This window comes from Ranitomeya imitator, chromosome 10, assembly GCF_032444005.1.
Source record: "Ranitomeya imitator isolate aRanImi1 chromosome 10, aRanImi1.pri, whole genome shotgun sequence".
NCBI classification, from domain to species: Eukaryota; Metazoa; Chordata; class Amphibia; order Anura; family Dendrobatidae; genus Ranitomeya; species Ranitomeya imitator.
The window spans coordinates 15,001-515,105 of record NC_091291.1 but is presented as its reverse complement, the minus strand read 5'-3'; the positions used below and the strand labels follow the sequence as shown (position 1 = coordinate 515,105).

At 44.7% G+C, this 500,105-nt stretch overlaps 1 protein-coding gene across 9 annotated transcripts; it reads left to right on the top strand.

Annotated features, from left to right (window-relative positions):
* Window positions 1–73,375: 73,375 nt before the first annotated feature.
* On the top strand, window positions 73,376–422,975 carry LRRC4B (leucine rich repeat containing 4B). Of its 9 annotated transcripts, none has more exons than XM_069742775.1 (5): window positions 73,399–73,634; window positions 74,068–74,183; window positions 405,687–405,993; window positions 409,759–409,844; window positions 419,841–422,975. In XM_069742775.1, exon 5 carries the CDS (start codon window positions 419,899–419,901, stop codon window positions 421,822–421,824), a length of 1,926 nt encoding a protein of 641 aa, XP_069598876.1. In that variant the 5' UTR covers window positions 73,399–73,634; window positions 74,068–74,183; window positions 405,687–405,993; window positions 409,759–409,844; window positions 419,841–419,898; the 3' UTR covers window positions 421,825–422,975. The 9 variants fall into 9 exon arrangements, with proteins under 9 accessions (XP_069598879.1, XP_069598876.1, XP_069598877.1 ...); XM_069742776.1 differs by having other exon boundaries at window positions 405,684–405,993; XM_069742771.1 differs by lacking the exon at window positions 405,687–405,993.
* Window positions 422,976–500,105: the final 77,130 nt, after the last annotated feature.

The following is a 500,105-nucleotide window of genomic DNA, read 5'->3' as shown; positions in this document are numbered from 1 at the left end:
TGCCTCCTAGTGTTATATCATCACCAGCAGTAATATATACTCTACAGGACTATACACAGTGCTGCCTCCTAGTGTTATATCATCACCAGCAGTAATATATACACTACAGGACTATACACAGTGCTGCCCCCTAGTGTTATATCATCACCAGCAGTAATATATACTCTACAGGACTATACACAGTGCTGCCCTCTAGTGTTATATCACCACCAGCAGTAATATATACTCTACAGGACTATACACAGTGCTGCCTCCTAGTGTTATATCATCACCAGCAGTAATATATACACTACAGGACTATACACAGTGCTGCCCCCTAGTGTTATATCATCACCAGCAGTAATATATACTCTACAGGACTATACACAGTGCTGCCCTCTAGTGTTATATCATCACCAGCAGTAATATATACTCTACAGGACTATACACAGTGCTGCCTCCTAGTGTTATATCATCACCAGCAGTAATATATACACTACAGGACTATACACAGTGCTGCCCCCTAGTGTTATATCACCACCAGCAGTAATATATACTCTACAGGACTATACACAGTGCTGCCCCCTAGTTTTATATCATCACCAGCAGTAATATATACTCTACAGGACTATACACAGTGCTGCCTCCTAGTGTTATATCATCACCAGCAGTAATATATACTCTACAGGACTATACACAGTGCTGCCCCCTAGTGTTATATCATCACCAGCAGTAATATATACTCTACAGGACTATACACAGTGCTGCCCTCTAGTGTTATATCATCACCAGCAGTAATATATACACTACAGGACTATACACAGTGCTGCCCCCTAGTGTTATATCACCACCAGCAGTAATATATACTCTACAGGACTATACACAGTGCTGCCTCCTAGTGTTATATCATCACCAGCAGTAATATATACTCTACAGGACTATACACAGTGCTGCCTCCTAGTGTTATATCATCACCAGCAGTAATATATACTCTACAGGACTATACACAGTGCTGCCCCCTAGTTTTATATCATCACCAGCAGTAATATATACTCTACAGGACTATACACAGTGCTGCCCCCTAGTTTTATATCATCACCAGCAGTAATATATACTCTACAGGACTATACACAGTGCTGCCTCCTAGTGTTATATCATCACCAGCAGTAATATATACTCTACAGGACTATACACAGTGCTGCCCTCTAGTGTTATATCATCACCAGCAGTAATATATACTCTACAGGACTATACACAGTGCTGCCCTCTAGTGTTATATCATCACCAGCAGTAATATATACACTACAGGACTATACACAGTGCTGCCCCCTAGTGTTATATCACCACCAGCAGTAATATATACTCTACAGGACTATACACAGTGCTGCCTCCTAGTGTTATATCATCACCAGCAGTAATATATACTCTACAGGACTATACACAGTGCTGCCCCCTAGTTTTATATCATCACCAGCAGTAATATATACTCTACAGGACTATACACAGTGCTGCCCCCTAGTTTTATATCATCACCAGCAGTAATATATACTCTACAGGACTATACACAGTGCTGCCTCCTAGTGTTATATCATCACCAGCAGTAATATATACTCTACAGGACTATACACAGTGCTGCCTCCTAGTGTTATATCATCACCAGCAGTAATATATACAGTACAGGACTATACACAGTGCTGCCTCCTAGTTTTATATCATCACCAGCAGTAATATATACTCTACAGGACTATACACAGTGCTGCCTCCTAGTGTTATATCATCACCAGCAGTAATATATACAGTACAGGACTATACACAGTGCTGCCTCCTAGTTTTATATCATCACCAGCAGTAATATATACTCTACAGGACTATACACAGTGCTGCCCCCTAGTGTTATATCATCACCAGCAGTAATATATACTCTACAGGACTATACACAGTGCTGCCCTCTAGTGTTATATCATCACCAGCAGTAATATATACTCTACAGGACTATACACAGTGCTGCCTCCTAGTGTTATATCATCACCAGCAGTAATATATACAGTACAGGACTATACACAGTGCTGCCTCCTAGTTTTATATCATCACCAGCAGTAATATATACTCTACAGGACTATACACAGTGCTGCCTCCTAGTGTTATATCATCACCAGCAGTAATATATACTCTACAGGACTATACACAGTGCTGCCCCCTAGTTTTATATCATCACCAGCAGTAATATATACTCTACAGGACTATACACAGTGCTGCCCTCTAGTGTTATATCACCACCAGCAGTAATATATACTCTACAGGACTATACACAGTGCTGCCCTCTAGTGTTATATCATCACCAGCAGTAATATATACTCTACAGGATTATACACAGTGCTGCCTCCTAGTGTTATATCATCACCAGCAGTAATATATACTCTACAGGACTATACACAGTGCTGCCCCCTAGTGTTATATCATCACCAGCAGTAATATATACTCTACAGGACTATACACAGTGCTGCCCCCTAGTGTTATATCACCACCAGCAGTAATATATACTCTACGGGACTATACACAGTGCTGCCCTCTAGTGTTATATCATCACCAGCAGTAATATATACACTGTACAGGACTATACACAGTGCTGCCCTCTAGTGTTATATCACCACCAGCAGTAATATATACACTACAGGACTATACACAGCGCTGCCCCCTAGTGTTATATCATCACCAGCAGTAATATATACACTACAGGACTATACACAGTGCTGCCCCCTAGTGTTATATCATCACCAGCAGTAATATATACTCTACAGGACTATACACAGTGCTGCCCTCTAGTGTTATATCATCACCAGCAGTAATATATACTCTACAGGACAATACACAGTGCTGCCCTCTAGTGTTATATCATCACCAGCAGTAATATATACACTACAGGACTATACACAGTGCTGCCCCCTAGTGTTATATCATCACCAGCAGTAATATATACACTACAGGACTATACACAGTGCTGCCCCCTAGTGTTATATCATCACCAGCAGTAATATATACTCTACGGGACTATACACAGTGCTGCCCTCTAGTGTTATATCATCACCAGCAGTAATATATACACTACAGGACTATACACAGTGCTGCCCCCTAGTGTTATATCATCACCAGCAGTAATATATACTCTACGGGACTATACACAGTGCTGCCCTCTAGTGTTATATCATCACCAGCAGTAATATATACTCTACAGGACTATACACAGTGCTGCCCTCTAGTGTTATATCATCACCAGCAGTAATATATACTCTACAGGACTATACACAGTGCTGCCCTCTAGTGTTATATCATCACCAGCAGTAATATATACTCTACAGGACTATACACAGTGCTGCCCCCTAGTGTTATATCACCACCAGCAGTAATATATACACTACAGGACTATACACAGTGCTGCCCCCTAGTGTTATATCATCACCAGCAGTAATATATACACTACAGGACTATACACAGTGCTGCCCTCTAGTGTTATATCACCACCAGCAGTAATATATACTCTACAGGACAATACACAGTGCTGCCCTCTAGTGTTATATCATCACCAGCAGTAATATATACACTACAGGACTATACACAGTGCTGCCCCCTAGTGTTATATCATCACCAGCAGTAATATATACACTACAGGACTATACACAGTGCTGCCCCCTAGTGTTATATCATCACCAGCAGTAATATATACACTACAGGACTATACACAGTGCTGCCCTCTAGTGTTATATCATCACCAGCAGTAATATATACACTACAGGACTATACACAGTGCTGCCCCCTAGTGTTATATCATCACCAGCAGTAATATATACACTACAGGACTATACACAGTGCTGCCCCCTAGTGTTATATCACCACCAGCAGTAATATATACTCTACAGGACTATACACAGTGCTGCCTCCTAGTGTTATATCACCACCAGCAGTAATATATACACTACAGGACTATACACAGTGCTGCCTCCTAGTGTTATATCATCACCAGCAGTAATATATACTCTACAGGACTATACACAGTGCTGCCCTCTAGTGTTATATCATCACCAGCAGTAATATATACACTACAGGACTATACACAGTGCTGCCCCCTAGTGTTATATCATCACCAGCAGTAATATATACACTACAGGACTATACACAGTGCTGCCTCCTAGTGTTATATCATCACCAGCAGTAATATATACTCTACAGGACTATACACAGTGCTGCCCTCTAGTGTTATATCATCACCAGCAGTAATATATACTCTACGGGACTATACACAGTGCTGCCCTCTAGTGTTATATCACCACCAGCAGTAATATATACACTACAGGACTATACACAGCGCTGCCCCCTAGTGTTATATCATCACCAGCAGTAATATATACACTACAGGACTATACACAGCGCTGCCCTCTAGTGTTATATCATCACCAGCAGTAATATATACTCTACGGGACTATACACAGCGCTGCCCTCTAGTGTTATATCACCACCAGCAGTAATATATACACTACAGGACTATACACAGTGCTGCCCCCTAGTGTTATATCATCACCAGCAGTAATATATACACTACAGGACTATACACAGTGCTGCCTCCTAGTGTTATATCATCACCAGCAGTAATATATACACTACAGGACTATACACAGTGCTGCCTCCTAGTGTTATATCATCACCAGCAGTAATATATACTCTACAGGACTATACACAGTGCTGCCCTCTAGTGTTATATCACCACCAGCAGTAATATATACACTACAGGACTATACACAGTGCTGCCCTCTAGTGTTATATCACCACCAGCAGTAATATATACACTACAGGACAATACACAGTGCTGCCCCCTAGTGTTATATCATCACCAGCAGTAATATATACACTACAGGACTATACACAGCGCTGCCCTCTAGTGTTGTATCATCACCAGCAGTAATATATACTCTACAGGACTATACACAGTGCTGCCATCTAGTGTTATATCATCACCAGCAGTAATATATACTCTACAGGACTATACACAGTGCTGCCCCCTAGTGTTATATCATCACCAGCAGTAATATATACTCTACAGGACTATACACAGTGCTGCCCTCTAGTGTTATATCACCACCAGCAGTAATATATACACTACAGGACTATACACAGTGCTGCCCTCTAGTGTTATATCACCACCAGCAGTAATATATACTCTACAGGACTATACACAGTGCTGCCCCCTAGTGTTATATCATCACCAGCAGTAATATATACACTACAGGACTATACACAGTGCTGCCCTCTAGTGTTATATCACCACCAGCAGTAATATATACTCTACAGGACTATACACAGTGCTGCCCTCTAGTGTTATATCATCACCAGCAGTAATATATACACTACAGGACTATACACAGTGCTGCCCTCTAGTGTTATATCATCACCAGCAGTAATATATACACTACAGGACTATACACAGTGCTGCCCCCTAGTGTTATATCACCACCAGCAGTAATATATACACTACAGGACTATACACAGTGCTGCCCTCTAGTGTTGTATCATCACCAGCAGTAATATATACTCTACAGGACTATACACAGTGCTGCCCCCTAGTGTTATATCACCACCAGCAGTAATATATACTCTACAGGACTATACACAGTGCTGCCCCCTAGTGTTATATCACCACCAGCAGTAATATATACTCTACAGGACTATACACAGTGCTGCCCTCTAGTGTTATATCATCACCAGCAGTAATATATACTCTACAGGACTATACACAGTGCTGCCCCCTAGTGTTATATCATCACCAGCAGTAATATATACTCTACAGGACTATACACAGTGCTGCCCCCTAGTGTTATATCATCACCAGCAACAAGTGACAGCAAAAAGTACAGCCAAGAAGCAACGAAGAGTGGTGGTGGTGGGAGACTCACTACTGAGAGGCACAGAAGCAGCCATCTGCAGACCGGACATAACTGCAAGAGAAGTATGCTGCCTTCCAGGTGCGATGATCAAGGATGTGACCGATAGGATACCAAAGCTCTTCAGCTCCAAGGACGTCCACCCATTTCTTCTGATACATGTTGGCACCAATGACACGGCAAGGAAGGACCTACCGACAATCTGCAAAGACTTTGAAGAGTTGGGGAAGAAAGTAAAGGAACTGGATGCACAGGTAGTTTTTTCTTCTATCCTTCCAGTAGACGGGCATGGCACCAGGAGATGGAACAGGATCCTTGATGCAAACAACTGGCTAAGACGATGGTGCAGACAGCAAGGATTCGGATTCCTGGACCACGGTGTGAATTACTTGTACGATGGACTCCTCACCAGAGACGGACTACACCTCAACAAACCTGGGAAACACACATTCGCCAGAAGACTCGCTACACTCATCAGGAGGGCGTTAAACTAGAAGAAGAGGGGACGGGAAGAAAAACATTAGACTTGAACAAAGAAGACCCAGGAAAACATACTCAGAAGGGAGGTAAGAACATTTCTAAAGCAATCCACAGCGAGGAGATTGGAACAAAACAAAATCCTCTAAACTGCATGCTCGCAAACGCCAGAAGCCTGACAAACAAGATGGAAGAACTAGAAGCAGAAATATCTACAGGTAACTTTGACATAGTGGGAATAACCGAGACATGGTTAGATGAAAGCTATGACTGGGCAGTTAACTTACAGGGTTACAGTCTGTTTAGAAAGGATCGTAAAAATCGGAGAGGAGGAGGGGTTTGTCTCTATGTAAAGTCTTGTCTAAAGTCCACTTTAAGGAAGGATATTAGCGAAGGAAATGAGGATGTCGAGTCCATATGGGTCGAAATTCATGGAGGGAAAAATGGTAACAAAATTCTCATTGGGGTCTGTTACAAACCCCCAAATATAACAGAAACCATGGAAAGTCTACTTCTAAAGCAGATAGATGAAGCTGCAACCCATAATGAGGTCCTGGTTATGGGGGACTTTAACTACCCGGATATTAACTGGGAAAGTGAAACCTGTGAAACCCATAAAGGCAACAGGTTTCTGCTAATAACCAAGAAAAATTATCTTTCACAATTGGTGCAGAATCCAACCAGAGGAGCAGCACTTTTAGACCTAATACTATCTAATAGACCTGACAGAATAACAAATCTGCAGGTGGTTGGGCATCTAGGAAATAGCGACCACAATATTGTGCAGTTTCACCTGTCTTTCACTAGGGGGACTTGTCAGGGAGTCACAAAAACATTGAACTTTAGGAAGGCAAAGTTTGAACAGCTTAGAGATGCCCTTAATCTGGTAGACTGGGACAATATCCTCAGAAATGAGAATACAGATAATAAATGGGAAATGTTTAAGAACATCCTAAATAGGCAGTGTAAGCGGTTTATACCTTGTGGGAATAAAAGGACTAGAAATAGGAAAAACCCAATGTGGCTAAACAAAGAAGTAAGACAGGCAATTAACAGTAAAAAGAAAGCATTTGCACTACTAAAGCAGGATGGCACCATTGAAGCTCTAAAAAACTATAGGGAGAAAAATACTTTATCTAAAAAACTAATTAAAGCTGCCAAAAAGGAAACAGAGAAGCACATTGCTAAGGAGAGTAAAACTAATCCCAAACTGTTCTTCAACTATATCAATAGTAAAAGAATAAAAACTGAAAATGTAGGCCCCTTAAAAAATAGTGAGGAAAGAATGGTTGTAGATGACGAGGAAAAAGCTAACATATTAAACACCTTCTTCTCCACGGTATTCACGGTGGAAAATGAAATGCTAGGTGAAATCCCAAGAAACAATGAAAACCCTATATTAAGGGTCACCAATCTAACCCAAGAAGAGGTGCGAAACCGGCTAAATAAGATTAAAATAGATAAATCTCCGGGTCCGGATGGCATACACCCACGAGTACTAAGAGAACTAAGTAATGTAATAGATAAACCATTATTTCTTATTTTTAGGGACTCTATAGCGACAGGGTCTGTTCCGCAGGACTGGCGCATAGCAAATGTGGTGCCAATATTCAAAAAGGGCTCTAAAAGTGAACCTGGAAATTATAGGCCAGTAAGTCTAACCTCTATTGTTGGTAAAATATTTGAAGGGTTTCTGAGGGATGTTATTCTGGATTATCTCAATGAGAATAACTGTTTAACTCCATATCAGCATGGGTTTATGAGAAATCGCTCCTGTCAAACCAATCTAATCAGTTTTTATGAAGAGGTAAGCTATAGGCTGGACCACGGTGAGTCATTGGACGTGGTATATCTCGATTTTTCCAAAGCGTTTGATACCGTGCCGCACAAGAGGTTGGTACACAAAATGAGAATGCTTGGTCTGGGGGAAAATGTGTGTAAATGGGTTAGTAACTGGCTTAGTGATAGAAAGCAGAGGGTGGTTATAAATGGTATAGTCTCTAACTGGGTCGCTGTGACCAGTGGGGTACCGCAGGGGTCAGTATTGGGACCTGTTCTCTTCAACATATTCATTAATGATCTGGTAGAAGGTTTACACAGTAAAATATCGATATTTGCAGATGATACAAAACTATGTAAAGCAGTTAATACAAGAGAAGATAGTATTCTGCTACAGATGGATCTGGATAAGTTGGAAACTTGGGCTGAAAGGTGGCAGATGAGGTTTAACAATGATAAATGTAAGGTTATACACATGGGAAGAAGGAATCAATATCACCATTACACACTGAACGGGAAACCACTGGGTAAATCTGACAGGGAGAAGGACTTGGGGATCCTAGTTAATGATAAACTTACCTGGAGCAGCCAGTGCCAGGCAGCAGCTGCCAAGGCAAACAGGATCATGGGGTGCATTAAAAGAGGTCTGGATACACATGATGAGAGCATTATACTGCCTCTGTACAAATCCCTAGTTAGACCGCACATGGAGTACTGTGTCCAGTTTTGGGCACCGGTGCTCAGGAAGGATATAATGGAACTAGAGAGAGTACAAAGGAGGGCAACAAAATTAATAAAGGGGATGGGAGAACTACAATACCCAGATAGATTAGCGAAATTAGGATTATTTAGTCTAGAAAAAAGACGACTGAGGGGCGATCTAATAACCATGTATAAGTATATAAGGGGACAATACAAATATCTCGCTGAGGATCTGTTTATACCAAGGAAGGTGACGGGCACAAGGGGGCATTCTTTGCGTCTGGATGAGAGAAGGTTTTTCCACCAACATAGAAGAGGATTCTTTACTGTTAGGGCAGTGAGAATCTGGAATTGCTTGCCTGAGGAGGTGGTGATGGCGAACTCAGTCGAGGGGTTCAAGAGAGACCTGGATGTCTTCCTGGAGCAGAACAATATTGTATCATACAATTATTAGGTTCTGTAGAAGGACGTAGATCTGGGGATTTATTATGATGGAATATAGGCTGAACTGGATGGACAAATGTCTTTTTTCGGCCTTACTAACTATGTTACTATGTATGTTACTATGTTACCAGCAGTAATATATACTCTACAGGACTATACACAGTGCTGCCCCCTAGTGTTATATCATCACCAGCAGTAATATATACTCTACAGGACTATACACAGTGCTGCCCCCTAGTGTTATATCATCACCAGCAGTAATATATACTCTACAGGACTATACACAGTGCTGCCTCCTAGTGTTATATCACCACCAGCAGTAATATATACACTACAGGACTATACACAGTGCTGCCTCCTAGTGTTATATCACCACCAGCAGTAATATATACACTACAGGACTATACACAGTGCTGCCCCCTAGTGTTATATCATCACCAGCAGTAATATATACACTACAGGACTATACACAGTGCTGCCCTCTAGTGTTATATCATCACCAGCAGTAATATATACACTACAGGACTATACACAATGCTGCCCTCTAGTGTTATATCATCACCAGCAGTAATATATACTCTACAGCAGGGGTCCCCAACTCCAGTCCTCAAGGCCCACCAACAGGTCATGTTTTCAGGATTTCCTTTGCATTGCACAGGTGATGCAATTATTACCTGGGCAAGACTAAGGAAATCCTGAAAACATGACATGTTGGTGGGCCTTGAGGACTGGAGTTGGGGACCCCTGCTCTACAGGACTATACACAGTGCTGCCCCCTAGTGTTATATCATCACCAGCAGTAATATATACTCTACAGGACTATACACAGTGCTGCCTCCTAGTGTTATATCACCACCAGCAGTAATATATACTCTACAGGACTATACACAGTGCTGCCCCCTAGTGTAATATCACCACCAGGTGAACTTTTTTTTAGGATGGGTTGTGGGGAATATTTTACTTGGTTCATGGGTTGAAATATCAGGTGCGCTTTAAATAAAGCATCCAGCAATCAAATGGACATGTGTTTTAAGCTTGTGCTGGTGCCAGATCAACTGAGATGCTCATTTCTGGATCCAGAGAGGGTAAGTATATTACATTCATTTGATCCAGCTGGTAGGAAAAAGCCCACCTCCTGACCAGCACCACAACTCCTGCCTACTTCTCTAGTGCCTGCTCTGCCCTGTGTTCCTATCCTGTGCACCGAGCAGTCAGTGAGTGTATTATTCCGGACTCGGTGCCGCCTGCACTGCTCAGCAACTGGTGACCTGCAGTGAGCGCTTTCTCATCATCTGCTGCTGCGGCTTCTATTGATCTGATCGAGCACTGCGCAGCTGACAGCGGTGAGCGCAATGAGATCAATAGAAGCCGCAGCAGCAGGTGATGAGAAAGCGCTCACCTCACATCACTTGTTGCTGAGCAGTGCAGGCGGCACCGGGTAATGAATAAAGCACTCACAGTGACGCCAACACAGACTGGTAGACTGCACACAGCGGCTAGAATGGAGGTGATTTTTGGTTGGAATGATGTCACTGGGAAGAGCGGGGCCTCCTGTCTAGTGAAGATCCAACAGGAAGAAGCAGCGATGTGCTGAGGCACCTGGAGAGGAGGAAAACATGGAGCTGTGTGAGGAGAGGACTGAGGGGCCGCACCATGGAGCCGTGTGAGGAGAGGACCGAGGGGCCGCACCATGGAGCTGTGTGAGGAGAGGACCGAGGGGCCACACCATGGAGCCGTGTGTGTTCTGTCCCCACATGAGGCGAATGAAGGTGTCGCAGACTAATAAGAGTTGTGAGTGAGATAATCGTACCTTCGTATTTCCTCGATATGAGGCAGACAGGACCAATGCTGCTCAGCGTCCAGAGAGATGATGCACTCCAGGGATTGTGTAATCCAGACTTGTTTATTTTGTAGATCTGGACATACAGCGTATAACTGGTAATACAGAACTTCTCCAGAAATGCAGGGTAGACAGGGTACAGTAAGATGTAGCACCAAATGTGTCTGCAAGTGTGAGCAGCATGAGAGAGTGGTCGAAAGACTGATGCCTTCCTAAGCCCAGTTCAAAAGCACGTCCTCTCACAACAGAAAGTAAACTGGAAATGGCTGCCAGAGGAAGAGAAGATTTGACCCCTGAACCGGATGTAAGACATGCCCACAAGAAATACATGAAAAACAAGCTGCCATACAGAAAAAGGCCATTGGGTGGCAGCAGAGTAAAATATAACAACATACATGGAAACTGAGGAATATACATGGAACAGCACACTTCCCGTCTGAAATTCCGTAAGGGATTTCACTATATCAATGTCCTTAAAAAGTCCAACAACCTAGAAAGTGAAACCAAACATGCATGTAATGCAATAATAACTTTAAACAAGATAAACATTAAGCCAGTTTCTGAGATAATCCAATGGAAAACCCATCTTCGGATCAGAGAAGCCGCACTAGGCCAAACTATCTCTGACCCACTGTAATCCAATGGACAAATAGTAGTGCAGTGTTCTGTTGGTAGTTTATCCTACCGGAATGTCCTCGATAGTGAGTATTTTTTGGCAGACGTGCCAACCATGACAGTCTTTGTCTCCATGTGGCTTGTGATAAGATCTCGCAATGTGGACTAACCTTGCAATAGTCTTGACGAGTTTCATCCAATTGGAGAAGCGTTCAAAGCGCTGACAACCGAGGGTGGAGGTTCGTTTAGCGTTCGTGGCCAGAGCACTGACCTCGGAGCGGACTTCTGGATCATTGTCCGGATCCTGGATGCTGAAGACTTCCTGAACACATTCACTTCCCTTTAGTTCCAGCAGAAACTTTGGACCTGAAAGCCAAGAAGAGTTAGCAAAGGAATTTATAGACATAGGTCTAGTGGCATGGTCGGCTGGATTAAGTTCAGATGGGATATAGTGCCACTGTTCAGGTTTGGAAGACCTTCTTATTCTCTCAGTGCGGTTACTGACGTACACGTAGAAGCGCCTTGTTTGGTTGTAGATGTAACCTAAGACAACTTTACTGTCACTGTAGTATTGTACGTCATCTATGTGAGTGTCCAGCTCATGCTGAATAAAGTCTGCGAGTTCTACTGCAAGCACAGCCCCACAGAGTTCCAGCCTGGGAATAGTGTGGTCAGGCTTGGGAGCAACTTAGCTTTGCCGAAAACGAACCCAACATGATCTTGATTGTCAGATCCCGTTACCTTCAGGTAGACAACAGCTGCAATGGCCTCCGTGGATGCATCCGAGAACACATGAAGTTCCGTCCTAGTGCTAGCAGCAAGTGAGATTCCAGCGTAGCATCTCGTTATATGGATTTTATCCAAGGCACACAAAGACTGCTTCCAGGTTTCCCATTTTGGTTCCTTATCAGGAGGTAGAGGGGTATCCCAGTCCTTGACAGTTTCGGACAACTGTCTCAGAAGGGATTTACCTTGTATGGTAATTGGTGCTACGAATCCCAGTGGGTCATACAGGCTATTTACCACTGACAGGACACCACGTTTAGTGAATGGTTTGTCTGCACAGTTGATTTGGAATCCGAAGGTGTCGGCTGACAGGTTCCACCTCAGGCCTAAGCTTCTCTGCACAGGCGGACGGTCTGGTCATAGGTCTATGTCCTTGAATCCAGGTGCGTGGTCGCTTGACTCAAAGGCTCTCATGACAGCTGGGCTGTTTGAAGCAATTTTGTGCAGTCTAAGCTTAGCTCGGTACAGCATATGTTGGGTCCTTTTGAGTAGGTCGATTGCAGCTTCTTCTGTAGGTAGAGATTTTAGTGCATCATCTACGTAGAAGTCTTTCTCTACAAAGTCTCTGGCGTCTGTTCCATACTCGGACTCTCCTTCTTGTGCGGTTCTCCGCAGGCCATATGTTGCCACAGCGGGTGAAGGGCTGTTCCCGAATACGTGCACCCGCATGCGATACTCCACCATCTCTTTGCTGGGGTCATTGTCCTTGTACCACAGGAACCTGAGGAAATTCCTGTGGTCCTCTCGGACTATGAAACAGTGGAACATCTGTTCAATGTCGGCGGTGATGGCAATGGGCTCTTTCCTGAACCTCATCAACACTCCTACTAAGTTGTTTGTCAGATTAGGACCTGTGAGGAGGACATCATTGAGAGATACGCCTTGATGTTTGGCGCTTGAATCAAAGACAACTCTAATTTGTTTAGGTTTCTTCGGGTGATATACTCCAAATAAGGGTAGGTACCAGCACTCCTCGTTTTCCTTTAAGGGAGACGCTGGCTCCGCATGGTTGTTATGGAATATTTTGCCCATAAAGGTGACAATGTGTTCTTTCATCTCCGGTTTATTGCTTAGCGTGCGCTGGAGAGAGTTAAATCTGGACAAGGCTTGTTCACGATTGTTCGGGAGCCTTACCCTGGTAGCTCGGAAGGGTAAGGGGAAAACCCAGTGATTGGTTTCGTCCTTAAGGAACTCATTGTCCATTATCCTGACAAATTCCTTGTCTTCCATAGATGGGGCTACTTTGTTGTCATCCTTAGTGGTATGAAACACCAATTTTCCCAAGTCGTCTGCATAGGGAGAAGGGATAACATCAGGCAGCTCTACGGAATCTGGAAGCTTTTCCTTCACCTCATAGTGATGAGGACATGGTTTGCAGAAGGTAGTGCGCCCGTCTCGGCGTACGTACGTCTTAAAGGAATGGACTCCTGTTTGGTCCAAGCATACATTTCCTATGACTACCCACCCCAAGTCAAGTCTCTGGGCGTAGGGGGCGTAGTCAGGACCATTACACTGTTGGCGGACCTTATGCATCCTCAAATTGTCTCTGCCGAGCAGAAGTAGGATTTCAGCATCTGTGTCCAAAGGTGGGATAACGCTGGCTAGGTGCCTTAAGTGTGGTTGGTGGAAAGCAGCTTCCGGGGTAGGGATCTCATCCCTTTGGTCTGGTATTTGATCGCATTCAATTAGCGTAGGTAGGGGTATTTCTACGTCTTCATTGACAGGAGAAGCGATGAAACCTTGTGCTCTTCTGCCGCTAGTCTCTATGCGCCCCGAGCAAGTATTCAGAGTGTAGGGCGTTGCTGGTCCCTTGATTCTAAAGGCTTCAAAGAACTTAGGTCCAGCTAGGGATCGATTGCTCTGATCGTCAATGATGGCATACATTTTTACAGCCTTCTCTGGTTGCCCTTCTGGATAGACTCTGATTAGGCATATCCTGGCACAGCATTTAGCACTTTGATTCTCCCCACATACCTCTGAGCATGAGCAGGACACAGCTGTGGTGGACTTGGCGTGATTCTGTGGCTCCCCGCCAGGGATTCAAGCTTCAGGAGGCTAATTTGCATATTCCAGGTGCCTTCTGGGAGAAGCGAAGTCTCCCTAAGCTAGAAGATCGTTGGGTACAGCCGGGACCAGCTGCTTCGAAAGCATCACCAAACCAGGGATTCAAGCTTCAGGAGGCTAATTTGCATATTCCAGGTGCCTTCTGGGAGAAGCGAAGTCTCCCTAAGCTAGAAGATCGTTGGGTACAGCCGGGACCAGCTGCTTCGAAAGCATCACCAAACCAGGGATTCAAGCTTCAGGAGGCTAATTTGCATATTCCAGGTGCCTTCTGGGAGAAGCGAAGTCTCCCTAAGCTAGAAGATCGTTGGGTACAGCCGGGACCAGCTGCTTCGAAAGCATCACCAAACCAGGGATTCAAGCTTCAGGAGGCTAATTTGCATATTCCAGGTGCCTTCTGGGAGAAGCGAAGTCTCCCTAAGCTAGAAGATCGTTGGGTACAGCCGGGACCAGCTGCTTCGAAAGCATCACCAAACCAGGGATTCAAGCTTCAGGAGGCTAATTTGCATATTCCAGGTGCCTTCTGGGAGAAGCGAAGTCTCCCTAAGCTAGAAGATCGTTGGGTACAGCCGGGACCAGCTGCTTCGAAAGCATCACCAAACCAGGGATTCAAGCTTCAGGAGGCTAATTTGCATATTCCAGGTGCCTTCTGGGAGAAGCGAAGTCTCCCTAAGCTAGAAGATCGTTGGGTACAGCCGGGACCAGCTGCTTCGAAAGCATCACCAAACCAGGGATTCAAGCTTCAGGAGGCTAATTTGCATATTCCAGGTGCCTTCTGGGAGAAGCGAAGTCTCCCTAAGCTAGAAGATCGTTGGGTACAGCCGGGACCAGCTGCTTCGAAAGCAACACCAAACCAGGGATTCAAGCTTCAGGAGGCTAATTTGCATATTCCAGGTGCCTTCTGGGAGAAGCGAAGTCTCCCTAAGCTAGAAGATCGTTGGGTACAGCCGGGACCAGCTGCTTCGAAAGCATCACCAAACCAGGGATTCAAGCTTCAGGAGGCTAATTTGCATATTCCAGGTGCCTTCTGGGAGAAGCGAAGTCTCCCTAAGCTAGAAGATCGTTGGGTACAGCCGGGACCAGCTGCTTCGAAAGCATCACCAAACCAGGGATTCAAGCTTCAGGAGGCTAATTTGCATATTCCAGGTGCCTTCTGGGAGAAGCGAAGTCTCCCTAAGCTAGAAGATCGTTGGGTACAGCCGGGACCAGCTGCTTCGAAAGCATCACCAAACCAGGGATTCAAGCTTCAGGAGGCTAATTTGCATATTCCAGGTGCCTTCTGGGAGAAGCGAAGTCTCCCTAAGCTAGAAGATCGTTGGGTACAGCCGGGACCAGCTGCTTCGAAAGCATCACCAAACCAGGGATTCAAGCTTCAGGAGGCTAATTTGCATATTCCAGGTGCCTTCTGGGAGAAGCGAAGTCTCCCTAAGCTAGAAGATCGTTGGGTACAGCCGGGACCAGCTGCTTCGAAAGCAACACCAAACCAGGGATTCAAGCTTCAGGAGGCTAATTTGCATATTCCAGGTGCCTTCTGGGAGAAGCGAAGTCTCCCTAAGCTAGAAGATCGTTGGGTACAGCCGGGACCAGCTGCTTCGAAAGCATCACCAAACCAGGGATTCAAGCTTCAGGAGGCTAATTTGCATATTCCAGGTGCCTTCTGGGAGAAGCGAAGTCTCCCTAAGCTAGAAGATCGTTGGGTACAGCCGGGACCAGCTGCTTCGAAAGCAACACCAAACCAGGGATTCAAGCTTCAGGAGGCTAATTTGCATATTCCAGGTGCCTTCTGGGAGAAGCGAAGTCTCCCTAAGCTAGAAGATCGTTGGGTACAGCCGGGACCAGCTGCTTCGAAAGCATCACCAAACCAGGGATTCAAGCTTCAGGAGGCTAATTTGCATATTCCAGGTGCCTTCTGGGAGAAGCGAAGTCTCCCTAAGCTAGAAGATCGTTGGGTACAGCCGGGACCAGCTGCTTCGAAAGCATCACCAAACCAGGGATTCAAGCTTCAGGAGGCTAATTTGCATATTCCAGGTGCCTTCTGGGAGAAGCGAAGTCTCCCTAAGCTAGAAGATCGTTGGGTACAGCCGGGACCAGCTGCTTCGAAAGCATCACCAAACCAGGGATTCAAGCTTCAGGAGGCTAATTTGCATATTCCAGGTGCCTTCTGGGAGAAGCGAAGTCTCCCTAAGCTAGAAGATCGTTGGGTACAGCCGGGACCAGCTGCTTCGAAAGCAACACCAAACCAGGGATTCAAGCTTCAGGAGGCTAATTTGCATATTCCAGGTGCCTTCTGGGAGAAGCGAAGTCTCCCTAAGCTAGAAGATCGTTGGGTACAGCCGGGACCAGCTGCTTCGAAAGCATCACCAAACCAGGGATTCAAGCTTCAGGAGGCTAATTTGCATATTCCAGGTGCCTTCTGGGAGAAGCGAAGTCTCCCTAAGCTAGAAGATCGTTGGGTACAGCCGGGACCAGCTGCTTCGAAAGCATCACCAAACCAGGGATTCAAGCTTCAGGAGGCTAATTTGCATATTCCAGGTGCCTTCTGGGAGAAGCGAAGTCTCCCTAAGCTAGAAGATCGTTGGGTACAGCCGGGACCAGCTGCTTCGAAAGCATCACCAAACCAGGGATTCAAGCTTCAGGAGGCTAATTTGCATATTCCAGGTGCCTTCTGGGAGAAGCGAAGTCTCCCTAAGCTAGAAGATCGTTGGGTACAGCCGGGACCAGCTGCTTCGAAAGCATCACCAAACCAGGGATTCAAGCTTCAGGAGGCTAATTTGCATATTCCAGGTGCCTTCTGGGAGAAGCGAAGTCTCCCTAAGCTAGAAGATCGTTGGGTACAGCCGGGACCAGCTGCTTCGAAAGCATCACCAAACCAGGGATTCAAGCTTCAGGAGGCTAATTTGCATATTCCAGGTGCCTTCTGGGAGAAGCGAAGTCTCCCTAAGCTAGAAGATCGTTGGGTACAGCCGGGACCAGCTGCTTCGAAAGCATCACCAAACCGCGCGCCGAATTTTTGCCTGTAGGACATTATTGCAAGAGAGCTTGGCTGAGTAGATTACACAAGAAGGAAAACACACAGCAAGTCAGCAGGATCTAGGAGCAACATGGCAGATGTGACAACCTACATGGTGAGCTGCAGCATGTGCTACATGTTCACAGATCGACCAGAAGAAGAATCCAATTTCACCTGTCAGAAGTGTAGACTAGTGGCCCTTTTAGAAGAAAAGGTGCGGGGTCTGGAAGAAAGAATAGCAACTTTGAAACTCATCAAAGAGAATGAAGACTTTCTAGACAGAACAGAAGCATCTCTACTGGTCACAGAAGGTGCAAAAAGTGTCAGAGAACCTCCAAAAGCAGATGAGTGGAAGCATGTGACCAAAAGAAGCAAGAAGACCATGGAGAAATCACCAACCACACAACTGAAGAACCGATATCAAATCTTTGTAGAGGATGAAGATGGCACACCTAAGAATGAAGCAATACCAGCAAGCAAAAAAGAAAAGGGCACACAGCAACAAGTGACAGCAAAAAGTACAGCCAAGAAGCAACGAAGAGTGGTGGTGGTGGGAGACTCACTACTGAGAGGCACCGAAGCAGCCATCTGCAGACCGGACATAACTGCAAGAGAAGTATGCTGCCTTCCAGGTGCGATGATCAAGGATGTGACCGATAGGATACCAAAGCTCTTCAGCTCCAAGGACGTCCACCCATTTCTTCTGATACATGTTGGCACCAATGACACGGCAAGGAAGGACCTACCGACAATCTGCAAGGACTTTGAAGAGTTGGGGAAGAAAGTAAAGGAACTGGATGCACAGGTAGTTTTTTCTTCTATCCTTCCAGTAGACGGGCATGGCACCAGGAGATGGAACAGGATCCTTGATGCAAACAACTGGCTAAGACGATGGTGCAGACAACAAGGATTTGGATTCCTGGACCACGGTGTGAATTACTGGTATGATGGACTCCTCGCCAGAGACGGACTACACCTCAACAAACCTGGGAAACACACATTCGCCAGAAGACTCGCTACACTCATCAGGAGGGCGTTAAACTAGAAGAAGAGGGGACGGGAAGAAAAACATTAGACTCGAACAAAGACGACCCAGGAAAACATACTCAGAAGGGAGGTAAGAACATTTCTAAAACAATCCACAGTGAGGAGATTGGAACAAAACAAAATCCTCTAAACTGCATGCTCGCAAACGCCAGAAGCCTGACAAACAAGATGGAAGAACTAGAAGCAGAAATATCTACAGGTAACTTTGACATAGTGGGAATAACCGAGACATGGTTAGATGAAAGCTATGACTGGGCAGTTAACTTACAGGGTTACAGTCTGTTTAGAAAGGATCGTAAAAATCGGAGAGGAGGAGGGGTTTGTCTCTATGTAAAGTCTTGTCTAAAGTCCACTTTAAGGGAGGATATTAGCGAAGGGAATGAGGATGTCGAGTCCATATGGGTTGAAATTCATGGAGGGAAAAATGGTAACAAAATTCTCATTGGGGTCTGTTACAAACCCCCAAATATAACAGAAAGCATGGAAAGTCTACTTCTAAAGCAGATAGATGAAGCTGCAACCCATAATGAGGTCCTGGTTATGGGGGACTTTAACTACCCGGATATTAACTGGGAAACAGAAACCTGTGAAACCCATAAAGGCAACAGGTTTCTGCTAATAACCAAGAAAAATTATCTTTCACAATTGGTGCAGAATCCAACCAGAGGAGCAGCACTTTTAGACCTAATACTATCTAATAGACCTGACAGAATAACAAATCTGCAGGTGGTTGGGCATTTAGGAAATAGCGACCACAATATTGTGCAGTTTCACCTGTCTTTCACTAGGGGGACTTGTCAGGGAGTCACAAAAACATTGAACTTTAGGAAGGCAAAGTTTGAACAGCTTAGAGATGCCCTTAATCTGGTAGACTGGGACAATATCCTCAGAAATGAGAATACAGATAATAAATGGGAAATGTTTAAGAACATCCTAAATAGGCAGTGTAAGCGGTTTATACCTTGTGGGAATAAAAGGACTAGAAATAGGAAAAACCCAATGTGGCTAAACAAAGAAGTAAGACAGGCAATTAACAGTAAAAAGAAAGCATTTGCACTACTAAAGCAGGATGGCACCATTGAAGCTCTAAAAAACTATAGGGAGAAAAATACTTTATCTAAAAAACTAATTAAAGCTGCCAAAATGGAAACAGAGAAGCACATTGCTAAGGAGAGTAAAACTAATCCCAAACTGTTCTTCAACTATATCAATAGTAAAAGAATAAAAACTGAAAATGTAGGCCCCTTAAAAAATAGTGAGGAAAGAATGGTTGTAGATGACGAGGAAAAAGCTAACATATTAAACACCTTCTTCTCCACGGTATTCACGGTGGAAAATGAAATGCTAGGTGAAATCCCAAGAAACAATGAAAACCCTATATTAAGGGTCACCAATCTAACCCAAGAAGAGGTGCGAAACCGGCTAAATAAGATTAAAATAGATAAATCTCCGGGTCCGGATGGCATACACCCACGAGTACTAAGAGAACTAAGTAATGTAATAGATAAACCATTATTTCTTATTTTTAGTGACTCTATAGCGACAGGGTCTGTTCCGCAGGACTGGCGCATAGCAAATGTGGTGCCAATATTCAAAAAGGGCTCTAAAAGTGAACCTGGAAATTATAGGCCAGTAAGTCTAACCTCTATTGTTGGTAAAATATTTGAAGGGTTTCTGAGGGATGTTATTCTGGATTATCTCAATGAGAATAACTGTTTAACTCCATATCAGCATGGGTTTATGAGAAATCGCTCCTGTCAAACCAATCTAATCAGTTTTTATGAAGAGGTAAGCTATAGACTGGACCACGGTGAGTCATTGGACGTGGTATATCTCGATTTTTCCAAAGCGTTTGATACCGTGCCGCACAAGAGGTTGGTACACAAAATGAGAATGCTTGGTCTGGGGGAAAATGTGTGTAAATGGGTTAGTAACTGGCTTAGTGATAGAAAGCAGAGGGTGGTTATAAATGGTATAGTCTCTAACTGGGTCGCTGTGACCAGTGGGGTACCGCAGGGGTCAGTATTGGGACCTGTTCTCTTCAACATATTCATTAATGATCTGGTAGAAGGTTTACACAGTAAAATATCGATATTTGCAGATGATACAAAACTATGTAAAGCAGTTAATACAAGAGAAGATAGTATTCTGCTACAGATGGATCTGGATAAGTTGGAAACTTGGGCTGAAAGGTGGCAGATGAGGTTTAACAATGATAAATGTAAGGTTATACACATGGGAAGAGGGAATCAATATCACCATTACACACTGAACGGGAAACCACTGGGTAAATCTGACAGGGAGAAGGACTTGGGGATCCTAGTTAATGATAAACTTACCTGGAGCAGCCAGTGCCAGGCAGCAGCTGCCAAGGCAAACAGGATCATGGGGTGCATTAAAAGAGGTCTGGATACACATGATGAGAGCATTATACTGCCTCTGTACAAATCCCTAGTTAGACCGCACATGGAGTACTGTGTCCAGTTTTGGGCACCGGTGCTCAGGAAGGATATAATGGAACTAGAGAGAGTACAAAGGAGGGCAACAAAATTAATAAAGGGGATGGGAGAACTACAATACCCAGATAGATTAGCGAAATTAGGATTATTTAGTCTAGAAAAAAGACGACTGAGGGGCGATCTAATAACCATGTATAAGTATATAAGGGGACAATACAAATATCTCGCTGAGGATCTGTTTATACCAAGGAAGGTGACGGGCACAAGGGGGCATTCTTTGCGTCTGGAGGAGAGAAGGTTTTTCCACCAACATAGAAGAGGATTCTTTACTGTTAGGGCAGTGAGAATCTGGAATTGCTTGCCTGAGGAGGTGGTGATGGCGAACTCAGTCGAGGGGTTCAAGAGAGGCCTGGATGTCTTCCTGGAGCAGAACAATATTGTATCATACAATTATTAGGTTCTGTAGAAGGACGTAGATCTGGGTATTTATTATGATGGAATATAGGCTGAACTGGATGGACAAATGTCTTTTTTCGGCCTTACTAACTATGTTACTATGGTTTGTAGCGGGACTAGAGGTAACTGAAACTGCTGTTTCGCTGGTGACTGAGCCTGGGTGCAAGGCTGATGGGTGTCTGTTGCTATGACACTCTTCACACTTAGTGGCAGATTTACAGTCCTTGGCCATGTGTTCTGATGAAGCGCAGCACTTGAAACATACCCCAAGTTCGTTGAGGATTTTCTTGCGCTCCTGCATGGTTTTGGACCTGAAGCCTCTACATTTGTTCAGTGAGTGTGGTTTTTTGTGAATGGGACACTCACGATTGAAAGACTTATCCCTCGACGGAATAGTGTACTGCTTGTCGGCAGGTACTGCAGGTGATGGCAGGTTAGTCTTTCTGACGCTTACACTGTTCCTTGAGTCCTTGCGTCTATGTGCGACGCTTTCATACCTTGATGAAGGTGTTGCTGGAGCTGCAGTGTTAGACTCCAGGAAGTCGAGGCTAGGGTCGTTCCTCATTTGGGCTTGTTCGTCAATGAACTTGCAGAACTGAATGAACGGAGGAAAGGTGACGTCATGTGACCTTTTATACCTGGAGACGCACACTGCCCACTTCTCTTGCAGACTGTGTGGCAGCTTTGAGATGATCGGGTTCACCCCATGGGCAGTGTCCAGGTAGCACAGTCCAGACAGACGAGGGTCTCTTTTAGCAAGTTCCAGCTCCATAAGCAGATCACTTAAGTCCAGAAGCTTGTGGGCTTCCTTAAGGTTGATCCTTGGAACGTTCTGCAGTCTCTTGAATAGGGACTTTTCTATGGCTTCAGCGCTGCCGTAGGTTCTTTCAAGTCTCTGCCAGGCTGCAGCGAGACCTGCTTCAGCTTGCCCCACATAGACGGTCCTAAGACTCTTGATACGGTTTGTGGATTCAGGACTAGTGTTGAGCGATACCTTCCGATATCGGAAAGTATCGGTATCGGTTTGGATCGGCCGATATTCAAAAAATATCGGATATCGCCGATACCGATACCCGATCCCAATGCAAGTCAATGGGACCAAAATATCGGAATTAAAACAAACCCTTTCTTTCCTTGTAGGTTCATTCTACATGAAGGAAAACAACTAAGAATAATGTAGGATGTATGGGGGAGGTGGCGGAGACATTAAAGGCAATGAGGATTAGTCCAATCAAATAGAATAGCATGTTTTTTTTTTTTTTAAAGACGTTCGGATTGAAAAAGATATTGACTATGTAAATTTTTTTTATTTTGTCAGATATTGATGTTTCACTATTCCACGCCCTTCCCCTTCTTTTTTTTCTTTTTTTTTTTTTTCTTTTCCCACACTTTCATCTTCATCATCATCAGCATCTTTGACATCAACTTCTTCACCTTATTCATCTTCTTCTTCATCTTCTACCTATTTTTTTTTTTTATTACATTCTTCATATTCATTTTCTTCAACTATTATTATTCTTCCTATTCTACATATTCTTTTTATTCCACTGTTATTATTCTTCCTATTCTACTTCTTCATCATATTCTCATTTGTGACAGGCATTCCCGTAGTTGTTATCTATAAAAGTTGGAAGATTACACCTTCCGTTCTGCCAGTCACAAAAGTTACATTTGTCCGCGTTCAGTTTGGCCTGCAGCATCAGGCTTTATCCAGGGGCACCACGAGGAGGAACGGACTCACCCCCATACACTGCTTAGTCTTCTTCTGCATATAATTTAGATAATATCTTTTGCTCTGATATTAAGTCTTATGCTTAATGTTCTTCTGCTCTTTGTTCTGCAGCCTCTTGTTCTTCTGCTTCTCGGTCTTCCATGTTGTCGTCTCCAGGGTCGTCGTCTCCAGTGTCGTCATCTCCGCCGTCGTCGTCTCAGCCGTCGTCGTCTCCGCCGTCGTCGTCTCCGCCGTCGTCGTCGTCGTCATCGGGGTGGTCTTCCGGGTCGTCGTCATCGGGGTGGTCTTCCGGGTTGTCGACGTTAGGGTCTTCAACTTGGAAATGTTGCAGAAGGTACAAGAAGGCTGAGAAAATGCCAAGAACCAGCTGATGGAACTGGAACTCGGATGGCTACCCGAAGGTTCAAGAGCCTATGGAACTACCGAGGACCAGCTGACGTTACTGGAACCCGGTTACTAAGCAGGAGGTACCCGTGCTAAAAAGCACTACCAAGGACTGCCTGACGTTGGCGGAACTCGGATACCCAGAAGGAGGCACCTAAGCCAAAGGCTCTGCCCGGAACCAGCTGACGTTACTGGAACCAGGATGGGGAGCAGAAGGTACAAGAGCAAAAGACACTGCCGAGAACCAGCTGACGGTACTGGAACCCGGATGGGTAGCCGAATGTCCAAGAGCCAATGGAACTACCAAGGACCAGCTGACGTTACTGGAACCCGGTTACTAAGCAGGAGGTACCCGTGCCTGAAAGCACTACCAAGGACCACCTGACATTGGTGGAACTTGGATACCCAGAAGGAGGCACCTAAGCCAAAGGCTCTGCCCGGAACCAGCTGACGGTACTGGAACCAGGATGGGGAGCAGAAGGTACAAGAGCAAAAGACACTGCCGAGAACCAGCTGACGGTGCTGGAACCAGGTGGTGGACCCGAAGGCCCACAGGAGAGGAGAGAACAGCTAGGCCGCGAGGCAGCCGCAGTTACCGAACCCCAACAGTCCTACAGGGGGAGCTGGGCCTACTGGCACTACAGAACCAGCCTTGACTACCAGTTCACGCAGCCCACATAGGAAGCTCCTAAACTGGAGGCACCCTGGAGTTGGCTAACTCGACCGCACCACGACGGGGCAAGCATAGGCGTCTCAGTGAAGTTGACACAACCCGGAAACAGCTGACGGTGCTGAAACCAGGCTTGGCACGAGGGAGTACCTGTGACAAGAACACTGCCGAGAACCAGCTGGCGGTGCTGGAACCCGGATGCGTTGCCCCAGTGTGCAAGAGCCAATGGCACGACCGAGGACCAGCTGACGGTGCTGGAACCCGGTTACTAAGCTGTAGGTGCCCGCGCTTAAAAGCACTACCAAGGACCGCCTGGCGTTGGCGGAACTCGGATACCCAGGAGGAGGCACCTAAGCCAAAGGCTCGGCCCGGAACCAGCTGACGGTGCTGGAACCAGGTGGTGGACCCGAAGGCCCACAGGAGAGGAGAGAACAGCTAGGCCGCGAGGCAGCCGCAGTTACCGAACCCCAACAGTCCTACAGGGGGAGCTGGGCCTACTGGCACTACAGAACCAGCCTTGACTACCAGTTCACGCAGCCCACATAGGAAGCTCCTAAACTGGAGGCACCCTGGAGTTGGCTAACTCGACCGCACCACGACGGGGCAAGCATAGGCGTCTCAGTGAAGTTGACACAACCCGGAAACAGCTGACGGTGCTGAAACCAGGCTTGGCACGAGGGAGTACCTGTGACAAGAACACTGCCGAGAACCAGCTGGCGGTGCTGGAACCCGGATGCGTTGCCCCAGTGTGCAAGAGCCAATGGCACGACCGAGGACCAGCTGACGGTGCTGGAACCCGGTTACTAAGCTGTAGGTGCCCGCGCTTAAAAGCACTACCAAGGACCGCCTGGCGTTGGCGGAACTCGGATACCCAGGAGGAGGCACGTAAGCCAAAGGCTCGGCCCGGAACCAGCTGACGGTGCTGGAACCAGGTGGTGGACCCCAAGGCCCACAGGAGAGGAGAGAACAGCTAGGCCGCGAGGCAGCCGCAGTTACCGAACCCCAACAGTCCTACAGGGGGAGCTGGGCCTACTGGCACTACAGAACCAGCCTTGACTACCAGTTCACGCAGCCCACATAGGAAGCTCCTAAACTGGAGGCACCCTGGAGTTGGCTAACTCGACCGCACCACGACGGGGCAAGCATAGGCGTCTCAGTGAAGTTGACACAACCCGGAAACAGCTGACGGTGCTGAAACCAGGCTTGGCACGAGGGAGTACCTGTGACAAGAACACTGCCGAGAACCAGCTGGCGGTGCTGGAACCCGGATGCGTTGCCCCAGTGTGCAAGAGCCAATGGCACGACCGAGGACCAGCTGACAGTGCTGGAACCCGGTTACTAAGCTGTAGGTGCCCGCCCTTAAAAGCACTACCAAGGACCGCCTGGCGTTGGCGGAACTCGGATACCCAGGAGGAGGCACGTAAGCCAAAGGCTCGGCCCGGAACCAGCTGACGGTGCTGGAACCAGGTGGTGGACCCCAAGGCCCACAGGAGAGGAGAGAACAGCTAGGCCGCGAGGCAGCCGCAGTTACCGAACCCCAACAGTCCTACAGGGGGAGCTGGGCCTACTGGCACTACAGAACCAGCCTTGACTACCAGTTCACGCAGCCCACATAGGAAGCTCCTAAACTGGAGGCACCCTGGAGTTGGCTAACCCGACCGCACCACAACGGGGCAAGCATAGGCGTCTCAGTGAGCTTGACACAACCCGGAAACAGCTGACGGTGCTGAAACCAGGCTTGGCACGAGGGAGTACCTGTGACAAGAACACTGCCGAGAACCAGCTGGCGGTGCTGGAACCCGGATGCGTTGCCCCAGTGTGCAAGAGCCAATGGCACGACCGAGGACCAGCTGACGGTGCTGGAACCCGGTTACTAAGCTGTAGGTGCCCGCGCTTAAAAGCACTACCAAGGACCGCCTGGCGTTGGCGGAACTCGGATACCCAGGAGGAGGCACCTAAGCCAAAGGCTCGGCCCGGAACCAGCTGACGGTGCTGGAACCAGGTGGTGGACCCCAAGGCCCACAGGAGAGGAGAGAACAGCTAGGCCGCGAGGCAGCCGCAGTTACTGAACCCCAACAGTCCTACAGGGGGAGCTGGGCCTACTGGCACTACAGAACCAGCCTTGACTACCAGTTCACGCAGCCCACATAGGAAGCTCCTAAACTGGAGGCACCCTGGAGTTGGCTAACCCGACCGCACCACGACGGGGCAAGCATAGGCGTCTCAGTGAGCTTGACACAACCCGGAAACAGCTGACGGTGCTGAAACCAGGCTTGGCACGAGGGAGTACCTGTGACAAGAACACTGCCGAGAACCAGCTGGCGGTGCTGGAACCCGGATGCGTTGCCCCAGTGTGCAAGAGCCAATGGCACGACCGAGGACCAGCTGACGGTGCTGGAACCCGGTTACTAAGCTGTAGGTGCCCGCGCTTAAAAGCACTACCAAGGACCGCCTGGCGTTGGCGGAACTCGGATACCCAGGAGGAGGCACGTAAGCCAAAGGCTCGGCCCGGAACCAGCTGACGGTGCTGGAACCAGGTGGTGGACCCCAAGGCCCACAGGAGAGGAGAGAACAGCTAGGCCGCGAGGCAGCCGCAGTTACCGAACCCCAACAGTCCTACAGGGGGAGCTGGGCCTACTGGCACTACAGAACCAGCCTTGACTACCAGTTCACGCAGCCCACATAGGAAGCTCCTAAACTGGAGGCACCCTGGAGTTGGCTAACTCGACCGCACCACGACGGGGCAAGCATAGGCGTCTCAGTGAAGTTGACACAACCCGGAAACAGCTGACGGTGCTGAAACCAGGCTTGGCACGAGGGAGTACCTGTGACAAGAACACTGCCGAGAACCAGCTGGCGGTGCTGGAACCCGGATGCGTTGCCCCAGTGTGCAAGAGCCAATGGCACGACCGAGGACCAGCTGACGGTGCTGGAACCCGGTTACTAAGCTGTAGGTGCCCGCGCTTAAAAGCACTACCAAGGACCGCCTGGCGTTGGCGGAACTCGGATACCCAGGAGGAGGCACCTAAGCCAAAGGCTCGGCCCGGAACCAGCTGACGGTGCTGGAACCAGGTGGTGGACCCGAAGGCCCACAGGAGAGGAGAGAACAGCTAGGCCGCGAGGCAGCCGCAGTTACCGAACCCCAACAGTCCTACAGGGGGAGCTGGGCCTACTGGCACTACAGAACCAGCCTTGACTACCAGTTCACGCAGCCCACATAGGAAGCTCCTAAACTGGAGGCACCCTGGAGTTGGCTAACTCGACCGCACCACGACGGGGCAAGCATAGGCGTCTCAGTGAAGTTGACACAACCCGGAAACAGCTGACGGTGCTGAAACCAGGCTTGGCACGAGGGAGTACCTGTGACAAGAACACTGCCGAGAACCAGCTGGCGGTGCTGGAACCCGGATGCGTTGCCCCAGTGTGCAAGAGCCAATGGCACGACCGAGGACCAGCTGACGGTGCTGGAACCCGGTTACTAAGCTGTAGGTGCCCGCGCTTAAAAGCACTACCAAGGACCGCCTGGCGTTGGCGGAACTCGGATACCCAGGAGGAGGCACGTAAGCCAAAGGCTCGGCCCGGAACCAGCTGACGGTGCTGGAACCAGGTGGTGGACCCCAAGGCCCACAGGAGAGGAGAGAACAGCTAGGCCGCGAGGCAGCCGCAGTTACCGAACCCCAACAGTCCTACAGGGGGAGCTGGGCCTACTGGCACTACAGAACCAGCCTTGACTACCAGTTCACGCAGCCCACATAGGAAGCTCCTAAACTGGAGGCACCCTGGAGTTGGCTAACTCGACCGCACCACGACGGGGCAAGCATAGGCGTCTCAGTGAAGTTGACACAACCCGGAAACAGCTGACGGTGCTGAAACCAGGCTTGGCACGAGGGAGTACCTGTGACAAGAACACTGCCGAGAACCAGCTGGCGGTGCTGGAACCCGGATGCGTTGCCCCAGTGTGCAAGAGCCAATGGCACGACCGAGGACCAGCTGACAGTGCTGGAACCCGGTTACTAAGCTGTAGGTGCCCGCCCTTAAAAGCACTACCAAGGACCGCCTGGCGTTGGCGGAACTCGGATACCCAGGAGGAGGCACGTAAGCCAAAGGCTCGGCCCGGAACCAGCTGACGGTGCTGGAACCAGGTGGTGGACCCCAAGGCCCACAGGAGAGGAGAGAACAGCTAGGCCGCGAGGCAGCCGCAGTTACCGAACCCCAACAGTCCTACAGGGGGAGCTGGGCCTACTGGCACTACAGAACCAGCCTTGACTACCAGTTCACGCAGCCCACATAGGAAGCTCCTAAACTGGAGGCACCCTGGAGTTGGCTAACCCGACCGCACCACAACGGGGCAAGCATAGGCGTCTCAGTGAGCTTGACACAACCCGGAAACAGCTGACGGTGCTGAAACCAGGCTTGGCACGAGGGAGTACCTGTGACAAGAACACTGCCGAGAACCAGCTGGCGGTGCTGGAACCCGGATGCGTTGCCCCAGTGTGCAAGAGCCAATGGCACGACCGAGGACCAGCTGACGGTGCTGGAACCCGGTTACTAAGCTGTAGGTGCCCGCGCTTAAAAGCACTACCAAGGACCGCCTGGCGTTGGCGGAACTCGGATACCCAGGAGGAGGCACCTAAGCCAAAGGCTCGGCCCGGAACCAGCTGACGGTGCTGGAACCAGGTGGTGGACCCCAAGGCCCACAGGAGAGGAGAGAACAGCTAGGCCGCGAGGCAGCCGCAGTTACTGAACCCCAACAGTCCTACAGGGGGAGCTGGGCCTACTGGCACTACAGAACCAGCCTTGACTACCAGTTCACGCAGCCCACATAGGAAGCTCCTAAACTGGAGGCACCCTGGAGTTGGCTAACCCGACCGCACCACGACGGGGCAAGCATAGGCGTCTCAGTGAGCTTGACACAACCCGGAAACAGCTGACGGTGCTGAAACCAGGCTTGGCACGAGGGAGTACCTGTGACAAGAACACTGCCGAGAACCAGCTGGCGGTGCTGGAACCCGGATGCGTTGCCCCAGTGTGCAAGAGCCAATGGCACGACCGAGGACCAGCTGACGGTGCTGGAACCCGGTTACTAAGCTGTAGGTGCCCGCGCTTAAAAGCACTACCAAGGACCGCCTGGCGTTGGCGGAACTCGGATACCCAGGAGGAGGCACGTAAGCCAAAGGCTCGGCCCGGAACCAGCTGACGGTGCTGGAACCAGGTGGTGGACCCCAAGGCCCACAGGAGAGGAGAGAACAGCTAGGCCGCGAGGCAGCCGCAGTTACCGAACCCCAACAGTCCTACAGGGGGAGCTGGGCCTACTGGCACTACAGAACCAGCCTTGACTACCAGTTCACGCAGCCCACATAGGAAGCTCCTAAACTGGAGGCACCCTGGAGTTGGCTAACTCGACCGCACCACGACGGGGCAAGCATAGGCGTCTCAGTGAAGTTGACACAACCCGGAAACAGCTGACGGTGCTGAAACCAGGCTTGGCACGAGGGAGTACCTGTGACAAGAACACTGCCGAGAACCAGCTGGCGGTGCTGGAACCCGGATGCGTTGCCCCAGTGTGCAAGAGCCAATGGCACGACCGAGGACCAGCTGACGGTGCTGGAACCCGGTTACTAAGCTGTAGGTGCCCGCGCTTAAAAGCACTACCAAGGACCGCCTGGCGTTGGCGGAACTCGGATACCCAGGAGGAGGCACCTAAGCCAAAGGCTCGGCCCGGAACCAGCTGACGGTGCTGGAACCAGGTGGTGGACCCCAAGGCCCACAGGAGAGGAGAGAACAGCTAGGCCGCGAGGCAGCCGCAGTTACCGAACCCCAACAGTCCTACAGGGGGAGCTGGGCCTACTGGCACTACAGAACCAGCCTTGACTACCAGTTCACGCAGCCCACATAGGAAGCTCCTAAACTGGAGGCACCCTGGAGTTGGCTAACTCGACCGCACCACGACGGGGCAAGCATAGGCGTCTCAGTGAAGTTGACACAACCCGGAAACAGCTGACGGTGCTGAAACCAGGCTTGGCACGAGGGAGTACCTGTGACAAGAACACTGCCGAGAACCAGCTGGCGGTGCTGGAACCCGGATGCGTTGCCCCAGTGTGCAAGAGCCAATGGCACGACCGAGGACCAGCTGACGGTGCTGGAACCCGGTTACTAAGCTGTAGGTGCCCGCGCTTAAAAGCACTACCAAGCGGCAGCGCTTTTTTATAGTGCAGAGTGACATCATTTCAGCAGCCAATCCAAGCCTTGCCAGTACTTACATGCCCACCATGCTAAACAGGATGTGCCCACACTTTCATTCATTCCTCATTGGCTGCTGCGTTCAATTTGAATTCTGGGAACTTCCGATTCCGGTATCCGATACGCGGGAAGTATCGGAATTCAGTATCGGAATTCCGATACCGCAAATATCGGCCGATACCCGATACTTGCGGTATCGGAATGCTCAACACTATTCAGGACCCAACCATTTTACCATGAGGTCGAGCTCCTGCTCCACGGATAGGTTGAGATCAGCAATGGCGGCCTTGAAGGTTGCTTTCCAGGCTCTGTAGTTCTCTGCACGGTCGTCGAATTTTGAGAGGCTAGTGCTGATTAGCTCCCTGCTCACCATGAACCTGGCAAACTCGGACATGTCTGATCCTTCAATCCTTGTTACCATATTAGCTTGTGGTGCCCCTCCGGCGTATAAGCTGTGTGGCGTGGAAAGGTGAATTGTTCCCGGGTAGAATGATGTCGCTGCAGGGTTGAGCTGTGGTTTAACCTCTAGAGATTCCGATGACTGCTGCTTGAACTGTGGAGGCGGGCTGGAGTGTGCCTTGTGGTCGTCTTGCGATGATGATTGCTCCTGAGGGGGTACATCACGGCGTCGGTCTTGGGTCTCTGTAGGGGCTGTGGGCGATACTGGCACCATAGGTTGGGCTGACTTGGACGTTTCCGCAATGTTGGGTTGAACGTCACTGGAGAAGGTGTGCGCTGCAGGTATCTGTTTCTGCACGTAGTCTCTGGTACGAACAGCTGGGTCGTCTTCTTCCTGTGGTGGCAGGCAAATCGGGTCGAGGTTTTGCTTCAATGCTTGCTCGAGTATTTTTACTTCGGCTAATGCAATTTCTTCCTCCATTTCTGTTTGAAGAATCCTTGCTTGAGCCTCTGCTTCTGTTTGAAGAATCTTTGCTCGAGCCTCTGCTTCTGCTCTCTTCGCTTCTGCTTCTGTTTGAAGAATCTTTGCTCGAGCCTCTGCTTCTGCTCTCTTCGCTTCTGCTTCTGTTTGAAGAATCTTTGCTCGAGCCTCTGCTTCTGCTTTCTTTTCGGTGTATGAACGTCTTAGTTTGGACCGCTCTGCATTTAAACGGGCCTCTAGGATTCTGTCGCTGAGGGCTGAAGTTCTTGAGCAGGATGATTTGTATGACCGAGCAGAGTGTTTAGACGAGGCTGACCTGTGCGATCTAGTTTCTTGCAGATGGGTGATACGAAGCTCCGCTTTATCTTTGGCGTCTTGCACGGCGGCGTCCCTTTCTCTGTCTGTGGAATCTGCCTTGCTTAACTCTGATAGGGCTTCGTCGATTTTAGATTCTTTTAGGAAGGCAGCATACTTTGTGGACAGTCTCTTGTATCTGCCGTGGGCCACGTCTAGCTGTCTTATAGTGTCCTGTAAACCCGCTGCATCATTTTTATGGCGCTGGACGCTTGACATAAGGGAGGCGACTCGTTCCCATAGGTCGTCCAAGTTGTCATTGAACTCATCCCTTGTGGAACAGTAATTCTCGAGGACCTTTAATGTTGGCTTGATGGAACGTACTGGTCGTGCATCTGGGTCTGCTGTGGAAGCGGGCTCTGCTTCCTGGTCTTCATAATGGACAGTATCAGGTTGTATTTGCTCTGTTTCAGCATTGGGGAACTGTGGAAGGTCCTTTTCGGCCATTTTGATTTAAGGTGCGCTGTCCCTTTAAGAAACTGAACCTTTAAATTAGGGGCTTGAAATTGCGGTGCAGCTTAGTTGCGACCCCCTGATAAGATTCCCAAGGTGTTGTTGGAGAATTGTGGGGTTCTGCGGTCCGACGATCTGCAGCAGTGTGGTATAATACACAGAGAGTCTTTATGTACAATGCAGTCTGAGGTGATGCTGCAGGAGATTTCTTAGCAGAGCAGGGCTGCAGTATGTGAGCGGGCAGAGAGCGGGCACGTGAATAGTGATATAAGGGTGATTCTGGCCGGGCTTCAAGGCAGTCTTTCGACTGTTCTGTCCCCACATGAGGCGAATGAAGGTGTCGCAGACTAATAAGAGTTGTGAGAGAGATAATCGTACCTTCGTATTTCCTCGATATGAGGCAGACAGGACCAATGCTGCTCAGCGTCCAGAGAGATGATGCACTCCAGGGATTGTGTAATCCAGACTTGTTTATTTTGTAGATCTGGACATACAGCGTATAACTGGTAATACAGAACTTCTCCAGAAATGCAGGGTAGACAGGGTACAGTAAGATGTAGCACCAAATGTGTCTGCAAGTGTGAGCAGCATGAGAGAGTGGTCGAAAGACTGATGCCTTCCTAAGCCCAGTTCAAAAGCACGTCCTCTCACAACAGAAAGTAAACTGGAAATGGCTGCCAGAGGAAGAGAAGATTTGACCCCTGAACCGGATGTAAGACATGCCCACAAGAAATACATGAAAAACAAGCTGCCATACAGAAAAAGGCCATTGGGTGGCAGCAGAGTAAAATATAACAACATACATGGAAACTGAGGAATATACATGGAACAGCACAGTGTGAGGAGAGGACCGAGGGGCCACACCATGGAGCCGTGTGAGGAGAGGACCGAGGGGCCGCACCATGGAGCTGTGTGAGGAGAAGACCGAGGGGCCGCACCATGGAGCTGTGTTAGGAGAGGACCGAGGGGCCGCACCATGGAGCCGTGTGAAGAGAGGACCGAGGGGCCGCACCATGGAGCCGTGTGACGAGAGGACCTAGGGGCCGCACCATGGAGCCGTGTAAGGAGAGGATCGAGGGGCCGCACCATGGAGCAGTGTGAGGAGAGGACCGAGGGGCCGCACCATGGAGCCGTGTAAGGAGAGGATCGAGGGGCCGCACCATGGAGCCGTGTGAGGAGAGGACCGAGGGGCCGCACCATGGAGCCGTGTGAGGAGAGGACCGAGGGGCCGCACCATGGAGCCGTGTGAGGAGAGGACCGAGGGGCCGCACCATGGAGCCGTGTGAGGAGAGGACCGAGGGGCCGCACCATGGAGCCGTGTGAGGAGAGGACCGAGGGGCCGCACCATGGAGCCGTGTGAGGAGAGGACCGAGGGGCCGCACCATGGAGCCGTGTGAGGAGAGGACCGAGGGGCCGCACCATGGAGCCGTGTGAGGAGAGGACCGAGGGGCCGCACCATGGAGCCGTGTGAGGAGAGGACCGAGGGGCCGCACCATGGAGCCGTGTGAGGAGAGGACCGAGGGGCCGCACCATGGAGCCGTGTGAGGAGAGGACCGAGGGGCCGCACCATGGAGCCGTGTGAGGAGAGGACCGAGGGGCCGCACCATGGAGCCGTGTGACGAGAGGACCGAGGGGCCGCACCATGAAGCCGTGTGAGGAGAGGACCGAGGGGCCGCACCATGGAGCCGTGTGAGGAGAGGACCGAGGGGCCGCACCATGGAGCCGTGTGAGGAGAGGACCGAGGGGCCGCACCATGGAGCCGTGTGAGGAGAGGACCGAGGGGCCGCACCATGGAGCCGTGTGAGGAGAGGACCGAGGGGCTGCACCATGGAGCCGTGTGAGAGGATTGAGGGGCCGCACCATGGAGCTGTGTGAGGAGAGGACCGAGGGGCCGCACCATGGAGCCGTGTACAGATGGGAATTAGGGTTTTGGACTCCCTGTGAGTACTATGAACATGTATTTTTATGGATATCTGTGATAAATCCTCATTATTCTGTGGATATCTGTGATAAATCCTCATTATTCTGTGGATATCTGTGATAAATCCTCATTATTCTGTGGATATCTGTGATAAATCCTCATTATTCTGTGGATATCTGTGATAAATCCTCATTATTCTGTGGATATCTGAGGTAAATCCTCATTATTCTGTGGATATCTGAGGTAAATCCTCATTATTCTGTGGATATCTGAGGTAAATCCTCATTATTCTGTGGAGATCTGAGGTAAATCCTCATTATTCTGTGGAGATCTGAGGTAAATCATCATTATTCTGTGGAGATCTGAGGTAAATCATCATTATTCTGTGGAGATCTGAGGTAAATCATCATTATTCTGTGGAGGTCTGAGGTAAATCCTCATTATTCTGTGGATATCTGTGATAAATGATCATTATTCTGTGGATATTGTGCTGTTCCATGTATCTTATATATAATTGTCTAAGGGTCACTTCCGTCTGTCTGTCCTTCTGTCATAGTTATTCATTCACTGATTGGTCTCACCAGCTGCCTGTCATGGATGCCGCGACCAATCAGCGACGGGCACAGTCCGGAAGAAAATGTGTGCTCCTGACTCCCCTCAGTCAGTGCCTGTCGCCCGTATACTCCCCTCCGGTCACCGCTAACACAGGGTTAATGCCGGCGGTAATGGACCGCATTATGCCGCGGGTAACACACTCCGTTACCGCCGCTATTAACCCTGTGTGTCCCCAACTTTTTACAATTGACACTGCCGATACGGCATCAATAGTAAAAAATTGTAATGTTAAAAATAATAATTAAAAAAAAACCTGCTATACTCACCCTCCGTAGTCGCTCGCGCCGGCCGCCATCTTCCGTTGCAGGTTCCGGTGGCAAAGATGGTATGGGAGAAGGACCTGCCATGACTTCACGGTCATGTGACCGCGACGTCTTCACAGGTCCTGCGTGCCTGCGCTAGAAAGACATGACCGTGACGTCATGGCAGGTCTTTCTAGTGCACATGACCGTCATCACTGGTCCTGCACTCATACCAACCCTGGTACCGGAAGCTGCCGTGGACTACAAGGGGCCCTCGGAAAGGTGAGTATATGTTTATTTTTTAACCTTTGACAAACCTGACTGGGCAATATACTACGTGGCTCTGTGCTGTATACTACGTCACTGGGCAATATACTACGTCACTAGGCAATATACCGTACTACGTAACTAGGCAATATACTACGTTGCTGCGCAATATACTATGTCACTAGGCAATATACTACGTGACTGGGTAATATACTACGTGGCTGGGTAATATACTACGTGGCTGGACAATATACTACGTGACTGGGCACTATACTACGTGACTGGGCACTATACTACGTGACTGGGCACTATACTACATCACTAGGCAATATACTACGTGGCTGGGCAATATACTACTTCACTAGGCAATATACTACGTGACTGGGTAATATACTCCGTGGCTGGACAATATACTCCGTGGCTGGGCAATATACTACGCGGCTGGGCAATATACTACGCGGCTGGGCAATATACTACGCGGCTGGGCAATATACTACGCGGCTGGGCAATATACTACGCGGCTGGGCAATATACTACGCGGTTGGGCAATATACTACGTCACTCGGCAATATACTACGTGTCTGGGCAATATGCTACGCGGCTGGGCAATATACTACGCGGCTGGGCAATATACTACATGGCTGGGCAATATACTATGTACCTGGGCAATATACTACATGGCTCTGTACTGTATATTACGTCGCTGTGCAATATACTACGTGGACATGCATATTCTAGAATACCCGATGCGTTAGAATCGGGCCACCATCTAGTGTTGTTATATTTTCCTCTTTATTTTGCTCTGCTGCCACCCAATGGCCTTTTTCCGTATGGCAGCTTGTTATTCATTTACTAGATGGTGGCCCGATTCTAACACATCGGGTATTCTAGAATATGCATGTCCACGTAGTATATTGCCCGTCCACGTAGTATATTGCCCAACCACGTAGTATATTGTCCAGCCACGTAGTATATTGTCCAGCCACGTAGTATATTGCCCAGCCACATAGTATATTGCCCAGCCACGTAGTATATTGCCCAGCCACGTAGTATATTGCCCAGCCACGTAGTATATTGCCCAGCCACGTAGTATATTGCCCAGCGACGTAGTATATTGCCCAGCCACGTAGTATATTGCCCAGCCACGTAGTATATTGTCCAGCCACGTAGTGTATTGTCCAGCCACGTAGTGTATACCAAGGAAGGTGACGGGCACAAGGGGGCATTCTTTGCGTCTGGAGGAGAGAAGGTTTTTCCACCAACATAGAAGAGGATTCTTTACTGTTAGGGCAGTGAGAATCTGGAATTGCTTGCCTGAGGAGGTGGTGATGGCGAACTCAGTCGAGGGGTTCAAGAGAGGCCTGGATGTCTTCCTGGAGCAGAACAATATTGTATCATACAATTATTAGGTTCTGTAGAAGGACGTAGATCTGGGGATTTATTATGATGGAATATAGGCTGAACTGGATGGACAAATGTCTTTTTTCGGCCTTACTAACTATGTAAGTATGACTGCAAGTGTGAGCAACAGAAGAGAGGTCAAAAGACTGATGCCTTCCTAAGCTCGGTTAAAGCGTGTCCTCTCACAACAGAAAGTAAACTGAAAATGAAATGGCTGCCAGAGGAAGAAAAGACTTGACCCCTGAACCGGAAGTAAAGACATGACCTGCAGCGTCACCTCAGACCGCATCGTGCATAAAGACTCTCTGTGTATTATACCACATCGCTGCAGATTGTCAAACTGCAAAACCCCACAATTCTTCAAAAACACCTTGGGAATCTTATCAGGGGTCGCAACTAAGCTGCACCGCGATTTCCAGCCCCCAATTCAAAAGTTCAGTTTCTTAAAGGGACAGTGCACCTTAAATCAAAATGGTTGAAAAGGGCCTTACGTAGTTCCCCAATGCTGAAATAGAGCAAATACAACCCGATACTGTCCATTATGAAGACCGGGAAGCAGAGCTTCCTCAGCAGACCCAGATGCACGACCGGTACGCTCCCTCAAGCCAACACTAAAGGTCGTGGAGAATTACCGTTCCACAAGGGATGAGTTCAGGGACGACCTATGGGAACGAGTTGCCTCCCTCATGTCAAGCGTCCAACGCCACAAAGATGATGCAGTGAGTTTACAGGACACTAAGACAGCTAGACGTGGCCCACGGCAGATACAAGAGACTTTCCGCAAAGTATGCTGCCTTCCTAAAAGACTCTAAAATCGACGAAGCCCTATCAGAGTTAAGCAAGGCAGGCTCCACAGACAGAAAGGGACGCTGCTGTGCAAGACGCCAAACATAACGCGGAGCTTCGTATCGCCCATCTGCAAGAAACTAGATCGCACAGGTCAGCCTCGTCTAAACACTGTGTTTGGTCATATAAATCATCCTGCTCAAGAACTTCAGCCCTCAGCGACAGAATCCTAGAGGCCCGTTTAAACGCAGAGCGGTCCAAACTAAGACGTTCATACACAGAAAAGAAAGCAGAGGCTAAAGCAGAAGCAGAGACTCGAGCAAAGATTCTTCAAGCAGAAGCAGAGGCTAAAGCAGAAGCAAAGAAAGCAGAAGCAGAGGCTCGAGCAAAGATTCTTCAAACAGAAGCAGAGGCTAGAGCAAAGATTCTTCAAACCGAAATGGAGGAAGAAATCGCATTAGCCGATGTAAAAATACTCGAGCATGCATTGAAGCAAAACTAAGACCCAATTTGCCTGCCACCACAGAAGAAGACGACCCAGCTGTTCGTACCAGTGACTACGTGCAGAAACAAATACCTGCAGCGCACACCATCTCCAGCGAAGTTCAACAAAACATTGCGGAAATGCCTAACCTATGGTGCCAGTATCGCCCGCACTTAAGTGACCTGCTTATGGAGCTGGATCTTGCTAAAAGAGACCCTCGTCTGTCTGGACTGTGCTACCTGGACACTGCCCATAGGGTGAACCCAATCGTCTCAAAGCTGCAACGTAGTCTGCAAGAGAAGTGGGCAGTGTGCGTCTCCAGGTATAAAAGGTCACATGACGTCATCTTTCCTCCGTTCATTCAGTTCTGCAAGTTCATTGACGCTCAAGCCCAAATGAGGAACAACCCTAGCCTCGACTTCCTGGAGTCTAACACTGCAGCTCCAGCAACACCTTCATCAATATATAAAAGCATCGCACATAGACGCTAGGACTCGAGGAACCGTGTAAGCGTCAGAAAGACTAACCTGCCATCACCTGCAGTACCTGCCGATAAGCAGTACACTATTCTGCTGAGGGATAAGTCTTTTAATCGTGAGTGTCCCATTCACAAAAGACCACACTCACTGATCAAATGTAGAGGCTTCAGGTCCAAAACCATGCAGGAGCGCAAGAAAATCCTCAGTGAACTTGGGGTATGTTTCAAGTGCTGCGCTTCATCAGAACACATGGCCAAGGACTGTAAATCTTCCATTAAGTGTGAAGTGTCACAGCGACAGACACCCATCAGCCTTGCACCCAGCCTCAGCACCATGGCAGGGAGCCACAGAATCACGCCAAGTCCACCACAGCTGTTTCCTGCTCATGCTCAGAGGTATGTGGGGAGAATCAAAGTGCTAAATGCTCGCCAGGATATGCCTAATCAGTCTATCCAGAAGGGCAACCAGAGAAGGCTGTAAAAATGTATGCCATCATTGATGATCAGAGCAATCAATCCCTAGCTGGACCCAAGTTCTTTGAAGCCTTTAGAATCAAGGGACCAGCAACGCCCTACACTCTGAATACTTGCTTGGGGCGCATAGAGACTAGCGGCAGAAGAGCACAAGGTTTCATTGCTTCTCCTGTCAATGGAGACGTAGAAGTACCCCTACCTACGCTAATCGAATGCGATCAAATACCAAACCAAAGGGATGAGATCCCTACCCCGGAAGCTGCCTTCCACCAACCACACTTAAGGCATCTAGCCAGCATTGTCCCACCTTTGGACACAGATGCTGAAATCCTACTCCTGCTCGGCAGAGATAATTTAAAGGGAACCTGTCACCCCCCAGGCGTTTTTAACTAAAAGAGCCACCTTGTGCAGCAGTAATGCTGCATTCTGACAAGGTGGCTCTTTTAGTTCTGGGTGCTGTAACTACCGAAATAATCAGTTTTGTAATTTGTCCTAAATACCTTTTTCTTCAGTCAAGGAGGCAGGCCTTTCCCCCCTGCTGCAGATGCCACACAGCCGTCACTCAAATACTCTTGGTGCCGGGTACCGCCTCCTCACCGCTGTTTTGAAATGAGCCGACGCTTGCGCTCTTTTCTCCTGCCTTGGGCAGGCACAGTGAGCGCTGCCCGTCTGTCCTCATATGCTGTCCAGCTGACTGCGCCTGTGCGGACGCCCTGCCTGTGAATCCCAGCCCCGCAGTGTCTTATTTATTCATACTACGGGGCTGGGATTCACAGGCAGGGCGTCCGCACAGGCGCAGTCAGCTGGACAGCATATGAGGACAGACGGGCAGCGCTCACTGCGCCTACCCAAGGCAGGAGAAAAGAGCGCAGGCGCTGGCATATTTCAAAACAGTGGTTAGGAGGCAGCGCCCGGCGCCAAGAAGATTTGAGTGACGGCTGTGTGGCGTCTGCAGCAGGGGGGAAAAGCCGACCTCCTTGACTGAAGAAAAGGACGGGAAGAAAAACATTAGACTCGAACAAAGACGACCCAGGAAAACATACTCAGAAGGGAGGTAAGAACATTTCTAAAACAATCCACAGTGAGGAGATTGGAACAAAACAAAATCCTCTAAACTGCATGCTCGCAAACGCCAGAAGCCTGACAAACAAGATGGAAGAACTAGAAGCAGAAATATCTACAGGTAACTTTGACATAGTGGGAATAACCGAGACATGGTTAGATGAAAGCTATGACTGGGCAGTTAACTTACAGGGTTACAGTCTGTTTAGAAAGGATCGTAAAAATCGGAGAGGAGGAGGGGTTTGTCTCTATGTAAAGTCTTGTCTAAAGTCCACTTTAAGGGAGGATATTAGCGAAGGGAATGAGGATGTCGAGTCCATATGGGTTGAAATTCATGGAGGGAAAAATGGTAACAAAATTCTCATTGGGGTCTGTTACAAACCCCCAAATATAACAGAAAGCATGGAAAGTCTACTTCTAAAGCAGATAGATGAAGCTGCAACCCATAATGAGGTCCTGGTTATGGGGGACTTTAACTACCCGGATATTAACTGGGAAACAGAAACCTGTGAAACCCATAAAGGCAACAGGTTTCTGCTAATAACCAAGAAAAATTATCTTTCACAATTGGTGCAGAATCCAACCAGAGGAGCAGCACTTTTAGACCTAATACTATCTAATAGACCTGACAGAATAACAAATCTGCAGGTGGTTGGGCATTTAGGAAATAGCGACCACAATATTGTGCAGTTTCACCTGTCTTTCACTAGGGGGACTTGTCAGGGAGTCACAAAAACATTGAACTTTAGGAAGGCAAAGTTTGAACAGCTTAGAGATGCCCTTAATCTGGTAGACTGGGACAATATCCTCAGAAATGAGAATACAGATAATAAATGGGAAATGTTTAAGAACATCCTAAATAGGCAGTGTAAGCGGTTTATACCTTGTGGGAATAAAAGGACTAGAAATAGGAAAAACCCAATGTGGCTAAACAAAGAAGTAAGACAGGCAATTAACAGTAAAAAGAAAGCATTTGCACTATTAAAGCAGGATGGCACCATTGAAGCTCTAAAAAACTATAGGGAGAAAAATACTTTATCTAAAAAACTAATTAAAGCTGCCAAAAAGGAAACAGAGAAGCACATTGCTAAGGAGAGTAAAACTAATCCCAAACTGTTCTTCAACTATATCAATAGTAAAAGAATAAAAACTGAAAATGTAGGCCCCTTAAAAAATAGTGAGGAAAGAATGGTTGTAGATGACGAGGAAAAAGCTAACATATTAAACACCTTCTTCTCCACGGTATTCACGGTGGAAAATGAAATGCTAGGTGAAATCCCAAGAAACAATGAAAACCCTATATTAAGGGTCACCAATCTAACCCAAGAAGAGGTGCGAAACCGGCTAAATAAGATTAAAATAGATAAATCTCCGGGTCCGGATGGCATACACCCACGAGTACTAAGAGAACTAAGTAATGTAATAGATAAACCATTATTTCTTATTTTTAGGGACTCTATAGAGACAGGGTCTGTTCCGCAGGATTGGCGCATAGCAAATGTGGTGCCAATATTCAAAAAGGGCTCTAAAAGTGAACCTGGAAATTATAGGCCAGTAAGTCTAACCTCTATTGTTGGTAAAATATTTGAAGGGTTTCTGAGGGATGTTATTCTGGATTATCTCAATGAGAATAACTGTTTAACTCCATATCAGCATGGGTTTATGAGAAATCGCTCCTGTCAAACCAATCTAATCAGTTTTTATGAAGAGGTAAGCTATAGACTGGACCACGGTGAGTCATTGGACGTGGTATATCTCGATTTTTCCAAAGCGTTTGATACCGTGCCGCACAAGAGGTTGGTACACAAAATGAGAATGCTTGGTCTGGGGGAAAATGTGTGTAAATGGGTTAGTAACTGGCTTAGTGATAGAAAGCAGAGGGTGGTTATAAATGGTATAGTCTCTAACTGGGTCGCTGTGACCAGTGGGGTACCGCAGGGGTCAGTATTGGGACCTGTTCTCTTCAACATATTCATTAATGATCTGGTAGAAGGTTTACACAGTAAAATATCGATATTTGCAGATGATACAAAACTATGTAAAGCAGTTAATACAAGAGAAGATAGTATTCTGCTACAGATGGATCTGGATAAGTTGGAAACTTGGGCTGAAAGGTGGCAGATGAGGTTTAACAATGATAAATGTAAGGTTATACACATGGGAAGAGGGAATCAATATCACCATTACACACTGAACGGGAAACCACTGGGTAAATCTGACAGGGAGAAGGACTTGGGGATCCTAGTTAATGATAAACTTACCTGGAGCAGCCAATGCCAGGCAGCAGCTGCCAAGGCAAACAGGATCATGGGGTGCATTAAAAGAGGTCTGGATACACATGATGAGAGCATTATACTGCCTCTGTACAAATCCCTAGTTAGACCGCACATGGAGGACTGTGTCCAGTTTTGGGCACCGGTGCTCAGGAAGGATATAATGGAACTAGAGAGAGTACAAAGGAGGGCAACAAAATTAATAAAGGGGATGGGAGAACTACAATACCCAGATAGATTAGCGAAATTAGGATTATTTAGTCTAGAAAAAAGACGACTGAGGGGCGATCTAATAACCATGTATAAGTATATAAGGGGACAATACAAATATCTCGCTGAGGATCTGTTTATACCAAGGAAGGTGACGGGCACAAGGGGGCATTCTTTGCGTCTGGAGGAGAGAAGGTTTTTCCACCAACATAGAAGAGGATTCTTTACTGTTAGGGCAGTGAGAATCTGGAATTGCTTGCCTGAGGAGGTGGTGATGGCGAACTCAGTCGAGGGGTTCAAGAGAGGCCTGGATGTCTTCCTGGAGCAGAACAATATTGTATCATACAATTATTAGGTTCTGTAGAAGGACGTAGATCTGGGTATTTATTATGATGGAATATAGGCTGAACTGGATGGACAAATGTCTTTTTTCGGCCTTACTAACTATGTTACTATGTTACTCTGTTACTATGTATTGAGGACAAATTACAAAACTGATTATTTCGGCAGTTACAGCACCCAGAACTAAAAGAGCCACCTTGTCAGAATGCAGCATTACTGCTGCACAAGGTGGCTCTTTTAATTAAAAACGCCTGGGGAGGGGGTGACCGGTTCCCCTTAAGAATACATAAGGTCCGCCAACAGTGTAACGGTAGTCATAGAAAATGTATGCTTGGACCGAATAGGAGTCCATGCCTTTAAGACCTACGTATGCCGGGATGGGCGCACTACTTTCTGCAAACCATGTCCTCATCACTATGAGGTGAAGGAAAAGCTTCCAGATCCTGTATAGCTGCCTGATGTTATCCCTTCTACCTATGCAGACAACTTGGGAAGATCGGTGTTTCATACCACTAAGGATGACAACAAAGTAGCCCCGTCTATGAAAGACAAGGAATTCATCAGGATAATGGACAATGAGTTCCTTAAGGACGAGACCAATCACTGGGTTTTTCCCCTACCCTTCCGAGCTACCAGGATAAGGCTCCCGAACAATCGTGAACAAGCCTTGTCCAGATTCAACTCTCTCCAGCGCACACTAAGCAATAAACTGGAGATGAAAGAACACATCGTCACCTTTATGGGCAAAATATTCCATAACAACCATGCGGAGCCAGCGCCTCCCTTAAAGGAAAATGAGGAGTGCTGGTACCTACCCTCATTTGGAGTATATCACCCAAAGAAACCTAAACAAATTAGAGTTGTCTTTGATTCAAGCGCCAAACATCAAGGCGTATCTCTCAATGATGTCCTCCTCACAGGTCCTAATCTGACAAACAACCTAGTAGGAGTGTTGATGAGGTTCAGGAAAGAGCCCATTGCCATCACCGCTGACATTGAACAGATGTTCCACTGTTTCATAGAGAGGACCACAGGAATTTCCTCAGGTTCCTGTGGTACAAGGACAATGACCAAAGCAAAGAGATGGTAGAGTATCGCATGCGGGTGCACGTATTTGGTAACAGCCCTTCACCCGCAGTGGCAACCTATGGCCTGCGGAGAACCGCACTAGAAGGAGAGTTCGAGTATGGAACAGACGTCAGAGACTTTGTAGAGAAAGACTTCTACGTAGATGATGGACTAAAATTTTCTACCCACAGAAGAAGCGTCAATCGACCTACTTAAAAGGACCCAACGTATGCTGTACCGAGCTAAGCTTAGACTGCACAAAATTGCTTCAAACAGCCTGGCTGTCTTGAGAGCCTTTGAGTCAAGTGACCACGCACCTGGATTCAAGAACATAGACCTGGGACCAGACCGTCCACCTGTGCAGAGAAGCTTAGGCTTGAGGTGGAACCTGTCAGCCGACACCTTTGGTTTCCAAATCAAGTGTGCAGACAAACCATTCACAAAACGTGGTGTCCTGTCAGTGGTAAATAGCCTATATCAGGGGTGTCAAACTGCATTCCTCGAGGGCTGCAAACCATGCGTGTTTTCAAGATTTCCTTAGCTTTGCACAAGGTGCTGTAATCATTATGTGTGTAGGTGATTAAATTATCACCTGTGCAGTACAAGGAAATCCTGAAAACATGACCTGTTTTCAGCCCTTGAGGATTGCAGTTTGACACCTCTGGCCTATTTGATCCCCTGGCATTCGTAGCACCAATTACCATACAAGGTAAATCCCTTCTGAGACAGCTTTCTGAAACCGTCAAGGACTGGGATGCCCCACTACCTCCTGATAAGGAACCAAAATGGGAAACCTGGAAGCAGTCTTTGGCTATGTGCACACGTAGGAAATGTGGTGCAGAATTTTCTGCACTAAATCTGCATCTCCTGGCAGAATCCGCAGGTGTTTTTTATGTGTTTTTTTTGTGTGCAGATTTTACCACTGTGGATTTCTATAATGGAGTGGTGCAGAAACGCTCTAGAACTGCACAAAAGAAGTGACATGCACTTCTTTGAAATCTGCAGCGTTTCTGCGCAGATTTTTCTGCACCATGTGCACAGCTTTTTTTTTTTTTTTTAGATTTACATTGTACTGTAAATCACAGTGCAGTTCTGCTGCAGAAAAATCTGCTGCAGTTCTGCACTAAATCTGCATCGTGTGCACATACCCTTAGTGTGCCTTGGATGAAATCCATATACCGAGATGCTACGCTGGAATCCACTTGCTGCTAGCACTATGAGGGAACTCCGTGTTCTCGGATGCATCCACTAAGGCCATTGCAGCTGTTGCCTACCTGAAGGTAACGGGATCCGACAATCAAGATCATGTTGGGTTCGTTTTCGGCAAAGCTAAGTTGGCTCCCAAGCCTGACCACACTATTCCCAGGCTTGAACTCTGTGGAGCCGTGCTTGCAGTAGAACCTGCAGACTTTATTCAGCATGAGCTGGACACTCACATAGATGATGTACAATACTACAGTGACAGTAAAGTTGTCTTAGGTTACATCTACAACCAAACAAGGCGCTTCTACGTGTACGTCAGTAACCGCATTGAGAGAATAAGGTCTTCCAAACCTGAACAGCGGCACTATATCCCATCTGAACTTAATCCAGCCGACCATGCCACTGGACCTATGTCTATAAATTCCTTTGCTAACTCTTCTTGGCTTTCAGGTCCAAAGTTTCTGCTGGAACAGAGGGGAAGTGAATGTTTCCAGGAAGTCTTCAGCATCCAGGATCCGGATGATGATCCAGAAGTCCACTCCGAGGTCAGTGCTCTGGCCACGAACGCTAAATCAACCTCCACCCTTGGTTGTCAGCGCTTCGAACGCTTCTCCAATTGGATGAAACTCGTCAAGACTATCGCAAGGTTAGTCCACATTGCGAGGTCTTATCACAATTCACATGGGGACAAAGACTCATGGTTGGCATGTGTGCCAAAAACTACTCTCTTAGTGGACATTCCGGTAGGATAAACTATAAACAGAACTCTGCAATAGTAGCTTTGCCCATTGGATTACAGTTGGGTCGGAAATAGTTTGGCCGAGCGCGGCTTCTCTGATCCGAAGATGTGTTTTCCTTTAGATTATCTCAGGAACTGAAGTAAATTAATTAAGTAAAGCAGCACACTGCAGCGCTAGAACATGCAAACTTGAAACACGAAATTTGAACTGCATTACTGCACTAGAAATATGAAAAATGAGAGCGTTTAGCGCATAAAAATGGCCAATTTTATGTGTACCTGGTAGCCCCTTTACGGCATCTCTCTTATACCAGGTCCTACACTTGCCCTACCTCGCTGAGAATAAACGTCTCCATCTGAATGGGTACATGTGAAACCTCTTCCTAGACTAAAATTCTCTCTCTCTGTGGAGGGGTATTGGACCTGCTGTAATTAAAACACCTGTGGCTAGGAGGCGGAGTGCACGATCAGAAGGCTAAAGAATACATTTCAAAAACCTGACCGGCACATCCAAACATAGACTAAGTGTGAACTAGCCACAGGTGTTTGCATGTTCTAGTGCTGCAGTGTGGTGCCTTATTTACTTAACTATATACGAGTTGGCGACTCTAGGTTCAGCACCTGTTCACACTTAGTCTATGTTTGGATGTGCCGGTCAGGTTTTTTAACTGAAGTAAATTAATGTCTTAGGCTGGTTTCACATTGGGGTTTTTGGGGTGCGTTTTTGCGGTAAAAAACGCAAAAAAAGCATGGTGAAAAAACACGTGTAAACGCTGCGTTTTTTTGACGCATGCGTTTTTGCATGTGGTGAAAAAAACGCGGCGTTTTGACGCGTTTACATGCGTTTTTACATGCGTTTGCGTTTTTTAAACGCATGCTGAGAAATGTGTGACAGCTGCCAATCATCAAAATAAAGTAAAAAACCCACTATAAACAGAAATAGTTAGGGTTAGGGGTAGGGATCATAACCCTAACCCTAAAGGGATCCTACCTCTAACCCTAAGGGATCCTAACCCTACCCCTAACCCTAAGGGATCCTAACCCTACCCCTAACCTTAAGGGATCCTAACCCTAAAGGAGTTAGGGTTAGGATCCGTTAGGGGTAGGGTTAGGGTTAGGATCCCTTAGGGGTAGGGGTAGGGTTAGGTTCCCTTTATCACCTTTATGTTGGGGGGTGGCATATCAGTGTGTTTTCTGGTTTTTTAATAAAAAAAGCATGCGTTTTTTACCGCAAAAAACGCATGCACCAAAAAACGCATGCGTCCCCATTGACTACAATGTGTTTTTTGACCCCAAAAAAACGCATGAAAACGCATGCGTTTTTTTTTTGGTCCAAAAAACGCTTCTAAAAATACTACAAGTAGCATTTCAGAAAATGAACGCATGCAGTAAGAAAACGCATGCGTCACAAAATGCGACCAAACGCGTACACAAAAAAACGCATGCGTTTTCAATGTTAAATATAGGGAAAAAAACGCATGCGTTTTTTTGAGAAAAAACGCAGACAAAAACGCAAGTGTGAAACCACCCTTATCTTTTTTAAAGTTGTTATTGCATTGCATGCATGTTTGGTTTCATTTTCTAGGTTGTTGGACATTATTTTAATGACATTAACATAGTGAAATCCCTTACGGAATTTCAGACGGGGAGTCTGCTGTTCCATGTATGTTATATTTTACTCTGTATTTTGCTCTGCTTCCACCCAATGGCCTTTTTCCATATGGCAGCTTGTTATTGATTTATTCTTTTGGGCATATCTTTACTTCCGGTTCAGGTGTCAAGTCTTTTCTTCCTCTGGCAGCCATTTCATTTTCAGTTTACTTTCTGTTGTGAGAGGACACGCTTTAACCGGGCTTAGGAAAGCATCCGTGTCACGATTCACACCGTGACCGTCACTCCCCATGTCACGGATCGGGGTGACTTTAGGCCAACAGACGGCTATAACATGTGCAGGGGACTTATCTTAGTTATCCCTCCACTGCTACAATGTGATGAAAACACACACAAGGCTATTGACCTCTTAGTTTACAGCAGGGGCTTATTTTAGTTATCCCACTGCTCTTCAATATACCACGAACTGCAGGGATTTATGTATATCCCGCTTTACAGTTCTGCTTGAACTTGCAGCTCTCTGGTGCCCCCCATTACCCTCAGGTCAGATTAGGTAACTGCACCTAGGGTAATTAGTCGCCAGAAAGGCTGCCTGCTATGTACTGGCTATTGGGCACGCTGCAGCGAGGTGATTTAACTACCCCCACTCAGGCAGGAACAATGATTATCAATGCCGCAGTCGCTACGACTCCCAAAGGCAAAGCACACGGTATGCTGCCACCAGCTTTGATTAAACGGGTCCGAAGCTAACCCAAAACAGTAGCGTAATTCCCTTCAGAAGACTTGGGGTACGTTTTAGAGCAGAAATAACGAAAACTAGTACCGGTAATTTATATATTTTACTCCGAGAGAAGGCAATGGTTATAAAAAGGCATATAAAGATGTTACAATATGAGACAATTGAGAATATGTGCAAGGTAATTATAAAAATAACATGGATTAACCCCTTCATGACCCAGCCTATTTTGACCTTAATGACCTGGCCATTTTTTGCAATTCGGACCAGTGTCCCTTTATGAGGTAATAACTCAGGATTGCTTCAACGAATCCTAGCGGTTCTGAGATTGTTTTTTTCGTGACATATTGGGCTTCATGTTATTGGTAAATTTAGGTTGATAATTTTTGCGTTTGTTTGTGAAAAAAATTGAAATTTGGCTAAAATTGTGAAAATTTCGCAATTTTCAAATTTTGAATTTTTACTGGTACGATGGACTCCTCGCCAGAGATGGACTACACCTCAACAAACCTGGGAAACACACATTTGCCAGAAGACTCGCTACACTCATCAGGAGGGCGTTAAACTAGAAGAAGAGGGGACGGGAAGAAAAACATTAGACTTGAACAAAGAAGACCCAGGAAAACATACTCAGATGGGAGGTAAGAACATTTCTAAAGCAATCCACAGCGAGGAGATTGGAACAAAACAAAATCCTCTAAACTGCATGCTCGCAAACGCCAGAAGCCTGACAAACAAGATGGAAGAACTAGAAGCAGAAATATCTACAGGTAACTTTGACATAGTGGGAATAACCGAGACATGGTTAGATGAAAGCTATGACTGGGCAGTTAACTTACAGGGTTACAGTCTGTTTAGAAAGGATCGTAAAAATCGGAGAGGAGGAGGGGTTTGTCTCTATGTAAAGTCTTGTCTAAAGTCCACTTTAAGGGAGGATATTAGCGAAGGAAATGAGGATGTCGAGTCCATATGGGTCGAAATTCATGGAGGGAAAAATGGTAACAAAATTCTCATTGGGGTCTGTTACAAACCCCCAAATATAACAGAAACCATGGAAAGTCTACTTCTAAAGCAGATAGATGAAGCTGCAACCCATAATGAGGTCCTGGTTATGGGGGACTTTAACTACCCGGATATTAACTGGGAAAGTGAAACCTGTGAAACCCATAAAGGCAACAGGTTTCTGCTAATAACCAAGAAAAATTATCTTTCACAATTGGTGCAGAATCCAACCAGAGGAGCAGCACTTTTAGACCTAATACTATCTAATAGACCTGACAGAATAACAAATCTGCAGGTGGTTGGGCATCTAGGAAATAGCGACCACAATATTGTACAGTTTCACCTGTCTTTCACTAGGGGGACTTGTCAGGGAGTCACAAAAACACTGAACTTTAGGAAGGCAAAGTTTGACCAGCTTAGAGATGCCCTTAATCTGGTAGACTGGGACAATATCCTCAGAAATAAGAATACAGATAATAAATGGGAAATGTTTAAGAACATCCTAAATAGGCAGTGTAAGCGGTTTATACCTTGTGGGAATAAAAGGACTAGAAATAGGAAAAACCCAATGTGGCTAAACAAAGAAGTAAGACAGGCAATTAACAGTAAAAAGAAAGCATTTGCACTACTAAAGCAGGATGGCACCATTGAAGCTTTAAAAAACTATAGGGAGAAAAATACTTTATCTAAAAAACTAATTAAAGCTGCCAAAAAGGAAACAGAGAAGCACATTGCTAAGGAGAGTAAAACTAATCCCAAACTGTTCTTCAACTATATCAATAGTAAAAGAATAAAAACTGAAAATGTAGGCCCCTTAAAAAATAGTGAGGAAAGAATGGTTGTAGATGACGAGGAAAAAACTAACATATTAAACACCTTCTTCTCCACGGTATTCACGGTGGAAAATGAAATGCTAGGTGAAATTCCAAGAAACAATGAAAACCCTATATTAAGGGTCACCAATCTAACTCAAGAAGAGGTGCGAAATCGGCTAAATAAGATTAAAATAGATAAATCTCCGGGTCCGGATGGCATACACCCACGAGTACTAAGAGAACTAAGTAGTGTAATAGATAAACCATTATTTCTTATTTTTAGGGACTCTATAGTGACAGGATCTGTTCCACAGGACTGGCGCATAGCAAATGTGGTGCCAATATTCAAAAAGGGCTCTAAAAGTGAACCTGGAAATTATAGGCCAGTAAGTCTAACCTCTATTGTTGGTAAAATATTTGAAGGGTTTCTGAGGGATGTTATTCTGGATTATCTCAATGAGAATAACTGTTTAACTCCATATCAGCATGGGTTTATGAGAAATCGCTCCTGTCAAACCAATCTAATCAGTTTTTATGAAGAGGTAAGCTATAGGCTGGACCACGGTGAGTCATTGGACGTGGTATATCTCGATTTTTCCAAAGCGTTTGATACCGTGCCGCACAAGAGGTTGGTACACAAAATGAGAATGCTTGGTCTGGGGGAAAATGTGTGTAATTGGGTTAGTAACTGGCTTAGTGATAGAAAGCAGAGGGTGGTTATAAATGGTATAGTCTCTAACTGGGTCGCTTGTTGTGAATTCTGTGGCTGAGTTCACTTCTGCGGTCACAAGTGGTATTGCAGTCTCTGGGCTTCCTCCCTCAGGTGTTTTGGTGAGCTCGTTGGCTGCCTTGCTATTTAGCTCCACCTGAGTCTGTCTTCCTTGCTCCTTGTCAATGTTCCAGTGTTGGATCTGAGCTACTGCATCTTTCCTTGGGCCTGCTGCTCTGCTAGATAAGTGCTTCTAGTTTGTTTTCTGTTTTTTCTGTCCAGCTTGCTATTAACTTTTGCTGGAAGCTCTGAGAAGCAAAGGGGTGCACCGCCGTGCTGTTAGTTCGGCACAGTGGGTCTTTTTGCCCCTTTGCGTGGTTTTCGTTTTAGGGTTTTTTGTAGACTGCATAGTTCTCTTTGCTATCCTCGCTCTGTCTAGAATATCGGGCCTCACTTTGCTGAATCTATTTCATTCCTACGTTTGTCTTTTCATCTTGCTAACAGTCATTATATGTGGGGGGCTGCCTATTCCTTTGGGGTATTTCTCTGAGGTAAGTCAGGCTTGTATTTCTATCTTCAGGCTAGTCAGCTCCTCAGGCAGTGCCGAGTTGCATAGGTAGTTATAGGCGCAATCCACTGCTGCTTATAGTTGTGTGAGGATAGATCAGGTACTGCAGTCTACAGAGATTCCACGTCTCAGAGCTCGTCCTATTGTTTTTTGGTTATTGCCAGATCTCTGTATGTGCGCTGATTACTGCACGCTGTGTTGCCTGATTGCCAGCCATAACAGTACAAGGAGCCACACCAATGATTCCCAATAGAGGGAAAAAAGAAATCCTGACATCATTTTTTTTTCTTAGCTCTGTCTTCAGTCTTTTTTTTCCCCTAGACATTAGAGTGCTTCAGGACACAGCTGTGGACATGGATATTCAGGCTCTGTGCTCCTCAATGGATAATCTCGTTGTAAATGTACAAAAGATTCAAGATACTATTGATCAGAAATCGATGCTAGAACCAAGAATTCCGATTCCTGATTTGTTTTTTGGTGACAGAACTAAGTTCCTGAGCTTCAGAAATAATTGTAAGCTATTTTTGGCCTTGAAACCTCATTCTTCTGGTAATCCTATTCAACAGGTTTTGATTATTATTTCTTTTTTGCGCGGCGACCCACAGGACTGGGCGTTTTCTCTTGCGCCAGGAGACCCTGCATTGAGTAGTGTCGATGCGTTTTTCCTGGCGCTCGGATTGCTTTACGATGAGCCTAATTCAGTGGATCAGGCTGAGAAAAATCTGCTGGCTTTATGCCAGGGTCAGGATGATATAGAAGTATATTGTCAGAAATTTAGAAAGTGGTCAGTACTCACTCTGTGGAATGAATCTGCACTAGCGGCTTTGTTCAGAAAGGGTCTCTCTGAAGCTCTTAAGGATGTAATGGTGGGATTTCCTATGCCTGCTGGTTTGAATGAGTCCATGTCCTTGGCCATTCAGATCGGTCGTCGCTTGCGCGAGCGTAAATCTGTGCACCATCTGGCGGTATTGTCTGAGAGTAAACCTGAGCCTATGCAGTGCGACAGGACTATGACTAAAGTAGAACGGCAAGAACACAGACGTCTGAACAGACTGTGTTTCTATTGTGGTGATTCTACTCATGCTATTTCTAATTGTCCTAAACGCACTAGGCGGTTCGATAGCTCTGCCGTTATTGGTACTGTACAGTCCAAATTCCTTTTGTCCATTACCTTACTGTGCTCTTTGTCATCGTATTCTGTCATGGCGTTTGTGGATTCAGGCGCTGCCCTGAATCTGATGGATTTGGATTATGCTAAACGTTGTGGATTTTTCTTGGAGCCTTTGCGGTGTCCTATTCCGTTGAGAGGAATTGATGCTACACCTTTGGCCAAGAATAAGCCTCAGTACTGGGCCCAGCTGACCATGTGCATGGCTCCTGCACATCAGGAAGTTATTCGCTTTCTGGTACTGCATAATTTGCATGATGTGGTCGTGTTGGGGTTGCCATGGCTACAAACCCATAATCCAGTATTGGATTGGAACTCTATGTCGGTAACCAGCTGGGGTTGTCAGGGAGTACATGGTGATGTTCCATTTTTGTCTATTTCGTCATCCATTCCTTCTGACATCCCAGAGTTCTTGTCGGACTTTCAGGATGTATTTGAAGAGTCCAAGTCTGATGCCCTACCTCCGCATAGGAATTGTGATTGTGCTATCGATTTGATTCCTGGTAGTAAATTCCCTAAGGGTCGTTTATTTAATTTGTCCGTACCTGAACACACCGCTATGCGCAGTTATGTGAAGGAGTCCCTGGAGAAGGGACATATTCGCCCATCGTCGTCACCATTGGGAGCAGGGTTCTTTTTTGTAGCCAAGAAGGATGGTTCGCTAAGACCGTGTATTGATTACCGCCTTCTTAATAAGATCACTGTTAAGTTTCAGTATCCCTTGCCATTGATTTCTGACTTGTTTGCTCGGATTAAGGGGGCTAGTTGGTTCACCAAGATAGATCTTCGTGGTGCGTATAATCTGGTGAGAATCAGGCAAGGAGATGAATGGAAAACGGCATTTAATACGCCCGAGGGTCATTTTGAGTATCTGGTGATGCCGTTCGGACTTGCCAATGCTCCATCTGTTTTTCAGTCTTTTATGCATGACATTTTCCGTGAGTATCTGGATAAATTCTTGATTGTTTACTTGGATGACATTTTGATCTTCTCAGATGATTGGGAGTCTCATGTGAAGCAAGTCAGAATGGTTTTCCAGGTACTGCGTGCTAATTCCTTGTTCGTGAAGGGATCAAAGTGTCTCTTCGGTGTGCAGAAAGTTTCATTTTTGGGGTTCATCTTTTCCCCTTCTACTATCGAGATGGATCCGGTTAAGGTTCAGGCCATCCAGGATTGGACTCAGCCGACATCTCTAAAAAGTCTGCAGAAATTCCTGGGCTTTGCTAATTTTTATCGTCGCTTCATCTGTAATTTTTCTAGCATTGCCAGACCATTGACCGATTTGACCAAGAAGGGTGCTGATTTGGTTAATTGGTCTTCTGCTGCCGTGGAAGCTTTTCAGGAGTTGAAGCGTCGTTTTTGCTGTGCCCCTGTGTTGTGTCAACCTGATGTTTCTCTTCCGTTCCAGGTCGAGGTTGATGCTTCTGAGATTGGTGCAGGGGCGGTTTTGTCACAGAGAGGTTCTGGTTGCTCAGTGTTCAAACCATGTGCTTTCTTTTCCAGGAAATTTTCTGCTTCTGAGCGTAATTATGATGTGGGCAACCGAGAGTTGCTGGCCATGAAGTGGGCATTCGAGGAGTGGCGTCATTGGCTTGAGGGTGCTAAGCATCGCGTGGTGGTTTTGACTGATCATAAGAACCTTACTTATCTTGAGTCTGCCAAGCGCTTGAATCCTAGACAGGCCCGTTGGTCGTTATTTTTTGCTCGTTTTGATTTTGTGGTTTCATACCTTCCGGGCTCTAAAAATGTGAAGGCGGATGCTCTGTCTAGGAGTTTTGTGCCCGACTCTCCGGGGTTATCTGAGCCGGCGAGTATCCTCAAGGAAGGAGTCATTGTGTCTGCCATCTCCCCTGATTTGCGGAGAGTGTTGCAGAAATTTCAGGCTAATAAACCTGATCGTTGTCCGGCCGAGAAACTGTTCGTCCCTGATAGGTGGACTAGTAAAGTTATCTCTGAACTTCATTGTTCGGTGCTGGCCGGTCATCCAGGAATCTTTGGTACCAGGGAGTTGGTTGCTAGATCCTTCTGGTGGCCATCTCTGTCACGGGATGTGCGTGCTTTTGTGCAGTCCTGTGGAATTTGTGCTAGGGCTAAGCCCTGCTGTTCACGTGCCAGTGGGTTGCTTTTGCCCTTGCCGGTCCCGAAGAGGCCTTGGACACATATTTCGATGGATTTCATTTCTGACCTTCCCGTTTCTCAAAAAATGTCGGTCATTTGGGTGGTCTGTGATCGCTTTTCTAAAATGGTCCATCTGGTGCCCTTGGTTAAATTGCCTTCCTCCTCTGATTTGGTGCCTTTGTTCTTCCAGCATGTGGTTCGTTTACATGGCATTCCTGAGAATATTGTTTCTGACAGAGGTTCCCAGTTTGTCTCGAGGTTCTGGCGAGCCTTTTGTGGTAGGATGGGCATTGACCTATCTTTCTCCTCGGCCTTCCATCCTCAGACTAATGGCCAGACCGAACGAACCAATCAGACCTTGGAAACATATCTGAGATGTTTTGTTTCCGCTGACCAGGATGATTGGGTGTCATTTTTGCCGTTGGCTGAGTTCGCCCTTAATAATCGGGCCAGCTCGGCTACCTTGGTCTCTCCATTTTTCTGCAATTCTGGGTTCCATCCTCGTTTCTCTTCAGGACAGGTTGAGTCTTCGGACTGTCCTGGTGTGGATTCTGTGGTGGACAGGTTGCAGCAGATCTGGACTCAGGTGGTGGACAATTTGACCTTGTCCCAGGAGAAGGCTCAGCTTTTCGCTAATCGCAGACGCCGTGTGGGACCCCGACTTCGTGTTGGGGATCTGGTTTGGTTATCTTCTCGTCATATTCCTATGAAGGTTTCCTCTCCTAAATTTAAACCTCGTTTTATTGGTCCGTATAGGATTTCTGAGATTCTCAATCCGGTGTCTTTTCGTCTGACCCTCCCAGACTCCTTTTCCATACATAATGTATTCCATAGGTCGTTGTTGAGGAGATACGTGGCACCTATGGTTCCATCTGTGGAGCCTCCTGCCCCTGTTTTGGTGGAGGGGGAATTGGAGTATATTGTGGAGAAGATTTTGGATTCTCGTGTCTCTAGACGGAAACTCCAGTATCTGGTCAAATGGAAGGGTTATGCTCAGGAAGATAATTCCTGGGTTTTTGCCTCTGATGTCCATGCCCCAGATCTTGTTCGTGCCTTTCATGTGGCTCATCCTGGTCGGCCTGGGGGTTCTGGTGAGGGTTCGGTGACCCCTCCTCAAGGGGGGGGTACTGTTGTGAATTCTGTGGCTGAGTTCACTTCTGTGGTCACAAGTGGTATTGCAGTCTCTGGGCTTCCTCCCTCAGGTGTTTTGGTGAGCTCGTTGGCTGCCTTGCTATTTAGCTCCACCTGAGTCTGTCTTCCTTGCTCCTTGTCAATGTTCCAGTGTTGGATCTGAGCTACTGCATCTTTCCTTGGGCCTGCTGCTCTGCTAGATAAGTGCTTCTAGTTTGTTTTCTGTTTTTTCTGTCCAGCTTGCTATTAACTTTTGCTGGAAGCTCTGAGAAGCAAAGGGGTGCACCGCCGTGCTGTTAGTTCGGCACGGTGGGTCTTTTTGCCCCTTTGCGTGGTTTTCGTTTTAGGGTTTTTTGTAGACTGCATAGTTCTCTTTGCTATCCTCGCTCTGTCTAGAATATCGGGCCTCACTTTGCTGAATCTATTTCATTCCTACGTTTGTCTTTTCATCTTGCTAACAGTCATTATATGTGGGGGGCTGCCTATTCCTTTGGGGTATTTCTCTGAGGTAAGTCAGGCTTGTATTTCTATCTTCAGGCTAGTCAGCTCCTCAGGCAGTGCCGAGTTGCATAGGTAGTTATAGGCGCAATCCACTGCTGCTTATAGTTGTGTGAGGATAGATCAGGTACTGCAGTCTACAGAGATTCCACGTCTCAGAGCTCGTCCTATTGTTTTTTGGTTATTGCCAGATCTCTGTATGTGCGCTGATTACTGCACGCTGTGTTGCCTGATTGCCAGCCATAACAGTCGCTGTGACCAGTGGGGTACCGCAGGGGTCAGTATTGGGACCTGTTCTCTTCAGCATATTCATTAATGATCTGGTAGAAGGTTTACACAGTAAAATATCGATATTTGCAGATGATACAAAACTATGTAAAGCAGTTAATACAAGAGAAGATAGTATTCTGCTACAGATGGATCTGGATAAGTTGGAAACTTGGGCTGAAAGGTGGCAGATGAGGTTTAACAATGATAAATGTAAGGTTATACACATGGGAAGAAGTAATCAATATCACCATTACACACTGAACGGGAAACCACTGGGTAAATCTGACAGGGAGAAGGACTTGGGGATCCTAGTTAATGATAAACTTACCTGGAGCAGCCAGTGCCAGGCAGCAGCTGCCAAGGCAAACAGGATCATGGGGTGCATTAAAAGAGGTCTGGATACACATGATGAGAGCATTATACTGCCTCTGTACAAATCCCTAGTTAGACCGCACATGGAGTACTGTGTCCAGTTTTGGGCACCGGTGCTCATGAAGGATATAATGGAACTAGAGAGAGTACAAAGGAGGGCAACAAAATTAATAAAGGGGATGGGAGAACTACAATACCCAGATAGATTAGCGAAATTAGGATTATTTAGTCTAGAAAAAAGACGACTGAGGGGCGATCTAATAACCATGTATAAGTATATAAGGGGACAATACAAATATCTAGCTGAGGATCTGTTTATACCAAGGAAGGTGACGGGCACAAGGGGGCATTCTTTGCGTCTGGAGGAGACACAAAATAGTTAACAAATAACATTACCCACATGTTTACTTTACATCAGCACAATTTTGGAAACAAAAATTTTTTTGGCTAGGAAGTTATAAGGGTTAAAATTTGACCAGCGATTTCTCATTTTTACAACGAAATTTACAAAACCATTTTTTTTAGGGACCACCTCACATTTGAAGTCAGTTTGAGGGCTCTATATGGCTGAAAATACCCAAAAGTGACACCATTCTAAAAACCACCCCTCAAGGTACTCAAAACCACATTCAAGAAGTTTATTAACCCTTCAGGTGCTTCACAGCAGCAGAAGCAACATGGAAGGAAAAAATTAACATTTTACTTTTTAGTCACAAAAATTATGTTTTAGCAACATTTTTTTTTTTTTCCCAAAGGTAAAAAGGGAAACTGGACCCCAAAAGTTATTGTACAATTTGTCATGAGTACGCCGATACCCCATATGTGGGGGGGGAACCACTGTTTGGGAGAACCACTGTTTAAGCACACGACAGGGCTCGGAAGGGAAGGAGCGCCATTTGACTTTTTCAATGAAAAATTGGCTCCAATCTTTAGCGGACACCATGTTGTGTTCGGAGAGCCCTTGTGTGCCTAAATATTGGAGCTCCCCCACAAATGACCCGGTTTTGGAAACTAGACCCCCCAGGAGCTTATCTAGATGCATAGTGAGCACTTTGAACCCCCAGTTGCTTCACAAATTGATCCGTAAAAAAAGTACTTTATTTTTCACACACAATTTCTTTTAGCCTCAATTTTTTCATTTTCACATGGGCAACAGGATACAATGGATCCTAAAATTTATTGGGAAATTTCTCTCGAGTACACTGAGTAAACCACTGTTTGGGCACACGGCAGGGCTTGGAAGGGAAGGAGCGCCATTTGACTTTTTGAATGAAAAATTAGCTCCAATCGTTAGCGGACACCATGTCACGTTTGGAGAGCCCCTGTGTGCTAAACATTGGAACTCCCCCACATGTGACCCCATTTTGGAAACTAGACCTCCCATTGAACTAATCTAGATGTGTGGTGACCACTTCAAATCCTCAAGTGCTTCACAGAAGTTTATAACGCAGAGCCGTGAAAATAAAAAATCATTTTTCTTTCCTCAAAAATTATTTTTTAGCCCGCAATTTTTTTATTTTCACAAGAGTAACAGGAGAAATTGGACCCCAAAAGTTGTTGCCCAGTTTGTTCCGAGTACACTGATACCCCATATGTGGGGGTAAACCACTGTTTGGGCACACGTCGGGGCTCGGAAGGGAAGTAGTGACTTTTGAAGTGCAGACTTTGATGGAATGGTCTGCGGGCGTCACATTGCGTTTGCAGAGCCCCTGATGTACCTAAACATTGGAACTCCCCCACATGTGACCCCATTTTGGAAACTAGACCTCCCATTGAACTAATCTAGATGTGTGGTGAACACTTTGAACCCCCAAGTGCTTCACAGAAGTTTACAACGCAGAGCCGTGAAAATAAAAAATCATTTTTCTTTCCTCAAAAATTATGTTTATCAAGCAATTTTTTATTTTCACAAGGGTAACGGGAGAAATTGGACCCCAATAATTGTTGCCCAGTTTGTCCTGAGTATGCTGGTACCCCATATGTGGGGGTAAACCACTGTTTGGGCGCACGTCAGGGCTCGGAATGGAGGGAGCACCATTTGACTTTTTGAATGCAAGATTGGCTGGAATCAATGGTGGCGCCATGTTGCGTTTGGAGACCCCTGATGTGCCTAAACAGTGGAAACCCCTCAATTCTAACTCCATCACTAACCCCAACACACCCTTATCCCAACTGTAGCCATAACCCTAATCACAACCCTAACCCCAACACACCCCTAACCCTAATCGTAACCCTAATCACAACCCTAACCACAACCCTAACCCCAACACACCCCTAACCATAACCCTAACCACAGTCTAATCTTAACCCAATTTCCAACCCTAGCCCTAATTCCAACCCTAACTCTAATTCCAGCCCTAACCCTAAGGCTATGTGCCCACGTTGCGGATTCGTGTGAGATTTTTCCGCACCATTTTTTAAAAATCCGCAGGTAAAAGGCACTGCGTTTTACCTGCGGATTTACCGCGGATTTCCAGTGTTTTTTTGCGGATTTCACTTGCGGATTCCTATTGAGGAACAGGTGTAAAACGCTGCAGAATCCGCAAAAAGAATTGACATGCTGCGGAAAATACAGCACAGTGTTTCCGCGTGGTATTTTCCGCACCATGCGCACAGCGGATTTGGTTTTCCATAGGTTTACGTGGTACTGTAAACGTGATGGAAAACTGCGGCGAATCCGCTGCGGATCCGCAGCCAAATCCGCACCATGTGCACATAGCCTAAGGCTAGGTTCACATTGCATTAGTGCAATTCGTTTAGCGCATATGCTAACGGAATGCGCTAACGCAATGTACAAAAAGGGATTGCGTTTAGCGATCCCGCTAGCGCAGATGCCCGATCTGCGCTAGCGAGAACGGACCCAAAAACGCTGCAAGCAGTGTTCGAGGTCCGTCAGAAAATAACGGGACATCGCTAACGCACGCCAAAAATGGCATACGTTAGCGATGCGTTAGATACATTGCGGTCAATGGCTGCGCTAACGGATCCGTTACCTTGCGTTAGTGGCGCTATGTAACGGATTCCGTTAGCGGACTGCCACTAACGCAATGTGAACCCAGCCTAATTCTAACCCTAGTTCTAGCCCTAACCCTAGCGGGGGAAAAAAATATTTTCTTTATTTTATTTTTTACCCTACCTATGGGGGTGATAAAGGGGGGGGGGGGTTATTATTTCTTTTATTTTGATCGCTGTGATAGGTTCTATCACAGTGATCAAAATGTACTTGTAACGAATCTGCCAGCCGGCAGATTCAGCGGGCGCACTGCGCATGCGCCCGCCATTTTGCAAGATGGCGGCGCCCATGCAGCAGCCGGACGGACACCGGGAGGGACACGGGAGGTCGGTAAGTATGATGGGGCGGATCGGACAGCAGGGGGGGGGGGGAGCGGACGGACGGGAGCAGAGGACACTAGATGACCGGACGGAGGGGAGGAGATCGGTGACGATGTGGGGGGGCAGATCGCGATCTCCAGCCATGGCTGATGCTATTGCAGCATCGGCCATGGCTGGATTGTAATATTTCACCAATTTTCATTGGTGAAATATTACTATCGCTCTGATTGAAAGTGAAACGTCACTTTCAACAGCCAATCAGAGCGATCGTAACCACGGGGGGGGGGGGGGGGAAGGCTAAAGTACCACTCCCCCCGTCCCTGCAGATCGGGTGAAATTGGAGTTAACCCTTTCACCCGATCTGCAGGGACGCGATCATTCTGTGACAAAGCATATGCATCACAGGTCGGATTGGCACCGACTTTCATGACGCATACGCTGTCACTGGTCGGGAAGGGGTTAAAGAAGAAAGGTAAAACTCACATGCTTTCAGATCATGCCAGGCAAGACCATGCTGGCAGGCAAAAACCCCAAATGTCCCAATGCATCAGAAGATCTGGGTAGGAACAGCTCCTCAGGTAAGATTCAGACTTAAGACTAAGACTGAAGACTGAGTAGTGTAGAGATTTTTAAACCCCAGCCTTGTGACCTCAAAAAAGGGCTGGTTAATGATATTCACTGAGGTCAGAGATGTTTACATTCTCAGACCCTGGAGACAAAGAAATTCCTGACTGAGAAGGGAGGGACCACAGGTGGCTTTGCAGGATTGCTCACCTGCAGTTTAAAGCCCCACCCTGCTCACACACAAGCTTCAGGTTATCCAGTGTCTGCCATAGGGCTGGTTTGTTGTATTCAGGGAGGGGGAGAGGAGGTTTTTACACCTGCCATGTGCTAACCGAACCATGGTCAGCAGTGCAAAAATCCCACAGCTAAACAGAGTGAAGGGGGGTCAACGCCCACCCTATATGTGCTGGCAAGGGAACTAAAACTTATATACATTTTCCTCACACCTCCCCCTTCTGGTGTGCGCTAGGGAGGCATGACCACTCAGTGCTCCTCCATGCGCACCTCAACAGGTTCACGATCGCTCCCACTTTCTCAGGCTCTGCTTTTAGGGTGCCCCCGCCTACCCGGTGCCCCAGGTAGTGGACCCCACTCATGCCCATCTGGCACTTTCCCGGCTTGATAGTCAGTCCAGCTCGGTGAATTTGCCTGAGCACCTCCTCGAGATGCTGCAGGTATTCCTTCCAGGAGGAACTGAAGATGGCAATGTCATCCAAGTACGCCACTGCGTACTTCTCCAGTCCCTGAAGCAGGAGGTTGACCATCCGCTGGAAAGTGGCAGGGGCATTCTTCATGTCGAAGGTCATGACCGCGGACTTCTCCTGCACCTCAGGGGAATATGCCAGTATCCTCGACTCAGATCCATTATTTTCAGGTATTTTTGCGCCAGCTAACCTCTCAAGCAGCTCCTCGATGGGCGGCATTGGGTGCGCGTCAGAGGCTGTGATGGCATTGAGCCCCCTGTAGTCCACGCAGAACCGGGTGGTCCGATCCTTCTTTGGCACAAGAACTACAGGTGAGGCCCACATACTCTTTGACCGTCGAATCACCCCCAGCTGTAACATCTCATCGATCTCCTGGCGCATAACCTGCTGCACCTGGTCGGAGATTCGATAGGGTGTTTGCCGTAGTGGGGCATGATTCCCGGTGTCCACCTCGTGGACTGCTAACTCAGTCCTTCCAGGTCGGTTGGAGAACACTGCCCGGAAGGGTTCCAGCTTGGTCCGCAACTGTGACCACTGGGGTTCGGTTAGTGAGGTGCTTACCTCCACATACTCGATAGACCCACCGGCCTTGGCTTGGGCCAGCATGTCCAGGAGGGTGTCTTCCTCCCCGTCTTTGGGCAAGCTGCAGACCGGTAGGACGAAAGGTTCACGTTTGTGATGAGCCTTCATCATGTTGACGTGAAAGGCCTTTCGCCTACCCCGAGCGTGATCAAACGTGACCACGTAGATGACCGGGTTGAGCTGTTGGTGGACGACGTACGGGCCCTCCCAGGCTGCCTGAAGCTTGTCCTTTGGCACAGGGACCAGCACCCACACCTTCTGACCCATGAGGTAGGTCCGCTCCCGGGCGTTCTGGTTGTACTAGTGCTTCTGATCGGCCTGAGCCTGCGTCATGTTGTCATGCACCAACTGTGTCAAGGTCTGCATCTTGTCACGGAAGCGCATGGCGTACTCCACTATGGACACTTCAGAAGGGTTCAGCTCTTCTTCCCAGGATTCTCTTACCAACCCAAGGGGTCCCCGAACTCGCGTGCTGTACAGGAGCTCGAAGGGGGAGAACCCCATCGAGGCCTGCGGAACCTCTCGATAAGCAAATAGCAGGTGGGGGAGGTACCACTCCCAGTCGCGCCCTTGGGTCTCAACCAGCATGCGTAGCATCTGTTTGAGGGTACCATTGAAGCGTTCACACAAGCCATTGGTCTGTGGGTGATATGCACTCGATACCAGGTGCTTCACCTGCATTCTTTTACAGAGAGCCTCCATTAGGCGAGACATAAATTGGGTCCCTTGATCAGTAAGCATCTCCCTGGGTAATCCTACACGTGAAAAGATAGCCAGCAGGGCCTCCGCCACCTTATCTGCCCTAGTTGACGACATAGCTACTGCCTCTGGGTACCGGGCAGCGTAGTCTACCACAGTAAGGATGTATTGCTTTCCAGAGCTGCTGGGGACGGCCAGCGGGCCCACAATGTCCACCGTGATCCTCTGGAAAGGCTCCTCTATCACTGGCAAAGGGATCAGGGGAGCCTTAAGAGCCGGCCCCACCTTCCCCACTCTTTGACAGGTGACACAGGAGCGGCAGTAGTTTGACACATCTGTCACCATCTTAGGCCAATAGAAGTGTTGAGACAGGCGGGCCTTAGTTTTGCTGATCCCCAAGTGTCCAGCTAGTGGGATCTCATGGGCAATCCGTAACAACTCGCCACGGAATTGCTACAGGACGACCAGCTGTCTTTCCCTCAACCACTCCTTTTGTAATTCTCTGGGTACTGTCTCCCGGTACAACCTTCCTCATTCCCATAACACCCTCTCCTTACCAGTCACGGAGGTGGGTGTCTCGGCGAGCTGTCTCAAACCCTCTAGGCTCGCATCTGTGCGCAGAGCGGCCTGAAACTCCTGGCTAGGGGAAGCCAGAAGTGACGTCAGGGTCCCTTCCCCACGGGAACCCTCTGGGACCTGCTCTGGGTCCACCTCTGGTTCAGTCACTATGATGACTGTGGAGGGTCCGGAAGGCAGACAGTTATCTGCGTTCCGGGCACTCTGACTGCGGGTGACAGCAGCTATGTAGGCTGTCTCCCCGGGGATTTCTACAGACCCATCAGCCGGCACTGCTATGGGCTCTACCTCCCCATCCACCCCCAACACTCCAGGGGCAGTGCTACTTATGGGCCAGTTACCTTCCTCTGTGGCACTGGTCAATTTCATGGCATCACCTTTCTCACGGTTCCCATGCTTCTCCCCATTTCCTGTAGCACCGACACTTGCCCCTGCTAGGGGTTCCTCAGCCGTCTCACTCCGCAGAGCGACGTGGCTGAGCACGCCTGTACCTATGGACACATTAACCTTTGCAGAAAAATGGTTTATCAGGTTCAGTTGGCACAGGTACAACATTTTCATCATCAATCCTAGGGAAAAAATGATTATCAGATGCATCATTACAAGATAAAGCATGGTCAGGTAACACATGGAATTTCCCATCATCATCATCAGGTTTAACATTACCCTCATTAGCAGATTGGGGAGGGGTGTCAGGAACGTAGTATGCAACCATCCTCCCCAAATCAGTCCCCAACAAAACATCAGTGGGCAAATTTTCAGACAGCCCCACTTCCTTCACCCCGCTCCCAGCACCCCAATCAATATACACCCGGGCCATTGGCAAGGGACAGCTGATGCCCCCAATCCCAGTGACAGTTAGGGTTTTCCCCAGAATGATCTCTTCAGGGGCCACCAGTTCGGGTCGGATGAGGGTCCGTTCAGCCCCGGTGTCCTTGAGGCCTGTAGCGACATGGCCTCCCACAGTGACGTGCTGTACGTTGTCACACACCCTCCCAGCCACCCCACCCACCAAAATAACTGCTGCGTTAGGCCCTGGGGCCTTGGCTGGGGGGTTCTTTTGCTTGTCTGGACAGTGGGGACTGATATGACCAGTCTGCTTGCAGAAGTAACACTGGCGAGGTTCGGTGGTAGGTCTGGTGCTGTTGGCCACGGGGACAGGACCTCTGGTGTGTTGGCTGGCAGGGGTACTGGCGTTGGTTGCAGGCTTACCCCCTCTCCAGCTGGTGGTGACTGGCTTACGCACTTCCGATGTACGGTTGGCCTCATAGGCATTGGTAATCTGCGCTGCTTTCGTCACGTCTTTGGGTTCTTTGTACATCACGAACTATCGCACCTCAGCTGGGCAAAGATGTAAGGACTGGTCTTTGATCATCAGGTCTCGCAGCTGTGCAAAGGTGGTCACTGACAGTCCTTGGGTCCACTGGTCAAAGTGGATCCCCAGTCCATGTGCCACATCGCTGTAACTGTCGTGTGGGCCACGTTGGAGGTTCCGGAACTTTCTACGGTAAACCTCAGGTGTAAGATGGTACTTTGCTACCAGGGCTTGCTTGATGGCCTCGTAGTCACCATCTTGTTCTTGAGGGAGGGCAGCAAACTCCTCCAGAGCTTTGCCTCTCATCCCAGGGGTCCGGTATCGTGCCCATTCTTCTGTAGGTAGCTGGTACTGCCTGCAGGCTTTCTCAAAGGCCCGCAGAAAAGTGTCCAAGTCCCCGTCCTTTTCCATCACAGGAAAGTGCTCGGGCTGGGGCTTTGGTATATGAGCGCTTCTGGGCTCACGGCTGGACTGGGACGACCCCTGCATTTGCAATCGGGCTAACTGCAGCTGGTAGTCCCGCTCCGCTTGCTGCTTGGCTCGGGCCTCCTGCCGGTATTGCTGAATCAGCTATAGACGTCCATCATGGTCGTCAGTGGGGGAGTTCTTCCAAGGCCGCCTGCAGGGCGGGGTCCAATTCGCCCAGGTTGCTAGTAGGCCCAGTATTTAGTGGTTGGACCTCTGCTGCAGCACCATGTTCGCTTGTGCTGGCTTCTGCGGCCACTGGGCTCTGAGAGCGGTCTAGAGCGGCTTCCCATTGCACCAGATCTGAGACCAGTCGGGCTTTGTTTTTGCCTGCAAAGTCAATTTGCTGTGCTGCTTATAAAAGGTTTCTCCCAGCACAACCATGGTTGCCAAATAAAAGATAGGGCAGAAAAACAAAGAGAAGGGAAGGGGATAATTACCAGTACACACAATTGTCTCAGGACTAATAAACACTGAGTTCGTTCTCCAAACTTATTTGCGCAGAGTCCTCGCAAGAACTTTGCAAGTCTTTAGTGAGAGGAATGATTGCTCAAACTAAATCACTAATGCTCTAAGATCCCACTGCCTTGCCACCAATATGTCACGATTCACACCTTGACCGTCACTCCCCACGTCATGGATCGGGGTGACTTTAGGCCAACAGATGGCGATCACATGTGCAGGGGGTGCTTATCTTAGTTATCCCTCCACTGCTACAATGTGATGAAAACACACAAGGCTATTGACTGTTGTGAATTCTGCTTTTGGGCTCCCTCCGGTGGTTGTAGGTGGTAATGTAGTTGTCCCTGGGTTGCAGTCCTGGTCAGGTGTATCTGCTGATTGCAGTTCTGACCGGGGTATTTAGGTGTGCAGGATTCATTAGTCCTTGCCAGTTGTCCATGGTTGTTGGGAGGTGTTGGACCTCTGTCTGGTTCCTCCTGCCTTGCTGCCAAATCAGCAAAGATAAGTGTCTGGTTTTGTTTCTGTGGCACACATGCTGTGTGCTTGATAATTCAGTGCTATTCATTTGTTTTTTCTTGTCCAGCTTAGATTGTGTCAGTATTTTCTCAGTCTTGTTGGATTCTCAGGAGTTGCAGATATACTTTCCACGTCTTTAGTTAGATGGTGGAATTTTTTGTATTATCTGCTGTGGATATTTTTGGAAGGGTTTTAATACCGACCGCTTAGTATTCTGTCCTATCCTTTCCTATTTAGCTAGAGTGGCCTCTTTTGCTAAATCCTTTTTTCTGCCTGCGTATCTTTCCTCTCCTACTCACAGTCAATATTCGTGGGGGGCTGCCTATCCTTTGGGGTTCTGCTCTGAGGCAAGGTAGAATTCCTATTTCCATCTATAGGGGTATTTAGTCCTCCGGCTGTGTCGAGGTGTCTAGGGTTTGTTAGGCACTTCTAGTTGCGGTGTTAGTTCAGGATTTGCGGTCAGTACAGTTACCACCTACTCCAGAGAAAGTTTCATGCGGCTCCAAGGTCACCGGATCATAACAATTGACCTCTTATTTTACAGCAGGGGCTTATTTTAGTTATCCCACTGCTCTTCAATATACCACGAACTGCAGGAATTTATGTATATCCCGCTTTACAGTTCTGCTTGAACCTGCAGCTCTCTGGCGCGCCCCTTACCCTCAGGTCAGATTAGGTACTGCGCCTAGGGTAATTAGTCGCCAGAAAGGCTGCCTGCTATGTACTGGCTATTGGGCACGCTGCAGCGAGGCGATTTAACTACTCCCACTCAGGCAGGAACAATAATTATCAACGCCGTAGTCGCTACAACGACTCCCAAAGGCACAGCACACTGCTGCCACCAGCTTTGATTAAACGGGTCCGAAGCTAACCCAAAACAGTAGCGTAATTCCCTTCAGAAGACTTGGGGTACGTTTTAGAGCAGGAAGAACGAAAACTAGTAATTTATATATTTTACTCCGAAAGAAGGCAGTGTTTATAAAAAGGCATATAAAGATGTTACAATATGAGACAATTGAGAATATGTACAAGGTAAATAACATGGATTAAAGAAGAAAGGTAAAACTCGCATGCTTTCAGATCATGTTAGGCAAGACCATGCTGGCAGGCAAAAACACCAAATGTCCCAATGCATCAGAAGGTCTGGGTAGGAACAGCTCCTCCGGTAAGATTCAGACTTAAAACTAAGACTGAAGACTGAGTAGTGTAGAGATTTTAAAAAACCCAGCCTTGTGACCTCACAAAAGGGCTGGTTAATGATATTCACTGAGGTCAGAGATATTTAAGTTCTCAGACCCTGGAGACAAAGAAATTCCTGACTGAGAAGGGACGGACCACAGGTGGCTTTGCAGGATTGGTCACCTGCAGTTTAAAGCCCCACCCTGCTCACACACAAGCTTCAGGTTATCCAGTGTCTGCCATAGGGCTGGTTTGTTGTATTGGGGGGGGGGGGAAGAGAGGGGGTTTTTACAGCTGCCATGTGCTAACAGGACCATGGTCAGAAGTGCAAAAATCCCTCAGCTAAACACAGAGTGAGGGGGGTCAACACCCACCCTATATGTGCTGGCAAGGGAACTAAAACTTATATACATTTTCTTCACAATCAGTCTTTCGACCTCTTTTGTTGCTCACACTTGCAGTCATACTTGGTGCTACATCTTACTGTACCTTGTCTACACCTGCATTTCTGGAGAAAGTACTGTATTACCAGTTATCGGCTGTATGTACAGATCTCCAAATAAACAAGTCTTGATTGCACAATCCCTGGTGTGCACCATCTCTTCGGACGCTGAGCAGCATTGGTCCTGTCTGCCCTACATTGAGGAAAATACTGAAGGTACGATTCTCTCTCTCAAAGCTTATTAATCAATCACACCTCCATTCGCCTCACGTGGGGATAGAACAGATATCTGAGGTAAATCCTCATTATTCTGTGGATATCTGTGTTAAATCATTATTCTGTGGATATCTGAGGTAAATCCTCATTCTGTGGATATCTGAGGTAAATCCTCATTATTCTGTGGATGTCTGTGATAAATCCTCATTCTGTGGATATCTGAGGCAAATCATCATCATTCTGTGGATATCTGAGGCAAATCATCATTATTCTGTAGATAGCTGTAAAAAAATCATCATTATTCTGTGGATATCTGTGATAAATCCTTATTCTGTGGGTATCTGAGGCAAATCATCATTATTCTGTGGATAGCTGTAAAAAATCATCATTATTCTGTGGATATCTGTGATAAATCCTCATTCTGTGGGTATCTGAGGCAAATCATTATTCTGTGGATATCTGTGATAAATCCTCATTATTCTGTGGATATCTGAAGCAAATCCTCATTATTCTGTGGATATCTGTGATAAATCCTCATTATTCTGTGGATATCTGTGATAAATCCTCATTATTCTGTGGATATCTGTGATAAATCCTCATTATTCTGTGGATATCTGAGGCAAATCCTCATTATTCTGTGGATATCTGTGATAAATCCTCATTATTCTGTGGATATCTGTGATAAATCCTCATTATTCTGTGGATATCTGATAAATCCTCATTATTCTGTGGATATCTGTGATAAATCCTCATTATTCTGTGGATATCTGATAAATCCTCATTATTCTGTGGATATCTGTGATAAATCCTCATTATTCTGTGGATATCTGAGGTAAATCCACATTATTCTGTGAATATCTGTGATAAATCCTCATTATTCTGTGGATATCTGATAAATCCTCATTATTCTGTGGATATCTGTGATAAATCCTCATTCTGTGGATATCTGATAAATCATCATTATTCTGTGGATAGCTGTGATAAATCCTCATTATTCTGTGGATATCTGAGGTAAATCATTATTCTGTGGATATCTGTGATAAATCCTCATTATTCTGTGGATATGTGATAAATCCTCATTATTCTGTGGATATCTGTGATAAATCATCATTATTCTGTGGATATCTGAGGTAAATCCTCATTAATCTGTGGATATCTGTGATAAATCCTCATTCTGTGGATATCTGTGATAAATCCTTATTATTCTGTGGATATCTGATGTAAATCATCATTATTCTGTGGATATCTGTGATAAATCCTCATTATTCTGTGGATATCTGTGATAAATCCTCATTATTCTGTGGATATCTGAGGTAAATCATCATTATTCTGTGGATATCTGAGGTAAATCATCATTATTCTGTGGATATCTGTGGTAAATCATCATTATTCTGTGGATATCTGTGGTAAATCATCATTATTCTGTGGATATCTGTGGTAAATCATCATTACTCTACATAGTAACATAGTTAGTAAGGCCGAAAAAAGACATTTGTCCATCCAGTTCAGCCTATATTCCATCATAATAAATCCCCAGATCTACGTCCTTCTACAGAACCTAATAATTGTATGATACAATATTGTTCTGCTCCAGGAAGACATCCAGGCCTCTCTTGAACCCCTCGACTGAGTTCGCCATCACCACCTCCTCAGGCAAGCAATTCCAGATTCTCACCGCCCTAACAGTAAAGAATCCTCTTCTATGTTGGTGGAAAAACCTTCTCTCCTCCAGACGCAAAGAATGCCCCCTTGTGCCCGTCACCTTCCTTGGTATAAACAGATCCTCAGCGAGATATTTGTATTGTCCCCTTATATACTTATACATGGTTATTAGATCGCCCCTCAGTCGTCTTTTTTCTAGACTAAATAATCCTAATTTCGCTAATCTATCTGGGTATTGTAGTTCTCCCATCCCCTTTATTAATTTTGTTGCCCTCCTTTGTACTCTCTCTAGTTCCATTATATCCTTCCTGAGCACCGGTGCCCAAAACTGGACACAGTACTCCATGTGCGGTCTAACTAGGGATTTGTACAGAGGCAGTATAATGCTCTCATCATGTGTATCCAGACCTCTCTTAATGCACCCCATGATCCTGTTTGCCTTGGCAGCTGCTGCCTGGCACTGGCTGCTCCAGGTAAGTTTATCATTAACTAGGATCCCCAAGTCCTTCTCCCTGTCAGATTTACCCAGTGGTTTCCCATTCAGTGTGTAATGGTGATATTGATTCCTTCTTCCCATGTGTATAACCTTACATTTATCATTGTTAAACCTCATCTGCCACCTTTCAGCCCAAGTTTCCAAATTCTGTGGATATCTGTGATAAATCCTCATTATTCTGTGGATATCTGTGGTAAATCCTCATTATTCTGTGGATATCTGTGATAAATCCTCATTATTCTGTGGATATCTGAGGTAAATCATCATTATTCTGTGGATATCTGAGGTAAATCCTCATTATTCTGTGGATATCTGTGATAAATCCTCATTATTCTGTGGATATCTGAGGTAAATCATCATTATTCTGTGGATATCTGTGGTAAATCATCATTATTCTGTGGATATCTGATAAATCATCATTATTCTGTGGATATCTGAGGTAAATCCTCATTATTCTGTGGATATCTGTGATAAATCCTCATTATTCTGTGGATATCTGTGGTAAATCATCATTATTCTGTGGATATCTGTGGTAAATCATCATTATTCTGTGGATATCTGATAAATCATCATTATTCTGTGGATATCTGAGGTAAATCCTCATTATTCTGTGGATATCTGAGGTAAATCATCATTATTCTGTGGATATCTGATAAATCATCATTATTCTGTGGATATCTGTGATAAATCCTCATTATTCTGTGGATATATGTGATAAATCCTCATTATTCTGTGGATATCTGATAAATCATCATTATTCTGTGGATATCTGATAAATCATCATTATTCTGTGGATATCTGAGGTAAATCCTCATTATTCTGTGGATATCTGTGATAAATCCTCATTATTCTGTGGATATCTGAGGTAAATCATCATTATTCTGTGGATATCTGTGATAAATCCTCATTATTCTGTGGATATCTGTGGTAAATCCTCATTATTCTGTAGATATCTGTGATAAATCCTCATTATTCTGTGGATATCTGTGATAAATCCTCATTATTCTGTGGATATCTGCGATAAATCATCATTATTCTGTGGATATCTGAGGTAAATCCTCATTATTCTGTGGATATCTGTGATAAATCATCATTATTCTGTGGATATCTGTGGTAAATCCTCATTATTCTGTGGATATCTGTGATAAATCATTATTCTGTGATATCTGTGGTAAATCATCATTATTCTGTGCAGGAAAGATGTATATCTTGGTACCGTGTTAGCCTTAATGGCTTTGTGCACACGTTGCGGTTTAGGCTTATGAATTTCTGTTGCGGATTCTGCCTCTCCTGGCAGAAAATGCACCTGCGGTTCCGCAGCATTTTTTGTGCGTTTTTGCTGTGGTTTTTTTGCGGATTTGCTGCAGTTTTTACCCCGGCGGTTTTCTATAATGGAATGGGTACAAAAACACTGCAGATTCACAAAAAAGAAGTGACATGCTACTGTTAAACCGCAGCGGATTTTCCGCAAAGTGTGCACAACATTTTTTTTTTCTCATTGATTTACATTGTACTGTAAATCAATTGCCTATTCTGCAGCGTTTCTGCACTTCAAAAAACGCTGCGGATCCGCAGAGAATCCGCAAAGTGTGCACATACCCTTAATATTTCATTATTCTGTGGATATCTACGAGGCTGAAGTTGGTTTCTTATTCGTCGGTTTCTTATTCATCACTTTTTTTGTTTTCTGTTTTTATAGGTTTAACAACAAAAAATAATTGTCACAATAATAATATACAATACAGTGAGGTGCCCTGATGTGAATACACGTAAAAGGAGCTACAAAAATTATAAAGGTATATGCACACGTTTCGAATTTGACTGCAGATCCGCAGCGGATTTGACCATGTAGATCCGCAGCAGTTTTCCATGCGGTGTACAGTACCATGTAAACCTATGGAAAATTCCATACATAAACGCAGAGGTTTATTTTCCGCAGCAAGTCAATTCTTTATGCGGAATCCGCAGCGTTTTTACACCTATTCCATTATAGGAATCCGCAGGTGTAAAAATGCAGGCGAAATTCACACAAAATCTGCATAAAACCCACAGGGAATCCGCAGGTAAAATGCAGGTCATTTCACCTGCGGATTCTGCAGAATCGGCTCAGAAAAATCCACAGTGGAATCTGCAACGTGTGCACATACCCTAAAACTGACAAAAAATGGGCATCAAAGTGGGCACCGAAGGGCTTTAATTAAAGGGTTAAATGACTTTGGGCCACTGAAATCACAATACACACATATAGAACAGGGAGCCCCACATGAAAACCAGGTCTCTTCAGCCGAGCCCAAATGCGTTCTGGGCATCAGAACTGGCATCAAAGAGCGCAAACAGTCGATTCTTGGCCATTTGAATAAGTAACGTGTATTTAAGGGGTACACTACAGGACTATAGACAGTGCTGCCTCAACTCTATTTTTCTGTCTATCAATCCTCTATCTACCTATTATCTATCTATTATCCATTACTTATCTATCTATTATCTATCTATGTTTCTATCTATCTAGAAGAAAAAAAAATGGAACAGCACCATATAGATGAATTCAGGGTGCAGGGTCCTCCAAACAAATATCCATTTGTATAAATAATAAAAAAGAAAAAAGGAGGCAACACTCCAATAATTGATGAAAAAAGTGGACTTTATTATCCCACCATGTGGTGTGGCAATGTTTTGGCTGTGACCAGCCTTTCTCAAGCCTCACACCATATGGCTAGTAAAGTCCACTTTTTTCTTTTTTATCTATCTATCTATCTATCTATCTATCTGTCATCTGCCTATCTATTTATTATCCAATATCTATCTATCTATTTATCTATCTATTATCTATCATCTATCTGCCATCTATCTGTTTATTATCCATTATCTATCTGTTATCTATTTTTTTATATATTATATATCATCTGTTATCTATATATCTAGTATCTTTTATCTATTATCTAGCTACTATCTATTTATCTATCTACTATATCTGTATCTATTATCTAGCTATTATCTATTATCTGTCTGTCTATTATTTAGCTACTATCTATTATCTATCTATCTATCTATTATCTAGCTACTATCTATTATCTGTCTGTCTGTCTATTATCTTATCTATCTACTATATCTATCTATCTATCTATTATCTAGCTACTATCTATTATCTGTCTGTCTATTTATCTATCTATCTACTATCTATTATCTAGCTACTATCTATTTATCTATCTATTATCTATCTATCTATTATCTAGCTACTATCTATTATCTGTCTGTCTGTCTATTATCTTATCCATCTACCCACCCATCCATGCGTTTTATCTCGCAGTGCACCCTTGGTCAGTCTTAGTGCCAGTAGTGAGTGGTCCTGTGATGTGTCCCTGCCGGTGGCGACCCTTGATGGATGCTGGGCAGTGCTGGCTTCCTCCTCCGGCTGACACATGTGCACATGCTCATAAGAACACACACTTCTCCACTAGCCACTTAATTACAATGCAGATGTAATCCGGGGCTGGAGGATCCAATGTCCACATCTGCATTCTGGGGGCTTCCACGTTCTGGATGTGCTGCAGTTACGGGAAGGGTAAGCTCGCCTCCATCCAGCCATGGCTTCCAAGCTATTCCCTGCTGGCCGTATCCTCTATGGCTGCATCCCTCTGCCTGCCTGCAGCCTCCATCCCTCCCTCTTTCTCGCTCCTTTTTCTTTCCCTGTCTCTGTCCTCTCCGCTCCCCAGGATCTCGCATGAATGTCTCACTGGCTGATGATGTATTAGTATTCAGTCCATGTCCATCCCAGCTTTACAAATGCTCTGCAGCATCACAAGGGATGGCAGCGCAGGAGAGGACGGATGCAGTGCCTGCACCCATAGCCTGCCATGAAGACCATGTGCCAATTAGCATTGCTTTCTCCTCTGAGTCAGAGCTTCGCTCCTTGTGTCTGAGCTATAATTAAAAACAGAAAGCTGCTGTATCCGAGGTGCCGGAGCCACTGATTATTCCTGTCTGTTGGTCTTCAGATTCCTGCCATCCTGTGACCTGCATCCGGCCAAGCTCCTGGAGATCCATACACCGCTGCAGAGGTGCTCGCCGGATTCTGCCATGGACCGAATGCCTTAATATCTTCGATGTCACCGTAAGTGGATCCTTCTTGTATGTTGGTGACATTTCCACTATGACCAGATGTATAATGATGGAGGAGTGGAAAGGTCATGTTATGTCAGATATAATATTCCTAAGCGCTAATTGTGCATTGTGCCCTTGATACCCTACGAATGTGCAGAAAGTGTGAGACAGGAGTGTAGATTGCCGCCTGCTCGTTGTTCTAGGCCTCTGTATGTGGCCGTTCCACACAGCGAGAGAATCGCATGGGAGACGAGCGCTGTCAGCAATCAGAGGAACTGTTTGTGGATTGTATTGGTGTAGATGGAGGCCTTGTCCTGCTGTCAGGGATCCTCCATAGAAGACATCATTTGTCTATTGCTGTACCGTGATCTTCAGATGTTGGGCCACACACGGATACGAGGCCCATAGCCCTACTTTATGATAATACACTGATCACCGTGAAGCTGTAGGCCCCACGGTCCCACTGACAACCAGTGATCTACTGGATTTCAGCCCTGGACCTTATTGTGGTATTGTAATGTGTCTTCTGGTGCAATGTTGTGTCAAAGGAGCAGTCACCTGTGGACACTCTCACTACCTGTGCCTCCATCATCGTAAAAGCTACCAACCCAAATGCAGTCACCAAGTCACAATCCACCAACTGATCCTGAGCGGGATCATAGACAACATAATGAATGAGAATCAAATCCTTGATATCAGATTGTTGCAGTCCTGAAATCCTGATCTGAAGATCACAGGGAAATGTTCCACATCATTTCTCACTTTCATTACAGAAGTCATCTTAAGTCAGTGCAAGAAATCACATTGAGAAAATGAAGGGCCCGCTTCGCAGTGAAGAATCACACTAAACCCCATACTGCTGACTGAACCAGGGTCATACATAGAAATCAAAGGCCACATAGCAGAAGTCCTACCTGGACCCTATAAAAAAAAGTAATTGTCAGGATCACAGAAGAGCTCCTTTCACAACTTTCCAGCCTTTACATAGAATAATATTTAGAATTGAGAGTCCTCAGTGGTTGATACCTTTTTAATGGCTAACTGAAAAGATGGTAACAAATTGCAGCTTTCAAAACTACTCAGGCCTCTTCACCAGGCATAGACTAATACAACATCTGAAGAATCACATATTTATACACAACACCGCACATAACTGTCATTATGGGAGAGTGATAAACAGTTGTGTCCATAAATATTGGAACAGTTCACAGATAAAGAGTGAATGTTTTATTGTCCGCTCATTGGGGTCTGTTTCTTTGTTATGATGCCCCATAAGGTCTGAAGTGGCAAATTCCTTAATTGATGTACAAAGACACAAATCCATGCGACACATTCATTCCTGCACTAAGTGTGTCAGCCTTTACATAGTAATTTTCCTTGTACTGAAGTCTTAGATTCTTCTTTCATTGCCCCCTTAAAGTATGATGCCAACAAAAGTGCCCCCCTAACACAGTATGATATTCTCATGGTGAATTCCTCCACATTAGCCTCTAGACGCCCAGTATGATGACCCTACTGTACCCCAACTGAACACCCCCTGAAAAGTATGGTGACCTCAACAGTATGATCACCCAACTGTAACAGTATAATGGCACCACACTGTGTAATGGCCCACACTAGCCCGCCAAATAATATAATGACCCCCACACAGCCCTCCACACAGTATAATGGACCCCACACAACAAACCTTCACACTATGTAATTGCTTCCAAACAGTATAATGGTCCATCACATAGCTGTCCAAATATAATGGCCCCACATAACCTTCCACTTAGTATAATGAGCCCCCATAGCCCTCCATATAGTATCATGCGCTCCATAATACTCCATATAGTATAATGAGATGCCTATAATCCTCCATATAACATAGTGCACTTCCCATAGTCCTCCATATAATATCATAATATAATGCACCCCCACTGGTCCTCCATACAGTATTATGCACCCCCCATAGTACACCATACAATATAATACACGCACCCATGGTCCTCCATACAATATAATACATGCCCCCATGGTCTGCCATACAATATAATACATGCCCCCATGGTCCTCCATACAATATAATGAACCCCTATGGTTTGTTATACAATATAATACACGCCCCCATTGTCTGCCATACAGTATAATTGCGAGCAGTGCAGGCGCTGAGGGGCGAAGAGTGGGCCTGGTGCGAGTGCGGACTCTGATGGCCGGAGGGAGGGGCCTGATGCGAGTGCGGGCTCTGATGGTTGGAGGGAGGGGCCTGGTGCAAGTGCGGGTGCTTATGGTTGGAGGGGCCTGGTGCGAGTGCGGGCTCTGATGGTTGGAGGGAGGGGCCTGGTGCGAGTGTGGGTGCTTATGGTTGGAGGGGCCTGGTGCGAGTGCAGACTGATGGCTGGAGGGAGGGGCCTGATGCGAGTGCGGGCTCTGATGGTCGGAGGGAGGGGCCTGGTGCAAGTGCGGGTGCTTATGTTTGGAGGGGCCTGGTGCGAGTGCAGACTGATGGCTGGAGGGTGGGGCCTGATGCGAGTACGGGCTCTGATGGTCAGAGGGAGGGGCCTGATGCGAGTGCAGACTGATGGCCGGAGGGAGGGGCCTGATGCGAGTACGGGCTCTGATGGTCGGAGGGAGGGGCCTGATGCGAGTGCAGACTGATGGCCGGAGGGAGGGGCCTGATGCGAGTGCAGACTGATGGCCGGAGGGAGGGGCCTGATGCGAGTACGGGCTCTGATGGTCGGAGGGAGGGGCCTGATGCGAGTGCGGGTGCTTATGGTTGGAGGGGCCTGGTGCGAGTGCGGGCTCTGATGGTTGGAGGGACGGGCCTGGTGCAAGTGCGGGCTCTGATGGTCGGAGGGGCCTGGTGCGAGTGCAGACTGATGGCTGGAGGGAGGGGCCTGATGCGAGTACGGGCTCTGATGGTCGGAGGGAGGAGCCTGATGCGAGTGCGGGTGCTTATGGTTGGAGGGGCCTGGTGCGAGTGCGGGCTCTGATGGTTGGAGGGACGGGCCTGGTGCAAGTGCGGGTGCTTATGGTTGGAGGGGCCTGGTGCGAGTGCAGACTGATGGCTGGAGGGAGGGGCCTGATGCGAGTGCGGGCTCTGATGGTCGGCGGGAGGGGCCTGGTGCAAGTGCGGGTGCTTATGTTTGGAGGGGCCTGGTGCGAGTGCAGACTGATGGCTGGAGGGAGGGGCCTGATGCGAGTACGGGCTCTGATGGTCGGAGGGAGGGGCCTGATGCGAGTGCGGGCTCTGATGGTCGGAGGGAGGGGCCTGATGCGAGTGCGGGCTCTGATGGTCGGAGGGAGGGGCCTGATGCGAGTGCGGGCTCTGATGGTCGGAGGGAGGGGCCTGATGCGAGTGCGGGTGCTTATGGTTGGAGGGGCCTGGTGCGAGTGCGGGTGCTTATGGTTGGAGGGGCCTGGTGCGAGTGCAGACTGATGGCTGGAGGGAGGGGCCTGATGCGAGTACGGGCTCTGATGGTCGGAGGGAGGGGCCTGATGCGAGTGCGGGCTCTGATGGTCGGAGGGAGGGGCCTGATGCGAGTGCGGGTGCTTATGGTTGGAGGGGCCTGGTGCAAGTGCGGGTGCTTATGGTTGGAGGGGCCTGGTGCGAGTGCAGACTGATGGCTGGAGGGAGGGGCCTGATGCGAGTACGGGCTCTGATGGTCGGAGGGAGGGGCCTGATGCGAGTGCGGGCTCTGATGGTCGGAGGGAGGGGCCTGATGCGAGTGCGGGCTCTGATGGTCGGAGGGAGGGGCCTGATGCGAGTGCGGGCTCTGATGGTCGGAGGGAGGGGCCTGATGCGAGTGCGGGTGCTTATGGTTGGAGGGGCCTGGTGCGAGTGCGGGCTCTGACGGTTGGAGGGATGGGCCTGGTGCAAGTGCGGGTGCTTATGGTTGGAGGGGCAGTTCGCTGCGGGTGTTAACACCTTTCCCCCAGGCTCTCCGGCCTCATAGTAGATGTGTGGCCTGCCGCCATTGGTGGTACGCCACTTGGCTGAATGATGGTAGCTAATCCACATGACTACCCCATAGACAGGAACGCTCATTCTGTTGAGTTCACCACAAGCCACTGCAAGACATCTCTTAAGATGGCTTATCTCGCCGAGAACAAAAGGATCGGCAGACAAAAATTTTACATGTTGGAAACTCATCTCCTCCAACATCATCTCTCAGAGACCACCCTATACATTACAAGGCCAGCTGAACCAGTCAGTGGGTAGGACATTATGGTCACATCCAGATCACAATTAGGCTATGTGCACACGTTGTGGATTTAGATGCGGATCCGCAGCGTTTTTGGATGGGCAGAATTGCATCAAATCCGCAGTGTAGTGCACAAGCAATGTTAGTCTATGTGAAATTGATATTTGTTGTGCATATGCTGCGGAAAAAAATGTGCGGAATCGACGCTTTTTTTCCCGCAGCATGTCCATTCTTTTTGTGGATCTGCAGCGTTTCTGCACTCATTAACTTTCATTGTGTCAGGCCAATCCGCAGCAAAACCACAGGTTTAAAAAAGATCTGCGTATTTGCTACGGATGTGCCTGCGAGAAACGCTGGCGATCGGGAGGGGGGACAGTGTGTGGGCGGATACTTTGTGTGTGTGGGGCTGTGTGCTGGTGTTTGTGTGGCTGCGTGTGGAGCGCCTGCCAGGGCCATGGGGTACTCGGGCCCTGGGCGTCCAATAAAAGTGTCAATGTAATAAAAGGAGAATTGTAAATGTTCGTGACACCACCTGTGGTACTCGGCAATAAAGGTGTTTGCTGCCTCAGAGTCTGCTGGGGCTGATGCTGATGCAGCAGAGTTGGTACAGCTCTCCACAGGCAGAGCTAAACCCCAGGGCAACTGTATGAATAGGTGATGTGATGATGGTGGTTGTGGTAGGCCAGGCAGGTGTTGTAGAAATGACGTAAAGGACACAGTAAGGTGCAGTTTCCACTGTTTGCTCACAGTTCTCCAGTCCACAAACGCTAGCCAAATGCTGCGTTCTCCAGGTCAGTGGTCCAGCAAACTCCCAGGTAAATTGGAATGCACCTTTCCAGGACTCCTTTCTATGTTCCTTTCTCTGGCCGTCTCACTACGCCGGCTTCCACCCTCCTGCCCCGTGCCTTCACACTAAGTGTCCCAATCCAGCAGCCTCCGATCTTGTCGAGCGACCCTCTCTGTTGGTCCCCTGGATCCTATGTGGCTGCCTTTTTAGCGAATGTGTTGGAAGTTGTGTCCCTCCTTACCTAAGAGTGGGATACCACACCTCTGGGTGAGGTGCAGTACCTCTGTGGCGACTGGACCCCAGGGGCACCACATGTGTGTCTGCGTGGATGTGCGGGGCTGTGTGTGCGGAGAAGATGTGCGGGGCTGTGTGTGTGTTAATGGGTGTGTGGGGCTGTATGTGTGTCTGTGTGTTTGGCTGTGTGTATGCGTGCGGGTCTCTGTGTTAGAAGGCATTGTCCGATGGGACTACTACTCCCATCCGGCTATGCCTACTACAGTGAAAGGTAGCCGGATGATGGGACAGCAGTAGTCCCATCATCCGGTTACTATGTTCAAGTGTAAAAAAAAACCACACATATAGACATACAACATGCAGTATATACTCACCAATCACCTAGTCCCCAAAGCCATCTATCACCTGTAAAAAAAAAAAAAAAAAAATTAAATAATAAACCAACAGTATACTCCCTGATCCGATGTAATCCATGTAATAACAAGTGTCCCACGACGATCTCCCGTGGAGAGCTGTCATATCGGCAGATGCGACCACTCTCCAGGGGCTCCGGTGATTCAATGATGGAAGGTATCTTTCCGCACTGTATCCCTCCGCCGCTGTGAGTATAGTATAGTTCATACTGTCACTTGCGGCACTGCTGCATGGGAAAATTCTCACGCAGCAGTGCTGTAAAGTGAGAGGGCATTGAACCCTCAGTAATAACACAGCAGGAGCCATTGTCTCCTGTCAGTGTGTCACTGGAGGCTTATAGAGCTGTCACATCATCTGATGTCACTGTTCTATAGGGGAGATCGTTGTGGGACACTCGTTATTAATTGGACAGTGTCGGACCAGGGAGTATACTGTTGGTTTATTATTTTGTATTTTTTGCAGGTGATCGATGGCTTTGGGGAATTAGGCGTGGTTGTAAGTATGGTAGAATTAAGAATATTAAAATATTTTTTTCTGGCTGTGTCTTTATTTAACTCTTTCACTACTATAGGATTAGTAATGGATAGGTGTCTTATTGATGCCTCTCCATTACTAACTGGGCTTAATGTCCCCTTACAATCAAAGGTGACATTAACCCCCTATTACCCCATATGCCACCACTACAGGGCAGTGGGAAGAGAGAGGCTAAGTGCCAGAATTGGCGCATCTTAGAGATGTGCCATTTCTGGGGCGACTGGGGGCTGGTATTTGTAGCCGGGGGGTCAATATCTATGGCTCCTCTCTAGGCTATGAATATCAGCCCGCAGCTGCCTGCATAGCCTTTTCTGGCTATTAATTTTAGGGGGACCCTACTTGATTTTTTTTTTGGGGGGGGGTCCCCTATTTTTATAGCCAGTTAAAGCTAAATATACAGCTGCGGGCTGATATTCATAGCCTGGGAAGATTGATGGGTATTAACCCCTTCCCAGGCTAGAAACATCGGCCCCCAGCAGTTGGCTTTCCCTCTCTGGGGCAGAAAATTATGCGGGAGCCCATGCCTTTTTTTTTTCCCTTTTTATAAAATTAAAGATATTGCGTGCAGATTTTGTGTGTCTTTATTAAACTATTTATGTACCATTTTATTAGGTTCATTACTTAACATGAGCCTTGGTATTGTCTACCGTATATACTCGAGTATAAGCCGACCCGAGTATAAACCGCCCCCCCCCCTTATTTTGCCACAAAAAACTGGGAAAACTTAATGACTCGAGTATAAGCCGAGGGTGGGAAATGCAGCAGCTACCGGTAAATGTCAAAAATAAAAATAGATACCAATAAAAGTAAAATTAATTGAGACATCAGTAGGTTAAGTGTTTTTGAATATCCATATTGAATCAGGAGCCCCATATAATGCTCCATACAGTTCATGATGTGCCCCATAAGATGCTCCACAGAAACATTTGCCCAATATAATGCTGCACAAATGTTGATTATGGCCCCATAAGATGCTCCATAAAGATATTTGCCCCATATAGTGCTGCACAAATGTTGATTATGGCCCCATAGATGCTCCATACAGACACTTGCCCCATTTGCTGTTGCTGCGATAAAAAAAAAAAAAAAAAAATCACATACTCCCCTCTCCGTCGCTCAGGCCCCCGGCACTTTCAATATTCACCTGACTTCTGGCGCCGCTCCATCTTCAGCGTCTTCTGCACTGACGTTCAGGCAGAGGGCGCGGCGCACTAACCACGTCACTGCGCCCTCTGACCTGAGCGTCACTGCAGAAGACGCTGAAGACGGAGCGGCGCCGGAACGAGGAGCAGGTGAATATCGTGCAGCGCTGCGCTCCCTGTTATACGCACCTGCTCCTGGCACGGTCCCTGCTTCCCGGCGCCGCACCTTCTTCCTGTACTGAGCGGTCACCGTTACCGCTCATTACAGTAATGAATATGCGGCTCCATCCCTATGGGAGGTGGAGCCGCATATTCATTACTGTAATGAGCGGTACCATGTGACCGCATACAAGAGAAGCTGAGGAGCCAGGGATGTGCAGGGACCGCGCCAGGAGCAGGTAAGTATAATTACACAGCCCCCGCTCCCCCTCCCCTGCCGACCCCCGGGAATGACTCGAGTATAAGCCGAGAAAGGGACTTTCAGCCCAAAAAATGGGCTGAAAATCTCGGCTTATAGTCGAGTATATACGGTATCTATCTGTCTGTGATATATCTGTGTGTGTGTGTGTAAACATTATTCTTCAATGGAGTATATAAAATAAGAGGTTGGACAAAAATTATATAACAATTCTTTTTTTTTTGGGGAGGGGGGAAATAATAGAACTTTATTTAGGTTACAAAAATGCAGACAAATACGCATGAAAAAACGCATGAAAATCAGCACAAAAAAACGCATCAAAAACACGTAAAAAATACATAAAAAGCAAACTGATTTTTACCTGCGTTTTCTGCCAAAAGATGCAGATTCTGTGCAGAAATTTCTGCAGACAAATCTGCAACGTGTGCACATACTCTTACTCTTGACACCTCTGACTTTAGATGGACGTCATAATGACATTGCTGTGTCTGTGAAAGCTGTCTGTGTATAACCGTGTACAGACCTCTGTATATAGAGATCACAGATACATCACTATCAGTGTACAGACCTCTGATGTGTATAGAGAATACAGATACATCACGATCACTGTGTACAGGCCTCTGATGTATATAGAGAATACAGATACATCACTATCACTGTGTACAGACCTCTGATGTATATAGAGAATACAGATACATCATTATCACTGTATACAGACCTCTGATGTGTATAGATAATACAGATACATCACTATCACTGTGTACAGACCTCTGATGTGTATAGAGAATACAGATACATCACTATCACTGTGTACAGACCTCTGATGTATATAGAGAATACAGATACATCATTATCACTGTATACAGACCTCTGATGTGTATAGAGAATACAGATACATCACTATCACTGTGTACAGACCTCTGATGTGTATAGAGATCACAGATACATCACTATCACTGTGTACAGACCTCTGATGTGTACAGAAATCACAGATACATCACTATCACTGTGTACAGACCTCTGATGTGTATAGAGATCACAGATACATCACTATCACTGTGTACAGACCTCTGATGTGTATAGAGAATACAGATACATCACTATCACTGTGTACAGACCTCTGATGTGTACAGAGAATATAGATACATCACTATCACTGTGTACAGACCTCTGATGTATATAGAGAATACAGATACATCACTATCACTGTGTACAGACCTCTGATGTATATAGAGAATACAGATATATCACTATCACTGTGTACAGACCTCTGATGTGTACAGAGAATACAGATACATCACTATCACTGTGTACAGACCTCTGATGTATATAGAGATCACATATACATCACTATCACTGTGTACAGCCCTCTGATGTGTACAGAGAATACAGATACATGACGATCACTGTGTACAGACCTCTGATGTGTATAGAGAATACAGATACATCACGATCACTGTGTACAGACCTCTGATGTGTACAGAGAATACAGATACATCACTATCACTGTGTACAGACCTCTGATGTATATAGAGAATACAGATACATCACTATCACTGTGTACAGACCTCTGATGTGTATAGAGATCACAGATACATCACTATCACTGTGTACAGACCTCTGATGTATATAGAGAATACAGATACATCACTATCACTGTGTACAGACCTCTGATGTATATAGAGAATACAGATACATCACTATCACTGTGTACAGACCTCTGATGTATATAGAGAATACAGATACATCACTATCACTGTGTACAGACCTCTGATGTATATAGAGAATACAGATACATCACTATCACTGTGTACAGACCTCTGATGTGTACAGAGATCACAGATACATCATTATCACTGTATACAGACCTCTGATGTGTATAGAGATTACAGATACATCACTATCACTGTGTACAGACCTCTGATGTATATAGATAATACAGATACATCACTATCACTGTGTACAGACCTCTGATGTATATAGAGAATACAGATACATCACTATCACTGTGTACAGACCTCTGATGTGTATAGAGATCACAGATACATCACTATCACTGTGTACAGACCTCTGATGTGTATAGAGATCACAGATACATCACTATCACTGTGTACAGACCTCTGATGTGTACAGAGAATACAGATACATCACTATCACTGTGTACAGACCTCTGATGTGTACAGAGAATACAGATACATCACTATCACTGTGTACAGACCTCTGATGTATATAGAGAATACAGATACATCACTATCACTGTGTACAGACCTCTGATGTATATAGAGAATACAGATATATCACTATCACTGTGTACAGCCCTCTGATGTGTATAGAGATCACAGATACATCACTATCACTGTGTACAGCCCTCTGATGTGTACAGAGAATACAGATACATCACTATCACTGTGTACAGACCTCTGATGTGTACAGAGAATACAGATACATCACTATCACTGTGTACAGACCTCTGATGTATATAGAGAATACAGATACATCACTATCACTGTGTACAGACCTCTGATGTATATAGAGAATACAGATACATCACTATCACTGTGTACAGCCCTCTGATGTGTATAGAGATCACAGATACATCACTATCACTGTGTACAGCCCTCTGATGTGTACAGAGAATACAGATACATCACGATCACTGTGTACAGACCTCTGATGTATATAGAGAATACAGATACATCACGATCACTGTGTACAGACCTCTGATGTGTACAGAGAATACAGATACATCACTATCACTGTGTACAGACCTTTGATGTGTATAGAGATCACAGATACATCACTATCACTGTGTACAGACCTCTGATGTGTACAGAGAATACAGATACATCACTATCACTGTGTACAGACCTCTGATGTTTATAGAGAATACAGATACATCACTATCACTGTGTACAGACCTCTGATGTATACAGAGAATACAGATACATCACTATCACTGTGTACAGACCTCTGATGTGTACAGAGAATACAGATACATCACGATCACTGTGTACAGGCCTCTGATGTATATAGAGAATACAGATACATCACTATCACTGTGTACAGACCTCTGATGTATATAGAGAATACAGATACATCATTATCACTGTATACAGACCTCTGATGTGTATAGATAATACAGATACATCACTATCACTGTGTACAGACCTCTGATGTGTATAGAGAATACAGATACATCACTATCACTGTGTACAGACCTCTGATGTATATAGAGAATACAGATACATCATTATCACTGTATACAGACCTCTGATGTGTATAGAGAATACAGATACATCACTATCACTGTGTACAGACCTCTGATGTGTATAGAGATCACAGATACATCACTATCACTGTGTACAGACCTCTGATGTGTACAGAAATCACAGATACATCACTATCACTGTGTACAGACCTCTGATGTGTATAGAGATCACAGATACATCACTATCACTGTGTACAGACCTCTGATGTGTATAGAGAATACAGATACATCACTATCACTGTGTACAGACCTCTGATGTGTACAGAGAATATAGATACATCACTATCACTGTGTACAGACCTCTGATGTATATAGAGAATACAGATACATCACTATCACTGTGTACAGACCTCTGATGTATATAGAGAATACAGATATATCACTATCACTGTGTACAGACCTCTGATGTGTACAGAGAATACAGATACATCACTATCACTGTGTACAGACCTCTGATGTATATAGAGATCACATATACATCACTATCACTGTGTACAGCCCTCTGATGTGTACAGAGAATACAGATACATCACGATCACTGTGTACAGACCTCTGATGTGTATAGAGAATACAGATACATCACGATCACTGTGTACAGACCTCTGATGTATATAGAGATCACATATACATCACTATCACTGTGTACAGCCCTCTGATGTGTACAGAGAATACAGATACATCACGATCACTGTGTACAGACCTCTGATGTGTACAGAGAATACAGATACATCACTATCACTGTGTACAGACCTCTGATGTATATAGAGAATACAGATACATCACTATCACTGTGTACAGACCTCTGATGTATATAGAGAATACAGATACATCACTATCACTGTGTACAGACCTCTGATGTATATAGAGAATACAGATACATCACTATCACTGTGTACAGACCTCTGATGTATATAGAGAATACAGATACATCACTATCACTGTGTACAGACCTCTGATGTGTACAGAGATCACAGATACATCATTATCACTGTATACAGACCTCTGATGTGTATAGAGATTACAGATACATCACTATCACTGTGTACAGACCTCTGATGTATATAGATAATACAGATACATCACTATCACTGTGTACAGACCTCTGATGTATATAGAGAATACAGATACATCACTATCACTGTGTACAGACCTCTGATGTGTATAGAGATCACAGATACATCACTATCACTGTGTACAGACCTCTGATGTGTATAGAGATCACAGATACATCACTATCACTGTGTACAGACCTCTGATGTGTACAGAGAATACAGATACATCACTATCACTGTGTACAGACCTCTGATGTGTACAGAGAATACAGATACATCACTATCACTGTGTACAGACCTCTGATGTATATAGAGAATACAGATACATCACTATCACTGTGTACAGACCTCTGATGTATATAGAGAATACAGATATATCACTATCACTGTGTACAGCCCTCTGATGTGTATAGAGATCACAGATACATCACTATCACTGTGTACAGCCCTCTGATGTGTACAGAGAATACAGATACATCACTATCACTGTGTACAGACCTCTGATGTGTACAGAGAATACAGATACATCACTATCACTGTGTACAGACCTCTGATGTATATAGAGAATACAGATACATCACTATCACTGTGTACAGACCTCTGATGTATATAGAGAATACAGATACATCACTATCACTGTGTACAGCCCTCTGATGTGTATAGAGATCACAGATACATCACTATCACTGTGTACAGACCTCTGATGTATATAGAGAATACAGATACATCACTATCACTGTGTACAGCCCTCTGATGTGTACAGAGAATACAGATACATCACGATCACTGTGTACAGACCTCTGATGTATATAGAGAATACAGATACATCACGATCACTGTGTACAGACCTCTGATGTGTACAGAGAATACAGATACATCACTATCACTGTGTACAGACCTTTGATGTGTATAGAGATCACAGATACATCACTATCACTGTGTACAGACCTCTGATGTGTACAGAGAATACAGATACATCACTATCACTGTGTACAGACCTCTGATGTTTATAGAGAATACAGATACATCACTATCACTGTGTACAGACCTCTGATGTATACAGAGAATACAGATACATCACTATCACTGTGTACAGACCTCTGATGTGTACAGAGAATACAGATACATCACTATCACTGTGTACAGACCTCTGATGTTTATAGAGAATACAGATACATCACTATCACTGTGTACAGACCTCTGATGTATACAGAGAATACAGATACATCACTATCACTGTGTGCAGACCTCTGATGTGTACAGAGAATACAGATACATCACTATCACTGTGTACAGACCTCTGATGTGTACAGAGAATACAGATATATCACTATCACTGTGTACAGACCTCTGATGTATATAGATAATACAGATACATCACTATCACTGTGTACAGACCTCTGATGTATATAGATAATATAGATACATCACTATCACTGTGTACAGACCTCTGATGTGTATACAGATCACAGATACATCATTATCACCGTGTACAGACCTCTGATGTGTATAGAGAATACAGATACATCACTATCACTGTGTACAGACCTCTGATGTGTATAGATAATACAGATACATCACTATCACCGTGTACAGACCTCTGATGTGTATAGAGAATACAGATACATCACTATCATTGTGTACAGACCTCTGATGTGTATAGATAATACAGATACATCACTATCACTGTGTACAGACCTCTGATGTGTATAGAGATCACAGATACATCACTATCACTGTGTACAGACCTCTGATGTGTATAGAGATCACAGATACATCACTATCACTGTGTACAGACCTCTGATGTGTATAGAGAATACAGATACATCATTATCACTGTGTACAGACCTCTGATGTGTATAGAGATCACAGATACATCACTATCACTGTGTACAGACCTCTGATGTGTATAGAGAATACAGATACATCACTATCACTGTGTACAGACCTCTGATGTGTACAGAGATCACAGATACATCACTATCACTGTGTACAGACCTCTGATGTGTATAGAGATCACAGATACATCACTATCACTGTGTACAGACCTCTGATGTGTATAGAGATCACAGATACATCACTATCACTGTGTACAGACCTCTGATGTGTACAGAGAATACAGATACATCACTATCACCGTGTACAGACCTCTGATGTGTATAGAGATCACAGATACATCACTATCACTGTGTACAGACCTCTGATGTGTACAGAGAATACAGATACATCACTATCACTGTGTACAGACCTCTGATGTGTATAGATAATACAGATACATCACTATCATTGTGTACAGACCTCTGATGTGTATAGATAATACAGATACATCACTATCACTGTGTACAGACCTCTGATGTGTATAGAGATCACAGATACATCACTATCACTGTGTACAGACCTCTGATGTATATAGAGAATACAGATACATCACTATCACTGTGTACAGACCTCTGATGTGTATAGAGATCACAGATACATCACTATCACTGTGTACAGACCTCTGATGTATATAGATAATACAGATACATCACTATCACTGTGTACAGGCCTCTGATGTATATAGATAATACAGATACATCACTATCACTGTGTACAGACCTCTGATGTGTATAGAGAATACAGATACATCACTATCACTGTGTACAGACCTCTGATGTATATAGATAATACAGATACATCACTATCACTGTGTACAGACCTCTGATGTATATAGAGATCACAGATACATCACTATCACTGTGTACAGACCTCTGATGTGTACAGAGAATACAGATATATCACTATCACTGTGTACAGACCTCTGATGTGTACAGAGAATACAGATACATCACTATCACTGTGTACAGACCTCTGATGTATATAGATAATACAGATACATCACTATCACTGTGTACAGACCTCTGATGTGTATAGATAATACAGATACATCACTATCACTGTGTACAGACCTCTGATGTGTACAGAGAATACAGATATATCACTATCACTGTGTACAGACCTCTGATGTATACAGAGAATACAGATACATCACTATCACTGTGTACAGACCTCTGATGTGTACAGAGAATACAGATACATCACTATCACTGTGTACAGACCTCTGATGTGTACAGAGAATACAGATATATCACTATCACTGTGTACAGACCTCTGATGTATATAGATAATACAGATACATCACTATCACTGTGTACAGACCTCTGATGTATATAGATAATATAGATACATCACTATCACTGTGTACAGACCTCTGATGTGTATACAGATCACAGATACATCATTATCACCGTGTACAGACCTCTGATGTGTATAAAGAATACAGATACATCACTATCACTGTGTACAGACCTCTGATGTGTATAGATAATACAGATACATTACTATCACCGTGTACAGACCTCTGATGTGTATAGAGAATACAGATACATCACTATCACTGTGTACAGACCTCTGATGTGTATAGATAATACAGATACATCACTATCATTGTGTACAGACCTCTGATGTGTATAGATAATACAGATACATCACTATCACTGTGTACAGACCTCTGATGTGTATAGAGATCACAGATACATCACTATCACTGTGTACAGACCTCTGATGTGTACAGAGAATACAGATACATCACTATCACCGTGTACAGACCTCTGATGTATATAGAGAATACAGATACATCACTATCACTGTGTACAGACCTCTGATGTGTATAGAGATCACAGATACATCACTATCACTGTGTACAGACCTCTGATGTGTACAGAGAATACAGATACATCACTATCACCGTGTACAGACCTCTGATGTATATAGAGAATACAGATACATCACTATCACTGTGTACAGACCTCTGATGTGTATAGAGATCACAGATACATCACTATCACTGTGTACAGACCTCTGATGTATATAGATAATACAGATACATCACTATCACTGTGTACAGGCCTCTGATGTATATAGATAATACAGATACATCACTATCACTGTGTACAGACCTCTGATGTGTATAGAGAATACAGATACATCACTATCACTGTGTACAGACCTCTGATGTATATAGATAATACAGATACATCACTATCACTGTGTACAGACCTCTGATGTATATAGAGATCACAGATACATCACTATCACTGTGTACAGACCTCTGATGTGTACAGAGAATACAGATATATCACTATCACTGTGTACAGACCTCTGATGTGTACAGAGAATACAGATACATCACTATCACTGTGTACAGAACTCTGATGTGTATAGAGATCACAGATACATCACTATCACTGTGTACAGACCTCTGATGTGTATAGATAATACAGATACATCACTATCACTGTGTACAGAACTCTGATGTGTATAGAGATCACAGATACATCACTATCACTGTGTACAGACCTCTGATGTGTATAGATAATACAGATACATCACTATCACTGTGTACAGACCTCTGATGTGTACAGAGAATACAGATACATCACTATCACTGTGTACAGACCTCTGATGTGTATAGAGAATACAGATACATCACTATCGCTGTGTACAGACCTCTGATGTGTATAGATAATACAGATACATCACTATCACTGTGTACAGACCTCTGATGTGTACAGAGAATACAGATACATCACTATCACTGTGTACAGACCTCTGATGTGTATAGAGAATACAGATACATCACTATCGCTGTGTACAGACCTCTGATGTGTACAGAGAATACAGATACATCACTATCACTGTGTACAGACCTCTGATGTGTACAGAGAATACAGATACATCACTATCACCGTGTACAGACCTCTGATGTGTATAGAGAATACAGATACATCACTATCACTGTGTACAGACCTCTGATGTGTATAGATAATACAGATACATCACTATCACTGTGTACAGACCTCTGATGTGTACAGAGAATACAGATATATCACTATCACTGTGTACAGACCTCTGATGTGTATAGAGAATACAGATACATCACTATCACTGTGTACAGACCTCTGATGTGTATAGAGAATACAGATACATCACTATCACTGTGTACAGACCTCTGATGTGTATAGAGATCAGATACATCACTATCACTGTGTACAGACCTCTGATGTGTACAGAGAATACAGATACATCACTATCACTGTGTACAGACCTCTGATGTGTATAGAGAATACAGATACATCACTATCGCTGTGTACAGACCTCTGATGTGTACAGAGAATACAGATACATCACTATCACTGTGTACAGACCTCTGATGTGTACAGAGAATACAGATACATCACTATCACCGTGTACAGACCTCTGATGTGTATAGAGAATACAGATACATCACTATCACTGTGTACAGACCTCTGATGTGTATAGATAATACAGATACATCACTATCACTGTGTACAGACCTCTGATGTGTACAGAGAATACAGATACATCACTATCACTGTGTACAGACCTCTGATGTGTATAGAGAATACAGATACATCACTATCACTGTGTACAGACCTCTGATGTGTATAGAGAATACAGATACATCACTATCACTGTGTACAGACCTCTGATGTGTATAGAGATCAGATACATCACTATCACTGTGTACAGACCTCTGATGTGTACAGAGAATACAGATATATCACTATCACTGTGTACAGACCTCTGATGTGTATAGATAATACAGATACATCACTATCACTGTGTACAGACCTCTGATGTATATAGAGAATACAGATATATCACTATCACTGTGTACAGACCTCTGATGTGTACAGAGAATACAGATACATCACTATCACTGTGTACAGACCTCTGATGTGTACAGAGAATACAGATACATCACTATCACTGTGTACAGACCTCTGATGTGTATAGATAATACAGATACATCACTATCACTGTGTACAGACCTCTGATGTGTATAGAGAATACAGATACATCACTATCACTGTGTACAGACCTCTGATGTGTATAGAGAATACAGATACATCACTATCACTGTGTACAGACCTCTGATGTGTATAGAGAATACAGATACATCACTATCACTGTGTACAGACCTCTGATGTGTATAGAGATCAGATACATCACTATCACTGTGTACAGACCTCTGATGTGTATAGAGATCACAGATACATCACTATCACTGTGTACAGACCTCTGATGTGTACAGAGAATACAGATATATCACTATCACTGTGTACAGACCTCTGATGTGTATAGATAATACAGATACATCACTATCACTGTGTACAGACCTCTGATGTATATAGAGAATACAGATACATCACTATCACTGTGTACAGACCTCTGATGTGTACAGAGAATACAGATATATCACTATCACTGTGTACAGACCTCTGATGTGTACAGAGAATACAGATACATCACTATCACTGTGTACAGACCTCTGATGTGTATAGAGATCACAGATACATCACTATCACTGTGTACAGACCTCTGATGTGTATAGAGAATACAGATACATCACTATCACTGTGTACAGACCTCTGATGTGTATAGAGAATACAGATACATCACTATCACTGTGTACAGACCTCTGATGTGTACAGAGAATACAGATACATCACTATCACTGTGTACAGACCTCTGATGTGTACAGAGATCACAGATACATCACTATCACTGTGTACAGACCTCTGATGTGTACAGAGATCACAGATACATCACTATCACTGTGTACAGACCTCTGATGTGTACAGAGATCACAGATACATCACTATCACTGTGTACAGACCTCTGATGTGTACAGAGAATACAGATACATCACTATCACCGTGTACAGACCTCAGATGTGTACAGAGATCACAGATACATCACTATCACTGTGTACAGACCTCTGATGTGTACAGAGAATACAGATACATCACTATCACCGTGTACAGACCTCAGATGTGTACAGAGAATACAGATACATCACTATCACTGTGTACAGACCTCTGATGTGTACAGAGATCACAGATACATCACTATCACTGTGTACAGACCTCTGATGTGTACAGAGAATACAGATACATCACTATCACCGTGTACAGACCTCAGATGTGTACAGAGAATACAGATACATCACTATCACTGTGTACAGACCTCTGATGTGTACAGAGATCACAGATACATCACTATCACTGTGTACAGACCTCTGATGTGTACAGAGAATACAGATACATCACTATCACTGTGTACAGACCTCTGATGTGTATAGAGATCACAGATACATCACTATCACTGTGTACAGACCTCAGATGTGTACAGAGAATACAGATACATCACTATCACTGTGTACAGACCTCTGATGTGTACAGAGAATACAGATACATCACTATCACCGTGTACAGACCTCAGATGTGTACAGAGAATACAGATACATCACTATCACCGTGTACAGACCTCAGATGTGTACAGAGAATACAGATACATCACTATCACCGTGTACAGACCTCTGATGTGTACAGAGAATACAGATACATCACTATCACCGTGTACAGACCTCAGATGTGTACAGAGAATACAGATACATCACTATCACCGTGTACAGACCTCTGATGTGTACAGAGATGACAGATACATCACTATCACTGTGTACAGACCTCTGATGTGTACAGAGATCACAGATACATCACTATCACTGTGTACAGACCTCTGATGTGTAGAGAATACAGATACATCACTATCACTGTGTACAGACCTCTGATGTGTACAGAGAATACAGATACATCACTATCACTGTGTACAGACCTCTGATGTATATAGATAATACAGATACATCACTATCACTGTGTACAGACCTCTGATGTGTATAGATAATACAGATACATCACTATCACTGTGTACAGACCTCTGATGTGTATAGATAATACAGATACATCAGTATCACTGTGTACAGACCTCTGATGTGTACAGAGAATACAGATACATCACTATCACTGTGTACAGACCTCTGATGTGTATAGAGAATACAGATACATCACTATCACTGTGTACAGACCTCTGATGTGTATAGAGAATACAGATACATCACTATCACTGTGTACAGACCTCTGTATAAAAAAAAAAACTAATATCATGGTGTTCCAGAAAAGAAAGCAGAAACCCACTGGCAATCCTACCTTTATGATAGACAACCGTCCACTTACTGAAACCAACAGGTACACCTACCTGGGCCTAGAACTCAGCCAGTCAGGGAGCTTCAAGCAAGCCATAGAGTCACTAAAAGACAAGGCATCCAAAGCCTTCTATGCCATCAGAAGGCGTCTGTACCACCTCAAGGCACCAGTAACCGTATGGCTAAAAAATTTTGACTCCATCATTGCCCCAATTCTTCTATACGGTAGTGAGGTCTGGGGCCCAGTCTCATACCCAAACTGGTCAAAGTGGGACGCTGGGCCGACAGAAATATTCCACCTAGAGTTCTGCAAGCATCTTCTCCAAGTCCATCGGAGCACATCAAATAGCGCCTGCCGAGCAGAGCTGGGCAGATTCCCACTACACATCGCAATAAAGAAGAAGGCGCTGTCATTTAAGGCTCATCTACAAAGTAGCAGTCCCAGCTCCTACCATCACAAAGCCTTCCTACACCAGGAAGCCTCCCAAGGAAAAGTACCCAAAGCCAGTCTGACCAAGCCATCAACCTCCATGGCCTGACAAAAGGTGAAATCCAGAAAATGGTACACAAAGTCAAAGAGGAATATCTCAGCATCTGGAGGAACGACATAAACAAATCCCAGAAACTGACAATATACCGGAATCTACAGAGGGAGTACAAACTGGCCCCATATCTAGAGAAACTAGAAAACCCCAAAGATCGACAGATCCTGAGCCGGTACAGACTGAGCGCCCACAGCCTACTCATCGAATCCGGGCGGCACCGACAGAACTACAAGCCTCGAGAGAGCAGACTCTGCCAGCAGTGCCCCCAGGAGGCCGTGGAGGATGAGGCCCACTTCCTGCTGAGGTGCCCCAAATACTCCGCAGTGAGGAACACTCACTTCAAGAGGCTGTCTGATCTCCTCCCAGATTTCACCTCCAAGGAGGAGGAAGAGAAACTGCCGATAATACTGGGGGAAGAGGAACGTGCAGTGGCCGTAGCAGCGGAATATGTCAGTGCCTGCCACAGACTAAGAGGAGCCTGATATGTCATGGACTCCCGTACCCCAACACTGGACATATCCCTATCCCCCGACTAAAGAGCCCGATATGTCATGGACTCCTATACCCCACCCTGGAAACATCCCCTATCCTCTAAAAGGAATTTGATATTCCCTGGACCTCTATATGCCCCCCCTCCCCCACCCCCGTATTTTTACCATATGCTTTGGCAATGCTAACATGTACTAAAGGCCCCTTCACACTTAGCGACGCTGCAGCGATACCGACAACGATCCGGATCGCTGCAGCGTCGCTGTTTGGTCGCTGGAGAGCTGTCACACAGACCGCTCTCCAGCGACCAACGATGCCGGTAACCAGGGTAAACATCGGGTAACTAAGCGCAGGGCCGCGCTTAGTAACCCGATGTTTACCCTGGTTACCATGCTAATAGTAAAAAAAAACAAACACTACATACTTACCTACAGCCGTCTGTCCTCCAGCGCTGCGCTCTGCTTCTCTGCTCTCCTCCTGTACTGTCTGGGAGCCGGAAAGCAGAGCGGTGACGTCACCGCTCTGCTTTCCGGCTCACAGCCAGTACAGGAGGAGTGCAGAGCGCAGCGCTGGAGGACAGACAGCGGTAGGTAAGTATCTAGTGTTTGTTTTTTTTTACTTTTAGCATGGTAACCAGGGTAAACATCGGGTTACTAAGCGCGGCCCTGCGCTTAGTTACCCGATGTTTACCCTGGTTACCAGTGAAGACATCGCTGGATCGGTGTCACACATGCCGATCCAGCGATGTCTCCAGGGAGTCCAGCGACGAAATAAAGTTCTGGACTTTCCTCAGCGACCAACGATCTCCCAGCAGGGGCCTGATCGTTGGTCGCTGTCACACATAACGATTTCATTAACGATATCGTTGCTACGTCACAAATAGCAACGATATCGGTAACAATATCGTTATGTGTGAAGGTACCTTTAGTCCTGCCAATAAAGCTCATTTGAATTTGAATATAGATAATACAGATACATCACTATCACTGTGTACAGACCTCTGATGTGTATAGAGAATACAGATACATCACTATCACTGTGTACAGACCTCTGATGTGTATAGAGAATACAGATACATCACTATCACTGTGTACAGACCTCTGATGTGTATAGATAATACAGATACATCACTATCACTGTGTACAGACCTCTGTGTATAGAGAATACAGATACATCACTATCACTGTGTACAGACCTCTGATGTGTACAGAGATCACAGATACATCACTATCACTGTGTACAGACCTCTGATGTGTATAGAGAATACAGATACATCACTATCACTGTGTACAGACCTCTGATGTGTATAGAGAATACAGATACATCACTATCACTGTGTACAGACCTCTGATGTGTATAGATAATACAGATACATCACTATCACTGTGTACAGACCTCTGTGTATAGAGAATACAGATACATCACTATCACTGTGTACAGACCTCTGATGTGTATAGAGAATACAGATACATCACTATCACTGTGTACAGACCTCTGATGTGTATAGAGAATACAGATACATCACTATCACTGTGTACAGACCTCTGATGTGTATAGAGAATACAGATACATCACTATCACTGTGTACAGACCTCTGTGTATAGAGAATACAGATACATCACTATCACTGTGTACAGACCTCTGTATATAGATAATACAGATACATCACTATCACTGTGTACAGACCTCTGATGTATATAGATAATACAGATACATCACTATCACTGTGTACAGACCTCTGATGTGTACAGAGAATACAGATACATCACTATCACTGTGTACAGACCTCTGATGTGTATAGAGAATACAGATACATCACTATCACTGTGTACAGACCTCTGATGTGTATAGAGAATACAGATACATCACTATCACTGTGTACAGACCTCTGATGTATATAGATAATACAGATACATCACTATCACTGTGTACAGACCTCTGATGTATATAGATAATACAGATACATCACTATCACTGTGTACAGACCTCTGATGTGTACAGAGAATACAGATACATCACTATCACTGTGTACAGACCTCTGATGTATATAGATAATACAGATACATCACTATCACTGTGTACAGACCTCTGATGTGTATAGATAATACAGATACATCACTATCACTGTGTACAGACCTCTGATGTGTACAGAGAATACAGATACATCACTATCGCTGTGTACAGACCTCTGATGTGTACAGATAATACAGATACATCACTATCGCTGTGTACAGACCTCTGATGTGTACAGATAATACAGATACATCACTATCACTGTGTACAGACCTCTGATGTGTACAGAGAATACAGATACATCACTATCGCTGTGTACAGACCTCTGATGTGTACAGAGAATACAGATACATCACTATCACTGTGTACAGACCTCTGATGTGTACAGAGAATACAGATACATCACTATCACTGTGTACAGACCTCTGTGTACAGAGAATACAGATACATCACTATCACTGTGTACAGACCTCTGATGTGTATAGAGAATACAGATACATCACTATCACTGTGTACAGACCTCTGATGTATATAGATAATACAGATACATCACTATCACTGTGTACAGACCTCTGATGTGTATAGAGATCACAGATACATCACTATCACTGTGTACAGACCTCTGATGTGTACAGAGATCACAGATACATCACTATCACTGTGTACAGACCTCTGATGTATATGGATAATACAGATACATCACTATCACTGTGTACAGACCTCTGATGTATATAGAGATCACAGATACATCACTATCACTGTGTACAGACCTCTGATGTATATAGATAATACAGATACATCACTATCACTGTGTACAGACCTCTGATGTGTATAGAGAATACAGATACATCACTATCACTGTGTACAGACCTCTGATGTGTATAGAGAATACAGATATATCAGTATCACTGTGTACAGACCTCTGATGTGTACAGAGAATACAGATACATCACTATCACTGTGTACAGACCTCTGATGTGTATAGAGAATACAGATAGATCACTATCACTGTGTACAGACCTCTGATGTGTACAGAGAATACAGATACATCACTATCACTGTGTACAGACCTCTGATGTGTATAGAGAATACAGATACATCAGTATCACTGTGTACAGACCTCTGATGTATATAGAGAATACACATACATCACTATCACTGTGTACAGACCTCTGATGTGTATAGAGAATACAGATACATCACTATCACTGTGTACAGACCTCTGATGTGTATAGAGAATACAGATACATCACTATCACTGTGTACAGACCTCTGATGTATATAGAGAATACAGATACATCACTATCACTGTGTACAGACCTCTGATGTGTATAGAGAATACAGATACATCACTATCACTGTGTACAGACCTCTGATGTGTATAGAGAATACAGATACATCACTATCACTGTGTACAGACCTCTGATGTGTATAGAGAATACAGATACATCACTATCACTGTGTACAGACCTTTGATGTATATAGAGAATACAGATACATCACTATCACTGTGTACAGACCTCTGATGTGTATAGAGATCACAGATACATCACTATCACTGTGTACAGACCTCTGATGTGTACAGAGAATACAGATATATCAGTATCACTGTGTACAGACCTCTGATGTGTACAGAGAATACAGATACATCACTATCACTGTGTACAGACCTCTGATGTGTATAGAGAATACAGATACATCACTATCACTGTGTACAGACCTCTGATGTGTATAGAGAATACAGATACATCACTATCACTGTGTACAGACCTCTGATGTGTACAGAGAATACAGATACATCACTATCACTGTGTACAGACCTCTGATGTGTACAGAGAATACAGATAGATCACTATCACTGTGTACAGACCTCTGATGTGTACAGAGAATACAGATACATCACTATCACTGTGTACAGACCTCTGATGTGTATAGAGAATACAGATACATCACTATCACTGTGTACAGACCTCTGATGTGTACAGAGAATACAGATACATCACTATCACTGTGTACAGACCTCTGATGTGTACAGAGAATACAGATAGATCACTATCACTGTGTACAGACCTCTGATGTGTACAGAGAATACAGATCCATCACTATCACTGTGTACAGACCTCTGATGTGTACAGAGAATACAGATCCATCACTATCACTTTGTACAGACCTCTGATGTGTATAGAGATCAGATACATCACTATCACTGTGTACAGACCTCTGATGTGTATAGAGATCACAGATACATCACTATCACTGTGTACAGACCTCTGATGTGTATAGAGAATACAGATACATCACTATCACTGTGTACAGACCTCTGATGTGTACAGAGAATACAGATACATCACTATCACTGTGTACAGACCTCTGATGTATATAGAGATCACAGATACATCACTATCACTGTGTACAGACCTCTGATGTGTACAGAGAATACAGATGCATCACTATCACTGTGTACAGACCTCTGATGTGTACAGAGAATACAGATACATCACTATCACTGTGTACAGACCTCTGATGTGTATAGAGAATACAGATACATCACTATCACTGTGTACAGACCTCTGATGTATATAGAGAATACAGATACATCACTATCACTGTGTACAGACCTCTGATGTGTATAGAGATCACAGATACATCAGTATCACTGTGTACAGACCTCTGATGTGTACAGAGAATACAGATACATCACTATCACTGTGTACAGACCTCTGATGTGTATAGAGATCACAGATACATCACTATCACTGTGTACAGACCTCTGATGTGTACAGAGAATACAGATACATCACTATCACTGTGTACAGACCTCTGATGTATACAGAGAATACAGATACATCACTATCACTGTGTACAGACCTCTGATGTGTACAGAGAATACAGATAGATCACTATCACTGTGTACAGACCTCTGATGTGTACAGAGAATACAGATACATCACTATCACTGTGTACAGACCTCTGATGTGTATAGAGAATACAGATACATCACTATCACTGTGTACAGACCTCTGATGTGTACAGAGAATACAGATACATCACTATCACTGTGCACAGACCTCTGATGTATATAGAGAAGACAGATACATCACTATCACTGTATACAGACCTCTGATGTATATAGAGATCACAGATACATCACTATCACTGTGCACAGACCTCTGATGTATATAGAGAAGACAGATACATCACTATCACTGTGCACAGACCTCTGATGTATATAGAGATCACAGATACATCACTATCACTGTGTACAGGCCTCTGATGTATATAGATAATACAGATACATCACTATCACTGTGTACAGACCTCTGATGTGTACAGAGAATACAGATACATCACTATCACTGTGTACAGACCTCTGATGTGTACAGATAATACAGATATATCACTATCACTGTGTACAGACCTCTGATGTGTATAGAGATCACAGATACATCACTATCACTGTGTACAGACCTCTGATGTGTATAGAGAATACAGATACATCACTATCACTGTGTACAGACCTCTGATGTATATAGAGAAGACAGATACATCACTATCACTGTATACAGACCTCTGATGTATATAGAGATCACAGATACATCACTATCACTGTGCACAGACCTCTGATGTATATAGAGAAGACAGATACATCACTATCACTGTGTACAGACCTCTGATGTATATAGAGATCACAGATACATCACTATCACTGTGTACAGGCCTCTGATGTATATAGATAATACAGATACATCACTATCACTGTGTACAGACCTCTGATGTGTACAGAGAATACAGATACATCACTATCACTGTGTACAGACCTCTGATGTGTACAGATAATACAGATATATCACTATCACTGTGTACAGACCTCTGATGTGTACAGAGATCACAGATACATCACTATCACTGTGTACAGACCTCTGATGTGTATAGAGAATACAGATACATCACTATCACTGTGTACAGACCTCTGATGTGTATAGAGAATACAGATACATCACTATCACTGTGTACAGACCTCTGATGTGTATAGAGAATACAGATACATCACTATCACTGTGTACAGACCTCTGATGTGTATAGAGATCACAGATACATCACTATCACTGTGTACAGACCTCTGATGTATATAGATAATACAGATACATCACTATCACTGTGTACAGACCTCTGATGTATATAGATAATACAGATACATCACTATCACTGTGTACAGACCTCTGATGTATATAGATAATACAGATACATCACTATCACTGTGTACAGACCTCTGATGTGTACAGATAATACAGATATATCACTATCACTGTGTACAGACCTCTGATGTGTATAGAGAATACAGATACATCACTATCACTGTGTACAGACCTCTGATGTGTATAGAGAATACAGATACATCACTATCGCTGTGTACAGACCTCTGATGTGTACAGAGAATACAGATACATCACTATCACTGTGTACAGACCTCTGATGTGTATAGAGAATACAGATACATCACTATCACTGTGTACAGACCTCTGATGTGTATAGAGAATACAGATACATCACTATCACTGTGTACAGACCTCTGATGTGTACAGAGAATACAGATACATCACTATCGCTGTGTACAGACCTCTGATGTGTACAGAGAATACAGATACATCACTATCACTGTGTACAGACCTCTGATGTGTACAGAGAATACAGATACATCACTATCACTGTGTACAGACCTCTGTGTACAGAGAATACAGATACATCACTATCACTGTGTACAGACCTCTGATGTGTATAGAGAATACAGATACATCACTATCACTGTGTACAGACCTCTGATGTATATAGATAATACAGATACATCACTATCACTGTGTACAGACCTCTGATGTGTATAGAGATCACAGATACATCACTATCACTGTGTACAGACCTCTGATGTGTACAGAGATCACAGATACATCACTATCACTGTGTACAGACCTCTGATGTGTATAGAGAATACAGATACATCACTATCACTGTGTACAGACCTCTGATGTATATGGATAATACAGATACATCACTATCACTGTGTACAGACCTCTGATGTGTATAGAGAATACAGATACATCACTATCACTGTGTACAGACCTCTGATGTGTATAGAGAATACAGATATATCAGTATCACTGTGTACAGACCTCTGATGTGTACAGAGAATACAGATACATCATTATCACTGTGTACAGACCTCTGATGTGTATAGAGATCACAGATACATCACTATCACTGTGTACAGACCTCTGATGTGTATAGAGAATACAGATACATCAGTATCACTGTGTACAGACCTCTGATGTATATAGAGAATACACATACATCACTATCACTGTGTACAGACCTCTGATGTGTATAGAGAATACAGATACATCACTATCACTGTGTACAGACCTCTGATGTGTATAGAGAATACAGATACATCACTATCACTGTGTACAGACCTCTGATGTGTATAGAGAATACAGATACATTACTATCACTGTGTACAGACCTCTGATGTGTATAGAGAATACAGATACATCACTATCACTGTGTACAGACCTCTGATGTATATAGAGAATACAGATACATCACTATCACTGTGTACAGACCTCTGATGTGTATAGAGAATACAGATACATCACTATCACTGTGTACAGCCCTCTGATGTGTATAGAGAATACAGATACATCACTATCACTGTGTACAGACCTCTGATGTGTATAGAGAATACAGATACATCACTATCACTGTGTACAGACCTTTGATGTATATAGAGAATACAGATACATCACTATCACTGTGTACAGACCTCTGATGTGTATAGAGATCACAGATACATCACTATCACTGTGTACAGACCTCTGATGTGTACAGAGAATACAGATATATCAGTATCACTGTGTACAGACCTCTGATGTGTACAGAGAATACAGATACATCACTATCACTGTGTACAGACCTCTGATGTGTATAGAGAATACAGATACATCACTATCACTGTGTACAGACCTCTGATGTGTATAGAGAATACAGATACATCACTATCACTGTGTACAGACCTCTGATGTGTACAGAGAATACAGATACATCACTATCACTGTGTACAGACCTCTGATGTGTACAGAGAATACAGATAGATCACTATCACTGTGTACAGACCTCTGATGTGTACAGAGAATACAGATACATCACTATCACTGTGTACAGACCTCTGATGTGTATAGAGAATACAGATACATCACTATCACTGTGTACAGACCTCTGATGTGTACAGAGAATACAGATACATCACTATCACTGTGTACAGACCTCTGATGTGTACAGAGAATACAGATAGATCACTATCACTGTGTACAGACCTCTGATGTGTACAGAGAATACAGATCCATCACTATCACTGTGTACAGACCTCTGATGTGTACAGAGAATACAGATCCATCACTATCACTTTGTACAGACCTCTGATGTGTATAGAGATCAGATACATCACTATCACTGTGTACAGACCTCTGATGTGTATAGAGATCACAGATACATCACTATCACTGTGTACAGACCTCTGATGTGTATAGAGAATACAGATACATCACTATCACTGTGTACAGACCTCTGATGTGTACAGAGAATACAGATACATCACTATCACTGTGTACAGACCTCTGATGTATATAGAGATCACAGATACATCACTATCACTGTGTACAGACCTCTGATGTGTACAGAGAATACAGATGCATCACTATCACTGTGTACAGACCTCTGATGTGTACAGAGAATACAGATACATCACTATCACTGTGTACAGACCTCTGATGTGTATAGAGAATACAGATACATCACTATCACTGTGTACAGACCTCTGATGTATATAGAGAATACAGATACATCACTATCACTGTGTACAGACCTCTGATGTGTATAGAGATCACAGATACATCAGTATCACTGTGTACAGACCTCTGATGTGTACAGAGAATACAGATACATCACTATCACTGTGTACAGACCTCTGATGTGTATAGAGATCACAGATACATCACTATCACTGTGTACAGACCTCTGATGTGTACAGAGAATACAGATACATCACTATCACTGTGTACAGACCTCTGATGTGTATAGAGAATACAGATAGATCACTATCACTGTGTACAGACCTCTGATGTGTACAGAGAATACAGATACATCACTATCACTGTGTACAGACCTCTGATGTGTATAGAGAATACAGATACATCACTATCACTGTGTACAGACCTCTGATGTGTACAGAGAATACAGATACATCACTATCACTGTGCACAGACCTCTGATGTATATAGAGAAGACAGATACATCACTATCACTGTATACAGACCTCTGATGTATATAGAGATCACAGATACATCACTATCACTGTGCACAGACCTCTGATGTATATAGAGAAGACAGATACATCACTATCACTGTGCACAGACCTCTGATGTATATAGAGATCACAGATACATCACTATCACTGTGTACAGGCCTCTGATGTATATAGATAATACAGATACATCACTATCACTGTGTACAGACCTCTGATGTGTACAGAGAATACAGATACATCACTATCACTGTGTACAGACCTCTGATGTGTACAGATAATACAGATATATCACTATCACTGTGTACAGACCTCTGATGTATATAGATAATACAGATACATCACTATCACTGTGTACAGACCTCTGATGTGTACAGAGATCACAGATACATCACTATCACTGTGTACAGACCTCTGATGTGTATAGAGAATACAGATACATCACTATCACTGTGTACAGACCTCTGATGTGTATAGAGAATACAGATACATCACTATCACTGTGTACAGACCTCTGATGTATATAGAGATCACAGATACATCACTATCACTGTGCACAGACCTCTGATGTATATAGAGAATACAGATACATCACTATCACTGTGTACAGACCTCTGATGTGTACAGAGAATACAGATACATCACTATCACTGTGCACAGACCTCTGATGTATATAGAGAAGACAGATACATCACTATCACTGTATACAGACCTCTGATGTATATAGAGATCACAGATACATCACTATCACTGTGCACAGACCTCTGATGTATATAGAGATCACAGATACATCACTATCACTGTGTACAGGCCTCTGATGTATATAGATAATACAGATACATCACTATCACTGTGTACAGACCTCTGATGTGTACAGAGAATACAGATACATCACTATCACTGTGTACAGACCTCTGATGTGTACAGATAATACAGATATATCACTATCACTGTGTACAGACCTCTGATGTGTATAGAGATCACAGATACATCACTATCACTGTGTACAGACCTCTGATGTGTATAGAGAATACAGATACATCACTATCACTGTATACAGACCTCTGATGTATATAGAGATCACAGATACATCACTATCACTGTGCACAGACCTCTGATGTATATAGAGAAGACAGATACATCACTATCACTGTATACAGACCTCTGATGTATATAGAGATCACAGATACATCACTATCACTGTGCACAGACCTCTGATGTATATAGAGAAGACAGATACATCACTATCACTGTGTACAGACCTCTGATGTATATAGATAATACAGATACATCACTATCACTGTGTACAGACCTCTGATGTGTACAGAGAATACAGATACATCACTATCACTGTGTACAGACCTCTGATGTGTACAGATAATACAGATATATCACTATCACTGTGTACAGACCTCTGATGTGTACAGAGATCACAGATACATCACTATCACTGTGTACAGACCTCTGATGTGTATAGAGAATACAGATACATCACTATCACTGTGTACAGACCTCTGATGTGTACAGAGAATACAGATACATCACTATCACTGTGTACAGACCTCTGATGTGTACAGAGAATACAGATACATCACTATCACTGTGTACAGACCTCTGATGTGTATAGAGATCAGATACATCACTATCACTGTGTACAGACCTCTGATGTGTATAGAGAATACAGATACATCACTATCACTGTGTACAGACCTCTGATGTGTATAGAGAATACAGATACATCACTATCACTGTGTACAGACCTCTGATGTGTACAGATAATACAGATATATCACTATCACTGTGTACAGACCTCTGATGTGTATAGAGAATACAGATACATCACTATCACTGTGTACAGACCTCTGATGTACAGAGATCACAGATACATCACTATCACTGTGTACAGACCTCTGATGTGTATAGAGAATACAGATACATTACTATCACTGTGTACAGACCTCTGATGTGTATAGAGAATACAGATACATCACTATCACTGTGTACAGACCTCTGATGTGTATAGATAATACAGATACATCACTATCACTGTGTACAGACCTCTGTGTATAGAGAATACAGATACATCACTATCACTGTGTACAGACCTCTGATGTGTACAGAGATCACAGATACATCACTATCACTGTGTACAGACCTCTGATGTGTATAGAGAATACAGATACATCACTATCACTGTGTACAGACCTCTGATGTGTATAGAGAATACAGATACATCACTATCACTGTGTACAGACCTCTGATGTGTATAGAGAATACAGATACATCACTATCACTGTGTACAGACCTCTGTGTATAGAGAATACAGATACATCACTATCACTGTGTACAGACCTCTGTATATAGATAATACAGATACATCACTATCACTGTGTACAGACCTCTGATGTATATAGATAATACAGATACATCACTATCACTGTGTACAGACCTCTGATGTGTACAGAGAATACAGATACATCACTATCACTGTGTACAGACCTCTGATGTGTATAGAGAATACAGATACATCACTATCACTGTGTACAGACCTCTGATGTGTATAGAGAATACAGATACATCACTATCACTGTGTACAGACCTCTGATGTATATAGATAATACAGATACATCACTATCACTGTGTACAGACCTCTGATGTATATAGATAATACAGATACATCACTATCACTGTGTACAGACCTCTGATGTGTATAGAGAATACAGATACATTACTATCACTGTGTACAGACCTCTGATGTGTATAGAGAATACAGATACATCACTATCACTGTGTACAGACCTCTGATGTATATAGATAATACAGATACATCACTATCACTGTGTACAGACCTCTGATGTATATAGATAATACAGATACATCACTATCACTGTGTACAGACCTCTGATGTGTACAGAGAATACAGATACATCACTATCACTGTGTACAGACCTCTGATGTATATATATAATACAGATACATCACTATCACTGTGTACAGACCTCTGATGTGTATAGATAATACAGATACATCACTATCACTGTGTACAGACCTCTGATGTGTACAGAGAATACAGACACATCACTATCGCTGTGTACAGACCTCTGATGTGTACAGATAATACAGATACATCACTATCGCTGTGTACAGACCTCTGATGTGTACAGATAATACAGATACATCACTATCGCTGTGTACAGACCTCTGATGTGTACAGAGAATACAGATACATCACTATCACTGTGTACAGACCTCTGATGTGTACAGAGAATACAGATACATCACTATCACTGTGTACAGACCTCTGATGTGTATAGAGAATACAGATACATCACTATCACTGTGTACAGACCTCTGATGTATATAGATAATACAGATACATCACTATCACTGTGTACAGACCTCTGATGTGTATAGAGATCACAGATACATCACTATCACTGTGTACAGACCTCTGATGTGTACAGAGATCACAGATACATCACTATCACTGTGTACAGACCTCTGATGTATATGGATAATACAGATACATCACTATCACTGTGTACAGACCTCTGATGTATATAGAGATCACAGATACATCACTATCACTGTGTACAGACCTCTGATGTATATAGATAATACAGATACATCACTATCACTGTGTACAGACCTCTGATGTGTATAGAGAATACAGATACATCACTATCACTGTGTACAGACCTCTGATGTATATAGAGAATACAGATACATCACTATCACTGTGTACAGACCTCTGATGTGTATAGAGATCACAGATACATCACTATCACTGTGTACAGACCTCTGATGTGTACAGAGAATACAGATATATCAGTATCACTGTGTACAGACCTCTGATGTGTACAGAGAATACAGATACATCACTATCACTGTGTACAGACCTCTGATGTGTATAGAGAATACAGATACATCACTATCACTGTGTACAGACCTCTGATGTGTATAGAGAATACAGATACATCACTATCACTGTGTACAGACCTCTGATGTGTACAGAGAATACAGATACATCACTATCACTGTGTACAGACCTCTGATGTGTACAGAGAATACAGATAGATCACTATCACTGTGTACAGACCTCTGATGTGTACAGAGAATACAGATACATCACTATCACTGTGTACAGACCTCTGATGTGTATAGAGAATACAGATACATCACTATCACTGTGTACAGACCTCTGATGTGTACAGAGAATACAGATACATCACTATCACTGTGTACAGACCTCTGATGTGTACAGAGAATACAGATAGATCACTATCACTGTGTACAGACCTCTGATGTGTACAGAGAATACAGATCCATCACTATCACTGTGTACAGACCTCTGATGTGTACAGAGAATACAGATACATCACTATCACTGTGTACAGACCTCTGATGTGTACAGAGAATACAGATACATCACTATCACTGTGTACAGACCTCTGATGTATATAGAGAATACAGATACATCACTATCACTGTGTACAGACCTCTGATGTGTACAGAGAATACAGATACATCACTATCACTGTGTACAGACCTCTGATGTGTACAGAGAATACAGATAGATCACTATCACTGTGTACAGACCTCTGATGTGTACAGAGAATACAGATAGATCACTATCACTGTGTACAGACCTCTGATGTGTACAGAGAATACAGATACATCACTATCACTGTGTACAGACCTCTGATGTGTATAGAGAATACAGATACATCACTATCACTGTGTACAGACCTCTGATGTGTATAGAGATCACAGATACATCACTATCACTGTGTACAGACCTCTGATGTGTACAGAGAATACAGATGCATCACTATCACTGTGTACAGACCTCTGATGTGTACAGAGAATACAGATACATCACTATCACTGTGTACAGACCTCTGATGTGTATAGAGAATACAGATACATCACTATCACTGTGTACAGACCTCTGATGTATATAGAGAATACAGATACATCACTATCACTGTGTACAGACCTCTGATGTGTATAGAGATCACAGATACATCAGTATCACTGTGTACAGACCTCTGATGTGTACAGAGAATACAGATACATCACTATCACTGTGTACAGACCTCTGATGTGTACAGAGAATACAGATACATCACTATCACTGTGTACAGACCTCTGATGTGTATAGAGAATACAGATACATCACTATCACTGTGTACAGACCTCTGATGTATATAGAGAATACAGATACATCACTATCACTGTGTACAGACCTCTGATGTGTATAGAGATCACAGATACATCAGTATCACTGTGTACAGACCTCTGATGTGTACAGAGAATACAGATACATCACTATCACTGTGTACAGACCTCTGATGTGTATAGAGATCACAGATACATCACTATCACTGTGTACAGACCTCTGATGTGTACAGAGAATACAGATACATCACTATCACTGTGTACAGACCTCTGATGTGTACAGAGAATACAGATAGATCACTATCACTGTGTACAGACCTCTGATGTATATAGATAATACAGATACATCACTATCACTGTGTACAGACCTCTGATGTATATAGAGAATACAGATACATCACTATCACTGTGTACAGACCTCTGATGTGTATAGAGAATACAGATACATCATTATCACTGTGTACAGACCTCTGATGTGTACAGAGAATACAGATACATCACTATCACTGTGTACAGACCTCTGATGTGTATAGAGAATACAGATACATCACTATCACTGTGTACAGACCTCTGATGTGTACAGAGAATACAGATACATCACTATCACTGTGTACAGACCTCTGATGTGTATAGAGAATACAGATACATCACTATCACTGTGTACAGACCTCTGATGTGTACAGAGAATACAGATACATCACTATCACTGTGCACAGACCTCTGATGTATATAGAGAAGACAGATACATCACTATCACTGTATACAGACCTCTGATGTATATAGAGATCACAGATACATCACTATCACTGTGCACAGACCTCTGATGTATATAGAGAAGACAGATACATCACTATCACTGTGCACAGACCTCTGATGTATATAGAGATCACAGATACATCACTATCACTGTGTACAGGCCTCTGATGTATATAGATAATACAGATACATCACTATCACTGTGTACAGACCTCTGATGTGTACAGAGAATACAGATACATCACTATCACTGTGTACAGACCTCTGATGTGTACAGATAATACAGATATATCACTATCACTGTGTACAGACCTCTGATGTGTACAGAGATCACAGATACATCACTATCACTGTGTACAGACCTCTGATGTGTATAGAGAATACAGATACATCACTATCACTGTGTACAGACCTCTGATGTGTATAGAGAATACAGATACATCACTATCACTGTGTACAGACCTCTGATGTGTATAGAGAATACAGATACATCACTATCACTGTGTACAGACCTCTGATGTGTACAGAGAATACAGATACATCACTATCACTGTGTACAGACCTCTGATGTGTACAGATAATACAGATATATCACTATCACTGTGTACAGACCTCTGATGTGTACAGAGATCACAGATACATCACTATCACTGTGTACAGACCTCTGATGTGTATAGAGAATACAGATACATCACTATCACTGTGTACAGGCCTCTGATGTATATAGATAATACAGATACATCACTATCACTGTGTACAGACCTCTGATGTGTACAGAGAATACAGATACATCACTATCACTGTGTACAGACCTCTGATGTATATAGATAATACAGATACATCACTATCACTGTGTACAGACCTCTGATGTGTACAGAGAATACAGATACATCACTATCACTGTGTACAGACCTCTGATGTGTACAGATAATACAGATATATCACTATCACTGTGTACAGACCTCTGATGTGTACAGAGATCACAGATACATCACTATCACTGTGTACAGACCTCTGATGTGTATAGAGAATACAGATACATCACTATCACTGTGTACAGACCTCTGATGTGTATAGAGAATACAGATACATCACTATCACTGTGCACAGACCTCTGATGTATATAGAGATCACAGATACATCACTATCACTGTGTACAGACCTCTGATGTGTATAGAGATCACAGATACATCACTATCACTGTGTACAGACCTCTGATGTGTACAGAGAATACAGATACATCACTATCACTGTGTACAGACCTCTGATGTGTATAGAGAATACAGATACATCACTATCACTGTGTACAGACCTCTGATGTATATAGAGAATACAGATACATCACTATCACTGTGTACAGACCTCTGATGTGAACAGAGAATACAGATACATCACTATCACTGTGTACAGACCTCTGATGTGTATAGAGATCACAGATACATCACTATCACTGTACAGGCCTCTGATGTGTATAGATAATACAGATACATCACTATCACTGTGTACAGACCTCTGATGTATATAGATAATACAGATACATCACTATCACTGTGTACAGACCTCTGATGTGTATAGAGATCACAGATACATCACGATCACTGTGTACAGACCTCTGATGTGTATAGAGATCACAGATACATCACTATCACTGTGTACAGACCTCTGATGTGTATAGAGAATACAGATACATCACTATCACTGTACAGGCCTCTGATGTGTACAGAGAATACAGATACATCACTATCACTGTGTACAGACCTCTGATGTGTATAGAGAATACAGATAGATCACTATCACTGTGTACAGACCTCTGATGTGTACAGAGAATACAGATACATCACTATCACTGTGTACAGACCTCTGATGTGTACAGAGAATACAGATACATCACTATCACTGTGTACAGACCTCTGATCTGTACAGAGAATACAGATACATCACTATCACTGTGTACAGACCTCTGATGTGTACAGAGAATACAGATACATCACTATCACTGTGTACAGACCTCTGATGTGTACAGAGATCACAGATACATCACTATCACTGAGTACAGACCTCTGATGTGTATAGAGAATACAGATACATCAATATCACTGTGTACAGACCTCTGATGTGTATAGAGAATACAGATACATCACTATCACTGTGTACAGACCTCTGATGTGTACAGAGAATACAGATACATCACTATCACTGTGTACAGACCTCTGATGTGTATAGAGAATACAGATACATCACTATCACTGTGTACAGACCTCTGATGTGTACAGAGATCACAGATACATCACTATCACTGTGTACAGACCTCTGATGTGTATAGAGAATACAGATACATCACTATCACTGTGTACAGACCTCTGATGTGTATAGAGAATACAGATACATCACTATCACTGTGTACAGACCTCTGTGTACAGAGAATACAGATACATCACTATCACTGTGTACAGACCTCTGATGTGTATAGAGAATACAGATACATCATTATCACTGTATACAGACCTCTGATGTGTACAGAGGTCACAGATACATCACTATCACTGTGTACAGACCTCTGATGTGTATAGAGAATACAGATACATCACTATCACTGTGTACAGACCTCTGATGTGTACAGAGAATACAGATACATCACTATCACTGTGTACAGACCTCTGATGTGTATAGAGAATACAGATACATCACTATCACTGTGTACAGACCTCTGATGTGTATAGAGATCACAGATACATCACTATCACTGTGTACAGACCTCTGATGTGTACAGAGATCACAGATACATCACTATCACTGTGTACAGACCTCTGATGTGTACAGAGAATACAGATACATCACTATCACTGTGTATAGATAATACAGATACATCACTATCACTGTGTACAGACCTCTGATGTGTATAGAGAATACAGATACATCACTATCACTGTGTACAGACCTCTGATGTGTATAGAGAATACAGATACATCACTATCACTGTGTACAGACCTCTGATGTGTACAGAGGTCACAGATACATCACTATCACTGTGTACAGACCTCTGATGTGTACAGAGAATACAGATACATCACTATCACTGTGTACAGACCTCTGATGTATATAGAGAATACAGATACATCACTATCACTGTGTACCGACCTCTGATGTGTACAGAGATCACAGATACATCACTATCACTGTGTACAGACCTCTGATGTGTACAGAGATCACAGATACATCACTATCACTGTGTACAGACCTCTGATGTGTACAGAGATCACAGATACATCACTATCACTGTGTACAGACCTCTGATGTGTACAGAGATCACAGATACATCACTATCACTGTGTACAGACCTCTGATGTGTACAGAGAATACAGATACATCACTATCACTGTGTACAGAGAATACAGATACATCACTATCACTGTGTACAGACCTCTGATGTATATAGAGAATACAGATACATCACTATCACTGTGTACAGACCTCTGATGTATATAGAGAATACAGATACATCATTATCACTGTGCACAGACCTCTGATGTGTATAGAGAATACAGATACATCACTATCACTGTGCACAGACCTCTGATGTGTATAGATAATACAGATACATCACTATCACTGTGTACAGACCTCTGATGTGTACAGAGATCACAGATACATCACTATCACTGTGTACAGACCTCTGATGTGTATAGATAATACAGATACATCACTATCACTGTGTACAGACCTCTGATGTGTACAGAGATCACAGATACATCACTATCACTGTGTACAGACCTCTGATGTGTACAGAGAATACAGATACATCACTATCACTGTGTACAGACCTCTGATGTGTACAGAGATCACAGATACATCACTATCACTGTGTACAGACCTCTGATGTGTACAGAGAATACAGATACATCACTATCACTGTGTACAGACCTCTGATGTGTATAGAGAATACAGATACATCACTATCACTGTGTACAGACCTCTGATGTGTACAGAGATCACAAATACATCACTATCACTGTGTACAGACCTCTGATGTGTACAGAGAATACAGATACATCACTATCACTGTGTACAGACCTCTGATGTGTATAGATAATACAGATACATCACTATCACTGTGTACAGACCTCTGATGTGTATAGATAATACAGATACATCACTATCACTGTGTACAGACCTCTGATGTGTACAGAGATCACAGATACATCACTATCACTGTGTACAGACCTCTGATGTGTATAGATAATACAGATACATCACTATCACTGTGTACAGACCTCTGATGTGTACAGAGATCACAGATACATCACTATCACTGTGTACAGACCTCTGATGTGTACAGAGAATACAGATACATCACTATCACTGTGTACAGACCTCTGATGTGTACAGAGATCACAGATACATCACTATCACTGTGTACAGACCTCTGATGTGTACAGAGAATACAGATACATCACTATCACTGTGTACAGACCTCTGATGTGTACAGAGAATACAGATACATCACTATCACTGTGTACAGACCTCTGATGTGTACAGAGAATACAGATACATCACTATCACTGTGTACAGACCTCTGATGTGTATAGATAATACAGATACATCACTATCACTGTGTACAGACCTCTGATGTGTACAGAGATCACAGATACATCACTATCACTGTGTACAGACCTCTGATGTGTACAGAGAATACAGATACATCACTATCACTGTGTACAGACCTCTGATGTGTACAGAGAATACAGATACATCACTATCACTGTGTACAGACCTCTGATGTGTATAGATAATACAGATACATCACTATCACTGTGTACAGACCTCTGATGTGTACAGAGATCACAAATACATCACTATCACTGTGTACAGACCTCTGATGTGTACAGAGAATACAGATACATCACTATCACTGTGCACAGACCTCTGATGTGTATAGATAATACAGATACATCACTATCACTGTGTACAGACCTCTGATGTGTACAGAGATCACAGATACATCACTATCACTGTGTACAGACCTCTGATGTGTATAGAGAATACAGATTCATCACTATCACTGTGTACAGACCTCTGATGTGTATAGATAATACAGATACATCACTATCACTGTGTACAGACCTCTGATGTGTATAGAGAATAAAGATACATCACTATCACTGTGTACAGACCTCTGATGTGTACAGAGAATACAGATACATCACTATCACTGTGTACAGACCTCTGATGTATATAGAGAATACAGATACATCACGATCACTGTGTACAGACCTCTGATGTGTATAGAGAATACAGATACATCACTATCACTGTGTACAGACCTCTGATGTGTACAGAGAATACAGATACATCACTATCACTGTGTACAGACCTCTGATGTGTATAGAGAATACAGATACATCACTATCACTATGTACAGACCTCTGATGTGTATAGAGAATACAGATACATCACTATCACTGTGTACAGACCTCTGATGTGTATAGAGAATACAGATACATCACTATCACTGTGTACAGACCTCTGATGTGTACAGAGAATACAGATACATCACTATCACTGTGTACAGACCTCTGATGTGTACAGAGAATACAGATACATCACTATCACTGTGTACAGAGCTCTGATGTATACAGAGAATACAGATACATCATTATCACTGTGTACAGACCTCTGATGTGTATAGAGAATACAGATATATCACTATCACTGTGTACAGACCTCTGATGTGTATAGAGATCACAGATACATCACGATCACTGTGTACAGACCTCTGATGTATATAGATAATACAGATACATCACTATCACTGTGTACAGACCTCTGATGTGTATAGAGATCACAGATACATCACTATCACTGTGTACAGACCTCTGATGTGTATAGAGATCACAGATACATCACTATCACTGTGTACAGACCTCTGATGTGTATAGAGAATACAGATACATCACTATCACTGTGTACAGACCTCTGATGTGTATAGAGATCACAGATACATCACTATCACTGTGTACAGACCTCTGATGTGTATAGAGATCACAGATACATCACTATCACTGTGTACAGACCTCTGATGTGTATAGATAATATAGATACATCACTATCACTGTGTACAGACCTCTGATGTATATAGATAATACAGATACATCACTATCACTGTGTACAGACCTCTGATGTGTATAGAGATCACAGATACATCACTATCACTGTGTACAGACCTCTGATGTGTACAGAGATCACAGATACATCACTTTCACTGTGTACAGACCTCTGATGTGTATAGAGAATACAGATACATCACTATCACTGTGTACAGACCTCTGATGTGTACAGAGATCACAGATACATCACTATCACTGTGTACAGACCTCTGATGTGTACAGAGATCACAGATACATCACTATCACTGTGTACAGACCTCTGATGTGTACAGAGAATACAGATACATCACTATCACTGTGTACAGACCTCTGATGTGTATAGAGAATACAGATACATCACTATCACTGTGTACAGACCTCTGATGTGTATAGAGAATACAGATACATCACTATCACTGTGTACAGACCTCTGATGTATATAGATAATACAGATACATCACTATCACTGTGTACAGACCTCTGATGTGTATAGAGAAGACAGATACATCACTATCACTGTGTACAGACCTCTGATGTGTATAGGTAATACAGATACATCACTATCACTGTGCACAGACCTCTGATGTATATAGAGAATACAGATACATCACTATCACTGTGTACAGACCTCTGATGTATATAGATAATACAGATACATCACTATCACTGTGTACAGACCTCTGATGTATATAGAGATCACAGATACATCACTATCACTGTGTACAGACCTCTGATGTGTATAGAGAATACAGATACATCACTATCACTGTGTACAGACCTCTGATGTGTACAGAGAATACAGATATATCACTATCACTGTGTACAGACCTCTGATATGTATATAGATCACAGATACATCACTATCACTGTGTACAGACCTCTGATGTATATAGATAATACAGATACATCACTATCACTGTGTACAGACCTCTGATGTATATAGAGATCACAGATACATCACTATCACTGTGTACAGACCTCTGATGTGTATACAGAATACAGATACATCACTATCACTGTGTACAGACCTCTGATGTATATAGAGAATACAGATACATCACTATCACTGTGTACAGACCTCTGATGTGTACAGAGATCACAGATACATCACTATCACTGTGTACAGACCTCTGATGTGTACAGAGATCACAGATACATCACTATCACTGTGTACAGACCTCTGATGTATATAGAGATCACAGATACATCACTATCACTGTGTACAGACCTCTGATGTATATAGAGAATACAGATACATCACTATCACTGTGTACAGACCTCTGATGTATATAGAGAATACAGATACATCACTATCACTGTGTACAGACCTCTGATGTGTACAGAGAATACAGATACATCACTATCACTGTGTACAGACCTCTGATGTGTATAGAGAATACAGATACATCACTATCACTGTGTACAGACCTCTGATGTGTATAGAGAATACAGATACATCACTATCACTGTGTACAGACCTCTGATGTATATAGATAATACAGATACATCACTATCACTGTGTACAGACCTCTGATGTGTATAGAGAAGACAGATACATCACTATCACTGTGCACAGACCTCTGATGTATATAGAGAATACAGATACATCACTATCACTGTGTACAGACCTCTGATGTATATAGATAATACAGATACATCACTATCACTGTGTACAGACCTCTGATGTATATAGAGATCACAGATACATCACTATCACTGTGTACAGACCTCTGATATGTATATAGATCACAGATACATCACTATCACTGTGTACAGACCTCTGATGTATATAGAGAATACAGATACATCACTATCACTGTGTACAGACCTCTGATGTGTACAGAGAATACAGATACATCACTATCACTGTGTACAGACCTCTGATGTGTATAGAGAATACAGATACATCACTATCACTGTGTACAGACCTCTGATGTGTATAGAGAATACAGATACATCACTATCACTGTGTACAGACCTCTGATGTATATAGATAATACAGATACATCACTATCACTGTGTACAGACCTCTGATGTGTATAGAGAATACAGATACATCACTATCACTGTGTACAGACCTCTGATATGTATATAGATCACAGATACATCACTATCACTGTGTACAGACCTCTGATGTATATAGATAATACAGATACATCACTATCACTGTGTACAGACCTCTGATGTATATAGAGATCACAGATACATCACTATCACTGTGTACAGACCTCTGATGTATATAGATAATACAGATACATCACTATCACTGTGTACAGACCTCTGATGTGTACAGAGAATACAGATACATCACTATCACTGTGTACAGACCTCTGATGTGTATACAGAATACAGATACATCACTATCACTGTGTACAGACCTCTGATGTATATAGAGAATACAGATACATCACTATCACTGTGTACAGACCTCTGATGTGTATAGAGATCACAGATACATCACAATCACTGTGTACAGACCTCTGATGTGTATAGAGATCACAGATACATCACTATCACTGTGTACAGACCTCTGATGTGTATAGATAATACAGAAACATCACTATCACTGTGTACAGGCCTCTGATGTGTATAGAGAATACAGATACATCACTATCACTGTGTACAGACCTCTGATGTGTATAGAGATCAGATACATCATTATCACTGTGTACAGACCTCTGATGTGTATAGAGATCACAGATACATCACTATCACTGTGTACATACCTCTGATGTGTATAGAGATCAGATACATCATTATCACTGTGTACAGACCTCTGATGTGTATAGAGAATACAGATACATCACTATCACTGTGTACAGACCTCTGATGTGTATAGAGATCAGATACATCACTATCACTGTGTACAGACCTCTGATGTAAATAGATAATACAGATACATCACTATCACTGTGTACAGACCTCTGATGTGTATAGAGAATACAGATACATCACTATCACTGTGTACAGACCTCTGATGTATATAGAGATCACAGATACATCACTATCACTGTGTTCAGACCTCTGATGTGTATAGAGAATACAGATACATCACTATCACTGTGTACAGACCTCTGATGTATATAGAGATCACAGATACATCACTATCACTGTGTACAGACCTCTGATGTGTACAGAGAATACAGATACATCACTATCACTGTGTACAGACCTCTGATGTATATAGATAATACAGATACATCACTATCACTGTGTACAGACCTCTGATGTATATAGAGATCACAGATACATCACTATCACTGTGTACAGACCTCTGATGTGTGCAGAGAATACAGATACATCACTATCACTGTGTACAGACCTCTGATGTATATAGATAATACAGATACATCACTATCACTGTGTACAGACCTCTGATGTGTACAGAGAATACAGATACATCACTATCACTGTGTACAGACCTCTGATGTGTATAGAGATCAGATACATCACTATCACTGTGTACAGACCTCTGATGTGTATAGAGAATACAGATACATCATTATCACTGTATACAGACCTCTGATATGTATAGAGATCACAGATACATCACTATCACTGTGTACAGACCTCTGATGTGTATAGAGAATACAGATACATCACTATCACTGTGTACAGACCTCTGATGTGTATAGATAATACAGATACATCATTATCACTGTATATAGACCTCTGATATGTATAGAGATCACAGATACATCACTATCACTGTGTACAGACCTCTGATGTGTATAGAGAATACAGATACATCACTATCACTGTGTACAGACCTCTGATGTGTACAGAGATCACAGATACATCACTATCACTGTGTACAGACCTCTGATGTGTATAGAGAATACAGATACATCACTATCACTGTGTACAGACCTCTGATGTGTATAGAGAATACAGATACATCACTATCACTGTGTACAGACCTCTGATGTGTATAGAGAATACAGATACATCACTATCACTGTGTACAGACCTCTGATGTGTATAGAGATCACAGATACATCACTATCACTGTGTACAGACCTCTGATGTGTATAGAGAATACAGATACATCACTATCACTGTGTACAGACCTCTGATGTGTATAGAGAATACAGATACATCACTATCACTGTGTACAGACCTCTGATGTGTATAGAGAATACAGATACATCACTATCACTGTGTACAGACCTCTGATGTTTATAGAGAATACAGATACATCACTATCACTGTGTACAGACCTCTGATGTGTACAGAGAATACAGATACATCACTATCACTGTGTACAGACCTCTGATGTGTATAGAGATCACAGATACATCACTATCACTGTGTACAGACCTCTGATGTGTACAGAGAATACAGATACATCACTATCACTGTGTACAGACCTCTGATGTATATAGAGATCACAGATACATCACGATCACTGTGTACAGACCTCTGATGTGTATAGAGATCACAGATACATCACTATCACTGTGTACAGACCTCTGATGTGTACAGAGAATACAGATACATCACTATCACTGTGTACAGACCTCTTATGTGTACAGAGATCACAGATACATCACTATCACTGTGTACAGACCTCTGATGTGTACAGAGATCACAGATACATCACTATCACTGTGTACAGACCTCTGATGTGTACAGAGATCACAGATACATCACTATCACTGTGTACAGACCTCTGATGTGTATAGAGAATACAGATACATCACTATCACTGTGTACAGACCTCTGATGTATATAGATAATACAGATACATCACGATCACTGTGTACAGACCTCTGATGTGTATAGAGATCAGATACATCACTATCACTGTGTACAGACCTCTGATGTGTATAGAGATCACAGATACATCACTATCACTGTGTACAGACCTCTGATGTATATAGATAATACAGATAGATCACTATCACTGTGTACAGACCTCTGATGTGTATAGAGATCAGATACATCAGTATCACTGTGTACAGACCTCTGATGTGTATAGAGATCAGATACATCGCTATCACTGTGTACAGACCTCTGATGTATATAGAGAATACAGATACATCACTATCACTGTGTACAGACCTCTGATGTGTATAGAGATCAGATACATCACTATCACTGTGTACAGACCTCTGATGTATATAGATAATACAGATACATCACTATCACTGTGTACAGACCTCTGATGTATATAGAGAATACAGATACATCACTATCACTGTGTACAGACCTCTGATGTGTATAGAGATCAGATACATCACTATCACTGTGTACAGACCTCTGATGTGTATAGATAATACAGATACATCACTATCACTGTGTACAGACCTCTGATGTATATAGAGAATACAGATACATCACTATCACTGTGTACAGACCTCTGATGTATATAGAGAATACAGATACATCACTATCACTGTGTACAGACCTCTGATGTGTATAGAGATCAGATACATCACTATCACTGTGTACAGACCTCTGATGTATATAGATAATACAGATACATCACTATCACTGTGTACAGACCTCTGATGTATATAGAGAATACAGATACATCACTATCACTGTGTACAGACCTCTGATGTGTATAGAGATCAGATACATCACTATCACTGTGTACAGACCTCTGATGTGTATAGATAATACAGATACATCACTATCACTGTGTACAGACCTCTGATGTATATAGAGAATACAGATACATCACTATCACTGTGTACAGACCTCTGATGTGTATAGAGATCAGATACATCACTATCACTGTGTACAGACCTCTGATGTGTATAGATAATACAGATACATCACTATCACTGTGTACAGACCTCTGATGTATATAGAGAATACAGATACATCACTATCACTGTGTACAGACCTCTGATGTATATAGAGAATACAGATACATCACTATCACTGTGTACAGACCTCTGATGTGTATAGAGATCACAGATACATCACTATCACTGTGTACAGACCTCTGATGTGTATAGAGATCACAGATACATCACTATCACTGTGTACAGACCTCTGATGTGTATAGAGATCACAGATACATCACTATCACTGTGTACAGACCTCTGATGTGTACAGAGAATACAGATACATCACTATCACTGTGTACAGACCTCTGATGTATATAGAGATCACAGATACATCATGATCACTGTGTACAGACCTCTGATGTGTATAGAGATCACAGATACATCACTATCACTGTGTACAGACCTCTGATGTGTACAGAGAATACAGATACATCACTATCACTGTGTACAGACCTCTGATGTGTACAGAGATCACAGATACATCACTATCACTGTGTACAGACCTCTGATGTGTACAGAGAATACAGATACATCACTATCACTGTGTACAGACCTCTGATGTGTATAGAGAATACAGATACATCACTATCACTGTGTACAGACCTCTGATGTGTACAGAGATCACAGATACATCACTATCACTGTGTACAGACCTCTGATGTGTACAGAGATCACAGATACATCACTATCACTGTGTACAGACCTCTGATGTGTACAGAGATCACAGATACATCACTATCACTGTGTACAGACCTCTGATGTGTATAGAGAATACAGATACATCACTATCACTGTGTACAGACCTCTGATGTGTATAGAGATCAGATACATCACTATCACTGTGTACAGACCTCTGATGTGTATAGAGATCACAGATACATCACTATCACTGTGTACAGACCTCTGATGTGTACAGAGATCACAGATACATCACTATCACTGTGTACAGACCTCTGATGTGTACAGAGATCACAGATACATCACTATCACTGTGTACAGACCTCTGATGTGTATAGAGAATACAGATACATCACTATCACTGTGTACAGACCTCTGATGTATATAGATAATACAGATACATCACGATCACTGTGTACAGACCTCTGATGTGTATAGAGATCAGATACATCACTATCACTGTGTACAGACCTCTGATGTATATAGAGAATACAGATACATCACTATCACTGTGTACAGACCTCTGATGTGTATAGAGATCAGATACATCACTATCACTGTGTACAGACCTCTGATGTATATAGAGAATACAGATACATCACTATCACTGTGTACAGACCTCTGATGTGTATAGAGATCAGATACATCACTATCACTGTGTACAGACCTCTGATGTGTATAGATAATACAGATACATCACTATCACTGTGTACAGACCTCTGATGTATATAGATAATACAGATACATCACTATCACTGTGTACAGACCTCTGATGTGTATAGATAATACAGATACATCACTATCACTGTGTACAGACCTCTGATGTGTATAGATAATACAGATACATCACTATCACTGTGTACAGACCTCTGATGTATACAGAGATCACAGATACATCACTATCACTGTGTACAGACCTCTGATGTGTATAGATAATACAGATACATCACTATCACTGTGTACAGACCTCTGATGTGTACAGAGATCACAGATACATCACTATCACTGTGTACAGACCTCTGATGTGTATAGAGAATACAGATACATCACTATCACTGTGTACAGACCTCTGATGTGTACAGAGATCACAGATACATCACTATCACTGTGTACAGACCTCTGATGTATATAGATAATACAGATACATCACTATCACTGTGTTCAGACCTCTGATGTGTATAGAGATCACAGATACATCACTATCACTGTGTACAGACCTCTGATGTGTATAGAGATCAGATACATCACTATCACTGTGTACAGACCTCTGATGTGTATAGAGATCACAGATACATCACTATCACTGTGTACAGACCTCTGATGTGTATAGAGATCACAGATACATCACTATCACTGTGTACAGACCTCTGATGTGTATAGAGATCACAGATACATCACTATCACTGTGTACAGACCTCTGATGTGTACAGAGAATACAGATACATCACTATCACTGTGTTCAGACCTCTGATGTGTATAGAGAATACAGATACATCACTATCACTGTGTACAGACCTCTGATGTGTACAGAGATCACAGATACATCACTATCACTGTACAGACCTCTGATGTGTATAGAGAATACAGATACATCACTATCACTGTACAGACCTCTGATGTGTACAGAGAATATAGATACATGACTATCACTGTGTACAGACCTCTGATGTGTATAGAGATCACAGATACATCACTATCACTGTGTACAGACCTCTGATGTGTACAGAGATCACAGATACATCACTATCACTGTACAGACCTCTGATGTGTATAGAGAATACAGATACATCACTATCACTGTACAGACCTCTGATGTGTACAGAGAATATAGATACATCACTATCACTGTGTACAGACCTCTGATGTGTATAGAGATCAGATACATCATTATCACTGTGTACAGACCTCTGATGTGTATAGAGAATACAGATACATCATTATCACTGTACAGACCTCTGATGTGTATAGAGAATACAGATACATCACTATCACTGTGTACAGACCTCTGATGTGTACAGAGATCACAGATACATCACTATCACTGTGTACAGACCTCTGATGTGTACAGAGATCACAGATACATCACTATCACTGTGTACAGACCTCTGATGTGTATAGAGATCAGATACATCATTATCACTGTGTACAGACCTCTGATGTGTATAGAGAATACAGATACATCACTATCACTGTGTACAGACCTCTGATGTGTATAGAGAATACAGATACATCACTAGCACTGTGTACAGACCTCTGATGTGTATAGAGAATACAGATACATCACTATCACTGTGTACAGACCTCTGATGTGTACAGAGAATACAGATACATCACTATCACTGTGTACAGACCTCTGATGTGTATAGAGATCAGATACATCACTATCACTGTGTACAGACCTCTGATGTGTATAGAGAATACAGATACATCACTATCACTGTGTACAGACCTCTGATGTGTATAGAGATCACAGACACATCACTATCACTGTGTACAGACCTCTGATGTGTACAGAGAATACAGATACATCACTATCACCGTGTACAGACCTCTGATGTGTATAGAGAATACAGATACATCACTATTACTGTGTACAGACCTCTGATGTGTATAGAGATCACAGATACATCACTATCACTGTGTACAGACCTCTGATGTAAATAGATAATACAGATACATCACTATCACTGTGTACAGACCTCTGATGTGTATAGATAATACAGATACATCACTATCACTGTGTACAGACCTCTGATGTGTATAGAGAATACAGATACATCACTATCACTGTGTACAGACCTCTGATGTGTACAGAGAATACAGATACATCACTATCACTGTGTACAGACCTCTGATGTGTATAGATAATACAGATACATCACTATCACTGTGTACAGACCTCTGATGTGTATAGAGAATACAGATACATCACTATCACTGTGTACAGACCTCTGATGTGTATAGAGATCACAGATACATCACTATCACTGTGTACAGACCTCTGATGTATATAGAGAATACAGATACATCACTATCACTGTGTACAGACCTCTGATGTGTATAGAGAATACAGATACATCACTATCACTGTGTACAGACCTCTGATGTGTACAGAGAATACAGATACATCACTATCACTGTGTACAGACCTCTGATGTGTATAGATAATACAGATACATCACTATCACTGTGTACAGACCTCTGATGTGTATAGAGAATACAGATACATCACTATCACTGTGTACAGACCTCTGATGTGTATAGAGATCACAGATACATCACTATCACTGTGTACAGACCTCTGATGTATATAGAGAATACAGATACATCACTATCACTGTGTACAGACCTCTGATGTGTATAGAGAATACAGATACATCACTATCACTGTGTACAGACCTCTGATGTGTACAGAGAATACAGATACATCACTATCACTGTGTACAGACCTCTGATGTGTATAGAGAATACAGATACATCACTATCACTGTGTACAGACCTCTGATGTGTATAGAGATCAGATACATCACTATCACTGTGTACAGACCTCTGATGTGTATAGAGAATACAGATACATCACTATCACTGTGTACAGACCTCTGATGTATATAGATAATACAGATACATCACGATCACTGTGTACAGACCTCTGATGTGTATAGAGATCAGATACATCACGATCACTGTGTACAGACCTCTGATGTGTATAGAGAATACAGATACATCACTATCACTGTGTACAGACCTCTGATGTGTACAGAGAATACAGATACATCACTATCACTGTGTACAGACCTCTGATGTGTATAGAGAATACAGATACATCACTATCACTGTGTACAGGCCTCTGATGTGTATAGAGATCACAGATACATCACTATCACTGTGTACAGACCTCTGATGTGTATAGAGATCACAGATACATCACTATCACTGTGTACAGACCTCTGATGTGTATAGAGATCAGATACATCAGTATCACTGTGTACAGACCTCTGATGTGTATAGATAATACAGATACATCACTATCACTGTGTACAGACCTCTGATGTATATAGAGAATACAGATACATCACTATTACTGTGTACAGACCTCTGATGTGTATAGAGATCAGATACATCACTATCACTGTGTACAGACCTCTGATGTATATAGATAATACAGATACATCACTATTACTGTGTACAGACCTCTGATGTGTACAGAGAATACAGATACATCACTATCACTGTGTACAGACCTCTGATGTATATAGATAATACAGATACATCACTATCACTGTGTACAGACCTCTGATGTGTACAGAGAATACAGATACATCACTATCACTGTGTACAGACCTCTGATGTATACAGAGATCACAGATACATCACTATCACTGTGTACAGACCTCTGATGTATATAGATAATACAGATACATCACTATCACTGTGTACAGACCTCTGATGTATATAGATAATACAGATACATCACTATCACTGTGTACAGACCTCTGATGTGTATAGAGATCACAGATACATCACTATCACTGTGTACAGACCTCTGATGTATATAGATAATACAGATACATCACGATTACTGTGTACAGACCTCTGATGTGTATAGAGTATACAGATACATCACTATCACTGTGCACAGACCTCTGATGTATATAGATAATACAGATACATCACTATCACTGTGTACAGACCTCTGATGTGTATAGATAATACAGATACATCACTATCACTGTGTACAGACCTCTGATGTGTATAGATAATACAGATACATCACTATCACTGTGTACAGACCTCTGATGTATACAGAGATCACAGATACATCACTATCACTGTGTACAGACCTCTGATGTGTACAGAGAATACAGATACATCACTATCACTGTGTACAGACCTCTGATGTGTATAGAGATCACAGACACATCACTATCACTGTGTACAGACCTCTGATGTGTACAGAGAATACAGATACATCACTATCACTGTGTACAGACCTCTGATGTGTATAGAGATCACAGATACATCACTATCACTGTGTACAGACCTCTGATGTGTATAGAGAATACAGATACATCACTATCACTGTGTACAGACCTCTGATGTGTATAGAGATCACAGATACATCACTATCACTGTGTACAGACCTCTGATGTATATAGAGAATACAGATACATCACTATCACTGTGTACAGACCTCTGATGTGTATAGAGAATACAGATACATCACTATCACTGTGTACAGACCTCTGATGTGTATAGAGAATACAGATACATCACTATCACTGTGTACAGACCTCTGATGTATATAGAGAATACAGAAACATCACTATCACTGTGTACAGACCTCTGATGTATATAGAGAATACAGATACATCACTATCACTGTGTACAGACCTGATGTATATAGAGAATACAGATACATCACTATCACTGTGTACAGACCTCTGATGTGTATAGAGATCACAGATACATCACTATCACTGTGTACAGACCTCTGATGTGTATAGAGATCACAGATACATCACTATCACTGTGTACAGACCTCTGATGTGTATAGATAATACAGATACATCACTATCACTGTGTACAGACCTCTGATGTGTACAGAGAATACAGATACATCACTATCACTGTGTACAGACCTCTGATGTGTACAGAGAATACAGATACATCACTATCACTGTGTACAGACCTCTGATGTGAACAGAGATCACAGATACATCACTATCACTGTGTACAGACCTCTGATGTATATAGAGATCACAGATACATCACGATCACTGTGTACAGACCTCTGATGTGTATAGAGATCACAGATACATCACTATCACTGTGTACAGACCTCTGATGTATATAGAGATCACAGATACATCACGATCACTGTGTACAGACCTCTGATGTGTATAGAGATCACAGATACATCACTATCACTGTGTACAGACCTCTGATGTGTATAGAGAATACAGATACATCACTATCACTGTGTACAGACCTCTGATGTGTATAGAGATCACAGATACATCACTATCACTGTGTACAGACCTCTGATGTGTATAGAGAATACAGATACATCACTATCACTGTGTACAGACCTCTGATGTGTATAGAGATCACAGATACATCACTATCACTGTGTACAGACCTCTGATGTGTATAGAGATCACAGATACATCACTATCACTGTGTACAGACCTCTGATGTGTATAGAGATCACAGATACATCATTATCACTGTGTACAGACCTCTGATGTGTATAGAGATCACAGATACATCACTATCACTGTGTACAGACCTCTGATGTATATAGATAATACAGATACATCATGATCACTGTGTACAGACCTCTGATGTATATAGATAATACAGATACATCACGATCACTGTGTACAGACCTCTGATGTGTACAGAGATCACAGATACATCACTATCACTGTGTACAGACCTCTGATGTATATAGATAATACAGATACATCACTATCACTGTGTACAGACCTCTGATGTATATAGATAATACAGATACATCACTATCACTGTGTACAGACCTCTGCTGTATATAGATAATACAGATACATCACTATCACTGTGTACAGACCTCTGATGTATATAGATAATACAGATACATCACTATCACTGTGTACAGACCTCTGATGTGTACAGAGATCACAGATACATCACTATCACTGTGTACAGACCTCTGATGTGTACAGAGATCACAGATACATCACTATCACTGTGTACAGACCTCTGATGTGTATAGAGAATACAGATACATCACTATCACTGTGTACAGACCTCTGATGTATATAGATAATACAGATACATCACTATCACTGTGTACAGACCTCTGATGTGTACAGAGATCACAGATACATCACTATCACTGTGTACAGACCTCTGATGTGTACAGAGATCACAGATACATCACTATCACTGTGTACAGACCTCTGATGTGTACAGAGATCACAGATACATCACTATCACTGTGTACAGACCTCTGATGTATATAGATAATACAGATACATCACTATCACTGTGTACAGACCTCTGATGTCTATAGAGATCACAGATACATCACTATCACTGTGTACAGACCTCTGATGTATATAGATAATACAGATACATCACGATCACTGTGTACAGACCTCTGATGTATATAGAGATCACAGATACATCACGATCACTGTGTACAGACCTCTGATGTGTATAGAGATCACAGATACATCACTATCACTGTGTACAGACCTCTGATGTGTACAGAGATCACAGATACATCACTATCACTGTGTACAGACCTCTGATGTGTACAGAGAATACAGATACATCACTATCACTGTGTACAGACCTCTGATGTGTACAGAGAATACAGATACATCACTATCACTGTGTACAGACCTCTGATGTGTACAGAGATCACAGATACATCACTATCACTGTGTACAGACCTCTGATGTGTACAGAGAATACAGATACATCACTATCACTGTGTACAGACCTCTGATGTGTACAGAGATCACAGATACATCACTATCACTGTGTACAGACCTCTGATGTGTATAGAGAATACAGATACATCACTATCACTGTGTACAGACCTCTGATGTGTATAGAGATCAGATACATCACTATCACTGTGTACAGACCTCTGATGTGTACAGAGAATACAGATACATCACTATCACTGTGTACAGACCTCTGATGTGTATAGAGATCAGATACATCACTATCACTGTGTACAGACCTCTGATGTGTATAGAGATCACAGATACATCACTATCACTGTGTACAGACCTCTGATGTGTACAGAGAATACAGATACATCACTATCACTGTGTACTGACCTCTGATGTGTATAGAGATCACAGATACATCACTATCACTGTGTACAGACCTCTGATGTGTATAGAGATCACAGATACATCACTATCACTGTGTACAGACCTCTGATGTGTATAGAGATCAGATACATCACTATCACTGTGTACAGACCTCTGATGTATATAGATAATACAGATAGATCACTATCACTGTGTACAGACCTCTGATGTGTATAGAGATCAGATACATCAGTATCACTGTGTACAGACCTCTGATGTGTATAGATAATACAGATACATCACTATCACTGTGTACAGACCTCTGATGTATATAGAGAATACAGATACATCACTATCACTGTGTACAGACCTCTGATGTGTATAGAGATCAGATACATCACTATCACTGTGTACAGACCTCTGATGTATATAGATAATACAGATACATCACTATTACTGTGTACAGACCTCTGATGTATACAGAGATCACAGATACATCACTATCACTGTGTACAGACCTCTGATGTGTATAGATAATACAGATACATCACTATCACTGTGTACAGACCTCTGATGTGTATAGAGAATACAGATACATCACTATCACTGTGTACAGACCTCTGATGTATATAGATAATACAGATACATCACTATCACTGTGTACAGACCTCTGATGTGTATAGATAATACAGATATATCACTATCACTGTGTACAGACCTCTGATGTATATAGATAATACAGATACATCACTATCACTGTGTACAGACCTCTGATGTGTACAGAGATCACAGATACATCACTATCACTGTGTACAGACCTCTGATGTGTATAGAGATCACAGATACATCACTATCACTGTGTACAGACCTCTGATGTGTACAGAGAATACAGATACATCACTATCACTGTGTACAGACCTCTGATGTAAATAGATAACACAGATACATCACTATCACTGTGAACAGACCTCTGATGTGTATAGATAATACAGATACATCACTATCACTGTGTACAGACCTCTGATGTATATAGAGAATACAGATACATCACTATCACTGTGTACAGACCTCTGATGTGTATAGAGATCAGATACATCACTATCACTGTGTACAGACCTCTGATGTATATAGATAATACAGATACATCACTATTACTGTGTACAGACCTCTGATGTATACAGAGATTACAGATACATCACTATCACTGTGTACAGACCTCTGATGTGTATAGATAATACAGATACATCACTATCACTGTGTACAGACCTCTGATGTGTATAGAGAATACAGATACATCACTATCACTGTGTACAGACCTCTGATGTATATAGAGATCACAGATACATCACTATCACTGTGTACAGACCTCTGATGTATACAGAGATCACAGATACATCACTATCACTGTGTACAGACCTCTGATGTATACAGAGATCACAGATACATCACTATCACTGTGTACAGACCTCTGATGTGTATAGAGAATACAGATACATCACTATCACTGTGTACAGACCTCTGATGTATACAGAGATCACAGATACATCACTATCACTGTGTACAGACCTCTGATGTATACAGAGATCACAGATACATCACTATCACTGTGTACAGACCTCTGATGTGTATAGAGAATACAGATACATCACTATCACTGTGTACAGACCTCTGATGTATACAGAGATCACAGATACATCACTATCACTGTGTACAGACCTCTGATGTGTATAGATAATACAGATACATCACTATCACTGTGTACAGACCTCTGATGTGTATAGAGAATACAGATACATCACTATCACTGTGTACAGACCTCTGATGTATATAGAGAATACAGAAACATCACTATCACTGTGTACAGACCTCTGATGTATATAGAGAATACAGATACATCACTATCACTGTGTACAGACCTGATGTATATAGAGAATACAGATACATCACTATCACTGTGTACAGACCTCTGATGTGTATAGAGATCACAGATACATCACTATCACTGTGTACAGACCTCTGATGTGTATAGAGATCACAGATACATCACTATCACTGTGTACAGACCTCTGATGTGTATAGATAATACAGATACATCACTATCACTGTGTACAGACCTCTGATGTGTACAGAGAATACAGATACATCACTATCACTGTGTACAGACCTCTGATGTGTACAGAGAATACAGATACATCACTATCACTGTGTACAGACCTCTGATGTGAACAGAGATCACAGATACATCACTATCACTGTGTACAGACCTCTGATGTATATAGAGATCACAGATACATCACGATCACTGTGTACAGACCTCTGATGTGTATAGAGATCACAGATACATCACTATCACTGTGTACAGACCTCTGATGTGTATAGAGAATACAGATACATCACTATCACTGTGTACAGACCTCTGATGTGTATAGAGATCACAGATACATCACTATCACTGTGTACAGACCTCTGATGTGTATAGAGATCACAGATACATCACTATCACTGTGTACAGACCTCTGATGTGTATAGAGATCACAGATACATCATTATCACTGTGTACAGACCTCTGATGTGTATAGAGATCACAGATACATCACTATCACTGTGTACAGACCTCTGATGTATATAGATAATACAGATACATCATGATCACTGTGTACAGACCTCTGATGTATATAGATAATACAGATACATCACGATCACTGTGTACAGACCTCTGATGTGTACAGAGATCACAGATACATCACTATCACTGTGTACAGACCTCTGATGTATATAGATAATACAGATACATCACTATCACTGTGTACAGACCTCTGATGTATATAGATAATACAGATACATCACTATCACTGTGTACAGACCTCTGCTGTATATAGATAATACAGATACATCACTATCACTGTGTACAGACCTCTGATGTATATAGATAATACAGATACATCACTATCACTGTGTACAGACCTCTGATGTGTACAGAGATCACAGATACATCACTATCACTGTGTACAGACCTCTGATGTGTACAGAGATCACAGATACATCACTATCACTGTGTACAGACCTCTGATGTGTATAGAGAATACAGATACATCACTATCACTGTGTACAGACCTCTGATGTATATAGATAATACAGATACATCACTATCACTGTGTACAGACCTCTGATGTGTACAGAGATCACAGATACATCACTATCACTGTGTACAGACCTCTGATGTGTACAGAGATCACAGATACATCACTATCACTGTGTACAGACCTCTGATGTGTACAGAGATCACAGATACATCACTATCACTGTGTACAGACCTCTGATGTATATAGATAATACAGATACATCACTATCACTGTGTACAGACCTCTGATGTGTATAGAGATCACAGATACATCACTATCACTGTGTACAGACCTCTGATGTATATAGATAATACAGATACATCACGATCACTGTGTACAGACCTCTGATGTATATAGAGATCACAGATACATCACGATCACTGTGTACAGACCTCTGATGTGTATAGAGATCACAGATACATCACTATCACTGTGTACAGACCTCTGATGTGTACAGAGATCACAGATACATCACTATCACTGTGTACAGACCTCTGATGTGTACAGAGAATACAGATACATCACTATCACTGTGTACAGACCTCTGATGTGTACAGAGAATACAGATACATCACTATCACTGTGTACAGACCTCTGATGTGTACAGAGATCACAGATACATCACTATCACTGTGTACAGACCTCTGATGTGTACAGAGAATACAGATACATCACTATCACTGTGTACAGACCTCTGATGTGTACAGAGATCACAGATACATCACTATCACTGTGTACAGACCTCTGATGTGTATAGAGAATACAGATACATCACTATCACTGTGTACAGACCTCTGATGTGTATAGAGATCAGATACATCACTATCACTGTGTACAGACCTCTGATGTGTACAGAGAATACAGATACATCACTATCACTGTGTACTGACCTCTGATGTGTATAGAGATCACAGATACATCACTATCACTGTGTACAGACCTCTGATGTGTATAGAGATCACAGATACATCACTATCACTGTGTACAGACCTCTGATGTGTATAGAGATCAGATACATCACTATCACTGTGTACAGACCTCTGATGTATATAGATAATACAGATAGATCACTATCACTGTGTACAGACCTCTGATGTGTATAGAGATCAGATACATCAGTATCACTGTGTACAGACCTCTGATGTGTATAGATAATACAGATACATCACTATCACTGTGTACAGACCTCTGATGTATATAGAGAATACAGATACATCACTATCACTGTGTACAGACCTCTGATGTGTATAGAGATCAGATACATCACTATCACTGTGTACAGACCTCTGATGTATATAGATAATACAGATACATCACTATTACTGTGTACAGACCTCTGATGTATACAGAGATCACAGATACATCACTATCACTGTGTACAGACCTCTGATGTGTATAGATAATACAGATACATCACTATCACTGTGTACAGACCTCTGATGTGTATAGAGAATACAGATACATCACTATCACTGTGTACAGACCTCTGATGTATATAGATAATACAGATACATCACTATCACTGTGTACAGACCTCTGATGTGTATAGATAATACAGATATATCACTATCACTGTGTACAGACCTCTGATGTATATAGATAATACAGATACATCACTATCACTGTGTACAGACCTCTGATGTGTACAGAGATCACAGATACATCACTATCACTGTGTACAGACCTCTGATGTGTATAGAGATCACAGATACATCACTATCACTGTGTACAGACCTCTGATGTGCATAGAGATCACAGATACATCACTATCACTGTGTACAGACCTCTGATGTGTACAGAGAATACAGATACATCACTATCACTGTGTACAGACCTCTGATGTAAATAGATAACACAGATACATCACTATCACTGTGAACAGACCTCTGATGTGTATAGATAATACAGATACATCACTATCACTGTGTACAGACCTCTGATGTATATAGAGAATACAGATACATCACTATCACTGTGTACAGACCTCTGATGTGTATAGAGATCAGATACATCACTATCACTGTGTACAGACCTCTGATGTATATAGATAATACAGATACATCACTATTACTGTGTACAGACCTCTGATGTATACAGAGATTACAGATACATCACTATCACTGTGTACAGACCTCTGATGTGTATAGATAATACAGATACATCACTATCACTGTGTACAGACCTCTGATGTATACAGAGATCACAGATACATCACTATCACTGTGTACAGACCTCTGATGTATATAGATAATACAGATACATCACTATCACTGTGTACAAACCTCTGATGTATATAGATAATACAGATACATCACTATCACTGTGTACAGACCTCTGATGTGTACAGAGAATACAGATACATCACTATCACTGTGTACAGACCTCTGATGTATACAGAGAATACAGATACATCACTATCACTGTACACAGACCTCTGATGTATATAGATAATACAGATACATCACTATCACTGTGTACAAACCTCTGATGTGTATAGAGATCAGATACATCACTATCACTGTGTACAGACCTCTGATGTATATAGATAATACAGATACATCACTATCACTGTGTACAGACCTCTGATGTGTATAGAGATCAGATACATCACTATCACTGTGTACAGACCTCTGATGTGTATAGAGATCACAGATACATCACTATCACTGTGTACAGACCTCTGATGTGTATAGAGATCAGATACATCACTATCACTGTGTACAGACCTCTGATGTATATAGATAATACAGATACATCACTATCACTGTGTACAGACCTCTGATGTGTATAGAAATCAGATACATCAGTATCACTGTGTACAGACCTCTGATGTGTATAGAGATCAGATACATCAGTATCACTGTGTACAGACCTCTGATGTGTATAGATAATACAGATACATCACTATCACTGTGTACAGACCTCTGATGTGTATAGAAATCAGATACATCAGTATCACTGTGTACAGACCTCTGATGTATATAGATAATACAGATACATCACTATCACTGTGTACAGACCTCTGATGTATATAGAGAATACAGATACATCACTATCACTGTGTACAGACCTCTGATGTGTATAGAAATCAGATACATCACTATCACTGTGTACAGACCTCTGATGTATATAGATAATACAGATACATCACTATTACTGTGTACAGACCTCTTATGTATACAGAGATCACAGATACATCACTATCACTGTGTACAGACCTCTGATGTATATAGATAATACAGATACATCACTATCACTGTGTACAGACCTCTGATGTGTATAGATAATACAGATACATCACTATCACTGTGTACAGACCTCTGATGTGTACAGAGAATACAGATACATCACTATCACTGTACACAGACCTCTGATGTGTATAGATAATACAGATACATCACTATCACTGTGTACAGACCTCTGATGTATATAGATAATACAGATACATCACTATCACTGTGTACAGACCTCTGATGTGTATAGAGAATACAGATACATCACTATCACTGTGTACAGACCTCTGATGTGTATAGAGATCACAGATACATCACTATCACTGTGTACAGACCTCTGATGTGTACAGAGATCACAGATACATCACTATCACTGTGTACAGACCTCTGATATGTATAGATAATACAGATACATCACTATCACTGTACAGACCTCTGATGTGTATAGAGAATACAGATACATCACTATCACTGTACAGACCTCTGATGTGTACAGAGAATATAGATACATCACTATCACTGTGTACAGACCTCTGATGTGTACAGAGATCACAGATACATCACTATCACTGTGTACAGACCTCTGATATGTATAGAGAATACAGATACATCACTATCACTGTACAGACCTCTGATGTGTATAGAGAATACAGATACATCACTATCACTGTACAGACCTCTGATGTGTACAGAGAATATAGATACATCACTATCACTGTGTACAGACCTCTGATGTGTACAGAGATCACAGATACATCACTATCACTGTGTACAGACCTCTGATGTGTATAGAGAATACAGATACATCACTATCACTGTGTACAGACCTCTGATGTGTATAGATAATACAGATACATCACTATCACTGTGTACAGACCTCTAATGTGTATAGATAATACAGATACATCACTATCACTGTGTACAGACCTCTGATGTGTATAGAGATCAGATACATCACTATCACTGTACAGACCTCTGATGTGTATAGAGAATACAGATACATCACTATCACTGTACAGACCTCTGATGTGTACAGAGAATATAGATACATCACTATCACTGTGTACAGACCTCTGATGTGTACAGAGATCACAGATACATCACTATCACTGTGTACAGACCTCTGATATGTATAGAGAATACAGATACATCACTATCACTGTACAGACCTCTGATGTGTATAGAGAATACAGATACATCACTATCACTGTACAGACCTCTGATGTGTACAGAGAATATAGATACATCACTATCACTGTGTACAGACCTCTGATGTGTACAGAGATCACAGATACATCACTATCACTGTGTACAGACCTCTGATGTGTATAGAGATCAGATACATCATTATCACTGTGTACAGACCTCTGATGTGTATAGAGAATACAGATACATCACTATCACTGTGTACAGACCTCTAATGTGTATAGATAATACAGATACATCACTATCACTGTGTACAGACCTCTGATGTGTATAGAGATCAGATACATCATTATCACTGTATACAGACCTCTGATATGTATAGAGAATACAGATACATCACTATCACTGTGTACAGACCTCTGATGTATATAGATAATACAGATACATCACTATCACTGTGTACAGACCTCTGATGTGTATAGAGATCACAGATACATCACTATCACTGTGTACAGACCTCTGATGTGTATAGAGATCACAGATACATCACTATCACTGTGTACAGACCTCTGATGTATACAGAGATCACAGATACATCACTATCACTGTGTACAGACCTCTGATGTATATAGATAATACAGATACATCACTATCACTGTGTACAGACCTCTGATGTGTATAGAGATCACAGATACATCACTATCACTGTGTACAGACCTCTGATGTATATAGATAATACAGATACATCACTATCACTGTGTACAGACCTCTGATGTGTACAGAGAATACAGATACATCACTATCACTGTGTACAGACCTCTGATGTATATAGATAATACAGATACATCACTATCACTGTGTACAGACCTCTTATGTAAATAGATAATACAGATACATCACTATCACTGTGCACAGACCTCTGATGTGTATAGAGAATACAGATACATCACTATCACTGTGTACAGACCTCTGATGTGTATAGAGAATACAGATACATCACTATCACTGTGTACAGACCTCTGATGTGTATAGATAATACAGATATATCACTATCACTGTGTACAGACCTCTGATGTGTATAGATAATACAGATACATCACTATCACTGTGCACAGACCTCTGATGTGTATAGAGAATACAGATACATCACTATCACTGTGTACAGACCTCTGATGTATATAGATAATACAGATACATCACTATCACTGTGTACAGACCTCTGATGTATATAGATAATACAGATACATCACTATCACTGTGTACAGACCTCTGATGTATATAGATAATACAGATACATCACTATCACTGTGTACAGACCTCTGATGTGTATAGATAATACAGATATATCACCATCACTGTGTACAGACCTCTGATGTGTATAGATAATACAGATACATCACTATCACTGTGTACAGACCTCTGATGTGTACAGAGAATACAGATACATCACTATCACTGTGTACAGACCTCTGATGTGTACAGAGAATACAGATACATCACTATCACTGTGTACAGACCTCTGATGTATATAGATAATACAGATACATCACTATCACTGTGTACAGACCTCTGATGTATATAGATAATACAGATACATCACTATCACTGTGTACAGACCTCTGATGTATATAGATAATACAGATACATCACTATCACTGTGTACAGACCTCTGATGTGTATAGATAATACAGATACATCACTATCACTGTGTACAGACCTCTGATGTGTACAGAGAATACAGATACATCACTATCACTGTGTACAGACCTCTGATGTATATAGATAATACAGATACATCACTATCACTGTGTACAGACCTCTGATGTGTATAGAGATCACAGATACATCACTATCACTGTGTACAGACCTCTGATGTATACAGAGATCACAGATACATCACTATCACTGTGTACAGACCTCTGATGTGTATAGAGATCAGATACATCACTATCACTGTGTACAGACCTCTGATGTATATAGATAATACAGATACATCACTATTACTGTGTACAGACCTCTGATGTATACAGAGATTACAGATACATCACTATCACTGTGTACAGACCTCTGATGTGTATAGATAATACAGATACATCACTATCACTGTGTACAGACCTCTTATGTAAATAGATAATACAGATACATCACTATCACTGTGCACAGACCTCTGATGTGTATAGATAATACAGATACATCACTATCACTGTGTACAGACCTCTGATGTGTATAGATAATACAGATATATCACTATCACTGTGTACAGACCTCTTATGTAAATAGATAATACAGATACATCACTATCACTGTGTACAGACCTCTGATGTATATAGATAATACAGATACATCACTATCACTGTGTACAGACCTCTTATGTAAATAGATAATACAGATACATCACTATCACTGTGTACAGACCTCTGATGTGTATAGATAATACAGATATATCACTATCACTGTGTACAGACCTCTGATGTGTATAGATAATACAGATATATCACTATCACTGTGTACAGACCTCTGATGTGTATAGATAATACAGATACATCACTATCACTGTGTACAGACCTCTGATGTGTATAGATAATACAGATATATCACTATCACTGTGTACAGACCTCTGATGTGTATAGATAATACAGATACATCACTATCACTGTGCACAGACCTCTGATGTGTATAGAGAATACAGATACATCACTATCACTGTGTACAGACCTCTGATGTATATAGATAATACAGATACATCACTATCACTGTGTACAGACCTCTGATGTATATAGATAATACAGATACATCACTATCACTGTGTACAGACCTCTGATGTATATAGATAATACAGATACATCACTATCACTGTGTACAGACCTCTGATGTGTATAGATAATACAGATATATCACCATCACTGTGTACAGACCTCTGATGTGTATAGATAATACAGATACATCACTATCACTGTGTACAGACCTCTGATGTGTACAGAGAATACAGATACATCACTATCACTGTGTACAGACCTCTGATGTGTACAGAGAATACAGATACATCACTATCACTGTGTACAGACCTCTGATGTATATAGATAATACAGATACATCACTATCACTGTGTACAGACCTCTGATGTATATAGATAATACAGATACATCACTATCACTGTGTACAGACCTCTGATGTATATAGATAATACAGATACATCACTATCACTGTGTACAGACCTCTGATGTGTATAGATAATACAGATACATCACTATCACTGTGTACAGACCTCTGATGTGTACAGAGAATACAGATACATCACTATCACTGTGTACAGACCTCTGATGTATATAGATAATACAGATACATCACTATCACTGTGTACAGACCTCTGATGTGTATAGAGATCACAGATACATCACTATCACTGTGTACAGACCTCTGATGTATACAGAGATCACAGATACATCACTATCACTGTGTACAGACCTCTGATGTGTATAGAGATCAGATACATCACTATCACTGTGTACAGACCTCTGATGTATATAGATAATACAGATACATCACTATTACTGTGTACAGACCTCTGATGTATACAGAGATCACAGATACATCACTATCACTGTGTACAGACCTCTGATGTGTATAGAGATCAGATACATCACTATCACTGTGTACAGACCTCTGATGTATATAGATAATACAGATACATCACTATTACTGTGTACAGACCTCTGATGTATACAGAGATCACAGATACATCACTATCACTGTGTACAGACCTCTGATGTGTATAGAGAATACAGATACATCACTATCACTGTGTACAGACCTCTGATGTATATAGATAATACAGATACATCACTATCACTGTGTACAGACCTCTGATGTATATAGATAATACAGATACATCACTATCACTGTGTACAGACCTCTGATGTGTACAGAGATAACAGATACATCACTATCACTGTGTACAGACCTCTGATGTGTACAGAGAATACAGATACATCACTATCACTGTACACAGACCTCTGATGTATATAGATAATACAGATACATCACTATCACTGTGTACAAACCTCTGATGTGTATAGAGATCAGATACATCACTATCACTGTGTACAGACCTCTGATGTGTATAGAGATCAGATACATCACTATCACTGTGTACAGACCTCTGATGTATATAGATAATACAGATACATCACTATCACTGTGTACAGACCTCTGATGTGTATAGAGATCACAGATACATCACTATCACTGTGTACAGACCTCTGATGTATATAGATAATACAGATACATCACTATCACTGTGTACAGACCTCTGATGTGTATAGAAATCAGATACATCAGTATCACTGTGTACAGACCTCTGATGTGTATAGAGATCAGATACATCAGTATCACTGTGTACAGACCTCTGATGTGTATAGAGAATACAGATACATCACTATCACTGTGTACAGACCTCTGATGTATATAGAGAATACAGATACATCACTATCACTGTGTACAGACCTCTGATGTGTATAGAAATCAGATACATCACTATCACTGTGTACAGACCTCTGATGTGTATAGATAATACAGATACATCACTATCACTGTGTACAGACCTCTGATGTGTATAGATAATACAGATACATCACTATCACTGTGTACAGACCTCTGATGTGTACAGAGAATACAGATACATCACTATCACTGTGTACAGACCTCTGATGTGTATAGATAATACAGATACATCACTATCACTGTGTACAGACCTCTGATGTGTATAGATAATACAGATACATCACTATCACTGTGTACAGACCTCTGATGTATATAGATAATACAGATACATCACTATTACTGTGTACAGACCTCTGATGTGTACAGAGATCACAGATACATCACTATCACTGTGTACAGACCTCTGATGTATATAGATAATACAGATACATCACTATCACTGTGTACAGACCTCTGATGTGTATAGATAATACAGATACATCACTATCACTGTGTACAGACCTCTGATGTGTATAGATAATACAGATACATCACTATCACTGTGTACAGACCTCTGATGTGTACAGAGAATACAGATACATCACTATCACTGTGTACAGACCTCTGATGTATATAGATAATACAGATACATCACTATTACTGTGTACAGACCTCTTATGTATACAGAGATCACAGATACATCACTATCACTGTGTACAGACCTCTGATGTATATAGATAATACAGATACATCACTATCACTGTGTACAGACCTCTGATGTGTATAGATAATACAGATACATCACTATCACTGTGTACAGACCTCTGATGTGTATAGATAATACAGATACATCACTATCACTGTGTACAGACCTCTGATGTGTACAGAGAATACAGATACATCACTATCACTGTGTACAGACCTCTGATGTGTATAGATAATACAGATACATCACTATCACTGTACACAGACCTCTGATGTGTATAGATAATACAGATACATCACTATCACTGTGTACAGACCTCTGATGTATATAGATAATACAGATACATCACTATCACTGTGTACAGACCTCTGATGTGTATAGAGAATACAGATACATCACAATCACTGTGTACAGACCTCTGATGTGTATAGAGATCACAGATACATCACTATCACTGTGTACAGACCTCTGATATGTATAGAGAATACAGATACATCACTATCACTGTACAGACCTCTGATGTGTATAGAGAATACAGATACATCACTATCACTGTACAGACCTCTGATGTGTACAGAGAATATAGATACATCACTATCACTGTGTACAGACCTCTGATGTGTACAGAGATCACAGATACATCACTATCACTGTGTACAGACCTCTGATATGTATAGAGAATACAGATACATCACTATCACTGTACAGACCTCTGATGTGTATAGAGAATACAGATACATCACTATCACTGTACAGACCTCTGATGTGTACAGAGAATATAGATACATCACTATCACTGTGTACAGACCTCTGATGTGTACAGAGATCACAGATACATCACTATCACTGTATACAGACCTCTGATATGTATAGAGAATACAGATACATCACTATCACTGTACAGACCTCTGATGTGTATAGAGAATACAGATACATCACTATCACTGTACAGACCTCTGATGTGTACAGAGAATATAGATACATCACTATCACTGTGTACAGACCTCTGATGTGTACAGAGATCACAGATACATCACTATCACTGTGTACAGACCTCTGATGTGTATAGAGAATACAGATACATCACTATCACTGTGTACAGACCTCTGATGTGTATAGATAATACAGATACATCACTATCACTGTGTACAGACCTCTGATGTGTATAGAGATCAGATACATCATTATCACTGTGTACAGACCTCTGATGTGTATAGAGAATACAGATACATCACTATCACTGTGTACAGACCTCTGATGTGTACAGATAATACAGATACATCACTATCACTGTGTACAGACCTCTGATGTGTATAGATAATACAGATACATCACTATCACTGTGTACAGACCTCTGATGTGTATAGAGATCACAGATACATCACTATCACTGTGTACAGACCTCTGATGTGTATAGAGATCACAGATACATCACTATCACTGTGTACAGACCTCTGATGTATATAGATAATACAGATACATCACTATCACTGTGTACAGACCTCTGATGTGTATAGAGATCACAGATACATCACTATCACTGTGTACAGACCTCTGATGTATACAGAGATCACAGATACATCACTATCACTGTGTACAGACCTCTGATGTATATAGATAATACAGATACATCACTATCACTGTGTACAGACCTCTGATGTGTATAGAGATCACAGATACATCACTATCACTGTGTACAGACCTCTGATGTGTATAGAGATCACAGATACATCACTATCACTGTGTACAGACCTCTGATGTATATAGATAATACAGATACATCACTATCACTGTGTACAGACCTCTGATGTGTACAGAGAATACAGATACATCACTATCACTGTGTACAGACCTCTGATGTGTACAGAGAATACAGATACATCACTATCACTGTGTACAGACCTCTGATGTATATAGATAATACAGATACATCACTATCACTGTGTACAGACCTCTTATGTAAATAGATAATACAGATACATCACTATCACTGTGCACAGACCTCTGATGTGTATAGAGAATACAGATACATCACTATCACTGTGTACAGACCTCTGATGTATATAGATAATACAGATACATCACTATCACTGTGCACAGACCTCTTATGTAAATAGATAATACAGATACATCACTATCACTGTGTACAGACCTCTGATGTGTATAGATAATACAGATATATCACTATCACTGTGTACAGACCTCTGATGTGTATAGATAATACAGATATATCACTATCACTGTGTACAGACCTCTGATGTGTATAGATAATACAGATACATCACTATCACTGTGTACAGACCTCTGATGTGTATAGATAATACAGATATATCACTATCACTGTGTACAGACCTCTGATGTGTATAGATAATACAGATACATCACTATCACTGTGCACAGACCTCTGATGTGTATAGAGAATACAGATACATCACTATCACTGTGTACAGACCTCTGATGTGTACAGAGAATACAGATACATCACTATCACTGTGTACAGACCTCTGATGTATATAGATAATACAGATACATCACTATCACTGTGTACAGACCTCTGATGTATATAGATAATACAGATACATCACTATCACTGTGTACAGACCTCTGATGTGTATAGATAATACAGATACATCACTATCACTGTGTACAGACCTCTGATGTGTACAGAGAATACAGATACATCACTATCACTGTGTACAGACCTCTGATGTATATAGATAATACAGATACATCACTATCACTGTGTACAGACCTCTGATGTGTATAGAGATCACAGATACATCACTATCACTGTGTACAGACCTCTGATGTATACAGAGATCACAGATACATCACTATCACTGTGTACAGACCTCTGATGTATACAGAGATCACAGATACATCACTATCACTGTGTACAGACCTCTGATGTGTACAGAGAATACAGATACATCACTATCACTGTGTACAGACCTCTGATGTGTATAGAGATCACAGATACATCACTATCACTGTGTACAGACCTCTGATGTATACAGAGATCACAGATACATCACTATCACTGTGTACAGACCTCTGATGTATACAGAGATCACAGATACATCACTATCACTGTGTACAGACCTCTGATGTGTACAGAGAATACAGATACATCACTATCACTGTGTACAGACCTCTGATGTGTATAGAGAATACAGATACATCACTATCACTGTGTACAGACCTCTGATGTATACAGAGATCACAGATACATCACTATCAGTGTACAGACCTCTGATGTATACAGAGATCACAGATACATCACTATCACTGTGTACAGACCTCTGATGTATATAGATAATACAGATACATCACTATCACTGTGTACAGACCTCTGATGTGTATAGAGATCACAGATACATCACTATCACTGTGTACAGACCTCTGATGTATATAGATAATACAGATACATCACTATCACTGTGTTCAGACCTCTGATGTGTACAGAGATCACAGATACATCACTATCACTGTGTACAGACCTCTGATGTGTACAGAGAATACAGATACATCACTATCACTGTGTACAGACCTCTGATGTATACAGAGATCACAGATACATCACTATCACTGTGTACAGACCTCTGATGTGTATAGAGAATACAGATACATCACTATCACTGTGTACAGACCTCTGATGTGTACAGAGATCACAGATACATCACTATCACTGTGTACAGACCTCTGATGTGTACAGAGATCACAGACAAAATTCTCATTGGGGTCTGTTACAAACCCCCAAATATAACAGAAACCATGGAAAGTCTACTTCTAAAGCAGATAGATGAAGCTGCAACCCATAATGAGGTCCTGGTTATGGGGGACTTTAACTACCCAGATATTAACTGGGAAACAGAAACCTGTGAAACCCATAAAGGCAACAGGTTTCTGCTAATAACCAAGAAAAATTATCTTTCACAATTGGTGCAGAATCCAACCAGAGGAGCAGCACTTTTAGACCTAATACTATCTAATAGACCTGACAGAATAACAAATCTGCAGGTGGTCGGGCATCTAGGAAATAGCGACCACAATATTGTGCAGTTTCACCTGTCTTTCACTAGGGGGACTTGTCAGGGAGTCACAAAAACACTGAACTTTAGGAAGGCAAAGTTTGACCAGCTTAGGCTACGTTCACATTGGCGTTCCGCCAATGTGCGTCGCTGTTGCGCCGGCGACGCAGCGGCGACGCGCCCCTATGTTTAACATAGGGGACGCGTGCGTCGTTTTGGTGGCGTTTTTCGCCACGTGCGTCGTTTCCGACGCTAGCGTCGGACGCAAGGAAACGCTACATGTAGCATTTTCTGTGCCTCCGATTTTCGTCGGAAAACGACGCACGCGTCGCAAAACGCGCGCGTTTTTGCGCGCGTTTGCGTGCGTTTTAGCGTGCGTTGCGTCGCCGACGCACGGCGGCGCAACGCTAATGTGAACGTAGCCTTAGAGATGCCCTTAATCTGGTAGACTGGGACAATATCCTCAGAAATAAGAATACAGATAATAAATGGGAAATGTTTAAGAACATCCTAAATAGGCAGTGTAAGCGGTTTATACCTTGTGGGAATAAAAGGACTAGAAATAGGAAAAACCCAATGTGGCTAAACAAAGAAGTAAGACAGGCAATTAACAGTAAAAAGAAAGCATTTGCACTACTAAAGCAGGATGGCACCATTGAAGCTCTAAAAAACTATAGGGAGAAAAATACTTTATCTAAAAAACTAATTAAAGCTGCCAAAAAGGAAACAGAGAAGCACATTGCTAAGGAGAGTAAAACTAATCCCAAACTGTTCTTCAACTATATCAATAGTAAAAGAATAAAAACTGAAAATGTAGGCCCCTTAAAAAAATAGTGAGGAAAGAATGGTTGTAGATGACGAGGAAAAAGCTAACATATTAAACACCTTCTTCTCCACGGTATTCACGGTGGAAAATGAAATGCTAGGTGAAATCCCAAGAAACAATGAAAACCCTATATTAAGGGTCACCAATCTAACCCAAGAAGAGGTGCGAAACCGGCTAAATAAGATTAAAATAGATAAATCTCCGGGTCCGGATGGCATACACCCACGAGTACTAAGAGAACTAAGTAATGTAATAGATAAACCATTATTTCTTATTTTTAGGGACTCTATAGCGACGGGGTCTGTTCCGCAGGATTGGCGCATAGCAAATGTGGAGCCAATATTCAAAAAGGGTTCTAAAAGTGAACCTGGAAATTATAGGCCAGTAAGTCTAACCTCTATTGTTGGTAAAATATTTGAAGGGTTTCTGAGGGATGTTATTCTGGATTATCTCAATGAGAATAACTGTTTAACTCCATATCAGCATGGGTTTATGAGAAATCGCTCCTGTCAAACCAATCTAATCAGTTTTTATGAAGAGGTAAGCTATAGGCTGGACCACGGTGAGTCATTGGACGTGGTATATCTCGATTTTTCCAAAGCGTTTGATACCGTGCCGCACAAGAGGTTGGTACACAAAATGAGAATGCTTGGTCTGGGGGAAAATGTGTGTAAATGGGTTAGTAACTGGCTTAGTGATAGAAAGCAGAGGGTGGTTATAAATGGTATAGTCTCTAACTGGGTCGCTGTGACCAGTGGGGTACCGCAGGGGTCAGTATTGGGACCTGTTCTCTTCAACATATTCATTAATGATCTGGTAGAAGGTTTACACAGTAAAATATCGATATTTGCAGATGATACAAAACTATGTAAAGCAGTTAATACAAGAGAAGATAGTATTCTGCTACAGATGGATCTGGATAAGTTGGAAACCTGGGCTGAAAGGTGGCAGATGAGGTTTAACAATGATAAATGTAAGGTTATACACATGGGAAGAAGGAATCAATGTCACCATTACACACTGAACGGGAAACCACTGGGTAAATCTGACAGGGAGAAGGACTTGGGGATCCTAGTTAATGATAAACTTACCTGGAGCAGCCAGTGCCAGGCAGCAGCTGCCAAGGCAAACAGGATCATGGGGTGCATTAAAAGAGGTCTGGATACACATGATGAGAGCATTATACTGCCTCTGTACAAATCCCTAGTTAGACCGCACATGGAGTACTGTGTCCAGTTTTGGGCACCGGTGCTCAGGAAGGATATAATGGAACTAGAGAGAGTACAAAGGAGGGCAACAAAATTAATAAAGGGGATGGGAGAACTACAATACCCAGATAGATTAGCGAAATTAGGATTATTTAGTCTAGAAAAAAGACGACTGAGGGGCGATCTAATAACCATGTATAAGTATATAAGGGGACAATACAAATATCTCGCTGAGGATCTGTTTATACCAAGGAAGGTGACGGGCACAAGAGGGCATTCTTTGCGTCTGGAGGAGAGAAGGTTTTTCCACCAACATAGAAGAGGATTCTTTACTGTTAGGGCAGTGAGAATCTGGAATTGCTTGTCTGAGGAGGTGGTGATGGCGAACTCAGTCGAGGGGTTCAAGAGAGGCCTGGATGTCTTCCTGGAGCAGAACAATATTGTATCATACAATTATTAGGTTCTGTAGAAGGACGTAGATCTGGGGATTTATTATGATGGAATATAGGCTGAACTGGATGGACAAATGTCTTTTTTCGGCCTTACTAACTATGTTACTATGTTACTATGATACATCACTATCACTGTGTACAGACCTCTGATGTGTATAGAGAATACAGATACATCACTATCACTGTGTACAGACCTCTGATGTATATAGATAATACAGATACATCACTATCACTGTGTACAGACCTCTGATGTATATAGATAATACAGATACATCACTATCACTGTGTACAGACCTCTGATGTGTACAGAGAATACAGATACATCACTATCACTGTGTACAGACCTCTGATGTGTATAGATAATACAGATACATCACTATCACTGTGTACAGACCTCTGATGTGTATAGAGAATACAGATACATCACTATCACTGTGTACAGACCTCTGATGTATATAGATAATACAGATACATCACTATCACTGTGTACAGACCTCTGATGTATATAGATAATACAGATACATCACTATCACTGTGTACAGACCTCTGATGTGTACAGAGAATACAGATACATCACTATCACTGTGTACAGACCTCTGATGTGTATAGATAATACAGATACATCACTATCACTGTGTACAGACCTCTGATGTGTATAGAGAATACAGATACATCACTATCACTGTGTACAGACCTCTGATGTATATAGAGAATACAGATACATCAGTATCACTGTGTACAGACCTCTGATGTGTACAGAGATCACAGATACATCGCTATCACTGTGTACAGACCTCTGATGTATATAGATAATACAGATACATCACTATCACTGTGTACAGACCTCTGATGTATATAGATAATACAGATACATCGCTATCACTGTGTACAGACCTCTGATGTGTATAGAGAATACAGATACATCACTATCACTGTGTACAGACCTCTGATGTGTATAGATAATACAGATACATCACTATCACTGTGTACAGACCTCTGATGTATATAGATAATACAGATACATCACTATCACTGTGTACAGACCTCTGATGTGTATAGAGAATACAGATACATCACTATCACTGTGTACAGACCTCTGATGTGTATAGATAATACAGATACATCACTATCACTGTGTACAGACCTCTGATGTGTACAGAGAATACAGATACATCACTATCACTGTGTACAGACCTCTGATGTGTATAGATAATACAGATACATCACTATCACTGTGTACAGACCTCTGATGTGTACAGAGAATACAGATACATCACTATCACTGTGTACAGACCTCTGATGTATATAGATAATACAGATACATCACTATCACTGTGTACAGACCTCTGATGTGTACAGAGAATACAGATACATCACTATCACTGTGTACAGACCTCTGATGTGTATAGAGAATACAGATACATCACTATCACTGTGTACAGACCTCTGATGTGTATAGATAATACAGATACATCACTATCACTGTGTACAGACCTCTGATGTGTACAGAGAATACAGATACATCACTATCACTGTGTACAGACCTCTGATGTGTATAGAGAATACAGATACATCACTATCACTGTGTACAGACCTCTGATGTGTACAGAGAATACAGATACATCACTATCACTGTGTACAGACCTCTGATGTGTATAGAGAATACAGATACATCACTATCACTGTGTACAGACCTCTGATGTGTACAGAGAATACAGATACATCACTATCACTGTGTACAGACCTCTGATGTGTATAGAGAATACAGATACATCACTATCACTGTGTACAGACCTCTGATGTGTACAGAGAATACAGATACATCACTATCACTGTGTACAGACCTCTGATGTATATAGAGAATACAGATACATCACTATCACTGTGTACAGACCTCTGATGTGTATAGAGAATACAGATACATCACTATCACTGTGTACAGACCTCTGATGTGTACAGAGAATACAGATACATCACTATCACTGTGTACAGACCTCTGATGTGTACAGAGAATACAGATACATCACTATCACTGTGTACAGACCTCTGATGTGTATAGAGATCACAGATACATCACTATCACTGTGTACAGACCTCTGATGTATATAGATAATACAGATACATCACTATCACTGTGTACAGACCTCTGATGTGTATAGATAATACAGATACATCACTATCACTGTGTACAGACCTCTGATGTATATAGATAATACAGATACATCACTATCACTGTGTACAGACCTCTGATGTGTATAGAGAATACAGATACATCACTATCACTGTGTACAGACCTCTGATGTGTATAGAGATCACAGATACATCACTATCACTGTGTACAGACCTCTGATGTATATAGATAATACAGATACATCACTATCACTGTGTACAGACCTCTGATGTGTACAGAGAATACAGATACATTATTATCACTGTGTACAGACCTCTGATGTGTATAGAGATCACAGATACATCACTATCACTGTGTACAGACCTCTGATGTATATAGATAATACAGATACATCACTATCACTGTGTACAGACCTCTGATGTGTACAGAGAATACAGATACATCACTATCACTGTGTACAGACCTCTGATGTGTATAGAGATCACAGATACATCACTATCACTGTGTACAGACCTCTGATGTGTATAGAGAATACAGATACATCACTATCACTGTGTACAGACCTCTGATGTATATAGATAATACAGATACATCACTATCACTGTGTACAGACCTCTGATGTGTACATAGAATACAGATACATTACTATCACTGTGTACAGACCTCTGATGTGTATAGAGATCACAGATACATCACTATCACTGTGTACAGACCTCTGATGTATATAGAGATCACAGATACATCACTATCACTGTGTACAGACCTCTGATGTGTACAGAGAATACAGATACATCACTATCACTGTGTACAGACCTCTGATGTATATAGATAATACAGATACATCACTATCACTGTGTACAGACCTCTGATGTGTATAGAGAATACAGATACATCACTATCACTGTGTACAGACCTCTGATGTATATAGATAATACAGATACATCACTATCACTGTGTACAGACCTCTGATGTGTATAGAGATCACAGATACATCACTATCACTGTGTACAGACCTCTGATGTATATAGATAATACAGATACATCACTATCACTGTGTACAGACCTCTGATGTGTACAGAGAATACAGATACATCACTATCACTGTGTACAGACCTCTGATGTGTATAGAGAATACAGATACATCACTATCACTGTGTACAGACCTCTGATGTGTATAGAGAATACAGATACATCACTATCACTGTGTACAGACCTCTGATGTGTATAGAGATCACAGATACATCACTATCACTGTGTACAGACCTCTGATGTATATAGATAATACAGATACATCACTATCACTGTGTACAGACCTCTGATGTGTATAGAGAATACAGATACATCACTATCACTGTGTACAGACCTCTGATGTGTATAGAGATCACAGATACATCACTATCACTGTGTACAGACCTCTGATGTATATAGATAATACAGATACATCACTATCACTGTGTACAGACCTCTGATGTGTATAGAGAATACAGATACATCACTATCACTGTGTACAGACCTCTGATGCGTATAGAGATCACAGATACATCACTATCACTGTGTACAGACCTCTGATGTATATAGATAATACAGATACATCACTATCACTGTGTACAGACCTCTGATGTGTACAGAGAATACAGATACATTACTATCACTGTGTACAGACCTCTGATGTGTACAGAGAATACAGATACATTACTATCACTGTGTACAGACCTCTGATGTGTATAGAGATCACAGATACATCACTATCACTGTGTACAGACCTCTGATGTGTATAGAGAATACAGATACATCACTATCACTGTGTACAGACCTCTGATGTATATAGATAATACAGATACATCACTATCACTGTGTACAGACCTCTGATGTGTACATAGAATACAGATACATCACTATCACTGTGTACAGACCTCTGATGTGTACAGAGAATACAGATACATCACTATCACTGTACAGACCTCTGATGTGTACAGAGAATATAGATACATCACTATCACTGTGTACAGACCTCTGATGTATATAGATAATACAGATACATCACTATCACTGTGTACAGACCTCTGATGTGTATAGAGAATACAGATACATCACTATCACTGTGTACAGACCTCTGATGCGTATAGAGATCACAGATACATCACTATCACTGTGTACAGACCTCTGATGTATATAGATAATACAGATACATCACTATCACTGTGTACAGACCTCTGATGTGTACAGAGAATACAGATACATTACTATCACTGTGTACAGACCTCTGATGTGTACAGAGAATACAGATACATTACTATCACTGTGTACAGACCTCTGATGTGTATAGAGATCACAGATACATCACTATCACTGTGTACAGACCTCTGATGTGTATAGAGAATACAGATACATCACTATCACTGTGTACAGACCTCTGATGTATATAGATAATACAGATACATCACTATCACTGTGTACAGACCTCTGATGTGTACATAGAATACAGATACATTACTATCACTGTGTACAGACCTCTGATGTGTATAGAGATCACAGATACATCACTATCACTGTGTACAGACCTCTGATGTATATAGAGATCACAGATACATCACTATCACTGTGTACAGACCTCTGATGTGTACAGAGAATACAGATACATCACTATCACTGTACAGGCCACTGATGTGTACAGAGATCACAGATACATCACTATCACTGTGTACAGACCTCTGATGTATATAGATAATACAGATACATCACTATCACTGTGTACAGACCTCTGATGTGTACAGAGAATACAGATACATCACTATCACTGTGTACAGACCTCTGATGTGTATAGAGAATACAGATACATCACTATCACTGTGTACAGACCTCTGATGTGTATAGAGAATACAGATACATCACTATCACTGTGTACAGACCTCTGATGTATATAGATAATACAGATACATCACTATCACTGTGTACAGACCTCTGATGTGTATAGAGAATACAGATACATCACTATCACTGTGTACAGACCTCTGATGTGTATAGAGATCACAGATACATCACTATCACTGTGTACAGACCTCTGATGTATATAGATAATACAGATACATCACTATCACTGTGTACAGACCTCTGATGTGTATAGAGAATACAGATACATCACTATCACTGTGTACAGACCTCTGATGCGTATAGAGATCACAGATACATCACTATCACTGTGTACAGACCTCTGATGTATATAGATAATACAGATACATCACTATCACTGTGTACAGACCTCTGATGTGTACAGAGAATACAGATACATCAGTATCACTGTGTACAGACCTCTGATGTGTATAGAGATCACAGATACATCACTATCACTGTGTACAGACCTCTGATGTGTATAGAGAATACAGATACATCAGTATCACTGTGTACAGACCTCTGATGTGTATAGAGATCACAGATACATCACTATCACTGTGTACAGACCTCTGATGTATATAGATAATACAGATACATCACTATCACTGTGTACAGACCTCTGATGTGTACAGAGAATACAGATACATCAGTATCACTGTGTACAGACCTCTGATGTGTATAGAGATCACAGATACATCACTATCACTGTGTACAGACCTCTGATGTGTATAGAGATCACAGATACATCACTATCACTGTGTACAGACCTCTGATGTATATAGAGATCACAGATACATCACTATCACTGTGTACAGACCTCTGATGTGTACAGAGAATACAGATACATCACGATCACTGTGTACAGACCTCTGATGTGTATAGAGATCACAGATACATCACTATCACTGTGTACAGACCTCTGATGTGTATAGAGATCACAGATACATCACTATCACTGTGTACAGACCTCTGATGTGTATAGATAATACAGATACATCACTATCACTGTGTACAGACCTCTGATGTGTTTAGAGATCACAGATACATCACTATCACTGTGTACAGACCTCTGATGTGTATAGATAATACAGATACATCACTATCACTGTGTACAGACCTCTGATGTATATAGATAATACAGATACATCACGATCACTGTGTACAGACCTCTGATGTGTATAGATAATACAGATACATCACTATCACTGTGTACAGACCTCTGATGTGTACAGAGAATACAGATACATCACTATCACTGTGTACAGACCTCTGATGTGTACAGAGATCACAGATACATCACTATCACTGTGTACAGACCTCTGATGTGTATAGAGAATACAGATACATCACTATCACTGTGTACAGACCTCTGATGTGTATAGAGATCAGATACATCACTATCACTGTGTACAGACCTCTGATGTGTATAGATAATACAGATACATCACTATCACTGTGTACAGACCTCTGATGTGTACAGAGATCAGATACATCACTATCACTGTGTACAGACCTCTGATGTGTATAGATAATACAGATACATCACTATCACTGTGTACAGACCTCTGATGTGTACAGAGATCACAGATACATCACTATCACTGTGTACAGACCTCTGATGTGTATAGAGAATACAGATACATCACTATCACTGTGTACAGACCTCTGATGTATATAGAGAATACAGATACATCACTATCACTGTGTACAGACCTCTGATGTATATAGATAATACAGATACATCACTATCACTGTGTACAGACCTCTGATGTATATAGATAATACAGATATATCACTGTGTACAGACCTCTGCTGTATATAGATAATACAGATACATCACTATCACTGTGTACAGACCTCTGATGTATATAGATAATACAGATACATCACTATCACTGTGTACAGACCTCTGATGTGTACAGAGAATACAGATACATCACTATCACTGTGTACAGACCTCTGATGTATATAGATAATACAGATACATCACTATCACTGTGTACAGACCTCTGATGTATATAGATAATACAGATACATCACTATCACTGTGTACAGACCTCTGATGTGTACAGAGATCACAGATACATCACTATCACTGTGTACAGACCTCTGATGTATATAGATAATACAGATACATCACTATCACTGTGTACAGACCTCTGATGTGTATAGAGATCACAGAAACATCACTATCACTGTGTACAGACCTCTGATGTATATAGATAATACAGATACATCACTATCACTGTGTACAGACCTCTGATGTGTATAGAGAATACAGATACATCACTATCACTGTGTACAGACCTCTGATGTGTATAGAGATCAGATACATCACTATCACTGTGTACAGACCTCTGATGTATATAGATAATACAGATACATCACTATCACTGTGTACAGACCTCTGATGTGTACATAGAATACAGATACATCACTATCACTGTGTACAGACCTCTGATGTGTATAGAGAATACAGATACATCACTATCACTGTGTACAGACCTCTGATGTGTATAGAGAATACAGATACATCACTATCACTGTGTACAGACCTCTGATGTGTATAGAGATCACAGATACATCACTATCACTGTGTACAGACCTCTGATGTGTACAGAGAATACAGATACATCACTATCACTGTACAGGCCTCTGATGTGTACAGAGATCACAGATACATCACTATCACTGTGTACAGACCTCTGATGTATATAGATAATACAGATACATCACTATCACTGTGTACAGACCTCTGATGTGTATAGAGAATACAGATACATCACTATCACTGTGTACAGACCTCTGATGTGTATAGAGAATACAGATACATCACTATCACTGTGTACAGACCTCTGATGTATATAGATAATACAGATACATCACTATCACTGTGTACAGACCTCTGATGTGTATAGAGAATACAGATACATCACTATCACTGTGTACAGACCTCTGATGTGTATAGAGATCACAGATACATCACTATCACTGTGTACAGACCTCTGATGTATATAGATAATACAGATACATCACTATCACTGTGTACAGACCTCTGATGTGTATAGAGAATACAGATACATCACTATCACTGTGTACAGACCTCTGATGTATATAGATAATACAGATACATCACTATCACTGTGTACAGACCTCTGATGTATATAGATAATACAGATACATCACTATCACTGTGTACAGACCTCTGATGTGTATAGAGATCAGATACATCACTATCACTGTGTACAGACCTCTGATGTATATAGATAATACAGATACATCACTATCACTGTGTACAGACCTCTGATGTGTATAGAGATCACAGATACATCACTATCACTGTGTACAGACCTCTGATGTATATAGAGATCACAGATACATCACTATCACTGTGTACAGACCTCTGATGTGTACAGAGAATACAGATACATCACTATCACTGTACAGGCCTCTGATGTGTACAGAGATCACAGATACATCACTATCACTGTGTACAGACCTCTGATGTATATAGATAATACAGATACATCACTATCACTGTGTACAGACCTCTGATGTGTATAGAGAATACAGATACATCACTATCACTGTGTACAGACCTCTGATGTGTATAGAGAATACAGATACATCACTATCACTGTGTACAGACCTCTGATGTATATAGATAATACAGATACATCACTATCACTGTGTACAGACCTCTGATGTGTATAGAGAATACAGATACATCACTATCACTGTGTACAGACCTCTGATGTGTATAGAGATCACAGATACATCACTATCACTGTGTACAGACCTCTGATGTATATAGATAATACAGATACATCACTATCACTGTGTACAGACCTCTGATGTGTATAGAGAATACAGATACATCACTATCACTGTGTACAGACCTCTGATGCGTATAGAGATCACAGATACATCACTATCACTGTGTACAGACCTCTGATGTATATAGATAATACAGATACATCACTATCACTGTGTACAGACCTCTGATGTGGACAGAGAATACAGATACATCACTATCACTGTGTACAGACCTCTGATGCGTATAGAGATCACAGATACATCACTATCACTGTGTACAGACCTCTGATGTATATAGATAATACAGATACATCACTATCACTGTGTACAGACCTCTGATGTGGACAGAGAATACAGATACATCACTATCACTGTGTACAGACCTCTGATGTGTACATAGAATACAGATACATTACTATCACTGTGTACAGACCTCTGATGTGTACAGTGAATACAGATACATCACTATCACTGTGTACAGACCTCTGATGTGTATAGAGATCACAGATACATCACTATCACTGTGTACAGACCTCTGATGTGTATAGAGATCACAGATACATCACTATCACTGTGTACAGACCTCTGATGTGTATAGAGAATACAGATACATCACTATCACTGTGTACAGACCTCTGATGTGTATAGAGAATACAGATACATCACTATCACTGTGTACAGACCTCTGATGTGTATAGAGAATACAGATACATCACTATCACTGTGTACAGACCTCTGATGTGTACAGAGAATACAGATACATCACTATCACTGTGTACAGACCTCTGATGTATATAGAGATCACAGATACATCACGATCACTGTGTACAGACCTCTGATGTGTATAGAGATCACAGATACATCACTATCACTGTGTACAGACCTCTGATGTGTACAGAGAATACAGATACATCACTATCACTGTGTACAGACCTCTGATGTGTACAGAGATCACAGATACATCACTATCACTGTGTACAGACCTCTGATGTATATAGAGATCACAGATACATCACTATCACTGTGTACAGACCTCTGATGTGTACAGAGAATACAGATACATCACTATCACTGTGTACAGACCTCTGATGTGTATAGAGATCAGATACATCACTATCACTGTGTACAGACCTCTGATGTGTATAGAGAATACAGATACATCACTATCACTGTGTACAGACCTCTGATGTGTATAGATAATACAGATACATCACTATCACTGTGTACAGACCTCTGATGTGTATAGAGAATACAGATACATCACTATCACTGTGTACAGACCTCTGATGTGTATAGATAATACAGATACATCACTATCACTGTGTACAGACCTCTGATGTGTATAGAGAATACAGATACATCACTATCACTGTGTACAGACCTCTGATGTGTATAGAGATCAGATACATCACTATCACTGTGTACAGACCTCTGATGTGTATAGAGATCACAGATACATCACTATCACTGTGTACAGACCTCTGATGTATATAGATAATACAGATACATCACTATCACTGTGTACAGACCTCTGATGTATATAGATAATACAGATACATCACGATCACTGTGTACAGACCTCTGATGTGTATAGAGATCAGATACATCACTATCACTGTGTACAGACCTCTGATGTATATAGATAATACAGATACATCACTATCACTGTGTACAGACCTCTGATGTGTACAGAGATCACAGATACATCACTATCACTGTGTACAGACCTCTGATGTATATAGATAATACAGATACATCACTATCACTGTGTACAGACCTTTGATGTATATAGATAATACAGATACATCACTATCACTGTGTACAGACCTCTGATGTATATAGATAATACAGATACATCACTATCACTGTGTACAGACCTCTGATGTGTATAGAGATCAGATACATCACTATCACTGTGTACAGACCTCTGATGTGTATAGAGATCACAGATACATCACTATCACTGTGTACAGACCTCTGATGTATATAGAGATCACAGATACATCACTATCACTGTGTACAGACCTCTGATGTATATAGATAATACAGATACATCACTATCACTGTGTACAGACCTCTGATGTATATAGATAATACAGATACATCACTATCACTGTGTACAGACCTCTGATGTGTATAGAGATCAGATACATCACTATCACTGTGTACAGACCTCTGATGTATATAGAGAATACAGATACATCACTATCACTGTGTACAGACCTCTGATGTATATAGATAATACAGATACATCACTATCACTGTGTACAGACCTCTGATGTGTATAGAGATCAGATACATCACTATCACTGTGTACAGACCTCTGATGTGTATAGAGATCAGATACATCAGTATCACTGTGTACAGACCTCTGATGTGTATAGATAATACAGATACATCACTATCACTGTGTACAGACCTCTGATGTATATAGAGAATACAGATACATCACTATCACTGTGTACAGGCCTCTGATGTATATAGATAATACAGATACATCACTATCACTGTACAGACCTCTGATGTATACAGAGATCACAGATACATCACTATCACTGTGTACAGACCTCTGATGTATATAGATAATACAGATACATCACTATCACTGTGTATAGACCTCTGATGTGTATAGATAATACAGATACATCACTATCACTGTGTACAGACCTCTGATGTGTATAGATAATACAGATACATCACTATCACTGTGTACAGACCTCTGATGTATATAGATAATACAGATACATCACTATCACTGTGTACAGACCTCTGATGTGTATAGAGAATACAGATACATCACTATCACTGTGTACAGACCTCTGATGTGTATAGAGAATACAGATACATCACTATCACTGTGTACAGACCTCTGATGTATATAGATAATACAGATACATCACTATCACTGTGTACAGACCTCTGATGTATATAGATAATACAGATACATCACTATCACTGTGTACAGACCTCTGATGTATATAGATAATACAGATACATCACTATCACTGTGTACAGACCTCTGCTGTATATAGATAATACAGATACATCACTATCACTGTGTACAGACCTCTGATGTGTACAGAGATCACAGATACATCACTATCACTGTGTACAGACCTCTGATGTATATAGAGATCACAGATACATCACTATCACTGTGTACAGACCTCTGATGTATATAGATAATACAGATACATCACTATCACTGTGTACAGACCTCTGATGTATATAGAGAATACAGATACATCACTATCACTGTGTACAGACCTCTGATGTGTATAGAGATCACAGATACATCACTATCACTGTGTACAGACCTCTGATGTGTATAGAGAATACAGATACATCACTATCACTGTGTACAGACCTCTGATGTGTACAGAGAATACAGATACATCACTATCACTGTGTACAGACCTCTGATGTATATAGAGAATACAGATACATCACTATCACTGTGTACAGACCTCTGATGTGTACAGAGAATACAGATACATCACTATCACTGTGTACAGACCTCTGATGTGTATAGAGATCACAGATACATCACTATCACTGTGTACAGACCTCTGATGTGTACAGAGATCACAGATTCAAATTCAAATGAGCTTTATTGGCAGGACTAAGTACATGTTAGCATTGCCAAAGCATATGGTAAAAATACGGGGGTGGGGGAGGGGGGGCATATAGAGGTCCAGGGTATATCAAATTCCTTTTAGAGGATAGGGGATGTTTCCAGGGTGGGGTATAGGAGTCCATGACATATCGGGCTCTTTAGTCGGGGGATAGGGATATGTCCAGTGTTGGGGTACGGGAGTCCATGACATATCAGGCTCCTCTTAGTCTGTGGCAGGCACTGACATATTCCGCTGCTACGGCCACTGCACTTTCCTCTTCTCCCAGTATTATCGGCAGTTTCTCTTCCTCCTCCTTGGAGGTGAAATCTGGGAGGAGATCAGACAGTCTCTTGAAGTGAGTGTCCCTCACTGCGGAGTATTTGGGGCACCTCAGCAGGAAGTGGGCCTCATCCTCCACGGCCTCCTGGGGGCACTGCTGGCAGAGTCTGTTCTCTCGAGGCTTGTAGTTCTGTCGGTGCCGCCCGGATTCGATGAGTAGGCTGTGGGCGCTCAGTCTGTACCGGCTCAGGATCTGTCGATCTTTGGGGTTTTCTAGTTTCTCTAGATATGGGGCCAGTTTGTACTCCCTCTGTAGATTCCGGTATATTGTCAGTTTCTGGGATTTGTTTATGTCGTTCCTCCAGATGCTGAGATATTCCTCTTTGACTTTGTGTACCATTTTCTGGATTTCACCTTTTGTCAGGCCATGGAGGTTGATGGCTTGGTCAGACTGGCTTTGGGTACTTTTCCTTGGGAGGCTTCCTGAGGCTTCCTGGTGTAGTAAGGCTTTGTGATGGTAGGAGCTGGGACTGCTACTTTGTAGATGAGCCTTGAATAACAGCGCCTTCTTCTTTATTGCGATGTGTAGTGGGAATCTGCCCAGCTCTGCTCGGCAGGCGCTATTTGATGTGCTCCGATGGACTTGGAGAAGATGCTTGCAGAACTCTAGGTGGAATATTTCTGTCGGCCCAGCGTCCCACTTTGACCAGTTTGGGTATGAGACTGGGCCCCAGACCTCACTACCGTATAGAAGAATTGGGGCAATGATGGAGTCAAAAATTTTTAGCCATACGGTTACTGGTGCCTTGAGGTGGTACAGACGCCTTCTGATGGCATAGAAGGCTTTGGATGCCTTGTCTTTTAGTGACTCTATGGCTAGCTTGAAGCTCCCTGACTGGCTGAGTTCTAGGCCCAGGTAGGTGTACCTGTTGGTTTCAGTAAGTGGACGGTTGTCTATCATAAAGGTAGGATTGCCAGTGGGTTTCTGCTTTCTTTTCTGGAACACCATGATATTAGTTTTTTTCTCGTTGATTGGCAGTGCCCATGTGCTGCTGAAGGTCTCTAGGATTTTCAGATGATCTTGGAGGCCTTTCTCAGTTGGTGATAACAGCACGAGGTCATCTGCATACAGCAGAAATTTCACCTGGGTGTCATGGAGGGTGAGTCCTGGTGCTGAGGAGGACTCTAGGGCCACTGCCAGCTCGTTGATGTAGATGTTAAAGAGCGTTGGACTGAGGCTGCAGCCCTGTCTCACTCCTCGACTTTGTTGGAAATAGGCTGTCCTCCTTCCGTTGACCTTCACACTGCAACTGTTCTCTGTGTAGGAGCTTCGGATGACATCATATGTTTTGCCTCCTATTCCGCTCCCCAGCAATTTTAGGAATAGTCCTGGGTGCCACACTGAGTCGAAGGCCTTCTTGAAGTCCACAAAACAAGCGTATATCTTCCCGTTCTTTGTATTGTGGACGTGGCTCTTGATGAGGCTGTGCAGAGTGTAGATGTGGTCAGTGGTGCGGTGGTTTGGCATGAACCCTGCTTGGCTCTTGCTGAGGACGTTGTGCTCGGTGAGGAAGGTGAAGATCCTCTTGTTCAGGATGCAGTTGAAGAGTTTACCCAGGTTGCTGCTGACACATATCCCTCGGTAGTTTGCTGGGTCGTACTTGTCCCCATTTTTGTGTATAGGGGTTATGAGGCCTTGGTTCCAGTTTTTGGGGAAGCAGCCGGCCTGCAGTACAATATTAAATAGTTTTGTTATCGCAGCCTGGATGTCTGGAGGGCTGTATTTCAGCATTTCTGGGAGGATCCCATCTGGACCACTGGCTTTTTTACCTTTTATCTGTGTGATCCTTTCTGTTATTTCTGTCAGTGTGATTGGTGTATCCAGAGGATTTTGGAAATCTTTGAACTTTTCCTCCATATCTTTCAGTTTTTTCACAAGCTCTTTTTGTGCCAGGTTCAGGTCTTCACTTGGGATGTCATTGTAGAGGTCCTTGAAGTACTGGAGCCAGATGTTGCCGCTCTGGATGTGGAGGCTGTTGCTTTTCTGGTTGGATCCAAGGTGATTCCACAGTTCCCAAAATTTGTTGTCTTCAAGGGCATCTTGGAGTTGGAGGAGTTTGGTAGAGATGTCGTTTTGCTTTTTCTTTCTGAGGATGGCTTTGTAATTTCGTTGTACGGTGTGGTAGGCTTCTCTCAGAGTGGGGTTATTGGGGTCTCTGTGTTTTTTATTTGAGGCCATTCTTAGGGCCTTCCGTATGGTCTTGCATTCTTTGTCAAACCAGTTGTTGGGATTTTGTTTACTCGGTCTCTTGTTGATGATTCTTTTCAGGTCAGACATTTCTGCCATGGCATATAGAATGTCGTTAAGGTCTCTTACCGCTAGGTGTACTCCTTCTGGGTTGAGTTCATACACGTTATTATGGAAACATTGGAGCTTCTCCTTGATCTTTGGTCTGTTGATGGCATCTTTGTATTTTGGGGCCGACATCTTGGACCATTTGAAGGATGGTGGCAGGCTAAAGAGGCCGGTCTTTTGCGGGGTTTGTGAGGGTGATTTCTTTGTGGATTTGATGTATAGGAGCAGTTGGTTATGGTCTGACAGATGTGTTTGTGGGGTGACTATAAGGGCGCCAATATTTGTAGGGTCCATATCTGTGATGGCATAGTCTATCACACTGCTGCCCACATGGGAGTTTAGGGTATGTCTTCCCAGTGAGTCTCCCTTGGTGCGGCCATTGAGGATACGAAGTCCAAGGCTTCGGCATAGGTTCAACAGCGTTCTGCCACTTTTATTAACTGTGCAATCATAGCTGTTCCTGTCGGTGTGCACTGGGTTGTCACAGTCGGTATCTGCTCCAAGTATATAGATGTTTCCATCAGTGGTCAGGTAGTCTCTTTCTCTTCCTGTTCTTGCGTTGAGGTCTCCGTAGATGAGAACGTTCCCAAGAGTCTGGAAATGGGCAGCTTCAGTCTTTAGGGTCTCAAAGCTGTCTGGGTTGAAGTATGGAGACTCTGGAGGAGCTACGTACACTGCACAGAGGTAGATGTCGGCCACGGATGTGAGGATGGAGCGGCTTATTCTTATCCAGATATGGCTGTCTCCTCTCTTCACTGCTCTGATATGTTCATGGAGCTCTTCTTTGTACCATACTAATATTCCTCCTGAGCTCCGGCCCTGTTTGATGTTTTTGTTTTTCAGGGCGGAGACAGAGAATTCCCTGTATCCGATGGGGACATAGGATTCATTATTGGCCTTAGTCCATGTTTCAAGGAGGATCTGTATATCAATGTCTTTCAGTCTTTGGTTAAAGTCTGGGTCATTTGTCTTGTATCCAAAGGCTGAGGTGTTCAGGCCCTGGATGTTCCAGCTACTAATGATTAGAGTTGACATTGTGTAGCTGTATACCTTGTAATGGGCTGTCCGACATAGGACATCTTGGGTTGCTGACTGGTGAACTTGTTGTAGGCAATTGGTCCAGTCGCGTGAGTTTCTTGCATATGGAGCTGATCATGGTCTTTATTTCTGCCAGCTCACTGCTCTGTTTCACTCTGTGTGGGGAGGGTGGTGTCTTCCATGGTTTGTGTCTCTCATAGACTGGTTTTCCATACAGGTTGCAGTTTTCAGTTCGTTGAGCATATTCCATATTAGGTCTGTTAGTTGGTGCTCTTCCTATAGGTTTTCGGTTTGTATGGGTTCTTGGTCCAGGGACTCTGTTGAGTACAATGTCTTTAAGTTCTTTGGCAAGAAGGCTGACTCCTTGGTTGTTAAGATGTTTGTCATCATACAGGTGGTGGAGGTTTATGATGGGATGTTGTGCCAGGGTGATGTCTAGCATCGTATTGATCTTGGCTATTAGTTCTCTGTTGACGTCTTGGGTGATGTATTGGAAGGAATCTTTTCTTGGCAGCAGAGATGACAGGATGATCTTGCTGCTGGGGAACTTCTGTTGTGTGGTCTCTGCCAGCTGACACAATTGTCCTGCTACCTGCTGGTGTTGGTCCTGGAGATTGTTGGTGCCTGTATGTATAGATACATCACTATCACTGTGTACAGACCTCTGATGTATATAGATAATACAGATACATCACTATCACTGTGTACAGACCTCTGATGTATATAGATAATACAGATACATCACTATCACTGTGTACAGACCTCTGCTGTATATAGATAATACAGATACATCACTATCACTGTGTACAGACCTCTGATGTGTACAGAGATCACAGATACATCACTATCACTGTGTACAGACCTCTGATGTGTACAGAGAATACAGATACATCATTATCACTGTGTACAGACCTCTGATGTGTATAGAGATCACAGATACATCACTATCACTGTGTACAGACCTCTGATGTATATAGATAATACAGATACATCACTATCACTGTGTACAGACCTCTGATGTATATAGATAATACAGATACATCACTATCACTGTGTACAGACCTCTGATGTGTACAGAGATCACAGATACATCACTATCACTGTGTACAGACCTCTGATGTGTATAGAGAATACAGATACATCATTATCACTGTGTACAGACCTCTGATGTGTATAGAGATCACAGATACATCACTATCACTGTGTACAGACCTCTGATGTATATAGATAATACAGATACATCACTATCACTGTGTACAGACCTCTGATGTGTATAGAGATCAGATACATCACTATCACTGTGTACAGACCTCTGATGTGTATAGAGATCACAGATACATCACTATCACTGTGTACAGACCTCTGATGTGTATAGAGATCAGATACATCACTATCACTGTGTACAGACCTCTGATGTATATAGATAATACAGATACATCACTATCACTGTGTACAGACCTCTGATGTGTATAGAGATCAGATACATCACTATCACTGTGTACAGACCTCTGATGTGTATAGAGATCAGATACATCAGTATCACTGTGTACAGACCTCTGATGTGTATAGATAATACAGATACATCACTATCACTGTGTACAGACCTCTGATGTACATAGAGAATACAGATACATCACTATCACTGTGTACAGACCTCTGATGTGTATAGAGATCACAGATACATCACTATCACTGTGTACAGACCTCTGATGTATATAGATAATACAGATACATCACTATCACTGTGTACAGACCTCTGATGTATATAGATAATACAGATACATCACTATCACTGTGTACAGACCTCTGATGTATATAGATAATACAGATACATCACTATCACTGTGTACAGACCTCTGATGTGTACAGAGAATACAGATACATCACTATCACTGTGTACAGACCTCTGATGTGTACAGAGAATACAGATACATCACTATCACTGTGTACAGACCTCTGATGTGTATAGAGATCACTGATACATCACTATCACTGTGTACAGACCTCTGATGTATATAGATAATACAGATACATCACTATCACTGTGTACAGACCTCTGATGTGTACAGAGAATACAGATACATTACTATCACTGTGTACAGACCTCTGATGTGTATAGATAATACAGATACATCACTATCACTGTGTACAGACCTCTGATGTGTATAGAGAATACAGATACATCATTATCACTGTGTACAGACCTCTGATGTGTACAGAGAATACAGATACATCACTATCACTGTGTACAGACCTCTGATGTGTATAGAGAATACAGATACATCACTATCACTGTGTACAGACCTCTGATGTGTATAGAGATCACAGATACATCACTATCACTGTGTACAGACCTCTGATGTGTACAGAGAATACAGATACATCACTATCACTGTGTACAGACCTCTGATGTATATAGAGATCACAGATACATCACTATCACTGTGTACAGACCTCTGATGTATATAGAGATCACAGATACATCACTATCACTGTGTACAGACCTCTGATGTATATAGAGATCACAGATACATCACTATCACTGTGTACAGACCTCTGATGTGTATAGAGATCACAGATACATCACTATCACTGTGTACAGACCTCTGATGTGTACAGAGAATACAGATACATCACTATCACTGTGTACATACCTCTGATGTATATAGAGAATACAGATACATCATTATCACTGTGTACAGACCTCTGATGTGTATAGAGATCACAGATACATCACTATCACTGTGTACAGACCTCTGATGTATATAGATAATACAGATACATCACTATCACTGTGTACAGACCTCTGATGTGTATAGAGATCAGATACATCACTATCACTGTGTACAGACCTCTGATGTGTATAGAGATCACAGATACATCACTATCACTGTGTACAGACCTCTGATGTGTATAGAGATCAGATACATCACTATCACTGTGTACAGACCTCTGATGTATATAGATAATACAGATACATCACTATCACTGTGTACAGACCTCTGATGTGTATAGAGATCAGATACATCACTATCACTGTGTACAGACCTCTGATGTGTATAGAGATCAGATACATCAGTATCACTGTGTACAGACCTCTGATGTGTATAGATAATACAGATACATCACTATCACTGTGTACAGACCTCTGATGTACATAGAGAATACAGATACATCACTATCACTGTGTACAGACCTCTGATGTGTATAGAGATCACAGATACATCACTATCACTGTGTACAGACCTCTGATGTATATAGATAATACAGATACATCACTATCACTGTGTACAGACCTCTGATGTATATAGATAATACAGATACATCACTATCACTGTGTACAGACCTCTGATGTATATAGATAATACAGATACATCACTATCACTGTGTACAGACCTCTGATGTGTACAGAGAATACAGATACATCACTATCACTGTGTACAGACCTCTGATGTGTACAGAGAATACAGATACATCACTATCACTGTGTACAGACCTCTGATGTGTATAGAGATCACTGATACATCACTATCACTGTGTACAGACCTCTGATGTATATAGATAATACAGATACATCACTATCACTGTGTACAGACCTCTGATGTGTACAGAGAATACAGATACATTACTATCACTGTGTACAGACCTCTGATGTGTATAGATAATACAGATACATCACTATCACTGTGTACAGACCTCTGATGTGTATAGAGAATACAGATACATCATTATCACTGTGTACAGACCTCTGATGTGTACAGAGAATACAGATACATCACTATCACTGTGTACAGACCTCTGATGTGTATAGAGAATACAGATACATCACTATCACTGTGTACAGACCTCTGATGTGTATAGAGATCACAGATACATCACTATCACTGTGTACAGACCTCTGATGTGTACAGAGAATACAGATACATCACTATCACTGTGTACAGACCTCTGATGTATATAGAGATCACAGATACATCACTATCACTGTGTACAGACCTCTGATGTATATAGAGATCACAGATACATCACTATCACTGTGTACAGACCTCTGATGTATATAGAGATCACAGATACATCACTATCACTGTGTACAGACCTCTGATGTGTATAGAGATCACAGATACATCACTATCACTGTGTACAGACCTCTGATGTGTACAGAGAATACAGATACATCACTATCACTGTGTACATACCTCTGATGTATATAGAGAATACAGATACATCACTATCACTATGTACAGACCTCTGATGTGTACAGAGATCACAGATACATCACTATCACTGTACAGACCTCTGATGTGTACAGAGAATATAGATACATCACTATCACTGTGTACAGACCTCTGATGTGTATAGAGATCACAGATACATCACTATCACTGTGTACAGACCTCTGATGTGTATAGAGATCACAGATACATCATTATCACTGTGTACAGACCTCTGATGTGTATAGAGAATGCAGATACATCACTATCACTGTATACAGACCTCTGATGTGTATAGAGATCAGATACATCACTATCACTGTGTACAGACCTCTGATGTGTATAGAGAATACAGATACATCACTATCACTGTGTACAGACCTCTGATGTGTATAGAGATCAGATACATCACTATCACTGTGTACAGACCTCTGATGTGTATAGAGAATACAGATACATCACTATCACTGTGTACAGACCTCTGATGTATATAGATAATACAGATACATCACTATCACTGTGTACAGACCTCTGATGTATATAGATAATACAGATACATCACTATCACTGTGTACAGACCTCTGCTGTATATAGATAATACAGATACATCACTATCACTGTGTAAAGACCTCTGATGTGTACAGAGAATACAGATACATCACTATCACTGTGTACAGACCTCTGATGTGTATAGAGATCACAGATACATCATTATCACTGTGTACAGACCTCTGATGTGTATAGAGATCACAGATACATCACTATCACTGTGTACAGACCTCTGATGTATATAGATAATACAGATACATCACTATCACTGTGTACAGACCTCTGATGTGTATAGAGATCAGATACATCACTATCACTGTGTACAGACCTCTGATGTGTGTCTGACCTGAAAAGAATCATCAACAAGAGACCGAGTAAACAAAATCCCAACAACTGGTTTGACAAAGAATGCAAGACCATACGGAAGGCCCTAAGAATGGCCTCAAATAAAAAACACAGAGACCCCAATAACCCCACTCTGAGAGAAGCCTACCACACCGTACAACGAAATTACAAAGCCATCCTCAGAAAGAAAAAGCAAAACGACATCTCTACCAAACTCCTCCAACTCCAAGATGCCCTTGAAGACAACAAATTTTGGGAACTGTGGAATCACCTTGGATCCAACCAGAAAAGCAACAGCCTCCACATCCAGAGCGGCAACATCTGGCTCCAGTACTTCAAGGACCTCTACAATGACATCCCAAGTGAAGACCTGAACCTGGCACAAAAAGAGCTTGTGAAAAAACTGAAAGATATGGAGGAAAAGTTCAAAGATTTCCAAAATCCTCTGGATACACCAATCACACTGACAGAAATAACAGAAAGGATCACACAGATAAAAGGTAAAAAAGCCAGTGGTCCAGATGGGATCCTCCCAGAAATGCTGAAATACAGCCCTCCAGACATCCAGGCTGCGATAACAAAACTATTTAATATTGTACTGCAGGCCGGCTGCTTCCCCAAAAACTGGAACCAAGGCCTCATAACCCCTATACACAAAAATGGGGACAAGTACGACCCAGCAAACTACCGAGGGATATGTGTCAGCAGCAACCTGGGTAAACTCTTCAACTGCATCCTGAACAAGAGGATCTTCACCTTCCTCACCGAGCACAACGTCCTCAGCAAGAGCCAAGCAGGGTTCATGCCAAACCACCGCACCACTGACCACATCTACACTCTGCACAGCCTCATCAAGAGCCACGTCCACAATACAAAGAACGGGAAGATATACGCTTGTTTTGTGGACTTCAAGAAGGCCTTCGACTCAGTGTGGCACCCAGGACTATTCCTAAAATTGCTGGGGAGCGGAATAGGAGGCAAAACATATGATGTCATCCGAAGCTCCTACACAGAGAACAGTTGCAGTGTGAAGGTCAACGGAAGGAGGACAGCCTATTTCCAACAAAGTCGAGGAGTGAGACAGGGCTGCAGCCTCAGTCCAACGCTCTTTAACATCTACATCAACGAGCTGGCAGTGGCCCTAGAGTCCTCCTCAGCACCAGGACTCACCCTCCATGACACCCAGGTGAAATTTCTGCTGTATGCAGATGACCTCGTGCTGTTATCACCAACTGAGAAAGGCCTCCAAGATCATCTGAAAATCCTAGAGACCTTCAGCAGCACATGGGCACTGCCAATCAACGAGAAAAAAACTAATATCATGGTGTTCCAGAAAAGAAAGCAGAAACCCACTGGCAATCCTACCTTTATGATAGACAACCGTCCACTTACTGAAACCAACAGGTACACCTACCTGGGCCTAGAACTCAGCCAGTCAGGGAGCTTCAAGCAAGCCATAGAGTCACTAAAAGACAAGGCATCCAAAGCCTTCTATGCCATCAGAAGGCGTCTGTACCACCTCAAGGCACCAGTAACCGTATGGCTAAAAATTTTTGACTCCATCATTGCCCCAATTCTTCTATACGGTAGTGAGGTCTGGGGCCCAGTCTCATACCCAAACTGGTCAAAGTGGGACGCTGGGCCGACAGAAATATTCCACCTAGAGTTCTGCAAGCATCTTCTCCAAGTCCATCGGAGCACATCAAATAGCGCCTGCCGAGCAGAGCTGGGCAGATTCCCACTACACATCGCAATAAAGAAGAAGGCGCTGTCATTCAAGGCTCATCTACAAAGTAGCAGTCCCAGCTCCTACCATCACAAAGCCTTCCTACACCAGGAAGCCTCAGGAAGCCTCCCAAGGAAAAGTACCCAAAGCCAGTCTGACCAAGCCATCAACCTCCATGGCCTGACAAAAGGTGAAATCCAGAAAATGGTACACAAAGTCAAAGAGGAATATCTCAGCATCTGGAGGAACGACATAAACAAATCCCAGAAACTGACAATATACCGGAATCTACAGAGGGAGTACAAACTGGCCCCATATCTAGAGAAACTAGAAAACCCCAAAGATCGACAGATCCTGAGCCGGTACAGACTGAGCGCCCACAGCCTACTCATCGAATCCGGGCGGCACCGACAGAACTACAAGCCTCGAGAGAACAGACTCTGCCAGCAGTGCCCCCAGGAGGCCGTGGAGGATGAGGCCCACTTCCTGCTGAGGTGCCCCAAATACTCCGCAGTGAGGGACACTCACTTCAAGAGGCTGTCTGATCTCCTCCCAGATTTCACCTCCAAGGAGGAGGAAGAGAAACTGCCGATAATACTGGGAGAAGAGGAAAGTGCAGTGGCCGTAGCAGCGGAATATGTCAGTGCCTGCCACAGACTAAGAGGAGCCTGATATGTCATGGACTCCCGTACCCCAACACTGGACATATCCCTATCCCCCGACTAAAGAGCCCGATATGTCATGGACTCCTATACCCCACCCTGGAAACATCCCCTATCCTCTAAAAGGAATTTGATATTCCCTGGACCTCTATATGCCCCCCCTCCCCCACCCCCGTATTTTTACCATATGCTTTGGCAATGCTAACATGTACTTAGTCCTGCCAAAAAAGCTCATTTGAATTTGATCACAGATACATCACTATCACTGTGTACAGACCTCTGATGTGTACAGAGAATACAGATACATCACTATCACTGTGTACAGACCTCTGATGTGTATAGAGATCAGATACATCACTATCACTGTGTACAGACCTCTGATGTATATAGATAATACAGATACATCACTATCACTGTGTACAGACCTCTGATGTGTATAGAGATCAGATACATCAGTATCACTGTGTACAGACCTCTGATGTGTATAGAGATCACAGATACATCACTATCACTGTGTACAGACCTCTGATGTATATAGATAATACAGATACATCACTATCACTGTGTACAGGCCTCTGATGTATATAGATAATACAGATACATCACTATCACTGTGTACAGACCTCTGATGTATACAGAGATCACAGATACATCACTATCACTGTGTACAGACCTCTGATGTATATTGATAATACAGATACATCACTATCACTGTGTACAGACCTCTGATGTATATAGATAATACAGATACATCACTATCACTGTGTACAGACCTCTGATGTGTATAGATAATACAGATACATCACTATCACTGTGTACAGACCTCTGATGTATACAGAGATCACAGATACATCACTATCACTGTGTACAGACCTCTGATGTATATAGATAATACAGATACATCACTATCACTGTGTACAGACCTCTGATGTGTACAGAGAATACAGATACATCACTATCACTGTGTACAGACCTCTGATGTATATAGATAATACAGATACATCACTATCACTGTGTACAGACCTCTGATGTGTATAGATAATACAGATACATCACTATCACTGTGTACAGACCTCTGATGTGTATAGAGATCACAGATACATCACTATCACTGTGTACAGACCTCTGATGTGTACAGAGAATACAGATACATCACTATCACTGTGTACATACCTCTGATGTATATAGAGAATACAGATACATCAATATCACTGTGTACAGACCTCTGATGTGTACAGAGATCACAGATACATCACTATCACTGTGTACAGACCTCTGATGTATATAGAGATCACAGATACATCACTATCACTGTGTACAGACCTCTGATGTATATAGAGATCACAGATACATCACTATCACTGTGTACAGACCTCTGATGTGTATAGAGATCACAGATACATCACTATCACTGTGTACAGACCTCTGATGTGTACAGAGAATACAGATACATCACTATCACTGTGTACAGACCTCTGATGTGTACAGAGATCACAGATACATCACTATCACTGTACAGACCTCTGATGTGTACAGAGAATATAGATACATCACTATCACTGTGTACAGACCTCTGATGTATATAGAGATCACAGATACATCACTATCACTGTGTACAGACCTCTGATGTGTATAGAGATCACAGATACATCACTATCACTGTGTACAGACCTCTGATGTATATAGAGAATACAGATACATCACTATCACTGTGTACAGACCTCTGATGTGTACAGAGATCACAGATACATCACTATCACTGTACAGACCTATGATGTGTACAGAGAATATAGATACATCACTATCACTGTGTACAGACCTCTGATGTGTATAGAGATCACAGATACATCATTATCACTGTGTACAGACCTCTGATGTGTATAGAGAATGCAGATACATCACTATCACTGTGTACAGACCTCTGATGTGTATAGAGATCAGATACATCACTATCACTGTGTACAGACCTCTGATGTGTATAGAGAATACAGATACATCACTATCACTGTGTACAGACCTCTGATGTATATAGATAATACAGATACATCACTATCACTGTGTACAGACCTCTGATGTATATAGATAATACAGATACATCACTATCACTGTGTACAGACCTCTGCTGTATATAGATAATACAGATACATCACTATCACTGTGTACAGACCTCTGATGTGTACAGAGAATACAGATACATCACTATCACTGTGTACAGACCTCTGATGTGTATAGAGATCACAGATACATCACTATCACTGTGTACAGACCTCTGATGTGTATAGATAATACAGATACATCATTATCACTGTGTACAGACCTCTGATGTGTATAGAGATCACAGATACATCACTATCACTGTGTACAGACCTCTGATGTGTATAGAGATCAGATACATCACTATCACTGTGTACAGACCTCTGATGTGTGTCTGACCTGAAAAGAATCATCAACAAGAGACCGAGTAAACAAAATCCCAACAACTGGTTTGACAAAGAATGCAAGACCATACGGAAGGCCCTAAGAATGGCCTCAAATAAAAAACACAGAGACCCCAATAACCTCACTCTGAGAGAAGCCTACCACACCGTACAACGAAATTACAAAGCCATCCTCAGAAAGAAAAAGCAAAACGACATCTCTACCAAACTCCTCCAACTCCAAGATGCCCTTGAAGACAACAAATTTTGGGAACTGTGGAATCACCTTGGATCCAACCAGAAAAGCAACAGCCTCCACATCCAGAGCGGCAACATCTGGCTCCAGTACTTCAAGGACCTCTACAATGACATCCCAAGTGAAGACCTGAACCTGGCACAAAAAGAGCTTGTGAAAAAACTGAAAGATATGGAGGAAAAGTTCAAAGATTTCCAAAATCCTCTGGATACACCAATCACACTGACAGAAATAACAGAAAGGATCACACAGATAAAAGGTAAAAAAGCCAGTGGTCCAGATGGGATCCTCCCAGAAATGCTGAAATACAGCCCTCCAGACATCCAGGCTGCGATAACAAAACTATTTAATATTGTACTGCAGGCCGGCTGCTTCCCCAAAAACTGGAACCAAGGCCTCATAACCCCTATACACAAAAATGGGGACAAGTACGACCCAGCAAACTACCGAGGGATATGTGTCAGCAGCAACCTGGGTAAACTCTTCAACTGCATCCTGAACAAGAGGATCTTCACCTTCCTCACCGAGCACAACGTCCTCAGCAAGAGCCAAGCAGGGTTCATGCCAAACCACCGCACCACTGACCACATCTACACTCTGCACAGCCTCATCAAGAGCCATGTCCACAATACAAAGAACGGGAAGATATACGCTTGTTTTGTGGACTTCAAGAAGGCCTTCGACTCAGTGTGGCACCCAGGACTATTCCTAAAATTGCTGGGGAGCGGAATAGGAGGCAAAACATATGATGTCATCCGAAGCTCCTACACAGAGAACAGTTGCAGTGTGAAGGTCAACGGAAGGAGGACAGCCTATTTCCAACAAAGTCGAGGAGTGAGACAGGGCTGCAGCCTCAGTCCAACGCTCTTTAACATCTACATCAACGAGCTGGCAGTGGCCCTAGAGTCCTCCTCAGCACCAGGACTCACCCTCCATGACACCCAGGTGAAATTTCTGCTGTATGCAGATGACCTCGTGCTGTTATCACCAACTGAGAAAGGCCTCCAAGATCATCTGAAAATCCTAGAGACCTTCAGCAGCACATGGGCACTGCCAATCAACGAGAAAAAAACTAATATCATGGTGTTCCAGAAAAGAAAGCAGAAACCCACTGGCAATCCTACCTTTATGATAGACAACCGTCCACTTACTGAAACCAACAGGTACACCTACCTGGGCCTAGAACTCAGCCAGTCAGGGAGCTTCAAGCAAGCCATAGAGTCACTAAAAGACAAGGCATCCAAAGCCTTCTATGCCATCAGAAGGCGTCTGTACCACCTCAAGGCACCAGTAACCGTATGGCTAAAAATTTTTGACTCCATCATTGCCCCAATTCTTCTATACGGTAGTGAGGTCTGGGGCCCAGTCTCATACCCAAACTGGTCAAAGTGGGACGCTGGGCCGACAGAAATATTTCACCTAGAGTTCTGCAAGCATCTTCTCCAAGTCCATCGGAGCACATCAAATAGCGCCTGCCGAGCAGAGCTGGGCAGATTCCCACTACACATCGCAATAAAGAAGAAGGCGCTGTCATTCAAGGCTCATCTACAAAGTAGCAGTCCCAGCTCCTACCATCACAAAGCCTTCCTACACCAGGAAGCCTCAGGAAGCCTCCCAAGGAAAAGTACCCAAAGCCAGTCTGACCAAGCCATCAACCTCCATGGCCTGACAAAAGGTGAAATCCAGAAAATGGTACACAAAGTCAAAGAGGAATATCTCAGCATCTGGAGGAACGACATAAACAAATCCCAGAAACTGACAATATACCGGAATCTACAGAGGGAGTACAAACTGGCCCCATATCTAGAGAAACTAGAAAACCCCAAAGATCGACAGATCCTGAGCCGGTACAGACTGAGCGCCCACAGCCTACTCATCGAATCCGGGCGGCACCGACAGAACTACAAGCCTCGAGAGAACAGACTCTGCCAGCAGTGCCCCCAGGAGGCCGTGGAGGATGAGGCCCACTTCCTGCTGAGGTGCCCCAAATACTCCGCAGTGAGGGACACTCACTTCAAGAGGCTGTCTGATCTCCTCCCAGATTTCACCTCCAAGGAGGAGGAAGAGAAACTGCCGATAATACTGGGGGAAGAGGAAAGTGCAGTGGCCGTAGCAGCGGAATATGTCAGTGCCTGCCACAGACTAAGAGGAGCCTGATATGTCATGGACTCCCGTACCCCAACACTGGACATATCCCTATCCCCCGACTAAAGAGCCCGATATGTCATGGACTCCTATACCCCACCCTGGAAACATCCCCTATCCTCTAAAAGGAATTTGATATTCCCTGGACCTCTATATGCCCCCCCTCCCCCACCCCCGTATTTTTACCATATGCTTTGGCAATGCTAACATGTACTTAGTCCTGCCAAAAAAGCTCATTTGAATTTGATCACAGATACATCACTATCACTGTGTACAGACCTCTGATGTATATAGAGAATACAGATACATCACTATCACTGTGTACAGACCTCTGATGTGTACAGAGAATACAGATACATCACTATCACTGTGTACAGACCTCTGATGTGTATAGAGATCAGATACATCACTATCACTGTGTACAGACCTCTGATGTATATAGATAATACAGATACATCACTATCACTGTGTACAGACCTCTGATGTGTATAATATAATAATAATAATAATAATAATAATAATTTTTATTTATATAGCGCCAACATATTCCGCAGCGCTTTACAAATTATAGAGGGGACTTGTACATACAATAGACATTACAGCATAACAGAAATACAGTTCAAAACAGATACCAAGAGGAGTGAGGGCCCTGCTCGTAAGCTTACAAACTATGAGGAAAAGGGGAGACACGAGAGGTGGATGGTAACAATTGCTATAGTTATTCGGACCAGCCATAGTGTAAGGCTTGGGTGTTCATGTAAAGCTGCATGAACCAGTTAATTAATTTTTTTTTTTTTTTTTTAATATAGGCCACACAGGGATCGTTAGGTTAATGCATTGAGGCGGTAGGCCAGTCTGAACAAATGAGTTTTTAGGGCACGCTTAAAACTGTGGGGATTGGGGATTAATCGTATTATCCTAGGTAGTGCATTCCAAAGAATCGGCGCAGCACGTGTAAAGTCTTGGAGACGGGAGTGGGAGGTTCTGATTATTGAGGATGCTAACCTGAGGTCATCAGCGGAGCGGAGGGCACGGGTAGGGTGGTAGACTGAGACCAGAGAGGAGATGTAGGGTGGTGCTGAGCCATGGAGTGCTTTGTGGATGAGGGTAGTAGTTTTGTACTGGATTCTTGAGTGGATGGGTAACCAGTGTAATGACTGGCACAAGGTAGAGGCATCGGTTTAACGGTTGGTGAGGAATATGATCCTGGCAGCAGCATTCAGGACAGATTGGAGCGGGGAGAGTTTGGTAAGAGGGAGGCCGATTAGTAGAGAGTTACAATAGTCCAGACGAGAATGAATAAGTGAAACAGTAAGAGTTTTTGCAGAGTCGAAAGTAAGAAAAGGGCGAATTCTAGAAATGTTTTTGAGATGCAGGTAAGAAGAGCGAGCCAGTGATCGGATGTGGGGGGTGAATGAAAGGTCAGAATCAAGGATGACCCCAAGGCAGCGGGCATGTTGCTTTGGAGTAATGGTGGAACCGCACACGGAGATGGCAATGTCAGGCAAAGGTAGGTTAGTTGAGGGAGAAAACACGAGGAGTTCAGTTTTTGACAGGTTTAGTTTCAGATAGAGTATAGAGATCAGATACATCACTATCACTGTGTACAGACCTCTGATGTGTATAGAGATCAGATACATCAGTATCACTGTGTACAGACCTCTGATGTGTATAGAGATCACAGATACATCACTATCACTGTGTACAGACCTCTGATGTATATAGATAATACAGATACATCACTATCACTGTGTACAGGCCTCTGATGTATATAGATAATACAGATACATCACTATCACTGTGTACAGACCTCTGATGTATACAGAGATCACAGATACATCACTATCACTGTGTACAGACCTCTGATGTATATTGATAATACAGATACATCACTATCACTGTGTACAGACCTCTGATGTATATAGATAATACAGATACATCACTATCACTGTGTACAGACCTCTGATGTGTATAGATAATACAGATACATCACTATCACTGTGTACAGACCTCTGATGTGTATAGAGATCACAGATACATCACTATCACTGTGTACAGACCTCTGATGTATATAGATAATACAGATACATCACTGTCACTGTGTACAGACCTCTGATGTGTATAGAGAATACAGATACATCACTATCACTGTGTACAGACCTCTGATGTGTACAGAGAATACAGATACATCACTATCACTGTGTACAGACCTCTGATGTAAATAGATAATACAGATACATCACTATCACTGTGTACAGACCTCTGATGTATATAGATAATACAGATACATCACTATCACTGTGTACAGACCTCTGATGTGTACAGAGAATACAGATACATCACTATCACTGTGTACAGACCTCTGATGTGTATAGAGATCAGATACATCACTATCACTGTGTACAGACCTCTGATGTATATAGATAATACAGATACATCAGTATCACTGTGTACAGACCTCTGATGTGTATAGAGATCAGATACATCACTATCACTGTGTACAGACCTCTGATGTGTATAGAGATCAGATACATCAGTATCACTGTGTACAGACCTCTGATGTGTATAGAGATCACAGATACATCACTATCACTGTGTACAGACCTCTGATGTATATAGATAATACAGATACATCACTATCACTGTGTACAGACCTCTGATGTATATAGAGAATACAGATACATCACTATCACTGTGTACAGACCTCTGATGTATATAGATAATACAGATACATCACTATCACTGTGTACAGACCTCTGATGTATATAGAGAATACAGATACATCACTATCACTGTGTACAGACCTCTGATGTGTATAGATAATACAGATACATCACTATCACTGTGTACAGACCTCTGATGTATACAGAGATCACAGATACATCACTATCAGTGTACAGACCTCTGATGTGTACAGAGATCACAGATACATCACTATCACTGTGTACAGACCTCTGATGTATACAGAGATCACAGATACATCACTATCACTGTGTACAGACCTCTGATGTATATAGATAATACAGATACATCACTATCACTGTGTACAGACCTCTGATGTGTATAGAGATCACAGATACATCACTATCACTGTGTACAGACCTCTGATGTATATAGATAATACAGATACATCACTATCACTGTGTTCAGACCTCTGATGTGTACAGAGATCACAGATACATCACTATCACTGTGTACAGACCTCTGATGTATACAGAGATCACAGATACATCACTATCACTGTGTACAGACCTCTGATGTATATAGATAATACAGATACATCACTATCACTGTGTACAGACCTCTGATGTGTACAGAGAATACAGATACATCACTATCACTGTGTACAGACCTCTGATGTGTATAGAGATCACAGATACATCACTATCACTGTGTACAGACCTCTGATGTGTACAGAGATCACAGATACATCACTATCAGTGTACAGACCTCTGATGTGTACAGAGATCACAGATACATCACTATCACTGTGTACAGACCTCTGATGTATATAGATAATACAGATACATCACTATCACTGTGTACAGACCTCTGATGTATACAGAGATCACAGATACATCACTATCACTGTGTACAGACCTCTGATGTATATAGATAATACAGATACATCACTATCACTGTGTACAGACCTCTGATGTGTACAGAGATCACAGATACATCACTATCACTGTGCACAGACCTCTGATGTATATAGATAATACAGATACATCACTATCACTGTGTACAGACCTCTGATGTGTACAGAGAATACAGATACATCACTATCACTGTGTACAGACCTCTGATGTGTATAGAGATCACAGATACATCACTATCACTGTGTACAGACCTCTGATGTGTACAGAGAATACAGATACATCACTATCACTGTGTACAGACCTCTGATGTGTACAGAGATCACAGATACATCACTATCAGTGTACAGACCTCTGATGTGTACAGAGATCACAGATACATCACTATCACTGTGTTCAGACCTCTGATGTGTACAGAGATCACAGACAAAATTCTCATTGGGGTCTGTTACAAACCCCCAAATATAACAGAAACCATGGAAAGTCTACTTCTAAAGCAGATAAATGAAGCTGCAACCCATAATGAGGTCCTGGTTATGGGGGACTTTAACTACCCAGATATTAACTGGGAAACAGAAACCTGTGAAACCCATAAAGGCAACAGGTTTCTGCTAATAACCAAGAAAAATTATCTTTCACAATTGGTGCAGAATCCAACCAGAGGAGCAGCACTTTTAGACCTAATACTATCTAATAGACCTGACAGAATAACAAATCTGCAGGTGGTCGGGCATCTAGGAAATAGCGACCACAATATTGTACAGTTTCACCTCTCTTTCACTAGGGGGACTTGTCAGGGAGTCACAAAAACACTGAACTTTAGGAAGGCAAAGTTTGACCAGCTTAGAGATGCCCTTAATCTGGTAGACTGGGACAATATCCTCAGAAATAAGAATACAGATAATAAATGGGAAATGTTTAAGAACATCCTAAATAGGCACTGTAAGCGGTTTATACCTTGTGGGAATAAAAGGACTAGAAATAGGAAAAACCCAATGTGGCTAAACAAAGAAGTAAGACAGGCAATTAACAGTAAAAAGAAAGCATTTGCACTACTAAAGCAGGATGGCACCATTGAAGCTCTAAAAAACTATAGGGAGAAAAATACTTTATCTAAAAAACTAATTAAAGCTGCCAAAAAGGAAACAGAGAAGCACATTGCTAAGGAGAGTAAAACTAATCCCAAACTGTTCTTCAACTATATCAATAGTAAAAGAATAAAAACTGAAAATGTAGGCCCCTTAAAAAATAGTGAGGAAAGAATGGTTGTAGATGACGAGGAAAAAGCTAACATATTAAACACCTTCTTCTCCACGGTATTCACGGTGGAAAATGAAATGCTAGGTGAAATCCCAAGAAATAATGAAAACCCTATATTAAGGGTCACCAATCTAACCCAAGAAGAGGTGCGAAACCGGCTAAATAAGATTAAAATAGATAAATCTCCGGGTCCGGATGGCATACACCCACGAGTACTAAGAGAACTAAGTAATGTAATAGATAAACCATTATTTCTTATTTTTAGGGACTCTATAGCGACAGGGTCTGTTCCGCAGGATTGGCGCATAGCAAATGTGGTGCCAATATTCAAAAAGGGTTCTAAAAGTGAACCTGGAAATTATAGGCCAGTAAGTCTAACCTCTATTGTTGGTAAAATATTTGAAGGGTTTCTGAGGGATGTTATTCTGGATTATCTCAATGAGAATAACTGTTTAACTCCATATCAGCATGGGTTTATGAGAAATCGCTCCTGTCAAACCAATCTAATCAGTTTTTATGAAGAGGTAAGCTATAGGCTGGACCATGGTGAGTCATTGGACGTGGTATATCTGGATTTTTCCAAAGCGTTTGATACCGTGCCGCACAAGAGGTTGGTACACAAAATGAGAATGCTTGGTCTGGGGGAAAATGTGTGTAAATGGGTTAGTAACTGGCTTAGTGATAGAAAGCAGAGGGTGGTTATAAATGGTATAGTCTCTAACTGGGTCGCTGTGACCAGTGGGGTACCGCAGGGGTCAGTATTGGGACCTGTTCTCTTCAACATACTCATTAATGATCTGGTAGAAGGTTTACACAGTAAAATATCGATATTTGCAGATGATACAAAACTATGTAAAGCAGTTAATACAAGAGAAGATAGTATTCTGCTACAGATGGATCTGGATAAGTTGGAAACTTGGGCTGAAAGGTGGCAGATGAGGTTTAACAATGATAAATGTAAGGTTCTACACATGGGAAGAAGGAATCAATATCACCATTACACACTGAACGGGAAACCACTGGGTAAATCTGACAGGGAGAAGGACTTGGGGATCCTAGTTAATGATAAACTTACCTGGAGCAGCCAGTGCCAGGCAGCAGCTGCCAAGGCAAACAGGATCATGGGGTGCATTAAAAGAGGTCTGGATACACATGATGAGAGCATTATACTGCCTCTGTACAAATCCCTAGTTAGACCGCACATGGAGTACTGTGTCCAGTTTTGGGCACCGGTGCTCAGGAAGGATATAATGGAACTAGAGAGAGTACAAAGGAGGGCAACAAAATTAATAAAGGGGATGGGAGAACTACAATACCCAGATAGATTAGCGAAATTAGGATTATTTAGTCTAGAAAAAAGACGACTGAGGGGCGATCTAATAACCATGTATAAGTATATAAGGGGACAATACAAATATCTCGCTGAGGATCTGTTTATACCAAGGAAGGTGACGGGCACAAGGGGGCATTCTTTGCGTCTGGAGGAGAGAAGGTTTTTCCACCAACATAGAAGAGGATTCTTTACTGTTAGGGCAGTGAGAATCTGGAATTGCTTGCCTGAGGAGGTGGTGATGGCGAACTCAGTCGAGGGGTTCAAGAGAGGCCTGGATGTCTTCCTGGAGCAGAACAATATTGTATCATACAATTATTAGGTTCTGTAGAAGGACGTAGATCTGGGTATTTATTATGATGGAATATAGGCTGAACTGGATGGACAAATGTCTTTTTTCGGCCTTACTATGTTACTATGTTACTATGATACATCACTATCACTGTGTACAGACCTCTGATGTGTATAGAGAATACAGATACATCACTATCACTGTGTACAGACCTCTGATGTATATAGATAATACAGATACATCACTATCACTGTGTACAGACCTCTGATGTGAACAGAGAATACAGATACATCACTATCACTGTGTACAGACCTCTGATGTGTATAGAGATCACAGATACATCACTATCACTGTGTACAGACCTCTGATGTGTATAGATAATACAGATACATCACTATCACTGTGTACAGACCTCTGATGTGAACAGAGAATACAGATACATCACTATCATTGTGTACAGACCTCTGATGTGTACAGAGAATACAGATACATCACTATCACTGTGTACAGACCTCTGATGTGTACAGAGAATACAGATACATCACTATCACTGTGTACAGACCTCTGATGTGTACAGAGAATACAGATACATCACTATCACTGTGTACAGACCTCTGATGTGTATAGAGATCACAGATACATCACTATCACTGTGTACAGACCTCTGATGTGTATAGAGAATACAGATACATCACTATCACTGTGTACAGACCTCTGATGTGTATAGATAATACAGATACATCATTATCACTGTATACAGACCTCTGATATGTATAGAGATCACAGATACATCACTATCACTGTGTACAGACCTCTGATGTGTATAGAGAATACAGATACATCACTATCACTGTGTACAGACCTCTGATGTGTACAGAGATCACAGATACATCACTATCACTGTGTACAGACCTCTGATGTTTATAGAGAATACAGATACATCACTATCACTGTGTACAGACCTCTGATGTGTACAGAGAATACAGATACATCACTATCACTGTGTACAGACCTCTGATGTGTATAGAGAATACAGATACATCACTATCACTGTGTACAGACCTCTGATGTGTATAGAGATCACAGATACATCACTATCACTGTGTACAGACCTCTGATGTGTACAGAGAATACAGATACATCACTATCACTGTGTACAGACCTCTGATGTATATAGAGATCACAGATACATCACGATCACTGTGTACAGACCTCTGATGTGTATAGAGATCACAGATACATCACTATCACTGTGTACAGACCTCTGATGTGTACAGAGAATACAGATACATCACTATCACTGTGTACAGACCTCTGATGTGTACAGAGATCACAGATACATCACTATCACTGTGTACAGACCTCTGATGTGTACAGAGATCACAGATACATCACTATCACTGTGTACAGACCTCTGATGTGTACAGAGATCACAGATACATCACTATCACTGTGTACAAACCTCTGATGTGTACAGAGATCACAGATACATCACTATCACTGTGTACAGACCTCTGATGTGTATAGAGAATACAGATACATCACTATCACTGTGTACAGACCTCTGATGTGTACAGAGATCACAGATACATCACTATCACTGTGTACAGACCTCTGATGTGTATAGAGAATACAGATACATCACAATCACTGTGTACAGACCTCTGATGTATATAGATAATACAGATACATCACGATCACTGTGTACAGACCTCTGATGTGTATAGAGATCAGATACATCACTATCACTGTGTACAGACCTCTGATGTGTATAGAGATCAGATACATCAGTATCACTGTGTACAGACCTCTGATGTATATAGATAATACAGATAGATCACTATCACTGTGTACAGACCTCTGATGTGTATAGATAATACAGATGCATCACTATCACTGTGTACAGACCTCTGATGTATATAGAGAATACAGATACATCACTATCACTGTGTACAGACCTCTGATGTGTATAGAGATCAGATACATCACTATCACTGTGTACAGACCTCTGATGTATATAGATAATACAGATACATCACTATCACTGTGTACAGACCTCTGATGTATATAGAGAATACAGATACATCACTATCACTGTGTACAGACCTCTGATGTATATAGAGAATACAGATACATCACTATCACTGTGTACAGACCTCTGATGTATACAGAGATCACAGATACATCACGATCACTGTGTACAGACCTCTGATGTGTATAGAGATCACAGATACATCACTATCACTGTGTACAGACCTCTGATGTGTATAGAGATCACAGATACATCACTATCACTGTGTACAGACCTCTGATGTATATAGATAATACAGATACATCACTATCACTGTGTACAGACCTCTGATGTGTATAGATAATACAGATACATCACTATCACTGTGTACAGACCTCTGATGTGTATAGATAATACAGATACATCACTATCACTGTGTACAGACCTCTGATGTATACAGAGATCACAGATACATCACTATCACTGTGTACAGACCTCTGATGTGTATAGAGAATACAGATACATCACTATCTCTGTGTACAGACCTCTGATGTGTACAGAGAATACAGATACATCACTATCACTGTGTACAGACCTCTGATGTGTATAGAGAATACAGATACATCACTATCACTGTGTACAGACCTCTGATGTGTACAGAGATCACAGATACATCACTATCACTGTGTACAGACCTCTGATGTGTACAGAGATCACAGATACATCACTATCACTGTGTACAGACCTCTGATGTATATAGATAATACAGATACATCACTATCACTGTGTTCAGACCTCTGATGTGTATAGAGAATACAGATACATCACTATCACTGTGTACAGACCTCTGATGTGTACAGAGATCACAGATACATCACTATCACTGTGTACAGACCTCTGATGTATATAGATAATACAGATACATCACTATCACTGTGTTCAGACCTCTGATGTGTATAGAGAATACAGATACATCACTATCACTGTGTTCAGACCTCTGATGTGTATAGAGATCACAGATACATCACTATCACTGTGTACAGACCTCTGATGTGTATAGAGATCAGATACATCACTATCACTGTGTACAGACCTCTGATGTGTATAGAGATCACAGATACATCACTATCACTGTGTACAGACCTCTGATGTGTATAGAGATCACAGATACATCACTATCACTGTGTACAGACCTCTGATGTGTATAGATAATACAGATACATCACTATCACTGTGTACAGACCTCTGATGTGTATAGATAATACAGATACATCACTATCACTGTGTACAGACCTCTGATGTGTACAGAGAATACAGATACATCACTATCACTGTGTACAGACCTCTGATGTGTATAGAGAATACAGATACATCACTATCACTGTGTACAGACCTCTGATGTGTACAGAGATCACAGATACATCACTATCACTGTGTACAGACCTCTGATGTGTATAGAGATCACAGATACATCACTATCACTGTGTACAGACCTCTGATGTGTATAGAGAATACAGATACATCACTATCACTGTGTACAGACCTCTGATGTATATAGATAATACAGATACATCACTATCACTGTGTACAGACCTCTGATGTGTATAGAGATCAGATACATCATTATCACTGTGTACAGACCTCTGATGTGTACAGAGATCACAGATACATCACTATCACTGTGTACAGACCTCTGATGTGTACAGAGATCACAGATACATCACTATCACTGTGTACAGACCTCTGATGTGTATAGAGATCACAGATACATCACTATCACTGTGTACAGACCTCTGATGTGTATAGAGAATACAGATACATCACTATCACTGTGTACAGACCTCTGATGTATATAGATAATACAGATACATCACTATCACTGTGTACAGACCTCTGATGTGTATAGAGATCAGATACATCATTATCACTGTGTACAGACCTCTGATGTGTATAGAGAATACAGATACATCACTATCACTGTGTACAGACCTCTGATGTGTACAGAGATCACAGATACATCACTATCACTGTGTACAGACCTCTGATGTGTATAGAGAATACAGATACATCACTATCACTGTACAGACCTCTGATGTGTATAGAGAATACAGATACATCACTATCACTGTGTACAGACCTCTGATGTGTATAGAGATCAGATACATCATTATCACTGTGTACAGACCTCTGATGTGTATAGAGAATACAGATACATCACTATCACTGTGTACAGACCTCTGATGTGTACAGAGATCACAGATACATCACTATCACTGTGTACAGACCTCTGATGTGTATAGAGAATACAGATACATCACTATCACTGTACAGACCTCTGATGTGTACAGAGAATATAGATACATCACTATCACTGTGTACAGACCTCTGATGTGTACAGAGAATACAGATACATCACTATCACTGTGTACAGACCTCTGATGTGTATAGAGAATACAGATACATCACTATCACTGTACAGACCTCTGATGTGTATAGAGAATACAGATACATCACTATCACTGTGTACAGACCTCTGATGTGTACAGAGAATACAGATACATCACTATCACTGTGTACAGACCTCTGATGTGTATAGAGAATACAGATACATCACTATCACTGTGTACAGACCTCTGATGTGTATAGAGATCAGATACATCACTATCACTGTGTACAGACCTCTGATGTATATAGATAATACAGATAGATCACTATCACTGTGTACAGACCTCTGATGTGTATAGAGATCAGATACATCAGTATCACTGTGTACAGACCTCTGATGTGTATAGAGATCACAGATACATCACTATCACTGTGTACAGACCTCTGATGTATATAGAGAATACAGATACATCACTATTACTGTGTACAGACCTCTGATGTGTATAGAGATCAGATACATCACTATCACTGTGTACAGACCTCTGATGTATACAGAGATCACAGATACATCACTATCACTGTGTACAGACCTCTGATGTATATAGATAATACAGATACATCACTATCACTGTGTACAGACCTCTGATGTATATAGATAATACAGATACATCACTATTACTGTGTACAGACCTCTGATGTGTATAGAGTATACAGATACATCACTATCACTGTGCACAGACCTCTGATGTATATAGATAATACAGATACATCACTATCACTGTGTACAGACCTCTGATGTATATAGATAATACAGATACATCACTATCACTGTGTACAGACCTCTGATGTGTATAGATAATACAGATACATCACTATCACTGTGTACAGACCTCTGATGTATACAGAGATCACAGATACATCACTATCACTGTGTACAGACCTCTGATGTGTACAGAGAATACAGATACATCACTATCACTGTGTACAGACCTCTGATGTGTATAGAGATCAGATACATCACTATCACTGTGTACAGACCTCTGATGTGTATAGAGATCAGATACATCACTATCACTGTGTACAGACCTCTGATGTGTATAGAGATCACAGATACATCACTATCACTGTGTACAGACCTCTGATGTGTATAGAGATCAGATACATCACTATCACTGTGTACAGACCTCTGATGTGTACAGAGAATACAGATACATCACTATCACTGTGTACAGACCTCTGATGTGTACAGAGAATACAGATACATCACTATCACTGTGTACAGACCTCTGATGTATATAGATAATACAGATACATCACTATCACTGTGTACAGACCTCTGATGTGTATAGAGATCAGATACATCACTATCACTGTGTACAGACCTCTGATGTGTATAGATAATACAGATACATCACTATCACTGTGTACAGACCTCTGATGTATATAGAGAATACAGATACATCACTATCACTGTGTACAGACCTCTGATGTGTATAGAAATCAGATACATCACTATCACTGTGTACAGACCTCTGATGTGTATAGAGAATACAGATACATCACTATCACTGTGTACAGACCTCTGATGTGTATAGAGAATACAGATACATCACTATCACTGTGTACAGACCTCTGATGTGTATAGAGATCACAGATACATCACTATCACTGTGTACAGACCTCTGATGTATATAGATAATACAGATACATCACTATCACTGTGTACAGACCTCTGATGTATATAGAGAATACAGATACATCACTATCACTGTGTACAGACCTCTGATGTGTACAGAGATCACAGATACATCACTATCACTGTGTACAGACCTCTGATGTGTATAGATAATACAGATACATCACTATCACTGTGTACAGACCTCTGATGTATATAGATAATACAGATACATCACTATCACTGTGTACAGACCTCTGATGTATACAGAGATCACAGATACATCACTATCACTGTGTACAGACCTCTGATGTGTATAGATAATACAGATACATCACTATCACTGTGTACAGACCTCTGATGTATATAGATAATACAGATACATCACTATCACTGTGTACAGACCTCTGATGTGTACAGAGATCACAGATACATCACTATCACTGTGTACAGACCTCTGATGTGTATAGATAATACAGATACATCACTATCACTGTGTACAGACCTCTGATGTGTATAGATAATACAGATACATCACTATCACTGTGTACAGACCTCTGATGTGTATAGAGAATACAGATACATCACTATCACTGTGTTCAGACCTCTGATGTGTATAGAGAATACAGATACATCACTATCACTGTGTACAGACCTCTGAGGTGTACAGAGATCACAGATACATCACTATCACTGTGTACAGACCTCTGATGTGTATAGCGAATACAGATACATCACTATCACTGTGTACAGACCTCTGATGTGTATAGAGAATACAGATACATCACTATCACTGTGTACAGACCTCTGATGTGTACAGAGATCACAGATACATCACTATCACTGTACAGACCTCTGATGTGTATAGAGAATACAGATACATCACTATCACTGTACAGACCTCTGATGTGTACAGAGAATACAGATACATCACTATCACTGTGTACAGACCTCTGATGTGTATAGAGAATACAGATACATCACTATCACTGTGTACAGACCTCTGATGTGTACAGAGAATACAGATACATCACTATCACTGTGTACAGACCTCTGATGTGTATAGAGATCAGATACATCATTATCACTGTGTACAGACCTCTGATGTGTATAGAGAATACAGATACATCACTAGCACTGTGTACAGACCTCTGATGTGTATAGAGAATACAGATACTTCACTATCACTGTGTACAGACCTCTGATGTGTATAGAGAATACAGATACATCACTATCACTGTGTACAGACCTCTGATGTGTATAGAGATCAGATACATCACTATCACTGTGTACAGACCTCTGATGTGTATAGAGAATACAGATACATCACTATCACTGTGTACAGACCTCTGATGTGTACAGAGAATACAGATACATCACTATCACTGTGTACAGACCTCTGATGTGTATAGAGATCACAGATACATCACTATCACTGTGTACAGACCTCTGATGTGTATAGAGAATACAGAAACATCACTATCACTGTGTACAGACCTCTGATGTGTATAGAGATCACAGATACATCACTATCACTGTGTACAGACCTCTGATGTATATAGAGAATACAGATACATCACTATCACTGTGTACAGACCTCTGATGTGTATAGAGAATACAGATACATCACTATCAGTGTGTACAGACCTCTGATGTGTATAGAGAATACAGATACATCACTATCACTGTGTACAGACCTCTGATGTATATAGAGAATACAGAAACATCACTATCACTGTGTACAGACCTCTGATGTATATAGAGAATACAGATACATCACTATCACTGTGTACAGACCTCTGATGTGTACAGAGAATACAGATACATCACTATCACTGTGTACAGACCTCTGATGTGTATAGAGATCACAGATACATCACTATCACTGTGTACAGACCTCTGATGTGTACAGAGAATACAGATACATCACTATCACTGTGTACAGACCTCTGATGTGTATAGAGATCACAGATACATCACTATCACTGTGTACAGACCTCTGATGTGTACAGAGAATACAGATACATCACTATCACTGTGTACAGACCTTTGATGTGTATAGAGAATACAGATACATCACTATCACTGTGTACAGACCTCTGATGTGTATAGAGATCACAGATACATCACTATCACTGTGTACAGACCTCTGATGTGTACAGAGAATACAGATACATCACTATCACTGTGTACAGACCTCTGATGTGTATAGAGATCACAGATACATCACTATCACTGTGTACAGACCTCTGATGTGTATAGAGATCACAGATACATCATTATCACTGTGTACAGACCTCTGATGTGTATAGAGATCACAGATACATCATTATCACTGTGTACAGACCTCTGATGTGTATAGAGAATACAGATACATCACTATCACTGTGTACAGACCTCTGATGTGTACAGAGAATACAGATACATCACTATCACTGTGTACAGACCTCTGATGTGTATAGAGATCACAGATACATCACTATCACTGTGTGCAGACCTCTGATGTGTATAGAGATCAGATACATCACTATCACTGTGTACAGACCTCTGATGTGTACAGAGAATACAGATACATCACTATCACTGTGTACAGACCTCTGATGTGTACAGAGATCACAGATACATCACTATCACTGTGTACAGACCTCTGATGTGTATAGAGAATACAGATACATCACTATCACTGTGTACAGACCTCTGATGTGTATAGAGATCACAGATACATCACTATCACTGTGTACAGACCTCTGATGTGTACAGAGAATACAGATACATCACTATCACTGTGTACAGACCTCTGATGTGTACAGAGAATACAGATACATCACTATCACTGTGTACAGACCTCTGATGTGTACAGAGATCACAGATACATCACTATCACTGTGTACAGACCTCTGATGTGTATAGAGAATACAGATACATCACTATCACTGTGTACAGACCTCTGATGTATATAGATAATACAGATACATCACGATCACTGTGTACAGACCTCTGATGTATATAGATAATACAGATACATCACGATCACTGTGTACAGACCTCTGATGTGTACAGAGATCACAGATACATCACTATCACTGTGTACAGACCTCTGATGTATATAGATAATACAGATACATCACTATCACTGTGTACAGACCTCTGATGTGTATAGAGAATACAGATACATCACTATCACTGTGTACAGACCTCTGATGTGTACAGAGAATACAGATACATCACTATCACTGTGTACAGACCTCTGATGTATATAGATAATACAGATACATCACTATCACTGTGTACAGACCTCTGCTGTATATAGATAATACAGATACATCACTATCACTGTGTACAGACCTCTGATGTATATAGATAATACAGATACATCACTATCACTGTGTACAGACCTCTGATGTGTACAGAGATCACAGATACATCACTATCACTGTGTACAGACCTCTGATGTATATAGATAATACAGATACATCACTATCACTGTGTACAGACCTCTGATGTGTATAGAGAATACAGATACATCACTATCACTGTGTACAGACCTCTGATGTGTATAGAGATCACAGATACATCACTATCACTGTGTACAGACCTCTGATGTATATAGATAATACAGATACATCACTATCACTGTGTACAGACCTCTGATGTATATAGATAATACAGATACATCACGATCACTGTGTACAGACCTCTGATGTATATAGATAATACAGATACATCACGATCACTGTGTACAGACCTCTGATGTGTATAGAGATCACAGATACATCACTATCACTGTGTACAGACCTCTGATGTGTATAGAGATCACAGATACATCACTATCACTGTGTACAGACCTCTGATGTATATAGATAATACAGATACATCACGATCACTGTGTACAGACCTCTGATGTATATAGATAATACAGATACATCACTATCACTGTGTACAGACCTCTGATGTGTATAGAGATCACAGATACATCACTATCACTGTGTACAGACCTCTGATGTATATAGATAATACAGATAGATCACTATCACTGTGTACAGACCTCTGATGTGTATAGAGATCACAGATACATCACTATCACTGTGTACAGACCTCTGATGTGTATAGAGATCAGATACATCACTATCACTGTGTACAGACCTCTGATGTATATAGATAATACAGATACATCACTATTACTGTGTACAGACCTCTGATGTATACAGAGATCACAGATACATCACTATCACTGTGTACAGACCTCTGATGTGTATAGATAATACAGATACATCACTATCACTGTGTACAGACCTCTGATGTGTATAGATAATACAGATACATCACTATCACTGTGTACAGACCTCTGATGTATACAGAGATCAGATACATCAGTATCACTGTGTACAGACCTCTGATGTGTATAGATAATACAGATACATCACTATCACTGTGTACTGACCTCTGATGTGTATAGAGATCAGATACATCAGTATCACTGTGTACAGACCTCTGATGTGTATAGATAATACAGATACATCACTATCACTGTGTACAGACCTCTGATGTATATAGAGATCAGATACATCACTATCACTGTGTACAGACCTCTGATGTATATAGATAATACAGATACATCACTATCACTGTGTACAGACCTCTGATGTATATAGAGATCAGATACATCACTATCACTGTGTACAGACCTCTGATGTATATAGAGATCAGATACATCACTATCACTGTGTACAGACCTCTGATGTATATAGATAATACAGATACATCACTATCACTGTGTACAGACCTCTGATGTGTACAGAGATCACAGATACATCACTATCACTGTGTACAGACCTCTGATGTATATAGATAATACAGATAGATCACTATCACTGTGTACAGACCTCTGATGTGTACAGAGAATACAGATACATCACTATCACTGTGTACAGACCTCTGATGTGTACAGAGATCACAGATACATCACTATCACTGTGTACAGACCTCTGATGTATATAGATAATACAGATAGATCACTATCACTGTGTACAGACCTCTGATGTATATAGATAATACAGATACATCACTATCACTGTGTACAGACCTCTGATGTGTACAGAGAATACAGATACATCACTATCACTGTGTACAGACCTCTGATGTGTATAGAGATCAGATACATCACTATCACTGTGTACAGACCTCTGATGTATATAGATAATACAGATACATCACTATTACTGTGTACAGACCTCTGATGTATACAGAGATCACAGATACATCACTATCACTGTGTACAGACCTCTGATGTGTATAGATAATACAGATACATCACTATCACTGTGTACAGACCTCTGATGTGTATAGATAATACAGATACATCACTATCACTGTGTACAGACCTCTGATGTGTACAGAGAATACAGATACATCACTATCACTGTGAACAGACCTCTGATGTGTATAGAGAATACAGATACATCACTATCACTGTGTACAGACCTCTGATGTATATAGATAATACAGATACATCACTATCACTGTGTACAGACCTCTGATGTGTATAGATAATACAGATACATCACTATCACTGTGTACAGCCCTCTGATGTGTATAGAGATCACAGATACATCACTATCACTGTGTACAGACCTCTGATGTATATAGATAATACAGATACATCACTATCACTGTGTACAGACCTCTGATGTGTATAGATAATACAGATATATCACTATCACTGTGTACAGACCTCTGATGTGTATAGAGAATACAGATACATCACTATCACTGTGTACAGACCTCTGATGTGTATAGAAATCAGATACATCAGTATCACTGTGTACAGACCTCTGATGTATATAGATAATACAGATACATCACTATCACTGTGTACAGACCTCTGATGTATATAGAGAATACAGATACATCACTATCACTGTGTACAGACCTCTGATGTGTATAGAAATCAGATACATCACTATCACTGTGTACAGACCTCTGATGTATATAGATAATACAGATACATCACTATTACTGTGTACAGACCTCTTATGTATATAGATAATACAGATACACCACTATCACTGTGTACAGACCTCTGATGTGTATAGATAATACAGATACATCACTATCACTGTGTACAGACCTCTTATGTATATAGATAATACAGATACATCACTATCACTGTGTACAGACCTCTGATGTGTATAGAGAATACAGATACATCACTATCACTGTGTACAGACCTCTGATGTATATAGATAATACAGATACATCACTATCACTGTGTACAGACCTCTGATGTGTATAGAAATCAGATACATCACTATCACTGTGTACAGACCTCTGATGTATATAGAGATCACAGATACATCACTATCACTGTGTACAGACCTCTGATGTATATAGATAATACAGATACATCACTATTACTGTGTACAGACCTCTTATGTATACAGAGATCACAGATACATCACTATCACTGTGTACAGACCTCTGATGTGTATAGATAATACAGATACATCACTATCACTGTGTACAGACCTCTGATGTGTACAGAGAATACAGATACATCACTATCACTGTACACAGACCTCTGATGTGTATAGATAATACAGATACATCACTATCACTGTGTACAGACCTCTGATGTGTATAGATAATACAGATACATCACTATCACTGTGTACAGACCTCTGATGTGTACAGAGAATACAGATACATCACTATCACTGTGTACAGACCTCTGATGTATATAGATAATACAGATACATCACTATCACTGTGTACAGACCTCTGATGTGTACAGAGAATACAGATACATCACTATCACTGTGTTCAGACCTCTGATGTGTATAGAGAATACAGATATATCACTATCACTGTACAGACCTCTGATGTGTATAGAGATCACAGATACATCACTATCACTGTGTACAGACCTCTGATGTGTATAGATAATACAGATACATCACAATCACTGTGTACAGACCTCTGATGTGTATAGAGAATACAGATACATCACTATCACTGTGTACAGACCTCTGATGTGTATAGAGATCACAGATACATCACTATCACTGTGTACAGACCTCTGATATGTATAGAGAATACAGATACATCACTATCACTGTACAGACCTCTGATGTGTACAGAGAATATAGATACATCACTATCACTGTGTACAGACCTCTGATGTGTACAGAGATCACAGATACATCACTATCACTGTGTACAGACCTCTGATGTGTATAGAGAATACAGATACATCACTATCACTGTGTACAGACCTCTGATGTGTATAGAGATCAGATACATCACTATCACTGTGTACAGACCTCTGATGTGTATAGAGAATACAGATACATCACTATCACTGTGTACAGACCTCTGATGTGTATAGAGATCACAGACACATCACTATCACTGTGTACAGACCTCTGATGTGTACAGAGAATACAGATACATCACTATCACTGTGTACAGACCTCTGATGTGTATAGAGATCACAGATACATCACTATCACTGTGTACAGACCTCTGATGTGTACAGAGAATACAGATACATCACTATCACTGTGTACAGACCTCTGATGTGTATAGAGATCACAGATACATCACTATCACTGTGTACAGACCTCTGATGTGAACAGAGAATACAGATACATCACTATCACTGTGTACAGACCTCTGATGTGTATAGAGATCACAGATACATCACTATCATTGTGTACAGACCTCTGATGTGTACAGAGAATACAGATACATCACTATCACTGTGTACAGACCTCTGATGTGTACAGAGAATACAGATACATCACTATCACTGTGTACAGACCTCTGATGTGTACAGAGAATACAGATACATCACTATCACTGTGTACAGACCTCTGATGTGTATAGAGATCACAGATACATCACTATCACTGTGTACAGACCTCTGATGTGTACAGAGAATACAGATACATTACTATCACTGTGTACAGACCTCTGATGTGTATAGATAATACAGATACATCACTATCACTGTGTACAGACCTCTGATGTGTATAGAGATCACAGATACATCACTATCACTGTGTACAGACCTCTGATGTATATAGATAATACAGATACATCACTATCACTGTGTACAGACCTCTGATGTGTATAGAGAATACAGATACATCACTATCACTGTGTACAGACCTCTGATGTGTATAGAGATCACAGATACATCACTATCACTGTGTACAGACCTCTGATGTGTATAGAGAATACAGATACATCACTATCACTGTGTACAGACCCCTGATGTATATAGATAATACAGATACATCACTATCACTGTGTACAGACCTCTGATGTGTATAGAGATCACAGATACATCACTATCACTGTGTACAGACCTCTGATGTGTACAGAGAATACAGATACATTACTATCACTGTGTACAGACCTCTGATGTGTATAGAGATCACAGATACATCACTATCACTGTGTACAGACCTCTGATGTGTATAGAGAATACAGATACATCACTATCACTGTGTACAGACCTCTGATGTATATAGATAATACAGATACATCACTATCACTGTGTACAGACCTCTGATGTGTACATAGAATACAGATACATTACTATCACTGTGTACAGACCTCTGATGTGTATAGAGATCACAGATACATCACTATCACTGTGTACAGACCTCTGATGTGTATAGAGATCACAGATACATCACTATCACTGTGTACAGACCTCTGATGTGTATAGAGAATACAGATACATCACTATCACTGTGTACAGACCTCTGATGTATATAGATAATACAGATACATCACTATCACTGTGTACAGACCTCTGATGTGTACATAGAATACAGATACATCACTATCACTGTGTACAGACCTCTGATGTGTACATAGAATACAGATACATTACTATCACTGTGTACAGACCTCTGATGTGTATAGAGATCACAGATACATCACTATCACTGTGTACAGACCTCTGATGTGTATAGAGAATACAGATACATCACTATCACTGTGTACAGACCTCTGATGTGTATAGAGATCAGATACATCACTATCACTGTGTACAGACCTCTGATGTGTATAGAGAATACAGATACATCACTATCACTGTGTACAGACCTCTGATGTGTATAGAGATCACAGACACATCACTATCACTGTGTACAGACCTCTGATGTGTACAGAGAATACAGATACATCACTATCACTGTGTACAGACCTCTGATGTGTATAGAGATCACAGATACATCACTATCACCGTGTACAGACCTCTGATGTGTACAGAGAATACAGATACATCACTATCACTGTGTACAGACCTCTGATGTGAACAGAGAATACAGATACATCACTATCACTGTGTACAGACCTCTGATGTGTATAGAGATCACAGATACATCACTATCATTGTGTACAGACCTCTGATGTGTACAGAGAATACAGATACATCACTATCACTGTGTACAGACCTCTGATGTGAACAGAGAATACAGATACATCACTATCACTGTGTACAGACCTCTGATGTGTATAGAGATCACAGATACATCACTATCATTGTGTACAGACCTCTGATGTGTACAGAGAATACAGATACATCACTATCACTGTGTACAGACCTCTGATGTGTACAGAGAATACAGATACATCACTATCACTGTGTACAGACCTCTGATGTGTACAGAGAATACAGATACATCACTATCACTGTGTACAGACCTCTGATGTGTATAGAGATCACAGATACATCACTATCACTGTGTACAGACCTCTGATGTGTACAGAGAATACAGATACATTACTATCACTGTGTACAGACCTCTGATGTGTATAGATAATACAGATACATCACTATCACTGTGTACAGACCTCTGATGTATATAGATAATACAGATACATCACTATCACTGTGTACAGACCTCTGATGTGTATAGAGAATACAGATACATCACTATCACTGTGTACAGACCTCTGATGTGTATAGAGATCACAGATACATCACTATCACTGTGTACAGACCTCTGATGTGTATAGAGAATACAGATACATCACTATCACTGTGTACAGACCCCTGATGTATATAGATAATACAGATACATCACTATCACTGTGTACAGACCTCTGATGTGTATAGAGATCACAGATACATCACTATCACTGTGTACAGACCTCTGATGTGTACAGAGAATACAGATACATTACTATCACTGTGTACAGACCTCTGATGTGTATAGAGATCACAGATACATCACTATCACTGTGTACAGACCTCTGATGTGTATAGAGAATACAGATACATCACTATCACTGTGTACAGACCTCTGATGTATATAGATAATACAGATACATCACTATCACTGTGTACAGACCTCTGATGTGTACATAGAATACAGATACATTACTATCACTGTGTACAGACCTCTGATGTGTATAGAGATCACAGATACATCACTATCACTGTGTACAGACCTCTGATGTGTATAGAGAATACAGATACATCACTATCACTGTGTACAGACCTCTGATGTATATAGATAATACAGATACATCACTATCACTGTGTACAGACCTCTGATGTGTACATAGAATACAGATACATCACTATCACTGTGTACAGACCTCTGATGTGTACATAGAATACAGATACATTACTATCACTGTGTACAGACCTCTGATGTGTATAGAGATCACAGATACATCACTATCACTGTGTACAGACCTCTGATGTGTATAGAGAATACAGATACATCACTATCACTGTGTACAGACCTCTGATGTATATAGATAATACAGATACATCACTATCACTGTGTACAGACCTCTGATGTGTATAGAGATCACAGATACATCACTATCACTGTGTACAGACCTCTGATGTATATAGAGATCACAGATACATCACTATCACTGTGTACAGACCTCTGATGTGTACAGAGAATACAGATACATCACTATCACTGTGTACAGACCTCTGATGTATATAGAGAATACAGATACATCACTATCACTGTACAGGCCTCTGATGTGTACAGAGATCACAGATATATCACTATCACTGTGTACAGACCTCTGATGTGTATATAGATCACAGATACATCACTATCACTGTGTACAGACCTCTGATGTGTATAGAGATCACAGATACATCATTATCACCGTGTACAGACCTCTGATGTGTATAGAGATCACAGATACATCATTATCACTGTGTACAGACCTCTGATGTGTACAGAGAATACAGATACATCACTATCACTGTGTACAGACCTCTGATGTATATAGAGAATACAGATACATCACTATCACTGTACAGGCCTCTGATGTGTACAGAGATCACAGATATATCACTATCACTGTGTACAGACCTCTGATGTGTATATAGATCACAGATACATCACTATCACTGTGTACAGACCTCTGATGTGTATAGAGATCACAGATACATCATTATCACCGTGTACAGACCTCTGATGTGTATAGAGATCACAGATACATCATTATCACTGTGTACAGACCTCTGATGTGTATAGAGATCAATAGTTTTCATATTGTAAGTAAAGAGGAGGTTTCAGCTTCTAAGGGATGTCACCACATGGGGAGTGCCTGGGATTTGGGCTAGAATAGCTTGGTAAGATCCGCATTCTGGGAGTGTCTTCTGCCCGGGGTCTTGCTGCTGTGCAGATGTATAATGCATATGGATATATGGAAGCCCTTTCTTCTCCTGAGCACACCGCCGCCATGCTGATATGAAACGATCTAATCGATCTGTAAGTGTTCTCTTTTCATTGTTTATCCTATTTTTTTTGTAATGTACACATGATTTCATCTTCTTTATAATATCTTTTATACTTTGTAAACACTGCTTGTGTTTTTATGGAGCAAAATATATAATTTATTAGCTGTCTCTCTCTGCTCTATAATGATGTCTGCTTCCTCTGAAGTGAATTATGATTCTGATTTGGGTTTGCTCCGGACCCATTAACCTTTGAAATTGGAGTTGGTGGCAGCATACTTTATTCTGTGCGATTGGGTATCTTTGTAGCGACGGCGGCGTTGATGATTATTGTTCCCGCCTTTGTGGGAGTAGTTATATTGCCCTCGCTGCAGTGTGCCCAATAGCCAGTACATAGCAGGCAGCCTTTCTGGCGACTAATTACCCTAGGTGCAGTACCAATCTGACTTGAGGGTAAGGGGGGCACCAGAGAGCTGCAAGTTCCAAACCTGAACTGGAAAGTGGGATATAGATCCCCTTCAGAAGGAACCAGGGGCAACCAAACAACCCCGGTTCATGACAAATTGGTGTGTGTGAGTAAGGGAGACGATAAAGGTATGCTCCCCAGGATATTGTTGGGATCTGTGACCTATTGTTGGCAGCACGGTGTGATCCGTGACAGACCGTTTTATAGGTCGGGTCGTTACGGACGCGGCGATACTAAATATGTGTAGTTTTATTGTTTTTTTTTAATTTACATAAAGAAATGTATTTATTGGAACAATATTTTTTTTTTTTTTTTAGGAATTTAAAAAAATATATTTTTACAGTGTAATTTTTTTAAAAAACTTTTTTACATTGTCCCAGGGTGGGACATCACTATATAGTGTCATATCGCTGATCTGACACTTTGCACAGCACTGTGTGAGATCAGCGATCTGACAGGCAGTGCAGAAGGCTTGCTGTCATCAGGCACCGACCAGCCGCCTCTCTGCATGACCCGGAAGGATCCCATGGCCATCTTAGAGGGAGGAGATGCCCGGAACAACACGATCACATCACATTGTTCTGAGGGTCTCAGGGAAGCAAGCAGGGAGCCCCCTCCCCGCGCGATGCTTCCCTATGCCACCGGAACGCTGCGATCATGTTTGATTGCAGTGTCTCGGGGATTAATGTGCCGGGAGCGGTCCGTGACTGCTCCTGGCACAGTGCTGGATGTCAGCTGTGATAATCAGCTGACACCCGGCTGCGATCGGCCTCGCTCTCCCCATGAGTGCGGCTGATCACATATGACATACTATTCCGTCTATGGTCATACGGGCCCAGGTCACCTCGACAAGATAGTACGTCAGATGTCAGACAGGGGTTAAACATCATAAACCGCACCATGATCAGTTCATTAGTTACATCAATGGAACATCATAAGCACTGACAGTCTGTTGCAATTGCAGATACTTCTCTGCCTGTAACCCCCTTTATCTGGAGTTACCTTACAGGAGCTTCTGCTCCACATGCTGACTCCTGTCAGTCTGGGTTCCCAGGGAAGCTGCCTAACTGGGATCACCGTCCTTGTGACCAGGGCAGTTTAGATAGTCCAGAACTGCAGAAGGTTTGGTAGCTTCCCCAACACAGTAGCCATCACAGGCTCTCCAGATACGGCCTCTCCGTGCGCTATTCAGGAAGTCCTGTCCCAGGCACTTCCAAAACACCGGCCTTCAGTCCATGGCCTCAATATGTGCTTCCAGGAATCCATTCCACTCCAGGACATTCCAAAACACCGGCCTTCAGTCTATGGCCTCAATATGTGCTTCCAGGAATCCCGTCCAATCCAGGACATTCCAAAACACCGGCCTTCAGTCCATGGCCTCAATATGTGCTTCCAGGAATCCCGTCCACTCCAGGACATTCCAACACACAGGCCTTCAGTCCAAGGCCTCACCATGTGCTTCCAGGAATCCCGTCCACTCCAGGACATTCCAACACACAGGCCTTCAGTCCAAGGCCTCACCATGTGCTTCCAGGAATCCCGTCCACTCCAGGACATTCCAACACACAGGCCATTCACAGGACCTCACATTCAGGTTCATACACTCTGAACCATGTGCCCCAAACCCTGGTCACATTATGTAGCTGTAACCACCCCCATAGGTGTGAGGTATGTGTGTGGTTAGTCAGACCCACCCAGCTCTCTGACTAACCCTGCAAGTCTCCCATTTAACTATACAAATACTTGTGGGACTACAGGTCCCAGAACAACAATGCTGCAGGCTTACAGCACAGACTTCCTCTGCGACACACACCGGCCATTTACAATCATGCCGGACACTGTTTCATTATCACCATTACAGATACGCCTCCATTGGTATTCTGAGGAGCACATACAGTGCCCCCTGGCTGTAACATGGGTCACTGCATCACAATAAATAATTACAGTGCACCACTGTTGCTAACCAACAACACACAATGCGAAGACCATTGCTACCACCATACGCCTTCTACTACATAATGACAAACAATTAAGCTGTTAGTCTACGTTCACACTAGCGTTCGGCTAGTGTGCGTCGCGCTAGCGTCGGGCGACGCACGCGTCATGCGCCCCTATGTTTAACATGGGGGATGCATGCGTTTTTGCTTGTTGCGTTTTCCGACACGTGCGTCTTTTTTGACGCTAACGTCGGACCAAGAAAACGCAACAAGTTGCATTTTTCTTGCGTCCGATTTTCGTCAAAAAACGACGCACGCGTCAAAAAACGCAGCGTTTTTGCGTGCGTTTGCACGCGTTTTTCGGTGCGTTGTGCGTCGCGTCGCCGACGCAGCGGCGCACAACGCTAGTGTGAACGTAGCCTTACTAAATAAAAAAAGAAAAAAAACTACTAAAAAGAGCAATATTACCACCTTACAGTAACCGTATATTGGTAGACATCAGTCCCGCAGAACATACACGTGATTACAGTACAGTTATATGTAGTAACTTACACATGACGTTCTTTCTGATTCGGGTCATTCACTTTTCCCGTCTTTTCCATCTGGCCCAGACCTCCATTACCACTTCCCCAGCCACAGCTTCATTGCACAGATTACAACAAAAACACATTTCCAGCGACGTCGCCATGTATTTCCAACCTACAAAAAGTCTCTGTTTTGTGTGCATTTGCGCTGTGGAACACTGACCCCAATATTTAAAACATTGTCCCATTATGAGAATTACTCCCTCCACAAAAATGAAAGTGTCCCATAGAAAGTATTAATGCCCCTACTGTGCAAATGCCTGTATTCTATATAATATATCAAGTGCCCCCTTCCAGCAACAAATACCCTTGAGTGTCCACTTTATGCCCCCCCAACAAAAATAAAATAATGGAACATGAGTGCCCTGATCAAAACGAATATTGTCCCCGTTTATAACAAATAATGTCCTCTGAGTGTCCACACAGCTCTGTATATACGGAATGATGGTCATACAGCTCCGAATACACAATGTCATGGTCCCCAAAGCCCTTTATCATACATTGAGGACCCCAGAGCTCTATATATATATATATATATATATATATATATATATACTACCTAGGTTAATACGATTAATCCCCAATCCCCACAGTTTTAAGCGTACCCTAAAAACTCATTTGTTCAGACTGGCCTACCGCCTCAATGCATTAACCTAACGATCCCTGTGTGGCCTATTTATAATAAAAAAAAAAAAATCAGGTTCCTCCATCATGTTCTCATACACTTTATGCAGTATTAGCCCTCTGTGTCTGTACTGCTACATACTTAGGCTGATAACTGGTTCATGCAGCTTTACATGAACACGTCCGAATAACTAAAGCAATTGTTACCATCCGCCTCTCGTGTCTCCCCTTTTCCTCATAGTTTGTAGCTTGCGAGCAGCAGGGCCCTCACTCCTCCTGGTATCTGTATTGAACTGTATTCCTGTTATGCTGTAATGTCTATTGTCTGTACAAGTCCCCTCTATAATTTGTAAAGCGCTGCGGAATATGTTGGCGCTATATAAATAAAATTATTATTATTATTAATATATATATATATAATGTAAAGGTCCCCACTGCTCCCACATGATGGTCCTCACTGCACCATATATATAGTAGGATGGCCCCAGTTCTCCCATATACCGTATATACTCGACTATAAGCCGAGATTTTCAGCCCATTTTTTGGGCTGAAAGTCCCTCTCTCGGCTTATACTCGAGTCATATACCCGAGGGTCGGCAGGGGAGGGGGAGCGGGGGCTGTGTAATTATACTTACCTACTCCCGGCGCAGTCCCTGCTTCTTCCAGCGCTGCAGATTCTTCCTGTATTGAGCGGTCACATGGTACCGCTCATTACATAAATGAATATGCGGCTCCACCTCCCATAGAGGTGGAGCCGCATATTCATGACTGTAATGATCGGTAACTGTGACCGCTCAATACAGGAAGAAGATGCAGCGGTGAAAGCAGGGACCGTGCCAGGAGCCGGTGAGTATACGGGGAGGGGAGCGCTGCGCGATATTTACCTGCTCCTCGCTCCGGTGTGGCTCCGTCTCCAGCGTCCTCTAGCAGTGACGCTCAGGTTAGAGGGCGCGGTGACGTAGTCAGTGCTGGAGACGGAGCCGCACGAGGAGCAGGTAAATATTGAAAGCGCCGGCGTCCTGAGCGAAGAGAGGTGAGTATGTGATTTATTATTTTTTTTATAGCAGCAGCAGCAGCATTATATATGGCACAGCTTAATATGGGGCCATAATGAACGGTGCAGAGCATTATATATGGGGCACAGCTTTATAAGGAGCATCTATGGGGCCATAATGAACGGTGCAGAGCATTATATATGGCACAGCTTTATATGGAGCATCTATGGGGCCATAATGAACGGTGCAGAGCATTATATATGGGGCACAGCTTTATATGGAGCATCTATGGGGCCATAATGAACGGTGCAGAGCATTATATATGGGGCACAGCTTTATATGGAGCATCTATGGGGCCATAATGAACAGTGCAGAGCATTATATATGGGGCACAGCTTTATATGGAGCATCTATGGGGCCATAATGAATGGTGCAGAGCATTATATATGGGGCACAGTTTTATAAGGAGCATCTATGGGGCCATAATGAACGGTGCAGAGCATTATATATGGCACAGCTTTATATGGAGCATCTATGGGGCCATAATGAACGGTGCAGAGCATTATATATGGGGCACAGCTTTATATGGAGCATCTATGGGGCCATAATGAACGGTGCAGAGCATTATATATGGGGCACAGCTTTATAAGGAGCATCTATGGGGCCATAATGAACGGTGCAGAGCATTATATATGGGGCACAGCTTTATATGGAGCATCTATGGGGCCATAATGAACGGTGCAGAGCATTATATATGTGGCACAGTTTTATAAGGAGCATCTATGGGGCCATAATGAACGGTGCAGAGCATTATATATGGGGCACAGTTTTATATGGAGCATCTATGGGGCCATAATGAACGGTGCAGAGCATTATATATGGCACAGCTTTATATGGAGCATCTATGGGGCCATAATGAACGGTGCAGAGCATTATATACGGCACAGCTTTATATGGAGCATCTATGGGGCCATAATGAATGGTGCAGAGCATTATATATGGGGCATAGTTTTATAAGGAGCATCTATGGGGCCATAATGAACGGTGCAGAGCATTATACATGGGGCACAGCTTTATAAGGAGCATCTATGGGGCCATAATGAACGGTGCAGAGCATTATATATGGGGCACAGCTTTATATGGAATATCTATGGGGCCATAATGAACGGTGCAGAGCATTATATATGGGGCACAGTTTTATATGGAGCATCTATGGGGCCATAATGAATGGTGCAGAGCATTATATATGGCACAGCTTTATATGGAGCATCTATGGGGCCATAATGAATGGTGCAGAGCATTATATGTGGCACAGCTTTATATGGAGCATCTATGGGGCCATAATGAACGGTGCAGAGCATTATATATGGGGCATAGTTTTATATGGAGCATCTATGGGGCCATAATGAATGGTGCAGAGCATTATATATGGCACAGCTTTATATGGAGCATCTATGGGGCCATAATGAACGGTGCAGAGCATTATATATGGGGCACAGCTTTATATGGAATATCTATGGGGCCATAATGAACGGTGCAGAGCATTATATATGGGGCACAGTTTTATATGGAGCATCTATGGGGCCATAATGAATGGTGCAGAGCATTATATATATGGCACAGCTTTATATGGAGCATCTATGGGGCCATAATGAACGGTGCAGAGCATTATATATGGGGCACAGCTTTATATGGAATATCTATGGGGCCATAATGAACGGTGCAGAGCATTATATATGGGGCACAGTTTTATATGGAGCATCTATGGGGCCATAATGAATGGTGCAGAGCATTATATGTGGCACAGCTTTATATGGAGCATCTATGGGGCCATAATGAACGGTGCAGAGCATTATATATGGGGCATAGTTTTATATGGAGCATCTATGGGGCCATAATGAATGGTGCAGAGCATTATATATGGCACAGCTTTATATGGAGCATCTATGGGGCCATAATGAACGGTGCAGAGCATTATATATGGGGCACAGCTTTATATGGAGCATCTATGGGGCCATAATGAACGGTGCAGAGCATTATATATGGGGCACAGCTTTATATGGAATATCTATGGGGCCATAATGAACGGTGCAGAGCATTATATATGGCACAGCTTTATATGGAGCATCTATGGGGCCATAATGAATGGTGCAGAGCATTATATGTGGCACAGCTTTATATGGAGCATCTATGGGGCCATAATGAACGGTGCAGAGCATTATATATGGGGCATAGTTTTATATGGAGCATCTATGGGGCCATAATGAATGGTGCAGAGCATTATATATGGCACAGCTTTATATGGAGCATCTATGGGGCCATAATGAACGGTGCAGAGCATTATATATGGGGCACAGCTTTATATGGAGCATCTATGGGGCCATAATGAACGGTGCAGAGCATTATATATGGGGCACAGCTTTATAAGGAGCATCTATGGGGCCATAATGAACGGTGCAGAGCATTATATATGGGGCACAGCTTTATATGGAGCATCTATGGGGCCATAATGAACAGTGCAGAGCATTATATATGGCACAGCTTTATATGGAGCATCTATGGGGCCATAATGAACGGTGCAGAGCATTATATATGGGGCACAGTTTTATATGGAGCATCTATGGGGCCATAATGAATGGTGCAGAGCATTATATATGGCACAGCTTTATATGGAACATCTATGGGGCCATAATGAATGGTGCAGAGCATTATATATGGGGCACAGCTTTATATGGATCATCTATGGGGCCATAATCAACTGTGCAGAGCATTATATATGGGGCACAGCTTTATATGGAGCATCTATGGGGCCATAATCAACGGTGCAGAGCATTATATATGGCACAGTTTTATATGGAACATCTATGGGGCCATAATGAACGGTGCAGAGCATTATATATGGGGCACAGTTTTATATGGAACATCTATGGGGCCATAATGAATGGTGCAGAGTATTATATATGGCACAGCTTTATATGGAGCATCTATGGGGCCATAATGAATGGTGGAGAGCATTATATATGGGGCACAGTTTTATATGGAACATCTATGGGGCCATAATGAACGGTGCAGAGCATTATATATGGCACAGCTTTATATGGAGCATCTATGGGGCCATAATGAACGGTGCAGAGCATTATATATGGCACAGCTTTATATGGAGCATTTATGGGCCATAATGAACGGTGCAGAGCATTATATATGGCACAGCTTTATATGGAGCATCTATGGGGCCATAATGAACGGTGCAGAACATTATATATGGCACAGCTTTATATGGAGCATCTATGGGGCCATAATGAACGGTGCAGAGCATTATATATGGGGCACAGCTTTATAAGGAGCATCTATGGGGCCATAATGAACGGTGCAGAGCATTATATATGGGGCACAGTTTTATATGGAGCATCTATGGGGCCATAATGAATGGTGCAGAGCATTATATATGGGGCACAGTTTTATATGGAGCATCTATGGGGCCATAATGAATGGTGCAGAGCATTATATATGGGGCACAGTTTTATATGGAGCATCTATGGGGCCATAATGAATGGTGCAGAGCATTATATATGGCACAGCTTTATATGGAGCATCTATGGGGCCATAATGAATGGTGCAGAGCATTATATATGGGGCACAGCTTTATATGGAGCATCTATGGGGCCATAATCAACTGTGCAGAGCATTATATATGGGGCACAGCTTTATATGGAGCATCTATGGGGCCATAATGAACGGTGCAGAGCATTATATATGGCACAGCTTTATATGGAACATCTATGGGGCCATAATCAACGGTGCAGAGCATTATATATGGCACAGTTTTATATGGAACATCTATGGGGCCATAATGAACGGTGCAGAGCATTATATATGGGGCACAGTTTTATATGGAACATCTATGGGGCCATAATGAACGGTGCAGAGCATTATATATGGGGCACAGTTTTATATGGAACATCTATGGGGCCATAATGAATGGTGCAGAGTATTATATATGGCACAGCTCTATATGGAGCATCTATGGGGCCATAATGAATGGTGCAGAGCATTATATATGGGGCACAGTTTTATATGGAGCATCTATGGGGCCATAATGAACGGTGCAGAGCATTATATATGGCACAGCTTTATATGGAGCATCTATGGGGCCATAATGAACGGTGCAGAGCATTATATATGGGGCACAGCTTTATGTGTAGCATCTATGGGGCCATAATGAACGGTGCAGAGCATTATATATGGGGCACAGCTTTATAAGGAGCATCTATGGGGCCATAATGAACGGTGCAGAGCATTATATATGGGGCACAGTTTTATAAGGAGCATCTATGGGGCCATAATGAACGGTGCAGAGCATTATATATGGGGCACAGCTTTATAAGGAGCATCTATGGGGCCATAATGAACGGTGCAGAGCATTATATATGGGGCACAGTTTTATATGGAGCATCTATGGGGCCATAATGAACGGTGCAGAGCATTATATATGGGGCACAGCTTTATAAGGAGCATCTATGGGGCCATAATGAACGGTGCAGAGCATTATATATGGGGCACAGCTTTATATGGAATATCTATGGGGCCATAATGAACGGTGCAGAGCATTATATATGGGGCACAGTTTTATATGGAGCATCTATGGGGCCATAATGAATGGTGCAGAGCATTATATATGGGGCACAGCTTTATATGGAGCATCTATGGGGCCATAATGAACGGTGCAGAGCATTATATATGGGGCACAGCTTTATATGGAGCATCTATGGGGCCATAATGAACGGTGCAGAGCATTATATATGGGGCACAGCTTTATAAGGAGCATCTATGGGGCCATAATGAACGGTGCAGAGCATTATATATGGGGCACAGTTTTATATGGAGCATCTATGGGGCCATAATGAATGGTGCAGAGCATTATATATGGCACAGCTTTATATGGAGCATCTATGGGGCCATAATGAACGGTGCAGAGCATTATATATGGCACAGCTTTATATGGAGCATCTATGGGGCCATAATGAACGGTGCAGAGCATTATATATGGGGCACAGTTTTATATGGAGCATCTATGGGGCCATAATGAATGGTGCAGAGCATTATATATGGCACAGCTTTATATGGAGCATCTATGGGGCCATAATGAATGGTGCAGAGCATTATATATGGGGCACAGCTTTATATGGAGCATCTATGGGGCCATAAACAACTGTGCAGAGCATTATATATGGGGCACAGCTTTATATGGAGCATCTATGGGGCCATAATCAACGGTGCAGAGCATTATATATGGCACAGATTTATATGGAACATCTATGGGGCCATAATGAACGGTGCAGAGCATTATATATGGCACAGCTTTATATGGAGCATCTATGGGGCCATAATGAATGGTGCAGAGCATTATATATGGGGCACAGTTTTATATGGAACATCTATGGGGCCATAATGAATGGTGCAGAGCATTATATATGGGGCACAGCTTTATATGGAGCATCTATGGGGCCATAATGAACGGTGCAGAGCATTATATATGGCACAGCTTTATATGGAGCATCTATGGGGCCATAATGAACGGTGCAGAGCATTATATATGTGGCACAGCTTTATATGGAGCATCTATGGGGCCATAATGAATGGTGCAGAGCATTATATATGGGACACAGCTTTATATGGAGCATCTATGGGGCCATAATGAACGGTGCAGAGCATTATATGTGGCACAGCTTTATATGGAGCATCTATGGGGCCATAATGAACGGTGCAGAGCATTATATGTGGCACAGCTTTATATGGAGCATCTATGGGGCCATAATGAATGCTGCAGAGCATTATATATGGCACAGCTTTATATGGAGCATCTATGGGGCCATAATGAATGGTGCAGAGCATTATATATGGCACAGCTTTATATGGAGCATCTATGGGGCCATAATGAATGGTGCAGAGCATTATATGTGGCACAGCTTTATATGGAGCATCTATGGGGCCATAATGAACGGTGCAGAGCATTATATGTGGCACAGCTTTATATGGAGCATCTATGGGGCCATAATGAATGGTGCAGAGCATTATATATGGGGCACAGCTTTATATGGAGCATCTATGGGGCCATAATGAACGGTGCAGAGCATTATATATGGGGCACAGCTTTATATGGAGCATCTATGGGGCCATAATGAATGGTGCAGAGCATTATATATGGGGCACAGCTTTATATGGAGCATCTATGGGGCCATAATGAACGGTGCAGAGCATTATATATGGCACAGCTTTATATGGAGCATCTATGGGGCCATAATGAACGGTGCAGAGCATTATATATGGCACAGCTTTATATGGAGCATCTATGGGGCCATAATGAACGGTGCAGAGCATTATATATGGGGCACAGCTTTATATGGAGCATCTATGGGGCCATAATGAACTGTGCAGAGCATTATATGTGGCACAGCTTTATATGGAGCATCTATGGGGCCATAATGAATGGTGCAGAGCATTATATATGGGGCAAAGCTTTATATGGAGCATCTATGGGGCCATAATGAATGGTGCAGAGAATTATATGAGGCACAGCTTTATATGGAGCATCTATGGGGCCATAATGAACGGTGCAGAGCATTATATGTGGCACAGCTATATATGGAGCATCTATGGGGCCATAATGAACGGTGCAGAGCATTATATATGGGGCACAGCTTTATATGGAGCATCTATGGGGCCATAATGAATGGTGCAGAGCATTATATATGGGGCACAGTTTTATATGGAGCATCTATGGGGCCATAATGAATGGTGCAGAGCTTTATATATGGCACAGCTTTATATGGAGCATCTATGGGGCCATAATGAACGGTGCAGAGCATTATATATGGCACAGCTTTATATGGAGCATCTATGGGGCCATAATGAACGGTGCAGAGCATTATATATGGCACAGCTTTATATGGAGCATTTATGGGCCATAATGAACGGTGCAGAGCATTATATATGGCACAGCTTTATATGGAGCATATATGGGGCCATAATGAACGGTGCAGAGCATTATATATGGCACAGCTTTATATGGAGCATCTATGGGGCCATAATGAACGGTGCAGAGCATTATCTATGGCACAGCTTTATATGGAGCATCTATGGGGCCATAATGAACGGTGCAGAGCATTATATATGGCACAGCTTTATATGGAGCATCTATGGGGCCATAATGAACGGTGTAGAGCATTATATATGGCACAGCTTTATATGGAGCATCTATGGGGCCATAATGAATGGTGCAGAGCATTATATATGGGGCACAGCTTTATATGGAGCATCTATGGGGCCATAATGAATGGTGCAGAGCATTATATATGGGGCACAGCTTTATATGGAGCATCTATGGGGCCATAATGAACGGTGCAGAGCATTATATATGGCACAGCTTTATATGGAGCATCTATGGGGCCATAATGAACGGTGCAGAGCATTATATATGGGGCACAGCTTTATATGGAGCATCTATGGGGCCATAATGAACGGTGCAGAGCATTATATGTGGCACAGCTTTATATGGAGCATCTATGGGGCCATAATGAATGGTGCAGAGCATTATATATGGGGCACAGCTTTATATGGAGCATCTATGGGGCCATAATGAATGGTGCAGAGAATTATATGTGGCACAGCTTTATATGGAGCATCTATGGGGCCGTAATGAACGGTGCAGAGCATTATATGTGGCACAGCTTTATATTGAGCATCTATGGGGCCATAATGAACAGTGCAGAGCATTATATATGTGGCACAGCTTTATATGGAGCATCTATGGGGCCATAATGAACGGTGCAGAGCATTATATATGGGGCACAGCTTTATATGGAGCATCTATGGGGCCATAATGAATGGTGCAGAGCATTATATATGGGGCACAGTTTTATATGGAGCATCTATGGGGCCATAATGAACGATGCAGAGCATTATATATGGCACAGCTTTATATGGAGCATCTATGGGGCCATAATGAACGGTGCAGAGCATTATATATGGCACAGCTTTATATGAAGCATCTATGGGGCCATAATGAACGGTGCAGAGCATTATATATGGCAAAGCTTTATATGGAGCATCTATGGGGCCATAATGAATGGTGCAGAGCATTATATATGGCACAGCTTTATATGGAGCATCTATGGGGCCATAATGAACGGTGCAGAGCATTATATATGGGGCACAGCTTTATATGGAGCATCTATGGGGCCATAATGAACGGTGCAGAGCATTATATATGGCACAGCTTTATATGGAACATCTATGGGGCCATAATGAACGGTGTAGAACATTATATATGGCGCAGCTTTATATGGAGCATCTATGGGGCCATAATGAACGGTGCAGAGCATTATATATGGCACAGCTTTATATGGAGCATCTATGGGGCCATAATGAACGGTGCAGAGCATTATATATGGCACAGCTTTATATGGAGCATCTATGGGGCCATAAAGAACGGTGCAGAGCATTATATATGGCACAGCTTTATATGGAGCATCTATGGGGCCATAATGAACGGTGCAGAGCATTTTATATGGGGCACAGCTTTATATGGAGCATCTATGGGGCCATAATGAACGGTGCAGAGCATTATATGTGGCACAGCTTTATATGGAGCATCTATGGGGCCATAATGAATGGTGCAGAGCATTATATATGGGGCACAGCTTTATATGGAGCATCTATGGGGCCATAATGAATGGTGCAGAGAATTATATGTGGCACAGCTTTATATGGAGCATCTATGGGGCCATAATGAACGGTGCAGAGCATTATATGTGGCACAGCTTTATATTGAGCATCTATGGGGCCATAATGAACAGTGCAGAGCATTATATATGTGGCACAGCTTTATATGGAGCATCTATGGGGCCATAATGAACGGTGCAGAGCATTATATATGGGGCACAGCTTTATATGGAGCATCTATGGGGCCATAATGAATGGTGCAGAGCATTATATATGGGGCACAGTTTTATATGGAGCATCTATGGGGCCATAATGAACGATGCAGAGCATTATATATGGCACAGCTTTATATGGAGCATCTATGGGGCCATAATGAACGGTGCAGAGCATTATATATGGCACAGCTTTATATGGAGCATTTATGGGCCATAATGAACGGTGCAGAGCATTATATATGGCACAGCTTTATATGGAGCATTTATGGGGCCATAATGAACGGTGCAGAGCATTATATATGGCAAAGCTTTATATGGAGCATCTATGGGGCCATAATGAATGGTGCAGAGCATTATATATGGCACAGCTTTATATGGAGCATCTATGGGGCCATAATGAACGGTGTAGAACATTATATATGGCGCAGCTTTATATGGAGCATCTATGGGGCCATAATGAACGGTGCAGAGCATTATATATGGCACAGCTTTATATGGAGCATCTATGGGGCCATAATGAACGGTGCAGAGCATTATATATGGCACAGCTTTATATGGAGCATCTATGGGGCCATAATGAACGGTGCAGAGCATTATATATGGCACAGCTTTATATGGAGCATCTATGGGGCCATAATGAACGGTGCAGAGCATTATATATGGCACAGCTTTATATGGAGCATCTATGGGGCCATAATGAACGGAGGAGATCATTATATATGGCACAGCTTTATATGGAGCATCTATGGGGCCATAATGAACGGTGCAGAGCATTATATATGGGGCACAGCTTTATATGGAGCATCTATGGGGCCATAATGAATGGTGCAGAGCATTATATATGGGGCACAGCTTTATATGGAGCATCTATGGGGCCATAATGAATGGTGCAGAACATTATATATGGCACAGCTTTATATGGAGCATCTATGGGGCAATAATGAACGGTGCAGAGCATTATATATGGGGCACAGCTTTATATGGAGCATCTATGGGGCCATAATGAACAGTGCAGAGCATTATATATGGGGCACAGCTTTATATGGAGCATCTATGGGGCCATAATGAACGGTGCAGAGCATTATATATGGGGCACAGCTTTATGTGGAGCATCTATGGGGCCATAATGAATGGTGCAGAGCATTATATATGGGGCACAGCTTTATATGGAGCATCTATGGGGCCATAATGAACGGTGCAGAGCATTATATATGGGGCACAGCTTTATATGGAGCATCTATGGGGCCATAATGAACGGTGCAGAGCATTATATATGGCACAGCTTTATATGGAGCATCTATGGGGCCATAATGAATGGTGCAGAGCATTATATATGGCACAGCTTTATATGAAGCATCTATGGGGCCATAATGAACGGTGCAGAGCATTATATATGGCACAGCTTTATATGGAGCATCTATGGGGCCATAATGAACAGTGCAGAGCATTATATATGGGGCACAGCTTTATATGGAGCATCTATGGGGCCATAATGAACGGTGCAGAGCATTATATATGGGGCACAGCTTTATATGGAGCATCTATGGGGCCATAATGAACAGTGCAGAGCATTATATATGGCACAGCTTTATATGGAGCATCTATGGGGCCATAATGAACGGTGCAGAGCATTATATATGGCACAGCTTTATATGGAGCATCTATGGGGCCATAATGAATGGTGCAGAGCATTATATATGGGGCACAGCTTTATATGGAGCATCTATGGGGCCATAATGAACGGTGCAGAGCATTATATATGGCACAGCTTTATATGGAGCATCTATGGGGCCATAATGAACGGTGCAGAGCATTATATATGGCACAGCTTTATATGGAGCATCTATGGGGCCATAATGAACGGTGCAGAGCATTATATTTGGGGCACAGCTTTATATGGAGCATCTATGGGGCCATAATGAACGGTGCAGAGCATTATATATGGCACAGCTTTATATGGAGCATCTATGAGGCCATAATGAACGGTGCAGAGCATTATGTATGTGGCACAGCATTATATGGAGCATCTATGGGGCCATAATGAACGGTGCAGAGCATTATATATGGGGCACAGCTTTATATGGAGCATCTATGGGGCCATAATGAACGGTGCAGAGCATTATATGTGGCACAGCTTTATATGGAGCATCTATGGGGCCATAATGAATGGTGCAGAGCATTATATATGGGGCACAGCTTTATATGGAGCATCTATGGGGCCATAATGAATGGTGCAGAACATTATATATGGCACAGCTTTATATGGAGCATCTATGGGGCCATAATGAACGGTGCAGAGCATTATATATGGGGCACAGCTTTATATGGAGCATCTATGGGGCCATAATGAACGGTGTAGAGCATTATATATGGGCACAGCTTTATATGCAGCATCTATGGGGCCATAATAAACGGTGCAGAGCATTATATATGGGGCACAGCTTTATGTGGAGCATCTATGGGGCCATAATGAACGGTGCAGAGCATTATATATGGGGCACAGCTTTATATGGAGCATCTATGGGGCCATAATGAACGGTGCAGAGCATTATATATGGGGCACAGCTTTATATGGAGCATCTATGGGGCCATAATGAACGGTGCAGAGCATTATATATGGCACAGCTTTATATGGAGCATCTATGGGGCCATAATGAATGGTGCAGAGCATTATATATGGCACAGCTTTATATGAAGCATCTATGGGGCCATAATGAACGGTGCAGAGCATTATATATGGCACAGCTTTATATGGAGCATCTATGGGGCCATAATGAACGGTGCAGAGCATTATATATGGGGCACAGCTTTACATGGAGCATCTATGGGGCCATAATGAACGGTGCAGAGCATTATATATGGCACAGCTTTATATGGAGCATCTATGGGGCCATAATGAACGGTGCAGAGCATTATATATGGGGCACAGCTTTATAATGAGCATCTATGGGGCCATAATGAACGGTGCAGAGCATTATATATGGCACAGCTTTATATGGAGCATCTATGGGGCCATAATGAACGGTGCAGAGCATTATATATGGCACAGCTTTATATGAAGCATCTATGGGGCCATAATGAACGGTGCAGAGCATTATATATGGCACAGCTTTATATGGAGCATCTATGGGGCCATAATGAACGGTGCAGAGCATTATATATGGGGCACAGCTTTATATGGAGCATCTATGGGGCCATAATGAACGGTGTAGAGCATTATATATGGCACAGCTTTATATGGAGCATCTATGGGGCCATAATGAACGGTGCAGAGCATTATATATGGCACAGCTTTATATGGAGCATTTATGGGCCATAATGAACGGTGCAGAGCATTATATATGGCACAGCTTTATGTGGAGCATTTATGGGGCCATAATGAACGGTGCAGAGCATTATATATGACAAAGCTTTATATGGAGCATCTATGGGGCCATAATGAATGGTGCAGAGCATTATATATGGCACAGCTTTATATGGAGCATCTATGGGGCCATAATGAACGGTGCAGAGCATTATATATGGCACAGCTTTATATGGAACATCTATGGGGCCATAATGAACGGTGTAGAACATTATATATGGCGCAGCTTTATATGGAGCATCTATGGGGCCATAATGAACGGTGCAGAGCATTATATATGGCACAGCTTTATATGGAGCATCTATGGGGCCATAATGAACGGTGCAGAGCATTATATATGGCACAGCTTTATATGGAGCATCTATGGGGCCATAATGAACGGTGCAGAGCATTATATATTGCACAGCTTTATATGGAGCATCTATGGGGCCATAATGAACGGTGCAGAGCATTATATATGGCACAGCTTTATATGGAGCATCTATGGGGCCATAATGAACGGTGGAGATCATTATATATGGCACAGCTTTATATGGAGCATCTATGGGGCCATAATGAACGGTGCAGAGCATTATATATGGGGCACAGCTTTATATGGAGCATCTATGGGGCCATAATGAACGGTGCAGAGCATTATATATGGCACAGCTTTATATGGAGCATCTATGGGGCCATAATGAATGGTGCAGAGCATTATATATGGGGCACAGCTTTATATGGAGCATCTATGGGGCCATAATGAATGGTGCAGAACATTATATATGGCACAGCTTTATATGGAGCATCTATGGGGCAATAATGAACGGTGCAGAGCATTATATATGGGGCACAGCTTTATATGGAGCATCTATGGGGCCATAATGAACAGTGCAGAGCATTATGTATGGGGCACAGCTTTATATGGAGCATCTATGGGGCCATAATGAACGGTGCAGAGCATTATATATGGGGCACAGCTTTATGTGGAGCATCTATGGGGCCATAATGAACGGTGCAGAGCATTATATATGGGGCACAGCTTTATATGGAGCATCTATGGGGCCATAATGAACGGTGCAGAGCATTATATATGGCACAGCTTTATATGGAGCATCTATGGGGCCATAATGAACGGTGCAGAGCATTATATATGGCACAGCTTTATATGAAGCATCTATGGGGCCATAATGAACGGTGCAGAGCATTATACATGGCTCAGCTTTATATGGAGCATCTATGGGGCCATAATGAACAGTGCAGAGCATTATATATGGGGCACAGCTTTATATGGAGCATCTATGGGGCCATAATGAACGGTGCAGAGCATTATATATGGGGCACAGCTTTATATGGAGCATCTATGGGGCCATAATGAACGGTGCAGAGCATTATATATGGCACAGCTTTATATGGAGCATCTATGGGGCCATAATGAACGGTGCAGAGCATTATATATGTGGCACAGCTTTATATGGAGCATCTATGGGGCCATAATGAATGGTGCAGAGCATTATATATGGGGCACAGCTTTATATGGAGCATCTATGGGGCCATAATGAACGGTGCAGAGCATTATATATAGCACAGCTTTATATGGAGCATCTATGGGGCCATAATGAACGGTGCAGAGCATTATATATGGCACAGCTTTATATGGAGCATCTATGGGGCCATAATGAACGGTGCAGAGCATTATATTTGGGGCACAGCTTTATATGGAGCATCTATGGGGCCATAATGAACGGTGCAGAGCATTATATATGGCACAGCTTTATATGGAGCATCTATGAGGCCATAATGAACGGTGCAGAGCATTATGTATGTGGCACAGCTTTATATGGAGCATCTATGGGGCCATAATGAACGGTGCAGAGCATTATATGTGGCACAGCTTTATATGGAGCATCTATGGGGCCATAATGAACGGTGCAGAGCATTATATATGGGGCACAGCTTTATATGGAGCATCTATGGGGCCATAATGAACGGTGCAGAGCATTATATATGGGGCACAGCTTTATATGGAGCATCTATGGGGCCATAATGAACGGTGCAGAGCATTATATATGGCACAGCTTTATATGGAGCATCTATGGGGCCATAATGAATGGTGCAGAGCATTATATGTGGCACAGCTTTATATGGAGCATCTATGGGGCCATAATGAACGGTGCAGAGCATTATATATGGGGCACAGCTTTATATGGAGCATCTATGGGGCCATAATGAACGGTGCAGAGCATTATATATGGGGCATAGCTTTATGTGGAGCATCTATGGGGCCATAATGAACGGTGCAGAGCATTATATATGTGGCACAGCTTTATATGGAGCATCTATGGGGCCATAATGAACAGTGCAGAGCATTATATATGGCACAGCTTTATATGGAGCATCTATGGGGCCATAATGAACGGTGCAGAGCATTATATATGGGGCACAGCATTATAATGAGCATCTATGGGGCCATAATGAACGGTGCAGAGCATTATATATGGCACAGCTTTATATGGAGCATCTATGGGGCCATAATGAACGGTGCAGAGCATTATATATGGCACAGCTTTATATGGAGCATCTATGGGGCCATAATGAACGGTGCAGAGCATTATATATGGGGCACAGCTTTATATGGAGCATCTATGGGGCCATAATGAACGGTGTAGAGCATTATATATGGCACAGCTTTATATGGAGCATCTATGGGGCCATAATGAACGGTGCAGAGCATTATATATGGGGCACAGCTTTATATGGAGCATCTATGGGGCCATAATGAATGGTGCAGAGCATTATATATGGGGCACAGCTTTATATGGAGCATCTACGGGGCCATAATGAACGGTGCAGAGCATTATATATGGCACAGCTTTATATGAAGCATGTATGGGGCCATAATGAACGGTGCAGAGCATTATATATGGCACAGCTTTATATGGAGCATCTATGGGGCCATAATGAACGGTGCAGAGCATTATATATGGGGCACAGCTTTATATGGAGCATCTATGGGGCCATAATGAACGGTGTAGAGCATTATATATGGCACAGCTTTATATGGAGCATCTATGGGGCCATAATGAACGGTGCAGAGCATTATATATGGGGCACAGCTTTATATGGAGCATCTATGGGGCCATAATGAATGGTGCAGAGCATTATATATGGGGCACAGCTTTATATGGAGCATCTACGGGGCCATAATGAACGGTGCAGAGCATTATATATGGCACAGCTTTATATGAAGCATCTATGGGGCCATAATGAACGGTGCAGAGCATTATATATGGCACAGCTTTATATGGAGCATCTATGGGGCCATAATGAACGGTGCAGAGCATTATATATGGCACAGCTTTATATGGAGCATCTATGGGGCCATAATGAACGGTGCAGAGCATTATATGTGGCACAGCTTTATATGGAGCATCTATGGGGCCATAATGAACGGTGCAGAGCATTATATATGGGGCACAGCTTTATATGGAGCATCTATGGGGCCATAATGAACGGTGCAGAGCATTATATATGGGGCATAGCTTTATGTGGAGCATCTATGGGGCCATAATGAACGGTGCAGAGCATTATATATGGGGCACAGCTTTATATGGAGCATCTATGGGGCCATAATGAACGGTGCAGAGCATTATATATGTGGCACAGCTTTATATGGAGCATCTATGGGGCCATAATGAACAGTGCAGAGCATTATATATGGCACAGCTTTATATGGAGCATCTATGGGGCCATAATGAACGGTGCAGAGCATTATATATGGGGCACAGCATTATAATGAGCATCTATGGGGCCATAATGAACGGTGCAGAGCATTATATATGGCACAGCTTTATATGGAGCATCTATGGGGCCATAATGAACGGTGCAGAGCATTATATATGGCACAGCTTTATATGAAGCATCTATGGGGCCATAATGAACGGTGCAGAGCATTATATATGGCACAGCTTTATATGGAGCATCTATGGGGCCATAATGAACGGTGCAGAGCATTATATATGGGGCACAGCTTTATATGGAGCATCTATGGGGCCATAATGAACGGTGTAGAGCATTATATATGGCACAGCTTTATATGGAGCATCTATGGGGCCATAATGAACGGTGCAGAGCATTATATATGGGGCACAGCTTTATATGGAGCATCTATGGGGCCATAATGAATGGTGCAGAGCATTATATATGGGGCACAGCTTTATATGGAGCATCTACGGGGCCATAATGAACGGTGCAGAGCATTATATATGGCACAGCTTTATATGGAGCATCTATGGGGCCATAATGAACGGTGCAGAGCATTATATATGGCACAGCTTTATATGAAGCATCTATGGGGCCATAATGAACGGTGCAGAGCATTATATATGGCACAGCTTTATATGGAGCATCTATGGGGCCATAATGAACGGTGCAGAGCATTATATATGGCACAGCTTTATATGTAGCATCTATGGGGCCATAATGAACGGTGCAGAGCATTATATGTGGCACAGCTTTATATGGAGCATCTATGGGGCCATAATGAACGGTGCAGAGCATTATATATGGGGCACAGCTTTATATGGAGCATCTATGGGGCCATAATGAACGGTGCAGAGCATTATATATGGGGCATAGCTTTATGTGGAGCATCTATGGGGCCATAATGAACGGTGCAGAGCATTATATATGGGGCACAGCTTTATATGGAGCATCTATGGGGCCATAATGAACGGTGCAGAGCATTATATATGTGGCACAGCTTTATATGGAGCATCTATGGGGCCATAATGAACGGTGCAGAGCATTATATATGGGGCACAGCTTTATATGGAGCATCTATGGGGCCATAATGAGCGGTGCAGAGCATTATATATGGGGCACAGCTTTATGTAGAGCATCTATGGGGCCATAATGAACGGTGCAGAGCATTATATATGGCACAGCTTTATATGGAGCATCTATGAGGCCATAATGAACAGTGCAGAGCATTATATATGGGGCACAGCTTTATGTGGAGCATCTATGGGGCCATAATGAACGGTGCAGAGCATTATATATGGGGCACAGCTTTATATGGAGCATCTATGGGGCCATAATGAACAGTGCAGAGCATTATATATGGCACAGCTTTATATGGAGCATCTATGGGGCCATAATGAACGGTGCAGAGCATTATATATATATGGCACAGCTTTATATGGAGCATCTATGGGGCCATAATGAACGGTGCAGAGCATTATATATGTGGCACAGCTTTATATGGAGCATCTATGGGGCCATAATGAACGGTGCAGAGCATTATATATGGGGCACAGCTTTATATGGAGCATCTATGGGGCCATAATGAACGGTGCAGAGCATTATATATGGCACAGCTTTATATGGAGCATCTATGGGGCCATAATGAACAGTGCAGAGCATTATATATGGCACAGCTTTATATGGAGCATCTATGGGGCCATAATGAACGGTGAAGAGCATTATATATGGCACAGCTTTATATAGAGCATCTATGGGGCCATAATGAACGGTGCAGAGCATTATATGTGGCACAGCTTTATATAGAGCATCTATGGGGCCATAATGAACGGTGCAGAGCATTATATATGTGGCACAGCTTTATATGGAGCATCTATGGGGCCATAATGAACAGTGCAGAGCATTATATATGGCACAGCTTTATATGGAGCATCTATGGGGCCATAATCAACGGTGCAGAGCATTATATATGGGGCACAGCTTTATATGGAGCATCTATGGGGCCATAATGAACGGTGCAGAGCATTATATATGGCACAGCTTTATATGGAGCATCTATGAGGCCATAATGAACGGTGCAGAGCATTATGTATGTGGCACAGCTTTATATGGAGCATCTATGGGGCCATAATGAACGGTGCAGAGCATTATGTATGTGGCACAGCTTTATATGGAGCATCTATGGGGCCATAATGAACGGTGTAGAACATTATATATGGCGCAGCTTTATATGGAGCATCTATGGGGCCATAATCAACGGTGCAGAGCATTATATATGGGGCACAGCTTTATATGGAGCATCTATGGGGCCATAATGAATGGTGCAGAGCATTATATATGGCACAGCTTTATATGGAGCATCTATGGGGCCATAATCAACGGTGCAGAGCATTATATATGGGGCACAGCTTTATATGGAGCATCTATGGGGCCATAATGAACGGTGCAGAGCATTATATATGGCACAGCTTTATATGGAGCATCTATGGGGCCATAATGAACGGTGCAGAGCATTATATATGTGGCACAGCTTTATATGGAGCATCTATGGGGCCATAATGAACGGTGCAGAGCATTATATATGGGGCACAGCTTTATATGGAGCATCTATGGGGCCATAATGAACGGTGCAGAGCATTATATATGGCACAGCTTTATATGGAGCATCTATGGGGCCATAATGAACGGTGCAGAGCATTATATATGGCACAGCTTTATATGGAGCATCTATGGGGCCATAATGAACGGTGCAGAGCATTATATATGGCACAGCTTTATATGGAGCATCTATGGGGCCATAATGAACGGTGCAGAGCATTATATATGGCACAGCTTTATATGGAGCATCTATGGGGCCATAATGAACGGTGCAGAGCATTATATATGGCACAGCTTTATATGGAGCATCTATGGGGCCATAATGAACGGTGCAGAGCATTATATATGGCACAGCTTTATATGGAACATCTATGGGGCCATAATGAACGGTGCAGAGCATTATATATGGCGCAGCTTTATATGGAGCATCTATGGGGCCATAATGAACGGTGCAGAGCATTATATATGGCACAGCTTTATATGGAGCATCTATGAGGCCATAATCAACGGTGCAGAGCATTATATATGGCACAGCTTTATATGGAGCATCTATGGGGCCATAATGAACGGTGCAGAGCATTATATATGGCACAGCTTTATATGGAGCATCTATGGGGCCATAATGAACGGTGCAGAGCATTATATATGGCACAGCTTTATATGGAGCATCTATGGGGCCATAATGAACGGTGGAGATCATTATATATGGCACAGCTTTATATGGAGCATCTATGGGGCCATAATGAACGGTGCAGAGCATTATATATGGGGCACAGCTTTATATGGAGCATCTATGGGGCCATAATGAACGGTGCAGAGCATTATATGTGGCACAGCTTTATATGGAGCATCTATGGGGCCATAATGAATGGTGCAGAGCATTATATATGGGGCACAGCTTTATATGGAGCATCTATGGGGCCATAATGAATGGTGCAGAACATTATATATGGCACAGCTTTATATGGAGCATCTATGGGGCAATAATGAACGGTGCAGAGCATTATATATGGGGCACAGCTTTATATGGAGCATCTATGGGGCCATAATGAACGGTGCAGAGCATTATATATGGCACAGCTTTATATGGAGCATCTATGGGGCCATAATGAACGGTGCAGAGCATTATATATGGCACAGCTTTATATGGAGCATCTATGGGGCCATAATGAACGGTGCAGAGCATTATATATGGCACAGCTTTATATGGAGCATCTATGGGGCCATAATGAACGGTGCAGAGCATTATATATGGCACAGCTTTATATGGAGCATCTATGGGGCCATAATGAACGGTGCAGAGCATTATATATGGCACAGCTTTATATGGAGCATCTATGGGGCCATAATGAACGGTGCAGAGCATTATATATGGCACAGCTTTATATGGAACATCTATGGGGCCATAATGAACGGTGCAGAGCATTATATATGGCACAGCTTTATATGGAGCATCTATGGGGCCATAATGAACGGTGCAGAGCATTATATATGGCACAGCTTTATATGGAACATCTATGGGGCCATAATGAACGGTGCAGAGCATTATATATGGCGCAGCTTTATATGGAGCATCTATGGGGCCATAATGAACGGTGCAGAGCATTATATATGGCACAGCTTTATATGGAGCATCTATGAGGCCATAATCAACGGTGCAGAGCATTATATATGGCACAGCTTTATATGGAGCATCTATGGGGCCATAATGAACGGTGCAGAGCATTATATATGGCACAGCTTTATATGGAGCATCTATGGGGCCATAATGAACGGTGCAGAGCATTATATATGGCACAGCTTTATATGGAGCATCTATGGGGCCATAATGAACGGTGGAGATCATTATATATGGCACAGCTTTATATGGAGCATCTATGGGGCCATAATGAACGGTGCAGAGCATTATATATGGGGCACAGCTTTATATGGAGCATCTATGGGGCCATAATGAACGGTGCAGAGCATTATATGTGGCACAGCTTTATATGGAGCATCTATGGGGCCATAATGAATGGTGCAGAGCATTATATATGGGGCACAGCTTTATATGGAGCATCTATGGGGCCATAATGAATGGTGCAGAACATTATATATGGCACAGCTTTATATGGAGCATCTATGGGGCAATAATGAACGGTGCAGAGCATTATATATGGGGCACAGCTTTATATGGAGCATCTATGGGGCCATAATGAACGGTGCAGAGCATTATGTATGGGGCACAGCTTTATATGGAGCATCTATGGGGCCATAATGAACGGTGCAGAGCATTATATATGGGGCACAGCTTTATGTGGAGCATCTATGGGGCCATAATGAACGGTGCAGAGCATTATATATGGGGCACAGCTTTATATGGAGCATCTATGGGGCCATAATGAACGGTGCAGAGCATTATATATGGGGCACAGCTTTATATGGAGCATCTATGGGGCCATAACGAACGGTGCAGAGCATTATATATGGCACAGCTTTATATGGAGCATCTATGGGGCCATAATGAACGGTGCAGAGCATTATATATGGCACAGCTTTATATGAAGCATCTATGGGGCATAATGAACGGTGCAGAGCATTATATATGGCACAGCTTTATATGGAGCATCTATGGGGCCATAATGAACGGTGCAGAGCATTATATATGGGGCACAGCTTTATATGGAGCATCTATGGGGCCATAATGAACGGTGCAGAGCATTATATATGGGGCACAGCTTTATATGGAGCATCTATGGGGCCATAATGAATGGTGCAGAGCATTATATATGGGGCACAGCTTTATATGGAGCATCTATGGGGCCATAATGAATGGTGCAGAGCATTATATATGGCACAGCTTTATATGGAGCATCTATGGGGCCATAATGAACGGTGCAGAGCATTATATATGGCACAGCTTTATATGGAGCATCTATGGGGCCATAATGAACGGTGCAGAGCATTATATTTGGGGCACAGCTTTATATGGAACATCTATGGGGCCATAATGAACGGTGCAGAGCATTATATATGGCACAGCTTTATATGGAGCATCTATGAGGCCATAATGAACGGTGCAGAGCATTATGTATGTGGCACAGCTTTATATGGAGCATCTATGGGGCCATAATGAACGGTGCAGAGCATTATATGTGGCACAGCTTTATATGGAGCATCTATGGGGCCATAATGAATGGTGCAGAGCATTATATATGGGGCACAGCTTTATATGGAGCATCTATGGGGCCATAATGAATGGTGCAAAACATTATATATGGCACAGCTTTATATGGAGCATCTATGGGGCCATAATGAACGGTGCAGAGCATTATATATGGGGCACAGCTTTATATGGAGCATCTATGGGGCCATAATGAACGGTGCAGAGCATTATATATGGGGCACAGCTTTATATGCAGCATCTATGGGGCCATAATGAACGGTGCAGAGCATTATATATGGGGCACAGCTTTATATGCAGCATCTATGGGGCCATAATGAACGGTGCAGAGCATTATATATGGGGCACAGCTTTATATGCAGCATCTATGGGGCCATAATAAACGGTGCAGAGCATTATATATGGGGCACAGCTTTATGTGGAGCATCTATGGGGCCATAATGAACGGTGCAGAGCATTATATATGGGGCACAGCTTTATATGGAGCATCTATGGGGCCATAATGAACGGTGCAGAGCATTATATATGGCACAGCTTTATATGGAGCATCTATGGGGCCATAATGAATGGTGCAGAGCATTATATATGGCACAGCTTTATATGAAGCATCTATGGGGCCATAATAAACGGTGCAGAGCATTATATATGGCACAGCTTTATATGGAGCATCTATGGGGCCATAATGAACGGTGCAGAGCATTATATATGGGGCACAGCTTTACATGGAGCATCTATGGGGCCATAATGAACGGTGCAGAGCATTATATATGGCACAGCTTTATATGGAGCATCTATGGGGCCATAATGAACGGTGCAGAACATTATATATGGGGCACAGCTTTATAATGAGCATCTATGGGGCCATAATGAACGGTGCAGAGCATTATATATGGCACAGCTTTATATGGAGCATCTATGGGGCCATAATGAACGGTGCAGAGCATTATATATGGCACAGCTTTATATGAAGCATCTATGGGGCCATAATGAACGGTGCAGAGCATTATATATGGGGCACAGCTTTATATGGAGCATCTATGGGGCCATAATGAATGGTGCAGAGCATTATATATGGGGCACAGCTTTATATGGAGCATCTATGGGGCCATAATGAATGGTGCAGAGCATTATATATGGCACAGCTTTATATGGAGCATCTATGGGGCCATAATGAACGTTGCAGAGCATTATATATGGCACAGCTTTATATGGAGCATCTATGGGGCCATAATGAACGGTGCAGAGCATTATATTTGGGGCACAGCTTTATATGGAACATCTATGGGGCCATAATGAACGGTGCAGAGCATTATATATGGCACAGCTTTATATGGAGCATCTATGAGGCCATAATGAACGGTGCAGAGCATTATGTATGTGGCACAGCTTTATATGGAGCATCTATGGGGCCATAATGAACGGTGCAGAGCATTATATGTGGCACAGCTTTATATGGAGCATCTATGGGGCCATAATGAATGGTGCAGAGCATTATATATGGGGCACAGCTTTATATGGAGCATCTATGGGGCCATAATGAATGGTGCAAAACATTATATATGGCACAGCTTTATATGGAGCATCTATGGGGCCATAATGAACGGTGCAGAGCATTATATATGGGGCACAGCTTTATATGGAGCATCTATGGGGCCATAATGAACGGTGCAGAGCATTATATATGGGGCACAGCTTTATATGCAGCATCTATGGGGCCATAATGAACGGTGCAGAGCATTATATATGGGGCACAGCTTTATATGCAGCATCTATGGGGCCATAATGAACGGTGCAGAGCATTATATATGGGGCACAGCTTTATATGCAGCATCTATGGGGCCATAATAAACGGTGCAGAGCATTATATATGGGGCACAGCTTTATGTGGAGCATCTATGGGGCCATAATGAACGGTGCAGAGCATTATATATGGGGCACAGCTTTATATGGAGCATCTATGGGGCCATAATGAACGGTGCAGAGCATTATATATGGCACAGCTTTATATGGAGCATCTATGGGGCCATAATGAATGGTGCAGAGCATTATATATGGCACAGCTTTATATGAAGCATCTATGGGGCCATAATAAACGGTGCAGAGCATTATATATGGCACAGCTTTATATGGAGCATCTATGGGGCCATAATGAACGGTGCAGAGCATTATATATGGGGCACAGCTTTACATGGAGCATCTATGGGGCCATAATGAACGGTGCAGAGCATTATATATGGCACAGCTTTATATGGAGCATCTATGGGGCCATAATGAACGGTGCAGAACATTATATATGGGGCACAGCTTTATAATGAGCATCTATGGGGCCATAATGAACGGTGCAGAGCATTATATATGGCACAGCTTTATATGGAGCATCTATGGGGCCATAATGAACGGTGCAGAGCATTATATATGGCACAGCTTTATATGAAGCATCTATGGGGCCATAATGAACGGTGCAGAGCATTATATATGGCACAGCTTTATATGGAGCATCTATGGGGCCATAATGAACGGTGCAGAGCATTATATATGGGGCACAGCTTTATATAGAGCATCTATGGGGCCATAATGAACGGTGCAGAGCATTATATATGTGGCACAGCTTTATATAGAGCATCTATGGGGCCATAATGAACAGTGCAGAGCATTATATATGGCACAGCTTTATATGGAGCATCTATGGGGCCATAATGAACGGTGCAGAGCATTATATATGTGGCATAGCTTTATGTGGAGCATCTATGGGGCCATAATGAACGATGCAGAGCATTATATATGGGGCACAGCTTTATATGGAGCATCTATGGGGCCATAATGAACGGTGCAGAGCATTATATATGGGGCACAGCTTTATATGGAGCATCTATGGGGCCATAATGAACGGTGCAGAGCATTATATATGGGGCACAGCTTTATGTGGAGCATCTATGGGGCCATAATGAACGGTGCAGAGCATTATATATGGGGCACAGCTTTATATGGAGCATCTATGGGGCCATAATGAACGGTGCAGAGCATTATATAAGGGGCACAGCTTTATATGGAGCATCTATGGGGCCATAATGAACGGTGCAGAGCATTATATATGGGGCACAGTTTTATGTGGAGCATCTATGGGGCCATAATGAACGGTGCAGAGCATTATATATGGCACAGCTTTATATGGAGCATCTATGAGGCCATAATGAACAGTGCAGAGCATTATATATGGGGCACAGCTTTATGTGGAGCATCTATGGGGCCATAATGAACGGTGCAGAGCATTATATATGGGGCACAGCTTTATATGGAGCATCTATGGGGCCATAATGAACGGTGCAGAGCATTATATATGGGGCACAGCTTTATATGGAGCATCTATGGGGCCATAATGAACGGTGCAGAGCATTATATATGGGGCACAGCTTTATGTGGAGCATCTATGGGGCCATAATGAACGGTGCAGAGCATTATATATGGCACAGCTTTATATGGAGCATCTATGAGGCCATAATGAACAGTGCAGAGCATTATATATGGGGCACAGCTTTATGTGGAGCATCTATGGGGCCATAATGAACGGTGCAGAGCATTATATATGGGGCACAGCTTTATATGGAGCATCTATGGGGCCATAATGAACAGTGCAGAGCATTATATATGGCACAGCTTTATATGGAGCATCTATGGGGCCATAATGAACGGTGCAGAGCATTATATATATATGGCACAGCTTTATATGGAGCATCTATGGGGCCATAATGAACGGTGCAGAGCATTATATATGTGGCACAGCTTTATATGGAGCATCTATGGGGCCATAATGAACGGTGCAGAGCATTATATATGGGGCACAGCTTTATATGGAGCATCTATGGGGCCATAATGAACGGTGCAGAGTATTATATATGGCACAGCTTTATATGGAGCATCTATGGGGCCATAATGAACAGTGCAGAGCATTATATATGGCACAGCTTTATATGGAGCATCTATGGGGCCATAATGAACGGTGAAGAGCATTATATATGGCACAGCTTTATATAGAGCATCTATGGGGCCATAATGAACGGTGCAGAGCATTATATGTGGCACAGCTTTATATAGAGCATCTATGGGGCCATAATGAACGGTGCAGAGCATTATATATGTGGCACAGCTTTATATGGAGCATCTATGGGGCCATAATGAACAGTGCAGAGCATTATATATGGCACAGCTTTATATGGAGCATCTATGGGGCCATAATCAACGGTGCAGAGCATTATATATGGGGCACAGCTTTATATGGAGCATCTATGGGGCCATAATGAACGGTGCAGAGCATTATATATGGCACAGCTTTATATGGAGCATCTATGAGGCCATAATGAACGGTGCAGAGCATTATGTATGTGGCACAGCTTTATATGGAGCATCTATGGGGCCATAATGAACGGTGCAGAGCATTATGTATGTGGCACAGCTTTATATGGAGCATCTATGGGGCCATAATGAACGGTGTAGAACATTATATATGGCGCAGCTTTATATGGAGCATCTATGGGGCCATAATCAACGGTGCAGAGCATTATATATGGGGCACAGCTTTATATGGAGCATCTATGGGGCCATAATGAATGGTGCAGAGCATTATATATGGCACAGCTTTATATGGAGCATCTATGGGGCCATAATCAACGGTGCAGAGCATTATATATGGGGCACAGCTTTATATGGAGCATCTATGGGGCCATAATGAACGGTGCAGAGCATTATATATGGCACAGCTTTATATGGAGCATCTATGGGGCCATAATGAACGGTGCAGAGCATTATATATGTGGCACAGCTTTATATGGAGCATCTATGGGGCCATAATGAACGGTGCAGAGCATTATATATGGGGCACAGCTTTATATGGAGCATCTATGGGGCCATAATGAACGGTGCAGAGCATTATATATGGCACAGCTTTATATGGAGCATATATGGGGCCATAATGAACGGTGCAGAGCATTATATATGGCACAGCTTTATATGGAGCATCTATGGGGCCATAATGAACGGTGCAGAGCATTATATATGGCACAGCTTTATATGGAGCATCTATGGGGCCATAATGAACGGTGCAGAGCATTATATATGGCACAGCTTTATATGGAGCATCTATGGGGCCATAATGAACGGTGCAGAGCATTATATATGGCACAGCTTTATATGGAGCATCTATGGGGCCATAATGAACGGTGCAGAGCATTATATATGGCACAGCTTTATATGGAACATCTATGGGGCCATAATGAACGGTGCAGAGCATTATATATGGCGCAGCTTTATATGGAGCATCTATGGGGCCATAATGAACGGTGCAGAGCATTATATATGGCACAGCTTTATATGGAGCATCTATGAGGCCATAATCAACGGTGCAGAGCATTATATATGGCACAGCTTTATATGGAGCATCTATGGGGCCATAATGAACGGTGCAGAGCATTATATATGGCACAGCTTTATATGGAGCATCTATGGGGCCATAATGAACGGTGCAGAGCATTATATATGGCACAGCTTTATATGGAGCATCTATGGGGCCATAATGAACGGTGGAGATCATTATATATGGCACAGCTTTATATGGAGCATCTATGGGGCCATAATGAACGGTGCAGAGCATTATATATGGGGCACAGCTTTATATGGAGCATCTATGGGGCCATAATGAACGGTGCAGAGCATTATATGTGGCACAGCTTTATATGGAGCATCTATGGGGCCATAATGAATGGTGCAGAGCATTATATATGGGGCACAGCTTTATATGGAGCATCTATGGGGCCATAATGAATGGTGCAGAACATTATATATGGCACAGCTTTATATGGAGCATCTATGGGGCAATAATGAACGGTGCAGAGCATTATATATGGGGCACAGCTTTATATGGAGCATCTATGGGGCCATAATGAACGGTGCAGAGCATTATGTATGGGGCACAGCTTTATATGGAGCATCTATGGGGCCATAATGAACGGTGCAGAGCATTATATATGGGGCACATCTTTATGTGGAGCATCTATGGGGCCATAATGAACGGTGCAGAGCATTATATATGGGGCACAGCTTTATATGGAGCATCTATGGGGCCATAATGAACGGTGCAGAGCATTATATATGGGGCACAGCTTTATATGGAGCATCTATGGGGCCATAACGAACGGTGCAGAGCATTATATATGGCACAGCTTTATATGGAGCATCTATGGGGCCATAATGAACGGTGCAGAGCATTATATATGGCACAGCTTTATATGAAGCATCTATGGGGCATAATGAACGGTGCAAAGCATTATATATGGCACAGCTTTATATGGAGCATCTATGGGGCCATAATGAACGGTGCAGAGCATTATATATGGGGCACAGCTTTATATGGAGCATCTATGGGGCCATAATGAACGGTGCAGAGCATTATATATGGGGCACAGCTTTATATGGAGCATCTATGGGGCCATAATGAATGGTGCAGAGCATTATATATGGGGCACAGCTTTATATGGAGCATCTATGGGGCCATAATGAATGGTGCAGAGCATTATATATGGCACAGCTTTATATGGAGCATCTATGGGGCCATAATGAACGGTGCAGAGCATTATATATGGCACAGCTTTATATGGAGCATCTATGGGGCCATAATGAACGGTGCAGAGCATTATATTTGGGGCACAGCTTTATATGGAACATCTATGGGGCCATAATGAACGGTGCAGAGCATTATATATGGCACAGCTTTATATGGAGCATCTATGAGGCCATAATGAACGGTGCAGAGCATTATGTATGTGGCACAGCTTTATATGGAGCATCTATGGGGCCATAATGAACGGTGCAGAGCATTATATGTGGCACAGCTTTATATGGAGCATCTATGGGGCCATAATGAATGGTGCAGAGCATTATATATGGGGCACAGCTTTATATGGAGCATCTATGGGGCCATAATGAATGGTGCAGAACATTATATATGGCACAGCTTTATATGGAGCATCTATGGGGCCATAATGAACGGTGCAGAGCATTATATATGGGGCTCATCTTTATATGGAGCATCTATGGGGCCATAATGAACGGTGCAGAGCATTATATATGGGGCACAGCTTTATGTGCAGCATCTCTGGGGCCATAATGAACGGTGCAGAGCATTATATATGGGGCACAGCTTTATGTGGAGCATCTATGGGGCCATAATGAACGGTGCAGAGCATTATATATGGCACAGCTTTATATGGAGCATCTATGGGGCCATAATGAATGGTGCTGAGCATTATATATGGCACAGCTTTATATGAAGCATCTATGGGGCCATAATAAACGGTGCAGAGCATTATATATGGCACAGCTTTATATGGAGCATCTATGGGGCCATAATGAACGGTGCAGAGCATTATATATGGGGCACAGCTTTACATGGAGCATCTATGGGGCCATAATGAACGGTGCAGAGCATTATATATGGCACAGCTTTATATGGAGCATCTATGGGGCCATAATGAATGGTGCAGAACATTATATATGGGGCACAGCTTTATAATGAGCATCTATGGGGCCATAATGAACGGTGCAGAGCATTATATATGGCACAGCTTTATATGGAGCATCTATGGGGCCATAATGAACGGTGCAGAGCATTATATATGGCACAGCTTTATATGGAGCATCTATGGGGCCATAATGAACGGTGCAGAGCATTATATATGGGGCACAGCTTTATATGGAGCATCTATGGGGCCATAATGAACGGTGCAGAGCATTATATATGGGGCACAGCTTTATATGGAGCATCTATGGGGCCATAATGAATGGTGCAGAGCATTATATATGGGGCACAGCTTTATATGGAGCATCTATGGGGCCATAATGAATGGTGCAGAGCATTATATATGGCACAGCTTTATATGGAGCATCTATGGGGCCATAATGAACGGTGCAGAGCATTATATATGGCACAGCTTTATATGGAGCATCTATGGGGCCATAATGAACAGTGCAGAGCATTATATTTGGGGCACAGCTTTATATGGAACATCTATGGGGCCATAATGAACGGTGCAGAGCATTATATATGGCACAGCTTTATATGGAGCATCTATGAGGCCATAATGAACGGTGCAGAGCATTATGTATGTGGCACAGCTTTATATGGAGCATCTATGGGGCCATAATGAATGGTGCAGAGCATTATATGTGGCACAGCTTTATGTGGAGCATCTATGGGGCCATAATGAATGGTGCAGAGCATGATATATGGGGCACAGCTTTATATGGAGCATCTATGGGGCCATAATGAATGGTGCAAAACATTATATATGGCACAGCTTTATATGGAGCATCTATGGGGCCATAATGAACGGTGCAGAGCATTATATATGGGGCACAGCTTTATATGGAGCATCTATGGGGCCATAATGAACGGTGCAGAGCATTATATATGGGGCACAGCTTTATATGCAGCATCTATGGGGCCATAATGAACGGTGCAGAGCATTATATATGGGGCACAGCTTTATATGCAGCATCTATGGGGCCATAATGAACGGTGCAGAGCATTATATATGGGGCACAGCTTTATATGCAGCATCTATGGGGCCATAATAAACGGTGCAGAGCATTATATATGGGGCACAGCTTTATGTGGAGCATCTATGGGGCCATAATGAACGGTGCAGAGCATTATATATGGGGCACAGCTTTATATGGAGCATCTATGGGGCCATAATGAACGGTGCAGAGCATTATATATGGCACAGCTTTATATGGAGCATCTATGGGGCCATAATGAATGGTGCAGAGCATTATATATGGCACAGCTTTATATGAAGCATCTATGGGGCCATAATAAACGGTGCAGAGCATTATATATGGCACAGCTTTATATGGAGCATCTATGGGGCCATAATGAACGGTGCAGAGCATTATATATGGGGCACAGCTTTACATGGAGCATCTATGGGGCCATAATGAACGGTGCAGAGCATTATATATGGCACAGCTTTATATGGAGCATCTATGGGGCCATAATGAACGGTGCAGAACATTATATATGGGGCACAGCTTTATAATGAGCATCTATGGGGCCATAATGAACGGTGCAGAGCATTATATATGGCACAGCTTTATATGGAGCATCTATGGGGCCATAATGAACGGTGCAGAGCATTATATATGGCACAGCTTTATATGAAGCATCTATGGGGCCATAATGAACGGTGCAGAGCATTATATATGGCACAGCTTTATATGGAGCATCTATGGGGCCATAATGAACGGTGCAGAGCATTATATATGGGGCACAGCTTTATATAGAGCATCTATGGGGCCATAATGAACGGTGCAGAGCATTATATATGTGGCACAGCTTTATATAGAGCATCTATGGGGCCATAATGAACAGTGCAGAGCATTATATATGGCACAGCTTTATATGGAGCATCTATGGGGCCATAATGAACGGTGCAGAGCATTATATATGTGGCATAGCTTTATGTGGAGCATCTATGGGGCCATAATGAACGGTGCAGAGCATTATATATGGGGCACAGCTTTATATGGAGCATCTATGGGGCCATAATGAACGGTGCAGAGCATTATATATGGGGCACAGCTTTATATGGAGCATCTATGGGGCCATAATGAACGGTGCAGAGCATTATATATGGGGCACAGCTTTATGTGGAGCATCTATGGGGCCATAATGAACGGTGCAGAGCATTATATATGGGGCACAGCTTTATATGGAGCATCTATGGGGCCATAATGAACGGTGCAGAGCATTATATATGGGGCACAGCTTTATATGGAGCATCTATGGGGCCATAATGAACGGTGCAGAGCATTATATATGGGGCACAGTTTTATGTGGAGCATCTATGGGGCCATAATGAACGGTGCAGAGCATTATATATGGCACAGCTTTATATGGAGCATCTATGAGGCCATAATGAACAGTGCAGAGCATTATATATGGGGCACAGCTTTATGTGGAGCATCTATGGGGCCATAATGAACGGTGCAGAGCATTATATATGGGGCACAGCTTTATATGGAGCATCTATGGGGCCATAATGAACGGTGCAGAGCATTATATATGGGGCACAGCTTTATATGGAGCATCTATGGGGCCATAATGAACGGTGCAGAGCATTATATATGGGGCACAGCTTTATGTGGAGCATCTATGGGGCCATAATGAACGGTGCAGAGCATTATATATGGCACAGCTTTATATGGAGCATCTATGAGGCCATAATGAACAGTGCAGAGCATTATATATGGGGCACAGCTTTATGTGGAGCATCTATGGGGCCATAATGAACGGTGCAGAGCATTATATATGGGGCACAGCTTTATATGGAGCATCTATGGGGCCATAATGAACAGTGCAGAGCATTATATATGGCACAGCTTTATATGGAGCATCTATGGGGCCATAATGAACGGTGCAGAGCATTATATATATATGGCACAGCTTTATATGGAGCATCTATGGGGCCATAATGAACGGTGCAGAGCATTATATATGTGGCACAGCTTTATATGGAGCATCTATGGGGCCATAATGAACGGTGCAGAGCATTATATATGGGGCACAGCTTTATATGGAGCATCTATGGGGCCATAATGAACGGTGCAGAGTATTATATATGGCACAGCTTTATATGGAGCATCTATGGGGCCATAATGAACAGTGCAGAGCATTATATATGGCACAGTTTTATATGGAGCATCTATGGGGCCATAATGAACGGTGAAGAGCATTATATATGGCACAGCTTTATATAGAGCATCTATGGGGCCATAATGAACGGTGCAGAGCATTATATGTGGCACAGCTTTATATAGAGCATCTATGGGGCCATAATGAACGGTGCAGAGCATTATATATATGGCACAGCTTTATATGGAGCATCTATGGGGCCATAATGAACAGTGCAGAGCATTATATATGGCACAGCTTTATATGGAGCATCTATGGGGCCATAATCAACGGTGCAGAGCATTATATATGGGGCACAGCTTTATATGGAGCATCTATGGGGCCATAATGAACGGTGCAGAGCATTATATATGGCACAGCTTTATATGGAGCATCTATGAGGCCATAATGAACGGTGCAGAGCATTATGTATGTGGCACAGCTTTATATGGAGCATCTATGGGGCCATAATGAACGGTGCAGAGCATTATGTATGTGGCACAGCTTTATATGGAGCATCTATGGGGCCATAATGAACGGTGTAGAACATTATATATGGCGCAGCTTTATATGGAGCATCTATGGGGCCATAATCAACGGTGCAGAGCATTATATATGGGGCACAGCTTTATATGGAGCATCTATGGGGCCATAATGAATGGTGCAGAGCATTATATATGGCACAGCTTTATATGGAGCATCTATGGGGCCATAATCAACGGTGCAGAGCATTATATATGGGGCACAGCTTTATATGGAGCATCTATGGGGCCATAATGAACGGTGCAGAGCATTATATATGGCACAGCTTTATATGGAGCATCTATGGGGCCATAATGAACGGTGCAGAGCATTATATATGTGGCACAGCTTTATATGGAGCATCTATGGGGCCATAATGAACGGTGCAGAGCATTATATATGGGGCACAGCTTTATATGGAGCATCTATGGGGCCATAATGAACGGTGCAGAGCATTATATATGGGGCACAGTTTTATGTGGAGCATCTATGGGGCCATAATGAACGGTGCAGAGCATTATATATGGCACAGCTTTATATGGAGCATCTATGAGGCCATAATGAACAGTGCAGAGCATTATATATGGGGCACAGCTTTATGTGGAGCATCTATGGGGCCATAATGAACGGTGCAGAGCATTATATATGGGGCACAGCTTTATATGGAGCATCTATGGGGCCATAATGAACGGTGCAGAGCATTATATATGGGGCACAGCTTTATATGGAGCATCTATGGGGCCATAATGAACGGTGCAGAGCATTATATATGGGGCACAGCTTTATGTGGAGCATCTATGGGGCCATAATGAACGGTGCAGAGCATTATATATGGCACAGCTTTATATGGAGCATCTATGAGGCCATAATGAACAGTGCAGAGCATTATATATGGGGCACAGCTTTATGTGGAGCATCTATGGGGCCATAATGAACGGTGCAGAGCATTATATATGGGGCACAGCTTTATATGGAGCATCTATGGGGCCATAATGAACAGTGCAGAGCATTATATATGGCACAGCTTTATATGGAGCATCTATGGGGCCATAATGAACGGTGCAGAGCATTATATATATATGGCACAGCTTTATATGGAGCATCTATGGGGCCATAATGAACGGTGCAGAGCATTATATATGTGGCACAGCTTTATATGGAGCATCTATGGGGCCATAATGAACGGTGCAGAGCATTATATATGGGGCACAGCTTTATATGGAGCATCTATGGGGCCATAATGAACGGTGCAGAGTATTATATATGGCACAGCTTTATATGGAGCATCTATGGGGCCATAATGAACAGTGCAGAGCATTATATATGGCACAGCTTTATATGGAGCATCTATGGGGCCATAATGAACGGTGAAGAGCATTATATATGGCACAGCTTTATATAGAGCATCTATGGGGCCATAATGAACGGTGCAGAGCATTATATGTGGCACAGCTTTATATAGAGCATCTATGGGGCCATAATGAACGGTGCAGAGCATTATATATGTGGCACAGCTTTATATGGAGCATCTATGGGGCCATAATGAACAGTGCAGAGCATTATATATGGCACAGCTTTATATGGAGCATCTATGGGGCCATAATCAACGGTGCAGAGCATTATATATGGGGCACAGCTTTATATGGAGCATCTATGGGGCCATAATGAACGGTGCAGAGCATTATATATGGCACAGCTTTATATGGAGCATCTATGAGGCCATAATGAACGGTGCAGAGCATTATGTATGTGGCACAGCTTTATATGGAGCATCTATGGGGCCATAATGAACGGTGCAGAGCATTATGTATGTGGCACAGCTTTATATGGAGCATCTATGGGGCCATAATGAACGGTGTAGAACATTATATATGGCGCAGCTTTATATGGAGCATCTATGGGGCCATAATCAACGGTGCAGAGCATTATATATGGGGCACAGCTTTATATGGAGCATCTATGGGGCCATAATGAATGGTGCAGAGCATTATATATGGCACAGCTTTATATGGAGCATCTATGGGGCCATAATCAACGGTGCAGAGCATTATATATGGGGCACAGCTTTATATGGAGCATCTATGGGGCCATAATGAACGGTGCAGAGCATTATATATGGCACAGCTTTATATGGAGCATCTATGGGGCCATAATGAACGGTGCAGAGCATTATATATGTGGCACAGCTTTATATGGAGCATCTATGGGGCCATAATGAACGGTGCAGAGCATTATATATGGGGCACAGCTTTATATGGAGCATCTATGGGGCCATAATGAACGGTGCAGAGCATTATATATGGCACAGCTTTATATGGAGCATATATGGGGCCATAATGAACGGTGCAGAGCATTATATATGGCACAGCTTTATATGGAACATCTATGGGGCCATAATGAACGGTGCAGAGCATTATATATGGCGCAGCTTTATATGGAGCATCTATGGGGCCATAATGAACGGTGCAGAGCATTATATATGGCACAGCTTTATATGGAGCATCTATGAGGCCATAATCAACGGTGCAGAGCATTATATATGGCACAGCTTTATATGGAGCATCTATGGGGCCATAATGAACGGTGCAGAGCATTATATATGGCACAGCTTTATATGGAGCATCTATGGGGCCATAATGAACGGTGCAGAGCATTATATATGGCACAGCTTTATATGGAGCATCTATGGGGCCATAATGAACGGTGGAGATCATTATATATGGCACAGCTTTATATGGAGCATCTATGGGGCCATAATGAACGGTGCAGAGCATTATATATGGGGCACAGCTTTATATGGAGCATCTATGGGGCCATAATGAACGGTGCAGAGCATTATATGTGGCACAGCTTTATATGGAGCATCTATGGGGCCATAATGAATGGTGCAGAGCATTATATATGGGGCACAGCTTTATATGGAGCATCTATGGGGCCATAATGAATGGTGCAGAACATTATATATGGCACAGCTTTATATGGAGCATCTATGGGGCAATAATGAACGGTGCAGAGCATTATATATGGGGCACAGCTTTATATGGAGCATCTATGGGGCCATAATGAACGGTGCAGAGCATTATGTATGGGGCACAGCTTTATATGGAGCATCTATGGGGCCATAATGAACGGTGCAGAGCATTATATATGGGGCACAGCTTTATGTGGAGCATCTATGGGGCCATAATGAACGGTGCAGAGCATTATATATGGGGCACAGCTTTATATGGAGCATCTATGGGGCCATAATGAACGGTGCAGAGCATTATATATGGGGCACAGCTTTATATGGAGCATCTATGGGGCCATAACGAACGGTGCAGAGCATTATATATGGCACAGCTTTATATGGAGCATCTATGGGGCCATAATGAACGGTGCAGAGCATTATATATGGCACAGCTTTATATGAAGCATCTATGGGGCATAATGAACGGTGCAAAGCATTATATATGGCACAGCCTTATATGGAGCATCTATGGGGCCATAATGAACGGTGCAGAGCATTATATATGGGGCACAGCTTTATATGGAGCATCTATGGGGCCATAATGAACGGTGCAGAGCATTATATATGGGGCACAGCTTTATATGGAGCATCTATGGGGCCATAATGAATGGTGCAGAGCATTATATATGGGGCACAGCTTTATATGGAGCATCTATGGGGCCATAATGAATGGTGCAGAGCATTATATATGGCACAGCTTTATATGGAGCATCTATGGGGCCATAATGAACGGTGCAGAGCATTATATATGGCACAGCTTTATATGGAGCATCTATGGGGCCATAATGAACGGTGCAGAGCATTATATTTGGGGCACAGCTTTATATGGAACATCTATGGGGCCATAATGAACGGTGCAGAGCATTATATATGGCACAGCTTTATATGGAGCATCTATGAGGCCATAATGAACGGTGCAGAGCATTATGTATGTGGCACAGCTTTATATGGAGCATCTATGGGGCCATAATGAACGGTGCAGAGCATTATATGTGGCACAGCTTTATATGGAGCATCTATGGGGCCATAATGAATGGTGCAGAGCATTATATATGGGGCACAGCTTTATATGGAGCATCTATGGGGCCATAATGAATGGTGCAGAACATTATATATGGCACAGCTTTATATGGAGCATCTATGGGGCCATAATGAACGGTGCAGAGCATTATATATGGGGCTCATCTTTATATGGAGCATCTATGGGGCCATAATGAACGGTGCAGAGCATTATATATGGGGCACAGCTTTATGTGCAGCATCTCTGGGGCCATAATGAACGGTGCAGAGCATTATATATGGGGCACAGCTTTATGTGGAGCATCTATGGGGCCATAATGAACGGTGCAGAGCATTATATATGGCACAGCTTTATATGGAGCATCTATGGGGCCATAATGAATGGTGCAGAGCATTATATATGGCACAGCTTTATATGAAGCATCTATGGGGCCATAATAAACGGTGCAGAACATTATATATGGCACAGCTTTATATGGAGCATCTATGGGGCCATAATGAACGGTGCAGAGCATTATATATGGGGCACAGCTTTACATGGAGCATCTATGGGGCCATAATGAACGGTGCAGAGCATTATATATGGCACAGCTTTATATGGAGCATCTATGGGGCCATAATGAACGGTGCAGAACATTATATATGGGGCACAGCTTTATAATGAGCATCTATGGGGCCATAATGAACGGTGCAGAGCATTATATATGGCACAGCTTTATATGGAGCATCTATGGGGCCATAATGAACGGTGCAGAGCATTATATATGGCACAGCTTTATATGAAGCATCTATGGGGCCATAATGAACGGTGCAGAGCATTATATATGGCACAGCTTTATATGGAGCATCTATGGGGCCATAATGAACGGTGCAGAGCATTATATATGGGGCACAGCTTTATATGGAGCATCTATGGGGCCATAATGAACGGTGCAGAGCATTATATGTGGCACAGCTTTATATGGAGCATCTATGGGGCCATAATGAATGGTGCAGAGCATTATATATGGGGCACAGCTTTATATGGAGCATCTATGGGGCCATAATGAATGGTGCAGAACATTATATATGGCACAGCTTTATATGGAGCATCTATGGGGCAATAATGAACGGTGCAGAGCATTATATATGGGGCACAGCTTTATATGGAGCATCTATGGGGCCATAATGAACGGTGCAGAGCATTATGTATGGGGCACAGCTTTATATGGAGCATCTATGGGGCCATAATGAACGGTGCAGAGCATTATATATGGGGCACAGCTTTATGTGGAGCATCTATGGGGCCATAATGAACGGTGCAGAGCATTATATATGGGGCACAGCTTTATATGGAGCATCTATGGGGCCATAATGAACGGTGCAGAGCATTATATATGGGGCACAGCTTTATATGGAGCATCTATGGGGCCATAACGAACGGTGCAGAGCATTATATATGGCACAGCTTTATATGGAGCATCTATGGGGCCATAATGAACGGTGCAGAGCATTATATATGGCACAGCTTTATATGAAGCATCTATGGGGCATAATGAACGGTGCAAAGCATTATATATGGCACAGCCTTATATGGAGCATCTATGGGGCCATAATGAACGGTGCAGAGCATTATATATGGGGCACAGCTTTATATGGAGCATCTATGGGGCCATAATGAACGGTGCAGAGCATTATATATGGGGCACAGCTTTATATGGAGCATCTATGGGGCCATAATGAATGGTGCAGAGCATTATATATGGGGCACAGCTTTATATGGAGCATCTATGGGGCCATAATGAATGGTGCAGAGCATTATATATGGCACAGCTTTATATGGAGCATCTATGGGGCCATAATGAACGGTGCAGAGCATTATATATGGCACAGCTTTATATGGAGCATCTATGGGGCCATAATGAACGGTGCAGAGCATTATATTTGGGGCACAGCTTTATATGGAACATCTATGGGGCCATAATGAACGGTGCAGAGCATTATATATGGCACAGCTTTATATGGAGCATCTATGAGGCCATAATGAACGGTGCAGAGCATTATGTATGTGGCACAGCTTTATATGGAGCATCTATGGGGCCATAATGAACGGTGCAGAGCATTATATGTGGCACAGCTTTATATGGAGCATCTATGGGGCCATAATGAATGGTGCAGAGCATTATATATGGGGCACAGCTTTATATGGAGCATCTATGGGGCCATAATGAATGGTGCAGAACATTATATATGGCACAGCTTTATATGGAGCATCTATGGGGCCATAATGAACGGTGCAGAGCATTATATATGGGGCTCATCTTTATATGGAGCATCTATGGGGCCATAATGAACGGTGCAGAGCATTATATATGGGGCACAGCTTTATGTGCAGCATCTCTGGGGCCATAATGAACGGTGCAGAGCATTATATATGGGGCACAGCTTTATGTGGAGCATCTATGGGGCCATAATGAACGGTGCAGAGCATTATATATGGCACAGCTTTATATGGAGCATCTATGGGGCCATAATGAATGGTGCAGAGCATTATATATGGCACAGCTTTATATGAAGCATCTATGGGGCCATAATAAACGGTGCAGAACATTATATATGGCACAGCTTTATATGGAGCATCTATGGGGCCATAATGAACGGTGCAGAGCATTATATATGGGGCACAGCTTTACATGGAGCATCTATGGGGCCATAATGAACGGTGCAGAGCATTATATATGGCACAGCTTTATATGGAGCATCTATGGGGCCATAATGAACGGTGCAGAACATTATATATGGGGCACAGCTTTATAATGAGCATCTATGGGGCCATAATGAACGGTGCAGAGCATTATATATGGCACAGCTTTATATGGAGCATCTATGGGGCCATAATGAACGGTGCAGAGCATTATATATGGCACAGCTTTATATGAAGCATCTATGGGGCCATAATGAACGGTGCAGAGCATTATATATGGCACAGCTTTATATGGAGCATCTATGGGGCCATAATGAACGGTGCAGAGCATTATATATGGGGCACAGCTTTATATAGAGCATCTATGGGGCCATAATGAACGGTGCAGAGCATTATATATGTGGCACAGCTTTATATAGAGCATCTATGGGGCCATAATGAACAGTGCAGAGCATTATATATGGCACAGCTTTATATGGAGCATCTATGGGGCCATAATGAACGGTGCAGAGCATTATATATGTGGCATAGCTTTATGTGGAGCATCTATGGGGCCATAATGAACGGTGCAGAGCATTATATATGGGGCACAGCTTTATATGGAGCATCTATGGGGCCATAATGAACGGTGCAGAGCATTATATATGTGGCACAGCTTTATATGGAGCATCTATGGGGCCATAATGAACAGTGCAGAGCATTATATATGGCACAGCTTTATATGGAGCATCTATGGGGCCATAATGAACGGTGCAGAGCATTATATATGGGGCACAGCATTATAATGAGCATCTATGGGGCCATAATGAACGGTGCAGAGCATTATATATGGCACAGCTTTATATGGAGCATCTATGGGGCCATAATGAACGGTGCAGAGCATTATATATGGCACAGCTTTATATGAAGCATCTATGGGGCCATAATGAACGGTGCAGAGCATTATATATGGCACAGCTTTATATGGAGCATCTATGGGGCCATAATGAACGGTGCAGAGCATTATATATGGGGAACAGCTTTATATGGAGCATCTATGGGGCCATAATGAACGGTGCAGAGCATTATATATGGGGCACAGCTTTATATGGAGCATCTATGGGGCCATAATGAACGGTGCAGAGCATTATATATGGCACAGCTTTATATGGAGCATCTATGGGGCCATAATGAATGGTGCAGAGCATTATATATGGGGCACAGCTTTATGTGGAGCATCTATGGGGCCATAATGAACGGTGCAGAGCATTATATATGGGGCACAGCTTTATATGGAGCATCTATGGGGCCATAATGAACGGTGCAGAGCATTATATATGGGGCACAGCTTTATATGGAGCATCTATGGGGCCATAATGAACGGTGGAGATCATTATATATGGCACAGCTTTATATGGAGCATCTATGGGGCCATAATGAACGGTGCAGAGCATTATATATGGGGCACAGCTTTATATGGAGCATCTATGGGGCCATAATGAACGGTGCAGAGCATTATATGTGGCACAGCTTTATATGGAGCATCTATGGGGCCATAATGAATGGTGCAGAGCATTAAATATGGGGCACAGCTTTATATGGAGCATCTATGGGGCCATAATGAATGGTGCAGAACATTATATATGGCACAGCTTTATATGGAGCATCTATGGGGCCATAATGAACGGTGCAGAGCATTATATATGGGGCACAGCTTTATATGGAGCATCTATGGGGCCATAATGAACGGTGCAGAGCATTATGTATGGGGCACAGCTTTATATGGAGCATCTATGGGGCCATAATGAATGGTGCAGAGCATTATATATGGGGCACAGCTTTATGTGGAGCATCTATGGGGCCATAATGAACGGTGCAGAGCATTATATATGGGGCACAGCTTTATATGGAGCATCTATGGGGCCATAATGAACGGTGCAGAGCATTATATATGGGGCACAGCTTTATATGGAGCATCTATGGGGCCATAATGAACGGTGCAGAGCATTATATATGGCACAGCTTTATATGGAGCATCTATGGGGCCATAATGAACGGTGCAGAGCATTATATATGGCACAGCTTTATATGAAGCATCTATGGGGCATAATGAACGGTGCAGAGCATTATATATGGCACAGCTTTATATGGAGCATCTATGGGGCCATAATGAACGGTGCAGAGCATTATATATGGGGCACAGCTTTATATGGAGCATCTATGGGGCCATAATGAACGGTGCAGAGCATTATATATGGGGCACAGCTTTATATGGAGCATCTATGGGGCCATAATGAATGGTGCAGAGCATTATATATGGGGCACAGCTTTATATGGAGCATCTATGGGGCCATAATGAATGGTGCAGAGCATTATATATGGCACAGCTTTATATGGAGCATCTATGGGGCCATAATGAACGGTGCAGAGCATTATATATGGCACAGCTTTATATGGAGCATCTATGGGGCCATAATGAACGGTGCAGAGCATTATATTTGGGGCACAGCTTTATATGGAACATCTATGGGGCCATAATGAACGGTGCAGAGCATTATATATGGCACAGCTTTATATGGAGCATCTATGAGGCCATAATGAACGGTGCAGAGCATTATGTATGTGGCACAGCTTTATATGGAGCATCTATGGGGCCATAATGAACGGTGCAGAGCATTATATGTGGCACAGCTTTATATGGAGCATCTATGGGGCCATAATGAATGGTGCAGAGCATTATATATGGGGCACAGCTTTATATGGAGCATCTATGGGGCCATAATGAATGGTGCAGAACATTATATATGGCACAGCTTTATATGGAGCATCTATGGGGCCATAATGAACGGTGCAGAGCATTATATATGGGGCACAGCTTTATATGGAGCATCTATGGGGCCATAATGAACGGTGCAGAGCATTATATATGGGGCACAGCTTTATATGCAGCATCTATGGGGCCATAATGAACGGTGCAGAGCGTTATATATGGGGCACAGCTTTATGTGGAGCATCTATGGGGCCATAATGAACGGTGCAGAGCATTATATATGGGGCACAGCTTTATATGGAGCATCTATGGGGCCATAATGAACGGTGCAGAGCATTATATATGGGGCACAGCTTTATATGGAGCATCTATGGGGCCATAATGAACGGTGCAGAGCATTATATATGGCACAGCTTTATATGGAGCATCTATGGGGCCATAATGAATGGTGCAGAGCATTATATATGGCACAGCTTTATATGAAGCATCTATGGGGCCATAATAAACGGTGCAGAGCATTATATATGGCACAGCTTTATATGGAGCATCTATGGGGCCATAATGAACGGTGCAGAGCATTATATATGGCACAGCTTTATATGAAGCATCTATGGGGCCATAATGAACGGTGCAGAGCATTATATATGGCACAGCTTTATATGGAGCATCTATGGGGCCATAATGAACGGTGCAGAGCATTATATGTGGGGCACAGCTTTATATAGAGCATCTATGGGGCCATAATGAACGGTGCAGAGCATTATATATGTGGCACAGCTTTATATAGAGCATCTATGGGGCCATAATGAACAGTGCAGAGCATTATATATGGCACAGCTTTATATGGAGCATCTATGGGGCCATAATGAACGGTGCAGAGCATTATATATGTGGCATAGCTTTATGTGGAGCATCTATGGGGCCATAATGAACAGTGCAGAGCATTATATATGGCACAGCTTTATATGGAGCATCTATGGGGCCATAATGAACGGTGCAGAGCATTATATATGGCACAGCTTTATATGGAGCATCTATGGGGCCATAATGAACGGTGCAGAGCATTATATATGTGGCACAGCTTTATATGGAGCATCTATGGGGCCATAATGAACAGTGCAGAGCATTATATATGGCACAGCTTTATATGGAGCATCTATGGGGCCATAATGAACGGTGCAGAGCATTATATATGGCACAGCTTTATATGGAGCATCTATGGGGCCATAATGAACGGTGCAGAGCATTATATATGGCACAACTTTATATGGAGCATCTATGGGGCCATAATGAACGGTGCAGAGCATTATATATGGCACAGCTTTATATGGAGCATCTATGGGGCCATAATGAACGGTGCAGAGCATTATATATGGCACAGCTTTATATGGAGCATCTATGGGGCCATAATGAACGGTGCAGAGCATTATATGTGGCACAGCTTTATATGGAGCATCTATGGGGCCATAATGAACGGTGCAGAGCATTATATGTGGCACAGCTTTATATTGAGCATCTATGGGGCCATAATGAACGGTGCAGAGCATTATATATGGGGCATAGCTTTATGTGGAGCATCTATGGGGCCATAATGAACGGTGCAGAGCATTATATATGGGGCATAGCTTTATGTGGAGCATCTATGGGGCCATAATGAACGGTGCAGAGCATTATATATGGAGCACAGCTTTATATGGAGCATCTATGGGGCCATAATGAACGGTGCAGAGCATTATATATGTGGCACAGCTTTATATGGAGCATCTATGGGGCCATAATGAACGGTGCAGAGCATTATATATGGGGCACAGCTTTATATGGAGCATCTATGAGGCCATAATGAACGGTGCAGAGCATTATATATGGGGCACAGCTTTATGTGGAGCATCTATGGGGCCATAATGAACGGTGCAGAGCATTATATATGGCACAGCTTTATATGGAGCATCTATGAGGCCATAATGAACAGTGCAGAGCATTATATATGGGGCACAGCTTTATGTGGAGCATCTATGGGGCCATAATGAACGGTGCAGAGCATTATATATGGGGCACAGCTTTATATGGAGCATCTATGGGGCCATAATGAACAGTGCAGAGCATTATATATGGCACAGCTTTATATGGAGCATCTATGGGGCCATAATGAACGGTGCAGAGCATTATATATATATGGCACAGCTTTATATGGAGCATCTATGGGGCCATAATGAACGGTGCAGAGCATTATATATGTGGCACAGCTTTATATGGAGCATCTATGGGGCCATAATGAACGGTGCAGAGCATTATATATGGCACAGCTTTATATGGAGCATCTATGGGGCCATAATGAACAGTGCAGAGCATTATATATGGCACAGCTTTATATGGAGCATCTATGGGGCCATAATGAACGGTAAAGAGCATTATATATGGCACAGCTTTATATAGAGCATCTATGGGGCCATAATGAACGGTGCAGAGCATTATATGTGGCACAGCTTTATATAGAGCATCTATGGGGCCATAATGAACGGTGCAGAGCATTATATATGTGGCACAGCTTTATATGGAGCATCTATGGGGCCATAATGAACAGTGCAGAGCATTATATATGGCACAGCTTTATATGGAGCATCTATGGGGCCATAATCAACGGTGCAGAGCATTATATATGGGGCACAGCTTTATATGGAGCATCTATGGGGCCATAATGAACGGTGCAGAGCATTATATATGGCACAGCTTTATATGGAGCATCTATGAGGCCATAATGAACGGTGCAGAGCATTATGTATGTGGCACAGCTTTATATGGAGCATCTATGGGGCCATAATGAACAGTGCAGAGCATTATATATGGCACAGCTTTATATGGAACATCTATGGGGCCATAATCAACGGTGCAGAGCATTATATATGGGGCACAGCTTTATATGGAGCATCTATGGGGCCATAATGAATGTTGCAGAGCATTATATATGGCACAGCTTTATATGGAGCATCTATGAGGCCATAATGAACGGTGCAGAGCATTATGTATGTGGCACAGCTTTATATGGAGCATCTATGGGGCCATAATGAACGGTGCAGAGCATTATATGTGGCACAGCTTTATATGGAGCATCTATGGGGCCATAATGAATGGTGCAGAGCATTATATATGGCACAGCTTTATAATGAGCATCTATGGGGCCATAATGAACAGTGCAGAGCATTATATGTGGCACAGCTTTATAATGAGCATCTATGGGACCATAATGAACGGTGCAGAGCATTATATATGGGGCACAGCTTTATATGGAGCATCTATGGGGCCATAATGAACGGTGCAGAGCATTATATATGTGGCACAGCTTTATATGGAGCATCTATGGGGCCGTAATGAACGGAGCAGAGCATTATATATGTGGCACAGCTTTATATGGAGCATCTATGGGGCCATAATGAACGGTGCAGAGCATTATATATGGGGCACAGCTTTATATGGATCATCTATGGGGCTATAATGAACGGTGCAGAGCATTATATATGGCACAGCTTTATATGGAACATCTATGGGGCCATAATGAACGGTGCAGAGCATTATATATGGGGCACAGCTTTATATGGAGCATCTATGGGGCCATAATGAACGGTGCAGAGCATTATATATGGCACAGCTTTATATGGAACATCTATGGGGCAATAATGATCGGTGCAGAGCATTATATATGGCACAGCTTTATATGGAGCATCTATGGGGCAATAATGAACGGTGCAGAGCATTATATATGGCATAGCTTTATATGGAGCATCTATGGGGCCATAATGAACGGTGCAGAGCATTATATATGGGGCACAGCTTTATATGGAGCATCTATGGGGCCATAATGAACGGTGCAGAGCATTATATATGGCACAGCTTTATATGAAGCATCTATGGGGCCATAATGAACGGTGCAGAGCATTATATATGGCACAGCTTTATATGGAGCATCTATGGGGCCATAATGAACGGTGCAGAGCATTATATATGGGGCACAGCTTTATATAGAGCATCTATGGGGCCATAATGAACGGTGCAGAGCATTATATATGTGGCACAGCTTTATATAGAGCATCTATGGGGCCATAATGAACAGTGCAGAGCATTATATATGGCACAGCTTTATATGGAGCATCTATGGGGCCATAATGAACGGTGCAGAGCATTATATATGGCACAGCTTTATATGGAGCATCTATGGGGCCATAATGAACGGTGCAGAGCATTATATTTGGGGCACAGCTTTATATGGAGCATCTATGGGGCCATAATGAACGGTGCAGAGCATTATATATGGCACAGCTTTATATGGAGCATCTATGGGGCCATAATGAACGGTGCAGAGCATTATATATGGCACAGCTTTATATGAAGCATCTATGGGGCCATAATGAACGGTGCAGAGCATTATATATGGCACAGCTTTATATGGAGCATCTATGGGGCCATAATGAACGGTGCAGAGCATTATATATGGGGCACAGCTTTATATAGAGCATCTATGGGGCCATAATGAACGGTGCAGAGCATTATATATGGGGCACAGCTTTATATAGAGCATCTATGGGGCCATAATGAACGGTGCAGAGCATTATATATGTGGCACAGCTTTATATAGAGCATCTATGGGGCCATAATGAACAGTGCAGAGCATTATATATGGCACAGCTTTATATGGAGCATCTATGGGGCCATAATGAACGGTGCAGAGCATTATATATGTGGCATAGCTTTATGTGGAGCATCTATGGGGCCATAATGAACGGTGCAGAGCATTATATATGGGGCACAGCTTTATATGGAGCATCTATGGGGCCATAATGAACGGTGCAGAGCATTATATATGTGGCACAGCTTTATATGGAGCATCTATGGGGCCATAATGAACAGTGCAGAGCATTATATATGGCACAGCTTTATATGGAGCATCTATGGGGCCATAATGAACGGTGCAGAGCATTATATATGGCACAGCTTTATATGGAGCATCTATGGGGCCATAATGAACGGTGCAGAGCATTATATATGGCACAACTTTATATGGAGCATCTATGGGGCCATAATGAACGGTGCAGAGCATTATATATGGCACAGCTTTATATGGAGCATCTATGGGGCCATAATGAACGGTGCAGAGCATTATATATGGCACAGCTTTATATGGAGCATCTATGGGGCCATAATGAACGGTGCAGAGCATTATATGTGGCACAGCTTTATATGGAGCATCTATGGGGCCATAATGAACGGTGCAGAGCATTATATGTGGCACAGCTTTATATGGAGCATCTATGGGGCCATAATGAACGGTGCAGAGCATTATATATGGGGCATAGCTTTATGTGGAGCATCTATGGGGCCATAATGAACGGTGCAGAGCATTATATATGGGGCATAGCTTTATGTGGAGCATCTATGGGGCCATAATGAACGGTGCAGAGCATTATATATGGGGCACAGCTTTATATGGAGCATCTATGGGGCCATAATGAACGGTGCAGAGCATTATATATGTGGCACAGCTTTATATGGAGCATCTATGGGGCCATAATGAACGGTGCAGAGCATTATATATGGGGCACAGCTTTATATGGAGCATCTATGGGGCCATAATGAACGGTGCAGAGCATTATATATGGGGCACAGCTTTATGTGGAGCATCTATGGGGCCATAATGAACGGTGCAGAGCATTATATATGGCACAGCTTTATATGGAGCATCTATGAGGCCATAATGAACAGTGCAGAGCATTATATATGGGGCACAGCTTTATGTGGAGCATCTATGGGGCCATAATGAACGGTGCAGAGCATTATATATGGGGCACAGCTTTATATGGAGCATCTATGGGGCCATAATGAACAGTGCAGAGCATTATATATGGCACAGCTTTATATGGAGCATCTATGGGGCCATAATGAACGGTGCAGAGCATTATATATATATGGCACAGCTTTATATGGAGCATCTATGGGGCCATAATGAACGGTGCAGAGCATTATATATGTGGCACAGCTTTATATGGAGCATCTATGGGGCCATAATGAACGGTGCAGAGCATTATATATGGCACAGCTTTATATGGAGCATCTATGGGGCCATAATGAACAGTGCAGAGCATTATATATGGCACAGCTTTATATGGAGCATCTATGGGGCCATAATGAACGGTAAAGAGCATTATATATGGCACAGCTTTATATAGAGCATCTATGGGGCCATAATGAACGGTGCAGAGCATTATATGTGGCACAGCTTTATATAGAGCATCTATGGGGCCATAATGAACGGTGCAGAGCATTATATATGTGGCACAGCTTTATATGGAGCATCTATGGGGCCATAATGAACAGTGCAGAGCATTATATATGGCACAGCTTTATATGGAGCATCTATGGGGCCATAATCAACGGTGCAGAGCATTATATATGGGGCACAGCTTTATATGGAGCATCTATGGGGCCATAATGAACGGTGCAGAGCATTATATATGGCACAGCTTTATATGGAGCATCTATGAGGCCATAATGAACGGTGCAGAGCATTATGTATGTGGCACAGCTTTATATGGAGCATCTATGGGGCCATAATGAACAGTGCAGAGCATTATATATGGCACAGCTTTATATGAAACATCTATGGGGCCATAATCAACGGTGCAGAGCATTATATATGGGGCACAGCTTTATATGGAGCATCTATGGGGCCATAATGAATGTTGCAGAGCATTATATATGGCACAGCTTTATATGGAGCATCTATGAGGCCATAAAGAACGGTGCAGAGCATTATGTATGTGGCACAGCTTTATATGGAGCATCTATGGGGCCATAATGAACGGTGCAGAGCATTATATGTGGCACAGCTTTATATGGAGCATCTATGGGGCCATAATGAATGGTGCAGAGCATTATATATGGCACAGCTTTATAATGAGCATCTATGGGGCCATAATGAACAGTGCAGAGCATTATATGTGGCACAGCTTTATAATGAGCATCTATGGGACCATAATGAACGGTGCAGAGCATTATATATGGGGCACAGCTTTATGTGGAGCATCTATGGGGCCATAATGAACAGTGCAGAGCATTATATGTGGCACAGCTTTATAATGAGCATCTATGGGGCCATAATGAACGGTGCAGAGCATTATATATGGGGCACAGCTTTATATGGAGCATCTATGGGGCCATAATGAACGGTGCAGAGCATTATATATGTGGCACAGCTTTATATGGAGCATCTATGGGGCCATAATGAACGGAGCAGAGCATTATATATGTGGCACAGCTTTATATGGAGCATCTATGGGGCCATAATGAACGGTGCAGAGCATTATATATGGGGCACAGCTTTATATGGATCATCTATGGGGCTATAATGAACGGTGCAGAGCATTATATATGGCACAGCTTTATATGGAACATCTATGGGGCCATAATGAACGGTGCAGAGCATTATATATGGGGCACAGCTTTATATGGAGCATCTATGGGGCCATAATGAACGGTGCAGAGCATTATATATGGCACAGCTTTATATGGAACATCTATGGGGCAATAATGAACGGTGCAGAGCATTATATATGGCACAGCTTTATATGGAGCATCTATGGGGCAATAATGAACGGTGCAGAGCATTATATATGGCACAGCTTTATATGGAGCATCTATGGGGCCAAAATGAACAGTGCAGAGCATTATATATGGCACAGCTTTATATGGAGCATCTATGGGGCCATAATGAACGGTGCAGAGCATTATATATGGGGCACAGCTTTATATGGAGCATCTATGGGGCCATAATGAACGGTGCAGAGCATTATATATGGCACAGCTTTATATGGAACATCTATGGGGCAATAATGAACGGTGCAGAGCATTATATATGGCACAGCTTTATATGGAGCATCTATGGGGCCATAATGAACGGTGCAGAGCATTATATATGGGGCACAGCTTTATATGGAGCATCTATGGGGCCATAATGAACAGTGCAGAGCATTATATATGGCACAGCTTTATATGGAGCATCTATGGGGCCATAATGAACGGTGCAGAGCATTATATATGGGGCACAGCTTTATAATGAGCATCTATGGGGCCATAATGAACGGTGCAGAGCATTATATATGGCACAGCTTTATATGGAGCATCTATGGGGCCATAATGAACGGTGCAGAGCATTCTATATGGGGCACAGCTTTATATGGAGCATCTATGAGGCCATAATGAACGGTGCAGAGCATTATATATGGCACAGCTTTATATGGAGCATCTATGGGGCCATAATGAACGGTGCAGAGCATTATATATGGCACAGCTTTATATGGAGCATCTATGGGGCCATAATGAACGATGCAGAGCATTATATATGGCACAGCTTTATATGGAGCATCTATGGGGCCATAATGAACGGTGCAGAGCATTATATGGGGCACAGCTTTATATGGAGCATCTATGGGGCCATAATGAACGGTGTGCAGCATTATATATGGGGCACAGCTTTATGTGGAGCATCTATGGGGCCATAATGAACGGTGCAGAGCATTATATATGGCACAGCTTTATATGGAGCATCTATGGGGCCATAATGAACGGTGCAGAGCATTATATATATATATATATATGGCACAGCTTTATAATGAGCATCTATGGGGCCATAATGAACGGTGCAGAGCATTATATATGTGGCACAGCTTTATATGGAGCATCTATGGGGCCATAATGAACGGTGCAGAGCATTATATGTGGCACAGCTTTATATGGAGCATCTATGGGGCCATAATGAACGGTGCAGAGCATTATATATATATGGCACAGCTTTATAATGAGCATCTATGGGGCCATAATGAACGGTGCAGAGCATTATATATGTGGCACAGCTTTATATGGAGCATCTATGGGGCCATAATGAACGGTGCAGAGCATTATATTTGGCACAGCTTTATATGGAACATCTATGGGGCCATAATGAACGGTGCAGAGCATTATATATGGGGCACAGCTTTATATGGAGCATCTATGGGGCCATAATGAACGGTGCAGAGCATTATGTATGGGGCACAGCTTTATATGGAGCATCTATGGGGCCATAATGAACGGTGCAGAGCATTATATGTGGCACAGCTTTATATGGAGCATCTATGGGGCCATAATGAATGGTGCAGAGCATTATATATGGCACAGCTTTATATGGAGCATCTATGGGGCCATAATGAACGGTGCAGTGCATTATATGTGGCACAGCTTTATATGGAGCATCTATGGGGCCATAATGAATGGTGCAGAGCATTATATATGGGGCACAGCTTTATATGGAGCATCTATGGGGCCATAATGAACGGTGCAGAGCATTATATATGGGGCACAGCTTTATATGGAGCATCTATGGGGCTATAATGAACGGTGCAGAGCATTATATATGGGGCACAGCTTTATATGGAGCATCTATGGGGCCATAATGAACGGTGCATAGCATTATATATGGGGCACAGCTTTATATGGAGCATCTATGGGGCTATAATGAACGGTGCAGAGCATTATATATGGGGCACAGCTTTATATGGAGCATCTATGGGGCCATAATGAACGGTGCAGAGCATTATATATATATGGCACAGCTTTATATGGAGCATCTATGGGGCCATAATGAACGGTGCAGAGCATTATATATGTGGCACAGCTTTATAATGAGCATCTATGGGGCCATAATGAACGGTGCAGAGCATTATATATGGCACAGCTTTATATGGAGCATCTATGAGGCCATAATGAACAGTGCAGAGCATTATATATGGCACAGCTTTATATGGAGCATCTATGGAGCAATAATGAATGGTGCAGAGCATTATATATGGCACAGCTTTATATGGAGCATCTATGGGGCAATAATGAACGGTGCAGAGCATTATATATGGCATAGCTTTATATGGAGCATCTATGGGGCCATAATGAACGGTGCAGAGCATTATATATGGGGCACAGCTTTATATGGAGCATCTATGGGGCAATAATGAACGGTGTAGAGCATTATATATGGCACAGCTTTATATGGAGCATCTATGGGGCCATAATGAACGGTGCAGAGCATTCTATATGGGGCACAGCTTTATATGGAGCATCTATGGGGCAATAATGAACGGTGTAGAGCATTATATATGGCACAGCTTTATATGGAGCATCTATGGGGCCATAATGAACGGTGCAGAGCATTCTATATGGGGCACAGTTTTATATGGAGCATCTATGAGGCCATAATGAATGGTGCAGAGCATTATATATGGCACAGCTTTATATGGAGCATCTATGGGGCCATAATGAACAGTGCAGAGCATTATATATGACACAGCTTTATATGGAGCATCTATGGGGCCATAATGAACGGTGCAGAGCATTATATATGGCACAGCTTTATATGGAGCATCTATGGGGCCATAATGAACGGTGCAGAGCATTATATATGGCACAGCTTTATATGGAGCATCTATGGGGCCATAATGAACGGTGTGCAGCATTATATATGGGGCACATCTTTATGTGGAGCATCTATGGGGCCATAATGAACGGTGCAGAGCATTATATATGGCACAGCTTTATATGGAGCATCTATGGGGCCATAATGAACGGTGCAGAGCATTATATATGGGGCACAGCTTTATAATGAGCATCTATGGGGCCATAATGAACGGTGCAGAGCATTATATATGTGGCACAGCTTTATATGGAGCATCTATGGGGCCATAATGAATGGTGCAGAGCATTATATATGGCACAGCTTTATGTGGAGCATCTATGGGGCCATAATGAACGGTGCAGAGCATTCTATATGGGGCACAGCTTTATATGGAGCATCTATGAGGCCATAATGAACGGTGCAGAGCATTATATATGGCACAGCTTTATATGGAGCATCTATGGGGCCATAATGAACGGTGCAGAGCATTATATATGGCACAGCTTTATATGGAGCATCTATGGGGCCATAATGAACGATGCAGAGCATTATATATGGCACAGCTTTATATGGAGCATCTATGGGGCCATAATGAACGGTGCAGAGCATTATATGGGGCACAGCTTTATATGGAGCATCTATGGGGCCATAATGAACGGTGTGCAGCATTATATATGGGGCACAGCTTTATGTGGAGCATCTATGGGGCCATAATGAACGGTGCAGAGCATTATATATGGCACAGCTTTATATGGAGCATCTATGGGGCCATAATGAACGGTGCAGAGCATTATATATATATATATATATGGCACAGCTTTATAATGAGCATCTATGGGGCCATAATGAACGGTGCAGAGCATTATATATGTGGCACAGCTTTATATGGAGCATCTATGGGGCCATAATGAACGGTGCAGAGCATTATATGTGGCACAGCTTTATATGGAGCATCTATGGGGCCATAATGAACGGTGCAGAGCATTATATTTGGCACAGCTTTATATGGAACATCTATGGGGCCATAATGAACGGTGCAGAGCATTATATATGGGGCACAGCTTTATATGGAGCATCTATGGGGCCATAATGAACGGTGCAGAGCATTATGTATGGGGCACAGCTTTATATGGAGCATCTATGGGGCCATAATGAACGGTGCAGAGCATTATATGTGGCACAGCTTTATATGGAGCATCTATGGGGCCATAATGAATGGTGCAGAGCATTATATATGGCACAGCTTTATATGGAGCATCTATGGGGCCATAATGAACGGTGCAGTGCATTATATGTGGCACAGCTTTATATGGAGCATCTATGGGGCCATAATGAATGGTGCAGAGCATTATATATGGGGCACAGCTTTATATGGAGCATCTATGGGGCCATAATGAACGGTGCAGAGCATTATATATGGGGCACAGCTTTATATGGAGCATCTATGGGGCTATAATGAACGGTGCAGAGCATTATATATGGGGCACAGCTTTATATGGAGCATCTATGGGGCCATAATGAACGGTGCATAGCATTATATATGGGGCACAGCTTTATATGGAGCATCTATGGGGCTATAATGAACGGTGCAGAGCATTATATATGGGGCACAGCTTTATATGGAGCATCTATGGGGCCATAATGAACGGTGCAGAGCATTATATATATATGGCACAGCTTTATATGGAGCATCTATGGGGCCATAATGAACGGTGCAGAGCATTATATATGTGGCACAGCTTTATAATGAGCATCTATGGGGCCATAATGAACGGTGCAGAGCATTATATATGGCACAGCTTTATATGGAGCATCTATGAGGCCATAATGAACAGTGCAGAGCATTATATATGGCACAGCTTTATATGGAGCATCTATGGAGCAATAATGAATGGTGCAGAGCATTATATATGGCACAGCTTTATATGGAGCATCTATGGGGCAATAATGAACGGTGCAGAGCATTATATATGGCATAGCTTTATATGGAGCATCTATGGGGCCATAATGAACGGTGCAGAGCATTATATATGGGGCACAGCTTTATATGGAGCATCTATGGGGCAATAATGAACGGTGTAGAGCATTATATATGGCACAGCTTTATATGGAGCATCTATGGGGCCATAATGAACGGTGCAGAGCATTCTATATGGGGCACAGCTTTATATGGAGCATCTATGGGGCAATAATGAACGGTGTAGAGCATTATATATGGCACAGCTTTATATGGAGCATCTATGGGGCCATAATGAACGGTGCAGAGCATTCTATATGGGGCACAGCTTTATATGGAGCATCTATGAGGCCATAATGAATGGTGCAGAGCATTATATATGGCACAGCTTTATATGGAGCATCTATGGGGCCATAATGAACAGTGCAGAGCATTATATATGGCACAGCTTTATATGGAGCATCTATGGGGCCATAATGAACGGTGCAGAGCATTATATATGGCACAGCTTTATATGGAGCATCTATGGGGCCATAATGAACGGTGCAGAGCATTATATATGGCACAGCTTTATATGGAGCATCTATGGGGCCATAATGAACGGTGTGCAGCATTATATATGGGGCACATCTTTATGTGGAGCATCTATGGGGCCATAATGAACGGTGCAGAGCATTATATATGGCACAGCTTTATATGGAGCATCTATGGGGCCATAATGAACGGTGCAGAGCATTATATATGGGGCACAGCTTTATAATGAGCATCTATGGGGCCATAATGAACGGTGCAGAGCATTATATATGTGGCACAGCTTTATATGGAGCATCTATGGGGCCATAATGAATGGTGCAGAGCATTATATATGGCACAGCTTTATGTGGAGCATCTATGGGGCCATAATCAACGGTGCAGAGCATTATATATGGGGCACAGCTTTATATGGAGCATCTATGGGGCCATAATGAACGGTGCAGAGCATTATATGTGGCACAGCTTTATATGGAGCATCTATGGGGCCATAATGAACGGTGCAGAGCATTATATGTGGCACAGCTTTATATGGAGCATCTATGGGGCCATAATGAATGGTGCAGAGCATTATATGTGGCACAGCTTTATATGGAGCATCTATGGGGCCATAATGAACGGTGCAGAGCATTATATATGGCACAGCTTTATATGGAGCATCTATGGGGCCATAATGAACGGTGCAGAGCATTATATACAGTTAGGGCCAGAAATATTTGGACAGTGACACAAGTTTTGTTATTTTAGCTGTTTACAAAAACATGTTCAGAAATACAATTATATATGTAATATGGGCTGAAAGTGCACACTCCCAGCTGCAATATGATAGTTTCCACATCCAAATCGGAGAAAGGGTTTAGGAATCATAGCTATGTAATGCATAGCGTCCTCTTTTTCAAGGGACCAAAAGTAATTGGACAATGGACTCTAAGGGCTGCAATTAACTCTGAAGGCGTCTCCCTCGTTAACCTGTAATCAATGAAGTAGTTAAAAGGTCAGGGGTGGATTCCAGGTGTGTGGTTTTGCATTTGGAAGCTGTTGCTGTGAGCAGACAACATGCGGTCAAAGGAACTCTCAATTGAGGTGAAGCAGAACATCCTGAGGCTGAAAAAAAAGAAAAAATCCATCAGAGAGATAGCAGACATGCTTGGAGTAGCAAAATCAACAGTTGGGTACATTCTGAGAAAAAAGGAATTGACTGGTGAGCTTGGGAACTCAAAAAGGCCTGGGCGTCCACGGATGACAACAGTGGTGGATGATCGCCGCATACTTAATTTGGTGAAGAAGAACCCGTTCACAACATCAACTGAAGTCCAGAACACTCTCAGTGAAGTAGGTGTATCTGTCTCTAAGTCAACAGTAAAGAGAAGACTCCATGACAGTAAATACAAAGGGTTCACATCTAGATGCAAACCATTCATCAATACCAAAAATAGACAGGCCAGAGTTAAATTTGCAGAAAAACACCTCAAGAAGCCAGCTCAGTTCTGGAAAAGTATTCTATGGACAGATGAGACAAAGATCAACCTGTACCAGAATGATGGGAAGAAAAAAGTTTGGAGAAGAAAGGGAATGGCACATGATCCAAGGCACACCACATCCTCTGTAAAACATGGTGGAGGCAACGTGATGGCATGGGCATGCATGGCTTTCAATGGCACTGGGTCACTTGTGTTTATTGATGACATAAGAGCAGACAAGAGTAGCCGGATGAATTCTGAAGTGTACCGGGATATACTTTCAGCCCAGATTCAGCCAAATGCTGCAAAGTTGATTGGACGGCGCTTCATAGTACAGATGGACAATGACCCCAAGCATACAGCCAAAGCTACCCAGGAGTTCATGAGTGCCAAAAAGTGGAACATTCTGCAATGGCCAAGTCAATCTCCAGATCTAAACCCAATTGAGCATGCATTTCACTTGCTGAAATCCAGACTTAAGACGGAAAGACCCACAAACAAGCAAGACCTGAAGGCTGCGGCTGTAAAGGCCTGGCAAAGCATTAAGAAGGAGGAAACCCAGCGTTTGGTGATGTCCATGGGTTCCAGACTTAAGGCAGTGATTGCCTCCAAAGGATTTGCAACAAAATATTGAAAATAAAAATATTTTGTTTGGGTTATGTTTATTTGTCCAATTACTTTTGACCTCCTAAAATGTGGAGTGTTTGTAAAGAAATGTGTACAATTCCTACATTTTCTATCAGATATTTTTGTTCAACCCTTCAAATTAAACGTTACAATCTGCACTTGAATTCTGTTGTAGAGGTTTCATTTCAAATCCAATGTGGTGGCATGCAGAGCCCAACTCGCGAAAATTGTGTCACTGTCCAAATATTTCTGGCCCTAACTGTATGTGGCACAGCTTTATATGGAGCATCTATGGGGCCATAATGAACGGTGCAGAGCATTATATATGGGGCACAGCTTTATATGGAGCATCTATGGGGCCATAATGAACGGTGCAGAGCATTATATATGGGGCACAGCTTTATATGGAGCATCTATGGGGCCATAATGAACGGTGCAGAGCATTATATATATGGCACAGCTTTATATGGAGCATCTATGGGGCCATAATGAATGGTGCAGAGCATTATATATGGCACAGCTTTATGTGGAGCATCTATGGGGCCATAATCAACGGTGCAGAGCATTATATATGGCACAGCTTTATGTGGAGCATCTATGGGGCCATAATGAACGGTGCAGAGCATTATATATGGCACAGCTTTATATGGAGCATCTATGGGGCCATAATGAACGGTGCAGAGCATTATATGTGGCACAGCTTTATATGGAGCATCTATGGGGCCATAATGAACGGTGCAGAGCATTATATATATATGGCACAGCTTTATAATGAGCATCTATGGGCCATAATGAACGGTGCAGAGCATTATATATGGCACAGCTTTATATGGAGCATCTATGGGGCCATAATGAACGGTGCAGAGCATTATATATGTGGCACAGCTTTATATGGAGCATCTATGGGGCCATAATGAACGGTGCAGAGCATTATATATGGGGCACAGCTTTATATGGAGCATCTATGGGGCCATAATGAACGGTGCAGAGCATTATATATATATGGCACAGCTTTATAATGAGCATCTATGGGCCATAATGAACGTGCAGAGCATTATATGTGGCACAGCTTTATATGGAGCATCTATGGGGCCATAATGAACGGTGCAGAGCATTATATGTGGCACAGCTTTATATGGAGCATCTATGGGGCCATAATGAACGGTGCAGAGCATTATATATATACTAGATTGTGGCCCGATTCTAACGCATCGGGTATTCTAGAATATGCATGTCCCCGTAGTATATGGACAATGATGATTCCAGAATTCGCGGCAGACTGTGCCCGTCGCTGATTGTTCGAGGCAACCTATGACATCATCGTCGCCATGGCAACCATTATGACATCTATGTCGATACTGTGCCCGTCGCTGAATCAGAAACGTGAGATGTCTACGTCCTTTATGACATCATCGTCGCTGTGCCCGTTGCTGATTGGTCGAGGCCTGGCGGCCTCGACCAATCAGACGCGGGATTTCTACGTCCTTTATGACATCATCATCGCTGTGCCCGTTGCTGATTGGTCGAGGCCTGGCGGCCTCGACCAATCAGAGACGCGGGATTTCTACGTCGATGCTGTGCCGGTCTCTGATTGGTCGAGGCCTGGCGGCCTCGACCAATCAGAGAGCCGGGATTTCCAGGACAGACAGACAGACAGACAGACAGACAGACAGACGGAAAAACCCTTAGGCAATTATATATATAGATGGCACAGCTTTATAATGAGCATCTATGGGCCATAATGAATGGTGCAGAGCATTATATATGGCACAGCTTTATATGGAGCATCTATGGGGCCATAATGAACGGTGCAGAGCATTATATATGGGGCACAGCTTTATATGGAGCATCTATGGGGCCATAATGAACGGTGCAGAGCATTATATATGGCACAGCTTTATATGGAGCATCTATGGGCCATAATGAATGGTGCAGAGCATTATATATGGCACAGCTTTATATGGAGCATCTATGGGGCCATAATGAACGGTGCAGAGCATTATATATGGGGCACAGCTTTATATGGAGCATCTATGGGGCCATAATGAACGGTGCAGAGCATTATATATGGCACAGCTTTATATGGAGCATCTATGGGGCCATAATGAACGGTGCAGAGCATTATATATGGCACAGCTTTATATGGAACATCTATGAGGCCATAATGAACAGTGCAGAGCATTATATATGGCACAGCTTTATATGGAGCATCTATGGGGCCATAATGAACGGTGCAGAGCATTATATATGGCACAGCTTTATATGGAGCATCTATGGGGCCATAATGAACGGTGCAGAGCATTATATATGGGGCACAGCTTTATATGGAGCATCTATGGGGCCATAATGAACGGTGCAGAGCATTATATATGGCACAGCTTTATATGGAGCATCTATGGGGCCATAATGAACGGTGCAGAGCATTATATATGGCACAGCTTTATATGGAGCATCTATGGGACCATAATGAACGGTGCAGAGCATTATATATGGCACAGCTTTATATGGAGCATCTACGGGGCCATAATGAACGGTGCAGAGCATTATATATGGCACAGCTTTATATGGAACATCTATGAGGCCATAATGAACAGTGCAGAGCATTATATATGGCACAGCTTTATATGGAGCATCTATGGGACCATAATGAACGGTGCAGAGCATTATATATGGCACAGCTTTATATGGAGCATCTATGGGGCCATAATGAACGGTGCAGAGCATTATATATGGGGCACAGCTTTATATGGAGCATCTATGGGGCCATAATGAACGGTGCAGAGCATTATATATGGCACAGCTTTATATGGAGCATCTATGGGGCCATAATGAACGGTGCAGAGCATTATATATGGCACAGCTTTATATGGAGCATCTATGGGGCCATAATGAACGGTGCAGAGCATTATATATGGGGCACAGCTTTATATGGAGCATCTATGGGGCCATAATGAACGGTGCAGAGCATTATATATGGGGCACAGCTTTATATGGAGCATCTATGGGGCCATAATGAACAGTGCATTTCGCGACAGCTTCTTCCAGGGGGACATTCCCCCTGGAAGAAGCTGTCGCGAAACGCGCATCGGGGTCTTACTGCAGACACAGGTTATGTACCATTTTGCACCTTAAGCCTTTATTTGCACCTTATGTACTAACTGTGCCTGTCTTTGCTTACTAAAAGCACAACACTATGTATATTTGAGGCCACTTATGCAGGAAGCACTTTTTGCACTTTATGTAAACATGATGCAGTAGGCACTTTATAAAGGCTGATTTATGGCTTATATTACAGTGTACGCATTGGCAGGCTATAGATAGTGGGTGCTATTTGTGTATGTTATGAGTATCTGGCTTATGTGTAGCACACCATGGAACTGAATCCCCACCCAGATTTATATACATATGTGCCAGTGAATTTGTAGTGGCACCTTACATATGTCGGGGTCGTCATGACAATACCCTTCATCCACCAGTCATTCCAAATCAGATTAAGAGCATGTTGGTACCGGATAAGAATGAGTCAGACACAATGCTGGTTCAAACTCATTGCATGCTCGTGTGTAACGTCACAGCAACAACAACTTTATTTTCTAATACACAACATTATATGATCTATTGGGGGAAGGTGTGCAGAGGGCGGGGTTAGGCGGGGTTTAAGCAATGTATCTAGTATTCAGTCCTTCTGGTTGGCTCTGACATCATCTGATGAATCTTCCTTTGTCCACATCTTGTCCACATCGCTTTAAGTATCATTTCCAGAGAAATGATACTTGTCCTTCTGGAATGTGTAACTTGCTTCTTCAGCAGGGCGAATCTGGGGCAAAGGTGAATACTGGCAGCCATCTTAAATACAGTTATATATGCATTAACAAGCACAACGGGAAAAACTTATTGTTTCACAGCATAAGTATATATAAAAGTACAAAAGAGTATAAAGATATATATTTTTACCTTGACACATATATACGTACACTTTGTAATTTATTAATGAATACTATTTACTCTATAAGTCTGTGAATGGTGTGGATTCAGATACCATAGAGTGGGTGAATACAAATATTGCACATTGGTATAAATTGATTCTTTTAAAATATATATCTTTTTTTGGTACATAATTTTGTGTTGCAGTTTACTTTGTGGTGTGTCCCCTTTATATGTATTTTAAATGTTTTATTTAGTTATCTTGAAATAAAATTTGTCTATTTTTTCATATACTTGGCATTTGACTTCCTTGGTTATATATGGGATGCGATTATAGTGGAAGTGCCACTTACCTAGGCCTAGAGTCTTTTTTTGATATTTCCTACCCTAGGCTTATACTCAAGTCAATAAGTTTTCCAAGTTTTTTGTGGCAAAATTAGGGGGTCGGCTTATACTCGGATCGGCTTATACTCGAGTATATACGGTATATAGTATGATGACCCCAGTTCTCCCAAACAGAAGATATGATGGACCCAGTTCTCCTCATATATATAGTAGGATGGTCCCAGTTCCCCTCATATATATATACACTGCTCAAAAAAATAAAGGGAACCCTAAAATCCCACATCCTCGATATCACTGGATGAAATATTCCAGTTGTAAATCTTTATTCATTACATAGTGGAATGTGTTGAGAACAATAAAACCTAAAAATTATCAACGTAAATCACAACTAATATCTCACGGAGGTCTGGAGTTGGAATTTTGCTCAAAATCAAAGTGGAAAATGAAGTTACAGGCTGATCCAACTTCAATGGAAATGCCTCAAGACAAGGAAATGATGCTCAGTAGTGTGTGTGACCTCCATGTGGCTGTATGATCTCCCTATAATGCCTGGGTATGCTCCTGATGAGGCGGCGGATGGTCTCCTGAGGGATCTCCTCCCAGACCTGGACTAAAGCATCCGCCAACTCCTGGACAGTCTGTGGTGCAACGTGACGTTGGTGGATGGTGCTAGACATGATGTCCCAGATGTGTTCAATCGGATTCAGGTCTGGGGAAAGGGCGGGCCAGTCCATAGCTTCAATGCCTTCATCTTGCAAGAACTGCTGACACACTCCAGTCACATGAGGTCTGGCATTGTTCTGCATTTGGAGGAACCCATGGCCAACTGCACCAGCATATGGTCTCACATGGGGTCAGAGGATTTCATCTCGGTACCTGATGGCAGTCAGGCTACCTTTGGCGAGCACATGGAGGGCTGTGCGGCCCTCCAAAGAAATGCCACCCCACACCATTACTGACCCACTGCCAATCCGGTCATGCTGAAGGATGTTGCAGGCAGCAGATCGCTCTCCACGGCGTCTCCAGACTCTGTCACATCTGTCACATGTGCTCAGTGTGAACCTGCTTTCATCTGTGAATAGCACATGGCGCCACTGGTGAATTTGCTAATCCTGGTGTTCGGTGGCAAATGCCAAGCGTCCTGCACAGTGTCCCCATCTGTGGACGTCGGGCACTCTGACCACCCTTATGGAGTTGGTTTCTAACAGTTTGCTGGAGGTCGTTTTACAGGGCTCGGGCAGTTCCTTCTTGCACAAAGGCTGAGGTAGCGGTCCTGCTGCTGGGTTGTTGCCCTCCTACGGCCTCCTCCACATCTCCTAGTGTACTGCCCTGTCTCCTGGTAGCGCCTACAGCCTCTGGACACTACGCTGACAGACACAGCAAACCTTGACACAGCTCGCATTGATGTGCCATCCTGGATGAGCTGCACTACCTGAGCCACTTGTGTGGGTTGTAGAGTCCGTCTCATGCTACCACAAGTGTGAAAGCACAACCAATATTCAAAAGTGACCAAAGCATCAGCGAGAAAGCATTGGTACTGAGATGTGCTCTGTGGTCCCCACCTGCAGAACCGCTCCTTTATTGAGGGTGTCTGGATAATTGCCAATAATTTCCATCTGTTGTCTATTCCATTTGCTCAACAGCATGTGAAATTGATTTCCAAAGTGGACAGTTTGATTTCACAGAAGTTGATTTACTTGGAGTTATATTGTTGTTTAATTAGTGTTCCCTTTATTTTTTGAGCAGTGTATATATAAAGTTGTGTATGTATCAAGCCACGCCCACTCCACATAGCAGGCACAGGCCACATCTAGCTCCGTTGTGTCTAGAATGGAGTTGCTCCTGTGAGGCATGACGTCAAGGGAAAGGGAGGAGCCTCATGGATAGAGATGTGATGGGGAAAATGAGAGAAGTGAGGAGCTGCTGCAGTATGAGGCTGTGTATAGAGAAGAGGGAGATGCTGCAGGTGGAGGCTGTGTATAGAGAAGAGGGAGGCGCTGCAGGTGGAGGCTGTGTATAGAGAAGAGGGAGGCGCTGCAGGTGGAGGCTGTGTATAGAGAAGAGGGAGGCGCTGCAGTATGAGGCTGTGTATAGAGAAGAGGGAGATGCTGCAGGTGGAGGCTGTGTATAGAGAAGAGGGAGGCGCTGCAGGTGGAGGCTGTGTATAGAGAAGAGGGAGGCGCTGCAGGTGCAGGCTGTGTATAGAGAAGAGGGAGGCGCTGCAGGTGGAGGCTGTGTATAGAGAAGAGGGAGGCGCTGCAGGTGGAGGCTGTGTATAGAGAAGAGGGAGGCGCTGCAGGTGGAGGCCGTGTATAGAGAAGAGGGAGGCGCTGCAGGTGGAGGCCGTGTATAGAGAAGAGGGAGGCGCTGCAGGTGCAGGCTGTGTATAGAGAAGAGGGAGGCGCTGCAGGTGGAGGCCGTGTATAGAGAAGAGGGAGGCGCTGCAGGTGGAGGCCGTGTATAGAGAAGAGGGAGGCGCTGCAGGTGGAGGCTGTGTATAGAGAAGAGGGAGACGCTGCAGGTGGAGGCTGTGTATAGAGAAGAGGGAGGCGCTGCAGGTGCAGGCTGTGTATAGAGAAGAGGGAGGCGCTGCAGGTGGAGGCTGTGTATAGAGAAGAGGGAGGCGCTGCAGGTGCAGGCTGTGTATAGAGAAGAGGGAGGCGCTGCAGGTGGAGGCTGTGTATAGAGAAGAGGGAGGCGCTGCAGGTGGAGGCCGTGTATAGAGAAGAGGGAGGCGCTGCAGGTGGAGGCCGTGTATAGAGAAGAGGGAGGCGCTGCAGGTGGAGGCCGTGTATAGAGAAGAGGGAGGCGCTGCAGGTGGAGGCTGTGTATATAGAAGAGGGAGGCGCTGCACGTGGAGGCTGTGTATAGAGAAGAGGGAGGCGCTGCAGGTGGAGGCTGTGTATAGAGAAGAGGGAGGCGCTGCACGTGGAGGCTGTGTATAGAGAAGAGGGAGGCGCTGCAGGTGGAGGCTGTGTATAGAGAAGAGGGAGGCGCTGCAGGTGGAGGCCGTGTATAGAGAAGAGGGAGGCGCTGCAGGTGGAGGCCGTGTATAGAGAAGAGGGAGGCGCTGCAGGTGGAGGCTGTGTATAGAGAAGAGGGAGGCGCTGCAGGTGGAGGCCGTGTATAGAGAAGAGGGAGGCGCTGCAGGTGCAGGCTGTGTATAGAGAAGAGGGAGGCGCTGCAGGTGGAGGCCGTGTATAGAGAAGAGGGAGGCGCTGCAGGTGGAGGCCGTGTATAGAGAAGAGGGAGGCGCTGCAGGTGCAGGCTGTGTATAGAGAAGAGGGAGGCGCTGCAGGTGGAGGCCGTGTATAGAGAAGAGGGAGGCGCTGCAGGTGGAGGCCGTGTATAGAGAAGAGGGAGGCGCTGCAGGTGCAGGCTGTGTATAGAGAAGAGGGAGGCGCTGCAGGTGGACGCTGTGTATAGAGAAGAGGGAGGCGCTGCAGGTGCAGGCTGTGTATAGAGAAGAGGGAGGCGCTGCACGTGGAGGCTGTGTATAGAGAAGAGGGAGGCGCTGCAGGTGGAGGCCGTGTATAGAGAAGAGGGAGGCGCTGCAGGTGGAGGCCGTGTATAGAGAAGAGGGAGGCGCTGCAGGTGCAGGCTGTGTATAGAGAAGAGGGAGGCGCTGCAGGTGGACGCTGTGTATAGAGAAGAGGGAGGCGCTGCAGGTGCAGGCTGTGTATAGAGAAGAGGGAGGCGCTGCAGGTGGAGGCCGTGTATAGAGAAGAGGGAGGCGCTGCAGGTGGAGGCTGTGTATAGAGAAGAGGGAGGCGCTGCAGGTGCAGGCTGTGTATAGAGAAGAGGGAGGCGCTGCAGGTGGACGCTGTGTATAAGGCCACATTCGCACATTCAGTATTTGGTCAGTATTTTGGTCAGTGGTGACATATTTCTAATAAACTTTTCCTCTGATTGTTTTACTCCCAAGTTTTAGCTTACAAATACTGAGGTAAAAATACTGACCAAATAACGTGTGTACGAGGTCTGAAGGAGAAAAGTGTTGTGTTGCAGAAGAAGTAGGCTGTGTATACGATACGCTTTATTACAATTTCTCTAGGGATCAAGTGTTTCCAATTGTATATGGAAGAGGAGTGTGAGGTGCTGCCGGAGGAGGCGACTATGAGGCTATGTGCACACGTTCAGCATTTCTTGCGCAAATATTCTTTGACGAAAACCGGACATTTCTGCCAGAAATCCGCATGCGTTTTTTTCACGGTTTTTATGCGTTTTTGACGCGTTTTTTGTGCGTTTTTTCGCTTTTTTCCCAATGCATTAAATAGCAGGAAAAAACGTGAAAAATCCGCAAAATTAATGAGCATGCTGCTTTTTTACCGCTATGCGTTTTTTATGCGTTTTTATCGCAAAAAAAGAGAAAAAACCTGAACGTGTGCACATAGCCTAAAGGAGAAAAGCTGTGCTGCAAAAAAAAATGCTGTGTATTAAAGGGGGAGCGTGAGGTGCAGGAGGAGGCTATGTAAAAGGAATGTGAGGTGCAGGAGGAAAAGACCCCTTGACTGCCGATATGACTTAACGACGGCAGTTATTAAGGGGTTAATAGTGTTAAACCCTTTTTCTTCAACAAAATGGTGCTGGTAAACCTGCATTAGAATCGGGCCACCATCTAGTATACTATATACAGGAAGAGATGACATACAGGTTTATACTTTATACAGAGGAGATGACATACCTGTATGTAGTATATACAGGGGAGATGAAGTGAAAATAAAGAGGTGTGAGTGCAAAATTAGGGGAGTGAGCGGAAAATAGTGGAGTGACTGGAAAATGACAGGTGTAAGGTCAAAATTGTAGGTCTTGGGGAGAAAATGAGAGATGTGAGGGGGAAAATGAGGTGTGAAGGGAAAATGAGAGGTGTGAGGGTGGATAATGAGAGGTGTGAGGGGGAAAATGAGAGGTGTGAGTGCAAAATGAGGAGTGAGGGGAAAATAGTGGAGTGACAGGTGTAAGGTCAAAATTACAAGTGTTGGGGGGAAAATGAGGTGTAAGGAGGAAAATGAAAGATGTGAGGGGGAAAATGAGAGAAGTTGGGTGCTATGTTATGACCTGGTGGTCAGGACAATAATGGACCTGGTGGTTAAGAGCACACGGAATGACCTGATAGTTACTAATAATACAGGACAAGCTCTGAGACGTGGGAACTCTGCTGACCGCAATCCCTAATCCTATCACACACACTAGAAATAGCCGTGGATTGCTCCTAACGCTCCCTATGCAACTCGTCACAGCCTAAGGAACTAGCTAGCCCTAAAGATAGAAAAATAAAGCCTACCTTGCCTCAGAGAAATTCCCCAAAGGGACAGGCAGCCCCCCACATATAATGACTGTGAGTTAAGATGAAAATTACAAACACAGAGATGAAATAGATTTAGCAAAGTGAGGCCCGACTTACTGAACAGACAGATGATAGGAATGGTAACTTTGCGGTCAGCACAAAAAACTACAAAAAGACCACGCAGAGGGCGCAAAAAGACCCTCCGCACCGACTCACGGTGCGGAGGCGCTCCCTCTGCGTCCCAGAGCTTCCAGACAAAAATCAAAATAGCAAGCTGGACAGAAAAAATAGCAAACAGAGAAAAACAAGCAGGAACTTAGCTTCTGCTGGGAAGACAGGTCACAAGAACGATCCAGGAGCGAACTAGACCAATACTGGAACATTGACAGGTGGCATGGAGCAATGATCTAGGTGGAGTTAAATAGAGCAGCCAGCTAACGAATTAACCTCGTCACCTGTGGAAGGAACCTCAGAAGCCGCAGCCCCACTCACAACCACCAGAGGAAGCCCATGGACAGTACCAGCCGAAGTACCATTCATGACCACAGGAGGGAGCTTAACAACAGAATTCACAACAGTGCTATAACTAACCAGTTAGTTACTATTATTACTATGATTTATTATTATAGCGCCATTTATTCCATGGCGCTTTACATGTGAGGAGGGGTATATATAATAAATACAAGTACAATAATCTTGAACAATACAAGTCACAACTGGTACAGTAGGAGAGAGGACCCTACCTGCGAGGGCTCACAATCTACAAGGGATGGGTGAGGATACAGGAGTAGAGAGGACCCTGCCCACGAGGGCTCACAATCTACAAGGGATGGGTGAGGATACAGGAGGAGAGAGGACCCTGCCCACGAGGGCTCACAATCTACAAGGGATGGGTGAGGATACAGTAGGTGAGGATAGAGCTGGTCGTGCAGTGGTTTGGTCGATTGGTGGTTACTGCAGGTTGTAGGCTTGTCGGAAGAGGTGGGTCTTCAGGTTCTTTTTGAAGGTTTCGATGGTAGGCCAGAGTCTGATATGTTGTGGTAGAGCGTTCCAGAGTAGGGGTGATGCGCGAGAGAAATCTTGTATGCGATTGTGGGAAGAGGAGATAAGAGGGGAGTAGAGAAGGAGATCTTGTGAGGGGACAGGTGGATTAGTCAGGCAGCAGAGTTTAGAATAGATTGGAGGGGTGCGAGAGTGTTAGAAGGGAGGCCACAGAGCAGGAGGTTATAGTAGTCGAGGCGAGAGATGATGAGGGCATGGACTAGGGTTTTTGCAGATTCTTGGTTTAGGAATGTACGAATCCGTGAAATATTTTTGAGTTGAAGGCGGCAGGAAGTGGAAAGGGCTTGGATATGCAGTTTGAAGGAGAGATCAGTGTCAAGGATTACCCCGAGACAGCAAGCTTGTGGGACTGGGGAGAGTGGGCAGCCGTTTACTGTAATGGATAGGTTCGTTGGGGGGGTCGCGTGAGATGGGGGAAAGACAATGAATTCTGTTTTGTCCATGTTAAGTTTTAGAAATCTAGCAGAGAAGAAGGATGAAATAGCGGACAGACATTGAGGGATTCTGGTTAGTAGGGAGGTGATATCTGGTCCAGAGATGTAGATCTGTGTGTCATCAGCATAGAGATGATACTTAAAACCGTGAGATTCTATGAGCTGTCCCAGGCTAAAAGTGTAAATGGAGAAGAGCAGGGGCCCAAGAACTGAACCTTGTGGGACTCCGATAGATAGGGGGCGAGGTGAGGAGGTGGTGAGTGAATGGGAGACGCTGAATGTTCGGTCAGTTAGGTATGACGAGATCCAGGATAGGGCCAAGTCTGTGATGCCAAGGGATGAGAGGGTCTGTAGTAATAGGGAATGGTCCACTGTGTCAAAGGCAGAGGACCGGTTCAGCAGGAGGAGGATAGAGTAGTGTCGCCTGCACTTGGCGGTTAATAGGTCATTGGTGACCTTAGTTAGGGCAGTTTCAGTGGAGTGGTGTGACCGGAAGCCTGATTGCAAGCGGTCGAAAAGGGAGCAGGAAGATAGATGGGAGGACAGTTCAAGATGGACGTGTTGTTCCAGTAGTTTTGAGGCATAGGGGACAAGTGATAAAGGGCGATAGCTAGATACAGAGAATGGGTCAAGAGAGGGCTTTTTGAGGATAGGTGTGATTGAGGCATGTTTAAAGCTTGAGGGGAAAACACCAGTTGTTATTGCTAGGCTGCAGAGATGGGTTAGAGTTGGGATGAAGACTGGTGAGGTTTGGGATGAAGTGGGATGGGATCGGGTCAAGTGCACAGGTGTTGAGATGCGATCTTGAGAGTAGAGTGGAGAGTCGGTCTTCTGTAATGGTGGAGAAGTTGGTTTTGGAGGTGGAGGGCTGGGCAGTTGGGAGGAAGGGCTCTGGGGGTTGTCGACTAAAACTGTCTCTGATGTTCTCAATCTTCTGCTTGAAAAATGAGGCAAAGTCTTCAGCTGAGATGAGTGGGGAGGGAGGAGGTGCTGGGGGACGGAGGAGAGAATTGAAGGTGTTGAATAACTGTTTAGGGTTGTGAGACAGGGAGGATGTGAGAGACGAGAAGTAGGTTTGTTTAGCTGTGGCGAGTGTGGTCTTGAAAGTAGTGAGGGACTGTTTGAATGGGATAAAGTGCTCGTACTATGCCCGGGCAACGCCGGCCCTTCAGCTAATACACAGTAAAAATGTATTATTTAATATTTTTGATAAAAAAATGTAAAAGCCATCCTGCCATGACAGTGTGACCATAGTCCCACCTTCACATGTGCCCAGGAAGCCTCAAATGAAATGAAGGCAAGATAGGACCCAGGCTCAGCTTGTGATGAATCCTTTTTGGGAAAGATGGGTGTATAAGGGTGCATGACTTAGGAGGGGGGCACCTCCAATACAAATGACAAAAAAGGATCTGCACAACTTTAATAAGTAATATTCATGTGTGGTTACTTAATAAATGATCTACACTACAAAGCGTCAGCTGCTTAGTTAACAAGAGTACAAGAAACAAGTAAAAGCCAACGACCCATGATGTATATCTCCGAATGGAAGGCCCCTAAGTAGTGATTCACCTCTCCATGTGCCCATTTGTTTGTTCTATAATTGTAACCATTGTACCATACTATCTCTCAGGACCATCCTAGTGGTTTCCTAAGGCTGAAAATCCTGGGGTTCAAACCACAGAAGGACATTTGTTCCCCATTAACAGACATATCTGTGGATGTAGAAACGGCCATGAAATATTGCACTTTCATTGTTTAACCCCAATGTCCTTGGTGTGGGCAGAAGACAGCCAGTCTATACAGGAGGAATTGACTTCATCTGCTCCTCAGTATTTCTCAGTTAGTGAGGAAACACAGAGAGGACATTTGCTCTTGCTGTAGACCGTTGATTCCTTAGTAATGTGGTTACCTCCATACTGATGATGAGCCTTGCAAATGGGCAGTGATATGAAATTTTTATTCGCCTAACCAATAATACTCCCAGTGACATCAGAAAAATGTCTTCTCCTCTACCAACACTACATGAGTCCACAAAACTGAAAGCATTATGTCAGACCTGTGCACCTTGTCCACCTTCTGTGATGATCTCCTACCATCTATTGCACTAATGTCACCAGTTCAGCACAGACACAGTGAGTCTTCCATGCAATGACGCAGGCCTCGACTTCCATCTCCATTTGTGGCTATGTATTAAAATGACTGGGCAGCTTCTCACCCTTCGTCCTTTTTCATCATGTAACCAACCCTGCAAGCTCACAACGAGCAGGAAGCGGTTGTGATAATCTGTTTCCATGGCAACAACAGAGTAGAAAATTCTTCTGAAAATGAATAGCAACAGGCACAGGACTATAAAGCTAGGGACAAAGGGTGGGAAATGAGAACAGACATGGGGCAGGAATATAGGAGAAGTGGTGGGAAGCCAATGAAAATAGCTCTAATGAAGTATGAGGAATAACAAGGGTGAGGAATTAAGAAAAATAAGTGATCAGGAATTACGGTGATAAGAAAGGTATTGGTGATGACAGAACGAGAGCGAGAATGAGAAATCCATGGAAGTGATGAAGAGAGAACGAGGTAGAGGACTGAGAAGAGGCGGCCAACAGGATAAGGAGAGATCCAAGGAATTGATGAAGTACGAATGAGGGAGAGGAATGAGAAGAGGTGGGAAGTAGGACAAGGAGATATCCAAGAAAGTGATGAAGGGAGAATAAGGGAGAGGAATAAGAGATGGAGAGCAGGACAATGAGACATCCATGTAAGTGATAAAGGTAGAATGAGGGAGAGGAATGAGAAGAGGTGGGAAGTAGGACATGGAGATATCCAAGAAAGTGATGAAGGGAGAATAAGGGAGAGGAATGAGAAGGGGGTGGGGAGCAGAGGACATGGAGAGATCCAAGGAAGTGATGAAGGGAGAATGAGGGATAGGAATAAGAAGAGGTGTTGAGCAGGACATGGAGACAACCTTTCCCTCATTCTCCCTTCATCACTTCCAAGGGTAAGAGGTGGGGAGCAGGACAAGGAGAGATCCAAGGAAGTGATAAAGGAAGAGTGATGGAGAAGAATGAGAAGGGGCGGGGAGAAGGACACGGAGAGATCCAAGGAAATGGTGAAGGGGCAATGAGGGAGAGGAATAAGAGGTGGTGAGCAGGACATGGAGAGATCCAAGGAAGTAATGGAGAATGAGGGAAAGGAATGGGAAGAGGTGAGGAACAGGGCAAGGAGACATCCGTGGAAGGGAGAATGAGGGAGAGGAATGGGAAGAGGTGAGGAGCAAGACAAGGAGACATCCATGGAAGTGGTGAAGGGAGAGGAATGAGGAGACGTGGCAGGCAGGACATGGATAGATCCAAGGAAGTGATGAAGGGAGAATGGATAGAATTAAGAAGAGGTGTTGAGCAGGACATGGAGACACCCTTGGAAGTGATGAAGGGAGAATGAGGGAAAGGTTAAGAGGTGGGGAGCAGGACAAGGAGAGATACAAGGAAGTCAAGAAGGGAGAAGGAGTGAGAGGTGGGGAGCAGGACAAGGAGAGATACAAGGAAGTGATAAAGGTAGAATGAGGAAGGGGAATGAGAAGGTATGGGGAGCAGAGGATATGGAGAGATCCAAGGAAGTGATGAAGGGAGAATGAGGGAGAGGAATGAGGAGACGTGGCGGGCAGGACAAGGAGGGATCCACAGTGGGAGAAAAAAGTATTTAGTCAGCCAACCAATTGTGCAAGTTCTCCCACTTAAAAAGCTGAGAGGCCTGTAATTGACATCATAGGTAGACCACAACTATGAGAGTCACCTTGTCTGATTTGCCAAGATTTTTTTTGCAAATTATGGTGGAAAATAAGTATTTGGTCATTAACAAAAGTTCATCTCAATATTTTGTTATATTTCCTTTGTTGGCAATGACAGAGGTCAAACGTTTTCTGTAAGTCTTCACAAGGTTGGCACACACTGTTGGTTGTATGTTAGCCCATTCCTCCATGCAGGTCTCCTCTAGAGCAGTGATGTTTTGAGCCTGTCACTGGGCAACACAGACTTTCAGCTCCCTACAAAGGTTTTCTATGGGGTTGAGATCTGGAGAACGGCTAGGCCACTTCAGGACCTTCATATTCTTCTTTTGAATCCACTCGTCCGTTGCCCTGGCGATGTGCTTGGGATTATTATCATGCTGAAAGACCCATCCCCATTTCATCTTCAATGCCCTTGCTGATGGAAGGAGGTTTGCACTCAAAATCTCACGATACATGGCCCCATGCATTCTTTCATGTACACGGATCAGTCGTCCTGGTCCCTTTGCAGAGAAACAGCCCCAAAGCATGATGTTGCCACCTCCATGCTTCACAGTAGGTATGGTGTTCTTTGGATGCCACTCAGCATTCTGTCTCCTCCAAACACGACGAGTTTTGTTTCTACCAAACAGTTTGGTTTCATCAGACCAAATGGCATTCTCCCAATACTCTTCTGGATAATCCAAATGCTCTCTAGCAAACTTCAGGCGGGCCTGGACATTGTGAGATTGCACTCACTACGGGTAGGGGATTACTCGCTTGGTACGGGATTAACACATAAGACCGTATTTTCTTCTAAAAAGTTCCACTGTGTTTATTACTCCATAAACCCCAGGGGCAGAAAACACAAAACAACAATCTTCATAGCATGGCAGAATACAGTAACAATGTTCACAGCATGACTCTGGTCCATCAGGACTGTGACCATGCCCTCTTGGTCGAGTCCAATGTTCAGGCTCAATCTGGAGCCAAAACACACAGTCTGGTATTACCTGCTTGTCAGTGCTGCAGGCTTTCCGCTGGCAGTACCACACGGAACCTGTTTCTGGCTCTGCAGATCTCTGTCCTCACCTCATGCTGTTCAGGGATCCAGTCCTCCTCCCAGGACCTCCCAACACTCAGGTTAAACGGGATCACACAGGTGGCCTGTCTGGGTACAATCCAGGATGTCCAACCCCAGCTGGGACTGTCCAATACCCAGGTCACCAGTAGCAAAGTCCCACCATGTGCTCTTCAGGGCTTAGAACACCCAACACCGAGGTATCTTCCAGGACCTTGCACGTGGACTATTCAGGTCCCCTCACTCCGAGAATGTGACCCACACCCTGGTCACATTGCATACCTTAAACCACTCCCCTGGGTGGGAGTGTGGGTGTGTGGCTAGTTTGTCCTGCTCATCTCACATAACTAGCCCTGCCAACCTCCCATGACTATTATACAACACTTATACTTATAGGACTACAGGTCCCAGAACACCACATCGCTTCAGGCTGGCAGCGCAGAGTCCCCTCCTCTGCGACACATATATTGGCCATTCACCACAATGCCGGACTTTGTCACATGATCACACCCATGCATGCAACTGCTGTGCACTCTCACAGCCTCAATACGCCTCTGTGCGCATACTGGGGAGACCATGCAGCGCCCCCTACCTGTTACAGGGGTCACTGCATCACATACCCCCCCCTCTGTTCAAACTTGTGGGGTTGAACATTTGTCTTAACCCAGGGGCCTTCGAGACCGGGTACCCAAGTCACCTTGCCCTACTAGTCGAGAGGACCCTCTCAGTCGGGTTTGGGCATAATGGTCAATCTGGCGTTGCAATCCGCTGGAACCCAAACGACCTGTCTGAACTTACTCTTTGTCAACATGTTCGCTATCGGGTCTCCCACCTTAGTCACTCAACCCTGAGCTAACTGAGACAACACTACTTTTATCTCTTTCACCAGGCCTCTTTCTGTAACCTCTATGCTGGCCATTTCTTCCATGGTCTTTATGTCCTCTGTTAGCTTTACCTTGAGAACCTTCAGCCCTTAGCGAACCTCTTCGCCTTTCTATCCTGCGAGATTATGCTGGTGGCCATCTGTTTCCTATTTTCTGCAGTTCTTTATTGATCTGCTCCCTCTCCCGTCTTAGCTGCTTGATTTCTTTTAGGTACGCCACGCGATACCCCAGGAGCATCCGGATATTCTCAAGACTCTCCATGGACCCGACAACAAGGAATGGAACCATCCTGTCACAGATCCCTTCTCCGTGGCGTCACTAATTCGTCACGTGCCTGCTCTCACACGTGACTTGGGGTTGTGCCTGCAAGGGTTAATCTATCTCCCCACTCTCCATCCCAGCATTCAACCTCTGTCCTATGCTGTAATGGGAGCATAAATCACACACTGACCCAGGCCACACACCCGCTCATACGCGCTGCCACCACTCATCGAATACATGGGCGATGAGTCCCGGACTAATAATACTAATAAAAATGTCTATCACTCATAAGGATCACACACCTTTAGGCCTTTAGGCTATGGATTCTTTTAGAACATTCAAGGTTCAACTTGTAATAACAAAAGGTTCAGTGCTTACAATAAGGAAAAGGTATACAAATATGATAATAAAAAGACATACAACTTATGCAAAACAGTATAAAATAAAGAGGAGAAACTTACAGAAATTATCTAACTGGTAGTTGCTTTCTGCTCCCTCAAGGGGGGGGGGGGGTGAATGGAGTTGGTGGAACACATCAGCTTCTCAGGCTGCCCTCACATGTGAACACAATTCTCTGTCAGCAGCCTAAATATATAACTTTGGTCTGAGATCAGGTTTCTAGACCGGCCTCCCCAGGTTAATATCATAATTGCGGTCTGTTTGATTGGAGATATGGAGACACAATTTCTACTAGTCCCAAGGAAGTACCTATTAACACCTAGGTGCGACTTGCCTTCAGGACAGATGTTAAATTATCATTAGTCACACATATAACCCTAGACATATGTCCCTACACACATATAGATATATATACAGTGTGTATATATATATATATATATATATATATATATACAGTTAGGGCCAGAAATATTTGGACAGTGACACAAGTTTTGTTATTTTAGCTGTTTACAAAAACATGTTCAGAAATACAATTATATATATAATATGGGCTGAAAGTGCACACTCCCAGCTGCAATATGATAGTTTCCACATCCAAATCGGAGAAAGGGTTTAGGAATCATAGCTCTGTAATGCATAGCGTCCTCTTTTTCAAGGGACCAAAAGTAATTGGACAATGGACTCTAAGGGCTGCAATTAACTCTGAAGGCGTCTCCCTCGTTAACCTGTAATCAATGAAGTAGTTAAAAGGTCAGGGGTGGATTCCAGGTGTGTGGTTTTGCATTTGGAAGCTGTTGCTGTGAGCAGACAACATGCGGTCAAAGGAACTCTCAATTGAGGTGAAGCAGAACATCCTGAGGCTGAAAAAAAAGAAAAAATCCATCAGAGAGATAGCAGACATGCTTGGAGTAGCAAAATCAACAGTTGGGTACATTCTGAGAAAAAAGGAATTGACTGGTGAGCTTGGGAACTCAAAAAGGCCTGGGCGTCCACGGATGACAACAGTGGTGGATGATCGCCGCATACTTAATTTGGTGAAGAAGAACCCGTTCATAACATCAACTGAAGTCCAGAACACTCTCAGTGAAGTAGGTGTATCTGTCTCTAAGTCAACAGTAAAGAGAAGACTCCATGACAGTAAATACAAAGGGTTCACATCTAGATGCAAACCATTCATCAATACCAAAAATAGACAGGCCAGAGTTAAATTTGCAGAAAAACACCTCAAGAAGCCAGCTCAGTTCTGGAAAAGTATTCTATGGACAGATGAGACAAAGATCAACCTGTACCAGAATGATGGGAAGAAAAAAGTTTGGAGAAGAAAGGGAATGGCACATGATCCAAGGCACACCACATCCTCTGTAAAACATGGTGGAGGCAACGTGATGGCATGGGCATGCATGGCTTTCAATGGCACTGGGTCACTTGTGTTTATTGATGACATAAGAGCAGACAAGAGTAGCCGGATGAATTCTGAAGTGTACCGGGATATACTTTCAGCCCAGATTCAGCCAAATGCTGCAAAGTTGATTGGACGGCGCTTCATAGTACAGATGGACAATGACCCCAAGCATACAGCCAAAGCTACCCAGGAGTTCATGAGTGCCAAAAAGTGGAACATTCTGCAATGGCCAAGTCAATCTCCAGATCTAAACCCAATTGAGCATGCATTTCACTTGCTCAAATCCAGACTTAAGACGGAAAGACCCACAAACAAGCAAGACCTGAAGGCTGCGGCTGTAAAGGCCTGGCAAAGCATTAAGAAGGAGGAAACCCAGCGTTTGGTGATGTCCATGGGTTCCAGACTTAAGGCAGTGATTGCCTCCAAAGGATTTGCAACAAAATATTGAAAATAAAAATATTTTGTTAGGGTTATGTTTATTTGTCCAATTACTTTTGACCTCCTAAAATGTGGAGTGTTTGTAAAGAAATGTGTACAATTCCTACATTTTCTATCAGATATTTTTGTTCAACCCTTCAAATTAAACGTTACAATCTGCACTTGAATTCTGTTGTAGAGGTTTCATTTCAAATCCAATGTGGTGGCATGCAGAGCCCAACTCACGAAAATTGTCACTGTCCAAATATTTCTGTCCCTAACTGTATGTATGTATGTATATATATGTATGTATGTATATATATATATATATTTCACCACACATCCCATCTTCACCCACGTCCTGGGCCTCGTCATCAGCCAGAATCCTCAATCTCTTCACACCGGATTTATTCACTATCTCCTGCATCACTCTCCCAAGTCTCCCAATGACTTTCGCCACCAGAACTTTGGGTACTAGGACGATTTCTTCCACAAAGCCTAGCCGATTTTGAGCTTCTTTCACAAGCTCCAGACGTCAAGCGGCTTCCTCATTTCTCAACAGGATCATCCGTTTTGTGTGGAGACATTGTAGGTGCATATCCCTCAGGATAGCCACCCGCTTCACTGTGACTTCTTTAGTTGATGGTATCACCAACTGTTCTGTCTCTGGTGCCCAGTGCACACTACATGCTTCCACTGCCTTTTTAAAAGCTTCATGCGCACCCTCACTGGCACATGCACCCCGCACATCCTTGGGTATCTCCACCACACACTTGAAGAACGAGGTCTCATTTTCTTCACGAACAGATGGCTCCTGGTTTACATCCGAAACTTCCATCAAGACATCTGTCACGACCGAGCGAGTGTCTTGTTCTGCCTTTAGCGCGAGCTCTTCCTCAGTTTTACCCTTCTCAACATCCTTTGCCAAGATGGGTATCGGCAGCTCCGCCTTGTTATCACTCAGCGATGACAGCTGTAAGTCTCGGACCCATAACTTCTCCTCTGGCAGAAGACCTCTTACTGCTTCTCGGAGCACTACCACATTTTCGCCTAAGGCCTTATTCTCACTGTGCCACGCTGTCAGGTGACCTCTGAGCTCAGAGACGTCCTTCTTCAGCTCATCCAACCTGTGCTCCGCCATTTGTCTCAGGGCCTTTTCTTGTTTGACATGCCCTTTTAGTGTTTTTAGTTCGGCCTGTAGATCTGCCACCTTTTCCTTCTTACGAGACAATCCATTAGCGAGTTCCTTGAACCCCTGTGCTTCCTTCGCTACAAGCCAGGCCTTGACTGCTGAGAGCTTGGACTCCAGGTAACGCACCTGATCAAGCTGCGCGGAGTTAGCGACTTCCATAATCGCCACCTTCAAACTTTCCTTTGCCAGCTGTTGACAGACCTTTTCACGTTCTTTTTCCAAGCTTTGTACGTGTGCTTCTACCTGGTGAAAGCTGTCGGCTTGCTCTTTCCACGTGCACATTTCCTTTGTCAGCTTGTCAACTTTATCCTCTAGTTGTCGGGTGATAGCAGCCGAATTGGACAGCTTCTCCTGCAGGCTCTCTATTTTATTTTGGAGTTGTTCTCCAACTGCGATACCAGCTGTTGGAGCCCTACCACCACCCTGGGACAGTTTTACATTTCCCACATCCTCGGCTACTTCAGTGCTGAGTTTTGTCAAGGACAAAGTGACTTCTATCTCATGGATATTATCTTTGTTGGCACCTGTCCCTGTCTCCTCTTTAAGGGTATGTGCACACGTCAGGATTCCTTGCAGAAATTTTCCTGACAAAAAACGGACATTTCTACCAGAAATCCGCATGCGTTTTTTCATGCGTTTTTGGTGCGTTTTTTCCCAAATGAATAGAATAGCGGGAAAAACGCAGAAAATCCGCAAAATTAATGAACATGCTGCTTTTTTTACCGCGATGCGTTTTTTTCACGGAAAAAACGCATCATGTGCACAAAAATTGCAGAATGTATTCTAAATGATAGGATGCATATGTCTGCAGCTTCTAGTGCGGTTTTATCACGTTTTTATCGCGAAAAAAAACGCGAAAAAACCTGAACGTGTGCACATACCCTAACACTCTTCTCCGATGGTGCAATCTGTTCAGCCCCTTTTCCTCTTTTATGTCTCCGGCGACGGGAGGAAGTTTTGCTATTTATACCAGAGTCAGTCTTACTGCCCTCTTTTCCGTTTTCGTCACCGTCTGCATGGGAGTCACCACCACCCAATCGGTCATCCGGGAACCAGCCGTCCCCATCTAAACAGGTCACATTTTCTGGAATGGCTGCCACCGCTATCGTGACTTTAGCCTGTGGAGCCCTGTCGTTTCTCTGTCAGTACCTCTGATAGCACAGCGTCATACTCAGCTCTAGCGCTTGTTACTGGCGATGACATGTCACAGTCACCCCTAGAATCAGTCTCACACCCCACAACATGGTGAACCTTCCAGCTGCTCCCTAACCAGGTCAGTTCTAGAGGCTTTATTACCCACGTCGATTACAGTCTTCTTGGGGTACACATCAGGAGACACGTCCGTAAGTTGGGCAGACGCTCCCTCCCCACTGGACAACCCGACATCTGGCCCTTCAACTTTGGGAGGAAAAAATGTTTTAAGGTACGCATCCCCACCAGCTGAGAGCCCTCCATTCTCCTGCTATAAAGAAGCTCCCTTCTCCCACAAGTCTGTGAACAGCCCAGAGTCCCGGCCAATTATCACTGGGCAGGGTAAGGTTGAGACTATGGCCACATCGTGGATTGCACTGTCCTTGGCCGTCTCGAGGACCACCCTGGCCACTGGATAGCACTTAGTGTGCCCATGGATGCAGGTGACCCTGACCTTCCTACCGGGTATTTAGAATCCGTCAGGTGCAACCCTCACTAGAGTCACCGGGCCCCCAGAATTGACCAGTCCGTACATCTCCATCTCATGCATCCTCACGGCACCCCCCTGTAAACTTTCACCAGGTGGATAGTTCACACCGCATACCGGACACACATAACTTACACGCCCTTGGTACCCATTTGTCTGTTGTACCTCTTTGGGACGCTCCTCCCCCTTTTGGGAAACCACCATTTCCTGAGATTCCACCTCTTTTTGGGCTACTACCCCTCTTTGGGTTACTACCCCTCTTCGGGTTACCGCCCCTTTTTGGGACTCCGCCCTTTTTGGACAACCATCCCCGTTTGGGTCCCCGCCCACTTCTAGGGACACCCCCTTCCCTGGGGTACACCCCGTGGACTTCCCCACGGCACTCAGGCCCCAGTTTGCACAGTACACACTATATCCCTGGGCTTGCACTGGCCCTTTAAGAGTCTGCACGGAAATTTTTTTTTATTTTTTTATTTGTCACTTCACCAGCTCCTGCTGGTTCTGCCACAGCTCCCGCTGCAGTCACACACAACTGGTATCTCAGGCTGCCGTCTACAAGCCACTGCCATTGCCACTGCAGCTTTGCTCCACAAGGCTCTGCACGGCTCCTCCGCAAACTTCGTGGACCCGCCGATCCACAGCAAGCTGCTTGTCACCTTCGTGGACCCGCCGATCCACAGCAAGCCGCTTGTCAGCTTCGTAACCCCACCGAGTTACAGCCAGACGCAATCTTCGTGGCCCCGCCGAGCCACAGCAAACAACTCTGAACGTGCCTCCTGGACCATTGCCCGCAGTCTAGCACCATATGTGAGATTGCACTCACTAACGCAGAGGTCCCCAACGTTTCTGACCTTGAGAGCCACATCCAGCTTTGAGAGAGGGTCGCGAGCCACATTCAGCTCCTGCCCCCCTCACAATAGTGGCAATCAAAGCCCCCATTACAGGTGGATCACCCCCAGACACAGGGCCATGCGTTCTCGGTACCGGGCCTCTCTGGTTCGGTTCTGAGGCTGTCACGGTGGCTGTCACGGTCCAATAAAGGTGGTGCAGTCTGTCAGGGGTTCGTGATGCCAAGTTGTGGTGTTCGGTCAGGTAACTGACGCTGCTGTGGGGTCCGCTGGGGTGATGAAATAGCAGCTGGATGGTATACCTTCCCACAGGTGAAGTGTGTCCCCAGGGCTTCCCAGTAAGGTGGATGGTGATGGTGTGAGGTGCAGGTAATAACGAGGACACAGGGTTGCAGTCTTTACTGAAGACTTCAGGATCCTCAATCCAGAGCATGTTTAACAGGGCTATCAGAGACCGGCCGGTCCAATGGGCACTTCCAGAGTTTCCCTCGCAGATGGAAATCGTTGCCCACCACTAGCGCCTGTGTGTTGTAGTCCTACCCTGCTGAGCATTCGGAATAGTTCTCACAACTGCTGTTCTCATTCGTCGTTCTCTACAGCTCTCTCTCTCTTTAGTTCCAGATGTTGCTAGTTTCTCGTCCCCCAGTATGTTTTGGCTAGGACGCACCCGTATGACGGGAAGGCCTTGAGGTCTTCCGGGACCCTAGAGACGCCCCTCACCCACTGTTGCCCCCTATGTCTTCTTAGGAAATTTAAGGTAGACAGCCAACCTATAATTACAATAACTGTCCTGCGGAGTTTGAAGTAAGGCCTAAAGTCAGTTACTCCCGCGGTGTTCCGGCCACCGGCTACGCGAGTCAGTAGGATGTTGCCTCGGTCTCACGGCACGACTCCTACTGGTTCTCCTTTTTGCTTAATCTCGTTTACACTGTTCCACAATATCCTTCCCTTCTTTTCTCTTTCTTAGGATACCGCCGCAAGGAGGTGCAGGCACGGCTCCGTTACGTTCTGCTCTGTTCGCTAGGCACCTGCCAGGTTCCCACGCCTGACAGGGACCCCCCTGTGTCTTCTCCCTGCAACACCCCCTGCCACGGGATGTTGCCTGAATCCAACCCAGTCAGCTTCTGACTAACTTTCTATCCAACCCCTAGTTTTAACAGTGTGAGGAGGGGCCCAATAAATAAAGCCTTTTGCTCCCCCTAGTGGCCGGAGTGCGAAGTGTAATGTGTTCTGGTGATACCTGGTCAGGAGAATTCCTTCAGTGCCATCAGACGTACCATCACTCCCCTTAGTGGCAGAGTGTCATACTGCAACGACCAGGTCTCTGGGGCGCTGCACAGACATAATGGTTAACCAAAGCTTATCCACAAAAAATCAATCACCCCAAAGCAGTATACAAAGATCCAGGGGTTCCTACAATACCCCCCATTCAGTATTCTCTATAAAGCACTCCCAAGACACTATCACATCCAGCTTCTAACACCTCCTCTGACAGGTGGTGTCATCTTGTCTCTAGCGTACCATACTTAAATCATCTCAAAACCCCTAATACCAGTATATGTGCATCCAAATCTGCTTTTCTGTGCAGGGCTGCTCGTAAAATTCACCATTTTCTGATGTGCTCTTCATACCTGTTTGCTAGAACTGGAGCTAATTCACCAAGCTGACAGACAGCAGCGAGCCACAACTCATGGGACCACGAGCCACATGTGGCTCCCGAGCTACAGGTTGGGGACCCCTGCACTAACGGGTAGGGGATTATTCGCTTGGCACGGGATTAACACACAAGACTGTATTTTCTTCTAAAAAGTTCAACTGGGTTTATTACTCCATACACCCCAGGGGCAGAAAACACAAAACAACAATCTCCATAGTATGGCAAAATACAGTAACAATGTTCACAGCGTGACTCTAGTCCATCAGGAGTGTGACCATACCCTCTTGGTCGAGTCCAATGTTCAGGCTCACTCTGGAGCCAAACGCACAGTCTGGTATTACCTGCTTGTCAGTGCTGAGGCCTTTCCACTGGCAGTACCACACGGAACCTGTTTCTGGCTCTACACATAACTTCTATTGGCCCAAGATGGGGACAGATATTGCCAATTACTGCCTATCGTGTGTAGTTTGTCAGAGAGTTGGAAAGTCCGGGAATATACAGAAAGCTCCATTGATACCACTGCCTGTGATCGATGAACCTTTCCAGCGAGTGGCTGTGGATATCATAGGGCCACTTGCAATCCCTAGCAGCTCTGGCAAAAAGTACATCCTCACAGTGGTGGACTATGCTACACGATACCCGGAAGCTGCGGCACTGTCCTCCATCCGAGCAGACAAAGTGGCGGATGCTTTACTGACTGTGTTCTCTCGTGTGGGTTTCCCCAGGGAAATGTTGACCGATCAGGGAACCCAGTTCATGTCTGATCTGATGGAAAGCCTCTGTGAAAGAATACAAGTACAGCATGTTGTGGCCAGCGCCTATCATCCCCAAACCAACGGACTCTGCGAGCGTTTTAATGGAACATTAAAGCAAATGCTTAAAATGCTGGTGGAGACTGAAGGGAGAGACTGGGAGTGGTACCTCCCCCATCTGCTGTTTGCCTACAGAGAGGTACCCCAGGCGTCTACTGGATTCTCCCCCTTTGAACTGGTTTATGGGAGGAGGGTCAGGGGGCCACTTGATTTGATTAAGGACTGTTGAGAGGACGACCCCAGAACTACTGGAGTCTCAGTGGTCGAATATGTACTGCGGCTCAGAGAGAGAATGCAAAAACTGAGCAACCTGGCCCATGAGAACGTGGCCCAGGCCCAAACCAACCAGAAGGTCTGGTACGACCGTAATGCCAGACTGAGGGCCTACGAGGAAGGGCAGGAGGTTTGGGTGTTGGTCCTTATGTTACAGAATAAATTACAGGCCACATGGGAGGGACCATATACTGTACATAAGCGGCTGAATGATGTTAATTATGTGGTGACACTAGATGAGCATGCAAAGCGTCAGAAAGTGTTTCATGTAAATATGTTGAAGGCTCATCATGCCAGGGAGGCCTGTGTCTTACCTATCTGTAGCCGGCCTGAAGAGGGGGAGGCTGATCTGTTACTGGATGTGGGGGCCGGGACTCAGTGCATGGAGTCCCTGGAGACTGTGGAGACCTGGGTGTCGTAACCAGTGCCTTCCCCCCTCCCATCAATCCCGTAATGAAACACACACCGTCCTAGGTGGGTTGAACAGGTCGGTCACAGTTTATTAATTAATAAGCAGAGAAACGGCAATTACATATCGTAACGAGAGGCTCGCGCCGAGCTCCTGTCCGTGATCGACAGGGGAATTGGCCCAATGAGCGGTTACGACCTTTGCCCTCCTCCGCTTTTTCCGCTGTGACTTAATAAAGGTTACCAGGGTTAGTTATATCAACATGCATGAAATTTTTTTTTTTTTTTTTTTAAATCTTACAACATAATTCACACATTTACATTCTCCTGCGGGTTAGTTTAATCATTAGCCTTTAAAAGGGGGGGTGGGTTGGACAAAAGCTTCCAGGTGTCCTGCCGAGAGTGAAAGAGAAAGTTCCCGGCTGGACACCTGGATTTAACCCCTGTAGGAGTGGCCGTAGGACCCCTCCCCTCTAGTGCCCACTGGCCGGCTGGGGGTCTTCCAATTAGTGCATCACTAAGGGGGGAGTGATGCTAGGGGGGAACTGGCACTGACAACCTTTGCATGCAGCTCTCTATAAGTGCTCCCCAGTCAGAGACGCGTACCTTAATCAGTACCGCGTCTGCCAGTCAGCAGAGTCTAACCCTGAGCTATCCCACAGTCAGAGGTCTGAGCTGATGGGGGCGCTCAGCGAGTTCACTGAAGTCTTCACAGGGGAGCCTGGGAGGACACACTTAGCAGCTCACCATGTCACCATGTGGACACTGGTACTAATCCCCCAGTATGGCAGTCTGCATACCGTGTGTCAGCGGAGGTGAAGGCACACATGAGGGAACAGGTAAAGGAGATGCTGAAACTCAAGGTGATACAAAAATCCCAGAGTGCCTGGGCCTCGCCTGTGGTTCTTGTCCCAAAAAAGGACCTGTCAGGAATCCCTGACCGCTGCCACCAATTTGTCACGATTCACACCGTGACCGTCACCCCTACGTCACGGATCGGGGTGACTTTAGGCCAACAGACGGCTATCACATGTGCAGGGAGGCTTATCTTAGTTATCCCTCCACTTCACAATGTGATGAAAAAACACACACAAGGCTATTGACCTCTTAGGTTACAGCAGGGGCTTATTCTAGGTATCCCACTGCTCTTCAATATACCACGAACTGCAGGGATTTATGTATATCCCGCTTAAAGTTCCACTTAACATTTGCAGCTCTCTGGCGCCCCCTTACTCTCAGGTCAGATTAGGTACTGCACCCTGGGTAATTAGTCGCCAGAAAGGCTGTCTGCTATGTACTGGCTAATGGGCACGCTGCAGCGATGCGATAAACTACTCCCGCTCAGGCAGGAACAATAATTATCAACGCCGCAGTCGCTACAACACCACCCAACTACCCAGTACAAAACGTATGCTGCCACCAGCTTGGATTAAACGGGTCCGAAGCTAACCCAACACAGTAGCGTAATTCCCTTCAGGAGACTTAGGGTACGTTTTTAGAGCATGGAGAGAACTAGTATTAAATAATATACCCCACAAAATTTAGGCAGTGCTTTATCAAAATATTTTACAAAGATGTTACAAATGAGACAATTGCAAATATGTACAAGGTAATTATAACATAAAGGGATTACAGGAGAAAAGATAACACTCACATGTTTTCAAAGCATTGCAGGCAACCAGGCTAGTGAAGTTTCCATGCATCCCAGTTCATTGGACGTGCTCAGGGCTCTCCAGGAAAAAAGGCAAGAAGTGACTGCTGGGATCTGGGCAGACAGTTATAGCTTCAGCCTGTGACATCCCAGAAAGGGGTTGGATCACCTCGTCCCTCCTACCTCTTCAGTTAACTAATTTTACCCTAACTTTTATCTAATTTCTATAACTCCGCTACAAAACATGTCATAGTCATAACAAACCCAGCATTCATCTCGGATTAACGTGGGCATTCTAATGATATCAAATATGTCCTATCTGTGATACATATCTACAGAGAAATCCCTACTTCTTTACCAGATGGAGTTAGAAGCCCGTGTTTAGAGTGATGGGTAGATCCACCGAGGGAGATTAAGAATATATATTTTCGTGTTCTTATCTTAAATGGTTTGCCTAATATCTTACAAAAACAGAACAAAGAACTTTCATGGATTCTGGAAATTTCTAATCCAGTCATAGCTGGAGAAGAGTTGGAGCCTTCCAAAGCGATCGTAAATTCCTTTCTTCAATAAAACTCCCCCCAGTACATTGGCAAAGCAGCTCTTGGCTGAGTGAAAGGGAAGGGGGGCTTTTTAGCCCACAGCCTGCTAGCAAGAGAGAACTACTTATATGATATTTCATACCATATCGTGACAGGACCGTACTACCCGGTTCTGTGTAGACTACAGGAAATTAAATGTACTGACTACATGTGAAGTCTTCCCTGCCGAGGATAGATGACCTGTTAGAGCAGCTAGCTAAAGCATCGTACCTTACCATCATGGACCTGAGTAGAGGTCTGTACCTAAGCAGGAAGCTCCTGCCCAGAGAAGTTATGCCACCATTGAAAAAGAATGTTTGGCAATTATGTGGGCTCTGCAGAAGCTGCAACCATACCTCTATGGGCGCAACCTCACCGTGATCACAGATCATAACCCATTGAGTTGGCTCAACAGAGTAGTTGGGGACAATGGGAAATTGCTTAGATGGAGTTTGATACTTCAGCAATATGATTTCACAATTCAGCACAAGAAGGGAGTTGATCATGGCAATGCCGATGGCCTGTCTCGCCAAGATGGGGCAGAATCAGATACGTGCTCGGGAACTGACCTGTAAGTCAACCCCCATGCACGTTCCTAAGGGGGGAGGTGTGGTGAAATATGTATATATATATATATATATATATACATATATATATATATATATATATACATATATATATATATATATATATGTGTGTGTAGTGACATATGTCTAGGGTTATATGTGTGACTAGTGATAATGTAACACCTGTCCTGAAGGCAAGTCACACCTAGGTGTTAATAGGTACTTCCTTGGGACTAGTCTCCATATCATACCAGGAGGTCTAGCTAGAGTCAAGAAGAAGGTAACATTTGGCACCTCTGAGGTATTTTGGGGAGATGCTAAATTGCGGCCTGAGGTGGTGTATTCCTGGGAACCTGGTCACAAGTGTCTCAAGAGGAAAATAATATATATTCATTAGTAGAGCGGCCGTGGCCAATTAACAAGCCAGCAATTATGATATTAACCTGAGGGGCCGGTCTATAGAAACCTGACCTCAGACCAAAGTTATAAATTTAGGCTGCAGACAGAGAATTGGGTTCACATGTGAGGGCAGCCTGAGAAGCTGATTTGTTCCACCAACTCCATTCACCCCCCCTCAGGGAGCAGAAAGCAAACTACCAGTTAGATGATATCTGTAAGTTTTTCTCCTGTTTATTTTGACACTGTTTTGCATAAGTTGTATGTCTTTTTATTATCATATTTTTATACATTTTTCTTATTGTAAGCATTGAAACTTTTGTTATTAAAATATAAAACTTTAACAAGTTGAATCTTGAATGTGCTAAAGGATTCCATAGCCTAAAGGTACCGTCACACTCAGCGACGCTCCAGCGATATAGACAACGATCCGACCTAAACTAGATCGCTGGAGCGTCGCTGTTTAGGTCGCTGTAGAGACGTCAAACACAGCAACTCCAGAACGATGCAGGAGCGATCCAGTGACGTAACGGTGACTCACTTATCGTTCGTGCTCCATGTAAAAACGTTGCTGGCGTCATTGCTTTTGATGTCAAACATGACGATACACGCCGATCTAGCGACCAAATAAAGTTCTGGCCTTCTAGCTCCGACCAGCGATATAACAGCGGGATTCAGATCGCTGCTGCGTGTCAAACACAACGAGATCGCTATCCAGGACGCTGCAACGTCACAGATTGTTGTCGTTCTCGTTGCAAAGTTGCTGAGTGTGACGGTACCTTTAGGTGTGTGAGCCTTATGAGTGATAGACATATTTTTATTAGTATTATTATTAGTTCGAGACTCACCGCCCGTGTATTCGGTGAGTGGTGGCAGCTTGTATGAGCGGGTGTGTGGCCTGGGTCGGCATGTGATTTATGCTCCCATTACAGCATAGGACAGAGGTTGAATGCTGGACTGAGAGTGGGGAGATAGATTAAAGGGGTTGTCCGCTACTTTCAATTAACCCCCCAATGTATCCCCCCGGGGCCCCTAATGATTTGTGCAATTACCTTCCGTTGCCGTTTTCGCCTGTGAGCGGCGCTATTCTGGCTGCTGAGTACGGGTCACGTGACCCCCAGGCTGCAGCCGCCGCTCATTTCCGCCGACGTCACGTCAATTTCCAGGCTCTGAAAATTGACATGACGTCAGCAGCAGGCGTGACCCAGCCTCACAGTCAGCAGTCACTCATCAAGAGTGACTGGGCTGTGGGCGGTGCTGGGGGCTGCCTGCAGGGCTGTGCTGGGGGCGGGCGGGGCTGACTGTGTGTGCTCACTGCTGCTGGGATCTGCGGGCGGGGCTGTGCTGCGGTGAGCGGTCGCCGGGCTCTGCGGGCCGGCGCCAGTGTTTGCGGACCAGCGCCGGTGGCATGTGCCTGCTGGCGCTGGGGTCCGCTGCAGGGTGTGTGTGTGTGTGTGTGTGCAGGCATCATCCGATGGGACTACAAGTCCCATCGGGCTCTGCCTGATACACTGACAGTGAGTGACACATTAGCCAATGATGGGACAGTAGTAGTCCCATCATCCGGCTAATGTGTTGAATGTAAAAAAAAAACAACACACAGTACATACATACAACACACACCATGTGACATCATGCAACACATGCATCATGCGACGACATGCACCATGCGACGACATGCACCATGTGGCACCATGCGCGTGACATGCACCATGCGCGCGACATGCACCATGCGCGCGACATGCACCATGCGGCGACATGTACCATGCGACGACATGCACCATGCGACGACATGCACCATGCGACGACATGCACCATGCGACGACATGCACCATGCGACGACATGCACCATGCGGCGACATGCACCATGCGACAACATGCGATGACATGCGGCGACATGCACCATGCGGCGACATGCACCATGCGACGACATGCACCATGCGACGACATGCACCATGCGACAACATGCGACATACAGTACATACATACATACTACAGACACACAGTACATATAACATAGAGTACATACTCACCATCACTTGTCACTTTGTTCCCCGAAGCCATTGTCACCTGTAAAAAAAATATTAAAATAATAAACAAACACTATACTCCCTGTCCGCAGAAATCCAATTAAAACGAGTGTCCCACGACGATCTCCCGTGGAGAGCAGGAGCATCAGCTCATGCGACCGCTCTCCAGGGGCTCCAGGAACACAATGATGGAAGGTATCCTTCCATCATGTATTCCTCACAATGTATTCCTACGCCCCTGTGAGAAAATAGTCCCTAGTCTCACTATTGGCATTGCTGGGTGAGACATTTTCCCACGCAGCAATTGCCATAAAGTGAGACCAGTGAACTAGAGTAACCTCAGTGATGCACTGCAGGAGCCATTGTCTCATGTCAGTGTGTCACTGAGGGTCCTATAGAGCAGTGACATCACCCGATGTCACTGTTCTATAGAGGAGATCGTCGTGGGACACTCGTTATTAATTGGACTACGGCGGACAAGTAGTATACGGTTTATTATTTTACTTTTTTTTGCAGGCGCTGAAGTATGGTAAGTATGGTTAAATGAAGAATATTAAAATACTTTTTTCCAAATGTGTGTGTGTTTTATTAACCCTTTCTTACTATTGGATTAATAATGGATAGGCGTCTTATTGACGCCTCTCCGTTATTATCCCGGCTTAATGTCACCTTACAATAGCAAGGTGACATTAACCCCTTATTACCCCATATCCCACCGCTACTCGGGAGTGGGAAGAGAGGGGCTAAGTGCCGGAATTACAGATGCGCCATTTCTGGGGCGGCTGCGGACTGGTATTTGTAGCTGAAGGGGGGGGGGGGGGGCAATATCCATGGCCCCTCTCTAGGCTATGAATATCAGCCTGCAGCTGTCTGCGTAGCCTTTCTGGCTATAAAATATAGGGGAACCCCACGTCTTTTTTTGGGGGGTCCCCCTATTTTAATAGCCAGTAAAGGCTACGCAGACAGCTGCGGGCTGGTATTCGTAGCAGGCTACAGATATTAGCCCCGGCCGTCGGCTTTCTCCCACTGGCGCAGAGAATTGCGCGGGAGCCCACGCCGTTTTTTTCGCTTTTTTTTAAATTCAACGCTCATTAACTCTTTCACTCTTGCGTCGGTACGGGTCCATCGCTATGCGTCGGGCCGACGTACCGACGCACGTTGTGAAATTTGTGCACAACGTGCTTCAGAATGGGCAGTTTTTCAATGCATCCGCTGCCCATTCTGAAGTGCGGGGAGGAGGGGGCAGAGTTTCTGCCGCGCATGCGCGGTAGAAAATGGCGGGCGCGACGGCCAAAAAAACTTTAACTTGAATGTTTTTTCGTGCCGACGGTCCGCCAAAACACGACGGATCCGTAGCACGACGGAGGCGATGTCTGGCCATCCGTCACGATCCGTCGCTAATACAAGTCTATGGGTAAAACGCATCCTGCGAGCACATTTGCAGGATCCGATTTTTGCACCGGATCGTTTTTTTCCGCCAGATCCGTTTTTTTCAACCGGATCCGTTTTTTTCCGCCGGATCCATTTTTTCCACTGGATGTTTTTTTTTCCGCCAGATCTGTTTTTTCTCATAGAGTTGTATTAGCGCCGGATTGCGCCTGATGGCCACACGTTTAATCCGTTTTTGCAGGATCCGTCAAAAAAGCTGTTTCCGCCGGATGGAAAACACATACAGAGGAACGGTTTTTTGGTACGTCGAAAAAATGCACAGCGACGGATCTAGCAAAAAACGGATGAAACATGTGGCTATCAGACGCAGTCCGGCGCTAATACAACTCTATGAGAAAAAAACGGATCTGGTGGAAAAAACGATCAGGTGGAAAAAACGGATACGGCGAAAAAAAAAAAGATCCGGCGAAAAAAAACGGATCCTGCAAATGTGCTCGCAGGATGCGTTTTGTACCCGTAGACTTGTATTAGCAACAGATCCGTCGTGTTTTGGCGGACGCGACGCACAAAAAAAGTTCAATGTAACTTTTTTTGTGCGACGTGTCTGCCATTTCCGACCGCGCATGCGTGGCTGGAACTCCGCCCCTCCTCCACACTCATCACAATGGGCAGCGGATGCGTTGTAAAACTGTATCCGCTGCCCATTTTGTGCTAAATTCAGCATAACGTTCGTCGGTACGTCTGGCCGAAGGTTTGCGACGGCCCCGTACCGACGCAAGTATGAAAGTAGCCTTACATCTGAATTTGCTGAGTATAATGCAGCCACCCCAGAGTATAATGTAACCCCCCAAAGAATATAATGCAGCCCCCCATAGAGTATGATGCAATCACCCCTCATAGAATATAAATATAATACAGCCCCCCATAGAAAATAATGTAGCCCCGAATAGAATGCAGCCCACCTCCCCATAGAATATAATGCAGCCCCATCAAAGAGTATGATGCAATCATCCCTCATAAAATCTAATACAGCCCCCCATAGAATATAATGCAGCCCACCTCCCCATAATATATAATGTAGCCCCCATTGAATATAATGTAGCCCCCATAGAATATAATGCAGCCCCCCATAGTATATAAGACAGCCTCCCCCATAGAATGTAATATACCCCCATAGTATATAAGACAACCTCCCACATAGAATAGAATATACCCCCGCAATAGTATATAGCACAGCCACATAGTATATAACACGGCCTCCCCCATAGAATATAATATACCTCCCATAGTATATATCAAAGCCCGCATATAATATAGCACAACTTGCATAGTATATAGCACAGCCCGCGTAGTAATATACAGCACAGCCCGTGTAGTAGTATACATCACAGCCCGGGTCGTAGTATATACAGCACAGCCCGTGTAGTAGTATACACAGCACAGCCCACACAGTGGTATATACACAGCACAGCCCACACAGTGGTATATACACAGCACAGCCCACACAGTGATATATACACAGCACAGCCCACACAGTGGTATATACACAGCACAGCCCACACAGTAGTATGTACACAGCACAGCCCACACAGTGGTATATACACAGCACAGCCCGCGTAGTAGTATACACAGCACAGCCCACACAGTGGTATATACACAGCACAGCCCACACAGTGATATATACACAGCACAGCCCACACAGTGGTATATACACAGCACAGCCCACACAGTAGTATATACACAGCACAGCCCACACAGTGGTATATGCACAGCACAGCCCACACAGTGGTATATACACAGCACAGCCCACACAGTGGTATATACACAGCACAGCCCGCACAGTGGTACATACACAGCACAGCCCACACAGTGGTACATACACAGCACAGCCCACACAGTGGTACATACACAGCACAGCCCACACAGTGGTATATACACAGCACAGCCCACACAGTGGTAAATACACAGCACAGCCCACACAGTGGTATATACACAGCACAGCCCACACAGTGGTATATACACAGCACAGCCCACACAGTGGTATATATACACAGCACAGCCCACACAGTGATATATGCACAGCACAGCCCACACAGTGATATATGCACAGCACAGCCCACACAGTGGTATATATACACAGCACAGCCCACACAGTGGTATATACACAGCACAGCCCACACAGTGATATATGCACAGCCCACACAGTGGTATATACACAGCACAGCCCACACAGTGGTATATACAGGTCCTTCTCAAAAAATTAGCATATAGTGTTAAATTTCATTATTTACCATAATGTAATGATTACAATAAAACTTTCATATATTATAGATTCATTATCCACCAACTGAAATTTGTCAGGTCTTTTATTGTTTTAATACTGATGATTTTGGCATACAACTCCTGATAACCCAAAAAACCTGTCTCAATAAATTAGCATATTTCACCCATCCAATCAAATAAAAGTGTTTTTTAATAACAAACAAAAAACCCATCAAATAATAATGTTCAGTTATGCACTCAATACTTGGTGGGGATTCCTTTGGCAGAAATGACTGCTTCAATGCGGCGTGGCATGGAGGCAATCAGCCTGTGACACTGCTGAGATGTTATGGAGGCCCAGGATGCTTCAATAGCGGCCTTAAGCTCATCCAGAGTGTTGGGTCTTGCGTCTCTCAACTTTCTCTTCACAATATCCCACAGATTCTCTATGGGGTTCAGGTCAGGAGAGTTGGCAGGCCAATTGAGCACAGTAATACCATGGTCAGTAAACCATTTACCAGTGGTTTTGGCACTGTGAGCAGGTGCCAGGTCGTGCTGAAAAATGAAATCTTCATCTCCATAAAGCATTTCAGCCGATGGAAGCATGAAGTGCTCCAAAATCTCCTGATAGCTAGCTGCATTGACCCTGCCCTTGATGAAACACAGTGGACCAACACCAGCAGCTGACATGGCACCCCACACCATCACTGACTGTGGGTACTTGACACTGGACTTCAGGCATTTTGGCATTTCCTTCTCCCCAGTCTTCCTCCAGACTCTGGCACCTTGATTTCCGAATGACATGCAAAATTTGCTTTCATCAGAAAAAAGTACTTGGGACCACTTAGCAACAGTCCAGTGCTGCTTCTCTGTAGCCCAGGTCAGGCGCCTCTGCCGCTGTTTATGGTTCAAAAGTGGCTTTACCTGGGGAATGCGGCACCTGTAGCCCATTTCCTGCACACGCCTGTGCACGGTGGCTCTGGATGTTTCCACACCAGACTCGGTCCACTGCTTCCTCAGGTTCCTCAAGGTCTGGAATCGGTCCTTCTCCACAATCTTCCTCAGGGTCCGGTCTCCTCTTCTCGTTGTACAGCGTTTTCTGCCACATTGTTTCCTTCCAACAGACTTACCATTGAGGTGCCTTGATACAGCACTCTGGGAACAGCCTATTTGTTGAGAAATTTCTTTCTGGGTCTTACCCTCTTGCTTGAGGGTGTCAATGATGGCCTTCTTGACATCTGTCAGGTCGCTAGTCTTACCCATGATGGGGGTTTTGAGTAATGAACCAGGCAGGGAGTTTATAAAAGCCTCAGGTATCTTTTGCATGTGTTTAGAGTTAATTAGTTGATTCAGAAGATTAGGGTAATAGGTCGTTTAGAGAACCTTTTCTTCATATGCTAATTTATTGAGACAGGTTTTTTGGGTTATCAGGAGTTGTATGCCAAAATCATCAGTATTAAAACAATAAAAGACCTGACAAATTTCAGTTGGTGGATAATGAATCTATAAGATATGAAAGTTTAATTGTAATCATTACATTATGGTAAATAATGAAATTTAACACTATATGCTAATTTTTTGAGAAGGACCTGTATATACACAGCACAGCCCACACAGTGGTATATACACAGCACAGCCCACACAGTGGTATATACACAGCACAGCCCACACAGTAGTATATACAGCACAGCCCACACAGTGGTATATATACACAGCACAGCCCACACAGTGGTATATACACAGCACAGCCCACACAGTGGTATATATACAGCACAGCCCACACAGTGGTATATACACAGCACAGCCCACACAGTGGTATATGCACAGCACAGCCCACACAGTGGTATATATACAGCACAGCCCACACAGTGGTATATATACAGCACAGCCCACACAGTGGTATATATACACAGCACAGCCCACACAGTGGTATATGCACAGCACAGCCCACACAGTGATATATGCACAGCCCACACAGTGGTATATACACAGCACAGCCCACACAGTGGTACATACACAGCACAGCCCACACAGTAGTATATACAGCACAGCCCACACAGTGGTATATACACAGCACAGCCCACACAGTGGTATATACACAGCACAGCCCACACAGTGGTATATATACAGCACAGCCCACACAGTGGTATATATACACAGCACAGTCCACACAGTGGTATATACACAGCACAGCCCACACAGTGGTATATGCACAGCACAGCCCACACAGTGGTATATATACACAGCACAGCCCACACAGTGGTACATACACAGCACAGCCCACACAGTGGTATATACACAGCACAGCCCACACAGTGGTACATACACAGCACAGCCCACACAGTAGTATATACACAGCACAGCCCACACAGTGGTATATACAGCACAGCCCACACAGTGGTATATACACAGCACAGCCCACACAGTGGTATATACACAGCACAGCCCACACAGTGGTATATACAGCACAGCCCAAAACAGTGGTATATACACAGCACAGCCCACACAGTGGTATATACACAGCACAGCCCACACAGTGGTATATACACAGCACAGCCCACACAGTGGTATATATACAGCACAGCCCACACAGTGGTATATATACACAGCACAGCCCACACAGTGGTATATACACAGCACAGCCCACACAGTGGTATATGCACAGCACAGCCCACACAGTGATATATGCACAGCCCACACAGTGGTATATACACAGCACAGCCCACACAGTGGTATATACACAGCACAGCCCACACAGTGGTATATACAGCACAGCCCACACAGTAGTATATACAGCACAGCCCACACAGTGGTATATACACAGCACAGCCCACACAGTGGTATATACACAGCACAGCCCACACAGTGGTATATACACAGCACAGCCCACACAGTGGTATATGCACAGCCCACACAGTGGTATATACACAGCACAGCCCACACAGTGGTATATACACAGCACAGCCCACACAGTAGTATATACAGCACAGCCCACACAGTGGTATATACACAGCACAGCCCACACAGTGGTATATACACAGCACAGCCCACACAGTGGTATATATACAGCACAGCCCACACAGTGGTATATGCACAGCACAGCCCACACAGTGATATATGCACAGCCCACACAGTGGTATATACACAGCACAGCCCACACAGTGGTATATACACAGCACAGCCCACACAGTAGTATATACAGCACAGCCCACACAGTGGTATATACACAGCACAGCCCACACAGTGGTATATACACAGCACAGCCCACACAGTGGTATATACAGCACAGCCCACACAGTGGTATATACACAGCACAGCTCACACAGTGGTATATACACAGCACAGCCCACACAGTGGTATATACACAGCACAGCCCACACAGTGGTACATACACAGCACAGCCCACACAGTGATATATACACAGCACAGCCCACACAGTGGTATATACACAGCACAGCCCACACAGTGGTATATACACAGCACAGCCCAAAACAGTGGTATATGCACAGCACAGCCCACACAGTGATATATACACAGCACAGCCCACACAGTGGTATATACACAGCACAGCCCACACAGTGGTATATACACAGCACAGCCCACACAGTGGTATATACACAGCACAGCCCACACAGTGGTATATACACAGCACAGCCCACACAGTGATATATACACAGCACAGCCCACACAGTAGTATATACACAGCACAGCCCACACAGTGGTATATACACAGCACAGCCCACACAGTGGTATATACAGCACAGCCCACACAGTGGTATATACACAGCACAGCCCACACAGTGGTATATACACAGCACAGCCCACACAGTGGTATATACACAGCACAGCCCACACAGTGGTATATACACAGCACAGCCCACACAGTGGTACATACACAGCACAGCCCACACAGTGGTATATACACAGCACAGCCCACACAGTGGTATATACACAGCACAGCCCACACAGTGGTATATACAGCACAGCCCACACAGTGGTATATACACAGCACAGCCCACACAGTGGTATATACACAGCACAGCCCACACAGTGGTATATACACAGCACAGCCCACACAGTGGTATATACACAGCACAGCCCACACAGTGGTATATACACAGCACAGCCCACACAGTGGTATATACACAGCACAGCCCACACAGTGGTACATACACAGCACAGCCCAAAACAGTGGTATATACACAGCACAGCCCACACAGTGGTATATACACAGCACAGCCCACACAGTGGTATATACACAGCACAGCCCACACAGTGATATATACACAGCACAGCCCACACAGTGGTATATACACAGCACAGCCCACACAGTGGTATATACACAGCACAGCCCACACAGTGGTACATACACAGCACAGCCCACACAGTGATATATACACAGCACAGCCCACACAGTGGTATATACACAGCACAGCCCACACAGTGGTACATACACAGCACAGCCCACACAGTGGTATATACACAGCACAGCCCACACAGTGGTATATACACAGCACAGCCCACACAGTGGTATATATACAGCACAGCCCACACAGTGGTATATATACACAGCACAGCCCACACAGTGGTATATACACAGCACAGCCCACACAGTGGTATATGCACAGCACAGCCCACACAGTGATATATGCACAGCCCACACAGTGGTATATACACAGCACAGCCCACACAGTGGTACATACACAGCACAGCCCACACAGTGGTACATACACAGCACAGCCCACACAGTGGTATATACACAGCACAGCCCACACAGTGGTATATACAGCACAGCCCACACAGTGGTATATACACAGCACAGCCCACACAGTGGTATATACACAGCACAGCCCACACAGTGGTATATACACAGCACAGCCCACACAGTGGTATATACACAGCACAGCCCACACAGTGGTATATACACAGCACAGCCCACACAGTGGTATATACAGCACAGCCCACACAGTGATATATACAGCACAGCCCACACAGTGGTACATACACAGCACAGCCCACACAGTGGTATATACACAGCACAGCCCACACAGTGGTATATACAGCACAGCCCACACAGTGATATATACAGCACAGCCCACACAGTGGTACATACACAGCACAGCCCACACAGTGGTACATACACAGCACAGCCCACACAGTGATATATACAGCACAGCCCACACAGTGATATATACACAGCACAGCCCACACAGTGGTATATATACACAGCACAGCCCACACAGTGGTATATACACAGCACAGCCCACAGAGTGGTATATGCACAGCACAGCCCACACAGTGATATATGCACAGCCCACACAGTGGTATATACACAGCACAGCCCACACAGTGGTACATACACAGCACAGCCCACACAGTGGTACATACACAGCACAGCCCACACAGTGGTATATACACAGCACAGCCCACACAGTGGTATATACAGCACAGCCCACACAGTGGTATATACACAGCACAGCCCACACAGTGGTATATACACAGCACAGCCCACACAGTGGTATATACACAGCACAGCCCACACAGTGGTATATACACAGCACAGCCCACACAGTGGTATATACACAGCACAGCCCACACAGTGGTATATACACAGCACAGCCCACACAGTGGTATATACACAGCACAGCCCACACAGTGGTATATACACAGCACAGCCCACACAGTGGTACATACACAGCACAGCCCACACAGTGATATATACACAGCACAGCCCACACAGTGGTATATACACAGCACAGCCCACACAGTGGTACATACACAGCACAGCCCACACAGTGGTATATACACAGCACAGCCCACACAGTGGTATATACACAGCACAGCCCACACAGTGGTACATACACAGCACAGCCCACACAGTGATATATACACAGCACAGCCCACACAGTGGTACATACACAGCACAGCCCACACAGTGGTATATACACAGCACAGCCCAAAACAGTGATATATGCACAGCACAGCCCACACAGTGGTATATACACAGCACAGCCCACACAGTGGTATATACACAGCACAGCCCACACAGTGGTATATACACAGCACAGCCCACACAGTGGTATACACAGCACAGCCCACACAGTGGTATATACACAGCACAGCCCACACAGTGGTATATACACAGCACAGCCCACACAGTGGTACATACACAGCACAGCCCACACAGTGGTATATACAGCACAGCCCACACAGTGGTATATACACAGCACAGCCCACATCTCATCCCCCCGATAATGGCTCCACACTCTCCTCACCTTTCCTCTTGCCCGCGCTGCTCCTGTGTTGGCGGCTGCAGTCTGCCCGGGACACAGCAGGTACATGATGATATGACGTCATCGCACACCCGCAGTGTCAGAGGCAGAGCGGGGAATGATGGGAGAGGGAGCGTCAGCGGACGCTCTCTCCTCCATCATTGCATTGAACTATACTGGCGTCATAGACGCCGGTATAGTTGAATGCGGCGGCGGCACTGGCGGGAGGAGGGGGAAAGAGTGCAGCGGCCCACTATTGGCACCGTCCCTTCTAGCATTTGCCAGAAGTGCCCGATGGCCAATCCGGCCCTGGTCACCGCCCGCACACTTCCCTCCTCCTGAACTGCAGCGTTTCTTGGACCCACATCCGCAGCAAAACTGCAGATATTTGTTACATCTCAATGAAAGTGTAAGGCCGGAGTCACAGTACAGCGAGATACGGCCGAGTCTCGCAGGTTAAATACAAGCTCTGGCACCGGCACTCCGGAGCGGAGCGTGCGGCTCTATGTATTGCTGTGCGGCCGCACGCTCCGCTCTGGAGTGCCGGTGCCAGAGCTTGTATTTAACCTGCGAGACTCGGCCGTATCTCGCTGTGTGAGATCCCGGCGTAAGCGTGCAGAAACGCTGCAGTTCAGCACAAAAGAAGTGACGTGCTGCGGAGAAAAATAAAAGCTGCGTTTCGGTGCGGCCTTTTCCGCAGCATGTGCACAACAAGTCTGCGGCTCCCATAGACTTACATTGGTTGTGCACTACACTGCGGATTTAATGCAATTCCGTACGGCAAAAAACGCTGCGGATCTGCAATCAAATCCACAACGTGTGCACACAGTATTAGCATTTAGTGAACCTAGCAAAAAGGCAAGCTAAAAACAAGTGTGGGATTGCACTTTTTAGCAATTTCATCGCACTTTGAATTTTTTTCACATTTTCTGTTACACGACGACGTGGTAAAACCAATGGTGTCGTTCAAAAGTAGAACTTGTCCCGCAAAAGATAATCCCTCACATGGAAAGAAGGGGAGCGATAAACGAAAAAAGCTCCAGGGGTGAAGGGGTTTAGAAACATGGATATGGACATATCTATGGAAATAGATATATAAATATATCTGTATGTATCTATCTATCCCATATCTATCTAATTCTATCTGTCTGTGTCTATCCATCTATCCCATATCTATCCCATATCTATGCATCTATCTATCTAATATATGTTATGAAAGGCAATTCAGTATCACAATGGACATGGAGGTCAGAGCACATACAGTGATCTGACAATAACCCAAAATAATAGAACGAGCTCTGAGACGTGGGAACTCTGCAGACCGCAATCCCTGATCCTCTCCAAACACAACTAGAGGCAGCTGTGGATAGCGCCTAACTCTGCCTATGCAACTCGGCACAGCCTGAGAAACTAACTAGCCTGAAGATAGAAAAAATAAGCCTACCTTGCCTCAGAGAAATCCCCCAAAGGAAAAGGCAGCCCCCCACATATAATGACTGTGAGTAAGATGAAAAGACAAACGTAGGGATGAAATAGATTCAGCAAAGTGAGGCCCGATATTCTAGACAGAACGAGGATAGGAAAGATAACTTTGCGGTCTACACAAAATCCTAAAGAAAACCACGCAAAGGGGCAAAAAGACCCTCCGTACCGAACTAACGGCACGGAAGTACACCCTTTGCGTCCCAGAGCTTCCAGCAAAACAAATAGACAAGCTGGACAGAAAAAATAGCAACAAATAGCAAAGAAACACTTAGCTATGCAGAGCAGCAGGCCACAGGAATGATCCAGAGAAACACAAGTCCAACACTGGAACATTGACAGGAAGCATGGATCAAAGCATTAGGTGGAGTTAAGTAGAGAAGCACCTAACGACCTCACCAGATCACCTGAGGGAGGAAACTCAGAAGCCGCAGTACCAGTTTCCTCCACAAACGGAAGCTCCCAGAGAGAATCAGCCGAAGTACCACTTGTGACCACAGGAGGGAGCTCTGCCACAGAATTCACAACAAATATATATCTAATATCTATCTATCTAATATCTATCTATCTAATATCTATCTCTATCTAATATCTCTCTCTATCTAATATCTATCTATCTAATATCTATCTATCTAATATCTATCTATCTAATATCTATCTATCCTATATCTATCTATTTATCTAATATCTATCTATCTAATATCTATCTATTTATCTAATATCTATCTATTTATCTAATATAACAGACAGGGTCTGTTCCGCAGGACTGGCGCATAGCAAATGTGGTGCCAATATTCAAAAAGGGCTCTAAAAGTGAACCTGGAAATTATAGGCCAGTAAGTCTAACCTCTATTGTTGGTAAAATATTTGAAGGGTTTCTGAGGGATGTTATTCTGGATTATCTCAATGAGAATAACTGTGTAACTCCATATCAGCATGGGTTTATGAGAAATCGCTCCTGTCAAACCAATCTAATCAGTTTTTATGAAGAGGTAAGCTATAGGCTGGACCACGGTGAGTCATTGGACGTGGTATATCTCGATTTTTCCAAAGCGTTTGATACCGTGCCGCACAAGAGGTTGGTACACAAAATGAGAATGCTTGGTCTGGGGGAAAATGTGTGTAAATGGGTTAGTAACTGGCTTAGTGATAGAAAGCAGAGGGTGGTTATAAATGGCATAGTCTCTAACTGGGTCGCTGTGACCAGTGGGGTACCGCAGGGGTCAGTATTGGGACCTGTTCTCTTCAACATTTTCATTAATGATCTGGTAGAAGGTTTACACAGTAAAATATCGATATTTGCAGATGATACAAAACTATGTAAAGCAGTTAATACAAGAGAAGATAGTATTCTGCTACAGATGGATCTGGATAAGTTGGAAACTTGGGCTGAAAGGTGGCAGATGAGGTTTAACAATGATAAATGTAAGGTTATACACATGGGAAGAGGGAATCAATATCACCATTACACACTGAACGGGAAACCACTGGGTAAATCTGACAGGGAGAAGGACTTGAGGATCCTAGTTAATGATAAACTTACCTGGAGCAGCCAGTGCCAGGCAGCAGCTGCCAAGGCAAACAGGATCATGGGGTGCATTAAAAGAGGTCTGGATACACATGATGAGAGCATTATACTGCCTCTGTACAAATCCCTAGTTAGACCGCACATGGAGTACTGTGTCCAGTTTTGGGCACCGGTGCTCAGGAAGGATATAATGGAACTAGAGAGAGTACAAAGGAGGGCAACAAAATTAATAAAGGGGATGGCAGAACTACAATACCCAGATAGATTAGCGAAATTAGGATTATTTAGTCTAGAAAAAAGACGACTGAGGGGCGATCTAATAACCATGTATAAGTATATAAGGGGACAATACAAATATCTCGCTGAGGATCTGTTTATACCAAGGAAGGTGACGGGCACAAGGGGGCATTCTTTGCGTCTGGAGGAGAGAAGGTTTTTCCACCAACATAGAAGAGGATTCTTTACTGTTAGGGCAGTGAGAATCTGGAATTGCTTGCCTGAGGAGGTGGTGATGGCGAACTCAGTCGAGGGGTTCAAGAGAGGCCTGGATGTCTTCCTGGAGCAGAACAATATTGTATCATACAATTATTAGGTTCTGTAGAAGGACGTAGATCTGGGTATTTATTATGATGGAATATAGGCTGAACTGGATGGACAAATGTCTTTTTTCGGCCTTACTAACTATGTTACTATGTAACTATGTTACTATCTATCTAATATCTATCTATCTAATATCTATCTATCTAATATCTATCTATCTATCTAATATCTATCTAATATCTATTTATCTAATATCTATCTATCAGATATTAGATAGATAGATATTAGATAGATAGATATTAGATAGATAGATAGATATAGGATAGATAGATAGATACAGTTAGGGACAGAAATATTTGGACAGTGACACAAGTTTTGTTATTTTAGCTGTTTACAAAAACATGTTCAGAAATACAATTATATATATAATATGGGCTGAAAGTGCACACTCCCAGCTGCAATATGATAGTTTCCACATCCAAATCGGAGAAAGGGTTTAGGAATCATAGCTCTGTAATGCATAGCGTCCTCTTTTTCAAGGGACCAAAAGTAATTGGACAATGGACTCTAAGGGCTGCAATTAACTCTGAAGGCGTCTCCCTCGTTAACCTGTAATCAATGAAGTAGTTAAAAGGTCAGGGGTGGATTCCAGGTGTGTGGTTTTGCATTTGGAAGCTGTTGCTGTGAGCAGACAACATGCGGTCAAAGGAACTCTCAATTGAGGTGAAGCAGAACATCCTGAGGCTGAAAAAAAAGAAAAAATCCATCAGAGAGATAGCAGACATGCTTGGAGTAGCAAAATCAACAGTTGGGTACATTCTGAGAAAAAAGGAATTGACTGGTGAGCTTGGGAACTCAAAAAGGCCTGGGCGTCCACGGATGACAACAGTGGTGGATGATCGCCGCATACTTAATTTGGTGAAGAAGAACCCGTTCACAACATCAACTGAAGTCCAGAACACTCTCAGTGAAGTAGGTGTATCTGTCTCTAAGTCAACAGTAAAGAGAAGACTCCATGACAGTAAATACAAAGGGTTCACATCTAGATGCAAACCATTCATCAATACCAAAAATAGACAGAAAAACACCTCAAGAAGCCAGCTCAGTTCTGGAAAAGTATTCTATGGACAGATGAGACAAAGATCAACCTGTACCAGAATGATGGGAAGAAAAAAGTTTGGAGAAGAAAGGGAACGGCACATGATCCAAGGCACACCACATCCTCTGTAAAACATGGTGGAGGCAACGTGATGGCATGGGCATGCATGGCTTTCAATGGCACTGGGTCACTTGTGTTTATTGATGACATAAGAGCAGACAAGAGTAGCCGGATGAATTCTGAAGTGTACCGGGATATACTTTCAGCCCAGATTCAGCCAAATGCTGCAAAGTTGATTGGACGGCGCTTCATAGTACAGATGGACAATGACCCTAAGCATACAGCCAAAGCTACCCAGGAGTTCATGAGTGCCAAAAAGTGGCACATTCTGCAATGGCCAAGTCAATCTCCAGATCTAAACCCAATTGAGCATGCATTTCACTTGCTCAAATCCAGACTTAAGACGGAAAGACCCACAAACAAGCAAGACCTGAAGGCTGCGGCTGTAAAGGCCTGGCAAAGCATTAAGAAGGAGGAAACCCAGCGTTTGGTGATGTCCATGGGTTCCAGACTTAAGGCAGTGATTGCCTCCAAAGGATTTGCAACAAAATATTGAAAATAAAAATATTTTGTTTGGGTTATGTTTATTTGTCCAATTACTTTTGACCTCCTAAAATGTGGAGTGTTTGTAAAGAAATGTGTACAATTCCTACATTTTCTATCAGATATTTTTGTTCAACCCTTCAAATTAAACGTTACAATCTGCACTTGAATTCTGTTGTAGAGGTTTCATTTCAAATCCAATGTGGTGGCATGCAGAGCCCAACTCACGAAAATTGTGTCACTGTCCAAATATTTCTGGCCCTAACTGTATTAGATAGATAGATATTAGATAGATAGATAGATATTAGATAGATAGATATTAGATAGATAGATATTAGATAGATAGATATTAGATAGATATTAGATAGATAGATATTAGATAGACAGATATTAGATAGATATTAGATAGATAGATATTAGATAGATAGATATTAGATAGATAGATATTTATCTATCTAATATCTATCTATCCTATATCTATTTATCTAATATCTATCTATCTAATATCTATCTAATATCTATCTATCTAATATCTATCCTATATCTATCTAATATCTATCCTATATCTATCTATTTATCTAATATCGATCTATCTATCTATCTATCTATCTATCTAATATCTATCTATCTATCTATCCCATATCTATCTATCTATCTAATATCTATCTATCTATCTATCTATCTATCTATCTATCTATCTATCTATCTATCTATCTATCCCATATCTATCTATCTAATATCTATCTATCTATCTATCTAATATCTATCTATCTAATATCTATCTATCTAATATCTATCTATCTATCTAATATCTATCTATCTAATATCTATCTATCTAATATCTATCTATCTAATATCTATCTACCTATCTATCTCTGTGTAATGGAGTGTGGGTTGGACAAATGTAAAAGAGGAGTTGGACAGAAATGACACCACAAATCTTTTTGAAGAGAGAGGAGGGAGGGGTTTGGGTGTTTTTGGAGGGGGTGTGCCAGGTTCGGGCTTAGTGGCAGTGCAAAGCATCATGGAACTTGTAGTATTAGAGCACAATAACTCAGGAGAAAGGAAGTTGTCGATTAACCCCATGAGAGCTGAATCCAGCACTGAAGATGTGCTGCTACAGCATGATAACAGCTAATATTGCTAAAATAAACACAGTAGATGTTTTCAGTAGCACATAATAGCAAGATTTATGAACAAAAAAAAACTTTATAGTAGTGGACAACTTCCTTAACCCTTGCAGGCACAACCCCAGGTCACGTGTGAGAGCAGGCACGTGACGAATAAGCGACACCACGGAGTAGGGATCTGTGACCATCTGTTTTTTATGTGTTGTGTGTACTCTGATGTCTGTGATGATCTATTTCTGCATGTCAGAAACTTACTAAACACGAGCCCGCTCCGGGTATTTCTCCAGTCCTTCTCCTTCTGGAAGCACCTCGGTTGCTGCAGCTTCCTTTAAACAAGAATTAATGCATATTGTTAGATGAACATCACCAAAAAGAAAATTATATATATTTACCTTCATGACATGCGCAGTACTAGTGCTCCAGCAGTGAGCCCACCTCAAAGCCGGGACATGTCAGCTGTTTTGAACAGCTGACATGTGCCCGCAATAGCGGCGGGTGTAATTGTGATTCACCCGCCACTATTAATTAGTTAAATGCCGCTGTCAAATTCTGACAGCGGCATTTAACTAGCGCTTCTGGCCGTCGGGCCAGAAATGCGCGCATCGCTGACCCCCTTCATGTGATTGGGAGTCAGCGATGCGTCAGCATGACAACCAGAGGTCTCTTGAAGACCTCTATGGTTGTTGATGCCGGATTGCTGTGAGCGCCACCCTGTGGTCGGTGTTCATAGCAATGCAACAATTCTACTACATAGGAGCGATCTGAGCATCGCTCCTATGTAGCAGAGCCGATCAGACCAACCCTTTAAATCACCCCCCTTTCGCCCCATTCAAAATAAAACAATAAAAATAAAATCAAACCTACACATATTTGGTATTGCCGCGTTTAAAATTGCCTGGTCTATCAATAATAAAAAAGGATTAACCTGAACGCTAAACAGCGTAGCAAAAAAAAAACAAAAAACGGGCGATCAAAAGAATGTATCCACACCGAAATGGTATCATTAAAAAGTCTGCTCAGCATGCAAAAAATAAGCAGTCACCCAGCCTCAGATCAAAAAAAATGGAGACGCTACGGGTCTTGGAAAATTGAGCATTTTTTAAATAAAATGTTGTTTTTTTTTGGCAACGTTATGAATTTTTTTTCACCACTTAGATAAAAAAGAACCTACCAGGGTGGATTTGATTTAAATCTAACTGATTTAAATCACTAGTCAGTAAGGCTTGATTTAAATCAGTGATTTAAATCAAAGTTTCTACCTAAACTAGTTCTTGCTACTTTAACATGCAAGTAGATGAAGATTTTTAGAATCACTTTTTATATTACTTTTTTCTCCCCAGTTTAATGGGTTAATCATTCATATTTGGACACCACTGTTCTGTTGTACTTAGGAAGGAGAAAAATAATCCTGACCTTAATAACAATTTAAATAGATTTATTGAACTGAAACAATAACAACATTACAGCATAAGTTATTTGCTTAAACAATCATCCATGTTTGTTAACTAATTTGGCTAAACAAAATATATATATATTATAAGAAACTTAGACTGTCAGCCCAGCCAACATATGAAAAACTTAAATACTACTGTCCCTGCTGTCCTCTGTAGCTCACTTGTCGTCATCTTCATCATCATCTTCTTCTTTGTTCCTATTCATAATCTGGAAAAGAAATACAAGCTTTCCTGCTTTATTGGGTCCCAACCGATTTCTCAATTTAGAATGAATGAGTCCAAAGGAAGAGAATATTCTTTCAACACCTGCAGTACTGCTGTTAAAAGTGAAATCATTACTTGAACAGTCTCTAAATCCAAGCGCTTAAGTGACTTCCACCAGTTTACTGGTGTGACCTTCCTTAAAATATCTTCAGCAAACATATATTTCTTGACTGGTTCCCCCTTAGCTCTGGTTTATTATAGTTGGCATTAAAGATGGATGATTGCTGGATACCCATGTCATAGCTAACTCCTCTTCCTCAGCACTTAGGTTTTGACCCTGATATTGGATATTGACAATATTTGCCAAAAAATGAGCTGGAGTCAGTGCTTGTCCCATTCGTTTGTTTACTGCTTGTAATTTAATTCTGTCCATGTGTAGTTCTGTTTTTAAGTGTTCACTCAGTTCCTTCCAAATTTCAACAGCATCCGCAATAAAACAGCTATTTTTCTGTATTTTGTTTAAAGCTTGAGAGATGGGTTTCAGGAAGCTCAGCATATGTTCAACATTTCTCTTAAGCCCAATGTTGAGGATTTTGGCCGTGACAGTGCCATCTATTTTATCTCTATTTTCTTCACAAAGTGTCATCAGAATAGGCCAGTTTTTGATATACTGCTCACAACAGTCCACCACAGAGTTCCATCTAACATCTTGTGGGAGCGTTAGCTTGGTTCCACCCATCCTTTTCAGAGCTGCTGCAGCAAAATGATTATTACGGAAGTATTTAGCAATTTCAACAACACTAGCCTTTATTTCTGGAACACTTAAGTCTTTGGATAAGAGGTGCAGCAAATGAGCACTGCAACCATATGTTATTAGCAGCTTTGTATTCCCTCCCTGCTCTTCTAAATCTCTTCTCATCTTGGATACATTTGCAGCATTGTCAGTGACCAAACTGCGTACTAGACATTTGAATTTTTGTTCACATGTCGTTATAGCTTTTACTGCCACTTCTTGTAAGTATTCTGCTGTGTGTGCATTTCCTGACGTATCAGTTGTTTGTGCAAGGAAGACTTTACCTTCTTCTGCTGTTATACAAGCACATACAATAGGATCATTGTGGACATTACTCCACCCATCAATACTTAGGTTAACAATTTTACCCTCCAGAGCTGTTGCACATTGCTCCATTTCTCTGTCATACACTTGATCCAGCAGTTTCCCTGCAACATCAGCTCTGCTGGGTGGACTGTATCCTGGTCTCAGTGACTGAACCATATTAATGAAATGTGGGTTCTCAGTCAGACGGAAAGAAGAGTTTGTTGCATAAATAAACTGGGCAATTTTTTCATCAATCAACTCTTTTTCTAATCTGCTAGTTCTTATCACAAACCTATCTATGGTGGTTCCAGGAGGTAAAGGTTTTTTCTTCCTTTTGGGTGATGGTGATATGTGGCTGTGGGTGTCTGATGATGATGCTGCTGCTAATGAAGCACTATCCTGGATGGATAACTCTGAAACTGTAGAACAGGATGATGGTGATCTTGGAGGTGGATAGTTTCCAGAATCCATGAATTCCCCTAAACAAAAAAAGTCAATGCTGTTATTTTATTGTTTATACAATTTCTGCTTATTGTACACAACACATCACTGCCCCTGCCCCAAAAGGAATATTTGCTTTTCTTCATAACTGTACCAAATGACAGTAACATGCAGTAATAATAAGAAATATAATTTTTCTCACACATGATAGTTCAGTCTTTAGAAATAGGATTCAATAAAAATGTTTACCAACCTGAAGATCCTGCCTGTTTAGAAGTGTTTCTTTGGTCATCTTCATCACCGCACTTCTCATGATGTTGCCTCATTCGCGCCACCAGGCCTTGCATCTCTTTGTTGCATCGTTTGCATTTTGCACACGTGCCTGCCTTACCGATAGGCGAAGGAGCTTCATTAAAATATTCCCAAACTGGGTCTCTTTTACGGCCTGCTGCCATTATAAGGAAAGAATGTAATAAACCTCAGATCGTACACACAAACAGATCCAGACTTGTCTGTCTGTGGCTATGCTGCAGTATTGTGCTGAAAGTTTCACTTTCATTTTCTTGTCTGCTTGCCCTTCCTCCTCCTCACACTTAGATTCACATTCTTCTTGTGTTGTGCAGATCTATTCCACTCCAAACAATCAGAAACATATTGTCTAACTTCTTGGACTTGGCACTGAAGGGGTTGATTCTGTATTCATAGGTTTGTAGAACAATAGGATTAAGGTCTTTTTCTCAACTCTGTTCATGTTGTAACATTTTTGCCGTGAAGAAGAGGCTGGGACCTCTGCGGAGTCAAATTCAGTTTTGAGAACTGCGTAAGTAAAGCGAGCGTCTGTGATAATATAGGAGAGAAACTGCCCACTAATCCTACAGAAACCTCTGGAAGAGCATGGCATTGTGAATGTTACACATATACAGCCTTTATTCTACTGAGTTAAACAGCTCAGCTTTATCTCATGATGGAAGAACCAGGTAAAATATTTTCCTCAAAAAGCAGTTTATTGAAAAAAATCCGATTTAAATAAAAAAAATCCGATTTAAATAAAAAAAATCCGATTTTTTTGATTTAAAAAATAAAAAAAAAACATTGATTTTTATCCACCCTGGAACCTACACATGTATGGTGTCTATGAACTCGTAATGACCTTTGGATTCATAATGTCAGTTTTAGCATTTATTGAACCTAGCAAAAAAAGCCAAACAAAAAACAAGTGTAGGATTGCAGTTTTTTGTAGGATTGCAGTTTTTTTCACCACACTTTAAATTTTTTTCCCTGTTTTCTAGTACACGACATGGGAAAACCAATGGTGGCATTCAAAAGTACAAATTGTCCCACAAAAAATAAGCTCTCACATGACCATATTGACAGAAAAATAAAAAAGTTATGGCTTTGGGAAGGAGGGGAGCAAAAAATGAAAATGCAAAACTGAAAAAGGACTGTGACTTGAAGGGGTTAAACAAAAATTAATGCATATTGTTAGGTGAACATCACCAAAAAGAAAAAAATATTTATATTTACCTCATAGCACTGACGATGCGAGGGAGGGCTCCCAGAAGAAGACAGTGAGACCGGCTGGCCTGGCTCTGTGCCTGGTAGGCTGTGGCTGGCTTGTCTTGTAGGCTGCGTTGGGTCTGGGTTGTAGAGACGGTGTCTCCCGCTGCAAGGTGTTCTCCAGGTTGCCTCTCCATAGCTTCAATCTTCATGCTCTTGTTAAATAGTTGTTGAAACAACACTGCATTAAGCCTACAAGTTGGGTCTGGGTTGTAGACACGGTGTCTCCCGCTCCAAGGTGTTCTCCAGGTTGCCTCTCCATAGCTTCAATCTTCATGCTCTTGTTAAATAGTTGTTGAAACAACACTGCATTAGGCCTACAAGTTGGGTCTGGGTTGTAGAGACGGTGTCTGCCGCTCCAAGGTGTTCTCCAGGTTGCCTCTCCATGGTGTTCTCCAGGTTGCCTCTCCATAGCTTCTATCTTCTAGCTCTCGTTAAGTAGTTGTTGAAACAACACTGCATTAGGCCTACAAGTTGGGTCTGGCTTGTAGAGACGGTGTCTCCCGCTCCAAGGTGTTTTCCAGGTTGCCACATAATCGAAGCTGCATAGAGCCTATTTTGTTATTTTAGGCCTACTAAGTCTTTCTGCGGTCCCTCCTTCCAATTGTCCTCCACTGAGCACACCAATGAAGACCTTGTACCCATGTAACCTTTTTTAAACCTGCGTCGAGCCAACTTTGTGGTGTAAGGCCTACTTGCAGTGTCTGGCTGCGCCACTCAATACAGCTGTCCTCTTTAACAAAATGACCTGCAATTATCAGGTTTTCAGCCTATCGGAATTTTAAAACTGCAGTGGGGCTACTAGTTTGGTTGGGGCCTACTAACAGTGTCTGCCGCTCCAAGGTGTTCTCCTGGTTGCCTTTCCTGAGCTTCTATCTTCAGGCTCTTGTTAAATAGTTGTTAAATGGAACAACTGCATTTGGCCTACTAGTTGGGTTGGGGCCTACTAACAGTGTCTGCCGCTTCTTGCTGTTCTCCTGGTTTCCTGTCCTGAAATTCCATTTTCAGGCTCTCGTTAAGTAGTTGTTAATGTTAGACTGCATTTGGCCTACTAGTTGGGTTGGGGCCTACTATCGGTGTCTGCCGCTCCTTGATGTTCTCCTCCACTGAACAAACCAGTGCCGCCTGTTTACTTCTGTTACCAATTTTGAACTGCATTTAGCCTACTTACTGATTTGGGCCTACTCTCTGTGTCAGCCTCTCATTACAGTTGTCCTCCACTGAACAAAGCAATGCCGCCCGGTTAGTCCTGTTAGCAATTTTGAAATGCATTTAGCCCACTTTATTCTTTGGGCCTATATCTGTGTTTCCTCCTCATCCTGCCCATTGCCCAGCCAGTGATAGATGAGTCTGCTGGTACATTGACCCATAACACAACATTCCTTGTGCACGCTACACAGCAAGATTGTGACCCTGCTGAAAGTCAGGTTCCTCTTCCCGCATACCATACCACCTTACACAGGGACAAAAAGGAAGGTACAGATGAAAGTGCAGGTTCCTTCATCAGGTGGAGGGAGGAATACTCTTTGGCGACGTCACTGGCACAGGGCCCCTCATAGTACGCAAAAGTGTCGCTGCCGGTGGGAGGCGCCCCTGCCGTGCAAACACACCGCCGTACTTTGAGGGGCCTGTTATGGACCTGGTGGTTAGGAGCACCCGAAACGACCTGATGGTTAAACTAACAAAGGACAAGCTCTGGGAAGTGGGAGCTCTGCTGACCGCAACCCCTAATCCTATCACACACACTAGAAATAGCCGTGGAGCGTACCTAACTCTGCCTAGACGCCTCTTCACAGCCTAAGAGCTAACTAGCCCTAGAGATAGAAAATAAAGCCTACCTTGCCTCAGAGAAATTCCCCAAAGAAAAAGGCAGCCCCCCACATATATTGACTGTGAGTTAAGATGAAAGTCACAAACACAGAAATGAAACAGGTTTCAGCAAAGGGAGGCCAGACTTACTAAACAGACTGAGGATAGGAAAGGTAACTTTGCGGTCAGCACAAAAAACTACAAAAAGACCACGCAGAGTGTGCAAAAAGACCTCCGCTCCGACTCACGGTGCGGAGGTGCCACTCTGCCTCCCAGAGCTTCCAGCTAGCAAAGCAAAATCATGATAGCAAGCTGGACAAGACCACAATGAACAAATAATTAACTAGCAGGGACTTAGCTTCTGCTGAAGTAGACAGAAAGATCCAAGAGCGAACTGAACCAGTACAAGAACATTGACAGCTGACATGGAGTAACGATCTGAGTGGAGTTAAATAGAGCAGCCAGCCAAAGAATAAACTAAGTCACCTGTGGAAGGAACCTCAGAAGCAGCAGCTCCACTCACAGCCACCAGAGGGAGTCCATGGACAGAACTCGCCGAAGTACCATTCATGACCACAGGAGGGAGTTCGATAACAGAATTCACAACAGGGACCCTGTGCCAGTGCCAATGCCAACGAGTGGGCCCCCCCTGCTTGCTCAGGATCACAGCACTTGCAAAGTTGAAATACTTACCTCTCCCTGCTCCACTGCCGTGACGTGGTCCAGATTTCCTGGGCCCACTAAATACTTGAACCAGCCCTACCCCCCACAACTTTAGCCAAATGACCCCCAATTTCCAATGCCTTACTATTATTATAAGTTAAATTAAGATTGACAAGCTTCAGTAACAAGAATGTATGTTTTTGCCATTAAAATGGGCACTGTACATGTTTTCCTGGCCTCCACTCAGTGCCGACTATGCTCCCCCATTGACTTGCATTGGGTTTCGTGTTTCGGTCGATCCCCGACTTTTCGCGATAATCGGCCGATTCCACTCGACTCGACGTTTGAGATAGTAGGGTTTAGAGAAACCCGACTCGACCCTAAAAAACTAAAAGTTGCTCAACCCTACTTGAAGCATTGGCGCTATACTAGGGAGATACCAGAGAGACACAGGAGACATACTGAGGAGATACTAGAGGCATTAGCGCTATACTAGGGAGATACCAGAGAGACACAGGAGACATACTGAGGAGATACTAGAGGCATTAGCGCTATACTAGGGAGATACCAGAGAGACACAGGAGACATACTGAGGAGATACTAGAGGCATTGGTGCTATACTAGGGAGATACCAGAGAGACACAGGAGACATACTATGGAGATACTAGAGGCATTGGCGCTATACTAGGGAGATACCAGAGAGATACAGGAGACATACTATGGAGATACTAGAGGCATTGGCGCTATACTAGGGAGATACCAGAGAGACACAGGAGACATACTGAGGAGATACTAGAGGCATTGGTGCTATACTAGGGAGATACCAGAGAGACACAGGAGACATACTATGGAGATACTAGAGGCATTGGCGCTATACTAGGGAGATACCAGAGAGACACAGGAGACATACTGAGGAGATACTAGAGACATTGGCGCTATACTAGGGAGATACCAGAGAGACACAGGAGACATACTGAGGAGATACTAGAGGCATTGGCGCTATACTAGGGAGATACCAGAGAGACACAGGAGACATACTATGGAGATACTAGAGACATTGGAGCTATACTAGGGGGATACCAGAGAGACACAGGAGACATACTGAGGAGATACTAGAGACATTGGTGCTATACTAGGGAGATACCAGAGAGACACTGGAGACATACTATGGAGATACTAGAGACATTGGAGCTATACTAGGGGGATACCAGAGAGACACAGGAGACATACTGAGGAGATACTAGAGACATTGGTGCTATACTAGGGAGACACCAGAGAGACACAGGAGACATACTGAGGAGATACTAGAGACATTGGTGCTATACTAGGGAGATACCAGAGAGACACAGGAGACATACTATGGAGATACTAGAGACATTGGCGCTATACTAGGGGGATACCAGAGAGACACAGGAGACATACTATGGAGATACTAGAGACATTGGCACTATACTAGGGAGATACCACAGAGACACAGGAGACATACTAAGGAGATACTAGAGACATTGGCGCTATACTAGGGAGATATCAGAGAGACACAGGAGACATACTGAGGAGATACTAGAGGCATTGGCGCTATACTAGGGGGATACCACAGAGACACAGGAGACATACTATGGAGATACTAGAGGCATTGGCGCTATACTACGGGGATACCAGAGAGACACAGGAGACATACTGAGGAGATACTAGAGGCATTGGTGCTATACTAGGGAGATACCACAGAGACACAGGAGACATACTGAGGAGATACTAGAGACATTGGCGCTATACTAGTGAGATACCAGAGAGACACAGGAGACATACTATGGAGATACTAGAGGCATTTGCGCTATACTAGGGAGATACCAGAGAGACACAGGAGACATACTATGGCGATACTAGAGGCATTGGCGCTATACTAGGGAGATACCAGAGAGACACAGGAGACATACTATGGAGATACTAGAGGCATTGGCGCTATACTAGGGAGATACCAGAGAGACACAGGAGACATACTGAGGAGATACTAGAGACATTGGCGCTATACTAGGGAGATACCAGAGAGACACAGGAGACATACTGTGGGATTCAAGCTTCAGGAGGCTAATTTGCATATTCCAGGTGCCTTCTGGGAGAAGCGAAGTCTCCCTAAGCTAGAAGATCGTTGGGTACAGCCGGGACCAGCTGCTTCGAAAGCATCACCAAACCAGGGATTCAAGCTTCAGGAGGCTAATTTGCATATTCCAGGTGCCTTCTGGGAGAAGCGAAGTCTCCCTAAGCTAGAAGATCGTTGGGTACAGCCGGGACCAGCTGCTTCGAAAGCATCACCAAACCAGGGATTCAAGCTTCAGGAGGCTAATTTGCATATTCCAGGTGCCTTCTGGGAGAAGCGAAGTCTCCCTAAGCTAGAAGATCGTTGGGTACAGCCGGGACCAGCTGCTTCGAAAGCATCACCAAACCAGGGATTCAAGCTTCAGGAGGCTAATTTGCATATTCCAGGTGCCTTCTGGGAGAAGCGAAGTCTCCCTAAGCTAGAAGATCGTTGGGTACAGCCGGGACCAGCTGCTTCGAAAGCATCACCAAACCAGGGATTCAAGCTTCAGGAGGCTAATTTGCATATTCCAGGTGCCTTCTGGGAGAAGCGAAGTCTCCCTAAGCTAGAAGATCGTTGGGTACAGCCGGGACCAGCTGCTTCGAAAGCATCACCAAACCAGGGATTCAAGCTTCAGGAGGCTAATTTGCATATTCCAGGTGCCTTCTGGGAGAAGCGAAGTCTCCCTAAGCTAGAAGATCGTTGGGTACAGCCGGGACCAGCTGCTTCGAAAGCATCACCAAACCAGGGATTCAAGCTTCAGGAGGCTAATTTGCATATTCCAGGTGCCTTCTGGGAGAAGCGAAGTCTCCCTAAGCTAGAAGATCGTTGGGTACAGCCGGGACCAGCTGCTTCGAAAGCATCACCAAACCAGGGATTCAAGCTTCAGGAGGCTAATTTTTGCCTGTAGGACATTATTGCAAGAGAGCTTGGCTGAGTAGATTACACAAGAAGGAAAACACACAGCAAGTCAGCAGGATCTAGGAGCAACATGGCAGATGTGACAACCTACATGGTGAGCTGCAGCATGTGCTACATGTTCACAGATCGACCAGAAGAAGAATCCAATTTCACCTGTCAGAAGTGTAGACTAGTGGCCCTTTTAGAAGAAAAGGTGCGGGGTCTGGAAGAAAGAATAGCAACTTTAAAACTCATCAAAGAGAATGAAGACTTTCTAGACAGAACAGAAGCATCTCTACTGGTCACAGAAGGTGAAAAAAGTGTCAGAGAACCTCCAAAAGCAGATGAGTGGAAGCATGTGACCAAAAGAAGCAAGAAGACCATGGAGAAATCACCAACCACACAACTGAAGAACCGATATCAAATCTTTGTAGAGGATGAAGATGGCACACCTAAGAATGAAGCAATACCAGCAAGCAAAAAAGAAAAGGGCACACAGCAACAAGTGACAGCAAAAAGTACAGCCAAGAAGCAACGAAGAGTGGTGGTGGTGGGAGACTCACTACTGAGAGGCACAGAAGCAGCCATCTGCAGACCGGACATAACTGCAAGAGAAGTATGCTGCCTTCCAGGTGCGATGATCAAGGATGTGACCGATAGGATACCAAAGCTCTTCAGCTCCAAGGACGTCCACCCATTTCTTCTGATACATGTTGGCACCAATGACACGGCAAGGAAGGACCTACCGACAATCTGCAAGGACTTTGAAGAGTTGGGGAAGAAAGTAAAGGAACTGGATGCACAGGTAGTTTTTTCTTCTATCCTTCCAGTAGACGGGCATGGCACCAGGAGATGGAACAGGATCCTTGATGCAAACAACTGGCTAAGACGATGGTGCAGACAACAAGGATTTGGATTCCTGGACCACGGTGTGAATTACTGGTATGATGGACTCCTCGCCAGAGACGGACTACACCTCAACAAACCTGGGAAACACATATTCGCCAGAAGACTCGCTACACTCATCAGGAGGGCGTTAAACTAGAAGAAGAGGGGACGGGAAGAAAAACATTAGACTCGAACAAAGACGACCCAGGAAAACATACTCTGAAGGGAGGTAAGAACATTTCTAAAACAATCCACAGTGAGGAGATTGGAACAAAACAAAATCCTCTAAACTGCATGCTCGCAAACGCCAGAAGCCTGACAAACAAGATGGAAGAACTAGAAGCAGAAATATCTACAGGTAACTTTGACATAGTGGGAATAACCGAGACATGGTTAGATGAAAGCTATGACTGGGCAGTTAACTTACAGGGTTACAGTCTGTTTAGAAAGGATCGTAAAATTCGGAGAGGAGGAGGGGTTTGTCTCTATGTAAAGTCTTGTCTAAAGTCCACTTTAAGGGAGGATATTAGCAAAGGGAATGAGGATGTCGAGTCCATATGGGTTGAAATTGATGGAGGGAAAAATGGTAACAAAATTCTCATTGGGGTCTGTTACAAACCCCCAAATATAACAGAAAGCATGGAAAGTCTACTTCTAAAGCAGATAGATGAAGCTGCAACCCATAATGAGGTCCTGGTTATGGGGGACTTTAACTACCCGGATATTAACTGGGAAACAGAAACCTGTGAAACCCATAAAGGCAACAGGTTTCTGCTAATAACCAAGAAAAATTATCTTTCACAATTGGTGCAGAATCCAACCAGAGGAGCAGCACTTTTAGACCTAATACTATCTAATAGACCTGACAGAATAACAAATCTGCAGGTGGTCGGGCATTTAGGAAATAGCGACCACAATATTGTGCAGTTTCACCTGTCTTTCACTAGGGGGACTTGTCAGGGAGTCACAAAAACATTGAACTTTAGGAAGGCAAAGTTTGAACAGCTTAGAGATGCCCTTAATCTGGTAGACTGGGACAATATCCTCAGAAATAAGAATACATATAATAAATGGGAAATGTTTAAGAACATCCTAAATAGGCAGTGTAAGCGGTTTATACCTTGTGGGAATAAAAGGACTAGAAATAGGAAAAACCCAATGTGGCTAAACAAAGAAGTAAGACAGGCAATTAACAGTAAAAAGAAAGCATTTGCACTACTAAAGCAGGATGGCACCATTGAAGCTCTAAAAAACTATAGGGAGAAAAATACTTTATCTAAAAAACTAATTAAAGCTGCCAAAAAGGAAACAGAGAAGCACATTGCTAAGGAGAGTAAAACTAATCCCAAACTGTTCTTCAACTATATCAATAGTAAAAGAATAAAAACTGAAAATGTAGGCCCCTTAAAAAATAGTGAGGAAAGAATGGTTGTAGATGACGAGGAAAAAGCTAACATATTAAACACCTTCTTCTCCACGGTATTCACGGTGGAAAATGAAATGCTAGGTGAAATCCCAAGAAACAATGAAAACCCTATATTAAGGGTCACCAATCTAACCCAAGAAGAGGTGCGAAACCGGCTAAATAAGATTAAAATAGATAAATCTCCGGGTCCGGATGGCATACACCCACGAGTACTAAGAGAACTAAGTAATGTAATAGATAAACCATTATTTCTTATTTTTAGTGACTCTATAGCGACAGGGTCTGTTCCGCAAGACTGGCGCATAGCAAATGTGGTGCCAATATTCAAAAAGGGCTCTAAAAGTGAACCTGGAAATTATAGGCCAGTAAGTCTAACCTCTATTGTTGGTAAAATATTTGAAGGGTTTCTGAGGGATGTTATTCTGGATTATCTCAATGAGAATAACTGTTTAACTCCATATCAGCATGGGTTTATGAGAAATCGCTCCTGTCAAACCAATCTAATCAGTTTTTATGAAGAGGTAAGCTATAGGCTGGACCACGGTGAGTCATTGGACGTGGTATATCTCGATTTTTCCAAAGTGTTTGATACCGTGCCGCACAAGAGGTTGGTACACAAAATGAGAATGCTTGGTCTGGGGGAAAATGTGTGTAAATGGGTTAGTAACTGGCTTAGTGATAGAAAGCAGAGGGTGGTTATAAATGGTATAGTCTCTAACTGGGTCGCTGTGACCAGTGGGGTACCGCAGGGGTCAGTATTGGGACCTGTTCTCTTCAACATATTCATTAATGATCTGGTAGAAGGTTTACACAGTAAAATATCGATATTTGCAGATGATACAAAACTATGTAAAGCAGTTAATACAAGAGAAGATAGTATTCTGCTACAGATGGATCTGGATAAGTTGGAAACTTGGGCTGAAAGGTGGCAGATGAGGTTTAACAATGATAAATGTAAGGTTATACACATGGGAAGAGGGAATCAATATCACCATTACACACTGAACGGGAAACCACTGGGTAAATCTGACAGGGAGAAGGACTTGGGGATCCTAGTTAATGATAAACTTACCTGGAGCAGCCAGTGCCAGGCAGCAGCTGCCAAGGCAAACAGGATCATGGGGTGCATTAAAAGACGTCTGGATACACATGATGAGAGCATTATACTGCCTCTGTACAAATCCCTAGTTAGACCGCACATGGAGTACTGTGTCCAGTTTTGGGCACCGGTGCTCAGGAAGGATATAATGGAACTAGAGAGAGTACAAAGGAGGGCAACAAAATTAATAAAGGGGATGGGAGAACTACAATACCCAGATAGATTAGCGAAATTAGGATTATTTAGTCTAGAAAAAAGACGACTGAGGGGCGATCTAATAACCATGTATAAGTATATAAGGGGACAATACAAATATCCCGCTGAGGATCTGTTTATACCAAGGAAGGTGACGGGCACAAGGGGGCATTCTTTGCGTCTGGAGGAGAGAAGGTTTTTCCACCAACATAGAAGAGGATTCTTTACTGTTAGGGCAGTGAGAATCTGGAATTGCTTGCCTGAGGAGGTGGTGATGGCGAACTCAGTCGAGGGGTTCAAGAGAGGCCTGGATGTCTTCCTGGAGCAGAACAATATTGTATCATACAATTATTAGGTTCTGTAGAAGGACGTAGATCTGGGTATTTATTATGATGGAATATAGGCTGAACTGGATGGACAAATGTCTTTTTTCGGCCTTACTAACTATGTTACTATGTTACTATGTTACATACTGAGGAGATACTAGAGACATTGGTGCTATACTAGGGAGATACCAGAGAGACACAGGAGACATACTATGGAGATACTAGAGGCATTGGCGCTATACTAGAGAGATACCAGAGAGACACAGGAGACATACTGAGGAGATACTAGAGACATTGGCGCTATACTAGGGAGATACCAGAGAGATACAGGAGACATACTGAGGAGATACTAGAGGCATTAGCGCTATACTAGTGAGATACCAGAGAGACACAGGAGACATACTGAGGAGATACTAGAGACATTGGCGCTATACTAGGGGGATACCAGAGAGACACAGGAGACATACTATGGAGATACTAGAGACATTGGCGCTATACTAGTGAGATACCAGAGAGACACAGGAGACATACTATGGAGATACTAGAGGCATTGGCGCTATACTAGTGAGATACCAGAGAGACACAGGAGACATACTGAGGAGATACTAGAGACATTGGTGCTATACTAGGGAGATACCAGAGAGACACAGGAGACATACTATGGAGATACTAGAGACATTGGCACTATACTAGTGAGATACCAGAGAGACACAGGAGACATACTGAGGAGATACTAGAGGCATTGGTGCTATACTAGGGAGATACCAGAGAGACACAGGAGACATACTGAGGAGATACTAGAGACATTGGTGCTATACTAGGGAGATACCAGAGAGACACAGGAGACATACTATGGAGATACTAGAGGCATTGGCGCTATACTAGTGAGATACCAGAGAGACACAGGAGACATACTGAGGAGATACTAGAGACATTGGTGCTATACTAGGGGGATACCAGAGAGACACAGGAGACATACTATGGAGATACTAGAGACATTGGCGCTATACTAGGGAGATACCAGAGAGACACAGGAGACATACTGAGGAGATACTAGAGGCATTAGCGCTATACTAGTGAGATATCAGAGAGACACAGGAGACATACTGAGGAGATACTAGAGACATTGGTGCTATACTAGGGAGATACCAGAGAGACACAGGAGACATACTATGGAGATACTAGAGGCATTGGCGCTATACTAGGGAGATACCAGAGAGACACAGGAGACATACTATGGAGATACTAGAGGCATTGGCGCTATACTAGTGAGATACCAGAGAGACACAGGAGACATACTGAGGAGATACTAGAGACATTGGCGCTATACTAGGGAGATACCAGAGAGATACAGGAGACATATTATGGAGATACTAGAGGCATTGGCGCTATACTAGGGAGATACCAGAGAGATACAGGAGACATACTGAGGAGATACTAGAGACATTGGCGCTATACTAGGGAGATACCAGAGAGACACAGGAGACATACTATGGAGATACTAGAGACATTGGCGCTATACTAGTGAGATACCAGAGAGACACAGGAGACATACTATGGAGATACTAGAGGCATTGGCGCTATACTAGGGAGATATCAGAGAGACACAGGAGACATACTATGGAGATACTAGAGACATTGGTGCTATACTAGGGAGATACCAGAGAGACACAGGAGACATACAATGGAGATACTAGAGGCATTGGCGCTATACTAGGGAGATACCAGAGAGACACAGGAGACATACTATGGAGATACTAGAGACATTGGCGCTATACTAGTGAGATACCAGAGAGACACAGGAGACATACTATGGAGATACTAGAGGCATTGGCGCTATACTAGAGAGATACCAGAGAGACACAGGAGACATACTATGGAGATACTAGAGGCATTGGCGCTATACTAGTGAGATACCAGAGAGACACAGGAGACATACTATGGAGATAATGAAACAAAAATAGCGATCAGAAAAATAACTCCCAATATTCGGACCACAACCGGGCTGGAATAATGATATTTAGAGAGATTGTGCAATGTGCAAATACCAAAAGACCACTACTTAGTGTATGAATGGCAGACCATTCGGTGTAAGAACAGAACAAAGAACCTCAAGTATGAAGATCAAGACATATCATAAACACCAGTGTGAATATGTATAAGCATCCCAATTAAAATAGTAAAAACAGGGAAAGGTACGGTAAAATAAAATGCCTTTATTACATATAATATATATAAATATACAGGGCAACAATAGGCAATCACAAAAGTGTGCCTGTAACTGGAGGACCAAAAAATATATATATAAAAATATACAGCAGCAAAAAATAGCAACAATTACTGAAAATGGACACAGAGAGGACTGGGTAAAAAAATACTAAAGAATATTATTGGAGAAATAAAGAACAATGTATATATCCTGAGTGTATAGATGGCGATATAGGTATGAAAATGATATATACAGTGGGGCAAAAAAGTATTTAGTCAGTCAGCAATAGTGCAAGTTCCACCACTTAAAAAGATGAGAGGCGTCTGTAATTTACATCATAGGTAGACCTCAACTATGGGAGACAAACTGAGAAAAAAAAATCCAGAAAATCACATTGTCTGTTTTTTTAACAATTTATTTGCATATTATGGTGGAAAATAAGTATTTGGTCAGAAACGAACAATCAAGATTTCTGGCTCTCACAGACCTGTAACTTCTTCTTTAAGAGTCTCCTCTTTCCTCCACTCATTACCTGTAGTAATGGCACCTGTTTAAACTTGTTATCAGTATAAAAAGACACCTGTGCACACCCTCAAACAGTCTGACTCCAAACTCCACTTTGGTGAAGACCAAAGAGCTGTCAAAGGACACCAGAAACAAAATTGTAGCCCTGCACCAGGCTGGGAAGACTGAATCTGCAATAGCCAACCAGCTTGGAGTGAAGAAATCAACAGTGGGAGCAATAATTAGAAAATGGAAGACATACAAGACCACTGATAATCTCCCTCGATATGGGGCTCCATGCAAAATCCCACCCCGTGGGGTCAGAATGATCACAAGAACGGTGAGCAAAAATCCCAGAACCACGCGGGGGGACCTAGTGAATGAACTGCAGAGAGCTGGGATCAATGTAACAAGGCCTACCATAAGTAACACACTACGCCACCATGGACTCAGATCCTGCAGTGCCAGACGTGTCCCACTGCTTAAGCCAGTACATGTCCGAGCCCGTCTGAAGTTTGCTAGAGAGCATTTGGATGATCCAGAGGAGTTTTGGGAGAATGTCCTATGGTCTGATGAAACCAAACTGGAACTGTTTGGTAGAAACACAACTTGTCGTGTTTGGAGGAAAAAGAATACTGAGTTGCATCCATCAAACACCATGCCTACTGTAAAGCATGGTGGTGGAAACATCATGCTTTGGGGCTGTTTCTCTGCAAAGGGGCCAGGACGACTGATACGGGTACATGAAAGAATGAATGGGGCCATGTATCGTGAGATTTTGAGTGCAAACCTCCTTCCATCAGCAAGGGCATTGAAGATGAAACGTGACTGGGTCTTTCAACATGACAATGATCCAAAGCACACAGCCAGGGCAATGAAGGAGTAGCTTCGTAAGAAGCATTTCAAAGTCCTGGTGTGGCCTAGCCAGTCTCCAGATCTCAACCCTATAGAAAACCTTTGGAGGGAGTTGAAAGTCCGTGTTGCCAAGCGAAAAGCCAAAAACATCATTGCTCTAGAGGAGATCTGCATGGAGGAATGGGCCAACATACCAACAACAGTGTGTGGCAACCTTGTGAAGACTTACAGAAAACTTTGACCTCTGTCATTGCCAACAAAGGATATATTACAAAGTATTGAGATGAAATTTTGTTTCTGACCAAATACTTATTTTCCACCATAATATGCAAATAAATTGTTAAAGAAACAGACAATGTGATTTTCTGGATTTTTTTTTCTCAGTTTGTCTCCCATAGTTGAGGTCTACCTATGATGTAAATTACAGACGCCTCTCATCTTTTTAAGTGGTAGAACTTGCACTATTGCTGACTGGCTAAATACTTTTTTGCCCCACTGTATATATGTATAAGACAAATGGCCATAAATGATAGAAAAAAATAAAATAAAAAGGCACTCAGCAAGCCAAGTGAGGGCTACTAAAAAACATATAAAAAGTGTAATAAAAATCATGTACGAATATAATAACCGCTAATAATATGAAAATGTGCACATTGGCAATAAAGTGCAAAATAGAGGTGTAAGACACAATAGTCCAAACCAGTGTGAACAAGGGTAGAGGCAGACCTCTAAATAATAAACTAGAGGATACACATAGCGTGCAAAAAATAGTGAGAGATGAGCCCAGAGTCACAAAAGCTGCCAGGTGCAGAGAAAAAAATGCGGCCGAAAATATATATATATAATTACCTCTGCCAACTACGTGTCCGGTCCTCCAGGTACAGCGCACCCCATTTTATTTTACCGTACCTTTCCCTGTTTTTACTATTTTAATTGGGATGCTTATACATATTCACACTGGTGTTTATGATATGTCTTGATCTTCATACTTGAGGTTCTTTTTTCGATACTATGGAGATACTAGATGCATTGGCGCTATACTAGGGAGATACCAGAGAGACACAGGAGACATACTGAGGAGATACTAGAGGCATTGGCGCTATACTAGGGAGATACCAGAGAGACACAGGAGACATACTGAGGAGATACTAGAGGCATTAGCGCTATACTAGAGAGATACCAGAGAGACACAGGAGACATACTGAGGAGATACTAGAGACATTGGCGCTATACTAGGGAGATACCAGAGAGACACAGGAGACATACTGAGGAGATACTAGAGACATTGGCGCTATACTAGGGAGATACCAGAGAGACGCAGGAGACATACTATGGAGATACTAGAGACATTGGCGCTACGCTATACTAGGGAGATACCAAAGAGACACAGGAGACATACTGAGGAGATACTAGAGACATTGGCGCTATGCTAGGGAGATACCAGAGAGACACAGGAGACATACTGAGGAGATACTAGAGGCATTGGCGCTATACTAGGGAGATACCAGAGAGACACAGGAGACATACTGAGGAGATACTAGAGGCATTGGCGCTATACTAGGGAGATACCAGAGAGACACAGGAGACATACTGAGGAGATACTAGAGACATTGGCGCTATACTAGGGAGATACCAGAGAGACACAGGAGACATACTGAGGAGATACTAGAGGCATTGGCGCTATACTAGGGAGATACCAGAGAGACACAGGAGACATACTGAGGAGATACTAGAGGCATTGGCGCTATACTAGGGAGATATCAGAGAGACACAGGAGACATACTGAGGAGATACTAGAGGCATTAGCGCTATACTAGAGAGATACCAGAGAGACACAGGAGACATACTGAGGAGATACTAGAGACATTGGCGCTATACTAGGGAGATACCAGAGAGACACAGGAGACATACTGAGGAGATACTAGAGACATTGGCGCTATACTAGGGAGATATCAGAGAGACACAGGAGACATACTGAGGAGATACTAGAGGCATTAGCGCTATACTAGAGAGATACCAGAGAGACACAGGAGACATACTGAGGAGATACTAGAGACATTGGCGCTATACTAGGGAGATACCAGAGAGACACAGGAGACATACTGAGGAGATACTAGAGACATTGGCGCTATACTAGGGAGATACCAGAGAGACGCAGGAGACATACTATGGAGATACTAGAGACATTGGCGCTATACTAGGGAGATACCAGAGAGACACAGGAGACATACTGAGGAGATACTAGAGACATTGGCGCTATGCTAGGGAGATACCAGAGAGACACAGGAGACATACTGAGGAGATACTAGAGACATTGGCGCTATACTAGGGAGATACCAGAGAGACACAGGAGACATACTATGGAGATACTAGAGACATTGGCGCTATGCTAGGGAGATACCAGAGAGACGCAGGAGACATACTATGGAGATACTAGAGACATTGGCGCTATACTAGGGAGATACCAGAGAGACACAGGAGACATACTGAGGAGATACTAGAGGCATTGGAGCTATACTAGGGGGATACCAGAGAGACACAGGAGACATACTGAGGAGATACTAGAGACATTGGCGCTATGCTAGGGAGACACCAGAGAGACACAGGAGACATACTGAGGAGATACTAGAGACATTGGTGCTATACTAGGGAGATACCAGAGAGACACAGGAGACATACTATGGAGATACTAGAGACATTGGCGCTATACTAGGGGGATACCAGAGAGACACAGGAGACATACTATGGAGATACTAGAGACATTGGCGCTATACTAGGGAGATACCAGAGAGACACAGGAGACATAGTATTTGCACATTAGAGGAGCCATGTCCCAATAAACGTTATGTTACAATGCGTTGATGAAAGGTAATAAATGATTGCTATAAGGCTACTTTCACACATCAAGTTTTCATTGTCAGGCTAAATCCGGCGAATGTTGGAAAAACTGGATCCGGCGCAGATTGTGAAAAACTGATGCGACGGATCCGTTCTTTTGACGGATCCGGCCAGCCTATCTAGATTATTGGATAAAAACGAAATTTGGAGCATGCTCGGTTTAAAAAATCGGATCAGGCCGCCGGATCCGCTTTTTTCCGGATCCGGCACCTTCTGGCTCCCATAGGCTTCCATTCTAGCAAACAGCCGTAAGCACCGGATCCGGCACTTTAGGCTTTTTCACCGGAGACCAAAAACGTTGCAGTGGACGTTTTTTCAAGAAACCGGAAGCGGCAGATTTGCCGGATCCGGCGAAACGCAATGTCATCTGGTGCAATCCGGCACTAATACAAGTCTATGGGAAAAAAGCCTGATCCGGCGGCAACATTCACCTGATCCGGTTTTTTGAAAATTTGCCGGATTTAGCCTGACACTGAAAACCTGATGTGTGAACTGTATGTGAAGGTCTCTGATGTGGTCAGTAGGGTGGAGGCCACTGAAGCCTCTGAGATCCTCTCGTACAGATAATGTGGCGTCGTACACACTTGGATTCCATCATGGCGCTTCTATAGTGGACTCTTTACTCTGTAGCGCCCATGATGGTAATGCTTCGTATAATATAAATTGGCGTTGCCGTTTTGTCTCTGCGTCGTTTTGTCTCTGCGTCGTTTTGTCTCTGCGCCGTTTTGTCTCTGCGTCGTCGTTTTGTCTCTGCGTCGTCGTTTTGTCTATGCGCCGTTTTGTCTCTGCGTCGTTTTGTCTCTGCATCGTCGTTTTGTCTCTGCGTCGTCGTTTTGTCTCTGTGTCGTCGTTTTGTCTCTGCGCCGTTTTGTCTCTGCGCCGTCGTTTTGTGTCTGCGTCGTCGTTTTGTCTCTGCGTCGTCGTTTTGTCTCTGCGTCGTCGTTTTGTCTCTGCGTCGTCGTTTTGTCTCTGCGTCGTTTTGTCTCTGCGTCGTTGTTTTGTCTCTGCACCGTTTTGTCTCTGCGCCGTTTTGTCTCTGCGTCGTTGTTTTGTCTCTGCGTCGTCGTTTTGTCTCTGCGTCGTCGTTTTGTCTCTGCGTCGTCGTTTTGTCTTTGCGCTTTTTGCAGCGTACTCCATGCCCATGGCCTTTCTTCGTCTTGTCCCTCTTCCCATGTACACAGGTCATCTCTTGCTTCAGCCTCCGCCTTCCTGGTAGGAGGAACATGGTCTGTACCACACAGATGGATTTGATCCCTCTTCCTCTTGCAGCCGCTTCTGCGCCTCATTTTCGCGAATAGTAACATGACAACCAATCAGAATTATTCCTGCTGGAAATGGCTAATTAGATAATGGGATTTAATTTGTTCCCTGAAGTGCACAGAAGGGGTTAAACCAAGGAGGCTTCTCCGCACGTCTGTTTCTGGTCCCCGGGGCCTTGGCTGCGATATTGGGGTGTCCTGCAGATTTTCAGGCCGCCATCAGACCTCCCCACCACTACTAGGAGGAGATTGAGCGATTCCATGGACTGTGATGGGGGCAGGCTGCTGCAAGCATCCATTCATTTGGCGGTGGGTGTCGGGCTGGGAATGATGGGCTTTTCTTGCAAGATGGAATCGTAGTGCAGCTGCACAGAGAAAACAAGAGGACATTGGCCGAGAGAAGGATGGAGGGGAAGGCGAGCGGCGAGAGGTTCCCTGCACTGCTGTGTGACTAGAAACCATAATTACATCACAAAGGAGAAATTATTTCACTCGGAAAACAGAGCTGCCAGGGGGAGGGCAGGAAGATCTGGAGACCAGAGGCATCCACCACCAGTGAGACGAGGACCCCAGGATGCAGCACCTGGATCTGGTCACCTCTGGGGGGCAGCAGGGTTTGGGGGGCCTGCACCCCTCTGTTATGGGCCCTGCACCCACTGAGCACACATTGGTGCCTCCTGCTTTGCAGCATTATTTCTTCTGACTTCTCTGGACTGAGGAACTAAGGACAGGAACCATACTTGCTCATTCACATTGGACCTTAGCCCCAGTATTTGTTACCGAATTCTCTTTTATTTTCTCTGGAAGCAAAGGGGGAGAGTTGGTCGTGATTGAATCCCCTCCGAGATGCAGGAGGAGGAGGAGGAGGCGAGAGGAGCATTTCTAAGGATGTGAGCCAGACCTGGAGATGGGTGAGTGGTGGTAACCATAGAAATGGTTCCAGTGGAGGGAACAGGCGAGGGCGATGGGGACACTTTTTCCTGGATGCATGCATTCTGCCCTCAGCCTGTGTTCTACATGATGAGATGATGTACTGTTAGTGCAGCCATGTTGGTTCATCACCATAAAGCTAGACGTGTGCTCTTCATTGATGCCACAGGCCATCGCTTCATCCTTCCACCTCATAAATGTGTTTTCTTTACGATCCCATTGCTTGCTTGAAAATCTGAGCTTCTTTAGGGCAGCAAGAGTAGGCCATCTCCGAGCTACATTAACCTGCACATTGACAATTCGGTCATCATCTGGACCTGAGCGGCATTCATCTTGTCTCTACCCACATGTGACCAAGAATCTGCACACAGCTGTAATAACCTTTCCTCTCTTAGAGAAGAAGCAGCTGCGGAGAGCTTCTGGCTGCTTCCCTCCCACGCTGCATCTTCATTCTCCATTACCACATCCCAGCAGATTCTCTCCTCCCACAGCCTCGTACCAGAGATCCCCACAGATCCTCTTCTCCCTGTCTTCTCCCGCAGATCCCGGCAGATCCTCTTCTTCCTGTCTTTTACCACAGATCCTGGCAGATCCTCTTCTCCCGCAGATCCTGGCAGATCCTCTTCTCCCGCAGATCCCGGCAGATCCTCTTCTCCCACAGATCCCGGCAGATCCTCTTCTCCCTGTCTTTTACCACAGATCCCGGCAGACCCTCTTCTCCCAGTATTTTACCACAGATCCTGGCAGACCCTCTTCTCCCGCAGATCCCGGCAGATCCTCTTCTCCCTGTCTTTTACCACAGATCCTGGCAGACCCTCTTCTCCCAGTCTTCTACCACAGATCCCGGCAGACCCTCTTCTCCCAGTCTTCTCCCGCAGATCCTCTTCTCTCTGTCTTCTACCACAGATCCTGGCAGACCCTCTTCTCCCAGTCTTCTCCCGCAGATCCCGGCAGATCCTCTTCTCCCTGTCTTTTACCACAGATCCCGGCAGAACCTCTTCTCCCGCAATCTTTTACCACAGATCCCGGCAGACCCTCTTCTCCCAGTCTTCTCCCGCAGATCCCGGCAGATCCTTTTCTCCCTGTCTTTTACCACAGATCCCGGCAGAACCTCTTCTCCCGCAATCTTTTACCACAGATCCCGGCAGACCCTCTTCTCCCAGTCTTCTCCCGCAGATCCCGGCAGATCCTCTTCTCCCTGTCTTTTACCACAGATCCCGGCAGACCCTCTTCTCCCAGTCTTCTCCCACAGATCCCGGCAGATCCTCTTCTCCCTGTCTTTTACCACAGATCCCGGCAGAACCTCTTCTCCCGCAATCTTTTACCACAGATCCCGGCAGACCCTCTTCTCCCAGTCTTTTACCACAGATCCTGGCAGACCCTCATCTCCCAGTCTTTTACCACAGATCCTGGCAGACCCTCTTCTCCCAGTCTTTTACCACAGATCCTGGCAGACCCTCTTCTCCCTGTCTTTTACCACAGATCCTATTAGACCCTCTTCTCCCAGTCTTTTACCACAGATCCTATTAGACCCTCATCTCCCAGTCTTTTACCACAGATCCTGGCAGACCCTCTTCTCCCTGTCTTCTCCCGCAGATCCCGGCAGATCCTCTTCTTCCTGTCTTTTACCACAGATCCTGGCAGATCCTCTTCTCCCGCAGATCCCGGCAGATCCTCTTCTCCCGCAGATCCCGGCAGATCCTCTTCTCCCACAGATCCCGGCAGATCCTCTTCTCCCTGTCTTTTACCACAGATCCTGGCAGACCCTCTTCTCCCAGTCTTCTACCACAGATCCTATTAGACCCTCTTCTCCCAGTCTTTTACCACAGATCCTGGCAGACCCTCTTCTCCCGCAGATCCCGGCAGATCCTCTTCTCCCTGTCTTTTACCACAGATCCTGGCAGACCCTCTTCTCCCAGTCTTCTACCACAGATCCCGGCAGACCCTCTTCTCCCAGTCTTCTCCCGCAGATCCTCTTCTCTCTGTCTTCTACCACAGATCCTGGCAGACCCTCTTCTCCCAGTCTTCTCCCGCAGATCCCGGCAGATCCTTTTCTCCCTGTCTTTTACCACAGATCCTGGCAGACCCTCTTCTCCCAGTCTTTTACCACAGATCCTGTTAGACCCTCTTCTCCCAGTCTTCTACCACAGACCCTGGCAGACCCTCTTCTCCCTGTCTTTTACCACAGATCCTATTAGACCCTCTTCTCCCAGTCTTTTACCACAGATCCTATTAGACCCTCATCTCCCAGTCTTTTACCACAGATCCTGTTAGACCCTCTTCTCCCAGTCTTCTACCACAGATCCTGGCAGACCCTCTTCTCCCTGTCTTTTACCACAGATCCTATTAGACCCTCTTCTCCCAGTCTTCTACCACAGATCCTAGCAGACCCTCTTCTCCCAGTCTTCTACCACAGATCCTGGCAGACCCTCTTCTCCCTGTCTTTTACCACAGATCCTATTAGACCCTCATCTCCCAGTCTTTTACCACAGATCCTGTTAGACCCTCTTCTCCCAGTCTTCTACCACAGATCCTGGCAGACCCTAACCTATCATTACGTTCACAATTCAATACAATGTATTAATCTCATCTCCATCATTCCTAAAAAAAAATAATCATTTCTCCCTATTATGTCTTTTTTTTTTACTGTTCCTTAATATATCATCATCACTATATACCGATATTACGTGCTATTCAGTACTAACTTTTCATTCTCATCACTATTCAACAGTTATTTATTTTTTGGTACCTAAAAATGCATTGACTATAATCAATAAGTTTCTGTGTTAAAATTCAACTTTCATCAAAAATACAATATTTTACACAGATTTCAAAATGAACATAATAATATAGCAAAAGTGAAGGTACCAATATACTTTACTACATAGGACCAAAACCAAACATATTGTAATCTCAGAGTTACAGTTGTGCTCAAAAGTTTGCATACCCCAGCAGAGTTTTTGCTTTCTTGGCCTTTTTTCAGAGAATATGAATGATAAGGCCAAAACCTTTTCTCTGCTCATGGTTAGTGGTTTGGTTGAAGCCATTTATTGTCAAACTACTGTTTTCTCGTTTTAAATCATAATGACCAAAAACATTCAAATGACCCTGATCAAAAGTTCACATACCTCATTTCTTAATACCGTGTGTTTCCCCCCAGGGCCGTATTTAGAGTTTTTGCTGCCCTAGGCACTTTTTGTGCTGCCTCCCCCATTGGTGACTATGACTAAAGGTACCGTCACACCAACGATCAGGCCCCTGTTGGGAGATCGTTGGTCGCTGGGGAAAGTCCAGCACTTTATTTTGTCGCTGGATCTCCCTGCAGACATCGCTGAATCGGCGTATGTGACGCCGATCCAGCGATGTCTTCACTGGTAACCAGGGTAAATATCGGGTTACTAAGCGCAGGGCCGTGCTTAGTAACCCGATGTTTACCCTGGTTACCAGCGTAAACGTAAAAAAAACCAAACACTACATACTTACCTTCCGTGTCTGTCCACCGGCGCTCTGCTTCTCTGCACGGGCAGTTTTTCTGCATCTGCCATGTAACGCATCACTTACAGCAACACTGCGTTCGGCCTCATTCATTCCCTGTGGGACTTGCAGACATGTGCCGCACTTGCGGTTTTGCCGCGATCCGGTAAATGCGGTACTTGCAGCAACGGAAAAAAAGCGCTGCTAGCAGTAAAACCGCAAGTGCTGCACATGTTCGCAAGTAACATAGAGAATCAGTAAGGGGTCCAAATCTATGTATATGCCCATGTAGCTCTTTCAAAGACAATTCCAGCAATATTTTTACATGTTCAGTCAATTCATCTGAAATCGGTTTGCATACAAATGAGGGAGTAGATCTGTTACTCCAGCTCTATACCCCCTCAGTACCATATTATATAGTATATAACACAGCCACATAGTACATAGCACAGCCACGTAGTATACAGCAGCCACGTAGTATATAGCAGCCACGTAGTATATAGCACAGCCCACGCAGTATATAACTCAGCCCACGTAATATATAGCACAGCCAACGCAGTATATAACAAAGCCCACGCAGTATATAACACAGCCCACGCAGTATATAACACAGCCCACGCAGTATATAACACAGCCCACGCAGTAGATAGCACGGCCCACGTAGTATATAGCACTGCCCACGTAGTATATAGCAGCCAGGCAGTGTATAACACAGCCCACGTTGAATACAACATAGCCCACGTAGTATATAGCAGTGTGGGCACCATATCCCTGTTAAAAAAAGAATTAAAATAAAAAATAGTTATATACTCACCCCACGGCGTCCACCGAAGCTGTACCGATGCGCGCGATGCTGCCGCCAGATTCCGTTCCCAGTGATGCATTGCGAAATTACCCAGATGACTTAGCGGTCTGCCGCCAGCTTCCGTTCCCAGTGATGTATTGCGAAATTACCCATATGACTTAGCGGTCTAGACCGCTAAGTCATCTGGGTACTTTCGCAATGCATCACTGGGAATGGGAGCTGGTGGCAGCATCGCACATCGGTGGACGGAGGAAGGTGAGAATAGCACTATTTTTTGTAATTATTTTTAACATTTTATCTTTTTACTATTGATGCTGCATAGGCAGCATCAATAGTAAAAAGATGGTCCAGGATGGGGCGACACACTGGCACTGACAGCTCCGCACACACATAGAGCTCCACACACACACACACACACACACATACATACAGCTCCGCATACACACACAGCTCCACAAGCATACATACAGTTCCGCTGCCCACGCACACACACTTACAGCTTCGCTGCCCACGCACACACACTTACAGCTTCGCTGCCCGTGCACGCAGACATACAGCACCGCACAGACACACACATTCATACAGCTCCGCGCGCGCACACACACACACATACAGCTCTGCTGCCCGTGCACACACACACATACAGCTCTGCTGCCCGCACACACACACAGCACCGCACAGACACACACATACATACAGCTCCGCGCTCACACACACAGCTCCGCTGCCCGTGCACGCACACACATACAGCTATGCTGCCCACATACAGCACCGCACAGACACACGCATACATACAGCTCCGCGCGCGCACACACACATACAGCTCCGCGGTCCGTGCACGCAGACACATACAGCTCTGCTGCCCGCACACACACACATACAGCTTTGCTGCACACACACACATACGGCTCCACTGCCCGCGCACGCACACACATACAGCTCTGCTGCCCGCACACACACACATTCATACAGCTCCGCGCGCACACTCACACATACAGCTCTGCTGCCCGCACACACAGCTCTGCTGCCCGCACACACACACAGCTCTGCTGCCCGCACACACACACAGCTCTGCTGCCCGCACACACACACAGCTCTGCTGCCCACACACACACACACAGCTCTGCTGCCCGCACACACACACAGCTCTGCTGCCCGCACACACACACAGCTCTGCTGCCCGCACACACACACACACACACACACACACACACGCAGGCACACGCACACCAGCACTGGCAATGTTTGCTCCTAGGACCCAGATAGAGTGAGTGGGGGTGTATTATACCCCACCCCCACCACTCACTCTCTGGCTCCGTCTGCCGGGAGCAAAGATCAAACATTCAAGGGCTGCTGTGTGTTTGCACGGCTCCTCCAGCCTCAGGCACTACTGTCAGAGAGGAGGCTGAGGAATGTGAGGAAAGGGGTGAGGACCGTGAGGTGAGTCACAGACAGAGCCGTGCATTGCAGCAGGCAGCGCGCGGGCAGGAGCCAGGAGGGACATCATTAGAGACAGTACACTACTTACTGTGTATGTACTGCTCTACTGCGAGTCCTCTAGGCAGGCAATGTGAGTCCAGGACAGGACCCAGGGTCGGGACACAGGGCGCCGCTGCTCCACCTCAGCAGTCACATTCCCCCCGGGCACCAGTGAGGCTGTGAGCAGGGGGTCACTGTGTCTCAGCAGGGGAAGTAGGGAGAGTCGGCACCAGCACCACGTGTTCTGGCTGCCGCTCTGCCGCCCCTGTCTTCAGGAAGGGACGCACAGGACTAGTATATAAAAAAAAAAAAAAAAAAAGGAAAAAAAAAGAAAAAACCTTGCTGAGGTGCCGCCCCCTCGCCTGTCCCCGCCCTAGGCACGTGCCCTCAAGTGCCTAGTGGCAAATACGGCCCTGTTTCCCCCTCTAACATCAATGACAGCTTGAAGTCTTTTGTGGTGGTTGTGGATGAGGTTATTTTCTCAGATGGTAAAGCTGCCATCTCTTCTTGGAAAAAAGCCTCCAGTTCCTGTAAATTTCTGGGCTGTCTAGCATGAACTGTGCACTTGAGATCTCCCCAGAGTGGCTCAATGATATTGAGGTCAGGAGACTGAGATGGACACTTCAGAACCTTCACTTTGTTTTGCTTTAGCCAATGACAGGTCGACTTGGCCTTGTGTTCTGGATCGTTGTCATGTTGGAACGTCCAAATATGACCCATGCGCAGCTTCTGGGCTGATGAGTGCAAATTTGCCTCCAGTATTTGCTGATAACGTGCTGCATTCATCTTTCCTTCAACTTTCCTTCAGCTTTGACCAAGTTTCCTGTGCCTTTGTAGGTCACATATCCCCAAAACATCAACGATCCACCTCCGTGCTTTACAGTAGGAATGGTGTTCCATTCATCATAGGCATTTGTTGACCTCTCTCCAAATGTAACATTTATGGTTGTGGCCAAAAAGTTCAATTTTGATCTAATCACTCCAAATTACCTTGTTCCAGAAGTTTTGAGGCTTGTGTCTGTGCTGTTTTGCGTATTGTAAGTGAGATACTTTGTGGCATTTGCGTAGTAATGGCTTTCTTCTGGTGACTCGACCATGCAGCCCATTTTTCTTCAAGTGCCTCCTTATTGTGCATCTTGAAACATCCACACTGCTAGTTTTCAGAGAGTCCTGTATCTCAGCTGATGTTATTTGTGGGTTTTTCTTTGCATCCTGAAAAATTTTCCTGGCAGTTGTGGATGACATTTTTGTTGGTGTACCTGACCGTGTTTTTGTTTTACAGAGCCCCTGATTTTCCATTTGTTAATCACAGTTTGAACGCTGATGACTAGCATGATCAATTCCTTGGTTATCTTTTTATATTCCAAAGACATACTGATAGGGATTCTAGATTGTGAGCCCCATCGGGGACAGTGATGATAATGTGTGCAAACTGTAAAGCGCTGCGGAATATGTTAGCGCTATATAAAAAATAAAGATTATTATTATTATTATTATATCCCTTTCCTGCTTTATACAGTTCAACTACCCTATTTCCTGTAGATCCATTGACAATTATTTTACTTTCTCCATGACTCACAATTAAGAAACGTCAGTGGCTGGATGAAAAATGCAAAAGTCTGTCTTGATCCCAGAAACTCACTCAGCTTTTATGCACACACACTGATTACAAGTAAATAGGTCACAGGGGAGGATGTTATTGTTACGATACCCGAGTATTAATGCTGCAGGGGAAACTACACCCAGCAGAAACGGAACTGGACCAGAAACCGGGTTACTAACATGAACACCAACAGGACCTTTCACATGAGACAGAGTGATCAGGTAAAGCAAAAGGACCTAAGATCATGTGGGAGGCGGTCAGGGGGGCGGAGCCAGATGCCGGGGAAACAGAGACGGGACAAGCATAAAAGAATAGTGAAACAAGCAGAGGTCATAGCCAGTAGATTAAAAAATACTAACGGGGAGAGTCAGAGAATAGTCATAAGCCAAGCCAGGGGTCAGTAATCCAGGAAAACGAATAAAGCTGGTGACAGCAAGACAATATGCAAGCCAGCACACACTTCAGAGGTCAAGCATACAGACTGCAGAAAAACCTATAGCTGACAAGGATACCAGGTTAGGAGTGAATATAAATAGCCCTCCCATCTTGAAAGAGAGGCTAAGAACGTTAACCCTGAGAGCACAGGACATAAACTTTGTCCTAACCATGACAGTTACCTTTAGTAGCCATTCACACCTATTCGTGCCAACTCATGTTCCAGGGTATGTGAACTTTTGATCAGGGTAATTTGGATGTTTTGGGTTGTCGTCATAATTTAAAAAGAGAAAACACAGTAGTTTGACAACAAATGGTTTCACCCAACCACTAACCATGAGTGGAGAAAAAGTTTTGGTGTTCTCATTCGTATTCTCTGAAAAAAGGCAAGAAAGCTAAAATTCTGCCCGGGTATGTAAGATTTTGAGCACAACTGTAAGTGCAATCTAATAACATTTCCTATTAATAAAGCTCAAAGAACGGGAGAAAGTACTGCGACTGGGCAGCTAAAAACTATGAATCTAATGCTCCTATGTAGAGTATCTGACTCTCTTTATTATCGATCTCTATGTATCTACCATCCCTATGTATCTACCACTTCTATGTATCTATCACACCTATGTATCTAACACTACTATGTATCTTACACGCCTGTGCAGTGGAGTAACGAGTCCGGTGCAACCCATGCAAGATTTGTACCGGGCCCCTTCCCATCCTGATTATATGTAGATAGATAGATAGACATCTATATATACATATAGATATATAGTACAGACCAAAAGTTTGGACACACCTTCTCATTTAAAGATTGTTCTATATATTCATGACTATGAAAATTGTACATTCACACTGAAGGCATCAAAACTATGAATGAACACATGTGGAATTATATACTTAACAAAAAAGCGTGAAACAACTGAGATTATGTCTTATATTGTAGGTTCTTCAAAGTAGCCACCTTTTGCTTTGATGACTGCTTTGCACACTCTTGACATTCTCTTGATGAGCTTCAAGCTGTAGTCACGGAAATGGTTTTCACTTCACAGGTGTGTCCTGTCAGGTTTAATATGTGGGATTTCTTGCCTTATAAATCGGGTTGGGACCATCAGTTGTGTTGTGCAGAAGTCTGGTGGATACACAGCTGACAGTCCTACTGAATAGACTGTTAGCTGCTTTTTTCTTGCCATAATACAAATTCTAAGTAAAGAAAAACGAGTGGCCATCATTACTTTAAGAATTGAAGGTCAGTCAGTCCGAAAAATTGGGAAAACTTTGAAAGTGTCTCCAAGAGTAGTGGCAAAAACCATCAAGCTCTACAAAGAAACTGGCTCACATGAGGACCGCCCCAGGAAAGGAAGACCAAGAGTCACCTCTGCTTCTGAGGATAAGTTTATCCGAGTCACGAGCCTCAGAAATCGCAGGTTAACAGCAGCTCAGATTAGACACCAGGTCAATGCTACACAGAGTTCTAGCAGCAGACATCTCTACAACAACTGTTAAGAGGAGACTTTGTGCAGCAGGCCTTCATGGTAAAATAGCTGCTAGGAAACCACTGCTAAGGACAGGCAACAAGCAGAAGAGACTTGTTTGGGCTAAAGAACACAAGGAATGGACATTAGACCAGTGGAAATCTGTGCTTTGGTCTGATGAGTCCAAATTTTTTTTTTTTTTTGAACAATAAATTTTTATTGAAGTTTGCAAAAGTAAATGGTACAGGAAAGGAAGGAACTTTAACGTTATCCAATAGTACATTGCATCATAAAAAGTATAACAGTCCTTCGCTTATGTTCCAGTTACCAGCAATAAACATAACACAAGTCATAGCGAAGGACGAGTGTAACAACAAAGACAAAAACAAACATAAAATGTGGGACAAGCGTTCAGGGGGGGGGGGGGGGAGAGGAAGGGAGAGGGGGACCCGAGAAGGGATTATAGTAAATCTGTATCCGTTTGGGTAGTTTAGTCAGGCGCCTGAGGACTTACGTTAGACAGTCGGGATACCGGAGCCGCAAAAGGGGTGTGGCTTGCATATTCTGCCCAGGGGAACCAAATAAGTTCAAATCTGTCGACTCTGTCAGTTAGTATAGCAGTTAATTTTTCATTTACCATATACCAGGATAGGTGAGATTTAACTCCTGATAAGTCCAAGCCTGGTTTTTTCCAAGCCGAAGCTATAGTTTGTTTAGCTGCTAAAAATATAAATGTCAAACCAATCTAATCAGTTTTTATGAAGAGGTAAGCTATAGGCTGGACCACGGTGAGTCATTGGACGTGGTATATCTCGATTTTTCCAAAGCGTTTGATACCGTGCCGCACAAGAGGTTGGTACACAAAATGAGAATGCTTGGTCTGGGGGAAAATGTGTGTAAATGGGTTAGTAACTGGCTTAGTGATAGAAAGCAGAGGGTGGTTATAAATGGTATAGTCTCTAACTGGGTCGCTGTGACCAGTGGGGTACCGCAGGGGTCATTATTGGGACCTGTTCTCTTCAACATATTCATTAATGATCTGGTAGAAGGTTTACACAGTAAAATATCGATATTTGCAGATGATACAAAACTATGTAAAGCAGTTAATACAAGAGAAGATAGTATTCTGCTACAGATGGATCTGGATAAGTTGGAAACTTGGGCTGAAAGGTGGCAGATGAGGTTTAACAATGATAAATGTAAGGTTATACACATGGGAAGAGGGAATCAATATCACCATTACACACTGAACGGGAAACCACTGGGTAAATCTGACAGGGAGAAGGACTTGGGGATCCTAGTTAATGATAAACTTACCTGGAGCAGCCAGTGCCAGGCAGCAGCTGCCAAGGCAAACAGGATCATGGGGTGCATTAAAAGAGGTCTGGATACACATGATGAGAGCATTATACTGCCTCTGTACAAATCCCTAGTTAGACCGCACATGGAGTACTGTGTCCAGTTTTGGGCACCGGTGCTCAGGAAGGATATAATGGAACTAGAGAGAGTACAAAGGAGGGCAACAAAATTAATAAAGGGGATGGGAGAACTACAATACCCAGATAGATTAGCGAAATTAGGATTATTTAGTCTAGAAAAAAGACGACTGAGGAGCGATCTAATAACCATGTATAAGTATATAAGGGGACAATACAAATATCTCGCTGAGGATCTGTTTATACCAAGGAAGGTGACGGGCACAAGGGGGAATTCTTTGCGTCTGGAGGAGAGAAGGTTTTTCCACCAACATAGAAGAGGATTCTTTACTGTTAGGGCAGTGAGAATCTGGAATTGCTTGCCTGAGGAGGTGGTGATGGCGAACTCAGTCGAGGGGTTCAAGAGAGGCCTGGATGTCTTCCTGGAGCAGAACAATATTGTATCATACAATTATTAGGTTCTGTAGAAGGACGTAGATCTGGGTATTTATTATGATGGAATATAGGCTGAACTGGATGGACAAATGTCTTTTTTCGGCCTTACTAACTATGTTACTATGTTACTATGTTACTATGATAAGGGCCCGGGAATATCTAGGAATATTAGGAATACGCTTATTTAATAGAGCTTCCCAGGGGTTTTTCTTAAGGTTAATATTCGTAATTGAAAGAATCAAGAAATAAACTCTGGTCCAGAACCTTCGAACTATTGGACATAGCCACCAGATATGAAGCATATCTCCTATGGAGTTACATCTCCGAAAGCAGTTTGGGGAATAGTTAGCCAACAGCCTTTGCTACTCTGGCAGGGGTCAGGTACCATCTGGTTAACACTTTGTAGTTAGTCTCCAACATGAGGGTATTGAGCAAACCCCCGGTGGAGGAAGACCAAATTTGGGTCCACTCCGAGTCTGTCAGCGTTGAACCTATGTCAGACTCCCAGCGAACGGTATAACCCAGGGACCTCCTCTGGGTTGGGGAATGAATGTGTGAATAAAGAAGGGATATGATACCTGGGGCATATGGGATTTGGCGGCATCTCTGTTCAAAGGGGGTGAAGGAATAAGGGGGGGGGGCAGAGTTTCTTAGTAAGGATTGAACAAAATTTTTAAGTTGCAGGTATCGAAATATTTCTCTCGATGGGAGATGGTATTTTTCACTCAATGCAGAAAATGGGATAATTCCATCCACGTTGAAGAGGTGATGAACTCTCGTTATTCCCGCAGCTACCCATAATCGGAAGTCCCTAAGGGAATCCATTCCCGGAGGGAACTGGGCATTACCCCACAGGGGGGCCAAGGGCAAAAATGGTGAAATTAAGTGAGAGGAGTATTTTAATGAATCCCAGATTCTGAGAGAATGAACCATGATGGGGTTAGTAATTTCTCTCCGGTGTACTGGGAGTGATGAGTCCAAATTTGAGATCTTTGGTTCCAACCACCGTGTCTTTGTGCGACGCAGAAAAGGTGAACGGATGGACTCTACATGCCTGGTTCCCTCCGTGAAGCATGGAGGAGGAGGTGTGATGGTGTGGGGGGCTTTGCTGGTGACACTGTTGGGGATTTATTAAAAACTAGATGGTGGCCCGATTCTAACGCATCGGGTATTCTAGAATATGCATGTCCACGTAGTATATTGCACAGCGACGTAGTATATTGCCCAGCCACATAGTATATTGCCCAGCCACGTAGTATATTGCCCAGCTGCGTAGTATATTGCCCAGCCACGTAGTATATTGCCCAGTCACGTAGTATATTGCCCAGCTATGTAGTATATTGCCCAGTCACATAGTATATTGCCCAGCTGCGTAGTATATTGCCCAGCCACGTAGTATATTGCCCAGTCATGTAGTATATTGCCCAGTGACGTAGTATATTGCCCAGCTACGTAGTATATTGCCCAGCTACGTAGTATATTGCCCAGCCACGTAGTATATTGCCCAGCTACGTAGTATATTGCACAGTGACGTAGTATACAGCACAGAGCCACGTAGTATATTGCCCAGCCACGTAGTATATTGCCCAGCCACGTAGTATATTGCCCAGTGATGTAGTATACAGCACAGAGCCACGTAGTATATTGCCCAGCCACGTAGTATATTGCCCAGTGACGTAGTATACAGCACAGAGCCACGTAGTATATTGCCCAGCCACGTAGTATATTGCCCAGCCACGTAGTATATTGCCCAGTGACGTAGTATACAGCGCAGAGCCACGTAGTATATTGCCCAGTGACGTAGTATACAGCACAGAGCCATGTAGTATATTGCCCAGCCACGTAGTATATTGCCCAGCTACGTAGTATATTGCCCAGCCACATAGTATATTGCCCAGCTACGTAGTATATTGCCCAGCTACGTAGTATATTGCCCAGCCACGTAGTATATTGCCCAGTCACGTAGTATATTGCCCAGCTACGTAGTATATTGCCCAGCCACGTAGTATATTGCCCAGCTACGTAGTATATTGCACAGTGACGTAGTATACAGCACAGAGCCACGTAGTATATTGCCCAGCCACGTAGTATATTGCCCAGTGACGTAGTATATTGCCCAGCCACGTAGTATATTGCCCAGCCACGTAGTATATTGCCCAGTGACGTAGTATACAGCACAGAGCCACGTAGTATATTGCCCAGCCACGTAGTATATTGCACAGCGACGTAGTATATTGCCCAGTGACGTAGTATATTGCCCAGCTACGTAGTATATTGCCCAGCTACATAGTATATTGCCCAGTGACGTAGTATATTGCACAGCGTCATAGTATACAGCACAGAGCCACGTAGTATATTGCCCAGTGATGTAGTATATTGCCCAGTGACGTAGTATATTGCCGAGTGACGTAGTATATTGCCCAGCCACGTAGTATATTGCACAGCGACGTAGTATATTGCCCAGCCACGTAGTATATTGCAGAGTGACGTAGTATATTGCCCAGCCACGTAGTATATTGCCGAGTGACGTAGTATATTGCCCAGCTACATAGTATATTGCCCAGTCACATAGTATATTGCCCAGTCACATAGTATATTGCCCAGTCACGTAGTATATTGCCCAGCTACGTAGTATATTGCTCAGCTACATAGTATATTGCTCAGCTACATAGTATATTGCCCAGCCATGTAGTATATTGCCCAGCCACGTAGTATATTGCTCAGCTACATAGTATATTGCTCAGCTACATAGTATATTGCCCAGTCACATAGTATATTGCCCAGCTACGTAGTATATTGCTCAGCTACATAGTATATTGCTCAGCTACATAGTATATTGCCCAGTCACATAGTATATTGCCGAGCTACGTAGTATATTGCTCAGCTACATAGCATATTGCTCAGCTACATAGTATATTGCCCAGTCACATAGTATATTGCCCAGTCACGTAGTATATTGCCCAGTCACGTAGTATATTGCCCAGCTACGTAGTATATTGCTCAGCTACATAGTATATTGCCCAGCCACGTAGTATATTGCCCAGCCACGTAGTATATTGCCGAGTGACGTAGTATATTGCCCAGCTACATAGTATATTGCCCAGTCACATAGTATATTGCCCAGCTACGTAGTATATTGCTCAGCTACATAGCATATTGCTCAGCTACATAGTATATTGCCCAGTCACGTAGTATATTGCCCAGCTACGTAGTATATTGCTCAGCTACATAATATATTGCTCAGCTACATAGTATATTGCCCAGCCACGTAGTATATTGCCGAGTGACGTAGTATATTGCCCAGCTACATAGTATATTGCCCAGTCACATAGTATATTGCTCAGCTACGTAGTATATTGCTCAGCTACATAGTATATTGCTCAGCTACATAGTATATTGCCCAGTCACATAGTATATTGCCCAGCTACGTAGTATATTGCTCAGCTACATAGTATATTGCTCAGCTACATAGTATATTGCCCATCTATTTAGTATATTGCCCAGTCACGTAGTATATTGCTCAGCCGCGTAGTATATTGCCGAGCTACGTAGTATATTGCTCAGCTACATAGCATATTGCTCAGCTACATAGTATATTGCCCAGTCACATAGTATATTGCCCAGCTACGTAGTATATTGCTCAGCTACATAGTATATTGCTCAGCTACATAGTATATTGCCCAGTCACATAGTATATTGCCCAGCTACGTAGTATATTGCTCAGCTACATAGTATATTGCTCAGCTACATAGTATATTGCCCAGTCACATAGTATATTGCCCAGCTATGTAGTATATTGCCCAGTCACGTAGTATATTGCTCAGCCGCGTAGTATATTGCCCAGTGACGTAGTATATTGCCCAGCTACGTAGTATATTGCCCAGCCACGTAGTATATTGCCCAGCCACGTAGTATATTGCCGAGTGACGTAGTATATTGCCCAGCCACGTAGTATATTGCACAGCGACGTAGTATATTGCCCAGCCACGTAGTATATTGCACAGCGACGTAGTATATTGCACAGCGACGTAGTATATTGCACAGCTACGTAGTATATTGCCCAGCTACATAGTATATTGCCCAGTGACGTAGTATATTGCACAGCGTCATAGTATACAGCACAGAGCCACGTTGTATATTGCCCAGTGATGTAGTATATTGCCCAGTGACTTAGTATATTGCCCAGCGACGTAGTATATTGCCCAGCCACGTAGTATATTGCCCAGCCACGTAGTATATTGCCGAGTGACGTAGTATATTGCCCAGCCACGTAGTATATTGCACAGCGACGTAGTATATTGCCCAGCCACGTAGTATATTGCACAGCGACGTAGTATATTGCCCAGCCACGTAGTATATTGCCGAGTGACGTAGTATATTGCCCAGCCACGTAGTATATTGCCGAGTGACATAGTATATTGCCCAGCCACGTAGTATATTGCCGAGTGACGTAGTATATTGCCCAGCTACATAGTATATTGCCCAGTCACATAGTATATTGCCCAGTCACGTAGTATATTGCCCAGTCACGTAGTATATTGACCAGCTACGTAGTATATTGCTCAGCTACATAGTATGTTGCTCAGCTACATAGTATATTGCCCAGTCACATAGTATATTGCCCAGCCACATAGTATATTGCCCAGTCACATAGTATATTGCCCAGCTACGTAGTATATTGCTCAGCTACATAGTATATTGCCCAGCCACATAGTATATTGCCCAGTCACATAGTATATTGCCCAGTCACATAGTATATTGCCCAGCTACGTAGTATATTGCACAGCTACATAGTATATTGCTCAGCTACATAGTATATTGCCCAGTCACATAGTATATTGCCCAGCTACGTAGTATATTGCTCAGCTACATAGTATATTGCTCAGCTACATAGTATATTGCCCAGTCACATAGTATATTGCCCAGCTACGTAGTATATTGCCCAGCTACGTAGTATATTGCTCAGCTACATAGTATATTGCTCAGCTACATAGTATATTGCCCAGTCACATAGTATATTGCCCAGCTACGTAGTATATTGCCCAGCTACGTAGTATATTGCTCAGCTACATAGTATATTGCTCAGCTACATAGTATATTGCCCTGTCACATAGTATATTGCCCAGCTACGTAGTATATTGCTCAGCTACATAGTATATTGCTCAGCTACATAGTATATTGCCCAGTCACGTAGTATATTGCCCAGTCACATAGTATATTGCCCAGCTACGTAGTATATTGCTCAGCTACGTAGTATATTGCTCAGCTACATAGTATATTGCCCTGTCACATAGTATATTGCCCAGCTACGTAGTATATTGCTCAGCTACATAGTATATTGCTCAGCTACATAGTATATTGCCCAGTCACGTAGTATATTGCCCAGTCACGTAGTATATTGCCCAGCTACGTAGTATATTGCTCAGCTACGTAGTATATTGCTCAGCTACATAGTATATTGCCCTGTCACATAGTATATTGCCCAGCTACGTAGTATATTGCTCAGCTACATAGTATATTGCTCAGCTACATAGTATATTGCCCAGTCACACAGTATATTGCCCAGCTATGTAGTATATTGCCCAGTCACGTATGTCACAGATTAAAAAATGAACATACTCCCCTTTGAATCCGAAGGCCCATTGTAGTTCTAACATACTCACCTTCGGATCCCAGGGGCCCTTGTAGCGCGCGGCTGCCGCCATCTGCTGTTCCCAGGATGCATTGCGAAATTACCCAGATGACTTAGCGGTCTTGTGAGGCCGCTAAGTCTTCTGGGTAATTTTGCAATGTATCGCCAGGAACGGAAGATGGCGGCCGGCTCTGCGGACAACGGAGGGTGAGTATAGCAGGTTTTTTGTTTTTTTTAAATTATTTTTAACATTATATTTTTTACTATTGATGCCGCATAGGCAGCATCAATAGTAAAAAGTTGGGGACACACAGGGTTAATAGCAGCGGTAATGGAGTGCGTTACCCGCGGCATAACGCGGTACGTTACCATTGGCATTAACCCAGTGTTAGCGGTGACCGGAGGGGAGTATGCGGGCTACAGGCACTGACTGAGGGGCGTAAGGAGCGGCCATTTTCTTCCGGACTGTGCCCGTCGCTGATTGGTCGTGGCTCTTTTGCCGCGACCAATCAGCGACTTGGATTTCCTTTTTTTTTTTTTATTAAATAGATTTTTATTGAAAGCGAATATGAACAATACAATTTATGCATTTTCCAGTATATTACAAAATTTTTACATTTTCCAAACCCCCAACAATCCCAACAAAACCCAAACCTCTCCCTCCCCTGACAGCTCATACCCAGTTATACTTTGTTACCAGTATTGATGGCTCTTTGAGCCATTTGAATCACTTATGTCCGCTTGTTCTTTAGCACTCTCTTCCTTTCAGAGGCCCTCATCCTCCCATTTCCCATACCTACTATCCCAGCTCGAGCCACGGAGACCACATTTTATCAAACGTTTCTATTTTCCCACGTCTTTTGTATACCCCCCTTTCCAAATTGAGACCATGTTTAACATATTTCAGGAATTCACCCCTTGTAGGCGGATCATCCTTGATCCAGTTCCTTGCTATTACCTTCCTTGCCATATATAATAGCCTAGCTATTGCTATCTTCCAGGTGTTATCCACTCTAATTTCCTCTACATGTCCCAGTATACACACTATCGGATCTCTCGGCACTCTGCATTTATACGCCCCTTCCACACGGCTCATTACCACCAACCAGAAAGCAACCAGTCTTGGACATGTCCACATCATGTGGTATATTCCTGCATTCTCAGTCTTACATCTCGGGCATTCAGAGTCCGCACGCAACCCCGCTCTGTGCAACACTTCCGGTGATTTATAGACTCTGTGCAAGATGTACAGCTGCGATAGTCTATACGGCTCGCTCAGTGACACTCGTGGAACCCACTCCAACACCGACTCCCAGGTTTCATCCTCCATTGGGCCTAAATCTCTTTCCCATTTCGCTCTCGCTTTTAGAGGGAAGTCTAGTAAATATGCATGTAGAAGGTCCTTATAAAGGGTGGTAATGACTCCCCTTGTGGACCCTTCCCCACATACGTATTCCAGAACTATGTCCTCCTGGATCTCAATACCACCGCCCTTGTTTTGCGCTTTAAAGGCATGTTTCATCTGAGCATATTGATACTCCCCAGTCGGTCTCAATCCAAACTCTCCCTGCAGCTGCGAAAAGGACTTTAATCCTTGTTGTTGAATTATCTGAGCCACCAAGTGGATTCCTTTGGCCTGCCACTCCACCAGCACTCCAAGAGCCGCAAACTCAACCAAATTATTATTAAGCCATATCGGTGTAAATTTAGTCAGCCCCGTAACCCCCCGAATATGTCGCAGTCTGGTCCATAATTTATGTATCAAAAACATAGTTGGGTATAATTTCCCCAATACTCCCAAGGAGCCATCCTCCAGACACTGCGCCACCGGTCTTCGGTTTGTCACCCTCTCCATCAAGTGTTGTACCGCACTGGTAGACGCTCCCCGCGCCCAGCCCTTCAAATGCTGGCTCTGGGCTGCAAGAAAATATAACTCAGGATTGGGTAAAGCCAATCCTCCATCTTCCTTGGGTCGCTGAAGCGTCTCCAGGCGGATACGTGGGTACCGCCTCCCCCATATCAGGCTTCTAAAAAGAGCATTAATCTGCCGGAATTTCCCACGTGGAATCCAAACTGGCGCATTATGTAGGACGTAAAGTAATTTGGGCATCAGAACCATTTTAATGAGATTAACCCTACCCACCACCGATAGGTGTAATTTATTCCACGCATCCACTTTTGCTTTAAGGGCGCCCATGAGAGGAGTCAAATTCCTATACAAAAACTCTGTAACTGGCATCGAGATCCATATTCCCAGGTATTTGAAAAGGGATGCCACCTTAAGCCGCCCCTCTCCCAATGGCTCACTTCTGCTCTCCTCCACCCCATCCACCTCGAAGAGGACCGATTTATCCCAATTTATCCTCAATCCCGACAAGGCTCCAAATTTCCCAATGATCTCGATAGCCCCATTCAAGGCTTCATCCGGGTCCGCCAGGAACAGTAAAATGTCATCTGCATATAACGCGATCTTCTCCTCAACACTCCCATATCTGAACCCAGGAACCTCATCCGATTGTCGGATCTTAGCGGCCAGTGGCTCCACAGCTAAGGCAAACAGAAGGGGCGACAGTGGGCAACCCTGCCTCGTACCTCTGGCCAACTTTATAGGCTGAGAAAGTTCCCCATTCACTCTAATTCTAGCTGTTGGTAGTGAATATAACAGTTGAGTCCATGCCACAAATTGCGGACCAATACCCATACACTTCAACACCCGCCAGAGATATCCCCACTCCACACTGTCAAACGCCTTATGGGCATCCAAGGATGCAATAACCCTTCGGCCACAGTTGTCAGACTTCAGCTGTAGGTTCATATGCAGCCTCCGCAGATTAACCGCTGTAGACCTGTCAGGCATAAAACCAGACTGATCCGGATGTACAAGGCTAGCAATGACGCTGGACAAACGGGTAGCTAACACCTTGGCCAAGAGTTTGACATCGATGGTTAACAGAGAGATTGGTCGATACGACTCAGGCTTCCCCAGATCCTTATCCTCCTTCGGAATAACCACTATAATAGCCTCCCTCATAGATGCTGGGAGATACCCTTGGCATCCAGCCTCCTCCAGTACTAACTTTAATCTGGGAATCAGCACTTCCTCCAAACTTTTATAGATTTCGGCTGGTAACCCATCAACCCCAGGTGCCTTCCCATTAGCCATAGACTTCAGCGCCCGACTCAGTTCCTCCTCGGTGATAGGGGCATCGAGGCTCACCCCATCCTCCTCACTCAATTTCGGAAGACCCAGACTCTCAAGGAAAGTCTCCGTATCTCCGGCTGACTCATTGACCCTGGAGGAATATAAGTCCGCGTAAAAGTCCGCAAAGACCTTTATAATTTCAGGTGTTTCAGATACCCTGCTCCCCCCATCTGAAACCAACGAATGTACATACGAGGTACCACGCTGAGCCGCGGCTACCACCGATAGCATGTGTCCCACTGTTTCTCCCTCCTGAAAATAAGCCACCCTCTGAAACTCCCGCTTCCTTTCAGCTTTTCCCAGCAGAATCTTTTCCATACAATTTTGCGCTGTTCTCAACCTTTTCTCTGCCTCAGAAGTCCCCAGCACTACCATCTCGTCCTCTGCGGCTTTCAGCTCCTCCAACGCCACTCTCTCCGCTTCCCTCGTCTTCCTCTTACACCTACTAATGTCTCTAAATAGTAACCCTCTCAGGTACGCTTTCATTGCATCCCAAACAGTTAGAGCATCTGTACTCCCATCATTTAAAGCAAAGAATTCCGTCACCTCCTTCCCTATACCGTCCAAATCAATACTCTGTAACCAGTTAGGATGGATCTTCCATTCTCTCCCACTTGCGGTCCGTGTCCCCAACAACCTAACCTCCACCTCAATTGGACTGTGATCCGAAAGGGCCCTCGGCAGATAACGCACCTCTCCCACCATTGTGTCCAACAGGCGGTTACCCAGCGCCATATCAATTCTGGATAGCGTAGCATGAGCCGGCGAGTAGCACGAGTACCCTCTCTCCCCAACATGTCTAACTCTCCATAGATCAATCATGCCTATTTCACGCACATAGGTACCAAATGTTGTAGTGTGCCCCTCTGACCTGTTCTGGGTGTTCTTATTTTTATCCCAAAAGTCATCACAGATATTGTTCAAATCCCCAATAATTAAGAGTGGTAGTGGTTCCCATCGTTGCACCCTCTCCAACACCTCCCTGATCTTCTTACTTGAATATGGAGGTGGAATATACATTGCCGCCACACACAATCTCACTCCATACAATATACATTGTATCACCACATACTGACCCTCAGCATCCACACATACTTTCACCTCTTCATACTGCACTCCCACCGGCACCAACACTGACACACCTCTTGAGTACGTCGAAAAGGTAGAATGATACCCTTTCTGTATCCAACGTCTATTCAGTACATCCACTTTCTCCTGTATCAAGTGCGTCTCTAGCAAGCATATCATAGAAGCCCGCTGATCCTTCGCATACTGCAAGCTCGCAGCTCTCCTAGATTTATCCGCCAGACCTCTCACATTCCAACTCAAAATCTTAAAGCGGTCCCCTATTATGTGACTCATCATCTTTAGTTATGTCTTTACTTCCCGTTCTGAGCTGTCTAACTTCCCTCCCCACCCTTACCCCTACCCCCCCTCCCTCACACCCCCCAATACTATACATTCTGCCTCTTATCAAGAGTGGGGCACCATCACCCATTGCGAACACTCTTGTTAACGTAACCTTCTCCTTCCGCCTCCCGCTACCGTTTATAACAGAATTCGGCGCAATTCTTAGAAGAACAATATAATTCAACCTGTATTAAATTACAACTGCAAGAAACTAAATAAACTTTTAGTACGCTGCACACCCTTCCTCCCTCGTACTTCTCCGCCGCATCAGCACACCCAGTACATTCCCTGAATAATACCCAGCTCCACCCTCCAACCTTCACATTTCAATTACCAGTGTACTGTCAGTCCATCTCTTTTTTCCCCTTTTTGAAAGAATTAAAATACCTCCCGACTAACCCACCCCACATTTTGACTTGGATTTCCTTGACAGACAGAGGCCGCGACCAATGGCTATCTGTGACAGACAGACAGAAGGACAGAAAGACGGAAGTGACCCTTAGACAATTATATAGTAGATTGAAGGCATACTGAACCAGCATGGCTACCACAGCATCTTGCAGCGGCATGCTATTCCATCCGGTTTGCGTTTAGTTGGATCATCATTTATTTTTCAACAGGACAATGACCCCAAACACCTCCAGGCTGTGTAAGGGCTATTTGACCAAGAAGGAGAGTGATGGGGGCTACGCCAGATGACCTGGGGTCCACAGTCACCAGACCTGAACCCAATAGAGATGGTTTGGGGTGAGCTGGACGCAGAGTGAAGGCAAAAGGGCCAACAAGTGCTAAGCATCTCTGGGAACTCCTTCAAGATTGTTGGAAGACTATTCCCGGTGACTACCTCTAGAAGCTCATCAAGAGAATGCCAAGAGTGTGCAAAGCAGTCATCAAAGCAAAAGGTGGCTACTTTGAAGAACCTAGAATATAAGACATATTTTCAGTTGTTTCACACTTTTCTATATACAGTATATATAGTATATATATAACTTCTTCTCACCCCCAATGGAGGTGGTCTTTGTTGTCCTTTCTCATTCTTGGGTCCTCTACCAGAGGCCTAGGACTTTGAGGGTTCTGCGCAGGATTTTAGTTGTTCCCAGTATTGCGCTTTTCTGGACAGAGCTCAGATGTTGCTCCTGGGATCTGTGGTAGCCATTCTTCCACATTAGAGGTCACTGCTCCAAGTGCTCCTATCACCACTGGAATCACTGTTGCCTTCATCTTTCACATCTTCTCCAGTTCTCCTTTGAGGTCCTGGTATTTCTCCAGCTTCTCATATTCCTTCTTTCTGATGTTACTGCCACATCTATTATCATTGTGGTCTTCTGATTCTTGTCTACTATCACAATGTCTGGTTGGTTAGCCAACACCCGCTTATCCATCTGGATCTTGAAATCCCACAGGATTTTAGCACTTTAACTCTCCACCAGTTTTTCTGTGGTCTCCCACCTGAACTTAGCCCATACGCTGTGCAGATATTCCTGTATACAGTTCCCGCTACTGGGTTGTGGAATTCGATATACGCTGTTCTTGCATTTTGCACCCTGCCACTATGTGTCGGACGGTTTCTGAGGTTTCTTTGCATAGTCTGCACCTTCGGTCTTGTCTTGTGTGGTAGATTCCTGCTTCTATGGATCTGGTACTTAGTGCTTGCTCTTGTGTCGCTATGATTGGTGCCTATGTGCTGCCTCGGAGTCCAGCATTCTCCAGCCATTGGTAGGATTTGTCCATGTCAGCCACCTCTATTATCTGACGATCGTACGTCCCACGCTGCGGCCTGTCTTGCCATGGTGCTTCATGTTCCCCTTCTTCCTTCCAGATCTGTTGTTGCTGCCTTAGGAGGGATATATATATATTGTGGTGCAGTGACCAATGTTGCAGCCAGGGGGCGCTGCATGTGCACTTCGTGATGCACTTGGAGACATAACTGTGTTGAAACAGCGGCTGGTCATGTGATTGATGGCCGATATGTATCACAGAGGTAGGTGGCCCTGGGGGTGAATGTGACGTTTCATTACCAGTAGCAACCACTAGAGCTGAGTACGAGGTTGTGCGGACAGAAACACTGACACAGGGGAACGACAGTGCTCCACAAGGTAAAGTCAGGATGGCAGGGGCAGCCATAACAGAAATTATGACCTGTGTAAGGGGCGACTACGGGTCACAGGATTACCGATTGGGTGGTGGTGACTCCCATTCAGATGATGACGCCAGCGGAAAAGAGTGCAGTATAGCTGACTCAAGTACAAGTGGCAAGTCTTCCTCCCGTCGCCGGAGACGTAAAAGAGGAAAAGGGACTGAACAAATTGCACCCTCTGAAAAGGTTGATAAAAAGGAGGTCCATGATCTCGCTAATGAGTTGTCTCATGAGAAGCAAAAGGTAACAGATTTACAGGCCGAGTTAAGGCATCTGAGACAAGCCGCTGAGCACAGAGTAGTTGAACTGGAGAAGGAAGTCTCTGAGCTCAAACATCACCTGTCAACGTGGCAAAGTGTGAATAAAGCCTTAAGGGAAGATGTGGATGTGCTCAGGGAAGCATAGTAACATAGTAACATAGTTAGTAAGGCCGAAAAAAGACATTTGTCCATCCAGTTCAGCCTATATTCCATCATAATAAATCCCCAGATCTACGTCCTTCTACAGAACCTAATAATTGTATGATACAATATTGTTCTGCTCCAGGAAGGCATCCAGGCCTCTCTTGAACCCCTCGACTGAGTTCGCCATCACCACCTCCTCAGACAAGCAATTCCAGATTCTCACTGCCCTAACAGTAAAGAATCCTCTTCTATGTTGGTGGAAAAACCTTCTCTCCTCCAGACGCAAAGAATGCCCCCTTGTGCCCGTCACCTTCCTTGGTATAAACAGATCCTCAGCGAGATATTTGTATTGTCCCCTTATATACTTATACATGGTTATTAGATCGCCCCTCAGTCGTCTTTTTTCTAGACTAAATAATCCTAATTTCGCTAATCTATCTGGGTATTGTAGTTCTCCCATCCCCTTTATTAATTTTGTTGCCCTCCTTTGTACTCTCTCTAGTTCCATTATGTCCTTCCTGAGCACCGGTGCCCAAAACTGGACACAGTACTCCATGTGCGGTCTAACTAGGGATTTGTACAGAGGCAGTATAATGCTCTCATCATGTGTATCCAGACCTCTTTTAATGCACCCCATGATCCTGTTTGCCTTGGCAGCTGCTGCCTGGCACTGGCTGCTCCAGGTAAGTTTATCATTAACTAGGATCCCCAAGTCCTTCTCCCTGTCAGATTTACCCAGTGGTTTCCCGTTCAGTGTGTAATGGTGACATTGATTCCTTCTTCCCATGTGTATAACCTTACATTTATCATTGTTAAACCTCATCTGCCACCTTTCAGCCCAAGTTTCCAACTTATCCAGATCCATCTGTAGCAGAATACTATCTTCTCTTGTATTAACTGCTTTACATAGTTTTGTATCATCTGCAAATATCGATATTTTACTGTGTAAACCTTCTACCAGATCATCAATGAGTATGTTGAAGAGAACAGGTCCCAATACTGACCCCTGCGGTACCCCACTGGTCACAGCGACCCAGTTAGAGACTATACCATTTATAACCACCCTCTGCTTTCTATCACTAAGCCAGTTACTAACCCATTTACACACAATTTCCCCCAGACCAAGCATTCTCATTTTGTGTACCAACCTCTTGTGAGGCACGGTATCAAACGCTTTGGAAAAATCGAGATATACCACGTCCAATGACTCACCGTGGTCCAGTCTATAGCTTACCTCTTCATAAAAACTGATTAGATTGGTTTGACAGGAGCGATTTCTCATAAACCCATGCTGATATGGAGTTACACAGTTATTCTCATTGAGATAATCCAGAATAACATCCCTCAGAAACCCTTCAAATATTTTACCAACAATAGAGGTTAGACTTACTGGCCTATAATTTCCAGGTTCACTTTTAGAGCCCTTTTTGAATATTGGCACCACATTTGCTATGCGCCAATCCTGCGGAACAGACCCTGTCGCTATAGAGTCCCTAAAAATAAGAAATAATGGTTTATCTATTACATTACTTAGTTCCCTTAGTACTCGTGGGTGTATGCCATCCGGACCCGGAGATTTATCTATTTTGATCTTATTTAGCCGGTTTCGCACCTCTTCTTGGGTTAGATTGGTGACCCTTAATATAGGGTTTTCATTGTTTCTTGGGATTTCACCTAGCATTTCATTTTCCACCGTGAATACCATGGAGAAGAAGGTGTTTAATATGTTAGCTTTTTCCTCGTCATCTACAACCATTCTTTCCTCACTATTTTTTAAGGGGCCTACATTTTCAGTTTTTATTCTTTTACTATTGATATAGTTGAAGAACAGTTTGGGATTAGTTTTACTCTCCTTAGCAATGTGCTTCTCTGTTTCCTTTTTGGCAGCTTTAATTAGTTTTTTAGATAAAGTATTTTTCTCCCTATAGTTTTTTAGAGCTTCAATGGTGCCATCCTGCTTTAGTAGTGCAAATGCTTTCTTTTTACTGTTAATTGCCTGTCTTACTTCTTTGTTTAGCCACATTGGGTTTCTCCTATTTCTAGTCCTTTTATTCCCACAAGGTATAAACCGCTTACACTGCCTATTTAGGATGTTCTTAAACATTTCCCATTTATTATCTGTATTCTTATTTCTGAGGATATTGTCCCAGTCTACCAGATTAAGGGCATCTCTAAGCTGGTCAAACTTTGCCTTCCTAAAGTTCAGTGTGTTTGTGACTCCCTGACAAGTCCCCCTAGTGAAAGACAGGTGAAACTGCACAATATTGTGGTCGCTATTTCCTAAATGCCCAACCACCTGCAGATTTGTTATTCTGTCAGGTCTATTAGATAGTATTAGGTCTAAAAGTGCTGCTCCTCTGGTTGGATTCTGCACCAATTGTGAAAGATAATTTTTCTTGGTTATTAGCAGAAACCTGTTGCCTTTATGGGTTTCACAGGTTTCTGTTTCCCAGTTAATATCCGGGTAGTTAAAGTCCCCCATAACCAGGACCTCATTATGGGTTGCAGCTTCATCTATCTGCTTTAGAAGTAGACTTTCCATGGTTTCTGTTATATTTGGGGGTTTGTAACAGACCCCAATGAGAATTTTGTTACCATTTTTCCCTCCATGAATTTCGACCCATATGGACTCGACATCCTCATTTCCTTCGCTAATATCCTCCCTTAACCCCTTACCGGCATCGGACGTACTATACCGTCCGATGCCGGCTCCCCTGCTTTGATGCAGGGCTCCGCGGTGAGCCCGCATCAAAGCCGGGGCATATCAGCTGTTTTGAACAGCTGACATGTGCCCGCAATAGGTGCGGGCAGAATCGCGATCTGCCCGCACCTATTAACTAGTTAAATGCCGCTGTCAAACGCAGACAGCGGCATTTAACTACCGCTTCCGGCCGGGCGGCCGGAAATGACGTCATCGCCGACCCCGTCACATGATCGGGGGTCGGCGATGCTTGTATATTGTAGCCATAGAGGTCCCAGAGACCTCTATGGTTACTGATGAGCGGTGGCTGTGAGCGCCACCGTGTGGTCGGCGCTCACAGCACACCTCCATTTCTGCTACATAGCAGCGATCAGCAGATCGCTGCTATGTAGCAGAGCCGATCGTCCTGTGCCAGCTTCTAGCCTCCCATGGAGGCTATTGAAGCATGGCAAAAGTTAAGAAAAAAAGTTTAAAAAAATGTGAAAAAAATAAAAAAAACATAAAAGTTTAAATCACCCCCCTTTCGCCCCAATCAAAATAAATCAATAATAAAAAATCAAATCTACGCATATTTGGTATCGCCGCGCTCAGAATCGCCCGATCTATCAATTAAAAAAAAGTATTAACCTGATCGCTAAACAGCATAGCGGGAAAAAAATTCGAAACGCCAGAATTACGTTTTTTTGGTCGCCGCGACATTGCATTAAAATGCAATAACGGGCGATCAAAAGAACGTATCTGCACCAAAATGCTATCATTAAAAACGTCATCTCGGCACGCAAAAAATAAGCCCTCAACCGACCCCAGATCATGAAAAATGGAGACGCTACGAGTATCGGAAAATGGCGCAATTTTTTTTTTTTTTTTTTAGCAAAGTTTGGAATTTTTTTTCACCACTTAGATAAAAAATAACCTAGTCATGTTAGGTGTCTATGAACTCGTACTGACCTGGAGAATCATAATGGCAGGTCAGTTTTAGCATTTAGTGAACCTAGCAAAAAAGCCAAACAAAAAACCAATGTGGGATTGCACTTTTTTTGCAATTTCACCGCACTTGGAATTTTTTTCCCGTTTTCTAGTACACGACATGCTAAAACCAATGATGTCATTCAAAAGTACAACTCGTCCCGCAAAAAATAAGCCCTCACATGGCCAAATTGACGGAAAAATAAAAAAGTTATGGCTCTGGGAAGGAGGGGAGCGAAAAACAAACACAGGAAAACGAAAAATCCCCTGGTCATGAAGGGGTTAAAGTGGACTTTAGACAAGACTTTACATAGAGACAAACCCCTCCTCCTCTCCGATTTTTACGATCCTTTCTAAACAGACTGTAACCCTGTAAGTTAACTGCCCAGTCATAGCTTTCATCTAACCATGTCTCGGTTATTCCCACTATGTCAAAGTTACCTGTAGATATTTCTGCTTCTAGTTCTTCCATCTTGTTTGTCAGGCTTCTGGCGTTTGCGAGCATGCAGTTTAGAGGATTTTGTTTTGTTCCAATCTCCTCGCTGTGGATTGTTTTAGAAATGTTCTTACCTCCCTTCTGAGTATGTTTTCCTGGATCTTCTTTGTTCAAGTCTAATGTTTTTCCTCCCGTCCCCTCTTCTTCTAGTTTAACGCCCTCCTGATGAGTGTAGCGAGTCTTCTGGCGAATGTGTGTTTCCCAGGTTTGTTGAGGTGTAGTCCGTCTCTGGCGAGGAGTCCATCGTACAAGTAATTCACACCGTGGTCCACCGTGGTTCTGAGGATATTGTCCCAGTCTACCAGATTAAGCACATCTCTAAGCTGGTCAAACTTTGCCTTCCTAAAGTTCAGTGTTTTTGTGACTCCCTGACAAGTCCCCCTAGTGAAAGACAGGTGAAACTGTACAATATTGTGGTCGCTATTTCCTAGAAGCATTAAATGGTCTTCTGCAAGAGAAGGAGATCCTGGTCACAGACTCACAGCGGTGGTACCAGAGAGTGGTAACGAGGTGAAGTTGCCAGTGCCCATCCTGGCCAGGGTTCTGGTAGACTGTAAAGCGGAGGAAGAGTTGGCACTAAAAACAGAACAAGACAGCCACCCGGTCGTGGCAGATGTCTTAATGGAAAGGTCCATGGCAAAAGGGGAGCAGTCTGTCCATGAAGAGAGTGAGATCAAGTGTGTGATAGATGTACCTGAAGATGTGCAAGATGCGTGTACCAATGAGGGTGTGCATGAGGCCTTTAGGAAAACAGTGGAAGCATGTAGTGTGAACTGGGCCCCAGAGACGAAACAGTTGGTGATACTGTCAACTAGGGAAGTCACAGTGAAGCGGGTGGCTATCCTGAATGATATGCACCTACAATGTCTTCGTACGAAACAGATGATCTTGTTGAGAAATAAGGAAGCCGCTCGACGTTTGGAGCATGCCAGGAAAGCTCAAAGTCGGCTGGGCTTTGTGGAAGACATTGTTCAAGTACCCAGAAGTCTGGTGGGGAAAGTCATTGGAAGATTTGGAAAAGTGATGCAGGACCTAGTGAATAGATCTGGTGTGGTAAGACTGAGGATTCCGGATGATGGTGAAGTCCAGGTAACTGGTGAAGATGAGATGGTTCCATTTGTTGTAATTGGCTCAGTAGATAGCCTTAGGAAAATTCAAGTGCTTCTTGAATACCAGGTGATGTATCTAAAGGAGATAGAGCAGCTAAGACTGGAACGTCTGAAGATTAATAAACAGCTGCAGAATATAAGATGGCGACCACTTCCAACCCAGAATATGGAGATACGAAAAGGCACCCTAAAGAGTAGAAGAGTCCAAAGAAGTGACTCTTCTGTTAACTCCGGGCTGAGTGACCGAGGTGGGAGACCTGGTAGTAGCGGAGACTCAGACCAGACAGTCAGCTCGTCTGTAAGTGGGTTGACCAAAAAGGGTCTACTGACACAAACGGATGGTGACTCAAGGGTTGAAGCCCAGGACCGTCGAACTGACCGCTGGGGGTGGGGGAGGCCTATCAAAGGTGACGTGGGTTCCCGGTAACGGAACCCCGGGTTTATATCATGTGTCCACCCCAATAGGGTTGAACAAAGGGGGGAGGTATGTGGTGCAGTGACCAATGTTGCAGCCAGGGGGCGCTGCATGTGCACTTCGGGATGCACTTAGAGACATAATTGTGTTGAAACAGCGACTGGTCATGTGATTGATGGACGGTATGTATCGCAGAGGTAGGTGGCCCTGTGATGGAAGCCTGGGTATGTTTTGCTCAAGCAGATCTACTACTGAGGGATTTGTTTACATTGGGAAGGTTTCCAGGTGATTGGAGAGATGGGTGGGTCCAGTCACCTACAAACCCACCCAAAGAGGCGTGTTTGAACACCTAAGATGGTTTTGTGTTGAAGGACCTGTGGTGATGTCACGCTCACCTGACCATGTGACAGGTAACTGGGTGTGGTTACACCTATGTAAGGGAGGTGTGTGTAGCACATGGTGTGAGTGTTTTGGGAGTCTGCAAGTGTGGACATACTTCCATGTGTCCTGGCTGGACACTGCAGAGGGGTCCTGTGTGGTCTGAGTGTGCAGACCTGGATGGTACAGGTCCAAGGTCCTGAGAGAAACCTCGGTGTTGGGTGTGCTAGCCCTGAAGAGCACGTGGTGGGACTTTGCTACTGTTGGCCTGGGTATTGGATGGTCCCAGCCAGGGATGGACGTCCTGAATAGTACCCGGACAGGCCATCTGTGTGATCCCGAGTAACCTGGGTGTTGGGAGGTCCTGGGAGGAGGACTGGATCCCTGAACAGCACGAGGTGAGGACAGGGATCTGCAGAGCCAGAAACAGGTCCCGTGTTGTACTGCCAGTGGAAAACCTGCAGCACTGACGAGCAGGTAATACCAGACTGTGTGTTTGGCTCCAGAGCGAGTCGGAATATTGGACTCGACCAAGAGTGTATGGTCACCGTCCTGATGGAACCGAGTGACGCAGTGAACATTGTTACTTTGATTTGCCGTGATATGAAGATTGTTTTGTTTTTTCTGCCACTGGGGTCTATGGTGCAATAAACCCAGTTGAGTCTTTGAGGAGAACACGTATTGCTGTGTGTTTTGTCGCTGCCAAGCGAGTATTCCCCAACCCGCAAGTAAGTGCAATCTTAATATATATATATATATTATCTCATCCTGGTATGTAATTCTACTTACATTTCATCAGATCCCATGCTCTGTGGCATTCTCTTCTTAGATCAGCTGCAGACTTAAGTGTGCAAGAGATGGGAACACATGACGTCTCTGAAATGTAGGCTGCTGACCTGTTTGGCCTGCAATAACTATAAACATGCACAGATACTATGGGTGTCACGATTCACACCGTGACAGTCACCCCTATGTCACGGATCAGGGTGACTTTAGGCCAACAGACGGCTATCACATGTGCAGGGGGGGCTTATCTTAGTTATCCCTCCACTGCTAACAATGTGATGAAAACAAACACAAGGCTATTGGCCTATCAGTTTACAGCAGGGGCTTATTTTAGTTATCCCACTGCTCTGCAATATAACACGAACTGCAGGGATTTATGTATATCCCACTTTACAGTTCCGCTTGCAAACCTGCAGCTCTCTGGTGCCCCCTTACCCTCAGGTCAGATTAGGTTCTGTACCTAGGGTATTTAGTCACCAGAAAGGCTGCCTGCTATGTACTGGCTATTGGGCACGCTGCAGCGAGGCAATATAACTACTCCCACTCAGGCAGGAACAATAATTATCAATGCCGCCATCGCTGCAACGACTCCCAAAGGCACAGAACAAGGTATGCTGCCACCAGCTTCGATTCAACGGGTCCGAAGCTAACCCAAAACAGTAGCGTAATTCCCTTCAGAAGACTTAGGGTATGTTTTAGAGCAGGAAGAACGAAAACTAGTAATTTAAATATTTTACTCTGTAAAAGATTAAGGCAGTTTTTATAAAAATTATTACAAGGATGTTACAATAAGAGACAATTGAAAATATGTACAAGGTAATTATAAAAATAACAGGGGTTAAATGAGAAATTAACACTTACATGTGTTCAGGACATTGCAGGCAACCAGGCTAGTTGGCGGAGTTCCCAAATATCCCAGTTCATCAGGGCTAGCAGTAAGGGCTCCTCAGGTAAGACTCACTGCTGGGTGCCTTGCAGAAAACTTATAGCTAAGCCTGGTGACATCACTAAAAGGGTTGGATTACCCAGACCCTCCCCTTTCATCAGACTTACCAAATTTAACACAAATTTTTATAATGCTCGTATCTCCGCTCCAGAACATGTCAGTATCATAACACACCCGGCATTCATCTTATTTTAAAATTGGCTTTTTAATGAGACCAAATTTGTCCTAGTTGGGACACACAGTTCTGTAGAAATCCGTACTTTTTACCTGTTGGAATTAGAGGCTCGTGCTTACAGTGGCTGACAGATCCACCGATGGAGATCCGCAAAATGGACTTATTTTCCTAGCCCAAATCGGTGGCCCAATATCTCACTATAACAAGACAAAGAACCACATGTCTTGAGAGGGATATCAGACCAGTTTTAGGTGGTACAATTGTCTATTGCAACTACAGCGGTCGTATAAATTCTTTAGGTGGGAGGGAATGAGTAAGTTGCCCAGAATCAGGAATTTGCAGCTAGAAGCAATAAAAACCTTTTCTACACACAGCAGAAACACACAGAAAAGGTTTTTTTTAGCCCGCAGCATGGGTCTAACAGGCAAAGCTACAAAATCACATTACATTTCATAGAATATCGTGACACCTCCCCCTTTTGGTCTGCGCTACAGAGAGTTACCTCTCGGTGCTCCTCCATGCGCACCTCAGCAGGTTCACTCTGGTGGGCCAACCCATCACCATTGCCATGCTCTGGCTTCATGGTGCCCCCGCCTATCCGGTGCTCCAGGTAGTGGACCTTACTCATGCCCATCTGGCACTTTCCCGGCTTGATAGTAAGTCCGGCTCGGTGAATTCGCCTGAGCACCTCCTCGAGATGCTGCAGGTGTTCATCCCAGGTGGAACTGAAGATGGCAATGTCATCCAAGTACGCCACCGCGTACTTCTCCAGTCCCTGAAGCAGGAGGTTGACCATCCGCTGGAAAGTGGCAGGGGCATTCTTCATGCCGAAGGGCATGACTGTGGCCTCGTACAGTCCGAAGGGTGTGATAAAGGCGGACTTCTCCTGCGCCTCGGGGCTCAGGGAAATCAGCCAGTATCCTCGACTCAGATCCATTATGGTCAGGTAGTTTGCGTGAGCTAACTTCTCAAGCAGCTTCTCGATGCACGGCATTAGGTGCGCATCAGAGACTGTGATGGCGTTGAACCCCCTGTAGTCCACGCAGAACAGGGTGGTCAGGTTTTTCTTGGGCACGAGAACTACAGGCGAGGCCCACGCACTCTTTGACCGTCGAATCACCCCCAGCTGTAACATCTCATCTATCTCTTGGCGCATAACCTGCTGCACCTGGTCGGAAATTCGATAGGGTGTTCACCGTAGTGGGGCATGATTCCCGGTGTCCACCTCGTGGACTGCTAACTCAGTCCTTCCAGGTCGGTTGGAGAACACGGAACAGAAGGGTTCCAGCTTGGTCCACAACTGCGACTGCTGGGGTTTGGTTAGTGAGGCGCTTATCTCCACATCCTCGATGAACCCACCGGCCTTGGCTTGGGCCAGCATGTCCAGGAGGGTGTCTTCCTCCCCGTCTTCGGGAAAGCTGCAGACCGGTAGGACGAAAGGTTTCACGTTCATGATGAGCCTTCATCATGTTGACGTGAAAGGCCTTTCGCCTACCCCGAGCGTGGTCAAGCGTGACCACGTAGGTGACCGGGTTGAGCTGTTGGTGGACGACGTACGGGCCCTCCCAGGCTGCCTGAAGCTTATCCGTTGGTACGGGGACCAGCACCCACACCTTTTGACCCACGTGGTAGGCCCGCTCCCGGGCATTCTGGTCATACCAGTGCTTCTGGTCAGCCTGAGCCTGCGTCATGTTTTCATGCACCAACTGCGTCAAGGTCTGCATCTTGTCACGGAAGCGCATGACATACTCCACTATGGACACTTCAGAAGGGTTCGGCTCCTCTTCCCAGGATTCTCTGACCAACCCAAGGGGTCCCCAGACTCGCCTGCCGTACAGGAGCTCGAAGGGGGAGAACCCCGTTGAGGCCTGCGGAACCTCTCGGTAAGCGAATAGCAGGTGTGGGAGTTACCGCTCCCAGTCACGCCTTTGGGTCTCAACCAGCCTGCATAGCATCTGTTTGAGGGTACCATTGAAGCGTTCACACAAGCCATTGGTCTGTGGGTGATACGCACTCGATACCAGGTGCTTCACCTGCATTCTCTTACAGAGAGCCTCCATTAGGCGAGACATAAATTGGGTCCCTTGATCAGTAAGCATCTCCCTGGGAAATACTACACGTGAAAAGATAGCCAACAGGGCATCCGCCACCTTATCTGCCCTAGTTGAAGACAGAGCTGTCATGATATGTACTTTTGCCCTGTCCTGTATTTGAATAATATGCCATTTGATGTATTTTGGGGTCAGGCGATGTGTGGTTGGGGTGATGGGTGGTCTGCCTGCAGATGTTCTCCTGGGCAATGATGTGGGAGAGCTACGATGCCAATTCGTGGCTGCATGAAGCCACATGTAAGTTACGCTCTGCCTGTGTGTACTTAACCAGCGACCTGTAGAGGTCCCTGGTACGTACACAAATTGGGAGGGGAAGGGATTGTCATGATATGTACTTTTGCCCTGTCCTGTATTTGAATAATATGCTATTTGATGTATATAACTGTTCTCTGGTTTCTATTAGCTATAATTTATGTATTTTCTTGGCTGGGAGTTCACCTGTAACAATGTCTCCTTCCCCCAATACTTGCAGCCCTAAGCTCTAATGTAATTAAGCTTTGTCAACATCACTAGTGGAGGAATAGCCATTCTTCCTCACAGCAGGTGGCTAGTCAAATGTACATACTACATAGATTAAGCGGAGCCCACCAGTCTAGAATCTTCTGGTGGACCCAACCATTGAATAGAAGGTGTGACCCCTACCCCCCTTCATGGGCGGATCCCAGGAGCTCAGACAATCCATTCTTATTTTGAGATCAGATGTGAGTTGATCCTTGAAGGAGAAGGAGTGGGGATTCTTAGCTGAGGCAAGACCCCATGTCCATCTGGGACTGCGGAAGCGAACGGGGCGAGACTTGAGCTGAGGACATATCTCGTCGTTCGTGAGATTGTTTTGGGATCCCTTGGACTAATTGTGGACTATTGCTTTGTTACCTGGCACAAGGATTATCGGGAGGTGCCCCCGAACCTGTTCCACTGGACTAATTGTGGACTCTGTAGATCTACCTGCATGTGTTGTTCCAGCGTTCTTGATAATAAATCTGTGGAATCATCCCTTGGCCTGTTTTCCCTTCTTGCTCTGCTGTACACCCCGTCACAAACTGGTGGCAGCGGTGGGATCAGAGCAGAAGGAATGGAGGACAATGGCCCAACATCGGGAACCAACACCGCAGAGTACAAGAACTGGACTTTGGGGAGCCTGCAATCAAAGGCCCGTGAAGTAGGAGTCCGTTTTAAGGGACTCTCCAAGGAGCAGCTTATTGAGGCTTTGGAAGGAGTTCGCCTGCAAGATGACGCTGAGGAAGGACCCTCACAGCAAATGGAGGAAAGACTGCAGCCGGAGGTAAATACCCAAAAAAGTCAGTGGGTTGTGTGGTACGAGGAGGAGTTGGCATTGCTGGGAGAAGAGGCCACCATAGACGATAAGAGGGAGGCCATTCACAGAGCTCAGGAGATGGCATTGCTGGAGAGGCAGATCGCTTTGGAAGCAGCTAGAAGCTCCAGACAGACTGTAACCCCAGCACCCACCATGAGGGAGCTCCCCAGAGTGTCCCGCAAAGACTTCAAGCCCTTTAATGAGGCTGCAGGCGACATTGAGGGCTTCTTCCAGGACTTTGAGCATCAGTGTCGATTAATGGAAGTCCCGGAAAGGGAGCGAGTCCGACATCTGGTGGGGCTCTTAGAGGGTGGAGCTGACGCAGCCTATAGAGCTATGGACCCTCAGGGGAACTGTGAGTATGCGGAGATTAAACGGACTATTCTAGAACATTATGCTGTTACCTCAGACACTTACAGGACTCAGTTCCATACTTTAGCCTGTGATGAGGAAGTGTCTTTCAAGATGCATGCCCACAGACTCAAACAAATATGTCAACGCTGGCTGGAGGCAGAGGAGGCCTTAACCTGGGAGACCTTCCTCCAGGTTATCTTAAAAGAGCAGTTTTACTTCAAGTGCCCTGCTGAGATCCGTGAATGGGTGCGTGAAAGGAGACCAGCCACTGTGGAGGAAGCTGCAGCTCTAGCTGATGAGGCTCTCACCATCAAGCCTCAGTGGAGGATTCTGTTGGAGGATGGAGAGAGGCCTACCAGCTCCACAACACCGGTGGCCCCCTGTTCTTCTGTCCCCATTGTTCCCCGTTCCTCTAAGCCACCACCTCATGCTGATACCCGTTTAAATGTGCCTCCAGTTGCTTCTACTGCGTTTTCTGGAATACGACGAGGAGAGGAAGTAGCAGAGCACAGGTGTTATGGTTGTGGGCATCTGGGGCATCTGCAGGCCTCATGCCCAGCCATCCCATGGAGGAGTGGTCCTCAAAACCCTACAGCACCTTCAGGTGGGGGCCGGCCTTCAGGTTCCCTTACCCCTCGCCCAAGAGGACACCTTCGATGGAGTGAGACCCAGCAGAGATGCTATCGATGTGGACAGCCGGGGCATCTGCAAGCCTCCTGCCCAGCTGTTCAAATGAGGATTGATCCTGTACCCAGTCGTATTATTAATTATGTACAGCCAAGTGCCATGGAGGACGACGTGTCACCACTACGGGAGGACTGGCCTTGTGCCTCACCCACCCATGTTGCACCACTAGGAGTTTATGGTGTGCGACCTGCAGCTATGACGACTTCTGCTCATCGAGGTAAGCACTTGCAGGAGGTCGTGCTGGATGGACAGAGACTTATTGGATTTTGTGACTCAGGGGCTTTCCTCACACTGGCTGATCCCCGAGTGGTTCGGCCTGAGGCAATCCATCGAGGACCTGGGATTGTCATTGAACTGGCTGGTGGACAATGGAGGACTATTCCCACAGCCACTGTGGATCTGAACTTTGGTTTTGGGGTCAGGCGATGTGTGGTTGGGGTGATGGGTGGTCTGCCTGCAGATGTTCTCCTGGGCAATGATGTGGGAGAGCTACGATGCCAATTCGTGGCTGCATGAAGCCACATGTAAGTTACGCTCTGCCTGTGTGTACTTAACCAGCGACCTGTAGAGGTCCCTGGTACGTACACAAATTGGGAGGGGAAGGGATTGTCATGATATGTACTTTTGCCCTGTCCTGTATTTGAATAATATGCCATTTGATGTATGTAACTGTTCTCTGGTTTCTATTAGCTATAATTTATGTATTTTCTTGGCTGGGAGTTCACCTGTAACAATGTCTCCTTCCCCCAATACTTGCAGCCCTAAGCTCTAATGTAATTAAGCTTTGTCAACATCACTAGTGGAGGAATAGCCATTCTTCCTCACAGCAGGTGGCTAGTCAAATGTACATACTACATAGATTAAGCGGAGCCCACCAGTCTAGAATCTTCTGGTGGACCCAACCATTGAATAGAAGGTGTGACCCCTACCCCCCTTCATGGGCGGATCCCAGGAGCTCAGACAATCCATTCTTATTTTGAGATCAGATGTGAGTTGATCCTTGAAGGAGAAGGAGTGGGGATTCTTAGCTGAGGGAAGACCACATGTCCATCTGGGACTGCGGAAGCGAACGGGGCGAGACTTGAGCTGAGGACATATCTCGTCGTTCGTGAGATTGTTTTGGGATCCCTTGGACTAATTGTGGACTATTGCTTTGTTACCTGGCACAAGGATTATAGGGGAGGTGCCCCCGAACCTGTTCCACTGGACTAATTGTGGACTCTGTAGATCTACCTGCATGTGTTGTTCCAGCGTTCTTGATAATAAATCTGTGGAATCATCCCTTGGCCTGTTTTCCCTTCTTGCTCTGCCGTACACCCCGTCACAAGAGCTACTGCCTCTGGGTACCGGGTAGCGTAGTACCCAGTAGCCACAGTAAGGATGTATTGCTTTCCAGAGCTGCTGGGGACGGCCAGCGGGCCCACAATGTCCACCGCGATTCTCTGGAAAGGCTCTTCTATCACTGGTAAAGGGATCAGGGGAGCCTTAAGAGCCGGCTCCACCTTCCCCACTCTTTGACAAGTGATACAGGAGTGGCAGTAGTTTGACACATCTGTCCCCATCTTAGGCTAATAGAAGTGTTGAGACAGCCGGGCCTTTGTTTTGCTGATCCCCAAGTGTCCAGCTAGCGGGATCTCATGGGCAATCTGTAACAACTCACCCCGTAATTGCTGCGGGACGACCAGCTGTCTTTCCCTCAACCACTCCTTTTGTGATTCTCCGGGTACTGTCCCCCTTGGTACAACCTTCCTCGTTCCCAGAACACCCTCTCCTTATCAGTCATAGAGGTGGGCGTCTCGGCGAGTTGTCTCAAACTATCTAGGCTCGCATCTATTGTAAGTGCAGAGCAGCTTGAAACTCCAGGCTAGGGGAAGCCAGAAGCAACGTCAGGGTCCCTTCCCCACGGGAACCCTCTTGGACCTGCTCTGGGTCCATCTCTGGTTCAGTCACTATGATGACTGAGGAGGGTCCGGAAGGCAGACAGTTATCTGCGTTCCGGGCACTCTGACTGCGGGTGACAGCAGCTACGTAGGCTGTCTCCCCGGGGATTTCTACAGACCCATCAGCCGGCGCTGCTATGGGCTCTACCTCCCCATCCACCCCCAACACTCCAAGGGCAGTGCTACTTATGGGCCAGTTATCTTCCTTGGTGGCACTGGTCAATTTCATGGCATCACCTTTCTCCCGGTTCCCATTCATCTCCCCATTTCCTGTAGCACCGACACTTGCCCCTGTTAGGGGTTCCTCAGCCGTCTCACTCCGCAGAGCGACGTGGCTGAGCACGCCTGTACCTATTGACACATTAACCTTTGCAGAAAAATGGTTATCAGGTTCAGTTGGCACAGGTACAACATTTTCACCATCAATCCTAGGGACTAAATGGTTATTAGATGCATCATTACAAGATAAAGCATGGTCAGGTAACACATGCGATTTCCCATCATCATCATCATCATCATCAGGGTTAACGTTACCCTCATAAGCAGATTGGGGAGGGGTGTCAGGGACTTAGTATGGAACCATCCTCCCCAAATCAGTCCCCAACAAAACATCAGTGGGCAAATTATCAGACAGCCCCACTTCCTTCACCCCGCTCCCGGTACCCCAATCAATATATACCCGGGCCATTAGTAAGGGACAGCTGATGCCCCCAATCCTAGTGACAGTTGGGGTTTTACCCGGAATGATTTCTTCAGGGGCCGCCAGTTTGGGTCGGATGAGGGTTCGTTCAGCCCCGGTGTCCTTGAGGCCTGTAGCAACATGGCCTCCCACAGTGACGTGCTGTACGTTGTCACACACCCTCCCAACCACACCACCCACCAAAAGAATTGCTGCATTAGGCCCTGAGGCCTTGGCTGGGGGGTTCTTCGGCTTGTCTGGACAGTGGGGACTGATTTGACCAGTCCGCTTGCAGTAGAAACACTGGCAAGGTTCGTGGTAGGTCTGGTGCTGTTAGCCACGGGGACAGGACCTCTGGTGTGTTGGCTGGCAGGGGTACTGGCGTTGGTTGCAGGCTTACCCCCTTTCCAGCTGGTGGTGACTGGCTTCCGCACTTCCGATCTATGGTTGGCCTCATAGGCATCGGCAATCTGTGCTGCTTTCGTCAAGTCTTTGGGTTCTTTGTCCATCAGGAACTGTCACACCTCAGCTGGGCAAAGATGTAAGAACTGGTCTTTGATCATCAGGTCTCCCAGCTGCTCAAAGGTGGTCACTGACAGTCCTTGGATCCACTGGTTAAAGTGGGTCCTGAGTCCATGCACCACATCGCCATAGCTGTTGTGTGGGCCACGTTGGAGGTTCCGGGACTTTCTATGGTAAACCTCAGGTGTAAGCTGGTACTTGGCTATGAGGGCCTGTTAGATTGCCTCATAGTCGCCATCTTGTTCTTGAGGGAGGGCCGCAAATGCCTCCAGAGCTTTGATTAGGCAGCTGGTACTGCCTGTAGGTTTTCTCAAAGGCCCGCAGAAAAGTGTCCAAGTCCCCGTCCTTTTCCATAACAGGAAAGTGATCAGGCCGGGGCTTAGGTATCTGAGCGCTGCTGGGCTCACAGCTCTGGGTGGTAGAGGGCATCCCCCCCTGCCGGAGCATTTCCCGTTCATGTTCTCGCTGGGCTTGGTGCTCGGCTCACTGGGCCTGGTCCTCTCGATCAGCTCTCTCAGCCTCCCACTTGGCTCTCTCAGCTTCCCGCTCGGCTCGAGCCTCTTGCCGGTATTGCTGAATCAGCTGCCGATGTCCCTCATGGTCGTCAGTGGGGAATTCTTCCAAGGCCGCCAGCAGGTGGGGGTTCAATTCACCCTGATTGCTAGTAGGGCCGGCATTCAGTGGTTGGACCTCTACTGCAGCACCATGTTCGCTTGTGCTGGCTTCTGCAGCCACTGGGCTCTGCGAGTGGTCTAGAGCGGCTTCCCATTGCACCAGATCTGCGACCAGTTGGGCTTTGTTTTTGCCTGCAAAGTCAATGTGCTGTGACTTGCATAATGCAATAAGGGTGTCTCTGGTCTGCTGCTCATAAAAGGTTTCTCCCAGCACAACCATGGTTGCCAAATAAAAAATAGGACAGAAAAACGAAGTGAAAGGGAAGGGATAATTAACAGTACACAATTGTCTCAAGACTAATAAACACTGAGTTCGTTCTCCAAACTTATTTGCGCAGAGTTCTCACAAGAACTTTGCAAGTTTTTAGTGAGAGGAATGATCACTCAAACCAAATCACTAACGCGCTAAGATATCCCACCGCCATGCCACCAATTTGTCACGATTCACACCATGACCGTCACCCCCACGTCACAGATCGGGGTGACTTTAGGCCAACAGACGGCTATCACATGTGCAGGGGGCTTATCTTAGTTATCCCTCTACTGCTACAATGTGATGGAAAACACACAAGGCTATTGACCCCTTAGTTTACAGCAGGGGCTTATTTTAGGTATCCCACTGCTCTTCAATATACCACGAACTGCAGGGATTTATGTATATCCCGCTTACAGTAAAACTTGAAACTTGCAGCTCTCTGGCGCCCCCCTTACTCTCAGGTCAGATTAGGTACTGCACCTAGGGTAATTAGTCGCCAGAAAGGCTGCCTGCTATGTACTGGCTATTGGGTACGCTGCAGCGAGGCGATTTAACTACTCCCACTCAGGCAGGAACAATGATAATTATCAACGCCGCAGTCGCTACAATGACTCCCAACTACCCAGTACAAAGGTATGCTGCCACCAGGTCCGAAGCTAACCCAAAACAGTAGCGTAATTCCTATCAGAAGACTTAGGGTACGTTTTAGGGCAGAAGAACGAATCTAGTATTAAATATTATACTCCATCAAAGGTTTAAGGTAGTGTTTATAAAAAGTCATATAAAGATGTTACAATATGAGACAATTGAAAATATGTGCAAGGTAATTTTAAAAATAACAGGGGATAAATGAGAAATTAACACTTACAGTACAGTACATCACTATCCTCCACTGTAGAGTATATACGTCCCCATCCTGCAGTACATCACTATCCTCCACTGTAGAGTATATACGTCCCCCTCCTGCAGTACATCACTATCCTCCACTGTAGAGTATATACGTCCCCTCCTGCGGTACATCACTATCCTCCACTGTAGAGTATATACGTCCCCTCCTGCGGTACATCACTATCCTCCACTGTAGAGTATTTACATCCCCATCCTGCGGTACATCACTATCCTCCACTGTAGAGTATTTACATCCCCATCCTGCAGTACATCACTATCCTCCACTGTAGAGTATATACGTCCCCCTCCTGCAGTACATCACTATCCTCCACTGTAGAGTATTTACGTCCCCTCCTGCAGTACATCACTATCCTCCACTGTAGAGTATATACGTCCCCTCCTGCGGTACATCACTATCCTCCACTGTAGAGTATATACGTCCCCATCCTGCAGTACATCACTATCCTCCACTGTAGAGTATATACGTTCCTATCCTGCAGTACATCACTATCCTCCACTGTAGAGTATATACGTTCCTATCCTGCAGTACATCACTATCCTCCACTGTAGAGTATATACGTCCCCATCCTGCAGTACATCACTATCCTCCACTGTAGAGTGTATACGTCTTCATCCTGCAGTACATCACTATCCTCCACTGTAGAGTATATACGTCCCCTCCTGCGGTACATCACTATCCTCCACTGTAGAGTATATACGTCCCCATCCTGCAGTACATCACTATCCTCCACTGTAGAGTATATACGTCCCCATCCTGCAGTACATCACTATCCTCCACTGTAGAGTATATACGTCCCCATCCTGCAGTACATCACTATCCTCCACTGTAGAGTATATACGTCCCCCATCCTGCAGTACATCACTATCCTCCACTGTAGAGTATATACGTCCCCATCCTGCAGTACATCACTATCCTCCACTGTAGAGTATATACGTCCCCATCCTGCAGTACATCACTATCCTCCACTGTAGAGTATATACGTCCCCATCCTGCAGTACATCACTATCCTCCACTGTAGAGTATATACGTCCCCTCCTGCAGTACATCACTATCCTCCACTGTAGAGTATATACGTTCCTATCCTGCAGTACATCACTATCCTCCACTGTAGAGTATATACGTCCCCATCCAGCAGTACATCACTATCCTCCACTGTAGAGTATATACGTCCCCTCCTGCAGTACATCACTATCCCCCACTGTAGAGTATATACGTTCCTATCCTGCAGTACATCACTATCCTCCACTGTAGAGTATATACGTTCCTATCCTGCAGTACATCACTATCCCCCACTGTAGAGTATTTACGTCCCCTCCTGCAGTACATCACTAGCCTCCACTGTAGAGTATATACGTCCCCTCCTGCGGTACATCACTATCCTCCACTGTAGAGTATATACGTTCCTATCCTGCAGTACATCACTATCCTCTACTGTAGAGTATATACGTTCCTATCCTGCAGTACATCACTATCCCCCACTGTAGAGTATTTACGTCCCCTCCTGCAGTACATCACTAGCCTCCACTGTAGAGTATATACGTCCCCTCCTGCGGTACATCACTATCCTCCACTGTAGAGTATATACGTCCCCATCCTGCAGTACATCACTATCCTCCACTGTAGAGTATATACGTCCCCATCCTGCAGTACATCACTATCCCCCACTGTAGAGTATTTACGTCCCCTCCTGCAGTACATCACTAGCCTCCACTGTAGAGTATATACGTCCCCTCCTGCGGTACATCACTATCCTCCACTGTAGAGTATATACGTCCCCATCCTGCAGTACATCACTATCCCCCACTGTAGAGTATTTACGTCCCCTCCTGCAGTACATCACTAGCCTCCACTGTAGAGTATATACGTTCCTATCCTGCAGTACATCACTATCCTCCACTGTAGAGTATATACGTTCCTATCCTGCAGTACATCACTATCCCCCACTGTAGAGTATATACGTCCCCATCCTGCAGTACATCACTATCCCCCACTGTAGAGTATTTACGTCCCCTCCTGCAGTACATCACTAGCCTCCACTGTAGAGTATATACGTCCCCTCCTGCGGTACATCACTATCCTCCACTGTAGAGTATATACGTCCCCATCCTGCAGTACATCACTATTCTCCACTGTAGAGTATATACGTCCCCATCCTGCAGTACATCACTATCCTCCACTGTAGAGTATATACGTCCCCCATCCTGCAGTACATCACTATCCCCCACTGTAGAGTATATACGTCCCCTCCTGCAGTACATCACTATCCTCCACTGTAGAGTATTTACGTCCCCCATCCTGCAGTACATCACTATCCTCCACTGTAGAGTATATACGTCCCCATCCTGCAGTACATCACTATCCTCCACTGTAGAGTATATACGTCCCCCATCCTGCAGTACATCACTATCCTCCACTGTAGAGTTTATACGTCCCCCATCCTGCAGTACATCACTATCCCCCACTGTAGAGTATTTACATCCCCATCCTGCAGTACATCACTATCCTCCACTGTAGAGTATATACGTCCCCCATCCTGCAGTACATCACTATCCCCCACTGTAGAGTATTTACGTCCCCTCCTGCAGTACATCACTATCCTCCACTGTAGAGTATTTACGTCCCCCATCCTGCAGTACATCACTATCCTCCACTGTAGAGTATATATGTCCCCTCCTGCAGTACATCACTATCCTCCACTGTAGAGTATATACGTCCCCTCCTGCAGTACATCACTATCCTCCACTGTAGAGTATATACGTCCCCATCCTGCAGTACATCACTATCCTCCACTGTAGAGTATATACGTTCCTATCCTGCAGTACATCACTATCCTCCACTGTAGAGTATATACGTCCCCTCCTGCAGTACATCACTATCCTCCACTGTAGAGTATATACGTCCCCATCCTGCAGTACATCACTATCCTCCACTGTAGAGTATATACGTTCCTATCCTGCAGTACATCACTATCCCCCACTGTAGAGTATATACGTCCCCTCCTGCAGTACATCACTATCCTCCACTGTAGAGTATATACGTCCCCTCCTGCAGTACATCACTATCCTCCACTGTAGAGTATATACGTCCCCTCCTGCAGTACATCACTATCCTCCACTGTAGAGTATATACGTCCCCATCCTGCAGTACATCACTATCCTCCACTGTAGAGTATATACGTCCCCATCCTGCAGTACATCACTATCCCCCACTGTAGAGTATATACGTTCCTATCCTGCAGTACATCACTATCCCCCACTGTAGAGTATTTACGTTCCCTCCTGCAGTACATCACTATCCTCCACTGTAGAGTATATACGTCCCCTCCTGCAGTACATCACTATCCTCCACTGTAGAGTATATACGTCCCCTCCTGCAGTACATCACTATCCTCCACTGTAGAGTATATACGTCCCCTCCTGCAGTACATCACTATCCTCCACTGTAGAGTATTTACGTCCCCCATCCTGCAGTACATCACTATCCTCCACTGTAGAGTATATACGTTCCTATCCTGCAGTACATCACTATCCTCCACTGTAGAGTATATACGTTCCTATCCTGCAGTACATCACTATCCTCCACTGTAGAGTATATACGTCCCCTCCTGCAGTACATCACTATCCTCCACTGTAGAGTATATACGTCCCCATCCTGCAGTACATCACTATCCTCCACTGTAGAGTATATACGTTCCTATCCTGCAGTACATCACTATCCCCCACTGTAGAGTATATACGTCCCCTCCTGCAGTACATCACTATCCTCCACTGTAGAGTATATACGTCCCCTCCTGCAGTACATCACTATCCTCCACTGTAGAGTATATACGTCCCCTCCTGCAGTACATCACTATCCTCCACTGTAGAGTATATACGTCCCCATCCTGCAGTACATCACTATCCTCCACTGTAGAGTATATACGTCCCCATCCTGCAGTACATCACTATCCCCCACTGTAGAGTATATACGTTCCTATCCTGCAGTACATCACTATCCCCCACTGTAGAGTATTTACGTCCCCTCCTGCAGTACATCACTATCCTCCACTGTAGAGTATATACGTCCCCTCCTGCAGTACATCACTATCCTCCACTGTAGAGTATATACGTCCCCTCCTGCAGTACATCACTATCCTCCACTGTAGAGTATATACGTCCCCTCCTGCAGTACATCACTATCCTCCACTGTAGAGTATATACGTCCCCTCCTGCAGTACATCACTATCCTCCACTGTAGAGTATATACGTCCCCTCCTGCAGTACATCACTATCCTCCACTGTAGAGTATATACGTCCCCTCCTGCAGTACATCACTTCTGCTCCTGTATGACAATAACCAATCATAAGCAGGCAGCCACATAGAAGGACAGAAGGACCTGTGATGATGTAATCAGGTTAGCATGGTTAGTAGGGTGATGTAGTGCAGTTAGCGGTGATATTTAGCTGCTATTGCAGAGTTAGCAGTGTTCTTAAGATGATGTAGCAGAGTTATCCATTTTAATAGACTGGTGGAGCACAGTTATCGATCTTAATAGTCTGCTGTTTCAGCCTATAAACACTGCTAACCCTAAAACATCAACAGTTAGCAATGTTAGCAGGCTGACGTAGCAGAGCTATCAGTGTTATTTGGTTGATGGAGCAGATTTAGCAGTGTGAATCGGCTGACATAGCAGAGCTAACAGTATTGTTAGGTTGATGTAGCAGATTTAGTAGTGTGAATCGGCTGATGTAGCAGAGCTAACAGTATTGTTAGGTTGATGTAGCAGATTTAGTAGTGTGAATCGGCTGGTGTAGCAGAGCTAACAGTATTGTTAGGTTGATGTAGCAGATTTAGTAGTGTGAATCGGCTGGTGTAGCAGAGCTAACAGTATTGTTAGGTTGATGTAGCAGATTTAGTAGTGTGAATCGGGTGGTGTAGCAGAGCTAACAGTATTGTTAGGTTGATGTAGCAGATTTAGTAGTGTGAATCGGCTGGTGTAGCAGAGCTAACAGTATTGTTAGGTTGATGTAGCAGATTTAGTAGTGTGAATCGGCTGGTGTAGCAGAGCTAACAGTATTGTTAGGTTGATGTAGCAGATTTAGTAGTGTGAATCGGCTGATGTAGCAGAGCTAACAGTATTGTTAGGTTGATGTAGCAGATTTAGTAGTGTGAATCGGCTGATGTAGCAGAGCTAACAGTATTGTTAGGTTGATGTAGCAGATTTAGTAGTGTGAATCGGCTGGTGTAGCAGAGTTAGCAGCTGAAGTACAGTGTTGAAGTTGTTGTGACTGGTTTATATATTACCAATGAATCCTGCTGGACAAGTATTGAATGTGTCAGATAGTTTCCATGCTGTCTGTCCACGATAAGTCAGAATAAGTGCGGCCTGCCGTCCATGGCACACCCTCTGAATGCTGACAGGGTGGACATTCGCTGCATCCTCGCAAGTTTCCGTCAGGATACATCTGACGCCCACCCACACTCCTCTTTGCTTCTAGACAGGGTTTTTACATGGAACCCTATTGAAAAGACATCCTGCGGGAAGGGAGAACTTGCCGGTATCTATGGAGATTTCCATAGCAACTGAGACCATCACTCTCACCTCCTCAGTAACGTCACATCACGTGGTGAGCTGAGCACTCGCTTTAGGCTGCACTCTTCTGGGAGAAATAGATATAAAGCTCAATTTCTGCAGCTCATCAACAAATAGCATAGCCCCCAGAGATGTGCTTGCTAAACTCTGCAAAGTTACCTCCTATTGTGGTAACTATATTATTATCATTTATTATTACAGCGCCATTTATTCCATGGCACTTTACATGTGAGGAGGGGTATACACAATAATCTTGAACAATACAAGTCACAGCTGGTACAGGAGGATAGAGGACCCTGCCCGCAAGGGCTCACAATCTACAAGGGATGGGTGAGGATACAGGAGGAGAGAGGACCCTGCCCGCGAGGGCTCACAATCTACAAGGGATGGGTGAGGATACAGGAGGAGAGAGGACCCTGCCCATGAGGGCTCACAGTCTACAAGGGATGGGTGAGGATGCAGGAGGAGAGGACCCTGCCCGCAAGGGCTCACAATCTACAAGGGATGTGTGAGGATGCAGGAGGAGAGAGGACCCTGCCCGCGAAGGCTCACAGTCTACAAGGGATGGGTGAGGATACAGCAGGAGAGAGGACCCTGCCCGCGAGGGCTCACAATCTACAAGGGATGGGTGAGGATGCAGGAGGAGAGAGGACCCTGCCCGCAAGGGCTCACAATCTACAAGGGATGGGTGAGGATACAGGAGGAGAGAGGACCCTGCCCATGAGGGCTCACAGTCTACAAGGGATGGGTGAGGATGCAGGAGGAGAGGACCCTGCCCGCAAGGGCTCACAATCTACAAGGGATGTGTGAGGATGCAGGAGGAGAGAGGACCCTGCCCGCGAAGGCTCACAGTCTACAAGGGATGGGTGAGGATACAGGAGGAGAGAGGACCCTGCCCGCGAGGGCTCACAATCTACAAGGGATGGGTGAGGATGCAGGAGGAGAGAGGACCCTGCCCGCGAGGGCTCACAATCTACAAGGGATGGGTGAGGATGCAGGAGGAGAGAGGACCCTGCCCGCGAGGGCTCACAATCTACAAGGGATGGGTGAGGATACAGGAGGAGAGAGGACTCTGCCCGTGAGGGCTCACAATCTACAAGAGATGGGTGAGGATGCAGGAGGAGAGAGGACTCTGCCCGCGAGGGCTCACAATTTACAGGGGATGGGTGAGGATACAGGAGGAGAGAGGACCCTGCCCGTGAGGGCTCACAATCTACAAGGGATGGGTGAGGATGCAGGAGGAGAGAGGACCCTGCCCGCGAGGGCTCACAATCTTCAAGGGATGGGTGAGGATGCAGGAGGAGAGAGGACCCTGCCCGCGAGGGCTCACAATCTACAAGGGATGGGTGAGGATGCAGGAGGAGAGAGGACCCTGCCCGTGAGGGCTCACAATCTACAAGGGATGGGTGAGGATGCAGGAGGAGAGAGGACCCTGCCCGCGAGGGCTCACAGTCTACAAGGGATGGGTGAGGATACAGGAGGAGAGAGGACCCTGCCCGCGAGGGCTCACAATCTACAAGGGATGGGTGAGGATGCAGGAGGAGAGAGGACCCTGCCCGCGAGGGCTCACAATCTTCAAGGGATGGGTGATGTCATGATCCCAATGGCAGGGGATCACTAAAGGACAAGCACAGATACAAACAAGCTCTAGGGCGATGGAACCTGAGCTGACCGCGACCCTGAACCTAACACACAAATAAAAGTAGCCGGGGAACGTGCCTACGATGATCCTAGACGTCTTGCTCCAGCCGAAGATCTAACTTCCCCTATTAGAAGAAACACAGACCTCTCTTGCCTCCAGATAAATACCCCACAGAAATAGCAGCCCCCCCACATATAATGACGGTGAAATGAGAGGAAAGCACATACGCAGTATGAAAACAGTTTCAGCAAAATGAGGCCCGCTAAAGCTAGATAGCAGAGGATACAAAAGTGAACTGCGCGGTCAGCGAAAAACCCTTCAAAAAACCATCCTGAAATTACTTGAACTCATGTGCCAACTCATGGTACATGAGGAGCAATTTCAGCCCACTAGAGCAACCAGCAGCAAAGAATCACATATCTGCAGGCTGGACTAAAAAACCAAATAAAGCAAAACACCAAAACAGGAAAATCCAAACTTAGCTTGACCAGAAGGTTCTAGGAGCAGGGAGCAGAGGTAACAAGACACACTGGATACATTGATAACCGGCGAGGAAATGCCAGCAAAGCCAGGTTAAATAGGAAACTCCCATATCCTGATGGAACAGGTGGAACCCAGAGACCCAGGAAAGACAAGTCACCCAGTACCATCAGTAACCACCAGAGGGAGCCCAAAAACAGAACTCACAACAGTACCCCCCCCTTGAGGAGGGGTCACCGAACCCTCACGAGAACCACCAGGGCGACCAGGATGAGCCCTATGAAAAGCGCGAACCAAATCATCAGCATGAACATCCGAGGCAACCACCCAAGAATTATCCTCCTGACCATAACCCTTCCACTTGACCAAATACTGGAGTTTCCGTCTGGAAACACGAGAATCCAAGATCTTCTCCACAACATACTCCAATTCTCCCTCCACCAGCACTGGAGCAGGAGGCTCAAGCGAAGGAACAACAGGTACCTCATACTTCCGCAACAACGACCGATGGAACACATTATGAATAGCAAACGATGCCGGGAGATCCAAACGAAACGACACAGGGTTAAGAATTTCCAAGATCCTATAGGGACCGATGAATCGAGGCTTGAACTTAGGAGAAGAGACCTTCATAGGAACAAAACGAGAAGACAACCACACCAAGTCCCCAACAAGAAGTCGAGGACCCACGCGGCGACGGCGATTAGCAAACTGCTGAGCCTTCTCCTGGGACAACTTCAAATTGTCCACCACATGACTCCAAATCCGATGCAACCTATCCACCACCATGTCCACTCCAGGACAATCAGAAGGTTCCACCTGACCAGAGGAAAAACGAGGATGAAACCCCGAATTACAAAAGAAAGGAGAAACCAAGGTAGCAGAACTAGCCCGATTATTAAGGGCAAACTCGGCCAGCGGCAAAAAGGTAACCCAGTCATCCTGATCAGCAGAAACAAAACACCTTAAATAAGTTTCCAAGGTCTGATTAGTTCGTTCAGTCTGGCCATTCGTCTGAGGATGGAATGCAGACGAAAAGGACAAATCAATGCCCATCTTAGCACAGAACGTCCGCCAAAATCTAGACACAAACTGGGATCCCCTGTCAGAAACGATGTTCTCAGGAATCCCATGCAAACGAACCACATTCTGAAAAAACAGAGGGACCAACTCAGAGGAGGAAGGTAACTTAGGCAAGGGTACCAGATGAACCATTTTAGAAAAGCGATCACACACAACCCAGATGACGGACATTTTTTGAGAGACAGGGAGATCCGAAATAAAGTCCATGGAAATGTGCGTCCAAGGCCTCTTCGGGATAGGCAAAGGTGACAACAATCCACTGGCCCGAGAACAGCAAGGCTTAGCCCGAGCACAAACCTCACAAGACTGCACAAAAGAACGCACATCCCTCGACAAGGAAGGCCACCAAAAAGACCTGGCCACCAAGTCTCTAGTACCAAATATTCCAGGATGACCTGCCAACGCAGAAGAATGGACCTCGGAGATGACTCTACTGGTCCAATTATCCGGAACAAACAGTCTCTCAGGCGGACAACGATCAGGTTTACCCGCCTGAAACTCCTGCAAAGCACGTCGCAAGTCTGGGGAGACAGCAGACAAAATCACCCCATCCCTAAGGATACCAGAGGGCTCAGAATTTCCAAGGGAGTCAGGCACAAAACTCCTAGAAAGAGCATCCGCCTTCACATTCTTTGAACCTGGCAGGTATGAAACCACAAAATTGAAACGAGAGAAAAACAGTGACCAACGAGCCTGTCTAGGATTCAGACTCCTAGCAGACTCAAGGTAAATCAAATTTTTGTGATCAGTCAAGACCACCACACGATGTCTAGCACCCTCTAGCCAATGACGCCACTCCTCAAATGCCCACTTCATGGCCAAAAGTTCCCGATTACCAACATCATAATTCCGCTCAGCCGGCGAAAACTTTCTAGAAAAAAACGCGCATGGCTTCATCACTGAGCCATCGGAGCTTCTCTGTGACAAAACTGCCCCCGCTCCAATCTCGGAAGCATCAACCTCAACCTGAAAAGGGAGCGAAACATCTGGCTGACACAACACAGGAGCAGAAGAAAACCGGCGCTTAAGTTCCTGAAAGGCCTCCACAGCCGCAGGAGACCAATTAGCAACATCAGCACCCTTCTTAGTCAAATCCGTCAAAGGCTTAACAACACTAGAAAAATTAGTTATAAAACGACGATAGAAATTAGCAAAGCCCAAGAACTTCTGTAGACTCTTAAGAGATGTAGGCTGCGTCCAGTCACAAATAGCCTGAACCTTGACGGGATCCATCTCAATAGTAGAAGGGGAAAAAATATACCCCAAGAAAGAAATCTTCTGGACTCCAAAGAGACACTTTGAGCCTTTTACAAACAAGGAATTGGCCCGCAGGACCTGAAACACCTTCCTGACCTGCTGAACATGAGACTCCCAGTCATCAGAAAAGACCAAAATATCATCCAAATACACAATCATAAATTTATCCAGATATTCACGGAAAATATCGTGCATAAAGGACTGGAAGACTGAAGGAGCATTAGAAAGTCCGAAAGGCATTACCAAATACTCAAAATGGCCCTCAGGCGTATTAAATGCGGTTTTCCACTCATCACCTTGCTTTATTCGTATAAGATTATACGCACCCCGAAGATCAATCTTAGTGAACCATTTAGCCCCCTTAATGCGAGCAAACAAATCAGTCAACAATGGCAAAGGATACTGATATTTTACGGTAATCTTATTCAAAAGACGATAATCTATACAAGGCCTCAAGGAACCATCTTTTTTGGCCACGAAAAAAACCCCTGCTCCCAAAGGGGACAAAGATGGACGGATATGTCCCTTTTCCAAGGACTCCTTAACATAATCCCGCATAGCAGTATGCTCTGGCACTGACAGATTGAACAAACGACCTTTAGGAAATTTACTGCCTGGAATTAAATTTATAGCACAATCGCAATCCCTATGAGGAGGAAGCGAACTGAGCTTAGGCTCCTCAAAAACATCCCGATAGTCAGACAAAAACACAGGAATCTCAGAAGGAGTAGATGAAGCGATAGAAATCGGAGGTTCATCATCATGAACCCCCTGACAACCCCAGCTTAACACAGACATCGATTTCCAGTCAAGGACTGGATTATGAGTTTGTAACCATGGCAGACCAAGCACTAGGACATCATGCAAATTATACAGTACCAGGAAGCGAATCACCTCCTGATGAACAGGAGTCATACGCATGGTCACTTGTGTCCAGTACTGAGGTTTATTCATAGCCAAAGGTGTAGAGTCAATTCCCTTCAAAGGAATAGGGACTTCCAGAGGCTCCAAACTAAACCCACAGCGATTGGCAAATGACCAATCCATAAGACTCAGGGCAGCGCCTGAATCCACATAGGCATTGACGGAAATGGATGATAATGAACAAATCAGAGTCACAGACAGAATGAACTTAGACTGTAAAGTACTAATGGCAACAGACTTATCAACCTTTTTTGTGCGTTTAGAGCATGCTGATATAACATGAGCTGAATCACCACAATAAAAGCACAACCTTTTTTTCCGCCTATAATTTTGCCGTTCACTTCTGGACTGAATTCTATCACATTGCATTATCTCAGGTGACGGTTCAGACGACACCGCCAAATGATGCACAGGTTTGTGCTCCCGTAAACGCCGATCAATCTGAATAGCCATAGTCATAGACTCATTCAGACCAGTAGGCGCAGGGAACCCCACCATAACATCTTTAATGGCCTCAGAAAGGCCATCTCTGAACTTTGCAGCCAGGGCGCACTCATTCCACTGAGTAAGCACCGACCACTTCCGAAATTTTTGACAATAAATTTCTGCTTCATCTTGCCCCTGAGAGAGGGCCAACAAAGCTTTTTCAGCCTGAATCTCTTGGTTAGGTTCCTCATAGAGCAAACCCAATGCCAGAAAAAACGCATCCGCATTAAGCAACGCAGGGTCCCCTGGTGCCAATGCAAATGCCCAATCCTGAGGGTCACCCCGCAGGAAAGATATAATAATCTTGACTTGCTGAGCAGGGTCTCCAGAGGAGCGAGATTTCAAAGAAAGAAACAACTTGCAATTGTTCCTAAAATTCAGAAAACGAGATCTATCTCCAGAAAAAAACTCTGGGACAGGAATTCTAGGTTCAGACATAGGAGCATGTACAACAAAATCCTGTATATTTTGAACCTTAGCGGCAAGATTATTCAGGCTGGAAGCCAAACTCTGGACGTCCATGATAAACAGCTGAGATCAGAGCCATTCAAAGATTAAGAGGAGGAGGAAGTAGCCAGGCTGCAATAAGGCTAGGCAGCAAACTCTCACGGAAAGAGAAAAAAAAAAAAAAAAACTTCCTCAGACTACTTATCCTCCTACTTCAGCCAATACAATTAACACTTTGTGGGCCGGTTATACTGTCATGATCCCAATGGCAGGGGATCACTAAAGGACAAGCACAGATACAAACAAGCTCTAGGGCGATGGAACCTGAGCTGACCGCGACCCTGAACCTAACACACAAATAAAAGTAGCCGGGGAACGTGCCTACGATGATCCTAGACGTCTCGCTCCAGCCGAAGATCTAACTTCCCCTATTAGAAGAAACACAGACCTCTCTTGCCTCCAGAGAAATACCCCACAGAAATAGCAGCCCCCCACATATAATGACGGTGAAATGAGAGGAAAGCACATACGCAGTATGAAAACAGTTTCAGCAAAATGAGGCCCGCTAAAGCTAGATAGCAGAGGATACAAAAGTGAACTGCGCGGTCAGCGAAAAACCCTTCAAAAAACCATCCTGAAATTACTTGAACTCATGTGCCAACTCATGGTACATGAGGAGCAATTTCAGCCCACTAGAGCAACCAGCAGCAAAGAATCACATATCTGCAGGCTGGACTAAAAAACCAAATAAAGCAAAACACCAAAACAGGAAAATCCAAACTTAGCTTGACCAGAAGGTTCTAGGAGCAGGGAGCAGAGGTAACAAGACACACTGGATACATTGATAACCGGCGAGGAAATGCCAGCAAAGCCAGGTTAAATAGGAAACTCAAATATCCTGATGGAACAGGTGGAACCCAGAGACCCAGGAAAGACAAGTCACCCAGTACCATCAGTAACCACCAGAGGGAGCCCAAAAACAGAACTCACAACAGGGTGAGGATGCAGGAGGAGAGAGGACCCTGCCCGCGAGGGCTCACAATCTTCAAGGGATGGGTGAGGATGCAGGAGGAGAGAGGACCCTGCCCGCGAGGGCTCACAATCTACAAGGGATTGGTGAGGATGCAGGAGGAGAGAGGACCCTGCCCGCGAGAGCTCACAATCTACAAGGGATGGGTGAGGATACAGGAGGAGAGAGGACCCTGCCCGCGAGGGCCCACAATCTACAAGGGATGGGTGAGGATACAGGAGGAGAGAGGACCCTGCCCGCGAGGGCTCACAATCTACAAGGGATGGGTGAGGATACAGTAGGTGAGGATAGAGCTGGTCATGCAGCGGTTTGGTCGATCAGTGGTTACTGCAGGTTGTAGGCTTGTCGGAAGAGGTGGGTCTTCAGGTTCTTTTTGAAGGTTTCGATGGTAGGCGAGAGTCTGATGTGTTGTGGTAGAGGGTTCCAGAGTAGGGGGATGCGCGAGAGAAATCTTGAATACGATTGTGGGAAGAGGAGATAAGAGGGGAGTAGATAAGGAGATCTTGTGAGGATCGGAGGTTGCGTGCAGGAATGTACCGGGAGACGAGGTCACAGATGTATGGAGGAGACAGGTTGTGGATGGCTTTGTACGTCATTGTTAGGCTTTTGTACTGGAGTCTCTGGGTAATGGGGAGCCAGTGAAGGGATTGACAGAGGGGAGAGGTCGGGGAATAGCGGGGGGACAGGTTGATTAGTCGGACAGCAGAGTTTAGAATAGATTGGAGGGGTGGCCACAGAGCAGGAGGTTACAGTAGTCGAGGCGGGAGATGATGACAGCATGGACTAGGGTTTTTGCAGATTCTTGGTTTAGGAATGTACGGATCCGTGAAATATTTTTGAGTTGAAGGTGGCAGGATGTGGAAAGGGCTTGGATATGCGGTGTGAAGGAGAGATCAGCGTCAAGGATTATCCTGAGGCAGCGAGCTTGTGGGACTGGGGAGAGTGGGCAGCCGTTTACTGTAATGGATAGGTTCGTTGGGGGGGTCGCGTGAGATGGGAGAAAGACAATTAATTCTGTTTTGTCCATGTTAAGTTTTAGAAATCTAGCAGAGAAGAAGGATGAAATAACGGATAGACATTGAGGGATTCTGGTTAGTAGGGAGGTGATATCTGGTCCAGAGATGTAGATCTGTGTGTCATCAGCATAGAGATGATACTGAAAACCGTGAGATTCTTTGAGCTGTCCCAGGCAAAAAGTGTAAATGGAGAAGAGCAGGGGCCCTAGAACTGAACCTTGCGGGACTCCGATAGATAGGGGGCGAGGTGAGGAGGTGGTATGTGAGTGGGAGATGCTGAATGTTCGGTCAGTTAGGTATGACGAGATCCAGGATAGACATGTAGAAAAGCCGCGGAGACACCATCAGGTGTTTCAACGCAAGCAATAAATAGCTAGGTCTTTCACCCGGAAGGAACAACCACGGGAAAGGCAGCATCCAAAAAGGAAAACCACCTATGCCAAAATATGGTATCCACCCACAGACAGCTGTTTCTTTTTTTTTTTTTTTTTTCCCTCAGATGGGAAAATCCACGGTCCAGAAATCCAAGACCAAAGAAAAATCCCAAACAGCTGCGTCAAATCCAAAACACAAAAGCTGTTCCCATCATCATCGGAAAATTTCAGTTTAATACAACATCAGAAAAAGCAAGTCAAGACATATTTACAAGGTATCTCCACTTCTTCACCTTCCAAATCCCTTCGGCATCCACCTCCCCCCTTATTCTTTTATCCCATAGAAAACACACATACATCTTCCCCAAAATCACTTTTAGACTATTCTTTACTACAATTTCCTTTCTCTTAAAAACATACACATTCCTCACATCCCATAATACTTCTTTTATACATGCAACTATTAACCACAACACTCTCTCCTTCACTCCATCACACATTCCCAAGCCAAACATGAACAACTCGAATGATAACAAGCTCACACCACACAATTCTTTACACAACGGTCCCATTCTTCCAATCACCTCCCTAGCATAATGACAATTCCAAAACACATGTATTACACTTTCCCTTCCACCACACCCACCTCTCGGACACATATCATTTCTCCCCAACCCACGATTCTTCTGAAATTCTCTAACTGGTAACACTCCATGCAAAGACTGCCACACAATCTCACTCTGCCTATTCGTCATACCGTCTAACCGCACTTTCTTCCATACTTTTTCTATATCATTCCCTCTTACCATGTTTATTCCACACTCTGTCTCTCTACATTCAATCATCCTATATACAGCCTTCTTATTACTCAACAACCTAACATCCACATCACATAACTCATACTTCACCAAAAATTTATAAACCCACACATACCATCTAGGCACGTCAAAAGCAACCGGATACCTCAGATCCCTCTCTCGCCACTTCAAACGAAATAAATACGTCCCAAACAAAAACCTACACAGACAAGAAAACTTGCCATCCATCCTAATCACCCTCAACACAAAAACCACAATATTTACACCAAGAAACACCTCAAGGTTTGGAAAACCCAACCCACCTTTTTCTAAACGTTTCACCAAAACCTCCCTCCTAGCCCTCTCCATTCTAGAATTCCACAAAAACACAAACAGAATCCTATTTAACCCTCTCATACACATATACCCCGGCGGAAAGACCACTGCAATATATAAGAAAATAGGCAAAATCACACTTTTAATAACTAAGATTTTTCCAAAAAACGAAAGACTTCTCATCTTCCAAAAACATAACTTCCGCTCAACCTTTCCTTTTGCATCATCCCAACTTTCTTTCCCATCCAAACTCTCTGAAAATTTCACCCCCAAAACCTTAATAGACCCAGTCACCTCATTCACTCCTACATCCTTACTTAAAACCCCTCCCCCAAAAACCTTACACTCACTCTTCTCCCAATTCACCTTAAATGCTGACGCACCACAGAAAATAGACGCTAATAACTTCACCCGCCTCACAGAATACTCTGAATCACACAACACACACACGTCATCCATATAAGCACTAACCTTCCATTCCCTCCCTCCACCTCCTGGCACTTGTACTCCTCTAATCACTTTATCTTTCCTCAACATACAAAGCAACGGTTCAATCGCACAAATAAAAACCACAGGAGACAAAGGACAACCTTGTCTCACACCTGAAAAAACATTCACTCTTCTACCCACAGAACCATTCATCAAAACACAACTATAAATGTCTTTATATAAGCTCCTCACCCTCCAAACAAAATCAGGCGGAAACCCCATTCTCAATAATACCCGGAACAAAAAACTATGTGATAACCGATCATACGCCTTTTCAAAGTCCAAACTCAAAACAAATACACTCTTCTTCCGACTCATACAGTCCCACAAACAATCTCTCAACATACACACACACTCATGTATACGTCTCCCAGGCACCGCACAACACTGTTCATCCCCAATCACACTCTCTATCACATCACGCATCCTATTCGCCATTACTTTCGCATAGATCTTATAATCGCAATTCAACAACGTTATCGGTCTCCAATTTTTTAAACTCTTCAAATCTCCTTTTTTAGGTATTAACACAACCATACCTGCACGCATACTCTCAGCCACCTCCATACTAGACCACATATACTTACACACATCCACAAAATCCTTACCAATCACATGCCACATCACCCTATAAAACTCTATAGGAAGACCATCCTCTCCTGGAGTCTTATTTAACGCCATGCTATTCATTACCTTCCATACCTCATCACCTGTCACCTCACCCATCACTCTCTCTCTCTCCATCTCACTCAATTTATTTTCTAATACACTTAGTACATCCTCCTCCAAAGCCTCATCCCTCCACTTCACTGCATACAGCTCCTCATAAAACGTAGCCACATGTTCACACATATCCTCCCCACTTACCTCTCTTCCATCCTCTGCATTCAAAACACCCATACTCTGCTTTTTCCCAAAAACCTTTTTAAAGAAAAACCTCGAACACCTTTCATCTTGCTCCATTCTATCAATTTTTGCCCTAAAAATAATACTCTTCCCTTTCTCTTCCAAAAACTCTTTAATTTCTTTTTTAACCTTTTTTATCCCCTCCTCCACCTCCATTCCTCCTTCCCTCAATTTATACAATAAACATAAACGGGCATTCAACTTAACAAACTTTTCCCTCTTAATTGCCGCAAATTCATACCCCACACTTTTAAAAAACTTTTTTGTCTGCCTCTTAACCCAATCCCACCACTCAAACATTCCCAAAACTTTCCTTACTTTTACACCACTGTTCATACTTTCTCACATACTCCTTCCTCACAGCTTCATTTTCCAACAATTTCACATTTAATTTCCACAAACCCTTTCCAAACACACCACTAACATTAATATCTAACTCGCACAACACACAAACATGGTCCGAAAAAACGACCCTATCCGGCTTATATCCAACAGGAATAATATTTTTAGAAATAAAACAATAATCCAACCTGGACTGTGCTCTTCCACTATCAGAAAAAAAGGTATCTAACAAAGGGTTAACCTTACACACACACACACGCTGCATATCACTCAAATCAAAGTCAGTAACTAACTCCAGCAAAACTTTTCCAGACACATCCACATTCACTCCCCCCACATCACAATTCATATCACCCACAATCACCACAGGCACTCTTCCTGGAACAAAAAGCTTCACTTTTTCAAATAATAACTTACGCTCATTTTTTTCTACTGGCGCATAAATATTGATAACACAAAACTTAGCATTTTTATATTCAAAATTTGCTAAGATACACCTCCCCACCTCCACCACCAAATAATTATTCAAAACCACCTCCTGCCCCTTAACTAAAATACCCACACCATCATTTCTATTATTTGCACTACCAGACCACACAGACGCACCATAAGACCACTCATCCCCTTTCACACCATCCACAATCCCACATTCTTGCAAACAAAAAATAGATGCACTCTGCATAGCTAAAAAATCCAAAATTGCTGCTCTCCTCCTCGCTTTCTTAAAAACTCTCACATTTTGAGAAACTATAGAAAAACCCATACTATAAAAACAAAAAACAATGCAAAAATTACCACAAAACTACACACATTACACAAAAAGCCCTTGACAAAGGTCAAGACTCACAGAAAGGAGAGAAAAAAAAAAAACAACAGATCCACTGAGCTTTCATTTTACCCAGTATCACCATTGTCCTCCTCTGCCATTCGGACTGAACAGCAAGTCTCTGAACCACTAGCCCCTTCGTGCTCACTCCATTTTTTTTAGCTGGCCCAATTTTCCTCTTAGGCATACTACTGCATGCCTCATCACTTTCCCCATCCTCCTCCCTCTGACACTTATTCGCACCCCTGTCCTGATCTGAAGAAAGCCCTCCAATATTCTGAGGATCTGAGGGGTGCACAGGGCTCTCAGCTTCAGAAATACGCACGTCTTCCTCCGTTGCATCCATTGCTTCCTCAAGAGAAAACATTTCAGGCACAGTAGAGTCATCATCTTCTTCCTCATTTTCTTCCTGATCTTCTTCCTTCTTCTTAAACCCCTTCTCTACTTTTTTTGCCGCCAACCAAAACTCCTTATCTTCCTTCTGTGCATCACTCATAGTACCACGGGGTGCTAGCACAATGTCATCTGGAGTCACAGAGCGTCTTTCCCTCTCCCTCTCCCTCCTTTCCTCTCTCTCCATTCTTTCAGTTTCCTTCCTGATAGTCGCCAACCTCCTCCTTCTCTCCTCCTCCTCTCTCCATTCACTCTCTGAGCGTCTAGGCGCCCTCCACGGACAATCCTTATACATGTGGTCACTACTACCACACACGTCACAGGTCTTAGCCATCGGGCAATCACCAGCCATATGCCCCTCCTTCTTGCAGTTTCGGCAACACTGCCCCTTCTGGCAGTCTGCCTGGACATGTCCAAAAGAGAAACATCTCCTGCAAAACAGAGGCTGCCCAGGGTACGTGAGGAAACCCCTATGCCCTGCCACAGAGAAGTTCGCCGGAGGGTGTCTGAACCCACCCACACTGCCAGGATCTCTTCTGAACTTTACACGATATTTGTATCGACAATTGAAGATTCCTAAACAGTTCACTTGCTTCTCTCCCTTTGAAACAAAGTCACAATACTTTGAGAGGAAGCTCTCCAACAATGCAGGTTCAGTAAAGGGGTTATAGACAGTGATAGTCACCTGCCTTTCCTGAAGACCAAACAGTGGTTCACATTTGACTCCTTTTAAACAGGGATCTCCGGCATGATTCCGAAACCACTCATAGACATTCAGGCAATAATGCTCCGACATAAAAGTAACATCGTAGTTACCTTGATTAGGGAACTCATTGATGCTATAGATGTTCTCCCGCTTTCCTCCAGCCTTTTCCTCAATAAGGTCACGTACAATAAAGACCACGCTGTTCCTTGCCCGGATAGATGGCTCCAACGTCACTCGGATGGTGTTCTTCACATAACTCATCTTCAAAGCTGTCGGTACGAACGACCACAGAAAAAAACAGAACTCTCTACAAAAGGGTCTGGATTGCTCCAGAAAACCTCACTCCAGACAGCTGTTTCGGGGTTTTTGCCCCTCATCAGTGTGGAGTAGGAAACTGGCTATTTGGAGCAGTGCCTAGTAAAAGGACTATAAACATAAGGATGAATGACCTCGGGGAGATCAAAACATTCAACCCTTGCATATAATTCCACACCAAACATAAAAAAGGGGGTGGGCAAAAGTATTGGCACTGTTTGAAAAATCATGTGATTTTTCTCTAATTAGTGTAATTAACAGCACCTGTAACTTACCTGTGGCACCTAACAGGTGTTGGCAATAACTAAATCACACTTTCAGCCAGTTGACATGGATTAAAGTTGACTCAACCTCTGTCCTGTGTCCTTGTGTGTACCACATTGAGCATGCAGAAAAGAAAGAAGACCAAAGAACTGTCTGAGGACTTGAGAAACCAAATTGTGGGCAAGCATGAGCAATCTCAAGGCTACAAGTCCATCTCCAAAGACCTGAATGTTCCTGTGTTTATTGTGTGCAGTGTCATCAAGAAGTTTAAAGCCCATGGCACTGTGGCTAACCTCCCTAGATGTGGACGGAAAAGAAAAATTGACAAGAGATTTCAACGCAAGATTGTGCGGATGTTGGATAAAGAACCTCGACTAACATCCAAACAAGTTCAAGCTGCCTTGCAGTCCGAGGGTACAACAGTGTCAACCCATACTATCCGTCGGCGTCTGAATGAAAAGGGACTGTATGGTAGGAGACCCAGGAAGACCCCACTTCTTACCCCGAGACATAAAAAATCCAGGCTGGAGTTTGCCAAAACTTACCTGAAAAAGCCTAAAACGTTTTGGAAGAATGTTCTCTGGTCATATGAGACAAAAGTAGAGCTTTTTGGGCAAAGGCATCAACATAGAGTTTACAGGAGAAAAAAAGAGGCATTCAAAGAAAAGAACACGGTCCCTACAGTCAAACATGGCTGAGGTTCCCTGATGTTTTGGGGTTGCTTTGCTGCCTCAGGCACTGGACTGCTTGACCGTGTGCATGGCCTTATGAAGTCTGAAGACTACCAACAAATTTTGCAGCATAATGTAGGGCCCAATGTGAGAAAGCTGGGTCTCCCTCAGAGGTCATGGGTCTTCCAGCAGGACGATGACCCAAAACACACTTCAAAAAGCACTAGAAAATGGTTTGAGAGAAAGCACTGGAGACTTCTAAGGTGGCCAGCAATGAGTCCAGACCTGAATCCCATAGAACACCTGTGGAGAGATCTAAAAATGGCAGTTTGGAGAAGGCAGCCTTCAAATATCAGGGACCTGGAGCAGTTTGCCAAAGAAGAATGGTCTAAAATTCCAGCAGAGCATTAAAGCATTAAAAGAAACTCATTGATGGTTACCGGAAGCGGTTGGTCGCAGTTATTTTGGCTAAAGGTTGTGCAACCAAGTATTAGGCCGAGGGTGCCAATACTTTTGTCTGGCCCATTTTTGGAGTTTTGTGTGAAATGATCAATGTTTTGCATTTTGCTTCATTCTCTTTTGTGTTTTTTCATTTAAGACAAATTAAATGAAGATAATTATTCCAAAGAATTTGTGATTGCAATCATTTTCAGGAAGAAACTGAGTATTATCTGACAGAATTGCAGGGGTGTCAATACTTTTGGCCACAACTGTTAATAACATACTATTATACACTGATATCTGGTGGATAGTCCAGTGAAGATGTCCTGTATCTGGTATCTCCTGCAGGATAGTCATGGCTACCATATATAACATACCATTATACTCTGATATCTGGTGGATAGTCTAGTGAAGATGTCCTATATCTGGGATCACCTGCAGGATAGTCCTGGCTACCATATATAACATACTATTATACCCTGATATCTGGTGGATAGTCCATTGAAGATGGTCTGTATCTGGGATCACCTGCAGGATAGTCGAGGCTACTATTTTTTATAACATACTATTATACATATGGGCTGGCTGGCTCATAGGGGCTATCCCAGCTGGATGCTGCAGAGGGCTGAGAGCATTGTGGAGGATATAGATCGGGAGACTGTGCTGAGTAAAGCGAGTAGTAACCGTGTGTCCAGTGAGGAGCACATCACCTTCACCACTACATACAGCCCTCAGTTCAAAGAGATTACTGATATTATCAGAAAAAGAATCCCTATGCTGAGCCAGGATAAAAAGCTGAACCAAATCCTGTCCAAACCAGTGCGCTATATCGCTAAAAAAGCCCCTAGTCTGAACAACATCTTATCCCCCAGCCTCTTTGTTAGTGAGGACAAAAGGTTAAAAGAGAAAGAAAACTGTCTCAGTACTAAAGGCACATACAAGTGTGGGCACAATATCTGCACCTGCTGTAAATACATGGTGAACAGTAAGGAATTCCACTCATCTGTCACCAAAAAGACCTACAAAATTAACCACTACATTAACTACAACACCTCCAATGTGGTGTATCTGATTAATTGCACCACCTGTGAGCAGCAATATGTGGGGTGCACAGGGGGTCCCCTGAAAGTGAGGATAAGGAGGCACCTGTCTGATGCAGTGAATAAAATCACCCATAAGACACTTCATCCATAAACACAATGGGGATGTCAGCTCATTGGAGGTCCGCGGGATTGAAAGGGTTAAAGCTCCATTCCGAGGGGGAGATATAAAAAGAAAAATAACCAACAGAGAGATATGGTGGATGTATCAGCTTAAGTCCAGAGCCCCCCTAGGCATGAATATCCGGCAGGATCTTATGAATTATTATGAATGATAAGTTATAATTCTTGTATATATAACATCCATATAAAAGTCCATAGACTTTTTTTTTTTTTTTTTTTTCCCCCCCTTCCCTTTCTTTCTCCTGCCTTAAGCATAGTATTTGGACATGCAAATTTGAGGCTAAACTCATTAATTACCTGTAGGTGTTGCCCTGTTTCTGTTGTCTGCAAGATCAGGGGGTGTAACCTAATGGGCCCAGTCCTATATGGCAGCCCTCTTTCATTTTATTTTTATCACAATGAGTAAGGCGGCACGACCGTTGAAACGCGTATGATTTTAATGCACTTTAAGCCTGTGACTGTCACTGGTATGAATCACCCGTTTTTGTGTCTATGGATATAAAGATGGACTTTGGATTTATGTGCTTTTAACGAATATGGAATAAAAGGTATTTTTTACGGACATCACCCGCGCTGGACTTCTGCTTTTTCTTCATACTATTATACACTTATATCTGTTGGATAGTCCAGTCAAGATGTCCTGTATCTGGTATCTCCTGCAGGCTAGTCATGGCTACAATATATAATATTCTATTATACTCTGATATCTGGTGGATAGTTCAGTGAAGATGTCCTGTATCTGATATCTCCTGCAGAATAGTCATGGCTAACATGTATAACATACTATTGTCACGATTCACAGGAAGGATATCTTTATCATCCCGACTGCTCACACCAATATTTCATGAACCGGGGTTGCTTGGTTGCCCACTTCACAGTTCCAGTTTGCAACTTGCAGCTCTCTGGCACCCCATTACTTTCAGGTCACACAGGGTACTGCACCTAGGATAATTAGCCGCCTTACTTTGTACTGGCTAATGTTCACACTGCAGGGAGGGCGAAATAACTACTCCCACTCAGGCGGGAGCAATAATTAATGCCTTCCGTCGCCACAAGATCTCCCAAATGCACAGGACAAATCAGCTGCCACCAGCTCCAATTCCTTAAATAATAACGGGTCCGGAGCCAACCCAAATTAGTAGCATAATTCACTTTGGAGTATGTGACAGTACGTTCTAGAGCAAGGAGAATTGAAGCAAGTAATTTTATATATTTTGCTCCAAAAAGGTAGGCAGTGTTTACAAAAAAGGGTAAAAAAATATTATAAAATAAGACAAGTGTTAGCTCTCCTCTGCCTCCGGGCTCCCTGCTTGCTGCCGCCGGGTCTGTGTCCACTGCCGCCCACACCACTTCTTCCTCTGTTCCATGGTCTCCTGTCCACGCTCTCTGTCCGGTGTCAGCCCGGCTGTCCCGGCGCGCTCCTTCCCTGCCATCGGCCATGCGCTCCTATGGCTTGCGCAGGCGCCTTAGGGCTTGACCGCACGTGCCCTCCTCACTTTTCCCTCTTCTGTGTGACCTGACCCGGCAGTCTTCCTGTCCAATAAAGGACAAGCGTCAGGTATTTCAGGCCGCCCTCCCTTAGTGGAGGCGCCTGATTATCAAGTTCTCTTGCTATTGTAGGGCCTCCTTATAGCCGCTTTCTTCGCTTGCTCTTGCTGTTTGCTGATTAACTTTTGTTGTCCTCCCTTTCAACTTATCGCATCCGCTGCTTCTCGGCCTTCCTTGGCTTCAGACTCACGACCCTGTCTTGGATTGGTGTTCTGGTGAGATTCTCTGGTGGGGACATCCGTGTCAAGAAAGGTGTTTAGGATCTGTCCATCCAGTCACCACTTCGCAATCTTCTGGTCCTGTGGGCTTGCCTTCCACCTATTGGTCCTTTGCTGATGTTTTCGATAAGATGGAGTCTGAGACCCTTCTGCCCCATCGGCAGATGACTGTCCAGTCAAATTACGTCCCAGAACCACGCCGCCCAGAGGTTGAATCTATCCACTGTCACCTGCTAAGACATCTGCCATGTCTCAATATGTCCGAGAGAACCTCGCTAAGGGTTTTATCAGAAAATCCTCCTCGCCTGCTGGTGCCGGTTTTTTCTTTGTGAAAAAGAAGGATGGCTCTCTTCGGCCTTGCATCGATTACAGAGGTCTGAATGACATCACGTAAGAGTAAGTACCCTCTGCCGCTAATTCCGGAGCTCTTTGATCACCTGAGAGGGGCTCGGAGTTGGATCTGCGTGGAGCCTACAATCTCGTTCGTATTTGCTCTGGGAACGAGTGGATGACTGCTTTTAAGTATCTCGTCATGCCCTTTGGTCTGTGTAATGCTCCAGCAGTTTTTCAAGAATTTGTCAACGACATCTTTCGGGACCTGCTTTACTCCTGCGTTGTGGTCTATCTTGACAACATTCTCGTCTTCTCCCCAGATTTGGCTTCTCACCGAAAGAGCGTCCGCCTGGTCCTCCTGTGCCTGCGGGAGAACCGTCTTTACGCGAAGATGGAGAAGTGTCTCTTCGAGCATTCTTCCTTGCCCTTTTTAGGGTATATTGTCTCTGAGTATGGATTAGAGATGGACCCAGATAAGTTGTCTGCAATCCTTCAGTGGCCTCGTCCGGTAGGGGTAAAAGCTATCCAACGCTTCCTCGGTTTTGCCAATTACTACCGACAGTTTGGCTGCCGTCACGCTAGCAGTATTTGGTCAGTATTTTACATCAGTATTTGGAAGCCAAAACCAGGAGTGGGTGATAAATACAGAAGTGGTGTATATGTTTCTATTATACTTTCCCTCTGATTGTTCCACTCCTGGTTTTGGCTACAAATACCTTTATCTCGCATTTCTCGTCCATTATCAAGCCTATCTCTTGCCTCACTCGGAAGGGAGTCAGCTCCACTACCTGGTCTCTGGAGGCCAAAAAGGCCTTTCAAAGCCTTAAACAGGTTTTTTCAACCACTCCTATATTACATCGACCCGAGGCGAATAAGCCGTTTATCCTTGAAGTAGACACGTCTTCCACTGGGGCCGATGCAGTGTTGTCCCAGAGGTCCTCCGCTGTTCGATTGGTTTCCTGTGGATTCTTTTCTAAAGCCTTTTCTCTTGCGGAATGCAACTGTTCTATTGGGGATCGAGAGTTGCTAGCCATCAAGATGGCCCTGGTGGAGTGGCATCATCTGCTAGAGGGTGCTGTTCATTCCTTTACCATTTTCACTGACCATAAGAACCTGGCCTATATCCAGTCAGCCCAGAGGCTCAATCCCCGACAGGCCAGGTGGTTCTTATTCTTCACTCGCTTCGACTTTGAATTACATTTCTGTCCTGGTCAGAAGAATGTCAAGGCAGACGCATTATCATGGTCCCTTCAGTCCCAAGACTTGGAGGAGGACTTCTCTCACATCATCGATCCTGCCAAGATCATCTCTGTGGCTCCCGTGAGGTTGATTAGTCTGCTCCCGGGTAAAACCTTTGTTACTGAGACCGAAAGGACACAGGTGTTGCGGTAGGGCCACTCTTCCAAAATCTCTGGTTATGTCAGGGTTTAAAAGACTCTGGATCTCATTTCCAGGTTTTATTGGTGGCCCTTTCTCCACCAAGATGTGATTGACTTCTCTGCCTCATGTCCCTCCTGTGCCAAGGTCAAAGTCACCAGACGATTACCTTATGGACTCCTGCTTCTGTTACCTGTCCCTTTTACTCCTTGGCAACACATAGCCTTGGATTTTATCAAGGATCTGCCTTGTTCTTCCGGATTCACTACAATCCTAATGGTAGTGGATCGGTTCTCTAAAATGGCGTACTTTGTTCCTATACAACGGCTGCCCTCCACTCCTGAGCTGGCAAAAGTTTTTGATTAGCATGTCTTCCGACTTCATGGATTCCCACTACACAATGTGTCAGATCGTGGAGTGCAATTTACGTCTCGATTTTGGAGGGCTCTGTGTGGGCTCATGGAGGTTAAGTTGGATTTCTCTTCCGTATATCATCCTCAAACCAACGGCCAAGTGGAGCGTGTCAATCAAGTGTTGGCATCCTATCTTCATCATTTCTCTAATGCACATCAGGATGATTGGTCCAGCCTTCTCCCATGGGCCGAGTTCGCCTACAGTAACCATCCCAACGAGTCCTCAAACAAGTCTCCATTTTTTGTGGTATTTGGCATGCATGGGTTCCTGCTGCCGACTCTGTAACTGTGGAATTCTCCAATATTTGGCTGGAAACTAAGAAGGCACTCGAAGGGGCGGGAGAACACATGAAGAGGCATGCTGACAAGAGACGCCTGGATGCTCCAACTTATTTTCCAGGCGAGAGGGTTTGGTTTTCTTCTAAACATATTAGATTGAAGATACCCTCTTACAAGTTAGGACCTCGTTACATCTGTCCTTTTGAAGTCCTCCGGCGCATCAACAATGTGGCCTATAAGCTCAGGTTGCCTGCCTCGCTCCGCGTTCCTAATGTCTTCCACATCTCTCTCCTGAAGCCAGTCATTCTAAATCGTTTCCATCCTGTTTCTAGTTCATCTCCTCTGCCGGTCTGTGCGGATAATGTTTTTGAGGTGAAGAATATTCTAGCTTTCAAAAGGGTCAGGGGCAAAACGTTCTTTTTGATAGATTGGAAGGGCTTTGGCCCTGAGGAGAGGTCTTGGAAACTCTGGGAGAACATTAATGCTCCTCGCATTCTTGAAAGATTTTTGTCTAAGAGTAGAGGAGGGGGGAGTAAGAGAGGGGGTACTGTTACCTCTCCTCTTCTTCCGGGCTCCCTGCTTGCTGCCCCAGGTCCGTTGCTGCCCATGCCACTTCTTCCTCTCTTCTCCGGTCTCCTGTCCGTGCTCTCCGTCCGCTGTTGGCGCGACTGTCCAGGCGCGCTCCTTCCCTGCCGTTGGCCATGCACTCCTATGGTTTGCGCAGGTGCCTTAGGGCTTGACTGCACATGCCCTCCTCACTTTTCCCTTTTCTGCGTGACCTAACCCGGCAGTCTTCCTGTTCAATAGAGGACAAGCATCAGGTATTTCAGGCCGCCCCCCCCCCCCAGTGGAGGCGCCTGATTATCAAGTTCTCTTGCTATTGTGGGGCTGCCTTATTGCCGCTTTCTTCGCTTGCTCTGTTTGCTGGTTAACCCTTGTTGTCCTTCCTTTCTTCTAGATCCTGCACCTGTCCTGTGTTTCCCTGGTTCCTGCCTTCATTCTCCCTTCAGTTATTCACCTTCTCATCCGTTCTCCTCAGTCTATTACCGGTTCCTGTACCCCAGTCATCTCTTCCATTTCCCCTTCCTCTGTTTCTCCTCACTCTCTTCCATCCTGGTTCCCTCCCTGCCTAGTTCCTTCTCCGTTTCTCTCCTTGATATCCCTGAGCCGATCCCTGGTCCTAGCATCCGTGGTTCCAGAGGACCCTGAGATGGCTCCAAAACGATCCCTGTGTAGGGGTTGGTTTATCTGGTGCGCTCGCTTGGGGGAGGGTCGGTTCCATGGTCCAGTGGGGTCCACTCTTGGAACTCGTCACCTGCGGCGTAACAACAAGTATCGAATGTACAGTACGATTACTAATAAAAAGAAATTGTCAGGAAATAGGAAGAGTTTCTTATTACTTCAATTACACATACAGGGCTCTCAGCTGCAGTTTCCTCTGCCTGCATGTGCCTGGGTGCGATTTCATCTTTCCCCCTCCCTCCCCCCTGCTCTATAGCTGTAATGTGAGACCAATCTTCACTGGGAGTTTTATGGCCTTAAACTTAAAGTACAAGTAGAAGCACATGGAAAAACCAAGGTTCCTTTGTCCTTGCAAATGTAAATATCATAGCACAGATTAATGGTAGAAGTGGGACAAACACATTTTTGACATGTGTTTCGGTAGAACTATCAGCCAGTGAGTTTTCTAGGTTCCAGAACCAGCACAATTGAGAAACGGATTACTACATAACTGGGTCACCCAGCTACCCCATGTCTATACTTAAACAAATCCCTTGGTCATGCTGAGCATAATGACATAGGTGTCGTCTTTCTACTAGGTTATACGCCAAGATATGCAGGATGATGGTTTTTCAGATACTCAAGAGAGAAGAGTGTATTCCATAGCTCTGCCCACCCTATGATGTTATCCAGGGGGGAGACCTTTAGTTTTGGGCAAAGGTATAAAACTCAGAGGCCCAGACAAGGGGAAGTCTTTTGCCGGGGGATTCAGCTAAGACAGGCTGTGCAATCTGACCTGAAGATAAGTGGGGAAGGTCCCCTCCCCGCCACCACACAGCATACCATTGAATGATATGAACGAACCATAAGTTGATTTTCACCGTTAATCCCTTTTTATTTGTAATTGTTTGTACATATGATACTTGTCTTCTTTTAGAATATCCTTTTACCCTTTTGTAAAGACTGCCTACCTTTTTTGAGTAAAATATTGTTTTTCCAGGATAACCTTGTACGCGGCTTGATTCAAAGGTCCTTCACAAAGAACAACTTGCCCAATTCCAGCCTTGCTGAAGCATCCCCAGATCAAAACCTGGTCGTCTAATGGTTAGACGGAGACCTGGAGAGGCGTACAAGCCACAATGTCTTGCACCCACTGTGAAATTTGGTGGAGGATCGGTGATCATCTGGGGAGGCTTCATTAAGGCTGGAATTGGGCAAGTTGTTCTTTGTGAAGGACTTATGAATCAAGTCACATACAAGGTTTTCGTGGAAAAACAGTTGATTCCTTCTGCTCAGGCAATGTTCCCCAACGCTGAGGACTGTTTTTTCAGCAGGACAATGTGCCATGCCACACAGCTAGGTCAATCAGGGTGTCGATGAAGGACCACCACATCAAATCCCTGTCATGGCCGCCCAATCTCCAGACCTGAACCCCATTGAAAATCTTTGGAATCTAATCAAGAGGAAGATGGATAGTCACAAGCCATCAAAGAAGAACTGCTGACATTATTGTACCAGGAGCGGCACAAGGTCACCCAGGAGCCGTGTGAGAGACTGGTGAAGAGCTGCCAAGACGCAGGAAAGCTGGGATTAAATATCATGGTTATTCCACACAATATTGATTTCTTAACCCTTCCTGAGGTAAAACATTAGTATAGTTGTTTCTAAATGATTATGAACTTTTTTTGCATTATTTGACTGTTTGTTTGTTTTTTTATATTTTGACCAATTCTCATTTTCAGAAAATAAATACAAAACGTATTGCTTGGAACTTCGGAGACATGTTGTCAGTAGTTTATAGAATAAAAGAACAATTTACATTTTACTGCTGAAAGACTTGTGACCTGGGATACAAACCCAGATTTCTGACACTACATTACATTTTCTGACACTCTGCCGCTACATTGCGATCCAAAATCCAATGATAATCTTCAGATTTTGAGATGCCTTGCACACAGTCACGCCGTGCCAGATGCAGCAAATATTTTCTTTGTAGGCGTCATTCTGATTTTGGTAGACAGTAAAATGAAAGCTTTACCAAGAAGCTCTGCCTTGGTCTCATCTGTACACAAGACGCTTTCCCAGAAGGATTTTGGCTTACTCATGAGCATTTTAGAAAACTGCAATCTAGCTTTTTTATGTCTCTGTTTCAGCAGTGGGGTCCTCTTTGGTATCCTGCTATAGCATTTAATAGTTCACACTGACACTGATGCACCCTGAGCCTGCAGGACAGCTTGAATTTCTTTGGAACTTGATTGGAGCTACTTATCCACCATCTGGATTATTATACATTTCTCTATTCATCAATTTTTCTCTGCCTTCCACTTGCCGGGGGATTAGCTATAGAGCCATGGATTGTAAACTTTGTGATTACATTGCACTCTGTCGACAAAGGAACATCAAGATCCCTGGAGATGGACTTGTAATCTTGAGATTCTTGATATTGTTCAGCTTTGGTTCTCCAGTCCTCAGACAGTTCTCTTCTATATATGTTGTCCATTCTTAGTGCGGCACACAGACACAATGCCAAGGTTGAGTCAACTTCTTCCCTTTTAATCTAGTTTCACGTGTGATTATCAGATTGCCCACATCTGCTTCTTGCTACATTTGAGTAAAGGTACCTTCACACTAAACAACTTCACAACGATATCGCTAGCGATCCGTGACGTTGCAGCGTCCTGGCTAGCGATATCGTTGTGTTTGACACGCAGCAGCGATCAGGATCCTGCTGTGATGTCGTTGGTCGGAGCTAGAAGGCCAGAACTTTGTTTCGTCGCTGGATCTCCCGCTGACATCGCTGAATCGGCGTGTGTGACACCGATCCAGCGATGTCTTCACTGGTAACTAGGGTAAACATCGGGTTACTAAGTGCAAGGCCGCGCTTAGTAACCCGATGTTTACCCTGGTTACCATCGTAAAAGTAAAAAAAACAAACACTACATACTTACCTTCCGCTGTCTGTCCCCGGCGCTCTGCTTCTCTGCACTCCTCCTGCATCCTGTGTCAGCGTCGGCCACTGCTCTGCTTTCCGGCCGCTGTGCTCACAGCCAGTGCAGGAAAGCAGAGCGCCGGGGACAGACACCGGAATGTAAGTATGTAGTGTTTGTTTTTTTTACTTTTACGCTGGTAACCAGGGTAAACATTGGGTTACTAAGCGCGGCCCTGCGCTTAGTAACCCGATGTTTACCCTGGTTACCGGCATCGTTGGTCACTGGAGAGCTGTCTGTGTGACAGCTCTCCAGCGACCAAACAGCGACGCTGCAGCGATCGGGATCGTTGTCGGTATCGCTGCAGCGTCGCTTAGTGTGACGGTACCTTTAGAAAGAGCACCACTTGCATGAAACAAAGTTGTTTACTTACAATTTTGAAAAGGTGCCAACAATTTTGTACTGCCCATTTTGGGGGTTTTGTGTGAAATTATGGGATGTCCAATTTTACAAAAATTTTCTAGGAGAGATACTTCATTTTCTGGAATAATTTCAAGGGTGCCAACCCTTTTGACCATGATTCTATATAACATTGTGTGTGGCAGCAGCCATGGGCGAGGTACTCGTTGTCCATCCCTTGCACCATAGGTGAAAGTTGAGAACCTGGCTGATTGTGGATATGCTCTTGCAGACTGCATGGTGCCGTTGTATTCAGCCGGCCAAGACCAGATGTAACCGTGTTCAGTGAGGGAGACCATAGCTCATAAATTAATGTATTTTTATGGAAGAATAAGTTATGAGGAAATATGTATGGCAGATCATAGAAATTCATCTTCTTGGACACTTTGGTTTTGACATGGAACATCATCTCGCATTTTCCCTTCTCTTTCCTTGAGACACTCTCCCTCTCGACTTCGCTTATCTCTTTTGTTTCAGCCTAGCATACCATTCTGTGAGTCTCCTCATCCCCACTATAGTCCAGCAAGAATGCTAGGCTTCCGTGTACCCTTAGGGAATAGGTCAATATGACCGCTCCTTAGCTTTCCACTTTATTGATGCCTCTGGACTACCACTACCTCTCACTTATCCTTCCTTCTCTGTCTCATCAGGCTAGCAAACAACTCCGTACCGTCCCAGTAGTGTCCTTGCCCCATCCCTCCATACTCACTTCCTTCTCGCTGTCGCTTCTCTCGTAGGAGCTTGCTACCTACCTCTGTCATCCACTACATGTGATTCTGCTACTCAGCCAGACCTGAGGTCTGTTACTACTGCAGAAAACTCACCACTGTATTCCCACTTAGCCTGTCCCACTCTGGGTTAGTCCCAACTATTAACCTTGTCATTTCCTGTTAGCTACCCAGTACTGGGCAGAACACAACCCTATCACTAACAATACAAACCATTAAACTTTCCAAACACCATAATGCATTACATCATTTCACATATCTCCAAGGGGGAGTGTGTGTAACCCCTCCACTCTACATATTCAGCTGATGCAGCACTCCTCAGCACCCCCATGTATCTGCTGGCAGGGTGTGTGGAGCCCCATGCTCAGCGTGTACATGCCTCCTACTGAAGTACCTTGCAGATAATCCTGTTAATGTAAATGCTTGGCGTTGTGATACTGGATGTGACCCCTACAGGGAGGTGCCCACTGCCTATTAAAGGGAATCTGTCAGCAGGTTTCTGCTACCCCAACTGAGAGCAGCGTCATGTAGGCCAAAAGCAGCTGGTGTGACTCTTAATGTCCTGTGCGCTTCTAGATTTACAGTGTAGCAGAGCTGAGAAATGCTCTCTGTGTACAGCGTCCATAGACCGTGAGGTGCTTAGTTGCTGGACTAGTCCAGCAATTCTAGTCTCTTCTTAAATCCTTCATAGTTATTACACCACAACATGCACTATGCCAAGTGTAACATCCCTGAATTCTGGATTTCAGCCGCGATCTACTGGCCTCGGATTACATAGCAATAGCACAATGGTGATGTGATGTCTTCAACCAACCGATCATCCAGATGCCAACAGTTGGGTTTCCAATGATCTGGTATTGATGGCCTACATGGATGAATGAATTACAAATATTTGCCCTCAATGACAACAATGCAGCTTTGATTGTAATGGGTGGAATCTAATCACAAGGTTTATTAAAAAGTTGCAGCTTTTTCATGTAGTTGAGATTAAACTTCCATAATTCTGGTTCAGATTTCAAATAAATCCTGAAGCCCAAATGCAGCCGAATGTTTCTGCCCAGTGCCCGGAGGCTGCGGCGCGTCCTATTGTTGTAGACTGTAACATTTCTGCCTATGAACTGTGTTCTGCGTCTTTGACTCTGTTGGTGAGCGCCATGTCCGCCATTACAGCACTGCTGCTACACACAAATTTATTCGTCCTTTCATTGCCAGAGAACGAAGATATCTAGAAAAGTTTTTATTTTTAAAAAAGTAGAAAATGTAAATAAATCATATATTTGGATTTTCCGTAGGAGTTTGATAATACCAAGCTTCCAGAACTGTCATGTACATTGAATATTGAGAGGGATGAAGAACAAGAGAACCCCAGAAATACAAGGTAAGTCCCTATGATTGCTCATCATGAACCCATATGTCAGTAAGTACACCAATACGTCAGGGAGCAGCACCGCCGCCTCCAGTCATCAGGACAATGACACAATGGACGAGTGATGTACGAGGCCACGTCTGTTTCCCCTGCGAGGCTGGTTATTGGGGGACTCGCAGTGAGACTATAGTATACATGGTATATATAGTATACATAGCGTCTATATATAACAAAAACTACCAGTCATTTTTACGGGCCGATTGGACACCTGACAAGTAGCATACTGTGTCAGGGGTGCAGTTTAAAGAGCACGAGGAACAAAGCTATTACATTTTATATATTTAATCCAAAGAGCAGGCAGTGTTTATAAAAATATACACAGAGGTTACAAAATGGACAACAATAATACAGTATATACAATTAAAATAAAAATGATAAACAGGAGAAATGTACTAAACTTGACATCGCAGGGTTTGATCTGGCTGTTATGAAGGGGTTAGGGCTGAGAAAGATTATCATTTGGCATTTGCTTTTACTAACACATAACTCCCATCCAGTGACTCGCAGCAGGGCTGGTCTTCAGAAAACCATGGAATGTGCCGGAGTCTTAAAAGATTAGGGGATTCACACATTTTACTATGTCTTCACCCCTGGAGGTCCAAGGCGGGAGATATTACTGGCATATTTCCATAGGAAGCATGGCATGGATAGCATCATCCATCCATGTATCCATGGATATTTAGTTTGAAGGTGTTATGGTCACTGCCCTGTGACGTAACACAATGCTTTACATTCACCATATCGTCAAGGCTCTGACAATACGACTCTCATATCTATGCCGTTCATAAAAATGTCAATATTCATAATAATTTGAATGGAACAAAGAAGCTCAGTCAGTGTATTTGCAGTTGTGAGACACATGCAGACAAGGACCATAAATCTGTCACCCTCCACATTCTTAGGCAAGATGGGCATTTGCTTTCCATCAGATTCCAATTTTAATGATCTCTTTGCAGGAGAGAGAGAGGGTGATGGTCTCAGACCTAAACACGTCATATAAAGGTTAATAAACAGCTTCTTGCACCATTTAATCCACGCTTCAATATTAATATAAGAACTTGATAGATTGTTCCAATTATATTTATAGCAACATACATTAAAATTAATTAAAGGGCTCGCTCACATGGATGAGTGCCATGCAATGTTGTAGCAGGTAGCACTTGGCCTGTTATGCTATGGGGCACTGCAGATCTGGCATGAGACTGCAATCACAGCATGCTGATCGAATCACGCGCACCCATACAAGTCTGTGAGTACGTATGAAACATCGGACTGCACTCAGATGACAACCAAGTGCAATCCGATGTACAAGCACAGACCGTAGAGAAGATGGAGACATTCTCCGTGTTCTCTGTACGTGGCTTGTGATTCTCTCACACAAGAGAATATACGGCATTGGCAGCGTACCCTAATAGAAAGGCAAGCAATTCCTGGATGAGAGCAAAGTGATCGTGGAGAGGAGACTGAAGACGCGATGTAGATTACAGCAAAGTGATCATGATGTGACCTTGGAGTGAGTGGAAAGTAAAATTACTTTGGAGGATAGAGCAAACTGATCATGGAGAGGAAAGCGATGTGATTGTCAGAAAGACAGCAAAATAACCATGCGGAGGAACGTTATGTGATTGTGGAGAGGAGAGCGATGTGATCATGTGGAGAGGAAAGCGATGTGATCATGAGATGAGTGATGTGATCATGTAGAGAGGAGAGCGATGTGATCACGTGGAGAGGAGAGCGATGTGATCACGTAGAGAGGAGAGCGATGTGATCACGTAGAGAGGAGAGCGATGTGATCACGTAGAGAGGAGAGCGATGTGATCATGTGGAGAGGAGAGCGATGTGATCACGTAGAGAGGAGAGCGATGTGATCATGTGGAGAGGAGAGCGATGTGATCATGTGGAGAGGAGAGCGATGTGATCACATAGAGAGGAGAGCGATGTGATCACGTAGAGAGGAGAGCGATGTGATCACGTAGAGAGGAGAGCGATGTGATCACGTAGAGAGGAGAGCGATGTGATCACGTAGAGAGGAGAGCGATGTGATCACGTAGAGAGGAGAGCGATGTGATCACGTAGAGAGGAGAGCGATGTGATCACGTAGAGAGGAGAGCGATGTGATCACGTAGAGAGGAGAGCGATGTGATCACGTAGAGAGGAGAGCGATGTGATCACGTAGAGAGGAGAGCGATGTGATCATGTGGAGAGGAGAGCGATGTGATCATGTGGAGAGGAGAGCGATGTGATCACGTAGAGAGGAGAGCGATGTGATTATGTGGAGAGGAGAGTGATGTGATCATGTGGAGAGGAGAGCGATGTGATCACGTGGAGAGGAGAGCGATGTGATCACGTAGAGAGGAGAGCGATGTGATCACGTAGAGAGGAGAGTGAGTGGAAAGTAAAATTACTTTGGAGGATAGAGCAAACTGATCATGGAGAGGAAAGCGATGTGATTGTCAGAAAGACAGCAAAATAACCATGCGGAGGAACGTTATGTGATTGTGGAGAGGAGAGCGATGTGATCATGTGGAGAGGAAAGCGATGTGATCATGAGATGAGTGATGTGATCATGTAGAGAGGAGAGCGATGTGATCACGTGGAGAGGAGAGCGATGTGATCACGTAGAGAGGAGAGCGATGTGATCACGTAGAGAGGAGAGCGATGTGATCACGTAGAGAGGAGAGCGATGTGATCATGTGGAGAGGAGAGCGATGTGATCACGTAGAGAGGAGAGCGATGTGATCATGTGGAGAGGAGAGCGATGTGATCATGTGGAGAGGAGAGCGATGTGATCACATAGAGAGGAGAGCGATGTGATCACGTAGAGAGGAGAGCGATGTGATCACGTAGAGAGGAGAGCGATGTGATCACGTAGAGAGGAGAGCGATGTGATCACGTAGAGAGGAGAGCGATGTGATCACGTAGAGAGGAGAGCGATGTGATCACGTAGAGAGGAGAGCGATGTGATCATGTGGAGAGGAGAGCGATGTGATCATGTGGAGAGGAGAGCGATGTGATCATGTGGAGAGGAGAGCGATGTGATCACGTAGAGAGGAGAGCGATGTGATTATGTGGAGAGGAGAGTGATGTGATCATGTGGAGAGGAGAGCGATGTGATCATGAGATGAGTGATGTGATCATGTGGAGAGGAGAGTGATGTGATCACGTGGAGAGGAGAGCGATGTGATCATGTGGAGAGGAGAGTGATGTGATCACGTGGAGAGCGATGTGATCACATAGAGAGGAGAGCGATGTGATCATGTGGAGAGGAGAGCGATGTGATCACATAGAGAGGAGAGCGATGTGATCATGTGGAGAGGAGAGCGATGTGATCACGTAGAGAGGAAAGCGATGTCATCATGTGGAGAGGAGAGCGATGTGATCACATAGAGAGGAGAGCGATGTGATCATGAGGAGAGGAGAGCGATGTGATCACGTGGAGAGGAGAGCGATGTGATCACGTGGAGAGGAGAGCGATGTGATCATGTGGAGAGGAGAACGATGTGATCATGTGGAGAGGAGAACGATGTGATCATGTGGAGAGGAGAACGATGTGATCATGTGGAGAGGAGAACGATGTGATCATGTGGAGAGGAGAGTGATGTGATCATGTAGAGAGAACGATGTGATCATGTGGAGAGGAGAACGATGTGATCATGTGGAGAGGAGAACGATGTGATCATGTGGAGAGGAGAACGATGTGATCATGTGGAGAGGAGAACGATGTGATCATGTGGAGAGGAGAACGATGTGATCATGTGGAGAGAACGATGTGATCATGTGGAGAGGAGAACGATGTGATCATGTGGAGAGGAGAACGATGGGATCATGTGGAGAGAACGATGTGATCATGTGGAGAGAACGATGTGATCATGTGGAGAGAACGATGTGATCATGTGGAGAGAACGATGTGATCATGTGGAGAGAACGATGTGATCATGTGGAGAGAACGATGTGATCATGTGGAGAGGAGAGTGATGTGATCATGTGGAGAGGAGAGCAATGTGATCATGTGGAGAGAGCGATGTGATCATGTGGAGAGGAGAACGATGTGATCATGTGGAGAGGAGAACGATGTGATCATGTGGAGAGAACGATGTGATCATGTGGAGAGGAGAGTGATGTGATCATGTGGAGAGGAGAGCAATGTGATCATGTGGAGAGAGTGATGTGATCATGTGGAGAGGAGAACGATGTGATCATGTGGAGAGGAGAACGATGTGATCATGTGGAGAGGAGAACGATGTGATCATGTGGAGAGGAGAGCGATGTGATCATGTAGAGAGGAGAGCGATGTGATCATGTAGAGAGGAGAATGATGTGATCACGTGGAGAGGAGAATGATGTGATCATGTGGAGAGGAAAGCGATGTGATTGTCAGAAAGACAGCAAAATAACCATGCGGAGGAATGTTATGTGATTGTGGAGAGGAGAGTGATGTGATCATGTGGAGAACGATGTGATCACGTGGAGAGGAGAGTGATGTGATCACGTGGAGAGGAGAACGTTGTGATCACGTGGAGAGGAGAGTGATGTTACATAGTTACATAGTTATTAAGGTTGAAGGAAGACTGAGTCCACCTAGTCCAACCCATAGCCTAACCTAACATGCCCTAACATGTTGATCCAGAGGAAGGCAAAAAACCATGTGGCAAAGAGTAAGCTCCACATTGGGGAAAAAAATTCCTTCCCGACTCCACATACGGCAATCAGACTAGTTCCCTGGATCAACGCCCTATCAAGAAATCTAGTGTATATACCCTGTAACATTATACTTTTCCAGAAAGGTATCCAGTCCCCTCTTAAATCTAAGTAATGAATCACTCATTACAACATCATATGGCAGAGAGTTCCATAGTCTCACTGCTCTTACAGTAAAGAATCCGCGTCTGTTATTATGCTTAAACCTTTTTTCCTCCAACCGCAGAGGATGCCCCCTTGTCCCTGTTTCAGGTCTATGATTAAAAAGATCATCAGAAAGGTCCTTGTACTGTCCCCTCATATATTTATACATTAACATAAGATCACCCCTTAGTCTTCGTTTTTCCAAACTAAATAGCCCCCAGTGTAATAACCTATCTTGGTATTGCAGACCCCCCAGTCCTCTAATAACCTTGGTCGCTCTTCTCTGCACCCGCTCTAGTTCAGCTGTGTCTTTCTTATACACCGGAGACCAGAACTGTGCACAGTATTCTAAGTGTGGTCGCACTAGTGACTTGTATAGAGGTAAAATTATGTTCTCATGAGCATCTATGCCTCTTTTAATGCATCCCATTATTTTATTTGCCTTTGTAGCAGCTGCCTGACACTGGCCCCTGAATATGAGTTTGTCATCCACCCATACACCCAGGTCTTTTTCATTGACGGTTTTGCCCAGAGTTTTAGAATTAAGCACATAATTATACATCTTATTACTTCTACCCAAGTACATGACCTTAAGTATACCCATTAAAGCTCATTTGCCATTTATCAGCCCAAGCTTCTAGTTTACATAAATCATCCTGTAATATAGAATTGTCCTCCTCTGTATTGATTACCCTGCAGAGTTTAGTGTCATCTGCAAATATTGAAATTCTACTCTGAATGCCCCCTACAAGGTCATTAATAAATATGTTAAAAAGAAGAGGGCCCAATACTGACCCCTGTGGTACCCCACTGCTAACCGCATGTGATCATGTGGAGAGGAGAGTGATGTGATCATGTGGAGAGGAGTAGTGATGAGCGAGCACTAAAATGCTCGTTGCTCGGGTCGAGCAGATTATAATACTCGGGTACTCGGCCAGAACAACGAGCCCAATATAAGTCTATGGGAGACCTGAGTATTTTTACCGCGATCCCCCCTGGGGTCCTTTTAAGGTCTAAAAACATCTGAAAATGAAGAAAACACTGCTCAAATGACACAGGGACATCATGGGGATCGCCCCTGGAAGCATTCCTGACTTCTAGTTCACAGCCTTAATCATTTTTTTCCGAGATTCATGCCATTTTTCCCGGTGCCACAAAAAAAACACATGAAAATTTAACCAAAACGGGTTTTGCTTGGAAATATGTCAAGGTCCATCCTCTGCAGGTAAATGACTTCCCTGTAAGCCCAAATATTTAACCCCAGAACGAAAATTTCCTCTCCCACTTAGGCTTAGTTCAGACGCTGCGTTTTTGAAGTGTTTTTCAACTTTAACATAGTTTTCAATCACTACAAATGCATTCACTGGGAAATGTCACTGTAACATGTAACCCCCCCTAGCCGGCCATATGGTGTGTGACACATACGCAGACCCATCTTGTTTCATTTATGAAGGAGGAACTCTTAAAGTCACAGAGCCTATTTGTACTGGTGCATCAGGCGGCATTAATCTTCTTAAAGGGCCATTATGAACAGTGGGTCTCCTAAGCTGTTGTAGCCTATGCTGTGAGTGGATGGGCTGCCAAGAATTACCATGCACCACAACACCCCTGTCATAAGATGTCCAGGGAGGACTCCTGAAAAAGTGTTGAATTCAAGGCCTGCCCTGCTACCAATGCATATGCATCCCTGTAAGCCTTTGAAGCCACATACTGGATGGGCCCAGGAAAATCCACTTCACAATATGCATTTTGTGCTCCATACTCCTTTGTTTTACACATTGGCAGGAAGGCCAGCCCTTCTGCATAGTCAGTCAGTCTTATGCCCCCATTAGGCCTTGGAACCCACATACTGGATGGGCCTAGGAAAATTCACTCGTATTTTTTAATGGTATGATGGTTCCCTCTTTGCACAATTATTTACAGGAGAATTTGGCAATTTTATTTGCCATGTTTTTAACACTAAGGATCAGATACGGCTTTAAAAAAGCTAATACTTGCAATACAACACAATTTTATTGCTAACAACAAAATTCAAGGAATAGTATGATTGAATAGTGTGAGTGCTGTAAGACTCATGCTGGTGTGGTAGTTGGGGGCAGGTATATCTCGCCCAGGTGTTTGTCCTATGTGAATTAGGCCACTCAGTATCTTCAGGGTGCTAATGGGTTAATAAGTGCAGGAATAAAAGATGACCAGCTGGGCGTTTCCAGCGTCAGCCTGGGGCACACAGATTGCCTGCCTGTGTGTGACAAACGTGAGTGAGAGCTGTGCTCAAGATCTGTGTGATGTTAGCTGGGAGGGAGAAGCCCCCCAGTTGTTGAGATAGCAACGTATTTGTTTAGTTAGTGCCGGACAGGCTAGGATTTATTTTTATGTTTTGTTTTTCTATGTTGCTTTCACTTTAATAAATCTGACCTGAGGTCAGCCTACTTGGAAACCTGCTGTACGCCTCAGAAATTCAATGCACAAACCACGTGACCTTTGACCCCAGCAAAGGCGATCCCGGAGTGTTTTGTCACAGTGCGTACACTTTTGTATATGTTAACATACAAAGGTTAATATGTACATATAAGGATTAAGTAAATATAGTGATTACGGATATATAAAGATTAACTACATACGGTATAGTTAGATCATCACCAAGAGGCTTTTAAACATCACCCGTCTGGAATATCAGAGAAGCAACACCAAGACAGAGAACCCCTGGGAGATTACCTACACTGCATGGGCATCCCCAATTATGCAGGTATCAGCACACAGTACATGTACAGGTACCCCAGTTTTGGCATCTGTCTTAGTCATGTTTCCCTGGTCTTATATAGTGATTTACACTATGTAGTAACTCTAGTTTCACCCAGACCTTCAAGTGGCTACTTTTGAAGGTTGGATGAAACTGAGATATCATGGAGTCATCAGATGAGGGGCCATAAACCCCTAGAAAATAAAAGCCACAAGCATTTAGATCAAACCACCACCGGCATAGTTTCAGTAAACCTTAATGTTTTACAATCACAAAAAGCAAACCTATAGAGGCTTAGAACTGTTTGTGAAGTGAATAAACAGACATTTATCAAGATTGTGCCACAGTGAGCATTGTCTGTCACATCTGTTAATGTTTTATAAGAAATGCAGCTATGTGATTGTCTGAATGCATTCGGTATACAGTATTTAAATCTTGGTTACAAATCACCATTTGTATATTCGCCATTTGTACATTTGAGGCAGACAAAGTTATGGCTCTCAAGGAGAGAAACTAATGTAGTCGACAAAGAAATATTTTATGAACTACTGAACCAAACTAACAGCATTGCTTTATCAAATTTACATGAAGTGTATTGTGTGCAATGTGAGCAACCAGGCAACACAAAAAGGAGCTTTTTAAGGGAGCTCTTTAAGGTACACAATTGTTATGAAGTCTGCCAACAAGGATGGGTTTTCACCAATGTGGGGTACCTTTTTTAAAAATATACTAGTGCCATCGCAGGCCCCTTGCCCATAATTCACCGGCCTATAACAGTACAGAGCACGTTCACCCTGGTGATCTAGTGGCAGTTAATGGACAAATTGCAGGAGACAGAGTTAAGAAGTAGGCCCAATGTAGTGTAATGCCCAATTCCCCATCTGGTGTCCTTTTTGGACTTATTAAAATAGTGCCATCAGAGCCCCCTAGCCCAAAATTCAGTGGCCTATAAGAGTACAGAGCAGGTAAACCCTGGTGATCTAGTGGCAGATAAAGGAGACATTGCAGGGGACAGGTTAAGAAGTAGGCCCAATGTAGGGGTGTGATGTCTGACACTTATAATGGAGTGCATCGCCTGACAAGCAATTGCTCATGGGGGTAAATGTTTAAAAAATATTTCATGGGGATCATAGACACCCTTGCCCAAAAATTGACTGTCTTTAGCAGCACGGAACACGTGAAGCCTGGTGATGTAGTGGTGGAGAATGATGAGAGGTAGAGGAAGGCCTCATTAAAACCTATTCCGAATGTAAAGGAGCGGGTCTCCTACACTTGTAATGTCCATAGACTAAGTGCATGGGCTGTGAAACATTTCCTCATGGGGGTTGAATTTTAAAAAAAAAATTGTTAACGAGCATCATAATTTATAAACACCTTGCAAAACTGTAAATTGGTTTTCTACATAGTTGCTGCTGGAAAGATTCAGCTTTTTAATAAAAATATGGCGAATCGTTGGATGAAGTGATCAGGAAAAGGGGCATGGTAACGCATGGGAATGCACATGATTAATAACTAGTGTTGAGCATTCCGATACTGCAAATATCCGGTATCGGCCGATATTCGCGGTATCGAATTCCGATACTGCGTTCTGATACTTTTGCAATATCGGATACTGGAATCGGAAGTTCCCATAATGCAATGAGCCAGTTTGATTTAATTCAGCCAATGAGGAATCGTTAGAAGTGTGGGCACATCCTGTTCTGCATGTTAGGCATGTAACTACTGGCATGGCTGTGATTGGCTGCTGAAATGATGTCATGATGCACTATAAAAGCCGCCGCCGCCATTTTGGGTTCACTCTGCTGTGAATTCAGTTAGGGACAGGACGCTGTGTTCTGACTGAGGGACAGATTGATAGCGATTTGCTTCATTGTGCTTTACCCAGGCTACTTTAGCAACTGCTGTGTGTGAACCTTGTTTTTACCTTGCAGCGCTGTTCACGGCTGTCTGCAAGGTCTCTGTGTGAGAGCAGCTCACTCTGTAGACTGTTCTGCAGCCACAGCTGGTTGTAGTCAGCTCAGCGTGCGTCACTGCCTCATACTGTTCCATTGTCCTTTTTTCAATTAGTGCTGCCTGCTGCACATTTTTCCTGATTTATCCTATTAGTGGGTTTCCATCTGTATCCTGCTAGATTGTGGAGAAACACTATATAGGAGTACATAGAGGAGCTTTTTTTGGCCTTGCAACGCTGTTCACGGCTGTCTGCACGGTCTGTGTGTGAGTGCAGCTCACTCTGTAGACTGTTCTGCAGCCACTTAGCCGCAGTTACTGTGTCATTGCCGGTTATAAATACACACATGATATTCGCTACATGTATGGGACTGTTCTCCAGATTTCTCACAACTTGTATTTCTTTTCTTTTTTAGGCTTTTATAAGTGAGATGATAAACCTGAGAAAATCGCATTAAACTATGAAAATAGAAGATGACGAGCAGCCACTGCACCCACAGGATGCTTGGTGTGAAGATCTTTAGAATGATTTTGAAGCAAGTTTTACTTATCTCATGGGTCTCATCTCTGGCCCTGGGAGGAACATCTCCAACATCGTGTCCTGCTGCCTGTTCTTGCAGCAATCAGGCTAGTCGAGTCGCATGCACACGGAAAGAACTGGTAGAAGTGCCAGAAAGCATCTCAGTTAATACGCGATACCTGAACCTTCAGGAGAACAATATTCAGGTCATCAAAACAGACACTTTTAAGCACCTACGACATTTGGAAATACTGCAGCTCAGCAAAAATCTTATTCGAAAGATTGAGGTTGGCGCTTTCAATGGACTCCCAAACTTGAGTACATTGGAGCTTTTTGATAATCGCTTGACCACTGTTCCTACCCAAGCCTTTGAATATCTCTCCAAGCTACGGGAGCTGTGGTTAAGAAACAATCCTATTGAAAGTATCCCATCATATGCTTTCAACCGAGTTCCTTCATTGAGACGACTTGATTTGGGAGAGCTGAAGAAATTGGAGTACATTTCTGAAGCTGCTTTTGAGGGTCTCGTAAACTTAAGATACTTAAATCTGGGCATGTGCAATTTAAAAGATATACCCAACCTTACAGCATTGGTCAGACTGGAAGAGTTAGAGTTGTCTGGAAATCGTCTAGAAATGATTCGTCCTGGGTCCTTTCAAGGGTTGACAAGCCTGAGAAAGTTATGGCTGATGCATGCTCATGTTGCCACTATAGAACGTAATGCCTTTGATGATTTGAAGTCTTTAGAGGAATTAAATCTTTCTCATAACAATTTAATGTCTCTTCCACATGATCTTTTTACTCCTCTTCACCGCCTGGAGCGAGTACATCTGAACCATAACCCTTGGCATTGCAACTGTGACGTTTTGTGGTTAAGCTGGTGGTTAAAAGAGACTGTACCGAACAATACAACCTGTTGTGCACGTTGCCATTCACCACCAAACCTAAAAACTAGATACATTGGGGAGCTAGACCAGAGTCATTTCACATGCTATGCCCCAGTTATTGTGGAGCCTCCCACTGACCTCAATGTAACAGAAGGTATGGCTGCCGAGCTCAAATGCAGAACTGGTACATCGATGACTTCTGTCAACTGGTTAACCCCAAATGGGACATTGATGACTCATGGTTCCTATCGAGTCCGTATCTCTGTTTTACATGACGGCACATTGAATTTTACAAATGTTACAGTACAGGATACAGGACAATACACATGTATGGTCACTAATTCCGCAGGAAACACAACAGCATCTGCTACTCTCAATGTCTCCGCTGTAGTTGATCCTGCTACCACTGATTATACCTACTTTACAACTGTGACAGTGGAAACTATGGATTCAGTCCCAGAAGAAGTAAAACCTGCAGAGAAAGAGCCTGGGCCAACGACCACAGTTCAATGGGGGATTACACATTCTACCACATCACTTACTCCACGAAGCACCCGATCCACAGAGAAGACATTTACTATACCTATAACTGATGTGACGGAAAACATCATGAAAGATCTGGATGATGTCATGAAGACAACCAAGATCATCATTGGCTGCTTTGTGGCCATCACATTTATGGCAGCTGTTATGTTAATTGCATTTTACAAACTTCGTAAGCAGCACCAGCTACACAAACATCATGGACCAACACGAACTATTGAAATCATCAATGTGGAAGATGAAATACCAGCTACTGCCCCTGGAGACAACCATATGGCACTTCCTGCTATTGAGCATGACCACCTTAATCATTATACAGCATTTAAGTCCCATTATAACAACAATTCAGGAACACTTAACTGTGCCAAAAACCCCATGCTGAACTCTATACATGAACCCCTCCTGTTCAAAACCAGCTCAAAGGAAAATGTGCAAGAAACCCAAATTTAGCTTCACCAAGAAAGAAGAAGGCGGCCTACCTACAAACCGTGCGAGGTGGTATCTTGGGGCTCTTATCACACAATGCTCATCTTCCTGGTTCCCGACACACCCCAAATTACTGAGGTCGTAAAATGATACGGAGACTCTTTTGATAACTCGAAAGCGATTATTCACTCTCTGACTACCTGATATCTTACTAAAAAAACAAAAAGGAAAAAACACAAGAGAAAGTTATGGAAAGAAAAAAGTATACAAAGGCTTATTTTGTCGTACAGCTATTTATGTGTAAAATCTATTTGAGGTTATTTTCATCAAAAATGTTGAGAACAGGAAAATGAAGAGATTTTTTTTAATGGTGTCACTGGAGAGTTTGTGTTGAATCCTCCTGGTCTGTGACGAGGCTGACATCTTTTTCCACCTAGTAATAGATTTTTTCCATTGGCTCATGACCATGGGTGCCTGCAATTACTGAGAAGTAACACCGCACGGGCCCCACTGATTGTAATTTGGTAACTTGGACAATGTGTAATAAGTCAGATGTGAGTGTTACAGGAAGGGATTGTGAGAAGCTCGTACCTTGCCACTTGATATCACCGTCCTTCTCTGAGGATTTTCATTACACTTTTTTTAAGAAAAAAAATTAAATAATAAAATATCAAGAGGTGTTTACAACCTTGAAGAGAACTTTATTTTCAAAGGTACTGTGCCATATAACCCTTTACAGATGTGCCAATTATCTTCAGAACTTTACATAAAATAAAAACTGTCTGAAAAAAAGAAAAAAAAAAACAGTTTTTACTAAATATTTTTGTTTTTGAAAAGGAGCGCGGAGAACGTTACGATTTTGAAACTTCTGCAACAGGAATATTTGGGCCAGTTATTTTATCTGGATTTCTATCAAAAGTGTAAGGTGTGTGAAATAATGAGGTTATCATGAACTTTTTAAGTCCTCCCTCCTTTTTTCTTGGGTGGGTGATTAGTTGATTTAAAAAAAAATTTTTGTTGAAGATTTTGATTGGGTGGGAAATGTATTCTTGTTATAAGAACAGAAAAGATAATTTGTGTGTGGCGCTCTTTATCGAGGCAGAAAGTAAGAAGCGAAGTTGGGGCCATTGCCAGGAGTCTGCAACAAAAGTATAATAAAAATAAGTAAAAGACAATCTTTGTGCTGATTGAGGTGTATAAAAGGACATTTAAAAAATGGTCGACCTCTGACACACGGACACATCATTTCTGCACTATTCCCTATGGTCAAATCATCTTCTAGCAAATATGGGGAACCTGACAGTGCAGCCCCCTGTAAGGTATTAGGAGACCCTTATCAGCTCCCTGTGCTCCTCCGTGCACAAGGAGGGATATCAATGATGCCGCTGTGGTCGTGATACCGGTACCGGCGCCTGCACAGCCACAGAAAATCATTGCAGCCATAAGTAAGTAAAACCGCTACAAAGACAGGGTTAAATCCTTCTGGCAGGTTCCTATTGAAACACATACATTCCTGTCCAGAACATTTTTGGACAATTTGGGCCCAAGCAGTCACTTTTTCTTTTGTATGGAGCAGAAAAGCCTTGCCATAGAGGTTGATGTTAGAAGATTCTCCTGCTGCCCAGAGGCTTCTGTCTGCATCCATATTATTATTATTATTCCATGGCGCTTTACATGTGAGGAGAGGATGACGTCCATATGATGTCCTCGTATACAGAACACAATGGCTTATTAAGGGGCGATCTATCGTGAGGGTCTTTCATGTCCATTGTGTAGCATGATGTGTGATACTTTTCATGCACCGCAGACGTCATACTCCAGATATTGAAGATTCTCCTGATTTTAGGATACTTCACTACTGGAGTGAGTTCATGAATGTAAAAAGTTGTCACTGAGAAATCTGACAGCCTCATTTGCATGGCCTACCACATCCAGTTTTAATCCAATTTTCAAAAGAAAAGTCAGTTTTTTCAAAAAGTGTTGGGAAACAAAATGTGTAAATTTTTGAACCCAGAAAACTGACAAAGAAGCCTTGATTCTAAACCCCTGCATTTCTTTTAGAGCCTCATCTCATCATGCAGGGGGTGCGGCCTGGTGAAAAGGCATGAGGTTACGGGTGTGTAAAATTCTGGAGCAAAAACAAAGATGAAAAGTAGATAAATCAGGAGTAGGAATAAAGTGTAACTAGACCATCCAGAATGAGCCACTGTGATAAGTTTCATTCTTAGCAGTCATTTCAGTTCACTGAAAGCTGGCGGAGGTCTTACAACTGAATGACAGGCACACAGACCATTATTGTAGGGCATACACATAAAAGCAGAAGCGTCGCTCAGTAAAGACCCACCGTCAAATTAGGACTTTGTCACGAGAAGATGTAATGGAATCGCATGGACATTAGAGAGGAGTAAGTCTTTTGAAATTGAAATTTGCCAGCTACGGTGAATATTTCTTGAAAATTTGGTTTGCAGGGAATTGATTTGTGGTGAATCCCAAGTACTACACAGTCTCTATTGGCCTGAAAATGTGTATGTAACACCCTGAGGTCTCCCAGGACTGTATTCAGCCTCTTCTAAGTTCTGTGACATCATCACAGCAGAAAGGTCCATGTACACTACCTGATTATTGCTAGGAACGCTCCTGGTAGACGCGTAAATGGGCTGCAGGTCGCAGCAAAGGGCTTCTTGGTCTCCAGCAAAGATCGTCATTTTGGACAGTGTCTCGTCCCATGTAACATGTTACGGCATGTTAGGTTAGGCTATGGGTTGAACTAGATGGACTTATAGTCTTCCTTCAACCTTAATAACTATGTTACTAAGGCTGCCATCACAGTAGCAGTATTTGGTCAGTATTTTACATCAGTATTTGTAGCCAAAACCAGGAGTGGGTGATAATACAGAAGTGGTGCATACAGTTGTGGCCAAAAGTATTGACACCCCTGCAATTCTGTCAGATAATACTCAGTTTCTTCCTGAAAATGATTGCAAACACAAATTATTTGGAATAATTATCTTCATTTAATTTGTCTTAAATAAAAAAACACAAAAGAGAATGAAGCAAAAAGCAAAACATTGATCATTTCACACAAAACTTCAAAAATGGGCCAGACAAAAGTATTGGCACCCTCAGCCTAATACTTGGTAGCACAACCTTTAGCCAAAATAACTGCGACCAACCGCTTCCCGTAACCATCAATGAGTTTCTTACAATGCTCTGCTGGAATTTTAGACCATTCTTCTTTGGCAAACTGCTCCAGGTCCCTGATATTTGAAGGCTGCCTTCTCCAAACTGCCATTTTTAGATCTCTCCACAGGTGTTCTATGGGTTTCAGGTCTGGACTCATTGCTGGCCACCTTAGAAGTCTCCAGTGCTTTCTCTCAAACCATTTTCTAGTGCTTTTTGAAGTGTGTTTTGGGTCATTGTCCTGCTGGAAGACCCATGACCTCTGAGGGAGACCCAGCTTTCTCACACTGGGCCCTACATTATGCTGCAAAATTTGTTGGTAGTCTTCAGACTTCATAATGCCATGCACAAGGTCAAGCAGTCCAGTGCCAGAGGCAGCAAAGCAACCCCAAAACATCAGGAAACCTCCACCATGTTTGACTGTAGGGGCCGTGTTCTTTTCTTTGAATGCCTCTTTTTTTCTCCTGTAAACTCTATGTTGATGCCTTTGCCCTAAAAGCTCTACTTTTGTCTCATCTGACCAGAGAACATTCTTCCAAAATGTTTTAGGCTTTTTCAGGTAAGTTTTGGCAAACTCCAGCCTGGCTTTTTTATGTCTCGGGGTAAGAAGTGGGGTCTTCCTGGGTCTCCTACCATACAGTCCCTTTTCACTCAGACGCCGACGGATAGTACGGGCTGACACTGTTGTACCCTCGGACTGCAGGGCAGCTTGAACTTGTTTGGATGTTAGTCGAGGTTCTTTATCCAACATCCGCACAATCTTGCGTTGAAATCTCTTGTCAATGTTTCTTTTCCGTCCACATCTAGGGAGGTTAGCCACAGTGCCATGGGCTTTACACTTCTTGATGACACTGCGCACGGTAGACACAGGAACATTCAGGTCTTTGGAGATGGACTTGTAGCCTTGAGATTGCTCATGCTTCCTCACAATTTGGTTTCTCAAGTCCTCAGACAGTTCTTTGGTCTTTCTTTTCTCCATGCTCAATGTGGTACACACAAGGACACAGGACAGCGGTTGAGTCAACTTTAATCCATGTCAACTGGCTGCAAGTGTGATTTAGTTATTGCCAACACCTGTTAGGTGCCACAGGTAAGTTACAGGTGCTGTTAATTACACTAATTACAGAAGCATCACATGATTTTTCGAACAGTGCCAATACTTTTGTCCACCCCCTTTTTATGTTTGGTGTGGAATTATATCCAATTTGGCTTTAGGACAATTATTTTTGTGTTTTTTCATTTAAGACAAATTAAATGAAGATAATAATAACAAAGAATTTGTGATTGCAATCATTTTCAGGAAGAAACGGAGTATTATCTGACAGAATTGCAGGGGTGTCAATACTTTTTGCCACAACTGTATGTTTCTATTATACTTTTCCACTAATTGTTCCACTCCTGGTTTTGGCTACAAATACTGATGTAAAATACTGATAGTGTGACGGCAGCCTAAGAGTACCGTCACACTATAACATTTCGATCGCTACGACGGTACGATTCGTGACGTTCCAGCGATATCATTACGATATCGCTGTGTCTGACACGCAGCAGCGATCAGGGATCCTGCTGAGAATCGTACGTCGTAGCAGATCGTTTAGAACTTTCTTTCATCGCTGGATCTCCCGCTGTCATCGCTAGATCGGTGTGTGTGACACCGATCTAGCGATCTAGCGATGCGATCCAGCGATGCGTTCGCTTGTAACCAGGGTAAACATCGGGTAACTAAGCGCAGGACCGCGCTTAGTTACCCGATGTTTACCCTGGTTACAAGCGTTAAACTAAAAAAAAACAAACAGCACATACTTACATTCTGGTGTCCGTCAGGTCCCTTGCCGTCTCTGCTTCCCGCACTGTGACTGCCGGCCGTAAAGTGAAAGCAGAGCACAGCGGCTGTGCTTTCACTTTCACTTTACGGCCGGCAGTCAGTGAATGCGGGAAGGGACCTGACGGACACCAGAATGTAAGTATGTGCTGTTTGTTTTTTATTAGTTTAACGCTTGTAACCAGGGTAAACATCGGGTAACTAAGCGCGGTCCTGCGCTTAGTTACCCGATGTTTACCCTGGTTACCCAGGGACCTCGGCATAGTTGGTCGCTGGAGAGCTGTCTGTGTGACAGCTCCCCAGCGACCACACTACGATTTACCTACGATTACGGCCAGGTCATATCGCTGGTCGTGATCGTAGGTAAATCGTATAGTGTGACGGTACCCTAAGTCTGTGCTTCCAAGATGAAGGGTCAGTCTACACGGCCGTCCTGTGCGCACTAGTAGAGAAGGGTCAGTCTACACGGCCGTCCTGTGTGCACCATTAGTCATTTCAGTGTGACCTGAACATCTGTAGGTGACAGTCTGATTAGTGACACGCTGCTCAGAAACACGATAGAGAACAAGGAAAAGGGGTTTGTGAAAAGTCATTAAAAAGTGTCCCCTTCATGGAGCCCGGAAACAGGTTTTATGTTAGGAAAAGGTGAAACTTGGACTATGTAAAATGCCGCAGCTTTCTGAGCGTTGTTTCATGATTCTCCTGTGCAGTGCAGCATAGCAGGAGAGGAGCTGCTGCCAATCACTGGCCACAGTCACATTGTAGAATATTATGGAGCAGGCAGGAGAGGAGCTGCTGCCAATCACTGGCCACAGTCACATTGTAGAATATTATGGAGCAGACAGGAGATGAGCTGCTGACAATCACTGGCCACAGTCACATTGTAGAATATTATGGAGCAGGCAGGAGATGAGCTGCTGACAATCACCGGCCACAGTCACATTGTAGAATATTATGGAGCAGACAGGAGATGAGCTGCTGACAATCACTGGCCACAGTCACATTGTAGAATATTATGGAGCAGGCAGGAGATGAGCTGATGACAATCACTGGCCACAGTCACATTGTAGAATATTATGGAGCAGGCAGGAGATGAGCTGCTGACAATCACCGGCCACAGTCACATTGTAGAATATTATGGAGCAGACAGGAGATGAGCTGCTGACAATCACTGGCCACAGTCACATTGAAGAATATTATGGAGCAGACAGGAGATGAGCTGATGACAATCACCGGCCACAGTCACATTGTAGAATATTATGGAGCAGACAGGAGATGAGCTGATGACAATCACTGGCCACAGTCACATTGTAGAATATTATGGAGCAGGCAGGAGATGAGCTGCTGACAATCACCGGCCACAGTCACATTGTAGAATATTATGGAGCAGACAGGAGATGAGCTGCTGACAATCACTGGCCACAGTCACATTGAAGAATATTATGGAGCAGACAGGAGATGAGCTGATGACAATCACTGGCCGCAGTCACATTGTAGAATATTATGGAGCAGACAGGAGATGAGCTGCTGACAATCACTGGCCGCAGTCACATTGTAGAATATTATGGAGCAGACAGGAGAGGAGCTGCTGCCAATCACCTGCCACAGTCACATTGTAGAATATTATGGAGCAGACAGGAGAGGAGCTGATGACAATCACTGGCCACAGTCACATTGTAGAATATTATGGAGCAGGTAGGAGAGGAGCTGCTGACAATCACTGGCCACAGTCACATTGTAGAATATTATGGAGCAGGCAGGAGATGAGCTGCTGACAATCACCGGCCACAGTCACATTGTAGAATATTATGGAGCAGACAGGAGAGGAGCTGCTGACAATCACCGGCCACAGTCACATTGTAGAATATTATGGAGCAGACAGGAGATGAGCTGCTGACAATCACTGGCCGCAGTCACATTGTAGAATATTATGGAGCAGACAGGAGAGGAGCTGATGACAATCACTGGCCGCAGTCACATTGTAGAATATTATGGAGCAGGCAGGAGATGAGCTGCTGACAATCACCGGCCACAGTCACATTGTAGAATATTATGGAGCAGGTAGGAGAGGAGCTGATGACAATCACTGGCCGCAGTCACATTGTAGAATATTATGGAGCAGGCAGGAGATGAGCTGCTGACAATCACTGACCGCAGTCACATTGTAGAATATTATGGAGCAGGTAGGAGAGGAGCTGCTGACAATCACTGGCCACAGTCACATTGTAGAATATTATGGAGCAGGCAGGAGATGAGCTGCTGACAATCACCGGCCACAGTCACATTGTAGAATATTATGGAGCAGACAGGAGATGAGCTGCTGACAATCACTGGCCGCAGTCACATTGTAGAATATTATGGAGCAGACAGGAGAGGAGCTGATGACAATCACTGACCGCAGTCACATTGTAGAATATTATGGAGCAGGCAGGAGATGAGCTGCTGACAATCACTGGCCACAGTCACATTGTAGAATATTATGGAGCAGACAGGAGATGAGCTGCTGACAATCACTGGCCGCAGTCACATTGTAGAATATTATGGAGCAGGCAGGAGATGAGCTGCTGACAATCACCGGCCACAGTCACATTGTAGAATATTATGGAGCAGACAGGAGATGAGCTGCTGACAATCACTGGCCGCAGTCACATTGTAGAATATTATGGAGCAGGCAGGAGATGAGCTGCTGACAATCACTGGCCACAGTCACATTGTAGAATATTATGGAGCAGACAGGAGAGGAGCTGCTGACAATCACTGGCCGCAGTCACATTGTCTAATATTATGGAGCAGGGAGGAGATGAGCTGATGACAATCACTGGCCACAGTCACATTGTAGAATATTATGGAGTAGAGAGGAGATGAGCTGCTGACAATCACTGACCGCAGTCACATTGTAGAATATTATGGAGCAGGCAGGAGATGAGCTGATGACAATCACTGGCCACAGTCACATTGTAGAATATTATGGAGTAGAGAGGAGATGAGCTGCTGACAATCACTGACCGCAGTCACATTGTAGAATATTATGGAGCAGGCAGGAGATGAGCTGCTGACAATCACTGACCGCAGTCACATTGTAGAATATTATGGAGCAGGCAGGAGATGAGCTGCTGACAATCACTGGCCACAGTCACATTGTAGAATATTATGGAGCAGACAGGAGAGGAGCTGCTGACAATCACTGGCCGCAGTCACATTGTAGAATATTATGGAGCAGGCAGGAGAGGAGCTGCTGTCAATCACCGGCCACAGTCACATTGTAGAATATTATGGAGCAGACAGGAGAGGAGCTGCTGACAATCACCGGCCACAGTCACATTGTAGAATATTATGGAGCAGACAGGAGATGAGCTGCTGACAATCACTGGCCGCAGTCACATTGTAGAATATTATGGAGCAGACAGGAGATGAGCTGCTGACAATCACTGGCCGCAGTCACATTGTAGAATATTATGGAGCAGACAGGAGATGAGCTGCTGACAATCACTGGCCGCAGTCACATTGTAGAATATTATGGAGCAGGCAGGAGAGGAGCTGCTGTCAATCACCGGCCACAGTCACATTGTAGAATATTATGGAGCAGACAGGAGAGGAGCTGCTGACAATCACCGGCCACAGTCACATTGTAGAATATTATGGAGCAGACAGGAGATGAGCTGCTGACAATCACTGGCCGCAGTCACATTGTAGAATATTATGGAGCAGGCAGGAGAGGAGCTGCTGACAATCACTGGCCACAGTCACATTGTAGAATATTATGGAGCAGGCAGGAGATGAGCTGCTGACAATCACTGACCGCAGTCACATTGTAGAATATTATGGAGCAGGCAGGAGATGAGCTGCTGACAATCACTGGCCACAGTCACATTGTAGAATATTATGGAGCAGACAGGAGAGGAGCTGCTGACAATCACTGGCCGCAGTCACATTGTGTAATATTATGGAGCAGGGAGGAGATGAGTTGCTGACAATCACTGGCCGCAGTCACATTGTAGAATATTATGGAGCAGACAGGAGATGAGCTGCTGACAATCACTGGCCGCAGTCACATTGTAGAATATTATGGAGCAGACAGGAGATGAGCTGCTGACAATCACTGGCCGCAGTCACATTGTAGAATATTATGGAGCAGGCAGGAGAGGAGCTGCTGTCAATCACCGGCCACAGTCACATTGTAGAATATTATGGAGCAGACAGGAGAGGAGCTGCTGACAATCACCGGCCACAGTCACATTGTAGAATATTATGGAGCAGACAGGAGATGAGCTGCTGACAATCACTGGCCGCAGTCACATTGTAGAATATTATGGAGCAGGCAGGAGAGGAGCTGCTGACAATCACTGGCCACAGTCACATTGTAGAATATTATGGAGCAGACAGGAGAGGAGCTGATGACAATCACTGGCCGCAGTCACATTGTAGAATATTATGGAGCAGGCAGGAGATGAGCTGATGACAATCACTGACCGCAGTCACATTGTAGAATATTGTGGAGCAGGCAGGAGAGGAGCTGCTGACAATCACTGGCCACAGTCACATTGTAGAATATTATGGAGCAGACAGGAGAGGAGCTGCTGACAATCACCGGCCACAGTCACATTGTAGAATATTATGGAGCAGACAGGAGAGGAGCTGATGACAATCACTGGCCGCAGTCACATTGTAGAATATTATGGAGCAGGCAGGAGATGAGCTGCTGACAATCACTGGCCACAGTCACATTGTAGAATATTATGGAGCAGACAGGAGATGAGCTGCTGACAATCACTGGCCGCAGTCACATTGTAGAATATTATGGAGCAGACAGGAGATGAGCTGCTGACAATCACTGGCCGCAGTCACATTGTAGAATATTATGGAGCAGGCAGGAGATGAGCTGCTGACAATCACTGGCCACAGTCACATTGTAGAATATTATGGAGCAGACAGGAGAGGAGCTGCTGACAATCACTGGCCGCAGTCACATTGTAGAATATTATGGAGCAGGCAGGAGATGAGCTGCTGACAATCACTGGCCACAGTCACATTGTAGAATATTATGGAGCAGACAGGAGATGAGCTGCTGACAATCACTGGCCGCAGTCACATTGTAGAATATTATGGAGCAGACAGGAGAGGAGCTGATGACAATCACTGGCCGCAGTCACATTGTAGAATATTATGGAGCAGACAGGAGAGGAGCTGCTGACAATCACTGGCCGCAGTCACATTGTAGAATATTATGGAGCAGACAGGAGAGGAGCTGCTGCCAATCACTGGCCGCAGTCACATTGTAGAATATTATGGAGCAGGCAGGAGATGAGCTGCTGACAATCACTGGCCGCAGTCACATTGTAGAATATTATGGAGCAGGCAGGAGATGAGTTGTTGACAATCACTGGCCACAGTCACATTGTAGAATATTTTTTGCTATAAAAACGTTATAAAATTGCGAAAAAATGCTAATATTAAGCATCCTATTGATTAGAATGCATTCTGCAAATGTTGTGCACATACTGAGTATTTTTCCGCAGCGGAAAAGATTTGCGGTAAAATATGCAGCATGTTCATTATATTTGCGGAATTGCCGCGATTCTGCGCCCATAGACTTCTATTGTACCGCTTGAATTCTGCAAATATTAAAAATGTTCGCGGAATTCAAGTGGTAAAAAAATGCGGCACGCAGGAACTAACATGGCCATCCCATAATGTCCATCCCATCATGCCATGCCAGGAGCATCCCATAATCCAGGAAGACAAGATAATATCCGTCTTCCTGGATGATGGCTGCCAACATGGACTGGTATGACCGGATGGCGCTGGGTGTGTTTAAAATGATTAGTGTGTTAAGTGTCTATGTGTGTGTCCGTGTGTGTTTCTGTGTGTGGTGTATATTGTGTATGTGTGTTGCCAGACATAGGCCGATGAGACTACTACTACTCCCATCGGCCTATGTTTGCTCCCTATCATAGTCGCGGCAGGCTCAGCTCGATGGGAGCAGTATTTCCCATCGAACTGTTCCTGCTTCCCCCCAAAAAAAACACTCCCCCCCCTCATTGGTGGCCAGTGTCCCGTATTTATTCCCCCCCTCCCCCCCAAAAAAAAGTGTTATTGGTGGACAGTGTCCTGTGTTTATTCCCCCTCCAAAAAAAGTTTCATTGGTGGCCAGTGACCCCCCCCCCAAAAAAAAAAAAGTTCATTGGCGGGCAGTGTCCCATCCCCCCTCCAAAATAAAGGTTCATTGGTGGCCAGTGTCCCATCCCCCCTCCAAAATAAAGGTTCATTGGTGGCCAGTGTCCCGTCCTCCCTCCAAAATAAAGGTTCATTGGTGGCCAGTCCCCCTCCCAAAAAAAAGGTTCATTAATGGCCAGTGTCCCATCCCCCCCCCCAAAAAAAAGGTTCATTGGTGGCCAGTGTCCCGTCCTCCCTCCAAAAAAAAAGGTTCATTGGTGGCCAGTGTCCCGTCCCCTCCCCCCAAAAAAAGTTCATTGGTGGCCAGTGTCCCGTCTTCCCTCCAAAAAAAAAAGGTTCATTGGTGGCCAGTGTCCCGTCCCCTCCCCAAAAAAAAGGTTCATTGGTGGCCAGTGTCCCGTCCTCCCTCCAAAAAAAAAAGGTTCATTGGTGGCCAGTGTCCCGTCCTCCCTCCAAAAAAAAAAGGTTCATTGGTGGCCAGTGTCCCGTCCTCCCTCCAAAAAAAAAGGTTCATTGGTGGCCAGTGTCCCGTCCTCCCTTCAAAAAAAAGGTTCATTGGTGGCCAGTGTCCCGTCCTCCCTCCAAAAAAAAAAGGTTCATTGGTGGCCAGTGTCCCGCCACCCCCCCCCAAAAAAAAAGGTTCATTGGTGGCCAGTGTCCCATCCCCCCCAAAAAAAGGTTCATTGGTGGCCAGTGTCCCGCCCCCCCCCCAAAAAAAAGGTTCATTGGTGGCCAGTGTCCCATCTCCCCCCCCAAAAAAAAGGTTCATTGGTGGCCAGTGTCCCATCTCCCCCCCAAAAAAAAAGGTTCATTGGTGGCCAGTGTCCCGTTCCCCCCCCCCCAAAAAAAAAAGGTTCATTGGTGGCCAGTGTCCCATCCCCCCCCAAAAAAAGGTTCATTGGTGGCCAGTGTCCCATCCCCCTCCAAAAAAAAGTTTCATTGGTGGCCAGTGTCTCGTCCCCCTCCAAAAAAAAGGTTAATTGGTGGCTAGTGTCCCGTCCCCCTCCAAAAAAAAGGTTAATTGGTGGCTAGTGTCCCGTCCCCCTCCAAAAAAAAGGTTCATTGGTGGCCAGTGTCCCGTCCCCCCCAAAAAAGGTTCATTGGTGGCCAGTGTCCCGTCCCCCCCAAAAAAGGTTCATTGGTGGCCAGTGTCCCGTCCCCCCCAAAAAAGGTTCATTGGTGGCCAGTGTCCCGTCCCCCCCAAAAAAGGTTCATTGGTGGCCAGTGGTTACCTGTGAAATAAATTATAAATACCTGTCCCTGACGATCACCACCTAAAATAAAATTAAAAAAACAAACCCATACTCACCTACACGCCCAATTCCACGAATCCCTTGTCAGAAAAAAGGAAGAAAACAAACCACAATGTATACCTACCCTCCGCAGCATCCAATTAAACGAGTGTCCCACCCATAACATGTGGCTGCTCTAAACCGCGGCCGCCGATACAATGAATGGGATCGTAAAGCGATCCCGTTGACTGTGTACCGAGTTCTCCCGAAGGCAGCTCGCGCTGCTCCGGTGAACTTGTTCGGCAGTCACTGCGGCTGCGCGGACTCCCCGGCTGACCGGAGGTGAATTTCCCACACTATCAGTTCATCTCCGGTCAGCCGGGGAGTGGTTTACAGCGGGGCTTGTTGCATTAGCACCGGTCCTGTTGTAAACTTGTTAACCCTTTGCTTTAATGTGCTGTGCAATAAAAAATATGGTCAAAAACGTGGTGTTATTATTTCATTAAAAATACTTTTTTCATATTGTGTGTGTGTTTTATTAACCCTTTATTACTATAGCATTAATAATGGGGCAGGCACTGGCAGCATTGTGGCGCAGTGGCATTATGTGTGCACTGGCAGTATTAACTGTGGGGGCAATGTGTCAGGGAGTATGTAAAAAAAAAAAAAAAAAAATTGGCCTTACCGCAAGGTGATGAGCAGCCTTTCCTCTGCAGAGATTGATCTTCGCATGACCGTGTGTTTGTAGCTGAGGTGTGGAGCCAGAGTTATCAGAAGCCGATCAAATGCCTGAATCCTATAAATTTCTCGGGATAACTGAATTAAAAAAAAAAAATTTTTTTTTTAAAACACACAGATATTATGTACCACAACATTCTATAACAGCAATAAAAATAATAACTGAACACAGATGTGAATATATATTTTCTCCATATATATTACCTCCTTAAATCTTGGTAAAGGACATGGAAGTGTCCCTTTTCCTCCCGCTCTTGAACAATGGGATGAACCCACATCCGTTTTGGACATCTTCTACTCCTTCTCCGAGATTGCTCCTATGGGAGAAAATAGTGTTTATTATTACATGGTACTGTACAACGCATGGAAAAGCGCGGTACTGGCCTGTTGCAATAAGTTGGGCTGACGTAGCGACGGACGTTGTGAAATAACAGCACGACGTGGGCAGTGGATGCAGTTTTTCTACACATCCGCTGCCCATTTTGCAGTCCGTGGAGCAGGGGGTGCATTTTCTGCCGCGCATGCGCAGTTGGAAATGGCGGACTTGATGCACAAAAAAAGTAACATGGAAGACTTTTTGTGCCGATGGTCCGCCAAAACACAACGCATCCATCGCATGATCGATGCGACATGTGGCAGTCCATCGCGATCCGTCGCAAATACAAGTGTATGGAAAAAAAACCCATCCTGCAAGCCCATTTGCAGGATCCGTTTTTTTCCAAAAACGACAGATTGCGGCGGAGCTTAGACAGAAGTGTGAAGTACCATAATCCACGGCATCAGAAGCGCTGCATATCTGCAGCCTAAGGCTACTTTCACACTTGCGCTGTGCTCTGCACGTCACAATGCGTCGTTTTGGAGAAAAAACACATCCTGCAAAACTGCTTTTATCTCCATTGCCTAACATTAGCGACAAATTGCGACGCATTGACACACGTCGCAACCGTCGTGCGACGGTTGCATCGAGTTTTGGCGGACCATCGGCAGCAAAAAACGTGTGTAACGTTTTTTGCTGCGTTGCGGCCAAAACTCCACCCCCACATCCCCGCAACTCACAATGGGGCAGCGGATGCGCTGGAAAAATGCATCCGCTGCCCCCGTTGTGCGGCGCTTGCACAGTATGCGTCGGTACGTCGGGCCGACGGTAATGTGAAAGTAGTCTAATCCACAAAGTGAGCATATATAATGACATTATCTTACCTGCTCGCTGTGGTGGTGCAGCAACAGCAGTGCTATCAGCAACAAAAGATGGTTCTGTAGTGGGGAAAGACGCCAATGGGGCTGAATGTGCGGCATGTTGAATGCAACAAGAAGGCAAAATGGAGAATAGGGGGTTGGAACAGGAAATGACCTCACCAAAGTCTTTTTAAAAAAAAAACAAAAAAAACTTTATTTGTTGTTAAAAAAGCAGAAAAAAAGGGTTGGGGTTGGGGTTTTAGGGTTAGGGTTAGGGTTAGGGTTAGGGGAACATGACGCCAATCCCGGTCTCCAAGTAACTTAATGCGACCGATCGAACGTTTTCCCCCTTTCCCAAGTAACTTGCCGAACCAACCCTGGTCTCCAAGTAACTTAATGCGACCGATCGAACGTTTTCCCCCTTTCCCAAGTAACTTGCCGAACCAACCCTGGTCTCCAAGTAACTTAATGCGATCGAACGTGCTATCCCTCCCCTGTTCTCTACTCTAACCCTAACCATTGGAGTTGCAGCCTAAACCTAATCCCAGGAGTTTGCGTTTTCCCCCTTTCCCAAGTAACTTGCCGAACCAACCCTGGTCTCCAAGTAACTTAATGCGACCGATCGAACGTTTTCCCCCTTTCCCAAGTAACTTGCCGAACCAACCCTGGTCTCCAAGTAACTTAATGCGATCGAACGTGCTATCCCTCCCCTGTTCTCTACTCTAACCCTAACCATTGGAGTTGCAGCCTAAACCTAATCCCAGGAGTTTGCGTTTTCCCCCTTTCCCAAGTAACTTGCCGAACCAACCCTGGTCTCCAAGTAACTTAATGACCCCTGGGGTTAGGGTTAGAGGAGAATCTTAAAAACGCCACCCCCGGGTTAGGGTTAGGGTTAGGGGAACATGACGCCAATCCCGGTCTCCAAGTAACTTAATGCGACCGATCGAACATTTTCCCCCTTTCCCAAGTAACTTGCCGAACCAACCCTGGTCTCCAAGTAACTTAATGCGACCGATTGAACGTTTTCCCCCTTTCCCAAGTAACTTGCCGAACCAACCCTGGTCTCCAAGTAACTTAATGCGATCGAACGTGCTATCCCTCCCCTGTTCTCTACTCTAACCCTAACCATTGGAGTTGCAGCCTAAACCTAATCCCAGGAGTTTGCGTTTTCCCCCTTTCCCAAGTAACTTGCCGAACCAACCCTGGTCTCCAAGTAACTTAATGCGACCGATCGAACGTTTTCCCCCTTTCCCAAGTAACTTGCCGAACCAACCCTGGTCTCCAAGTAACTTAATGCGATCGAACGTGCTATCCCTCCCCTGTTCTCTACTCTAACCCTAACCATTGGAGTTGCAGCCTAAACCTAATCCCAGGAGTTTGCGTTTTCCCCCTTTCCCAAGTAACTTGCCGAACCAACCCTGGTCTCCAAGTAACTTAATGACCCCTGGGGTTAGGGTTAGAGGAGAATCTTAAAAACGCCACCCCCGGGTTAGGGTTAGGGTTAGGGGAACATGACGCCAATCCCGGTCTCCAAGTAACTTAATGCGACCGATCGAACGTTTTCCCCCTTTCCCAAGTAACTTGCCGAACCAACCCTGGTCTCCAAGTAACTTAATGCGACCGATCGAACGTTTTCCCCCTTTCCCAAGTAACTTGCCGAACCAACCCTGGTCTCCAAGTAACTTAATGCGATCGAACGTGCTATCCCTCCCCTGTTCTCTACTCTAACCCTAACCATTGGAGTTGCAGCCTAAACCTAATCCCAGGAGTTTGCGTTTTCCCCCTTTCCCAAGTAACTTGCCGAACCAACCCTGGTCTCCAAGTAACTTAATGCGACCGATCGAACGTTTTCCCCCTTTCCCAAGTAACTTGCCGAACCAACCCTGGTCTCCAAGTAACTTAATGCGATCGAACGTGCTATCCCTCCCCTGTTCTCTACTCTAACCCTAACCATTGGAGTTGCAGCCTAAACCTAATCCCAGGAGTTTGCGTTTTCCCCCTTTCCCAAGTAACTTGCCGAACCAACCCTGGTCTACAAGTAACTTAATGCGACCGATCGAACGTTTTCCCCCTTTCCCAAGTAACTTGCCGAACCAACCCTGGTCTCCAAGTAACTTAATGCGATCGAACGTGCTATCCCTCCCCTGTTCTCTACTCTAACCCTAACCGTTGGAGTTGCAGCCTAAACCTAATCCCAGGAGTTTGCGTTTTCCCCCTTTCCCAAGTAACTTGCCGAACCAACCCTGGTCTCCAAGTAACTTAATGACCCCTGGGGTTAGGGTTAGAGGAGAATCTTAAAAACGCCACCCCCGGGTTAGGGTTAGGGTTAGGGGAACATGACGCCAATCCCGGTCTCCAAGTAACTTAATGCGACCGATCGAACGTTTTCCCCCTTTCCCAAGTAACTTGCCGAACCAACCCTGGTCTCCAAGTAACTTAATGCGACCGATCGAACGTTTTCCCCCTTTCCCAAGTAACTTGCCGAACCAACCCTGGTCTCCAAGTAACTTAATGCGATCGAACGTGCTATCCCTCCCCTGTTCTCTACTCTAACCCTAACCATTGGAGTTGCAGCCTAAACCTAATCCCAGGAGTTTGCGTTTTCCCCCTTTCCCAAGTAACTTGCCGAACCAACCCTGGTCTCCAAGTAACTTAATGCGACCGATCGAACGTTTTCCCCCTTTCCCAAGTAACTTGCCGAACCAACCCTGGTCTCCAAGTAACTTAATGCGATCGAACGTGCTATCCCTCCCCTGTTCTCTACTCTAACCCTAACCATTGGAGTTGCAGCCTAAACCTAATCCCAGGAGTTTGCGTTTTCCCCCTTTCCCAAGTAACTTGCCGAACCAACCCTGGTCTCCAAGTAACTTAATGACCCCTGGGGTTAGGGTTAGAGGAGAATCTTAAAAACGCCACCCCCGGGTTAGGGTTAGGGTTAGGGTTAGGGGAACATGACGTCAATCCCGGTCTCCAAGTAACTTAATGTGACCGATCGAACGTTTTCCCCCTTTTCCAAGTAACTTGCCGAACCAACCCTGGTCTCCAAGTAACTTAATGCGACCGATCGAACGTTTTCCCCCTTTCCCAAGTAACTTGCCGAACCAACCCTGGTCTCCAAGTAACTTAATGCGATCGAACGTGCTATCCCTCCCCTGTTCTCTACTCTAACCCTAACCATTGGAGTTGCAGCCTAAACTTAATCCCAGGAGTTTGCGTTTTCCCCCTTTCCCAAGTAACTTGCCGAACCAACCCTGGTCTCCAAGTAACTTAATGCGACCGATCGAACGTTTTCCCCCTTTCCCAAGTAACTTGCCGAACCAACCCTGGTCTCAAAGTAACTTAATGCGATCGAACGTGCTATCCCTCCCCTGTTCTCTACTCTAACCCTAACCATTGGAGTTGCAGCCTAAACCTAATCCCAGGAGTTTGCGTTTTCCCCCTTTCCCAAGTAACTTGCCGAACCAACCCTGGTCTCCAAGTAACTTAATGACCCCTGGGGTTAGGGTTAGAGGAGAATCTTAAAAACGCCACCCCCGGGTTAGGGTTAGGGTTAGGGTTAGGGGAACATGACGCCAATCCCGGTCTCCAAGTAACTTAATGCGACCGATCGAACGTTTTCCCCCTTTCCCAAGTAACTTGCCGAACCAACCCTGGTCTCCAAGTAACTTAATGCGACCGATCGAACGTTTTCCCCCTTTCCCAAGTAACTTGCCGAACCAACCCTGGTCTCCAAGTAACTTAATGCGATCGAACGTGCTATCCCTTCCCTGTTCTCTACTCTAACCCTAACCATTGGAGTTGCAGCCTAAACCTAATCCCAGGAGTTTGCGTTTTCCCCCTTTCCCAAGTAACTTGCCGAACCAACCCTGGTCTCCAAGTAACTTAATGCGATCGAACGTGCTATCCCTCCCCTGTTCTCTACTCTAACCCTAACCATTGGAGTTGCAGCCTAAACCTAATCCCAGGAGTTTGCGTTTTCCCCCTTTCCCAAGTAACTTGCCGAACCAACCCTGGTCTCCAAGTAACTTAATGCGACCGATCGAACGTTTTCCCCCTTTCCCAAGTAACTTGCCGAACCAACCCTGGTCTCCAAGTAACTTAATGCGATCGAACGTGCTATCCCTCCCCTGTTCTCTACTCTAACCCTAACCATTGGAGTTGCAGCCTAAACCTAATCCCAGGAGTTTGCGTTTTCCCCCTTTCCCAAGTAACTTGCCGAACCAACCCTGGTCTCCAAGTAACTTAATGCGACCGATCGAACGTTTTCCCCCTTTCCCAAGTAACTTGCCGAACCAACCCTGGTCTCCAAGTAACTTAATGCGATCGAACGTGCTATCCCTCCCCTGTTCTCTACTCTAACCCTAACCATTGGAGTTGCAGCCTAAACCTAATCCCAGGAGTTTGCGTTTTCCCCCTTTCCCAAGTAACTTGCCGAACCAACCCTGGTCTCCAAGTAACTTAATGACCCCTGGGGTTAGGGTTAGAGGAGAATCTTAAAAACGCCACCCCCGGGTTAGGGTTAGGGTTAGGGTTAGGGGAACATGACGCCAATCCCGGTCTCCAAGTAACTTAATGCGACCGATCGAACGTTTTCCCCCTTTCCCAAGTAACTTGCCGAACCAACCCTGGTCTCCAAGTAACTTAATGCGACCGATCGAACGTTTTCCCCCTTTCCCAAGTAACTTGCCGAACCAACCCTGGTCTCCAAGTAACTTAATGCGATCGAACGTGCTATCCCTCCCCTGTTCTCTACTCTAACCCTAACCATTGGAGTTGCAGCCTAAACCTAATCCCAGGAGTTTGCGTTTTCCCCCTTTCCCAAGTAACTTGCCGAACCAACCCTGGTCTCCAAGTAACTTAATGCGACCGATCGAACGTTTTCCCCCATTCCCAAGTAACTTGCCGAACCAACCCTGGTCTCCAAGTAACTTAATGCGATCGAACGTGCTATCCCTCCCCTGTTCTCTACTCTAACCCTAACCATTGGAGTTGCAGCCTAAACCTAATCCCAGGAGTTTGCGTTTTCCCCCTTTCCCAAGTAACTTGCCGAACCAACCCTGGTCTCCAAGTAACTTAATGACCCCTGGGGTTAGGGTTAGAGGAGAATCTTAAAAACGCCACCCCCGGGTTAGGGTTAGGGTTAGGGGAACATGACGCCAATCCCGGTCTCCAAGTAACTTAATGCGACCGATCGAACGTTTTCCCTTTTTCCCAAGTAACTTGCCGAACCAACCCTGGTCTCCAAGTAACTTAATGCGACCGATCGAACGTTTTCCCCCTTTCCCAAGTAACTTGCCGAACCAACCCTGGTCTCCAAGTAACTTAATGCGACCGATCGAACGTTTTCCCCCTTTCCCAAGTAACTTGCCGAACCAACCCTGGTCTCCAAGTAACTTAATGCGACCGATCGAACGTTTTCCCCCTTTCCCAAGTAACTTGCCGAACCAACCCTGGTCTCCAAGTAACTTAATGCGATCGAACGTGCTATCCCTCCCCTGTTCTCTACTCTAACCCTAACCATTGGAGTTGCAGCCTAAACCTAATCCCAGGAGTTTGCGTTTTCCCCCTTTCCCAAGTAACTTGCCGAACCAACCCTGGTCTCCAAGTAACTTAATGCGACCGATCGAACGTTTTCCCCCTTTCCCAAGTAACTTGCCGAACCAACCCTGGTCTCCAAGTAACTTAATGCGATCGAACGTGCTATCCCTCCCCTGTTCTCTACTCTAACCCTAACCATTGGAGTTGCAGCCTAAACCTAATCCCAGGAGTTTGCGTTTTCCCCCTTTCCCAAGTAACTTGCCGAACCAACCCTGGTCTCCAAGTAACTTAATGCGACCGATCGAACGTTTTCCCCCTTTCCCAAGTAACTTGCCGAACCAACCCTGGTCTCCAAGTAACTTAGTGCGATCGAACGTGCTATCCCTCCCCTGTTCTCTACTCTAACCCTAACCATTGGAGTTGCAGCCTAAACCTAATCCCAGGAGTTTGCGTTTTCCCCCTTTCCCAAGTAACTTGCCGAACCAACCCTGGTCTCCAAGTAACTTAATGACCCCTGGGGTTAGGGTTAGAGGAGAATCTTAAAAACGCCACCCCCGGGTTAGGGTTAGGGTTAGGGTTAGGGGAACATGACGCCAATCCCGGTCTCCAAGTAACTTAATGCGACCGATCGAACGTTTTCCCCCTTTCCCAAGTAACTTGCCGAACCAACCCTGGTCTCCAAGTAACTTAATGCGACCGATCGAACGTTTTCCCCCTTTCCCAAGTAACTTGCCGAACCAACCCTGGTCTCCAAGTAACTTAATGCGATCGAACGTGCTATCCCTCCCCTGTTCTCTACTCTAACCCTAACCATTGGAGTTGCAGCCTAAACCTAATCCCAGGAGTTTGCGTTTTCCCCCTTTCCCAAGTAACTTGCCGAACCAACCCTGGTCTCCAAGTAACTTAATGCGACCGATCGAACGTTTTCCCCCTTTCCCAAGTAACTTGCCGAACCAACCCTGGTCTCCAAGTAACTTAATGCGATCGAACGTGCTATCCCTCCCCTGTTCTCTACTCTAACCCTAACCATTGGAGTTGCAGCCTAAACCTAATCCCAGGAGTTTGCGTTTTCCCCGTTTCCCAAGTAACTTGCCGAACCAACCCTGGTCTCCAAGTAACTTAATGCGACCGATCGAACGTTTTCCCCCTTTCCCAAGTAACTTGCCGAACCAACCCTGGTCTCCAAGTAACTTAATGCGATCGAACGTGCTATCCCTCCCCTGTTCTCTACTCTAACCCTAACCATTGGAGTTGCAGCCTAAACCTAATCCCAGGAGTTTGCGTTTTCCCCCTTTCCCAAGTAACTTGCCGAACCAACCCTGGTCTCCAAGTAACTTAATGACCCCTGGGGTTAGGGTTAGAGGAGAATCTTAAAAACGCCACCCCCGGGTTAGGGTTAGGGTTAGGGGAACATGACGCCAATCCCGGTCTCCAAGTAACTTAATGCGACCGATCGAACGTTTTCCCCCTTTCCCAAGTAACTTGCCGAACCAACCCTGGTCTCCAAGTAACTTAATGCGACCGATCGAACGTTTTCCCCCTTTCCCAAGTAACTTGCCGAACCAACCCTGGTCTCCAAGTAACTTAATGCGATCGAACGTGCTATCCCTCCCCTGTTCTCTACTCTAACCCTAACCATTGGAGTTGCAGCCTAAACCTAATCCCAGGAGTTTGCGTTTTCCCCCTTTCCCAAGTAACTTGCCGAACCAACCCTGGTCTCCAAGTAACTTAATGCGACCGATCGAACGTTTTCCCCCTTTCCCAAGTAACTTGCCGAACCAACCCTGGTCTCCAAGTAACTTAATGCGATCGAACGTGCTATCCCTCCCCTGTTCTCTACTCTAACCCTAACCATTGGAGTTGCAGCCTAAACCTAATCCCAGGAGTTTGCGTTTTCCCCCTTTCCCAAGTTACTTGCCGAACCAACCCTGGTCTCCAAGTAACTTAATGACCCCTGGGGTTAGGGTTAGAGGAGAATCTTAAAAACGCCACCCCCGGGTTAGGGTTAGGGTTAGGGGAACATGACGTCAATCCCGGTCTCCAAGTAACTTAATGTGACCGATCGAACGTTTTCCCCCTTTTCCAAGTAACTTGCCGAACCAACCCTGGTCTCCAAGTAACTTAATGCGACCGATCGAACGTTTTCCCCCTTTCCCAAGTAACTTGCCGAACCAACCCTGGTCTCCAAGTAACTTAATGCGATCGAACGTGCTATCCCTCCCCTGTTCTCTACTCTAACCCTAACCATTGGAGTTGCAGCCTAAACCTAATCCCAGGAGTTTGCGTTTTCCCCCTTTCCCAAGTAACTTGCCGAACCAACCCTGGTCTCCAAGTAACTTAATGACCCCTGGGGTTAGGGTTAGAGGAGAATCTTAAAAACGCCACCCCCGGGTTAGGGTTAGGGTTAGGGTTAGGGGAACATGACGCCAATCCCGGTCTCCAAGTAACTTAATGCGACCGATCGAACGTTTTCCCCCTTTCCCAAGTAACTTGCCGAACCAACCCTGGTCTCCAAGTAACTTAATGCGACCGATCGAACGTTTTCCCCCTTTCCCAAGTAACTTGCCGAACCAACCCTGGTCTCCAAGTAACTTAATGCGATCGAACGTGCTATCCCTCCCCTGTTCTCTACTCTAACCCTAACCATTGGAGTTGCAGCCTAAACCTAATCCCAGGAGTTTGCGTTTTCCCCCTTTCCCAAGTAACTTGCCGAACCAACCCTGGTCTCCAAGTAACTTAATGCGACCGATCGAACGTTTTCCCCCTTTCCCAAGTAACTTGCCGAACCAACCCTGGTCTCCAAGTAACTTAATGCGATCGAACGTGCTATCCCTCCCCTGTTCTCTACTCTAACCCTAACCATTGGAGTTGCAGCCTAAACCTAATCCCAGGAGTTTGCGTTTTCCCCCTTTCCCAAGTAACTTGCCGAACCAACCCTGGTCTCCAAGTAACTTAATGACCCCTGGGGTTAGGGTTAGAGGAGAATCTTAAAAACGCCACCCCCGGGTTAGGGTTAGGGTTAGGGGAACATGACGCCAATCCCGGTCTCCAAGTAACTTAATGCGACCGATCGAACGTTTTCCCCCTTTCCCAAGTAACTTGCCGAACCAACCCTGGTCTCCAAGTAACTTAATGCGACCGATCGAACGTTTTCCCCCTTTCCCAAGTAACTTGCCGAACCAACCCTGGTCTCCAAGTAACTTAATGCGATCGAACGTGCTATCCCTCCCCTGTTCTCTACTCTAACCCTAACCATTGGAGTTGCAGCCTAAACCTAATCCCAGGAGTTTGCGTTTTCCCCCTTTCCCAAGTAACTTGCCGAACCAACCCTGGTCTCCAAGTAACTTAATGCGACCGATCGAACGTTTTCCCCCTTTCCCAAGTAACTTGCCGAACCAACCCTGGTCTCCAAGTAACTTAATGCGATCGAACGTGCTATCCCTCCCCTGTTCTCTACTCTAACCCTAACCATTGGAGTTGCAGCCTAAACCTAATCCCAGGAGTTTGCGTTTTCCCCCTTTCCCAAGTAACTTGCCGAACCAACCCTGGTCTCCAAGTAACTTAATGACCCCTGGGGTTAGGGTTAGAGGAGAATCTTAAAAACGCCACCCCCGGGTTAGGGTTAGGGTTAGGGTTAGGGGAACATGACGCCAATCCCGGTCTCCAAGTAACTTAATGCGACCGATCGAACGTTTTCCCCCTTTTCCAAGTAACTTGCCGAACCAACCCTGGTCTCCAAGTAACTTAATGCGACCGATCGAACGTTTTCCCCCTTTCCCAAGTAACTTGCCGAACCAACCCTGGTCTCCAAGTAACTTAATGCGATCGAACGTGCTATCCCTCCCCTGTTCTCTACTCTAACCCTAACCATTGGAGTTGCAGCCTAAACCTAATCCCAGGAGTTTGCGTTTTCCCCCTTTCCCAAGTAACTTGCCGAACCAACCCTGGTCTCCAAGTAACTTAATGCGACCGATCGAACGTTTTCCCCCTTTCCCAAGTAACTTGCCGAACCAACCCTGGTCTCCAAGTAACTTAATGCGATCGAACGTGCTATCCCTCCCCTGTTCTCTACTCTAACCCTAACCATTGGAGTTGCAGCCTAAACCTAATCCCAGGAGTTTGCGTTTTCCCCCTTTCCCAAGTAACTTGCCGAACCAACCCTGGTCTCCAAGTAACTTAATGCGACCGATCGAACGTTTTCCCCCTTTCCCAAGTAACTTGCCGAACCAACCCTGGTCTCCAAGTAACTTAATGCGATCGAACGTGCTATCCCTCCCCTGTTCTCTACTCTAACCCTAACCATTGGAGTTGCAGCCTAAACCTAATCCCAGGAGTTTGCGTTTTCCCCCTTTCCCAAGTAACTTGCCGAACCAACCCTGGTCTCCAAGTAACTTAATGCGACCGATCGAACGTTTTCCCCCTTTCCCAAGTAACTTGCCGAACCAACCCTGGTCTCCAAGTAACTTAATGCGACCGATCGAACGTTTTCCCCCTTTCCCAAGTAACTTGCCGAACCAACCCTGGTCTCCAAGTAACTTAATGCGACCGATCGAACGTTTTCCCCCTTTCCCAAGTAACTTGCCGAACCAACCCTGGTCTCCAAGTAACTTAATGCGATCGAACGTGCTATCCCTCCCCTGTTCTCTACTCTAACCCTAACCATTGGAGTTGCAGCCTAAACCTAATCCCAGGAGTTTGCGTTTTCCCCCTTTCCCAAGCAACTTGCCGAACCAACCCTGGTCTCCAAGTAACTTAATGCGATCGAACGTGCTATCCCTCCCCTGTTCTCTACTCTAACCCTAACCATTGGAGTTGCAGCCTAAACCTAATCCCAGGAGTTTGCGTTTTCCCCCTTTCCCAAGTAACTTGCCGAACCAACCCTGGTCTCCAAGTAACTTAATGCGATCGAACGTGCTATCCCTCCCCTGTTCTCTACTCTAACCCTAACCATTGGAGTTGCAGCCTAAACCTAATCCCAGGAGTTTGCGTTTTCCCCCTTTCCCAAGTAACTTGCCGAACCAACCCTGGTCTCCAAGTAACTTAATGCGACCGATCGAACGTTTTCCCCCTTTCCCAAGTAACTTGCCGAACCAACCCTGGTCTCCAAGTAACTTAATGCGATCGAACGTGCTATCCCTCCCCTGTTCTCTACTCTAACCCTAACCATTGGAGTTGCAGCCTAAACCTAATCCCAGGAGTTTGCGTTTTCCCCCTTTCCCAAGTAACTTGCCGAACCAACCCTGGTCTCCAAGTAACTTAATGCGATCGAACGTGCTATCCCTCCCCTGTTCTCTACTCTAACCCTAACCATTGGAGTTGCAGCCTAAACCTAATCCCAGGAGTTTGCGTTTTCCCCCTTTCCCAAGTAACTTGCCGAACCAACCCTGGTCTCCAAGTAACTTAATGCGACCGATCGAACGTTTTCCCCCTTTCCCAAGTAACTTGCCGAACCAACCCTGGTCTCCAAGTAACTTAATGCGATCGAACGTGCTATCCCTCCCCTGTTCTCTACTCTAACCCTAACCATTGGAGTTGCAGCCTAAACCTAATCCCAGGAGTTTGCGTTTTCCCCCTTTCCCAAGTAACTTGCCGAACCAACCCTGGTCTCCAAGTAACTTAATGCGATCGAACGTGCTATCCCTCCCCTGTTCTCTACTCTAACCCTAACCATTGGAGTTGCAGCCTAAACCTAATCCCAGGAGTTTGCGTTTTCCCCCTTTCCCAAGTAACTTGCCGAACCAACCCTGGTCTCCAAGTAACTTAATGCGACCGATCGAACGTTTTCCCCCTTTCCCAAGTAACTTGCCGAACCAACCCTGGTCTCCAAGTAACTTAATGCGATCGAACGTGCTATCCCTCCCCTGTTCTCTACTCTAACCCTAACCATTGGAGTTGCAGCCTAAACCTAATCCCAGGAGTTTGCGTTTTCCCCCTTTCCCAAGTAACTTGCCGAACCAACCCTGGTCTCCAAGTAACTTAATGCGACCGATCGAACGTTTTCCCCCTTTCCCAAGTAACTTGCCGAACCAACCCTGGTCTCCAAGTAACTTAATGCGATCGAACGTGCTATCCCTCCCCTGTTCTCTACTCTAACCCTAACCATTGGAGTTGCAGCCTAAACCTAATCCCAGGAGTTTGCGTTTTCCCCCTTTCCCAAGTAACTTGCCGAACCAACCCTGGTCTCCAAGTAACTTAATGCGACCGATCGAACGTTTTCCCCCTTTCCCAAGTAACTTGCCGAACCAACCCTGGTCTCCAAGTAACTTAATGCGATCGAACGTGCTATCCCTCCCCTGTTCTCTACTCTAACCCTAACCATTGGAGTTGCAGCCTAAACCTAATCCCAGGAGTTTGCGTTTTCCCCCTTTCCCAAGTAACTTGCCGAACCAACCCTGGTCTCCAAGTAACTTAATGCGATCGAACGTGCTATCCCTCCCCTGTTCTCTACTCTAACCCTAACCATTGGAGTTGCAGCCTAAACCTAATCCCAGGAGTTTGCGTTTTCCCCCTTTCCCAAGTAACTTGCCGAACCAACCCTGGTCTCCAAGTAACTTAATGCGACCGATCGAACGTTTTCCCCCTTTCCCAAGTAACTTGCCGAACCAACCCTGGTCTCCAAGTAACTTAATGCGATCGAACGTGCTATCCCTCCCCTGTTCTCTACTCTAACCCTTACCATTGGAGTTGCAGCCTAAACCTAATCCCAGGAGTTTGCGTTTTCCCCCTTTCCCAAGTAACTTGCCGAACCAACCCTGGTCTCCAAGTAACTTAATGCGACCGATCGAACGTTTTCCCCCTTTCCCAAGTAACTTGCCGAACCAACCCTGGTCTCCAAGTAACTTAATGCGACCGATCGAACGTTTTCCCCCTTTCCCAAGTAACTTGCCGAACCAACCCTGGTCTCCAAGTAACTTAATGCGACCGATCGAACGTTTTCCCCCTTTCCCAAGTAACTTGCCGAACCAACCTTGGTCTCCAAGTAACTTAATGCGATCGAACGTGCTATCCCTCCCCTGTTCTCTACTCTAACCCTAACCATTGGAGTTGCAGCCTAAACCTAATCCCAGGAGTTTGCGTTTTCCCCCTTTCCCAAGTAACTTGCCGAACCAACCCTGGTCTCCAAGTAACTTAATGCGATCGAACGTGCTATCCCTCCCCTGTTCTCTACTCTAACCCTAACCATTGGAGTTGCAGCCTAAACCTAATCCCAGGAGTTTGCGTTTTCCCCCTTTCCCAAGTAACTTGCCGAACCAACCCTGGTCTCCAAGTAACTTAATGCGACCGATCGAACGTTTTCCCCCTTTCCCAAGTAACTTGCCGAACCAACCCTGGTCTCCAAGTAACTTAATGCGATCGAACGTGCTATCCCTCCCCTGTTCTCTACTCTAACCCTAACCATTGGAGTTGCAGCCTAAACCTAATCCCAGGAGTTTGCGTTTTCCCCCTTTCCCAAGTAACTTGCCGAACCAACCCTGGTCTCCAAGTAACTTAATGCGACCGATCGAACGTTTTCCCCCTTTCCCAAGTAACTTGCCGAACCAACCCTGGTCTCCAAGTAACTTAATGCGATCGAACGTGCTATCCCTCCCCTGTTCTCTACTCTAACCCTAACCATTGGAGTTGCAGCCTAAACCTAATCCCAGGAGTTTGCGTTTTCCCCCTTTCCAAAGTAACTTGCCGAACCAACCCTGGTCTCCAAGTAACTTAATGCGATCGAACGTGCTATCCCTCCCCTGTTCTCTACTCTAACCCTAACCATTGGAGTTGCAGCCTAAACCTAATCCCAGGAGTTTGCGTTTTCCCCCTTTCCCAAGTAACTTGCCGAACCAACCCTGGTCTCCAAGTAACTTAATGCGACCGATCGAACGTTTTCCCCCTTTCCCAAGTAACTTGCCGAACCAACCCTGGTCTCCAAGTAACTTAATGCGATCGAACGTGCTATCCCTCCCCTGTTCTCTACTCTAACCCTAACCATTGGAGTTGCAGCCTAAACCTAATCCCAGGAGTTTGCGTTTTCCCCCTTTCCCAAGTAACTTGCCGAACCAACCCTGGTCTCCAAGTAACTTAATGCGACCGATCGAACGTTTTCCCCCTTTCCCAAGTAACTTGCCGAACCAACCCTGGTCTCCAAGTAACTTAATGCGATCGAACGTGCTATCCCTCCCCTGTTCTCTACTCTAACCCTAACCATTGGAGTTGCAGCCTAAACCTAATCCCAGGAGTTTGCGTTTTCCCCCTTTCCCAAGTAACTTGCCGAACCAACCCTGGTCTCCAAGTAACTTAATGCGACCGATCGAACGTTTTCCCCCTTTCCCAAGTAACTTGCCGAACCAACCCTGGTCTCCAAGTAACTTAATGCGATCGAACGTGCTATCCCTCCCCTGTTCTCTACTCTAACCCTAACCATTGGAGTTGCAGCCTAAACCTAATCCCAGGAGTTTGCGTTTTCCCCCTTTCCCAAGTAACTTGCCGAACCAACCCTGGTCTCCAAGTAACTTAATGCGACCGATCGAACGTTTTCCCCCTTTCCCAAGTAACTTGCCGAACCAACCCTGGTCTCCAAGTAACTTAATGCGACCGATCGAACGTTTTCCCCCTTTCCCAAGTAACTTGCCGAACCAACCCTGGTCTCCAAGTAACTTAATGCGACCGATCGAACGTTTTCCCCCTTTCCCAAGTAACTTGCCGAACCAACCCTGGTCTCCAAGTAACTTAATGCGATCGAACGTGCTATCCCTCCCCTGTTCTCTACTCTAACCCTAACCATTGGAGTTGCAGCCTAAACCTAATCCCAGGAGTTTGCGTTTTCCCCCTTTCCCAAGTAACTTGCCGAACCAACCCTGGTCTCCAAGTAACTTAATGCGACCGATCGAACGTTTTCCCCCTTTCCCAAGTAACTTGCCGAACCAACCCTGGTCTCCAAGTAACTTAATGCGATCGAACGTGCTATCCCTCCCCTGTTCTCTACTCTAACCCTAACCATTGGAGTTGCAGCCTAAACCTAATCCCAGGAGTTTGCGTTTTCCCCCTTTCCCAAGTAACTTGCCGAACCAACCCTGGTCTCCAAGTAACTTAATGCGACCGATCGAACGTTTTCCCCCTTTCCCAAGTAACTTGCCGAACCAACCCTGGTCTCCAAGTAACTTAATGCGACCGATCGAACGTTTTCCCCCTTTCCCAAGTAACTTGCCGAACCAACCCTGGTCTCCAAGTAACTTAATGCGACCGATCGAACGTTTTCCCCCTTTCCCAAGTAACTTGCCGAACCAACCCTGGTCTCCAAGTAACTTAATGCGATCGAACGTGCTATCCCTCCCCTGTTCTCTACTCTAACCCTAACCATTGGAGTTGCAGCCTAAACCTAATCCCAGGAGTTTGCGTTTTCCCCCTTTCCCAAGTAACTTGCCGAACCAACCCTGGTCTCCAAGTAACTTAATGCGACCGATCGAACGTTTTCCCCCTTTCCCAAGTAACTTGCCGAACCAACCCTGGTCTCCAAGTAACTTAATGCGACCGATCGAACGTTTTCCCCCTTTCCCAAGTAACTTGCCGAACCAACCCTGGTCTCCAAGTAACTTAATGCGACCGATCGAACGTTTTCCCCCTTTCCCAAGTAACTTGCCGAACCAACCCTGGTCTCCAAGTAACTTAATGCGATCGAACGTGCTATCCCTCCCCTGTTCTCTACTCTAACCCTAACCATTGGAGTTGCAGCCTAAACCTAATCCCAGGAGTTTGCGTTTTCCCCCTTTCCCAAGTAACTTGCCGAACCAACCCTGGTCTCCAAGTAACTTAATGCGACCGATCGAACGTTTTCCCCCTTTCCCAAGTAACTTGCCGAACCAACCCTGGTCTCCAAGTAACTTAATGCGATCGAACGTGCTATCCCTCCCCTGTTCTCTACTCTAACCCTAACCATTGGAGTTGCAGCCTAAACCTAATCCCAGGAGTTTGCGTTTTCCCCCTTTCCCAAGTAACTTGCCGAACCAACCCTGGTCTCCAAGTAACTTAATGCGACCGATCGAACGTTTTCCCCCTTTCCCAAGTAACTTGCCGAACCAACCCTGGTCTCCAAGTAACTTAATGCGATCGAACGTGCTATCCCTCCCCTGTTCTCTACTCTAACCCTAACCATTGGAGTTGCAGCCTAAACCTAATCCCAGGAGTTTGCGTTTTCCCCCTTTCCCAAGTAACTTGCCGAACCAACCCTGGTCTCCAAGTAACTTAATGCGATCAAACGTGCTATCCCTCCCCTGTTCTCTACTCTAACCCTAACCATTGGAGTTGCAGCCTAAACCTAATCCCAGGAGTTTGCGTTTTCCCCCTTTCCCAAGTAACTTGCCGAACCAACCCTGGTCTCCAAGTAACTTAATGCGACCGATCGAACGTTTTCCCCCTTTCCCAAGTAACTTGCCGAACCAACCCTGGTCTCCAAGTAACTTAATGCGACCGATCGAACGTTTTCCCCCTTTCCCAAGTAACTTGCCGAACCAACCCTGGTCTCCAAGTAACTTAATGCGACCGATCGAACGTTTTCCCCCTTTCCCAAGTAACTTGCCGAACCAACCCTGGTCTCCAAGTAACTTAATGCGATCGAACGTGCTATCCCTCCCCTGTTCTCTACTCTAACCCTAACCATTGGAGTTGCAGCCTAAACCTAATCCCAGGAGTTTGCGTTTTCCCCCTTTCCCAAGTAACTTGCCGAACCAACCCTGGTCTCCAAGTAACTTAATGCGATCGAACGTGCTATCCCTCCCCTGTTCTCTACTCTAACCCTAACCATTGGAGTTGCAGCCTAAACCTAATCCCAGGAGTTTGCGTTTTCCCCCTTTCCCAAGTAACTTGCCGAACCAACCCTGGTCTCCAAGTAACTTAATGCGACCGATCGAACGTTTTCCCCCTTTCCCAAGTAACTTGCCGAACCAACCCTGGTCTCCAAGTAACTTAATGCGACCGATCGAACGTTTTCCCCCTTTCCCAAGTAACTTGCCGAACCAACCCTGGTCTCCAAGTAACTTAATGCGACCGATCGAACGTTTTCCCCCTTTCCCAAGTAACTTGCCGAACCAACCCTGGTCTCCAAGTAACTTAATGCGATCGAACGTGCTATCCCTCCCCTGTTCTCTACTCTAACCCTAACCATTGGAGTTGCAGCCTAAACCTAATCCCAGGAGTTTGCGTTTTCCCCCTTTCCCAAGTAACTTGCCGAACCAACCCTGGTCTCCAAGTAACTTAATGCGACCGATCGAACGTTTTCCCCCTTTCCCAAGTAACTTGCCGAACCAACCCTGGTCTCCAAGTAACTTAATGCGATCGAACGTGCTATCCCTCCCCTGTTCTCTACTCTAACCCTAACCATTGGAGTTGCAGCCTAAACCTAATCCCAGGAGTTTGCGTTTTCCCCCTTTCCCAAGTAACTTGCCGAACCAACCCTGGTCTCCAAGTAACTTAATGCGACCGATCGAACGTTTTCCCCCTTTCCCAAGTAACTTGCCGAACCAACCCTGGTCTCCAAGTAACTTAATGCGACCGATCGAACGTTTTCCCCCTTTCCCAAGTAACTTGCCGAACCAACCCTGGTCTCCAAGTAACTTAATGCGACCGATCGAACGTTTTCCCCCTTTCCCAAGTAACTTGCCGAACCAACCCTGGTCTCCAAGTAACTTAATGCGATCGAACGTGCTATCCCTCCCCTGTTCTCTACTCTAACCCTAACCATTGGAGTTGCAGCCTAAACCTAATCCCAGGAGTTTGCGTTTTCCCCCTTTCCCAAGTAACTTGCCGAACCAACCCTGGTCTCCAAGTAACTTAATGCGACCGATCGAACGTTTTCCCCCTTTCCCAAGTAACTTGCCGAACCAACCCTGGTCTCCAAGTAACTTAATGCGATCGAACGTGCTATCCCTCCCCTGTTCTCTACTCTAACCCTAACCATTGGAGTTGCAGCCTAAACCTAATCCCAGGAGTTTGCGTTTTCCCCCTTTCCCAAGTAACTTGCCGAACCAACCCTGGTCTCCAAGTAACTTAATGCGACCGATCGAACGTTTTCCCCCTTTCCCAAGTAACTTGCCGAACCAACCCTGGTCTCCAAGTAACTTAATGCGACCGATCGAACGTTTTCCCCCTTTCCCAAGTAACTTGCCGAACCAACCCTGGTCTCCAAGTAACTTAATGCGACCGATCGAACGTTTTCCCCCTTTCCCAAGTAACTTGCCGAACCAACCCTGGTCTCCAAGTAACTTAATGCGATCGAACGTGCTATCCCTCCCCTGTTCTCTACTCTAACCCTAACCATTGGAGTTGCAGCCTAAACCTAATCCCAGGAGTTTGCGTTTTCCCCCTTTCCCAAGTAACTTGCCGAACCAACCCTGGTCTCCAAGTAACTTAATGCGACCGATCGAACGTTTTCCCCCTTTCCCAAGTAACTTGCCGAACCAACCCTGGTCTCCAAGTAACTTAATGCGACCGATCGAACGTTTTCCCCCTTTCCCAAGTAACTTGCCGAACCAACCCTGGTCTCCAAGTAACTTAATGCGACCGATCGAACGTTTTCCCCCTTTCCCAAGTAACTTGCCGAACCAACCCTGGTCTCCAAGTAACTTAATGCGATCGAACGTGCTATCCCTCCCCTGTTCTCTACTCTAACCCTAACCATTGGAGTTGCAGCCTAAACCTAATCCCAGGAGTTTGCGTTTTCCCCCTTTCCCAAGTAACTTGCCGAACCAACCCTGGTCTCCAAGTAACTTAATGCGACCGATCGAACGTTTTCCCCCTTTCCCAAGTAACTTGCCGAACCAACCCTGGTCTCCAAGTAACTTAATGCGACCGATCGAACGTTTTCCCCCTTTCCCAAGTAACTTGCCGAACCAACCCTGGTCTCCAAGTAACTTAATGCGATCGAACGTGCTATCCCTCCCCTGTTCTCTACTCTAACCCTAACCATTGGAGTTGCAGCCTAAACCTAATCCCAGGAGTTTGCGTTTTCCCCCTTTCCCAAGTAACTTGCCGAACCAACCCTGGTCTCCAAGTAACTTAATGCGACCGATCGAACGTTTTCCCCCTTTCCCAAGTAACTTGCCGAACCAACCCTGGTCTCCAAGTAACTTAATGCGACCGATCGAACGTTTTCCCCCTTTCCCAAGTAACTTGCCGAACCAACCCTGGTCTCCAAGTAACTTAATGCGACCGATCGAACGTTTTCCCCCTTTCCCAAGTAACTTGCCGAACCAACCCTGGTCTCCAAGTAACTTAATGCGATCGAACGTGCTATCCCTCCCCTGTTCTCTACTCTAACCCTAACCATTGGAGTTGCAGCCTAAACCTAATCCCAGGAGTTTGCGTTTTCCCCCTTTCCCAAGTAACTTGCCGAACCAACCCTGGTCTCCAAGTAACTTAATGCGACCGATCGAACGTTTTCCCCCTTTCCCAAGTAACTTGCCGAACCAACCCTGGTCTCCAAGTAACTTAATGCGATCGAACGTGCTATCCCTCCCCTGTTCTCTACTCTAACCCTAACCATTGGAGTTGCAGCCTAAACCTAATCCCAGGAGTTTGCGTTTTCCCCCTTTCCCAAGTAACTTGCCGAACCAACCCTGGTCTCCAAGTAACTTAATGCGACCGATCGAACGTTTTCCCCCTTTCCCAAGTAACTTGCCGAACCAACCCTGGTCTCCAAGTAACTTAATGCGATCGAACGTGCTATCCCTCCCCTGTTCTCTACTCTAACCCTAACCATTGGAGTTGCAGCCTAAACCTAATCCCAGGAGTTTGCGTTTTCCCCCTTTCCCAAGTAACTTGCCGAACCAACCCTGGTCTCCAAGTAACTTAATGCGATCAAACGTGCTATCCCTCCCCTGTTCTCTACTCTAACCCTAACCATTGGAGTTGCAGCCTAAACCTAATCCCAGGAGTTTGCGTTTTCCCCCTTTCCCAAGTAACTTGCCGAACCAACCCTGGTCTCCAAGTAACTTAATGCGACCGATCGAACGTTTTCCCCCTTTCCCAAGTAACTTGCCGAACCAACCCTGGTCTCCAAGTAACTTAATGCGACCGATCGAACGTTTTCCCCCTTTCCCAAGTAACTTGCCGAACCAACCCTGGTCTCCAAGTAACTTAATGCGACCGATCGAACGTTTTCCCCCTTTCCCAAGTAACTTGCCGAACCAACCCTGGTCTCCAAGTAACTTAATGCGATCGAACGTGCTATCCCTCCCCTGTTCTCTACTCTAACCCTAACCATTGGAGTTGCAGCCTAAACCTAATCCCAGGAGTTTGCGTTTTCCCCCTTTCCCAAGTAACTTGCCGAACCAACCCTGGTCTCCAAGTAACTTAATGCGATCGAACGTGCTATCCCTCCCCTGTTCTCTACTCTAACCCTAACCATTGGAGTTGCAGCCTAAACCTAATCCCAGGAGTTTGCGTTTTCCCCCTTTCCCAAGTAACTTGCCGAACCAACCCTGGTCTCCAAGTAACTTAATGCGACCGATCGAACGTTTTCCCCCTTTCCCAAGTAACTTGCCGAACCAACCCTGGTCTCCAAGTAACTTAATGCGACCGATCGAACGTTTTCCCCCTTTCCCAAGTAACTTGCCGAACCAACCCTGGTCTCCAAGTAACTTAATGCGACCGATCGAACGTTTTCCCCCTTTCCCAAGTAACTTGCCGAACCAACCCTGGTCTCCAAGTAACTTAATGCGATCGAACGTGCTATCCCTCCCCTGTTCTCTACTCTAACCCTAACCATTGGAGTTGCAGCCTAAACCTAATCCCAGGAGTTTGCGTTTTCCCCCTTTCCCAAGTAACTTGCCGAACCAACCCTGGTCTCCAAGTAACTTAATGCGACCGATCGAACGTTTTCCCCCTTTCCCAAGTAACTTGCCGAACCAACCCTGGTCTCCAAGTAACTTAATGCGACCGATCGAACGTTTTCCCCCTTTCCCAAGTAACTTGCCGAACCAACCCTGGTCTCCAAGTAACTTAATGCGATCGAACGTGCTATCCCTCCCCTGTTCTCTACTCTAACCCTAACCATTGGAGTTGCAGCCTAAACCTAATCCCAGGAGTTTGCGTTTTCCCCCTTTCCCAAGTAACTTGCCGAACCAACCCTGGTCTCCAAGTAACTTAATGCGACCGATCGAACGTTTTCCCCCTTTCCCAAGTAACTTGCCGAACCAACCCTGGTCTCCAAGTAACTTAATGCGACCGATCGAACGTTTTCCCCCTTTCCCAAGTAACTTGCCGAACCAACCCTGGTCTCCAAGTAACTTAATGCGACCGATCGAACGTTTTCCCCCTTTCCCAAGTAACTTGCCGAACCAACCCTGGTCTCCAAGTAACTTAATGCGATCGAACGTGCTATCCCTCCCCTGTTCTCTACTCTAACCCTAACCATTGGAGTTGCAGCCTAAACCTAATCCCAGGAGTTTGCGTTTTCCCCCTTTCCCAAGTAACTTGCCGAACCAACCCTGGTCTCCAAGTAACTTAATGCGACCGATCGAACGTTTTCCCCCTTTCCCAAGTAACTTGCCGAACCAACCCTGGTCTCCAAGTAACTTAATGCGATCGAACGTGCTATCCCTCCCCTGTTCTCTACTCTAACCCTAACCATTGGAGTTGCAGCCTAAACCTAATCCCAGGAGTTTGCGTTTTCCCCCTTTCCCAAGTAACTTGCCGAACCAACCCTGGTCTCCAAGTAACTTAATGCGACCGATCGAACGTTTTCCCCCTTTCCCAAGTAACTTGCCGAACCAACCCTGGTCTCCAAGTAACTTAATGCGATCGAACGTGCTATCCCTCCCCTGTTCTCTACTCTAACCCTAACCATTGGAGTTGCAGCCTAAACCTAATCCCAGGAGTTTGCGTTTTCCCCCTTTCCCAAGTAACTTGCCGAACCAACCCTGGTCTCCAAGTAACTTAATGCGATCAAACGTGCTATCCCTCCCCTGTTCTCTACTCTAACCCTAACCATTGGAGTTGCAGCCTAAACCTAATCCCAGGAGTTTGCGTTTTCCCCCTTTCCCAAGTAACTTGCCGAACCAACCCTGGTCTCCAAGTAACTTAATGCGACCGATCGAACGTTTTCCCCCTTTCCCAAGTAACTTGCCGAACCAACCCTGGTCTCCAAGTAACTTAATGCGACCGATCGAACGTTTTCCCCCTTTCCCAAGTAACTTGCCGAACCAACCCTGGTCTCCAAGTAACTTAATGCGACCGATCGAACGTTTTCCCCCTTTCCCAAGTAACTTGCCGAACCAACCCTGGTCTCCAAGTAACTTAATGCGATCGAACGTGCTATCCCTCCCCTGTTCTCTACTCTAACCCTAACCATTGGAGTTGCAGCCTAAACCTAATCCCAGGAGTTTGCGTTTTCCCCCTTTCCCAAGTAACTTGCCGAACCAACCCTGGTCTCCAAGTAACTTAATGCGACCGATCGAACGTTTTCCCCCTTTCCCAAGTAACTTGCCGAACCAACCCTGGTCTCCAAGTAACTTAATGCGACCGATCGAACGTTTTCCCCCTTTCCCAAGTAACTTGCCGAACCAACCCTGGTCTCCAAGTAACTTAATGCGACCGACCGAACGTTTTCCCCCTTTCCCAAGTAACTTGCCGAACCAACCCTGGTCTCCAAGTAACTTAATGCGATCGAACGTGCTATCCCTCCCCTGTTCTCTACTCTAACCCTAACCATTGGAGTTGCAGCCTAAACCTAATCCCAGGAGTTTGCGTTTTCCCCCTTTCCCAAGTAACTTGCCGAACCAACCCTGGTCTCCAAGTAACTTAATGCGACCGATCGAACGTTTTCCCCCTTTCCCAAGTAACTTGCCGAACCAACCCTGGTCTCCAAGTAACTTAATGCGATCGAACGTGCTATCCCTCCCCTGTTCTCTACTCTAACCCTTACCATTGGAGTTGCAGCCTAAACCTAATCCCAGGAGTTTGCGTTTTCCCCCTTTCCCAAGTAACTTGCCGAACCAACCCTGGTCTCCAAGTAACTTAATGCGACCGATCGAACGTTTTCCCCCTTTCCCAAGTAACTTGCCGAACCAACCCTGGTCTCCAAGTAACTTAATGCGATCGAACGTGCTATCCCTCCCCTGTTCTCTACTCTAACCCTAACCATTGGAGTTGCAGCCTAAACCTAATCCCAGGAGTTTGCGTTTTCCCCCTTTCCCAAGTAACTTGCCGAACCAACCCTGGTCTCCAAGTAACTTAATGCGATCGAACGTGCTATCCCTCCCCTGTTCTCTACTCTAACCCTAACCATTGGAGTTGCAGCCTAAACCTAATCCCAGGAGTTTGCGTTTTCCCCCTTTCCCAAGTAACTTGCCGAACCAACCCTGGTCTCCAAGTAACTTAATGCGACCGATCGAACGTTTTCCCCCTTTCCCAAGTAACTTGCCGAACCAACCCTGGTCTCCAAGTAACTTAATGCGACCGATCGAACGTTTTCCCCCTTTCCCAAGTAACTTGCCGAACCAACCCTGGTCTCCAAGTAACTTAATGCGACCGATCGAACGTTTTCCCCCTTTCCCAAGTAACTTGCCGAACCAACCCTGGTCTCCAAGTAACTTAATGCGATCGAACGTGCTATCCCTCCCCTGTTCTCTACTCTAACCCTAACCATTGGAGTTGCAGCCTAAACCTAATCCCAGGAGTTTGCGTTTTCCCCCTTTCCCAAGTAACTTGCCGAACCAACCCTGGTCTCCAAGTAACTTAATGCGACCGATCGAACGTTTTCCCCCTTTCCCAAGTAACTTGCCGAACCAACCCTGGTCTCCAAGTAACTTAATGCGACCGATCGAACGTTTTCCCCCTTTCCCAAGTAACTTGCCGAACCAACCCTGGTCTCCAAGTAACTTAATGCGATCGAACGTGCTATCCCTCCCCTGTTCTCTACTCTAACCCTAACCATTGGAGTTGCAGCCTAAACCTAATCCCAGGAGTTTGCGTTTTCCCCCTTTCCCAAGTAACTTGCCGAACCAACCCTGGTCTCCAAGTAACTTAATGCGATCGAACGTGCTATCCCTCCCCTGTTCTCTACTCTAACCCTAACCATTGGAGTTGCAGCCTAAACCTAATCCCAGGAGTTTGCGTTTTCCCCCTTTCCCAAGTAACTTGCCGAACCAACCCTGGTCTCCAAGTAACTTAATGCGACCGATCGAACGTTTTCCCCCTTTCCCAAGTAACTTGCCGAACCAACCCTGGTCTCCAAGTAACTTAATGCGACCGATCGAACGTTTTCCCCCTTTCCCAAGTAACTTGCCGAACCAACCCTGGTCTCCAAGTAACTTAATGCGACCGATCGAACGTTTTCCCCCTTTCCCAAGTAACTTGCCGAACCAACCCTGGTCTCCAAGTAACTTAATGCGATCGAACGTGCTATCCCTCCCCTGTTCTCTACTCTAACCCTAACCATTGGAGTTGCAGCCTAAACCTAATCCCAGGAGTTTGCGTTTTCCCCCTTTCCCAAGTAACTTGCCGAACCAACCCTGGTCTCCAAGTAACTTAATGCGACCGATCGAACGTTTTCCCCCTTTCCCAAGTAACTTGCCGAACCAACCCTGGTCTCCAAGTAACTTAATGCGATCGAACGTGCTATCCCTCCCCTGTTCTCTACTCTAACCCTAACCATTGGAGTTGCAGCCTAAACCTAATCCCAGGAGTTTGCGTTTTCCCCCTTTCCCAAGTAACTTGCCGAACCAACCCTGGTCTCCAAGTAACTTAATGCGACCGATCGAACCTTTTCCCCCTTTCCCAAGTAACTTGCCGAACCAACCCTGGTCTCCAAGTAACTTAATGCGACCGATCGAACGTTTTCCCCCTTTCCCAAGTAACTTGCCAAACCAACCCTGGTCTCCAAGTAACTTAATGCGATCGAACGTGCTATCCCTCCCCTGTTCTCTACTCTAACCCTAACCATTGGAGTTGCAGCCTAAACCTAATCCCAGGAGTTTGCGTTTTCCCCCTTTCCCAAGTAACTTGCCGAACCAACCCTGGTCTCCAAGTAACTTAATGCGATCGAACGTGCTATCCCTCCCCTGTTCTCTACTCTAACCCTAACCATTGGAGTTGCAGCCTAAACCTAATCCCAGGAGTTTGCGTTTTCCCCCTTTCCCAAGTAACTTGCCGAACCAACCCTGGTCTCCAAGTAACTTAATGCGATCGAACGTGCTATCCCTCCCCTGTTCTCTACTCTAACCCTAACCATTGGAGTTGCAGCCTAAACCTAATCCCAGGAGTTTGCGTTTTCCCCCTTTCCCAAGTAACTTGCCGAACCAACCCTGGTCTCCAAGTAACTTAATGCGACCGATCGAACGTTTTCCCCCTTTCCCAAGTAACTTGCCGAACCAACCCTGGTCTCCAAGTAACTTAATGCGACCGATCGAACGTTTTCCCCCTTTCCCAAGTAACTTGCCGAACCAACCCTGGTCTCCAAGTAACTTAATGCGACCGATCGAACGTTTTCCCCCTTTCCCAAGTAACTTGCCGAACCAACCCTGGTCTCCAAGTAACTTAATGCGATCGAACGTGCTATCCCTCCCCTGTTCTCTACTCTAACCCTAACCATTGGAGTTGCAGCCTAAACCTAATCCCAGGAGTTTGCGTTTTCCCCCTTTCCCAAGTAACTTGCCGAACCAACCCTGGTCTCCAAGTAACTTAATGACCCCTGGGGTTAGGGTTAGAGGAGAATCTTAAAAACGCCACCCCCGGGTTAGGGTTAGGGTTAGGGGAAAATGACGCCAATCCCGGTCTCCAAGTAACTTAATGCGACCGATCGACCGTTTTCCCCCTTTCCCAACTAACTTGCCGAACCAACCCTGGTCTCCAAGTAACTTAATGCGACCGATCGAACGTTTTCCCCCTTTCCCAAGTAACTTGCCGAACCAACCCTGGTCTCCAAGTAACTTAATGCGACCGATCGAGCGTTTTCCCCCTTTCCCAAGTAACTTGCCGAACCAACCCTGGTCTCCAAGTAACTTAATGCGATCGAACGTGCTATCCCTCCCCTGTTCTCTACTCTAACCCTAACCATTGGAGTTGCAGCCTAAACCTAATCCCAGGAGTTTGCGTTTTCCCCCTTTCCCAAGTAACTTGCCGAACCAACCCTGGTCTCCAAGTAACTTAATGTGATCGAACGTGCTATCCCTCCCCTGTTTTCTACTCTAACCCTAACCATTGGAGTTGCAGCCTAAACCTAATCCCAGGAGTTTGCGTTTTCCCCCTTTCCCAAGTAACTTGCCGAACCAACCCTGGTCTCCAAGTAACTTAATGCGACCGATCGAACGTTTTCCCCCTTTCCCAAGTAACTTGCCGAACCAACCCTGGTCTCCAAGTAACTTAATGCGACCGATCGAACGTTTTCCCCCTTTCCCAAGTAACTTGCCGAACCAACCCTGGTCTCCAAGTAACTTAATGCGACCGATCGAACGTTTTCCCCCTTTCCCAAGTAACTTGCCGAACCAACCCTGGTCTCCAAGTAACTTAATGCGATCGAACGTGCTATCCCTCCCCTGTTCTCTACTCTAACCCTAACCATTGGAGTTGCAGCCTAAACCTAATCCCAGGAGTTTGCGTTTTCCCCCTTTCCCAAGTAACTTGCCGAACCAACCCTGGTCTCCAAGTAACTTAATGACCCCTGGGGTTAGGGTTAGAGGAGAATCTTAAAAACGCCACCCCCGGGTTAGGGTTAGGGTTAGGGGAAAATGACGCCAATCCTGATCTCCAAGTAACTTAATGCGACCGATCGAATGTTTTCCCCCTTTCCCAACTAACTTGCCGAACCAACCCTGGTCTCCAAGTAACTTAATGCGACCGATCGAACGTTTTCCCCCTTTCCCAAGTAACTTGCCGAACCAACCCTGGTCTCCAAGTAACTTAATGCGACCGATCGAACGTTTTCCCCCTTTCCCAAGTAACTTGCCGAACCAACCCTGGTCTCCAAGTAACTTAATGCGATCGAACGTGCTATCCCTCCCCTGTTCTCTACTCTAACCCTAACCATTGGAGTTGCAGCCTAAACCTAATCCCAGGAGTTTGCGTTTTCCCCCTTTCCCAAGTAACTTGCCGAACCAACCCTGGTCTCCAAGTAACTTAATGACCCCTGGGGTTAGGGTTAGAGGAGAATCTTAAAAACGCCACCCCCGGGTTAGGGTTAGGGTTAGGGGAAAATGACGCCAATCCCGGTCTCCAAGTAACTTAATGCGACCGATCGAACGTTTTCCCCCTTTCCCAAGTAACTTGCCGAACCAACCCTGGTCTCCAAGTAACTTAATGCGACCGATCGAACGTTTTCCCCCTTTCCCAAGTAACTTGCCGAACCAACCCTGGTCTCCAAGTAACTTAATGCGATCGAACGTGCTATCCCTCCCCTGTTCTCTACTCTAACCCTAACCATTGGAGTTGCAGCCTAAACCTAATCCCAGGATTTTGCGTTTTCCCCCTTTCCCAAGTAACTTGCCGAACCAACCCTGGTCTCCAAGTAACTTAATGCGATCGAACGTGCTATCCCTCCCCTGTTCTCTACTCTAACCCTAACCATTGGAGTTGCAGCCTAAACCTAATCCCAGGAGTTTGCGTTTTCCCCCTTTCCCAAGTAACTTGCCGAACCAACCCTGGTCTCCAAGTAACTTAATGCGACCGATCGAACGTTTTCCCCCTTTCCCAAGTAACTTGCCGAACCAACCCTGGTCTCCAAGTAACTTAATGCGACCGATCGAACGTTTTCCCCCTTTCCCAAGTAACTTGCCGAACCAACCCTGGTCTCCAAGTAACTTAATGCGACCGATCGAACGTTTTCCCCCTTTCCCAAGTAACTTGCCGAACCAACCCTGGTCTCCAAGTAACTTAATGCGATCGAACGTGCTATCCCTCCCCTGTTCTCTACTCTAACCCTAACCATTGGAGTTGCAGCCTAAACCTAATCCCAGGAGTTTGCGTTTTCCCCCTTTCCCAAGTAACTTGCCGAACCAACCCTGGGTCTCCAAGTAACTTAATGACCCCTGGGGTTAGGGTTAGAGGAGAATCTTAAAAACGCCACCCCCGGGTTAGGGTTAGGGTTAGGGGAAAATGACGCCAATCCCGATCTCCAAGTAACTTAATGCGACCGATCGAACGTTTTCCCCCTTTCCCAACTAACTTGCCGAACCAACCCTGGTCTCCAAGTAACTTAATGTGACCGATCGAACGTTTTCCCCCTTTCCCAAGTAACTTGCCGATCCAACCCTGGTCTCCAAGTAACTTAATGCGACCGATCGAACGTTTTCCCCCTTTCCCAAGTAACTTGCCGAACCAACCCTGGTCTCCAAGTAACTTAATGCGATCGAACGTGCTATCCCTCCCCTGTTCTCTACTCTAACCCTAACCATTGGAGTTGCAGCCTAAACCTAATCCCAGGAGTTTGCGTTTTCCCCCTTTCCCAAGTAACTTGCCGAACCAACCCTGGTCTCCAAGTAACTTAATGACCCCTGGGGTTAGGGTTAGAGGAGAATCTTAAAAACGCCACCCCCGGGTTAGGGTTAGGGTTAGGGTTAGGGGAACATGACGCCAATCCCGGTCTCCAAGTAACTTAATGCGACCGATCGAACGTTTTCCCCCTTTCCCAAGTAACTTGCCGAACCAACCCTGGTCTCCAAGTAACTTAATGCGACCGATCGAACGTTTTCCCCCTTTCCCAAGTAACTTGCCGAACCAACCCTGGTCTCCAAGTAACTTAATGCGACCGATCGAACGTTTTCCCCCTTTCCCAAGTAACTTGCCGAACCAACCCTGGTCTCCAAGTAACTTAATGCGATCGAACGTGCTATCCCTCCCCTGTTCTCTACTCTAACCCTAACCATTGGAGTTGCAGCCTAAACCTAATCCCAGGAGTTTGCGTTTTCCCCCTTTCCCAAGTAACTTGCCGAACCAACCCTGGTCTCCAAGTAACTTAATGACCCCTGGGGTTAGGGTTAGAGGAGAATCTTAAAAACGCCACCCCCGGGTTAGGGTTAGGGTTAGGGTTAGGGGAACATGACGCCAATAACGGTCTCCAAGTAACTTAATGCGACCGATCGAACGTTTTCCCCCTTTCCCAAGTAACTTGCCGAACCAACCCTGGTCTCCAAGTAACTTAATGCGATCGAACGTGCTATCCCTCCCCTGTTCTCTACTCTAACCCTAACCATTGGAGTTGCAGCCTAAACCTAATCCCAGGAGTTTGCGTTTTCCCCCTTTCCCAAGTAACTTGCCGAACCAACCCTGGTCTCCAAGTAACTTAATGACCCCTGGGGTTAGGGTTAGAGGAGAATCTTAAAAACGCCACCCCCGGGTTAGGGTTAGGGTTAGGGTTAGGGGAACATGACGCCAATCCCGGTCTCCAAGTAACTTAATGCGACCGATCGAACGTTTTCCCCCTTTTCCAAGTAACTTGCCGAACCAACCCTGGTCTCCAAGTAACTTAATGCGACCGATCGAACGTTTTCCCCCTTTCCCAAGTAACTTGCCGAACCAACCCTGGTCTCCAAGTAACTTAATGCGATCGAATGTGCTATCCCTCCCCTGTTCTCTACTCTAACCCTAACCATTGGAGTTGCAGCCTAAACCTAATCCCAGGAGTTTGCGTTTTCCCCCTTTCCCAAGTAACTTGCCGAACCAACCCTGGTCTCCAAGTAACTTAATGACCCCTGGGGTTAGGGTTAGAGGAGAATCTTAAAAACGCCACCCCCGGGTTAGGGTTAGGATTAGGGTTAGGGTTAGGGGAACATGACGCCATTCCCGGTCTCCAAGTAACTTAATGCGACCGATCGAACGTTTTCCCCCTTTCCCAAGTAACTTGCCGAACCAACCCTGGTCTCCAAGTAACTTAATGCGACCGATCGAACGTTTTCCCCCTTTCCCAAGTAACTTGCCGAACCAACCCTGGTCTCCAAGTAGCTTAATGCGATCGAACGTGCTATCCCTCCCCTGTTCTCTACTCTAACCCTAACCATTGGAGTTGCAGCCTAAACCTAATCCCAGAAGTTTGCTTTTTCCCCCTTTCCCAAGTAACTTGCCGAACCAACCCTGGTCTCCAAGTAACTTAATGCGACCGATCGAACGTTTTCCCCCTTTCCCAAGTAACTTGCCGAACCAACCCTGGTCTCCAAGTAACTTAATGCGATCGAACGTGCTATCCCTCCCCTGTTCTCTACTCTAACCCTAACCATTGGAGTTGCAGCCTAAACCTAATCCCAGGAGTTTGCGTTTTCCCCCTTTCCCAAGTAACTTGCCGAACCAACCCTGGTCTCCAAGTAACTTAATGCGACCGATCGAACGTTTTCCCCCTTTCCTAAGTAACTTGCCGAACCAACCCTGGTCTCCAAGTAACTTAATGCGATCGAACGTGCTATCCCTCCCCTGTTCTCTACTCTAACCCTAACCATTGGAGTTGCAGCCTAAACCTAATCCCAGGAGTTTGCGTTTTCCCCCTTTCCCAAGTAACTTGCCGAACCAACCCTGGTCTCCAAGTAACTTAATGACCCCTGGGGTTAGGGTTAGAGGAGAATCTTAAAAACGCCACCCCCGGGTTAGGGTTAGGGTTAGGGGAACATGACGCCAATTCCGGTCTCCAAGTAACTTAATGCGACCGATCGAACGTTTTCCCCCTTTCCCAAGTAACTTGCCAAACCAACCCTGGTCTCCAAGTAACTTAATGCGACCGATCGAACGTTTTCCCCCTTTCCCAAGTAACTTGCCGAACCAACCCTGGTCTCCAAGTAACTTAATGCGATCGAACGTGCTATCCCTCCCCTGTTCTCTACTCTAACCCTAACCATTGGAGTTGCAGCCTAAACCTAATCCCAGGAGTTTGCGTTTTCCCCCTTTCCCAAGTAACTTGCCGAACCAACCCTGGTCTCCAAGTAACTTAATGCGATCGAACGTGCTATCCCTCCCCTGTTCTCTACTCTAACCCTAACCATTGGAGTTGCAGCCTAAACCTAATCCCAGGAGTTTGCGTTTTCCCCCTTTCCCAAGTAACTTGCCGAACCAACCCTGGTCTCCAAGTAACTTAATGTGACCGATCGAACGTTTTCCCCCTTTCCCAAGTAACTTGCCGAACCAACCCTGGTCTCCAAGTAACTTAATGCGATCGAACGTGCTATCCCTCCCCTGTTCTCTACTCTAACCCTAACCATTGGAGTTGCAGCCTAAACCTAATCCCAGGAGTTTGCGTTTTCCCCCTTTCCCAAGTAACTTGCCGAACCAACCCTGGTCTCCAAGTAACTTAATGCGACCGATCGAACGTTTTCCCCCTTTCCCAAGTAACTTGCCGAACCAACCCTGGTCTCCAAGTAACTTAATGCGATCGAACGTGCTATCCCTCCCCTGTTCTCTACTCTAACCCTAACCATTGGAGTTGCAGCCTAAACCTAATCCCAGGAGTTTGCGTTTTCCCCCTTTCCCAAGTAACTTGCCGAACCAACCCTGGTCTCCAAGTAACTTAATGACCCCTGGGGTTAGGGTTAGAGGAGAATCTTAAAAACGCCACCCCCGGGTTAGGGTTAGGGTTAGGGTTAGGGGAACATGACGCCAATCCTGGTCTCCAAGTTTAGCCCCCGTCTCACATAGCGAGATCGCTAGCGAGATCGCTGCTGAGTCACAAGTTTTGTGACGCAACAGCGATCTCAGTAGCGATCTCGCTATGTGTGACACGTACCAGCGATCAGGCCCCTGCTGTGAGATCGCTGGTCGTGTCGGAATGGCCTGGGCCATTTTTTGATCGTTGAGGTCCCGCTGACATCGCTGAATCGGCGTGTGTGACGCCGATTCAGCGATGTCTTCGCTGGTAACCAGGGTAAACATCGAGTAACTAAGCGCAGGGCCGCGCTTAGTAACCCGATGTTTACCCTGGTTACCAGTGTTACAGTAAAAAAAAACAAACGTTACATACTTACCTATCGCTGTCTGTCCTCGGTGCTCTGCTTCTCTGGTCTGGCTGTGAGCGCCGGTCAGCCGAAAAGCAGAGCGGTGACGTCACCGCTCTGCTTTCCGGCCGCTGTGCTCACAGCCAGACCAGAGAAGCAGAGCACCGAGGACAGACAGCGATAGGTAAGTATGTAAAGTTTGTTTTATTTTACTGTAACGCTGGTAACCAGGGTAAACATCGGGTTACTAAGCGCGGCCCTGCGCTTAGTTACCCGATGTTTACCCTGGTTACCGAGGACCTCGGGATCGTTGGTCGCTGGAGAGCTGTCTGTGTGACAGCTCTCCAGCGATCAAACAGCGACGCTGCAGCGATCCGGATCGTTGTCGGTATCGCTGCAGCGTCGCTATGTGTGACGGGGCCTTAACTTAATGCGACCGATCGAACGTTTTCCCCCTTTCCCAAGTAACTTGCCGAACCAACCCTGGTCTCCAAGTAACTTAATGCGACCGATCGAACGTTTTCCCCCTTTCCCAAGTAACTTGCCGAACCAACCCTGGTCTCCAAGTAACTTAATGCGATCGAACGTGCTATCCCTCCCCTGTTCTCTACTCTAACCCTAACCATTGGAGTTGCAGCCTAAACCTAATCCCAGGAGTTTGCGTTTTCCCCCTTTCCCAAGTAACTTGCCGAACCAACCCTGGTCTCCAAGTAACTTAATGCGACCGATCGAACGTTTTCCCCCTTTCCCAAGTAACTTGCCGAACCAACCCTGGTCTCCAAGTAACTTAATGCGATCGAACGTGCTATCCCTCCCCTGTTCTCTACTCTAACCCTAACCATTGGAGTTGCAGCCTAAACCTAATCCCAGGAGTTTGCGTTTTCCCCCTTTCCCAAGTAACTTGCCGAACCAACCCTGGTCTCCAAGTAACTTAATGCGACCGATCGAACGTTTTCCCCCTTTCCCAAGTAACTTGCCGAACCAACCCTGGTCTCCAAGTAACTTAATGCGATCGAACGTGCTATCCCTCCCCTGTTCTCTACTCTAACCCTAACCATTGGAGTTGCAGCCTAAACCTAATCCCAGGAGTTTGCGTTTTCCCCCTTTCCCAAGTAACTTGCCGAACCAACCCTGGTCTCCAAGTAACTTAATGACCCCTGGGGTTAGGGTTAGAGGAGAATCTTAAAAACGCCACCCCCGGGTTAGGGTTAGGGTTAGGGTCAGGGGAACATGACGCCAATCCCGGTCTCCAAGTAACTTAATGCGACCGATCGAACGTTTTCCCCCTTTCCCAAGTAACTTGCTGAACCAACCCTGGTCTCCAAGTAACTTAATGCGACCGATCGAACGTTTTCCCCCTTTACCAAGTAACTTGCCGAACCAACCCTGGTCTCCAAGTAACTTAATGCGATCGAACGTGCTATCCCTCCCCTGTTCTCTACTTTAACCCTAACCATTGGAGTTGCAGCCTAAACCTAATCCCAGGAGTTTGCGTTTTCCCCCATTCCCAAGTAACTTGCCGAACCAACCCTGGTCTCCAAGTAACTTAATGCGACCGATCGAACGTTTTCCCCCTTTCCCAAGTAACTTGCCGAACCAACCCTGGTCTCCAAGTAACTTAATGCGATCGAACGTGCTATCCCTCCCCTGTTCTCTACTCTAACCCTAACCATTGGAGTTGCAGCCTAAACCTAATCCCAGGAGTTTGCGTTTTCCCCCTTTCCCAAGTAACTTGCCGAACCAACCCTGGTCTCCAAGTAACTTAATGACCCCTGGGGTTAGGGTTAGAGGAGAATCTTAAAAACGCCACCCCCGGGTTAGGGTTAGGGTTAGGGGAACATGACGCCAATCCCGGTCTCCAAGTAACTTAATGCGACCGATCGAACGTTTTCCCCCTTTCCCAAGTAACTTGCCGAACTAACCCTGGTCTCCAAGTAACTTAATGCGATCGAACGTGCTATCCCTCCCCTGTTCTCTACTCTAACCCTAACCATTGGAGTTGCAGCCTAAACCTAATCCCAGGAGTTTGCGTTTTCCCCCTTTCCCAAGTAACTTGCCGAACCAACCCTGGTCTCCAAGTAACTTAATGACCCCTGGGGTTAGGGTTAGAGGAGAATCTTAAAAACGCCACCCCCGGGTTAGGGTTAGGGTTAGGGTTAGGGGAACATGACGCCAATCCCGGTCTCCAAGTAACTTAATGCGACCGATCGAACGTTTTCCCCCTTTCCCAAGTAACTTGCCGAACCAACCCTGGTCTCCAAGTAACTTAATGCGACCGATCGAACGTTTTCCCCCTTTCCCAAGTAACTTGCCGAACCAACCCTGGTCTCCAAGTAACTTAATGCGATCGAACGTGCTATCCCTCCCCTGTTCTCTACTCTAACCCTAACCATTGGAGTTGCAGCCTAAACCTAATCCCAGGAGTTTGCGTTTTCCCCCTTTCCCAAGTAACTTGCCGAACCAACCCTGGTCTCCAAGTAACTTAATGACCCCTGGGGTTAGGGTTAGAGGAGAATCTTAAAAACGCCACCCCCGGGTTAGGGTTAGGGTTAGGGGAACATGACGCCAATCCCGGTCTCCAAGTAACTTAATGCGACCGATCGAACGTTTTCCCCCTTTCCCAAGTAACTTGCCGAACTAACCCTGGTCTCCAAGTAACTTAATGCGATCGAACGTGCTATCCCTCCCCTGTTCTCTACTCTAACCCTAACCATTGGAGTTGCAGCCTAAACCTAATCCCAGGAGTTTGCGTTTTCCCCCTTTCCCAAGTAACTTGCCGAACCAACCCTGGTCTCCAAGTAACTTAATGACCCCTGGGGTTAGGGTTAGAGGAGAATCTTAAAAACGCCACCCCCGGGTTAGGGTTAGGGTTAGGGTTAGGGGAACATGACGCCAATCCCGGTCTCCAAGTAACTTAATGCGACCGATCGAACGTTTTCCCCCTTTCCCAAGTAACTTGCCGAACCAACCCTGGTCTCCAAGTAACTTAATGCGACCGATCGAACGTTTTCCCCCTTTCCCAAGTAACTTGCCGAACCAACCCTGGTCTCCAAGTAACTTAATGCGATCGAACGTGCTATCCCTCCCCTGTTCTCTACTCTAACCCTAACCATTGGAGTTGCAGCCTAAACCTAATCCCAGGAGTTTGCGTTTTCCCCCTTTCCCAAGTAACTTGCCGAACCAACCCTGGTCTCCAAGTAACTTAATGCGACCGATCGAACGTTTTCCCCCTTTCCCAAGTAACTTGCCGAACCAACCCTGGTCTCCAAGTAACTTAATGCGACCGATCGAACGTTTTCCCCCTTTCCCAAGTAACTTGCCGAACCAACCCTGGTCTCCAAGTAACTTAATGCGACCGATCGAACGTTTTCCCCCTTTCCCAAGTAACTTGCCGAACCAACCCTGGTCTCCAAGTAACTTAATGCGATCGAACGTGCTATCCCTCCCCTGTTCTCTACTCTAACCCTAACCATTGGAGTTGCAGCCTAAACCTAATCCCAGGAGTTTGCGTTTTCCCCCTTTCCCAAGTAACTTGCCGAACCAACCCTGGTCTCCAAGTAACTTAATGACCCCTGGGGTTAGGGTTAGAGGAGAATCTTAAAAACGCCACCCCCGGGTTAGGGTTAGGGTTAGGGGAAAATGACGCCAATCCCGGTCTCCAAGTAACTTAATGCGACCGATCGAACGTTTTCCCCCTTTCCCAACTAACTTGCCGAACCAACCCTGGTCTCCAAGTAACTTAATGCGACCGATCGAACGTTTTCCCCCTTTCCCAAGTAACTTGCCGAACCAACCCTGGTCTCCAAGTAACTTAATGCGACCGATCGAGCGTTTTCCCCCTTTCCCAAGTAACTTGCCGAACCAACCCTGGTCTCCAAGTAACTTAATGCGATCGAACGTGCTATCCCTCCCCTGTTCTCTACTCTAACCCTAACCATTGGAGTTGCAGCCTAAACCTAATCCCAGGAGTTTGCGTTTTCCCCCTTTCCCAAGTAACTTGCCGAACCAACCCTGGTCTCCAAGTAACTTAATGCGATCGAACGTGCTATCCCTCCCCTGTTCTCTACTCTAACCCTAACCATTGGAGTTGCAGCCTAAACCTAATCCCAGGAGTTTGCGTTTTCCCCCTTTCCCAAGTAACTTGCCGAACCAACCCTGGTCTCCAAGTAACTTAATGCGACCGATCGAACGTTTTCCCCCTTTCCCAAGTAACTTGCCGAACCAACCCTGGTCTCCAAGTAACTTAATGCGACCGATCGAACGTTTTCCCCCTTTCCCAAGTAACTTGCCGAACCAACCCTGGTCTCCAAGTAACTTAATGCGACCGATCGAACGTTTTCCCCCTTTCCCAAGTAACTTGCCGAACCAACCCTGGTCTCCAAGTAACTTAATGCGATCGAACGTGCTATCCCTCCCCTGTTCTCTACTCTAACCCTAACCATTGGAGTTGCAGCCTAAACCTAATCCCAGGAGTTTGCGTTTTCCCCCTTTCCCAAGTAACTTGCCGAACCAACCCTGGTCTCCAAGTAACTTAATGACCCCTGGGGTTAGGGTTAGAGGAGAATCTTAAAAACGCCACCCCCGGGTTAGGGTTAGGGTTAGGGGAAAATGACGCCAATCCTGATCTCCAAGTAACTTAATGCGACCGATCGAACGTTTTCCCCCTTTCCCAACTAACTTGCCGAACCAACCCTGGTCTCCAAGTAACTTAATGCGACCGATCGAACGTTTTCCCCCTTTCCCAAGTAACTTGCCGAACCAACCCTGGTCTCCAAGTAACTTAATGCGACCGATCGAACGTTTTCCCCCTTTCCCAAGTAACTTGCCGAACCAACCCTGGTCTCCAAGTAACTTAATGCGATCGAACGTGCTATCCCTCCCCTGTTCTCTACTCTAACCCTAACCATTGGAGTTGCAGCCTAAACCTAATCCCAGGAGTTTGCGTTTTCCCCCTTTCCCAAGTAACTTGCCGAACCAACCCTGGTCTCCAAGTAACTTAATGACCCCTGGGGTTAGGGTTAGAGGAGAATCTTAAAAACGCCACCCCCGGGTTAGGGTTAGGGTTAGGGGAAAATGACGCCAATCCCGGTCTCCAAGTAACTTAATGCGACCGATCGAACGTTTTCCCCCTTTCCCAAGTAACTTGCCGAACCAACCCTGGTCTCCAAGTAACTTAATGCGACCGATCGAACGTTTTCCCCCTTTCCCAAGTAACTTGCCGAACCAACCCTGGTCTCCAAGTAACTTAATGCGATCGAACGTGCTATCCCTCCCCTGTTCTCTACTCTAACCCTAACCATTGGAGTTGCAGCCTAAACCTAATCCCAGGAGTTTGCGTTTTCCCCCTTTCCCAAGTAACTTGCCGAACCAACCCTGGTCTCCAAGTAACTTAATGCGATCGAACGTGCTATCCCTCCCCTGTTCTCTACTCTAACCCTAACCATTGGAGTTGCAGCCTAAACCTAATCCCAGGAGTTTGCGTTTTCCCCCTTTCCCAAGTAACTTGACGAACCAACCCTGGTCTCCAAGTAACTTAATGCGACCGATCGAACGTTTTCCCCCTTTCCCAAGTAACTTGCCGAACCAACCCTGGTCTCCAAGTAACTTAATGCGACCGATCGAACGTTTTCCCCCTTTCCCAAGTAACTTGCCGAACCAACCCTGGTCTCCAAGTAACTTAATGCGATCGAACGTGCTATCCCTCCCCTGTTCTCTACTCTAACCCTAACCATTGGAGTTGCAGCCTAAACCTAATCCCAGGAGTTTGCGTTTTCCCCCTTTCCCAAGTAACTTGCCGAACCAACCCTGGTCTCCAAGTAACTTAATGACCCCTGGGGTTAGGGTTAGAGGAGAATATTAAAAACGCCACCCCCGGGTTAGGGTTAGGGTTAGGGGAAAATGACGCCAATCCCGGTCTCCAAGTAACTTAATGCGACCGATCGAACGTTTTCCCCCTTTCCCAACTAACTTGCCGAACCAACCCTGGTCTCCAAGTAACTTAATGCGACCGATCGAACGTTTTCCCCCTTTCCCAAGTAACTTGCCGAACCAACCCTGGTCTCCAAGTAACTTAATGCGACCGATCGAACGTTTTCCCCCTTTCCCAAGTAACTTGCCGAACCAACCCTGGTCTCCAAGTAACTTAATGCGATCGAACGTGCTATCCCTCCCCTGTTCTCTACTCTAACCCTAACCATTGGAGTTGCAGCCTAAACCTAATCCCAGGAGTTTGCGTTTTCCCCCTTTCCCAAGTAACTTGCCGAACCAACCCTGGTCTCCAAGTAACTTAATGCGACCGATCGAACGTTTTCCCCCTTTCCCAAGTAACTTGCCGAACCAACCCTGGTCTCCAAGTAACTTAATGCGACCGATCGAACGTTTTCCCCCTTTCCCAAGTAACTTGCCGAACCAACCCTGGTCTCCAAGTAACTTAATGCGACCGATCGAACGTTTTCCCCCTTTCCCAAGTAACTTGCCGAACCAACCCTGGTCTCCAAGTAACTTAATGCGATCGAACGTGCTATCCCTCCCCTGTTCTCTACTCTAACCCTAACCATTGGAGTTGCAGCCTAAACCTAATCCCAGGAGTTTGCGTTTTCCCCCTTTCCCAAGTAACTTGCCGAACCAACCCTGGTCTCCAAGTAACTTAATGACCCCTGGGGTTAGGGTTAGAGGAGAATCTTAAAAACGCCACCCCCGGGTTAGGGTTAGGGTTAGGGGAAAATGACGCCAATCCCGGTCTCCAAGTAACTTAATGCGACCGATCGAACGTTTTCCCCCTTTCCCAACTAACTTGCCGAACCAACCCTGGTCTCCAAGTAACTTAATGCGACCGATCGAACGTTTTCCCCCTTTCCCAAGTAACTTGCCGAACCAACCCTGGTCTCCAAGTAACTTAATGCGACCGATCGAGCGTTTTCCCCCTTTCCCAAGTAACTTGCCGAACCAACCCTGGTCTCCAAGTAACTTAATGCGATCGAACGTGCTATCCCTCCCCTGTTCTCTACTCTAACCCTAACCATTGGAGTTGCAGCCTAAACCTAATCCCAGGAGTTTGCGTTTTCCCCCTTTCCCAAGTAACTTGCCGAACCAACCCTGGTCTCCAAGTAACTTAATGCGATCGAACGTGCTATCCCTCCCCTGTTCTCTACTCTAACCCTAACCATTGGAGTTGCAGCCTAAACCTAATCCCAGGAGTTTGCGTTTTCCCCCTTTCCCAAGTAACTTGCCGAACCAACCCTGGTCTCCAAGTAACTTAATGCGACCGATCGAACGTTTTCCCCCTTTCCCAAGTAACTTGCCGAACCAACCCTGGTCTCCAAGTAACTTAATGCGACCGATCGAACGTTTTCCCCCTTTCCCAAGTAACTTGCCGAACCAACCCTGGTCTCCAAGTAACTTAATGCGACCGATCGAACGTTTTCCCCCTTTCCCAAGTAACTTGCCGAACCAACCCTGGTCTCCAAGTAACTTAATGCGATCGAACGTGCTATCCCTCCCCTGTTCTCTACTCTAACCCTAACCATTGGAGTTGCAGCCTAAACCTAATCCCAGGAGTTTGCGTTTTCCCCCTTTCCCAAGTAACTTGCCGAACCAACTCTGGTCTCCAAGTAACTTAATGACCCCTGGGGTTAGGGTTAGAGGAGAATCTTAAAAACGCCACCCCCGGGTTAGGGTTAGGGTTAGGGGAAAATGACGCCAATCCCGGTCTCCAAGTAACTTAATGCGACCGATCGAACGTTTTCCCCCTTTCCCAACTAACTTGCCGAACCAACCCTGGTCTCCAAGTAACTTAATGCGACCGATCGAACGTTTTCCCCCTTTCCCAAGTAACTTGCCGAACCAACCCTGGTCTCCAAGTAACTTAATGCGACCGATCGAGCGTTTTCCCCCTTTCCCAAGTAACTTGCCGAACCAACCCTGGTCTCCAAGTAACTTAATGCGATCGAACGTGCTATCCCTCCCCTGTTCTCTACTCTAACCCTAACCATTGGAGTTGCAGCCTAAACCTAATCCCAGGAGTTTGCGTTTTCCCCCTTTCCCAAGTAACTTGCCGAACCAACCCTGGTCTCCAAGTAACTTAATGCGATCGAACGTGCTATCCCTCCCCTGTTCTCTACTCTAACCCTAACCATTGGAGTTGCAGCCTAAACCTAATCCCAGGAGTTTGCGTTTTCCCCCTTTCCCAAGTAACTTGCCGAACCAACCCTGGTCTCCAAGTAACTTAATGCGACCGATCGAACGTTTTCCCCCTTTCCCAAGTAACTTGCCGAACCAACCCTGGTCTCCAAGTAACTTAATGCGACCGATCGAACGTTTTCCCCCTTTCCCAAGTAACTTGCCGAACCAACCCTGGTCTCCAAGTAACTTAATGCGACCGATCGAACGTTTTCCCCCTTTCCCAAGTAACTTGCCGAACCAACCCTGGTCTCCAAGTAACTTAATGCGATCGAACGTGCTATCCCTCCCCTGTTCTCTACTCTAACCCTAACCATTGGAGTTGCAGCCTAAACCTAATCCCAGGAGTTTGCGTTTTCCCCCTTTCCCAAGTAACTTGCCGAACCAACCCTGGTCTCCAAGTAACTTAATGACCCCTGGGGTTAGGGTTAGAGGAGAATCTTAAAAACGCCACCCCCGGGTTAGGGTTAGGGTTAGGGGAAAATGACGCCAATCCTGATCTCCAAGTAACTTAATGCGACCGATCGAACGTTTTCCCCCTTTCCCAACTAACTTGCCGAACCAACCCTGGTCTCCAAGTAACTTAATGCGACCGATCGAACGTTTTCCCCCTTTCCCAAGTAACTTGCCGAACCAACCCTGGTCTCCAAGTAACTTAATGCGACCGATCGAACGTTTTCCCCCTTTCCCAAGTAACTTGCCGAACCAACCCTGGTCTCCAAGTAACTTAATGCGATCGAACGTGCTATCCCTCCCCTGTTCTCTACTCTAACCCTAACCATTGGAGTTGCAGCCTAAACCTAATCCCAGGAGTTTGCGTTTTCCCCCTTTCCCAAGTAACTTGCCGAACCAACCCTGGTCTCCAAGTAACTTAATGACCCCTGGGGTTAGGGTTAGAGGAGAATCTTAAAAACGCCACCCCCGGGTTAGGGTTAGGGTTAGGGGAAAATGACGCCAATCCCGGTCTCCAAGTAACTTAATGCGACCGATCGAACGTTTTCCCCCTTTCCCAAGTAACTTGCCGAACCAACCCTGGTCTCCAAGTAACTTAATGCGACCGATCGAACGTTTTCCCCCTTTCCCAAGTAACTTGCCGAACCAACCCTGGTCTCCAAGTAACTTAATGCGATCGAACGTGCTATCCCTCCCCTGTTCTCTACTCTAACCCTAACCATTGGAGTTGCAGCCTAAACCTAATCCCAGGAGTTTGCGTTTTCCCCCTTTCCCAAGTAACTTGCCGAACCAACCCTGGTCTCCAAGTAACTTAATGCGATCGAACGTGCTATCCCTCCCCTGTTCTCTACTCTAACCCTAACCATTGGAGTTGCAGCCTAAACCTAATCCCAGGAGTTTGCGTTTTCCCCCTTTCCCAAGTAACTTGCCGAACCAACCCTGGTCTCCAAGTAACTTAATGCGACCGATCGAACGTTTTCCCCCTTTCCCAAGTAACTTGCCGAACCAACCCTGGTCTCCAAGTAACTTAATGCGACCGATCGAACGTTTTCCCCCTTTCCCAAGTAACTTGCCGAACCAACCCTGGTCTCCAAGTAACTTAATGCGACCGATCGAACGTTTTCCCCCTTTCCCAAGTAACTTGCCGAACCAACCCTGGTCTCCAAGTAACTTAATGCGATCGAACGTGCTATCCCTCCCCTGTTCTCTACTCTAACCCTAACCATTGGAGTTGCAGCCTAAACCTAATCCCAGGAGTTTGCGTTTTCCCCCTTTCCCAAGTAACTTGCCGAACCAACCCTGGGTCTCCAAGTAACTTAATGACCCCTGGGGTTAGGGTTAGAGGAGAATCTTAAAAACGCCACCCCCGGGTTAGGGTTAGGGTTAGGGGAAAATGACGCCAATCCCGATCTCCAAGTAACTTAATGCGACCGATCGAACGTTTTCCCCCTTTCCCAACTAACTTGCCGAACCAACCCTGGTCTCCAAGTAACTTAATGTGACCGATCGAACGTTTTCCCCCTTTCCCAAGTAACTTGCCGATCCAACCCTGGTCTCCAAGTAACTTAATGCGACCGATCAAACGTTTTCCCCCTTTCCCAAGTAACTTGCCGAACCAACCCTGGTCTCCAAGTAACTTAATGCGATCGAACGTGCTATCCCTCCCCTGTTCTCTACTCTAACCCTAACCATTGGAGTTGCAGCCTAAACCTAATCCCTGGAGTTTGCGTTTTCCCCCTTTCCCAAGTAACTTGCCGAACCAACCCTGGTCTCCAAGTAACTTAATGACCCCTGGGGTTAGGGTTAGAGGAGAATCTTAAAAATGCCACCCCCAGGTTAGGGTTAGGGTTAGGGTTAGGGTTAGGGTTAGGGTTAGGGTTAGGGTTAGGGTTAGGGTTAGGGTTAGGGTTAGGGTTAGGGTTAGGGTTAGGGTTAGGGTTAGGGTTAGGGTTCCACAAGTGTCTTAATGCGTTTTCCCAGTTCCCCAAGTGTCTTAATGCGTTTTCCCGGTTCCCCAAGTGTCTTAATGCGTTTTCCCGGTTCCCCAAGTGTCTTAATGCGTTTTCCCGGTTCCCCAAGTGTCTTAATGCGATCGAACGTGCTATCCCTCCCCTGTTCTCTACTCTAACCCTAACCATTGGAGTTGCAGCCTAAACCTAATCCCAGGAGTTTGCGTTTTCCCCCTTTCCCAAGTAACTTGCCGAACCAACCCTGGTCTCCAAGTGTCTTAATGCGATCGAACGTGCTATCCCTCCCCTGTTTTCTACTCTAACCCTAACCATTGGAGTTGCAGCCTAAACCTAATCCCAGGAGTTTGCGTTTTCCCCCTTTCCCAAGTAACTTGCCGAACCAACCCTGGTCTCCAAGTGTCTTAATGACCCCTGGGGTTAGGGTTAGAGAAGTGTCTTAAAAACGCCACCCCAGGGTTAGGGTTAGGGTTAGGGTTAGGGTTAGGGTTAGGGTTAGGGTTAGGGTTAGGGTTAGGGTTCCACAAGTGTCTTAATGCGTTTTCCCAGTTCCCCAAGTGTCTTAATGCGTTTTCCCGGTTCCCCAAGTGTCTTAATGCGTTTTCCCGGTTCCCCAAGTGTCTTAATGCGTTTTCCCGGTTCCCCAAGTGTCTTAATGCGATCGAACGTGCTATCCCTCCCCTGTTCTCTACTCTAACCCTAACCATTGGAGTTGCAGCCTAAACCTAATCCCAGGAGTTTGCGTTTTCCCCCTTTCCCAAGTAACTTGCCGAACCAACCCTGGTCTCCAAGTGTCTTAATGCGATCGAACGTGCTATCCCTCCCCTGTTTTCTACTCTAACCCTAACCATTGGAGTTGCAGCCTAAACCTAATCCCAGGAGTTTGCGTTTTCCCCCTTTCCCAAGTAACTTGCCGAACCAACCCTGGTCTCCAAGTGTCTTAATGACCCCTGGGGTTAGGGTTAGAGAAGTGTCTTAAAAACGCCACCCCAGGGTTAGGGTTAGGGTTAGGGTTAGGGTTAGGGTTAGGGTTAGGGTTAGGGTTAGGGTTAGGGTTAGGGTTCCACAAGTGTCTTAATGCGTTTTCCCAGTTCCCCAAGTGTCTTAATGCGTTTTCCCGGTTCCCCAAGTGTCTTAATGCGTTTTCCCGGTTCCCCAAGTGTCTTAATGCGTTTTCCCGGTTCCCCAAGTGTCTTAATGCGATCGAACGTGCTATCCCTCCCCTGTTCTCTACTCTAACCCTAACCATTGGAGTTGCAGCCTAAACCTAATCCCAGGAGTTTGCGTTTTCCCCCTTTCCCAAGTAACTTGCCGAACCAACCCTGGTCTCCAAGTGTCTTAATGCGATCGAACGTGCTATCCCTCCCCTGTTTTCTACTCTAACCCTAACCATTGGAGTTGCAGCCTAAACCTAATCCCAGGAGTTTGCGTTTTCCCCCTTTCCCAAGTAACTTGCCGAACCAACCCTGGTCTCCAAGTGTCTTAATGACCCCTGGGGTTAGGGTTAGAGAAGTGTCTTAAAAACGCCACCCCAGGGTTAGGGTTAGGGTTAGGGTTAGGGTTAGGGTTAGGGTTAGGGTTAGGGTTAGGGTTAGGGTTAGGGTTAGGGTTCCACAAGTGTCTTAATGCGTTTTCCCAGTTCCCCAAGTGTCTTAATGCGTTTTCCCGGTTCCCCAAGTGTCTTAATGCGTTTTCCCGGTTCCCCAAGTGTCTTAATGCGTTTTCCCGGTTCCCCAAGTGTCTTAATGCGATCGAACGTGCTATCCCTCCCCTGTTCTCTACTCTAACCCTAACCATTGGAGTTGCAGCCTAAACCTAATCCCAGGAGTTTGCGTTTTCCCCCTTTCCCAAGTAACTTGCCGAACCAACCCTGGTCTCCAAGTGTCTTAATGCGATCGAACGTGCTATCCCTCCCCTGTTTTCTACTCTAACCCTAACCATTGGAGTTGCAGCCTAAACCTAATCCCAGGAGTTTGCGTTTTCCCCCTTTCCCAAGTAACTTGCCGAACCAACCCTGGTCTCCAAGTGTCTTAATGACCCCTGGGGTTAGGGTTAGAGAAGTGTCTTAAAAACGCCACCCCAGGGTTAGGGTTAGGGTTAGGGTTAGGGTTAGGGTTAGGGTTAGGGTTAGGGTTAGGGTTAGGGTTAGGGTTAGGGTTAGGGTTCCACAAGTGTCTTAATGCGTTTTCCCAGTTCCCCAAGTGTCTTAATGCGTTTTCCCGGTTCCCCAAGTGTCTTAATGCGTTTTCCCGGTTCCCCAAGTGTCTTAATGCGTTTTCCCGGTTCCCCAAGTGTCTTAATGCGATCGAACGTGCTATCCCTCCCCTGTTCTCTACTCTAACCCTAACCATTGGAGTTGCAGCCTAAACCTAATCCCAGGAGTTTGCGTTTTCCCCCTTTCCCAAGTAACTTGCCGAACCAACCCTGGTCTCCAAGTGTCTTAATGCGATCGAACGTGCTATCCCTCCCCTGTTTTCTACTCTAACCCTAACCATTGGAGTTGCAGCCTAAACCTAATCCCAGGAGTTTGCGTTTTCCCCCTTTCCCAAGTAACTTGCCGAACCAACCCTGGTCTCCAAGTGTCTTAATGACCCCTGGGGTTAGGGTTAGAGAAGTGTCTTAAAAACGCCACCCCAGGGTTAGGGTTAGGGTTAGGGTTAGGGTTAGGGTTAGGGTTAGGGTTAGGGTTAGGGTTAGGGTTAGGGTTAGGGTTAGGGTTAGGGTTAGGGTTAGGGTTAGGGTTAGGGTTAGGGTTAGGGTTAGGGTTAGGGTTAGGGTTAGGGTTAGGGTTAGGGTTAAGGGTTAGGGTTAAGGGTTAGGGTTAAGGGTTAGGGTTAAGGGTTAGGGTTAAGGGTTAGGGTTAGGGTTAGGGTTAGGGTTAGGGTTAGGGTTAGGGTTAGGGTTAGGGTTAGGGTTAGGGTTAGGGTTAGGGTTAGGGTTAGGGTTAGGGTTAGGGTTAGGGTTAGGGTTAGGGTTAGGGTTAGGGTTAGGGTTAGGGTTAGGGTTAGGGTTAGGGTTAGGGTTAGGGTTAGGGTTAGGGTTAGGGTTAGGGTTAGGGTTAGGGTTAGGGTTAGGGTTAGGGTTAGGGTTAGGGTTAGGGTTAGGGTTAGGGTTAGGGTTAGGGTTAGGGTTAGGGTTAGGGTTAGGGTTAGGGTTAGGGTTAGGGTTAGGGTTAGGGTTAGGGTTAGGGTTAGGGTTAGGGTTAGGGTTAGGGTTAGGGTTAGGGTTAGGGTTAGGGTTAGGGTTAGGGTTAGGGTTAGGGTTAGGGTTAGGGTTAGGGTTAGGGTTAGGGTTAGGGTTAGGGTTAGGGTTAGGGTTAGGGTTAGGGTTAGGGTTAGGGTTAGGGTTAGGGTTAGGGTTAGGGTTAGGGTTAGGGTTAGGGTTAGGGTTAGGGTTAGGGTTAGGGTTAGGGTTAGGGTTAGGGTTAGGGTTAGGGTTAGGGTTAGGGTTAGGGTTAGGGTTAGGGTTAGGGTTAGGGTTAGGGTTAGGGTTAGGGTTAGGGTTAGGGTTAGGGTTAGGGTTAGGGTTAGGGTTAGGGTTAGGGTTAGGGTTAGGGTTAGGGTTAGGGTTAGGGTTAGGGTTAGGGTTAGGGTTAGGGTTAGGGTTAGGGTTAGGGTTAGGGTTAGGGTTAGGGTTAGGGTTAGGGTTAGGGTTAGGGTTAGGGTTAGGGTTAGGGTTAGGGTTAGGGTTAGGGTTAGGGTTAGGGTTAGGGTTAGGGTTAGGGTTAGGGTTAGGGTTAGGGTTAGGGTTAGGGTTAGGGTTAGGGTTAGGGTTAGGGTTAGGGTTAGGGTTAGGGTTAGGGTTAGGGTTAGGGTTAGGGTTAGGGTTAGGGTTAGGGTTAGGGTTAGGGTTAGGGTTAGGGTTAGGGTTAGGGTTAGGGTTAGGGTTAGGGTTAGGGTTAGGGTTAGGGTTAGGGTTAGGGTTAGGGTTAGGGTTAGGGTTAGGGTTAGGGTTAGGGTTAGGGTTAGGGTTAGGGTTAGGGTTAGGGTTAGGGTTAGGGTTAGGGTTAGGGTTAGGGTTAGGGTTAGGGTTAGGGTTAGGGTTAGGGTTAGGGTTAGGGTTAGGGTTAGGGTTAGGGTTAGGGTTAGGGTTAGGGTTAGGGTTAGGGTTAGGGTTAGGGTTAGGGTTAGGGTTAGGGTTAGGGTTAGGGTTAGGGTTAGGGTTAGGGTTAGGGTTAGGGTTAGGGTTAGGGTTAGGGTTAGGGTTAGGGTTAGGGTTAGGGTTAGGGTTAGGGTTAGGGTTAGGGTTAGGGTTAGGGTTAGGGTTAGGGTTAGGGTTAGGGTTAGGGTTAGGGTTAGGGTTAGGGTTAGGGTTAGGGTTAGGGTTAGGGTTAGGGTTAGGGTTAGGGTTAGGGTTAGGGTTAGGGTTAGGGTTAGGGTTAGGGTTAGGGTTAGGGTTAGGGTTAGGGTTAGGGTTAGGGTTAGGGTTAGGGTTAGGGTTAGGGTTAGGGTTAGGGTTAGGGTTAGGGTTAGGGTTAGGGTTAGGGTTAGGGTTAGGGTTAGGGTTAGGGTTAGGGTTAGGGTTAGGGTTAGGGTTAGGGTTAGGGTTAGGGTTAGGGTTAGGGTTAGGGTTAGGGTTAGGGTTAGGGTTAGGGTTAGGGTTAGGGTTAGGGTTAGGGTTAGGGTTAGGGTTAGGGTTAGGGTTAGGGTTAGGGTTAGGGTTAGGGTTAGGGTTAGGGTTAGGGTTAGGGTTAGGGTTAGGGTTAGGGTTAGGGTTAGGGTTAGGGTTAGGGTTAGGGTTAGGGTTAGGGTTAGGGTTAGGGTTAGGGTTAGGGTTAGGGTTAGGGTTAGGGTTAGGGTTAGGGTTAGGGTTAGGGTTAGGGTTAGGGTTAGGGTTAGGGTTAGGGTTAGGGTTAGGGTTAGGGTTAGGGTTAGGGTTAGGGTTAGGGTTAGGGTTAGGGTTAGGGTTAGGGTTAGGGTTAGGGTTAGGGTTAGGGTTAGGGTTAGGGTTAGGGTTAGGGTTAGGGTTAGGGTTAGGGTTAGGGTTAGGGTTAGGGTTAGGGTTAGGGTTAGGGTTAGGGTTAGGGTTAGGGTTAGGGTTAGGGTTAGGGTTAGGGTTAGGGTTAGGGTTAGGGTTAGGGTTAGGGTTAGGGTTAGGGTTAGGGTTAGGGTTAGGGTTAGGGTTAGGGTTAGGGTTAGGGTTAGGGTTAGGGTTAGGGTTAGGGTTAGGGTTAGGGTTAGGGTTAGGGTTAGGGTTAGGGTTAGGGTTAGGGTTAGGGTTAGGGTTAGGGTTAGGGTTAGGGTTAGGGTTAGGGTTAGGGTTAGGGTTAGGGTTAGGGTTAGGGTTAGGGTTAGGGTTAGGGTTAGGGTTAGGGTTAGGGTTAGGGTTAGGGTTAGGGTTAGGGTTAGGGTTAGGGTTAGGGTTAGGGTTAGGGTTAGGGTTAGGGTTAGGGTTAGGGTTAGGGTTAGGGTTAGGGTTAGGGTTAGGGTTAGGGTTAGGGTTAGGGTTAGGGTTAGGGTTAGGGTTAGGGTTAGGGTTAGGGTTAGGGTTAGGGTTAGGGTTAGGGTTAGGGTTAGGGTTAGGGTTAGGGTTAGGGTTAGGGTTAGGGTTAGGGTTAGGGTTAGGGTTAGGGTTAGGGTTAGGGTTAGGGTTAGGGTTAGGGTTAGGGTTAGGGTTAGGGTTAGGGTTAGGGTTAGGGTTAGGGTTAGGGTTAGGGTTAGGGTTAGGGTTAGGGTTAGGGTTAGGGTTAGGGTTAGGGTTAGGGTTAGGGTTAGGGTTAGGGTTAGGGTTAGGGTTAGGGTTAGGGTTAGGGTTAGGGTTAGGGTTAGGGTTAGGGTTAGGGTTAGGGTTAGGGTTAGGGTTAGGGTTAGGGTTAGGGTTAGGGTTAGGGTTAGGGTTAGGGTTAGGGTTAGGGTTAGGGTTAGGGTTAGGGTTAGGGTTAGGGTTAGGGTTAGGGTTAGGGTTAGGGTTAGGGTTAGGGTTAGGGTTAGGGTTAGGGTTAGGGTTAGGGTTAGGGTTAGGGTTAGGGTTAGGGTTAGGGTTAGGGTTAGGGTTAGGGTTAGGGTTAGGGTTAGGGTTAGGGTTAGGGTTAGGGTTAGGGTTAGGGTTAGGGTTAGGGTTAGGGTTAGGGTTAGGGTTAGGGTTAGGGTTAGGGTTAGGGTTAGGGTTAGGGTTAGGGTTAGGGTTAGGGTTAGGGTTAGGGTTAGGGTTAGGGTTAGGGTTAGGGTTAGGGTTAGGGTTAGGGTTAGGGTTAGGGTTAGGGTTAGGGTTAGGGTTAGGGTTAGGGTTAGGGTTAGGGTTAGGGTTAGGGTTAGGGTTAGGGTTAGGGTTAGGGTTAGGGTTAGGGTTAGGGTTAGGGTTAGGGTTAGGGTTAGGGTTAGGGTTAGGGTTAGGGTTAGGGTTAGGGTTAGGGTTAGGGTTAGGGTTAGGGTTAGGGTTAGGGTTAGGGTTAGGGTTAGGGTTAGGGTTAGGGTTAGGGTTAGGGTTAGGGTTAGGGTTAGGGTTAGGGTTAGGGTTAGGGTTAGGGTTAGGGTTAGGGTTAGGGTTAGGGTTAGGGTTAGGGTTAGGGTTAGGGTTAGGGTTAGGGTTAGGGTTAGGGTTAGGGTTAGGGTTAGGGTTAGGGTTAGGGTTAGGGTTAGGGTTAGGGTTAGGGTTAGGGTTAGGGTTAGGGTTAGGGTTAGGGTTAGGGTTAGGGTTAGGGTTAGGGTTAGGGTTAGGGTTAGGGTTAGGGTTAGGGTTAGGGTTAGGGTTAGGGTTAGGGTTAGGGTTAGGGTTAGGGTTAGGGTTAGGGTTAGGGTTAGGGTTAGGGTTAGGGTTAGGGTTAGGGTTAGGGTTAGGGTTAGGGTTAGGGTTAGGGTTAGGGTTAGGGTTAGGGTTAGGGTTAGGGTTAGGGTTAGGGTTAGGGTTAGGGTTAGGGTTAGGGTTAGGGTTAGGGTTAGGGTTAGGGTTAGGGTTAGGGTTAGGGTTAGGGTTAGGGTTAGGGTTAGGGTTAGGGTTAGGGTTAGGGTTAGGGTTAGGGTTAGGGTTAGGGTTAGGGTTAGGGTTAGGGTTAGGGTTAGGGTTAGGGTTAGGGTTAGGGTTAGGGTTAGGGTTAGGGTTAGGGTTAGGGTTAGGGTTAGGGTTAGGGTTAGGGTTAGGGTTAGGGTTAGGGTTAGGGTTAGGGTTAGGGTTAGGGTTAGGGTTAGGGTTAGGGTTAGGGTTAGGGTTAGGGTTAGGGTTAGGGTTAGGGTTAGGGTTAGGGTTAGGGTTAGGGTTAGGGTTAGGGTTAGGGTTAGGGTTAGGGTTAGGGTTAGGGTTAGGGTTAGGGTTAGGGTTAGGGTTAGGGTTAGGGTTAGGGTTAGGGTTAGGGTTAGGGTTAGGGTTAGGGTTAGGGTTAGGGTTAGGGTTAGGGTTAGGGTTAGGGTTAGGGTTAGGGTTAGGGTTAGGGTTAGGGTTAGGGTTAGGGTTAGGGTTAGGGTTAGGGTTAGGGTTAGGGTTAGGGTTAGGGTTAGGGTTAGGGTTAGGGTTAGGGTTAGGGTTAGGGTTAGGGTTAGGGTTAGGGTTAGGGTTAGGGTTAGGGTTAGGGTTAGGGTTAGGGTTAGGGTTAGGGTTAGGGTTAGGGTTAGGGTTAGGGTTAGGGTTAGGGTTAGGGTTAGGGTTAGGGTTAGGGTTAGGGTTAGGGTTAGGGTTAGGGTTAGGGTTAGGGTTAGGGTTAGGGTTAGGGTTAGGGTTAGGGTTAGGGTTAGGGTTAGGGTTAGGGTTAGGGTTAGGGTTAGGGTTAGGGTTAGGGTTAGGGTTAGGGTTAGGGTTAGGGTTAGGGTTAGGGTTAGGGTTAGGGTTAGGGTTAGGGTTAGGGTTAGGGTTAGGGTTAGGGTTAGGGTTAGGGTTAGGGTTAGGGTTAGGGTTAGGGTTAGGGTTAGGGTTAGGGTTAGGGTTAGGGTTAGGGTTAGGGTTAGGGTTAGGGTTAGGGTTAGGGTTAGGGTTAGGGTTAGGGTTAGGGTTAGGGTTAGGGTTAGGGTTAGGGTTAGGGTTAGGGTTAGGGTTAGGGTTAGGGTTAGGGTTAGGGTTAGGGTTAGGGTTAGGGTTAGGGTTAGGGTTAGGGTTAGGGTTAGGGTTAGGGTTAGGGTTAGGGTTAGGGTTAGGGTTAGGGTTAGGGTTAGGGTTAGGGTTAGGGTTAGGGTTAGGGTTAGGGTTAGGGTTAGGGTTAGGGTTAGGGTTAGGGTTAGGGTTAGGGTTAGGGTTAGGGTTAGGGTTAGGGTTAGGGTTAGGGTTAGGGTTAGGGTTAGGGTTAGGGTTAGGGTTAGGGTTAGGGTTAGGGTTAGGGTTAGGGTTAGGGTTAGGGTTAGGGTTAGGGTTAGGGTTAGGGTTAGGGTTAGGGTTAGGGTTAGGGTTAGGGTTAGGGTTAGGGTTAGGGTTAGGGTTAGGGTTAGGGTTAGGGTTAGGGTTAGGGTTAGGGTTAGGGTTAGGGTTAGGGTTAGGGTTAGGGTTAGGGTTAGGGTTAGGGTTAGGGTTAGGGTTAGGGTTAGGGTTAGGGTTAGGGTTAGGGTTAGGGTTAGGGTTAGGGTTAGGGTTAGGGTTAGGGTTAGGGTTAGGGTTAGGGTTAGGGTTAGGGTTAGGGTTAGGGTTAGGGTTAGGGTTAGGGTTAGGGTTAGGGTTAGGGTTAGGGTTAGGGTTAGGGTTAGGGTTAGGGTTAGGGTTAGGGTTAGGGTTAGGGTTAGGGTTAGGGTTAGGGTTAGGGTTAGGGTTAGGGTTAGGGTTAGGGTTAGGGTTAGGGTTAGGGTTAGGGTTAGGGTTAGGGTTAGGGTTAGGGTTAGGGTTAGGGTTAGGGTTAGGGTTAGGGTTAGGGTTAGGGTTAGGGTTAGGGTTAGGGTTAGGGTTAGGGTTAGGGTTAGGGTTAGGGTTAGGGTTAGGGTTAGGGTTAGGGTTAGGGTTAGGGTTAGGGTTAGGGTTAGGGTTAGGGTTAGGGTTAGGGTTAGGGTTAGGGTTAGGGTTAGGGTTAGGGTTAGGGTTAGGGTTAGGGTTAGGGTTAGGGTTAGGGTTAGGGTTAGGGTTAGGGTTAGGGTTAGGGTTAGGGTTAGGGTTAGGGTTAGGGTTAGGGTTAGGGTTAGGGTTAGGGTTAGGGTTAGGGTTAGGGTTAGGGTTAGGGTTAGGGTTAGGGTTAGGGTTAGGGTTAGGGTTAGGGTTAGGGTTAGGGTTAGGGTTAGGGTTAGGGTTAGGGTTAGGGTTAGGGTTAGGGTTAGGGTTAGGGTTAGGGTTAGGGTTAGGGTTAGGGTTAGGGTTAGGGTTAGGGTTAGGGTTAGGGTTAGGGTTAGGGTTAGGGTTAGGGTTAGGGTTAGGGTTAGGGTTAGGGTTAGGGTTAGGGTTAGGGTTAGGGTTAGGGTTAGGGTTAGGGTTAGGGTTAGGGTTAGGGTTAGGGTTAGGGTTAGGGTTAGGGTTAGGGTTAGGGTTAGGGTTAGGGTTAGGGTTAGGGTTAGGGTTAGGGTTAGGGTTAGGGTTAGGGTTAGGGTTAGGGTTAGGGTTAGGGTTAGGGTTAGGGTTAGGGTTAGGGTTAGGGTTAGGGTTAGGGTTAGGGTTAGGGTTAGGGTTAGGGTTAGGGTTAGGGTTAGGGTTAGGGTTAGGGTTAGGGTTAGGGTTAGGGTTAGGGTTAGGGTTAGGGTTAGGGTTAGGGTTAGGGTTAGGGTTAGGGTTAGGGTTAGGGTTAGGGTTAGGGTTAGGGTTAGGGTTAGGGTTAGGGTTAGGGTTAGGGTTAGGGTTAGGGTTAGGGTTAGGGTTAGGGTTAGGGTTAGGGTTAGGGTTAGGGTTAGGGTTAGGGTTAGGGTTAGGGTTAGGGTTAGGGTTAGGGTTAGGGTTAGGGTTAGGGTTAGGGTTAGGGTTAGGGTTAGGGTTAGGGTTAGGGTTAGGGTTAGGGTTAGGGTTAGGGTTAGGGTTAGGGTTAGGGTTAGGGTTAGGGTTAGGGTTAGGGTTAGGGTTAGGGTTAGGGTTAGGGTTAGGGTTAGGGTTAGGGTTAGGGTTAGGGTTAGGGTTAGGGTTAGGGTTAGGGTTAGGGTTAGGGTTAGGGTTAGGGTTAGGGTTAGGGTTAGGGTTAGGGTTAGGGTTAGGGTTAGGGTTAGGGTTAGGGTTAGGGTTAGGGTTAGGGTTAGGGTTAGGGTTAGGGTTAGGGTTAGGGTTAGGGTTAGGGTTAGGGTTAGGGTTAGGGTTAGGGTTAGGGTTAGGGTTAGGGTTAGGGTTAGGGTTAGGGTTAGGGTTAGGGTTAGGGTTAGGGTTAGGGTTAGGGTTAGGGTTAGGGTTAGGGTTAGGGTTAGGGTTAGGGTTAGGGTTAGGGTTAGGGTTAGGGTTAGGGTTAGGGTTAGGGTTAGGGTTAGGGTTAGGGTTAGGGTTAGGGTTAGGGTTAGGGTTAGGGTTAGGGTTAGGGTTAGGGTTAGGGTTAGGGTTAGGGTTAGGGTTAGGGTTAGGGTTAGGGTTAGGGTTAGGGTTAGGGTTAGGGTTAGGGTTAGGGTTAGGGTTAGGGTTAGGGTTAGGGTTAGGGTTAGGGTTAGGGTTAGGGTTAGGGTTAGGGTTAGGGTTAGGGTTAGGGTTAGGGTTAGGGTTAGGGTTAGGGTTAGGGTTAGGGTTAGGGTTAGGGTTAGGGTTAGGGTTAGGGTTAGGGTTAGGGTTAGGGTTAGGGTTAGGGTTAGGGTTAGGGTTAGGGTTAGGGTTAGGGTTAGGGTTAGGGTTAGGGTTAGGGTTAGGGTTAGGGTTAGGGTTAGGGTTAGGGTTAGGGTTAGGGTTAGGGTTAGGGTTAGGGTTAGGGTTAGGGTTAGGGTTAGGGTTAGGGTTAGGGTTAGGGTTAGGGTTAGGGTTAGGGTTAGGGTTAGGGTTAGGGTTAGGGTTAGGGTTAGGGTTAGGGTTAGGGTTAGGGTTAGGGTTAGGGTTAGGGTTAGGGTTAGGGTTAGGGTTAGGGTTAGGGTTAGGGTTAGGGTTAGGGTTAGGGTTAGGGTTAGGGTTAGGGTTAGGGTTAGGGTTAGGGTTAGGGTTAGGGTTAGGGTTAGGGTTAGGGTTAGGGTTAGGGTTAGGGTTAGGGTTAGGGTTAGGGTTAGGGTTAGGGTTAGGGTTAGGGTTAGGGTTAGGGTTAGGGTTAGGGTTAGGGTTAGGGTTAGGGTTAGGGTTAGGGTTAGGGTTAGGGTTAGGGTTAGGGTTAGGGTTAGGGTTAGGGTTAGGGTTAGGGTTAGGGTTAGGGTTAGGGTTAGGGTTAGGGTTAGGGTTAGGGTTAGGGTTAGGGTTAGGGTTAGGGTTAGGGTTAGGGTTAGGGTTAGGGTTAGGGTTAGGGTTAGGGTTAGGGTTAGGGTTAGGGTTAGGGTTAGGGTTAGGGTTAGGGTTAGGGTTAGGGTTAGGGTTAGGGTTAGGGTTAGGGTTAGGGTTAGGGTTAGGGTTAGGGTTAGGGTTAGGGTTAGGGTTAGGGTTAGGGTTAGGGTTAGGTTAGGGTTAGGGTTAGGGTTAGGGTTAGGGTTAGGGTTAGGGTTAGGGTTAGGGTTAGGGTTAGGGTTAGGGTTAGGGTTAGGGTTAGGGTTAGGGTTAGGGTTAGGGTTAGGGTTAGGGTTAGGGTTAGGGTTAGGGTTAGGGTTAGGGTTAGGGTTAGGGTTAGGGTTAGGGTTAGGGTTAGGGTTAGGGTTAGGGTTAGGGTTAGGGTTAGGGTTAGGGTTAGGGTTAGGGTTAGGGTTAGGGTTAGGGTTAGGGTTAGGGTTAGGGTTAGGGTTAGGGTTAGGGTTAGGGTTAGGGTTAGGGTTAGGGTTAGGGTTAGGGTTAGGGTTAGGGTTAGGGTTAGGGTTAGGGTTAGGGTTAGGGTTAGGGTTAGGGTTAGGGTTAGGGTTAGGGTTAGGGTTAGGGTTAGGGTTAGGGTTAGGGTTAGGGTTAGGGTTAGGGTTAGGGTTAGGGTTAGGGTTAGGGTTAGGGTTAGGGTTAGGGTTAGGGTTAGGGTTAGGGTTAGGGTTAGGGTTAGGGTTAGGGTTAGGGTTAGGGTTAGGGTTAGGGTTAGGGTTAGGGTTAGGGTTAGGGTTAGGGTTAGGGTTAGAGGGTTAGGGTTAGGGTTAGGGTTAGGGTTAGGGTTAGGGTTAGGGTTAGGGTTAGGGTTAGGGTTAGGGTTAGGGTTAGGGTTAGGGTTAGGGTTAGGGTTAGGGTTAGGGTTAGGGTTAGGGTTAGGGTTAGGGTTAGGGTTAGGGTTAGGGTTAGGGTTAGGGTTAGGGTTAGGGTTAGGGTTAGGGTTAGGGTTAGGGTTAGGGTTAGGGTTAGGGTTAGGGTTAGGGTTAGGGTTAGGGTTAGGGTTAGGGTTAGGGTTAGGGTTAGGGTTAGGGTTAGGGTTAGGGTTAGGGTTAGGGTTAGGGTTAGGGTTAGGGTTAGGGTTAGGGTTAGGGTTAGGGTTAGGGTTAGGGTTAGGGTTAGGGTTAGGGTTAGGGTTAGGGTTAGGGTTAGGGTTAGGGTTAGGGTTAGGGTTAGGGTTAGGGTTAGGGTTAGGGTTAGGGTTAGGGTTAGGGTTAGGGTTAGGGTTAGGGTTAGGGTTAGGGTTAGGGTTAGGGTTAGGGTTAGGGTTAGGGTTAGGGTTAGGGTTAGGGTTAGGGTTAGGGTTAGGGTTAGGGTTAGGGTTAGGGTTAGGGTTAGGGTTAGGGTTAGGGTTAGGGTTAGGGTTAGGGTTAGGGTTAGGGTTAGGGTTAGGGTTAGGGTTAGGGTTAGGGTTAGGGTTAGGGTTAGGGTTAGGGTTAGGGTTAGGGTTAGGGTTAGGGTTAGGGTTAGGGTTAGGGTTAGGGTTAGGGTTAGGGTTAGGGTTAGGGTTAGGGTTAGGGTTAGGGTTAGGGTTAGGGTTAGGGTTAGGGTTAGGGTTAGGGTTAGGGTTAGGGTTAGGGTTAGGGTTAGGGTTAGGGTTAGGGTTAGGGTTAGGGTTAGGGTTAGGGTTAGGGTTAGGGTTAGGGTTAGGGTTAGGGTTAGGGTTAGGGTTAGGGTTAGGTTAGGGTTAGGGTTAGGGTTAGGGTTAGGGTTAGGGTTAGGGTTAGGGTTAGGGTTAGGGTTAGGGTTAGGGTTAGGGTTAGGGTTAGGGTTAGGGTTAGGGTTAGGGTTAGGGTTAGGGTTAGGGTTAGGGTTAGGGTTAGGGTTAGGGTTAGGGTTAGGGTTAGGGTTAGGGTTAGGGTTAGGGTTAGGGTTAGGGTTAGGGTTAGGGTTAGGGTTAGGGTTAGGGTTAGGGTTAGGGTTAGGGTTAGGGTTAGGGTTAGGGTTAGGGTTAGGGTTAGGGTTAGGGTTAGGGTTAGGGTTAGGGTTAGGGTTAGGGTTAGGGTTAGGGTTAGGGTTAGGGTTAGGGTTAGGGTTAGGGTTAGGGTTAGGGTTAGGGTTAGGGTTAGGGTTAGGGTTAGGGTTAGGGTTAGGGTTAGGGTTAGGGTTAGGGTTAGGGTTAGGGTTAGGGTTAGGGTTAGGGTTAGGGTTAGGGTTAGGGTTAGGGTTAGGGTTAGGGTTAGGGTTAGGGTTAGGGTTAGGGTTAGGGTTAGGGTTAGGGTTAGGGTTAGGGTTAGGGTTAGGGTTAGGGTTAGGGTTAGGGTTAGGGTTAGGGTTAGGGTTAGGGTTAGGGTTAGGGTTAGGGTTAGGGTTAGGGTTAGGGTTAGGGTTAGGGTTAGGGTTAGGGTTAGGGTTAGGGTTAGGGTTAGGGTTAGGGTTAGGGTTAGGGTTAGGGTTAGGGTTAGGGTTAGGGTTAGGGTTAGGGTTAGGGTTAGGGTTAGGGTTAGGGTTAGGGTTAGGGTTAGGGTTAGGGTTAGGGTTAGGGTTAGGGTTAGGGTTAGGGTTAGGGTTAGGGTTAGGGTTAGGGTTAGGGTTAGGGTTAGGGTTAGGGTTAGGGTTAGGGTTAGGGTTAGGGTTAGGGTTAGGGTTAGGGTTAGGGTTAGGGTTAGGGTTAGGGTTAGGGTTAGGGTTAGGGTTAGGGTTAGGGTTAGGGTTAGGGTTAGGGTTAGGGTTAGGGTTAGGGTTAGGGTTAGGGTTAGGGTTAGGGTTAGGGTTAGGGTTAGGGTTAGGGTTAGGGTTAGGGTTAGGGTTAGGGTTAGGGTTAGGGTTAGGGTTAGGGTTAGGGTTAGGGTTAGGGTTAGGGTTAGGGTTAGGGTTAGGGTTAGGGTTAGGGTTAGGGTTAGGGTTAGGGTTAGGGTTAGGGTTAGGGTTAGGGTTAGGGTTAGGGTTAGGGTTAGGGTTAGGGTTAGGGTTAGGGTTAGGGTTAGGGTTAGGGTTAGGGTTAGGGTTAGGGTTAGGGTTAGGGTTAGGGTTAGGGTTAGGGTTAGGGTTAGGGTTAGGGTTAGGGTTAGGGTTAGGGTTAGGGTTAGGGTTAGGGTTAGGGTTAGGGTTAGGGTTAGGGTTAGGGTTAGGGTTAGGGTTAGGGTTAGGGTTAGGGTTAGGGTTAGGGTTAGGGTTAGGGTTAGGGTTAGGGTTAGGGTTAGGGTTAGGGTTAGGGTTAGGGTTAGGGTTAGGGTTAGGGTTAGGGTTAGGGTTAGGGTTAGGGTTAGGGTTAGGGTTAGGGTTAGGGTTAGGGTTAGGGTTAGGGTTAGGGTTAGGGTTAGGGTTAGGGTTAGGGTTAGGGTTAGGGTTAGGGTTAGGGTTAGGGTTAGGGTTAGGGTTAGGGTTAGGGTTAGGGTTAGGGTTAGGGTTAGGGTTAGGGTTAGGGTTAGGGTTAGGGTTAGGGTTAGGGTTAGGGTTAGGGTTAGGGTTAGGGTTAGGGTTAGGGTTAGGGTTAGGGTTAGGGTTAGGGTTAGGGTTAGGGTTAGGGTTAGGGTTAGGGTTAGGGTTAGGGTTAGGGTTAGGGTTAGGGTTAGGGTTAGGGTTAGGGTTAGGGTTAGGGTTAGGGTTAGGGTTAGGGAGGGTTAGGGTTAGGGTTAGGGTTAGGGTTAGGGTTAGGTGGTTAGGGTTAGGGTTAGGGTTAGGGTTAGGGTTAGGGTTAGGGTTAGGGTTAGGGTTAGGGTTAGGGTTAGGGTTAGGGTTAGGGTTAGGGTTAGGGTTAGGGTTAGGGTTAGGGTTAGGGTTAGGGTTAGGGTTAGGGTTAGGGTTAGGGTTAGGGTTAGGGTTAGGGTTAGGGTTAGGGTTAGGGTTAGGGTTAGGGTTAGGGTTAGGGTTAGGGTTAGGGTTAGGGTTAGGGTTAGGGTTAGGGTTAGGGTTAGGGTTAGGGTTAGGGTTAGGGTTAGGGTTAGGGTTAGGGTTAGGGTTAGGGTTAGGGTTAGGGTTAGGGTTAGGGTTAGGGTTAGGGTTAGGGTTAGGGTTAGGGTTAGGGTTAGGGTTAGGGTTAGGGTTAGGGTTAGGGTTAGGGTTAGGGTTAGGGTTAGGGTTAGGGTTAGGGTTAGGGTTAGGGTTAGGGTTAGGGTTAGGGTTAGGGTTAGGGTTAGGGTTAGGGTTAGGGTTAGGGTTAGGGTTAGGGTTAGGGTTAGGGTTAGGGTTAGGGTTAGGGTTAGGGTTAGGGTTAGGGTTAGGGTTAGGGTTAGGGTTAGGGTTAGGGTTAGGGTTAGGGTTAGGGTTAGGGTTAGGGTTAGGGTTAGGGTTAGGGTTAGGGTTAGGGTTAGGGTTAGGGTTAGGGTTAGGGTTAGGGTTAGGGTTAGGGTTAGGGTTAGGGTTAGGGTTAGGGTTAGGGTTAGGGTTAGGGTTAGGGTTAGGGTTAGGGTTAGGGTTAGGGTTAGGGTTAGGGTTAGGGTTAGGGTTAGGGTTAGGGTTAGGGTTAGGGTTAGGGTTAGGGTTAGGGTTAGGGTTAGGGTTAGGGTTAGGGTTAGGGTTAGGGTTAGGGTTAGGGTTAGGGTTAGGGTTAGGGTTAGGGTTAGGGTTAGGGTTAGGGTTAGGGTTAGGGTTAGGGTTAGGGTTAGGGTTAGGGTTAGGGTTAGGGTTAGGGTTAGGGTTAGGGTTAGGGTTAGGGTTAGGGTTAGGGTTAGGGTTAGGGTTAGGGTTAGGGTTAGGGTTAGGGTTAGGGTTAGGGTTAGGGTTAGGGTTAGGGTTAGGGTTAGGGTTAGGGTTAGGGTTAGGGTTAGGGTTAGGGTTAGGGTTAGGGTTAGGGTTAGGGTTAGGGTTAGGGTTAGGGTTAGGGTTAGGGTTAGGGTTAGGGTTAGGGTTAGGGTTAGGGTTAGGGTTAGGGTTAGGGTTAGGGTTAGGGTTAGGGTTAGGGTTAGGGTTAGGGTTAGGGTTAGGGTTAGGGTTAGGGTTAGGGTTAGGGTTAGGGTTAGGGTTAGGGTTAGGGTTAGGGTTAGGGTTAGGGTTAGGGTTAGGGTTAGGGTTAGGGTTAGGGTTAGGGTTAGGGTTAGGGTTAGGGTTAGGGTTAGGGTTAGGGTTAGGGTTAGGGTTAGGGTTAGGGTTAGGGTTAGGGTTAGGGTTAGGGTTAGGGTTAGGGTTAGGGTTAGGGTTAGGGTTAGGGTTAGGGTTAGGGTTAGGGTTAGGGTTAGGGTTAGGGTTAGGGTTAGGGTTAGGGTTAGGGTTAGGGTTAGGGTTAGGGTTAGGGTTAGGGTTAGGGTTAGGGTTAGGGTTAGGGTTAGGGTTAGGGTTAGGGTTAGGGTTAGGGTTAGGGTTAGGGTTAGGGTTAGGGTTAGGGTTAGGGTTAGGGTTAGGGTTAGGGTTAGGGTTAGGGTTAGGGTTAGGGTTAGGGTTAGGGTTAGGGTTAGGGTTAGGGTTAGGGTTAGGGTTAGGGTTAGGGTTAGGGTTAGGGTTAGGGGTTAGGGTTAGGGTTAGGGTTAGGGTTAGGGTTAGGGTTAGGGTTAGGGTTAGGGTTAGGGTTAGGGTTAGGGTTAGGGTTAGGGTTAGGGTTAGGGTTAGGGTTAGGGTTAGGGTTAGGGTTAGGGTTAGGGTTAGGGTTAGGGTTAGGGTTAGGGTTAGGGTTAGGGTTAGGGTTAGGGTTAGGGTTAGGGTTAGGGTTAGGGTTAGGGTTAGGGTTAGGGTTAGGGTTAGGGTTAGGGTTAGGGTTAGGGTTAGGGTTAGGGTTAGGGTTAGGGTTAGGGTTAGGGTTAGGGTTAGGGTTAGGGTTAGGGTTAGGGTTAGGGTTAGGGTTAGGGTTAGGGTTAGGGTTAGGGTTAGGGTTAGGGTTAGGGTTAGGGTTAGGGTTAGGGTTAGGGTTAGGGTTAGGGTTAGGGTTAGGGTTAGGGTTAGGGTTAGGGTTAGGGTTAGGGTTAGGGTTAGGGTTAGGGTTAGGGTTAGGGTTAGGGTTAGGGTTAGGGTTAGGGTTAGGGTTAGGGTTAGGGTTAGGGTTAGGGTTAGGGTTAGGGTTAGGGTTAGGGTTAGGGTTAGGGTTAGGGTTAGGGTTAGGGTTAGGGTTAGGGTTAGGGTTAGGGTTAGGGTTAGGGTTAGGGTTAGGGTTAGGGTTAGGGTTAGGGTTAGGGTTAGGGTTAGGGTTAGGGTTAGGGTTAGGGTTAGGGTTAGGGTTAGGGTTAGGGTTAGGGTTAGGGTTAGGGTTAGGGTTAGGGTTAGGGTTAGGGTTAGGGTTAGGGTTAGGGTTAGGGTTAGGGTTAGGGTTAGGGTTAGGGTTAGGGTTAGGGTTAGGGTTAGGGTTAGGGTTAGGGTTAGGGTTAGGGTTAGGGTTAGGGTTAGGGTTAGGGTTAGGGTTAGGGTTAGGGTTAGGGTTAGGGTTAGGGTTAGGGTTAGGGTTAGGGTTAGGGTTAGGGTTAGGGTTAGGGTTAGGGTTAGGGTTAGGGTTAGGGTTAGGGTTAGGGTTAGGGTTAGGGTTAGGGTTAGGGTTAGGGTTAGGGTTAGGGTTAGGGTTAGGGTTAGGGTTAGGGTTAGGGTTAGGGTTAGGGTTAGGGTTAGGGTTAGGGTTAGGGTTAGGGTTAGGGTTAGGGTTAGGGTTAGGGTTAGGGTTAGGGTTAGGGTTAGGGTTAGGGTTAGGGTTAGGGTTAGGGTTAGGGTTAGGGTTAGGGTTAGGGTTAGGGTTAGGGTTAGGGTTAGGGTTAGGGTTAGGGTTAGGGTTAGGGTTAGGGTTAGGGTTAGGGTTAGGGTTAGGGTTAGGGTTAGGGTTAGGGTTAGGGTTAGGGTTAGGGTTAGGGTTAGGGTTAGGGTTAGGGTTAGGGTTAGGGTTAGGGTTAGGGTTAGGGTTAGGGTTAGGGTTAGGGTTAGGGTTAGGGTTAGGGTTAGGGTTAGGGTTAGGGTTAGGGTTAGGGTTAGGGTTAGGGTTAGGGTTAGGGTTAGGGTTAGGGTTAGGGTTAGGGTTAGGGTTAGGGTTAGGGTTAGGGTTAGGGTTAGGGTTAGGGTTAGGGTTAGGGTTAGGGTTAGGGTTAGGGTTAGGGTTAGGGTTAGGGTTAGGGTTAGGGTTAGGGTTAGGGTTAGGGTTAGGGTTAGGGTTAGGGTTAGGGTTAGGGTTAGGGTTAGGGTTAGGGTTAGGGTTAGGGTTAGGGTTAGGGTTAGGGTTAGGGTTAGGGTTAGGGTTAGGGTTAGGGTTAGGGTTAGGGTTAGGGTTAGGGTTAGGGTTAGGGTTAGGGTTAGGGTTAGGGTTAGGGTTAGGGTTAGGGTTAGGGTTAGGGTTAGGGTTAGGGTTAGGGTTAGGGTTAGGGTTAGGGTTAGGGTTAGGGTTAGGGTTAGGGTTAGGGTTAGGGTTAGGGTTAGGGTTAGGGTTAGGGTTAGGGTTAGGGTTAGGGTTAGGGTTAGGGTTAGGGTTAGGGTTAGGGTTAGGGTTAGGGTTAGGGTTAGGGTTAGGGTTAGGGTTAGGGTTAGGGTTAGGGTTAGGGTTAGGGTTAGGGTTAGGGTTAGGGTTAGGGTTAGGGTTAGGGTTAGGGTTAGGGTTAGGGTTAGGGTTAGGGTTAGGGTTAGGGTTAGGGTTAGGGTTAGGGTTAGGGTTAGGGTTAGGGTTAGGGTTAGGGTTAGGGTTAGGGTTAGGGTTAGGGTTAGGGTTAGGGTTAGGGTTAGGGTTAGGGTTAGGGTTAGGGTTAGGGTTAGGGTTAGGGTTAGGGTTAGGGTTAGGGTTAGGGTTAGGGTTAGGGTTAGGGTTAGGGTTAGGGTTAGGGTTAGGGTTAGGGTTAGGGTTAGGGTTAGGGTTAGGGTTAGGGTTAGGGTTAGGGTTAGGGTTAGGGTTAGGGTTAGGGTTAGGGTTAGGGTTAGGGTTAGGGTTAGGGTTAGGGTTAGGGTTAGGGTTAGGGTTAGGGTTAGGGTTAGGGTTAGGGTTAGGGTTAGGGTTAGGGTTAGGGTTAGGGTTAGGGTTAGGGTTAGGGTTAGGGTTAGGGTTAGGGTTAGGGTTAGGGTTAGGGTTAGGGTTAGGGTTAGGGTTAGGGTTAGGGTTAGGGTTAGGGTTAGGGTTAGGGTTAGGGTTAGGGTTAGGGTTAGGGTTAGGGTTAGGGTTAGGGTTAGGGTTAGGGTTAGGGTTAGGGTTAGGGTTAGGGTTAGGGTTAGGGTTAGGGTTAGGGTTAGGGTTAGGGTTAGGGTTAGGGTTAGGGTTAGGGTTAGGGTTAGGGTTAGGGTTAGGGTTAGGGTTAGGGTTAGGGTTAGGGTTAGGGTTAGGGTTAGGGTTAGGGTTAGGGTTAGGGTTAGGGTTAGGGTTAGGGTTAGGGTTAGGGTTAGGGTTAGGGTTAGGGTTAGGGTTAGGGTTAGGGTTAGGGTTAGGGTTAGGGTTAGGGTTAGGGTTAGGGTTAGGGTTAGGGTTAGGGTTAGGGTTAGGGTTAGGGTTAGGGTTAGGGTTAGGGTTAGGGTTAGGGTTAGGGTTAGGGTTAGGGTTAGGGTTAGGGTTAGGGTTAGGGTTAGGGTTAGGGTTAGGGTTAGGGTTAGGGTTAGGGTTAGGGTTAGGGTTAGGGTTAGGGTTAGGGTTAGGGTTAGGGTTAGGGTTAGGGTTAGGGTTAGGGTTAGGGTTAGGGTTAGGGTTAGGGTTAGGGTTAGGGTTAGGGTTAGGGTTAGGGTTAGGGTTAGGGTTAGGGTTAGGGTTAGGGTTAGGGTTAGGGTTAGGGTTAGGGTTAGGGTTAGGGTTAGGGTTAGGGTTAGGGTTAGGGTTAGGGTTAGGGTTAGGGTTAGGGTTAGGGTTAGGGTTAGGGTTAGGGTTAGGGTTAGGGTTAGGGTTAGGGTTAGGGTTAGGGTTAGGGTTAGGGTTAGGGTTAGGGTTAGGGTTAGGGTTAGGGTTAGGGTTAGGGTTAGGGTTAGGGTTAGGGTTAGGGTTAGGGTTAGGGTTAGGGTTAGGGTTAGGGTTAGGGTTAGGGTTAGGGTTAGGGTTAGGGTTAGGGTTAGGGTTAGGGTTAGGGTTAGGGTTAGGGTTAGGGTTAGGGTTAGGGTTAGGGTTAGGGTTAGGGTTAGGGTTAGGGTTAGGGTTAGGGTTAGGGTTAGGGTTAGGGTTAGGGTTAGGGTTAGGGTTAGGGTTAGGGTTAGGGTTAGGGTTAGGGTTAGGGTTAGGGTTAGGGTTAGGGTTAGGGTTAGGGTTAGGGTTAGGGTTAGGGTTAGGGTTAGGGTTAGGGTTAGGGTTAGGGTTAGGGTTAGGGTTAGGGTTAGGGTTAGGGTTAGGGTTAGGGTTAGGGTTAGGGTTAGGGTTAGGGTTAGGGTTAGGGTTAGGGTTAGGGTTAGGGTTAGGGTTAGGGTTAGGGTTAGGGTTAGGGTTAGGGTTAGGGTTAGGGTTAGGGTTAGGGTTAGGGTTAGGGTTAGGGTTAGGGTTAGGGTTAGGGTTAGGGTTAGGGTTAGGGTTAGGGTTAGGGTTAGGGTTAGGGTTAGGGTTAGGGTTAGGGTTAGGGTTAGGGTTAGGGTTAGGGTTAGGGTTAGGGTTAGGGTTAGGGTTAGGGTTAGGGTTAGGGTTAGGGTTAGGGTTAGGGTTAGGGTTAGGGTTAGGGTGGTTAGGGTTAGGGTTAGGGTTAGGGTTAGGGTTAGGGTTAGGGTTAGGGTTAGGGTTAGGGTTAGGGTTAGGGTTAGGGTTAGGGTTAGGGTTAGGGTTAGGGTTAGGGTTAGGGTTAGGGTTAGGGTTAGGGTTAGGGTTAGGGTTAGGGTTAGGGTTAGGGTTAGGGTTAGGGTTAGGGTTAGGGTTAGGGTTAGGGTTAGGGTTAGGGTTAGGGTTAGGGTTAGGGTTAGGGTTAGGGTTAGGGTTAGGGTTAGGGTTAGGGTTAGGGTTAGGGTTAGGGTTAGGGTTAGGGTTAGGGTTAGGGTTAGGGTTAGGGTTAGGGTTAGGGTTAGGGTTAGGGTTAGGGTTAGGGTTAGGGTTAGGGTTAGGGTTAGGGTTAGGGTTAGGGTTAGGGTTAGGGTTAGGGTTAGGGTTAGGGTTAGGGTTAGGGTTAGGGTTAGGGTTAGGGTTAGGGTTAGGGTTAGGGTTAGGGTTAGGGTTAGGGTTAGGGTTAGGGTTAGGGTTAGGGTTAGGGTTAGGGTTAGGGTTAGGGTTAGGGTTAGGGTTAGGGTTAGGGTTAGGGTTAGGGTTAGGGTTAGGGTTAGGGTTAGGGTTAGGGTTAGGGTTAGGGTTAGGGTTAGGGTTAGGGTTAGGGTTAGGGTTAGGGTTAGGGTTAGGGTTAGGGTTAGGGTTAGGGTTAGGGTTAGGGTTAGGGTTAGGGTTAGGGTTAGGGTTAGGGTTAGGGTTAGGGTTAGGGTTAGGGTTAGGGTTAGGGTTAGGGTTAGGGTTAGGGTTAGGGTTAGGGTTAGGGTTAGGGTTAGGGTTAGGGTTAGGGTTAGGGTTAGGGTTAGGGTTAGGGTTAGGGTTAGGGTTAGGGTTAGGGTTAGGGTTAGGGTTAGGGTTAGGGTTAGGGTTAGGGTTAGGGTTAGGGTTAGGGTTAGGGTTAGGGTTAGGGTTAGGGTTAGGGTTAGGGTTAGGGTTAGGGTTAGGGTTAGGGTTAGGGTTAGGGTTAGGGTTAGGGTTAGGGTTAGGGTTAGGGTTAGGGTTAGGGTTAGGGTTAGGGTTAGGGTTAGGGTTAGGGTTAGGGTTAGGGTTAGGGTTAGGGTTAGGGTTAGGGTTAGGGTTAGGGTTAGGGTTAGGGTTAGGGTTAGGGTTAGGGTTAGGGTTAGGGTTAGGGTTAGGGTTAGGGTTAGGGTTAGGGTTAGGGTTAGGGTTAGGGTTAGGGTTAGGGTTAGGGTTAGGGTTAGGGTTAGGGTTAGGGTTAGGGTTAGGGTTAGGGTTAGGGTTAGGGTTAGGGTTAGGGTTAGGGTTAGGGTTAGG

Excerpts from the sequence above, each read along its gene's own strand:
- LRRC4B (XM_069742778.1), top strand. The coding sequence starts at position 419,899 with ATGACGAGCAGCCACTGCACCCACAGGATGCTTGGTGTGAAGATCTTT.